This window comes from Dendropsophus ebraccatus, chromosome 11 (genome assembly GCF_027789765.1).
Source record: "Dendropsophus ebraccatus isolate aDenEbr1 chromosome 11, aDenEbr1.pat, whole genome shotgun sequence".
Taxonomy (NCBI): Eukaryota; Metazoa; Chordata; class Amphibia; order Anura; family Hylidae; genus Dendropsophus; species Dendropsophus ebraccatus.
In genome coordinates this window covers 81,803,119-82,327,804 of record NC_091464.1, presented here as the reverse complement: position 1 = coordinate 82,327,804, position 524,686 = coordinate 81,803,119, and the positions used below count along the sequence as shown (strand labels likewise).

At 43.8% G+C, this 524,686-nt stretch overlaps 3 protein-coding genes across 8 annotated transcripts in view; 2 read left to right on the top strand and 1 right to left on the bottom strand.

Moving 5' to 3' along the window:
• Nucleotides 1–83,429, top strand: part of ABR (ABR activator of RhoGEF and GTPase) — a 278,755-nt gene extending 195,326 nt beyond the window's left edge. For 5 of the 6 annotated variants that reach the window (XM_069946113.1, XM_069946114.1, XM_069946116.1 and 2 more), the window contains 17 exons: nt 9,188–9,240; nt 11,785–11,925; nt 16,398–16,519; nt 17,577–17,745; nt 20,028–20,150; nt 24,627–24,702; nt 27,912–28,016; nt 31,354–31,428; nt 38,074–38,171; nt 39,218–39,349; nt 75,476–75,535; nt 77,568–77,677; nt 77,944–78,083; nt 78,166–78,300; nt 79,534–79,639; nt 81,749–81,896; nt 82,421–83,429. In XM_069946113.1, the coding sequence (XP_069802214.1) occupies nt 9,188–9,240; nt 11,785–11,925; nt 16,398–16,519; nt 17,577–17,745; nt 20,028–20,150; nt 24,627–24,702; nt 27,912–28,016; nt 31,354–31,428; nt 38,074–38,171; nt 39,218–39,349; nt 75,476–75,535; nt 77,568–77,677; nt 77,944–78,083; nt 78,166–78,300; nt 79,534–79,639; nt 81,749–81,896; nt 82,421–82,510 (1,883 nt within the window). In that variant the 3' untranslated portion in view covers nt 82,511–83,429. Of the gene's footprint in view, nt 1–9,187; nt 9,241–11,784; nt 11,926–16,397; nt 16,520–17,576; nt 17,746–20,027; nt 20,151–24,626; nt 24,703–27,911; nt 28,017–31,353; nt 31,429–38,073; nt 38,172–39,217; nt 39,350–64,571; nt 65,045–75,475; nt 75,536–77,567; nt 77,678–77,943; nt 78,084–78,165; nt 78,301–79,533; nt 79,640–81,748; nt 81,897–82,420 lie in introns of those variants that run through there. The other variant, XM_069946118.1, reaches the window with a different exon arrangement.
• Nucleotides 83,430–96,349: 12,920 nt separating this feature from the next.
• TIMM22 (translocase of inner mitochondrial membrane 22) lies at nt 96,350–111,529 on the bottom strand. The gene is made up of 4 exons (XM_069945084.1): nt 111,228–111,529; nt 102,457–102,653; nt 99,924–99,996; nt 96,350–97,831 (listed from the first exon to the last, which is right to left on the bottom strand). Exons 1-4 carry the CDS (start codon nt 111,478–111,480, stop codon nt 97,755–97,757), a joined length of 600 nt encoding a protein of 199 aa, XP_069801185.1. The 5' UTR covers nt 111,481–111,529; the 3' UTR covers nt 96,350–97,754.
• Nucleotides 111,530–163,424: 51,895 nt separating this feature from the next.
• On the top strand, nt 163,425–405,479 carry SPECC1 (sperm antigen with calponin homology and coiled-coil domains 1). Its single transcript, XM_069946097.1, has 15 exons — nt 163,425–163,514; nt 181,154–181,303; nt 183,692–183,827; nt 284,793–286,351; nt 295,049–295,256; nt 308,660–308,733; nt 309,195–309,370; nt 334,177–334,319; nt 335,718–335,818; nt 341,049–341,115; nt 350,527–350,683; nt 360,216–360,318; nt 380,708–380,824; nt 402,644–402,703; nt 404,417–405,479. The coding sequence occupies exons 2-15, from the start codon at nt 181,157–181,159 to the stop codon at nt 404,504–404,506; spliced, it is 3,138 nt and encodes a 1,045-aa protein (XP_069802198.1). The 5' UTR covers nt 163,425–163,514; nt 181,154–181,156; the 3' UTR covers nt 404,507–405,479.
• The last annotated feature ends 119,207 nt before the right edge of the window (nt 405,480–524,686 follow it).

Sequence of the window (524,686 nt, the reverse complement as noted above, 5' to 3'; positions counted from 1 at the left end):
CTTGATGTTAAAGGCCTGTGCGGTGTTAGCGGAGTCTGTCTACATGCAGCCGGCTTGTAATGTCAGTCGTTTTAACCTTTTTTTGTCTGCACCGCTGTGAGCTCAGTGATTCATTCATTATTCTGGGATTATAAAGGATGATGATTCATTCTTCCTTCTTAGATATAAACCCTTATAACTTGTTTTGTTTTCCTGTGAGATTCCTTCCTATCTGCGTTATTATTGTAATACACCAGTTTTTCATTTGTTCATACACGTGGAGCGTTGTAAAGCTGCATAGCCTGTAATACAGGCCCACACTTGCTTCTCATACCATCTGCCATTAGTGGCATGAATGACATGACTGCTCAGTAGAACTAAGAAGTTGGTTTGTGTGTGTGTATGTGTATATATATATATATATATATAATATATGATGCGTAGAAATTCCCACATAGCAAATCAAACGTGATTTATTGCATGGTGAAAACAGCACAAAAAGTCAAAGCAACGTTTCAACGACCTCCGTCGTCTTTTTCAAGCGTGACTATACATCAAACAGCAGATCCTTTTATACAGGTGTATAAATCAGTGCTCAACAGTGATTGGTGCATAAGTGCACGTGATTAAGGTTTGACAAGCAAACAAAAAATATAAAAAATCGATACAAGTGAATACATAAGTACATTCTATAATATACAAGTGCTCAGGTGTAGTGATAACCGCTTGAGTCGGGCGGCAAAGTATCATTAAAATTCATATTAAATACATCTCAGTATTATAAGCACAGTCCATTGTAGCGGCTCCGGCTCACCACCAGTGGAGGAAGGACGTAAACCCAGGCAGTTGTGCGCATGTCAGCGCTCCGTGTATAAACAATGACACCCATCATGTTAAGATCCCTGACAGAGATGTTGGTTGTAGTAGTGGTAGAACTTGGTACTTCAAACAGCCTGATGCAGGAAAGCGGCATCACCCCGGGCTTTCATATCGTCCGGTACCGCCGCTATTGCAATGATGGCTGATCGTTCCCATACAAACCACATATGTATAATGTGAATAGTCACCATAAATACATATACAAGACAATCATACCGGTACTTGGGACGGTATTAGGAGTATCGCATCACCCCGGACTATATGTTTCATCCGGTACCGCTTCCTCCTTACGTCCTGTGGCCACTCCAGGCCCCTTCCCACAGATTGCTTGTAATATACAACAGATTATGGAAAACTATTGTGTGTAAATGGTGACTAAGGATTTGCACAAGATAACCATACCGGTACTTGGGACGAAGTAGGAGAAACGCATCACCCCGGACTACATATTTCTCATCCGGTACCGCTTTTCTCCTTACGTCCTGTGGCCACTCCTGGCCCCTTCCCTTGGATTACTGGTGCTTTACATCGGGTTATGGAAAACCACTGTGTGTGGATGGTAACTAAAAAATTTTTTTTATTTTTTATTTTTTTCTGTAAAACATATATATGAGAGAGATTCTGGAAAAAAACCTTTTTCTTTTAAAAACCTAGTTTCAAAAACTTATATAGATTTGTAATTTGCTTCTATTTATAAATCTCAAATGTTCCAGTGCTTATTAGCTGCTGTATGTCCTGCAGGAAGTGGTGTATTCCCTGCAGTCTGACACAGTGCTCTCTGCTGCCACCTCTGTCCATGTCAGGAACTGTCCAGAGCAGTAGCAAATCCCCATAAAAAAAAACCTCTCCTGCTCTCCAGACTGGAAAGAATACCACTTACTTCGGGACATACAGCAGCTGATAAGTACTGGAATAATTTAAATTCTTTTATAGAAGTAAATTAAAAATTTCTGGCACCAGAAGATTTGAAAGAGAAAATGGTGAACGATTTAACTCTTGAAACATTTTTAGTACCTTGTTCAAAAAAAAAAGTTTCTAAAATGGATGATATGTGCTTTCCAATATACTATTTAGGCATTAATTTCTTTATCACCCCATGTAGCAATGGTCGTCTACCTGTGGCTCCCTAGCTTTTGGGAAACTACAGTTTTCAGGATGCCCTCACAGCCAACTGCAGGGATGTTGTAGTTTCTTTAATCCTATATATTTAGAGAGAGAGATAGAGATAGATAGGAGATGGAAAGATACACAAGATAAACCACTGCGGCACTAGATGAAATCAAACAAACAGGTTTATTCCTCCCACTGGTGCAACGTTTCGCTCATACAATCAGAGCTTTCTCAAGCAGAGAGCTGTCTACATAGCTGTGCACAAGTGGTTCCACAGTGCACACTGCATGAGTGCTGCTCCCACTATACACACCATAGATGGATGGATGGATAGATAGATAGATAGATCTAAAGAGATGGATGGATAGGAGATGGATAGATAGGAGATGGATGATTGATAGATATAGGTAGGAGATGGATGATTGATAGATATAGATAGATAGATAGATAGATAGATAATTGTTGCCCACCCTTTTTTACAATGTATCTCATGAGATTCAGTATACGCCACCTTCAGGGTTAGTTCACGGAGGATTTGACCAGGATTAGTAGTCTTTTTTGCTAGTGTCACCATGTGAGTGGATAGCGCTTATCTCTGTGCCTCAGGCATATTTCAGGGCCGAGCAGCCAGGCAGGTATCAGCATTATTATTCCCGGGGGAACAATGGTGTCAGATAAGGAAATATATCTTCATTTGTTGACGGATGGGATCTGCAAACTCCAGCCATGATTGGAGGCAGCGATCCTTTGTTGCATCAGTGATTTAGATTTGCTTCTTGCCCTTGATTTCCCCATAGTGTCTGGAATATGGCCAGCTACAATTAACATCAGCGCTAATGAGAGATGTGCAGTCTCAGCCATAATCATTGTCGGAAAGTAGGGCAATTTCTCTGGTTCTCGTAGCCTCGGGCCACAATGCGATGTGCGGTTATCCTTCAGCTCACAGGTAATTATTCAGCTCATTTATAAGGAGTCAAGAGGATTGGGACATTATTGGCAATATTCTTTTTACTACTATTTCAATATGGGTCAGATGGTGTAGAATAAGTTGTTTGCAGTCATCTGAGGAAGCTGCTTAGGGTACTATTACACGGGGCAATGGGGGCCCAATAATAAATGTAAACGAGCGCCGATCTAGCAGATTACTGGGCCTATTACACAGCCCGATAATTGTTTAACAAGGGCTGCAGGGACAACGTTACTGATGTCCTTTCAGCCCTTGCTTAAACTTTATACATTACCTGTGCCGGTTGCAGGGCTCCTCTTTCTCTGTGCTTCTCCCCGGGTCCGCGCGCTCCAGCTTCAGCGCGGCCTATCTCAGCTGACAGGCCGCTCAGCCAATCACTGGCCTTGGTGGTCCCGGCCTGTTAGCTGAGATAGACTGCTCTGAAGCTGGAGCACGCGGACCCGGGGAGAAGCACCTAGCAAGAGGAGCCCTGCAGCCTGGGTAGGTAATGTATATCGTCAGCGCTGGTTGTGCACCGCTATTACACGTAGCGACAATTATAGGTCATAACCTATAGAAGTCATCAGCTGATCGTTCTTTATTACACGGAACGATAATCGGCCGGATAGGGTCGATTATCGTTCTGTGTAATAGAACCCTTAGAAGCTTTGCACTATGTCACTATGAACCCCCCTCCCCCCCGACCAATGGATTCTAAAGGTCCTATTACACCAAGTGATTAGCAGCTGCACCTGGCCAATCCGCTTGGTGTAATAGCTCCTGTTAAAATTCAATGATCAGCCGACATGCCTGATGTCAGCTGATTCTTGTCTTTCAACATGTTGAAAAAAAAACAAACCTAAAACGATAGGGACGGACTGCTGGTTGACGCCCCACGTAATAGGAGCAGCGGCAACAGACCACCGCTATCTTCTATGGGCCACACCCGCAGCTCTCCGCTGCCCCCTGCTCTTACCCTCTTGCTGTTAGCGTGTGTAATAGCGCCGACAGCAAGAAATAGGAGCATGCGAGCGCTGATCTGACAGGTTGGAGCTCACTTCCTCCTCCAGATCGGCCCGTCTAATAGGGCCTTTAGCCTTATTAAACCTGTGTCTGGATTCTAAGGATATGTGCACACTATGGAATCTAGGTAGATAACCCTGTCGCGGATTTCACAGCTTGCTTGCCCGCATCTCCGCCTGTGCCATAGACTCCATTCTACGGATTCCGCCATCTCCCCAGAGGTTAAACCTTACCTATTGATTAAATTAGGTTTTTAAAGGGATTTTGGTGATATTTTGTATTAAAAACAATCCTGAAATCTTGCGGTTTACATTCTGGCTTAAAAACTAAGCTGACACTTCCTGCTTTGTGGTGAGAACTTTTCAGTTGCGGCATTCGTCTCTCCCTGCTCTGTGTCCATCAGACCTTGAATTGCCCCATAAACTTGCATGAAGAGTCTAATCACACTAATCAAAGTCCAACAGGATTCAGACATGTGTTCAATAGGCCAGGCTAGTTGTGAAGAATCTTGCCGCGACTGCCGCAATCCCCAGTGCAGCCAATATGCCCTTACAGTCTATAGAGAGTCCTGCAGCCTCCAGAGTATGTGTCCAAACAGTATTTATTCCATCTCATTCACAGAGTAGAGCTGTAAGAAATACAATTAATTGCTGTTTGGACACCTAGCCTGGATTCTGCAGGACTCTCTATATACTGTCAGGTCGTTGGGAGTCTGTCTGGGTTACGTAACAGAGCTGCGAGTGAACACGATTTTGTTTTATGATGAAAGATGTTACCAAATATAAATCAGATGGAATTAGGCCATTTACAATATGTGATGGTCACAGCTTAACTGCTTCCCCTCCCTGCACAGGTCTCAGAGCATGCCTGAAAATAGAAGTCAGTAGGGTCCCCTCTAGTATGATGTGCCTATACTGTATTTAAATGCTGTTAAAAGCAGCTTAGGAAAGATGATCGCCCCCATAATAATGTACTTAATGCAAAACTGTCATTCAAATGTCATTTTTCAGACATCAGTAACTATCAATAGTACAAGTAATTTTAAGCAACTCTGTAATAGGTTTTATTAAGCAAAAGAGTTTCCTTATGTCCTCAAAAAGCTTTTTCCTACCCCCCACTTCAGAAGAAGCAGGATTTCTGTGTCCATTGTGGTCTATGGTTGGTGGAGGGGTCAAGGGGTGTGAGTAAGCAAGGATAGGAGAAAAGGCAACCCTGCACAGCACATCATCCTGCAATCTTCTCTCACCAAGCTCCAAGACCTGCACTGACCTTTCTGACCTGTGAATCCAGCATTTTAATCTGCTTAGTCTCCAAACTGTACAGCTGCTTCTCTGCTCTCCCTTCTCACTCATCCCCCATGGCCCCTCACCGCTCCATAGGTTCTAATGGACTCGGCAAACTAGTCTTCACTTTGCTCCTCTGTAATGAAGACGGCTTTGTCTGATAATGAACAGTGAGGGGGGGCTGGAAAACAGCTTTTTGAGTACAGAAAGAAGTGTTTTTGCCTAATAAAACCTATTACAGAGTTTCTTAAAATTACTTCTACTATTGATTTCTGCAAAAAAAAAAAAAGGTAAATGACAGCTATACTTTAAAATAGATAAGAGAAAAGAACAATGTAAGTATCTGACTGTCTAGTAGATATCTGTGTGATACATGAGCCTTTACCACGGAGACATAGTAGTGAATGTGTACCACGAGTAGTGAATGTGACTTATTATTTTCCTATCCGGTGACCACACTCACTGTGGTTGAATATCTATCTGCCAGGAGTGGCTGCTAATATGACAGCAGTGTAACAGGAGGCTCTGGATGGGCCGTTTGTAAGATGTCTACAATACAATTATTTTGGTTTATTGGCACTCCGGGACCTGTCCGTGTTTACAATGCTATTCTGATCCTAATGATTCTTTTGCCACTCATACAGCCAGGCTATAAATTTTTACTGTGCTTTGTTAGCTTTTTAGGTTTGGGGCGATGCATTTGTCATTGCTAATACTTTCTGCTGTCATTGCAATACTTATAATGTAGAAAATGTAGACTTTCGTGTTCTCCAAGGCTCGCCAAACTTGGTAGATCAGGGGTAGGGAACCTTGGCTCTCCAGCTGTTGCAAAACTGCAACTCCCATCCTGCCTGAACAGCTAAAGCTTTGGCTGTCCAGGCATGATGGGAGTTGTAGTCTGTGTTTCCACATTTTATCCTTTACGCTGGTGCACTATTTTTCAGAGTAAATAAAGTGCCCATTGACGTCTAGAAGTAAGGAGCTCTTGGCATGATGGATGAATTTCTTCCTCCCGCCTTTATGTTCCCCTCCTATTAGACAGCATACCGCTGGGATATGGTTGGCTGCAATGACAGTCGTAATACTGATCACTATTGTTCAAGTCTCACCTTTGTTTTGTAAAAGAACAAGCAGGTGAAGAGCTCTTAAAGTGTCAATAACAGCGTAATGTGGTTTGTTTGTGTCTTTTGTGTCTTTGTTCTAGGACAGATGACAGCTCTGAGGCCACTCGCTGAGCTGATCTTTCTTTTTGTTTTTTGTTTTTTTGTGCTTGTTTTGTTATGCTTATTTATCACCTATTGTTACGGTTTGTGTAGCTGGCAGCAATACATCATGAGAGACAGAAGAGATATTGGAGCTTTGATGACCTTAAATTACTTAATTTTAACGAATCTATAAAAAGTTTTGCCATAACTGAATCTAATGAATTGAATATTGATCCATTTATACTTGGAAAAGTTGTTCCACTTTCAAAGTGCTCTGGTTCCCCTTTCCGGGGAATGACTATACAATTTATTAGACTGGTGTTTTGATAAATATTTTTGTACATTTGCTCAACTTAAAAGGGGTCTTCCACTCAAACATAACTTTTGGTATAGAAAACCGAAAAAAATTGCACAATTATTTAGAAGTATAACAAAGTCCTTTATTTACATATACCTAATTTACAAAAAAGGACTTTGTTATACTTCTAAATAATTGTGCAATTTTTTTTCGATTTTATATATGGTTTTGTTGCACTGTATGTCGTTTAGGCAGGACTTTTTTTTTGGGGTTGTCGGCCATAACTTTTGGTATGTTGCCACCCATAATGAGTCTAACAATTCCTTCCATATTTGTTATTATCTATTCAGTCTCCTTCCCCTAGTTCTCAGCTGCTGTTTTCTGCTGAAAACACAAATATCTGTGTGCTAGCTTTTCTCTCTGTCGCCTCCTCCTCCTCTCTCCCTTCTGAGACAGATTAGTAAACAAGTCCCTGGCTGGCTTTATCTGCAACATTGTAGCTTATTTGTAATGCTGGGAGGACTAATCACAGTGAGTTCATTAACAGTTTGACTTCAGAATAACCCTCCTAGCATTACAAAGAAGCTACAATGCTGCAGCTAAAGCCAGTCAGGGACTTATTTACATCATCTGTCTCAGAAGGGAGGGGGGAGGAGGGGGAGACAGAGAGAAAAGCTCATAGACAGATTTTTGTGTCTTCAGCAGAAAGCAGCAGCTGAGAACTGGGGGGAGGAGTCTGAATAGATAATAGCAAGTATGGAAGGAATTGTTAGTCTCACCATGGACAGCAAAATATCATAAGTTATGTTTGAGCAGAATACCCCTTTAATCCTAACCTGCCATTTCCTGCACTGCTTATTATAAAGCTATATAATATACTGTACGGTATGTTCTCATTCTATGGCTATGCACCATCTGTATGTAGAGAAGAGTAGGGAGTAGTGAAGTTTCTAAATAATTGCAGTCTTTATAATTCTTTGCACTCCTCCTATTTCCCAGTATGTTTTCTCTTTTGTTCTTTGTTCTTTTTTTCTTTTATATGGGATATAGCAATGTCTACAGTGATCTTGACACTATACCTACCCAGCCATCTGTCTATGCACCAGCATATTGAACTGAGGGTTATGGATGTTTTTTTTGTTTTTTTTTTTAAATCAAGAAGATCTTTATTAAGGTTTTTTCAATTTTAGTCAGACAACAACAGCAGGGGTGGAGAACAGACACCCCCGGAAGAGACAACATACACAAATAAACAAATAAAACGAGAACAAAGAACCGTTTGGCAATGTCCCATACAGTGCATCATAAAGTCCATCCTTTAAAAAAGGAGCATCACGAGGAAAGAACGTGATCGTAATTGGCCTCCATAACTGTGGATGCAGATTAGACTAATGCTCAGCCATCTAACAATCATCAGAGACAGTTTACCTGCCCAATGTTACTCCATCCGAGGGCGAGGGGGGGGTCCTGCCCCTAGTAAGCGATGCGGGCGCTAGTCCTGACGTATCAAGCCACTGTGCCCAGATCTTTTCAAATTTCTTCAGAGCTTCCCTTTTTTCCTTAGCATATTTCTCATTGGCTATGAGCCAATTTACCTTAGCTATAAATGAGGATAGAGTTGGGGGAGTCTGGTCTAGCCAGGACTGGGCTATCAACTTCCTGGCCATATAGAGTATACGGGCTACGGCTATTTTCTCAGAAGCTGTAAGAACAATGTCTTCGACATAGCCCAAGATACAAACCAGGGGGGATTGCTCTATCTGAATAGTGAACACCTTCTGAATGGTAGAGGCAACCTCTCGCCAGTATCTAGTCAATTTAGGACATCGCCAAAACATATAGGAACCCCCCCTCATCCCTCCGACATCTAGGACACAGCGCATCCGGTCGGATCCCTACCTTAAACAGGAAGGCAGGGGTCCTATACACACGGTGCAATAAATATAACTGCGATAAACGATGCTGTTCACCCACAGACAACTGGGGGGGTCATACTCAAAACCTCCTTCCAGAGATCATCCTCTAACGGGCCCAAATCAGCCTCCCATTTTTCTTTTATAGTTAGAAGATGTTGTTCTAAGAATTTTTCATGGATATGAAGGTATAAAATAGATATGAGACCTGAAGCTGACGTACAGGTGCCAACAATATGTAGGGGTGGAACATGAACCCGTTCCCGTGTGAGAACTACCCACCCCCCCAACCCCCCCACCCCCTCACAAGCGTGGCGCAACTGTAAGTATTTGTAGAACTGGGTTCTTGGTATAGGGTATTCCTCGAGGGTTATGGATGTTGACAGTATAGAGAAGAGCTGTTCTGAATACAGAATGCAAAAACTTTCACATTCTATACTTAAGTGTTCCTTTCCCAGCGTCCTCTTTATATGCACAGTCTGCCCCCGTTTCTCCCTTGGTTCTTGTAGCGTATCTGCTCTTAATGCCCTTTTCCTTTTTTCTCATTTTAGCTCTGCTGTACAAACCTATTGATCGTGTGACCCGGAGTACCTTAGTGCTTCATGTAAGTAGCAATGTGTGATCCCATACAACCTGACTCGCACTTGTAACTAAAAATTCCATTTCAGTTTTCACAGCAGTAACGTTCACAAGCCATTATACCTATTATAGAGAGTAATCCCTTGACAATGGTTGTAAAACATGTCACCCATAAAAGCTGGTTTATGGTATGGAGTCCGCACAATACCCTAACAAAGCCCTCTTCTATACCTGCTGCCTTTGCAACTTGCCTCCTTCTACATCTGCTGCCTGGGTGACCTGCCCTCTTCTAAAACTGCACACTAGGCAGCCTGCCCTCTTCTACACCTTCTTCCTAGGCGGCCTGTCTTCTTCCACATCTGCTGCCTGGGTGGCCTGCCCTCTTCTATTTCTGCTGCCTAGGCAGCCTGCCCTCTTCTACAGCGGCTTCCTAGACGGCCTGTCTTCTTCCACATCTGCTGCCTGGGTGGCCTGCCCTCTTCTTTACCTGCTTCCTGGGCGGTATGCCTTCTTCTATACCTGCTGCCTGGGCTGCCTGCTTTCTTCTACCCTTGCTGCATTGGTGGCCTGCCCTCCTTTTTACCCGCTGCCTTGGCGGCCTGCCCTCCTCCACACCCGCTGCCTTGGCGGCCTGCCCTCCTCCACAACTGCTGCCTGGGCGGCCTGCCCTCTTCTACACCTGCTGCCCAGATGGCCTTCCCTCTTCTACACTCTCTGCCTAGGCGGCTTGCCTAATTGTACATTTGCTGCCTGGATGGCCTGCCCTCTTCTACACCTGCTGCCTAGATGGCCTTCCCTCTTCTACACCCGCTGTCTGAATGGCCTGCCCTCTTCTACACCCGCTGTCTGGATGGCCTGCCCTCTTCTACACCCGCTGTCTGGATGGCCTGCCCTCTTCTACACCCTCTGTCTGGATGGCCTGCCCTCTTCTACACCTGCTGCCTAGGCGACCTGCCCTCTTCTACACCTGCTGCCTAGACTACCTGCCCTCTTCTACACCCACTACCTAGACTGCCTGCCCTCTTCTACACCCGCTACCTAGACTGCCTGCCCTAACTGACTGCTGAAATGCACCAGGTTTTCTTTCAGTTTCCTACAAGTTCTATTTGCACACATATTAGTAAATATTTCCCCAAAGTATTTACACCCAGACTCAAACCCAAACTGTTGTCTATGAGAGCGAATAATCACCTCATATCTTTCGAACCCTTTAATCATAATCCATTTATCTGTTTCTGCCATTGAGCCATGCTTTGAGCCCCTTAGGAGAAACACTTGTTTCTAGAGAATTGTGTAAATGGAATCAAGTGGAAATCATGTATTTTCCGGTTTAGATTCCCAGAACTGTTTTCCGTCACTGAGTATTGTAATACAAAAGAGTCCTTTTTCATTGCTACTAGTATATAGGGGATTTACTCCCAGTCTCTGTTTTAGGTCAGCGTCTGGTATAATGAGTATAAATTGGAAGCTGTGACTCATAAATCACATGGATGCTAAACACCACATTGATGGGAGATAGTAAGGCTTACTGCACTGAGAGATTGATAGTGCAGCCTGTTAGGAAATAGCTCTGTATCTTCATTGTCATAGAAGGGACCACTGAGGTGCATACACTACATAGACTTCTACATATAGTGCGCCCCCTGCTGGACACTGTGTGAATTACACCTGATGTGACATCACGGTTTTTTAGAGAATCTGAAGCCTGCCTGTTCTTCTAAATTAAGGGAAATAGCAGTATATGTGATTTTCCCATAATTAATGTACATTGGGAATTTGTCTAACTTTCCTTATGTAATACCATCTTAAAAAATACGTTTTGGCTGGAGTTGTCCTTTAAACTCTATGGACAGCATTGCACAAATAGTTTTGTTTTGTGTGTATATTTGTTTCCTGAACACAAAATAAAGCAGATTTCTAAATAGTCTTTGTTAGAAATTTTGTATCATTTACCTACTACTCAGAGAAAAATATATCCACTGCTCTTTCAGTGTTAGAGATAGCAATGGTGATGTGCTTACACACCAGCTCATATAGTGGATTAGGGGAGAGGAGGAATACTGCTTACATAGGCTGGAGAAAAAGAGGGGAACACAGAAAAGGTACACTGAAAGTGGGGTATAAGGTGTATAAAAGTATAGAGAGAAAATAGAGCTCATACAGCAAACTGTAGAGGCTGTACAAGAGGAACAAAGCTAAATCTTAAATAAAAACCTGTGGAGAAAATGTTAGTTTGTTTTTGCAACATAAGTACAAAGCAAGAACAAAAAAATTTTTCAAAGGTGTCCACGGTCCATTGTTTCTAGGAGAAAATAACCAAATCATTTATAATTATAATTATCCTTAATATCCCTAGGTACATGTGGGGCTCTGACTTCCTACTATTCGCTCCTTTAATTTTTGAAGTTAAATCAGTACAGCATGTCATATCCCACTCATATAATGCAGAAAATGCATGTTATATAGGTGACATAGATGGTCTTAGATGAAGCCTGAATGTGGAAATGTACTTGATGCTTTATTATCTGACCTTACTAATACTTCTGTGACCTTTCCTCTAATGTTACAGGACCTTCTGAAACATACACCTGTTGACCACCCTGACTATCCATTGCTTCAAGATGCACTTCGCATCTCTCAAAATTTTCTATCTAGTATCAATGAGGACATTGATCCACGGAGAACTGCAGTGACAACACCTAAGGGCGAGGTGAGATACGGGTCCCGGGACTGTATGACCCTTTATCTGCTACCCTTTTTGAAAATGTTGAAAACAAACAGATATTATCTGCTATCCTGGGAAACATACATTGGACAGGGAGACATTTTTCAGGTCTTCATTCCATGGGATAAGCTTGAGTCTGAGTAGCACTTATCTAACTTGCCCCTTGGGTTGAGCCACATATCAGGCTTTTATTTGGGCTCTAGGTGTTTTTATACCTTTTTTTATTAAAAAAAAAAAAAAAAAGATTTTCCTTTTTTGCAGATAAGGGAAAATCAGCCAGTGAACAAATGTTTGTTTGCTGAACGCATTACACCAAACAGTTTTAGCCTGTTCGGACCATAGTTCCATGGAATAAGTTATGGATTATAAAAACATGACAGCTTTTTTCATAAAACACCATCACCCCTTTCCAGAGTCTGTGTGTGACCATCATCCTATAATACATAACCGGATACATCATATAATGGCATTATCTGCATTGTAGGTCAGTCACACACAGTATACACACACACACACACACACATATATACAGATGTAGCCAGGGTTAACTTGATCACAATTATCTCATTTAACTTGACACTCAAATTGACTTAGCATAGCTCCCTGACACAATTGTTGAGTCAGGGATCATGTTAACCCTGGCTACATCTGTGTATATATATATATATATATATATATATATATATATATATATATGCAAATAAAATATATATATTTTTCCTGAGAAAGTCATTGTATTAGACAAGCCCCATCACGATTTCCAGGCGACAATACTAAGTAAAGCACAGCTGGTGGATGGCCACAGGTAGCAGATGTCAGAATCTTGTCTTTTTGCTTGCGTAGTATGTCTATCAAACTTAATGTTCTTTTGCTGCCAGAGAGTAAGAAAAAGGCTTACCAATGTTACAAGTGGCAAAGATTTATATGTTTCTGCTTCAGGCTATATAAATGCAGCTATGGTTGTTTTCAGGGTTATAGATGCTTTGGGACTGGTTATTAAAATTTAGACTTGCTCACAGTAGTGGGAAAAACACAGCATTAAGATCAGAAGAACAAAAGGAGTAGTACTCACCTTAACACTTCCCTGCTGTACATTTGCCTGCACTCCCCCAATCCCTCCATGTTTTTTCCTGGCTTGGTAAGGTGAGTATTACTTTTCCTGCGTTTTGGCCATACATCTCTTGGGACTATGTACTGTTCATTTCCCCATTTTATACTTATTTTTTACAGGACTCAAACTGTGGTCTAGTGTACTGTCACGAAAATAAACTTTTGACATTTCATAGAGACACTAACATGTCAAAAGTATATTTTAATGACAGTGCCTCTTTAAACAGAATCTGTCAGCACCCAGGCACTTCTCGAGGTGCCAACAGTATGCTATAGCTGGCAGTCCCCTAGTGGGCATGGTACCTTTTGCTAATTTTGTCTGTACAGTGGATTAGGCCCAATCCTGGATCTCCTACTGTAATGGAGAGTGAAAGAGGAGTTGTGGTTTAGCATTTGTGCCACACTCTGGCACACCTCACCACTTCTTCCTTCCTCCTTCTTCTTTATGAATAATCAATGCTGCCCTGCCTCCGGCTCGCTGAGCTGTCAGCCAGCGTCTCTGATTGCAGATCAGTCCTCTGTAGGCAGCTTATGTCTGAAAGAAACACTCAGCTGTAGTTGAATCTCTGATGTGTAGGAGCTGTGGTCTAGGGGTAAATCGCCTGTCTAGAGACCACCAGCAGGTCTTTCTTTGGTTTAAATCCCCTGCTGGAAATGAAATATAGGTCTTTATTTTTCTTTTTTTCCTCATTATTGTTATTGAATTCCCAATCAGATCCAAATTATTTAAAAAAAAATTTTTTTAATACAATGATGCAAAAAATAAAATAGGTTACTTTTTCCAGTTTTTTCATCATTGTATTTTTTTGTTTGTTTTTTTAAAGGAAAGTAATTTAAAGCTGATTGGGAATTATTTGCACTTTTAAAAATGATACAATAATGATAAAATAAGAAAAAATAAAGACCTATATTTCATTTCCATCAGGGGATTCAAGCCAAAGAAGGACCTGCTGGTGGTTTCTAGACAGGTGATTTATCTAGACCACAGCTCCTACACAGGCTAGGAGCTTCAACTATATCTGATTGCAGATCAGTCGTCTGTTGGCAGATTCTGACTGCCAGCTGAGTGAGCAGGAGGCCGGGCTAAATTGATTATTCATGAAGAAGAGGGAGGAGTCCTGAACTGTGGAACAAACACTGAGCGACAACTCCTTTTTGACTCTTCATTACAGTAGGAGAGCCGAGATTGTACATAATCCACTGTACAGACAAATTACCAAAAGGCACTATGCTCATTAGGAGAGTGCCAGCTACAGCACACTGTCAGCACCAGTGGTAGGGTTCGGGTGCTGACAGATTCCTGTTAAATTTTGCAGGACTCAATAGCACACTAGACCACAGTTTTGAGTCCTGGAAAGTATACAGTAAGTATAGTTCCGTGTCTCTGCTACATCTCAAATGTTTGTTTTCATGGCAGGTACAGTTTAATAGACTGAACATGGTCACTAGTAGACTACATTTGGTCTATTAACATGAAAAGGATTGCTGTGGTATAAATTATTTGCCTTTGTCCTGCCGTGTAACTGCGATGTAAAGCCTTTATGCAGTGTGATCTCAACCTGGGTGTGAGAATCTGATCAGTTTTTACACTGGTAAAACACCACGGTATATGTCAGAAAGCTTTTTGCGAGTATCCTGATCTACGTAAAAAAAATAAATAATAATTATATAAGTCTTGACAAACCCTTTTATATAGTCTGTTAAACCCCCCCATTGTTCTGGCCTCTTAGCACAATGTGGCGGCATAGCGGCAGAAGCTGAATCAGACAGCTGTGCTTCTGCTGACAATGTGGCTCTTATACTGAACGCTGAGTGTAATGATATCTTATAGTGCAAAGATGAGACTTACTTGTGTCATCAAAAACTTGCCCTTTATGCTGGAGATAGAGACAGTTCTATGGCTTCCAATGTACATCCAATTACAACCGCCTTAAAAATAAACCTGATCAAATCTCTTTACTGGGAATAGAATAAAAGTTCATTTGAAAACCATGAGAAATGATTTGACTTAATTTGAAGTTCCGCAAAGCCCACAGTACCAGACCCTTGTTATACAAGCTGATTATCGACCATCCGCACCGGCCAATAATCATTTTATGTAATAGGACATGTTAAAAGACCATGATCAGCCATGATGCACAATGTTGGGTGATCGTGGTCTTTCAACATGTTGAAAAATCACATCAACGGCGGTCCACCTACCAGCAGCGGCGGCAGAAGACCGCTGCTGTCTCCACTGAACCGGAGACCATCCGGGCTGCCTCTTAAGCTGCTCTCTGCTTGCTGTCTGTGCGTGTAATAACACAGGCAGCGAGCTGGGAACGATGGGGAAGCGAGCACTGATCTGACAGGTTTTTGCTCACTTCCCCCTCATTATCATGCTGTGTAGTACGGCCTTTAGTGTTGACCAGGTGAATTTTTTTTTTACCCTATCTCTGTATTCAGTCCACAACAATTCGTCAGCAAAATCGACATGTTACATATGTTGTTTTAATGCAGATTGTGTTTTGGTGTCTTTCTCACACTCATACTGTACATTAAAAGAGTGAAATCCAAGCATTAGAAAAAAAAGAAACCACTGCTATTTTTTGGCAAAAACTGCACCACCCTTCTCCTCAGGATGTGTGTGGTATTACAGTTCAGCTCCATTAACTTCAATGAAACTAAACCCCAAAACCACATCCAAATGGAGGACAGAAAAGGTGCAGTTTCTGGAAGAAATATGCCACTTTTTTTTTAAGCCTGGATAACCCCTTTAAGTTTATGAAACTACAGCAAATCCTTTGCGTTCCATGTAAGTCAATGTACTGAAAACAATGGACAAAAGTAAAACTGGAAAACTATTATATCATAGTTTATTCTTTCCAGTCTATTCTAAGGAAAATGTTTCAGCTCAAGTGTCAAGAATTCTGAAGTATCAAGGAGGCAATGCCGAGCCACGGTATGCATGCCTTCTCTTTCCTCCACCAATCCCTGTCTTGGCTCAGTATTGGGCGCCAATCCCTATGGATCATTCATACAGAGCAGGTTGAAGGAGGGAGGAGGCATACCATCTGTTTCCTCTACGACACATGAGTTCTAAGCATGATACAGAGCTGACAGAAACCCTTTAATTCTCTTTTTCTCAGTCTCAGTCGTATATAAAGACATGGGCTGTATTAGGCTTGATTTATTTAGTAAAAATGTATCTATTACATGGTGTAGCAAAAAACAAAAAAAAACAACAACTTGTTTTACAAAGCTATCCATGTGTACTGCAAGGGTGAATGGTACCTGTGATATATTACTGTATCCATGATCCATTCTTTGAATTATGTTCATTTCCATCTGCTTTACTTATGTTTCAGACCCGACAACTGATAAAAGATGGCTTCCTGGTTGAACTGTCAGAAAACTCCCGTAAACTGCGACACCTTTTCTTGTTTACAGACCTCTTGCTTTGTGCCAAGCTCAAAAAGGCAACTGTTGGGTAGGTGAACATGTGTGTCTGTAGTGATAAGAGGAGGCTGCTGTAAAATGACCTGTACATCATTGCAGCGTCATGTGACACCAGTAGATGGAGACAATAGCAGCTCCCTATGGAATGAGCTCTTCACAGGTCACAGAGCATGCTCAGTAATGTTTCACATTCATCTCAAGGGGACAGACTCTGTCTACTGTAGTCTATGTCCATGAGGCTTGCTGTAAAGCATATCACTAAATGCTGTTAAGAACAGTCCAGGCAAAATGGCCACCCCCATAACAAATCACAAAAAGTGAAATAAAAAGAATGAAAGCCAGAAAATAGAAATAGAGAAGAATAGAGAAAAAATTAAAAATTTAGGTGACACCTTCCCTTTTATGTGTAAGTCGTTGACACAAAACAAAGACACACCCATCACTGCCAACCCTGTGCCCTCTAAATTTAGGAACCCTCATCCAAGTAGGTGTGTCTGCTGTTATTTTATTTCCCTTATATACCAACATATGCCTTTTGTGTCCGACAACATAGTTTTTTTATGCACAGTTTACAATATCATGTTCATATCTGCAGAGGCATAAGAATTAACATTTGGCTTCCTTGAAGTGTTGGCAGCCACTAGATGCAGCTGGTGCTGCCGACAAGTTTCTCCTCCAAATTCTGCCACTTGTGGTGAAACATGACACAGAGCTGCGGAAACTGTAAGCTTCTTGTTTCACTGCCTGTGGTATCATCTTTGTGTTTATAACTGGTATAAGTGCATATAGGGGTGGTCACCAGTCAGATCTGGTTGTCAGACCTGCAGTTGGGTTTGCAGCCATAATAGAGATGTGTATATGCAGCTGTAATATCATATTTTCTAATATAATAATAAAAAACCACCTCAGTCCTTCATTCAGCCAGCACAGATGCCCCAGTGTCCCCATCGGTCTATGTATACAGGCTGCCATTACTGCTGCTTCCCACTGCATTTTGGGTGTCATCATTGCAGGAAATCCTTCTTGACCTCTGCTTTATTCATTGATATATAGATAACGTTATTTTATTTTTATTTTTTTTTGTACAGGAAACACCAGCAGTATGACTGCAAGTGGTATATCCCCCTGGCCGATCTGGTATTCCCCACCGTGGAGGAGTCAGAGCCCATCCCGCAGCTACATGCTACACCAGACCACGAGATAGAAGAAATGAAGGCAAAGATATCCGTTCTCAAAAGTGAGATCCAAAAAGAAAAGGTAAGCGGATCGAGTGAACTCACATGTGATTTATGAGAAGCTTTATTGTTCACAGTGGTTTATGATCAGTCATGAAGGCTTCACAATACCTGGGTTAGATTTAGTGTATTGGGGTCAGAGGGTTGTATCAGTAGAAAGGTCTGGTTTCACATGAATGACTTATATGCATATATTTGCGTCCGTATTATGGCTTCAAGCTCCGGTCTGATTAACAGTATTGACATCTGTCAGTTCAGGCTATGAAAGGGGTTTTATAACAAAAAAAAATTCTTTCAAATCAACAGCTGCTAGAAAGTGCCAGAGATTTGTAATTTACTTCTATGAAAAAAAAAAAAATCTCAAGTCTTCCTGTACTTATCAGCTGCTGTATGTACTGCAGGAAGTGGTGTATTCTCTCCAATCTGATACAGCGCTTTCTGCTGCCACCTCTGTCCATGTCAGGAACTGTCCAGAGCAGGAAAAAAAAACCCATAGAAAACCTCTCCTGCTCTCCAGACTGGAAAGAATACACCACTTCATGTAGGACATACAGCAGCTGATAAGTACTGGAAGACTGGAGATTTTATTAATAGAAGTAAATGACAAATCTCTGGCACTTTCTGGCACCAGTTGATTTGAAAGAAAAAACTTTATTTTGTGAACAACCCCATTAATGCCCTATTACACAGAGCGATAATCAGACAGATTTGGCAGATTATCACACCATTTAATAAACACAACAATCAGCCGAAGAAACGATCATCGGCTGATCGTTGTTTCTGAAGTTGCAGCGGTTGCTGCAGGACTGGGCAAAAGCTAATCTAACCTGCTGATTTGTCTTATTGTACAGGAGACGCTGAGGAGGATAGTATGTCTCTTATGCCTCTTCGGTGCCTTCTGGTGCAGTTAGTAGTTTGCTTTTTGGTTAGGCTAGGTTCACACTGCGTTTTCAGCATCCGTTTAACGGATCCGTTTTTTTTAACGTCCAGAAAAATAGGGTCAGCAACGTTTTTTGGTCCGCCAAAAAAAAACGGATCCGTTTTTTTTTTATAATGGAAGTCAATGGAAAAACGGATGCACACAAATGAATCCGTTTTTTGCAATCCGTTTTTCATGCGTTTTTTGCAAAAAACGGATGCGTTAAACGGATGCTGAAAACGCAGTGCGAACCTAGCCTTAGGGTGGTATTACACGAAGCGATTTTTTTCAATTAACGATTAACGATAAACGATCTCCAACGATCGCAATAGCGGTTGCCTAATAATCGTTCGTTTTACTACACGGAAAGATTATCGGTTATATTGGAGCAACAAAATTCAAGAACACTCCCCTTTCAATTTGCGAATGAACAGGGAACGGCTAACGACATCTTATTCAAACGAACGATGTGCAAACGATGTGTAAAAGACAAACGATAAAAATAGATTCAAAACCTATTAAACGACCAACGACCAATCGTTCGTCGTTTAATCGTTGTCTACTATTACACTTAAAGATAATCGTTCAAATACGACCGATTGAACGATTATTCGAACGATAATCGCTTTGTGTAATACCACCCTTAGACTGTTGGAAGCACTGCCCAACCCCATAGCACCAATCTAGTTTTGGCTGGCCCACCCCTCTCTAATTATAATCAATCTAATCTAATTATAATTATCAGCCGGGGGTGGCCCAAATCAACACTATAGGGGTTGGGGCTTTGCTCCTTTCTCACAGGACCATGGAGCAAACTACTAACTGCACAGGAACAGCACAAAGGAGGAAGGTAAGAGACATATTGCATCTCCTATGCAGTAGGATGCTATCCGCAGGTATTATTCGTTAAACCTGCTGATAGTTTCCCTTTAAGGCAAGGGTTGCACAGACATCACAATATATCACAACAAATATACAGTTCTTGTTGCATGATAGTTGAGCTGTGTAGTAAGCTCCGTAAGCAAGCGCCAATCTAGCTCCTCTATCCGGAATATTGGTCAGTTTTGTAAGAGCTTTAGATTCCTAGGACTTGTGTGATACCCCTATGTGATACTGGTGTAACCCTCAGTATAGGGAAATTCTGTATTCATGATTGTGTTGTCTGAACTGTATAGACATACAAAATATGTGAAACAGTGTAATAAAGTGTATATTCTCACCACAACTTTATTACATACAAATTGACACTATAAATTCAGTATCTATTTTAACCAAAGAAAAATCTGACTTTTGATGTGAAGTTTAGCATCACAAGTTTCTCCGCTGGTCACTGTCCCATATTGTGAGCCATTGTCTTACTACTGTCCTCGCATGTACTATTACAGAAGTCCAATAAAGGGTCAAGTCGGGCTATTGAAAGACTGAAGAAGAAAATGTTTGAGTATGAGTCCTGGCTTCTTCTCTTCTCCCCTACAATTCCTTTCCGGATCCATAATAAGAATGGCAAGGTAAGCCCTAGTGGTGGGTAGCCTGGAGCTGGCAGCTGTATCACCCTGCTGAGATACTAGATGAAGCCAGTATTGTATGAGAGATACAAATAGGAATCCGCTTTGGTTTTCCTCACTTGGGGATTGTGAAAAGACAGCGATGGTTATTTGCATACTTTGAACATTTCGATACGGAGAGGATGATGCCAGGAGGGGAATTCTGCAGTGTCTGATGTAAGGAGTGAGTCAGGACGCCCAGGGAACAAATGCGTGGGAGCCGTACGAGCTCCACACACAACTTCCACTGCTTTGGCTTCAAACCCACTCTTTGCCTTTGAGTCCAAATTACAAGGACGCATTGCTTTAAAGCCAAGCGTTCAAAGAGTGTGTTTCAGCTGTAGACCCCATGTTGTCTTATTGAGAAGTTCAGCTGGCAGGGCACTGCCAGAAAGGGAAGGCAACTTAAGAAATGTAAAGTATGTTCTGCGATAGAAGAGCAGGATATCTGTAGTGTCCATCCTTATGTTTTTATGTATGTATATATAGATCGATAGCTATGTAGATAGATAGCGAGATCTATACATCATATATCTATAGTACAAGCAGTGATAGAAAAAACTTTTCTCCATGTATCCTGCTCTCCTCTGCACTGATTACTTATCCTTGTTTTACTGACAGAGTTAGAGACCTGTATTAGCTCTATAGGTGACCATAATACAGGAGGAGGGAGCAGCTGTAGAGAGAGAGAAAAAGAGAGAGATGCATAGATACAAGGAAGCTTTTGCTTCTAGTAATGTTTTACTACCTCACCGCAGTGCTGGATTCACAGATACACTGCTTATGATTGCTCTATAATGTCCTCCATGTTGCTGCTGCTTCTGTGTAAAAAAACAAAAAACAAAACCCAAAGAACTTGCACAGTAAATAAAGGTATACAAAAATCTTTATTGTAATCAATTAATTTAAAAAAAACAGATAAAATGACATATGGGATGGAACACAAAGGTGGGGCAGACATTATAGCAGCTGTTGATATAAGCTGAGGGTTAGATGACCTCCTTTGGATAGGTGTTCGTGCCTGTAGGATTATATTGTGGACTGTGCCTCCATGCAGGTACATAACCTTGCGACAACTTGTATTGAATTGTCGCCTAGTTGTGATGTCATCGTTGGGGGGCAACCTTTGCTGCCTCAGGCTCTATTTTGTGTAATCACAAAAAAAAAAAAAAAAAACTTTAAAACCTAACTTTTTGTGGTTTCAGTAAATTAAGCAACCAACTCTAATGCCAAATAAACAAATACAAAGATGCGTATAAGGCCTGGTCACGGGGGATACAGATATAAGGTGTACAGTTGTTGGCTAGTTGGTTCCTACTATAGCTAAAATGTGGCAATTTCATAATTTCATTTATAACCAATATAGCCAATACCCATATACGAAAAACTCATGTATAATGGTATAGTCAGTACCTAGTCAGTACAGTGACACTCCAACATGTTTCTTTATGCGGCAGTCATTGCGCACAATTCCTCAGGGAGAAAGTTGGTAAGTATAGTAGTATATAAGAACAACATAGATCATAATCTGTGGGACACTGATAGACCCCATTGGTCTGCAAAGTATGTTCAGATGTGTACGATAAATATAAGAGACTATCAAGAAACATACACAATAACCTAGAGCAGCATTTTCGGGATAAATATGTGCAGGGAGTGCCCAGATTATTAGATGAAATAAATTAATTATGTATATAGTACAGGACCTATAGTTGCACAGTTGTATACTCACTGCGATGGTGCCAGCCCCAGTACCGGCATGGAACCTGTCCATGGTGACCCTGGGGCTGGTGATTGTAATATATACTGATATATAGGAGCAAGCTGGGATGATAGACAGACAGACAGCATCCCGATGTCACCCTGCAGGTATGCGGAGACCTAGTGGTGCCGCTCACAAGATGGTAAAAGGACCCAAGAATGGACAGAATCCCTTCTGACATGCTGAGAGCACCTTAGACCCCTTGTACACAACATTATGCAGTGTCTGTCGGAGGTATACGACAGGAGGATTTAGGCATACAGTGCCTCGCTTTATAGTAAAAAAAAAAAAAGTATAAAATGTATTATATGAACTCCAGTAGAGTCCTCTATATTAAACAACATGGTTTGATGTGCTGTTTTATACAGTAAAACCATGTATATTTACACTGACCGGACTGACAGAGGCTAAAAGCCTGCAATCTGCCAGGTGAATGGAGGTCAATGGATACATATGACCTGGAGACTGGGATTGTGCGCTATGTCCAACAAATACAGACAGCGAGAGCAATGAAGGGAGCCTCAGACACAGCAATGTGTGTATCCACAAGCTTAGAGAAATCTCTGTGCCAACAAGTAACATAGGAACACTTTATCTGTGTAAGCAGCCCCATCTTATTCTGCAGATAAATGTCATCATGGCAAAATACTAAATTATATTTAACTCTGTAAACCGTTCTGCATAATGTAACCTGATCATAAGTCCACGGATATAGTTATAGTCTGGGATAGACAATACTGGTGATGCCACCCTGTTATCTGAGTATGTTGCATCTTACTGTCCTCTGACACATAAAACACACATAAGTAGAATCCAGGCTTACACATGTTGTGCTGCGCTCAAGGACATGACACTAACTGTAAGTCTTTAAAGGGGTAGTTCACAAAAAAAATCATATATATATGTATATATATATATATATATATATATATATATATATATATATATATATATATATCTATATATCTTTCTTTCAAATCAATTGGTGCCAATTTACTTCTATTAAAAAAAAAAAAACGCCAGTCTTCCAGTACTTATCAGCTGCTGTTTGTCCTGCAGGAAGTGGTGGATTCTTCCCAGTCTGACCCAGTGCTTTCTGCTGTTCTGCTGCCACCTCTGTCCATGTCAGGAACTGTCCAGAGCAGGAGAGGTTTTCTGTTTCTGCTTCTCTGGACAGTTCCTGACATGGACAGAGGTGGCAGCAGAGAGCACTGTGTCAGACTAGAAAGAATACCCCACTTACCGCAGGACATACAGCAGCTGAGAAGTACTGAAAGACTTTTTTTTTTTTTTTTTTTTTATTTATAGAAGTAAAATACAAATCTCTGGCTCCTCTGGCACCAGTTGATTTCAAAGAAAAACATTTTTAGTAAAATACCCCTTTAACCTGGTGCAGATTGCTTGTAATAATTGGGCGCTATTGTACTTGAATCAGTAACTGTCAAATTAGCTTCATGACATTTATTAATATAAAAATATTAATATTTATTTAAAAAAAAACTTTTTGACAGCTGTGATGGATCAGTTTTCAAATAGATCCTAATACCTTTTTCACTTAGAGAACCCGCATCTGATGTTCCAGACTGCTGACACTGTTAGACAGCTGTTATGTCAAGGAGACCCATTACCTGTCATATACCTGTCAGTGCTTCCTTAATCTAGACAAAAAAAATGTAGGGGACCCCATGAATCCTGTATGCAGACCAGGCATGGCCACGGCGGGCCCCAGGCCCCCCTGCTGCACTGGCCCCATAGCAGCTGTGTGATCTGCCTCCATGGTAGCTACACCAGTGTTCCCAAGCCCCTGAGCTGTTGAGGGCTTTAATGCCAACTCACTCCCCCTCCCAGACTTGTCAATGTCCCTGCCTAAAATCAGTTGGACTTGGCACAAGAAAATTATAGCCTTTTAGTACACTGTAGAAGCAAAGCCTGATCTTTAAAAAGTAACGTGTCTCCATGACCTTACAGCTATGTAACAGTGCTAGCAGTTTGGAACATGAAGCTGACAAATTCACTTTAAAACCCTCATACTCAAGAAAAAAGTTGACAGAACCCACACATTTCAATGGGGCCAGCCAAACATACATGAGTGTGGCGACAATCTAATTCTCCTCCTGACAGATGAAGGATCAGGCATTATGGGTTACATCTGCCTCATCCTTTTGATCTCCGATAGATAAGTTCCTGGGAAGGAGTCTGGCAGTGGCATATCCCTTCCTTTCTCTATCCAGTCAGAAGGCATGAACGCTCAGCCGAGCCAAACTTTCATATGTATGTCAGCTGACTGGTCTTCCCGCTGCAATCATATGTATATATAGGGACCTTATACCAGTGGTCATTTATGTCTCACATATGGCAAATAACTTTACTATGGGCTGTAAATGGTAAACTAATCTATAGTTTATAAAATGTAAATGAAATATTTTTTTCCATCTGTTTGACTCATCTTTGTAAGGGGAATTACATTGCATGGCTAGTACAGAAGTCACCAGTTCTGTATTATATAGAGGCAAGTAATGGGATTTACCAGACTTCAATGTATGATTTGCCTATGGCTGTATCCATGTTTTCCTGTACTCCTTAGGGCTGCATCCAACTACTTCAGCCACCGGTATTCAAATGCCAAACGATCAGACTTGAGCTTTTCTGTAATAACAAAGTATATTTATTCTCTACAGAGCTATCTGTTCCTGCTGTCATCGGATTATGAGAGGTCAGAGTGGAGAGAAGCTATTCAGAAGCTGCAGAAGAAAGGTAAACCACTGCCTGTATACAGTAATGGTGATATTACAGGGAAGCCTGCTGTCTGATCTATTTGATTGGCTCTCAGTTGAGAAGAGTATTACAGTAGTACCTTGGTTTAAGAGTAACTTGGATTAAGAGCGTTTTGCAAGAAGAGCTCACAGGTTTTCAATATTGTAACTTGCTTTAAGAACATTGCTTTGGTTCAAAATCTAAATCAGCAGTAGATGTGAAATAAAGCAAGTTTGGAATATACCTTAATTATTATTATTGTTTTATAATGCTGTAAAACAAAGCTGTACCTACCAGAAATCCAGGTCTTCTGAAGGCAGCTATACAACAGCTATACTTACCAAAAATCCAGGTCCAGTCTCCTGAAGACAGATTTTCTGGTTGAAAAAAAAAACAGACTAAACACAGGAATCCCGGGCAGTACAGAGAGTCACGCCTCAATGTGTCTATCAATCACATGACTGTCTTCTCTCTGAGAGCGCTTAGATGGCCTGGGATACATGGGACTTCCTGTTTTCTGACTGTTTCCTGGTTTTTGAGAAACTAAAAAAAAAAAAAGAATGTAAATTGCAAACTTGCTTTATACCACATCTACTGTTGATTTTTGTTTTGAAAGCTATAACTATAGGAACACTTTAAAAGCTCCCTGTACTGTGGGGGAGGTGCGTGGCCTGCACAGGGTGATCTACAGCCCTGTACTCTGACCCAGGAAGTTTCCCTCACCTTCCAATTCATAGCAGATCCACTTCAGGCTGAGGCTTACACCAGGGGACAGGACTGTGGAGGTAATCTCTCCATAGCTGTAACCCCTCTCTCCCCGGACAGAGAGTGCTGTCAATCCTTGTGTTTTCCATCCTCTCCATTCCTGCTATAATGTGCCTGCACTTACACTCAGCTATACATACTGCTGCTATAATGTGCCTGCACTTACACTCAGCCATACACACTGCTCCTCCTGCACAGCTCTGTGATTCTCACTTCCTGATTGGTCCATGCTGAACACCCCTCCCCCCCTTCTCCATTGCTGTCATGTGACCACACAGACCTCTGACAGCAGCCCTGCTTCTCTATTCTAGCCTGTTGTACTATGCTACTACATTATGGGGATCTGCAGCTCCATCCTGTATCTACAAACTGCTGCTGTGTTATCAGGGTTATGCAGTTACTATACATTATACCCCACATGCTGATTGCTATACTCTACAGTGACTTATATATCACATATCCAGCTGCTGTGTTATCAGGGTTATACAGTTACTATACATTATACACCACATGCTGATTGCTATACTGTACAGTAACTTATATATCACATATCCAGCTGCTGTGTTATCAGGGTTATGCAGTTACTATACATTATACACCACATGCTGATTGTTATACTGTACAGTAACTTATATATCACATATCCAGCTGCTGTGTTATCAGGGTTATACAGTTACTATACATTATACACCACATGCTGCTATACTGTACAGTAACTTATATATCACATATCCAGCTGCTGTGTTATCAGGTTTATACAGTTACTATACATTATACCCCACATGCTGATTGCTATACTCTACAGTGACTTATATATCACATATCCAGCTGCAGTGTTATCAGGGTTATACAGTTACTATACATTATACACCACATGCTGATTGCTATACTGTACAGTAACTTATATATCACATATCCAGCTGCTGTGTTATCAGGGTTATACAGTTACTATACATTATACTCCACATGCTGATTGCTATACTGTACAGTAACTTATATATGACATATCCAGCTGCTGTGTTATCAGGGTTATACAGTTACTATACGTTATACTCCACATGCTGATTGCTATACTGTACAGTAACTTATATATCACATATCCAGCTGCAGTGTTATCAGGGTTATACAGTTACTATACATTATACACCACATGCTGATTGCTATACTGTACAGTAACCTATATATGACATATCCAGCTGCAGTGTTATCAGGGTTATACAGTTACTATACATTATACACCACATGCTGATTGCTATACTGTACAGTAACTTATATATCACATATCCAGCTGCTGTGTTATCAGGGTTATGCAGTTACTATACATTATACACCACATGCTGATTGCTGTACTGTACAGTAACTTATATAACACATATCCAGCTGCTGTGTTATCAGGGTTATACAGTTACTATTCATTATACTCCACAAGCTGATACTATACTGTACAGTAACTTTTATATCACATATCCAGCTGCTGTGTTATCAGGGTTATACAGTTACTATACATTATACACCACATGCTGATTGCTATACTGTACAGTAACTTATATATCACATATCCAGCTGCTGTGTTATCAGGGTTATACAGTTACTATACATTATACACCACATGCTGCTATACTGTACAGTAACTTATATATCACATATCCAGCTGCTGTGTTATCAGGGTTATACAGTTACTATACATTATACACCACATGCTGATTGCTATACTGTACAGTAACTTATATATCACATATCCAGCTGCTGTGTTATCAGGGTCATACAGTTACTATACATTATACACCACATGCTGATACTATACTGTACAGTAACTTATATATCACATATCCAGCTGCTGTGTTATCAGGGTTATGCAGTTACTATACATTATACTGCACATGCTGATTGCTATACTGTACAGTAACTTATAATCTCACATTCTGCTGTTTCTCATTGTTTGTTTCATCTGTTTTACATGTTGTTCAGAATAAAAAAAATCATTATTTTTGGGGTGTGGAGCCAATTGTCTGCATATTAATGATTTCTTAAGGGAAAATTTTCTTTGGTTTAAGAGAGATTTGGATTACAAGCGCGGTCCCAGAACATATTATGCTCGTGATGCAAGGCACCACTGTATATGGCTCCACTGTCTTGCAGGCAGGGTCATACAAAAAAAACACCCATCATTCATCGATTGCACATGATCTGTTATGCAGAGTACTGTGCAGCCAATGAGCAAGGATTTTTTTCAAGCTGCCAAAGAACAAATGTTTGAGGTTGCAGGGCCTATTACACAGATCAGTAGAGTTAGCCTCTAATTTATAAGTGCTGTCCATGCTACTCTATTCTTACTGGTAAAATGTCACACAGGCTCCAGGGCAAATCTAAACCTAGCTTAAAATGCTTTGTGTGTGAGAGATATTTGGCCTGACCTGTAAGGTATTATTTTTCTTTTCCTTTAGATCTCCAAGCCTTTGCACTCAGTTCTTTGGAGCTCCAGGTGCTCACTGGATCCTGCTTCAAGCTGCGCACAGTTCACAACATGCCTATAATCAGCAATAAAGATGGTAAGCTGCAGTACCACACAGCAACCACTGGGTGGCACTGGTAATTGTGTTTTAAAATTACCAAGAAATTCATCTAGAAGCCCAAGAAAGTCTTCCTATTTCTTAGTGGAAATATATTTTAATAAGCTTTAATAAAAATGTGTAAATAATTTGGCCATAGATGTTAGTTAATATGGATCAGCTCAAATCTGATCTGCTGGTTAAAAAAAATGGCCTGTCCTGTGTGAATATTTAGTGTTTTCCTGGATTTTTATATTGATGGTTTATGTGTAGTATAGTCTGGTCAGCTGAGTGAGGGGGCTGCAGTCTGCATACACTGCTAGTTCTGGGACACAACCTGTTACATGCCAGTGCACTGCAAAGATCTGTTTTGATCAGTTGATGTGCATAAGGCAACATCCGTCCACATTACTGGGATAGAAAACAGCTGCAATTTATTCAGAATTTCTTTCAAGATTTTTTCAGTTAAAGTAGGAATATACAATGTTATAGACTTTGTTTGCATGGCTGGCAGCATATGATGTGACCAGAACATCAAAGTGTCTCGGGAATCTGAGAACGTTGATGTTGCTGTGTCGCATGTCTAGCCATAGCTGCTGTCTTGACCTGTAAGTGGAAATTATAGTTTCACTTGGTAAACCTTTGACATATGATAGAGACATGATCACATTTTTATCCAGGGATGGGGCGCTGAGGCCCCCACCAAGTGTTCACACCCTGAGTAATTACTAAAACGAGCAAGGAGTGAAGCTCGGTGCAAGCGACTGACTGTCCCATAGACTTACGTTTTGTTTACATAAGGCTGGGAAAGAGCGCACTTAGTGATCAGGGTCCGGACACTCAGACAACGACTGATTAAAACGTTTGACATCTCTAAGAGATATTAAAAGTGTTATCACCCATGTAAGGGGGTTGGTTTTGGACAGTGTCTCAGAAGGGTCTTTTGATTATAAGCTATAGGCTCTGCTGCTAAAGCCCCAGAAGACAACCAGGCAGCAAATCCTATTGTGATTTCTACAAGATCCTGTTTACCAGGGGTTTTAAGAGCATTTAATAAAATATTTAAAGCAGTAGTCCACCAAAAAAATTTTCATTAAAATCAACTGGTGCCAGAGATGTGCAATTTATTTCTATTAAAAAAAGCTCCATTTCTTCAGTGCTTATCAGCTGCTGTATGTCCTGCAGGAAGAGGTGTATTCTTTCCAGTCTGACACAGTGCTCTCTGCTGCCACCTCTGTCCATGACTGGAACTGTCCAGAGCAGTAGAAAATTCCCATAGAAATCTTATCCTGCTCTCCAGACTAGAAAAAAATACCACTTCCTGCAGACATACAGCAGCTGATACGTTTCGGAAGACTTGAGATTTTTTTTCTTAATAGAAGTAAATTGCAAATCTCTGGCACTTCCTGGCACCAGTTGATTTGAACGAAAAGAAATTTGGGTGAACAACAGTGTGTTCTTGTCAGATCATACCTGTAATTTTACTCTGTGATCAAGTGCTGAATTGATTTGCATTGTTCTTTTTACCCTCACAGCTTCTAGTAGTAAACAAAAATGTTGAAAACATTTATGTCAATTGTACAGGTCCATCAAGGGGATCTCTCATATTTACAGAAGTTCCTTTCATAGCTAGAAACGATGCATTGATGTGTGTGAGAACAGAGCTTACAACCGGCTTCAGACTTGGTGTAAATTGTGCTCTGAAACCCCTAATCACAGTACAGTGCAGTGCAATTCAATAGATTCCCCATTCACATGTAGAGGAAAGTTTGTGCTGGTTTACAAGGACACTGCAAATTTTCATTATTTGCATTGTCAATTGTAATGCAGCTTTTGTCTGAACTGGCACAGCTCTTATACACAGACACGTCTGCTGTCACATATTGTAAAGCCCCTATTCCACGGGTCGTTAAGAGGAGCAAACGAGCGCTCTCAGCGCTCGTTTGCTCCTCATTCCCCGCTCGCTGCCGCTATTCAACGCGGCAGCAGCAAGCGGGTGAGTGCGGGAGGGGCGGCGGGGAGCTGCAGGGGGGGCTGCCCGGGAGATCGCTGATCGTCCTGGCAGCCCATAGGATACAGCAGCGTCTGCTGCCGATGCTCCTATTCAACGGAGCGACAGCAGAAGATCGTTGCTGTATCAGTCGCTTTGTTTTCAACATGTTGAAAAACAAGCGACTGCAACGATCAGCCGACATGAACGATGTCGGCTGATCGTTGCACTCTATTCCACCGGACGATTATCGTCCGTAGCGGCCGATATCGGACGAATACGGACGATAGTCGTTGGAATAGGGCCTTAAGTTCTCTTGAGATAAGGAACTAATGCTATCTATAGGCTACAGCAGTCAGGCTTAGGCTATCAGGGCATGCTGGGAGTTGTAGCTTTCTAATAGTCTGAGAGCCACAGTTTGGAGACCGCTGATCTAAAATAACTATTGAGATCTCAAACATGTGATACATATCTTAAAGGCATTGATCACCAAACATTTTTTTTTCTTTTAAATCAACTGGTGACAAAAAAGTGCCAGAGATTTGTAATTTACTTTTATTAAAAAATCTCAAGTCTTCCCATATTTATCAGATGCTGTATGCCCTGCAGGAAGTTGTGTATTCTTTCCAGTCTGGAGAGCAGGAGAGGTTTTCTATGGGTATTTGCTACTGCTCTGGACAGTTCCTGACATGGACAGAGGTGGCAGCAGAGAGCACTGTGTCAGACTGGAAAAAATACAGCACTTCCTGCAGGACGTAAGGCAGCTGATATGTACTGAAAGACTGGAGATTTTTTTAAATAGAAGTAAATTAAAAATCTCTGGCACTTGCTGGGACCAGTTAAGAAGATTTTGGTGAACCACCCCTTTAAAGTATGTGGCAAAGAAAAAATATATTATGACAGAAATGCAGAATTCAGCTCCTGTAACTGCATGTTACCTTTCACCAGGGCGTAACAGGAAATGGCTAGGCCTCATAGCAAACACTTGACCAATAAGCTGCCAAGTGTAGTCATAACTAATAGTGCTTGTCAGGAGTCCTTACAGTTAAAGGGACATTTGCAGAACCTGGCCATCAGGTGCTGCAAATCATGACAGCTCAGGGGGGCCCAGTGTATTGCAGGACCAGGCCACTGGGTCCCCTGGTGCAGCGGGCCACATGGCAGCCGCTACAGTGGTAGTTACTCCTCTGCCTGTCACTGTATCCGTGTAGGCAGCAATAGATGTCTAATATCAAGGTGCTGAGTCCCTACAGCAAAATACTGGTACGTGATCTGCTTAATCCATTACCTGACTTCATTCAGTGAACTTTTATTGAACACAATCCATATTCCTGTGTTTTCTCCTAGATGATGAATCTTCTGGACTTTATGGTTTTCTGCATGTGATTGTTCACTCTGCCAAAGGATTCGACCACTCTGCCAGTAAGTATTAGTGTCCAAATATGTGAGGTTATTTATATTGGTTCTGTGCAAGGGGGTTTTAGACTAAGCTGAAGTCATTTGGAATATGTGTTCTTGTATAAATCAAAGTTCATTCAACATTTAAATGAAGAATGCAATTGCATGGATTATATATGCCTAATGTCCTCCTGCCTCCTTAAAGGAGACCAGTCACCCCCCGTGCTGGGGTGACAGACTCCCAAGCCCCCTATACTCATGTGATCCCGCCGGGTCCCGCTTCCTGAGCCGGTCACGGAGATATCAGCGCCCGAAGCTCGGCGCGCGGTGACAGCAGAGTCAGATGCCCATAGAGAATGAATGGGGAGTCCGATGCTCCGTCATTCTCTATGGGCATCGGACTCTCCTGTCCGCGCGCGCGCCGGGCTTCGGGCGCTGATAGCTCCGTGACCCGACTGGCTCAGGAAGCGGGACCCAGCGGGATCACGTGAGTATAGGGGGCTCTAACGGGGGGTCGGGAGCCTGTCACCCCGGCACGGGGGGTGACAGGTCCTCTTTAAAGGGGTTATCCAAAGATATAAGAAGCAGTTGCCTTTTTGCAAAAATAGTGTCACATATGGTGTGTGGTATTGCAGCTGAGCTTTATTTATTTACTTCATGTTAGCTTTACTCTAATGAATGACTCAAGCCATGGACAGGTGTGCTGGACACTGTACATTGTATAAATGCTGTAAAAAAAAAAAAACTAAGTTAAAAGTTGTTAAATTTACCTACCATGGTAATAAGATTTTAATATGAAGACTCATCCAACCTTTAATACAACCTTTGTGGACATCTGTTATTGATTGTTTTATTTTTATGCTAATCTTATATGCTCCGCCTCGTTGGGCGGTTCATTTTCTGTTGTAAAACCTTCTTGCTATAAAACCTAGTTGTATATTTCACGACTATACACCGCTGTTTTTTATACAGTTCTGTTACTCTGTATGTATTTTCTTATACAAAAATGTTGAAAAATTCTATAAATAACTATTGAACCAGAAATTTACCTACCTAAATTGGCACCACCTGGTGTTCAAAGTGTATAGAAATAAGCATGTCCATCTAATGAGCTGAGGCTAGTGGATGCACATGCTCAGTCACTGCCTGCTTGACAGTATGGCAGAAAAGTCTCACTTCTACAGGTAAAATAAGAAGGGACTATACAGATATTTTAGGACAACCTCTCAAAATTGCATTTAAAAAGTAATCATCTATGGAGTGGTCTTCTCAAAGTCTTTGTACAAAGCTAAACAAAGCCTGCTTTGCTTCTCTAATAAAGCGCAACAATCATCTTTAAAATCCTGTTGTCTGCCCACTCCGTAGAGAAGGTTGAGACAGCCCAAGAACCGCCTGGAAAACATGTGGATACAGCCATAGCCCATAGGCTGTATCCACATGTTTTCCAGGCGGTTCTTGGGCTGTCTCTACCTTCACTACGGAGTGGGCTGACAAAGGGATTTAAAAGATGATTGTTCTGCTTTGTACGGCACCCGCTTTGCTCTTCTCTAAGAGGTTGGTCTTTTGAAAAACTGCTGCCAGATGGGGAAGGAGACTGATTCTATTGAGAGCTGCTGCCAGATGGGGAAGGAGACTGATTCTATTGAGAGTTGCTGCCAGGTGGGGAATGAGACTGATTCTATTGAGAGCTGCTGCCAGGTGGGGGAAGGAGACTGATTCTATTGAGAGCTGCTGCCAGGTGGGGGAAGGAGACTGATTCTATTGAGAGCTGCTGCCAGGTGGGGAAGGAGACTGATTCTATTGAGAGCTGCTGCCAGATGGGGAAGGAGACTGATTCTATTGAGAGCTGCTGCCAGGTGGGGGAAGGAGACTCATTCTATTGAGAGCTGCTGCCAGGTGGGGAAGGAGGCCGATTCTATTGAGAGCTGCTGCCAGGTGGGGAAGGAGACTGATTCTATTGAGAGCTGCTGCCAGGTGGGGAAGGAGACTGATTCTATTGAGAGCTGCTGCCAGGTGGGGAAGGAGACTGATTCTATTGAGAGCTGCTGCCAGGTGGGGAAGGAGGCCGATTCTATTGAGAGCTGCCTCTGGAAGGACAGGTTTTCTGCAGCAACTAGGAAAGAAAAGGATGAGAAAAGAGATTTATATGCTAGACACACTACAAATGGCTTTATAGTGTCACTGTAATTTTAAAAAACCTTTGACGTGTCAGAGACATATGTGAAAAGTTTTGATCAGCCCAGTCTTGTTCAGAACTTTTACTGATTGTTAGAACGAGCGGGGAGAGAACCACACTGAAGCGTAACTTCCTGGCTCGTTCTCCCGCTCAGACCCGGACCAATCAAAAGTTTTTTGGATTGACAGTGACACTTTATATACTCTTTACAGACCTAGTACTGTAATAAACTACTAGCAATGCTTATAGTCCTGTATGTTTGTGTCTCAGGTGCAGTACAGGCGCCGTATAACCATTTATGACATTCCCCGGGCTGACCACATGTGACAGCTGCAGCCCAGCAGCAGATCTGAGCACTTCACATATGTACAGCTGTATAGTACAGGTGGAAATTACTGCAGTCTCCTGTTGTGGAGTATTCTGCATACAGTATTGTGTGATTCCTCCACATTCCGCCCGCTTCCCTGGGATGACATGTATTCTTAGAAAGACAGGGTAAATTCCCCCTGATACACTATGGAGGCGGCTCCTTTGCTCATTAGCTGCTTTGTATGGTTACTGCCGCCTGGGAACATGGTGCAGGAGGAGAGATTGTTCCGCACAGTGTCACATCACTGATGAATTATCCCCGTTACTTCTTTCAGCTTCCTTCACTTTCTGCATTGTGCTAATTTTTACAGAACATATTTAACCCTTTAACTGCAACATTATTTTAAGACATTTTGGTAACAGTGTAGTGCTCTAAATTTTAGGGGGGGGGGGGGGGGGGGGGGGAGGGTCTGTAAATAGATTAACTTTGTAATCTGTCAATCAAGCCAGATAAGTAGGAGCAGGAATACCACCCAGGTGGCACTTTTCTCCCAATGCTCCAGCTCAAAGCACTGGGGTGATACGCCCCTAGATTTATTAGGAGGGAAAAGCCCACCGCTCCTCCCTCCAACCTCCCACACACTTCTGCAAACAGCAGTGTGAGTTGTAAAGTGGTGCAAAAAATTAGGGAACGGGGCCTAGCAATCTAGGTGGTGTAGATGTTATTGTTTGTTTTTGTTTGTTTTTGTCCTGCAACAATGGAAGAATAAAATACTCAAGTGATATATTTATTTGTCGAGGGTACTGTGTACTTTCTCTTTGCCAATACAGATTGTTTTCTAAAGAATGTTGTCATTTCATAAATTGGTAGGATATGCCACCACTTTGGCTGGCGTCTGACCTCAGGGACCCCTGCCACCCTTAAAGCAACTGTACCCACAATCTATCCCTCCCAAACCACTTGTACCTTCGGATAGCTGATTTTAATCCAAGATCTGTCCTGGGGTCCGTTCAGCAGGTGATGCAGTTATTGTCATAAAAAAACTACTTTTACACTTGCAGCCCTGTGTCAAATTGGCGTGGCCTAGAGTGTGTATGCCCTAGGCATACACAGCCTTTCTGTCTCTCCTCCCTGCCCTCTTCACCATTAGGAATGCCTCTGGGCAGAATTTCTCCTATTCCTCACTTGTCTGAACACTGCACATGTGCATTAACGATCCAACACATGTGCAGTGTTCACACAGGTGATGATTAGGAGAAAACCTGCCTGGAGCATTCCTAATGATGAGGAGAGATGGAGAGGCAGTGCAAGCTTAGGGCACATACACTCTAGGCCACGCCAATTTGAAACAGGGCTGCAAGTTTAAAGGTTGTTTTTAGGACAATAACTGCATCACCTGCCGAACGGACCCCAGGGCAGATCTTGGATTAAAAGCAGCTATCCGAAGGTACAAGTGGTTTGGGGAGAGCAGATTGTGGGTACAAAGTCGCTTTAACAATAAAGGGAGCGCTGTGCTGAACATTGACCCTTTAGTAAAGCTGTGTCTACTTTATTGTCTATTGTTGCAGAGATCCGCTGGGCTCCGTTCTCACAGTGAATGGCAACTGTGATGTAGCCTCTCGTAGAAGGTAGATAGGTAAACAATCCGCACTCATCACCATATCTTTACGATAGTCATTTATTGTAGAAACAATCACCAATCAACACTTGTGGTTTGCAGGTGATGGCCCTGTGTCGGTCTACCGATGCTTCTACCGGCCTGACAGGACCTTTCGTCTCCAAAACCGATGATTGTTTCTACAATAAATGACCATCATAAAGATACAGTGAGTGCCGCCTGTTCACTTATCTACCTTCTATGATTCATGCTTTATTGGAGCTGAGCACGGCACTGGTCACCCGATCTGTGTCCTGCTGGGCTGGCTGCACCCCGCAATTACTACGAGCTGCACTGATTGCCAACAGATGATGGTTAAGACTGTACCAGGAATTTCTCTTCTAAGATGTGAGGTAGCCTATGATGTAGATGTGGTGTAGCCTCTGATGCAGTGTGAATCTAGTCTTATAATTAGAAACTGTCCCATACCCATCTGGGTCTTGTTGGCCCCCACTAGCCCCCATATACACCGGGTTACCTGTGATCTCATCATATCTTGCCATGACTTGATAAAGTGATACAGAAGACAAAAGCAATTCTGCATCCTCCCATAGGGCTACACCATTGTGTCTGCCATGCACTGATAAAGCCAGATGTAAGAAGGGTTATTATAGGATTCTTTAGCTATACTATAAGATATAGTAGTGACTGTCTAAATGTAACACTGCTAAAAATGGCATATTTTTCCTGCCACGTATTCAGGTTTTCTGGCAAGATACGTCTTAGTAGATTAACCACTGCCCTGAACTCCCATGTTGTAAAATAGCTTTTGATCTAAAGCAGCTAAGTGGAGCTGACATGTTAAGCTTGGACTCCTTTCATGTGCCGGCTAACTAGATCCTGCAAGTGTGACAGGGTCGTGCTTAATATTTATCAGGTCTTCCAATGATGAATCCCATGCAGGAGTTCAGTAGATGGAGACTGAAGCTCATTCACTTTAGTTGCCCTGAAATCATTGCCTTGCTATTTATGGGAGATGGGCTTTGATCTATAATACAAGGCTTCACCTCGCAACTTGATCTTGATTTGCAAAGGCAATTTAACTTGACATTTCCTAGAAAACACATGGGGAATTCACTGCCATTTTACCATTCACAAATTTATTGGGAAGTTAGTTATGTTCTACAATTAGCTTACACATTGCTTTTGAAGAGGACTTTATAATATTTCTATATTAGGCTGAGTTTACATCTGTGTAAAGGCCCTTTTGGGGTCGGTGCAGAACTTTGCTTTAATAGTGGACAAAAATGTTAAAAAAAAAAATTGTCCACTGAAATTTTGCTAAATGAACAGAAACCTGACGGTCCCCATTAAAGTCAATGGCTTCTGTTGTTTTTAGTTGTGCAGCTGACTTTCAGACTTAATTTTTAACTTTCCATAAAGTTAGGAAAATACAAAAAAAACTAAACAAAATAAACTCCATACCTGTCCACATGATGATGGAACACTATGATGGAACCTGACGGGCACACATTATAAGTTAGTGGGCTCAGTTAGTTAGGGTGTTTTTACACTGACAGATAAATCGTTTAAAGTGTCACTGTTGTTTAATTTTTTGCAGAAATCAATAGTACAGACTATTTTAAGAAACTTTGTAATTAAATTTATTACCCGAAAAATGCATTTTTATCATGAAAAAGCAGTTTAAAGCTCTCCCTCCTGTCTTCATGGTTCTCTTATGGAGAGGGGAGCAGTAGATGGAGATGAGGCACCAAAACAGGACAACAAAGAGTTATTTTACAGCTACATCACTGGGCTATCTCCTCTGACAGTCCGCAGTGACCTCTCTGACCTCTGAATACCAGCTTTCACAAAGGTCCCACTGTGTAATCCTTTGTTTTCTGCTCTCTGCTGGTGACTAATCTCCCTCCTTTCTTCTCCCCCTCCCCTCTCCATAGAACAGACAGGGGCCCACCTGATGTAAACCAGTTGAGATTTCCTGAGCAGTGGATGAGACAGAGGAGGAGGGGGCTGGAGAAAGTCTTTCTGAATGCAGATAATGGCATATTTGCCTAATAAACCCAATTACAAAGTTTTATAAAATCACCTTTACTATTTATTTCTGGGGGAAAAAAAATACAACAGTGACACTCTAAGCGCTTATTTAGACGAGAAGATAAATCGCTGCAAAAAGTCATTAATACGATGGTAATTACGATTGTACATATGATGGTATTTGCATTTGTATGTGTGTATAAATATATTATGAACAACCAGTGTTTACACTGAAAGACTTGAAAACGATTAACAATGATCTTGAGGTTAGCCCAAAAGATTAACCACATACGAAACAATTTTCGGTCCTCATTTACTTGTTGCTGCATTTACACCAGAAGATTATCACTTAAATTCAAAGATATTTTGCACGATATTCAGCTTGTGTAAAAGGCCCTAGTTTCCTTTGGTTGACCAGTCTAGCACTAGTGTCATGGTTTCTATTATATTAGAGCCAAACAAATTAAAATTTTGAGCACCGTTTTATGCAATTCATATATCATAACTGAATGTTTCTTGCTGTCTCGGTAGATCTGTACTGCACACTAGAAGTGGACTCATTTGGCTATTTTGTCAGCAAAGCTAAAACCCGAGTGTTCCGGGACACTACAGAACCTGAATGGAATGAGGTGAGTGGTGACGAATGGCTCCCCAGACTGGTTGGTTGCTATATTCCTACACAATGTTGTACTGTATATGTGTACCTGTCATACAGGGAATTAAAGGGGTAGTGCGGCGCTAAACATTTATTTACAAAATAACACACATTACAAAGTTATACAACTTTGTAATGTGTGTTATGTATGTAAATGGCCCTCTTCCCCGTGTTTCCCCCCACCCACGCTAGACCCGGAAGTGTTGATGCAATATACTTACTGCATTCGTGTCGACCCTAGTCGTCATCTTGGGACAATGACGTCGTCTTCAGGAGGCCGGCCAAAGCACTCCTGCCGCCTCTCATGCCGGCCCCCCTATGCCGCGTCACCAGCTGCTCCGCCGCAATTGGCTGAGCATAAGGGCCCTTTTACACAGAAAGATTATCTGACAGATTATCTGCCAAAGATTTGAAGCCAAAACCAGGAACAGACTATAAACAGAGATCAGGTCACACATGAAAGCCTGAGATTTCTCCTCTTTTCAAATCCAGTCCTGGCTTTGGCTTCAAATCTTTGGCAGATAATCTGTCAGATAATCTTTCTGTGTAAAAGGGCCCTAACTGTGCTCAGCCAATTGCGGCTGTGCAGCTGGTGACGCGGCAGAGGGCGGCCGAACTAGGGATGGATGGATGGAGCGGTTTGGCCGGCCTCCTGAAGATGACGTCATTGTCCCAAGATGGCGGACGGGGGTTGACACGAATGCGGTAAGTATAATGCACCAACACTTCCGGGTCTAGCGTGGATGGGGGGGAAACACGGGGAAGGGGGCCATTCACATACATAACACACATTACAAAGTTGTATAACTTTGTAATGTGTGTTATTTTGTGAATAAATGTTTAGTGCCGCTCTACTCCTTTATAATATGGGAAAGAGATTCTCCTGTGCCGGTCAAATAAAACATATGGAAAGTTGATTGGCTTTGCAGGATAACATTTTTTTATGAGCCTAAATATTGGACTTGCCTGTGTTCCGCACCATCAAGAAATATAAGTTTTCCTCCCTTTTCTACCCGGCAGGAGTTTGAGATAGAGCTGGAGGGTTCTCAGTACCTGCGGATCCTGTGCTACGAGAAGTGCTACGACAAAAGCAAGCTCAACAAGGACAACAATGAGATTGTGGACAAGATCATGGGCAAGGGACAGATCCAGGTACAGAATTTATCCCCTCTACTAACTTATGTAACCTGGCAGAGACCTATATTCTGCTTGTTGTGGCCCGGGATCTGGGTGAGCGGTAGATTCTGGCCATCAATCCCGTGTTTCAGTGTCCGTTCATTAACCTTCATGGGTTTATCCAAAGGCTCCTGGAATCTGTGGATCCGTCATTGTTTTACTTGAATAGATTTTGTATTTCTGTGAAATCTGTATAAACCCGTCTGAGGCCAGACCCTGACAATTCAGTAATGATGAAGCAGCAGGGTTGTTGTCTAATTTGGCTGGATGTGTACTGAGAAATGCTGCAGTATATTTAGCTAAAACCCTCTTGGCTGTTTCTATAGGCTGCATTATTTAAAGGGAACATGATGGACATGCTACTGTGTCTGTGGGCGAGCGGGACTAGGAGGAGGTTAGACATGTCGTTTTTGTAGGACAACATTACAGTATAAGGCTGTGCTTATATCCAAAATTGCACTAGACATTGGTAGTATATGTCAACCGAACAGAAGGTATGCCAACATATACCACTGCATGTCCGTGACAGATCCATTGAGTTTATTGAACCAATAGAATATAATGGTCTGTTTTTTGATTATATATAGTATATTTAACTATTGTGAGACAGAAAACCACAAGCGGACATTCTTTTTTGTCCCACTTACAAAATGATTATGATTATGTCCACTTGTTTGATCCATTGAACATGGTGGATCCAGCCCAAGTATGCTGTGGTATAGGTCAGCGTGCTGTTCTGCTGTATGCCAACATGTGCCATGTTAGCCTAACTTGTAATTTGACTGAAGTCCCTGCTTATTCTGTGCTAATAAGTCCATTGGGTGGAATGACTTGATGATTAAGGGTATGTTCACACTGAGTAAAACAGGTAGATTTCTGTGCAGAGCCCCATCGCACACTCCACTCGGAATCCCCCAGTGTGTCAATGCGATGCCTCCCATTGACACTCTTGAGGCAGGTGGGATTCCGAACGGAGTGTGCGGTGGAGGCTCTGCACAGAATTCTGCCTGTTTTACTCAGTGTGAACATACCCTTAATATAAAAGCCTCTCCTCTATTTAATAATAATAATAATATTTGTATAGCGCTAACAAATTGTTATGCTGTTTGCCTTTGAGACAAGTTAAAGGGATTGTCTCATCAATTATTACATTTAGATTAGGCAAAACATAATTTTTTAATTGGAATTATTAAAAAAAAAATCGGTTTACTCTCTTGATATTACGTTTGCGTACTTGATTCCTTCTCAAAATGTCCTCCAAATGCCTGCCATTCAGGTGGTCACACGTGTTCAGTAGATTAGTCTCATTACCTGGCTCCTACACGGGTAGGGGATTGATTTCTGCCATTGTGCAGGTCATCTAATAATTGGTCTTCTAGAATTGGCTTCTTCTTGTCAGCCCTGATATGCATGTACACAATGAGCTGTAGTAACAATTTTGCGATGTCATTGCTGCGGACACATCAGGGGACGGTGGAGTAAAGGGCAATTTATTTTAGCAATTTTTCAAAATGTTTGTCTGTTTTCTTAAAATCCCAGACACCTCCTTTAATCATGAACTTTCTAATCGCTTTTTGTCAGTAAATGTAGCATCTCGGGTAAAACATGCATATATTTTAAATAGTTTCATGCATTTCCCCTAAAAAAAAAAAATCCTGAAAATAAATCGTAGCAGTCCTATGAGCGCTCCGGCTGGGGGAGGGGAGCTCATCTCTGATGAAATCCTCATTCTTTTTAAGGTTGTGAAGATGGTGCCCTGCTAAGAGATTGATGCCTGTATAAGTAATGGCATTCTGAGTATGTGGCAGTGGAGCCCAGTGTTGTGTACTCTACATTGCGGTTCTTGTGATGTAATGCATAAAACGTGCAGTAATTGTCATGTTTCTCATTACTATTCAACTCTGGGGGGTGGCATGCTCTCCATCTCTTCTGCGGTGAATCTTTGGGGAGAAAGCAGGAATGCATCTCAGTTAATTTCTTCCTTCCCTCACAGGGGATGGTGTCAGCCCATAGACCCCTAACACGGCCCCCTGATATCCCATATAATTACCTCTTCCCCTTGAACTGGGGTCAGACCAGAGAGGTACAATGTTCGGAGGGATGGAAGTTTTACTAGGAAAGCATAGGCTAATATATTATCCTGTCCTTCCCCCAGTATGGGGCTGGCAGCGAATGGTACAATATATGGCCCATAGCTTTAGTTATTCTTGGTGAAATATGAGATAACCTTTCACTAGTCAAGTACTAAACGTCACTGGAAACTCTGCATATAAATGCGACAGTCTCCCTCTGTCTCATCCGCTGCTCCCAGATACAAATCCATTTTGCTGTTAGGCTCTAATGTGTTTTCTTAATGATAAGACTTTAAAGCATTATATAATCCTTGTATTTTAACTCCCACCTCCGAGACAAGGCTGAAATATTTTTTTATCATCATCTATCACAAACTAGAGAGAGTCCTTCGTCGACTGTGAGAAAATGTCCAGGAAGTGGCGTCTGCTCCTACCAGTGTAGTGATCCAGACTCCCCATCACATAGTAATAGAAGTGATGTAACCGCTCAAAGTAAACACATAGCCTTGATCTTAGGCTTCATTTAAATGTTTAGTGATTTTCAAGGTCCGTGGGTGAAGTCCCCAATGTACCTCTGTGATCTGTGAAAAAATTTAGGAATTTCAAGTGGAATCCACATGATGGGTTCCGATTGAAATTCCATGTGTCCCATTGACTCAATGTGATTTCTCAAGTTGATGGGACCGGCGGAACTTCAAGCAGAACTTCCTTACCATGAGAGAGAATTCAACAAGTAAAGTTGTGACCGTGTATTCTGTTTTACCCAAGCTTAGCTTTACATTCCTCCTGTCACACAACGTGTAATGGTTTGTGGCTGCAACTAGAGGGTAAAGGCCTTGTTTTTACTCTCAGGGCTATTTTGGGATTTGCAGAAATTTCCCAGGCCTTGCCATGTCTTACTTTCCCTGAATATCCTCCTGAACATCTTATGTGTACTGCTGGTCATGTATCGCACATTTCAACAAGGGTCCAGCATAGCTTTGACTTTTGATCCAGCTTTTAACATAGCATGTTGTGAGTTCTCATTTTCGGAATAAATTTCTCAATGCAAATGTACCATCGGTTATAGAGATGAGCGAACCTCAAGCATGCTCCAGTCGATCCGAACCCGAACTTTCGGCATTTGATTAGCGGTGGCTGCTGAAGTTGGATAAAGCCCTAAGGCTATGTGGAAAACATGGATATAGTCATTGGCTGTATCCATGTTTTCCACACAACCTTAGAGCTTTATCCAAGTTCAGCAGCCCCAGCTAATCAAATGCCAAACGATTGGGTTCGGATGGACTCGAGCATGCTCCAGGTTCTTTCATCTCTAATCAGATACAAAGTGTTTTTTTTTTTTTTTTACATTATCCCAGGGATTCCAGTGATGTGAGCCTTTTTCAAAATAGCGTTCAGTGCCGTTCTTTTCCCATGCCCCGGCGCCCCCCAGTGTAACGATATCCCCTCCCCTCTGTGACGTGCTTCCATTCTTTCTAATGTAGGGGTAGACGATATCTTCACACTGTGGGGCGGCACTCTGCCAGTGCCGATCGGGTAAAAAAAAAAGCGTTGTACCTGATGATGGTTTCTGCAGGCAAGTCCATCTGATAAATAATAAAGGGAGTCCAAATCCCCATCCGACAAATCTGTGCTGTCATTTATTTAATTGAAAATAATGGGGCATGGATTGAAAGCAGAATTTACATATTTTGGTGTGGAATTTGCATGGACACATAAAAATCTGTGCCTGTACCTGAAATAAAGACTCAAGGGGTCCAGCCACAGTACTTTATGCCACCCACACCATAATCCTGAGATTGTGTGTGCTGTTCCCTTTCCAAGATGGAAATTGCAAAACTAAGAAGGATATGGTTATGGTGCAGAGCAATGAAGGTCCATCCTGTTCATTGATGAATCCCGCTTTTGTCTGACACAATGATTGGCGAAGATTGGTGGGGAGAATACATGGGCAATGCTATAAAGAGGCCTTCACGAAGGGATGTAACACCGGTCCTACCTCCTGGGATTGGATTGTATGGACGTACCCCTCTAGTCTTCATTCCAAGTACATGAACAACTTGACGTTACATTGGTTTGGTCATGGAACCAGTGGTGCGGCCAATTGCTTGGTCTAAACGTGTCACCATAGCCTGCAGCCTCCCTGGACTTGTCTTCTATTGAGCACATCTTTGACGTCATTGGCGGCAATTGTAATTGCCAAAGGGCATTCAGAGTGGCAAAACATTCCTTAAACAACTATCTATAACCTTATTGGTGGCATGCCAAGACATGTTGTACACATGGCACTTATACCCAATACTGAATAAATCCTAAATCATCATTTACACATCATTAACATGTCTATTGAGCCTGTGATTTCCATAACGCCACGACTTTTCCTCCTTGGTGTTGCAGTCTCAGTATTGAGGAGTGTAGATAAGACATGAACGTGCCAGCTTTTCATTCAGGCTTTCCTAATGGTTGACAATTGTTGTAGAAAGTCTAAATTCCTGGAATATTCCGTGCATGTGTGTTGTGTTAGCAGCCGTGTATGAAGCGGACGTTGTTATAGAGCGGGAGCCGTGGACCTTTCTGCTTGTGATAGACTTTCTAGCCCTAATTGGACAGATATTCTGTGTAGTAAGCGGCGGTGTCATGTATGATTGCCCATGTGGCACGGTATATGCCGCTCTCCAGGCTTCCTGCTTCTTATGTTTCTAATTATATCTGTCCCTTCCCACCGGGTCCATTATCTTCCACCAAAGATCCCAATTTAATTACTGTAAATGAATGCAGCAGACCCGCTATAATGATAGCTTTATCATCGTGGTTGTTTCATAGAATAATCATAGGCCGTAGCTTCAAGTTATACTGTACAGCTTTCTGATCCCAGCAGCCTTTTGGGTGATGACACTTGGGATTGTGCCATCTGTTAGAGAAGCCAGAATTGTCCGCCAAGTGCCCAACCCCTTGAGGGTTTTTCTCTAATTTTATAAGTTGAAGAGAAGCCTACACTCCTATGTGAGGTACTAGACAGCAGACCTCATGAGATTACAGAGGAGCTGTCACCTCTCCTGACCCATCTGTTTTAGGAAATACTAAGGCTGGTTTCACACTGGCATAATATAGATGTAAGTCCTGGCCCGACCACGGGTCTAATGGTCTGAACTGACACATCAGACACATCCTGCTCACAGGAAGAATGGTAATACCCAGTTCATTCATATATTTTCAGGAGGAATAACAGGGCAGATGGTTCAGTATAGAGTTGCTAGGTAATCCAGCTTTAATATTTCATAGTGAATATAGTTATTAAAGTGGTATTTGACCCAAGAGATAAAAATTGAAATGTTCCCAAACCTACATGGTCTTACCAAGTCCTCCTGAGTATTTTGAGCCATCTACCTTCTTTCTAGCTGCCGCTGATCTACATAGATTAGAAAGAGATATAAAACAATTGTGTTTCCCTTTTTTGTGTGTTTCTTTTTCCCTATACTGCTTAGGAGGCTTTTTCTGTTCTGTTTCTTCACCCCTTGGCCAGGTACTCACTGATTGGTTGGATGTCAGTGGTGGGCGGGGTTACAGATGAGGTGTAACAGTTTGCCTGGCAACAGAAGAGACATCATGTGACTTTGGTCTCAGAAGGGAGGGGGGGAGGATAGAGGAGTGGAGACAGAGTGGACCAGGCAGTGAGGATTTTCTGCAGCTTCAGGCTGGGTTCACACTATGTATATTTGAGGCTGTATTTGGTCCTAATGCCAGGTCCTCATAGCAACCAAAACCAGGAGTGGATTGAAAACACAGAAAGGCTCTGTTCACATAATGTTGTAATTGAGTGGATGGCCGCCATTTAACAGTAAATAACGGCCATTATTTCAATATAACAGCCGTTGTTCTAAAATAACAGCAAATATTTGCCATTAAATGACGGCCATCCACTCAATTACAACATTATGTGAACAGAGCCTTTCTGTGTTTTCAATCCACCCCTTGTTTTGGTTGCTATACAGCCTCAAACATACAGCCTCAAATATACGTAGTGTGAACATAGCTTCAGGGTGTAAGGCAGGATGTGCTGCAGAAAAAGGGACCAATTCATGTAACAGAAATCTATTGCAAACAAGCTGAGATTATGGGTGGGGATTAAACAGGATTAAATCTTTAAGTGGAGTACCCCTTTAACTAAAACAAAAGTGAAGTCCTTTATAAATTGACAGCTCATTTTTGGGAGTAAAAAAAAAAACTTATTTAAACCTACTACATTATAGTATGAAAAGAAACCACAGAGAAATTGCTTCCATTTTGGTATCATCCATGCATGCTAACCTTTTAGAGCCCTGTTATCAGGTCAATGTTCCCCAGTGGCATAGGCCCAGTGATGTGAGATCTGCATGATAGGCACTCATAGCTTCGAAGCCTCCAGCCCATCAAAAAGAGCCTTTGGTGACTTTTGCTATGTGACCTCAGCATTTTGAGCTCCAATTTCTTGTGATAGCGGCACAATGGTTTCCCCTTGGTAACCTGCCATTGTGCCACAACAGTCGCTATACACCCCTATTCTCAGAATGTATCTTTCCAAAAGGGAAATCTATTTCCTGCAAATGCATTCTTACCTCCTTATGATAGAAGGATAAGAACAAGATGCAGTGGGTGAAGCTCTTTCCCACGTTCACATGCAGAATCTATGTAGTCAGCATTCTATATGTTAGAGGTGGCAGCTGGATTTGATCCACAGAATATATCAAGTTTGTTTCTTGAGCACCTCGTATATTTCACGTTCTCGTGCAGCCATATCCACTCACACAGCCCTGGACCAGACTCAGCTTTTCTCATATAACCTTTCTGAATATTAATCATTTATATTGCCCAGTGTTAACCAATGTAGCAGTGCTGACTTTTTACAATCTACATTGGATATCTGGTGAACCAGTGAACAATGCATTAGGTGTTACTCTATCTTTATTATAAAGACCATAAATAAAAGTAACATATTACATGTGGTGAAAGTTACAGTGTTCCTGTCATTTGCAAAAAGTTTTGACATGTACAGAAGACATGTTAAAAGTTCTGATCGGTTGGGATCTGTGTGTTCAGACCTCCACCAATCATTAGAATGGGTCAGGAGAAGAGGCTTACACAAGTGTACCAGTGTAGAGGGAAAACAGCTCTGACAGCAAACTAAAGGCTGTAGAAGAAAAAACTAAGCAAATAGCTATGAAGAGTGGAATTTTGCACCATAATAAGAACAAAGCAAGAATAAACGCTTTGTTAAACTTGGAAATGTTTTGACGGCCCAATAGAGAATGAATAGAGGGTAGGCCGAACACACACTATGCACACCATTCATTCAGGACTGTTTTGTCCCCATTCTCAGGATTTGTAGTGGTCCCAGAATTTGGACCCTCTCCTATTAGCTTGTTGGATAGGAAATAACTTCTTCAGAAGGGAATACCCCATTAAAGGGGTAGTTCACAAAAAAAAATCTTTCAAATCAACTGGTGCCAGAAAGTCCCAGAGATTTGTAATTTATTTCTATTAAAAAATCTACACTCCTCCAGCACCTATCAGCTGCTGTATGTCCTGCAAGAAGTGGTGTATTCTTTCCAGTCTGGAGAGCAGGAGAGGTTTTCTATGGGGATTTGGAAAGTTCCTGACATAGACAGAGGTGGCAGCAGAGAGCACTGTGTCGGACTCGAGAGAATACACCACTTCCTGCAAGACATACCGCAGCTGATAAGTACTGGAAGACTAGATTCTTTTTTTATGAGACGTATATGACAAATCTTTGGCACTTTTTGGCACCATTTGATTTAAAAGAAAACTTTTTTTGGGTGAATTACCCCTTTTAAGAGCGGGCATGCAGAAATAACTGTAGCACAATTTTATGAACCTTCCCTTAAAAGTCACATAAACATCTAATAGCACATGGCCCAAAGAGGAGGCGTATCAGTAAAGCCCCAGAAGAAGACAGCTTAAACCTCTCTTTATTATGCATTGTTATGGTGCGTTTACACAGAGAGATTTATCTGCTAGATTTTTGAAGCCAAAGCCAGGAATGGATTTAAAAAGAGTATAGATTCCAGTCTTTCCTTTATGACCTGTTCCCTGTTTATAGTCTGTTCCCGGCTTTGGCTTCAAAGATCTGTCAGATAAATCTCTCTGTGTAAATGCACCATTATTTAGTTCAGTGGCATCAAATAAACCATCAAAATATGACCCACCTGGCTCCTATGATAGAAACAACCAGATGTGATGCCAGGCTATACATAGCACACGGATTGTTTAGCTGTAGATGTAGCCAGCTTGATCTTCTATTGCCATGGGTAAGCATACAGTAAGATGTGCAGGTTGGGTACAAGCTGTGTGACATGCGCCAGACTTGAAATGTGATCTGTCCTGTTACAAGACATCGGCCTCATACTTTAGTATTGTTTCACCCCCGCTGTGGTGTAATTGTCCCCAGTCGGAGGCACCTTGTAAATATTCATCATTCCCTCCTGTCTTGTCCAGTAGGCAGGAGAGGAGCTGGATGTCAAGGGCCACAGCTGTGCCTGGCACTGGATGATTAATGGCCCTCCCGCTGGTATCTCGGCCTCATTACATACATGTAGGGTGAGCCACGTGCACATTGTTACCCAGGAGGTGGCACGTCATTGTGAGCGGCGTGGACATTGTTACTATCCCCGAGCTGGAGAATCCATATCATTACACCGGAGGTAGACATGGCGTTCGGACACTTCCCATTAGATGCTTTGTATTTAATGACATAACATTTTGCTTGACTTTAAGAGAACCATAAATCACAGATCTTCTGACATTTCCTCATATGCAGCCATTCCCTATGATCCTATGTATGCAGCATCCATGCCTTATGCCTATTACTCCAAAATGTGCCTCATTATACAGCATGCAACTGATACATTTACAGCGCTGCGGAATCTGGCGGCGCTGTACAAATAAATAGTATTATTTACAGGGGGTTTCCAGTCAGTCTCATTGGTTGTATAGAGAATAATACTTGTCATTGGCTTATTATTGTTATTGGTGGTAGCTACATAATTAAAGGGGTGCCAGAGATTTCTAATTTACTCCTATTTAAAAATCTCAAGTCTTCCTCTACTTATCAGCTGCTGTATGTCCTGCAGGAAGTGGTGTATCCTTTCGGTATGGAGAGCAAAAGAGGTTTTCTATGGGGATTTGCTACTGATTTGGACAGTTCCTGACATGGACAGAGGTGGCAGCAGAGAGCGCTGTGTCAGACTGGAAAGAATACACAACTTCCTACTGGACATACAGCAGCTGATACGTACTAGAAGACTGGAGATTTTTTTTTATAGAAATAAAATACAGATTTCTTGATTTGAAAGAAAAAGTTTTTGTGCGAACTAGCCCTGCAAGTATAGAACACCATGCTGGATTCTCAGCCTTTTATTGATTACCATCACTACTACTTGTACAATTACTCACTCATGGCGTCTGCCCAGCTCTTTCATAGGCCACTACACAAAGTACTGACATCCCATCCTCCCTCAACATCACAAGGCCAGACGGCATCCTGAAAAAATTATAAATGTGAAATATTAGATGATGGAAAGATGTATGAAAACTAGCTCCTCCTCAGATAGAAGGAAACTGGCCCTCTAGTGCCACCTATAGGCAGCTTTTCTGTAAGTCAGTGTATAACCTGTTAAAGTCTAGATAAGTAGAAACCCATCTGACCACTTCTGTGATGACCCAAATCAACACCTGACTGGTCGGATCATCTGACCTGCAGTCTCACCAGGACCTATGTAATAGACTTGTGTGAAATCAGCCTTACAATAACATCATGTCCTACAGATCTGCACTCATTTGTCTTGTTACATCACAATAAGGAACAGGTCATGGAGTAGAGAACCTTGGCTCTCCAGTTACTGCTAAACTACAACTCCCATCATGCCAAAGGCTGTCCAGGCATGATGGGAGTTGTAGTTTTGCAACAGCTGAAGAACCAAGGTTTCCTACCCCTGGGATAAAGGGTAACATTACCTGATAGATTTCCTTATAGAACACTTTGTCTTCTGTTCTGCTTCTGTATAGAAGAAGCAGGCTCAGTGTGACTGCCACTGATGGTATGTTATAATGATCAGTGTTGGTAGAGAAGAGTGTCTATGATATAGCCTGTTATAGCTGAGCCTTGTGGTCCTTGTTATTCTGCTGGATGTATGCGGTGCACATGTAACGCATCAGTACGCTCTTCAGGCTTCACCGTGCCCTTGTAACTTGTCAGAATTTAACCTTTCTCCATTTATTTGAATACATTTTAATGAATTGTCAAACATCTAGCGACCTGGTTATAAACTGCACAGCCTTCAATCTATATTGTGAAGTCTTTTTTTTTTCTTCTTCTTCTAATTGTATTTCAAAGGGAAGCCTAGTACTATAATACAGTATTACCCAATGCAATACATGGAGCTGAGACAGTCCCCCTGTAAACCTGGTAGATGTGCCACTGCCAGTATGGTGGATCTTGTGCCTTAAGATTGTAAGGAATTACAGGAAAATCTTGGGAAGGTATTGTACTACATATTATACTATAACTATAGTTCAATTTTAATCACTGTAATATATTCCAGGCTATTACCATAACACAGCTGGTTATTATTCATGAATTCTCTTTACGATGCAATCCCTTAGTGTGCCGCTTGTCATAACTTTCACGTCAGTCACGTCCTTACCACCAGACACATCACTTTAGCATTGTATTAGGTGGCGGGTGTATTTTCCTCAAGGTGACACCAGATGTAGTCATCAGGTCAGTGTGATGACAGTCCTCTGTTTTCACCTCTCGTGCCCGTACTTGACAGGTCACGTCACCTCTTGACCATCACTGGTGGCCTGTTAGTAGTTACAAGGACCCTAATAATGGTCAGAGCTTTCGCCATGTGTCCGTGGATGTGAAGTATGTGTGGCCGCAGCGGGCTCTGGATGGGAGAACATACTGTGTAACTCACTGACACAGCTGTCATCTGTGCCCCCCTTCTGCTTCGTTCTGTTATGCTAACAGATTGAGGTCCTGACCCCTCTCCCATCCCTATAAAGTCTTGTTTAGACTGAGCTCTCACTGCCCGTCTTCTGATAGAGACTGACAGAGTAATAGATGTAGGGAGAGCTGGACGTGCTGGGTGCGGGGCTACATGGGTGGCTTGTGCACTTCCGCAGCAATAAGTACAAGGCTTAATATGGAAGTGCATGGTGTTATTAATCTGATCGGAGGAAAGCCATTTGTTATATGTAACGTGGGTGTTCAGGATTACTAATCTAGAGCCCAGAGGGACCCACACAGATTTATAGAGTGACGCGGTGCTCACACCATACATGACATGCTTCATAGCAATAATTAGTTCCTTTTTCATCATACAGAGTCTCTTATTACCCCCTTTTGGTACATCTGTATTTTGCATCCATCCATAGATGTAAGCCCAGACCAGAAGTGATTCTAAGAGAGGGGCAAATCCTTCCATCGTGGTTTTTCTTCTCTCTTCTTGTGCTGCCCTTGGTTTTAGCTTACTAAGGCCCCATTCACGTGTACACACAATTTCTCCGTAATTGCAGATCCGCAGACAAATTGGGATCCCTTTGTTTTCTATGCGCCTATTTACGCGTCCGCAAGCTTTTGCTGATTCGAAAATTACGAAACAGAACACCCAGAAGTCTGTGGGATCTCCATTTTTTGTGGACGTTATGGACATTACCTTAGTGATGTCAACAAAAATAAAAAGGGAAAAGAAAATGCTAGTCAGCAAAAACAAATAAATAAATAAATGCTGATCCGCAAAAATATACTGACGTGTGAATGTACTGGGGAGAAATATTGACTATACGTGCAGTTGTTAAAGTGGCCTAAAGCATGAAGGGTTCTAATACACTTGCTGATACTTGCAGTAAGTGATCAGTGATCTCGTAGATCAGCACTCCTCTAAAGAGCCGGTAAAAGGCTGGACCTCTGCATGAGGAGGGCTGCGCACACTCTCCTCTGGATGCTGCCATTATGCATTGGCTGCACATCCCCTATTACAACCAGTGATGGATTTAAAGTAAGTTAAAACAATACGATCAACTGACAGACATTTGCCGCCTTGTCAGCAAATCGCTGAAATCCAAGACAATGCAATTTTACCTATTAAAAAAAATAATCTATTGACTTCAGTAGGGAATGTTCAAAAAGAGAATGATGTCCCTATTCAATGTAGTTCTATATGTATGCTCAAAAACACATGAAAAACCCCATTGAAATCAGCACCAAAATTCACACAGTAGATTCTATGCAGATTTTGAGATACTTCCCCCCCCCCCCCCCCAAACCCTAAAGGGAAAATGTATTCATATATAGATGATTTGTTGTAAAATTTCAGCAAGTAAATCAGTTCTCTTCCATCGAATGACCAGGACAGTCACAGGACATTTTGCAGCATGTCTGCCACGTGTGAAATTGCCTTGAGTAGTAAAGACGAAGAGTGTGACATCATAGGGTAAGGAGTGTGACATCATGCCCATACACACTGATGGACAGCTTCCCCTAAATGTAGCATATTCTGTGTAATCAAAGATTCATTGTCAGTGGTGGAAGCCAGAACCATGGGCTCACTACCACAGTATGGTTAAAGGGAATGTGTCAACTAAATTTTCTTTTAATGATTAGAATTGGATACTAAAATTTGTTCTTCTATTCTAATCTATTTGTATTTTCTGACTGTAATTTTTATTTATTTCAATATTTGTTCATTGGTATGGGGTGGCCATATTGCCTGGGGAGTTCTTAACAGCATTTAGTGACATGCTTTACAGCAAGCCTCATGGACATAGACAACAATAGGCATTGAGATGGACCTTGAGATGAATGTGAAACATTACTAAGCACGCTCTGTGACCATTCAGTGGTCATTCCACAGGGAACTACTTTTATCTCCTCTATCTACTGGTGTCACAGGATGCTGCAATGCTGTACAGATCACTTTACAGCAGCCTCCTCTTATCACCATAGACACAACAGGAAGTCTCAGCTTAGTTTTACCCCCACTGCAAGATCTCTGGAATGTTTTATAATATAGATAGAAAAATAGAAAATTAAAATAAACATCACCAAAAATTCTTAAAGAATATGTTTAACATAAAAACAGTATTTAAACTAGAAGTCCTTTTCTGATGACACCTTCCCTTTAAGGATCAACAGTGTCTTATGCTAATCATTCTGCTAAATAGTATTCTCATCATTCTCCTGATTGGTGGGGAGTCAGAGGGGTGACAGACATAAGTGAAGCTGGTCAAAAATCGCTTTAAATAATATAAAACTCAAAGGCCTTTTTATACTTTGCGGCATACAGTATGTGACGGTATATAGACCTAACAGTACAGAACATAAATCATTTTCACATTTTCCTATTATATACAACACGTTTCTCTTATTTCCCTTAAGTACAGTACAAGCTTGCGAAATCTCAGGTGTCTTCTGCTGCAAGTAGGGGGTCAGTCTGTATAACGTTGTATATGGCTATGACTGAGAGCTAAAAAACTGCTGGAAACATGTCGGGACCACTGTGTGTGTGAGTGGACAGCAATAAGAAGTATACTAGATTCTTCCCCTTTAAATATGCTCACTAGCTTTGTGCGTTTAATATTAGATAAGAAGAACAAGATGGCAGTGTGTTGACCTATGACGGGAAGGTTTTGGTTTAGGTGACATGCTATGTAAGAGATATAATAGAAGTAACCTTTCTTGTCTCTGTGCCATTCAGTAAATGTTACATGCGCCTATTCATACTGTATACACCCCTAGTGCTGCTCTTTTGCTTTTCCAGGTGCTACTTAGATGTTTGTTTTTCTCTGCACATACATCTATATATAGATGGGAAAAAGTGCAAAACAATGCTAAAGCTGAAAATGCAAAAAAAGGTTCCCCATAGGCAGTGCGGCCGTAAGTGAGTAGAGACTCCAACCCTGCCAAAGAATCCACATGTGACTACAATGTACCCCTTTTCCCTGAAAATAAGACAGACCCTGAAAATAAGACTTAGTAGAGGTTTTGCTGGATTGCTAAATATAAGGCCTCCCCTGAAAATAAGAACTAGCAAAGTTTTTGTTTGGAAACCTGCTGCGAACAGAACACCAGGACATGCAGCTGGGATTCTTTTTAGCCCGCCGCCATTTCCCCCTATCTTCACCGTCCATTGCAGAGCAGCTGCATGCAGGACATGAAGACTGTCAACTACCACCAACCCCGGCCGTCACATGTAACTGTGCAAGCTAGGCATCAAGAGGCCTGTCACCTGCTGCCATCCCCGATGTCCCCTACCGCCAGATGTAGAGCTGCACACAGTCTGCCGTTATCCTGACGCCATACCGTACGCTGTCCCTGCTGTGCTGTACAAGTGTGCTGTGTTGAGCTCCCCCTGGTGTCCGAAAGCCGCCATACCGTATGCTGTCCCTGCTTTGCATGTTACATGTGAATTGTTCTTCATGGTAAAATAAGACAGGGATACATGCTAGTACAGTGATGGCTAACCTTGACACTCCAGCTGTTGTAAAACTACAAGTCCCATCATGCCTGAACAACCAAAGATATGGCTTTGGCTGCCCAGGTATCATGGGAATTGTAGTTTTACAACAGCTGGAGTGTCAAGGTTAGCCATCACTGTGCTAGTACAATGTGATGCTGATATGTAGATAGTGACTAGTTATAGGTTGTTTTCATACATTTTCTCAATATTTTTTTGCCAAAACTAGGAGTGACACCAGTGCAGAGAAAAGAGGTGCAAGTCTTTTTGTTATACTGTAGCTGTGTCCTGTGTCACTTGCACCCTTTGGTTGTGGGCTAATAATATACACCGCAAGCACTATAGGAAGCTTACTGCACACAGGTATTTACATTGTTCTCTGTAATAACAGTATGCAGTAAGCTCACATCTGTGTTTGTGTTCTCCGCTTCATTTACGCTCATCTCATCCGTTCATTAGAAAAATGGATTCCAGTGGGTCAGTTTTAAAATAAAACGGACTAAAAACAGAAATCTAACTTTCTTTCAGGATTTTAAATGAAAGTCTATGGCGACCAATGCAGATTAGTTTGTCGTTACCAGGATATATTGTAAACCATTGCCAAATTATGTGCACCGAGCCTTAGTTGGGGCTACAAGCAGTGATCAGGGATGTAATCTATGCCTATGCAGGGGATTTTAGACTCTATCAGAAAAATGCATCTCTGCAATAAAGTCATGTTAGAAATCACAAGCACAGAGAAGGCAGATAGTGTAGCCCTTCCGGCCGCCATGCTGGAATGTTAATGCTTTGCAGGGTTTATGGGACGGCAGCGAGATGCATTCCATCCCTCACTGTTTTTCTGCTTTGCTCCGCTATCAACTAAATGTGTTTAACACAAGAGCCACAACACTTCGGCCTCATTGCTTGGAGAAAGGCAAAATGTGCGATCTTACACTGAGCAAATAAACACTTTGTGTCCATGTGTGGCTTCCCCAATCTATCGGAGAGGGTAATAGGTTTTTGTTGGCTTGTCTTTCACCGCCGGATGACTATAACACCCAGATGTCCCACCTCTCTGCTTTTACTAAAAGATTCTTTTTACAATTCACATTAAATTTTCTTACCCACTATAAGTGCAATATCTATCTATCTATCAGTAACAGCTATTGCAAAATAACCCTGTGCCAGCATTAGTCAGTGTATTCTGCCCATAGCTGTATTATAGATTCATGTTGTGCAGATCACCAGCACCCATGGCCGCTATGGTCCCGTACTGTATGGATTCCAGGAGATAAAACAATTGCTATGGCTTGCCATAGTATGGAGGCAGAATACAAGATGCCTACAGCTTTGCAGTACAGACCATTTAAGGGGTGGTCCAGCAAAAATCTTTTTCTTTTAAATCAACTGATATCGGAAAGTTATATAGATTTGTAATTTACTTCTATTAAAAAATCTCAAGTCTTCCTATATTTATAAGCTGCTGTATGTCCTGCAAGAAATGTTGTTTTATTTTCAGTCTGACACAGTGCTCTCTGCTGACAACTCTGGCCAAGACAGGAACTCTGTCTCGGTTTTCTATGAATCCCCATAGAAAACCTCTCCTGCTCTGGACAGTTCCGGTCTCGGCCAGAGATGTCAGCAGAGAGAACTGTGTCAGACTGAAAATAAAACAACATTTCCTGCAGGACATACAGCAGCTAATAAGTATGGGAAGATCTGAGATTTTTTTTTAATAGAAGTAAATTACAAATTTATATAACTTTCCGATATCATTTGATTTTAAAGAAAAAGATTTTCGTTGGACAACCCCTTTAAGGACTTCAGTCTTCCCCAGCATTGCTATATGCATAAATCCTTAGTCATGTGTGTTCAGGAAGGAGACATCCAGTATGGTCACCAATGCTTCCGGCACAGGGGCTGCTCCTCAGCCTCTCTAGGTTGCAAAAATAGGTATTCCCAACAAAGACCAAGAAAATACTTAAGATTATGTTGGGAAAAATGGGACATTGGGACAATGGGCGTCCTTCATTAGACATATGTACCAGGAGCTTTTTGCTAGCACATACACCAGGCGTGACCTATAGATATATAGATATATGTGCATACAATATTAATACAGTAGTTACTTTTTTACAAAGGGGAAGGGGGGGGGGGGGTGTTAAAGTATGAAAAATAAAGTATATACAAGTATAAAAATAGGACCATGCATAGTGTCCATATAGATGGTGTGAATGCATTGGCGCCCTCGGCCTGCAGATTTTATAGTAACACTCATCTTCATTTGGTGTATGGTACGTCTCATACTTTGAGGCTGTTGGGTGTTATATACTTCGGCCATCCCCAGAGATGGCTTGTTTGTATGTTACATACTTTCTGGAGATCTGGGACTGGTTGCTGCCAGAGAGACTCCAGCCTCGCTCTCTCTGCCATTGCTGATGTTGGCCCATCTGAGACGTGGGGCCAGCGATTGAAAGCAGATGTGGCTTAAGGGCATTTCTTCTGCTTTTTTTTCTTCTTTTAAATGTGGATTTCATTTTCCCCATCACATAGCTGGGACATCTCTGACAATTTTGTGCTCTAGAATTTAACACACAGATCACTAAATTTGTGCATTTTTTTTTTCTTTGGTAATGTATGATCCAACAATGATCAAGTAATAACATTGTCTTGTGATAGAAGCGATACCCGAGTACCTGCCGCCCGCAGCGCAGTGCCCCCTCCTCGGGGTGTTAGTAGCATCTTGTTATACTCGGCTTTTATCTGCATTATCTATTTTAACCAAAATGAGAGCAGATCCCAGCAGAGGTGACAAGTGAAGCATTCATAAGCTTTTCCTATGGGAATGTTTCCTTGTTGCTTCTGTTCCTTTTTTGGATTTAATACAAAAAACAGAATGGAAAATTGTCCCCTTTTACCCTTATGTAAACTAAGGCCTATTTATTATCTGTTACTGATAAACCAGCAAAACCTTTGAAGATCTGTGAAGAGAATCTATTCACACATATTATTCCTAGTCCTCATCATCTCACAGACCATCTGCTGGAAGCAAAAAAAAAAAACCCTGCAGTCATGTAAATGTGCCTGTCTGCTGGCACCCAAACTTTATTCCTAATATTGTAGCTAGTTCACCTTCTGTAGCACTTTTATAATATATTATTAGCTGCTAGATTACACTACTAGGTGTCATTTTAGGTCAGCTGCTGTGAACCCGCTGCTGCTTTTTTTTTCTTTCCTCTCTGCTTACATAGCACCTTGGAAACCCAGTGCATGAGTAACTTCTTCTCCCTCCATATGCCATTTATAGTGGTGTACTGTGTAAATCATCACCCCGGCACAGTGCAGCCTGTTCTGTCCAGGGCGTTTACTATGGATGACATATCAGAGCGTAGTATGTGATGTGTTGTGCTGTGCTGCAATTGGCTAGAGCTGTAAGGGTGGAGGTAACTATGCTCAGTGCTGGATTAAGTGAGCCATAGGCCCAGGGCTGTTCTCAGAACTTGGTCCTCCTACCGGAACTACAGCAGCACTTACGTGGCTACGACCACTGAATCGCTGAGCTGCCTTGAGAAGTCACGTCTTAAGCCGCAGATCAGACCAGGAAATGGTGGCGCTATCCAGGACCCGACGTTGGAACCGGGGAGGTAAGTTACTGGCGGCCTCTATTTCCACCACTTCCCCGGTCATACAATAAAAATAACCCCAGCCTGGAGTACCCCTTTAAGATCCTTTAACACACTGTGTACAGTTTAAATGTTTTTTAATATAGATGGGCCTCTAAAATGATATGGATGTTGGTCTGGACCCTCACAGATATGGCTCAGTGGCTGGCATTGTTGCCTTGCAGTGTTGGGTCCTAGGTTTTCATCTCACCAAGAACAAACATCGGCATGGAGACTGAGACCAAATACAGTGTCCTTGAATATCCCTTTAACTTAATTTGTGCTGGGGATTTGGAGCTTTGTGTTTGAAAAATGGAGGCTGTACTGTTATAAGGATTTGTCTGCAAAGTAAATGCAACTGGATTCTGAAACCTTTTAGGTTAAATACACAAAATATTTTTTAAGGTCAGATATTTACTTTAAATTCCTATATTTTAGAGTCTGTAACATCCTTTATCTATACGCAGTCACACACAGACTCCACAGAGGCCACTTCTCCCCATGGCCCCCTCTGTGCAGACATAGTATCACTGGTACAGTGTGCCGCTCCCCTCACATTTACATAAGATGTGCCATGAGCAGGGAATAGCTTCATTTGATAGTTTTCCTCATTTCCTTAAATCTTCTATTCTCCACTAGCTAAGCAGATTCCCTGAACAAATGAGATTTATCTCTTCCTTTATTTGCGCTGGATTGAGCTGCCTGGCAATTCATTCTTTGTCAGGGCTTCAGAAGGAAACGTATCAGGCAGAAGAACCATAGAGGGTTTGTCTGGCCAAAGCCGCCGTTATCAGTTACCGTCAGGAGCCAGTATCGCAAATGGCAGAAAATCTACGTCCGCGAAAGGTGACTGCAGCAGCAGCTGTCTGTGTGTGAGACATCGAGGAGAGGAACAATACCAGTCCCACAACGCCAGGGCAGGAAAGACATTGCTCCATTTTATTAGTCCCCTGTCTCAGCCGCCTTATAAAGACAGTGGCCAAAATTGCTTGCGCTACTATAAAGCGACTCATTAAAAGCCATTGCTTAGTGCTTACAGATGGACATATATTTCCAGATAACTGAGTAAAATGGTGTTCCATGATGTAGCCAAGATATGTAAGGTGGCCCTCCAACCTCCCTTTTGTGCACGAGACGCTGAGGAGGATAGAATGTCTCTTACCTTCATCCTCAGCGCCGTTCCTATGCATTTTATAGTTATATCCACATGCTTATTGGGTGTTTATGAGAACTGGAGGCCGGCTGTCCTTCCTACTGAATATCAGCGGGTTGGCCGGGGAGGGTTTAATCGGTGCTCTAAGGATTTATAAGTCTTGCCACTAGCGGCAGATTTGTTTTTTGTGGATATAACTATAAAATACACTGAAACGGCGCAGAGGATGAAGGTACAAGATTTACCTTCATCCTCAGCACCCTGTGAGTTTGCAGCAGGTTCGATTCGTGTATAGTATTTGCTCCATATTTCTAATATAGACTCCCCAAGTACGAAGCCCACACCTGACAATTGTGTAGTGGACCCACTCAGTAGTGTGGTATCTGTTATAGGCCGCCACACAGTACAATGGGTGAGCAATCCGAAAATCTCTCATCAGCGGGCCGGATGCCTTGTGTTTTATAGGACACAAATTAATCTGGGAGCCATATGTGCTTCCCGTTAAGACATCTAAAGGCCATGTTACGGATTGTCCGCCTTTGAAGTCATTTAGTAATCTTGATAAAGCAATCCCACTATTCCGTCTACACTTGCTCTCTCCTTATAATCTGCTTTTTTGTTACTGTGGAAGTTATTAACTATAACTCTAACTTGGTTATATTTTTTATCTTATCCGCCAAGATCCCTTGGGACCAATAGGGTAACATACGGAAACTTGTCTCTGGAGGTGGGGGTTATTCCTCTGTAATAAGATCATCAGAGACCTACGATATGACCGCGATAATGGAGAAAAATTCCCATTAATGTTGTGTCCGTCTTCCTGATTATTTGCAAATAGATGAAATGCTCATGGGAGCGTATGAGAAGCAGTGCCTGTGTTTTTCTAATGCGGTCACCATAGAGATATATTGTCCCCACGGACTTTGATATTTTCAGCCTTTATGGAATATAATCACTTTTCAGTGTGTTTCTATGCATTTGTGTTCAGGAGAGATACCTGGATATTAAGACACATCAAAGTTATAGACCATAAACTTTCCATGTGTTTAGGACTTTACCCCCCCATACTCTGCATCAGCCACCCCCTGCTTAACCCAGATGGATTTTCCAGCCTGTGTCCGGTCCATCACAGCTGCGTGGTAGCGCTGAGCGAGTATAAACAGGACAAAGAGTTCAGTATTAGGAAATGAGATTAGATGTGTGGGTGCTTCTCTTCAGGAACTCATTTAACTCTTGGAGTCTTTGAAAATCACCAATGTATTTTCCATACTTTGTGTTTATGGCATAGCGGGGATCGAGTGACCTGCAGGAGCGCTTTATACCTGATTCATCTTACGCTTGGGAGATTTGCTCTCGCGTGTCTTGTGTTCTCTGCAAAAAATGGAAATGCTTCCCTGTATGAGAGGAGAGCATTTTATCACAGTTGCCAGTAGGTATTAAAGGGTTTTTCTAATAATATTATATCGCTAAGATCTGCCATCACTTTATAATCAGTGGGGGTCCAACTTCAGGGATCCCCCTGCTCACCCTGAGACTGAAGGCTGCAGTTTTCCCATGTACAGTGATGCTTCTGGACACCCAGCTGTGTAGGGAGCTGCAGCCGCCTGGTACTAAGGCATTCATTCAAGTAAATCCCATTCATGCCAGTATAAGTATGAAGTATGCATGCCATATAGTAAAAAGAGTGCAGCCGTCTGGTACTACGGCATTCATTCAAGTAAATCCTATTCATGCCAGTATAAGTATGAAGTATGCATGCCATATAGTGAAAAGAGTGCTGCCGCCTGGTACTACGGCATTCATTCAAGTAAATCCTATTCATGCCAGTATAAGTATGAAGTATGCATGCCATATAGTGAAAAGAGTGCTGCCGCCTGGTACTACGGCATTCATTCAAGTAAATCCTATTCATGCCAGTATAAGTATGAAGTATGCATGCCATATAGTGAAAAGAGTGCTGCCGCCTGGTACTACGGCATTCATTCAAGTAAATGAGACTGAGCTGCGTTACCCGGCACAACCGCCACCAGATGTATGCATGCTATATAGTGAAAAGAGTACAGCCCCTTCAATCTGCTGATCAGTGGACATGCCAGGCATCCGACCCCCACCAGTCTGAGATTGGTGGCCTCCAGTTGACCATCAATATTAAAAGGGTACTGGCAAAAATAGTTTTCAACTGGTTTCCGAAAGTTATATGGATTTGTAATTTACTTCTGTTTAAAAACCTCAAGTCTTCCCATACTTAGCAGCTGCTGAATGTCCTGCAGGAAGTGGTATATTCTTTCCAGTCTGTCACAGTGCTATTTTCTGCCATCCCTATAGAAAACCTCTCCTGCTCTGGACAGTTCCTGACATGGACAGAGGTGGCAGCAGAGAGCGCTGTGTCCGACCGGAAAGAATACACCACTTTCTGCAGGACATACAGCAGCTGATAAGTATGGGAAGACTTGAGATTTTAAGTAAATTACAAGTCTATATAACTTTCTGAAACCAGTTGATCTGAAAGAAAAAGAGGTAATATTTTTTTGTTACTGGATTGAACACTTTGCATAGAACTGAAGAGCGTTCCAAAAGAGACTTTTAGCCCACTCATGTGCCACTGGGAATTATGGGGAAAAAACAGATGAAGTATATGAATAGTAGCTGTCTTTCAAAAGGAAGAGCTTGATTTTGGTGCCACCTATGGAGGTAGTTGTATCGTAGAGGAGACGGCACTTCTGTGGTGGTGGTGCTCGCGGTGGGATGGCGTAACAGACGTAGTAGAGGAGAAAATCCCGGCACTCACCAATTGAAGTTATGCTTGTTAATTTATGCAAAATAACACATTAATAAGCATAACTTCAGTTGGTGAGTGCCGGGATTTTCTCCTCTACTACCTATGGAGGTAGTATCCCTGCAAGTTAGTGTTTGATACTTTATAGAGCCTTGAAGGGACTATCCTACCTTAGAAAAAACATACCCTCCAGAAATGACACCACCCCCTGTTCTTTTAACTTAAGTGGAACTTTGCTGCAATACCGCACCCAAACAGAGTACAAGAATGGCGCAGTGTCCGTCAGAAAGCTAGTATGTTACCCATCTATAGACAGAGGTTATAGGGTTTCTTAGCCTTTTGTTAAGCTTCAACCTGGTGAGTTGGAGAGCAGCTCCCCCCCCCTTCCCCTTTCCATTAAAGGGGTTTTCCAGTTAAAACATACTTGTCTCCTATCCACTGGACCTCCATGCCCCCCAGTGATGTCCAGTGCTTTTGTTTTGAATACAGCCGTGGGTCAACACATGACCCGCATCTCTATTAATTCTCTATGGAGCTGCCGGAGAGAGCCACGTACAGTACTCTGCTTATTCCAGTGGTTCCATAGAGAATGGATAGAGCTGCAGGTCACGTGCTTACCAGCGGCTGTATTCAAAGTAAAGGAGCCGGGGGCATTTTGGAGATTGCTGGGGGCACGGAAGCAGGACCCCCCGCATGAAAGGATAGGGGACAAGTAAGTTTTAATTGGAGAACCCCTTTAAGAACACATGAACGCTCGGCCAAGCCAAATGCTTATGTGTATGACGGTATTGGGAAAGCTAGCTGTTCATCCAGCAGCTATCCAATGTGTACGGCCACCTCCAGTGCATGCACAGTAGAAGCTTCTAGCTCATCCTGTAGGCTGATACAGTGATTCTTACATTTGCCTGGTATCAGCAGTATAATTTGCTATATTCTGCAGAATGCCGGCGTGTTCCTTGTAACTGCATGTAATACGACCCCGGTGTAAATGAAGTCTGTATAATGGGAGATGTTTTTAGGTCCTGCAGTAGGAAGCCGTTTATAATTTCGCTGGTATAGCCAATACTTGCAGAGACTCAGAGAGATTAAAGGACAAAGCTTAAATTTCCTATTCTGAAAAGTAATACATTTAGTGTGAGGCCTCCCTGTAACCTGACCTCTTAATAGCTGCCATCATCTGACTCTGACCCCAACACAGGAACTTTCTTCTCTATTAGAACTGGCATCTGCTCCTCCAGAAGAATTCCAGTATTGGATAAATTCTGCATTCTGTGCAGCACGTCCACATATCTTCTCTAAGATGTTGAAATAATCGAGTTCTTACCATCAGCATTCCTCGCTATTTCCCATTTGCTGCTTAGATCCCACATCAGATCTGTGCACTCGTTTTTGCTTAAAGGGGTTATCCAGCGCTACAAAAACATGGCCACTTTCTTCCAGAGACAGCTCCACTCTTGTCTCTAGCTTGGGCGGGGTTTTGCTGCTCAGTTCCATTGAAGTGAATGGAGCTTAATTGCAAACCGCACCTGAACGGGACATAAGAGTCACACACACCGTATCGTAGTGGATTTTCTACTTCAGAGCCGTAGCAGATTTGATCTAAATAACTGAACACAGCATCAAATCTGCTGCGTATCCTGTACGTGTGAATGTATCCTTTAGGATGCGTTCACATGTACAGGATCTGCAGCAGATTTGATGGCCCAGATTGAATTTGCTTTATATCTGCTGCAGATTCTGTGCGTTTGAACGCACCCTTAAAGGTATATTCTGATTAATTTAGAAACTAAACGTCAGCCTGATATGCTGCGTTTACACAGAACGATTTTTGTTCGAATTTTTGCAATAGCGATCGCATTTGAGCGATAATCGTTCCGGGTAAACACCGTGAACCGTCAAGCGACGAGTGAAAAATCGTTCATTTTGATGTTCTCAAATCGTCGTTTGCTAAAAATTCGCAGATCGCTTTGTGTACGCTTATACGCTTTGCGTATACAGTCTTTCAAAAATTCAACCTATGTGAAAGATGAGCTTCAGCGACCTTAAAAACGATCACAATAACGATTTTTCTTACAAATTTTCTAAACGCTGATCGTTTTAAAAACCAAATTGTTGCTTCAAAATCATTAAACGATCAATTGGGCAAATTATTGCTTCGTGTTAACGCAGCAATAGGACTGTAAATTAACAAACTTCAATATACTCACCTCACCTGGTCCACCAACCTGGCGCCTGTGTCTCACTGCTCTGCTGATTATCCGAATCCACTGCAGCCAAAGGTTTTTAGACGTCATTGGCAGAGCCTGTCGGCAGGGTAAGTGCAGGCAGATGGGACCCCCAGTAGTCCGCTGGTATTTGTCTCTCTGCAGAAGTACCCCATTACACAGTGTCTTGTAAGCAAACCGGACAATCACAGCCGCATTGATGTCTTTACCTTAGTATACAGACTGTCACATAGAAGAGTAAAGTTGTTTAAACCAGCCGCCCCCTCCCAATGAATTGGCAGTAAATCTGCAACTTTCATTAGTTGCCAAATCATCTGATATTGCCATATATAAATATTACCTGTTCCTATAAATATTACCTGTTCTGTACTTATTATTATATGGATGGGTTGTCTATGTAATGCAGGACAGGACATGTCCTTCAGACACCACTTTCTACTAGTTCTACTAGGCCAAGAGATCCTGCACTTAGTATTCCCTAATGGGGTGTATGACTGTGGGTTTACTTAACCAGACATCCCCTTTAGCCAGGACAGCTCAGAGGCTTAGATCTACAAATAAAAGAGGAGAGATTGCTGTAAAGCTGCGGACCTGTAATTCGATGTGAGATCATGTTTCGGCAGCATTGACCCTATTTTAGTTATCACATGACCTCCGTGTTGCTCACAGGTTAAGGATTAGCATCCATTCCCTGGAGTGGTATCCAAATAGTTAAGATGTGAGAAGGAGAGCCTTGGCAAAGGGAGGAGTGAGGAGGGAGCCAGGGGCCGCCTTTTGAGTCCCCCTGCTTGTAAGAGTGTGCACAGTTCTCGCAGGGCTCCAGGCTGGATGCTGTTATCCGCACGGCTCCGCTCCGTTTGGTTTTGCTGGGTAGGGAGCTGAGCTGTGAGTTCACTATATGCTGACCGACAATCTCTTATCATTGATTTGTTCTTGTGTAAGCAAGGTTTACTGAGGCTGTCCTGGAGGAATGAGGAGTGACAGCCACAAGGAGAGCAGCAACCTGGTGGGTGGGGGGCAGGAAGCGGTTCCCATTATCCAGGTGCCTGGCTGCCTGAGAAGAGGTGACACACAGTCCGCTCAGGAGTAGAGAGACAAGAAGAGCTTACTACCTGCAGCCGGCCATGACGGAGGTGATCATGCAGACAGACTGCAACCTGAACTCTGTGTGCGAGCACCTGGAGCACTGCTGCCTGGAGAGGCTACAGGATGCCGGGGCCAAACGGCCGTCCAACACAGGGGCCCGACTCTGGGGGCGAGTCCGTAAGAAGCTGCTTAGACAAAAGGTAATTGACTCCTCCTGCTGCTAACTTTGCTTTAACCTCTGCTTCATATTGGAAATGATGAGGATACTTTCCATCAGTATCGATCCAGGTCACGTAACTGGTGAGCTAAGCCGTAGCACCGTCCCCCAATATAAACTATGCTAAAGCACGGGGATGGGGAACCTTTGGCTCTCCAGCTGTTGCAAAACTACAATTCCCATCATGCCTGGACAGCCAAAGCTAAAGCTCTATACTAGGCATGATGGGAATTGTAGTTTTGCAACAACTGGAGGGCCAAAGGTTCCCCATCCCTGCTGTATAGCATCATGCCAGTTCCCGACTAGTCAAATTCTCTGGGATTTAGCCTCTCCCTCCTTCAGGAAGCACAGACCATAACATTAGTCCTCTTATAAATACAGATGTTGCCGCCGCCGCCGCTCGCTGGATTAAATAGTGCACTTGTGCTCCACGAGGTGAGCTGCAGACAGATGGCACGCTTACTGCCGACAGCTGCTTTAAGCCTGTCCATTGTATTCTGCAGTATATTGGGGGCGTCAATCATAAGGCACGTCTCATACATCAGGAAGGTCTTGCCTACTTGCATTTTATTTTACACATTTGAGAAATTATTTTATTAAATTTCTTTATTAATTTTATTTTATTAAATGTATTTATTAATTATATTATGTATTATTATTGTATTATTATTTTTTTTATTAACCAATGTATAATGGAAACTGGTAGAACCTCATTTCTGATGTAGCAGAGCTGAATCTGTCATCTCACTTCTATGGCTACATAGTACATGCCCGCTGCAGCTCCAGCTCGATGGGAAATCACATGTAACATATAATGATATCATTATGTATTTTGACAAATGAAAAAACTCCATTGCGTTATAGATATAATATCAGCGCTATAGAAGTTTGCATAGTATAGTTTGCAGGAGGTGGTGTAGCAATCACTATATAGCGTTGTATATAGGGCATCAGTGACATTGATATTACCATCCTGGGCAGGAAAGAGATCTCACATTCCTTCTGGTCACATTGACCCCTCCGTGAAGTCTGTTTTCTGTTGTGCAGATTGTTACCATGTGCGTCCTGTGAGTGGGACTTATACATCAAAGAATAAAACCATGTACAATGTGCTCCGAGTTTTAGGATCAGATCCCCCTATAAAGAGGGAGTGTTGGGTAGTAGTTATATGACATTAGGATGGGGCCAGACGACCGCTATTGTGCTGTGACTTCTATAATATATATCTTTGTAGCACCAACATATTCTGCAGCGCTGTACATAATACTAAGTCAGTCATCGCTTTTTTTTTTTCCTTTTTTTTTGCAATTTGCTAAATGCCTGAGACATTGTCCATATGTGACTAGATGTAGATGGTAGAGAGCCGTGTATGGTGACTGTGGTATCAGGCGTATATTCTATAGCACAACAGAGCAGGTTCTGTGCTGTATACAGGGCTATCACATTGCCTTCAGCCTGCAGTCAGATGGAAGGGAACAGAGCTGCCCCATTGATGAACTGACCAGAAGTAATCCCCAAATACTAAATGACTGTGGCAGGAGAAATGGCCTTTGTGTCTGGAGATAACTCCATTCATTGCTGAGGAAGGCGACCACCAGCTGGTGCCCCCGGCAGCTGCTAGGAGAACGTGTGCCGGGATCTACAGGAGTGTCACTCATTCCAGGAAAGCCTCGGTGCCATAGATGCCAGGCATGCACGGCATACTTACATTGTTAGAATAGCAGCTGGAAGCGTGTACGGGTGGGTATGGCAGCCTCGGCATGGGACTGCATATGAACCAGCTAAGCAATTTATATATTGTATTATTCTAGGAAGACCCCACCACCACAAGCACCTTACTGGTATTATTTATGCAGTAATGTCACATAAGTTTGTTTCCCCAGATAGGAATGGACGTGGGGTGACCTGATGGAGTAAGTGCCCACCATCCCTTATTACACAGAGTAGCCTGAAAATAAACCTGGCGTCAGGTATCCATATGGTTTCCTGCAGGGGCTATACCTATAGCTGATAATACAGAGACAAAAACGAGTGGATGAGAACTACTGCCCGGATCATTATAATATGAGTGGTGATTCCTATTGGCATTGATAGGATGTGGTTTAGAAGCAGAATTCATGGATTTCTACTCTGAGGACCCTAATACATTCAGACTTTGCCTCCTTTTAGGTGACCTTATGACTTTGGCTATAGGCACCACATGTATGTATGAACCTGGAGGCCATATTCAGACAGCTCAAACATCACCATATTTTAGGATATGCTTTGTGCAGCAGGACCCAGAGCTTCTACGGTTCTAGTGAAGAAGTTCAGTATAACCTCTGGGTATTGTAGTATTAAGGATGCATTTAGCGCAGGTGAAGGTCTACAGTTCAGCCAATAACCGGTAATCTGTAACGTAATGAACTCAGGAACGTCTGAGACAGTATATGCACACCTCATGACTCAGAACGGGCTGTATACTGACTGGGAAAGTGATGCTGTTAGTGACATCACAGCAAGGGGAGACGGTCAGGGACTGGCCATGCTGGGTGAATCATGTAGACTGGTAACGTCTGTGTAGAGTAGCTGCTATTCTGTGAGTCACACAAGAGAACGAGTCAAACGCTACGTAAAAGATTTAATACACATCGTTTTAACATTAAACATAAATACGGGAAACATAGCGTGTCCCGTCATTTCGCTATGTTTCATAATGCTGATGATAGCCTACTGAAAGTTTTCCCAATAGAGCAAATACATTTTTCACTGAACAGATTTGCTAAATTATGTAAAAGAGAAAGCTATTGGATATTTAAACTCAATACTTTAGTACCAAATGGGTTAAATGAAACAATAGAACGAGTATGAAAGGAAGGGGTTAATAAGGGAAGGGTTTTCCAACAAGGTGAAAGTGGAAGTGACATCACAAAAGGGAGGGTATCCTCTTATATTTAAATGTGTGTGTGCAGTATATGTATTATCGTCCCTGAGGAAGGAACTTGTAGTTCTGATACGCGTCGGACAGAATAAAGTTTTATATTTGTTATAGTAATACTCACAGTTCATTTCCAAGTACGGTGTGTACCAATCCGGGTGTAGGGAGAACTCACCCGGGAGGATCACTACAGGTATCCGTTACACACAGGCCGCAACCGAAGACTCTGGGAGGACTTCAAGCAGCAGAATATCACCTTTCCCAATACAAGCTATCCGGGCAACGGAGGGGAGTAGGTCGATCTCCCCTCCGAGAAGTGAGTGAACATTGGTTTATCTTTACCTTTCCTTTGATTACATAGTAGAGCTGGTTCTGAAGTTGATCGCTCCCCATTTTTGTTCTTTCTTGTGCGTGTTGCCGCTTCCTTCTGCTTACACAAGAGAAGGGACAATCTCTGCGTGACCATCTGCTGGTTATGGGAGAAGTGGCCAGACCTGGGGGAGATATCAGAACCGCCCGGGGTGCTGGCCTTGGTTTAATACATAGGGTTTCCAATTGACCTCCTGAGATCCTAAATTCTGGATTCTTTGTTAACCTACAATTTGGAGCTGATGTTTTTTTCCACATTCTGGAAAGCGCTTATTGTTCTTCAGCAGTGGATGACAATAGGTATCCATCAAGGAGCAGCACCACTTGTACATGAGCATGCGGAGGAATCACTATTGCAGAGTCAATAGATGAGAGAGAAGACTTGTTCTGCCAACAAGTGGGTCATATTTAAAGGGAATCTGTCAGCTGTGTATGCTCCAGTGAGCTCCAGACATTGTTAGATAGCAGATTGAGTATAAAAGTAAACTGTTCTTAGTGGTAGTCGCCAGGCCTATACAATTGCCTTCATATTTCTTAACTAAGGGAGGCAGAGCCAAGTGTCTTAAGTGCCACAGCGTGGTATATCTGTTTCGCTCGCCCTCACCTCCCAGACCTTCCTTGACTGTACATCAGCTCCGGCGTTTTGTCTTTTTGTGGGTTTTTTTACTAGTTGCAAGGGCGGTTAATCTTTGAGAGGCAACACAAGTAAACTCAGGGAAAGATCCCGCCTCTCTGACCCTTCAGGATATAGTTTTCTCATGTAAAGTGCAAAAGCAGAGATATGTGCGTTCTCCGCTTGCCACTCCCTATTAGGACTGTAAGCAATTTTAAGCACTAGAACTGCTGGCAGATTTCTTTTAACGGGTCATACAATTGAAGCAGTCTCCCTTAAAGTGTCCCAGTCATTATAAAAACATCACAAGTTGGATTTTAGTTGTTTGGTCTTACCCCTAGTCTCTAGATCACAGGTGTCAAACCCTGGCCTTCCAGCTGTTGCAAAATTACAATTCCCATTATGCCTGGACAGCCAAAGCTTTAGCTTTGGCTGTCCAGGCATGATGGGAATTGTTGTTTTGCAGCAACTGGAGTTCCTGAGTTTGACACCTTTGCTATAGATGTAGCCAGGAGAAGCATGCAGCTGTGTGTCTTGATATAAGGAATAAAGCACCCAACGCTGTGCTTCTCCCAACTCATTCTAGAGATCGTTGGGGTCTGAACACACAGACCTGGACCAGTCACAGTTTTTGATGTGTCACCATTTTGTGTAATGACAGGGACACTTCAACATTGACATGTAAAATGGTAGTCTTTTATGAATTTCCCTCTGATATATCTCTGGTCATGGCTCCTGCACCTCAATCCAGAGTTTGATAAGTTATAATATTTGTATCCTTTGTCTATTAAACGTAAGGCCCTATTACACAGGCCGATATTTAGGACCAAGCGAGCACCGACCTGTCAGATCAGCGATCGCTTGCTCCTTATTCCCCGCTCACATTAAGCAGCTGGAGGGGCTCCCTGGATAATCTGTAGATCAGGGGTACTCAACAACTTTTAGTGAGGGTCCACTTACCGGGGTCTATTGTCAGGTGAAGGTCCGAGCTGAACATCAGTAGGAAACGTGTTTTGTTAGTTTTCACAAATGTTCAACTATTTGCATACAGAATTACTGCTTATTAGCAGGAAAACTGGCATTTTTTTCTCTCTCAACAGCCCTTTGCTATTAGGTACAAAGGGGGTGACTGCCCTGGTAGTATATAACCCCCCCTGTTGCTCCCCCAGTAGTGTATAGCCCCCCCTGTGATCTCCCCCTGTAGTATATAGCCCCCTTTGAGCTCCCCCAGTAGTATATAGCCCCCTGTGAGCTACCCCCAGTAGTATATAGCCCCCTGTGTTCTCCCTCTGTAGTATATAGCCCCCTTTGAGCTCCCCCCAGTAGTATACCCCCTGTGAGCTTCCCCCAGTAGTATATAGCCCCCCTGTGCTCTCCCCAAGTAGTATATAGCCCCCTGTGAGGTCCCCTCAGTAGTATATAGCCCCCCTGTGCTCTCCCCCTGTAGTATATAGCCCCCTGTGAGCTCCCCCCAGTAGTATATAGCCCCCCGAGTAGTATATAGCCCCCTGTGCTCTCTTCCTGTAGTATATAGCCCCCTGTGAGCTCCCCCCAGTAGTATATAGCCCCCTGTGAGCTCCTCCCAGTAGTATATAGCCCCCCCAGTAGTATATAGCCCCCCTATGAGCTCCCCCCAGTAGTATATAGCCCCCCAAGTAGTATATAGCCCCCTGTGCTCTCCCCCTGTAGCATATAGCCCCCTGTGAGCTCTCCTCAGTAGTATATAGCCCCCCTGTGAGCTTCCCCCAGTAGTATATAGCCCCCTGTGAGCTCCCCCAGTAGTATATAGCCCCCCTGTGCTCTCCCCAAGTAGTATATAGCCCCCTGTGAGGTCCCCCCAGTAGTATATAGCCCCCCTGTGCTCTCCCCCTGTAGTATATAGACCCCTGTGAGCTCCCCCCAGTAGTATATAGCCCCCCGAGTAGTATATAGCCCCCCTGTGCTCTCCCCAAGTAGTATATAGCTCCCTGTGAGGTCCCCCCAGTAGTATATAGCCCCCCTGTGCTCTCCCCCTGTAGTATATAGCCCCCTGTGAGCTCCCCCCAGTAGTATATAGCCCCCCAGTAGTATATAGCCCCCCTGTGAGCTCCCCCCAGTAGTATATAGCCCCCTGTAGTATATAGCCCCCTGTGAGCTCTCCTCAGTAGTATATAGCCCCCAGTATATAGCCCCCTGTGAGCTCCCCCCAGTAGTATATAGCCCCCCCAGTAGTATATAGCCCCCCTGTGAGCTCCCCCCAGTAGTATATAGCCCCCAAGTAGTATATAGCCCCCTGTGCTCTCCCCCTGTAGTATATAGCCCCCTTTGAGCTCCCCCCAGTAGTATATAGCCCCCCAGTGCGCTCTCCTCTTATAAAAAAACAAACAACCCACAACTCACCTAGCACCTCGCTCCCCCGCCACGCCTGTCTTCTTCTCTTCTCCTGTCGGCTCGGCCCCCGGCTGATACGCGCTCTCTGGGGACGTCCCGGGGATTCCGGGAAGTTCAGGCCGGCGGCGTACACCGAGGTCTGTGGTGCGCGCTCAGCGGGGGAATCCCCGAGACGTCCCCAGAGAGCGCGTATCAGCTGGGGGCCGGACCGACACTACCCCCAGCCCCACAGGCGTACTGACATCTAAGGACAGTACGCCTATGGGGTGGGAGGCAGTGCGGTGGGGAGCGGGACCTCCTAACCGCCCCGGATCCGGTCCGTCCCGGGCGGTTAGGAGGTCTGACCAGGGGTCCGGACAGCTGGCCTCCAGTTGAGGACCCCTGCTGTAGATCGTCCTGGTAGCCCATAGGAGAGAGCAGCTATTGTTGTAGTTTTGAAAGACAACGATCAGCCGACAAATACGTCCGATACTTGCTTGGTGTAATAGGGTCTTTAGTCACTATACTCACATGCTCCAGATAGCTTCATCCACTGCTTTCCCTACAAAGAACATCCAAGCTCTGGATTCTTTTGCCCCTGAAGCATCTTATATCCTCTATTCCAAGCTTGCAAGTAGTCATATGGTGCAATCTCCATTGACGTGTCTGACTGTAGACAATTCCTCCACTGAGACATCTAAGACTCCTTTGGTTAAGGTGCATTCCTAATAGTAATAATAATACAGTAATCTTTCATCAGCCCTCAGAGCAGAAATCCTACCACACAACTTGTACTGTTTGTTCTTGCCAGTAATTCTCTCCTCATACCAGCCAGATACATGGCCGCCAGTCTGTTATATAATGTTGGTTTTTGGGCCACATGTAAATTTGCTCACAGTAAATATATTCGGTTTATCCTTTCCGCCACCTGGTTTGTTAATCGCGGTGTGCGCCTTCACAATTATATTTATGTAGCGTCGGCTCATTTCCCCATATTTCCTTCATTGTGCTCTGGCGGTATAATCAGAAACATGCAGAGGGCTTCCTGATCTGGGTGTAGGGTGTGCCAGGCTTCTGCCCATCGGACTTTATATCAGGACATTTAAGGGCAAATAACACAGTCAATCGAGATTGTAAGGAGAGGGATTTTTTTTTTACCAGATTTCTACCGCCATCTATTCCCTGTCAGTGAAGTTCTTAGCAAGTTGCACCTTCTATAAACTATAAGCACTGATCAGAACTGGATAGCATAAATGTTTTGGTACAATTCTATAGATTCCTATAAATCACAAGGTGACTATGAGCACTTTGCACTGGTACCAGATGACAAGGATGAAATACTCCTGTAGGAAAGCACAATGAAGAACGTGTCCCCCAGGTGTCATGCACCATGAAGCCAGAATGTGCCGCGCACTATTACACCTGCCAGTCGTCCCACCTGATAAATAAATGGATGTCATCAGATGGTCATTTACTTAGAAATAATGTTTCCCTCCAGCCTCCTGAATGTGAATGTCCCCATTGTACAACGTGGTGGTGTGGAGAGGTGATAGAGTCTGCTTTCAGTGCATTAAAGATGGCTGCCTGCTGACTCATGAGCACGGTTCAGCGAATTGCTAGTTAGTGGTGCATGCATAATATTCTCTATCCAGCATCATGTAAGCGTCCCTTTGAAGTTGCTCCGGATGGGGGACTCTTGACTATTTGCTTTGACTGGACGGGCCCTGGAGACTAGAGATGAAATGGGAGAAGATAATTTTATTCAGGTCTGTTACTCCGTGTAATTACATGAGCAGGACTGGATCGCCCAGTTTTGTTTGGTGGTAAAGGAACCCATTTTGGTAATTTGTAAGTTTTAGATATGTCCTTCGGTGAGCCCGGGTTCACATAGAGACAATGATTATGGTGAATAAACTACATCAGATAGGGACCAAAAAAATAAAACAATAAGAAAAGATGTGGTCTTTGTCATGGAGTGGCGTCCTAAATGTCGCCAAGAAGAAACAACAAATAGTGATAACTACATGTACTTCACAACTCCACTGAACCAAACCTGGTGAACATATGGAGTGACGCAAGCTTGTAAGGACAGATGACATCAATGTATATGCACCTAGGAGAAATAGCACCGCCAGTAAATTAGGAGATGTACAATCCCTATGGATAAATGCTGAAAATCATAAGTAACTAAACAGACACAAAACAATAATAAATGACAGTAATCCAGTCACTCCATCAGCCCAGCGTGGCCACAACCTGATACCTCCCGCACCAGCGTGCAACGTGGTGTGTCCGTGTATCTGGGATATTGGAGTGGGGCTGGTTCAGGATTGCAGAAGACTGTACTTAATCTTCGCTTCAGGATTGTGCAGGTCTGGATAGAGGAAGGTAGCAGTGTTGCAAGTTGTGGGCACGCTCTGTACACCACTAGAACTTCTGCCAGTCCTAGTCACTTTCCAGAGAACCCTTTTAATATTGACGGGGGGATATGGAAACTGTACCACTATAAGAAGAAGCCGCAGTACTTACAGGGAGAAGCCGCAGTACTTACAGGGTTGCGGCAGAGAGGCCACAGTACTTACAGGGTTGCGGCAGAGAGGCCACAGTACTTACAGGGTTGCTGCGGGAGAGGCTGCAGTACTTACAGGGTTGTGGCGGGAGAGGCCGCAGTACTTACAGGGTTGCTGCGGGAGAGGCTGCAGTACTTACAGGGTTGCGGCAGGAGAAGCTGCAGTGCTTACAGGGTTGCGGCAGAGAGGCCAGAGTACTTACAGGGTTGCGGCAGAGAGGCCACAGTACTTACAGGGTTGCAGCGGGAGAGGCCGCAGTACTTACAGGGTTGCGGCGGGAGAGGCCAGAGTACTTACAGGGTTGCGGCAGAGAGGCCACAGTACTTACAGGGTTGCGGCAGAGAGGCCACAGTACTTACAGGGTTGCGGCAGGAGAGGCCGCAGTACTTACAGGGTTGCGGCAGAGAGGCCACAGTACTTACAGGGTTGCAGCGGGAGAGGCCGCAGTACTTACAGGATTGCGTCCCTTTGTTTTGCTGGTCCCGGGCACAGATACTCATTGAGCTCACACTGATGATAAATCTAGGTTATAATTATATATTTGAAAACTCCTTTACATTCAGCTCACTGTAAAATTATTTTTTTTCTACTGTCTTTATTAAAGGGGTAGTTCACCAAAAATGGTTTTCTTTCAAATCAACTGGATGCAGATTTCAGCGATACATTGTCATCTGTGGGTAAATGTGTGGTCCTGGTATAGGGACCTCCCCCTGTATTCCTGGACCTGCCCTATATCCGCATATACATACGGCAGAGTATACATACTGCAATTTATTATAGCTCTATGTAACCTTGGGCAAAATGACAGTCTTGCAGGAAATGGCAGGCTGCTTTTCCCAGGGATTATAAATAGACGTGGAGATGTTTGGTAGACCCCACTGAGGAGGAAACGTGAACTTTCTGATTCTTGCCTGTTTATCCCAGGGTAATTGGATAGAAATAGATTTTCCCTGGAGTCCTTGGGAAACACTTGCAGTTTTCTGACAGGTGTAATAATAGATGTGAGGGCAGGACAAGGGGCTTTGTGCTACCTATATAAAGGTTTGTGGCTGCCACCTTTGTACCGTCAGCCGTAATGTCATTGTATTGTACAGTGGAGAAATGTCAGAGTATTGAAAGCGCTAATAGGAGAGGATGCTGCTGTGTTCCTGTATACCAGGGCAGGGATCAGTATTTGTCTAGGAGAACTGAACACCTGACTATATGTCTTTTCCTTCCCTTTATTTACTGCCCCATTCATCATCCATAGGTAACACTTACTGCACCCCACCTCTTATTATAGGTGCAGGCCCTATATAAAGGGCTGGTACCCTTAGTGTTCATTCACACTACGGAATTTGCACAGAATTTCAAGCGGAGTCCGTGGTGCAATTTCGGCAGTGTGAACGGACACTAAAAGTTATGCCCATAAGTGAGATTCTGAGCCTCAGTGGGTGCAGTGATCGGGAGGCTGTGGAGTGTGTGGTGTAGCTACTTGATAAGAGTTCTTCTTGTTCTAAAGTGATTGCGTTCTGAAATTCTATGTTGCTTAATAGGAATCGACTTGGACCACTTAGTATGTCAAGTTTTTTTATGGTTACTTTTTTTTTTTTACAGCTGGATCCTCAAGCAGTGCAAAGCAAGAACTGGCATGTGGATGTGATAGAGATGAATGGGGTAAGTAACATTACTCCACAACAGGGCAAGTCATATTCTTTATGATTGTACCATTAAAGGGGAACTATCTGCAAGTTAGATGAATCTAACCCTATTAGATATGTCCTCATTGCACATGGGGCGCTGAGGAAGAAGGTATGTCTTTAAGCTTCCTCCTTGACGCCCATCCTTTGCAATCCATGGCCAGGAGCACTGCCCTGTCCACTTTGTGCCAATCCGGCCTGGCCACTCCATTGATTATCATTATAAGAAGTGGGCCAGCTCAGAATGATGGGCGTGGGGCAGTGCTCCTAACTGTGCTCCGGACCGAGGATTACACGGCTAACGGCATGGGAACAGAGCTGAGGAGGAAAGTAAATGACATACCCTCCTCCTCAGCGCCCTGTGTGCATTAGGGGGCTTTCAGCAGGTACGATTTGTTTAACCTGCTGATAGTTCCCCTTTAAATCATAGAGACTTTCAGAAGTTTTGATCATTTATGGTGTGGATGTTCAAACCAATAGCTAGAAGGAGCAGGAAGAAGTGCACAGTAAGTATGTACTCTCCCAGCTCTGTGCCAAGTGAGCAAAAGAATACCCAGTGTAAGTCTATGGGATCATCTCGGACACACACGCATGCACACAGGCACACACACACGCACTCAGTTGTGTGCTTCTCTCCCTGCTCATTCTACCGATTAGCCAGTCCCAAAGAAATATTTAAGGACTTTTATAGATTTTTAGTTTTTAGGTGTCCTTTGTAAAAGCTTTGACACGTCACATAGACAGAAGTTTTGATTGAGTAGGGTCTGGCTGTTTAGACTCACATCTATTAGAACAAGTTGGGAGAAGTACCCAGCTGTACACTTCATTCCCCAGCTGACTGTGATCTCAGACTCATTTCTGGAGACATAATCAGTAGACTAATGGTACTTTTACACGCAGCGATAATTCGCCCAATCGCACGATTAACGATTTTGAATGAACAATGTTTTTTTTTTATAACGATCAGCGTTTAGACGGAACGATACATCGTACGGAAAAATCGCTATGCGATCGTTTAAGCCTATCTCACACATAGGTAAAATCGTTGAATGACTGTTTACACTGAACGATCTGCGAAGTTTTTGCGAACGATCAACGATGATTTGAGAACATGTTGAAAGATCAAAATTAACGATTTCTCGCTCATCGCTTGATCGTTCGCTGCGTTTACACGTACGATTATCGTTCGAATTCGACCGTTATCGTGCAAATTCGAACGATAAATCGTTCCGTGTAAAACCACCATTACTATAGAGGCAAGGTGGGGACTGAAGCGCTCAGTCACGTGCTTCTCTGTAAACACATGTGACCTGTCTTTACTATATATCAAATGTGTTTCTTCTGTAAGTGACAGGTGTATTTTATGGCAGCCAGATAGACTTTATTATATATTCACTGAGTGATTCCTATATTTATATGAGAGGTCTGCAGGTTTGTGGCTGGTTTTCCTCCAGGTTCTCCAGTGTCATCCCACACTTGCTATTATAGTTGTTCTTTCTTCATATACCTATAGTATCTTCCCTGCATATATTGCACATTGCAGCCGCTTTTTTTTTTTTTTTTTTTTTTAAATATTTCCAGTCCAGTTATGTCTGTACTTGTCTCACCATGTTAATAATTCACTTTACCATAATGCTATCAAGTATTTGTCTTACAAATTCCCCGGACTTGATGACTATTATTTACTTTGGAAAGTGTCTTAGCATTGCACTTGGCTGCAGTAACCCAGTTGGTGAGAGTGCTCAGACCTTAATATGTGCGGATCCTGTATCACCAAGACACAATGAGACCATTGATCCTCCCTGAAAATACGAATGTTTTATCCCATTAATAATCCACATTGAGTTTATAGGGGGGTAATGTGTGGCATATGGCGGCTTATGTCCCTTGCAGTGCAAATAAGCTCTCCTCCAGAAGGAAAAGAGATCGCTCCCAGCTGCCACCCATTGGAGGTCGCATACCTAGATTTATTATCACTTTTTTTATATATAATTTTCTTTTATCACCAGATTAAAGTGGAGTTTTCCATGAAGTTTAGCAGCCGGGATATGAGCCTGAAACGGACGCCATCTAAAAAGCAGACAGGGGTTTTTGGAGTTAAGATCAGTGTGGTAACAAAGTAAGTCGACCCCCTGATCCCCTTTTTACTGTTGTATTTTTGAGTTGAATTGAGCGCTTATTAAATCTGTTGGTTTTGAGACTTTTATCATTAGTAGAAGTGATGTCCGAGTTATACGGCTCTTCTTCCCCTGTGTGTGTGTGTGTCTATATATGTATGTATGTGTGTGTGTGTATATATATATATATATATATATATATATATATATATAATGTGCCCAGCTTATTACTGCTCCTCTAATGAGATACTTCTGTCTCCTCTCCCAGGCGGGAAAGATCCAAGGTGCCGTATATAGTCCGTCAGTGTATAGAGGAAGTGGAGAAGCGTGGCATCGAGGAGGTTGGGATTTACAGAATTTCTGGAGTGGCCACCGATATCCAGGCCTTGAAAGCCGCGTTTGATGCCAGTAAGTTACATTCCTATGGAAAGTAATATGATACAGGTTTGTGTGAACATTTTCATCATACGAGACTTCTCTGGCTTCTTAGATAGTAAAGACATCCTGATGATGCTCAGTGACATGGACATCAACGCCATCGCCGGGACATTAAAACTTTACTTCCGGGAGCTCCCAGAACCTCTCCTCACAGACAAGCTGTATCTGGCATTTATGGAAGGGATTGGTACGTCTACATTCTCATTTCTAATATTGCTTTTCATTATGATAATTTGCACAGTATACATTAGATGCTTTCAGTTCTATTTCATGAAATATTAAAAATTTAGTGATGACAAGATCTGTCCTCAAACTATTCAGCGGGCACAAGAATGTCTTGTAAGAAAACTTCAGTCAATGGTGATTCCGTTCAAAACACTAATAGAGTACAGTCGGGGCATTTCTTGTCCCTATTACATGTGCAGATCCCGGCCTCCTGATCCATACTAGCAGCATGATAGGTTCTTATAGTGCTATTGGTTTGGGTGACCAGGACAGGAGTTACAGCTCTAAGCTATGTTCTCACTATGTAATAACAACGGCCGCTGTCTTACATCCTCACCCGGGCCGATACTACAGTTTCGGCTGGATGAACATAACTTCATTTCAATTGGAATGTGGGCACATTCGGGTGTGCTCGCAATCCATTTGGCCATTGACCACAGTGTAAAGTATGGCTGGGAGCTGTACTTTATACTGTGAGCACAGACAATTTTCTATCACTGTTTACCAAACTGCGGCCGTAGAAAATAGACAAGTCAATTATTTTCTGCAGCCGCACTGAGCAACGGCCGTAGTGCATATAGTATGTATACACTACAGCTGTTGTTCTATTCACTGCCATTCAATAAAACACTGTTTGTAAACAACGGACGTTGTTGCATCCTCCAACAATGGCTGTTGTTTCACAAAAAAATACACTATGTGAACATGGCTCTAAATCTGGATTAGAAATGCCCCCATAATGCAATGGCAAACAAATCCAGATACCTGTGGTGTAAAAAGGTGAGCTGAACCAGCTATGGAAATGAAGTATTAGTGTTAGTACCAGTTGCGTCAGGTAGTCCTGGATCAATGTTACCCCCGGTACTTTGCTTCCATCTGGTGCCAGGGTATAGAAGTGTTACTGGCAGCCCTTCTGCGGGATGGAACCCTATCAGAGATTTGCATATTCCCTTTATTATGGCTTAATATTATATTTTTACCCTCACTATTGTGTTTGGTGCCCAGTACAGACAGGGTTACACTCATGTACACCAACATATGTGCATGTATTGCAGCTCAGCCGTTCCTAGACATGCCTGCATCTTGGCGGCCGGTGGTACAGCTGTTCGGCTGCTCGGCTCGGCTGTCGGCCTTATCCCCTAGTAATTGTGCGCCGCTTGTGACTTCTAATCCGCTTGTGTTTCCATGGTTACAGCTCTGTCTGATCCAGCTGCCAGGGAGAACTGCATGATGCACCTTCTGCGCTCCCTGCCCGACCCCAATCTCATGACCTTCCTCTTCTTGCTTCAGCACTTAAAAAGGTAACGAGATATAACCGAGTCTCTGATGACCTAACATGGCAATTATTCTAATAGTGGTTATCAGAAATAATGGGATTTCCATTGCATCCTAAAGGCCGCAGGTGTCAAACTACGGCTCTCCAGCTGTTACAAAACTAGTACGGATGAGTGAACCATCCGAACCCGAACATTCGGCATTTGATTAGCTGGGGCTGCTGAACTTGGATAAAGCTCTAAGGTTGTCTGGAAAACATGGATACAGCCAATGACTATATCCATGATTTCCACATAGCCTTAGGGCTTTATCCAACTTCAGCAGCCGCCGCTAATCAAATGACGAACGTTCGGGTTCGGATGGACTCGAGCATGCTGGAGGTTCGCTCATCTCTAAAAACTACATTTCCATCATGCTTTGGCTGTCCAGGCATGATGGGAATTGTAGTTTTTCACCAGCTGGAGAGCCTGAGTTTGACACCACTGATATAGTTCATGCTTCCTCCAGTAAGAATATCCAGGCACAAGTCGTCTGCTATTGCATTGTACTATGTATCATGTGCAGTCTATGAAGCCAAAGTACATGGAGGTTGAGTCTGATTAATATCCTCACTGGTCGGATTGGTTGCACGCCATTGTACTCAATCTGGAATCCCGCCGACCTTAGAAGTAGCTCAGGCCCCGTCCAGGTAAGGATCGTGACTCGGACACAGAACCTTGTTAGTCACCGATTGTTCCTAGGTAACAAATCTTCCTTTAGCTTCTCTTCCATGAGAACCAGACCAGGGGTTTAGAGGAAAAAGTCAAGTTTTCCATCCGAGTGACGGGTACTTGCCAGCTTCCACATCTGCTGCCTTGGAGTATGACCAGCTCAGGAGGGAGCGGAGGGGAGGAGGGGGTCAGCAGCTGTTTTCCTCATCGCAGATCATGTGTGGCAGAACCTTTTAATGGAAAACTGAACGTTGGAAAGTACAGTGATCTACGGCAGAAGAGGGGCTTTTTATATCTGTAGAATGAGTTAGTGACTACCGCATTATCCCACCATTATAACTATTTGTGCTGACAGATTGATAGCCCAGTAATGATTTGGTTTTCTTTGCTGATTCCACCATACAACAAGCCAGTTACACAGTTATATGGAATATACTGCCCTTATCATCCATCCATTGAAGCTTGAACGGAGTATTGTCTATTTATCCAGCCATTGTGCAGTACTATAGTGATACTTTCAGCATCTAGTATTGTGCACAAGTGGAATAGGCAGATCTGACATTGGTGGCTGAACAAGTTATAGGATACCATACCTGGCACATGTGTAATGGCAGAAGAACACTATTACTGGGCTGTATGGAGGACTGAATTAGCTTGGCTCCTTTGCTCCATGTTCTTTCCTTGTGTTTTACTTCTGATGGTGCATGAGTAACGTCTGGATACTTACAATGGATGCGCTGGAATCCTTCTGTATGTAGAATAATAGAGGACATCAATATTTTGTGGAGGTTTAGGTCATACATCTTAAGAGGTCACTCTGAGTTAAAATATAGTATTCCCTATCCACAGAAGAACATGGAGGGTCTGACTACTGGTGGGACCCTCAGGGATCTCCAGAGCAGTTATTGTTAAGAATGGAGGGTGAGTTGCTCATGTGCGCCCCCACTTGATTCATTGACTATGGGAGTTGTCGAAGTTAATCAAGCATTGTAACTTGGAATAAATATGCCGTCTCATCTGACATTGCTGTATTGCAAAGGTAATACATAGTTAGGCTATGTTCACACATAGCATTTCCGTCAGTCTTTTTTCAACTAAAATCAGGAGTGGAACTGACAGGGCACAATTATAATGGAAAGATCTATGTTTCTGTGAAAGTTTCTGTGTTTTCATCCCACTCCTAATTTGGGTAAAAAAAAAAAAAAAAAAAAGACAGAAATACTATGTGTGAACATAGCCTTAAAGAGAAAAGTTCCCTGGTTGGATAGTAACTGAATCTAAAAGTAATCTTTTAGTCGCCCTGTAAACCTATAAATTCCAAGCCAAATGTCTGGATGAAGCTGTCGTTATATACACATAGGACAATAATCTTGCATTTTGGCACCTGGATTGTCTCACCAATAACTTTTTATTTTTATTTTCTAGGGTTGCGGAGAAAGAACCAGTCAATAAGATGTCACTCCATAACTTGGCCACTGTCTTTGGTCCCACATTACTAAGACCCTCTGAAGTGGAAAGTAAAGGTCACACAAACCTGGCGTCTGATATCTGGTCACATGATGTTATGGCACAGGTAACGCTCCAGTCTTCTGTCTCAGAGTCTGCTGACGCAGCCCTGGGGGTGTAGCAGTCACACATTACATTTAGTCCATAGTAGAGACGAGTGAACTTCGAGCATGCACGGCTTTATCCGAACTAGATCTTTTACCTTCAGCATTTGATTATCGTTGGATTCAGCCCTAGGGCGTCCCGGAAAATGTGGATACAGCCATAGGTTATATCCATGTTTTCCAGGCAACCTTTGGGCTGTATCCAACGTCTTTCGCCAACGGTAATCAAATACAAAGCGTTTGGCTTCGAGGTTTCATTGATCTCTAGTCCATAGTAACTGTGCATGATGGCCACCCATGTCACTGCTGTCACAAGCAGCCAGAGCTGAGCCAAGTCTTGCCTTAAATATACGAACATAAGTCATTTTGTAAGTAAATTAATTTAATTCAGAAAGTATGAGAGTCAGTCCCAGCAGGATCAGCATGTTGTTACAGTAGCTAAAAATCTCATGTTTGGTTTATTCACAGCCCTTGTGTTTCCCCCCAGGTCCAGGTTCTCCTTTATTACCTGCAGCATCCCCCGATCATTTTCTCGGAGCTGAAGAGGAACACTCTGTACTACTCCACAGACGTGTGAGCTCGCACCTCCAACAGAAGACCAGGCAGCTCAGCTTCTCTCTGTACATTTGGCAAAAGACATTCGGAGGATCCCACAACCCAGAGCGCCCCCTAACTTGCTCCCGTGCATTTCTTGAATCCTTTTGTACAGAAAAGTGGAAACATAAAAAAAAAAGAAGAAGAATCCGAGCCGGCACTGTGCTCCCCTTGTATGAGCTGTATTTTGTATATTGGTTTTCAGGCATTATTTTATGTAGGAGCACGTGGCCCAGGCGGAGCAGAGCTTTGGAGAAGGTTTTCTTCTTCTTATCCACATTCCTAGATGTGAGTGAACTGTTTGGGGAAATAATTTTCACCTCTGCTGACCTTAAGGGTCTTTTAACCTGCCATATTCTCAAGACCTTGTGCTGGAGACTACAAACTGCACTGTATCCTCCCCCCGCCCCCCTTGGGGACCACAGGGGCCAAACATGAAAGGGATTGTTTGATGGTTGCCCCCGCACATGGATGTTGATGAACATTGAGAAGCTCCGCTCAGTTCTGCGATATTTTCCTTCATAGACTTTGGCAGAATGTGAGCGGACTCTCTCGGTCCTGATGTTTTTAATTCTATACAGTTGCCATGAAGTTCTCTTCTACTCTTGTCTTCTATTGTGAATGAAAAGTGCTTTTGGTCCTTTTTAATTTTCTTTTCCTGGTGGATGTCACTTGTGATTTTGCTGCTTTCAAAAGGTGGTACGTTTCTGTTACTCCGCTGGGCATGAGGAAATGACTGGTACCTGGACTATACAGCAAGAGGCTAGGTGGCACATCTGCCCTGGATCCGATACATTCAGAGAAGTCGGCTGTCCCACACTGAAGCCAGACACACACGGTCCCCTCAAAAATTAAGTTTAACTTTATTGAGAAGTTTAAATTATAAAGACAGATGGTCAAAATGTCAGGTGTCATCCTTTCTTCTTCCACCAATAGCTTACATCATCCATAGTCATCACTGCTGCCTGAACCTCAAGTCATCAAAGCAAGTATCCCTGCTGCAAACAGGGAGCGTTCTATAAATCAAGGCTGGCGGGGAGAATCTGCTGGATGACTCATGGTTCGGGCAGCATGCAAGTAATGACTGCTTCAACTTCTTCAGCCACTGGTAATCAAATGCAGAGTTGAGTTCAGGTTGGGGCGAACATGAATGTGCTCAAGGTTCGCTCATCTCTAGTAATAAGATGTTCTCTTCAAACTAAATGAACTGCATGTGTGAGAAAACACTCAGTGCGGCTTGGGGGCCACATACAAGCTTCAATGCTGTTTGTTTAAGCTTTAATTCAAGATCTAAGATTCAAGCCCTCTAAGGACCCCATACACTTTATACGTGTGGTGGGTTCATCCATTAGCATAAGGTAAATGGCGCTCTCCTGATCATCCACCAACAGATGGTTTAGGTGGAGACGGGCTAGGTGTGATGTAAAATCGCTGCCCAACCCCTTTGTTCTCAGAGAGATAAGCCAGTCAGACTGATCTGGCTACAGCTTAACACTCCGCTCCCCATAGAGAACACAACAGCGCTCGGCTGTGCTAAACATCCCTGTGTATGGGGAGGACGTGGACAGATGAGATAACTGATAGCTGTTGGTTATATGAAGGTGTATAGACAATGGATAGGAGACAATATACTCTAAGGGTGGTATTACACGGGCCGAGCAGGGCCCGATAATACCTGTAAACGAGCAGCGATCTGCTAGATCGTTGCTCGTTTACTGGACCTATTACACGGCCCGATAATCGTTTGACAAGAGCTGCAAGGACATCGTTACCCATGTCCTTGCAGCCCTTGCTAAACTGGCATACATTACCCATCCACGTTCCAGGGCTGCTCCTGCGTCAGCTTCTCCCGGGGGTCCCGCGCGCTCTCTAGCGTCACAGCAGCCTGTCAGCTGGTAGGCCGCTCAGCCAATCACAGGTCGGGACCGCCGCGGCCTGTGATTGGCTGAGCGGCCTATCAGCTGACAGGCCTCTGTGACGCTAGAGCGCGCGCGGGACGCAGGGAGAAGCGGACGACAGGAGCAGCCCTGGAACGTGGATGGGTAATGTATATCGTTAGTCGCCGGCCACGCACCACTATTACACGCAGCGGTGCGCGGTCGGCGCCCGACGAAAATAGGTTCTAACCTATATCAACGATCAGCCGATGATCGTTGTCATCGGCTGATCGTTGCATTTATTACACGGAGCGATAATCGGCCGAATCGGGCCAATTCGGCCGATTATCGTTCCGTGTAATACCACCCTAAGTCAGGGGAAGGGGACCTTGGCTCTCCAGCTGTTGCAAAACTACAATTCCCATCATGCCTGGACAGCCAAAGCTGGAGGATAGAAGGTTCCTCACCCCTGCTCGGAGTAAATCTCTATACTAGAAACCCCATCCAGGACTGCACTGTATCAGTTGTGGAATCGTTCATAGTTATGTAGGATATTGTTGCTGGTATTTAAAATAGAAGAACATAGAATATTAATATTTTTAAAGTGCATATACCTTCTCTGTTTTGGATATAAGTTTTTGTTAAAAAAGTTCCCTATAGAAAACTCATCCCAGAGTGTTCATTGCTGGACCCCCCCCCCCCCAGGGAACCTGGACACCATATCTGTCTATGGATTGTGTCTAGTGTTGCAGCTCAGGTCCATTGCAGTAAATGGTGCTGAGCTGTAATACCACATGCAACCTGAAAACAGGGGTGGTGCTGTCAAAGAAAGCAGCCATGTCTTTCTATTCCTGGACACTGGAAGTCAATGGGCTGTCAGTGTAAGACCAGTCTGTGTCCTTCAGCAGATAGTTTTCTCTGCTACACACAGACACACACACACACGTACATATAATAATATGGCAGCTTATTGTGTAAGCATTGTTTCTATTATTCAGTTTTATTTTTTGTTATTTAATTGTATCAGACAATAAAAATAAAAATAAAGCAGATAACGATGCTTAAAAAAAACAAACAAAGAAAATGCAGGGTGGGGTTACATACAATGCCGCGGCTGCCTGATCCATTGTAGTCTTCCAGGTCTATAGGTCTCAGCTGTGGTTTTCTATTGAGGAAATCTTCACCCATCCAATATTCTTCTGATTCTCAATAAAACAGGCAGGGAAGCAGAACCTGGGGTAAAGGCCCTTAAACATGGATATCTCTCTCATCAGTTCTCTGAATCGGTTGCTTCTTTACAGCGAATGTACCATCACTTTAAAGGGAACCTGTCACCCCCTGTGCCAGGGTGACAGGCTCCCGACCGCCCGCTACAGCCCCCTATACTCACCTGGTCCCGCTTCTGGATCCGGTCGGGTCACAGAGATCTCAGCCGCTGCAGCCCGGCGCGCTGAGAGATGAGTTCAACGCTCATAGAGAATGACGGAGTGCTGGACTCTACTATCATTCTCTATGAGCGTTGGACTCATCTCTCAGCGCGCCGGGCTGCAGCGGCTGAGATCTCCGTGACCCGACCGGATCCAGAAGTGGGATCAGGTGAGTATAGGGGGCTGTAGCGGGGGTTGGGAGCCTGTGACAGGTTCCCTTTAAGTACATTCACTTTAAGTTTTGCCCATGGGTAGAATGGCGCAGGGAAGCTGGTGCCGCAGTCTTTTTTTTTTTTTTTTTTTTTTGAACCGCAGCTCAGGAATAATTTGCAAAAAAAAACTTGCATGATACACAGTCATCCCTCAACTTACAATGGCAACAAGATACAATATTTTCAACATACAATGGTCCTTTCTGGACCATCGTAACTTGAGACCAGACTCAACATACAATGCTATGGATAGTCAGGATATGTGGCACATGTGAATAACTAGATGATCATTGGTCACATGTCACCTGTGTAAATAGGCGGTGTACAGCCAGCAATGATTAAGGGTACGTTCACACTTACCCAATCCGCAGCCGATTTCATTTAAATAACTGAACACAGCATCAAAACTGAACACAGCATCAAATCTGCACCATCAAATCTGCACCGGATCCTGTAGGTGTGAACGCACCCTAAAGAGGTTATCCAGTGCTACAAAAACATGGTCACTTTCTTTCAGAGACAACACAACTCTTGTCTCCAGTTCAGGTGCGGTTTGCAATTACACTTCATTCACTTCAATAGAACTGAGCAGCAAAACCCCGCCAAGCTGAAGACAAGAGTGGGGCTGTTTCTGGAAGAAAGTGGCCATATTTTTGTAGCGCTGGAGAACCTCTTTAATGGGGTACTCCAGCAAGGGGGGGGCATTTTTTTCCCTAGGACCGGGGAGGAGCTGGCTGAGGGAAACGACGTCCACTCACCTCCCCGGTTCCATCGGCGGGTCCCGCATCGCGGCGCTCCGGTCCCTGGCCGCTTCCTGGTGTCTGGTGCGGGCCCGAGACGATACGTGACAAGTCCGTTTCAATTTGAAACTGATCCCGCCTCCGTCACTGACTGGCTAAGCGGACCTGAGACGTCACGTCTCAGGCCCGCGTCAGACACCAGGAAGCGATGCGGGACCCGCCGATGGAACCGGGGAGGTGAGTGGACGTCGTTTCCCTCAGCCAGCTCCTCCCCGGTCCCAGGAAAAAATGCCCCCCCCCCCCCCCGCTGGAGTACCCCTTTAATTTAAAGGCTCTGTAAGTCAGTATTCACACGGTGCAATTTCATAATTCTTAAAAAGGGGTATATCACCAAAAAATGTTGTTCTTTTAAATCAAATCATCCCAGAAAGTGATTTGTAATTTAATTATCTATCTATCTCCAGTTTTCCAGTACTTATCAGCTGCTGTATGTCCTGCAGGAAGTGGTGTTTTCCCTCCAGTCTGACACAGAGCACAGTCTCTGCTGCCACCTCTTTCCAGGAACTGTCCAGAGCAGCAGCAAATCCCAACAGAAAACCTCAGACTACTCTCCAGACTGGAAAGAATACACCGCTTCCTGCAGGACGTACAGCATCTGATAAGTACTGGCAGAATTGAAATTTTTTAATAGAAGTAAATGAAAATCTCTGGCACCAGTTGATTTGAAAGAAAACATTTTTGGTGAACCACCCCTTTAATTTGATGCATAAAGCCCTGATCAAAGAAGCGCTTGTTGTCAGCTTTAAACTAGATGGTGTATAGCTGATGCCATATTTATCAAACAGCCTGATCCACTATGATAAATCTGGTGTATTCTTACACTGTCTAGTCTAAGTTTACTCTGTCTAAGAATGACACAAGTGTAGTAAATCTGGGCCAGTGTCCTTATACTAACGTCCTCCTGGGGATAGGTGGAAGGCATTTCAGGTTTCTTCTCCCAGCGCTCTTGCTCATCAATCCAGAATATTCCTCCCTTTGGGATAGATAATAAATAATCCATGTTTGCCTGAGGTTTGCTAGAATATGGGTTTATTTAATTTTCAGTAAATCTTGTATATCTCAAGCATAGATGTTCTTTATGGGGAAGCATGTGAAGTGACCAGCCGGGACTGAATCCTTCAATCATGTATTTCCTCCCATATATAAAGTACATTACAAAAGCCTTTTCTATTCTCATTGTGAGTGCCAGTAATACAGAGGCTGGAATGAGCAATAAGCATTACACAACTTCCTGTACAGGCTGGCAGTGCCAAGATCAGCTAATACAATGACATCTAATTGCATCACGCCACCTATGTAATAAAAACGTCACCCAATGACACTACAGCCAGGGATGTGGTCAGATATCACGGTTAGGTCACTTTCACATGTGCAGAATAACTTTTAATCACAACCTTTCCCCAGGTCTAATAGAGCAGCATAGATCAATATGATCCCACTAATACAAGTAATTAGACCTGGGATTTTTAGCTGTAATATAGAAATAAGTATGAATATATAATTATTTTATTAAAGGGGTAGTTCAACAAAAAAAAAAATTTTCAATTCAACTGGTGCTAGAGATTTGTAATTTACTTCCATAAAAAAAAAAAACTCCAGTCTTCCAGTACTTATCAGCTGCTGTATGTCCTGCAGGAAGTGTATTCTTTCCAATCTGACACAGTGCTCTCTGCTGCCACCTCTGTCCATGTCAGGAACTGTTCAGAGCGATTGAAAACCCACTGAAAACCTCTCCTGCTCTCCATACTGAAAAGAATACACATACAGCAGCTGATAAATACTGAAAAACTATATATTTTTTTATAGATATAAATTACAAATCTCTGGCACCAGTTGATTTGAAAGCAATTTTTTTTGCTTAAGTACCCCTTTAATGTGAAAATCCGACACTAGAAGCCAAAGCGAAATGTTAAACTTTTAGACCGTATTCACATTCTGTACAGATGTGCTGTGTTTCTGGATCCTGATAACAACCAGAGCTATCAAATGGATATTTTCTGCATCTGTCAAAGAAGCTGACTGCATTATGGCTGTATGATAACTAAACCTCCAGCATACAACACCATCATAGTTATTATCATACAACTTTTTAGTGACCCAAAATCTGTTTAGAAGGACTGCAAAGTGCAGATCTTGTGACTAGAGATGAGTGAACTTGCTGGACGTTCATGAGTCGGACCCCTACTGATTGGCATGTTACATTAATGAGATGGGAACACCACTATAAAGCACAGTGTAGGAGCCGTACATTAATGCCAAACAAGATGTAGCATTAAAACACAATAAAATCCCATCACTGGAAACTTTTTTTTTTAATCCAGTGATTGAATACAGTATGTCGATCCACACAGCTATAATAGTCATGCAAGTAATACACCCTGAAGATTTAGCTAGAGATAGTGTATAGTATGATGCCTAAAAGATACACCCCAATCCACTTACAGGGAAAAGGAATGCTAAACTCTAGGAAAGTACCATGCAAGTACTAACAAATATCGGTCTGACTCTGGTCACATAATTTGCTGCAGGGGAGAGGCGCTTAGGGGTTATCCAGGCTTAGAAAAACATGGACACTTTCTTCCAGGAACAGCACCACTCTTGTCCTCAGTTGGGGTGTGGGATTTTTAAGTACTTCACTTGAAGGGAATTAGGGTCCTATTACACGGAGCGTTTTTTAACGATAAACGATCGCAAGCAAGATTGTTTATCGTTTACCTGAAATTGTTCACCACATTACACAGAACGATGGTTGTTACTATGATCGTTATTGCGATCGTTTATTCCTTCTGATCTGAGGAAAACAATGGGCAATGTGCTATTACACTGAACGATTAGTGAAAAAATGCGGAATTACAGCGAAGAATTAATGAAAATTTTAGGTTCAGAACTAAATCAACGATCAACGACATACAAACGATTTTTCGATCATTTTTCAATTACACAGAACTATTATTGTTTAAATTCGAACGATATAACGATTTTTCACATAATAATTGTCCCATGTAATAGGGCCCTAAGGCTCAACTGTAATACCACACACAACCTGGGGACAGGGGTGGTGCTGTGTAGGCAAGAAAGTACATTTTCCATTCCGGGATAACTTTACACACGTTAAAAGTGATTGGGCTTGGTACTTACTTTTCATGAACTGTAATATAATTTTTTACATTAGTGTGCCTTTACATTTACTGTATTTGAGGCAATTTGAGGATTAGGTAGTAGACTACAGATCCCACAACAGCATTGCCTCTAATGGTGTGTTTACACGGACAGATTTATCTGCCAGATTTTTTAAACCAAAACCAGGAACAGACTATAAACAGAGAACAGGTCATAAAGGAAAGACTGAGATTTTTCCTCTTCTCAAGTCCATTCCTGGCTTTGGCTCCAAAAATCTGTCAGCTAAATCTCTGTGTAAACGCACCATTAGACTAGACAGTCTACAAATGCACCAGATTTCTCATAGGGGTTCGAGCTATTTGATAAACCTGATACAGCTGTCTAGTCTAAGTTTATACTGTCTAGTTTAAGTTTAGACTATTAGTTGCCTTTAATTGCGCCAAAATTGCGTGTAAAATGCCACCTTGTCTAACGCATCAGATTTTTTCCAAATGAAAGGCATGGGGTACAGATGTAAGTTGCTGTATAAGAGAACACAGCCTGGTTTAGCAGATTTCCTCTGACAAGCCCTGATACGGAGCTTTGATCAGTTCCATTACTTCCACAGTCCTTTTCCATCTTCCCATGGTGCAGTGTTAGAGGTCTGTTTCTATATTAATGACCTTCATAAATGTTAATATTGTCTTGAGAACACGATGAACTGCAAACTATTGTGGGTCATCTGGCAGAATACACTGCGTCCTGTTCCTGGTCCTAATGCTTTGTAGATTCTGCTAAATCCATCATCTGTCCCAGCTGGAGACCTCAGAGGAGGAGTGCACAGTATGGAGTTTACTGCTGAAGGTTGTAGTGTCTGTATAATCATTCAGGTCCTGTACATGGTTGGATAGGTTACGTTCTCCTGGGTCCACCTTCCAACACATTCTACAGTCTGTTTACAAAGTTATACATGTAAACTATTAAATACTTGGGTTACGTATTGGACACTGATCTCAAGTGCTACAGACTTCTGTGTAGGCACTGAGCCAGCAAGGGGTGCTGCGTATTGTGTGCTCTGAACGCAAAGATTCAGCTTGAAATTCCGCCTGTAAATTATTAACATTGCAATGTCCCATTGTGTATAATGGGATTTCCACTATGTTGTTTACACAGCAGAATTTGTGTGTGGAATTTGCCACCGTAGATCCACTTTCCACTCCAAAGAATTGACATGTCAATTCTATGGGCGGATTCTGCAAGACAAATCCCTTAGAAGTCATTTAATTTCTACTTTCCGCTCACATTCTGCTTGAATTCCGAGCTTAGGGTATGTGCAAATTGCCAATTCCGGCATCCATGCCTGTGCCATAGGCTCTATTCTATGCACAGGCGTATTCTGCCGTCCGCCCAAAGAATTGACAAGTCAATTCTTTGGGGCGTTTGGCTAAATCCACCTGTACATAGAATGGAGTCTATGGCATAGGCAGAGATGCGCACAAGTGGCGGGCTATCCGCACTGATTCCGTAGTGTGTACATACCATCATTCTGCCAGAGCTGAAGAAGAGGAAATTTCAAGCAGAAAACTTCCTCTTCATTTCTTCACCTATTCCTCGGCCCATGAAAGTCACTACTAGCAGTTGACTGCCTGATACAAGCCGACCAGTCATTGAGGAAACTAAGCATCTTTATCAACCTCTGCCATCTTCGGGTGTATAAACTCTGGTTTCATAGAGGTGTATTACAGTCCTGGCTTGGCCAGACCAGTACTGGCATCTGTCAGGCCCGGTCATCTGTCCATGTAATACCGGTCTAAGGATGAAATAATGGAAAGTACAGTCACCTATAACCTCTCAGCGCTGTACTAGTGTAAGGTACATGGGTATGGGCTTAATTTGTATATTTACACTGCCAGAACGACGTCTGTATCAGAGAAAAGCGGTAAAAGGAATCTACCACCCTGACACGGCTCAATAACAATGATCCTGCTGGATTATAGGTGATCACACATTCCCAGAAGCTCCTATATACCCCCCTCTATTCTCTAGTCACTACAAACCTTCCTGCCATGGGAAACCCCAGAGCTGTTCAGTGTGGGAAAAGGAAAAACTTTACATTATTTTCAGCCAGCCCTGTGTTCTTGGAAGAGCTTCGTGTGTCGCCTCTGCCCAGCACTGAGCATGCTCAGACTAGTCTGCGGCTGCTTCTCATGAACCACTGATCAAGGTTCCTTGGAACCACTGGATTCTCCAGAACCCGGGCTGAGAAACACTTCTTTACAGGAAATGCATCAGTTCATGATCTTATGAAAACCCCAAACAGTAGATTCAATCTTTGCATTTATCTGTCCTATACCAACATTGGCACCTATAAGTAATCATCTTACCATATCCACTATAGCCGAATATAAACCACTAATACATCCATGTGATTTAGACAAGAGTTGTAAGGGCCTTTTTACACAGACAGATTATCTGACAGTTTTTTGCAGCTAAAGCCAGGCACAGACTATGAACAGGGAACAGGTCATAAAGGAAAGACTGAGATTTCTACTTTCAAATGCATTCCTGGATTTGGCCTCAATAATCTGTCAGATAACTGTGTGTGTAAAGGGACCCTTATGGTGCCTTTACACTATTCGCTTCATTTCTACTGTAAATTTGCTCACCTCTAATTATGATGCTAGGATCGAATCAAGAATAGTCACAATAATGTTAGATAATAAACAATTCACAAAATGGGATGTTGTTTTTCTCTTGAATAAAAGTCAAGTTACCGTTTAGGGGAACTATCAGCAGGTTAGATGAATCTAACCTCTTGATATGTCTGTATTGGGGTGGGTTTACACTGAGTAATTGTCGTGGATTAATTCTGCAGGATTCCGTCGGCTGTACACGCTCACGGCCGCGCACCTCTCCGCCCGTGCCGTAAACACCATTCTATGCACGGGCAGATTCCGCATTCCGCCGAAAGAATTTACACGTCAATTCTTTCGGCAGAATGCAGAATCAGCTGCCCCATAGAATGGTGTCTAATGGAGCCGGCAGAAAGGCGCGCGGCCGTGAGCATGTACAGCCGACGGAATTCCGCAGAATTTATCCGTGAGCATTCCTGTGTGAACCCACCCTTGCACAGGAGACACTGAGGAAGGTGGTATGTGCCGTACCTTCCTAACAGTCTCACCGAACCTTGGGCATCACAACTACCTTTATTTTACAGATTATTGATGCCAAAGCCAGGAAAGGATTTGAAAAGAGGCGAAATCTCAGTCTTTCATTCATGACTAGAGATGATCGAACAGCGGAAAATCTTAGGTTCTATAGAACTCGAACCTTGTCGAACCTATTGCATTTGATTCCCAATGCCTTCGCGGTCCGTGGGGAAGGAGACAGCCCAGGTACCGCCTGGCATTCCGGGATACAACCTATTACCTATTACCTGCAAGAACTGATTGATTGTTCTCTAGTGCAGACATTGACAGCAGCCATTGTCACACAATAGTCAGTATTATTCACCACTCAGTGGTTTTAATATTCTGGCTGATCGGTGTAGGCAACCTTGGCTTTCCAGCTGTTGCAAAACTACAACTGCCATCATGCCTGGACAGCCAAAGCTAAAGCATTGGCTGTCCAGGCATGATAGGAGTTGTAGTTTTGCAACAGCTGGAGGGCCAAGGTTCCCCATCCCTGGCGTAGGCCAATCTGTAGATCTTGACAGACATACATGTATACACGGCTCACGTTATCTCAGTGATGTGTTACACTAATGTAAGTGTCCCATCTGCAGGTGTTCCCAGTAATATGCGGTTATGGGGCCTGGTTAGTGTCCAGTGTAGGCAGAAGCTTTTTCAGAACCAACACAATTTACTTTGAGGTTAAAGAACATGTGGCTAAAGAGATTCTCTATTTGGAGAAACATTCCTTAAGTGTATGTATAAGACAAACAGGAACTGAGCGACTGGAGTCTCGTAGAGGCAGAATCCACTCAGCGCTCGCTGCTTGTTATCCAGAACATAGTCACAGTCTGAGAAATGGGAGAATTGTGCGTCATTTCCACAGATTACTGAGCAGATTGGAAATTGTGATAATATGAATGGTATATGTGTGTTTCTGATATTGGCGCCAGGACTGTATTCATCTATGAACAAATAGCTGAGATCCAGCTACAGGACAGGACACCACTGCACTGCTTCATATTCCTCTGGAGCCATGTTAAGGTATGTTCACACTACCGAATACGAGTGGAAATTTAAAGCAGAGGACTCGGTTTGAAGTCAATTCTTTGAGCGGATGGCAGATTGAGCTTGAGAATATCGAGTCAATGAGACAGGCGGAACTTCAAGTGGAATCCAGCGATCAGCCTCCGCTTGACATTTCCACAATTATTCCAAAGTGGAACATACCCTTAGGGTGCCTTCACACCTACCGGATCCGCAGCAGATCTCACTACTGCGGATTCGCAGCGAGATCAGCTGCGGATCAAGTATCAATTCACCCCTATGATAGCACATACTCGCAGCTGGATTGACATCCCGCTGTGAATATGTGCTTTAACCCCCCGCTGTCCGCAGCCCCGCCGCATCCCTCATCCCCGGCCGCATGAGCCCATCCCAGCCGCATCCAGCAGCCCACATCCCCCATCCCCAGCCACATCCAGCAGCCCGCATCCCCCATACTCGGCCGCATCCTGCAGCCCGCTGCAGAGAGCATACAGTACCTGCTCGGCGGCGCAGCTGCAGTGAAGCTGCCGGCTCCGGTCCCGCTCACATCAGCTGAGTGGGACCAGAGCCGGGAGCCTCACTGCAGCTGCGCCGCCGAGCAGGTACTGTATGCTCTCGGCAGCGGGCTGCAGGATGCGGCCGGGGATGTGGGATGGGGGGATGCGGGAGGCGGCAAGCTGCAAGATGCGGCTGGGGATGGGCTGATGCGGCCGGGGATGGGGGATGCGGTGGCGGGGCTGCGGACAGCGGGGGGGGGGGGGGGTTAAAGCACATATTCAGAGCGGGATGTTAATCCCGCAGCGAGTATGTGTTATCATAGGGGCGGAATGGTACGGATCCGCAGCGGTTCTCGCTACGAATCCGCATAAGTGAGACCCACTGTGGATCCGGTAGGTGTGAAGGCACCCTTAAAGAGATTTTCCAAACTCATTAATCTATACCAGAAGGGAACATAGCACTATAGCTCAGTACTAGAAATAAGCTGCATCCAACTTCTTCAGCCACTGGTATTCAAAGGCCGGGGTACTAATAACCCGCATGCATCATATGTCCTAGGGGGAGTAATAACCCCGCATGCATCATATGTCCTAGGGGGAGTAATAACCCGCATGCATCATATGTCCTAGGGGGAGTAATAACCCGCATGCATCATATGTCCTAGGGGAAGTAATAACCTGCAGCATCATATGTCCTAGGGGGAGTAATAACCCGCATGCATCATATGTCCTAGGGGAAGTAATAACCTGCAGCATCATATGTCCTAGGGGGAGTAATAACCTGCAGCATCATATGTCCTAGGGGGAGTAATAACCTACAGCATCATATGTCCTAGGGGGAGTAATAACCTGCAGCATCATATGTCCTAGGGGGAGTTACACTGTAAGAGTCACTGGCAGAGAAGGACTTGTGTGTCCTCAGACAATAGACTAAAGAACAGCACACAACGTCAGTCAGCTGCTTCCAAGGCCACACCTATAAAGAAACAACTGAACCTCCATAACTTATTACCATACAAAGAATACTTTATTGCATAAAAAAACATACATAGAGAATCGTACTGTACAGTGAACTGCGACTGAGAAAATACATTAAAAACCAACAAAGAAAACATACAAATGAGGGGTGCTACTGTCAGGCAATGTTTGGAGAGATGGTCAGGGATAAAATACAATTCATAGGTATACTGCCATAAACCCACCCTAAACCAACTCCATAATAAAAATAATCATACAAAATGTATTATCTTACCCAAATGGAGGTGATGTACCAGCCGGACAGTTGCCCCCACCCCAACGCACGTTTCGGTGAACAACCTTGACCCCTTGATAAAGGTTGTTCACCGAAACGTGCGTTGGGGTGGGGGCAACTGTCCGGCTGGTACATCACCTCCATTTGGGTAAGATAATACATTTTGTATGATTATTTTTATTATGGAGTTGGTTTAGGGTGGGTTTATGGCAGTATACCTATGAATTGTATTTTATCCCTGACCATCTCTCCAAACATTGCCTGACAGTAGCACCCCTCATTTGTATGTTTTCTTTGTTGGTTTTTAATGTATTTTCTCAGTCGCAGTTCACTGTACAGTACGATTCTCTATGTATGTTTTTTTATGCAATAAAGTATTCTTTGTATGGTAATAAGTTATGGAGGTTCAGTTGTTTCTTTATAGGTGTGGTGCTTGTAACTAGAACCCAGTGATATTAGACCAATACTATATCCCCTTCTCAGGATAATAACACACATGGGCTGTAGTGTAGGGGAGATCTGCTATATCTCTGTTTGTGTGCTTCCAAGGCCAGCAGGATATTATCATGCATATACCAGGCCTGGACTCTTGGGACAGGGACATATTAGTATCGCTTTACAAAGCTTCTTGTTCCCATATGCAGAATATGCTGTTCAGTTTTGGTTCAAAACAAGAGTATCCTAGAACTGGGTACAAAGACATGCAACAAAACTGATGGAGGGGTGTGTGGGTGTACATAACAATGTACATAACAGCACCAATATGTACTTGCTACCTGAGCCATGTGATCTATGCATAGGCTGGGCCCAACCAATACAGGACTTTTATGGCTATGTTCACATTCTGTATGAGACAGCCTGTTCCGTCATCCGGCCGGATAACCTTTAGCGCTTTTTAGTTCTGATGCGAGCACATCCATGCCCGCCTGCATCAGAACTCTCCACTGCACACTATGGAGCAGGTGGCCAGAGCCGCTCGCTCCACTGTGTGCACTGACAGGGTTTTCTGCGGCCGCTATTCAGTGAATAGTGTCAGTTTCTTGCAGCACCGCTAGGGATCCCGTCCGGAGTGTATACTATGTGTATACACTCAGCCCAGGATTTTAAAGGTGGCAACGGCACATATATTTTTGTATTAATCCCGGCCATTGTTGCAATTGTCAACAATGGCCGTAGTTTTACGAAAATATACGTAGTGTGAACATAGCCTATAGGTGTAAAGTTTAGCATATAGTTCATTTTATAGTTGTACTACTGTAACAAAAGAGACGTGATATGCAGACCCAGAGCCACGTATTCACTCCAAAACCTTCTCATAGAGGTGGTGCTAGAATACTTGTTACTGCAGAGAATGATGACCCCCTTTGTGATACTGCTCCCACAACATTACTTTATTTTCATGTCAGATGATCCTTAGTCTTTTTCTTGTAAAGTCCAGAAATGAAAGAAACGCTCCAGAAGAACCACATACACTGTGTTCTATAAGGTATAGAAATCATGCACGCCCCATGGGCCCTGCACCAGGACTGTCACTGTGTACTCAGGCTACATGGGGTATAATTCTATCGCAGACACGTACAATATGTACAGGAGAATAAATAAGTTCCCAGATAAAACTAAAATAACATTTCTTTACAGGTTAAGAAGAAGTGGAGAGATGTTGTTTTGTACTTTCCCATCATCATCATCTGAAGGAGCTCTCCAGCTCTTCATGTGTAAAAGAACATTTTTTTTTGTTAAGTACAAAATCAGAAGAACTTGAGAGAACGTCAGCCGTAACCTCCAGTCCAAGCGTTCCTTTTATATTGTCCATAGTCAAGCAGCGCCACCTGGCTGCAGAAAGCGACTACCGCAGGTAATAGTCTATAACAGCGGAAAAAGCAGCAAATCCTCCACAGCCAATGACTCCAGCCTTGAGGCCCGCTGTAAGAGATCACATACAGATCAGAGCAGAGTGCAAAACCAATGCTATTACACTGGTAACATGACCAGGTTTCATCATGGCTATCACTTTCCTTCTTCTGTGTACAATACATAGCATTTAAAGGGAATGTACCATCAGTACATTAGCGTTAAAAGAAAAGTCCGACGAAAATCTTTATGAAAATATTGCATTTCCCCCCCAAAAGTTAAACAAATCCCCAATATACACTTATTACGGGAAATGCTTATAAAGGGCTTTTTCCCTCCACTTACTACTGCATCAAGGCTTCACTTCCTGGATAACATGGTGATGTCACTTCCTGGATAACATGGTGATGTCACTTCCTGGATAAAATGGTGAGTTCACTTCCTGGATAACATGGTGAGTTCACTTCCTGGATAACATGGTGATGTCACAACCGGACTCCCAGAGCTGTGCGGGCTGTGGCTGCTGGAGAGGATGATTGCAGGGGGACACTGAGGGACACATGGCACTGAGCATCCCTCTGCCATCATCCTCTCCAGCAGCCACAGCCCGCACAGCTCTGGGAGTCCACTTTTGACATCACTATGTTATCCAGGAAGTGACATCACCATGTTATAAAGGAAGTGACATCACCATGTTATCCAGGAAGTGAAGCCTTGATGCAGTAGTAAGTACAGGGAAAAAAACACTTTATAAGCATTTCCCGTAATAAGTCTATATTGGTGATTTGGATAATTATTTGGGGGGGGGGGCAATACAATACTTCAATAAAAGATTTTGCCAGACTTCTCCTTTAAGTTTTGCACATGGATAGAATAGCACTGGTACCGTGGTCCTTTTTGAATCAAGCTGTATCATAGATGGATGGGGGTTTCCTGCCAGTGGGGGTAGGCCTGTCCGCCTCCAGTGCTTCAGCCTGGGCCCGTGCCTGGGAATAGAATAGCACTGCACATGGGAACCGGGCTGCAGTACAAAAAAATTACAGCAACGCCGTTCTATCCATGTGCAAAACTTAAAAAGAATGGTGAAGTTTTGTCTAATTTTCCATTTTTCTATCTATATTATAAAATAATCCTGATATCTTGCAGTTTTTCATTCTCACCACTGGGGCTAAAACTAAGCTGACACTTCCTGTTGTGTTTGTGGTGATAAGAGGAGGCTGCAGTAAAGTGATCTGTACAGCACTGCAGCATCATGTGACACCAGTAGATAGAGGAGAGAATAGCAGCTCCTGTGGAATGACCTCGTCACAGGTCAGTGCGCTCAGTGATGTCTCACATTCATCCCTCAAGGGGACAGACTGTCTATTGTCATCTATGTCCATGAGTCTTGCTGTGAAGCATCTCACTAAATGCAGTTAAAAACAGCTCAGCAAGATGGCCGCCCCCATAACAATGTAAAAACAAAAGTCTGAAAATGCAAACAGATTGGAATAAAAGAACAAGTTTTAGTATCTGACCCAAATCAGATACTAAATACTAAATCTAGGCAACACATTTCCCTTAAAGTGATTCAAATGGCAGAGTGGCTGTGGCGTCACTCAAGAGCGCGCCGTGCCCAACGTCGGCGCGCTTACGTACTGATGCCGGACGCCGCCACACATGCGCAGTGCAGCCGCTTCGATTCCGGCTGGACTGCGCCTGTGCAGAATAGCCTTGAACTCCGGATAACAGGCTATTCGAGGCTATTCTGCACAGGCGCAGTACCGCCGGAATGGAAGCGGCTGCACTGCGCATGTGCGGCGGCGTCCGGCATCAGAATGTCACAGCTACTCGGCCATTTGAATCCCGCCCAGAGGGGCGTGATTACAGCGGTAGAACGCCCAGGGGACCATGACTACCTGCTAGCCACACACCGCCCAGGTGACTACCTCAGGTAATTAGCATACAGGGCGCCAGTTTTATAAAGTTACTTTGCGGCTTACACGGGGAAGGCACGGAGGCTATGGAAACACGTGTGGCAAGTGTGCTGTGTGCTCTAACAGCACATTTCAAAAGCTCTATATGCGTTTTTCCGGTGATTGGTTCCCTTTAAGAGAACTGAACAACAGATTTAAAAAGAAAAAAGCCAAATCCTCTTATTTATGAAGACGAGTTATTTACCTACCTCTGAAGCCAATGGCGCCGCCTGTAATACAGCCACTGATGACACTATTCTTCCAGTCAGACTTTCCTCGATACTAAAAGGTAAATAAAAGAAAAAAAAAAATAATAATCACAAGAAGATTTTATAATACAAGTGTAGACAACATGTGAAGCCACTAAGACTGGGTGCACACTGCACCGGAGCTGTCGCCATCACTGACTGATCAGGAGACTCACGGTTATCGGAGCCGGATGCAGAATAGCATCAGTGCTGGTTAAGGCTGCATCCGCACGTCCTGGGGTTGGTCAGAGTCCCGGACGTGGATGCCTGTCCAGGACTGTTTCCCCGCACAGCATGATGTAACAATATCATGCTGTGCAGTCCAGGACAGGCATTCACCGTCCGTATCGTCCGTGATTCATGGACCAACCATGGAATGCATAAATAAAGCCTGAGGGTTATATATAGTTTATGGGAGAACAGATCAATGTTTTTTTGTGAAGACTTTAATGCAAAGTTGTTCAAAATTGTGACTTTTTTTTCTGTATTTTCTCAGGCTGAGGTGCAGCTCTGGAGTTTGTAGTACTGTACACTGACCTGGCCATTATACTGTGAACTGTTTCTCAATATGACAGTATTAGTCCACGATCACAGACTGCTGATTTTGCAGATCACAAGAGATGAGCGCAACTGGCGCCTGCTCGAGTCTGATCACTCAGCATCTGACTGCCAGTGGCTGAAGAAGTTGGATGCAGCCCCAGTCTAGGCTGTACCCATGTATTCCTGGAGATTGAACTAGAGCATCCTTGAGCAGCACTCATATCTACAGATCCCTCTTTTGGCATACATGTTTTACTGTATAGAGAACTCATAGTAGGCTATGCTTTTATCATAGGCAATCTCACAAAAAGTATGTGATCATATTGTGTATGGCTGACCCATGCACCGGAACCATGTTTGTGTATATGGAGAGTATGCACAGCCTATGTATTAGTTACAGTCATGCCCCTTGTGGCCAGTTTAGTTTATAGGGAACCTGAAATCGTTCCTCATATTACACAGAACGATAGTTATAATTGTTACTACGATCGTTTACTCCATCTGATCCCAGCAAATGAAGGAACGATGTGGAATTACATCAAACGATTTACAATGATTTTGGTGTCAGGACGAAACGAATGATGAACGATTTCTTGTTGGTCGTTTGATCATTGCCTGCATGTACATGAAACTAATATAGTTCAAAGTCGAAGTATATAACGATAATTCTCATGACAATTGTCTCGTGTAATAGGGCCCCAATCCTACATTCAGACATAAAGCACAGATACACACACGTGATGTGAGTTACAGAACTATAGTGTCGCTCTATCCTGGGACAGGGGGACATGTGATGGAAGAACCGTACAATCCTCTATCCTTCACTGGATGTGACCCACTCTCTACTGCAGGTTCTTAGTAACCTAGTATCTAGAATCCAGTATAAATGATCTGTAGAGAAGACGAGAGCGGCGGCTGTGACTGTCACCTGTGTGTAGGCCGGGCGCAGAACATTTCTATAGACATCTACATGTAAAGCTTCATGCCGTTCCTTTGCTCCGTGTGCCAATTAATAGCTAAAAATAACAAGTAACACAAACCAGCCCACACATTGCTGGAAGTATAGCTGAAATCTGCCAGAGGTGACAGGAGAAGTCGCTGCTAAGAGGAAAACTCACCAGCATTCCCTCATCCTCTGTACCCCGGGGTTATAACTGGTCACAAACATAGATGACGACTTATGGGGGTCAGCATCTACTGCTTGGTACCGGCAGACACTCACCAAATCCAAACTAATGTCTCCAGTTTTAGTGACTTACAGACACAGACTGGTTCTTGTGGGGACTGGTCCACTATGCAGTGGTTTGTACCTTTCAAAGTGGACCAAGGAAGAACATAAGCTGGACCTGCTACAGCACAGGTAGGGAACCTTGGCTCTCCAGCTAAAGCTTTGGCTGTCCAGGCTGGATGGGAGTTGTAGTTTTGCAACAGCTGGAGGGCCGAAGGTTCCCCACCCCTGTGCTACAGTCATGGGGCCCAAGGCTTATAGATGGGTGTGAGGAGTAAAGACTTGTCCATCTCATCCCATAGAAGAGCTGCTGCATGTGTTACAGCTGGCTATGAGGGAAGCAGGAGAGTGAACACATGGTGTCCCACCGTCTATTGCTGAAATTACTTACATGGTGTTGTGGGCATCAGAACAGGACCATAAAGTGATGGAAGAAGGTGGCCTGGTCTGATGGTCAGCAGGAGAGGTTTTCTATGGGGATTTGCTACTGCTCTGGACAGTACCTGACATGGACAGAGGTGGCAGCAGAGAGCACGGTGTCAGACTGGAGCGAATACACCACTTCCTGTAGGACATTGTGTGAATCTGCCCCTTTTCCGCAACCTACGCCTGGGGTGCACTTTGATGTCCCCCTGTGTGTGCTGCAATCCCTCTTCCTCAGCCAGCAGTGATAGCTATCCTCATACACACTATAATGGAGAATAGACATGGTAGACAGAGACTTACGGATTCAACCAAACACTCCGTACAGGAGAACATGGCACCAACAATGGCAAAGTTTTTGGCGTAGGACATTCCTCTCTGGCCCATATCCTTCAGTACTTCTTTGGCAGTGGGAGTACGATATGGATCCTTAGGATCAAAGCCGACATTGGTATCGATTCCAGCCGTAAAAACACCGAAGGCTCCACCCAGGACGAAACCTACAAGAGAAAGCAGAGACCATTGGATATGGAACAACTAGACAATCATAGAGCAGGGGGAGGGAACCTCAGCTCTCCAGCTGTTGCAAAACTACAACTCCCATCATGCCTGGGCAGCCGAAGCTTTAGCTATCCAGGCATGATGAGAGTTGTGAGTGTGTAAGAGCTGGAGAGCTGAGGTTCCCTCCCCCTGCCATAGTGCCTATAGTTATCAGGGAATGATGGGTGCTTTGATATAACTGGAGACGACTGCTGTAGCCACTGCTATGCATATGAGGCATACATACATACATACGTATACTAGCAGCACTGTATGTACTGACATTACAGCACAGCAGGGCCAATGCAGACAGGTCCTGTGTGAGCAGTATACACACGCTACTGAAGGAATACATGGGGAATTGCTTAGACGCCCCCTTATATCTCATACCATGGACAAGTTGCACATAGACTGAGGGGCTGTAACTTTATTAGACAGCTTTATGTCTTTGATCAGTGTTGTACCAGATCAGGTTACATCCTCCAGTATATTACCAGGATTAATAAATGAATGAAAATAATACATAATAGCAGATAATTACTGCCAGCATCATATTACATAGAGTGCCCAGACATCAAACAGCTTAGACCAGTAGGTGCTCTGGAATTAGGGCGCTTTATAAATAAATAATAAGGATGATAATAATAGGTGAAGCATAAAGGGCAAGAAATGCAGAGCTGGACGTGGCTGTAATAAAGGTATAGATGGTGGCTGCACATTGTCTTATCCTCAGCGGGAGGACTGATGGGCGCATACAGTGGGACACTGCAGAAGTCTTATGAGGGCCTATCACTGTGTGTGTGTGTGTGTGTGTGTAATAAATCTATTATTTATATTATATATATATATATATATATATATATATATATATATATATATATATACACACACATACACACAATGGGGGAGATTTATCAAACATGGAGTAAAGTGAAACTGGCCCAGTTGCCCCTAGCAACCAATCAGATTCCACCTTTCATTCCTCACAGACTCTTTGGAAAATGAAAGGTGGAATCTGATTGGTTGCTAGGGGCGACTGAGCCAGTTTCACTTTACACCATGTTTGATAAATCTTCCCCACTATCTCAAGTTTTTTTTAAAAAAAAATTCACAATGAAAGTGCAGCACAATACACAGCGAAATCCACATGGGTATGTGCAGATTTAGGCTGGGTTCACACTATGTATATTTGAGGCTGTATTTGGTCCTCATGTCAGGTCCTCATAGCAACCAAAACCAGGAGTGGATTGAAAACACAGAAAGGCTCTGTCCACACAATGTTCAAATTGAGTGGATGGCCGCCATATAACGGTAAATAACTTCCATTATTTCAATACAACAGCCGTTGTTTTAAAATAACAGCAAATATTTGCCATTAAATGACGGCCATCCACTCAATTACAACATTATGTGAACAGAGCCTTTCTGTGTTTTCAATCCACTCCTTGTTTTGGTTGCTATACAGCCTCAAACATACAGCCTCAAATATACGTAGTGTGAACATAGCCTTACAGTGTGAGCCATTTCCTATTAAGGTTCCCATGCTATTAGCCAGACATTTATTCTCTCCTGTTCACTCTTTACATATACACTCACCGGCCACTTTATTAGGTACACCTGTCCAACTGCACGTTACCACTTAATTTCTAATCAGCCAATCACATGGCGGCAACTCAGTGCATTTAGGCATGTAGACATGGTCAAGACAATCTCCTGCAGTTCAAACCGAGCATCAGTATGGGGAAGAAAGGTGATTTGGTGCCTTTGAACGTGGCATGGTTGTTGGTGCCAGAAGGGCTGGTCTGAGTATTTCAGAAACTGCTGATCTATTGGGATTTTCACGCACAACCATCTCTAGGGTTTACAGAGAATGGTCCGAAAAAGAAAAAACATCCAGTGAGCGGCAGTTCTGTGGGCGGAAATGCCTTGTTGATGCCAGAGGTCAGAGGAGAATGGGCAGACTGGTTCGAGCTGATAGAAAGGCAACAGTGACTCAAATAGCCAACCGTTACAACCAAGGTAGGCAGAAGAGCATCTCTGAACGCACAGTACCTCCAACTTTGAGGCAGATGGGCTACAGCAGCAGAAGACCACATCGGGTGCCACTCCTTTCAGCTAAGAACAGGAAACTGAGGCTACAAATTGCACAAGCTCATCGAAATTGGACAGTAGAAGATTGGAAAAACGTTGCCTGGTCTGATGAGTCTCGATTTCTGCTGCGACATTCGGATGGTAGGGTCAGAATTTGGCGTCAACAACATGAAAGCATGGATCCATCCTGCCTTGTATCAACGGTTCAGGCTGGTGGTGGTGGTGTCATGGTGTGGGGAATATTTTCTTGCCACTCTTTGGGCCCCTTGGTACCAATTGAGCATTGTTGCAACGCCACAGCCTACCTGAGTATTGTTGCTGACCATGTCCATCCCTTTATGACCACAATGTACCCAACATCTGATGGCTACTTTCAGCAGGACAATGCGCCATGTCATAAAGCTAGAATCATCTCAGACTGGTTTCTTGAACATGACAATGAGTTCACTGTACTCCAATGGCCTCCACAGTCACCAGATCTCAATCCAATAGAGCATCTTTGGGATGTGGTGGAACGGGAGATTCGCATCATGGATGTGCAGCCGACAAATCTGCGGCAACTGTGTGATGCCATCATGTCAATATGGACCAAAATCTCTGAGGAAGCTTCCAGCACCTTGTTGTATCTATGCCACGAAGAATTGAGGCAGTTCTGAAGGCAAAAGGGGGTCCAACCCGTTACTAGCATGGTGTACCTAATAAAGTGGCCGTTGAGTGTATATAGGTATTAAAGTGGTATTATGTGGTATAACTTTTGATATGTTGCTGCCCATGGGGAGACTAACAATTCCTTCCATACGTGTTATCTATTCAGTCTCCTTCCCCCAGTTCTGAGCTGCTGCTTTCTGCTGAAGATACAGTGAATTAATCAGCAATTTGACCTCAGAATAACCCTCCCAGCATTACATAGAAAGTACAATGTTACAGATAAAGCCTGCCAGGGTCTTGTTTACATCAGTTGTCTCAGAAGGGAGTTGGGGAGGAGGGGGAGACAGAGAGAAAGGCTCACACACAGATTTGTGTGCCTTCAGCAGAAAGCAGCAGTTGAGAACTGGGGGGAGGAGACTGAATAGATAATAAGTAGCATGGAAGGAATTGTTAGTCTCACCATGGGCAGCAACATATGAAAAGTTATGTTTGAGCGGAATACCCCTTTTGATACTGCATGTGGAGATGGATAGTAAGTTCCAGAAGCAGCTTATCTCCAGGAAAAGAAGATGGTTAGGTCTTGGAAATCCAACATGCCCAATGCTTTTATTCCCTGATATCACCTGTTAGTCCAGAGGCCCCCTGCACACAGAGAGACGGTCAAACCTAAATCAGTGGCGTTGGCTGACTCTTCACTAATATGAATAGGAACCTGTAGTCAGAGCTTTATAGGGGAGACAATACATCTTACACAGAGTTCGGGTGAAATGGACAGTGACAAAACATGGTGATCCCACCCTAAAATGGAGATCTGCAGAAGGATTACTCAGACTAGTCAGGGTCCAAAGGCAGCAATGGGGCTAAAAGCTTAAACTTATAGGAGTATTCCCAAACTCACAATGTATGGCCTGTCCAAAGGATAGAACAAGCTGATCAGTGGGGCGGACTGCAGGCAGCCGAGATGACAGGAGGGCAGAAGACAACTACTCCCCCTGTGTCGGCTGGCTCATATGTTCACCAGCATGAGGGGAGTAGTTGTCTTCCATGTAGTAGTAATCAATTTTAAGGGAGGTGTGAATGCAACCTAACGCCATGTGTGCTGCCACCTGAGGGCTCCTATAGAGGGTTGTCACAGTGAGTTACCCTTAACTAGATACAGGAACTAACTGATCAATGTTAGCGCCACATAAGTGGTGGTCACATGATTATATGATCTATGGGTAAAGAAAATGCAAGGGCACTCACCAATGTGTGCAATAGTCTTTATTATCTTCTTAAAACATAGTATAGCAGGCGGCGAGGACGCCAAACACCTCCAACAGACAGCTGTTTTGCGATATTCGCTTCGCCGGACTTCGTTTGACTGACAAAGCGAATATCGCGAAACAGCTGTCTGTTGGAGGTGTTTGGCGTCCTCGCCGCCTGCTATACTTTGTTTTAAGAAGATAATAAAGACTACTGCACACATTGGTGAGTGCCCTTGCATTTTCTCTACCCATAGATTGTATGTGGAAGTGCTTGACTGCCGTTCAGCAAGTGAGGACCATCGTGCATAGCACAAAGAGTGTACTACTCTACTCACTCTGGTGTAGATCCAAACCGCATGGAGAGAGTTGTAGTGCCGGTGTCTAACTTCGTAAATAGGACACATGATTATATGACTACTGCCGCCATCTGTGTGGTGACATCACTGGTGCCCCCATGGATTACAGTGTACACAACGCTCCCTGGCTGCAGTGCCACATGATGTGACCACAAGGCAGATGTCACCAAATTATGGAAGAAATAGAGAGATACTCTAGGTGAACAGCGTACTATGTAATTTATTGCAATGATTCTGATAGAACTCAATAAAAAATATTTAAAATATCGATCGGCTCCAATATTTATGCACAGTTTACCGAAAGTCAGAAGGCTCTGGAGTGTATGATGGCAATGGTCAGTAAGTTGTGCAGCTTCATCTTGATCTTGATGATCACGGTATTTCTGGACATTTGCCATATGGTATAACTATACTAATGTTACAAATGCGATCTCCTTTGTATATTTTTTATATATTTTATTGAGTTCTATCAGAATCATTGCAATAAATTACATAGTACGCTGTTCACCTACAGTGTATCTCTATTTCTTCCATTCAACCTAACTTTTATTGTTTGGTGTGAACAGGGACACACCGTAAAGAAGTACTCGGTGTCAGCTGCAGTGTTCAGTGGTGGGACGTATCTTCTCTTTTTTTAGAGGTCACTGAATCCAAATTTGGTTACAAGTTGCACTTGACCACTAACCTGAATGACACAAGTCTTCCTGGTCATATGACTCATCCAGGAGCTGAGATCACATGACCCGGCTCTGGGTTGTGGTCACTTATAGGTCATATTGTCCTCTCTAACATTTACACAGGGGTCCTAGCCTTACCAGTGACCCCAGCTCCCCAGGTATGGAGCCCACCCCCAGTGTTACCAGTGACCCCTGCACCCCAGGTATGGAGCCCCTCCAGTGTTACCAGTGACCCCTGCTCCCCAGGTATGGACCCCCCAGTGTTACCAGTAACTCCTGCTTCCCAGGTATAGAGCCCCCCAGTATTACCAGTGACCCCTGCTCCCCAGTTATGGAGCCCCCCAGCCCTACCAGTGACCCCTGCTGCTCAGGTATGGAGCCCCCCAGTATTACCAGTGACCCCTGCTCCCCCGGGATGGAGCTCCCCAGCCTTACCAGTGCCCCCTGCTCCCCAGGCATAGAGCCCCCAGTATTACCAGTGCCCCCAGCTGCTCAGCTATGGAGCCCCCCCAGTGTTACCAGTGCCCCCTGCTGCTCAGGTATGGAGCCCCCAGTGTTACCAGTGACCTTGCTCCCCAGGTATAGAGCCCCCCAGTATTACCAGTGCCCCCTGCTCCCCAGGTATAGAGCCCCTAGCTGCTCAGGTATGGAGCCCCCCAGTGTTACCAGTGCCCCCTGCTCCCCAGGTATGGAGCCCCGCACTATTACCAGTGACCCCTGCTCCTCAGGTATGGAGCCCCCCAGTGTTACCAGTGACCCCTGCTCCCCAGGTATGGAGCCCCCCCAGTGTTACCAGTGCCCCCTGCTCCCCAGGTATGGACCCCTCCCAGTATTACCAGTGACCCCTGCTCCCCAGGTATGGAGCCCCCCAGTGTTACCAGTGCCCCCTGCTCCCCAGGTATGGAGCCCCCCAGTATTACCAGTGCCCTCTGCTCCTCAGGTATGGAGCCCCCCAGTATTACCAGTGCCCTCTGCTCCCCATGTATGGAGCCCCCAGTATTACCAGTGACCCCTGCTCCCCAGGTATGGAGACCCGCACTATTACCAGTGACCCCTGCTCCCCAGGTATGGAGCCCCCCAGTATTACCAGTGCCCCTGCTCCCCAGGTATGGAGCCCCCCAGTATTACCAGTGCCCCCTGCTCCCCAGGTATGGAGCCCCCCAGTATTACCAGTGACCCCTGCTCCTCAGGTATGGAGCCCCCCAGTATTACCAGTGCCCCTGCTCCCCAGGTATGGAGCCCCCCAGTATTACCAGTGCCCCTGCTCCCCAGGTATGGAGCCCCCCAGTATTACCAGTGACCCCTGCTCCTCAGGTATGGAGCCCCCCAGTGTTACCAGTGCCCCCTGCTCCCCAGGTATAGAGCCCCCCAGTATTACCAGTGCCCCCTGCTCCCCAGGTATAGAGCCCCTAGCTGCTCAGGTATGGAGCCCCCCAGTGTTACCAGTGCCCCCTGCTCCCCAGGTATGGAGCCCCGCACTATTACCAGTGACCCCTGCTCCTCAGGTATGGAGCCCCCCAGTGTTACCAGTGACCCCTGCTCCCCAGGTATGGAGCCCCCCCAGTGTTACCAGTGCCCCCTGCTCCCCAGGTATGGACCCCTCCCAGTATTACCAGTGACCCCTGCTCCCCAGGTATGGAGCCCCCCAGTGTTACCAGTGCCCCCTGCTCCCCAGGTATGGAGCCCCCCAGTGTTACCAGTGCCCCCTGCTCCCCAGGTATGGAGCCCCCCAGTATTACCAGTGCCCTCTGCTCCTCAGGTATGGAGCCCCCCAGTATTACCAGTGCCCTCTGCTCCCCATGTATGGAGCCCCCAGTATTACCAGTGACCCCTGCTCCCCAGGTATGGAGACCCGCACTATTACCAGTGACCCCTGCTCCCCAGGTATGGAGCCCCCCAGTATTACCAGTGCCCCTGCTCCCCAGGTATGGAGCCCCCCAGTATTACCAGTGCCCCCTGCTCCCCAGGTATGGAGCCCCCCAGTATTACCAGTGACCCCTGCTCCTCAGGTATGGAGCCCCCCAGTGTTACCAGTGCCCCCTGCTCCCCAGGTATGGAGCCCCCCAGTGTTACCAGTGCCCCCTGCTCCCCAGGTATGGAGCCCCCCAGTATTACCAGTGCCCCCTGCTCCCCAGGTATGGAGCCCCCCAGTGTTACCAGTGCCCCCTGCTCCCCAGGTATGGAGCCCCCCAGTATTACCAGTGACCCCTGCTCCTCAGGTATGGAGCCCCCCAGTGTTACCAGTGCCCCCTGCTCCCCAGGTATGGAGCCCCCCAGTGTTACCAGTGCCCCCTGCTCCCCAGGTATGGAGCCCCCCAGTATTACCAGTGACCCCTGCTCCTCAGGTATGAAGTCCCTCAGCCTTACCAGTGCCCCCTGCTCACCAGGTATGGAGCCCCCCAGTGTTACCAGTGTCCCTGCTGCCCAGGTGTGGAGCCCCCCAGTATTACCAGTGCCCCCTGCTCCCCAGGTATGGAGCCCCCCAGTGTTACCAGTGACCCCTGCTCCTCAGGTATGAAGTCCCTCAGCCTTACCAGTGCCCCCTGCTCACCAGGTATGGAGCCCCCCAGTGTTACCAGTGTCCCTGCTGCCCAGGTGTGGAGCCCCCCAGTATTACCTGTGCCCCCTGATCCCCAGGTATGGAGCCCCCCAGTATTACCAGTGCCCCCTGATCCCCAGGTATGGAGCCCCCACTATTACCAGTGCCCCCTGATCCCCAGGTATGGAGCCCCCACTATTACCAGTGCCCCCTGATCCCCAGGTATGGAGCCCCCAGTATTACCAGTGCCCCTGCTCCCCAGGTATGGAGCCCCCCAGTATTACCAGTGACCCCTGATCCCCAGGTATGGAGCCCCCCAGTATTACCAGTGACCCCTGATCCCCAGGTATGGAGCCCCCACTATTACCAGTGCCCCCTGCTCCCCAGGTATGGAGCCCCCAGTATTACCAGTGACCCCTGCTCCCCAGGTGTGGAGCCCCCCAGTATTACCAGTGACCCCTGCTCCCCAGGTGTGGAGCCCCCCAGTATTACCAGTGACCCCTGCTCCCCAGGTGTGGAGCCCCCCAGTATTACCAGTGACCCCTGCTCCCCAGGTGTGGAGCCCCCCAGTATTACCAGTGACCCCTGCTCCCCAGGTGTGGAGCCCCCCAGTATTACCAGTGACCCCTGCTCCCCAGGTGTGGAGCCCCCCAGTATTACCAGTGACCCCTGCTCTCCAGGTGTGGAGCCCCCCAGTATTACCAGTGACCCCTGCTCTCCAGGTGTGGAGCCCCCCAGTATTACCAGTGACCCCTGCTCTCCAGGTGTGGAGCCCCCCAGTATTACCAGTGACCCCTGTTCCCCAGGTATGGAGCCCCCAGTATTACCAGTGCCCCCTGCTCCCCAGGTATGGAGCCCCGCACTACTACCAGTGACCCCTGCTCCCCAAGTGTGGAGCCCCCCAGTATTACCAGTGCCCCTGCTCCCCAGGTATGGAGCCCCCCAGTATTACCAGTGCCCCCCATTGCTCACTCACCCCCCACACAGGCCAGGGCCGCCTTGAAGCCGCAGCTCTCCATCACCCGCTCCATCATCTTCTGCTCCTCGCTCTTTATGGGTGTAGGGATGCCCCCCAGCCCCCCGGGAATCACATCCTTCGGTCTCCTCTTCTCCCCGACCAGATGCTCCAATATCAGACTGTACTGAAGCGTACCGTCCCCGGGAGCCGCCACAGAGGACGAGGTCTCAGCCCCGGGGGTCACCACCGTGCTTCCAGCGGGCGCCGCCATGACACTGACACGTGACACCAGCCAGCTGCGCACGCGCACTGGGGGGGGGGGGGGAGAGGACTAATTTTCTCTGCGAAGAAAGTGACGGATCACTGGCCAGACTGCGCATGTCACTACCACACACATACACCCGCTATACAGTAACGAGCCGGGGAGGCTGTATACCGGCAGCCGCAGATTCGTCACACGTTCCTAGTGTCACGTGGCTGCTGCTGCGCCGCCTCCTGCAGCGGTCCCCGCTCCCCGGTGTACAACTACTGTAATTACACCACAGGCCCTGTAGGGGCCGCTCACAGGGCCACACAGTGACCGCAAGTAGGCGTGGTTTAATCAAAGTGGGTGTGGCCTGATATAAGTGGCGCAATACAGAGTAAAGCCCTTCTCCAGGGGCGGGACAAGAACCTGTCATTGCCTCTCACCTTCACGTATAATGGATGGTGAAAAAAAAAATTGTGGGGTAAAAAAAAAAAAAAAAAAAAATATTTTTTGTAGTCAATTTTTCCTGAGTTTACTTTTATTTTATTATGTAAAACTTTAGATAGTTTGGACATTTCTTCAACTTCGACTGAATTTTTGCATAAAATATGCTGCGAAACCAGAAAGAAATTGTACGTGTGATGAAATTGAACAAAAGAGCATTTTCTTCTTTTAATTTTGGGGGTATTTGTTTTTACGCTGTTCGCCCTGGGGTAAAACTGACTTGTTATATATGTTACTGATAAATACTAGCGTGCCAAGTAAACATGTGCTGTAGTACTACAAGTGCCACAATAGGCCTCTTTATCAGTAATTGCACGCTGTAATGGATAAAAGTGAATTATAAGTAAATACTAAAAGTAACCTATGCTGTAATAGTAGAAATGCAATAATCAAACCCTTTTATAGTAAGACGCTAGATAGCACTGTGGAATAGATGAAAGTACCTGTATGAGTCGTGCAATAAAAAGCTTCATAGGTGAAGTAGTCCTCCAATGTTGGTGGTAATGGCAGGCCGAGATCCGGTAACTTGTCGTGGCTCCAAGGTCCAATTATGTGCAATATCTTTCCCAGGCTGTTTGGGTAGGGGTGCCCCGGCCGGTGATTTGCATATAGTGATATTGGACAATTTAGCTGATATGCATATAGTGTGCCGTGCAATGAAACCGCAGCATGAAGACAGAATGATAGAATTAGATGGAGGATACCAAAAAGGAGTAAGGTTTTATTACCAGGAGAGGCATGAAGGATGGAACCCCTCTCTATACCCTCCACCCTGCCAAAGGCAAAGTGACTGTACCACCAGGCCCAGGCTGAAGCACTGGAGGGGGCCGACCCACCCTTAGTGGGAGGAAACCCCGCCCCTCTATGATAGGGTTCCATTGATTCTAATGTAGACACGTCATGGAGGGGCTGGGGTTTCTTCCCACTAAGGGTGGGTCGGCCCGCCTCCAGTGCTTCAGCCTGGGCCTTGTGGTACAGTCACCTTAAAATGCGTTGGTTTTTGATCCTCTACGGGGACCAGTAAAGGTAGAGAGTGACGTCTCTCGGTTCCATCAACCTGCCAGTTGGGTACATGCTCACATCAGTTTCTTTTTTGGAGGGATTAGCCACCGGCCGGGGCACCCCTACCCAAACAGCCTGGGAAAGATATTACACATAATTGGACCTTGGAGCCACGACAAGTTACCGGATCTGCCATTACCACCAACATTGGAGGACTACTACACCTATGAAGCTTTTTATTGCACGACTCATACAGGTACTTTCATCTATTCCACAGTGATATCTAGCGTGCTACTATAAAAGTTTGATTATTGCATTTTTAGTATTACAGCATAGGTTATTCACGCCTGGCACTTTTAGTATTTATTTACTTTTATCCATTTCACAGTGACCTACAGCGTGCAATTACTGATAAAGAGGCCTATTGTGGCACTTGTAGTACTACAGCACATGTTTACTTGCACTTGGCACTTTAGTATTTTAGTAACTTTATTTATTTGGGGAGAGAAGTGGGTGACTCTCAGCCTGACAGCTGCAAGACTATCATAGCGCTGGTGTTTGTGAACTTCTCTTTTGTGGGGGCTCCCACACAGTTGGTTCATTGCGATTTAAAGTGACTGTACCACCAGGCCCAGGCTGAAGCACTGGAGGCGGGCCGACCCACCCTAAGTGGGCAGAAACCCCAGCCCCTCCATGACGTGACTCCATTAGAATCAATAGAACCCTATCATAGAGGGGCGGGGGTTTCCTCCCACTAAGGGTGGGTCGGCCGCCTCCAGTGCTTCAGCCTGGGCCTGGTAGTACAGTCACTTTAATGTTATATATGTTCCTCAAGTTAGTACGATTACAACGATATGTAACTTGTATAACTTTCATTTAATTTGATAACTTTTAAAAAATTAAAACCTTTAAAAAATATATATGTTCCTTAAAATCGCTCCCTTCCCAGGCTTATAGCGCTTTTATCCTTTAGTCTATGGGGCTGTGTCAGGTGTCATTTTTTTGTACCATGATCTTTACTTTCTATCGGTACCTTGGTTGCGTATATGCGACTTTTCATTGTTTTTTATTACAATTTTTCAATTTTTGATGCGACCAAAAATGCGCAATTTTGCACTTTGGATTTTTTTGCGCTTATGCCGTTTACCGTGTGAGATTGGGAATGTGATTAATTAATAGTTTGGGTGATTACGCACGCAGCGATACCAAACATGTTTATTTATTTATTTATAAAATGGGGAAAGGGGGTGATTCAGACTTTTATTAGGGGAGGGGAATTTTTTATAATTTTTTTTTTAACACACTAATGCTGCATTTACACGTTCCTTATGGAATACGGAATGCCTGTAAGGGACTCTTCCCCCACCCGGGCAGCATCTGTAATTAAATACCAATAAAGAAACAACTGAACCTCTAACATATTACAACATATAGATTTTATTGTTAAAATTACAATACAATGACAAAATAATGGATAAATACACAATGAACCATGGCTGACAAAATGTTAAAAACGACAAACATACAGTGAGGGGGCTGCTGCAGATGGACACAAGTAAATAAATAAATAGATGGTAGACTAAAGTGCTAGATACAGTACAAGGAGAGCTATGAGTAGATGATTTTGTAGTAAACAAGCCAAAAAAGTGCTATAAAAAATCCATAGATCTCAACTGGTGTAAAACTACTAGAGTGTCATACCATAAATGATGGAAGTCAAAGTGTCCGCCGGCGGCCCCCACCCCAACGCACGTTTCGGCGTAGCCTTTTTCAAATCTCTGCCACCAGTTACTTTGATAGAACGTTTTTAGTGAACTATCCCTTTAAGTATACAGATTAGTAGCTGCATACACCATGACACCACTGCCTGATCATATATAACATCCTTCTATCTCTTCCACCCATCACACACTGCAGTCTGTTCCCTGCATCCAGCACCCCTGTCATTTGCACTCTACACATCCATGTCCTAGAGAGAACTGCAGATCCCCCCACCCCCTGACTGCAGCACACAGGGGGGCACCCCCAACCAGTCACACAGAAGAAAAACAGCATTGTATCTCTGCAAGGACATGTGGGGGCGCAGGTCGTCGTCATGGTAAAGACTACAGCTCCCAAAATAAGGCTTGTTTTCTGCGCAGCCAAGAGGATCTTGGGAGATGTAGTTCTCTAACGACCAACGTTGCAGCCTATCACAGCCGCGGGAAACTACACTTCCCAGCATGCTGCGGGCGGAGGCGATAGAAGAAGGGAGGCGGCTTCGGATGCGTGTCTGGCTCCCTCTAGTGTTCGTATGTGAGTATTACACTTGGTACCTGTCAACTGCAGAAGCGAACGGGGCTGAGAGGAGGTAAGAGCAGCAATTGGTGGGTGCTGGAGTGAATGAAGCTGTGGTTATTATGGGGCACTTAGAAAGAGTGGGGGGCAAAGCTTTTCATTGCATATATTTATGTCCTGGGATTATAACCTCTGTCATAGTGTGTGTGTCCTGCACAGCATGCATGCATCTACAGTGTCAATGTGAAGGATCCTCAGGCTGCAAACCCCAGTCCTTCCTTGCTGTGTATGAGCCTATTGATCTGTCCTCCCCAGCATGTGCTGTACTGGATGAGGACACACTTGTTCTGCTGCTAAGGAGACTCTGCAGTGCATTGCTAACCTCTCAGCTCTGCTATACATATACATAGGATCATACTGTGTCTGCTACATCAGGTTACATTTTGCTATTGTAATCTATCTATCTATCTATCTATCTATCATGCATATGGACCTAGCCATAATATTACCCGGATGCAGCTTTAGCACTTTCTGCCAGTAATGCAAAATAATTGGAAAAAAAATGCTGCAACAAGGTACAAATGGAGATTGCATTATATGCAAAAAAGTTCTATTTTGCCCTATAAGATGCCAGGGATGGATTTAGTGCTCTGTATGAGATGATTTATTCCAGCTTATTCACTTGTACCTAGAATTGTATTGAAATTTAAAGGGAATCTGTGAGCTGTATGGCATGCTGAGCGCTGAAGACATGGGGAGATAAAGCAAATGGTACCTGCCTCTAAGCCGATGGCTGTTTGCAAAGTTATAAAATCATGGATTCATTCAAAGGTCATAGTGGCTGAGCTGCAGCATGCAGGCATGTATCTCCCCATGGGGTGGTCTATAATTTGTGGCACTTCCTATCAGCTGGTGAGGTGCAAGATCAGGGAGATCTGGAATGCCAGGACCGGATTTGACTGACCCGGCATTTCCAGTCTCCTGACAGTACTTGTGGAAATGGAACGTCTTCTTGCTCCCTTGTTCTCCCTTCTGGTTTCGGAAAACAGCCAGAAGTGGTGCAGATGTGCAGAGGAAGGGCACTGGCTTGGATGGAGTTAAATATGTTACAACCTGTGCTTGGAATGAAAACATGATTTTATAACTTTGCAAAGGGTGCCTTTACACAGAGAAATGTATCTGACAGATCTTTGAAGCCAAAGCCAGGAACAGAGTGTGAACAGGGACAATGTCATAAAGGAAAGACTGAGATTTCTCCCCTTTTGAAATCCATTCCTGGCTTTGGCTTCAATAATCTGTTAGATATGTGTGTGTGTTAATGCGGCATAAGAGGCAGTGGGATTAGTTTGATCTCTCTATCGGCTATCCAAGGGGACATTCACATGTCCCCAAATTAGCTGACCTTACGGACAGGATGGAAACTATCATGACGGAAACTCTCCGAAACGCCGCTGCTCTGTCACTACAATGTATGTCACATGGTACAACAATATGGGGCAAAAGTTATTTGCGCTCATATTCTGCCCCTTTGTGCAGTGTCTTTTCTTTGAGATCTGGACTGCCTGCCTCCCAATGTTACTATAAGGGTAAATTCACACGGGCGCCTCGCACAAGAAATCCGCAGCTAATCTGCAGCTAATCCGCAATACACATATTATTCTTATTATTATTAATACGTGTATTGCGGATTAGGTGCGGATTAGCTGCGGATTTCTTATGCGAGACGCCTGTGTGAATTTACCCTTAGGAATCTTCCCATCTCAACTGCTATAGTTATGCTTGTAGGGGTTGTATATAGTAGGAAAAGTTGTCCTGCAGCAGCAACTGCTCAGGAAATGCCTGGTCCTGGCTTCTTAGATTCAGGGCAACAGATGATCACCCCGACGGCCACATTTCAAAAGGGATTGTCTCGAATAAAGAGGAAGGTTAGGCAAATCTAACCTTCTGATGTGTCCCTATTGCACAGGGTGCCGAGGATGAAGGTAGGTGTCTTACCTTCCTATTTGGTGCTGTTCTGGTTCAGTTAGTAGTTTGGTCCACGGTCCGGTACAGGACCATGGAGCACACGAGTAACAGCACAGGAATGGCACAGAGTAGGAAGTTAAGACACCTACCTTTATCCTCGGCACCCTGTGCAATAGGGACACATCAGAAGGTTAGATTTGTCTAACCTACTGATAGTTCCTCTTTAAAGCAATCTCTAGGATTATAGAACACCGGGGCAGATTTACTAATCCAAGTGTACCAGAATGCTGCCTCTATTTGGGCCAAAAAGTAGAAAAGGGGCATAGCATGAAACACAACACCAGCCATGCCAGTATAATGGTGCAGGATTATGGCATAAAGTAGGGCATCTAATAGGTGGTAGCAGGTTAGACAACAACTTATTAAAGCAAGAACAAGTTTTTTGACTTTCAAAAGTTGCAACTCTTAGGGTGCCTTCATACCTACCAGATCCGTAGCGGATTTCATGCTGCAAATTCACAGCGAAATCCGCTGCGGATCCAGTGGCATTCACACCTAACGGATCCAGTGCCATTCACGCCCAGCCCAACATTACCTGCTCGGCGACGCGGCTGCATGTCAAGGCTCCCGGCTCCGGTCCCGCTCAGCCAATCAGTGCTGCCGTGCACTGATTGGCTGAGTGGGACCGGAGCTGGAAGCCTCATATGCAGCCACTTCACCGAGCAGGTAATGTATGCTCTCAGCAGCAAGCCGCAGGGCTGTGGGCAGCGGGGGTTAACTCACATACTCACAGCAGGATGTCAATACGGCTGCGAGTATGTGCTCTAATAGGCATGAATGGCACTGGATCCGTAGCGGATATCCCTGCGAATCCGCAACGTGAAATCCACTGTGGATCCGGTAGATGTGAAGGCACCCTTACACTACATTCTTTAAATTTGGGCAGGACAGGGTGGATACTAGAAGAAACTGCAGCCCATAGCAGGCATAGATTCCTGTTTGTGGCACTCAGCCAGTCACTGCTACAAAGGAGGATGAACACATCTATTAAAGGGAATCTTTCAGCTGCAATCCAGGTTCCAAACTGCATAGACTGTTAGTGCGGAAGGCCGGGCAGCCGTTTGCCAGGGTAGCTTGTGCAGTGCTGTGGCAGCTCGGTGCGTCACTTGGGCACTGCGGGAAACCCACCCCTGGACAAACGGGCACTGCGTCCGAGATTTCGGATAACCAAAGTGTAACCTGGTGTGTAGGTGCAGTAAGAATAGACCACGGTCCAATAGCTTAACCAGAATAATGTCTTCGGTGCAATACCATGCAAGTACTTTGGCAACTGTAGGGGCAGGTAAGAGGTAGTAGAGATAGTTTGTAGACAAGAAAAGTGGAGTAGAGGAGCATCTTGAGGGCCCTTTCTAATGTAGCAGTGCACTCTGCTGGGATAGTGTAGTGAAAAACAGAGGAAGAGGATACTTGTACTCATTTATAGATAACTTTGATCTGACCACCTTATGCCCTATAGTGTCGGGATACCCATCCCATTAGGGTAGTACAAGGTCTCAGGTCCCTGCTCTGGGTTGAGCAGACTTCCCAGGCAGGGGCGTAGCTAATGTCTCCTGGGCCCTGGTGCGAGAGGCCAACTTGGGCCCCCCCCCCCCTCCTTTCACGACCAAGTGATGCTATTGTTGTGTGTGTTTGTGTATATATATATATATATATATTACACACACAGTGGTGCCTTGGATTATGAGCATAATTCGTTCCAGGACCGTGCTTGTAATCCAAATCCACTCTTAAACCAAAGCAAATTTTCCTATAAGAAATCATGTAAATGCAGACAATTGGTTCCGCACCCCAAATATATTTATTATTCTGTACTGTACAGTAATGGAGAGGATGGGAAACACAAGGGCTGACAGAGACTGCAGGGAGCATGAAGGAATGAGCAGGGCAGATGTGGGCACATACATGCAGCACTCTCTGTCCGGGGAGAGAGGGGTTACAGCTATGGAGAGATTACCCCCCCCCAGTCCTGTCCCCTGATGTAAGCCCCAGCCTGAAGGGGATCTGCTATGATTTGGAAGGTGTTTAGAGTACAGTGCTGTAGACCCCGCTATGCAGGCCATGCCCCTTCTCCACTCGCGCTCCCACCCAATACAGGAAGTTCTTAAACCAAAGCAATGTTCTTAAACCAAGTCACAATTTTGAAAAACTGTGAGCTCTTAAACCAAAACGCTCTTAAACGAAGTTACTCTTAAACCAAGGTACCACTGTATGTATATATATATATATATATATATATATATATATATATATATATATATATACACACACACACACACACACACACACACACACACACACACACACCAAGACAGATATTACCTATTACCGCCATACTGTTACCGACCAAATCCTGTATACTGAGACCAATATTACCAGTAATACCAGTATATAGGGAGGAAACATTACCGCCACACCACAACCACTACCATCACCACCATATTGTTACTGACCAAATCCAGTACACTAAATCACCTCATCCAGTCATATAGAGGTGGCCCCAGCTCTACACAGGCTCTATACACCATATATATTACTGTGCAGTTATATCAGGTGACTCACAGGAGACGTCTTTTCTGATCGGAGTTCTTTCCTTTTCATCATCTTCTCCATCCGTCCTAGGCCGTTATGAGAACTTCTCCGAGCCACGAATCCACAGAATCTGCCAGACAGACATATTAGTCTCCTCACTCTGACACCATCTCCATCTCTCTACACATCTGTACTGTCCCCTTTACACCCTCATTTAGTGGGTAGCCCTGACTCTGTGACCTCCTAATAATATATGCCCCCCTCTGTGTATTCCCTCTCCCCCTATGTTGCCCCCCCAAATAGATGGCCCCCTCTACCCCCTCCCTTATAGATGGCCCCCTCTACCCCCTCCCTTATAGATGGCCCCCTCTACCCCCTCCCTTATAGATGGCCCCCTCTCTCCTCACCCTCCCTTATGGATGGTCCCCTCTCCCCCCACCCTCCCTTATAGATGGCCCCCTCTCCCCCCCCCTCCCTTATAGATGGTCCCCTTCCCCCCCCCTCCCTTATAGATGGTCCCCTTCCCCCCCCCCTCCTTTATAGATGGTCCCCTTCCCCCCCCCCTCCCTTATAGATGGTCCCCTTCCCCCCCCTCCCTTATAGATGGTCCCCTTCCCCCCCTCCCTTATAGATGGTCCCCTTCCCCCCCACCCTTATAGATGGTCCCCTTTCCCCCCCCTTTATAGATGGTCCCCTTCCCCCCCTTCATAGATGGTCCCCTTCCTCCCTCCCTTATAGATGGTCCCCTTCCCCCCCCCCACCCTCATAGATGCCCCCCTCTTTCCCCCCACCCTCATAGATGGCCCCTCTTTCCCCCCACCCTCATAGATTGCTCCTCTTTCCCCCCACCCTCATAGATGGCCCCCTCCTTCCCCCCACCCTCATAGATGGCCCCCCTCTTTCCCCCCACCCTCATAAATGGCCCCCTCTTCCCCCCACCCTCATAGATGGCCCCCTCCTTCCCCCCACCCTCATAGATGGCCCCCCTCTTTCCCCCCACCCTCATAAATGGCCCCCTCTTCCCCCCACCCTCATAAATGGCCCCTCCTTCCCCCCCACCCTCATAGATGGCCCCCTCCTTCCCCCCACCCTCATAGATGGCCCCCCTCTTTCCCCCCACCCTCATAAATGGCCCCCTCTTCCCCCCACCCTCATAAATGGCCCCCTCTTCCCCCCACCCTCATAGATGCCCCCCTCCTTCCCCCCCACCCTCATAGATGCCCCCCTCCTTCCCCCCCACCCTCATAGATGGCCCCCTCTTTCCCCCCACCCTCATAGATGGCCCCCTCTTTCCCCCCACCCTCATAGATGGCCCCCTCCTTTCCCCCCACCCTCATAGATGGCCCCCTCTTTCCCCCCACCCTCATAGATGGCCCCCTCTTTCCCCCCACCCTCATAGATGGCCCCCTCTTTCCCCCCACCCTCATAGATGGCCCCCTCCTTTCCCCCCACCCTCATAGATGGCCCCCTCCTTTCCCCCCACCCTCATAGATGGCCCCCTCCTTTCCCCCCACCCTCATAGATGGCCCCCTCCTTTCCCCCCACCCTCATAGATGGCCCCCTCCTTTCCCCCCACCCTCATAGATGGCCCCCTCCTTTCCCCCCACCCTCATAGATGGCCCCCTCCTTTCCCCCCACCCTCATAGATGGCCCCCTCCTTTCCCCCCACCCTCATAGATGGCCCCCTCCTTTCCCCCCACCCGTACAGGCTGATAAAAAAAACAAAACTTAACTCACCTGACATCGCGCTCCCACGTTGATTCTCACTCCTCCTGGTCTGTCCCCGGCTGCTGCGCGGCTGCCGGGGGTGTCGCGTCTTATCCCCGGCAGCGCGCGCATCCCAGAACTCCCTGCGCGCCGGAACCGGAAGTCAGGGCCCAAGGCGCGCAGGGAGTTCTGGGATGCGCGCGCTGCCGGGGGTAAGACGCGACACCCCCGGCAGCCGCGCAGCAGCCGGGGGAAGACGGAGCCCGACTCTTGTGACCGCAAGCAAAACAATGCTTGCGGTCACAAGAGTGATTGATTGGGGGGCCCCGCGGGCCCCCCTTGTGGCGGGCCCGGTCGCGGCGGCGACCCCCGCGACCACGGTGGCTACGCCACTGTTCCCAGGATTTCCCTGAATAGCCGTGCATTGCAGTAGGATACGTAGGCGTTATCTGCAGCTGTGTCCTACTGGGGTCACTTTCCAACTCAGTTATGCTGCCTTGTGTCATGTAAATAGTATCTTTGGCATGGACAAGGTGATCCTCAGAGGATGTCCTTCCTCCTGAGGGGTCTACCACTGCATGCTAGTGGTGAGTAACTTGCATAAAAGAAAGAATCTGTTTCTGTGTCCCTAACAAGGGTCTTGATCTGAGCCTGGCCCTAGCTTCACTGCAGCAGGAACTGTTTGTTTGTATGTTTTTCTCTCTCTCCTCTGATTCCAGTAAAAAAAAAAAAACCTCTCCCACCAGTAACTAACCTTCTTTTTAACCGTCCCCAAACCACCATCACCACATTAGAGGTCCTCATGCCGTGTCCGATTCGGTGGTCGGCCTTTCTCCCGTGGCTGGTATCTTGAAGGAAAAATTACTTTTATTGCTGCAGTGCGGCAGAGAGTCAATCTGGTGCAGCCTAGAGCATCCATGCCCTAGGCCTGCGGCACCTCTCTCCCTGCCTCTCTTCACTTTCAGCACGCCCCTGGGCTGGATGGAGGCAGAGCAAGAGGCGCTGTAGGCCTAGGGCATGGATGCTCTAGGCCACGCCAGATTGACTGCCCACCCTGGCTCAGCAATAAAAGTAATTTTTACAAAATTCGGGCACTCGGAAAAAAGGCCGACCCCTAAACCGGAAAAGGCGCAAGGACCTCTTTAACGCGGTACCGATGGTTTGGAGGCAGCTACATGGCAGTACAGATATTCTTAAAAGAATAGGAATTTACTGCCATTAAAGGCCTAGTCTATACAAATAGGAAAAAAAGAAAAAAACATACGTAAAAGGGCTTTGAACCATTTTGTTACATTTGCCTCCATGTTTAGTCTGACGTCTGAATGTAGGCCGTTTGTGGAACTCGATTGTTTAATACAATAGGTAACACCGCTTCACTGAGCCACACGTGTGGAACACAAGCAAGGATTACCTGTTAAACGCGCAGCATGCCGTGACAATAACATGTTGCAGTTACACATTTCCCTAAGCCTGTTCTTGTAGGCTGGGAAGCTGCGGCAGAGGTATTTTATCTGCGTGATCCCAAACACAGCTGAGAACGGAGCAATTTATACCAGCGAACAATCCTCCCACTCCTTCACTATAATCAGATTTCTTTCCTAGCTGAAACACATTTGTTCCTGTATAAGTGAATGTTGCTGTGGACCTCTTATAATCCATTTTAGCTGTTGCGTCATATACTCTCGATTACACATCAGAAACGGTCATTGAAGCAAATAATTCAATTACTATATTAATGTTCCCTTAAGGAAGGCATGGGGAACCTTTGGGCCTCTGGCTGTTGCAAAACTACAATTTCAGGCATGGGAAGGAGGGAGAGCCGTAGATGCTCATCCCTGCACAATCTTGGGACTTCTCAGTGATGAAGAGTCAAAGAGGAGTTGTGGCTCAGTGTCTGTGCTGCACTCCTGCACACCTCACCACTCCTTCCTCCTCCCTCTTCTTCATGAATAATCTCTGCTGCTCGGCCTCCTGCTCGCTCAGCTGTCAGTCAGTGTCTCTGAGTCTTGATTTCAGACATTAACTGCCTACAGAGGACTGATCTACAATCAGTCTAACTCTGTTTGAGATGTGGACTAGGGGTAAATTGCCCATCTAGAGACCGCTAGCAGTGTTTTCCCTATGATTTCTCTGATTTTTTTTATTTTTAAGGCCATCTTCACTCAGTGTATTTTTTAGGACAAGGAAAGCCGTTGTTTGCGATTAAAACAACAGCCGTTCTTGTCTTAAAATAATGCACTGTATTGAACAACGGCCATTGTTCGGTACGGCCACGAAAATGATTGACAATGTCAATAATTTTCGCTAGAGAGGGAAAAACGACCATACCGCTCTGTTCTTACAATGAACAGTGCCGTTCTGACGGCATAGAGTTCAATGGTTATTTGGATTGCAGGCACACCCAAATGTGTCCACAATAAAAAATAAAATAAAATGATGCGTGTCAGACAGTGGCTGTTGTTTAAACATAGTGTGAACATAGCCTTTGCACTTTAAAAAATGATGAGAAAAAAAATAAAAATATTTTATTTCTATCAGGGTAAACTTGAGAAAGGCCACCTTATATTTGGCGGCCGAAAAGCGTTGTTGCATTTTAATAAAACTCCTTTTTATGAGATAACCACTTCAATCTGTGGCCGACTGGACACCAGCGCCCTATACAAGCTGGGATTCACATGGTCCTAAAGCCTGCCGTGGCCGGCATATTATATTTCTATCAGGGGAATCAGACCCAGGAAAAAAATTGTTATTGGTCTCTAAACAGGTGATTAACCTCTAGACCACAGTTCTGGATAGAAAACTCAACGATTTCTGATCGCAGATCAATCCTCTGTAGGATTTTGAGGGCGGTTTGAGGGCCTCACATACACTTCCTCCTTGACACTAGGATTCATAGCACCCATACAGTTTTTTGCTATGGGGCCCAATTAATCCTAGTTACGCCCCTGCGTCAACCAATCAATGAGTGTTTTCTGGTTTGTTGGCTGATCATTGGGTCTATTACACAGGGTGATATGAACCTGCTCATTCCATGTAATAGGGTCCTTAGGATAGCCCTTACAGAAGCTTTAATAGTGACTATGCTTGTGCCATTGTCACATAACTATATATATGTGTAGCAGTCCCATTAAATAATATATAAAAGGAAATGGCCCAAACTTATGCTGCGTTTACACGTAACGATTATTGGCCCGATCGTACGATTAGCGATGTCGGATTTACGATTTTTTTTTTTATAACGATCAGCGTTTAGACGGTACGATATATCGTACGAAAATTCGCACTGCGATCGTTTTGCGATAGTTTAAGCCTATCTCACACGTTGGTTAAATCGGCGAACGACTGTTCACACGGAACGATTTGCGAATTTTTTGCGTACGATGAACGACGATTTGCTGACCTGATGAAAGATCACGATGTAAGATTTATCGTGCGTCGTTCGATCGTTCGCTGCGTTTACACGTACGATTATCGTTCCAATTTGACCGTTATCGTGCAAATTCGCACGATAATCGTTACGTGTAAACGCAGCATTAGTCAATAGTTGACTTAATGCAGACCCCTTAACTAAACGGCCTCTTACCTTTTGTGTCCTGGCCGGGGTGTAACTACTGCTGTAGCATCCATCTCAGCTGCTACTGGGCCCGCCACATCAGTGGGCCACGTGGCCCACTCCTGCAATACACTGGGCTCCCTGAGCTGTCATCCTTTGTAGCACACAGTGGCCACGCAGGCCTCCTGGGTGCTACAAATGTCCCTTTAAGTGCAAGTGCTGGTCATTAAATGATATGACTACACTTGACGGATTTGTGGTCACTCGGGAGGGGGACCCAATTGAATATTTGCTATGGGGCTCAACCATTTGTTTTGACCCTAATATAAAGAAAAATTCATGTTTTATCTCTTTGGCGCTATTGTTATTTTTAATGTATGAACCTGTATGAGATGTTTACTGTGGCTTACATGTAAGACCGTGACTACGTCCAAATCTCCCAGAAGCTTAGATTTTCAGACTGATTCGTGAAGTGATTGTTTTTCTTGCAATTTGGCCTCAGAAGACCTTCAACGCATGGCTTATAAGATCATGGCCCGAGGGACTGACGGGGTTATACTGTGTGTATCGTCTTGCTATAAGCCTAACAACATTATTAGAGATGCAGAATTCAGATACCTCATCCCCCTCCGTAAGACCCGCACGGCCAGGAATGTTAAATCCAGAGGAGGTTTATTATGTTGTACTTTATGTTACTCTTTTTGTGTAATGTAGTTAGTGTTGTACAGCTAGACATTGGCGGTAAGCTCTGCTCCATGTGACTGGATAACAAGCTGATGTATACAAAGATATTACAAGGATATGGAGGGGACTGGAGGAGGGATGGAAGCAATATACTAGACATACTGCTCTCTAAGGGGAATGAAGCTCTATAGGAATGTTTTCTTTTCCATCTCCTAAAACAATGGCATATCGCTAGGATGCTGAGGAAGGAAAATCGGGGAAGGGTGTGCAGTGATACACCGGTATGGCGGTCCATGGAATGTGGGCCCTGAGGGCTGGTGAGGCCGGTAGATCCATATGATGGTCACAGGAGGCTTCCACAGGGTTATCTCACACTCAGGGTTAGCAAAGGGGGGTATTCAGGGTGTCCTTAGTGTTAGGGTGCAGACAGGCGAGACATTGGGATGATGTTAACATGTTTGTTGTGGTAACAGTTTATTCTAGAATATGGAGCCACAGTCTTCTAGAAATTAACTGTACCCTAATATATATCTAGAGCAGGTAATAGGGTTGTGCAACCACAAAATCTCATACCCATAGTGTGCTGGTTGACTCCCAGAAAATGCCCTCCCCTTATATATGAGCTGGAGTCGTAATGGTCACTGAAGAGTAGCAACTCTGTTCCTAAGCCTGACCTGAAGCCCATAAGGGTCCAAGGGTAGCTATGGGAAATGTGTCCAATGTTACTCTCTCTGTAGAAATTCTCCTTTTTCCAATCTTTCTTCTGCGATAGGGACAAGCGGGGGTCAACGGGATGAATCAATTAGGTAATTACAGTAATAATGAAGTGAGTCGCTTGGTTAGCTCGGCCATCGGCTTATCAGCCTGCTGCCTTTTAACTCCACTCCAGGTGCTGGGAAAAGCCCGATCCAGGTTTTCCCGGCACCTGGGGAAGAGGAGCGGCACAGAGTTAAAAGGCAGCAGGCTGATTAGTCGATAGCCGAGCTAACCAAGCAATTTACTTCATTATTACTTTATAACTCCAAACATCCCTGGGTTATAAGGCCTAAATATAGAAGGAAATCAATTGGATATCCCTCTGTATACCTCACTCTACTCTATTCTGACTTGATCTCACCTGAAAGAGAGTGGGCTCTGAGAACGCTCCCCCCCCCCCCCCCCAGTCTAGAATGTTCCTAATGTCAGGGTATGGGAGCAGTACAGTGCAGCGTATGTATAGGCCTTGCAAGGTACACAGCCTTGTATCTCTCTTTTTCCCTAGTTGGTGGGAGTCCCAGAGGTTCGACCATGACGGATCAGAAATTAATGGCATATTCTAGCAATATTCCATCACTTTATGACACGGGAACAATTTTTTTTAAAGCTGTGAGAAAATTACATGCAACATTGCAATTTTTATTCGTTTAGCGCATTTAAAATAAAGAAACTTTGCAAATAGTCATCATCAAAAATATACATTTTTTTTTCTATATCTTCTATATCATAGTTCCTATGCAGACCTATATGTCTCCATATAACATAAAGTCAGTAGGTAAACAAGAGATAAATGGAAGGCAGTATGATTGCAGGATTTGTTTGTAGTCTGTAACCATAGAGACATAATTACAATACAATCCATAGGCACAATATTTTTTAAAAGGGGTATTCCACTCAAACATAACTTTTCATGTGTTGCTGCCCATGGTGATACTAATAATTCCTTCCATACTTCTTTTCAGTCTCCTTCCCCCAGTTGTCAGCTGCTGCTTTCTGCTGAAGACACAAAAATATGTGTGTGAGCTTTTCTGTCTCCCTCTCTCCCCCCCCCCTTCCCTTCTGAGACAGCTGCTGTAAACAAGTCCCTGACTGGCTTTATCTGCAACTTTGTGGCTTCTTTGTAATGCTGGGAGGGATAATCTTGAGGTCAAGTTGCTCATAAACTCACCGTGATTAATCCTCCCGGCATTACAAAGAAGCTATGAAATTGCAGATAAAGCCAGACAGAGACTTGTTTACATCAGTCAGGAGGGGGAGACAGAAAGAAAAGCTCACACAGAGATTTTTGTGTTTTCAGCAGAAAGCAGCAGCTCAGAACTGGGGGAAGGAGACTGAATAGATAATAACAAGTATGGAAGGAATTATTAGTCTCACCATGGGCAGCAACATATCAAAAGTTATTTTTGAGCGGAATACCCCTTTAATGACTACTTGTAAAGTGTAAATTGGAGGAATAAGAAGTGGCACACACACTAAATAAATACTGTATCTATCTCTAACATTGTGTGCTGATATAGCACTGACTGTGTAATCTGGACATCATGGGCACAGGACAGAAGGTTAGCTGAGATCTCACTGCTGTATTATTCCTCGTTTGATGGGTTGTTTAGTGACCAGCTGCTCCACAGTTGTTATATTGTCACCTTTAGTTTTATCTTTTTGGTCATTGTTGTCACTGTGTATATAAGAGGTCAGAGATTGAGCTGACTGCAAAATATTCCGACAAAGGCAACATCTGAAAGCAATTTCCTGCTCCCTGGCAATTTACCATCAGGATTGTTTTGTCTGGAATAAGTCATTTTCTGCAAAGCAGTTTATTCTGTGGTATCATTAAAGGAGTTTTTCACCTTGAAATAACCAGCTTACTTGGCCTTCATATAGTGCTGTGCTGTCCATCTGCAGGCATGACCTGCTGCTCCGTTAACTCTTTGCACCCATAACCAAATCTCTTGGAAGAGCTGATCTCCGGATTTGGGTTTACTTCCCTGTCCATGTGATCAGAGGCTGCAATATCCAGTAATGGCAATGTTTCACATAAGAAAGGGGATCGAAGAAAGGATGTATCCAACATCTTGCAGTATTGGTATCACAATGCCTCTGTGGCTGCTGGTCAAGTTTGTCCGTAACCTTTTCCATAACCCACAGCTGCATTGTTGAATCCCCTATGTGACTTACAGATCCAGCACTAGCAGCTGGGGGGATTTCTAGAGGCACAAGCTCCAAACACAAGTTTTCGCCAATTCAGACTAATTGATTTCAGAAAATCATATAGATTTGTAATTTACTTCTATTTAAAAATCTTGAGTCTTCCCATACTTATTAAATGCTGTTTGCTCTGCAGGAAGTGGTGTATTCTTTCCAGACACATTGCTCTTTGCTGCCACCTCTGTCCATGTCAGAAACTGTCCAGAGCAGGAGAGGTTTTTTATGAGGATTTGCTGCTGCTCTGGACAGTTTCTGACATGAACAGAGGTGGCAGCAGAGAGCACTGTGTCACGCTGGAAAGAATACACCACTTCCTGAAGGACATACAGCAGCTGATAAGTACTGGAAGACTTGAGATTTTTAAATAGAAGTAAATTACAAATCTAAATAACTTTCTGAAACCAGCTGGTTTAAAAGAAAAAGTTTTTTGATGGAGTACCCCTTTAACCCCTAGACGACCCTGGACGTAGGGTTACGTCATGGAAGTCTGTCCCCAGATGACCCTGGACGTAACCCTACGTCCTGGGTGTTTCTCCGGCTATGAAGCGCGCTCCGGAGCGGAGCGCGCTTCATAGCAGGTGGGGGCCGGCTGCAGTGAGCAGCCGGGACCTCACCGGTAATGACACGCTGCAGCGATCGCGCTGCCACGTGTCATTAACCCCTTAAACGCCGCGGCGTTTAAGTGCAAGTGACAGGGGGAGTCCCCTGTCACTTACCGATCGGGACCCCCGCAGTGTGACTGCGGGGGTCCCGATCGTTGAAACGGACTGCCGGAGGTCTCTTACCTGCCTCTGTGCGGTCCGATCGGTGATCTGCTACACTGAGCCTGCACAGGCAGGCTCAATGAGCAGATCGCCGATAACACTGATCAATGCTATGCCTATGGCATAGCAATGGTCAGTGTAAAAATCCAAGTAGTGAATGTAGAAGTCCCCCAAAGGGACTTCAAATGTGTAAAAAAAAAAAAAAAAAAAAAAAAAGTTCAAAACCCTATTACACTACCCCAAAACCCCTCCCCCAATAAAAGTTGAAATCACCCCCCTTTCCCATAATATAAATAAAACATATAAAAATAAATAAATAGATAAACATATAATATACCGTAGCATGCGTAATTGTCCGATCTATTAAAATATAACAAGCGTCATGGCGACCGGTAAACGGCATACACGAAAAGAGGGAAAAAAGTGCGCAGATTACAGATTTTATGTTACATTATATATTTTAAAAAATCAATAAAAAGTGATCAAAACGTCCGATCTTCACAAATATGGTATTAATAAAAACTAGAGATCATGGCGGAAAAAATGACACCCCATACAGCCCCGTAGGTGAAAAAATAAAACAGTTATAAGTGTCACAATAGGCCCATTTTATTAATATTTAATTGCCAAAAAAAAGGATTTCATAAAAAAAAAATATATATAACATTAGAGAATCTGTGTAACCTGCATATGGTTGTGTTCGGACTGACCTATAGAATAATAGTATCATGTCGCTGTTACCATATAGTGCATTACGTAGACAAAGGAACCCCCCAAACGTTACCATATTGCATTCTTTTTTACGATTTCACCTATTTATATCTTCATAAATAATATATTTGGGATTCCGTCATACATGTTATGGTAAAATGAATGACGCCATTACAAAGTACAACTATTCCTGTAAAAAACAAGCACTTACATGGCTTGTAGATAGAAAACTGAGAGTGCTAGAGCTCTTAGAAGGGGAGGAGGGAAAAACGAAAACACTAAGATCAAAATTTGCGCGGTCCACTGGGTCATTTTGGGCCTGGTCCTCAAAGGGTTAATTCTGAACAATCCTTGTAATTTTATTTGTATGTTTTAATTTAAATGAATGTGCTTCAGACTTCTTATATGCAGAACTGTTTCTTTTTCTAGTAAACTCAGCTGTTTGCGCTCTGATTCTGACGGCTACATTTGTCATCTATAATAGCTCTCATGAGGCTGTGGTTTCTGTCATACGGTGACCCATAGGATTTTCTCCATCTCCATCCCAAGTGTTCCTGGCAATAAATTACTTCCTTTTAGCCCTCTTACGGTACTGGAAGATACATGAAATGATTGCTGGATTGTGGAACATCTGGTATTAGTGACCAATTGTTTTTACATACTTTGCTTAAATTTACGGCCTATAAGGTTTTTCTGCATTTATTTATTTATTAAATTGTGTTGTGAAAGGGGTTATTAACCAAAAATGTTTTCTTTCAAATTAACTGGTGTTAGAAAGTTATACAGATTTGTAATGTACTTTTATTAAAAAATCTCCAGTCTTCCAGTACTTATCAGCTGCTGTAAGTACCGCAGGCAGTGGTGTATTCTCTCCAGTCTGACACAGTGCTCTCTGCTGCCACCTCTATCCGTGTCAGGAACTGTCCAGAGCTGTGGCATATTTCCATAGAAAACCTCTTGTGCTCTTTTTTTAGGCACCAGAGACCATAGGAAAAGTAGTACAAAGAGCTTGTATAAAAGTACCATGCATAGGGGGTGGCATATTGATGCTTAAAGGGGGTTGTCCAATCCAGGGCTGGTTTTAGACTAAATGTGGCCCTGGGCAAAGTTGAAGGTGGGGCCCCAAATGCTGAAATATTGTAGCAGCAATTTAAGGTTCCCATACACTTTACACTTTTGTTAGTGATATCTGCTGCTCGTGGTGGGTTCGGCCATCAGTGTAAGCAGTATGAGGCTCTCTGGACAGTCCTCTGACAGATGATAATAGTGGACATAGGGGGTTAGGCTTGATGAAAAATCAATGCCTAACCTCTTTGTTCTCAGAGAGACAAGCCGCCATCAGATCTCTATCTCATTAGTGATGTGTGTGCAGCCCTTGCTGTATATAGTGAACAATAAAGATATATACTACCTGATCACGTTCCCCTGTGTCCTTGTCTGTGCGATCCCCCAGTCCCAGCTCTCACTTCTGGTCCTCTCTCTCTGAAGTGATCGGCGGTTCAGCCGATCACTGGCCGTAACAAACAGACAAGGCCTGAGGATACCGGGGAACGTGATCAGGTAAGTAACAGCTATATTATGTTCTACGCACAATCATCAGCCAATGATTTTTACACTTGCCAAAAGACAATGATCATTTGATTACTGTTGTCTCTATATACACAGAGCGATATCGGCCGGATTCGGACAATTTTCGCTCCGTGTATTATGGCCCTTAGTCACATTGAGTCAATTCAGAAGGCTACATGCTGGGACTGCCGCTACATGCTGGGACTGCCGCTACATGCTGGGACTGCCGCTACATGCCGGGACTGCCGCTACATGTCAGGACCGCTGCTACATGTTAGGACTGTCACTAGTTGTGTAAACACAAAAACTATTTATAAGCATTGTTTTAAAAAATAAAATAAAAAAAATCACTATATCAGGACCAAATATTACCTCCATACCGTTATTGAAGAAAACTTTACTATATATAGGCCAATATTACCACCATAAAGTGACCGCCCCATAATGACACTATATACACTATATACAGACCAATATTACCGCCATAGAGGGACCACCACATAATGACACTATATACACGCCAATATTAGCACCACACCATGACCGCCACATAACAATTCTATATACACTATAAACAGACCAATATTACTGCCATAGAGTGACCATCACATAATGACTCTATATACACTATATACATAAAGACCAATATTACCGCTATAGAGTGACCACCACATAATGACTCTATATACAGACCAGCACACACCATGACCACCACATAACAGGGGAGATTTATCACACATGGTGTAAAGTGAAACTGGCTCAGTTGGCCCTAGCAACCAATCAGATTCCACCTTTCATTTTCCAAAGATTCTGTGAGGAATGAAAGGTGGAATCTGATTGGTTGCTAGGGGCAACTGGGCCAGGTTCACTTTACACCATGTTTGCTAAATCTCCCCCAATGACTCTATATACACTATATACAGACCAATATTACTGCCATAGAGTGACCGCCACATAATGACTATATACACTATATACAGACCAATATTACCGCCACATAATGACTATATACAGACCAATATTATGTGGTGGTCACTGTATGGCGGTTATAATGGTTTGTATATAGTGTATATATAGAGTCATCATGCATTATGTGGCGGTCAGTCTATGGTGGTAATATTGGTCTGTATATAGTGTATATGGAGTCATTATGTGGCGGTCACTCTATGGCAGTAATATTGGTCTGTATATAGTGTGTATAGAGTCATTATGTGGCGGTCACTCTATGGTGGTAATAACTCTATATCTATATCATAAAAATCAAAGTCTGTCTGTCTGTCTGTCCTTCTGTCTTTCTGTCTGTCTGTCTGTCTGTCCTCTATAGACTTCCAAACGCCTGAACCGTTTGACCCCAAATTTGGCACACAGATACATTGGGTGCCCGGGAAGGTTATTGCAAAGGTCCCGTCCCCACCAGATGCACAGGAGGGGAGGGGTAGGGGAAAGAGAGGCGCCCCATAGAGATGAATGGGAAAATCTCCTATACTACAGGCATACAGGACCTCCACCAACTATATACTTCAGGTATACAGGACCTCCACCAACTATATACTACAGGTATACAGGACCCCAAACTATACACTACAGGTATACAGGACCTCAAAACTATACACTACAGGTATACAGGACCTACACCAACTCTATAATACAGGTATACAGCACCTTCACCAACTCTATACTACAAGTATACAGGACCCCAAATATACTACAGGTATACAGGAACTCCACCAGCTATATACTACAGGTATATAGGACACCAAACTATACACTACAGGTATACAGAACCTCCACGAACTCTATACTATAGTTATACAGGACCCTCAAACTATTTACTACAGGTATACAGGACCCCCGAGCTATATACTACAGGTATACAAGACCTTCACCAATTATACACTACAGGTATCCAGGACCCTCAAACTATAAACTACAGGTATACAAGACCTCCACCAACTATACATTAAAGGTATACAGCACCAACTATATACTACAGGTATACAGGACCCCCAAACTATACAGTACAGGTATACAGGACCTTCACCAACTGTACACTGCAGGTATACAGGACCTCCCTCAACTATACACTACAGGTATACAGCCCCCCCAACTACACACTACAGGTATACAGGACCCCCCCAACTATACACTATAGGTATACAGCCCCCCCAACTATGCACTACAGATATGCGAGACCCCTAAAAACTATACATTGTGGGTATACAGAACCCCTCCAACTATGCACTACAGGTATACACTAATTCCACTGATTAACTCAGATGAAACAATACCTTTAGCTTGGCCTCCTGGGCACCTTAGAACAAATCTAATTAACACACTGACACTTTATACCCGGGCAGCGCCGGGTACATTTTCTAGTACACACTATATACAGACCAATATTACCACCATAGACTGACCACTGCATAATGACACTATACACACTATATACAGACCAATATTACCACCATAGACTGACCACTGCATAATGACACTATATACGGACCAATATTACCACCATACAGTGACCACCACCTTATTTTTTTCTCAATAAAATACACTGTATTGCCTTAGTGACATCATCATACACTATACATAGGAGCTGCAGCCAATCACCGATCACCTGCAGCAATTACATAGGACGGATGAGGCCAGAGAATGGCTGCAGCTCCTATATACAGTGTATTTACCTCAACACTTCTAATGGACAGTGGAGTCAGCAGGGGTGATACACACACTAATTATTATTTATATAATATATATATACACACACACACACTCTATATGCACACATATACTATATATATATATACACACACACACACACACACACTTCCATGAAAACATTATACTTACAGATCCAAACCATCCAGTCCATACACTATACACATGACATGTAACACACTACATTCATCCATTATACACATAGCATTCATACACACACTGCATGTACAGTATACTTACCCCATCTAACAGCATGCTGGGTGTAGTTGTCCTTGTCCATGGCAGCAGCAGGAGAAGGCTGTGATCCTCACCCTGTAGACCTCTCCTCTATCGTCCCGACTGCCACACCAGCCTCACCAGGAAGACGGAGGAAATCACATGGTGCAGAAGGGAGGGGGAGGGGGAAGCTACACACACTGGGGCAGAGCATCCTGTAGCCTCTGTGTGACCCCTGATAGCAGCCATAAGCTGCAGCCAGGGATCACTGACAGAGGCTGCAGGACGCTGTCTGTGCGGTCCTGCACCTAACACTCACTGTAACTGGGGCAGGGGGCCCCTGGGGGATGGGGGCCCTGGGCAACTGCCCTCTTTGCCCCCCCCTAACGCCGGCCCTGGTCCAATCTTACAAAAACATGTCCACTTTGCCCAAAAAAAGCACCTCTTCTGTCCTCCTGTCCTGGTTAGGTATGGATTTCGCAGCTCAGTACCATTGAAGTGAATGGAGCTGAATTGTAATACTACACACAACCTGAGGACAGGGGTGGTGCTGTTTTTGGAAAAAGTAGCTGTGCGTTTTCTAATCCTGAATAACACCCTTTTTAACAAAAGTAGATCAAAATCTTTTTTTTTAATCAGGCAAGAATATTATGAGGAAAACACCATGAAATGAACAAAGTCAATAAACACATCCATACATAATCGTTAAAAAAAAGTAAACATTTAAAAAGTTAAGATTTAAGACAAATTATTATAGAAAGATACAATGTTTGAGATAAGTGTGATATATTACGTTAGACAGCCTTACCATGGGTAGAGAAAATTGAGGTCCTGGCTCCTAGGCCTCAAGTAGGCCGCAACTTTCAAGAGCCAGAAAATAGCTGAGATGCTTTGGAACAGTGAGGAAACCCGGGAGGACCAAGAAGTATTTTTGTGCAGTAAGAGCTCTGCGGCACAAAAATGAAGAGTGATCCTGTAGATATGGGGCAGCTCTGAGAAGGGGTGTATCCGCTGAGTTTCCTACGTGTTTCTCTTAATCTGTCTCTGCTCTGTGGCAGCTCCATAGGAATGTATAGAGCAGCGGGTCACATGCGTACCTGAGGCTGTATTCATAACAAAGAAACTGTGGACCAATATAAAGATCAGCGGGGGGTACTGAAGATGGAGACCTTCCGCAATTTCTTACTTGTCTCTGATCCTGTGCATAGGGGACAAGTTAACTTTGCCCGAACAACCTCTTTGAAGGGGTTATCCAGTGCTACAAAAACATGGCCACTTTCTTCCAGAGACAGCACCGCTCTTGTCTCCAGGTCAGGTGTGGTTTGCAATTAGCTCCATTCTCTTTAATGGAACTGAGTTACAAAAGCTTCACCCAAACAGGAGATGAGTGGTGCTGTCACGGACCATGGACGTGGAATGCCTGGAACGGAGTTCTTCCCCCGCTCAGGCAGCATCTGTAATTAGATGCTGGAAGCGGGGGAACTGTACAGATTTGCACTGCGCTGTAATGAAGCAGCCACGCGCCGCTGTCATTACAGCGCAGCGCATATCTGTACAGTTCCGCCGCTCCCAGCATCTTATCACAGATGCTGCCTTGGCGGGGGGGGGGGGGGGGGGGGGGGGGGAGTCCGTTACAGGCATTCCACATCCATGTTCCGTGCGGAACTCTGGACGTCCAAACTTATAAAGTTTTTTAGTTTTTTAGTTTTTTTTTGTTAACAGATGTTGCATTTTTCATTAGATAGAATGTAGGCAAGCAATGTATTAAATATGCACAGTTGTTTTTTTGCTTTAGTATTTTCTTGCCTCTTCAGATAATGGTACAATTTTATGACTAGAGAGGGGAAGTCGCCCGTAACCCCAGGTTGCCTCACGGTTAATTTTAAAGTTAAAGTTACAGCGGTAAGCAGTTTTTCCGAGTAACACAATATTAAAGGATAGACTCATGGAGAAAAACTGCTGGGTCAGGACCAGGGTTATCCAGCTTGACCATATAACTTCCTTTCATTATGTCTGTAATGTACGTATTGTAGCATTGTACGGAGACCACAACCACATGAAGAGAGCAGAATATCATGTAATGTACACTGAGGATGTGGTTATAGGGTTACTGTCACTGTATGTTTGGATAAAGAAAGGAACAGGCTTTATGTGGAGCGCACTGGCAGCAAGGAGGACTGTGATGTTACCTCGGCTATCTGATAGGACTGGCTTATGCAACTGTATTGAATAGTGAAAAATATGTAAAGCACATCAAGGTGAACTATATATGTATTTGTATAAATATAAGCATGTATAGTGTAATACCTCTGTTCCCGAACACCTTGGTATCCGAAACAAAATGAGGGGAGATAATTGTTAGCTGAACTATTGTTCAGCTGACAGTTATTGGGGTGTACAGACACCAAGGTTACAGGAGCGGGGATTCCTGTCATAATGCTGGGAATCCCTGCACTAAACAGTAGTTCTCTGCGGCGGGGAGAAGCAGTGGGTAAGTTGCATCAGCTGCGGGTGTGGAGTGCTACTGTCGACCGGTCGCTTTCCAGATTGTGCTGTGTAACCCCACTACTTTGGTGGTTGCTTGGAGTATAGCTCAGCCGGATAGTAGGTTGTATTTGGAGAGGAGTTTGTGCGGAGAGGTCAGAGTAGTAGAGAGGAGTTTGTGCCGAGAGTCCCAACCCAGAGTAGAAGTGTGCTCTGTCAGAACTTTGGAAGAAGAAGTAGAATACTGAAGAATACTTGAAAATAGAAGACTACTTGTGCCTGTGTTTCAGCCTTTGTTTACGCTGTACCACCTGTTGGCCTACAGTGTCGGGTGACCCGTCCTCCTAGGATGACACAAGCCCCAGACCTTGTTACCTGAGTTGAGCAGGGTGGCCATATTACCTGGTTACACCCGCACTGCGAGATAAGAGTACGTAGGCTTGTAGCAAATTTGCTCTATCCGGATCAGTTCCTCTTGGTTCAGGATACTGTCCTGCACTGTTAGAGATGTTCACGGCGTGAGTTGGGGTGATCTCTGACTTGGCCTCTCCTGAGTGGTTTAGCACTGCATAACGAGAGTAAGTGTTGCTTAAAAGAAAAGAAGAGTCTCTGCGCTGTTCATACGCCTGTCCACTACCACACTTCCGACTAGACTGGACTGGTGGGGACCTGGCAGAGCCAGGGCCCAGCTGAACTAAAGCAGGGACCGTCTTGTCTTGCATCCTCTCTCTACCAAGACTTAGACAAGACTCACTAAGTGTGGGTGTACTTCCTCTCCCCATGTGACAACTTTCTACAGGGTGTGTAATACCTCCTGTGAGTGGTAGAAAAGAAAGTGCAGAGAAAAGAAGGAAAATAGAGATAGGTAGAGAAAAGAAAAGAGCTCTTATTGGTGCGCAGATTACAAACAAACAATATCCCCTTGTTCACTACAGCTGTGCAATATGTAAGTGCATATACCAAAATGTCCCCGGATGTGGCGTAGGCGGCAGGCTGGTGATGGGTCTCGGGAGGTAGTACAGGGCGGTGGGGGTATTCCCTGCAGTGGCAAGAAACAGTGTTGGGTGAATGCCGGCGGCCTGGAGAGGAGTTCCTGCAGCTGGAACACTGCTGCCGGCCTGCCACCCCTGCATTTTCTGTCACGCATTGGCCGCTGTTAGAACTTGTTGCGGCAACTTCGAACAGCTACAACGCTCCTTAGAGTGGTGATTCCCATCATTATGATGGGAAGCTCCTTTACATTAAGTAGTACACTTTGTGGGCCGGGCTCTCTGCACCTGACCTACGCAGTGTAAAAAAACAATTAAACACATTTACTTTGTTCCCTATGGGAAAACACAGCTTGGTTCTCAAACTGCTCTGTTCTAGTACAACCTTCCAGAATCTACAGTGTTTGAGACCAGAGGTATTACTGTATAGATATATACCATATGGACAGAAGTATTGGGACATCTACCCATTACACCTACAGGAGCTTTTGGAGCACCCCATTGTAAATCCATAGTCCTTTATATATAGTTTGTCCATTTCTCCAGAAGAAACGTTTGCGAGGTCAGACGTAAGTGTTAGGTGAGAGGGCCTGCAGCTCTTCTCCGCTCCTCACCACTTTCTGTTCCCTCTCCTGACACAAGGACGTGTCTGCACAGCAAATCATGATTCATTTCCCTTTTTATCTAGTTTTCTACTTATGGATGGTCGATTGCATCTCTTTGCAATGTAGGTGGACTTCTGTGAGTGTTACTATAAAAAAGTGCAAAATAATTTTGCTTTGTTTCCTCTGAAGAAGCACATGGATCAGTATGTGAAACAGCTGCTAGTCTATGGGCCTCTTCCTGTTATCATTGGGTCTGCACAGCTGCAGGAATGGAATTGGCCAGAGCAGAAGTGTTGCACGCTGTGTGCGCCTCTGCAGCTTCTGGATGTGGGATCTCTTTCAAAGTGTAGAAATAAAGAATGCTAGGCAACTACATAAGGCTACACAAGGCTTTACAGACTCTTTTTTTTCACAGGCAACTACATAATGATAATTGCTGACAATAGGACTAGACATTTGCAGATAGATATATAGTTATATCTACGTAACTAAACAATCCGTTAACACACATGAAAATTTGTTCATTTGCTCATAACAGATAAAGGACAAACCTTAGCCAGGTGTAGGAGCCAGCGTTAAAGTGTCACTATCGTTTAACTTTTTTTTCTTTTGCAGAAATCAATAGCACAGGCGATTTTAAAACTTTGTAATTGGGTTTATTAGCCGAAAAATGCATTTTTATCATGAAAAAAACAGCTTGAAGCTCTCTCTCCCCCCCGTCTTCATGGTTTTCTGTGGATAGGGGAGGGTTGAGGGAGATGAGGCACCAAAACAGGACAACAAAGAGTTAATTTACGGCTACATCACTGGGCTATCTCCTCTAAAGTCAGCACTGACTTCTCTGACCTCTGAATACCGCTTTCACACAGGTCTTACTGTGTAATCCTTTGTTCTCTGCTCTCTGCTGCTGACTAATCTCCTTCCTTCCTCCCTCCTCCCTCCTCCCCTCTTCATAGATTAGACAGGGCACGTCTGATGTAAAAGAGTCGAGATTTCCTGATAATGAGCAGTGAATGAGAGAGGGGGGGGGGGGACCTGGGGAAAGTCTTTCTGAATGTAGATAATGGCATATTTGCCTAATAAACCCAGTTACAAAGTTTCTTAAAATCGCCTGGACTATTGATTTCTGCAAAAAAAAAAAAAAAAATACAGCTCACTCTGCAGGCATCATGATATAGAAGAGGAGGAGCGGAGCTAAAGCGAATCGGACAACTCTTTTCCTAAACTGCTGGTACTGTTGTATTCCTTCCTGAATCCAACCTCAGTTATGACAGTGGCCCTTTTTAAGTCCACTTTTAGTCGCTGCAGAACTCTCCTAAGTCAGACATAGTGCCTTAGTATCAACCAGATGCTTAAAGGGTTAGTTCACAAAAAAACAAATCTTTTAGATAAACTGGTGCCAGAGATTTGCAATTGACTTCTTTTTAAAAATTGCCAGTCTTCCAGTACTTATCATCTGCTGAATGTCCTGCAGGATGTGATGTATTCTCTCCAGTCTGACACTGTGCTCTCTGCTGCCACCTCTGTCCATGTCAGGAACTGTCCAGCGCAGTAGCAAATCCCCATAGAAAAACCTCTCCTGCTCTGGACAGTTCCTGACATGGACAGAGGTGGCAGCAGAGAGCCCTGTGTCACACTGGAAAGAATACACCACTTCCTGCAGGACATACAGTAGCTGATAAGTACTGGAAGACGGGATATTTTTTTATAGAAGTAAATGACAAATCTCTGTCAACCAGTTTATTTAAAGGAATTTTTTTTAATCAATTTCCCCTTTAAAATAAATTGGTATGGAAGATCATATTTGTAGATATCTTGTCCTTTTAGAGCATTTTCCACTGTAAAAACTGCATGGGGATACCAGGTTATATACCAGTACAATGTCCTATAGTTTGTAGGGTGTAAAAATAATATTGGTGAAAAACCCCTCTAATAACTGCTAAAGTAAATTTCTATGGGCAAAGATATTGTAGACCATCATAAGATGACTGTATAAAGACAAACTGGTGGTATGTTGGCCCAGTCCTTTGATTTCTGTTTCACCTCTGTGTATTTCTCTGTACAGAATTTATATATAATATTATACTTGACACATATTGCAGTATTGCTCTGCTGAGCAGATCATTGCTTCTCTCGTCATACCTGCTGTTCTTATTTTCCAAGGCCTGGAGGGTCAGGCGGATAGATACAGTACTGACGGACCCTACGGAGCTAGGAAAACGTCTGTAGGCTGATTGATATGTGTCACGTACAGCAGAGTACACTGGCAACCTGAGGCCTCTGCTGGGGTGGAGGGATAAACAATCTCCGGCAGTGTCTATCTTCGCTGGGGCTGCTGTCTCTTGCTTTTCTACTCAAATAAACCAAAGATTGAAGGGCACTGGAAACTAAATACTATATGAGTGGTACAGAGGGGGAAAATAGTGAAATGAGGGACATGGTGGGCATCAATCACTAAACGAGGGGTGCAGGAGGGACTAAACACTAAGAGAGGCATTTGGGGACCTAAATGCTAAAAAAGGGTGAGCAAATGGAGATAAATAGCATGTTGGGCCATGGGGGGGGGGGGGGCCTAAATACTATGTAGGGAGCAAAGTATTTCTATGGGCAGCATGTAAACTGATCTCTCAGTGAACTCGTAATCTGTGTTTTCTCTTAAAGGGAATGTGTCGCCCTAAAATGACTTATTGTTTAAAAAATGTTTTTATGTTAAAATATTTTTAAGAATTTTAGGTGATTTTTTTTTTTTCCAATTTTCCATTTTTCTATCTATATTATAAAATAATCGATATCTTGCAATTTTCATTTTCACCACTGGGGCAAAAACTAAGCTGAGACTTCCTGTTTTGTCTGTGGTGATAAGAGGAGGCTGCTGTAAAGTGAGCTGTACAGCATTACAGCGTCATGTGACACCAGTAGATAGAGGAGACAATAGTAGCTCCCTGTGGAATGACCTCTTCACAGGTCACGGAGCACGCTCAGTGATGTCTCACATTCATCTCAAGGAGATGTGCTGTAAAGAATGTCACTAAATGATGCTAAGAACAGCCCAGGCAAAGGGGTGGTCTTGGTATTTCTGGGGCCCCAAGCGAAGTTATGCCTGGGCCCCCCCCTCGACATGCACTCCACAACAATAGACCGCTGTGTGCTGCCCGCCAGTAGTATATACCCCTTGTGTGCTTCCCCTCAGTAGTATATACCCCTTGTGTGCTTCCCCCAGTAGTGTATAGACACCTGTGTGTTCCCCTAGTTATATATAGCCTCCCCGTGTGCTCCCCCAAAAGTATATAGACCCCCTGTGTGCTGTCCCAGTTGTATATAAACCCCCTGTGTGCTGCCCCCAGTCGTATATACCCTGTGTGCTCCCCCACTTGTATATAGCTCCCCTGTGTGCTCCCTCAGTGGTATATAGCCCCCTGTGTGCTCCCCCAGTAGTATATAGACCTCCTGTGTGCTCCCCCACTTGGATATAGACCCCTGTGTGCTCCTCCAGTAGTATATAACCCCCCTGTGTGGTTCCCCCAGTAGTATATAGACCCCCTCTGTGCTCCACCAGTATTATATATTTTTCTGTGTGCTCCCCCAGTAGTATATAGACCACTGTGTGCTCCTCCAGCAGTATATAGACCCCTTGTGTGCTGCCCCAGTTATATATAGACCCCCCTGTGTGCTCCACCAGTTATATATAGACCCCCTGTGTGCTCCCCGTTATATATAGACCCCCTGTGTGCCCCACCAGTAGTATATAGACTCCCTGTGTGCTCCCCCACTTGGATATAGACCTCCTGTGTGCTCCCCCAGTTGTATATAGACCCCATTCTGCTGCCCCAAGTAGTATATAGACCCCCTGTGTGCTGACTTAAGTAGTATATAGACCCCTCTGTGAAGCCCCAGTAGTCTATAGCCTCCCTGTGTGCTCCCCCAGTTATATATAGCTCCCCTGTGTCTTCCCCGTTATATAGCCCCACTGTGTGCTCCCCCCATTTATATAGACCCCCGCTGTGCGCTCTCCCAGTTACACAGGCCCCTGTGTGCTCCCCCTCCCATATAGTATTTAACACAATAAAACAAACACTTATACTCACCTGGGTCCGGGCGTCTCCTCTTCTCTTCACTCTTGTGGCCGCAAGGGTTTTCCCTGCGGTCACAAGAGGCCGCGCTCCCCTTGTCCTGGCGCCGATGCTCCAGTGATGTCACTGGAGCGCCGGCACCACAAGGACAAAGCTGGCACTTGTGACCACAGGGAAAACACTTCCTGCGGCCACAAGAGTGACTGACAGGAAGGGAGCCAATGGCTCACGCTCTGTCAGTGCTGCTGCTGCATGTAACTGTGAGCGCTCATTACGAGTGCTCATAGTTACAGTTCAGATCACAGCAGCGAGCGGGGCAGCGTCCCTGTCCAGCGGTCTTGAGCACAAGAGAAGAGCGGGGAGTGGAGGCCCCCCTGGATGTTGGGGGCCCCAAGCGATTGCTTGGGGTGCGTGGTGCCAAAGATCGCTACAGCCCAGGCAGAACGGCTGCCCCTATAACAATGCACAAACAGTGAAGTTTTAAAGAAATTAGTCGTAAAACAGAAACAGATCAGAATAAAATACATTTTTTTGTATCTGACTTTAATCAGTAAAATAATATTTAGTTGGCATGTTCCCTTGACTTCATCTGTTTTTCATCTAGGGGTCCTTTTACACATGCAGATAAGTGATTGTTTAGCAAACAAGTGATGATTTCATCATTTAAAATGGCTCTGTACCCACAATCTGACCTCCCCAAACCACTTGTACCTTCAGATAGCTGCTTTTAATCCAAGATCTGTCCTGGGGTCCGTTCGGCAGGTGATGCAGTTATTGTCCTAAAAAACTACTTTTAAACTTGCAGCCCTGTGTCAAATTGGTGTGGCCTAGAGTTTCTATGCTCTAGGCTTGCAACGCCTCTCCATCACACACTGCAGTTTCATTATGTTACTGAATTATTTGCAGTAATTTATGATATCACTGTTGTCCCACCCACACAGCGTGCTGTATTATCTACCTGTAACACCACACAGAACACTGTATTCTCTACCTGTAACACCACACAGCACACTGTATTCTCTACCTGTAACACCACACAGCACGCTGTATTCTCTACCTGTAACACCACACAGCACGCTGTATTCTCTACCTGTAACACCACACAGCACGCTGTATTCTCTACCTGTAACACCACACAGCACGCTGTATTCTCTACCTGTAACGCCACACAGCACGCTGTATTCTCTACCTGTAACACCACACAGCACACTGTATTCTCTACCTGTAACACCACACAGCACACTGTATTCTCTACCTGTAACACCACACAGCACGCTGTATTCTGTACCTGTAACACCACACAGCACGCTGTATTGTCTACCTGTAACACCACACAGCACACTGTATTCTCTACCTGTAACACCACACAGCGCTGTATTCTCTACCTGTAACACCACACAGCACACTGTATTCTCTACCTGTAACACCACACAGCACACTGTATTCTCTACCTGTAACACCACACAGCACGCTGTATTCTCTACCTGTAACACCACACAGCACGCTGTATTCTCTACCTGTAACACCACACAGCACACTGTATTCTCTACCTGTAACACCACACAGCACACTGTATTCTCTACCTGTAACACCACACAGCACACTGTATTCTCTACCTGTAACACCACACAGCACACTGTATTCTCTACCTGTAACACCACACAGCACACTGTATTCTCTACCTGTAACGCTGATATTGGAATAAAGTAAAGAACTTTTATGTTTTGTTTTGTTTTTTCATTTCCACGCACATATTATGATCAAGCATCTGTTATCTTTGAAGTTGAGCCCCACAATAAGGCTCTGATCCTCTCTGCCGTTTCGTATCATTTACTTGTGTTACTGCATCATTTTTGTGAATACGCTGCAGTACTGCAATGACACTCCAACATGTGTGAACACAGCCCTAATTTCACTGCACACTTCCTCACAATTAGAGAAATCAGTGCAACACCTGCTTCTGGCCGGTCAGAGATGGTGGATCACTCAGGGGATTGGGGGATCCAGCTGCACCTCCTGTGACATCACGCCCTGCCCCCTGTCTCCATCATCAGCCTGTGCTCAGCAAACACACAGAATGTGAGACAGAGGCACGGAAGATTTGTCTCCTAATGTGGGAGAGCAGTGGGAGCAGGAGACCATGTGGATTTGCACAGGGGACATTTTTCTTCACTTCCTGGATTTCTATCAGCTACCAGTGTGGCAGAACCACACAGAGACGGTATTAGATTGTATAGACACATCTATAGAACTTTTAATGTACTTTTAATAGAAATAGAAGTTTTTCTTATCCGGAGTTCACCTTTAAATTCTAGCGATTTACCAATGCACAATAATCAGTCTATGTATAAGGTCCTTTAGTGAGCGATGAGTATAGATAGGAGGAGGAAGTAGGAATGGAGCCTAAAAAACTAGTTTTTCTTTGATAAAATATTACAAAAATTCCTCACATTATCTTGTACTATTAAATATATTTTGGGGGAGATTTATCAAACATGGTGTAAAGTGAAACTGGCTCAGTTGCCCCTAGCAACCAATCAGATTCCACCTCTCATTTTCCTAAGAGTCTGTGAGGAATGAAAGGTGGAACCTGATTGGTTGCTAGGGGCAACTGAACCAGTTTCACTTTACACCATGTTTGGTAAATCTCCCCCATATGGTTTAAAAAACAAACTAAGTAAATAACTTAAAGGAGAAGTCTGGGCAAAATTATTTTTTTATGTGTTATTACTTATGAAAAGTTATACAATTTTCTAATGTACATTAATTATGGGAAATGCTCATATACTGCTATTTCCCTTAATTTAGTGTATCAGGAAGTGTTAGAATTCTCTCAGATCCAGTGACGTCACAACGAAAGGTGTAATTCCTATGGAGTGTCCAGCAGGTGGTGCTCTTTATATATAAGTCAATGAGTACCATTGACTTCTATATATAGTGCGCCACTGCTGGACACTCCATAGGAATTACAGTGTATGTAATGTAATGTTATGCACTGTACTTTTGGGGACTTTATGAATACATTTATAGAATACTTTGGGGAGCAAGTGTCCTTGCTCCCCAAAGTATCCCATAAATGTATTCAATGAATAGATTTGCTGGGCACCGAGCAGGGAGGGAGAGAGGTGCAATCTACCTCCCTCCTCCTTGCTCGTTGCTGGGAACATATACAAAGTACTACTCGCCCATTATCTGCAGATAATGGGGGAGTAGTACCTGTGCTATCCCTATCACCGCCGCTCACACAGGGGCTGCCTCTGACTGCCGCTCACTGCCGCTCACAAGGACACTTGCTCCCCAAAGTATTCTATAAATGTATTCATAAAGTCCCCAAAAGTACAGTGCATAACATTACATTACATACACTGTAATTCCTATGGAGTGTCCAGCAGGGTCGCACTATATATGGAAGTCAATGGTACTCATTGACTTCTATATAAAGAGCGCCACCTGCTGGACACTCCATAGGAATTACACCTTTCGTCGTGACGTCACTGGATCTGAGAGAATTCTAACACTTCCTGATACACTAAATTAAGGGAAATAGCAGTATATGAGCATTTCCCATAATTAATGTACATTAGAAAATTGTATAACTTTTCATAAGTAATAACATATAAAAAAATAATTTTGGCCGGACTTCTCCTTTAATGAAATAATAAAAAGCAAGAGCTCTCTGCATCGTGCCTATCCAGTTATTTTATGGCAGCTGTACATGCAGATCCCAGTGACTGACAGATTGCTGGCGCAGTACATTGGATTTGTCATCTACACACATGGAGGTCTACAGGTTGGGGATGAGACCATGAGGTTTCCTTGGTTTTGCTGTATTATTCTCTTCAATACTGTCATGTTACCAGCAGGCTGTGCTTTACAATACAGCAGATGCTGCTTATCTATACAGTGTACTTTATTTCTTTTATTTCATTAATAAACATTCCACATAGCTGTACATTGCCCTTATAGAACCCTGTCCTCATTGTGGCTCAGAAACTTATATCCAATTTAACACTTAACCCCTTCGGGACCAGGCTAATTTTCGTTTTTGTGTTTTCGTTTTTTCCTCCTTGTGCTTAAAAGGCCATAGCACTTGCATTTTTACACCTAGAAACCCACATGAGCCCTTATTTTTTGCGTCATTAATTGTACTTTGCAATGACAGGCTGAATTTTTGCATGGTACTGCGAAACCAGAAAAAAATTATGGTGAAATTGAAAAAAAAACCCGCATTTCTTTTATTTGGGGGGAATGTGTTTTTACGCCATTCGCCCTGGGGTAAAACTGACTTGTTATATATGTTCCTCAATTCGTTACGATTAAAACGATATATAACATGTATAACTTATATTGTATCTGATGGCCTGTAAAAACTTCAAACCATTGTTAACAAATATACGCTCCTTAAAATCTCTCCATTCCCAGGCTTATAGCGCTTTTATCCTTTGGTCTATGGGGCTGTGTCAGGTGTCATTTTTTGCGCCATGATGTTTACTTTCTATCGGTACCTTGATTGCGCTTATACGACTTTTTGATCGCTTTTTATTACATTTTTTTCTGGATTTGATGCGACCAAAAATGCGCAATTTTGCACTTTGGAATTTTTTTGCGCTGACGCCGTTAACCGTGCAAGATCAGGAATGTGATTAATTAATAGTTTGGGCGATTACGCACGCGGTGATAGCAAACATGTTTGTTTATTTATTTATTTGTTTACTTTTATTTATAACCTGGGAAAAGGGGGGTGATTCAGACTTTTATTGGGGGAGGGGGCTTTTTACTAATAACAATCCTTTTTTTTTTTTTTTTTTTTTTACACATATACTAGAAGCCCCCCTGGGGTTAGGGTTATTCCCCCTGGGGTTAGGGATATTCCTTCTAGGGGACTTCTAGTATATATACTTTGATCTCTCATTGAGATCTTTGCTGTATAGATATACAGCAAAGATTAATGAGATCGGCACTGCTGCAGCCGGAAACAAACGAGTGCCAAGCCGGGGACGGCGCCATCTTGGATGAGTCCCCGGCCGGCATCAGACAGGGAGATCGCTCCTCCGGGACAACGTCCCGGAGGAGCGATCTCCGCCACTAGACACCAGGGAAGTGCTGCAGTCGGTAATCGGATGCAGCTGTCATGTTTGACAGCTGCATCTGATTACTGTATTAGCGGGCACGGCGATCGGACCGTGCCCGCTAATACCGGCGGTCCCGGGCTACAAGCAGCACCCGGGACCGCCGCGGTTCAGAGCGGGGTCGCCACGCGGCCCCGCTCTGAACGCCCGCACCCGCGTGAGGACGTACAGTTACGTCCTCGTGCGGGAAAGGGTTAAAGGGTTACTTTGGATAATTTTTTTTATCCTTGCGACCGAAAGTGAAAATCTAGCTGTACTTATCAGCTGCTGTATGTCCTGCAGGAAGTGGTGTATTCTTTTCCAGTCTGAAACGTTGCTCTCTGCTGCCAGGAACTGTCCAGAGCAGTAGCAAATCTAATTACAAAACCTAGAATACATCCACAGGTATCTCTCCAATTTCTTAAAGACATCATATGGGCTGTCCTGAATTGTGTAAAGGAGAAGTCCAGGGTGAGACTTTTTTTTTTTTTTTTTTTCTCAAAAGAGTCGGGGAGGAGGTGGCTGAACATACCAACATGCACCTACGTCCCTGGCTCCAGTGCTGGGGTCCGCTGTTCTCCACTCCGCTCCGGTTCCGGGTGCCCTAAATACTTTCTGGTCTGAGAGGAGACCTGTATCGTGAGGTGTCAGGACTGCTCATCCAGTCAGTGACCATAACAGGGTCCCGGGGGACAGGGAATCAGAGCGGAGGACAGCAGATCCCAGCGCTGGAGCCAGGAAGGTAGGTGCTCTTTTGAAGAAAAAAAAAAAAGTATATAGTGTATGTAAACTTCTGGTTTCAACTGTAGCTTTTTCTTCTATTTTACTTTGTGTGACTCTAGCCATATAGTGAATGTATTGCCTATAATGATGATGACACAAAGCAAGGAGACCTAACAATTTTTGGGGGGTAGAATGAAGGCATGGTCGGCCAGATTTGGAATCTGCTCCATATGTTTTGGCATTGATTCAGATGTGTTTTCATAGAAACATAATAGACATTTAGATGCATGAACCGTTACCAGAAAACCAAAAAATAAAATATAAATGCACAACTGTTCTCTTGCCCTTCTTGTTAGATTATAGTTTTATAGAATTATCCACTTTATTTCACCCTGTAATTACAGTCCTTTGAAGGTTTTAATGTCCTCAAAGATTTTTTTTTTTTTTTTTTTTGCTTGAAACTAGATTTCATGCTATTTTTGTAATATTATATGTAATGTGGCGGTGCACATCCGGCCACAGATTCTTCTTTCTCCAAAAATCTCTTTGTTAGAGTTTAGATGTGTTCTGCACTTTGTGAAGTAGAATCTGCACCGAGTATGGTGGAATCCCGGCAACACGGAGTATACAGAATCAGCTTGTCATCGGCCTGGTGGTCTTTTGATGAAGTTTTGTAAAGGGCATGTTTAGTAGTGTACAGTAATTTCACATGTACGGTCAAGTGGTGTGTCATCGGATCTGTATGGCATGGTCTGTGAGAGCTGCGATGTATGAAAGGCCGTCTGTCTGTCACACTCGGAGAGAACACTGAACGCTTTATTTCCATAATGTTGATGTTATATTTAAAAAAAATATTTGGAGCGGCGGATAGTCATAAAATATACGTTTATGTAGAAAAACAGGAGATTGGAATGACCAGACTATAAATCTTCAGGCTTTATGCAACCAGAAAACTTCTAAAAGTGGGCCCATCATTTGTCCATCAGAGACAGTTATTGTAGGGGAAACTAAAGGGGTATTCCACTGAAACACCAATTTTCATATGTTGTTGCCCATGGTGAGACTAACAATTCCATACTTGGTATTATCTATTTAGTCTCCTTCCCCTGCTGCTTTCTGCTGAAGACACAAAAATCTGTGTGTGAGCTTTTCTCTCTGTCTCCCCCTCCTCCCCCCCCCGCCCTTCTGAGACGGCTGATGTAAACAAGCAGGGAGAGACACTTCTCGCCACACTGTGTCTATGTGAGTGAGACAGACCCTTAAACTTACATTATGCAGTCCTCTTGGCCCTGTGACAGTCAGGAGAGAACGCATTGAGCGTGCACATTTTCCTGATGGTTCACAATCTAAACATTCAGACCCCCGACTGATAAAAACTTTTGACATGTCTGTATGACCTGTTTTTTGTTTTTTTGGCGACTGCCCATGTAAACATCAAGAAAGCAACCAATAAGTACATGACAAACTTGAGACGTGACTACGAGACAGGACGAGACGGGGCACGGAAGGGAAGGGGGGGGGTCGTAGTTAGATACATAGATGCATAGTAGTCTGGGTTTTGTTTGCCAAATTTTCTGAAATAAAGTGTTGATGGAAAGGAAGACCTCTTGTTATGATGGAAAGGAAGACCTCTTGTTATGATGGAAAGGAAGACCTCTTGTTATAATGTTAAGACCTGTTGGGGAATGTGGGTATCTTGGTTGTCTTTATAAAAAATAAAAAAAAACACATTTTTAAGGAGACAACTATTTTTATAATCCACCATCTTGGGTGATCACCTACGTAGCCAGGATCCTGCTCCCCACACCCCTTGCCAGTTAAAGTCTTGCCCTGCCAGGCATTTTCATTGCATTGGCTACTGCAGGTGATTCTTTCCAATTGTGTTTTCATTCAAGTCTGACACAGTGCTCTCTGCTGCCACCTCTGTCCATGTCAGGAACTGTCTAGAGCAAAAGGAAATCCCCATAGAAAACCTCTAGCTCTATTAAAGCATTTAATGCAGTGGGGTCTACATGGAAATTAAGTCCCTACTTCACGCAGTAAACTTTTTCACCTGTCTGTACAATGTTATTGGATCATTATATCATATATGTGTTTATCCTGCCGGTTATGTTTTTGTTTTCTGATATTTTTCTTTCTTATGACTCTTTGCAGTCCAATGTTTGGGACTGTCTAGTTCATTTATTATTCTCCTACCAAATAATCATTTGACCCTATATTAATATAAGTATTGTATTATGGGTGATTATAAAAATCTTTAATAAAAAAATATTGAAAAGGAAAACCTCTCCTGCTCTCCAGACTGTAAAGAATACGTCACTTCCTGCAGGACATACAGCAGCTGATAAGTACTTGAAGGCTTGAGATTTTTAAATACAAGCAAACTACAAATATTTGCCACTTTTTGACACCAGTTGATTTGAAAGATTTTTTTTTTCTAAACTACCCTTTTAATTGAAGAACTGTTAGATTGGCAAGGCATTTTGGTCTCTAGATAAAGTAGCCTCCACATTACTACTTCCTGTTGATTTGAAACGTCCCCTTATACCTGTCAAACGATATCAGGGATTTTGCTACATATCCCTATGGAGTGACTATATCCTGTAGGTTCTGCACGGAGCTCTTGCTGTATTTTGGGACATCTGTGTTTTTAGGGATTGACGCAATGATTTATGACCGGTATCAGTAAAAAACCACCACATTGGGCTATCCACCGTCATCTACCGGCCACTAAATTACCGCTCCAAATAGGATTTTTTTTCATCTTTACATGGAAATGACCTCATTGTCTATGCACGTTCTGTGAAATAGAGTGAATGAGATTGTGTATTTGATCAGATGAACGTAGAACGTCTATAACTTCATGCACTGTGTCTTTTACTAGAAGTTTCCAGAGGAAGTTTATGTAAGGAATAAGGTAAATCAGCTTCCAAATTCAAGTCATCTGAATCATTGAGACACAGTATGATCCTTCCCATATACTAACAAAGGCTTGTTATACTCCTACTATGTAGGTTATAAGAGGCAGTGGCATACAGTGTATTATACTATGCTATGGCTATTGCATTATATTAATACTGTAGACACACATGCACACTATGTGGTCTGGAGGGATCTCTCCTTCACAGCTATGTTCTCTGGTATACTGAGCTTTATCTACTATGAACATTAGTGGGACCAAACAATCCATGCTGGACATTTGCGGCAATCTTGCAATGTCAAACAGGGACACATAAACCATAGGGGTTAATAGGCCAAGTTAGACCCCCCATTGCTGGTTACATTGATTAACTAATAAGTCATCCTTATTGTGGTTTAACACGGAGCGATAATACGCCCAAACGCACGATTAACGATTTAAAATGAACGATGTTGTTTTTATAACGATCAGCGTTTAGACGGAACAATACATTGTACGGAAAAATCGTTATGCGACCGTTTTGCGATCGATTAAGTCTATCTCACACATAGGTGAAATCGTTGAAATGTTGAATGTTTACACGGAACAATCTGCAAATTTTTTGCGATTGATCAACGAGGATTTGAGAACTTGTTGAAAGATCAAAATGAACGATTTCTTGCTTGTCGCTTGATCGTTTGCTGCGTTTACACGTACGATTATCGTTCGAATTCGATCGTTATCGTGCAAATTCGAACGATAAATCGTTCTGTGTAAAACCACCATTATACACTTATTGGTCATAAATATATTGCTTTTTTCTCCCTCCCCCCCCCCCCACCCATCAAAGGGTTTATCCAGCGCTACAAAAACATGGCCACTCACCCCCCCCCCCCCATGTAATAGGAGCAGTGACAGCAGACCGCCAATGACTTCAATGGCCAGCCCAGACAATCTAAGGATTATTCCTGCTGCTCCCTGTTGGTGCATGTAATTGTGATGGGCAGGCCCCCAGCTTCTCGGGGGTGTTTAGGGTTACTTGGGCACTTGTCACGGTAGCCTGGAGTGGCATTAGACCCATCCTGGACTGTTGGGACCGCCACACACAGAAAGAGAAAATAACCCAAGTGTACAGAGGTGTTTAAGTGCAGGTGCTGAAATAGTAGACTAGAGTTACATGCGTTTTGGTAAAAATAGAATACTTTACTTTGAATTAACACAGTGCAAACCAAAAACAGTACAAAGTGCAATACAGTAGAACAGATCTTGCAGAAGACTTAGGTACTAGTACATGAGGTAGAACACCGGTGCGTTCAGTAGAAAGGTGCTTTGTAGTAGAGAGAGAGCAGAGGAGAGGAGTTGCCAGAGGAGCCCTGCCCAATGTAGTCAAAGTGTGCTCTGCCGGAACAGGTGAAGTACAGAACAGGTGAAAAAGAATACTTGTACGCACTGATGACTTGCTGTCTCCGACCGCCTTATGACCCCTATTTGTGGGCTACCTATCATAGATGGGTAGTACGAGCCCCAGTCATTGGTTATCTGGATGTAGCAGACTCCCAGGATTGCCCAGTTCTCTTGCACTGCACAGTAGGATACGTAGACCTTTCTCACGGTAGCTTTGTCCCACTGGGGTCAGTTCCTATTGCTTCAGGTAATTGCCCTGCACATTTTAGAGACGTTGCTGGCGTGGGCAAGGTGTTCCCTGTTTGGCTTCTTTCCCCTTTTTAGAGTCTAGCACTGCTTAACTATCCCTTGGGTAGGAGAACTTTGTAACTTGGCTGTTTCTCACACATCCGTCTGCTTGAACCTCCAGCCACGAACACTCTAAAAGGGGACCTGTTCGCTTGGACCTTAAGCCACTAACACACTAAAAGGGGACCTGGCTAAAGCCAGGCCCTGGCTTAACTCCAGCAGATACTCCTTTGCTTCCTCTCACAGGGCTAACTATAAACTGACAACTTTCTCCCACCAAAATCTAACTCCTCCTTTAGGGGCTGTTAACCCTCCTGTGAGTGGTGGGGCTGAGTGTGTGTGTGTGTGAGAGAGAAAATATTGGATTGGAGAGAAAAGAACTTGCACCTGTGACTGCTTAACATTCAAAATGTGACACAAAACTATTTAACCCTTCTGCTCTTTCAGCCGTGCATAGTATAAGACATGACACCATCTCCCACTTGTGTGAACCTGAGGGAGTGAGTGACTTACTAGAACACCACATAATGGCACAGGCAGCAAGCGGGGAACGAGGGGGAAGCGAGTGCTGAGCTTCACAGGCCAGTGCTCCCTTCCCCCAGATTATCAGGCCATGTAATGCAGCCTTTAGTGATGGGCTGAATCCGTTACAACAATTTCTGGATCACCTGGTCATGACTGCTCAAATCACGGCTAATTTAGTATGGCGCTCCAGGCTGGTTATCTTTTCTTTAAAAAGTATTGAGGCTCCATGCACTGTGCCATGCAACTTTTTAAAATGAGAAGTACCCTTTAAGAACCCCTGGCAGTATGGTGGGAATTGCAGCTTACTTCCTTGATCCAGTTTCTGTTCAGTTTTGGTCTTGTTTATGCAACCTAATGCAACGTTATATAACTTTATTAAAAGAACTGTAAAAAATTTTTTGGGCTGCAATACCCCTCCAATTCCTGAGCATGCCACATCATTATTTGTTCCATTGTTCTTTTGCTATCCTTGTTATTTGTACCTGCCTGCATTGATAGATACTACTTGCTGGGAGCTCAGAAACATTCTAAGACTATGTTCACATGCTGTATAAAGAACGGCCGCTCCGCTGTCAACGACCATTGTTTAATGCTACTGCTATCCTGATTATTAAGGTAGAAGTCTGACCGGGAAGTAAAAAATCATTACAGGCAAGGGGTGATGGGAAAATAAAAAACAAGTTAGTCACCTCTCTCGGTGCCCTGCTCCTGGACCCCTCCGGCTACGTCCCCACCCGGTTGACGGATAAAACGCTCAGCCAGTCAGTGGTTGGGACAGGACACAGCTGAAGTCACTGATTGGCTGAGCAAGCTAAATCCCGCCAGTCTGTGATGTGGATCCCGGGTCGTGACGTACCCGGAACCGGGGAGAAGATGACATTTGGCATATTTGCTTTTTAAATTTCCCCCTACCCCTGCCCGTAGTGGTTACCCCCCTTGTTGGAGCATACTTGCCGGATCTGTGTACAGTGGTTGGCCCTTGGTTATGCTCAGGGGTTAAAATATACTTATTCCTCCTTTTCCATCACCAAATAGTTTGCTGTATCACATTGATCAACTCCTATAGCCCCCCCCCCCCCCGGTTATATAATCCAGACCATCCCCTATAACACCTGTGTGGGTGTACAAGATGTTTTCTGAGATGAAATGATGAAACCAGACAGAGCTTTAAAGCTTCTTTCCTGGAAAATAAAATGATAGTCTGGAAAACTGATTGAAATAATACAATTTAAGATTTATTTATTTATTTTTTATACTCTCAAAAGATTTATGATTTAGACCAATCAAAGCTTTATAGCTGTAATAATGCAAAGTGGGGGTGTTCTGCTTCAGCGCTCGCTCAGCCCCCGTCCTCTCCTAATGACTCTTACAGCTCCAGTCATCTGGACACGGCTTCTCTAGGCAGCTGGAACTCAATTGACGACTGACGAAAACATAATTTTATAGCTTTTTGCATCACAAGCTGAATAGCTGGAGGCAGAGGGCTCTCTTCTTCTCCTTCTGCTTGTACGCTGCTGTATATTTACCTAATAGATCAGTATTTGAATAGAATGAATGGAGTACAGTCGCCATCTGTTACTCATCTGCGCACATAATAATGGTCTAAATATTTGTTTTTGATCTATAAATTCTTTTATAGCTGTGTGTAATAAGTTAATTTATAATCTAATATGTCATTTCAAACCTGAAGGAGACTCTGTCAGTAGGCTTATGGTGTCCTCTCTCAGGGGAGTAAAAATAGTGACAGAAAAGCTGAACAGAATGATATATCACTTTGTTCTGTGCAGCTGATCCAGAGATCTCCTCCTGATTAACATGGACAATAAGTAGTCCTCTCTATTATGTGCATGAGCTCAGTAGTCCTGGATATTTATGAGCAGCAGAAAACTCTGCCCACCAGCTGCTGATTGGCAGTTATCTATCCATGCTGTGTATAGGCAGTCACTGGTCAATCAACAGCTGGAGGGTGGGGGGAGGGGTGTGGCAACAATCCTATTCTCCTGCATATTAGGAGAACAGCTGAGCAGAATGATGTCAGTAATACACCAATCTGTTCAGAATTTCTGTCACTAGTTTATGCTGCCCTCATTTAACCCCTTCGCCCACCACGAAGTACCTGCTATTTGTAGCAGGGGAGCGCCTCTATTAGCCGCTGCAGGTCCCGTTGCCGCGCCGGCTAATTAAGCATCTAAATGCAGCTGTCAAACCTGACAGCTGCATTTAGGTGCTCTGCTCCACACTTCCCTGGTGTCTAGTGGGACGGATCTCCCCCCTGCGATCTGGTTGGGCCGGGCCTCAGCTTCGCAATGATGCTGATCCCGGCTCGGCAGTAGATTGCTGTGGCCTGCAGCAGGCCAAAGCAATGTATCATTGATCTAATGGATCTTTGTTGTGTATATACGCAGCATTAATCTCTCTGAGAGATCAGTGTTGTGTATATACAAGTCCCCCAGGGGGACTTTTTGTTAATGTAAGAAAAAAAAAATTAAAGTGTTTTTATAAATAAAAAATCCCCTCCCCTAATAAAAGTCACCCCTAAATCACCCCCCTTTTCCCATTTTATGAATAAATAAACAAATAAAAAATATTTTTGGTATTGCCGCATGCATAATCGCAAGGTAAACGGCATAAGCACAATAAAATAGTAAAGTTCAAAATTGCGCATTTTTGGTCACATCAAATCCAGAAAAAATGTAATAAAAGTGTTTAAAAAGTCAGATATACGCAATCAAGGTACCGATAGAAAGAACACATCATGGCGCCAAAAAATGACACCTCACACAGCCCCATAGACCAAAGGATAAAAGCGCTATAAGCCTGGGAATGGAGCGATTTTAAGGAACATATATTTGTTAACAATGGTTTGAATTTTTTACAAGCCATCAGATACAATAAAAGTTACGCAAGTTACGTATTGTTGTAATCTTACTGATGTGAGGAACATAGATAACAAGTCAGTTTTACCATAGGGCGAACGGCGTAAATGCAAAATTCCCCAAAATCAAAACAAATTCCTTTTTTTTCAATTTGGCAGCACAAATGATATTTTTTCCCAGTTTCGCAGCATATTTTATGGAAAGATAATGTCTGTCATTGCAAAGTAAAATTGGTTTCGCAAAAAATAAGGGCTCATGTGGGTCTCTAGGTGAAAAAATGCAAGTGCTATGGCCTTTTAAACATAAAGTGGAAAAAGCAAAAGTGCAAAAATTAAAATTGGCTTTGACCTTAAGGGGTTAAGGCGGCATATACCTAGTGACAGATTCCCCTTTAACCCTTAGACGACCCAGGGCGTATAGTTACACCATGGAAGTCTGTCCCCAGACGACCTAGGGCGTAACTGTACGTCCTGGGTGTTTCTCCGGCTATGAAGCGCGCTCCGGAGCGGAGTGCGCTTCATAGCAGGTGGGAGCCGGCCGGGACCTCACCAGTAATGACACGCTGCAGCGATCGCGCTGCCGCGTGTCATTAACTCCTTAAACGCGGCGTTTAAGTGTAAGTGACAGGGGGAGTCCCCTGTCACTTACCGATCGGGACCCCCGCAGTGTGACTGCGGGGGTCCCGATCGGTAAAACGGACTGCCGGAGGTCTCTCACCTGCCTCCGTGCGGTCCGATCGGCGATCTGCTGCACTGAGCCTGCACAGGCAGGCTCAATGAGCAGATCGCCGATAACACTGATCAATGCTATGCCTATGGCATAGCAATGATCAGTGTAGAAATCAAAGTACTGGATGTAAAAGTCCCCCAAAGGGACTTCAAATGTGTAAAAAAAAAAAAGAAGTTAAAAACACTTTTACACTACCCCAAAACCCCTCCCCCAATAAAAGTTGAAATCACCCCCCTTTCCCATTATATAAATAAAACATATAAAAATAAATAAACAAATAAACATATAATATACCGTAGCGTGCGTAATTGTCCAATCTATTAAAATATAACAAGCGTCATTGTGAACGGTGAACGGCGTACACGATAAGAGGGAAAAAAGTGCGCGGATTACCGATTTTATGTTACATTATATATAAATAAAAATTAATAAAAAGTGATCAAAACGTCCGATCTTCACAAATATGGTATTAATAAAAACTAGAGATCATGGCGGAAAAAATGACACCCCATACAGCCCCGTAGGTGAAAAAATAAAACTGTTATAAGTGTCACAATAGGCCCATTTTATTTATAATTGCCAAAAAAAATACTTTCATGTTGTTGACGCCAAATTCTGACCCTACCATCCGAATGTCGCAGCAGAAATCGAGACTTATCAGACCAGGAAAAATTTCCAATCTTCTACTGTCCAATTTCGAGGAGCTTGTGCAAATTGTATCCTCAGTTTCCTGTTCTTAGCTGAGCGGAGTGGCACCCGGTGTGGTCTTCTGCTGCTGTAGCCCATCTGCCTCAAAGTTGGACGTACTGTGCGTTCAGAGATGCTCTTCTGCCTACCTTGGTTGTAACGGTTGGCTATTTGAGTCACTGTTGCCTTTCTATCAGCTCGAACCAGTCTGCCCATTCTCCTCTGACCTCTGGCATCAACAAGGCATTTCCGCCCACAGAACTGCCGCTCACTGGATGTTTTTTCTTTTTCGGACCATTCTCTGTAAACCCTAGAGATGGTTGTGCGTGAAAATCCCAGTAGATCAGCAGTTTCTGAAATACTCAGACCAGCCCTTCTGGCACCAACAACCATGCCACGTTCAAAGGCACTCAAATCACCTTTCATTCCCATACTGATGCTCGGTTTGAACTGCAGGAGATTGTCTTGACCATGTCTACATGCCTAAATGCACTGAGTTTCCGCCATGTAATTGGCTGATTAGAAATTAAGTGGTAACGTGCAGTTGGACAGGTGTATCTAATAAAGTGGCCGGTGAGTGTACATGGCTTGTAGATAGAAAACTGAAAGTGCTAGTGCTCTTAGAAGGGGAGGAGGGAAAAACGAAAAACACTAAGATCAAAATTTGCGCGGTCCACTGGGTCATTTTGGGCCTGGTCCTCAAAGGGTTAAAGAAAAGGCACTACATGCATCAACAAACAAACTGAGAAGCACCAGTTTCAACATAACATTGATGGAAAAAACCTAAAGGCAAGTTCACAATTTTACCATAAAGGACAGGTATATATCCTGTTTCCCTAAAAATAAGACAGTGTGTTTTATAAACTTTTGCTCCCAAAGATGCTCTAGGTCTTATTTTTAGGGGATGTCTTACTTTTCCATGAAGAACCTTTATTATATATTGTACAGTGTGGAGACTGTAACCATTTCCCATAGCAGTTCCTGGACCACTTTTACAGCAGAAAGTATTGCAGCTTTCAGCCACCAGAGGGAGCTCGACACAGCACACTTGTACAGCACAGAAGGGACAGCGTACAGTATGGCGGCTTGCGGCCACCAGGGGGAGCTCACCACAGGATACTCGTAGAGCACAGCAGGGACAGCATAAAGTATGGCAGCAGGCGATGGGATAACGGCAGACTGTGTGCAGCTCTACATCTGGCAGTAGGGGAAAACTGGGATGGCGGCAAGCGACGGACCTCTTAAAGCCTTGCCTGCATATTTACAAGTGACGGCTGTGGAAGGGAACATTGGGGTTGCCAGTAGGTCACGGTCTTCATGTCCTGCATGCAGCTGTTCTGCAACGGACGGTTAAGGTAGGGGGCATGCTTCCAAACAAAAACTTTTCTAGGTCTTACTTTCGGGGGAGGCCTTATGTTTAGCAATTCAGCAAAACCTCTTCTGTTTATTATCAGGATTTAAAAGTACAGAAGGCCACACTTTAGGTTCCGGCATAGTAAATGTACACATACAGGAAATTACCCAAATGTAGTCACAAGTTTATTATTATATTTGGGCAATTACAGTGAATTGGGCTGCTGCCAGCATGTTACAATATACATCCCCATCCTTTTTTAACATTATGCCAGTATACAGTGAAATTGTGATCCAGACGCCCTTTAAGCATGCTAATTTTTGTTGAATGAAGTCTGAACACCATCTCTTGAATATCATTCCTAATACCCGTAAATGATGATTTAGTTGCAGGGCCACAGCTGGCACCCCAAGCCTAGACAGCCTCATAGATCGAAATCTGGGCCAACTAACAAAAAAGTAGTGTATAATCAATGACATGTCACACATAGTCCACAGGCAAACACATGTACGCAATACATCTTATCTAAGCAACAAGCCTACAGGTTGGTACAACAGGTAACATGTGTTACCTATTTTTGTGTTTTTATTTGCTTTAAAAAAACACCTTTATTTGGGCTATGAATGGAGTCAAAAGGGCGGGGCCTATTATTCCCTGAGCCCTAGAACCGCTACACCTTACTGTGCTGTATGCAGAGTGTACGTGGCTGATTATGCAGGGGGCACTCAGCATGGTAAGGTGTAGCAGCGCCAGGGCCCGGAGGATAATACACTCCGCCTCTTTGACACATACATAGTGCTCGAAAAGAGCATCCCTTTAACGGTGACTTCCCTTTAAGAAAAATTTTAAGCCTGGATTCCCCTTCCTTTTAGAGCGACTTTGGTACTGTCCCTTTAAGAGCAACTTTGCTACAGTCCCTTAAGGAGCAACTTTAGTGCCAACCCTCTAAGAGTGACCTATATTCTGTCCCTTTAAGACCAGCTTATGTTCTGTCCCTTTAAAAGTAACTTAGGTACCACCCTTTGAAGAGCAACTTTAGTGCTGTTCCTTTAAAAGTGACTTTGGTACTGTCCCTTTATAAGCGAATGTGACCCTGGCCCTTTAAAATGGGAGTTTGATACCGGCACTTTAAGGGTTAAGTGCTAATTTGACTGACCTCTGCTACATCACTGACTCTTCTGCTACATCACTGACTTACCTCTGCTACAACACTGACTCAGCTCTGCTGTTTCTTGCGGGTATCAGCTCCACTACAACACCGACTCAGCTCTGCTGTGTCATGCGGGTATTAGCTCCGCTACAACACCAACTCAGCTCCGCTGTGTCATGGGGGTATCATCTCCGCTACAACACCGACTCAGCTCTGCTGTGTCATGTGGATATCAGCTCTGCTACAACACTGACTCAGCTCTGCTGTCTCATGTGGGTATCAGGTCTGCTACATCACTGACCTCTGCTACTTATAATGGTAGAGAACATTACTCGGTTATCATGACAATCTTTCTCATGTCAGTGAGACAAAATCGTTAAGGACCTTCCATCTCCTACATCTTCTATTGGCCAATAGTGGACATGTGACTGTGTGGATGTTGTGAGGCATTGACTGACAAGACCTTCAATTTCTATTGGCTGTTATATATTTCAGCTATTTGCATATGTGCTGTGATTGGCTGTTAGCGTTTAGAGTGTGGCCATTATTTCCAATGGGCCATTATTTTCTATGGGAAATTAGGGGTCTTTAAACGTAAATTTCTTAAAAACGACAAATCCAATCGAAACCAAAAATAGATAGCACACCTGTCACCGCCGAGGGCTTAGTAACGCAGTTTGAATAGAGTCTGTGTGCAAAGCCTGGATGGAGTCTGTGTATTAATTGCAGAAGAATAGCTGGAAGAAGATGCAGAAGAAGAATACGGATAACAATATAGTGCTTTTTAAAGCACAATAATATTTTTTTCTAGTTTATGGCTATGGTTGGTTGTTAGTAAGATTTCATGTTTTTCAGATTTTTATCTTTGACCTCTAAACCACTGACTTGGTGATTATTCGTTTTCAGAGCCACCATCCTAGACATATATAAGGGGTAACATTTATGAAGACTGGCGTACGAGTGCTCCAGTCTTAAATAAAGCCCTGCCCCTGTTCCACATCCGGATTTACCAGGAGGTGTATGTCTCTAAGTAAAGCTGGCCAGCCCTGTGCCTGGCACAGGCATTGCAGATTAAATCTACACCTGCTTGGGAGCAGGTGTAGATTTGTATTATAATCAATCTGGCGCAGGAGGAGGTGTGGCTCTGCCTTGCTTCACCAGGTGATGTTGGTGGAAATAGGAGTCCCCTTTGTTTTGGGAGAGACAAACCGCAGCCAGGCGTACTATCTGCATTTTTCTTAAATGGTCAGATGGGTGTTAACTTTATTTTAAAAAGGTGTGTGTGTGGCGAGGATGCTAGGCTTAGGGGTGTGAGCCTCATTTATGCCCCCTCAGCCTCATATTTACATGCCCCCGAGTTCATTTCATATTGTTAGCCTTATTCACCACTCTAAACCCCATTCATACAGCCTCATTCACTTGATTTACACCCGCTCAGCCTCATTCCCCCACTAAGCCTGATTCATGCCTCCTCAGCCTCATATTAACCCCCCTAAGCCTGATTCATGTTCTCGACTTCATATTCACATCCCTGAGTCTGATTCATGTCCCATTAGCCTCATATTCAAGCTCATTTGAAATAAAGTTCCCACCCATCTGACTATTCAAAGGAGAAGTCCAGCGAAGCCTATTAAAGTATTGTATTGCCCCCCCAAAAGATATACAAATCAACAATATACACTCATTACAGGAAATGCTTATAAAGTGCTATTTTCCCGGCACTTACTACTGCATCAAGGCTTCACTTCCTGGATAACATGGTGATGTCACTTCCTGGATAACATGGTGATGTCACTTCCTGGATAACGTGGTGATGTCACTTCCTGGATAACATAGTGATGTCACTTCCTGGATAACATGGTGATGTCATGACCCGATTCCCAGTGCTGTGTGGGCTGTGGCTACTGGAGAGGATGATGGCAGAGGTATGCTCAGTGTCCCTCCAGTGCCCTGTGTCCCTCAGTATCCCTCTGCCATCATCCTCTCCAGCAGCCACAGCCCACACAGCTCTGGGGGTCGGGTCGTGACATCGCCATGTTATCCAGGAAGTGACATCACCATGTTATCCAGGAAGTGACATCACCATGTTATCCAGGAAGTGACATCACCATGTTATCCAGGAAGTGACATCACCATGTTATCCAGGAAGTGAAGCCTTGATGCAGTAGTAAATGCAGGGAAAAAAGCACTTTATAAGCATTTACTGTAATAAGTGTCCTTAAAGGACTTCTTTTTTAAGGAAACATGTAAATGTCCTGCAAGAAGTGGTGTATTCTCTCCAGTCTGACACAGTGCTCTCTGCTGCCACCTCTGTCCATGTCAGGAACTGTCCAGAGCAGTAGCAAATCCTCATAAAATACCTCTCCTGCTCTGGACAGTTCCTGAGATGGACAGAGGTGGCAGCAGAGAGCACTGTGTCAGGGCACCATTTCCTGCAGGGCATACAGCAGCTGATAAGTACTGAAAGACTGGAAATTTTTAAATAGAAGTAAATTACAAATCTATATAACTTTCTGAAACCAGTTAATTTGTAAGTAAAAGATTTTCACCGGAGTCCCCCTTTAATGTACTGCATTTAGTCAGTGCTCCACTATAACTCATAGACTGCAATAATTTTACTATTACAAACTTAACAAACTTTATTACAAACAAGACTTTAAATTGACACGAGGTCTGAGCTTGAGTAAACCTGCGGCTACAGAAGAGCTCTTCTTTTCTCCCTACATTAGCCTGTCTGTTGTGTACACCGCTGAGTGCCAGAGAGCTCGTGAAGCCAGCTTGCTTCCGTATGTGAATCATTGCTCAAGCAGCCTGCTTCTTACTGAACTGTGGTTTTCCTTTTATACGAAGAGCAGAAAACAGTGAATTACTCAGTCTGGTGTACACATGCTGACAGCGAGGAGAAGCGAGCAGTTCTCCTTACAATAACCTACAAGAAGTATTTGTGAGTATTTAGACCTCGTTTCTTTCATCCTGATCACTGGCTATAGATCTGTGCTCGGAACATTCCGTGTAACATAGAGGAGGATGGATAGTGGGTCCACATGGGCAGCGCTGCCGTCCCTGCTCACAGTAACTAAATATAGCAGCTACATGGTAATGAATAATAATCCCTGGTGCCTCACCAGATTTTGCTTTTGGAGATGCAGATGACATGTTTCTGTGCCAGATAGAAGGGCTTTCTGATGTTGCTTTTTCATATACAATATTACAAGTTTAGTGTTACACAATAGATCTTCCTAGTTCTGCATATATTTGACTACTGTTTTTTTTTTTTTACTTTTTTTTACTTTTCTTTTTTTTCTTTTTTTAAAGGGGTACTCCGGTGAAAATCTTTTTCTTTTAAATCAAATGGTTTCAGAAATCTAGATAGATTTGTAATTAAGGGTGGTATTCCACGGGCCGATTGGGCCCGATAAACAAAGCCGATCTGCTAGATCGGCGCTCGTTTACTGGGCCAATCCATGGCCCGATTATCGTTAAACAAGGGCTGGAGGGACATCGTTACCGATGTCCTTGTAGCCCTAGCTTAACTAGTATACATTACCTATGCATGGTGCTCCTCTTCTCCTGCTTCTCCCCGGGTCCCGTGCGCTCCTCCAACGTCAGGGGGGCCTGTCTCGGCTGACAGGCCACTTAGCCAATCAATGTCCGGGACCGCCGCGGCCAGTGATTGGCTGAGCGGCCTGAGCTGAGACAGGCCGCCCTGACGCTGGAGGAGCGTGTGGGACCCGGGGAGAAGCAGGAATAGAGGAGCCCTGCACCCTGCATAGGTAATGTATATCGTCAGTCGTCGGCCGCGCACCGCCATTCCACGTAGTGCCCGGCAAATATAGGTCCTAACCTAAATCAACGATCAGCCGATGACAACGATCATCGGCTGATCGCTGTCTCTATTCCACGGAGCGATAATTGGGCGAATCGGGCCAATTTGGCCAATTATCGCTCCCTGGAATAGGGCCCTTACTTCTATTTAAAAATCTAAAGTCTTCCAGTACTTATCAGCTGCAGGTAGTGGTGTATTCTTTCCAGTCTGACACTGTGCTCTCTGCGGCCACCTCTGTCTCTGTCAGGAACTGTCCAGAGCAGTAGCAAATCCCCATAGAAATTCTCTTCTGCTCTGGGCAGTTCCTGACATGGACAGGGTTGGCAGCAGAGAGCACTGTGTCAGACTGGAGAGAATACACCACTTCCTGCAGGACATACAGCAGCTGATAAGTACTTGAAGACTGGAGATTTTTAAATAGAAGTAAATTACAAATCTATATGACTTTCTGAACCCAGTTGACTTGAAAGAAAAAGATTTCTGTCGGAGTACCCCTTCAAGTCTTTTAGGTAGCTTAAGTTATTCTGAAATGAAGGCATATTTTACAGAAGTAAAACTACATTCATGCTACCGTCATGGCTTCTGTGCGTAGCGCACAGCGGTTTGCTTTGGAAGTTGTGCCTTTAAAAAGTTTCCTCATTGACTTTAACAGTCTCCATCGGGTTCTGGTGTTTTTAGCGACTAGAATATCTCTGCAGCTTATAATACTGGCCTCCAGAATGGGCAGCTTGCTATGCATCATGGCGTGTCTCCTCATCTGTACTCTGTTACATGGTACAACCGTGTAATTATATTACTGTACATTATAATTGTCTTTATAAGATGTTCACCAGATTCTATCTCAACTCACATAGTTAAAGTTGTAGGGCATGTGGAGTTTTTCCGGTCTCCCTCTCCTGATATGCTGCTATTTCCCTCTCATTGTTGACAGCTAGTTGCCTAGGTTACCGACCATCACTCCGCTCTAAATGCAGTGGTCTGGCTGGTGTGTGTGTGTGTATAGAAGAGATATATATATATATATATATATATATATATATATATATATATATATATATATATATTAAAATGTAGATTTACAGTACCATATACAGTACTTTAACTATATATGCACCAGCCAGACCACTGCTGTTAGAGCAGAGTACTGTTTTTGGCAACTTGAGTTGTCACAACATGAGGGAAGTAGGAGGAGGTCAGTTTGTTAAATGCATGTATTTATTTAGCTTGAGGAACCCTACAAGTATAACTATATAGTTGAGATGGGGATAACTGCTTAACCAGAGGTAGGGGCGTAGCTAACATGTCATGGACCCTTGTGTCAACTTGCCCTCCCCCTTGACCAAGTGACACCACTCCAAACCTGCATACCCCCCAACCCCCGTCTTACACTGCTGCCAGTGCATAATACCAAAATACTGTTACTGTATAAAATCCAAGTAAAGGCCAATATTCTCCCTTAGCTGTGACAATATAGAGGTAGCAGAAGCCCACAGAAGATAGCAGCGCCCTGCGGAGCGACGGTAGCAGATCGTTGCTATCTTAGTTGTTTTTCTTTCAACATGTTGAAAGACAATGACAGACAACGATCAGCCGACATTGTTCATGTCGACTGATCATTGTCTTCTATTGCACCAGACGCAGATTGCAAAAAAAAAAGTTAAAAAGGAAGACAATTAGCTCTCTGCTTCACTGCTCCTGCACTGATAACCCCTGACCTCTGCACAGCTCTGGAGAAGTCAGGGGTTATTAAAGCAGTGAAGCAGAGATGTCCTTTTCCTCTGCTTTTTAACCCTTTGTTGTGTTGCAGCATGTAAGTGAACACTGGGTTAACTTACAGCAGTACATAAGGGGTTAATCAGAAGGACACTGCACTGCTCTTATCTTCCCTGTGCATCCCTGGGCCCCCCTCCAGCATGGGCCCCATAGCAGCTGCCTGCCCTGGTAGCTACGCCACTGCCAGCCATATACAGATTCTGCATACTTTAGTGTCAAAGTTTTTATTAAGGAAGATTTAATGCATACAATAAACAGGATCAAGGCAAAATCGCCCCACGCAGGGGGGATAGAGTACATTGGATACCTCCTCCAGGTTTGGAAGAAGAAAACACAAGATCAGGGAAGAGGAAACATAAAACAAACAAATAAACGGATATACTGTATTAGCATACAAGGTCGTTCAAGTGCCTGCAGGGTTTAAACATGAAGGGTAATAGAGTCCCTTGGGGGGGGGGAGGGGGGAGTGGAGGGTTCAGCTCATGCATAGGTACACTAGACTGAGCATTGAAAGTAGGGATGGGGTGGTTGCGTAGTCTAGCCATGGTTGCCAGACTGCGGTGTATCAGTCGAGTGTGTCAGTACGGGTGGCTTCAATTTTTTCATAGAGCATGATTACATTCACCCTGTCAACAACTGCCTAGACTGACAGTGTGGGAGATCTCCATTTGGCCGCTATGTGGATTCTGGCAGCCATAAGGACGTGTATGTTGTTTGAAATTAGTGGAGGGAAATTTGTCACCTAGTAAGAGTGCTGATGGCCTGTTAGGGAGGGCTTTGTGAAGCAGGGAGGAGAGAATTACCAATATAGAGTCCCAAAAGCTAGAGACCACAGGGCAGGTCCACCAAGTATGCAGTGTATTGCCAGTATCTGAGCAGCCACGGAAACAGGTCGGTGGCACATGGGGATAGAATTTATGAAGGAGGCTGGGCACATAATGGACCCTATGTAGCACCTTAATCGAGGATTCCATAAGGGACACTTGCCGGCTTCCTTTAGTGATCTTTTCACAGCAATGATGCCATCGCTCTGGGGATAGTGTAAGAGCAAGGTCAGTTTCCCATTTGATCATGAAAGGTAATTTGGTCTGTGGGGGGGGAGGGGAGTTGAATGTGGAATAAAGATCGGAGATTATCCCCTTCCCAGTTGGGTCAGAACGGCAAATGTGTTCAAATGATGAGAAGGAGGTGCTAGTGTTGCCTTGCCACAGGAGGGATTCGAGAAAATGGTAAATTTGGCGTAGTCTAAACAGTTCTGAGGGCGGAACAAATCTCTCTAAAGGGACTAATATAGAGTGTTGCGTAAACTTCTTGAGGGTGGTCAGATGGTTTTCCGTCCACCACCAAAATTCTGAGGGGGAAAGGCCAGGGGGGGAACATAGGATTGGGAAGTATTTGTAGCATAAGGGAGGGGTTTAATTGCAATTTGTACTGGAAGCGGAGGGTTCTCCAGAGAATCAGTGAATGGTGCTTTAATGGGGACTTGGCTTTCAGTTCTCGTGGGAGAAGACCGGTGGACCATAGTAAGCCATTCAAGGAGTAGGGTTCCAACAAGGCTGATTCCAAGTGAACCCAGCGGGGTGCATTTTGTCATGCGGAGATCACGGAAAGTTGGGCAATACGAGCAGCCTTATAGTACCTGTCAAAATGAGGAACTGAGAGGCCTCCCAGTCTTTTGTGATAGTGCATAATAGATTTAGCTATTCTGGCTTTAGCATTGTTCCAAATAAATTTGAAAACTTGTGCTTGAAATCTATGGAGGTCATGGGCAATTATGGGTATTGGGAGGGCCCTGAATAGGTATAGCAACCGGGGGAGGGTTACCATTTTAATTGCATTTATCCTGCCGACCCATGATAGGGAGGGGGAGGACCACTGAGTCAACTCTTGGGCCAAACGACTAAATAAGGGGGTATAGTTCCATTTATAGACTGACGCCAGTGTTGCAGGGATATTTACTCCCAGGTGTGTGAGGTAATGCTCTCTAAATTGGAAAGGGATTGTATCTATAAGGTGGTGTCGCTCTGGAGGGGCAGTGTTGATAAGTAAGGCCTCAGATTTATCTACATTAACTCTAAGTCCAGATAATGTTTCAAAGGTGTGGAGGAGTGAGAGGAGATTTGGAACAGAGATGAGAGGGTTGTGGAGGGTGAGGAGAAGGTCGTCCGCAAAAAGGCTGCATTTGTAGGTTTGGTCTCGCATGATAGGTCCCTGAATGTCCGGGTGCATTCGTATGGCTTCAGCAATGGGTTCCATTGCTAGAGCAAATAGGGCTGGGGTAAGAGGGCATCCCTGCCTAGTACCTCTGGTGATAGGGATTTGGTTAGGAGAGCTAGAAGGGAGTTTTAGGAATGCTGCAGGTGAGTCGTATAAGAGCTGTAGTGCTTTAACAAAGGGGCCTGAAAAGCCTAGTTTTTGTAAAACTTGGAAGAGATATGGCCATGATAAGGAGTCAAAGGCTTTCTCTATATCGAGTGCCAAGAGAAATAGGGGGCGCTTGTTCAGGGATTCTGCATACTTTATAAGTTATTATAATGCAGTGACTCACAGAGGATGGGGGGGACAAGGAACAAGGTGCTTGGCATCAGTAGGCAGAGCCAGCCAAGCCACCATCCACCAGAGGATCATATGCTTAGGACTCTTTGGCCTGGTACTAAATGAAGGTATGGACTCTCCCTTACATGTAGTAGAAGGGTTGGTGGCGCATACTTGTACTGGCAGAAGAATTACTTCAATATTGGAATTTTTCTGGAAGAGAAAGAGACCAACTTTTCCGAGATCAATACCCAGTATACCCAAGTATACAACTAGAGCCCGGAGTCATAGTGTTATGTCTGAGTATATAAACCAATGAGCAGATATCTTGAGAGACTGAAAAACAACCTGTTAAGCTGTCTGATTCAGTTCCTGAATTAATTCAATCTGCTTTCGCGTCTGTTTATAGCTGCACGCTTCCCTATATAAATAAGCCTTTCCTGCACTTTTATCTTTGTGTACGTTATGCGGCATATTACCATATGAGAATCCCTCTAAGCAGGTTTTACATGTTATTGAAGTTTTGTGGAATAGTTATGTTACTTATGTGAGTCCCATCCCCTCTAAGAAACCTTGAAAACATTGTTCCTATAACAATTTAAATGCCAGTAAAATAGGTTCTTGAATTTTTTAGTAATTCCACTAATCTATGGATACACCATGAGTTAGAGTGCTGAGCTACAAGTACGACAAAGAAAGGAACTATGTGATGTAATCAGACAGAAAAGCTTTTGCACAACCCTTCACCATAAAATGTTTGCATTTTAAGGCTAGGTTTACACTATATATAAACAGCCGTTATTTTTACATTGTGTAAACCTAGCCTAAGAACATAAAACTGATTTAAAAAAAAATAAAAATCATGTATTGGTAAAGAGATATAGTGTAGTAAAACAAAAAGAAAAGAAATTGTGACCATAGACATCTGTGGCTACCAGAGATCAATGAACTTGCCCCCCCCAGTAATTTGGTATCCATTGTGTAGGCAATTCCTCCTAAGGCCCTAATACACAGAGCAATAATCGACCAAATCTGGATGTTTTTACTGATTGTCGCTCCGTGTAATAGAGAGGGCGATCAGCCGATAAAACGATTCCCCGATGTCCTCAGAGGTCTTCCCTGGCGTCTGCAGCACTGCCTTCTCTGCATTGACAGGCTGCCGGCCGCTGAGCCAATCACTGGCCGAGAGAGGCCACGGCCAGTGATTGGCTGAGCAGCCTGTCAGTACAGAGAAGGCAGTGCTGCAGACACCGGGGAAGGCATCCAAGGACATGGTAAGTTTAGTAAATACTTTATTATTTTGTACTGAATGCAAGGGCTGAATGAACATCGCTAACAATGTCCGTGCAGCCCTTGCTATTCGGTATTCTGCCCATCTAATTGCACAGTAAACAAGTGGCGATCTAGCAGATCAGCGCTCGTTTACAGTTTATGATCGGGCCGTATAATAGGACCCTAAGGCCCTATACACACGTCTGCAATTCTGTCCGCAATTGCAGACAGAAAATAGGATTAACTAGAAAATATACCCAGCGCTGCCCGAGTATAAAGTGTGAGTGTGTTAATTAGATTCGTTCAAATCTATGCCCTTGTTTTGTTTTGTTTTTTTTGTTTAAGGGGAAATCCCCAGGAGCCCTATATATCCTTTTATACGCTATATACCCTGAAAGTTCTGCACCGTTTATGTAAATTGTAGCTTATGCACATTAGAAATAAACTAAAAATTTTAAACATCCTAAATACCTTATAGCCGAACTGAGATGTCATGTGATCAGACTGTATACAGAGCCTGGTTATATACAACATTGGCAGTTTTATATACAGAGCCTGGTTATATAGAACCTTGTCAGTGTTATATACAGCCTGGTTATATGCAACATTGTCGGTGTAATATACAGCCTGGTTATATGCAACATTGGCAGTGTTATACAGTTTACAGCCTGGTTATGTACAACATTGGTAGTGTTATGCTGAGCCTGGTTATATACAACATTGACAGTGTTAGTGGAGGTCCTGTATACCTGTAGTATATAGTTGGTGGATGTCCTTTATACTTGTAGTGTATAGTTCTGGGGTCCTGTATACCTGTAGTGTAAAGTATGCCCCCCCTCCCCCGCTGACTGCAGACCATAAGTGTGTGTGTGTGTGTGTGTGCAGAAAACCTGCAGTTTATAATAATAAGTGCATACACGATCCTGCATCATCATAATCTGGCTCTCTTAGGGCCCTATTCCACCGGACTATTATCGTTTGCATAATCGTTAACGATCCCACACGACCGATATTGCGAAAAACCTGAAAACGTTCACTCATTTCCATGGAACAATAATCGTTACTTTATGATCGTAATTGCGATTGTTTTTTCTTCGCTATTTATTCGCTATTGCGTTCGTATCTATTGCGAACGACCGAACGATGTCTTATTCAATGTGAACAATTTGCGAACGTTTTGCGAACGAGCAACGATAAAAATAGGTCCAGGTCTTATAAAGCGATCAACAATTTCTCATTCGGTCGTTAATCGTTAACTGCATTTCAACTGAACGAATATCGTTTAGATTCGAACGATTTAACGATAATCTGAACGATAATCGTCCGGTGGAATAGGGCCCTTAGGCACTATCTTTCATCCTTGGTGAGGACAACACAGAAGAGGTTTTAAAGTTTCTAATACTGTAACCCCCCCCCCCCCCCCCCGCCCCTTGCAGGTAGCCCCTGTACTGTATACACTCCCCACCCCCCTTTGCAGGTACTCCTATACTGTAAACACTCCCTCCCTGCAGGTAGCTCTACTCTATACACCCCCTCACCCTTGTAGGTAGTCCCTATACTGTATACACTCAACCCCACCCCCCGCAGGTAGCTCCCATACTCTATACACTCCCCCCTCTTCTTGCAGGTTGCCCCCATACTGTATACACCCCCCACCCCTCCAGGTAGCCCCCATACTCTATACAACCCCCCCCCCCGGTAGACCCTATACTGCCGCTGTGAGTTTGTCAGCAGCCCACCCCGTTGACCCCCCCGCCGCCAGAGCGTATACATCATCTGGTCCCCGCTTTCTCTGGCTTCGGGGATACCCGGCATGTCCCGCTCGGCCAATCAGAGCGCTGCCCCACCGCAGCGCACTGATTGGCTGAGCAGAACATGAAGACAATGGGAGCCCTAAAGCAAGCCAGAACGGGGAACAGGTGATGTATACGCTTCGGCAGCCGGGGGGGTTAACGGGACGGGCTGCTACAAACTTGCAGCGGGATGTGCATCCTGCTGCAAGTTTGTCTGCCCATAGAGTGTACAGTGCAGGGATCCACAGCGGGTCTCCCTGCGAATTCGCAGTGAGAAATCCGCTGCAGATATGCCCAGTTGGGTAGAGATTTATCAACCATGGTGTAAAGTGAAACTGGCTCAGTTTCCCCTAGCAACCAATCAGATTCCACTTTTCATTTTCCAAAGAGTCTGTGAGAATGAAAGGTGGAATCTAATTGGTTTCTAGGGGCAACTGAGCCAATTCCACTATACACCATGTTTGATAAATCTCCCCCAGTGTTTTTGTACTATAATGGTGCGTTCACACCTACAGGATCTGCAGCTGATTTTCTACAGCAGATTTCATTTAAATAACTGAACACAGCATCAAATCTGCTGCAGATCCTGTAGGTGTGAACGCACCCTAACTGTATTTTGTTCTGTGGATCTGTTGTGAGGCAGCCGCCCTAGCAACCAATCAGATTCCAGCTCCCTGTGAAAATGAAAATAGTAATCCTTTTGGTTGCTAAGGTTTCCAACTGCCGTTTTGCTGTAGAGCTGCAGCACTAATTATATCACCTGTGTGTGCAGTGTGGAGATTCTCCCAGTCATCTCTATGGGGCCCTCTTCCCCCTCCCCCTCCCCTCCTGTTAATCTGGCGGGGACGGGACCTTCGCTCTAACCTTCCCGGGCACCAAATGTATCTGTGGGCCAAATTTGGGGTCAAACTGTTCAGGTGTTTGGAAGTCTAGACTTTCATTTTTATGATAAGATGGGGGAGATTTATCAAACATGGTGTAAAGTGAAAGTGTCTCAGTTGCCCCTAGCAACCAATCAGATTCCACCTTTTATTACTTAGACTCTTTGGAAAATGAAAGGTGGAATCTGATTGGTTGCTAGGAACTGAGCCAATTTCACTTTACACCATGTTTGATAAATCTCTCCCAATGTATTTTAATGGCCCCATTTACACATCCCTAGTTTTGTACAGGGCCGTGCGCATTCGGCATATGACTAGCGGTGGCTGCTGAAGTTGGATAAAGCCCTAAGGCTATGTGGAAAACATGGATATAGTCATTGGCTGTATCCATGTTTCCCAGACAACCTTAGGGCTTTATCCAACTTCAGCAGCCGCCACTAATCAAATGCCGAACGATCGGGTTTGAATGCTCGAGGTTTGCTCATCTCTAATTATAACGATCAGGCCCCTGCACTGAGGCAGGGGTCTGATCGTTTGAATGCGCTGTCAGTGTACTGACAAAGTGAAAACACACACACACACACACACACAAATAAATAAATAAGTTACATAAATAAATAAATAAATAAATATAAATAAATAAATATACACATCCCGCCCTTTATAAATGATCCCCTATGAATAAAATACACATATTTGGTATCGCCGCGTCTGTAATGACCCCATCTATTAACCGGTTACATTAATTATCCCGCTCGATTAACACATTAAAAAAAATAAAAAACTAACCAAAATTATATTCTTTTGTTAATCCCATCCCCTAAAAAATATAGAAAAACGTCACATGTACCCAAAAGTTGTACCACTTAAAACGTCAGCTTATGCCGCAAAAAAAAAAAGCCCTCACATAACTCCATTGGCGGAAAAATAAAAATATTGCTGCTCTTACAATAACTTACAAACAGTTTTTATAGTATAAATGCCATAAACTAAAACAAAAGCTATATAATATGGATATCACTGTAATCGTACAGACCTGACGGATAACGATAACATGTCATATATGACGTATAGTAAACAGAGTACAAAAAAAATTATGGAAAAAAAGCTGCTAAATTGTGTTTTTTATTCATACAACCTCATAGAAAATTAAATAAAAAATGATCAGGGTGTTGCATGTCCCCCAGAATGGTACAGATGGAAACGTCAACTAGTCTTACACAAATATTTTGGCACCGCAAGGCCTCTGCGACATAGTATAATGGCTATACAAAACCTGAAATTCACCAGGTCTCTGTCATGTCTGCGGCCTGTGGTTGAGTGAGGTGACGCACTACGACATACGGAGGATTTCTAGAAACATTAGAATAGATGGAATAAATATGGAGTTCCATTGCTCAGTTAGTATTTGCTTGGTAAGAGGAAAAAATTGATTAAGGGTGCCTTCACACTTAGCGGATCCGCAGCGGATCCTCACACTGCGGATTCGCAGCGAGATCCACTGCGGATCCGGTACCATTCACCCTAATGATAGCACATACCCATAGCACATTCATAGGGTGAATGGTACTGGATCCGCAGTGGATCTCGCTGCAAATGCGCAGCGTGAGGATCCGCTGCGGATTCGGTAAGTGTGAAGGCACCCTAAAATGGAATTTCTGCCAAAAAAATAAAAAAAATTTAAATTTTTCCTTCAACCTGCTTAAATCTCTACAAAACACCTAAAGGGTTAATAAACTTATAAAATGGTACTTTGAACACTTTGAGGGGTTCAGTTTATACAGTGTAGAGATTTAGGGGGGTAACTAACATACAGGCCCCACAAATCCACTTCAGAACTGAACTGGTCCCTAATAAAATTAGAATTTTGAAAAATCGCTGCAAAATTTCGAAGCCCTCTAAACTCCTAACAGGTAAAAGGACGTTCACCAAATGACGTCACCATAAAGTAGACATGTGGTAGATGTTGCAGTAATAATTAGTTTATGTGGCATGACTATGTTTCTTAGAACAAGAGAATTTTGAATATAAAGAAACATAAATTTTTCAAGTTTTTGAAATAACCGTGATAGTTAAAAGCATCTCAGAGTTATCACTACATAAAGAGAGGCCGGTCAGATTTGAAAAATAGGCCCCGGGGATTAGGGCCAAAACAGGCTGCGGAGGCAAGGGGTTAATAAAGTTCTATCTGTACAAATATACATGTTTTACACATGGGGTCCCAAATGTCAGACCGCACATATTTTTGGGGGATGGGAGTTGGGTTCACGCCCCACAGGCTGCATCAAAAGTGCAGCAAGAAAAATCTAAATGAATATATAACAGTTTGACATAAGAAAAGTCAGACTCCTATACTTTTTTTTTTTTCTTCTAGAGGCTGATGAAGTCAGTAGCAGAGATTGTTCCTGGGCGCTGGGGTGGGGAGGAACGCTCCATGTTAATTGGGGTGAGCTGTGCTCTGAAGAGGTCCCTGGGGCCAGAAGCTACGTACAATAATTCTACACAAGCATAAAGGAGCTTTGAAAGTTTTGAAAGGCGTTCAGTATTTGGTTTTAGGCTGTCGTGTGGCCTTATCCCCTTTTTAAGCCCTGTTACTGTTAGTCACAATGCTGTCTGTGTCACCACTTATTATGCTTTGTGTCATATTGCACATCAGCTGAAAATGTTCTAGAATACTTATTTCTTTCATTTTATGCAAATACTTTGTGCCGAGACGTTTTTTGCTTTACATCAGAATAAGTGATTAGAAGGGGCTTGGAAGACATGAAGCCGAGCAGTTATCTCATTTAGGGAAGTGAGTATAGGAAGGCGTTATTAGCAGCCAGTTATGTATCAGCTTTAGAATATGTTCACACAATGTACTTTTTTTTCAATGAAAACAGCGGCCGTTCTTTTCAGCCTGGGCAGCATTGCATTAAAATCAATGCAATGCCGCCTGTTCCATGCACATGCTGCACTGACAAAGGCCGTTGTTTGATGCAGCCGTGCAAAAAAATTATCATGTCCATTCCAGGAACAGCAGCTGTTATTAATCTTTCATGCACAGGTGGTCTGCAGTGGAGAGATGACCCACCTGGACTGTCGGTACCGCCACCCACAGAAAGGGGAAAATGACCCAAGGACGGTGTAGCCTGTGTATGTAGGCGCTGGTGGAATTATCACTGAGTCCCAGTAGAATAAATAAACTGATCTTTATTGACAAATCTCTTGTAGTGCAGCATAACGAGTGAATGGGTGAGGTAGAATAGTACTAATGGTTTAGTTGCGTGAAGTAGAGAGTTCAGAAGAGTGCAGAGGAGTTTGTCGGGAGAGCCCTAACCCAGTTAAATAATGTGCTCTGCGGGAACTTGGAAGAAGAGATACTTGCAGATACTTGAGAAGAAGAAGAATACTTAAGTACGTAGGCCTTGACTATAGCTGCTTTGCTCAATCCGGATCACTTCCTGTCTAGGATACCGCCCTGCACTGTGTAGAGATGTTCACGGCGTGGGTTGGGGTGTTCTCTGACTTGTCCTCCTTTAAATGTTTAGTCTGCATCTTGTATATAAGTGTAGCTTTAGTAAAGAAAGTCTCTGTGTTGTCAATACGTATGTCCACTACAGCTGGTCAGTCCTGGCTAAGTTCAGCAGGGATGCCTGATCTGTGTGTCCTACTCCTCAGAGAATCCCTTATTGCTACACTTCCTCTCCCCCATGTGACTACTTCCTACAGGGTGTGAGTCACAGCCTCTGTGAGTGGTGAAGAGAGTGTGGAGAAGAAAAGGGAATAGAGATAGGTAGGGAGGAAAGAGTCTTTCTCATTGGTGCACAGAATCACTAAACATAACAATAAACCTTGAATGACTACAGCTGTGCAATATACAAAATAGTACATTGTGGTGGTTGCTCGACCGTTCACTTGCTAGATGGTACTGTGTGACACCACTACTGTGGTGGTTGGTTGGTTGAGTATAGCTCAGCCAGATGGTAGGTTGTCGTGACACCAGTGCTGCTCCAGCACACAGGTATGTGGCACACCTGCTTTTAGTTTTTTGTGGCTGGCTATACCCTTTCCCCAATGGTCGGTGACCTGCCGGGTTGTGATGGGTCCCTCGGGCGCTTATCACAGTGGTCCTGAGTGGAGTTATGACCCACCTGGACTGTCGTTACCGCCACCCACAGAAAAGGGGAGATGACCAGGACGGTGTAACTGCTGTGTAGGTGCTGGTGCAATAACCACTGAATCCAGATAGAATAAATAAACTCTACTTTACTGAAGGAATACTTTAGCATACAAGCAGACAATAGACTTTTGACTTGACTGGACTAGATCTGCGCTGAGAACTGTAGAGGTAGAATAGCAGTCCTGACTTAGTTGCATGCTGAGAAGGTAGAGTGAGTTCAGAGAAGAGGAGAGGAGTTTGTCCTGAGAGTCCCAACCCAAAGTAGTTCTGTGCTCTGCCAGAACTTTAAACTTGAGAGAAGAATACTGCCCGTGTTTCGACCTTTGTCGCTATACCACCTTTTGTCCTGCAGTGTTGGGTGACCCGTCCTAACAAGATGATACAAGCCCCAGTCCTTGTTACCGGAGTTGAGCAAAGTGTCCGAGGGTGTCCCAGTGTTCATTAACACTTGACTTTGAGTACAGGCTTTTGCGAGGGGTGTTCAAAGTAGCAACACCCATGGTGGGACTCATAGTGACATCTTTTGGTAAAAACGGAGAATGCAACTTCATTACCACTTTACCCTACGGTACAGGGCTTTTATGACAAGTGTCCATGCTAGAGACATCCATGGTGGGACAGATGCCCCCCTTCTGTAGAAGGGTGACTATTCTGTGCTCCCCATTGTCTGGGGTGCAGAAGATGGCTAAAGCCCTCTGCTCCCCATGGCTGAGATGTGGAGGGCAGGTCCAAGGGTCCTTTTACACGGGTCGATAATTGGCCGAATCGGCCCCATCCAGCCGATTATCGCTCTGTGTAATAGAGACAATGATCAAGCCATGACAACGATCATCGGCTGATCATTGATTTAGGTTTGGACCTATAGTCATCGGGCGCCGACTGTGCATCGCTACGTGTGATGTATACAAACAGTATACATTACCTGTCCATGCTCCAGGGCTCCTCTTGCGGTCTTCTTCTTCCCAGGTCCTGCACCCTGCAGCTTCAGAGCGGTCTGTCTGAGCTGACAGGCCGCTCGGCCAATCAGCCATCGGTAACGATGTCCATGCAGCCCTTCTTAAACGATTATCAGGCCCATTAAACGAGTGCTGATCTGGCAGATCTGTGCTCGTTTACACTTATGATCGGTCCTGATTGGCCTATGTAATAGTACCCTAAGTCCTGATCAATAGCTACACAGTGTTGCCGCAACATCTGAGACACTATGCAGCAATTAGGCATCAGGTGCAGGCATGGTTCTGTCTGCACTAAGACCAGTAGCGGATTATAATAGGTCCTTTTTGGGCGATAGCCCAGGGCCCTGAGTTCCTGGGGGGCCCATGGCCACCCAAATAGACTTATACTTTCAGTGGAGTATTGTCCTTGGTTACAGTTTTGCCATGAAAAATGTATGCTTTTTTTATCACAATTTTGCAGAAATCAGGGCAACAAAACATGCTACCATATGTACAGTAGGGTGGGTGGGGGGGGGGGGGGGGCAGGATTGGTGATCAGCCCGGGGCCTATGGTAAAGTTAATCCGCCCCTGACTAAGACCCCCCTTCCCATGTCTTGCAAGGGATATATCAAAGACATAGAATGACTGGAGGTAAGTGCTGTGGCTTCGGCCGTCTTCTGTTTCCCCGAGAACTCCTTTAAATCTTACTGGCATACCCTGGAGGCTCTGGAGAAAGGTCCCGGTCACAAAGTTTTTCTACATATCCAATATTTCTGCAGCCAAAGCTCAATAATTATAAACCTGACTCAGCTCCTCCCGTCAGATTTTATTTATGAAGATCAGGTCACTGATCATGTCTCTGCATTGCGCGTCCTGCAAGAAAAAAAAATCTGCCGATATCTTTACTGACATTTATTTACAAGGTAGGGACTGGTTTCTTGGGAATGTATCACACATAGTAGGCTGAGATACACCAGCAGCACAGATGACAGGCTGTTACAAAATCTAAAATAACAAACAAACAATAATCAGCATGTTCAGGGATTTGTTGCAGCTGCCTATCGCTACAGCAGTAACCTGGGGTTGTTATGATGCGTTTACACAGAGAGATTTATCTGACAGATTATTGAAGCCAAAGCCAAAAATGGATTTCTGTTTATAGTCTGTTCCTGGCTTTGGCTTCAAAAATCTGTCAGATAAATCTCTCTGTAAACACACCAGTAGGTGTTGGAATTAGCAGTGGGCCAGGTGTCGGGTGTTGGTCAGCTGCCATCTTTACAAACTCGTTCCGAACTTTGCAAAAAATTTGGTTCAAAACTAATCTGTGTTCTATTATCTCTTATCATAATACAGTACACATTGTCAAAATAAATAACACAGAATCACACAAAAGTTTAGCTCTTGTTTAGGGTCCTATTACACGGGCCAATGGGGGCCTCATAATAACCGTAAACTAGCCCGATCTGCTAGATTATTCCACGGCCCGATAATCGTTTAACAAGGGCTGCATGGACATCGTAACTGATGTCCTTGCAGCCCTTGCTTAAACTGTACACATTACCTATCCATGCTGCAGGGCTCCTCTTGTGCTCTGCTCCTCCCCGAGTCCCGCGTGCTGCAGCTTCAGAGTGGCCTGTCTGGGCTGACAGGCCGCTCAGCCAAAAACTGTCCGGGACCACCGCCGCCACCAGTGATAGGCTAAGCAACCTGTCAGCTCAGACAGGCCGCTCTGAAGCTGCAGCGCGCGGGTCACAAGAGAAGCCGAGCGCAAGAGGAGCCCTGCAGCATGGATAGGTAATGTATACAGTTTGAAAATCGTCAGCCGCCGGCCGCACAAAGCTGTTACATGTAGCGATGCGCGGTCGGCACCCGACAATTATACGTCCAAACCAATATCAATGATCAGCTGATGATCTTTTTCATTGGCTGATCATTGTGTTTAGTACACGCAGCGAAAATCGGCTGGAAAGAGCCGATTTGGCCGATTATTGTTCCGTGTAATAGGGCCCTAAGCCTCATCTGGCAGTAATCAAGGGCCCTCTATATAAACCCAGCACCCAGCCAAAGTGTTCCAGATTATTAGTGATTATGGTGGGTACCAACTCTCACTCAGCACTCCCATCGCCATCTTTCCTTGTTCCTCAGCAGTCACACTCTAGTTCTGAGGACCTGTAGGTCACGTGACTTATCTGCTAAGTTTTTTAGCACTCTGCTGCACACACTTATACGTTTGCGGCACAACCACTACAAACTGCTGTGAGCAATGACACCATACAGATCTTTCCTTTCTGTACCCTAATTCCCAGATGTTTAACAAATACCTTTTTGAATTTGAAAATATTCAGATGGATTGTGGATTTTGAGACTATTGGTTAATGTTTTTTTACTAGCTTATCACCATATCTTGAAGCTCTTGGGACCTAATGGAGCTTTAAAGGAGAAGTTTGGCGAAAATTGTTATTAAAGTAATGTATTGCCCCCCAAAAGTTATACAACTTACCAATATAGACTTATTAAAGGAAATGCTTATAAAGTGCTTTTTCCCTGCACTTACTACTGCACTTATTACTTACTAGAGCTATGCGGCTGTGGCTGCTGGAGAGGATGATGGCAGGGGGACACTGAGGGACACTGAACATCCCCCGCCATCATCCTCTCCAGCAGCCACAGCCCGCAAAGCTCTGGGAGTTGGGTTGTGACATCACCATGTTATCCAGGAAGTGACATCACCATGTTATCCAGGAAGTGACATCACCATGTTATCCAGGAAGTGACATCACCATGTTATCCAGGAAATCCAGGAAGTGACATCACCATGTTATCCAGGAAGTGACATCACTGTGTTATCCAGGAAGTGACATCACTGTGTTATCCAGGAAGTGACCTCACCATGTTATCCAGGAAATGAAGCCTTGGTGCAGTAGTAAGTGCAGGAAAAAAAAAACACTTTATGTGCATTTACCATAATAAGTGTATATTGGGGAATTTTTTTTACAACTTTTTTTTTTTGGGGGGGGGGGCAATACAATACTTTAATACAAATTTTTGCCGCACTTCTCCTTTAATTAAACATTGCCTGGATACCTTTTATCCTCTGTTTTTAATACTGGTGTCTAGTGATAGGGCAGAGGGGTCTTGGGGGCCCTTAGGCACCAGGTACTGTTGCAGCTGCTATAGCTGTCATCCTGCTTTTTACTCATGTGAAAATCTATTGTACTGATTCATCTGAATGGATGTAAAACATGTCCTTTTTCTTGGGCTTTTGGAGTGTTATTTTTTTTCTATGAATCATATATGATACAGTACAGTATATATTACAGTATTGCTATTATTATTCATAATAATATAATCAGAATATTTTTTAATGAGATAGACCACTGACCTATCTGAATGTCGTATCTGTAGGGTATGAAGAGCTCTGCACGTTCTTTAAGTGCACAGAACAAACAGGGAAGCCATGGAACAGAGAAAGCGAGAGCCATTCCGACTATTGCCTTCGGGATGAGAACTTCTAGATCGACGAATTCTCTTGCATTTGAGTCCCGGTTGAGTAAGGTAAGAGCAATATCAGAGTATTGTATGACACTATTCAGAGCTTCATCCTGTTACAGATACAGACCTTTCATCATGTGATGCCAGTGTCGGACTCTGGTATCTGGGGCCCACCAGAGGAAATGATCCTGAGGGCCCACCAATGAACCAGTGAGAAACAACACCACATTCAGTGTTTGTGCAGGTTCTAAAGCTGGGGGCCCACCAGAGGATTCACACTACGTTTTTGCAATCCGTTTTTTTTATCCGTTTTTTGCTAAAAATGGACGCCTGTTTCTCCATTGACTTACATTATAAAAAAAACTGATCAAAACCGATCAGTTTTTTTTAACGTACACAAAAACTTAGTGAACCTCATTTTTGTGTCTGTTAAAAAAACGGATGCGCTTTGATCCGTTTTTTTTTTTTTATAATGGAAGTCAATGGAAAAACGGATCAAAACGGATGCACGCAAAGGCATCCGTTTTTTTTTTATCAGTTTTTCATCCATTTTTTGCAAAAAACGGATGGAAAAATTGTATTGCAAAAACATAATGTGAACCCAGCCTAATCAAGACCTTGTATGCACCACTACACAACATCCACAGGCTGCCCACCACCAGGACCTTGTATACGCCACAACCAGGACCATGTATACGTCACCACACACACTATCCACAGGCTGGCCACTACCAGGACCTTGTATATACCACAACCAGGACCATGTATACGTCACCACACACACCATCCACAGGCTGGCCACCACCAGGACCTTGTATACACCACAACCAGGACCATGTATATGTCATCACGCACACCATCCACAGGCTGGCCACTACTAGGACCTTGTATATACCACAACCAGGACCATGTATACGTCACCACACACACCATCCACAGGCTTACCACCACCAGGACCTTGTATATACCACAACCATGACCATGTATACATCACGTCACCACACACCATATCCACAGGACCTTGTATGCCAGGCCTGATGCTTGTTGTGCCATTGATGACTACTGTTCCTAGATGCATTGGAGGAGACATTGTACTCCTCGCTTACAGTAACTCACATATAGTCTTATACATCTTTCTTTGATTTCCCTCTTGGTTACAGTGTTTTGTTTTGCCCAGAACCTATTTCCCCTTGAAGCAGCTGATCCTGAGTTCTCAGCTTTCTATGGAGACAGTGACGCCTATTCTGGCACTGTCTCTCTTTAAAGTTTCCATTGGCTCTACCACAGGAAATCAGGAACAGTGGATGCTATGAGTTCTCATACTTTACCAATGTTTATATAGCATTTTCTGTCATTTCTGCTTGTACTCGACACTAGTGAAGAGTCAGCTGGCCTCAGAGACCTCCGAAGTTTCTGATTTAGAGAGCATGTATGAGCTCTGTATCCTAAAAGGCTTATCCAGAAACAGCACTGCTCTTGTCCTCAGCTTGGGTGTGCTTTTTGCAGCTCAGTTCCATGGCGCTGCTTTTCCAAAAAAGTAGCAATGTGTTGTTGTTTTTTTTCTTTCTAATCCTGGATAATTTTTTACTTTGTAGGAAAATATTTTTTTTTCAAATTAACTGGTTTCAGAAAGTTATATAGAATTGTAAATTACTATTATTTAAAAATCCAGTACTTATCAGCTGCTGTATGTCCTGCAGGAAGTGGTGTATTCTTTTTTTTTTTTTTTTTTATACATATATATATATTTAAGTTTTTTATTTTTCAAATAAGACATACAATACAGGAAATACAGGACACAGACTTTGTGGAGTCCCGAGACACAACAATACAAAGAGAGAACAAGGCATAAGGGAAATAAAACCATACATAATGGTCACAGAGCGTCCTCACCATGCTACAAACGTAGCGGAACCAAGCCGCCACAGGTAATGAAAAGGTGGCGAAGGCATAGCAGGGACCTCAAAGGCCATAAAACAGGAATGAACTCTACATTAACCTAAGTAAAAAAAAAAAAGGGGGGACTACTACTACAAGTAACCGGGAACCATCCCCGCGAGGGGGGGAAGTGGTGTTTTCTTTCCAGTCAGACACAGTGCTCTCTGCTGCCACCTCTGTCCGTGTCAGGAACTGTCCAGAGCAGGAAAGGTTTTCTATGGGGATTTGCTGCTGCTCTGGACAGTTCCTGACACGGACAGAGGTGGCAGCAGAGAGCACTGTGTTAGACTGGAAAGAATACACTTCTTAATGCAGGACATACAGCAGAGTGGAAGACTGGAGATTTTTTTAAAAATAGAAGTAAATTATAAATCTATATAACTTTCTGAATTTGAAAGAAAATGATTTTCGCTGGAGTGCCCCTTTTAATTATGATGATCTGGTTTTAGCACACAATTACATGGATAATATTGTATGGGAATGAGCAGTAATGAATTTTCTTGTTAATTCCAGTTAAAAAGAGCAAGCAGCGATGACATGCTTACAAAGCCAGGGGGCAGCACGGCCATCACCACATCCAGGCTGAGGAAGACTATCACAACAGGAGGCATTGCTGAACTGTCAGAGAGCAGATTCCGGACCAATACAGGTAGAGCTGATGATTCTCTGATTCTCTTAAGTTTCGGATTGCTATGTACATAGGGGCTCTGTATATGTATGGCCCCACAAGTGGCTCTATATGCCAGGTTTACTATGGTATTGATTTTTTAAGGATTATCTGGGATTACAAAAACATACAGAGGTTGCTTTCTTCCAAAAACAGCACCACCCCTGTCCTCAGGTTACATGCGCTATTACAACTCCAGCTCCATTCACTTCAGTAGAACTAAGCTGCAATACCACTCACAGACTGATGACAAGGATGGCGCTGTTTTAGAAGAAACTGGAGATGTTTTTCTAATCCTGGATAAAGCCTTTAACTGTAACCCTTGAGAGTTTGACTCAGAACACCACATGTAAGATGCTGGATTGGAGTACTACTTTAATTCCCAGGAACCCTCTGAGTATTGTGCGTCCCTGTGATGAGAGGATACCTGGAGACATGGTTTTTCCACCTAGTGTTGGACCTGACAAGCTGCATCTTGCTGTTTCATATTGTTGTCTCAGCTTCTGTAACTGTGCTGTTGCTGGGTTCTGTTCACATGTTCTGTGAAACTCCACCAGAGGTTCCATTGAAATATGTTATTTTCTGTTATCAGTCACTGAATGAAGAACTTAGTTGGGCACTTCTCCCTGTACTTACACTCAGTGGAGAAAGTGAACACTGGGACACTTTAAAGGGGTTGTCCGGCGATAAAAAATTATTCACAGAATAACACACATTACAAAGTTATACAACTTTGTAATGTATGTTATGTCTGTGAATGGCCCCCTTCCCCGTGTCCCACCACCCCCACCTGTGTACCCGGAAGTGTGGTGCGCTATACATACCTGTCACGTGCCGCCCACGGTCTCCGATCATCAGCAGTGACGTCTTCTTCGGGCGGCCAGCGGATCTTCCCGAGTGCCGGCCGCCCTCTGCAGCGTCATCCGAAGCTCAGCCGCGATTGGCTGAGCATAACTGTGCTCAGCCAATCGCGGCTGAGCTTCGGATGACGCTGCAGAGGGCGGCCGGCACTCGGGAAGATCCGCCGGTCTCCCGAAGAAGACGTCACTGCTGAGGATCGGAGACCGTGGACGACACGAGATGCGGTGAGTATAATGCACCACACTTCCGGGTCTAGCGTGGGTGGGGGGAAACACGGGGAAGGGGGCTATTCACAGACATAACATACATTACAAAGTTGTATAACTTTGTAATGTGTGTTATTCTGTGAATAATTTTTTATCGCCGGACAACCCCTTCAAAATACCAAAGTAAGCTGCACCCTTTAAGGGGTACTCCAGAAAAAAAAATATATAGTTAATACGGTTGAAAAAAGACGCATGTCCATCAAGTTCAACCAAGGAGGGGATGGATACAGGGAAGGGGATATACAAGGAGTGGGTGGATACAGGGAAGGGGGATATACAAGGAGGGGATGGATACAGGAAAGGGGATATACAAGGAGGGGATGGATGGAGGGAAGGGGGATATACAAGGAGGGGATGGATGCAGGGAAGGGGATATACAAGGAGGGGATGGATGCAGGAAGGGGGATATACAAGGAGGGGATGGATGGAGGGAAGGGGGATATACAAGGAGGGGATGGATGGAGGGAAGGGGGATATACAAGGAGGGGATGGATGCAGGGAAGGGGATATACAAGGAGGGGATGGATGCAGGAAGGGGGATATACAAGGAGGGGATGGATGGAGGGAAGGGGGATATACAAGGAGGGGATGGATGGAGGGAAGGGGGATATACAAGGAGGGGATGGATGGAGGGAAGGGGGATATACAAGGAGGGGATGGATACAGGGAAGGCGGATATACAAGGAGGGGATGGATGGAGAGAAGTGGGATATACAAGGAGGGGATGGATGCAGGAAGGGGGATATACAAGGAGGGGATGGATACAGGGAAGGGGATATACAAGGAGTGGGTGGATACAGGGAAGGGGGATATACAAGGAGGGGATGGATGCAGGGAAGGGGATATACAAGGAGGGGATGGATGGAGGGAAGGGGGATATACAAGGAGGGTATGGATGGAGGGAAGGGGGATATACAAGGAGGGGATGGATGCAGGGAAGGGGATATACAAGGAGGGGATGGATGGAGGGAAGGGGGATATACAAGGAGGGGATGGATGGAGGATATACAAGGAGGGGATGGAGGGAGGGAGGATATACAAGGAGGGGATGGATGGAGGGAAGGAAGGAAGGGGGATATACAAGGAGGGGATGGATGGAGGGAAGGAAGGGGGATATAGATGCAGATGCAAGGAGGGGATAGATGCAGGGAAGGGGGGTATACAAGGAGGGGATTGATGCAGGGAAGGGGGATATACAAGGAGGGGATGTATGCAGGAAGGGGGATATACAAGGAGGGGATGTATGCAGGAAGGGGGATATACAAGGAGGGGATGGATGGAGGGAAGGGGGATATACAAGGAGGGGATGGATGGAGGGAAGGGGGATATACAAGGAGGGGATGATTGCAGGAAGGGGGATATACAAGGAGGGGATGGATACAGGGAAGGGGATATACAAGGAGTGGGTGGATACAGGGAAGGGGGATATACAAGGAGGAGATGGATGCAGGGAAGGGGATATACAAGGAGGGGATGGATGGAGGGAAGGCGGATATACAAGGAGGGGATGGATGGAGAGAAGTGGGATATACAAGGAGGGGATGGATGCAGGAAGGGGGATATACAAGGAGGGGATGGATACAGGGAAGGGGATATACAAGGAGTGGGTGGATACAGGGAAGGGGGATATACAAGGAGGGGATGGATGCAGGGAAGGGGATATACAAGGAGGGGATGGATGGAGGGAAGGGGGATATACAAGGAGGGTATGGATGGAGGGAAGGGGGATATACAAGGAGGGGATGGATGCAGGGAAGGGGATATACAAGGAGGGGATGGATGGAGGGAAGGGGGATATACAAGGAGGGTATGGATGGAGGGAAGGGGGATATACAAGGAGGGGATGGATGGAGGATATACAAGGAGGGGATGGAGGGAGGGAGGATATACAAGGAGGGGATGGATGGAGGGAAGGAAGGAAGGGGGATATACAAGGAGGGGATGGATGGAGGGAAGGAAGGGGGATATAGATGCAGATGCATGGAGGGGATAGATGCAGGGAAGGGGGATATACAAGGAGGGGATGTATGCAGGAAGGGGGATATACAAGGAGGGGATGTATGCAGGAAGGGGGATATACAAGGAGGGGATGGATGGAGGGAAGGGGGATATACAAGGAGGGGATGGATGGAGGGAAGGGGGATATACAAGGAGGGGATGGATGGAGGGAAGGGGGATATACAAGGAGGGGATGGATACAGGGAAGGCGGATATACAAGGAGGGGATGGATGGAGAGAAGTGGGATATACAAGGAGGGGATGATTGCAGGAAGGGGGATATACAAGGAGGGGATGGATACAGGGAAGGGGATATACAAGGAGTGGGTGGATACAGGGAAGGGGGATATACAAGGAGGGGATGGATGCAGGGAAGGGGATATACAAGGAGGGGATGGATGGAGGGAAGGGGGATATACAAGGAGGGTATGGATGGACAGAAGGGGGATATACAAGGAGGGGATGAATGGAGGGAAGGGGGATATACAAGGAGGGGATGGATGGAGGATATACAAGGAGGGGATGGAGGGAGGGAGGATATACAAGGAGGGGATGGATGGAGGGAAGGAAGGGGGATATACAAGGAGGGGATGGATGGAGGGAGGATATACAAGGAGGGGATGGATGGAGGGAAGGAGGATATACAAGGAGGGGATGGATGCAGGAAGGGGGTTATACAAGGAGGGGATGGATGCAGAGAAGGAGGATATACAAGGAGGGGATAGATGCAGGGAAGGGGGGTATACAAGGAGGGGATTGATGCAGGGAAGGGGGATATACAAGGAGGGGATGTATACAGGGAAGGGGGGTATACAAGGAGGGGATGGATGCAGGGAAGGGGGATATACAAGGAGGGGATGGATGGAGGGAAGGAGGATATACAAGGAGGGGATGGATGCAGGAAGGGGGATATACAAGGAGGGGATGGATGCAGAGAAGGAGGATATACAAGGAGGGGATAGATGCAGGGAAGGGGGATATACAAGGAGGGGATAGATGCAGAGAAGGAGGATATACAAGGAGGGGATGGATGCAGAGAAGGAGGATATACAAGGAGGGGATAGATGCAGGGAAGGGGGATATACAAGGAGGGGATGTATACAGGGAAGGGGGGTATACAAGGAGGGGATGGATGCAGGGAAGGGGGGTATACAAGGAGGGGATAGATGCAGGGAAGGGGGGTATACAAGGAGGGGATGGATACAGGGAAGGGGGGTATACAAGGAGGGGATAGATGCAGGGAAGGGGGGTATACAAGGAGGGGATGGATACAGGGAAGGGGGGTATACAAGGAGGGGATAGATGCAGGGAAGGGGGGTATACAAGGAGGGGATGGATACAGGGAAGGGGGAGGGGTGATAGGTTCTATACATATGCATTTATATTATTTTGCTCTAAGAACTTGTCTAGCCCTGTTTTGAAGCCCTCTACTGTTGTTGCTGTGACCAGATCCTGTGGTGACTGTTCCACAGAAATACTGTTCTCATGGTAAAGAAGACTTGTCGCCTCCGGATATTGAACCTCTTTTTTTCTCCACACGGAGGCAGCGTCCCCTTGTCTCTCCGGGCGGAGGCGGCGCCCCCATGTCTGTCCGGGCGGAGGCAGCGCCCCCATGTCCTTTGACATAACTAAGATGCTCCATTCCCCTTATTAGTTTACTTGCTCGTCTTTGTACCCTCTCCAGCTCTAGAACAGCTTTTTAACTGGACGGCATACTCCAGATGAGGCCGCACCAAAGCTTTATAAAGCGGTAATATTATATCCCTGTCCCGTGAGTCCATGCCTGTTATATACATGACAATATCCTACTGGCCTTAGAAGCCGCTGACTGACATTGTGTGCTGTTCTGTAGTCTATTATCTACAAGTACACCCAGATCCTTCTCCATCAGCGACTCTCCCAGAGTAACTCCCCCTAGGACATATGATGCTGCAGGTTATTACTCCCCCTAGGACATATGATGCTGCAGGTTATTACTCCCCCTAGGACATATGATGCTGCAGGTTATTACTTCCCCTAGGACATATGATGCTGCAGGTTATTACTCCCCCTAGGACATATGATGCTGCAGGTTATTACTCCCCCTAGGACATATGATGCTGCAGGTTATTACTCCCCCTCGGACATATGATGCTGCAGGTTATTACTCCCCCTAGGACATATGATGCTGCAGGTTATTACTCCCCCTAGGACATATGATGCTGCAGGTTATTACTCCCCCAAGGACATATGATGCTGCAGGTTATTACTCCCCTAGGACATATGATGCTGCAGGTTATTACTCCCCCTAGGACATATGATGCCGCAGGTTATTACTCCCCCTAGGACATATGATGCTGCAGGTTATTACTCCCCCTAGGACATATGATGCTGCAGGTTATTACTCCCCCTAGGACATATGATGCTGCAGGTTATTACTCCCCCTAGGACATATGATGCTGCAGGTTATTACTCCCCCTAGGACATATGATGCTGCAGGTTATTACTCCCCCTAGGACATATGATGCTGCAGGTTATTACTCACCCTAGGACATATGATGCTGCAGGTTATTACTCCCCCTAGGACATATGATGCTGCAGGTTATTACTCCCCCTAGGACATATGATGCTGCAGGTTATTACCCCCCCTAGGACATATGATGCTGCAGGTTATTACTCCCCCTAGGACATATGATGCATGCCGGTTATTAGCACCCAGGTGCATAACTTTACATTTATCCACATTGAACCTCATTTGCCAAGTGGACGCCCAAACACTCAGTGTGTCTAAGTCATCCTGTAACATCTGCACATCCTCCATAGACTGTACTGTACTACAAAGCTTGGTGTCATCTGCAAAGATAGAAACATTGCTGTTAATTCCATTCTCAATATCATTAATAAACAAGTTAAACAGGAGGGGACCCAGTACTGACCCTTGGGGTACACCACTTATTACCGGGGACCATTCGGAGTAGGAATCATTGACCACCGCTCTCTGGGTACGATTATTAAGCCAGTTTTCAATCCAGTTACACAGTAAACTTTCCAAACCGATAGACTTTAACTTACCCATCAGACGCCCGTGAGGGACTCTGTCAAACGCTTTTGCAAAATCCAGGTACACTATATCCACAGCCGCCCCCATCCAGGTACACTATATCCACAGCCGCCCCCATTCAGGTACACTATATCCACAGCCGCCCCCCCATCCAGGTACACGATATCCACAGCCGCCCCCCCATCCAGGTACACGATATCCACAGCCGCCCCCCCCATCCAGGTACACGATATCCACAGTCGCCCCCCCATCCAGGTACACTATATCCACAGCCGCCCCCATCCAGGTACACTATATCCACAGCCGCCCCCCCATCCAGGTACACGATATCCACAGCCGCCCCCCCATCCAGGTACACGATATCCACAGCCGCCCCCCCATCCAGGTACACGATATCCACAGCCGCCCCCCCATCCAGGTACACGATATCCACAGCCGCCCCCCCATCCAGGTACACGATATCCACAGCCGCCCCCCCATCCAGGTACACTATATCCACAGCCGCCCCCCCATCCAGGTACACGATATCCACAGCCGCCCCCCCATCCAGGTACACGATATCCACAGCCGCCCCCCCATCCAGGTACACTATATCCACAGCCGCCCCCCCATCCAGGTACACGATATCCACAGCCGTGCCGCCGTCCAGGCTTCTACTCACCTCTTCGTAGAAACATATCAGGTTGGTTTCACAGCTTCTGTCCTTAGTATTATCACTTATAATATTATTACCCACTACATATTCCTGGATGTAGTCCCTTATAAGACCCTCCAATAGTTTCCCCACAATGGACGTTAAGCTTACAGGTCTATAGTTACCTGGGGAAGTTCGAGAGCCCTTTTTGAAGATCAGCACTACATTTAACTTACGCCAGTCCCTCGGCACAATACCAGTAAGCAAAGAATCACGGAATATTTCATACAAGGGTAGAGAAATTACAGAACTGAGTTCCCTAAGAACTCTGGGGTGTAATCCATCAGGCCCTGGAGCTTTGGTTACATTGAGTTTATTTAATTTATCTTGGACCATATCTATAGTAAACCAGTTCAGTACATTACATGTGTTAGCAGCACTGGCCCCACCCACCTCAGTACTGGCCCCACCCACAACAGCTCCATCCTCTTCTTTTGTATATACAGAACTGAAGAACCCATTAAGTAACTCAGCTTTCTCCTGATCCTCAGTTATTAATTCCCCTTCACCATTATTTAGGGGTCCTACATGCTCTGACCTTGGGTTTTTTGCATTAATATATTTGAAGAATTTTTGGAAGTTTCTTTTGCTTTCTATAGCTACCTGCCTTTCATTGTGAATTTTTGCTGCTTTTATTACATTTTTACAGGTTTTGTTGACTTCTTTGTAATGTTTTATATTTAAATCTTTTATTTTTCCAATAGAATACTCCACAACACAAATATCTTTGTGAAGGACAGTAAGAAAATAATCACATTATATACATTTATAAACCCACCCCCCCTTTCCCCTCCCCCCTCCCCACCTTACCACCCACCCCACGAGGAAGAGAGAAAGACAAGCACAAGACAAAGACAAAACAAACACGAAGAAGAAAGAAAAAAAAAAAAAAAAAAACGCCAAACACCAATTATATATCTATAAATAAATAAATATTTGCAAGAATTTACCTAGGGGGAAACCCAAGAAGCAAAGGAAAGGAGGAGATCCATTTATCAGTTATCTTTCAAGAATTACCCCCACAGTTATCCCATTTCCCCCAAATATTCCTACATCTTCTTTCTGATTTTACAGAATTCTTCTTGGCTAACATTAATTCATATTTACATATTTTATCTACTAATTCCTTCCACTGCCAAAAACTGGGTGAATCAGACCCTCCCCACTTCCTGGCAATCATCACCTTCACCAAAAGGAACAATTTATTTTTAAGGGAACCCTCCTTTCCGTCATTTGGGAATCCCCCCAATAGTATTTGGGAAAGATCTGACCCAGACTCCATTTGCAGATCATCTCGCATATATGCCATAACCTTTTTCCATAGTATTTGGACTTTTTCACAGTCCCATAGTAGATGCATAAAATCAGCTTGTTCCCTCAGACATTTTGGACACTCTGAGTTATTTCTGTATCCTCTCTTCATTGCATTTAAAGGGGAAAAATAAACCCTATACAACATTTTTAGGACTATAAGTCTGTAGGGCTCATTACAACTAACCAAACCAGAATTAGCAATGATAGTACTCCAATTATCTCCATGGATTTCTCCAATAAGTAAGTCCCATTTATCTTTCAGCATCTCTAATTGCCCTTTTCCTGTTTCTCTGATCAACATTCTATATAAAGGGGTTAAGAACTTCCCAGCTGTACCTGACTCCTTAATGTACTCAATTATACTGTGATCACTGATATTCCATAATTCCTTATTTATTGTATGTGTAAAAGCATTTTTAATTTGTGCATACCAAAATACTTGTGAGTCTAACAACCCCCAATCCCTCTTACATTCTTCCCACGTAATTAATTTACCATCTCTTACTACCTGTGATAGATAATTTACCCCTTTCTGTCTCCAGAACTGTGTATTATTAATCTTAAAAAACTCTTTCAGATTGCTATTTTGCCATTGTAATGTTTAAATGCTACAGCTGACCCCTCTGATTTGTATTTTTTGAATGCCCCTTTTTTCTCATTTATAGCCCCTCTAACCTCGGTTGTAAGCCATGTGGGATTGGATTTTAACCGTTTATATTAGTTACCCATAGGAATATATTTGGCAGTACAGTTATTTAATGTGGATTTGAAGATTTCCCATTTATTAGCTGCATCAGTATGTGACAGCAGCCGCTCCCAGTCTATGCCCTGAAGTTCTGCCCTTAACCCAGGAAAATTGGCCCTTTTAAAATTAAGACTTTTTGCCCTCCCAACATGTTTTTCTTTTCTACACTTTAAGCTAAAAGTCACTATATTGTGGTCACTATTACCCAGGTGTTCATGGACAGTGGCATCCCCAACCAGCTCAGCGTTGTTAGAAATAACCAGATCCGGCAGCCATCACTTCTAGTTGGCTCCTCCACAAACTGGCCCAGAAAATTATCCTGCAGGAGGTTAAGAAATTCCCTCCCCTTTGTGGTTTTAGCTGAACCGTGACCCCAATCTATATCTGGGTAGTTGAGGTCCCCCATTACCACTACTGTTTCCTCCCGGGCAGCCCGCTCTATTTGTCTATTCAGCTGACCATCTACCTCCTCAGTAATGTTGGGGGGTCTATAGATGACACCAAGAATAATTTTTCACTGCTTACCTCTACCCACAGTGAAACTGATGAAAAAAACTGATGATTTGTGTGCATCGGTTTTGATCCGTTTTTCCTTTAACTTCCATTGTAGATCATTTTTGAATCCGTTAAAAAAAAAGATCCGTTTTGAGCCGTTTTTTTTATAATGGAAGGCAATGGAAAAATGGATCAAAACTGATGCACACAAATGCACCAGTTTTTCGTCCCCTTTTTTTTTTTTTTTTTTTTTTTTTTGCAAAAAACTGATTGCAAAAAGGTAGTGTGAACCCAGCCTGAGATTGTTAGGAGCACTGCCCGCCCCCATAGCGCTGATCCGCCCCTTGCTGGCCCTCCCCTTTCTAATGAAGGTGGGCACTGCTCCTAACAGTCTGACTAACTACACCAGAATGGCGCCAAGGATGAAGGTAAGAGACATACCTTCCTCCTCGGCCTCTCCTGTGCAATAGGGACATATCAGAAGGTTACATTTGTCTAACCTGCTGATAGTTCCCCTTTAAACTAAAAAAAAAAGACCCACTTCCGAGATACACCAGGCCCATTATGAACTATTGAAATTAGAGATGAGCTAATTGGATCCAGCTCTTCCCGGCTTTCTGGGTGGAGTGGCAGTTAGCGGAGCAGCAATGGCAGGCCGGAAGCTTAATGAGCGGAGTGCTGATCATACAGAGCGATTCGCTTACATCTGCGATTCGCTCATCTCTGATAGAAATGATTCCTTGCCCTAAATAGTGAACATATCCTACTACTCCGTGTGATGTTGCCAGAGAACAATGAAATAAACAGTTTATGGGTTCATCCATGTAATAGTACGTGTGGTCTGTCTCCTGTTTGGAGTAATCTGCAGTTAATAAGTATACAGTAAACTATAGGGCATATAATCTGTATGACCTGCTGTAGTCTCGGTCTTCTGATCCGCAGCTGTCACTGACCTCACCTTAGTGACCTTTGATCAGACATCAGTACTAATAGTGGTGACACATTGCTGAGCGCTGAGTCAGTGCTGTTCAGGCTCTATTATCCCCCATTAGCATTGTGTAGGTAGTGTTCTATGTAATAAGCACTTCAGAAATCACACTAATTTCTTTATAATTATAAGGTTTGTATAATTGGAGGGGGTTCCACATTATTCTTTGTGTTTTTTTTTCTTTTTTGCAATCATCTGATAGCAAAAGCAAGAAAAATATATTGTGCGTGTAAAATCCTATGTGTCCAGCAGATGGCAGTATAGAACCAGTCATGTGAGCATCCCCAGTAGACTTGCATACTCAAACTGCAGCAATTTGGCAATAATAACATCTACCGACATGTGCCGAACATCGGTAGGTAAGTTAGGCTCTGTAGGGGTTATTCAAGCTTAGAAAAAAACATGGCTGCCTTCCTCCAGAAATAGCACCACTCTTGTCCTCAGGTTGGGCGTTGGGTTTCAAAGCTCAGTGAATGGAGCGGAATTGTAATACCACACACGACCTGAGGATTGGGGTAGGCGCAATTTTTGCAAGAAAGTAGCTGTTCTAATTCTAGATAACTTGTTTACGGTTGGGTCATCACTTTCGCATTGTAGTTAGTAGATATCACCCTGGGCTTGAGCAGCATCTTATGTTTCTGTGTTAAATGGGTACTCTAGCAAAAACAAAAAAAGACAGAGATTTGTAATCTACTAAATCTCCAGTCTTCCAGTATTTATCAGAAACTGTCCAGAGCAGGAGAGGTCTTCAATGGGGATTTTCTACTACTTTGGACAGTTCCTGACATGGACAGAGGTGGCAGCAGAGAGCACTGTGTCAGAATGGAAAGAATACACCACTTCCTGCGGGACATACAGCAGCTGATAAGTATGGGAAGACTTGAGAATTTTAAATAAAAGTTAATTACAAATCTATATAACTGAAAACAGCTGATTTGAAAGAGTAGTTCTTGAAGCCTATGACCACAACCACCATCCCAGACCCCGACATATATCTCATTCCATGGCTTCTTCAGGGAGTTCTTTGGTAGTTTTCCTAGAAACCTATAAGACTGTAGCAAAAGACAACGCAGTAGTCTATATTTAATTGTGATTTTTTTTTGTGCTTTAATCCGGCACTTATTAGTTCCACATTTGATAGTAATTCCGCTCTGTGAATAAAAGTTAATCTGCTGACACAGTGCTGTGTATCTTTATGATAATCTCATAGTAAGATCAGCTGGCAGACATTTTTATTTACATGGTGCTTTCATTATATCCCATGGCCTCCTTTTATCTGTATTCTTTCCAGCCTGGAGAGGTTTTCTATGGGCATTTGCTCCTGCTCTGGACAGTTCCTGTCACAGACAAAGGTGGCAGCAGAGAGCACAGTGTCAGACTGGAAAGAATACACCACTTCCTGCTGGACATACAGCAGCTGATAAGTACTGGAAGACTGGTGATTTTTTTTTTATAATAATAAATTACAAATCTCTGTCCCTTTCTGGCACCAGTTGAATGAAAGAATTTTTGTTCCCCTTTAAAATAGGTCACATAAATATTTAAAACAACCTTATAGCAGCAGATATACTGGAATAAGACTATATGCTAAATTAATCCCCCCCTGCGCCTAGTCATCCTCTATGTGGCCAGACATTTGTCTACTCTTATGTTTTACATGGTTGAACGGTTTGGTTTATTTAATGGTCATTATAATCCATGAAGCTAACTGACTGCTTAATGTTCCCTAATGTTTGTTGCTGACTGAAATTCATCATAAGTTTTCAAACTTCTGCTTACTCTGTTACTGATATGAGGAAGTGCTTTTGCAATATATTAATGGCCTTCACCAGAGCCCCTCCCATCTTATCATACACACAATACAATAATCGTTAATGATGTCCGTGCAGACCTTGCCCAAACAGTTAATACATTACCTGTCCATGCTCCCAGTCTTCTGTTGTGCTCTGCATGTGTCCCGACACTGCGGGCTGCAACTTCAGAGTGGCCTGTCAGCTTATACAGGTCGCTCTGAAGCTGCAGCTGTGATGCCTGCAGAGCGCAGGAAAAGACCGGGAGAGTGGACAGGTAATGTTAAAGTGTCACTGTCGTTTAAGAAATCAATAGTCCAGGCAATTTTAAGAAACTTTGTAATTGGGTTTATTAGCCGGAAAATGCATTTTTATCATTAAAAAGCAGTTTTCATGGTTCTTTATGTAGAGGGAAGGGGTGGAGGGAGATGAGGCACCAAAACAGGACAACAAAGAGTTAATTTACAGCTACATCACCGGGCTATCTCCTCTGAAGTCAGTACTGTCCTTTCTGACCTCTGAATAGCAGCTTTCACACAGTTGCCACTGTGTAATCCTTTGTTCTCTGCTCTCTGCTGGCGACTAATCTCCCTCCTCCCTTCTCCATAGGTTATACAGGGCACGATCAATGAAAAAAAAGAGTCAAGATTTCCTGATAATGAGCAGTGAATGAGAGAGAGGGGGGGGGGGGACACCTGGGGGAAGTCTTTTTGAATGCAGATAATGGCATATTTAAAGGATATAATGTGGCTGAGTGGGAAACTGAGGTCAATGTAGTGATTGTCAATGGAGCAGATGTAACATTTACTACCCCCATAGCACCCCAGGTATGTACCCCAATAGCGATAAGGGGGGGGGGAGATTTATCAAACATGGTGTAAAGTGAAACTGGCTCAGTTGCCCCTAGCAACCAATCAGATTCCACCTTTCATTCCTCACAGACTCTTTGGAAAATGAAAGGTGGAATCTGATTGGTTGCTAGGGGCAACTGAGCCAGTTTCACTTTACACCATGTTTGATAAATCTCCTCCAAGAAGTCTATATAATCCGTGTAGTTTCCATTTAGAAGTAAAGGAGCAGCTTGTTGCTGTAAATGAAGGTTATCCTGTAATAAGAAGGTTATCCTGTAATAAGAGGGTTACCCTGTAATAAGAAGGTTACCCTGTAATAAGAAGGTTACCCTGTAATAAGAAGGTTACCCTGTAATAAGAAGGTTATCCTGTAATAAGAGGGTTACCCTGTAATAAGAAGGTTATGCTGTAATAAGAAGGTTACCCTGTAATAAGAAGGTTACCCTGTAATAAGAAGGTTATCCTGTAATAAGAGGGTTACCCTGTAATAAGAAGGTTATGCTGTAATAAGAAGGTTACCCTGTAATAAGAAGGTTACCCTGTAATAAGAAGGTTACCCTGTAATAAGAAGGTTATCCTGTAATAAGAGGGTTACCCTGTAATAAGAAGGTTACCCTGTAATAAGAGGGTTACCCTGTAATAAGAAGGTTATGCTGTAATAAGAAGGTTACCCTGTAATAAGAAGGTTACCCTGTAATAAGAAGGTTACCCTGTAATAAGAAGGTTATTTCCTGTAATAAGAAGGTTATCCTGTAATAAGAAGGTTACCCTGTAATAAGAAGGTTATTTCCTGTAATAAGAAGGTTATGCTGTAAATTGAAGGTTACCCTGTAATAAGAAGGTTATTTCCTGTAATAAGAAGGTTATCCTGTAATAAGAAGGTTATTTCCTGTAATAAGAAGGTTATTTCCTGTAATAAGAAGGTAATCCTGTAATAAGAAGGTTACCCTGTAATAAGAAGGTTATTTCCTGTAATAAGAAGGTTATTTCCTGTAATAAGAAGGTTATTTCCTGTAATAGGAAGGTTATGCTGTAATAAGAAGGTTATTTCCTGTAATAAGAAGGTTACCCTGTAATAAGAAGGTTATCCTGTATTAAGAAGGTTATTTCCTGTAATAAGGTTATGCTGTAATAATAACAAGGTTATTTGCTGTAATAAGAAGGTTATTTCCTGTAATAAGATGGGTATGCTGTAATAATAACAAGGTTATTTGCTGTAATAAGAAGGTTACCCTGTAATAAGAAGGTTATTTCCTGTAATAAGAAGGTTATTTCCTGTAATAAGAAGGTTATTTCCTGTAATAAGAAGGTTATTTCCTGTAAGAAGGTTATCCTGTAATAAGAAGGTTATCCTGTAAGAAGGTTATCCTGTAATAAGAAGGTTATCCTGTAAGAAGGTTATCCTGTAATAAGAAGGTTATTTGCTGTAATAAGAAGGTTATTTCCTGTAATAAGAAGGTTACCCTGTAATAAGATGGTTATGCTGTAATAAGATGGTTATGCTGTAATAAGAAGGTTATTTCCTGTAATAAGAAGGTTATTTGCTGTAATAAGATGGTTATGCTGTAATAAGAAGGTTATCCTGTAATAAGAAGGTTATTTGCTGTAATAAGACGGTTATTTCCTGTAATAAGAAGGTTATTTGCTGCTTCCAGGAAACCTTAAAAGATTTATCAGAAGAGATTTCTCGTGGATTCTGGGAACGTGTCCTGTAATCTCTCTAACAACAAGCGCTATTGTCTACAGTGCTGGCTCCAGATCACACCAGCAGGTTTCATGTATATGACAATTGGCGCGGTATATACAGGTGCGGTATACAGGGCAGTCTAGAACATTCACTAGTCGCTCGGTGGCTGGCGTCCAGCCTGGAGCTACCTAATTACCCTGGATAAGCCTATAATGACTACTCGGGAAGCCAGACATGTAAGCTATACGCACTTTCAGGAATTCTCTTTTAGACCTATAACGCTTGCTTGTAATGCTGCGTTCTACTTTATTACGCTCCATTGTGGTGTATGCAATAGAATGACAATCTCATACTGTGATGGTGTCTCCATATTCCTCTGAAAGAACCTATATGGCCTCTACTATGGAGACGCCGGGCCACCATACCCTGCCATGTAGAAGCCAATATACCTCTGTGTATATGCCGTATACTTTGCCATCCTTGGTGTTGTTTAGCATCACTTAGCTTCCCTGCTATAGATCATACTTCTCTATAGCTTACATATGTGTTCACGTCTTATTATGGTGTGTGAAAATTGTGCACATGGATTATATTCAAGTCTAATGCTGACAATACGTGTAGACTTTTTATATCTATTCACTCGTGCAGCACCAACTAAATGATGGAGAATGCGACATAGTATCATTTACTTCAATGGAGGTGCACAGTAACTGTCTGTACAATGCATGGTCAATGGGAGCACCGGTGTCATCAGAAGAACATTATACTGTTTAACCCCTTAAGGTCAAAGCCAATTTTCGTTTTTGTACTTTTGCTATTTCCACTTTATGTTTAAAAGGCCATAGCAGTTGCATTTTTTTCACCTAGAGACCCATATTTTTTTGCAAAACCAATTGTACTTTGCAATCACAGGCATTATTTTTCCATAAAATATGTTACGAAACCAGTAAAGAATAATTTGCGCTGTCAAATTGAAAAAAAAAAAAGTAATCTGCTTTGATTTCGGTGAGTTTTGCATTTACGCCGTTCACCCTATGGTAAAACTGACATGTTCTCTATGTTCCTCACATCAGTACAATTACAATGATATGTAACTTGCATGACTTTGATATTATTTGACGGCTTTTAAAAAATTAAAACCTTTAAAAAAAAAAAAAAACTAAATGTGTTTTAAAATTGCTCTATTCTCATCCTTATAACAATTTTAGTTTTTGGTCTGTGGGGCTGTGTGAGGTGTCATTTGTGTGTGTTCTTTCTATCGGTACCTTGATTGCACATATACGACTTTTTGATCACTTTATATTAAATTTTTTTCTGGATTTGATGCGACCAAAAATGCGCAATTTTGCACTTTGGAATTTTTTTGCGCTGACGCCTTTTACCTGCGAGATCAGGAATGTGATAATTTAATAGTTCGGACGATTATACACGCAGCGATAGCAAATATGTTTGTTTATTTGTTTATTTATTTATATTTATAAAATAGGAAAGGGGGGTGATTTTTTTATTAGTAAAAACACTTTTTCACTTTTTTTTTTACATTAACTAGAAGTCCCCCTGGGGGACTTGTATATACACAGCACTGATCTCTCATAGAGGACTGGCGGGACCTGCGCCGGTTTATAGAGGGGCTCCCCGGCTGCAGATAGCAGCCAGGAGCCACACTGTTCAGAGTGGGGTCCTGACGGGACCCCTCTCTGAACTCCCCCCGCATCACCATGACGTACCAGATACGTCATGGGACGCTAAGGGGTTAAAGGGGTATTCCACTCTAACATAACTTTTGATATGTTGCTACCCATGGTGAGACCAACAAATCCTTTCATACTTGTCATTATCTATTCAGTCTCCTTCTCCCAGTTCTCAGCTGCTGCTTTGTGTATTCTCTCCACTCTGACACAGTGCTCTTTGCTACCACCTCTGTCCATGTCAGGAACTGTTAAGAGCAGTAGCAAATCCCCATAGAAAAACTCTCCTGCTCTCCTAACTGGGAAAAATACACCACTTCCTGCAGGACATACAGCAGCTGATAAGTACTGGAGAACTTGAGATTTTTTAAATGACACATTTCTGACAATTTACTGACACCAGTTCATTTGAAAGAAACATTTTTTGGTGACCAACCCCTTTAATCTCATCTAGGCTCTCATTGGAGCCACTGCTGCTGACTACCTTGGTGCTGCGGTGCCTGGGTCACATCATTTGTAGCCATTCGGCAACCTGTCTTGGCAATTTAGCATAAACATAAAAAAGTCACACTATGAGAAGCATTAACTAAATCCTCAGTGGCCTTTAACAATATGAATACATTTACATAAACAGGGAAAACGCATTATGTGCATTTTTTTTCTTACTGAAATATGAATATTTTCCTGGAGTTGATGTTTTTTTTCTGTGGATTAGTTCACGTTGGATGGAATTCATTAAATTGGGAGCAGTCATAGAGAAGGGTCTGTGATGTGAAGCGTAGAGAGGAGGATGCTCTGACTCATTGGGATGCTCTATGACAGGGGTCCTCAACTGGCGGACCGCGGAGGCCAGCTGTCAGGGTCCCTGCTGCTAGTTGCGCTCTGCACAGTAATAACGAGCGCTCACATCCACCGTGTGGCGGCAGCACTGACAGAGTGAGAGCCATCGGCATCGACGGAATATGGGCAGGGAGACAGGGGGAGGAGCTGTGGTGACAGGGGAGAAGCTGGGGGGCAGGGGGAGAAGATGGGGGGCAGCTGGGGTGATAGGGGGAGGGGGCAGCTGGGGTGACAGGGGAGAAGCTGGGGGGCAGGGGGAGAAGATGGGGAAGCTGGGGTGATAGGGGCAGGGGGAGAAGCAGGGGGCAAGGTGAGCAGCTGGGGGGTAGGGTGAGAAGCTGGGGGGGCAGGGAGAGAATCTGAGGGGCATGGAGAGAAGCTGGGGGGCAGGGAAAGAAGCTGGGTGCAGAGAGAGAGGCTGGGGGGGCAGGGTGAGAAGCTGGGGGGGCAGGGTGAGAAGCTGGGGGGCAGAGATTAAAGGTGGGGGGCAGGGGGATCAGCCAAGGGGCTGTAGGTACAGGGAGAGAAGCTGGGGGGCAGGGGGATTGGCCGAGGGGCTGGAGGGGCAGGGAGAGAAGCTGGGGGGGGGGCAGAGAGAGAAGCTGGGGGTAGGGGGATCAGCCGAGGGGCTTGAGGGGCAGGGAGAAAAGCTGGGGGGCAGGAGGATCAGCCGAGAGGCTGGAGGGGCAGGGAGAGAAGCTGGGGAGCAGGGGGATCGGCCGAGGGGCTGGAGGATCGGCCGAGGGGGTAGAGGGGCAGGGAGAGAAGCTGGGGGCAGGGGGATCGGCAGAGGGGCTGGAGGGGCAGGTTAGGCAGGCTGGCCAGGTGAGCTTCCAGCAGACAGCCTGTTACACACAGGCACGCGATTCCCGGACTTTCTTCTCGGCGCGATGACGTCACTGTGCACCGCTGCCGAGCAGGAAGTCGGTGCACCGCGGACTTCTGCTGTGAGCTACCGTGCCTGTGTGTAACAGGCTGTCTGCCGGAAGCTCACCCAGCTGACACCGTGCACGCCCCCCCCCCCCCCCCGGCACGGACATTACCGGTGGGGGCAGCAGGGGGGTTGAAAAAAAAAATAAAATAAAAATGCACCAGCCAGAACCCGGAACCCTGTTCGGGTTGGTGGGGGCCCTTTTGTGGTGGGGCCCCGGGGCATGTGCCCCTGGTGCCCATTCCTTAATCCGGCCCTGGATGAGGGTATTCTATTGTATATTAGGATGAGGGTATTCTATGGTATATAAGGATGAGGGTATATTAGGATAAGGTTAATCTACATCCAGTTTATCCTGTCTAATATAAGCTGATAACACACAAAACATTGTCTCCGTCCTATCTAACACTCATACTATGGGGTTTTAAATGATGCTGCTTCTATAATACTCAGTATATGTTTGGATAGTCATCCTTATGATTTGCTCTATTATGAATCACTGGGAATGTGTGGCTGTGTATGGATCAGTGTAGACTAGTTTGTTCCTTTTATAATGTGTGAATCATAATATAAGATTGTGTGTACAAAGAGTTTATTCTGTGTAACCATTTATAGGACATAGGTGCAATATCCAGTAAACGTTAGGAAGCCACTATACACACACTACCGTTCAAAAGTTTGGGGTCACCCAAACAATTTTGTGTTTTCCATGAAAAGTCACACTTATTCACCACCATACGTTGTGAAATGAATAGAAAATAGAGCAAAGACATTGACAAGGTTAGAAATAATGATTTGTATTTGAAATAACATTGTTCTTACATCACACTTTGCTTTCGTCAGAGAATCCTCCTTTTGCAGCAATTCCAGCATTGCACACCTTTGGCATTCTAGCTATTAATCTGTTGAGGTAAGCTGGAGAAATTGCCCCCCACGCTTCTAGAAGCAGCTCCCACAAGTTGGATTGGTTGGATGGGCACTTCTGGCGTACCATACGGTCCAGCTGCTCCCACAACAGCTCAATGGGGTGGTGATCTGGTGACTGCGCTGGCCACTCCATTACCTATGATAGAATACCAGCTGCTGCTTCTGCTGTTAATAGTTCTTGCACAATTTGGAGGTGTGTTTATGGTCATTGTCCTGTTGTAGGATGAAATTGGCTCCAATCAAGCGCTGCCCACTGGGTATGGCATGGCGGTGCAGAGTGATAGCCTTCCTTATTCAGAATCCCTTTTACCCTGTACAAATCTCCCACCTTACCAGCACCAAAGCAACACCAGACCATCACATTACCTCCACCAGGGCCGTTTCTAGCACCGTGCAGGCCGGGCTACTGCACGGGGCGCTGACAGCTAGGGGGCGCCATCCCTTCCTCACCACACACAGCATCAGTGAAGTTCTGCACAGGGCAGCAGGCTCTGATGCGCCCCCACACACAGCACCTGGCTCCTGGGGGCTCCTTTGTGGCCTGGGAGTAAACTGAAAAGGATAGAGGAAGCAGCAGGGACTCCCCAACGTTCCCCCTGCGGCTCTGCAGAGCATCCTGTACAGGCAGCAGCTCCTGTGTGACGCGTCACTGTGGGGGATCAGCAGTGTAGTGTTGGGGTGTATGTAATTGTGAAGTGGGGGATGATGGCAGCTTCATTCCCCACAGTCTATACTTCTAATCCTTTCCACCTTAGCTCAGGAGCCTCTGCAGCTTCAGTCGGGAGGAGGGGGTGGGGGAGGGTTATTAGCATAGGACCTCTGCCTGATAATTTAACCCTTTCTAGACTGCACCCAGCTACAAAAAGTTATTCCACTATGTGTGTGAAGAGTTCAATGTGCAACGGTATGTGTGATGTCCTATGTAATGTATAGTGTGCTGCTAATGATCTGTGTGTGTGATGTCCTATGTAATGTATAGTGTGCTGCTAATGATCTGTGTGTGTGATGTCCTATGTAATGTATAGTGTGCTATGTGTTATGTCCATACTGTGTAGTATACTAGTGTGTGTGTGTATATATATATATATATATATATATATGTGTGTATGTATGTAAGTACATATCTATCGATCTGTCTGTATATACTAGAGATGAGAGAACTTCGGGTAGCTTCACATGTACCGGATTCTCAGCGGATTTCATGCTGCGAGTCTGGTAGTGTGATTTTCAATAGGGTTACATACCTGCAGCAGAACTTACATTCCCCTGCGAGTATGTAACCCAGCCCCTTTAACCCCCTGCTGCCCGCAGCATACATTACCTTGGTTGGTCCCGCTAAGCCAATAAGTGCACAGCCCCGCTGCAGTCACTGATTGGCTGAGCAGGACTAATGGGAGCCTCACATGCAGCCGCAGCACTGAGCAGGTAATGTATGCTGGGGGGTTAAAGGGGCCGGGTTACATACTTGCAGCGGGATGTAAATTCTGCTGTGGGTATGTAATAAGCTGCTGAAATGAAGTCTGGTCATCTGGGCTGTGACTAGTCACGGCTCTCTGCCTGTCCGCGAACTCTGCAGGATGACTGACAGGAAAAGAGGTTGGTTAGAAGCCTCTTTTCCTGTCAATCATCTCAGAACGCATCCTTTTTTAACGTACACAAAATTCAGTCTACCACGTTTTTGTGTACGTTAAAAAAGCAGATGCGTTTTTTTTTTTTTTTATAATGGAAGTCAGTGAAAAAACGAATCAAAATAAATGCACACAAGTGCAAAAACGTAGCGTGAACCCAGCACTAGTAAATTCAGTGGGACCTGCACCTGCTCGGGGGGGGGGGGGGGGGGGGGGGGGGGGGCGCTTTTTTCAGAGTCGCCCTGTAGCCCAAATGGCCTAGAAACTGCCCTGACCTCCACCATGCTTAACAGATGGCGTCAGGCATTCTTCCAGCATCTTTTCATTTCTTCTGCGTCTCACAAACTTTCTTCTTTGTGATCCAAACACCTCAAACTTGGATTCATCCGTCCACAACACTTTTTTCCAGTCTTCCTCTGTCCAATGTCTGTGTTCTTTTGCCCATCTTAATCTTTTTCTTTTATTGGCCAGTCTCAGATATGGCTTTTCTTTGCCACTCTGCCCTGAAGCCCAAAATCCCACAGCCGCCTCTTCACTGTAGATGTTGACACTGGTGTTTTGCGGGTACTATTTAATGAAGATGCCAGTTGGGGACCTGTGAGGCGTCTGTTTCTCAAACTAGAGACTCTAATGTGCTTATCTTCTTGCTTAGTTGTGCAACGCGGCCTCCCACTTCTTTTTCTACTCTGGTTAGAGCCTGTTTGTGCTGTCCTTTGAAGGGAGTAGTACACACCTTTGTAGGAAATCTTCAATTTCTTAGCAATTTCTCGCATGGAATAGCCTTCATTTCTAAGAACAAGAATAGACTGTCGAGTTTCAGATGAAAGTTCTCTTTTTCTGGCCATTTTGAGCGTTTAATTGACCCCACAAATGTGATGCTCCAGAAACACAATCTGCTCAAAGGAAGGTCAGTTTTGTAGCTTCTGTAACGAGCTAGACTGTTTTCAGATGTGTGAACATGATTGCACAAGGGTTTTCTAATCATCAATTAGCCTTCTGAGCCAATGAGCAAACACATTGTACCATTAGAACACTGGAGTGATAGTTGCTGGAATTGGGCCTCTATACACCTATGAGGATATTGCACCAAAAACCAGACATTTGCAGCTAGAATAGTCATTTACCACATTAGCAACGTATAGAGTGGATTTGTTTAAAGTTAGGACTAGTTTAAAGTTATCTTCATTGAAAAGTACAGTGCTTTTCCTTCAAAAATAAGGACATTTCAATGTGACCCCAAACTTCTGAACGGTAGTATATATATATATATATATATATATATATATATATATATATATATATAATACCTACCAGCTGATTGATTCGATCGTATTCACAGTCTGCTTCCCTTTCATTGACACATTGATCTTCTACTTTGTTCTACATCATTTACATTGTCCTAGCATTTTGCTTATATTGCCTGATGGTTGTCTTCCAATGTGTTTAAAAATCATCAGCTGCCAACCCCGCATCACTATGTGTGATAATGATGCCTGTTTGGTGGATGATATGAGAAAAAGAAAATTACAAAGATGTATACTTACCTGCCCATGTTCCCCCAAGTGTCCTCCTGCCTTGTTTTTGTGATTTCACAACAGCCGCCTCCAACACAGTTTTCAGCCATCAGGGGGAGCTCACCATAGCACACTTGTACATAACAGCAGGGACAGCGTACAGTATGGCGTCAGGCGATGGGATAATTGCAGACTGTGTGCAGCTCTACATCTGATGGTAGGGGACAACGGGGATGGCAGCAGGCAATGGCCCCTTGAAGCCTTGCCTGCATATTTACAAGTGACGGCCGCTAAAGGGAACATCAGAGTTGGTGGTAGGTGACGGTCTTCGTTTCCTGCGTGCAGCTGCTCTACTTTTGGGGGAGGCCTTATATTTAGCAATATAGCAAAACCTCTACTAAGTCATATTTTCAGAAAAAAAAGGGTAGTTTATAAAGCATGCAGTACGGGTAACTCCCAATGAAGATACAGAAATCACATGACCTTTCAGTCACTCCAACAATGTTTTCATCAGACACTGAATACTTTCCATCCTGATCGGAGGCATGATTTCTGTAGGACAATACAATCGGTCATCAGGTAAATACAAGGCATGTGCCTGCACAGGATTGTCATTGTCTGCTCATTTCTTGGCAGATGATAGTGACTTTTATGGTCAGCTTTAGTCTGTTGCCAGAGGTCACATACATTGTGTGCACAGAACTAAACAAAAACACAAAAACACAAAAAAACCCTGCTGTAATATGTTCTATTATTCAGAACAGTAATAATAATAATCCTCACTGAATCCACGCTTCATGTATTATAATATAATAACATATATATTCTGGATGGGCTCAGTGCTGAGTGTTGTGCACTATAATGGTATGTGCAGCTCTTATCTCCTTTACAGTACACTATAATTATGCTGTTTTACCAGTTTCAAAAAGTTACAAAAATGCAGCTTTTTCCATCCGGAAAATTCCTGCAGCCGACAGACCAGATAAGGCTGGTATTCTGTACAGGATGTCACATATCAATGACAAACTATGAGGTCATCCCTGCGGCTTCACTTCAAAAAACTGATGAAAATCTATGTCTTTACATAAAAAAATGTACAACTTTGGATATAGTTAGATGACCAGATTATATCCTAATGTTGGGAGATACAGGGCGACCATCCAGTCTGCCAGGGGAAGTCTTTATGTACACATATGAGATAAGTGGCTTCACGCAGGATGGAGATGTTTGTTCCACACCCCAGTTAAGTTGCGTACTAAGAGTATGTTCACACTGAGTAAAACAGGAGGAATTCCGCAGCGGAACTCTCCGCCACGGAATCCAACCTGCCTCAGTGTGACACTGCTTCTCTGGGAGAGCACGCGCTCCTCCTCTGCCGCCGCTCTCCTCTTAAAAAAGTGACATGTGACTTCCTGAAGCGCAGAGCTGCGGCAGCGGAGGAACGCGCACTCTTCTATAGATGGGCTATGGGACACTGAGACAGGCAGGATTCTGTGGCGGAGAGTTCCGTGGCAGAATTCCGCCTGTTTTACTCAGTGTGAACATACCCTAAGGCCAAGTTCACACAATGTTTTTTTCATTAAACAGAGGCCGTTGTTGCAGGTTTGCAGCCGATTACATTACAGCCTATGGCTATGTTCACACAACGTCAAAAATAGAGAAAGGGTGGACGATTTTGATATTAAAAAAAGTCCGTTATTGCCGCGTTTTAACTGGCTACAATGGCAATTTATTGAAGTCAATGGAAAGATGGACGTCTCATTCACACAATGTATTGAATAACGGACATTTTTACAGCGGACGTTAAAATAATGAACATGATCATTATTTTCAGACGTCTTTTGCAAACATTGGACGTTTTTAATTAGTTGTTTACACAGTTTTTCTTATGTCACCGTTCTTTATCCGTTTTTACTATTAAACTCAATGGACTTTTCAATTAAGCCACAACCAAAGTCCAATTAGTAACCAAACTAGAATAATGTACAAACACCAGTCATTGGGAGGGGAGGCCAGACAGCTAAATGACGTCCGTTGTTTTAGACTCAAAATGATGGATGTAATTTTAAACGGAGCTGAAAAAACGTGAACATAGCCAATGGAACCACAGCCATAGTGTATACACACTGTATACACTACGGGCAGGATACCATGCGGCCGCACAGAAAACTAACATGACTATTTTGTGGGGCCAATATTCAGTGAACAGTGGCCACACAATATACACTGTGCAGACAATGTAAAGTGTCGCTCCCGGACGTACTTTATATTGTGTCCTATGGCTAATTGGAGTGTATGCATATCCGAATGTGCCCGCATTCAAAACGGCCGGGTGAACATCACAGACATCAGCTGTTGCTGTTTTGCCATGTGTGAACATGGCTTAGAACTGGCCTTATGACTTTTTGGCTTCTATAGGACAGTGGACTACTAAGGACTACTAAAGAAACGTTCTCCATAAACATACTAAACAAGTGAAATGTGATGTGACTGGGGCCTTGAGTGCATTAATACAGATAATAGGATGAGAACATACAAACTCTATGGGGGAGATTTATCAAACATGGTGTAAAGTGAAACTGTCTCAGTTGCCCCTAGCAACCAATCAGATTCCATCTTTCATTCCTCACAGACTCTTTGGGAAATGAAAGGTGGAATCTGATTGGTTGCTAGGGGCAACTGAGCCAGTTTCACTTTACACCATGTTTGATAAATCTCCCCCTATATGCATATGATGGCTTTGTTCTAATTCATAGACAGGGCCTTAAAGGTAATCTGTCAGCTGCAATTCACATTCCAAACTCCTGACACTGTTAGATAGCTGTTAGGTCATTGAAATACATGGTACCTTTAATATATCTGTCTGTGATTCCAGAATAGTTACTATTTTTATATAGTTGCTCCCTTCCATACCTGACCCTGCTTCAGACTTGGCTTTCAGGTGTCAATCAAACAGGGAAGGGGGAGATAGGAGACATTTCAGCTTGAAGCTATTTAGGAGCTTGGGAAATCCTCTTCAACTCCTTGTACCAGAGAATCATCCTGGAAGCACAGATGGACATATGAAAGGTACCATGTGGTAAAACAATGTCAGCAGTTTGGAATGTGAATTACAACTAACAGATTCCCTTTAAATGCTGCAACCATGCTTTTCATTTGAAATAAATTATGGTACATATATAGATTCGTATAAAATTATTAGTAGCTTTATGATCTCATTGCATTAGTTACCCTATACTTATAAATTAAATTATATGTTAGTGCTCAATAAAGTTTACAGATACATAGTAATTCTCAAACTAACAAATCTCGCAGTCGGACAGCTTTCTCAGTGTCTGTAATATGATTTATCCCTGTCATGAAATGAAAGCTCCCCCGATATACATTGCACATGTCTGTAAGCTACTGGAGTAAATTGCTTCGCTGTTGTCTGTCATTCAATATAAAAGTAATATATACAATATGTCATTAATGTCACGTATACAATATCACATATACAATATTACATATACAATGTCACATATTCAGTGTCGGACTGGGGTACCTTGGGCCCACCAGGGAATATTTTATTCTAGGGGCCCACCCTACATACACCAGATATACCCAGCACCAAATCTTTCACATTACTATAGCGACTTTGCACAGTGCTGTTTATGTGACCGGCAATGCTCACTCACTGTTAGTAACTGGTCAGACACTTAATGCCAGGGATTAGGAACCTTTGGCCTTTCAGCTGTTGCAAAACTACAATTCCCATCATGCCTGGACAGCCGAAGGCTGTCCAGGCATGATGGGAGTTGTAGTTTTGCAACAGCTGGAAGGCCGAAGGTTTCCTATCCCTGTTCTAGTGTATAGGAGCTGTCCAGGCATGATGGGAGTTGTAGTTTTGCAACTGCTGGAGGGTCGGTTTCATATCCCTGTTCTAGTGTATAGGAGCTATCCAGGCATGATGGGAGTTGTAGTTTTGCAACTGCTGGAAGGCCGAAGGTTTCCTATCCCTGTTCTAGTGTATAGGAGCTGTACAGGCATGATGGGAGTTGTAGTTTTGCAACTTCTGGAGGGTCGGTTTCCTATCCCTGTTCTAGTGTATAGGAGCTGTCCAGGCATGATGGGAGTTGTAGTTTTGCAACTGCTGGAGGGTCGAAGGTTCCCCATCCCTGCTCTAAGCGAACAGCACAGCCATCCACTTAAGTTTGTTGAAAGGTGAAGTCCCATGAAACTAACTGGAGGATTATATGTCATCCTGAAGCTGCTAAACAGAAATGAAGACCTCCTGCTCAGGGGCCCACCAATGGGTAGGGCCCACCGGGATATTCCCCTGCTCTCCTGTGGGCCAGTCCGAGCCTGCACATATCACAAGAATGGCATTGTAGTCTAACTGAAGTACAGACCTGAATAAGATGGGTAATTCGGACATGGTCTGCAAGGACTCGGAATATATAATGGGTCATCCTACACCAGAGATGGGACAGAGGTTTCATAATGTGTTACATACGGTTTATATATTTACTACATTGGTTTATTGTAGCTTCAATTAGGATTAGTATTTTCGACTTCTAACTAATCGGCTGGGTTCACACTACGTTTTTGCAATCCGTATGACAAAACGGATGCATTTTTGTATTTATAAAAAACGTAGTGCATTTTTGCATTTATAAAAAAGGATCAAAGCTCATCCGTTTTTTGTTTTTTTTATGTGCAAAAAAATGCGGTCGACCACGTTTTTGTGTACATTAAAAAAAAACCTGATGCATTTCGATCCTTTTTTTTTTTTTTAATGGGAGTCTATGGAAAAACGGGTCAAAACAAATCTGTTTTTTCATCCGATTTTGCAAAAAAAAAAAAAAAAAACGGATTGCAAAAATGTAGTGTGAACCTAGCCTTATACTTTTATGCCTAAAGGTGTTTGAGCAGGAATAAATGTACAGATAGATATGTGAGGAGGGATAGATGGTGCACGGCCATCCCTACCCTTTAGGCTATAAATGCATCATATTTAGGTTATGTGATGTGGCAATAAGAGAATTCTCTGTAGGGATTGGATGTTCAGTGACTTCATTTCTATATAAAATCAATGAAATATTCTCCCAAAGATTACATGTTGGGGCCTGACTGAAGCAATCCGGCCCAATTGGCATATGTAATAGAGTATATGTAATAGTCCTGTTTTGGCCCTTGCTCCATCTACTTTGTCTATAAACTTCAGCTATTTGTATCTAAATTATCAATGCAGCCTAATCTTCATGAACTTCTCCTTGGCATTGTGATAAAACTAAAGATAATCAAGCAGACGTGCCCTTTGGGTGCAATTTCCTGAAACGGAACCAGCGTTTGTTATTGAGCAGCATGTTTTTTTTTGTTTCCATTTGGTTATATAGCAGTTATAACCGCAATGCCCCCATAAGTCTCTGTTCAGGCCTTGGTTTCTTTCTTATTTCACATGACTACATTGGCACTCTGCATCGGTGTCATCACACTGTGGGCCTGATGTAAGTGATCACAGTGCAGTGTCATCCGGTGACTACAGGTGACAGCTTTACTTTTCCTTCCAACCTTGACCGATGTAAATAACTTGCCTGGCCAGGACATGACTCTGCAGTTTGTTGCCCTCTTTAGTGCCCCATATAAAAAGAGTCTCTTTACTGCCCCTCCCCCCATAGTAGTAGTGCCCCCCTTTATGTCTGACACAATTCTGGCTCACCCTGTATCCTATGTGTACTCAGTAATGGTGCCCCATTAATTCCTCTCCACAGTAATGGTGGGCTGGCACACACTCTTAAGTGTACTCCACAGAAATATTGCAACTTAGTGTCCACAGTTTGTCCATTAATATTTGAGCCCCCTCTTAGTAGTGATTTCCCCTGTGTACCCCACTAAGTCCCCTCTCAGTAATAATGCCCCCTGTGTACCCCACTGAGCCCCCTCTCAGTAGTAGTGCTCCCTCTCAGTAGTAGTGCTCCCTCTTAGTAGTAGTACGGTACCCCTTCTCAGTAGTAGTGCCCCTTCTCAGTAGTAGTGCTCCCTCTCAGTAGTAGTGCTCCCTCTCAGTAGTAGTGCTCCCTCTCAGTAGTAGTGCTCCCTCTCAGTAGTAGTGCTCCCTCTCAGTAGTAGTGCTCCCTCTCAGTAGTAGTGCCCCTTCTCAGTAGTAGTGCTCCCTCTCAGTAGTAGTGCTCCCTCTCAGTAGTAGTGCTCCCTCTCAGTAGTAGTGCTCCCTCTCAGTAGTAGTGCTCCCTCTTAGTAGTAGTACGGTACCCCTTCTCAGTAGTAGTGCCCCCTCTCAGTAGTAGTGCCCCCTCTCAGTAGTAGTGCTCCCTCTCAGTAGTAGTGCTCCCTCTTAGTAGTAGTACAGTACCCCTTCTCAGTAGTAGTGCCCCTTCTCAGTAGTAGTGCTCCCTCTCAGTAGTAGTGCTCCCTCTCAGTAGTAGTCCTCTCAGTAGTAGTGCCCCATCTCAGTAGTAGTGCTTCCTCTCAGTAGTAGTGCTCCCTCTCAGTAGTAGTGCTCCCTCTCAGTAGTAGTGCTCCCTCTCAGTAGTAGTGCCCCATCTCAGTAGTAGTGCCCCATCTCAGTAGTAGTGCTCCCTCTCAGTAGTAGTGCCCCTTTTCAGCAGTAGTGCTCCCTCTCAGTAGTAGTGCCCCTTCTCATTAGTAGTGCCCCTTCTCAGTAGTAGTGCTTCCTCTCAGTAGTAGTGCTTCCTCTCAGTAGTAGTACCCCCTCTCAGTAGTAGTACCCCTTCTCAGTAGTAGTGCTCCCTCTCAGTAGTAGTGCTCCCTTCTCAGTAGTAGTACCCCTTCTCAGTAGTAGTTCTCCCTTCTCAGTAGTAGTGCCCCATCTCAGTAGTAGTGCTCCCTCTCAGTAGTAGTGCCCCTTTTCAGCAGTAGTGCTCCCTCTCAGTAGTAGTGCCCCTTCTCATTAGTAGTGCCCCTTCTCAGTAGTAGTGCTTCCTCTCAGTAGTAGTGCTTCCTCTCAGTAGTAGTACCCCCTCTCAGTAGTAGTACCCCTTCTCAGTAGTAGTGCTCCCTCTCAGTAGTAGTGCTCCCTTCTCAGTAGTAGTACCCCTTCTCAGTAGTAGTTCTCCCTTCTCAGTAGTAGTGCTCCCTCTCAGTAGTAGTGCTCCCTCTCAGTAGTAGTGCTCCCTCTCAGTAGTAGTGCTCCCTCTCAGTAGTAGTGCTCCCTCTCAGTAGTAGGGCTCCCTCTCAGTAGTAGTGCCCCCTCTTAATTATAATGACAACTGTTCCCTTCGTTAAGATCTCTCTCTGAAATAATGACCCTGTGATCCTTACTGTGATCCCTGTCATGAGTAGTAATGTCCCCTATACCCATCACCGAGCCTTCTTCTCATTAGTAATGTCCCCTATACCCCATGCCGAGCCCCCTTCTCAGTAGTAATCTCCCCTATACCCCTCACTGATCCCCCTTCTCAGTAGTAATCTCCCCTATACCCTTCACTGATCCCCCTTCTCAGTAGTAATGTCCCCTATACCCCTCAGAGTGCCCCCTTCTCAGTAGTAATCTCCCCTATACCCCTCAGAGAGCCCCGTTCTCAGTAGTAATCTCCCCTATACTCCTCACAGAGCCCCCTTCTCAGTAGTAATGTCCCCTATACCCCTCGCCGAGCCCCCTTCTCAGTAGTAATCTCCCCTATATCCCTCACTGATCCCCCTTCTCAGTAGTAATGTCCCCTATACCCCTCGCCGAGCCCCCTTCTCAGTAGTAATCTCCCCAATACCCCTCGCCGAGCCCCCTTCTCAGTAGTAATCTCCCCTATACTCCTCACAGAGCCCCCTTCTCAGTAGTAATGTCCCCTATACCCCTCGCCGAGCCCCCTTCTCAGTAGTAATGTCCCCTATATCCCTCGCCGAGCCCCCTTCTCAGTAGTAATCTCCCCTATACCCCTCGCCGAGCCCCCTTCTCAGTAGTAATGTCCCCTATACCCCTCACTGAGCCCCCTTTATAGTAGTAATGTCCCCTATACCCCTCGCTGAGCCCCCTTCTCAGTAGTAATGTCCCCTATACCCCTCACAGAGCCCCCTTCTCAGTAGTAATGTCCCCTATACCCCTCACTGAGCCCCCTTCTCAGTAGTAATGTCCCCTATACCCCTCTCCGAGCCCCCTTTATAGTAGTAATGTCCCCTATACCCCTTACAGAGCCCCCTTCTCAGTAGTAATGTCCCATATACCCCTCGCCGAGCCCCCGTTATAGTAGTAATGTCCTGTATACCCCTCGCCGAGCCCCCTTCTCAGTAGTAATGTCCTGTATACCCCTCACCGAGCCCCCTTCTCAGTAGTATTGTCCCCTATACCCCTCGCCGAGCCCCCTTCTCAGTAGTAATGTCCCCTATACCCCTCGCCGAGCCCCCTTCTCAGTAGTAATGTCCTGTATACCCCTCGCCGAGCCCCCTTTATAGTAGTAATGTCCCGTATACCCCTCGCCGAGCCCCCTTCTCAGTAGTAATGTCCCCTTTACCCCTCGCCAAGCCCCCTTTATAGTAGTAATGTCCCCTATACCCCTCACTAATCCTCCTTCTCAGTAGTAATGATCCCTGTGCTTGCATCCTGAATGTCTGGCATGAATGAGATCTCCACTATAATGTGCATTGGATATTTGTGTCATCCAGAAACCAATTATCCTGATCACTTCTATGAATGGAGTTAATAGTATATGACACCAATATTTTATTTTCACTTCTCTGTATTGTTAAAACGTTGAGTAACAGGTGACTGTACAATGTAATATTTTCCTGTATAAGTAATAGCCATTAATTCACATTCATCTGGCCGATATCCTATTCTGCAGCACACACTTCCTATGAGGAGCACAGCCCAGTGCAGAGCTCCAGTTCATTCCAGGACTGGCTTATGACAATGTGATGAAATCATTGCTGTTGTGGCAGGTTACAAGGGTCTCATATTTAAGTATCATAGCTAAAAATATAGGACAATAAAAATTCCACATTGGGTTATAAACATACCACAGATAGTGATTCATACCTAGGAATGTGCAGGGTTCATAACATCAATGCCAGGGCATTTCTGCGTGATAAAATTCATATATGGCTCATAGCGAAAGTCTACAAATCAACTAGAGGTCTGGTTCAAATTTTAACTTGATGGTGCAGAATAAAAAAAAAACTTGAGGAAATGAAAAGTGGTTTATACTATTGGGGAATGTTCACACTGAGGAATACACACGGAATTTCAGGCGGATTCCGTGTCAAAATGTACATTCGTTAAAAATTCTGCTGAGGATCCACTTTCCGCCTGAAGAATTGACATGTCAATTCTTTGGCCGGATTCCGCTAGAGGAGTCCTATAGGAGTCAATGGAGCTTGAATTCTGCTTGAAATTCTACTAGAATTCCGCTAGCATTCCGCTTGAATTCTGCTTGAATTCTGCTCCTATTCTGCCAGAGATGAATAGGTGAGGAATTTCAAGCAGAAGTGACATGTCAATTCTTTCGGCGGAATGCGGAATCCGCCCGTGCATAGAATGGTCTCTATGGCATGGGCTGAGAGGCGAGCGGGTACTAGTGACGAAATCCAACAGAATTTATCCGCATTGATTCCTTAGTCTGAACCCACCCAAAGAATTGACATATTAATGATTCTTTGGGCGGAAAGCGGATCCTCGGCAGAACATTCTGTGCATAAATTCTGCTGTGTGAACGGAAATCCTATTGAACACAATAGGACATTGCTCTATATTTATTTTACAGGTGGAATTTCAAGAGGAATGCACATAAAATTAATTGTGGATTCTGCTTGAAGTTCCTTACCTATTCCTCAATGTGAACATACCCTTACCGTGGATACATCCCATGCTGGCTGCGTTCCATGTATAAGCTCTATTCTGAATAATAGGGCTTGTGCATGGAGCTTGCCTGGTGTGGACGTTGTGTCTCTTGCTGTGTGTGGAGGGGCACCCAGTCACAGTACCCTTTTAAATAAATAAATGGCAAGAGGATCATCTGAAGTGCCAGTTCTTTGCTTTTCTTTCCTCTCAGAAGCAGCAATAGACCGTCCTCCAGAGCCCTCTGTGCTGGGGGAGTTTAATCTCTAGATATACAGTAGTAAACCACATGATACAGTTTATGCTGCAGGTTATGATATGATTTGCAGAACCCCATTTCCTCGCACTGTACTGTTCTTTTATCACCGATAAGATAAGCCAAGTGTAACAATGGTACTTTGCAAAAGTACAAGGGTATGTCGGGAGTTAACTTATTTAAAGGGGAACTATCAGCGGGTTAGACAAATCTAACCTTCTGATATGTCCCTATTGAAAAGGAAATGCAGAGGAGGAGGGTCTGTGTCTTCATCCTCGGTGCCGTTCCAGTGCAGTAAGTCGTGAGAGACTGTTAGGAGCATTGCCTGCCCCCAGCCGGTCCACCCCTTCTTATGATAAAAAAATGGAGCAGCCTGGATTGGCGCTATGGGGGTGGGCAGTGCTCCTAATGGTCAAAGCGGACTGAGGAGCAAACGACTAACTGCACCAGAACAGCGCCAAAGATGAAGGTAAGGGATATATCTTCCTCCTCAGCGTCTCCTGTGCGATAGGGACATAGCAGGCTAGATTTGTCTAACCTTCTGATAGTTCTCCTTTAAAGTTGTCTAACGCTGGATAACCCCTTTAAGCATCAAGGTTCAGGATCAGATCCTGTCCTAGGAACTGTGAAATTGATCCACATTGCATCTGGGGCATAGGCCTGATGTGCAAAGGCAAAATCATGTGAGTAATATTTTATGTCTGGACTCCATAAAAAACTGTGGTAGCCTATGTGTATTTGTGGAACTTGGTGATTGTTTGTTTCTTGAATGTGTTTTTTTATTTTATTTTATACAGTCTGTAACCCTCCCTACATGGTGGCTGAGCCATGGTACAGGCTTTTTCGACAACCGCCTACAAGACTGGCGTTCATTGGGTTGTGTCTGGTCTCTCAGCTCTTCTTCCTCTTGTCCAATAACCAGGAAAATCAGGTGGTTTATCTGGATTTGACAGTATAGTCAAGGCTGAGGTTGATCCATACAGCTGGGAGTCTGGCCGCTTCATGTCATGGAGTTAGATATTATGATTTTGATAAATGGAGATTGGAATTAAAAGGTTTGACCACTAATGGAACGACGTAACAGAAACAAGCAGAAGTAGACCTGGTGGGACGGCTGTAAAGCGCAGTATATACAGTGTTAATGGTACATTCCTTCCTTAGATTGTCCCTCAGGACCATCCGATTGAAATTCAGGAAGGTGTAAAATATTAAAAGCCTCATAGTCGGCTCTGGTAGCGAAGTCATAGTGCCGGGCACACAACAGGTTCCCTCTATCTATACATCTATGAACTGCCGGTTCATGGAGAGATTTCTTGCTGAGTTTTGTAAAATCTTCAGTGCTTGAACAGGGTATGTGCACACTGAGAAATTCTCCAGGAATTAGGCCCCGTTCACACTAAACAAGAACATCGGAAATTCCGCCATTCTCAGTGTCTCACTGTGAGTGAAGGAGAGGGCGTGCGTGCGTCTGCTTCCTACCTTCTCCGCTCAAAGAAATTACATGTCATTTCTTTGAGCGGAGATCGGTGGCAGCGGTGGACTGCGCGCCCTCTCCTTCATTCAAAGCAGGACACGGAGCACAGCGGGATTCCGACGTTCTTGCTCAGTGTGAACGGGGCCTTGAAATTCCTCACCTATTTAGATCTGGCAGAATAGGAGCAGAATTCAAGCGGAATTCAAGCAGAATGCAAGCAGAATTTAAACCCCCATTGACTTTTATAGGATTCCTCTAGCAGAATCCACCCCAAGGGTATGTGCACACTGAGGAAAAGGTGAGGAATTCAGCTTGAAATTCAGCTTGAAATTCCTCTCGTAAAATATGTACAGAGCAATGTCCCATTATGTTCAATGGGTTTTCTGCTCTGTTGTTCACACTGCAGAATTTCCGAGCAGAATTTTCTGCTGTAGATCTGCTAGAGGAATCCTATAGAAGTCAATGGGGGGCTTAAATTCTGCTTGAATTCTGCCTGAAAACTTTCAGTTACAATTCCTCGGGAATTGCTCAGTGTGCACATAGCCAAAGAAGTGACATGTCACTTCTTTGGGCAGAAAGCAGAATTCTGCTAGAAAATTCTGCAGTGTGAACAACAGAACGGAAATCCCATTGAACACAATGGTACTTTGCTCTGTACATATTTTACAGGAGGAATTTCAAGCTGAAATAAAAGCGGATTCCTCTTCAATTTCTCACCTAATTCCTCACCTTTTCCTCAGTGTGCACATACCCTAATAAAGATATAATATGCAGAGGTTTGGCCACAGGGGTGTGCAGACTGTGGATTGCACAGAGCACATCACTTTTTCCTTTTCCCTACTGAAGGGGGCGCCATAGGGCTCAGTGGCTTAGGCACCCAGAGTTTACACTCTTGATCATACACTTGATACTCAAACTTGTGATGGGATAAATAGTTCATTAACTAGGTCATTAGCACACCTTACGATAATCTATTATTGGGTACTATGGGGGAGATTTATCAAGACCAGTGTACTTACTCCTTAAGGGTGCATTCACACCTACAGGATCTGCAGCAGATCTGCAGCAGATTTGATGCTGTGTTCAGTTATTTAAATGAAATCTGCTGCAGAAAATCAGCTGCAGATCCTGTAGGTGTGAACGCACCATAACAATATATCCTACCACTTATTTATGATACTGGCTAAGTACATTGACACCAGCTCCTATCGGATCTATAGGTTTATCCCAATACAGCAGCTGTCTCTGACCAGTTCTGAGCTAGGCACAATTGTTAGGAAAAGGAAAAAAAGACTGGAGGGCAAGATATATATATGTGAACCCTTAACGGGCTACTTTGGAGAAAATCTATTTCTTTTAGATTAATTGGTTTTAGAAAGTTATATAAATTTACTTCTATTTAAAAATCTCAAATCTTTCAGTACTTATCAGCTGCTATTTGTCCTGCTGTGCTGTATTTTTTCCAGTCTGACACAGTGCTCTCTGCTGCCACCTCTTGTCCAAAGCAGGAGAGTTTTTCTATGGCGATTTGCTACTGCTCTGGACACTTCCTGACATGGACAGAGGTGGCGGCAGAGAGCACTGTATCAGACTGAAAAGAAAATACCATTTCCTGTAGGACATACAGCAACTGATAAGTACTGGAAGACTTCAGATTTTTAAAAAGAAGTCAATTAAAAATCTATATAACTTTCTGAAACCAGTTGATTTGAAAGAAAAAGATTTTCGCTGGAGTACACCTTTAATAATATAAAAATGTTTAGAGTGGAGTAGAGCAGGGGATCAGTCTTGCTAATGTGAGCATGGATTACAAATTTTCTTTGATGCTGTTTACTGACAGCAACATTTCTGGCAAAAAAATGTACATTGTTGTAAATTGACTATTAATGTTTGAAGAGAAGCCAGAATCCAGGAGAACCTGCCGTCTATTCGGGAGCCAAAAAAAGGTCATGTGATTGTTCTACAGGAATTCATGAGACAGCAGGTCTGGAATGTCTATGACCGTTCTGTGATGCTTTGGGAATATAACAGTAAATCCGTATTTATAGCTGGGTACGACAGTCATCAGTGAGAAGTGGAGTTATTTCTGGAGAAACAACGGTAGGAACAATATAACCAACAATACATGGCGGTAACTAAAGTGCGGGGAGACAATAGATGGGGTGGAGAGTGCAGAGGAGGAGGAGGAGGAGAAGGTTGGGCAGTGAAAGGGCATTGTCAGGTCACTAGTAATAATTTCGGGGGTGCCATCCCTTATCCCCCATGATAGACTGCAGCCACAGATACAACATTAACTAATAATTATACACTAGGGTAAAGAAAACACACAAGAATATATCATTTATGTTGTGAGCTTCAACAATTGACAGCACCACATAAGCATCTTATTGTTCCTGGCTCATAACTAGAATGCTACACTCCCCCCCCCCCCCCCCCCAAATCAGCTGGTGGAAAGTGGCAGAGATTTGTAATTTACTTCTATTAAAAAATCTCCAGTCTTCCAGTACTTATCAGCTGCTGTGTATCCTGCAGGAAGTGGTGTATTCTATCCAGTCTGACACAGTGCTCTCTGCTGCCACCTCTGTCCATGTCAGGAACTGTCCAGAGCAGAAGCAAATCCCCATGGAAAACCTCCTTCTCTCCAGAGTGGAAAGAATACACCACTTCCTGCAGGACTTAAAGCAGCCCATAAATACTGGAAGACTGGAGATTTTTCAATAAAAGAAAATTACAAATTTCTGGCACTTTCTGTCACCGGTTGATTTGAAAGAACTTTTTTTTTTTGCTGGAGTATCCCTTTAAATAGTCAACAGCAGGGGGATAAAATGAACTCTACGTGACTATTAAAACTTGTATCACATTCTGATGGAGGGCTGAATGACATTCCCTATGAGTAATGCATTGGCTCCTATTAGATGGTGACACCCAGCATCTGTTAACCATATAGGAGATCAGTTCAGATATGGCTGAATGGAATCTTAAAAGATTTCACATAAGATTGTCAGTGTTCAGCAATGTCCCTGAGCCCCATATAGAATGAATGGGACGCTGACTACTTGCTGTTCTCCACTCACAGGGGACAGCCTTCTGTTCTCATGATTTGCAGGGATCCCAGCAGTCAGACCCTATTGATCAGCTGCTTGTACCCTATCCTGTGGGTAGGGGAATACTTTTTTGATTTGGGAATATCCCTATATCTGACACCTGTGTGGATCTTCCCATATTTACCTGTAGGTTCTCCATTTTACCTCTTCCAATAAAATATTTGGAGGTGTATGCACAGACATTTACTATCACTTTACTATCACTACAATATAACCTATGGCTGTCTGGTAGCACTAGACTAGAGCTCCACAGATACGGGATTCCTTAAATTGTGCACAGTGGAGTGCACAGGCCACGCAACTGCTACTGGGCCCAGTCGGTAAGGGGGTCTGTGCAAAGCTTAGTCTCTCTACTTGATACACTACTTACAGCAACCCAGCAGCAGGGAAGTGGATAACAGTAGCACCTATCATCCTAAGCTCCCCCCCCCCCCCCCCCAAGTTATTCTCCTTGCACAGTGTACATTCCTTGATTCTCCCAGGGTTGCTGGAATACAAAATAACATTGCGCTGGGCTAGGTGAGTATGGGGAAGGGGGGGATGTAATTTTACATTAAGCAATTATACAGGATAGCCTTGGCACTCCTAGTCCTGACGCTTGTGGCCAGTATCTTCTGCCCTAGACGTACTTGCTACGTGCTCACTCAATGAATAAAGGATTCCAAAGTCATTATGGTATGCAGAAATGAAGTGGCACTCACCAACAGGCAGCAGAAAATGGAAAATGCTTTATTTTATCAACATAAAAGGCATCAGCTGTGGATGAGCGAGAGGGCGACTGCTTTTTCACACGTGACTAGCGTGCTTTCTCACAGCACATCGCTCTCGCTCGTCCGCACCTGATGTCTTTTATGCCGATAGAATAAAGCTTTTTGGATTTTTTGCTAGCTGTTGGTGAGTGCCACTTCATTTCTGCAAACCGTAATATAATTTACAGTGCTGTACATTGTAAAGCCAAAGCTGTAGGCTGGCCTTTAATGATTTATTTGTTTCACGAGCTATGCTATATATGTATTACATAGAAAATTACAGGGTTCTGGGCTTTTAACATTAAAGTTTAATTAACTTTACAATGTATTTTATCTGTCAACTGAAGAGAACAAGCTGTGTCTATAGAAACCAAAGTATGCGGCTATATGGCCATATTTGTTTATGGGAATGGGCAAAGCAATCTCTATCCATTCTAATATTCAGTCAGCACCAGCCAGTGGGTCATCTACCCTTTGTAGATGTAAAGAGCATGGGCCTCCAAACTGCGGCCCTCCAGCTCTTGCAATACTACTGTGGTGTGTGCTCGACCGGTCACTTGCTAGATGGTACTGTGTGACGTCACTTCTGTGATGGTGAGTATAACTCAGACAGATGTTAGGTTGTCTTGATGCCAGTGCTGTGGGCACACAGGTATGGGGTTACACCTTTTTTTAGTTTAGAGTGGGGGTTGGGCACTTGTCACGGTGGTCCGGAGTGGAGTCGTCAGCCACACGGACTATCAGTACAGAAAGTGGAGACGACCCAAGGAAGGTGCAATTGCTGTGTAGGTGTTTGAGTTATAATCACTGAGTCCTGTTACCATAAATAAACTAGTCTTTACTTCAGGAATGGTCAATACAATAGTAGACAATAGACTTCTGACTTGATAATATAGTTTGGACTCGACCGACAAGACTTGAGCTGAAAGCTTGAGAGGTAGTGCTGGCTTCGTTGCGTGCTAATAAGTAGAGTAAGTTCAGAGAAGTGGAGAGGAGGATGTCACGAGAGTCCCAACTCAATTAGTAATGTGCTCTGCCGAAACTTTTACAGATAGAAGTAGAATACCTGAGAATAGAGAGAATACTTGTGCCCATGTTTTGACCTTTGTCTTTGCACCACCTATTGCCCTACAGTGTCGGGTGACCCGTCCTCCTAGGGTGACACAAGACCCAGACCTTGTTACCTGGGTTGAGCAGAGTGGTCAGAATTTTCTGGTTACACCGCACTGTGAGAGTACGTAGGCTTGTAGCAACTTTGCTCTATCCGGATCAGTTCCTCTTGCTTCAGGATACTGTCCTGCACCTTTAGACATGTTCACGGGCTGGGATGATCCCTGACTTTGTCCTCTTTGTGAGCCTTTAGCACTGCAAAGTGAGTAGAAGTTCTGCTTTCAAGAAACGGGTGTCTGTTCTTCCCATGTGTGTCTGTCCACTACCTCGCTTCAGACTATACTGGACTCGTCCTCTCTTAGGGGACCTGGCTAAGACTAAGTTTGTCTCCACACTTCCTCCCTCCCTCCATGTGATAACTTCCTACAGGGTATGTAATACCTGCTGTGAGTGGGTGAGAAGAGAGTGAAAAAGAAGAAAGAGAACAGAGATAGGTGGAGAAGAGAAAAGAGCTCTAATTGGCGCACAAATCACAAAGAACAACCCCTTGAGTACTACAGCTGTGCAATACTTGAGTACAAGATATACATACTAGTGAAATCTAGTGGCAAAACTTAGGTACAACTTCATTACCACTTTGACTTAGAGTGCAGGCTTTTGCGAGGGGTGTATAATCTAGTAACACCCCTCTACACACTACATTTCCCATTATCCCTGGACAGCCAAATCCAAAGCTTTAGCTGTCCTGGCATGATGGGAATTGTGGTTTTGCAACAGCTGGAGGGCCAAAGTTTGGAGACCCATTGTATAGAGCGTGTAAAAAGTTTATCAATACAAAGTGACCATCCAATAAAAGATTTCCCAGGGTGTCTGATGACTTGCTATCCTTGTAAAAACCTGACTGTCTCCCGGGCAGATAGGATCTTCTTGTTCCATCACCCTTAATTCACCATGACTATATACTATTATTTCACATGCTGAGGCGGTGGAGGAAGGTAACACTATACAGCAGATATAGAGGCTATAATGCTTTCCATATATTTATTTAAACCCATGCCGTTTCCTTTCCTTGTCATTGACTTGTATTCAGTTACTGAGGATTTGCACGTCTGTTTTATGAGCGTGATTTTACATATGAATCATGTCAGAACTGTAACCCGCACGTGATTAAACAATTAGGATTCGGAAGCATACCTCTGTATATATGCAGATTCCTGGAACCTGGAGGTATATATGCAGATTCCTGGAGGTTGTATATCCAGTCTAAAAGGTGACAACTAAACAGAAAAATAAAAACTGGGTTCTCATAGGTTACAAGCAATTTGTTTCTATATTATTATTTAAGGCTAGATTCACATGTAGAATATTGGTCAGGTTTTATTTATTTATCTTTATTTTTAGCCAAAATTAGTGGGTTAAAAACAATGAAATAGCTAGGAATCTTTCCATTCTAATGCTGCGTTTGCTCAGACACAGATTTTAACCACATATACTGATCAAAAATACCAAATCGAACTGCTATGTGTTTCAGAAAGTTACTGCTCTGGACAGTTGTCCCTGAGTGAATGGAGTATCAGGGCTTGGTCACTGGTCCATTCATTCAGTGAGTTTTCTGGCTACTGCAGTATTCTTGCTCAGAAACGTTTTGAAGCCCCATAGAGAGTGACTGAATTGTTGGCTAAGCATGTGGGTTACATTTACATGGGAAAGTGTCACCCTCTCTAGGAAGGTTCAGCCTAGTCTAGTGGGCATAAGGTGGTGTGAAGACTAAGTAAAAGTCAATACAGGGGCACAGGTGTTCTTCTTCTTCTAAGTATTCTACCTCCTCCAACATCCCGGCAAAGCACAGTACTACATGGGTTGGGACTCTCGCAGTATCCTCCTCTCTGCTACTCTGTTTTCTTTGCACTACTCAGCACTACTCACTAGTAGAGATGAGCGAACCAGGTTCAGGTTCGAGTCGATCCGAACCAGAACGTTCGGCATTTGATTAGCGGTGGCTGCTGAACTTGGATAAAGCCCTAAGGTTGTCTGGAAAACATGGATACAGCCAATGACTATATCCATGATTTCCACATAGCCTTAGGGCTTTATCCAACTTCAGCAGCCACCGCTAATCAAATGCCGAACATTCGGGTTCGGATGCTTGAGGTTCGCTCATCTCTACTCTCTAGTCAACACATCTATCTCCTACATTGCACTTCTACTACAGATCAGATTGCTGTATCGTCAAGTATTTCTTGGGAACTATTGTCAAGTGTGTTATCCAGTTCTTCTACCAGAGAAACTTCAGACTTCTGTATGACCTGCTGCACATTTGCAAACTAGTAAACCAGCCTTTATTACACCAAAGAGACTCCTCACAAGCCACTGACACAGTACACACCGCAACCTTGGGACACTTCCCTTTTCTGTGGGTGGCGGTTCCTATAGCCTGGGACAGTCACTAGATCACTCAGGTCATCCGTGAACACTCTATCCCAAGGGACCTAGCAGCAACCCGACAGGACACTGACCACAGGGGAAAAGGGTACAACCGGCCTTCAACACTCAAAGTAGGCGTGCCCTCACACCTGTGTGCCCAGACACTGGCGTCACGAGACAACACTCCAGGTCCGGCTGTATCTCGGCCAACCACCTCCGGTGTGGAGTCACACCTGACCACCTAGCAAGTGACCGGCCGATTCTCCGACATAACACCACACCGGGGGCTCACCACACAAACCACCACCACACCACAACAAACACAATAAGAAAAAAACCAGACCATCAGGAGGTCTAAAGCTACTTTAGGTCTCGCAAGTATTGAATCCTAGATTATGAGCTACAGGGACCCATCACTGCAAGGACCAGTAGATCTCCATGTCAGGACCCCGGACTATATCCTCTAAGTATCTGCCACTCGGTATTATCCCTGGAATTGCAGCGTATTCCGGAGCGCTGATAGAATTCTAATCATTACGCAGCAGCCGGACCAGATGTCTATGTAGGATAAATGGCTCAATAAAGATTGTATTACAGATTTTGCATGGCGGTACTACATTGTATAATGAAGTGTTCCTCTCAGTGACTTAGAAGCTCCTGCTCCAGCCCAGAGTAAATCTTTAGTCTGAAGATTGAGACTTCGGGGCTAAATGCAAATACACCATAATGAAAAGTGCTGGTTGTTTGTTTTATTGCCTGTGTATAGGCAGCGTATAGCATATGGACACCTCACAAGAATTTACATTTTAATAACTTATTAGTATCTAGTGCAGATACATTCCGAGACTTCAGAACCCTTGTTTTACCTGCAGCATAAAGCTCCCATCCAGTTAAGGGACAAAGTTAGATGTTCTTTTTATATTAAAGGGGAAGAATCTAACCCGCTGATATGTCCCTATTGCACAGGAGATGCAGAGGAGGAGGATATGTCTGTTACCTTCCTCCTCAGCGCTGTTCCCGTCCAGTTAGCAGTTTAATCCTCACTCTGGAGCACCGTTAGGAGCACTGCCCCACCCCCAGAGCGCCCAGCTGTTCCATTGATTGTCATTAGAAAGAGGTGGGCCGGCTCTGTGCTCTGGAGGCGGGGCGGGGCTCTTAATGGTGCTCCGGATCAAGGATTACAGTGCTAACAGGACAGGAATGGCGCCGAGGAGGAAGGTAAGAGACATACCATCCTTCTCAGCACCCCGTGTGCAATAAGGACATTCGTCTAATTAGATTTGTCTAACCTGCTGATAGTTCCCCTTTAAAAAAAAATGCAGAGTACATTGTGGTCTTGCAATCAATGATTTGAAGAACAAAGCTGACCCCTTTACAGTGGTCATCAAGGTCAACCCCTAAAGAGTGAACAATCAGTTCTGTAAAACATGGCAGCTTTCTTCCAGAGACAGCACAGCTCTTGTCTCCAGTTTGGGTGCTGGGTGCGTTTACACAGAAAGATTTATCTGACAGATTTTGGAAGCCAAAGCCAGGAATGGATTTGAAAAGAGGATAGATCTTAAGGGCCTATTACACAGGTCGTCAGAGGAGCAAACGAGCGCTCTCTGCGCTCGTTTGCTCCTCGTTCCCCGCTTGCTACCGCTGCTATTCAATGCGGCTGCAGCGAGCGGGTGAGTGCGGGAGGGGGCGGCGGGGAGCTGCGGGGGGGCTGCCCGGGTGATCGCTGATCGTCCGGGCAGCCCATAGGATATAGCAACGGAGCGATGGCAGCAGATCGCTGCTTTATCAATCGCTTGTTTTTCAACATGTTGAAAAACAAGCTACTGCAACGATCAGCCGACATGAACGATGTCGGCTGATCGTTGCACTCTATTCCACGGGACGATTATCGTCCGTAGCGGACGATATCGGCCGAATACGGACGATAATCATTCCGTGGAATAGGGCCTTTAGTCTTTCCTTTATGACCTGATCCCTGTTTATAGTCTGTTTTTGGTTTTGGCTTCAAAGATCTGTCAGATAAATCTGTGTAAAAGCACCATAACTCTGTTCCATTGAAGTGAATGAAGCTTGATTACAAACTGCACCTGACCTGGAGATAAGAGCGGTGCTGTCATGTCCATGTCATGGCCATGTTTTTCACTGGGTAACCCTTCAAGTTAATATCTCAGTAGCAGGAACATTGTGTAAGGATCTCTGCAAAGTTGTGATAGCTAGACAAAGGGGTCACGGCATCTCCAAAATGGCAGATTTTGTGTGGCGTTCCTGGTATGTAGTGGTTAGTATCTACCAAAACTGGTCCAAGAAAGCATAACTGGTGAGTCAGCAATAGCGTTATGGGCACCTGTGTGGTCTCATGCCACAAAAGACTGTAGCATAAACTGGTAGTTTATGCTAGAAAGGTTTCAGCTTACATAGGGTATCATTGCTGTATATACTCTCCAATGTGACACAGTGCTCCCTGCTGCCACCTCTGTCCATATCAGGAACTGCCCAGAGCAGTAGTATAATCTCCATAGAAAACCTCTCCTGCTTTCCAGTCTGGAAAGAATACCACTTCCTGCCGGGCATAAGTGTCAAGGAGGTGGAGCAAGGCTGCTCAAGTGCCACATCTTTGCATGCTTCCTTGCTTACCCCCAGTCCCCACCCCCTTCTTAATTGATGTACAAAAATATATATATATGTTTAAAAACATACTCCCGAAAAAAAAAAATCTTTCAAATCAACTGGTGTCACAAAGTTTTATAAAATTTTAATTTACTTCTATTTAGAAATCTCCAGTCTTCCCATACTTATCAGCTGCTGTATGTCCTGCAGAAAGTGGTGTATTCTTTCCAGTCTGACACAGTGCTCTCTGCTGCCACCTCTGTCCAGAGCAGTACAGGTTTTCTATGGGGATTTGCTGCTACTCTGGACATTTCCTGACATGGACAGAGGTGGCAGCAGAGAGCACTGTGCCAGACTAGAGAGAATACACCACTTCCTGCAGGACATACAGCAGCTGATAAGTACTGGAAGACTGGAGATTTTTAAATTGCAGTAATTTACACATCAATATACCATAACTTTCTGACACCGTTTCATTTAAAATAAAGAAAAAAAAATCGAGGAAATACCCATTTAAGCCACTATATAGTTACTTTAGTCTTCGGCTTATGGAGTTTTTTTTTTTAAAGAAGAGTCATTGAAAGAGCATCCTGTACACTTTAGGGGTTAGGGCTTTGCCGTTTGCATGACTTGCTGAATTCAGCACTGATTGAGGCCCTTGTATTAATGGACATTTGTCTCCATTTGTCGCAGAACAATTCACAGTAAACGTTCCCACTGCTCCATTTGTTATTTCTGCCCCTCGCTCCCACGTAGCAGAACATTCCACCCTGGGCTTAAGAAATTGCCAAAAATATCCTCAATGAACTGAAGCTAAGGAAGGTTTCCTCACCATCCAGCCGAATTATAAACCCTATTACCTAAAAAGGTAACAAGCCCAACAAAGATTTTTTTTTTCTGTGCATTTTTTCTTTGTAATAATATGTCTGCCAATTCCATCCGCATGAGTAGAGTCGCCGCCTGCTGCTTTGATATCTTGATCCCCGTCGCTGCAGAAAGTTCAGGCAACGTACAGCTGTGTTTTACTGGGCCGTGTAAGTACAGAAAGCAGCCCGGGGGGTTACATTCTCAGTTCTGTTGATCTTAGTAAGTTGTGTAATGAATGAGAGGTTGCAATGCTACTGGATATCCCGGCCGAGTCTCAGGGCCCTGAGCATTGATGGGCCGCGACACTGGAAGCTCATACAGGAAAAATAGGGACCATAGATAAAAGCCGGGATCAGGTACGTCTGTCTTATCGGGTTGTTTCTACATGTGCCCTAATGTCCTCCACTGCAGATATTCCATTAGCATTACAAAGATCGTAAAGGTCGCGGAGGTGTGTAAGTTTGGTAATATTGATCCAATAGCTCGACCCCGAAGATGTACCCGGAATGGCATATAAAGCTACAGTTTTTAGGCTATGTTCACATATCTTTTGCATAAATCACAGACGCTGTTGCAAGTGTATACACATACACACAGAATGGCCGGTGTCTTATGTAGTGTGAACCCGGCCTAAAATAAAGAAGAAAAGAAAAGAAAAAAAAAAAAAAGAAATTCTCTACGTTGCTGTACTTCTATTGCACTACATGGATTAGGATGCCCTCATACACACTTGTGTGGTGTTTTTCAGTAGAGATGATCGAAGAGCGCCAAAGTTCAGGTTAGTACGAACCTGAACCATCAGCATTTGACTTCTGCCTGAACTTCGGCACTGTTTGATCATCTCTATTTTTCAGGCCTCCAATAAATAGCCAGAAACTGCCAATGCGTTTTTTTCTGGTGTTTATTTTTTTTTTCTTTGTGTGGATGATCTTTTTTGTGGTTTAGGCATTTTTGAGTGCTGAGCTTTTTTTCCCTCCGCCATCTCATGACCTAGCTGCTGGCCCACAAAAGGTGACAAAATCGAGCAATGTTCTCCACACCTGAACGCTCAGCATTTGATTTCTCGCGGCTGCAGAAGTTGGATGTAGCCTTAGGGTTTCTAGGAGAACCTAGATACAGCTATGGGTGGGTTCACACTACAAAATCCACATGGAGAAGTTCCGGCGGATTCCATCACTCGTACCCGCTTGCGACGGTACGCATCTCCGCCCGTCTCATAGACTCAATTCTATGGATGGGTGGATTCCGCCGTCCACCGAAAGAACATGTACATTCTTTCCGCGGGCGGTGGAATCGGCCCAACCATAGAATGGTGTCAATGGCACAGGCGGAGATGCGAGCGAGTACGAGCGACGGAATCTGTCGGAACTTCTCCATGTGAATTCCATAGTGTGAACCCACCCATAGGCTGTATCCATGTTCTCCAGGACTCCCTAGAGCAGCATCCAACTTTTGCAGCCGCGAGTAATCCAATGCTGAGCACTTTGGTTTGCACAACATTGCCAAAGCCGAATAGTTGGACAGGTCGGCTCAACACTAGTTACTAATATGCAGAGTGACACAGGCGTTAGGATAACCACAGGACACAAAGGCCAACATGGCATCTGCCTCCATGGTGGTCTGAGCCAGAGTGGTGGTATACGCTGTCGGATGATTTATTATTTAGGTGTTCTCTTCTAGAGGCATTGCTTGGTGATTTAAAGCCAATGTACCACTAGGTACATCCTTTCAAGTTATTTTACATTAACGGATTGGGATGCTGGTGGCACAGTCCTCTTTTTGAACCACCACCCGCTTCCTGCGCACGGTGCTGGTCTATTCCCGTGCACCTGCATGGGGCACTGGGGGCAGTGCTGCTCCCCTCTGTGACTAGGCTTGATTGCTTCTAATGGAGCCGTATCACCACACTGGGCAACCATGGCACTATGTGCAGGAACAAAAAGACAACTCCACTGGCATCTGCACGCCGGTGCCGATTCGTTACAATAAAAAAACAAAGTGATGTACCTGATGGTACATTCACTTTAACAAAAGAATATACAATAACCCGGTGCTGACCCTGTAGTGTTGAGCTGTATAGCCTCTGTTCTCTGCTGTACAGTCATCTCTACCATATACACAAGCCCTCAGCCACACAGTCACCTAGACTCTTGCAGAATATCTGATGACATAAAAAAGAAAACAAAATCAGGAAGACTTTTATATACAACATAAAGACGTGGTCAAAGTAAAAGGAATTTTTTTTTTGACCAGTTACTGGAAATTCATTGAACCAGATTAAGTGTTTGGAAATCTCCCTCAGAGGAATGAACCAGCCGGAAACCAATGTGTAAAAAAATCCTTATTACTTACTGCCATAATAAAGGAGGGAGGGGAGGTCACATTTGACAATAATTATCTCCCGGTCCTTGTAGTTTAGGTCCGAGCTCAGACTGTGCAGACGTTATGGTTTTTATGCTATTATTCCAATTTGGAATTTATAACATGCGTTACGAGCGTTGTGGGCAGAGATGGCAGTGTAGATGCCAGGGTATGGGCTGTCTTACTCTACATTAGACTCGGTGCCATATTTATTCATTTGGATCATGGGCCTCTAATACTTTACCTCCTACACAAATGCAGATTTTCATATAAAGACTGTCCTAGTCACACTATGTTCTGTTCAATAGAGATGAGTGAACTTGTCAAAAGTACAGTTGGCCTCTGATTGGCTGAGCGGGCTGTAGAGTCTTTAGAGTTACAGCCCACTCAACTAATCACAGGCCGTGGTGCTGTCCCATCCCAGTCAGCCTGTGATTGGCCCTCACCGAAGAAGCCAACGGGACTGGACAGCCAAGAAGACACTGGGGGAGTGTAGACAGGTGAGATAACTTTTTTTGAGATTTGCGACTGCTCTTCCTGAACCTTTAAGGAACTTTTCGCATAGCGGACCTGGGTTTAGGCAGTCCGCTTTGCACATCTCTACTATTGAGTTATCCATACAGTTTTCTGCTACTTGCCTCCTTTATTCTTATTATTGTACCTGAGGGGAAACGTTTCGGTATTAGTAATTCACACAAAAAGCCTTATGTGTAAAGATGAGTGCAGAGTCCAATCTGTAACCTATAGTACCCAATCAGTTGCACAACTTTTTATCTGCTTTAGTTTTCCCCTAAAAAGTTGAAGGTTTTTAGATTTCTCACCATCTTTTTCATCTCCATTATCCATTCCTCTCCTTAATATTAGCAGCATCCCCAAGAAGAAACACTACCCTTTGGTTCTATAATGATAGGCCTCTGCAGCCAGTAAGTACCCTCCACTGTAATGGAGAGGGGTAAGAACCCAGTCTACAGATAGGTAACCACTACTGCTGATAAAGGCGGCTGTGTCCATATTGGCCGTTATTTGCCATTAAATGACGGCCATCCACTCAATTACAACAGTGTGTGAACATAGCCTTTCTGTGTTTCAATCCACTCCTGGTTTAGGTTGGAATATACTGACCAAAATACTGAGCAAAAATACTGTGTGGGAACATAGCCTTACACTGTAACATGCTCAAATCGGACCAATCAAACCCTAAATAATCCTCCAAAGATTATAAACGCTGGTAGGTATGGGTCAGTGGTTAATATGAAACCTGCATAGAAGACGCCACCGCTTGTGGTAATGTAACTGGATCGGATGCAGCCAATGTGCCAAGTATCATATAAGCAATTTATTTCTTGCAATGTATTTGGGCGCTTACATCCAATAGAGCTTTTCTCAAGTATCAACCACTTGGCACATTGGCTGCATCCAGTTACATTACCGCAAGCGGTGACGTTTTCTATGCGGTTTTCATATTGACCACTGGACCATACCCTCTTACGTTTACCATCCTTGGAGGATTCTTTGTGGTTTGATTGGTCCGATTAGAGCATGTACACCAGGTACATCCTCTTTAATCTAGGTAGAAAGAGATAAGGGTGCACAACGGGTATAGGTTGTAGGTGCTTCTCACGGACGGGTTGGTAACCCCAATATATAGCAATAGAAAACTCCGTAGCACTCTTTTCATGCAATAATTTATAACAGTTTATTTGACAGCGTGATGGGAACAAAGCCAGGCATATACACAATATTGGTGCAAAAAAGAAAATTGCTTATATTTAGGCGACTGGTGACGTTTCGACCCTACCAGGGTCTTTTTCAACGTCGCTGTGAAGAGAAGAGTATATACATAAGTACCTGGTCATAGTACATAGAATGAGTAAAAAGGACATCATGGAGTAATCTTTAAACAATCATGAAGCCTAGATTAATAGTGGACTAAATATACAGATGATGGATAATGGCATCACTTAGTATTAAGGAAGGAATGGTATCTCAGGGTCTGCATAAGAGAGGATCCCTGTGGTATATATATCTCTATATATATAGATATGACTATATCAACAAAGAAAACATGCTGGTATACATTATATTAGTGCAGAAAACACTGGTACTAAAAAGGAGGGGGTCTCATCTATCTGGAAAGCGGTATACAGTATATACTAGACATCTTTGTTAAAGGGATATCATATTGCAAGGAATATCATGAATAATCATGTAGGTAAATACAGTCAGGATCACTAGTCAATGAGATGTGGTGGGGAAAGAAATAGGGAGACTGCTCTGCTTACCTTACCCTCCATACCCCATGGACCATACCATCTCCTTATGCTATTTCCCAAACCTCACCTATCATCCCCATACCTTGCCTGTCTCATGTCCCCTCCATACCCCCTCCATACCGGTCTCCCTATTTCTTTCCCCACCACATCTCATTGACTAGTGATCCTGACTGTATTTACCTACATGATTATTCATGATATTCCTTGCAATATGATATCCCTTTAACAAAGATGTCTAGTATATACTGTATACCGCTTTCCAGATAGATGAGACCCCCTCCTTTTTAGTACCAGTGTTTTCTGCACTAATATAATGTATACCAGCATGTTTTCTTTGTTGATATAGTCATATCTATATATATAGAGATATATATACCACAGGGATCCTCTCTTATGCAGACCCTGAGATACCATTCCTTCCTTAATACTAAGTGATGCCATTATCCATCATCTGTATATTTAGTCCACTATTAATCTAGGCTTCATGATTGTTTAAAGATTACTCCATGATGTCCTTTTTACTCATTCTATGTACTATGACCAGGTACTTATGTATATACTCTTCTCTTCACAGCGACGTTGAAAAAGACCCTGGTAGGGTCGAAACGTCACCAGTCGCCTAAATATAAGCAATTTTCTTTTTTGCACCAATATTGTGTATATGCCTGGCTTTGTTCCCATCACGCTGTCAAATAAACTGTTATAAATTATTGCATGAAAAGAGTGCTACGGAGTTTTCTATTGCTACATCCTCTTTAATCTGACACCGGGATAGATCTGCGCCATCACGGGCAAGCCGGTACCACGGTCCGTTTTTTGATCCGCAGCCCGGTTTCAGTGTACGGCGCCGTTCTATCCACGGGTCCCGGTGCTCAAGCACTGGAGGTGGGCCGGCCTGCCCCAAGTGGGAGGGAATTCCCTCCCCTGTATGACGCGGCTCTGTTAAAAATCAATGGAGCCGCGTCATTCCCTCCCACTGGGGGCGGGCCAGCCCACCTCCAGTACTTGAGCACCGTCCCAGGACCTGTGGATAGAACGGCGATGTACACGGGAAGCGGGCCGCAGATCGAAAAACGGACTGCGGCACCGGCTTGCCCGTTTTATCCCTGTGTCAGATTAAAGAGGATGTACCTAGTGGTACATTCTCTTAAAAGTGTATTTTGGCACAGCGGTTAGTGCTGGTGGAAACCCTAAGTGAGCAGCGGGCGGACCCTTGGTTAAAGTGGTAGTTCAAAAAAAAAAAAAAATTTCTTTCCAATCAACTGTCCCCGCAAGTGCCAGAGATTTGTTATATACTTCTGTTAAAAAATCTCAAGTCTTCCAGTACTTATCAGCTGCTGTATGTCCTGCAGAAAGTGGTGTTCCAGTCTGAAGAGCAGGAGAGGTTTTCTATGGGGATTTGCTACTGCTCTGGACAGTTCCTGACACGGACAGAGGTGGCAGCAGAGAGCACTGTGTCAGGCTGGAGGGAAAACACCACTTCCTGCAGGACATACAGCAGCTGATAAGTATTGGATTTTTAAATAGAAATAAATAAGTAAATCCCCCCCGGTTTTCTCTTTTCTTTCCAGCGCTTGGGGAATTATATAGACTCTGTGCTTCCATGCATAAGCTCTTATTTGAAACTGATTCACTAGAGGAGCACAATCATAAGTCTCTTAGGTGACAGGTTACACGGTCTACTACATAGCAAACATTGCAGAGGAAAAATCCATTTATATGCTATAGGAAATTCACAGCATACTAGTTACATGTGACCTATTGTTTGTACTGTCAGCTCTCCGCAGCTGACTTGATCTAAATAACTAAACACAGCATCAAATATGCACCATTAAATTTACTGCGGATCTGCTGCGGATCCGGTGTGTGTGAAGGCACCCTAAGGCTATGTTCACACTACGTAAAATAACGGCCATTGTTTTCACCGGCCAGACTTTTGCGACCAAAACTACGGCCGTAGGATTACGATCATACGGGCTAGTCGTGAAACTACGGCCGTTGTTTAATTTTGATTCCTAGCATGATTATAAACGGGATGAAACAGGCCATTTACTTTAAATACTGCGCCCAGCCCGAGAAACCACCCAATTTTTTTACATCAAAATCAAGTTTAATTCGGCAGATATAAGTTTTACGTTCGCGGCCGCATTGAAATCCACGGCCGTTGTTGCAGTATTACCGGCCGGAAATAATTGACATGTTCATTTTTCACGGGGCCGTAGAAACAACGGCCGTTATGTGATACGTAGTGTGAATTCAACGGCCGCAGTTACATTGCATTGCAGTCATTATAGGGAACCTCAAAACAACGGCCGTAGTTTTGCGGTGCGGACAACGGTCGTTATTTTACGTAGTGTGAACATAGCCTTAAGGTGTATTCGTACCTGCAGTCCCCCACCATTGTCATTCTGCCTGGTCCCACTGCTCAGCCCTTCCTGGTCATGTTCTTGATAAATAGAAGTGCCTGTTCTGCCAGTCAGTGACCAAGGTGGGTCACCTCTGCAAACGTGCGTCCCTGGACAACCCATTGAAGCCCATGGGAAGATATTCTTTGTCCGAATGACCAGAAAGTTTTTGAAAAATAGACTGAACTTAATTAAATTGTTTTTGGACAACTCTACAGGCCCTATTCCACGGGGCGATTATCGTTCAGATTATCGTTAAGTCGTTTGAATGTAAACGATAATCGTTTGATTGAATAGCAGTTAACGATTAACGACCGAACGAGAAATCGTTGATCGTTTAATAAGACCTTGACCTATTTTTATCGTTGCTCGTTTGCAAATAGTATTGAAAAAGACGTCGTTCGGTCGTTCGCAGTAGTGACGAACGCAATAGCGACGACAAGATGACCGCAAGAACGATCATAAGTATGTTTTATTGTTCCATGTAAATGGGCGAACGATTTTAATAGTGGTCATTTGGATCGTTTATCGTTAACGATTATGCAAACGATAATCGTCCTGTGGAATAGGGCCCTACATCTTGTAAATAACCCCTCTCTCCCTTCTCGGACAGACTTGAGTTGGAGAAAAAGTCCTTAGATACGGCATGCAATCATAGGACATACCAGAATCTATGCTGGATCCGAATGAAAACCAATGGAAAAACATGTATGACCTTGTGAAATTGGAGGCATATGCTGGTACCATTTAGCATCACTTTGCTATTACACTTATTTACTAGCTAGCCCTTGAGGCTGTGCTCACACTTTCAGGCTCTTATTTGCCATGAATGATTAAAAGAATGAAAATCCAATCCTGGCCGTGTATTCAATAACTACAGTTAAAAGCCTGAATGTGTGAACACAGCCTGCAGACTTTCCAAATGAATGATTATTTTGTTCTGTATTTGCTAAACATCAGCAGGGCTATGATTGTATGCCAGAGTTTAAAGGGGTTTTCCACTGAAACTGAAAACGTTTGATATGTTGCTGCCCATGGTGAGACTAACAATTCCATAAATGTTATTATCTATTTAGTCTCCTTTCCCCAGTTGTGAACTGCTGCTTTCTGCTGAAGACACAAAAATCTGTGTGTGAGCTTTTCTCTTTGTCTCCCCCTCATGCCTTCTGAGACAGTTGATGTAAATAAGTCCCTGGCAGGCTTTATCTGCAACATTGTAGCTTCTTTGTAATACTGGGAAGGTTATTCTGAGTTTAAGTTGCTAATGAACTCACTGTGATTAATCCTCCCTGCATTACAAAGAAGCTACAATGTTGCAGATAAAGCCTGCCAGGAACTTGTTTACATCAGCTGAGGGAGGAGGGAGGAGGGGGAGACAGAGAGAAAAGCTCACACACAGATTTTTGTGTCTTAGCAGCTAAGAACTGGGGGAAGGAGACTGAATAGATAATAACAAGTATTGACACGGAATCCACTCTGCTTATTGTGCAGATACCCTTGCACCGGAGAGGAAGCTATGTCTCTTACCATCCTCCTTAGCGCTGTTAGTCTTTTGTGCCACGGTCTGGTGAGACCGTTAGGAGCACTACCTGTCCCCATGGAACCAATCCGGCCCACCCCTGGTTGGCCCGCTCAATTCATTATCATTAGAAAGGGGCGAGATGCCAGGGGTGGATCGGCCCTATGGGGGCGAGCTGTGCTCCAACAGGTTTATTATTTTCTATAGAAGCTGGAAACCAGCATATGGCTCCATGTAATACAGCCCTTCTTTCCGTCACTGCAGCTTTAGAATTTTATGCTAATTAGGAGATGAAGCCCCTTCTCTTATAATGTATGCCCCTTCTCTTATAATGTATGCCCCTTCTCTTATAATGTATGCCCCTTCTCTTATAATGTATGCCCCTGTGCCCGGAAATAAGCCCCCACACGGTACAGATTCACAGGCGGAAGCATTGCTCGGCATTTGCAACTTCTGATTCAGAATACAGATGCTTATTGTACATTGCCTTTACTTTATTCAGCAAAAAGCTGCTGACTCGTCCGCTTTATGGTTAAGGCTACACAGCAGTTTTGATAGTGACAGTGATTGTGTGACCAAAAATGACCATGTGGAGCTGCAGTCACAATACGACCCCAGTCACTGACCTTAGGTGCAATGCAGTGAGATTGCTATAGTGCAAGACAGCGATCTATGGATGGCCGACCCCTGCTGTGGCATAAATATGTACGTATGTATGTATTGTACGTATGTATGTATTGTACGTATGTATGGATTGTATGTATGTATGTATTGTACGTATGTATGTATGTATTGTATGTAACCCTTGCATTATTGGGTGTGCCTTTTCACTTCACTTCGCTTTCTTGTACTTTTTCTTATGCATCAAATGTATCATATTGCTATGTGATCTACAGTATGATGAACTGACTGCATATTTAAAATCGCTTTCTGTCCTGTAGATTTCTACGCTACCCATTAAAAGGGCCTTGCTTACACCTAACACCCATTAAAGGGGTTCTCCAGCAAAAAAGATGGCCATGGCTAAAATAAAACAAATTAAGGCAAAGTATATGTGCAAGGGCAATAATAAATGTATCTCTTTACAACCCCCCAAAAAAAGAATATACATACTTTGTAAAGGAAGCCTAATACTTGTAGCTCTGCACATGCTGTGAAATAACTGCAAGCATCTGTGTAATGAATGAAACAATTATACATACAATATCTCCAGAATTAGCAATGATACATGTAAGTGTATAGTGTTCCTGCTGAGTGTGGAGGAATTACCATACTAGAGATACATAACAATACAATGTGATCCTGGAGGCAGATGCAGAGTGCATGCTGCAGCCTGCAGTACCTCCCCTGGCCTCTGGGTGGCCTGCATCACATGTTGAGTCACCTCTATTCTTTCTTTCCAGGAGGCAGCCGGCTAATTAGCAGCCTAGCCCTGCCTTTCTGTGCACAGTATTGTAATGAGGTAGGAGGGATGGCCAGCTCTGCTCCAGCACAGGCAGACAGGCTTAGTTCCCACTGCTAGCTGTTGGACAGCTTGGAGTTTTCTATGTAGCACTATACAGAGGTCTAGCTGCACAAGTCACTTGGAATATGTCTATAGCCAGAATCCGGACATACAGGCCAGTGCCATAGGTCTGACCACTATCCAGCATCATGGGGAACCAGCCGGCAAAACCTGAGGAGCAGGAGCAAGGTTTGTGGCGGAGGGGGTCATTTATTGGAAAGCATTGCAGCATGCAGAATGGAGATGAAGTTGTGACCTTGTGTGCGACTCTAGTAAATGTGTGTGTGTGTGTGCACAATGAGGAGGATAGGCAGGAAGCCGGTATCTGTGCACGCTGCCTGGGTGCCTGTCACTGATTATCCCTCTGCAGCTGGGAAGTTTTAACCCTGCCCTCCTGGCGTGAGGCTGCTCAGCTGGAGAATGGGCGCACAGAATTCTTCAGGCCAATTACGCCTTTAACTGGACACAAAGGACGGACGTAATGTGGATTTATGGTGATTTGCATAAATGCTTAATGAATAGCGAGGCGGATGTACCCGGGAATGGTCCCTGGGGCCTGGCGTTCAATTATACAGATGATACTTACCTTGCTGGCGCCACCTGTTATATAGAATAGACTATCAGGCCTTCAATATTTAGACAGGTGCGAGGGGCGGACTTGGTATTTGAAAGATTATTAGAATATATATATAATATACCGTATATATTTCTCCAATTGGTTTTGCATGTATTCTGCATATGTGAAAAGCCCTTATTTTTTTAATGAACCATGCTGGTTAGTAAGTGCGCATTAGTCTCTACTCACACTGGTCTGTGTCTGACTTCTCTTTTATTTTAAACTTTTAGGCTGGGTTCACACTACGTGTTTTTTTTACCATCCGTTTTTGAAAAAACAGGATGAAAAACATGCATTTGTGGGCATGCGTTTTGATCTGTTTTTCTATTGACTTCCATTACACACAAAAGGATCTACTCACATCCGTTTTTTTTAACGTACACAAAAATGTAGCTGACCTTACTTTTGTATACGTTATTAAAAACAGATGCGTTTTTGATCTTTTTAAAAAAATATTTTTTATTAATGGATGTCAATGGAAGAACAGATGAAAATGGATGCACACTAGAGATGAGCGAGGCTCGAGTTCATCCGAACCCAAACTTTCGGTATTTAATTAGCGGTGGCTACTGAACTTGAATAAAGCCCTAAGGCTATGTGGAAATCATGGATATAGTCATTGGCTGTATCCATGTTTTCCAGACAACCTTAGAGCTTTATCTAAGTTCAGCAGCCCCAGCTAATCAAACGCTGAACGTTCGGGTTGGATGAACTCGAGCATGCTTGAGGTTCGTTCATCTCTAATGCACCTGTTTTTTGTCATCAGTTTTTTTGTAAAAACACATGAAAAAAAACAGATTGCAAAAATGTAGTGTGAACTCAGCCTTAAGGCCCTATTACACAAAACGATCATTGGTCGATAATCGTCTTGTGTAATGGAAGACAACCATCAGCCAACATGATTGATGTCCACTGATTGCTGTCTGTCGTTTTTTTTTCAACATGTTGAATGATGAAAGATAGCAACGATCTGCTGCCGTCGCTCCGTGGAATTGGAACGGTGGCAGCAGACCGCTGCCCGGACAATCTAGCGGTCACCCTAGCAGCCCCCCGTAGTTCTCCGCACCTCCCTCGCCACCGACACATGTAATAGCAGCGGCGGGGAACAAGGAGCAAGCGAACGCTGACAGCCTCTCCATCGCCCGTGTAATAGGGGCTTTACTATCAAATAGTGAATCTCTCACTGTCACAAAGTTTTTAGTTGTGTAAACAAAGTCCATTTTGTTTAAACTTTTTGATATTTAATTGAAATGTTGTTTGACAGGAAGGTTGAGAATGTAAATACCTGGAGGAAACTGGAGAAAGTGATGGGCTCACTGGTGATGAAAGCCGCCGCCGTATCCCTCCAGCTTTAGTTACAGTATTACCAGGAGTCGATAAGCTTAATTGCTTTACATTGAGCTGCCGGTGTAGGGTTACAGTCACATGTGACACATTGCCGTCTATAGGAATGTGGGAATCTCCGACATGGAGCAGATACTGAATATCGAACTGCTGTTTATTAGATCAACCTTACAAGATGTCACCGTACAAAAGCGCAAGACGCTGCAGAAATGTACTGACAACAAACAAGACGTGTCATCTGATGCAGAGCTCTGCAGTCTGATGCTCCAGTGTCCTCTTCCAGCTGCTGCTGGATCTCTCCATCATCTCTGCCTGGAACATAGAAATCTTCCATTAAACCAGGGGTAGGCAACCTTGGCTCTAGAGATGTTGCAAAACTACAACTCCCATCATGCCTGGACAGCCAAAGCTTTAGCTCTGGCTGTCCAGAAATGATGGGAGTTGTAGTTTTGCAACAGCTGGAGAGCCAAGGTTCCCTACCCCAATTTAAGGGGATATGATGGTCTATTGATTGTCCATTGTCCATGCAGCCTCTACCGTGTAGGTACATGGAACCTGGCATGGGGAAACAAAGTCAATATCTTCTGGTGGTTTGGATGGTGCCAGTGTCATGGAGCACCTGAATGGTGCCTTACTATGTATTACCTTTGTTTTGGAGACCGCGCTGCGGTGTGCTCATCAGATCTGTTCCCAAATCTAAATTTATATGTGAATTAGAAAACTACGAACTACTAGTTTATGCTACCCTGAGATAGGACAGCCCAAACCTGCTGACAGAGCCTTGTTAAAGAAAAACCCGCTTCTTTTCATCGGTTTACATTGTCAACTAGGCGGGGCTTCACAGCACTCCTGGCTGGGGAGATCGCTCAACTGGCATGAAGCCCCGCCTAGTTGACACTGTCCACTGCTGAAATGAAGCAAATTTTTAAACAGATCGAAGAGACAGACAAGTGTTATACAGGTGTGTGTATGTGTATATATATATATATATATATGTGTGTGTGTGTGCAGCATCTAAGCTTGTGCTTGGTGTGGAGAACCACACATAGAGTAAAGTTATGGGGGATGGGGGGGGGGAGACAGTATCACTTTAACACACAAGTGGTTTAGTACTTCAGCTGGGAAGCAGCATGGCTGTGAACCCCCCCCCCCCCCCCCCCCCCCCCTGCTTCAGTACCCACCTCCAGTATTCTGCTGTCAGGTTTATCTCTATCACTATACAGCATATCCTATGCTGATCAGTCCCTGTATCACTACCAGACACGTGCACACTGGGACTGACTTTATAGGATGCTGTTAGGTTTATAGCGTCGGAGGAAGCCCTGTAAATACAGAGAGAATACGCAAATGCCATGCAGATGTTTTCCTTGGTTGTATATGAACCCCGGATGCTTAGGCTGCAAGGACCACAGTGCTAACCGCTAAGCCGCCATATACTGCCCCTGATATATTATCCGAGCAACTACAAGGCTCTGTCCTGTTATTATTGGATGGATTCCACTGGTAGAGGAAGCAGATCTGATAAGAATGTATTATGTAATTGCAGGTTACGTCATTCTGCTTATATATGGTGGCTGGGTGGTTAGTTAGCTCTGATGCCTCGCAGCGACGAGGTCCTAAGTGAATCCAACCAAGGCACATCTGCAAGAAGTTTACATTTCTACCCATGTCGCAATGCGTCTCCTCAGAGCTTGGGTATAGCTACACTAGGGATGGGGAACCTTGGCTCTCCAGCTGTTGCAGAACTACAACTCCCATCATGCCTGGACAGCCAAAGCAAAAGCTGTATACCAGGCATCATGGGAGTTGTAGTTTTGCAACAGCTGGAGAGCCAAGGTTCCATACACCTAAGCTGCAACCATAGCAGCTAGTAACAAGGCCCTGTCTTTGAGGACTTGTGTATGAAAGCAATGTGTCTTGGGAAAAAATATTGTAAGAACATTATGGTCACCAAAAAAAATAAAAGTCCAGAAATTGACCTTCCTATAGATCCAATTAGGGTGGTGAATATTTAGTACATTTAGTACAGTTTCTTATCACTCGTATTAGTATGAAGAAAACCATATGTTCATTGACCATTAGTTATCACATATGACCTCCCAAGGTGACCTTTTAAAGGTTAAAGGGGTAGTTCACAAAAAAAATTCTTTCAAATCAACTGGTGCCAGAAAGTGCAAGAGATTTGTAATTTACTTCTATTAAAAAAATCTAAAGTCTTCCAGTACTTATCAGCTGCTGCAGGAATTGGTGTATTCTTTCCATCCTGACACAGTGCTCTCTGCTGCCACCTCTGTCCATGTGAGGAACTGTCCAGAGCAGCAGCAAATCCCTCATAGAAAACCTCTCCTGCTCTCAAGACTGGAAAGAATACACCACTTCCTGCAGAACATACAGCAGCTGATAAGTATTAGAAGACTTTAGATTTATTTATTTTTTTATAGAAGTAAATTACAAATCTCTGGCACCAGTTGATTTGAAAGAACTACCCCTTTAAGTCTTGTACATGTATACATTATTTTTAACAGATAGGACATGATAATTTTATGTAATACTGTTGCCTGTTTTTTTTTATAAATTATTAAAATATTACCTCCTACAGTATCTAAGCAGAGGTTATCCTGTAATCTGTATAATAACTGGGATGTCCACATAATGACCCCTGTTAGGTCTCTGTATATGTAATGGTCTCTGTGAACGTGGAGTCATTATTGGTATTTAAAGGTGAGCTTTGAATGAAATGATTACAGTACGGTGAGCCGCACGCCTACCCGTCCTTCTAGTTGTCATCCTCTATTTTTGTATGTAAATGATTAAAAGGGAAAGAAAACAGGTTTTTACACCTTCAAAATTAGAAGCCTCAGTCTTGACAAACAGGTCCTTCATGCTTAGTCCCGATGAGTGATGGAGTGACATGAGGTGGCAGAAGGGGTTGTGTTCTTACTACCTAGCTAGTAGTATATACAGTATATATTTTATGTGCCCTGTTATAAGTTATTACAAGGGGTTCCTTTTTGTTCGCAAAAACATCGGGGAAAAATTGTCAAACATGGTGTAAAGTGAGACAGGCTCAGTTGCCCCTGGCAACCAATCAGAATCCATCTTTCATTCCTCACAGACTCTTTGAAAAATGAAAGGTGGAATCTGATTGGTTGCTAGGGGCAACTGAGCCAGTTTTACTATACACCAGGGATGTCAAACATCGGCCCTACAGCTGCTGCAAAACTACAAGTCCCATCATGCCTGGACAGCCAAAGCTTTAGCTTTGGCTGTCCAGGCATGATGGGAGTTGTAGTTTTAAAACAGCTGGAGGGCCTGAGTTTGACACATCTTCTTTACACCATGTTTAAAAAATCTTCCCATTGTCTCTTGGACCTGTCCCGCATACAGATTACTCATTGACATGAATGGGGCTGTTGTAGAGGTTGTTGCAATGCTTCTTTTTCCCCTGTGGGGGCACTGTAGAGAAATGTAACACTTACTGTTAGGTTTCACCATAGATTGCAGCTGATCTCCAGCAAAACGATTTTGAGATCAGTTTTGTTCCTAGGGATCATGTATAGTTTGTATACTTTTAGCAGATATCATACAAAAGCACCAAACCAAAGTGTGTATGTGTATAGATATGGTTGTGGAAGGGACAGTGTAATCATCAGAAAATTGCACTGAAATCTAAATAACAAATTACTAGAGCAGTTGTGTCCCTGACATAATAGTACACATATACAATCTGTGTAGTCTAAGGGCCTTATTACTCGGCCCGATTTTGTATGTAAGAGAGCTTACTAAGCCTATTACACGGCTTGATAGCCGTGCAGCATACAGAATATATGCTGTATATAGAAAATAATAAAGATATTACTTACCTCTCCGCTCTCCTCCTGCCTCTACTCCACTTACCGCAGTTTCGGCTGGTACTTTGGTAGCTGTATCTGCAGTAACAGGCTGCTCAACCCATCACTGGCCAAGATGAAACCACACCGCAGCTAGTGATTGGCTGAGCAGCCTGTCACTGCACAGGCTGGGAGCAGACAGGAGTAACATATAGAGGTAAGTAATAACTTTTTCATCAGCCGCCAATGGCAGACCTCCTATTACACATGATACACAATCCGCGGACGATGATTTCTAAACTTTGATTGACAACGATCAGATGTTGATCAGCTCTTTGGCTAATCATTGTCTTTATTACATGGGGTGATATCTGCTTTCATAGGACCCTAAGCCCAGTTGTTCATGTTTGGAAAGATACCTCATCCCTCCTTGGGTTGAGCAAAATGGACCTTAGGGCTGGGTTCACACTATGTATATTTGAGGCTGTATTTGTGAGGCTGTATAGCAACCAAAACCAGGAGTGGATTGAAAATACAGAAAGGCTATGTTCACATAATGTTGTAATTGAGTGGATGGCCGTCATTTAATGGCAAATATTTGCTGTTATTTTAAAACAACGGCTGTTATATTGAAATAATGGAAGTTATTTACCGTTATATGGCGGCCATCCACTCCATTTCAACATTGTGTGAACAGATCCTTTCTGGGTTTTCAATCCACTCCTGGTTTTGGTTGCTATGAGGACCTGACATGAGGACCAAATACAGCCTGAAATATACATAGTGTGAACCCAGCCTAGGGCTGTATTACACGGCCCAAGTAAAGCAGTAAAAAATAAAGCTGCTAAATTGGTACCTATTAATAGCTCGATGATTAGTTATATTATTATGTTAGTGATGTCCATGCAACTCTTGCTTTATAAAGAAAATAATATTATACTTACCTCTCCACTGTTCTCCTGCCTGTTTCCTGCTCAACAAAAGCCGCTCAGCCAATCACTGACCTAAAAAGAATAGATCCATGGCCAACAATTGGCTAAGCGGCCTGTCACTTAGACTGCTTCAGAGGCTGTGGTGAGCGAGGTAAATGCAGCAGGATTCTGGTGGAGCCTGGACAGGTAAGTATAATCTTTATTATTTTCTTCACACTGTCATCAGCAGCGGCTGTGCATCACTATTACACGGAGCGATGCCTGGCAGGTGCCTGATGATTTGTGAATTTGCTGAAAGACAAAGATTAGTCGATAGTTTTATCGCTCCTCGGCTTTATTACACGGAACAATATCGTTCTGGGTCGGCCTGAATCAGCAGAAAATCTGTGTAATATGACCATTACTTATTCAATTCATAGCTACAGTAACTTTTTTTTCCCTATAGCTAAAAAAGTTTACTTAAAGGGGTTATCCAGCGCTACAAAAACATGGCCACTTTTCCCCCTCTCTTGTCTCCAGATTGGGTGGGGTTTCAAATTCAGTTTCATTGAATTAAAATGCAAACCACACCTGAACTTGGAGACAAAAGAGGGCGAAAAGTGGCCATGTTTTTGTAGTGCTGGATAACCCCTTTAAGCTCCATTCACTTCAATGGAACTGAGTTACAGATCCTGCACCCAAACAGGAGACAAGAGTAGTGCTGTCTCTGGAAGAAAGCAGCCATGTTTTTGTAGCACTGGATAACCCCTTTCATATACAGTCCTAATAGCAAGTGCCTCTCTGCCTCAATGGCCAGGAATGTACAGTATGACTATGTGGGCAATTTGCATTTTATTCAAATTCCATAGCATTGCGGTTTCCTCAGGTGGATTCTTCTTTCAGTCGAAACTGGGAACTATGTAAAGCCTGAAGGAAGTCATTCTTCGAGTATTCTCGAGTAGTTGGAGTATAAAACCTCTGGTACAGCTGGAAAAGAATCATTGGGCAGATCTCCTCTGTATATGGAGAACTTCTCAGTTAGCGGAATATTCTGTATGTTATTATAGCAATAAACTATAAACTTATAAACTATGCCTTGTGTGTCACTGGAAATGTACAGTTCTATATGCAAAACCGCCATGAGGAGAGGTCTGTTACTGTGTGTAGTAAATACATGAGGGCTGTGATGTTTTTACATAGACATCACTGTATGTGTCCGTTTACGTATGGGGGGGTATTGAGTAAACCATTGAGTGACCATATATTCCAATTCTAGTTTTGATACCTTTTATGTGACTAGGTTTTGGATGGGTTCACACAACGTTTTTGCAATCTGCTTTTTTTATCTGTTTTTCCAAAAAACGGATGGAGAAACAGATGCATTTGTGTGCATCCATTTTGATCCGTTTTCTATTGACTTCCATTATAAAAAAATAAAAATAAAAAAGATCAAAACAATATTTTTTTTTAATTTTTTTAACGTTGTTCACAAAAAAGGATAAAAAAACGGATTGCAGTCAACTTTAAAAAAAAACGGATGAAAAAACTGATTCATTTGTGTGCATCCGTTTTGATCCATTTTCCCATTGACTTCCATTGTAAGAAAAGGATCAAAACAGATACGTTTTTTTTTACGTACACAAAAATGAAGTCGACCTAATTTTTTTGTCTGTTAAACAAAAAAACTGATACGTTTTGATCGGATGCACAAAACAGATGCACACAAATGCACCAGTTAATTTCATCCTTTTTTTTTACAAACAACGGATGAAAAAAACGGATTGCAAAAATTTAGTGTGAACCCAGCCTAATGCCTTATTCACACGTAAGTATATTTTTTCAATCCGCAAATTTCAGTCCAATCCGCAAATTCAGTCCGTTTTGCATCCGTAAAAAAATACGGACCTCATAGAGTTGTACATAGGGCCTGTCCTTTTTTTTTTTTTTTTTTTTTTGCGGAACGGATTGCAGCCCAGTACACAACCTGGATGTGTGTATGGGTCTATTTAAATACATTGGTCCTATTTTTCTGCGGATCCGCAATTGCGGACAGGAACAGGATGTGTGAATAGGGCCTAATACTGAAATAAAAATCCATATTAGCCTAATGTATACCCAGCCTTACAGGTTTTCTTTTGATCAAGTGACACTGACTATATATTTTCCTAGCGTTTTTTTTAAACCATTTTTACAAACATTTGCACACCAGGAATTTATGGTGCACAGCACAAAATTGTGTCAGTATTGCACAGATAATTATGGACGCTACATGTACATTGACGTTTTCCCATTGAATTCAATGCAGTTCAGTGGGGAAAAATCCCTTTTGTTAAGTTTTGTTGAGACCTGACAAACAGCCCCAACAACATGTAAGCACAGTAAGCATAGCCACACAACTAGTCACTTTTTCTGTGCTGTGCCAGCAGCAGTTGTAACCTTTGCTATGACCTGATAATGAATGGCCGACCCTTGCCCTTTGCATTCCAGTGAAGTAAGAGACAAATGACCTTGTAATCGCTTTGTTTCACCATTGAAAAGGGCCAGAATTTACGCCATTTGTGATCCCCAAGTCTCCCCACCCACTCATGAGACTATGTTCACACTTGGCGTTTTTTGTAGCTTTAATTGTGTTTACACAAATGTGACATTATTTAGCTGCAAATTGCACAATTTTGGTACAATATTGCTGTCTGCATCAAAATCACAGCAAAAGCGCATTATTAACACTGACATAACACCATGTGTGAACATAGCCGAAGGAGAAAATTGTGAGATTAAGTCCAATCTCCTGGCAGCCTATAGATTTTTTTTTTTTTTTTTTTTGGCTCTATACATAACATTTGTGTCTAAACATACTGCATAGGGATCAATATGTGTTCTAATGTATGCATGTACTGATGAGGTCCATCATGTCGCTGGGCATAGATCAGGTTAAACTAGACCATAAGTCTCTGCTGTGTAAGCTGGGTGAACCAAGTTTGTTTAAAGGAGTACTCCGGCGAACATCTTTTTCTTTCAAATCAACTGGTTTCAGAAAGTTGTATAGATTTGTAATTTACTTCTATGTAAAAATTACAAGTCTTTCAGTATTTATCAGCTGCTGTATGTCCTGCAGGAAGTGGTGTATTCTTTCCAGTATGACACAGTGCTCTCTGCTGCCACCTCTGTCCATGTCAGGAGAGGTTTTCTATGGGGATTTGCTCCTTCTCTTGACAGTTCTGTGATAAGACGCTGTGAGCGGGGGAGCTGTATGAATATGCGCCATGCTGTAATGAAGCAGCCACGCGGCACTGTCATTGCAGCATGGCACATATCCAGGGAGAACATGTGTAAGGTGTTGGGGGTTTACCTGTGCCGGTATGTGTGCAGCTCACACTTATGTCATTTGCACACAGGAATAAACTTTGCTGAAAGTCTCTGTGCAAAAATCCAGAGAGTTGTTTTTTATGACAGCTACTTTTTAGTAGCTATTTTTTATAGTATCTTTTTTATCCAGTCAGTTTTCTCTCTAAGGGCCAGTTCACACTGAGCAAGATCCCCAAGCGGAATTCCCCTGTGCTCAGTGTGCTGCTGTAAGTGAATGGAGAGGGCACGCGCTCGTCCGCTGCCGCCACTCTCCGCTCCCAGAACTAACGTGTTAGTTCTTTGAGCGGAGAGGAAAGGGAGCGGACGAGCGCGCGTCCTCTCCATTCACTTACAGCAGCACACTGAGCACGGCGGAATTCCGACAATCTTGCTCAGTGTGAACTGGCCCTAAGGGTATGTGCACACTACGGAATATCCACAGAGACTTCGAGCGGATTCCACTTGGTGTCCCCCGCTTGAAGTTCCGCCCGTCGCATAGACTCAATGATATTTACCTTAGAATTCCGCCGTCCACCCAAAGAATTGACTTGGCAATTCTTTGGGCAGACGGCAGAATTTGCCAGCAATATCAGTCTATGCGACTGGCAGAACTTTAAGTATAGGCCACACAGCGTAATCGTCTTGAGGTCTCCTTGAGAATTCTGCAGTGTGCATAAGGAACAGGATCTTCAGAGCTGATTTGCCCCTTCAGCGTGTACTGGAGACGCTCTTGTGTGAAACCTCCTAGAGCTCTGTAATAGCTTCCCAGTGTTTTCGATATTTCACATTGAGATACTGTGCAGCGATTGGACACGATTGGACACGGTGTGTGGACGGCGATGACGAGCAGAAGGGTCTAGCTGTCTTCTGCCCAACGGACAACCCCTTTAACTATAAGTTAAGTCTAACTAGGCCTAAACATTTTGACAGGGCCTAGCATCTGGCTGTGAAGCTGGCAGAGAGAGGTTTTTTTTTACCCCTTTTTGGACCGGACTGACTAACTAGGAATAGATGTTAGGAATAGATGATTCAAGAAGATTTGAATCTGAGAAAAAAAAGAACTGCTGCAGAACACTTACTCCACACAGCGGACTACAGTTTGCAAAAGCTGCTGTATCCTTCCCTGTCTGCTCCTCTGCCAGTGGCATTGTTCAGCACAAGGCAGCATGCCGTAAACACACATCATTCTTCATTAAATATCCCATAAGTGTATATGGCAGGGAGATGGTGATGCAGACTGTAGACATTTCTTAGACTCCTTAGACTGGAAGGAGGAGCTCGGAGGCAACACCACATTGTGTAGTTCTTTAATTTTCAAATGTTGGGATTAAAAAAAAGTCTTATTTTTAGAACTAGTTACTATTTTTCTTATACTCATTAACTATGATCTTTCATGCAGACCTTTTTAATAGCATAGTAAATGTTATATGGCGGTAATAGCAATAAGAACTGCTGCAGCTTGCCCTTATGTCCTGCGTGATACTAGAGGATGGTGGGTCACACATGTGGGAGTCTGAGACATTTACAGCAGTTACTTTAATATCCACCAGCCATGACCTGCCCTTTAAATTGGTAGCAGACTTCAGTAATGTCTGTGTAACCCTGTCATCTGAAGATCTGGGCACAGAATATATTTGATGTTAATCTACTCGGGTCGATATGTACTGCATGTATATTCTTCCTAGTAGAGTGAACAAGTCCATAAAGTTACATTTACTGGATGGATTGTACAATCAAGTGGTTTATTACCCATTTGTGCCATTCTCCTATTGTTCTCCCTGGAAATGTATGACTATATTGACATATGGGGGATAATGTAACGTGAATGTGGTGTGTACATAAACGTCTAACGATAAAGGATTGCAAACGAGATTGTTTATCGTTAACCTAAAATCGTTCACCATATTATGCTGCGTTTACACAAAGCAATAATTCGCCCAGTCGATCATTTAACGATTTGGTTTTTTTATAACGATCAGCATTTAGATTAATAAATCGTTAGAAAAATCGTTATTGCAATCGTTTTTAAGATCGCTTAAGCCCATCTTTCACATAGGGTGAATCTTTAAAAAGACTGTTTAGGCGAAGCGATCTGCAAATTTTTAGAGATCGACGATTTGTGAACATGTTGAAAGCTCAAAATGAACGATTTCTCGCTCGTCACTTGATCGTTTCCTGTGTTTACACGGAACGATTATCACTCAAATGTGATTGTTCTTTTGAAAATTCGAACGATAATCGCTCCGCGTAAACGCAGCATTACACAGAACGATAGTCGTTAGTTACGATCGTTACTGCGATTGTTACTATGATCGTTTATTCCTTCTGATCCCAGTAAAACAATGGCCAATGTGCAATTACACTGAGCGATTAGTCAACAAATGCGCAACATGAGCCAACGAATGTGGAAGTACAGCGAAAGATTAACAATGATTTTAGGTTCAGATCTAAATCAATGATCAACGACATACAAACGATTTTTCAATCGTTGCCTGCAATTACACAGAACAATTATCGTTTAAATTTGAACGATATAACTATTTTTCGCACAATAATCATCCCGTGTAAAAGGGCCCTAAGGCTGCATTCACGCCTTCTGCGTAGTTGTCCATGTGCACAGACAATTTTATAGCCCATTGCTTTGTATTGGGCTATTCACATGTTCAGTGTTTTTACGGATCCCCAATCCATTTAAAAAAATAGAACATGTCATTACTTGGAGCAGAAACATGGCACAGATTCCCCCATAGAATTCAATGAGATCCGTGCTTTTCACGGACATACTGTACATGGATGACATGGTGACAAAACTTTGTGTCCAGGCATGATGGGAATTATACCTGATGCACTGAGGATAATTATATCACCTGTTAAATACTAAGGAAATCCTCAAAACATGACCTGTTGGTGAGGCCTGAGGACTGGAATTGGGAAGCACTGCTTTAGGGTATGTTCACACTGAGTTTTCTGCTTGAAATTTCTTCTTCAGCTCTGGCAGAAATGGCACAGAATTCAAGGGGAAAGTAAAAATTCAAAGCCCCAATGACTTAAATGGGATTTCAAAGACATTTTAATTGACATGTAAATTTTTGGGGTGGAAAGCAGATCCGCGGAAGAGCATTCAAGATATAAATTCAGAACATAGCTTTGTTGCCTGTATGTGTGTGTGTGTTATGAAGCATTGTGTTTCCTGGGCCCTAACACCGCTACATCTCATTGTACTGTATGCCCGACCCTTTCACAATCACCATACGAGGAATAGCAGTGCTACGGCACAGGATATTATATGCTAACATTTTTTTTTTTTTTTTTTTTACCATTCACAGCCGAAATAATCTATTTTTAATGAAAATTAAAACACAATCAACAAAAATATGTTTTAGATGCTGTTTTGATGGGATAACAGATTCACTTTAAGGAACCATATTGATTTGATAATAAAAATATAATTATGATTGCAGTATATAAAAGTTTTATTTTAAGTGCAGTAGTGTGCAGAAAACTTTTTTCTTTATTTTTAATAAATATAAATATATTAATATGCAGTGTCCCAGAACAGGCTGTCTGTTTCTCACTTTAAGTTTACTTTTATTACTATAGCCATGCCTGTCCTGGAAACTATATGCACTGCAACTGTTTACTGTGTGGTCCCTATTACTCTCAGGTTCATGTGTATCCTGTGTGCATAACTCTGTGCAGTGGTATGCAAAGGCTGGTGATCACGTGACCGTGCCCCCTGTAATCATGGTTCCTCCAATGGCCGTCTAGCTTTGGCCAGGGGTACCATGTGACTTCCCCTTGCTGCGCAGTTCCGGCCCCTGCTCCCAAGCAAGGAGGTTGTGTGTTTTGTGTCTCTCTTCACCTTTAGAAGAGAGGCTGGTGCTCTGCTGTAACAGTTCCTGGCTGTCCGCCTGCTCAAGTGCCTGGAGTATCCGCTCATCTGGGTGTCGTTCCTGTTCTCCATCTCCTCATCAACTCAAGATATTCACCGCAAGTACTATAATCCACCCAGCCTCTCTATTCCTCTATCACTACTACCCCCATCATCCGGCACGCTTCACCTCAGCCTATGCAGCACCACCTTTGCTCTGTCTGTTTAAGCCTGCTATATACCCGGTAACATCCGGAAGAGACTGTTGCTACCAGTTACCTCAGTTACAATAAACTTGTAACCACCGCTGTTACTGAACCCTGGCATTGGTGTCCCTTATCTGGTGCCCCAACTAGGTACAGCGAAGAATCGCATGCCCAGTATCCCGCATAGTACCAAAGACCGGCCTACAGCTGTGCCACCCTCGTGCCAGTACCGTGACAACTCTATACCCTGCAGCTGCCCGGTTCCTGCCTGCTAGTAACACCTGCACTGCGGAGTGGCCCTCACGGGTCAGGGCATCACAAATATATAATAATAATTTTATTTTTTAATAAACCTTTCTGCAATTTTCTTAGATTTTTTCTTTTTAATTTGCAGAATTTTTATTTCAACTAACCAGCCTGGGCTCTAAGCCGATACGTTTTGCTACTTATGATGTATTGGAACACATTGTCAGAATGAAAGATGAGTTTATGCTTCAGATGAGTTCTGCTTTTGTTGTTAGGTTCCTTTCTCAGAAGAACATACTATGAGACACATTTACTGCAGGATGTGAATAGAGTCTTCGCTCCGTATTTATGTTCTTATTTAGTGATAAACTGAAATCTACAGTGTGCTAAACATCTTACAGGGGTAAACTAGTTTTTAATCAACTTCTACTTCTATTTAAAATTCAAGTCCTACAGTACTTGGTGTGGTGTATGCCCTGCAGGAAGTGGTGTATGACACAGTGCTCTTTGCTGCCACCTCTGTCCATGTCAGGATCTCTCCGGAGTAGTACAAATCCCCCTTGAAAACCTCTCCTGCTCTGGACAGTTCCTGACATGGACAGAGATGGCAGCAGAGAGCACCGTGTCAGACTGGAAGGAGTACACCATTCCCTGCAGGAAATACAGCAGCTGATAAGTACTGCATGGATTGAGATTTCTAAATAAAACTAATTTACACATCTGTATAACTTTGACTCTAGTTGATAGAAATTTTTTTTTTAAATCTCTGGAGTACCCCTTTAAGTATAAAGTATACTGGAAAGCTGTGTAACTTTTCAATATACTGTACATTGAAAAATAGGGTATTCCCGTTCTCTTCATCTTCTGCACAGCAACACATATGGCCGCTTGCTGTGCAGTGGGATGAAGCCCAGTTTTGGAAGGTGTTAGTGAGACCCCCATTAATAAGCAGGCCATTTCATATGCCATCTATTACTATTCTGGATGGGAACTGAATTTATTTTAACCCCCCAGAAAACCCCTTTCCTGTTTGCAGTGTTGTGTATTGTGATATGAGGATTTGGTTGGTTGCGTTACAGAATGACACTGGTAACAGTATTTCCCGGCTCCACTTTTCAGGCTTTGGCTGAGGATTTAACGATGCACATAAATTGTGCGCTTTGTAAGGATCAGCGTTTTTCCTAGCAACAGCTACAGTCTTGGAGGTGCATTGTCTGTGCAGTTTGTATAAGCCTTCTCACATTGGCCCTGACATTTACAGGCCTGGCAGCTGAGAACGCTGTTGGTGGCATCCCATGACTAGTGTTATCTTACATCACTGTAACTGTTAACACAGGATGCTTAAAGATTATTGTGTGTAACCTTCAACATAGTGAAATATTACAGTACAGATTAATTTTATTAAAGTGCAAAATTGTTCAGCTAGATTTCATCCTTTTAATTTATTTAGAGGGAATCTAGGTTTATGCTGCATTACAAGAGGGCAGCATAAACTAGTGACAGAAATGCTGAACAGATCGGTGTATTGCTTACATCATTCTGTTCAGCCGTTCTCCTAATATGCAGGAGAATAGGATTCTTGCCACACTCCTCTCCCTGCCCGACAGCTGCTGCCTATACACAGCATGGAAACATAACTGCCAATCAGCAGCTGGTAGGCGGAGTTTTCTTCTTCTCATGAATATCCAGGACTACTGGACTCATGCACATAATGGAGACGACTACTTATTGTCCATGTTATTTAGGAGGAGATCTCTGGATCAGCTGCACAGAACAATGTAAGTGAGACATCATTCTGTCCAGCTTCTCTGTCACTAGTTTATGCTACCCTGGGATAGGACAGCAGAAACCTCTCTTTAAAGTATTTTTGTCATTTGCAATTTTACATTCTCACAACTTTATTATTTTATCCAATGTTACTGGATGATTTGTATTTGTGTATATAAGTATACCTATTATTTCAGGTAACTTTTTCAGGATGAGCTGCTGTGTGTACATGAGGAGTATCTAGAGATTATATATCTTTTGTATAGGACATTTTTCACTAGTTTTACCATCTACAGACTCCATCTCAAATTCTCAGTTGTCCCTGAGCTAGTGGGATTAGACTGGCTGCTATGATGTATTCTACATCCCCGATCCTGCTCCCCTATATATCTTAAGCACACCTATATAGAGGAAGCAGCATGGAATACTTTACAGAGCAGTACTTGGCAGTGCAAGCTGTAAATTGAGCAATACAATATTTGCTACATTGTCTGTGTCTTTCTGCTACTCCCTCTCCTCGTCTTCTTTCCATAGACTTCTATGAGCAGCTGTAACCAGATACTTAAATAATTTCTCAAGTCTATAAGGGGAGCTATTGAAAAAGTTAAAAAGAAGCAGCTCTCACTTAAGTTGTCTTTTTTCAATACTGTTTTTACAGTGCAGCAAATATGGACTGTTAGCAATGTCCCCATTGAAAGTCAGCTGTTTGTCATGAGTTTTGGCAGCTGCTGACATTATGGGAATCTACCATCTCTGTCCATCAGTCAAGGCTGGCAGAACAGCTTTGTCTCCAGCTAGGGTGCTTTGACAGGACTGGCATCACAGTTGTTGGTACCCCAGTAGGATGTAGACAAAAGAGGAGCAGAAAGAAAGGAGCAAACCAGACTACAGAACCGCTCCACGCTCCTCTGGTGTCCTCTCACATCGTGTTCAGGCTCCTGGCTAAGTGATCCCACCTCCTCTTCCTAGACGGACTTGTCTGAGGATGACAGCCCACTCAGCCAATCACTGGCCGAGACAGGACAGTGCCGTGATTGGCTGAGCAAGCTGTCACCCCCAGATGAGCCCATTTCGGAAGTGGAGACTGGATTGCTTAGCTGGGGCCCGAAAATTATGTAGGATGACTCCAGGAGAGCATAGAAAGGTAAGAAAAGGTTGTTTAATATATAATCCCCATGGACATCAGCATATAAAAAGTTATTTCTGAGCATAATAGCCCTTTAAAGTGTACCTGTTTTTTTTTTTTTTTTACAGAAATTAATAGTACAGGCGATTTTAAGAAACTTTGTTGTTGGGTTTATTAGCTGAAAAATGCATTTTTATGAAAAAGCCATTTGAAGCTCTCTCCCCCTGTCTTCATGGTTCTCTATGGAGACGGGAGGGGTGGAGGGAAATGAAGGACCAAAACAGGACAACAAAGAGTTAATTTACAGCTACATCACCAGGCTATCTCCTCTGAAGTCAGCACTGACCTCTCTGAATGTCAGCTTTCACACAGCTCCCACTGTGTAATCCTTTGTTCTCTGCTGATGACTAATCTCCCTCCTCCCCCTTCATAGGTTACACAGGGCCCGACTGAGGTAAAAGAGTCGAGATTTCCTGATAATGAGCAGTGAATGAGAGAGAGGAGGGAGGGGGGGGACCTGTGAAAAGTCTTTTTGAATGCAGATAATGGCATATTTGCCTAATAAACCCAATTACAAAGTTTCTTATCGCCCGTACTATTGATTTCTGCAAAAAAAAAAAATAATAATTAAACGACAGTGACACTTTAAGGTATATGGGCTGTATTGACTATTTGGGCAAATTTTTGTATTCTGTAGTGGAAATAAAATCTCATATTGTTACAAAGACAAGAATACCATTGATGTGTTCAAAAGATGAAGAGACGCATTGTAAACTTCCTGGAAAGTTTAGTAACTCTGTCATCTTCACATTCAGTCCACATCTCCACAGGAACTGGAAAAATAAAAGTTGACTCTTGTATCATGTTTGGTGATAAGGGTTATCCTTTTTCCGTCCTCATTCAACACATGTTCCTTTGGTGGCCGGAGAGGGGAAATTCCTTCTTTGGCTCCGAGAAGTGTCAGGATCTTGTTTCCAACACAAAATAAATATCTGACTTTCAGCAACATAAAGACAAAATGAGACTGGCCAGGACTGACAACGTGTCGTAAAATATCGGCTTTTCAAGATTTCGTTATATTCCTGGCCCCCCTGTCCAGCTTCTCGTCATTTCCTCCCTAGTGGAAACTGGAGGTATGGTTAATGTTTCCAGTCTGTTCTCTGTTACATAACAGGCTGACCCCCGCAAAGGGTCTAAATGTGTCATTCAATGGGGGCCATGAAAATTGTATTTTTGTGTTTTATGGATAACAGTGTGCTAGAGGATGTTGCACATGAGCTCTTATATACGAAAGCTTCTTAAAGGGGTTATCCAGTGCTACAAAAACATGGCCACTTTTTCCTAGAAACAGCATGACTCTTGTTTCCAGTTCAGGTGTGATTTGCAATTAAACTCCATTCACTTTAATGGAACTGAGTTACAAAACCTGCACCCAAACTGGAGATAAGAGCGGTGCTGTCTCTGGAAGAAAGTGGCCATGTTTTTGTAATGATGGTTAAGCTCTTTAATGGAGAATAAATATTGATTTGATGGCTACCTCTAAAAGTTGGCGCCAGAAAACTGATTGGCATATCATTTTCTATCCAGAATATAGAATAGTATACAGTAACAGTACAGAATTAATGGCTTAGAAGCCTCCACCCACCTTTTATGGGTTTTCCTTTAAAGGGGTACTCTGGCAAAAATCTTTTCTTTTACATCTGTTCTACATATTTTACAACTGTTTTCACAACATTTTATATAGATTTGTAATTCTATGTAAAAATCTGAAGTCTTCCAATACTTATCAGCAACTATATGTTTTGCATACTGTATATTATAAAATCCTGATATTCTGCAATTTCTACTATTCAGCGCTCGTTTGCTCCTCGTTCCCTGCTCGCTGCCACCGCTAGTACACGCGGCAACAGCAAGCGGGTAAGTGCGGGAGGGTCTGCGGGGGGCAGCCCGGGCGATCGCTAGATCGTCCGGGCAGCCCATAGAGGATAGTGGCAGTCTGCTGCTGCCGCTCCTATTTCCCGTGATAGCAGCGGCGGCAGCAGATCGCTGCTATCACAGTCGCTTATTTTGGCTGATCGTTGCCTTCTATTCCACAGGACGATTATCGTCCGATAATTGTTCTGTGGAATAGGGCCTTAAGCTGAGACTTCCTGTTGTGTCTGTGGTGATAAGAGGAGGCTGCTGTAAGTGATCTGTACAGCATTGCAGCGTTATGTGACACCAGTTGGTAGAGGAGACAATAGCAGCTCCCTGTGGAATGACCTTGTCACAGGTCACAGAGCGCGCTCAGTAATGTTTTACATTTACATTCAAAAACAGCCCAGGCAAGATGGCAGCCTCCATAACAATGTGCAAAAAGAGAAATAAAGATTACAGTCAGAAAATAGAAACAGATTAGAATAAAAGAACAAGTTTCAAATGCAGTGGTACCATGGTTTAAGAGTAACTTGGTTTAAGAGCGTTTTGGTTTAAGAGCTCACAGTTTTTCAAAATTGTGACTTTGTTTAAGAGCTGGGTGGGAGGGGAGTGGAGGAGGGCCATGGTCTGCATAGCGGGGTCTACAGCCCTGTACTCCTGACCCAGGAAGTCTCCCTCACCTTCCAAATCATAGCAGGTCCACTTCAGGTTGGGGCTTACATCAGGGGACAGGACTGTGGAGGTAATCTCTCCATAGCTGTAACCCTTCTCTCCCCGGACAGAGAGTGCTGCATGTATGTGCCCACATCTGTCCTGCTCATTCCGTCATACTCCCTGCAGTCTCTGTCAGCCCTCGTGTTTCCCATCCTCTCCATTTCTGTACAGTAACTTATAATATCACATATTCTGCTGTTTCTGAATGTTTGTTTCATCTGTTTTACATGTTGTTCAGAATAATAAATCATTTTGTGGTGTGGAACCAATTGTCTGCATTTCTATGATTTCTTATGGGAAAATGTGCTTTGGTATAAGGCTGGGTTCACACTACGTATATTTCAGTCAGTATTGTGGTCCTCATATTGCAACCAAAACCAGGAGTGGATTAAAAACACAGAAAGGATCTGTTCACACAATGTTGAAATTGAGTGGATGTCCGCCATCCACTCCTGGTTTTGGTTGCAATATGAGGACCACAATACTTACTGAAATTTACATAGTGTGAATCTAGCCTAAGAGTGGATTTGGATTACGAGCACAGTCCCGGAACGAATTATGCTCATAATCCAAGGCACCACTGTATTTTCCTTTTAGGGATTTCAATTAGGGATGGTCCGAACAAAGTTCGGTTTGGGTTTGTACGAACCCGAACCCTCGGTAATGATTCCCGCTGTCTGCCCGCTCCGCGGGAGGACCGCCTGGAAAACTGGGATATAGCCATAGGCTGTATCCCAGTTTTCTAGGCGGTCCTCCCGCTGTATCCCCCCCGCTCCACAGAGTGGGCAGACAGCGGGAATCTGCTGCCGAGCGTTTGGGTTCATACGAACCCGAACCTCGGCAGGTTCGGACCATCCCTAATTTCAACACAGATGTTGGGGTATTGTAAATCTGTACGGTCTGAGCTATTCCTCAATTCGATCACAGAGCACTGGGGCTTATGCTGATTTACATAAATAGGGTATTTCTAGGTAGTTTTGGTATAGTCACTGGCAAAAGAAGGTGGGGCTTAAAGGGGTTAACCGGTGCTACAAAATCATGGCCACTTTCTTCCAGACACAAGAGTGGTGCTGTCTCTGAAAGAAAGTGGCCATGTTTTTGTAATGCTGATAACCCCTCCAGTTACCTTGCCTTTATGTTTAAAAATAAATGAGGGAGCAGAATATACAATATTAGATGCTTGATCCAATTAATCTGTCAAACAAAACTTGATAGTTCAGTAAACAGTAAGGTGGCGTACAGGAATAAATGTCTACATGAATGAATGAAAATAGTTTTTCCTTGAAAGCAGCGTACATACTGTATAACTGTATACTGTAGTGTAATGACCCAGCATGATCCGTTCGGTAATGGGTTCAGGTTCAGGACACATGGGTGTTGTGCTGTTAGATCAGGAAATGAGGTTATTTAATGGCTGGTTACACAGCTGATCTAATATCTTCTCAAGCATTTAGTAGATCAGGGATAGGAAACTTTCAGCTCTCCAGCTGTTGCAAAACTACAATTACCATCATACCTGGACAGCCAAAGCGAAGCTTTGGTTGTCCAGGCGTGATGGGAATTGTAGTTTTGTAACATAAGGTTCCCCGTCCCTGCAGTAGATGTCAATGGTGGGAACAGCTTCCACACCTGCATAGCTGGCTACCTATCTCAGGTTCAGAGTTTCTGGACTTTTTTCTTGTTCATCAGATATAATAAGCTGTGCATAGGTTGTGGCTGGTATTGCAGGTCACCACCCCTGACGAGAACAGCGATGAGCTGTAGAAAGGTGTGGTGCAGCTGTTATTTTTTCCGGTCCGGACTAAACCTCTCTGAGGGAACTTTAATATAATGCAGAAAAATTTATCACTTTCTGCATAAGAAAGTCAATATCATTTCTACATGTAAATCCACATGTGTTGTCATTCCAAAGCAAAAACCACAACACTATCTGTTTATTGCATTTCACATTGAAGTCAATGCACTAAACCCATATGGAATTCATACTATAAATTGAGATGAGCATGAAATCCACATTATGCATGCAGTATGTCCAGCCTATGTGAAAGTGCCGGAAGGGTGTGTTTCCACTTATAGATTCTCCTCCAATAGCCATGTAGTGTTACTGGGGTTGTCTGCAACATCACACCATTGGGGAAGAAGCGGCGTGGTTTCCACAATGTTTGAATTATAGTCCGAACACGTATGTGGAAACACACACCCTTAGGCCTTATTTACACGTCTTGCCTGTGATTGAGGATCCACAACCACAGACAATTTTAGGGGCCATTGAATCCAATGATACTATTCATATGATCCGTGCTGCAAAAAAATAGAACATGTCCTAGCGCAGAGGCTGATTGTGGCACGGACTGTTCAGTAGAACTCTCTGGGATCCGTGTTTTTCACATCCATGGAATCCATGAAAAACAGGGATCCGATGTCACCTGCATCTCACCCCGGACTTGGCAGTACGTTCCCATAAATGAGCACCCGACCCCTGGCCCAGCTGGCAATGACCCGGCCTCGGACCTCACAGTGCATCACCCCCCAAATAAGACCTCAACTTAGCTGGTGTAGTCCCCTGCTGCTTCCTTCTCCTGGCTCTTGGGCGCATGGGTGACATCCGGGCTCGGGGTTCTTCTATGGGTTGTGATGCACTGCCAGGTCCGGGGGGAAGGGGGCGCTGCCAGGTGGGGCTGGGGTTTGGCGCTCACCTGTTGGGATTTGCTGCCAGGTTGGGAGGATGGGGGGTGGTAGGGACTAAACATCAGTGAAAACATCCAACACCCCAGATTCAATTACAGATAATTTTCCACGGATCGCAGAGAAAAAATAGCAAGGTTTTTGCGGCCCAGAAATGTGTGAATGAGACCTAATTGTTTTACAATTCTTGTTTTTAGTTTTTATCCCTTTTTAGAGTGTGATGTTGTACGAAGATGGAATTTGTATCTAGAAATTGAAACATACCAGTCCTTAAAAATAAACTTTTGACACGTCTCAGTGAGACCCCAATCTATCAGGACAATGAACAGGACGACACACATGGTAGCACGCCGCTTCACTTCCCCTCTGTCCGTGTCAGGAACTGTCCAGAGCAGGAGAGGATTTCTATGGGGATACAAACCTATATAACTTTTTGAAATCAGTTGATTTGAAAAAAAAAGATTTTCGCCGGACTACCCCTTTACTTCCTGGAAGCAGTTTATGACTTTTAATGGGTACCACCTTTTTAGTGGTAATAACCTGCTACGTGTGCTTTAAAAGGATTGTTTCACCATATGAGATTATGAAGTCTTTTCATGATAGAATCTCCGTTTGGGAGGAATATTGTGGCGTACACAGCGGAGTGTAGCCATGCATGTCCTTAGTTCCTCATATTTAATTTAGAGGATGTTCAGTGGACTGGAAGCAGATTGCAGGAAAGTGCTCTTGCCTCCGCTTTATCCCATTTTATGGCCATTACATAGAAATGTTATTGAGTTTATTCTGTCTGTAAGGGTTCTAGAAAATGGTCAGGTACGTTGTACAAAAATAGCATTGGTTTGATCCATGCGGATACAAGAGAAGGTAGTAAATATACTATAACAGCTTCATGTTCACACAACGTCTTTTTGGACATATCTTTACAAAAATGGGTCTGAAAAACTACATTGTGTGAACTTTTGCATGATGCGCACGTTCATAGAATTCTGTCCGTACACGGTCGGTGTTCTGCGGACTGGACCTTTGAACCTCCCAGCATCATGATTAATTATCATGTCAGGAGCTCAGATACTGTTTGAAAGTCCACGCTGGTGTACTGACACAGCCACGCAGCTATATCCCTACACTTTTAAACAGTATCGGAGACATCATAATTAATCATAATGCTGGGAGGTCCAAAGGTCCAGTCTACAGAATTCTATGGACGTGTGCATTAGCTGGAACCTGCTTGGGTTGTATTCAGGGTCAGCACTTTGAGATTGCATTTACTAGTAGTATACCCCTTTAGGGTATGGGCACATTATGGAATCCCGGCGGATCACCTGCTGTGGATTCCGCAGCTCGCCCCCACTGGTGGCTGCTTGCATCTCCGCTGGTCCCATAGGCTTCATTCTATGGCTTAGCAGATTCCGCCGTCCGCCCGACGAATGAACCCATCCATTCTTTGGGCGGATGGCGGAATCTGCCAAACCATAAAATGAAGCCTATTGGACCAGCGGAGGTGCCCGTAGGGGTGAGCTGCGGAAACTGCTGCGCGTAATCCACCGGGATTCCGTAGCACCACATGACAAATGTTTCTAACTTTGTCATCTGGTGCTAGTACTTCTCTTGCCTGCATCTTTGGTGTCCTGGTCTTCCTGCCCGAAGTCCATTAGTCTAAATCTTTTTTAATTGCATTGACACATCGGCCCAGTGGCTATCTTGTGTCCACGTGTCATGCTGTGAAGAGTGGCTGGCCGAGTATCTTTCCCCTGTCTGTGACGTGGGTGCCAATAGTCACACCTGCTCCAATAGAAGCAGAGCAAGCTGCAGATCATGTGACTACTACTCCCCATATCTGAGACAGAGGCAGAGCTGGGGGATGGACGCTCGGTCAGCCCCCAAATCGTATTGACTAATGCCCCTATTACACGAGTCGTTTGGAGGAGCAAACGAGCACTATTAGCGCTCGTTTGCTCCTCGTTCCCCGCTCGCTGCCGCCGCTATTCAACGCGGCGTCAGCGAGTGGGTGAGTGCGGGAGGGGCGGTGGGGAGCTGCTGGGGGGGCTTCCCGGGGGATTGCTGATCGTCCGGGCAGCCCATAGGATACAGCAGCGCCTGCTGCCTATGCTCCTATTCAACGGAGTGACGGCAGAAGATCGTTGCTATATCAGTCGCTTGTTTTTCAACATGTTGAAAAACAAGCGACTGCAACGATCAGCCGACATGAACGATGTCGGCTGATCGTTGCACTCTATTCCACGGGACGAATATCGTTCGTAGCGGCCGATATCGGCCGAATACGAACGATATTGCTCCTCTAAACGACCCGTGGAATAGGGCCTTAAGGATGACTGCCGGGCCAATGTGTCGATGTAATTAATAGAGATTTAGACAAAGAGATCTCTGGCGGGGAAGGGGGGTCCAGTCACTGATTGGCTGAGCGGGCAATCACTCAGCCAGGGTCGTGTCGTTGCTGGTAGCAGAGCTGCAGGACCCTGGTGGCGGCGCTACAAGGTATTGGAGAATGGGTTAGTTAACTTGTTTGTTATTTTCACACCCACCCCCGCCTGCCTGCAGATTTCATAGTTTGTGGGACTTCTTAGACTCTTCTACCTCTTAAAGCTGTGTTCACACGTAACGGATCCACAGCGGGTTTTTCGCTGAAAATTTGCAGCAGGGCCCACTGCGGATCCCTGCCCAGTACACTTATGGGCAGACAAAACTCGCGGCAGGATGCACATCCTCCTGAAAGTTTGTCCGCAGCCCGCCACGTTAACCCTGCTGGAACGTATACATTACCTGCTCTCTGCTCCGGCTTGCTTTGGGGCTCCCGGTGTCTTCACATCCCACACAGCCAATCAGTGCGCTGTGGCAGGGCAGGGCTGCGGACATACTCGCAGCGGCATGTGCATCCTGCTGCGAGTTTTGTCTGCCCATAGAGTGTACTGGTCAGGGATCCGCAGCGGGCCTTGCTGAGAATTTGCAGCGAGAAACCCTCTGTGGATCCGTTACGTGTGAACGCAGCCTTAAAGGGACTCTGCCAACAGCCAAACATCATTTGTTTTCTCTTCCTAACAGCTATCTTCCCATGTCCGCAGCTCTAAGAATAATAAAAACCTGTTGTAAGTGGTAGGTAGATAAAAATAAATACAAGAAGTAATCCTGCGGCTGGATAAGGAGAAGATTGCCCAGACTTTTATCTGCGGCCTCAGCACTTAAATCGGTAAAATGGAAATCGGTATCAGTATATTTTCTAAAAAAATAACAAAAAGTTTCATGTGTGGCCAGAATCATTCCCAGCATGTGGGGATTAATGCCGTTCTGTATGTTGTCGTCTTTTCTTTCATTACATGCTTGAAGCTTAGAGAGCTGTAATCTTTGGAGGCCGCAAAGCTCGGATTATTTGCATAAAGCTCCCTTGATATTACCTTTTAAGTGACTATTCCATTACTCTAGGAAAACAACTTGCTTGCAGACTTGAAGTTACCAGTTTAGCGGGCAGTTGTCTTCATTTCTGTTCCAATCACAAGCAGCCAACACAACATAAAGTGCCATAAAGTTTCTTTGGTCAATTTTTTTTTTTTTTTTTTTTTTTTAATAATTTAGGTTTGATCCTGTTTAAATAACTGTATGATGCATCCTTTGTGATCTGAGGCTATATCACAGGCTATTATTCTTGATCCTTTTTTTAAACAGGTCACTACGCAAAAATGTGTCTACGCATATGGTAAAAGTTGCCAGCACTGACATTGTGCAGGCCTGAAGTGAGCAGCAGATGTGCAGGGAAAGAACAGTGATACCTCAGCCCGCTTCCTCATCTCTAATATATACATTGGAACCTCTATGAGCCGATTACCCAATTTTTTTTTTTTTTATTGTCTTTTAGGGTACAAACACACACAGCAGATACGCAGCAGATTTGATGCTGTGTTCAGTTATTTAGATCTAATCTGCTGCGTATCGCAGCAGTAAATACGCAGCGTATATGCCGTGTGTGTTTGTACCCTTAAGGAGGTGGGTTTGTCAAAGAACAAAGTATAGAAAATGCTTATTAAATAAGCATATCATTAAACATATACAGCATACATTTATACATATATAATGATTGAAGAGCTCACAGTCATGTCTTATCATTATCATGTGGCTAAACATTCATACAGCAAACAGTACTGTATCATGAACTTTTTTTTTTTTTTTTTTATACATCCCTACATATGGGAAGTATTGCCCAGCCCTAAACCTATTTTGGGAACTGAATACAGTATAACATAAGTACAGTATCAGCTGTATACGCCATTCTTTTATATCACTGGTATCAGGATTTATACACCATTCTATTTCATCACTGGTATCAGCTCTGCACACCTTTCTATTATACTGGTATTAGCTCTATACACCATTCTATTAAATAACTGGTATCAGCTCTGTACACCATTCAATTACAGTACATCACTGGTATCAGGAACTCTATACACCACTCTTTTTTATATCACTGGAATCCGCTACAAGTGGCAGGGAAGATGGGGAAGGAGGCAGAGATCGTGGTAGTGTGGCCCCTGTAAGCAGCCAAGACACCCCTTCTCTCTCTCTCTCTCTCTCTGGGTGCAGGATAGGTTATACGTTTATATTACACATAGGGTGGTATTGGGAAAGGGGATTGTTTAAAATATTGTTTTTGCTACCTGGATAACCCCTTTAAGGATACGTTTACACACTGTAGATCATGTGCAGATTTTGACTTTCCTATTGAATTGGAAAAATCTGTGACATATTTGGATGGTATGAACTTAACCTATAAAATTAGTTAGGGCTGAACTAATGGGCCAACTCGTATCACAATGGTCTGGGAAGCTATAGATATCAGGAGTTGGGCAGCAGGCACTTTATAAGGTCTATAGGTGATGCCTAGAGAGGGACTTTATTCCATTATAGGTGATGCCTAGAGAGGGACTTTATTCCAATTTGCGGGGTGAAAAAAGGTAATAATTCCTTATTGCATTATGCATTCCTTATGGCTATTGCATATAGCAATCATACACAACCTGTCAAGAGGAGTGGTGCACAAATTATCAACGTGAGATGTGCTGCAGGTTGAAGTCAAGGCTAAACGTTCCTTTCTGGATTCACATATATTATTTTGGTCTATTAGGTCAGAATTTTGGCCTCATTTTGGAGCTCACTTTTAGCCAAAACCAAACGTGAATCCAAAAACCAGAAAATTGTGCAACTCTTTCCATTATAGATGTCTCCATATTGGTTCCATTTCCGAACTCTAAATACTGATGAAATGCTATGTGTGAGCCCAGCCTTAGAGGTTACCGATATTCTTCTTTCATCCCAGCATTGTTATATATGTCAACCCAATATAATGTAATACTGCTGTTCTCGATAGGCTGACAGCATCTTAATGCAGAGACTGAAGAATAGATTAATATTGTTTCCGTCTCTCGGGAACAGTTTACTGATCATTATTATACGCCTAGAAACGTTCGGCATGCTTGAAGAACTATTGGGCTATAACATTTACAGCATGGAACAAATTCTGGGACAATATAAGATCCTTCTGTTGTCTCCCCCTGGGTGAACACATTAATATGGTGTCGGCTTCCAAGGAGGTTGCTCATAGTTTTCTTTACCAAGTATACGCACTGAACGCTCACAGAACATGTCATGTTGCCAACAGTCTTATTTTGGCATGAAGTATGTTAAATGCACATAATTGGTGATAGATGTATGAGAATTGGAGCATGCCCGCTGAGATCAAAAACGTCACGCAAATGTTGCAAAATTAATAAGTTGTGTCCTTATGAAAAATGATTTTACATGTATGCCTGGCCCGATCTGTAGCCTAACCTACTTGGTTCATAATGAAAACACTGCATCTGATCTATAAATTGGCCAAAGTTTTGTCTACTTGCCAACCTTAGGGTCCGACTACACAGAAAGATGGATCTGACAGATGGATTTGAAAAGAGGAGAAATCTCAGTCTTTCCTTTATGACATGTTCCCTGTTTATAGTCTGTTTCTGGCTTTGGCTTCGAATCTTTGGCAGATAATCTGTCAGGTAATCTTTCTGTGTAAATGGACCCTTAGGATCCGATTTGTAGCAGTAAACGATCGCAGATGAGAGATTTTTGGGAATGACCTAAAAATTGTTCACTGTAAAACACAGAAAGATAGTTGTTAGTTACAGTGGTTTTCTCCTTCTGATTCCAGAAAAAAAATGAACAATGTGTATCTTTAGCGAATGACTAGCGAACGATTAACAATGATTTTATGGTCCGCGATATTATATCCACCCAGAGGCGGTCTTTGACACCAAGCACCCCAAGCAATCGCTTGGGGCCCCCAACATCCAGGGGGCCCCCACGCCCCGCTCTTGTGCTCAAGACTGCTGGACAGGGCCGCTGCCCCCCTCACTGCTGCCATCTGAACTGTAACTATGAGCACTCGTAATGAGCGCTCATAGTTACATGCAGCAGCACTGACAGGGCGGGAGACATTGGCCCCCTTCCTGTCAGTCACAGGGGGTCTATATACAACTGGGGCAGCACACAGGAGGTCTATATACTTCTGGGGGAGCACACAGGGGGGCTATATATAACTGGGGGAACACACAGGGGTCTATATACTACTGGGGGAAGCAAACAAGGGGTATATATTACTGGGGGCAGGACACAAGGGGTATATACTATTGGGGACAGCACACAAGGAGTATATATTACTGGCGGTAGCGCACAAGGGGTATATACTACTGGGGGCAACACACAGCGGTCTATTGTTTTGAAACGCGTGTCGAGGGGGGGCCCCAGACATAACTTCGCTTGGGGCCCCAGAAATGCCAAGACCGCCCCTGTATCCACCAACCCATCCCAAACCGCTGGAACCGTCCATTTGATGAGAGTGAAGGCCCTATTACACCAAGCGATTATCAGATGTACTTGGCGGATTACCAGATGTTACAGCCAATAATCTATTGGTGTAATATGTAATGTTAAAAGGCAACGATTAGCCGGCATGCATAGTGTCAACTGATTGTTGTCTTTAAACAATCTGAAAGACGTTTCCGCTAGCGACGGACTGTTGGTAATCGCTCTGAGTAATAGCAGCATGGCAGATCCTAATCCTGAGGAGGGCAGGAAGGAAGAAGATAATTTTTTTACCCTAACCAAGGCACGGGGCGCATATTAAAAGACACGACCGGGAAGGACTTACTCTCATCAAACTGACAGTACCAGTGGTTTGAGGTGGGTGGGTTGGTAAATACAGTGTGCAAATGACTTTTTTTCTATTGTTGGCTTCATACACACAGAATGATCATCGTTTAAATTTGAACAATATAACGATTTTTCACACGATAATCGTCCAGCGTAATAGTGACCTTAGAAACATACTAACTGTAAAGATAAGTGTCAGAAGGGAGATGGTTGAGATAACCATTTGTATGTAATGGGGCTTTCCCTTTATACATAGGGGGAGATTTATCAAACATGGCGTAAAGTGAAACTGGCTCAGTTGCCTCTAGCAACCAATCAGATTCCACCTTTCATTCCTCACAGACTCTTTGGAAAATGAAAGGTGGAATCTGATTGGTTGCTAGGGGCAACTGAGCCAGTTTCACTTTACACCATGTTTGATAAATCTCTAGATTTCCCGTTTTTTTTATTGAAGGACACAGGATTGGATCCTTAGTTGGGAAATGAAAGATAAGATGGTCCAAACTTCAAAGCTAATGGAGACTTATAATCAGCCCCCATTATAAACAGTAATGGTGGTGATAGTGTAGCCATGTAAGGACAATGTACGTCAGATAGCCAGAATCTCCTGAATGTCATATCCCGGAGGGCTGTCACTCACTGACGTGTCGCATTAACATGCTGACATAAGGCAGGATGAGATAGTGCTCCGCATGTACTATGAGGGTGATTAGATATATGATTAAGTATAGGTGGTTGTCTGAGCCTCAGGCCCTGAAGCGTCATTGTAACACTGCAGTTATGAGGGAAGCTTTCCAAATAGTTTAGATTTTGGCAGTCAGATGAGTTCGCTTGGCTGTGTGCTGTGTGCGCCAAACACATGCAAAGCCTGCCTGAAGAATGTAAATAAAGTACTAGCATGGAGGCAGCCATGGTCACTGTGCCGATGCCCCATTGCTCCTCGTCATTGTTCTATCATGATCCCTGTGACTTGTATCTTTTATATAAAATACAAGCAAAAGATAGGTCTACACAAACTCATTCATTTTGATATTTTTTTTATTATATGTTCTTTCTTAGATTAAGAAGCTTAGGGTTTTTTTTCCTTTTTGCAAGACAAATACTTAAAGCGTAACTGTAATTTCAGGGCCATTTTTTTTAAAAAACATTAAATATCAACAGTTCAAGTGATTTAAGAAACTTTGTAATAGGTTTTATGTACTAAAAGAGTTTCCTTCTGGACTGAAAAAGCTATCTCCCAGCCTCCCCTCTCACTTCAGAAGCAGCAGGATTTCTGTCTCCATTATGTGGCTATGGAGAGGGGAGGGGCTGTTAGGAGTGACTGAGCACGGAGCAGTCCTGCACAGTACAACACCCTGCAATCTTCTCTCAGTAAGTTCATAGATAAGCACTGACCTTTCTGACCCCAGAATCCTGCGGTTTAGGTGCCCAGTCTACAAACAGCTGACCTTCATGCTCCCTCATCTCCCTCGGCCCCTCCCCCCTCCATAAGGATAGAATGGAGAGAGCAGAACCTGTCTTCACTGTCTTCTCTGTAATGAAGACGTGTTTTGCCAGATAATGCACAGATAAGAAGTCAGGGGGGCATGCTGGGAAATTGCTTCTTGAGTACAGGAGGAGGCTTTTTTTGGCTGATAAAACCTATTACAGAATTTCTTAAAATCGCTTATACTACTTATTTCTGCAAAAAAAAAAAAATATGACCGTTACGCTTTAAACGTATAACAATCTTGTATTGGCTATGGGGGTGGGGGTTTATTTAAAGCAGTGGGCAACTTTATAGTAAAATAGTTCAGTGTACAGTATTAGTAGTTGTACTCCCTGTATACCTCATAGTGCTTAAAACAGACTCCCCTCCTTAAGGCTGTACTGTCCTGCTCTGTGGTGCTTATGTCCATAAGATGGCTGACATCGAGGAGCATGTGACCATGCCCCCCCCCAGTGTCCTCTATAGGCATATACAGGCTCAGTGGTGGACACTGGGGGGGCGGGGCATGGTCACATGCTCTTCAATGTCAGCCATCTTATGGACATAAACACCACAGAGCAGGACAGAGCAGTCTGGAGGAGGGGAGTCTGATTTTAGCTCTATGAGGTATACAGGGAGCTGCTGTCAGATATACAGTGAGTACAAAGGGAGCTGCTGTCAGTATATACAGTGAGTACACTTACTGACAGCAGCTCCCTGTATACCTCATAGAGCTAAAACCAGTCTGAGATGATTCTAGCTTTATGACATGGCGCATTATCCTGCTGAAAGTAGCCATCAGATGTTGGGTACATTGTGGTCATAAAGGGATGGACATGGTGAGCAACAATACTCAGGTAGGCTGTGGCGTTGCAACGATGCTCAATTGGTACCAAGGGGCCTAAAGAGTGCCAAGAAAATATTCCCCACACCATGACACCACCACCACCAGCCTGAACCGTTGATACAAGGCAGGATGGATCCATGCTTTCATGTTGTTGACGCCAAATTCTGACCCTACCATCCGAATGTCGCAGCAGAAATCGAGACTCATCAGACCAGGCAACGTTTTTCCAATCTTCTACTGTCCAATTTCGATGAGCTTGTGCAAATTGTAGCCTCAGTTTCCTGTTCTTAGCTGAAAGGAGTGGCCCCCGGTGTGGTCTTCTGCTGCTGTAGCCCATCTGCCTCAAAGTTGGACGTACTGTGCGTTCAGAGATGCTCTTCTGCCTACCTTGGTTGTAACGGTTGGCTATTTGAGTCACTGTTGCCTTTCTATCAGCTCGAACCAATCTGCCCATTCTATACTGACATCTGGCATCAACAAGGCATTTCCGCCCACAGAACTGCCGCTCACTGGATGTTTTTTCTTTTTCGGACCATTCTCTGTAAACCCTAGAGATGGTTGTGCGTGAAAATCCCAGTAGATCAGCAGTTTCTGAAATACTCAGACCAGCCCTTCTGGCACCAACAACCATGCCACGTTCAAAGGCCTCACATCACCTTTCTTCCCCATACTGATGCTCGGTTTGAACTGCAGGAGATTGTCTTGACCATGTCTACATGCCTAAATGCACTGAGTTGCCGCCATGTGATTGGCTGATTAGAAATTAAGTGGTAACGTGCAGTTGGACAGGTGTACCTAATAAAGTGGCCGGTGAGTGTACTTTTACTGTAAGGAGTGTAGCATGAAATCACACCTCCTTGGTCTTTGGTCTTTATAACCATGTTTAGCCCTGAATGGGTCACGATTGATAGCCTGGCGGCCAAGATGTGTGATCAAACAACAGATAACACCCCTTTGTTTCCTTTGCACTTTTAGGCAAGCCTGTGTCAGAGAAGATGGTCTTCATTTCTGATGAATTGCGATGCGGCACATCCATGTGTGCCCGCATCCCAATTCACCGTTGCACACAATGTAAAGTGCGGCAGGAGATGCACGCTCCATTGTGTGAACTGACATGTCTTGTGCGGCCGCTATTCAATGAATAGCAGCCGCAGAAAACTGACATGTCAGTTTTTTGTGTGGCCGGATGGAATTCAGGCCGGAGCGTATACTATGGGGGACATGTATCATCTGGCGTATCTTTGATTTTCGGCGGAAAGTGCAGTTTTGCGAATATTTTATTCACAAAAAGGCCATTTTGCGAATAAAATATTCGCAAAACGGCACTTTCCGCCGGGTACGCCAGGGGGACGGGGTGTGGAGGGGGCGGAACGGGGGCGCAGACTCATAGTCCGCGCGATTCATTATTTTTTTCTCAAAGTTACGCCGAAAACCTACTCCAGCCCTCGGCTGGCGTAGGTTTTCGGCCGTGCGCACTGGAACGCACAGGATTTATGTAGAGGCAGTCCGCCTCTACATAAATCTTGGTAGCGCCGGAGATGCGGGGACATTTTTAAGTCTTGCGTAAAAAACGTCGGACTTAATAAATGTCCCCCTATGTGTATACGCACCCGCTGGGATTCCTTTCATTCAAATGCAACGTATGTTTTGTTTAAATCACGACCGCTGTTGAAAATTGCAGCAACGGCCGCGATTTATGTAAAAGATATGTTGTGTGAACATGGCTATAAACTATGTTCCCATACAGTATTTTTGCTCAGTATTTTGCAACCAAAACCAGTAGTGGGTAGAAAACACAGAAAGGCTATGTTCAAACACTGTTGAAATTGAGTAGATGGCCGTCATTTAATGACAAACAATTACTATTTTAAAACAATGGACGTTATTTGCCATCAAATGGCGGCCATCCACTCAATTTCAACAGTGTGTGAACAGAGCCTTTCTGTGTTTTCTACCCACTACTGGTTTTGGTTGCAAAATACTGTGTGGGAACATAGCCTTATTAAAGGGGTATTCCAAGAAAAAACAACTTTTAAATTAGGAGATTGCAGGGGGTCCGACCTCTGTGCCCCCTGCCAATATAAAATTTGATATAGAATACAAGATTGGGAAAATCTGTTTAACGCTCATGCTTCTAACTTCATATGTTTGTGGAACAGATATTGTTCTGTGTTTTAATCCGATAGATACGAGAGATGTCTGCATGTGTTTCCCATATTTACCTTGAGACGAGAATTTTTTCCTGGTGTAATAAATTAAAGTGCGGCTATTAATCACCCAGCGCTGTATATAAATGTGCTCTTGTTGACATGCGAAAAGTCCACTTGTGGAGGCCAAGAGGGTGTTGCCTGGATGACTAACACTCCGCAAACACAGTAATTGTCTCCTCCAGTGGGAATCATTGTGATATGAAGAGGCGATGAAATAAGGATTTGGCCAGAGTCTTATGTGGCAGTAATTGTTCTCCTATTCTAGAAAGTGTGAGAGACGCCTTCTATGCCGGTGGACGCTGCCGCATCGTACATAAATTACACCCTGTCACTTTTTGCAGAAGGACTTAGGCTAATGGGTTTCTGTATGCAAATTGTTAAGTATTGTTTTCTTTGCATTAATCTGACACAGAGTTTTCACAGCAAAGTGGTAAAATGCATTATTACTATATAGTAAATATTAATTTACCTGCAGCAATGCAGAGATGCCCAGCTTCACATGCAGTAGATGTGGCTGGATGTAATATTGGTGCTTTAAAGGGGTTATCCAGCGTGGGGGCTATTTTTAGATTTGGCCGGGGAGGAGGTGGCTGAAAAAAAAGACGTCCACTCACCTCCTGCGGCGGGTCCCGCATCGTGGCGCTCTGGTGCCTGGTTCCCGGACGCTTCCTGGTCTCTGACGTGGGCCCGAGATGTGACGTCTCAAGTCCGTTCAGCCAAGGAGGCGGGATCAGTTTGTTGCCCTGCCGCAGCCACCGATTGGCCGGGCGGGAGTGCAGTACGCTGGGACCCCGTGCAGCGAGGACAGGTAAAGTATACAGAGCGGGAGCCAGGCGGCAGCTGAAGAGGTTAAGCGGCCGGCAGAATTACATACACGCAGCGGTCGTTCAGACCGCTGCGTGTATGTCGGGAAAGTGATCTGCCAGGACCTAGCCGACTCGCAGCGTTAACGCTGCGAGTCGGTACGTGTGAAGCTACCCTTAGGGAGCAATATGGCATTTCCTTCTAAGGCTTTGCTGGAAAAGTGGCCAAACTTGTTAAAAGGGCAAACATCTTTTTCTTTCATATCAGCAGGTTTCAGACAGTTATATAGATTTGTAATTTACTTCTATTTAAAAATCTCCAGTCTTCCGGTACTTACAGCTGCTGTATGTCCTGCAGGAAGTGGTGTATTCTCTCCAGTCTGACACAGTGCTCTCTGCTGCCACCTCTGTCCATGTCAGGAACTGTCCAGAGCAGTAGCAAATCCCCATAGAAAACCTCTGCTGCTCTGGACAGTTCCTGCTATGGACAGAGGTGGCTGCAGAGAGCACTGTGTCAGACTGGAAAGAATATACCACTTCCTGCAGGACATACAGCAGCAGATAAGTACTGAAAGACTGGAGATTTTTAAATAGAAGTAAATTACAAATCTGTATAACTGTCTGAAACCGATTGATATGAAAGAAAAAGATTTTCACTGGAGTACCCCTTTAATGCTCAAATAATATAAAGGGGAACAAAAACAAAGCCTTCTTACTTTTATTAAATTCCTATTAATTTTAGTGGATAGTAAAGGCGCCTCTTTGCCAGACGTGGTAGATAGGAATCCTTTGCTCTCCAGATTGGTGAGGGTCCCAGCTGCCAAACCACCATAGACTTTATGATTTACATGGATGTCCCACCCTATTAATAAATGCTGCATTGTCCTCATTAATACGCCAGCACCACCGCAGAAGAAAGCACATGTGGTCTGGGTGTGTTACAATGTAGGGACCACCAAGGACTTTCCTTTGTGGAATAAGGTGTGTTTCATTGGCTGAACTCTGGATGTTAGATTACTTGCGGCTCTGTATAAGAAATGGTTTGTAGTTTCCCAGGACCTTTCAGTCACTTCTATGAATTCTTGAAGACCACAATTGTTGGCTCTGAGACCTATGTTATGATCTCCTCAATTATGAATAGTGAACAGTATCCTATATTGTTATTACACAGAACTAACAAGGAAGTGGTTTTCTAGAGAAGCTGTCCCAGTATTAAAGGAGAAGTCCAGAGAAAATTTTTATTAAAGTATTTTTATTGCTGCCCAAAAGTTATACAAATCCCCAATATACACTTATTACAGGAAATGCTTATAAAGTGCTTCTTTCCCTGCATTTACTACTACACCATGTTATTCAGGAAGTTAAGCCTTGATGATGTCACTTCCTGGGTAACATGGTGATGTCACTTCCTGGGTAACATAGTGATGTCACTTCCTGGGTAACATGGTGATGTCACTTCCTGGGTAACATGGTGATGTCACCACCTGACTTCCACGGCTGTGCGGGCTGTGGCTGCTGGAGAGGATGACGGCAGGGGGATTCTCAGTGTCCCTCTAGTGCCCTGTGCCCCTCAGTGTCCCCCTGCCATCATCGTCTCCAGCAGCCACAGCCCTGGGAGTCGGGTCGCCGCCGCTCCGATCGACACGCCGCCGCCGCTCCGATCGCTACCCCACCCCCGCCGCCGCTCTGATCGCCCCCGCCAGCCCGGCCGCGAGCATACGTTACCTGCTCCGCGTAGCAGGTCTTCGACATCCCTGGTTCCGCTCTTCAGTGCACTGATTGGCTGAAGAGGGGAGTTGGGAATTTCAAATGGCTCCTCTTTAGCCAATCAGTGCTGCCTTGCATCGATTGGCTGAAGAGGGGAGCCAGGAATTTCAAACGGCTCCTCTTCCGCCAATCAGTGCTAAAGAGGAGCACTGATTGGCTGAAGAGTAGCCGTTTGAAATTCCCGGCTCCCCTCTTCAGCCAATCAGTGCACTGAAGAGGGGAGCCGGGGATGTCGAAGACCTGCTACGCGGAGCAGGTAACGTATGCTCGCGGCCGGGCTGGCGGGGGCGATCAGGGCGGCGCGGGGGGCCGGCCGGACTATCGCGCGACGACTGTTTACACGGAAGGATCTGCGCATTTTTTGCGAACGACTATTTAAGAACAAGTTAAAAGATCAAAATGAACGATTTCTCGCTCGTCGTGCGATCGTTTGCTGCGTTTACACGTACGATTTTTGCTCGAATTCGCTCGTTATCGTTCAAATTCGCACAATAATCGTTCCGTGTAAACCCAGCATTAGTCACATATATAATGTGTATGGGAGGCCTCCTGAGTCTCCTCTAATGCAGAGGACAGCTGGACATGTTGGCTTCCAGTATGACTGATCATTATGTATTAGAGATGCCATCAGTGTCTGACAGCTTGGACCCCACAATCCCTTCAGCCATTTTCTGATGACTTGTAACCAGTAGGGGCCAGTAACAGAGCATTGGCCTGTTCCTTCTTGGGTTAGTGATTAACCATTGAATAATCAGACGGATTCTACAAAAACTCCTTTAACCTAAATTCTCTAAATGTAGCAATACACTTTATATTCCTTTATGTTGTGTTACTTACTTTTCTGGGAATGAGACTAAACAGTACAAATAGTTATCTGAATATATAGCTATCAATAGAAGCATGACACTCAGTTCACCGCAGTTTAAAATGGGAAAGAGAGAGATAGGGTGAGCTTTCTGGTGCGGTTTATTAAGAGCAGTATAGGTTTTCTATGGGGATTTGCTGCTGCTCTGGACAGTTCCTAACATGGACAGAGGTGGCAGCAGAGAGCACTGTGTCAGACTTGAAAGAATACACCACTTCCTGCAAGACATACAGCAGCTGCTAAGTACCGGAAGAGTGGAGATTTTTAAATAGAAATAAATTACAAATCTATATATTTTTCTGAAACCAGATGTTTTGAAAGGAAAAGATTTTCGCCGGAGTACCCCTTTAAAATTCTGCACCTTTTAGCAGCCCGCCTTAAAGTATGAATAATTAACACCAGCACCACCTATTAACATTGTTAGTTAATTTATTCATTTGCAGAAGTAACAAAGGCAAAGCACAATGGTGGTTGCTGTGGCGGCTTGACAACAATGCCCTCAGTACCCCCCTCCCCACAATTCCACTGTGCAGATTTTCCCTGTCATAAGACGTTCCAAGTTGTATCACTATGGCAGGCTGGCATGATCAGAGCCATTAAAGCAGCATGCTGGAGAGGGGAGATGGTCGGTAATGCACTGACTTAGTGAGACGGGATTTCCAGCATCAAGGTCCTAGAGAATTTGCAGAGGTAACAAAAAAATAAAACTAAATAATGACGAAAATAAATTTGAATGGTTCTCCCAGCATCACTAGCCTTCCTATGATAATCATTTAGGAACATGAACATTTTTAGTTATTCTGTTAACAATAGATCCAAGGATCTACTTCCATCTATGCATTGTCTGGGCCATCGTGTCTCCATAAAGTGGTAATCTGGCCATACACATGACATAGCTGTTAGCCATCCTCTACCTACCGTGTTTTCTGGAAAATAATTTTGTGTCTTTTTTATTAGTTTTTGCTCCCAAAGATGCGCTAGGTCTTCTTTTCAGTGGATGTCTTATTTTTCCATGAAGAAGAGTTCACACGTAACATGCACAGCAGGGAAATAGTGTACGGTATGGCGGCTTCCAACCACTAGGGGGAGCTTATCACAGCACAGCAGGGACAGTGTACAGTATGGCAGCTTCCGGCCACTAGGGGGAGCTTATCACAGCACAGCAGGGACAGTGTACAGTATGGCGGCTTCCGGCCACTAGGGGGAGCTTATCACAGCACAGCAGGGACAGTGTACAGTATGGCAGCTTCCGGCCACCAGGGGGAGCTCACCACAGCACACTCGTACAGCACAGCAGGGACAGAGAGTTCGGGATGGCGGAACCTATCAGCTCGAAGAATAATATAGAGCTGATAAGTTCCCTTAAATGGGTTGTCTGGCAGACGGCCTTTTTTAATATTCTGCTGGCTATCTATATAAAACAACAAACCTATTATCCTTACCTGTCTCCGCTCCCTCTGTGTCCCCCGCTGACTGCAGAGCCTTCACTTCCGAGACAAACTTGTCTAGGGCTTGACAGTCTGCTCAGCCAATCACTGATTGAGACAACAAAGCCCCCGGCCAGTGATTGGCTGAGCGGGCTGTCACTCCCGAGACAAGTTGGTCTCGGAAGTGGAGGCTGTGCAGTCAGCGGGGGACACCGAGGGAGGTAACATTGTTTTATATGAACAGGCAGTAGTATATTTTAAAAAAAGCCAACCGCCGGACAAGCCCTTTAAAAACAGCATTATTATAATATTTATTTCTATTTTTTTTTTTTTTAAATCTGTATAGCGATAAAGATAAGGCGCTGGCATCAGTGGTTGCATAGTCTAGCATAGCGGAAATTCTAAAAGGTTAATTAAAACCAACATCAACTAGAGTCTTCTATAGTAGTATAAATAAAAGGGAGGATTGGGTGGCATGTTACTGTCGCTCCTGTAAACACTACTCCATGGTATTCTGCTTGTAGCTTACCTCCCTTATGTTACCAATACAATATACTAAGGTACTGCTGTATCTGTAAGACCCAGTGCCAATATCCTGTGTCTAGACTGAGCATATAGTTATGAAATAAAGTAAACATTTCAGCTGGTAAAAAACTAAAATGTGAGTGATGTGTGTTCTCCTAGTCATGTGGTTCTGATCCTGGTGCTGAATTTTAAATATGTAATATCTGCAGCAGTAAGCAGAAGAGGGCCTGAGAGTTGAAGTTAAAGGGGTACTCTGGCGAAAATCTTTTTCTTTCAAATCCACTGATTTCAGAAAGTTTTATAGATTTGTAATTTACTTCTATTTAAAAATCTCCAGTCTTCCAGTACTTATCAGCTGCTGTATGCCCAGCAGGACGTGTATTTTTTCCAGTCTGACACAGTGCTCTCTGCTGCCACCTCTGTCCATGACAGGAACTGTAGAGAACAGGAGAGGTTTTCTATGGGGATTTGCTGCTGCTCTGGACAGTTCCTGTTAGCGTTGTGTCAGACTGGAAAGAATACACCACTTCCTGCAGGACATACAGCAAGATTTTTGACGGAGTACCCCTTTTAATAGTTGTTTTTTTCTAGCAGTCATGCATTCCTCCTGAATTCCTAGAATTTGATAGTACATAATAATTTAATTATGTGTCTCTTCTATATGTTGTCTCCCTGACCACCCAGTGTCAGGGTCCTATTACACAGAGCGATTTTTAACGATTTACGACTAATGATAAACGATCGCAAACAAGATTGTTTATCGTTAACCTGAAATCGGTCACCATATTACACTGAACGATGGTCGTTAGGTATGATCGTTATTGCGATTGTTTATTCCTTCTGATCTAAGGAAAACAATAGGCAATGAAAAATGTGGAATTACAGCGAACAGTTAACGATAATCTTGCCTCAGGCGGCAGAAACCCCAGAATCGGCCCTGTCAAGGATCAACGACATACGAACGATTTTTCGATCGTTGCCTGCAATTACACAGAACGATTATCGTTTAAATTCGACCGATATAACGATTTTTCGCACGATAATCGTCCCGTGTAATAGGGCCCTAATACAGAACTATAGGAGTTAAGTTGAGAGTTTTCAGTGTTTGCTCACTATAAAGAAAGGCATTGCTGAGTCATCGCTTTATGTTTGTCCACCGTCTGCACATACGTAGGTGCTGCGGAGTGATTAGATCTGTCTCCCGCAATATTACCATCTCTATATAGCTACACTTATGGACGTTGCAGACTTGACTCGGAACTCTTCCATTTAATATTTGGATATAAGGGGTGCAGAGGGGGCAGTTGCACTCCAAATGCCTATTTGCTGCATGATCATTAAAAATTTACACTTAAAGAATTTGCATCAGGGCCTGTAAACCTTTAGCTACGCCCCTGGCTAAAGCCCCTATTGCACGGGCCGACAGTAAGGAGCACATGAGCGCTATCGGCGCTCGTTTGCTCCTCGTTCCCCCGTTCACTGCCACCTCTATTACACGCACCGGCAGCGAGCGGGTGAGTGCGGAAGGGGCCATGGGGAGCTGCGGGGAAGGGGCTGCCCGGGCGATCGCTAGATCGTCCGGGCAGCCCATAGAGGATAGTGGGGGTATGCTGCCACCGTTCCTATTTCACGGAGCGACGGCAGCAGATCGCTGCTATCCTGGTCGTTAGTTTTTTCAACATGTTTGACAGACAAAGGACGCAACGATCAGCCGACATAAACGATTTCAACTGATTGTTGCATTCTATTCTACGGGACGATTATCGGCTGAATATGGCCAATAATCGTTCCGTGGAATAGGGCCTTAAAAGGCAACCTGTCACTTTGAAAACACAGACCAATCAGCAGGCATCATGTTATAGAGCTGAGAAAATTTCTTAAATGGGTAGTTCACCAAAAAATGTTTCTTTTCAAATCATCTGGTGCCAGAAATTTATACAGATTTGTAATTTACTTCTATTTAAAAAATCTTGTCTCCAGTACTTATCTGCTGCTGTATGTCCGGCAGGGAGTGGTGTATTCTCTCCAGTATGACACTGTCCAGAGCAGAAGCAAATCCTCATAGAAAACCTCTCCTGCTGTCTAGAGACTGGAAAGAACACACCATTTCCTGCAGGACACACAGCAGCTAATAAGTACTGGAAGACTTGAGATTTTTTTTTTTTTTTTTTAAATATAAGTAATAGAAGAACTTTAATGGATTGAACACCTTCTATTCGCTGATAACATTTGGTAAATTTCCCACATGTATTGAATACCACAAAGAAAAAGTATACATTCACAAACAGACCATAGATAGTCATTGGTAAATTGCGTCTGATCTGTGATAGTGGATGCGGTATATGTTGTCACACCTTTCGGACAGTATACCAAAGTTCTCCACCTATCTGTGTGAGCATAGCCGTACACATATATACATTTATTTCAGTTCTGTATAACATCACTTCCCTATTTTCTGCTGAGATAACTGTGATGGAGATGTCTGAACCCGTCACAAACAGCACATATAACAATATAAATGACTCCAACAACACAATAAACCTGTGGTGACTGCCTGCAGGAGTAATGTGCTGGACCATATGATACGCTGCCTTCCTGTAAATCTATCAGACAGGGGCTGTATATTCTGCAGCAATAAAACCAGGTTACATGATGTACCAAGAAAACCCTTGTGGCCTGTGGAGCTGATATATTGTCATGCACATGCATCTCATGGCTGCATCCTGTAGTCTATATTACGGCTGAACTATTGGACTTCATGCTGGGTATATATATATATATATATATGACACATATTAGGTATCCTGATCTGAAAGGATAGTTGTTCTTCATAGAGGACTTGTCTCCTGTTAGCGCTGTCTGTATTATAGGTATATCTGGGTATATTCTTTTCCTCTTGGTCTTTGGTTTTACTAGAAGCTGCTTTACATTTCGGAGTGGTTTGATACAGGAGAGCGAGCTGTAAAGATGCCGTCCAGCCATGTAAAAATAGTCTCCTGAGCTCATGGTGTATTTCCTAACACTGCCTCCTATGTATACAGCTGTCCATTGTGGATCTGGGGCAGGATTAGGCCGCTTGGATGTATAGGGTCATTCCCTATAGACTTGTTTGCACATATGGAGAATTGCTGCCAAGTGACTTCATACAGTAAAAGTATATTCTATACTGTATAACCAGGTAGGTGGCAATGCATGACCAAGAATAGCTGATAATAAGTTCTCAGGAGTTTAGATGATTAACTTTGTAACAGGAGACGTATGAATATTACCTATGCCTTCTCTTGCCTTTGAAGTCTGAATTTGGTATATTTGTTTCTACTCTTTCTATCCTATTGATAACACAAAAACACAGTACTCTCCTGCCCTGATCCCCTGCTGTAAGGGACGGTCCAGAGCAGTAGCAAATTCCCATAGAAAACCTCTCCTACTCTAGAGCTGTGTGAACTACTATTTTGTATACAGCTAAGTGGAGGGACACAGGGGAATTAATCTGTGGATATTAGGAGTTCCTAAGGGCCAGTCTGTGATGCATCCTGGGAAATACAGCTGCTTCTTGGTCACATGGTCACTCTGGGGCCACAAAGGGAAGAGACTACAGCTGCAGGAAGACAAACAAACAAATAAATGGGTTGTATTTGTAGGTGTTAAAGTGACTCTCATGTTCTTAAGCCCCTATTCCACGAGCCGACTGCGAGGAGCAAACAAGTGCTGTCAGCGCTCGTTTGTTCCTCCTTCCCCGCTCGCTGCCACCGCTATTACACACGGCGGCAGCGAGCGGGTGAGTGTGGGAGGAGCTGCGGGGTGATCGCTAGATCGTCCGGGCAGCCCATAGAGGATAGTGGCGGTCTGCTGCTGCCGTTCCTATTCCACAGAGTGACGGCAGCAGATCACTGCTATATCAGTCGTTTGTCAAACGACAGCAATGACCAGCCAACATGAACGATGTCGACTGATCGTTGCCTTCTATTCCACTTTTCATGGATAGTGTTAGTGGTGGGTATTGTTCAAGGGCCTTATTTTTATTTTCTATTATGGGGGAAAACCCCTTTAAGAAATGCTGTATAGCAAAAAAAAAAAAAAAAAAAAAAAAGACTTTTATTCCTTTTGTGAGCTCGCCATTTGATTCTGTCAAAAACTTTTGAATTTTTTTTCCTGCTTTATCCTAACTGAGTATGATCCCATTTCTTGGCTTAGTATACAGCGCCCACACCGAGCCATAGCACACTTGTCTGATCCAAGCGTTACGGATCAGTGGTGATCCTAGTGGAACGCTCCCTTCAGGATGAGTATTTCTGACTAGCAAAAAGTAACCTCAAATCCTTGGAAACCCGAGATGCCTTAGTCATGCCTACATAATGTTTCTCACCCCCCACTTCTTGCGTCCTTTCACATAACTGTAGTCTTGAAGGGTATTCAATGTTCCATGAACTCGGCTATAGTGAAGGAGCGCAGATCTGGAGGAAGTGCTTAGAAATCTTCCTGAGGAGCCAGGACAGGGATTAATAGGGCTGTGACAGGAGCAGAATGCGGGGCCATTTGTCTCCTGTGTGACGCAGTCCTCTCTCCTGTAATAATGGCTTCATTACCAGTGCATCTTGTTCTTTTCTATGCCTGGAATTCTCCAGCTGTGGATATCCAACTCTCTGACCTGTATGAGTGGGCTGCCCACTCTCTAGCCACAATGTCCTTTGCTATCTTCCCTTTTTCTAAACACTACTTGCTTTGTTTTTTAGTCCACCGGGTGTTTAACCCAAGACAGAGAAGACAGTGTACTTTCCTTCTAGAGTCAGGCCTTTTCTGCTGTATACAGCTGTTTTTTTCTTTTTTTTAATGCTTTTCAATCATGAACACTTAAAGGGATTGTTCACCCCCCCCAAAAAAAAAATCTTTTAAATCAACTGGTGCCAGAGATTTGTAATTTACTGCTAATAAATAATCTCAAGTCTTCCAGTACTTATTAGCTGCTGTATGTCCTGCAGAAAGTAGTGTATTCTTTTCAGTTTGGAGAGCAGGAGAGGTTTTCTATTAAGATTTGCTACTACTCTGGACAGTTCCTGACATGGACAGAGGTGGCAGCAGAGAGCACTGTGTCAGACTGCAGAGAATAGACCACTTCCTGCACGATTTACAGCAGCTGGAAGATTGGGATTTTTTAATAGAAGTAAATTTCAAATCCCTGGCACTTGCTGGGACCAGTTCATTTGAAAGAAAACATTTTATTGGTGAACTATCCCTTATAACTCTGAGGGATGAGGTGTAAAGGGTTTGATAATTGTACATTTGGGGGGAGATTGATCAAACATGGTGTAAAGTGAAACTGGCTCAGTTGCCCCTAGCGACCAATCAGATTCCACCTTTCATTTTCCAAAGAGTCTGTGAGGAATGAAAGATGGAATCTGATTGGTTGCTAGGGGCAACTGAGCCAGTTTCACTTTACACCATGCTTAATAAATCTCCCCCTTAGTGTTTTAACATTTTTTAAGAGCAAATGATGATGAATAGGTTCTTAAAAATTTTATCCATGGGGTACGAAGACAAAATAATTGTGCTAATGTGCTAATTGTGCTAATAATTGTGCTAATGTTTTATTGCAAAATGTGATTGTGAGCCACAATAGTCCTGGGTCATAACTATAGCGATAGCAATTTACATTATTGCAGACATATCCTGTCACTTACTATTAATGTTTCAGCAATGCTTTGGAAGTTCATGTTGTATTTTTCTCTCTATTGTGTGTTTCTCCTCCATTTTTGAGTTAACGTTGCTCTAACCAGTATTCAAAGTTGAATATGGCTTACATGAGTAAATACCTGTTTTAGGGCTGCTTCTATGTAGTGAACTACCTTAAAGCGACTCTGTACCCACAATCTGACCCCCCCCCCCCCCCAAAAAAAAAACACTTGTACAGTCAGCTGCTTTTAATCCAAGACCTGTCCTGGGGTCCGTTCCGCAGGTGATGCAGTTATTGTCCTAAAAACAACTTTTAATCCTGCAGCGCTGTGTCTAACGGCCGGGGCTTACATTAGTATATGCATTAGGCTGGCACCACCTCTCTGTCCTTCTCTCCTCCCTGCCCTCCTCATCATTAGGAGTGATCCAGGAACATTTACTGCTGTTTGAGCATTGCACAGGTGTATTAACGATCCAGCCCATGTTCATTATACACACAGGTGGGGAATAGGAGGCAATCTACCTGGAGCATTCCTAATTATGAGGAGGGTGGGGAGGAAGGCCAGAGAGGGTGTGCCAGCCTAATGCATATACAAATGTAAGCCCCGGCCGTTAGACACAGCGCTGCCGGATTAAAAGTCGTTTTTAAAACAATAACTGCATCATCTGCCGAACGGACCGCAGGACAGATCTTGGATTAAAAGCAGCTATCTGAAGGTACAAGGGGGGGGGGGGGGGCAGATTGTGGGTACAGAGTCACTTTAACAATGGGTCTATGGATAAATAGTGGGACAGGAAGAGTGTAGGATGTTGGTCAATAAACTTGTTCTTGTGAAAATGACCCATTTAACTCCAACATATGTATTAATATATTAAAATGTTTCTTTTAGGGTTGTCTGGGATAAGGAGGACTGGTATTCCGACTCCTCGAGAACTACCTACCCAAATAACTAAAGACAGAGCGGCGTTGCGTGTTCCAGCCCCTACAACTAAAAAAACACTACCAAGCCCCACATCTCCCAGCGCTGCTACACCTAAGAGTATCCGTGCCCCCACAAGACCTAAACCAGAAAATGAATTCATCAACAAATCTTCACTGGAACTACAGGTTAAGGAACTCTTGGCTGAAGCAAAAACGAAAGATTTTGAAATCACCAAACTCCAAAGTGAGCTGCAGAAATGCAAAGACAAAGACAATTCTGTCCCCGAGATCCTCAACCTATTGGATACCTCAGTGGAAGTGCATCTTATGCAGGGTAGTGACCCTGAATTGCTGATGAAAACTCTGCAGGACAAGAACATAGCTTTCCAACAAGAGCTCAATTTGCTTAGGCAAGAAAACAAGGACCTAAAAGAGAAATTAAGTTCTTTAGAACAGTCACCGCTCTCTGATACTATTACCAGCAATGGGACAGATAGTAGCCTTGTTTCACCTTCCACACAAGGTACAAGCGTTGGGGGTAAGGCCAAGGGTCCATTGGTTGGTGGGTCTGAGAACTGTAACTTGGCTGGAGGAGAAAGTGGGTTGCACATATCAGGTTCTTCAAGTAGCGACGTCACAAAAGCCTCTCTATCGCCGGATTCAGATTTTGAGCATATATCTGATGTCCCTTCTAGACCAGGTTCCTCAGGAAGCATCCCATGCCAAGGCTCGAAATGCTCAACTAGTGGGAGTTCTCCAAATAACGTAAGTGACCTTTCTGTAGCCTCATTGACTGAAAGGATACATAAAATGGAAGAAAATCAGCATAGTACTGCAGAGGAACTTCAGGCTACACTACAAGAACTATCTGATCAGAATCTAATGGTCCAAGAACTTACAATGGAAAGTGAGAAACTGGTGGAAGAGAAGTCTTTTCTGGAGAGTTCCCTACAGCAACAAAGACAGAGAGCAGAACAGCTCAGTCAGGAAAATGAGAAATTAATGGCTCTATTACAAGAAAGGTCGAAGACGGAGGAAGCACAAGTCCAGGGCAAGTTAGTTGAAATGGAGAAAAAATATACAGAACTTGTTGAACAGTCTCAGTTTGAAAGAGAAAAGCTACTCAACATCCAGCAGCAATTAACAAGTAGCCTGAGAACTCTCGAGAAGGAGCACCAAGAGGCCCAGGTAATGATCAAAAGGCTGAAAGAAGAAATCGGCAAATTACAAAATCTATTGGACTGCGAACGAAAAGAGAAAAGCATTGCTTCAAAGGATGTGGAAGAGCAAAAAGTCATTGTTGAGGGTCTCAAAACGGAAATTAACAGTTTAAAGGCTGAACTGGCTGGAGAGAGGCAAAAAATCCCCGAGATTACGGCAGTAGCTACGAACAACCAAGAGAACTCACCTTCTCTGATATCTGCCCATCTGGACAAAGAACATCTAGAGCTAACATGCTCAGAACTTAGTCAAGAGCTCCTGAAGGCCAACGGCGAAGTGAAACAACTCCAGTGTCTTCTGGCTAAGGTTAGATTGTTGTATTATTTTGTCCAACTTTGTATTACAGTGATTCATTGCCAAAAGAAAGAAAAAGATTTCCTGTTTGCCTTGTGGTCCAATCCCTGTTTGTTGGAAGAGTCCCTTGACTATGAGATGTTTTCAAAGCTTCCCTCTGCTGGGATCTAAAACAACCACTGCAGGCACCCACACGTTGAGACCGATTGCAATCTAAATTTTTGTCCGAGCTGCAAGAAGGAGTTCAACAGCATCCAAGTTCAGTCTGAGATCTTCAGTTTATTGCAAATCCATGAGCAGATCAACCAACAAAACACAGTTATCACTGAACTCAGGGAGAACAGTGAAAAAAATTCCAATGAAGTACTCAATCGCAACTGAGGCTCCACGGACTCCTGTTTTGCATATTTAAATTTTTGGGGGCATCAGTGGAGACTCTTGATTGAGTACTTCATTGGAATTTTTTTCACTGTTCTCCTTGAGTTCAGTGATAACTGTGTTTTGTTGGTCGATTTGCTATTGCCCCAACTAGCCAGAATCCTACTCCACACTGACGAGGGGCAAATACCCCGAAACGGCTGTCTGTGGATGGAAGCCTGCCTTGGCAAGCCCTTGTCATGATCGCAATACTCGCACCTTGAGTTAGACATTGACAAAAAGGGGCCACCCTGGTGTTTCCCTATTTATGTTCCAATACTCGCAACCGAGTGGGACTTAAGGGGCTATCTATCAGGGTGGTGTGGTGCTCTCCCTATCATGGAGGCACCCCGTGGCAACAGGCTAGTGATATCTGGCTATCCGGTGTTTTGAGACTCGCAACTGAGGCTCCACGGAATCCTGTTTTGCAAACCCATGAGCAGACAAGTGACGTTTCGACCTCGGAGGATCTTTATCAAGACCCTCTGAGGTCGAAACGTCACTTGTCCGCTCATGGATTTGAAATAAAATGAAGATCTCAGGTTTTATCAAGACCTTATGAGGTCGAAATGTCACTTGTCTGCTCATGGATTTGCAATAAACAGAAGATCTTAGACTGAACTTGGATGCTGTCGGACTCCTCCTTGCTTTGTTACTTGGTCGGTTCCCAGGATATCTGACACTCCAGTGTGCATCCATTACCCTCCTCCGCCATTCTCCTGACCTTGTTGTAAACTCTTATGTCAGAACAACATGTCAAAAGTTAATACAAATAATGTAATGTTTTAAGTCTAGTGGTAAGCTATGGCCAGGCCATGCAAAAAAACTATGGGTTGCAGATTTCAATGTGATCTATTGCTTCCCATGGATCATAGTCTAAGCAGCTCTTACACAATGTGCAGATGTCACAGCTGGTTCTGTAATTTTCAGACAACATTTTAATGGGGTATAAGGGACTTCAATCTCTTCCTCCTTGTATTTTGATCATCGGCCAGCCAGTCCATTTATATTTTCACAGTGTAGGAAATCCCATGTATTAGACTTTACTCTCAGTGGGAGCAGATGAGTTTGCTTGTCATGTGTTATACACATGTGGTGGTAATGTTTCCATCACATGGGTCGAAATAAGTGAAATGTCCAAATACCAAGATGAATACCGTGATCGTCCTCCATCAGATTTAGCTGTTTGGCTTATAGGAAGGTAAAAGAAAACCCCAGGGCTGTTAGCTGTTTTTACTATTGGGGCCGGGGGTATAAACATATACAATATGATATAGTCACCTACTAACACCATGTGATGTAAAGTAGGTAAAATAAAGTCCAAGTGTACAGTAAAGATAAATTATCAGTGTGTCTACTACTGTTTCCTCAAAAATACAGTTAATTTTTGCCCCTAAAGATGCACTGGGTCTTGTTTTTCCATGAAAAAGAATTCACATGTCACATGCACAGCAGGGATAGAGAGTTTGGTATGGTGGCTTCCGGCCACTAGAGGGAGCTCACCACACCACACTTGTAAAGCACAGCAGGGACAGCATACGGTATGGTGGCAGGCGGCGGGATAACGGCAGACTGTGTGCAGCTTTACATCTGGCAGTAAGGGACAATGGGAATGGTGTCAGGCGATGAGCCTCTTGATGCCTTGCCTGCACATTTAAAAGTGACGGCTGCAGAACGGAACATTGGGCTTGGTGGCAGGTGAAGAAGAATCCCAACTGCAAGCCCTGGTGGTCATACTTCCAAACAAAAACTTTGCTAGGTCTTACTTTCGGGGAAGGCCTTATATTTAGCAATTAAGCGAAACCTCTACTAGGTCTTATTTTCAGGGAAACAGGGTAGCACATGCTATAGTAATTCAAACCAAGACCAAGTAATGTATCCACTAAAAGAAGTCCAAGTGCAACAATAAAAAAAAAATATTGGATATTAAACAGTCTACATATACAGTATACCTAGATTTAGTAGCTTTTTTTTTTTTTTTATTCCGAGGTTTAGCTATTATACATTAATGGTGTCCCTAAACCATGCCGGCAGAAGGCTGCAATGCAATGTTATTTTGGAAGGCTTGTTAATCTTTGCACGTTTTTTGTTGGTAAAACTATCCTTTACCTTCAGAGCCCTGGCAGAGGTTACCAATCATTCAGAAACGGAGCGGATGAAGCCGTTCTGGTCTAGCGCGGGAGTGTTTACCCTGATTAAGCATAGCCGCTATGGGGAATTTCAATCACTTGCAGCTTCCCTGAAGCCTGTCGGCCGACAGTCTGTTCAATGACAGCTCGTCCTTTGAATATTGATCAGCATTTGGGTTCTTGCACATGGCCAGTTCCCGCTTCTGCACGTGACCTTTACTATACTTCTATACTTTGTTTTCTTATGAAGGTATATGAGGGTTTTTTTTTTTTATTCCTTTTGGATTTTGGATACTCACCCAATTGGCTGTCGGCTATAGCTACTGCCAGTCCACATGAGGTCTTCTGCTGTCAGGGCAATGGCAGGGAATCCGATTTCCCCACCTGTGCCCTGTTCTGTTATCTTATCGGCTGCCTATAAGGGAGGAGGACATTCTGCTAATAAATGGGGATGAGCTGTAGTAATTTCCTGTTATATAATAAACCTTTGCTTTATGGTTATATCTACTTTCTGTAATCTACCAAGTGACAGAACTGAGAGTCCTATTCATTTACTTGGTGACTGATAGAGTACGACACCTATAAAAAGGTATTGCTTGAACAATATAATCATACAAAATCAGTTTTTCGTTAATATTTAAAAGCTATAAACACCTGGTCTTGAAACGGTAAAAATAGGTATTTTGGTTTAGCTAGACCATATACTAACATGTTGTTCCAATCCATTGTAAGGCTCTGTTCACACAACGTTATACAATGGCCACTGTATTACGTGTTCCTCCGGCAGGTATTGCATTATCAGCCATAGGAACATTATTTTCCACCCATAGGATGTGCTGGCCGTTAGGGTGTGTATGAAAATCAATTAACCATTGACTTTCATTCCCACTATGGCCAGCAGGATGGCCACTCAGTGTGTGTACCATCTATTATCTATGGCCGTTGTTCGCAAACTGCAGCTGTGAAAAATAAACATGTTCAAGTGCACTGTGTATACAACAACGGCCGTTGTCCTATTGAAATCAATAGAACACAGATGGATAGATGGATTTGGAAACCTATAGGCGTTGTTTTCAATGACCACTACGGCTGTAGTTTCCCAAATTCTTTATGGTGTGTGAACATAGCCTAAGGACCCGTTCACACTGTGGAAAAAAATTGATGTGGAGGCGCCCTATACTTAACACAGAGGCAGTGAGGCAGGCGGAATTGCGAGCAGAGACCACAGCGGGGATTCTGCTCGAAATTTCCGCCTGTTTTTCGCAATGTGAATAGGCCCCAATATTTTATATCCACAAGATGCCATAAATCTTATAGATTGTAAGCCCTCGCAGGCAGGGTCCTCTTCCCCATGTATCAGTCTGCCATCTGCCTTCATGTAATGTGTTTTGATCTTGTAATGTTCTTGTTTGTTACCCCTGTCGCCTGTATAGCGCTCTGGAATTAAGTGCGCTTTATAAATAAATAATAATAATAAAAATAATAATAATAAATAACTGATACTGAATAAATAATAATAATAAATAAAAATAATAATAATAAATAACTGATACTGAATAAAGAACTGATATGTGACCGACACCTCCATTGCCCTGTTCACTGTGCTATCCTGTCTTGTAGTTATTGGAAGTTACAGAAACATCTCTCTGCTTACCAATTTCACTGGGATCATTTCATACACTCAGCCGAGCAGTAATGTGTATTGGGCAAAGCGTTGTACATAAATGAGTACTTTTACTCAGTTGAATAGCTGGTGTGCATAGGGTTAACTGTCTCTTACAAAATGACTGTTGTAGTTTTCTTAAGGCAAGTGTCTAAAGACAGTCCTGCTCTTCAAGGACATGGTCTGATTATACTTAAAGAAGAAGTCTGGCCACTTTTAAATCTGTTAGCAGCAGAGGGGAATTTGATAACAATTATGAACTTACCTCCCCCCGTGCCTGCAGTGAGTGGCAGGACCGGCCTCCGGACCCCTGCTAGACTCCAGGATCTCCGGCGCTGACGCGTCACGGCTGATTGGCTGAGCAGCCAGTCCATCAGCCGGGTCAGGCATTTTCCTTGTGACGTCATAAACTGCATTGTGCCCAAGGTATTAAAGGGGTATTCTTCTCAAACATAACTTTTGATATGTTGCTGCCCTTGGTGAGACTAACAATTCCTTCCATATTTGTTATTATCTATTCAGTCTCCTTCCCCCAGTTCTCAGCTGCTGATAAACACAAAAACCTGTGTGTGAGCCTTTCTCCCCCCCCCCCTTCCTTGCGAGACAGCTGATGTAAAACAAGTCCCTGGCTGGCTGTATCTGCAACATTGTAGCTTCTTTGTAATGTTGGGATGGTTATTCTGAGGTCAAGTTACTAATGAACTCACTGTGGTTATCTCTCCTAGAATTAAAAAGAAGCTACAATGTTGCAGATAAAGCCAGGCAGGGGATTGTTTACATCAGCTGTCTCAGAAGGGAGGGGGAGACAGAGAAAAGCTCACTCACAGATTTTTGTGTCTTCAGCAGAAAGCAGCAGCTGAGAACTGGGGGAAGGAGACTGAATAGAAAATAAGTATAGAAGTAATTGTTAGTCTCATCATGGGCAGCAACATATCAAAAGGTATGTTTGAGCGGTATACCCCTTTAATACCATCCTGTATCATTAGTGCTGATGTGAATGGAGCTGTATGTACAGCTGTATTACCAAAGATCAATGACCCTCATCTGGATGCATATAAGTTGTAGCCATAAAATGTATTGTGTGGAGTATAAGCCGCGGCATTGCTGGATTTGGGTTTATTTCATTGAATGGACCAGGTGTTTAGGATAAGGTTCTTCTGGTTCCTGTAAGAAATCGATGTGTGAGGCATTGCTGTCCTGGAGGATGGGGTCACTGGGAGTTAAGGATGGAGAAGAGAAAGAGGAGAAGGAAGTGGTGGGCAGCTGGATTTCGTTGATTTGAATATCAATGCCAAACGGCACCCCCCGATGTGAAAAGGTCAGGGGATTCCAGATGTGCCGGGAAGTTTATGAGGTGAAGGGAATACAGTAGAATTATTTGCCTGATGTTGCAAAGTCTTGTGGGAAACTGGAAAAATTATTCAATATTGAGATTTAATGGAATCCTGCTGTTTTTTTTTTTTTTCTTCTTTGAAATTGGGGGGGGGGGGGGGGGGGGGGGAATAAAAAAAATCCAAATGACTCTTAACATTAAAACTTTTGTTAGCTGTCAAATTGGACTTTACGCCGAGTTTGTTGCTCTTTTAAGTGTTTTTTTTTGTTTGTTTTTTTGTTATTTTATGCATGTTGATTTTATTAGATGATTCTTTTAGAACATTGTGCACATGAAAGCCATGCATTTCGAGGATAAAACCAGCAATGTTTAAAGGGATTCATTAAGCAACAGCAGGGGTGTGATCTGGGGTCCCGAGGAGATTCGTGTACACCGAGAGTTCATTTTATTTTAATAATGTGCCGATAGTCGTCTAATGGGGTACATATGTTACTCTTTTTAATGGTCCTTTTAATGTTTGTCTGTAGTCTGTAACCATAGCGACACGTAAGTCCGCATAGGAGCAGTGGAAAAGAAAAACAACATTTTTTAACGAAGACCACATGCCAAGCTGCTTTATATATTACTGCAGATACAATGGTGAAATTAAGGAAGTGGGGGGCAAAGATGGCCGTAGCCTTTAAAGTGGCCCGGTCACTAAAAAAAAAAGTTTGACGTGTTTTAGTGTTCAGACCCCCATGATTGATAGAGAGAGCCAATAGATGCGCTTGGTTGATTGTTTAATTCTCCAGCTCCCTGCTATCTCTGTCTAAAGGCACTATTGCACAAAGCGATTATCAGCCATTACGGCCGATAACTGCTTTGTGTAATAGAAGACAGTGATCAGCTGGCATGCAAACCTCTGTCCATGTCAGGAACTCTGTCCTCTCCTGCTTTGGAGATCCCAGATAAGCACTGACCTTTCTGACCTGTAAATCCAGCATTTAAGGTGCCCAGACAGTCTCCAAACTGTACAGCTGTTTGTCTCCTCTTCCTGCTCACTCATCCCCCTCGGCCATAGGTTATAATGGACTCGGCAAACCCATCTTCACTTTGCTTCTCTGTAATGTAAGACTGCTTTGCCTGATAATAAACCGATAAGAAGTAAGGGACAGGAGGAGACTGGAAAACAGCTTTTTGAGTACAGAAAGAGACTTTTTTGCCCAATAAAACCTATTACAGAGTTTCCTTAAAGCACTTGTACTATTGATTTCTGCAAAAATATTTTATATGACATTTACACTTTTAAATATAAAACCCCTCCTAGTAAATAAATCTTCTAAAGCTGAGGATGAGTCAGTGATGAGCCTGATGTTTGCTATCAGTTGTGTCAAGTATTTCCTCTATGTTAGAACCATGTGTACAGTCTGGCACTTGTTTCCTGGTGATCGTATTGTGATGAATACATCACGGTATATGATGTAATAGAATAACCCCAGGGCTCTGAATATTTGAGCAGCTTCCATATGTGTTAATGGAGACGCCTTTGTTGATGTGGTAAATGTCTGTACCCTGTGGTATTGTTAATCCTCACACACGCAGTGTTCATCCTCTGTTCACCCAACCTTAGTGACTTATGAAACCTGGAATGATTCCACGATCAGCCGGGTCCGGACTACATTAGTTTTCCATGATCTGAACAGATAAACCCAACAAGACGAGGAGCAATGTGGCTGCAGGGCAGGCTATGACATCACTGCTGATCAGTGAGACACATCATGGGCGTGTAGTACTTAAAGGGTATGTCCATATTTGGACAACTTTTTATAGTTTTCCCTATAGAAATGCTCATTGGCTTCATAGCTAATAACATAAGTTATCTTGCACAATCAATGAGTTTAAAGGGGTACTCCAGTGATTTTTTTTTCTTTTAAATCAACTAGTGTTAAAGCTGTATATAAATTTGTGTTTTCCAGTCTTCCAGTACTTATCAGCTGCTGTATGTCCTGCAGGAAGTGGTAAATTCTTTCCAGTCTGACACAGTGCTCTCTGGTGCCACCTCTGTCCATGTCAGAAACTGTCCAGAGCAGCAGCAAATCCCCATAGAAAACCTATCCTGCTCTGGACAGTTCCTGACATGGACAGAGGTGGCAACAGAGGGCACTGTGTCAGACTGGAGAAAATACACCACTCCCTGCAAGACATACAGCAGCTGATAAGTACTGGAAGGATTAAGATTTTTTAAAAGAAGTAAATAATAAATCTATATAACTTTCTGACACCAGTAGTTTTGAAAAAAAAAAAAAAGGTTTTGCCGTAGTAGCCCTGTAATATTAGACGTCATTGGCAGTTCAACTCAGGTGTTATTAGTTTTTACCTATGCAGAGTGGTGCAACAAGTTCTGTGCTTCCACAATCAGCCAGGTATGCTGGAAAATTTCAGCTCTGGAGCCTGCAGAATTGTAAATTCAGCGTTTAACTGTATTACAAACTGTAACTCAGAAATACGCTAAAATAATCAATGTATTAGTCACCTCTTTAAGTAGAATAATGCAATGTAGCAGCGTCTGACGTCGGGGAGTAGAACTCGACTGAAGCCGCCTTCTCACTGGCACCCACTTCCTGTAAGACTGTGTAGGGGGTAGATGCCAATCATGTCCAATAGCTGCATTAGGTTGCTGGATTCTTTCCAGTCTGACACAGTGCTCTCTGCTGCCACCTCTGTCCATTTCAGGAACTGTCCAGAGCAGTAGCAAATCCCCACAAAAAACCTCTCTGCTCTCCAGACTGGAAATAATACCACTTTTTGCAGGACATACAGCAGCTGATAAGTACTGGGAGACTTGAGATTTTTTAATAGAAGTAAATTACAAATCTCCGGCACCTTCTGGCTGGAGTTTGACCCCCTTGATATAGTGAATCCTGATGCATCTCCTCCTGGTTAAATGCCATTCACAGACCCAGCCATCCACTTGCTGGATGCCCCTAGGGCTGCATCCAACTTCTTCAGCCACCGATACTCAAATGGTGAACGATCGGACTCGAGCATGCGCCAGTTGCGCTCATCTCTAATTAGGATGTAAAATATATCAGTGCTGCATGCTGGAGGCTTCTGACCCAGATAGGAATCCAAAAAGTTGTGATTATAAAACAGCTGGTTATATTTAATGCTTATAACTATTTCCACAGGTAGAAACCGAATGTCATGACCTGAAGGAGCTCAGTGACCAGAGGGAAGACCAGCTAAAGTCTGCAAACATGAAGCTACTGGAGAAGAGCACCGAGAGAGAGTCCGAGATAAAGGACATGAAGGACACCATCTTTGATCTGGAGGACCAAGTGGAACAACATCGAGCTGTCAAACTGCATAACAACCAAATCATCAATGATCTGGAAAGTAAGTATAAAATGTAAAGATCAAAAGCTGATTATAAACTAGAGACCCATCTTAATAAGGTACATTTGGCTGTGTTTATTTCAGCCATTATTTTGGATAGGTTTGGCCTATCAAATGTATGTAGTATCACTGGGAATATTAAAGGGGTATTCTACTCAAACATAACTTTTGTATGTTGCCACCCATGGTGAGACTAACAATTCCTTCCGTACTTGTTATTATCTATTCAGTCTCCTTCCACAAGTTCTCAGCTGCTGCTTTCTGCTGAAGACACAAAAATCTGTGTGTGAGCTTTTCTCTGTCTCCCCCTCCTCTGCCCTCCCTTCTGAGATGGCTGATGTAAACAAGTTCCTGGCTGGCTTTATCTGCAGCCTTGTAGCTTCTTTGTAGTGCTGGGAGGGATAATCACAGTGAGTTCATCAGCAACTTAACCTCAGAATAACCCTCCCAGCATTACAAAAAAGCTACAGTGTTGCAGATAAAGCCAGCCAGGGACTTGTTTACATCAGCCATCTCAAAAGGGAGGGGAAGGAGGGGGAGACAGAGAAAAGCTCACACACAGATTTTTGTGTCTTCAGCAGAAAGCAGCAGCTGAGAACTGGGGGAAGGAGACTGAATAGATAATAACAAGTATGGAAGGAATTATTAGTCACACCATGGGCAGCAACATATCAAAAGTTATGTTTAAGTGGAATACCCCTTTAAGCACTTTATAGTTATATTTACTTTACTTGACAATGTACGAAGGTTGTGGGGTAGGGGTGACACCAACAGAAGGTATTATGTACTATGTCACACCTGACAGTAACTAGCTATGTCCATCATCCATGAGATAAGGACCATTGTTTGCCGCCTTTTGGGTCAGGGGAATTATTTTGGTCATTATATTGTCCATTACTTCCTCTGCTCCAGTTTCTCTTTTCCTTCTTAGGGCCCATTCACACTACGGAAGCGCGGAGTCCGCGGGCGGGAATTCTGATTGGATGCTCCGTGCTGATACCTAAGAAGGAAAAGAGAAACGGGGGAATTCCGCCTGCTATCTCTTTCAATGGGAGATTTCCGCTCTCCACGCCTCTCTGCTCAAAGAATTTACATTTCAATGCTTTGAGCGGAGGCATGTGAGGCCTCCCATTGAAAGAGAGAGCCGGAGGGAGATGATTCCGTAGTGTGAACAAAGACCTTAGAAAGCAAGATAACAGGAAACTGTAAAATCAAAGCATAATCAGAAAGCAAGACAACATCGATGGGACCTGTTTTCCATGTTGATGGTGGCAAAGCGCTGTCTTCATTGGGCAGATTTATGTTGTTTTTTATACAGCGCACAGGTTATCGGAGGTTATAGGTCAAAAGTGACGCATGTAGAACCCGTCAATCATCTTGTGGAATGGCGGAAGGAATGAGAACTTTCTGAAAATAATAATCTGGCATTTAAGAAATTTTCGGAATCTTAAACAGATAAGAAACCTTGTATGACAGGTCCGGGCTGCCGTGCACCGAATGTATGGTCCGTGCACATGGCCGTGTATTGAGAAATATGGTGCATATTCCAGAAATCATATGACATATATAATATATATATCATGATATTATATATGATATATGGATAAGCGGCCTGTTATAGTTAGTGTCCTGAAAGATCATCTTCAGGCATTGTCTCCCTTTCCAGCCCCATTTCAAGGCTATATATATGAGAGTAGTAACTAAGCCAGCAGGAGTGTTGTGCTCAGTCTCTTTCCTGGCAGGAAGTTGGTTGTGATTAGATAATATAGTAATAGAGATGGAAGGTCAGCTATGTGCTGTATGACGGAGGAGGCAATTACAACAAAACATGAGAAACCCAGCAAAGAAGCAGAGAAGAGGATACACCAGTGATTTAGGGGGAGAACCCCAAGAATATATAGCAAAACTGGTCCTAAAGTCCTATATTTATATACTGAAGACTTGGAATCAGACCAGTGTTTGGTAAGGGCAGCCATATCAGGTATTTATAGTAGTACAACCTGGTGTTTTACACCCAAATGGAGTATGCAAACAGACTAATCCCAATATACTTAATTCCTTTATAGGGGTTATCCGGTTAGGTAAAATATATGTTGAATCATCTGCCCTCCTGGAGACTTAACAATTCCTTCCATACTTGTTATTATCTATTCAGACTCCTTCCCCCAGTTCTGAGCTGCTGCTTTCTGCTGAAGACACAAAACTCTGTGAGCTTTTCTTTCCAACTCCACCCCCTCCTCCCTCTCCCTTCTGAGACAGCTGATGTAAACAAGTCCCTGACTGGCTTTGTCTGCAACATTGTAGATTCTTGGTAATGCTGGGAGGGTTATTCCGAGGTTAAATTGCTAATGAACTCCTTGTGATTAACCCTCACAGCATTAGAAAGAAACTAAAATCTTGCAGATAACGCCAACAAGAGACTTGTTTACATCAGCTGTCTCAGAAGGGAGGGGGAGACAGAGAAAAGCTCACACAGATTTGTGCGTCTTCAGCAGAAGGCAGAAGCTCAGAACTGAATAGATGATAACATCTGATGTAAACAAGTCCATAACTGGCTGTGTCTGCAACTTTTTAGCTTCTTCATAATGCTGGGAGGGTTATTCTGAGGAGAAGTTGCTGGTTAACTCACTGTGATTATCCCTCCTGGCATTACAAAGTTACAGATAGAAACTTGTTTACATAAGCCATCTCAAAAGGGAGGGGGGGGGGGGGGGGTTAAGAGGAGAGATGACTAAACAGCTCAGATTCTAATTTCTTTGTCTTTAGCAGAAAGTAGCAAGCTCAGAACTGAGGAAGAGGACAGAAAAGCTAAAGACAAATACAGAATGAATAGTTAGTCCCCAGGAGGAGGACAGTCCAATAGACTTATAATACTATAGACTTCTATACAATAGACTTATATAATATCTCCTGCGACTAGTTTTTACACTTTTGGTAAACTCTAAGAAAAAAAAATAATTTATAGTCACCTGCCCTTGCTGCCTACATGGTCCAGCTCCAGATAACCCCATTTAAGAAAACATTTTAAGAAAACATTTAAGAATACATTAATGTCCAATCATTGGGAATCGCATTTGTCAGACCTCCCTGGCAATAAGTAGAAAAAAAAAGAATATGGGCTGGGATAGTGTCTTGTCATTTGGTCTCCTATTTGGCTTTGTCCAGAGGTCACATGGTCAGTGCTTATAGGGGACCGACTATAATTGCTGGATTGCTTCCAAAAAGTAAAGTGTAGCTGTCAGGCGGTGACGTGGGGAGATGCTTTCCCATGGATCCCATATTAAAGGGGTACTCCGGCGAAAATCTTTTTCTTTCAAATCAAATGGTTTCAGAAGGTTATTTAGATTTGTAATTTACTTTTTTTGTAAAAATCTTCAGTCTCCCAGTACTTATCAGCGGCTGTATGTCCTGCAGGAAGTGGTGTATTCTTCCCAGTCTGACACAGAGCTCTCTGCTGCCACCTCTTTCCATAGCAGGAACTGTCCAGAGCAGGAGAGGTTTTCTATGGGGATTTGCTCCTGCTCTGGATAGTTCCTGACATGGACAGAGGTGGCAGCAGAGAGCACTGTGTCAGACTGGAAAGAATACATCACTTCCTGCAGGACCTACATCAGCTGATAAGTACTGGAAGACTGGAGATTTCTAAATAGAAATAAATTACAAATCTATATAACTTTCTGACACCAGTTGATCTGAAAGAAAAAGATTTTCGCCGCAGTACCCCTTTAATGTCAAATCCTAGTGCTAAACCATTGGCAGAATATATTTTACTGGACTGGGAATTGCAGATTTCTCTCATTTTTTTGGCCTAGAAGAGAAGGAAACCCGAGCCTGGATGTTTAAATGCTTTTTGTCTTTTATGTGAAACTCCATGGAGATTTTATAAGGACGAAAATCCAAACTTTTTGATTCTGTAACCTTAAAGATGAATGATGATGCCGATGTGATTCTTCACGCTTGCACGCAGCAGCGGTAACAGAGGAACACATGTTTGTATTTATCAGCTCTCTTGTTCTCTATTTCTTCCTGATCTGAACATAAAGTTCCAGCTATATATTATTCATCGGCCTGTGCCTCCTGAGGGGATCAATGGAAAAGTGTAAACAACTCATAAGAGCGGAGGATGACATTCAATGGATGACAACAGAGACGATCCAACAGTCACCAATATTAGGTGCAGATAGATATAATGGTTATTTCCATAGGTGGGAGAAGAGACCAGACTGTCACCAGTGATGGGTGGAAACTCCTATGGGGAATATCCGGGTCGTACTTTGCTATGATAGGAAATTCCTGGAAACATATGTATGGAAATATCTATGTAAAGAGGAAGAGAGCAAACAATCTGATCTCGGGTGGTTGTGTGATATGGTATTATAGATATCTGTATATAGCTTTAGAATAGTATAAGTATAATTATATCACCTGTGAAATATGAAAGGGAATCTGTCACTAGGTTTATGGTGCCTTAAAGGGAACCTGTCACCCCCCGCTACAGCCCCCTATACTCACCTGATCCCGCCAGGTCCCGCTTCTGGATCCGGTCGGGTCACGGAGATAGCAGCCGCTGCAGCCCGGCGCGCGCTGAGAGATGAGTCCAACGCTCATAGAGAATGACGGAGCGCTGGACTCTCCTGTCATTCTCTATGAGCATTGGACTCCTCTCTCAGCGCGTGCGCCGGGCTGCAGCGGCTGATATCTCCGTGACCTGACCGGATCCAGAAGCGGGACCCGGCGGGATCAGGTGAGTATAGGGGGCTGTACCAGGGGAGTCGGGAGCCTGTCACCCCGGCACGGGGGTGACAGGTTACCTTTAAATGAGGGCAGCATAAACTAGTGACAGAAATGCTGAACAGATCGGTGTATATTACTTACATCACTCTGTTCAGCCGTTCTCCTAATATGCAGGAGAATAGGATTCTTGCCACACCTCTCCCCCACCCTCCAGTTGGCTGTCTATACACAGCATGGATAGATAACTGCCAATCAGCAGCTAGTAGGCGGAGTTTTCTGCTTCTCATGAATATCCAGGACTACTGAGCTCATGCACATAATGGAGATGACTACTTATTGTCCATGTTATTCAGGAAGATCTCTGGATCAGCTGCACAGAACGATGTAAGTGATACATCATTCTGCTCAGCTTCTCTGTCACTTGGTTATGCTACCCTGAGATAGGACAGCAGAAACCTATAAATCTCTTTAAGGAGATCTTCAAAACATGATCTGTTAGTGAACCTTGAGGACTGAAATTGAGAAGCACTACTCTAAATAACCATGTGTACTGTGTACTCTGCACCAAAACAGTCTAAGGGCCCTATTACACGGAATGATAATTGGATGAATTGGCTCTATCCGGCCGATTATCGCTCCGTGTAATTAACACAACGATCAGCCAATGACAACGATCGTCGGCTGATCATTGATATAGGGTTGGACCTATAATTGTCAATTATTTTTGACAATTTCCAAACTCTATACATTACCTGTCCATGCTGCAGGGCTCTTCTTGCGCTCTGCTTCTCTCCGGGTCCTGCACGCTCCAGCTCCAGAGCGGCCAGTGATTGGCTGAGCGGCCTGTCAGCTGAGACAGGCCGCCCTGGAGCTGCAGCCTGCAGGACATGGTGAGAAGAAGACCGCACCATGGATAGGTAATGTATAGAGTTTAAGCAAGGGCTGCAAAGACATCGGTAACAATGCCGATGCAGCCCTTGTTAAACTATTGTCGTGCCCTGTAATAGGCCCAGTAAACGAGCGCGGATCTAGCAGATTGGTGCTCATTTATAGTTATTTTCGGGCCCGTGTAATAGTACCCTAAGGATAGGTGTCATATGCTTGTGGAGAAGACCCTAGTCTTGCTAGTGTGAGTTTTATTAGAGTAGTAGAAGATCAATTAGATCATTTCAAGGGGTTGTCCAGGCTTAAAAGTGAAAGGAGCTACACAAAAATGGCCACTTTCTTCAAGAGACAGCCCCTCTCTTGTCTCCAGTTTGGGGGCAGGTTTTGTAACTCATGTCTATTGAAGTGAATGGAGCTTATGTTCTGTCCCCACATGCGGCGAGTGAAGGTTTATCTGACTAGTGGGCCTGACTGGAGATTTCCTACCTTGTATTCCAGCATATGAGGCAGACAGGAACCAGAATAAGCGTCAGGTAGAGTAGGAAGTTGAGCAGAACGTAGTTTAATAACTTCACATACAGCTTAGTCACGGATGCAGTATAGTTATCATATTGTGCTGTTGCTGCTTTCCTAGAAGATACCTTGCTGACACTTGTAATTTCTGGTCAGAAGATTATGACTCTGATAAGCCCAAGCAAGCACTACTTCTCCAGTCAGAAGCAGGATGAAGAATGCCTGCTACAGGAAGTGACGTGGAGACTGGGCTATAAGACACACCCACTAAGGGACAAACCAAAAAATGCAAAAATGGAGGGGAGTCTAAACTCTTGGCCAGCAGATGGCAGCACAACAAGAATACATGTAATGAATACAACAAGGAATGAATGTAAACAATGCAGTTATAAAACATCTGAATAACATACAGATAAGTGAGGAGAACAGCACACTCCCCGTCTGAAATTCCCTTAGGGGGATTTCACTATAAACTAATTTCTATGAAATATAGTGCAGAACCTGAAACAAAACATGTTAATATGCAATATAAACCGTGAGATAATCCTGTTTCATAACTGAGGAAAGTTCAGTCCTGTTCATCCGCCAGGAACATCCTCAACAGGCAATATCAGGATCAGTTCGTTGATAGGCCTTGCAAACGTTTTGGTCTCACCCTTCCTGGAGATCTTCAACTCCACCTTCCGGATCTTGCCATCCTTGCTGGGAAGAACTTTTGTAACTAGTCCCATAGGCCAGTCCATCCTTTCGGTTTGTTGTTCCTTCATCAATACGAGGTCTCCTTTCTTCAAGTTTGGTTTCTGGTGTTGCCATTTTCTTCTTCCTTGAAGAATCACAAGATACTCCTTTCGCCATCTGTTCCAGAAGTAATCCGCTAAGTGTTGTACACGTTTCCACTGTTTTTGGTAGATGTTTCCATGAGTGTACTCTCTACTTGGCGTCAGTTGATTCCCAGTTTTCTGGGTGAGAAGAGTAGCTGGAGTCAGTATAGCTGGTGCTTCAGGATCCATTGATACTGGAACAAGGGGTCTTGAGTTGATGATGGCGGAAACCTCAGCGAGAAGAGTAACCAGAGTCTCATGTGTGAGTCTTGAAGAATTCACATCCATAAGCATAGAGTTCAAGATGCTGCGTGAGATCCCGATCATCCTTTCCCAGGCGCCTCCCATGTGGGAACTATGAGGAGGATTGAAAATCCAGGTGCAACCCTTCTCTGCCAGCTGATCTTGGATGGGCTTGGTGCCAATATTCAGTTCTTTCCCCTTGCTGGCAGTAAGTGAGGCTTTGACATAGCATTTTGGGATGTGGATCTGATCCAAAGCATACAAAGATTGCTTCCAGGCATCCCACTTTTGCTCCTTATCAGAAGGAAGGGGGGCATCCCAATCCTTGATGGTTTCAGAAAGCTGTCTCAGTAGGGATTTACCTTGTATGGTGATGGGCACTACAAATCCCAGTGGATCGTATAGGCTGTTCACAACTGACAGGACACCACGTTTTGTAAAGGGTTTGTCTGCACAACTTACTTGAAAGCCAAAGGAGTCGGCGGACAGATCCCACCTCAGGCCTAAGCTTCTTTGCACTGGTGGATCGTCTTGACCCAGGTTTATGTCCTTGAATCCAGGAGCATGATCATCTGACTCGAAGGCTCTCATGACAGCCAGACTGTTTGAAGCGATTTTGTGTAGCCGTAGTTTGGCTTGGTACAGCATGTTTTGAGTCCTTTTAAGTAAATCAATTGCCTCTTCTTCAGTAGGTAATGATTTGAGTCCATCATCTACGTAGAAGTCTTTTTCTACAAAGTCTCTGGCATCCTTTCCATACTGGGACTCTCCCTCTTTGGCGGTTCTGCGAAGGCCATAAGTCGCTACAGCAGGTGAAGGGCTGTTCCCAAATACATGTACCCTCATGCGGTACTCCATCATCTCCTTGGTGGTGTCATTGTCCTTGTACCACAGAAATCTGAGGAAGTTCCTGTGGTCCTCTCTGACTATGAAGCAGTGGAACATCTGTTCAATATCAGCGGTGATGGCAACAGGCTCTTTTCTGAACCTCATCAAGACTCCGACAAGGTTATTTGTCAGATTGGGACCTGTGAGAAGAACGTCATTAAGAGACACACCTTGATGTTTGGCGCTTGAGTCAAATACAACCCTAATTTGATTAGGTTTTCTGGGATGGTATACTCCGAATGAAGGCAAGTACCAGCACTCCTCGTTCTTCTTCAAAGATGGAGCTGGTTCTGCATGGTTGTTCCGGAATATTCTTTCCATAAACGTGACAACGTGTTCTCTCATTTCAGGCTTGCTGTTTAGGGAACGCTGAAGAGAGTTAAATCTTTGCAAAGCTTGTTCCCGGTTGTTTGGGAGTCTTACCCTGGATGCTCTGAACGGTAGTGGAGAAACCCAGTGATTGGTTTCCTCCTTAGAGAATTCACTGTCCATTATCTTGACAAAGTCTCTGTCCTCTACTGACAAGGCTACTTTATCGTCATCCTTCGTTGTGAGGAACACTGATCTCCCCAAGTTGTCAGCATAGGGGGAGGGAATGACGTCAGGCAGCTGTATGAGGTCTGGAGGTTTCTCTTTGACTTTATAGTGATGAGGGCACGGCTTGATGCAAGATGTGCGTCCGTCCCTGTGCACGTAAGTCTTAAAGGAGTCAATTCCTGATTGATCCAAGCATACATTCCCAATGATTACCCATCCCAAGTCCAGTCTCTGGGCGTATGGGGCATAGTCAGGACCGTTACACTGCTGACGCACTTTGTGTACCCTTAGATTGTCTCTGCCAAGCAGGAGTAGAATTTCAGCGTCCATATCCAAGGGTGGGATAACACTGGTCAGGTGCCTTAGGTGTGGTTGGTGAAATGCAGCTTCTGGGGTAGGAATCTCATCCCTGTGATCAGGTATTTGGTCACATTCAATCAGTGTAGGTAAGGGTATCTCTGTGTCTCCATTGATGGGAGAAGCGATGAATCCCTGTGCTCTTCTGCCACAAGTCTCTATGCTGCCTGAGCAGGTGTTTAAGGTATAGGGTTTTGTGGGTCCCTCGATCCCAAAGGCTTCAAAGAATTTAGGTCCGGCTAGGGACCGGTTGCTCTGGTCATCAATGATTGCATACATTTTTAGAGCCTTTTTTGGTTGTCCTTCTGGGTAAACCTTGATCAGACATATTCTGGCACAACATTTGTCCCTTTGGCTCTCCCCACATACCTCCGAGCATGAACAGGAAACATCAGTGGTAGAGTTAGCACGATTCTGAGGCTCCCCGCCATGGCTTGTAGTGGGAATACTGGTAATTGCAGCCGATGAATCGCTGGTGGGTGGGGTTAGGTGCATAACCGTGACATGTCTGTCGCTGTGACACTCCTCACACTTAATGGCAGATTTACAGTCCTTAGCCATATGCTCCAATGAGGCGCAGCATCTGAAACATACTCCTAGCTCAGTGAGGATTTTCTTGCGTTCCTGTATGGGTTTGGACCTGAAGCCTCTGCATTTGTTTAGTGAGTGAGGTTTTTTATGAATGGGACATTCACGATTAAAGGACTTGTCTCTTGATGAGTTAGTTTGGTGTTTACCCGTGGATGCTGCAGGTGGTGGCAGGTTAGTCTTTCTAACACTCGCACAGTTCTTAAAGTCTCTGTGTTTCTGTGTGACACCTTCATACCTTGATGATGATGCAGCTGGAGTGTTGAGCTCCAGGAAGTCAAGACTGGGGTCATTCCTCATCTGGGCCTGTTCATCGATGAACCTGCAGAAGTGGATGAATGGTGGAAAGGTGACATCATGTGCTCTCTTATATCTTGAGACTGATATTGCCCACTTCTCCTGCAAACTATATGGCAGCTTTGTGACGATTGGGTTTACCCCATGGGCGGTATCCAGATAGCATAGTCCAGATAGACGAGGATCTCTTTTAGCAAGTTCCAGTTCCATGAGCAGATCACTCAAGTCCTGAAGCTTGTGGACTTCCTTCAGATTAATCTTTTGGATATTCTGCAGTCTCTTGAATAGGGCTTTCTCTATTGCTTCGGCACTGCCAAAGGTACGTTCAAGTCTCTGCCAGGCAGCGGCAAGACCTGCTTCAGCTTGTCCCACATAGACAGTCCTTAAGCTCTTGATGCGATTTGTAGAGCCAGGGCCCAGCCATTTGACCATGAGATCAAGCTCCTGCTCTGCGGTAAGGTTGAGGTTGGCGATGGCAGCTTTGAAGGTTGCTTTCCAGGCTCTGTAGCTCTCTGCGCGGTCGTCAAATTTGGAGAGACTGGTGTTGATCAGCTCCCTGCTAACCATGTACCTTGCGAACTCAGATATATCTGTTTTCTCACTTCTTGTTGCCGTGTCAACTCGTTGTACCCCTTGGGCGTATGGGTTGGTTGGCGTGAAAGGGTGAGATGTTCCAGGGTAGAATGATGTTGCTGCAGGGTTGAGCTGTGGTTTAGCCTCTATAAGTTCTGATGACCGCTGCTTGTGCTGTGCGACTACGCCAGAAAACACTCGGTAACCATCTTCCTGTGATAGTTGTCCTTGAGAAGGCACATCTGGGTGATGATCATCAGTTTGTGCGGGTGCTATAGGTGGCACCGTAGCTGCAGGTAGAGCTGACTTGGAGATTTCAGTGTTGTCAGCTTGAATGGTGCTAGAAATAGGGGGGGCTGCAGGTAACTGATTCAGCACATAGTTATTGGCGCGATCGACAGGATTGTCTGTTTCTTGTGGCAAGCAAACTGGATCGAGACTTTGGCTCATTGCTTGCTCAAGTACCTTTACTTTGGCCAATGCAATTTCCTCTTCCATCTCTGTTTGAAGGATCTTTATCTGAGCCTCTGCTTCTTTAGCCTTAGCTTCGGCCATTACTTCCTTTTCTCTGAAGGCACGCCTTATTTTGGATTGCTCTGCATCTATGCGGGCCACTAGTATCCGGTCGCTCAGGACTGAGCTTCTTGAGCACGAGGATCTGTATGACCGTGATGAACGTTTAGATGAATTTGATCTGTGCGATCTAGTCTCTTGTAGATGAGAGATACGGAGCTCCGCTTTATCTTTAGCATTCTGCACCATGGCGTCTCTTTCTATTTCTGATGATTCTGCCTTGATCAGCTCTGTTAAGGCTTCATCGATATTAGAGGCTTTTAAGAAGGTGATATACTTTGCAAACAGTCTCTTATATCTTTCATGCTCTGTATTCAGCCGTGCGACAGCATCTTGTAGACTCTCGGCGTCACCCTTGAAGGATTGAAAACTTGCCATGAGGGAGGTAACTCGTTTCCATCTCTCTTCCAGGTCATCACGGAGCTCATTTTTAGCAGTATGATAATTTTCAATTACTTTTAGTGTCGGTTTGAGAGAGCGTCTTGGTCGGACAACTTGGTCTGTTGGAAGTGTGAGTCCTGCTTCCTGCTGTTCCAAATCATCACTATCAGCTTGTCCATGCTGTGTTTTATCACTGGGGAGTTGCTCGGGATGCTTTTCGGCCATTTTGATTTAAAGTGTACTGTCTCTTTAAGAAAATTAACTTTGGAATTGGGGTCTGAAAATCGCAGCACAGCTTCTTTAGGACACCCCGATATGATTCCCAGCGTTATTTGAGTGATTTGTGGGGTTTTCAAGTCTGGGTGGCCAGACCAACGGGAGGTAGTATGCAGCAAGTCTCTTTGGAGGGGTATGGTCAGAGGGAGCTTCACACACAAAACTGTTCTTCTACTGAGTGATGAAAGGTTCATGTAAGATATGAGAAACAGCTTGGGGTGCTTTGTGGAAGACTTCTATGCAGGTGTAGAATACAGCAGACACACACTGTGCTTGTCCTGAGGCCTGTCCAGACGTGCTGTCTCAGATTAGCTGACCATGTGCTTGTTGCTATGGAGACCTCTGACTGGTCTGGGTTACAGGCAATTTCTAGCTGTGATTTTGGGCTTTTTAAGTGAATCTTCTGACTGTTCTGTCCCCACATGCGGCGAGTGAAGGTTTATCTGACTAGTGGGCCTGACTGGAGATTTCCTACCTTGTATTCCAGCATATGAGGCAGACAGGAACCAGAATAAGCGTCAGGTAGAGTAGGAAATTGAGCAGAACGTAGTTTAATAACGTCACATACAGCTTAGTCACAGATGCAGTATAGTAGTTATATTGTGCTGTTGCTGCTTTCCTAGAAGATACCTTGCTGACACTTGTAATTTCTGGTCAGAAGATTATGACTCTGATAAGCCCAAGCAAGCACTACTTCTCCAGTCAGAAGCAGGATGAAGAATGCCTGCTACAGGAAGTGACGTGGAGACTGGGCTATAAGACACACCCACTAAGGGACGAACCAAAAAATGCAAAAATGGAGGGGAGTCTAAACTCTTGGCCAGCAGATGGCAGCACAACAAGAATACATGTAATGAATACAACAAGGAATGAATGTAAACAATGCAGTTATAAAACATCTGAATAACATACAGATAAGTGAGGAGAACAGCACAGCTTAATTGCAAACCGCACCTGACCTGGAGACAAGAGTGGTGCTGTCTCTGGAAGAAAGTAGCCATGTTTTTGTAGCACTGGATAACCCCTTTAATTGCAAACCGCACTTGCACTGGGGACAAGAGTGGTGCTGTCTCTGGAAGAAAGTTGCCATGTTTTTCTAACGCTGCTTAACCCCTTTAAGGAGCCTTTTCCATACTTTTACATGCAGGGTTGCACAAACAATCACAAAATCATTCATGATACTTCTGTCATTTATCAGCGGCACATTTTGCTATTACACAGAGATGTGCGGCCGGTGAATGAGGATATCTAAACACTCTGGAATAACCCGATTAGCTGGTGATTTAGCTTGTTCACCGGCTAATCCCTGGGCTCATTGGCCTGTTTAACCTTTAACCCTTGTATTAGGACTCTTACTTTTGAAAAGCAGTGAGGTGGCGGCTGTGAAATATATTGTGACGTTACTCTATGACCATGAGCATTAATGCATTTTCTCATGACCATTCAGATGCCGGGGAAGATAAAATTATTTATTATTATTTATCTATTTTTATTGATTTCAGTTCTATTAGTAATTTTATAAGTGAGTATAAACTCAGATGTTGTTTAGTATCTATACATGTAGAAAGTGATTGTCCTCAGGGTCACATTTACTTTACATTTATTTACTTTTCAGGATACATTGCCATCAGTATTAAGCGGTGAAACAGCACCACCCAGTGTTGTGTGTGTGAAATTGCACCATTTTCTTTGTGATTAGTAGTAACACTGGATTTGACTCCTGTTTTTGTCTTTCAGATAAAGTGGATAAACTGGAGGAACAAAAACAAGATCTGGAAAGACAACTGAAGCTCCTCACCAAACAGATGAAGGTAAAAGATGTGTTAGATATAAAAACTTTGTGGAAATTGACGAATGTAAACTTTAGTGGGCTAGGAACCCTAATTGTCTCATTGTTATTGAACGATCTTTGTTGTTTTTACATGTTTGCGAGTAATTCTGCAGAATTTGTGGATTCTTTATAAATATTTATATGTCTGCAGAGTGAATTTAAGTACAAGACTTTATAACAATGCAATATACCATTGTATAGGGCAGCGGCCTACAAAACTACAATTCTGTGCCTACGGCTGTCAGGTCATGGTGAGAGTTGTAGTTTTGCAACAGCTGGAAAGAAAGATATACTTGAAACTACAGAATTTTTAAATAAGTGTTGGTAAACTAATCACTTTGAAGGTTTGTTCATAAGCTCACTTGTTACGCTGCCCTCTTGTGTTGGAATATCAGTATTGCTTAGCATGAAGGTGTTCATCTCTAGCTTATACACTTGCAGGAGGATTCAGAAGAATGGAAGCGCTTCCAGGCCGACCTGCAGACAGCAGTGGTGGTGGCCAATGACATAAAATGTGAAGCGCAGCAGGAGCTGCGTGCTGTGAAAAGGAGGTTGCAAGAAGAAGAGGAAAGGAGCGCCCATCTCCACCGGGAGCTGGAAGACATGCGAGGGAGCAGGTCAGGCTGACAATGATTTACTATTAATTATTTATTATGTTATACTACTGTTCTACTACTTATGTTCATTACTATGACCTCCAACCAGATTGGAGGTGCCTGTAACTTGGTGACTCTACATTAAAGTCAGTGAAAGATATTGGGGTTCTCTGAATAAGTGAGTGTCCTAGTACATGGCACATGCCATAACAATAGCTTGACTGACACCCCTTTGATTATGCATTCATTATGCCTACAAATACATATAGTTTAGCCATACTATAATATAGTTTTGCCAAAATGGTTCACTTTAAGGGCAGACATTTGTTGATTACGTTCCTTGCCGTATTCTAAAGCAGGAATGGGGAACCTTCAGCCCTCCAGCTGTTGAAGTTGTAGGAGTTGTAGTTTTTCTACAGCTGGAGGGCCGAAGGTTCCCTACCACTGTTCTAAAGTGTTAAGAATTAAAGTAACCTTAATTTTAATTTTCTTTTATACCATAAACCTCCAATAATTGGTGAATTGCTTTCCAACTTCTCACCAAGAGGTTCACCACCCAAAAGTAGCCTCCGAGAGCCGCCTTATGGCACAGTGGGGGAAGCCCTTTTACGCCCTCTTGTGGCAAGACCCAGCATCTAACCAGACCTGTAACCATTTACATAGATGTAATGGAGTGCTGAGTTTTATAGCAATCTGACATTTTCTATCTGGGTGCATTATTATATTGTCAATGAGTGTACTCTATATACTCTATACTGTGCTGTAATATAGAAGGTAGACATGCTAGTCATTGGGATTTAGATGGCGCTAAGCAGGTTTCAGCCTTGGCAGAGGGAATATAGAACTAATATTCTATATTAGCATATGTGCAATGACCTCCATGTACAATCTGTGGCTTGTATGCTTTTTACTTGTTATTTGCTTTATGATACTCGTATCAGCGTGCTGTACAGTCCTATACAATACACGGGGTGAGTACATCATTATGGATAGCATAATGAGATGGTGATATATTTCTAGCACATGCTCGGGAGCTTGTTATACTAAGCATAGGTCATAGTCACACTCCTGTCTATACTGGCTACATACATTACCTGCTCTATGTGTGCGCTTCTGTTTATCCATACTTGTTTTATGTTTTCTGCTATGAAGGAATATATTGTATTGTATATTAATATATTACTTGTGTCTGTATATGTATATTGTTTTTTGCTCCCATGTCTTACTAAATTCTGTCCCTTAAAGTGTATAACTTTTTATTATATGGTGATTCAGGTGTTACCTAGTGTTACTGTTACGAAGTGCTTCTCTGACTGTATAACTAAACTTTACTTGCTAAGGTCATAAAGTTATAACCAAGGCCCCATCAATTCTGCAGGATCATGCAGCCTATTAACGCCATCCTAGTCGCCTTCGCTTTCCCATTGACATCGGAAGATGTAAAACATGTGATCAGCTAAACAACAAGAGACTTTGTGGACTGATCGCTGCAGCATTGAGCGTCCTGCCTGCCAATAATCAGGGAATGTGTCACCTAGATTGTCTTTTACTGATTAGAGACAGATACAAAAACGTGTTCTTTTATTCTAATCTGTTTCTAATTTCTGACTGTAATTTGTTTTATTTCACTTTTTGTACCTTATTATGGGGGGCGGTCATATTGCCTGGGCTGTTCCTAACAGCATTTAGTGACATGCTTTACAGCAAGACTCATGGACATAGATGACAATAGACAGACTCTTGAGATGAATGTGAAACATTACTGAGCGCGCTCTGTGACCTGGTGAGGTGGTCATTCCACAGGGAGCTGATATTGTCTCCTCTACTGGTGTCACATGATGCTGCAATGCTGTACAGGTCACTTTACACAAGCCTCTTCTTATCACCACAGACACAGAAAGTCTCAGCTTAGTTTTAGGCCCAGTGGTGAGAAAGAGAACTGCAAGATATCAGGATTATTTTATTATATAGATAGAAAAATTTGAAAAAAGTCACCAAAAAATCTTTAAAAAAATCTTAAAAAACATTATATAAACAATAAGCCATTTTCTGATAACACATTCCCTTTAAAGGGCCCAAAGGCAGATCACCACTGGCACAAGGGACTTTTCTTGTGTGTCGGGATGGACACTGGGAACAAGCCATTAATATCCGATCGGTTGGGGGAACAACTCTCAGCATTTTTGTAATTCAGCATTTCGAGGAGGCTGCTGAGTGTTAGCAGGGATATCTTAAGCATCGGCCATTACTTAGGCTCCCCTTTAAGTATCCATTTAAATGAACTCTAGTGTCAACTGCTGTCAGGAACGTCATTGGGCATTATCCTGATTTTTCCTCCATACAGCAGTTCATAGGTAGCTATGTGGAAACTGTGCGCCAGGTCATTATAGTATATATGATTCCATTATTGCATGCTTCCTGTTCTTCTTTGGATCGGTGTTCTCCTTTAGTCGGTGGAGACAGATCTGCAGACATTCTGGGAACAGGATTTAGGTGGTATAAACATGGTGCATGGTTTGGTAATCCCAGTAGAGACGGCCTTCTGCCATGTCTGTCGTGGTCGTGTTTTGTCTCTGGTAAAGTATACAGCCTTCTTTCTTAATACACGGAACTATAATAATCCAGCGCCAGAGTTATATTATTGTGTTTGGTTTTCTTACAATTATTTCATTACCCAAATCTTTATTCAAATAGATGGAAGTAAACACTGTGTAAAGCTCCGATAAGTCTACAATTAGCCGCGTAAACAAGCAGGCCCGAGCGGACGCTCCAAGCTGGCGTCACACAGTTACTTTCTCCAATTTTGAGATTGCACTTTTTGTTATTGTTTCTAATATTTCATGCAGGGCACAATGCTCCGGACAGGGCCCTGTGGGTTACTCCGGTTATTGCTATCTATTGTGGCCACAATCAAAACCTAAGAACATACAAAGCCCAGGGCAATGAGGCTGGATTATCAAATATACTGAATCGGGGGGCTATAATATAAAACTATAAAAAATTGTATAAACTATATAAAATGTACTAGAAAAGTTACAGAAACATCAGAAGGGTCATTAGAAATCTTTAAAGCAATACTGTCCTTAAAAACTCAAACTTTAGCAGAGAGTTTAGAGTGGTCTGATGCTGAGACACCTACTCATGACTAGATATAGCAGGGAGAAGTGCACGGTAGGGAGCTTCACTATCCAGACTGCTGCCCAATCCGACTCATTGAAGGAGTCACTCTCCATAGACTAACGGCCCTATTACACTGAACGATTATCATTAAAAAAATTTGCTTAAACGATAGAAATGAACGATCATCTGTCCGCGTGATAACACCCGACGATCAAACGGCAAATGAAAAATTGTTCATTTTTGTCTTTCAACATGTTGAAAAATTATCGTTGGTAGTTCGCTGATCGCTCGCATATTTGTTTGTGTAATAAGTCGTTCGCCGATATAACATGTTGTATGGGCTGTCCTGAGGAACGATTACCGACCATATAACCACGTAAAAACGATTGTTCATAACAGTAATCAGGGAATGTAATAACCTCAGAATCGTTCGCTACAAACTCGCTAGTTATTGCTAGTGTACGATAGTTAGCGCGAATTTTTGAACAATAATCGCTACGTGTAATACGGCCTTTAGTTCACTCTGCAGGCATCATAATTGTAATCCAAATCCACTCTTAAACCAAAGCAAATTTTCCCATAAGAAATCATAGAAATGCAGACAAGTGGTTCCATACCCCAAATATAATGATTTTTTATTCTGAATAACATGTAAAATAGATAAAACAAACATTCAGAAACAGCTGAATCTGTGATATTATAAGTTACTGTACAGTAATGGAGAGGATGGGAAACACAAGGGCTGACAGAGACTGCAGGGAGCAGGAAGGAATGAGCAGGACAGATGTGGGCACATACATGCAGCACTCTCTGTCCGGGCAGAAGGGGTTACAGCTATGAAGAGATTACCTCCACAGTCCTGTCCTCTGATGCAAGCCCCAGCCTGAAGTGGATCTGCTATGATTTGGAAGGTGAGGGAGACTTCCTGGGTCAGAGTAGAGGGCTGTACACCCCGCTATACAGACCATGCCCCTCCCCCACTCCCCCTCCCACCCAGTACAGGGAGGTCTTACACCAAAGCAATGCTCTTACAACAAGTCACAATTTTTAAAAACTGTGAGCTCTTAAACCAAGTTACTCTTAAACCAAGGTACCACTGTATGTATGTGTAGATGTATGTGTGTTTATATATATATATATATATATATATATATATATATATATATACACACACACACACACACATTCATACTGTACATACATACATGCTTTACACCATGTTTGATAAATCTCCCCCATAGAGTCCAGTGGACGGTCCTAATGGCTGACGGCCATCTTTGAATGACTATAGTCCCACCCTATATTTTGCGCTGTGTTTTTGTTCTGCCGTCCAACATTAAATACTGCATAGAAATCTGGATTGGTTGTGTCACGGTTTCAGCATGATTTCTGCCCCGGGACTCTTCAGGGCTTTTCTAAACCTGGTCTCACTTTATGGTTTAATATTCATGAAAATCATTATGAGCAAAGACCTGATTCCATCTGGTACTTGATGAGTTCCTTTCTAATAATTGTGAGTGTATGTTAGAGGACGTATGGTTCTCAGCCTGAGGGTCACATTTCGGACAAGCATGCTGTGTAGACCCCTGGTGGCTTAGACGTCGTGGTCACCCAGGCCTCCTGTATAGGACCTACTTCCCTGGCTCCTCTTATCTGATCTGATCCTTCTGCTGTTAAGGGGGAAAAAGACGCTCACCGCCCAAGATCTCCTGCAAAGTGGCAAATTAGATACTGATGCAAGCAACGTGAAACAAAGGTAAGAAAAAGGGGGAAAACATCTACTCAACCATTACTACTTTAGGTACAGGCCCTAACATTACAACTGGTAGGAAAGAGGGGGGCTCTTCTTTTCTGTCCAGATATAATTTGGATATTACTTCATTCAGTTTTTCTTGTAGGAATCTGAATGGCTGTAAGTTCAGGGAGTAAGGATAAAGAGTAAAGAGGTCGCAGCCGCCACCAGGTCCCAGTGCCACTAGGCTGAAGCCCTCTTAGGTTACATGATAAGAAATTATATATGGTGCTAAGTAGGTAGGGCTTATATTTGGGGTTATATTTCTGAATAATTATAAATATTATTCTCCTAGGGGTATCCCGTACGTGTATGTCCCGGGGTAAATCAGATGACTCTAACCTGCTGTACGTCTCTTACCTTCATCCTTGGCGCTGTTCCCGTGCGGTTAGTAGTGTAATCCTGCGTCCTGTAAGACTGCTTGGAGCACTGGGGGCGGGGCTACCGATCTGCCCCTTTCTGATTATCTGTGGAGCAGGCCGGCTAGTGGCGGCTGGATTGGTGCTCTGAGGGTGATAGCCCTATTCCCAGTGCTCCAAACTGCCTTAGCGGACACAGGATTAGGGTATGTGCATACTGAGTAAATAGGACGGAAAGTCCGTTGCGTAATCCGATGCTCGCACCCGCTCGCAGATAGCGGCGGGCGAGCGCGTCTCCGCCCGTGCCATAGACTTCATTCTATGCACGGGCAGATTCCTTCCTCCACCCAATGAATGATCGAGTTCATTCTTTGGGCGGAGCAAGGAATCTGCCTGTGCATAGAATGAAGTTTATGGCACGGGCGGAGACACTCCCGTCACTGTCCGCAAGCGGGTGCGGGCGTCGAATTACGCAACGGACTTTCCGTCCTATTTACGCAGTGTGCACATACCCTTAGGGTGGGTTCACACTGAGAAATTCGCGCGGATAAGTTCCGTCGGCTGTACGTGCTCACGGACGCGCGCCTTTCTGCCGCCTCCATAAACACCATTCTATGGGCCGTCTGATTCCGCATTCTGCCGAAAGAATTGACATGTCAGTTCTTTCGGCAGAATGCGGAATCAGCCGGCCAATAGAATGGTGTCTATGGAGCCGGCGGAAAGGCGCGCGTCCGTGAGCGCATACAGCTGGCGGAATTCTGCGGAGTTTATCCGCGAGAATTCCGTAGTGTGAACCCACCCTTACACTGCTAACAGCACGGAAACAGCTGTGATGAAAAGGTAAGAGACATACCCTCCTCCTCAGCGCCCCACGCACAATAGGGACCTATTAGATTTGCCTTACCCGCTGATGGTTTCCCTTTAACTACTGTATAATTACCATATAGGTAATACTGCAATATAGGTTTTGGTGATTCAGAAATTATAAGCCTCTTTTTTTTTTTTTTTTTTTTTTTATACCCGAGTGGTATGTCACATGACCTGTAATGTCACATATAATATATATATATATATATATATATATATATATATATATATATATATATATATATATATATATATATATTTATATTAGTATGTATACACACACACACGCTGAGTGAGTCTAGAGACGGTAGTTGAAGGGGATAGTTTAGAGGGCTTTGGTTATTGGCCAATAGATTGATTTGGGGTTACTGTTTTTATTGGAATATTTCAAATCTCTTTTCTAAATTGTTAAATATCTCTAAATTACAGTCATAGCAACCAATCACAGCTCAGCTTTCATTTTACAAGCACAATATGAGATATGAAAGCTGCGCTGTGATTGGCTGCTATGGGCAACAAAGAGACTGTTGCTATAAGACAGCGCCATAAATCTCCCCCTGCTTTTAGCAACTCTCGAGTGAGATACTAGTTTTTATACTTTTCCATTCTGTTTTATATGGACTCATTTCTAATGTCAGATTCCTAGAATAATATTAAACCTTCAAGGGGTTTTCCTGGATAAATATTTTTTGAGTACAAAAATGTACATAAATATGTTATTAATATCTAAATTATAATTACTTGTACATCCCAGATACTACTCACAGCTGTCCATATGCCTTGGTATGACATTTATTGTGGTATCTCGTGTAGTCCTGGTAATATAGTCTCAAGACCACATCGGCCTATATTTATCAACTGGTTTCAGAAAGTTATTTAGATTTGTAAATTACAGTGGTGCCTTTGATTACGAGCATATTCCATTCCAGGACCGCGCTTGTAATCCGAATCATTCTTTAACCAAAGCAAATTTTCCCATAGGAAATAATTGATATACAGACAATTGGTTCCAAACCCCAAAAATAATGATTTATTCTGAATAACATGTAACAGATGAAACAAACATTCAGAAACAGCAGAATCTGTGATATTATAAGTTACTGTACAGTAATGGAGAGGATGGGAAACACAAGGGCGGACAGAGACTGCAGGGAGTATGAAGGAATGAGCAGGGCAGATGTGGGCACATACATGCAGCGCTCTCTGTCCGGGGAGAGAGGGGTTACAGCTATGGAGAGATTACCTCCACAGTCCTGTCCTCTGATGTAAGCCCCAGCCTGAAGTGGATCTGCTATGATTTGGAAGGTGAGGGAGACTTCCTGGGTCAGAGTACAGGGCTGTAGACCCCGCTATACAGACCATGCCCCTCCCCCACTCCCCCTCCCACCCAGTACAGGGAGCTCTTACACCAAGTCAAAATTTTTAAAAATTGGGAGCTCTTCTTGCAAAACACTCTCATTTCAAGTTACTCTTAAACCAAGGTACCACTGTACTTCTATTTAAAAATCTCTAGTCATCCAGTACTTATCAGCTGCTGTATGTCCTGCAGGAAGTGGTGTATTATTTCTAGTCTGACACAGTGCTCTCTGCTGCCACCTCTGTCCATGTCAGGACCTGTCCAGAGCAGCAACAAATCCCCATAGAAAACCTCTCCTGCTCTGGACAGCTCTTGACATGGACAGAGGTGGCAGCAGAGAGCACTGTGTCAGACTGGAGAGAATACACCACTTCCTGCAGGACATACAGCAGCTGTTAAGTACTGGAAGACAAGACTTTTAAATAGAAGTAAATTACAAATTTATATAAATTTCTGACACCAGTTTTGTAAAATAATCTCTGAAGTACCCCTTTAAGGAAACGCTCAGATTTGCCCATAGCAACTAATCACAGCTCAACAATTTCAGGCTGTCTGGGTGCTGCATGCTTGGGCACTGTAATCGAGCAACTATTAGTTATAATAACAAAAAAACAAAGCATTGAAAAGGTAAAGCCTATAAACACATTTATTAAAGGGGTAGTGCGGCGCTAAAAAATTATTTACAGAATAACACACATTACAAAGTTATACAACTTTGTAATGTATGTCTGTGAATCGCCCCCTTCCCGTGTCCCCCCACCCGCGCCCGTGTACCCGGAAGTGTGTGGTGCATTATACATTACCTGATCCGTGTCGAGGGCCGTCCGCCATTTTGTGCCAAACGTCATCTTCGGACAGACGGCCGAATCCCTGCCGCCCGTCCCCCCTCCGCCGCGTCACAACTGTGCTCAATCGCGGCTGATGACGTGGCCGCGTCATCAGCTGCTCAGTCGCGATTGGCTGAGCACAGTTATGCTCAGCCAATCGCGGCTGAGCTTTGGATGACGCTGCAGAGGGCGGCCGGCATTCGGAACAGATGGAGCTGTTTGCCGGCCGGCCGAAGAAGACGTCACCAAATGAAGATCGGAGACGGGTGTCGGCACGTGATAGGTGAGTATAGCGCACCACACTTCCGGGTACACGGGTGGGGGTGGTGGGACACGGGAAGGGGGCCATTCACAGACAGAACATACATTACAAAGTTGTATAACTTTGTAATGTGTGTTATTCTGTGAATAATTTTTTAGCGCGGCACTACCCCTTTAAGACTATAAAACATTTATTTAGAGGCATTTCTTATAGCTTTTAGGCTATTTTAGGCTTTTTAGCTGCACAGTGACACATGGTGCTGGTACATTGGGTTTCTGTTGCTTTTTGGTTGCAATAATAGGATATTGTGCAGAACTGTTCTTGCTGTAAAAAAAAAAAAAAGGCAACCTGGCTGACCCATAGCAAGTCAGTGGGATCCATCAGTATTTCTTGGGATTCAGGTTACCTTTCAAAGATGAGGACATCTTTGTGTACAGTATATTAATTTAAAGGGGTATTTTAAAAATTAACTGGCTTCAGAAAATTATACAGATTTACTTAGATTTAAAAATATCCAGTCTTCCCATACTTATCAGCTGCTGTACGTCCTGCAGGAAGTGGTGTTTTTTCCCAGTCTGACACAGTGCTCTCTGCTGCCACCTCTGTCCATGTCAGGAACTGTCCAGAGCAGGAGAGGTTTTCTATGGGGACCTGCTCCTGCTCTGGAAATGGACAGAGGTGGCAGCAGAGAGCACTGTGTTAAAGTTAAAGAATACACCACTTCCTTCAGGACATACAGCATCTGCTAAGTACTGGAGCTTTTTAAATAGAAGTAAATTACGAATCTATATATAATTTTACGAAACCAGTTGATTTAAAAGAAAAATATTTTTGTCGGAGTAACCCTTTAATCCCTGGTGTTGCGGGGCAGCAGAACTGACCACCTAGCAGCTTTACCCTCCCCATATGACTTTGAAATATGTGACTTCAACAACATTTAAAAATGTGATGTCCCGTTCTATGTGTATTAAGCACTTTTTGTCCGTTTTTGACACATTTGTGCTTTCCGTCCACGTCTAGCTACCTGTTTGCTTATTGCTGCAGATGTATGCACATCCACACATATATGGGGCCTCTCTAGATGATGTTACTTATCCAGAAGTCTTACCCAGCACAGGAATATACCTGCATTCTCTATGCGTGACCTCCCATGACACATGTGCTCTATCTTTGCAGTTATGCTGCCTGTGCAAGCTAGCAATGGAACCGACCAGGACCTGGGGACCCCGAATGAGGCCGCTTGCTGACAGCTGTGGACTTTAGCCAGTCATCCTAATCTCAGAGAGCCATAGATTGAGCGTGCTGTAATGTAGTATTACAATACCAGTAACCCGCAGAGGGACGACCCATGAGCAGATATTGTGTTCTGCATGTTTCTGTTACGCTGTATTTCCGGCCGTGCTGCTATCTTATTAACCTTCACTCTGTTTTGCCATATAAATATTAATATTTGTGCTCATTGATGCTTTGATAGTATTTTTTTGTTATTTCTTTGTTTTCTTATTTGGCCAAACTCATGCTGATAGAGTATATAGTGTACACATGCAGCAGTTACTTTGTTATACCACATCTGGCCACTAGATGTCAGTGTAAGAAAGTCATTGGGATTCTTCTGAAACATTCCACCTATTTGCACTATGGAGAGCGGTAAGATGTGGAGAGCAGTAAGCATAGCTCTTTATTACGGAGTGATTAGATTATACTGGATAAGAGATGAATGAATGTATTACTATCATCAGCCTCGGTTAATGCCGCGGCTTACTGTATTTATAACTATTATGCTTTAAGCTAATTTTCACTTGTCATTAGAATTCATCTGTAGCCTCCAGATTCTCCACCTTTACTTTAACGTAATGCCTTCCAAATCATAAGATTTTTATGATTAATTGACCTATTAAAGGGGTTATCCAGGCTTAAAAAAACATGGCTGATCTCCTCCAGAAACAGCGCTACTCATATGCTCAGTTTTAATGAGGTTTTGCAGCTTAGTTCCTTTAAGGCTAATATAGCTGAATTGCAATACCACACACAACCTAAGGGCAGGGGTGGCGCTGTTTTTGCAAGGAAGTAGCTCTTTCTAAACCTGGATGACCCTATTAAGGACAAGGCCTTGTTTGGTATTTAAAGAGAACCTGTCAGGTCCCTGGAGCCTCATAGGCTGCCATCAGTACCCTGTGGACAAGGAGAACAGCACTTTGATGTCATTGTACCATCAGTACATTCGCTTTAAGTTTTGTACATGAAAAGACCGGGGCTATTCTATCCATGTACTAAACTTAAAGGGAATGTACTGATGGTACATTTGCTTTAAAATCTGCCTGGAGTCCAAGCCCTATTAACTCCATTATAATGTCTGATGAGGAGGCCATTTCATCTTTAAGAATTGACAGGATACTGAGTGGAATTATATGCTAGCACTTTGAAATTCTGTTCCATAGAACTGAGCATTTTACTGAAAGAGTAGTAGATACTTGGAACAAACTTCCAGCAGGTAACTCTACAATAACAGAATGTAAACCTGCCTGGTATATACATATATCTATCCTAAGATAATAAGAAGGGAAATACTAATAGGGTGGACTAGATGGACCAGGGAGGCTTCTACTCAGGTAAAATATATGATGAATCATCCCGTCCTCCTGGATCCTAACAAGTCATTCTATACATGTCATTACCTTTTCTGTTTCTTTCCACCAGTTCTGAGCCTGCTGCTTTCTGCTGTAGACACAGAAAACTTTGTGTGTGAGAGTTGCCGTCCCTGGCTGCCTGTTTCTGCACTGTTTTGCACTCTGTGAGGCCGGGAGGCTTAATCACAGTAAGGTCACCAGTAACTTGACCTTAGAGCAGGGGTAATTAACCTTGGCTCTCCAGCTGTTGCAAAACTACAACTCCCATCATGCCTAGATGCCATGATGGGAGTTGCAGTTTTGCAACAGCTGGAGAGCCGAGGTTCCCTACCCCTGCCTTAGATAAATACTCCCACATTACACACAGTGCATATACAGCAGCTTGGGAGGGAAGGGAGGTGGAGGAGGAGAAGGGGAGAGCAGCTCACACCTAGTTTTCTGTGTCTGCGGCAGGCTCAGAACTGGGGGAAGAAGACGTAAAAAGGTAATGACATATATACAATGAGTTGTTTGTTTGGGGGGGGGGGAGACTGGTCATTCAACATGTATTTTATCTGAGGGGAATACCCCTTTAAGTCTATGCCTGGCATCAGTTGGACCAAAGAACCAAAACGTTTTGGTTTCACCCTATCTAATATTGTATAGCCCCCTCTTAGAAGTGCCATCAGTGATCTCCAGGAATATGTATAGACAGTATATATGTAGGAGTTGTCTATAGTTCTTTACCTTTTTGACACTGAGGGGTGACCAAAATGTGTAGCTAACGGTAGCAATTCTTGGGGAGGCATCACTATTATTATAGAGCAGTAAAAAACAGACCGGCACCAGTGGAGTTAACAGCTAGGTGGTGCAACACTGAAACAGCACGTATCAATTCACATGAAGAGCGAGAAAGCATGCACCAACCCCAGAGCTGCTGTGTATTCGGCTTTACTTGCTTTCAAAGTCAATTATGGGAAGGGAGGGATGGAAGGAGCAGGTATATACCTGGGTGTAACAGCCGTTTCGGACAACTAGTCCATCTTCCGGTCCGGTGATGGACTAGTCGTCTGAAACAGCTGTTGCATCCAGGTGTATGCCTGCTCCTTTCATCCTTCTCTTCCCATGATTGTCCTTGAAAGCAAGTAAAGCCAAATACAAAGCAGCTCTGGGGTGCGTGCGTGCTTTCTCTCTCTCTCCATGTGAGTTACTATTATTATCTTCCTTTTTAGGAGGAAAGAAGGAGAGTGCTATGTGCAGAAAAACAGGATGAAGCCAGATACGAGAGGGGGATAAAAACTTGCTCACCTGCTCAGGCCGTGCATAGGGCACACCACTGATAGACATATTGAGTGGAGAAACCCCAGCAGAAGTGGGGTTACAAGGGGTCAAGGTCACAGTTCAGCTTGGGGAATCCCTCCCATTCAGAATCAGTTTGGCATCTGGAGAAAAAGAAGGACCATGATCGGTAGACCACCATTCACAAGAGCAGTGCCGGTGGTGCTCCAACTTTTTCTCCATACGCCAAACGATCTTACTTTTTTACCATCCTGAGGAGGTGGCCGGGTGACCGGGTTCTTATTTCTACTCATTTATATATTTTATATTTTAGCGCTGATGGTGTCAATATGTTTTTTTTTTTAAACATTTACGTAAAATGAGTTTCTTCCAAGCTAATACTTTGTAAAGAACATTTATGAGGAATGATGCAAAGGAGTAAAGATGGCATCCAGGCAGGGCCGGCTCCAGGTTTTTGTGGGCCCTCGGGTGACAGAACTTCGACAGGCCCCTCATCCATCCACTATGCATCCAGCCTCCACACACTATGCACAATCACTTGAGACACCACTCACACACACACATTACTGGCTGACACCAACTCTCACAGACACTAACACGCAGCACTTACAACTCAGTCTCCTCTCTCTTCCTCTCTGTCTGGCTGCTCTCTACACTGTAAGGTTGAGGACCTTCAGGTCATGTGATCCGGTCCTTTACACTATTCTCTCTCTGTGCAGGTCCTGCTCTGTCTTCTGATGTTCAGCCACCCTGCACTACAGTGAGTTGGCTGAAGATTAGAACACACAGGCTCTTCTTCCTCTCCGGGCCCCTAGAGGAGTTGTGGACCCCCGGCACTTGCCCCAGTAAGCCCTGTGTGGACGCCGGCCCTGCATCCAGGCATCCTAAAAATCCAAATCGCATGCCTACAGTGGAGCCGCCATCTTTTTTTCCCCTTTACATTTGAACCTCCTAAATGTATCCCAGATATCTTTATGTGAAACCCAACATATCTTTATGAAGTGCTGAAATACTGAGTGTGATTGTAAGCCGCCAATATCTTCTCTGTTTTCTTGGCAGCGAGAAAATTGTTATGCAAATGACATATTTTCCTATACAAATAAAGCATCTGATGTCTATTATTCTCCCTCGTGGTTGTTTTTTATTACGGTGAATGTTAGAGGTTAATAAAGCAGTCTGTTTTATGTGAACACATATGGAATACGATGGTTATATTATCCGGAAGATCTCGGAGCAGACATCGGCTCTTTTGCTCTTGATTAAACATTATGTTTATTTCAAAGGAAATGTTTCTAGCATGAAGCCATTGGTAGTCCAGAGTCTAATATTGGAATTATTAGTGAAAAAATCCCTCCAAGGCTCTAATGTTGCCTCTTTTTAGCATTAGTATTGCAGTTAAAAGGCATCGAACCCCCCCCTTACTTTCCCGACCGCAATAAACAAAATGTAGATCACCATCTGGTTCTATACTGACCTTTTATATTTAGTGGAACCGTGGGAGATTTGGGGGTTGCAGCTGTAATAAAGTTGCTAAAGTGCGTCTATATTGAGGTCACATGACATCAGCCCTGCTTTAATAAAACGCCAAACCGTCTGCTTTCCATCAACCTACGGAGTCCTCCAATAACTGTGCACCAGCTTTGGAGATACTCTTGAGAATGTTAGGCTATGTTCACACAGTATTCTTTGAGGCTCATAAATACCCTTGTTGTTGTTGCATGATTTCAGATTACATAATTAAAGGGGTACTCCGGCGGAAAATGTTTTTCTTTCAGATCAACTGGTTCCATAAAGTAATATAGATTTGTAATTTACTTCCATTTAAAATCTTTAGTCTCCCCATACTTATCAGCTGCTGTATGTCCTGCAGGAAGTTGTGTATTCTTTCCTGTGTAGTCTGACACTGTGCTCCAGTCCAAGACAGGAACTGTCCACCACAGGAGAGATTTTCTATAGGGATTTTCTTCAAGTTTGGACAGTTCCTAACATGGACAGAGGTGGCAGCAGAGAACGCTGTGTCAGACTGGAAAGAATACACCACTTCCTGCAGGACATACAGCAGCTGATAAGTACTAGAAGACTTTGGATTCTTAAATAGAACTAAATTACTAATCTATATAAGTTTCTGAAACCAGTTTATTTGAAAGAAAAAAAAAAAAAGATTTTCACCGGAGTACCCCTTTAATCCATCTAAGACCCAGGTCCTACCTGTGAATATATATTATGACAAATACAAGACCTTAAAAACAAAATTGGTTGGATTGGCAAGATAAAGTGAACACTTACTTGGGAATCAACTTTGTAATCTGTCGCAACACTTATAAAATGCTTTTTTTTTTTTTTTTTTTTTGCAACTTTTAGCCGATATAGTAAAGAAGCCCTTAATTATTCAAAATTCCTGCTTTCTTGGTTTGGTCGGAATACAAGTTAAAAAATATTGCCTTGTACCAACCCCCGTACACTGATCCCCTCTCTGCAGAGCGGGTTTGCTGGGGCAGATCGCTGCTCTGGGGGGCAGTAGTCCTGCCCCCAGTGCACTAAAATGCTTACCTCCTCTTTCCAGTGCTGGTCTGTTGACATTTTCAATAAATGGCATGACTTTCACAAATCAGCAGACCAGTGCCAGAAAGAGGAGGTAAGTGCCTCGCTTGAGGCATTTTTTTGGAGATAATGCAAATAAGTTTTTTTTTTTTTAAGGGAGAAGTCCAGCAAATTTATTAAAGTATTGTATTGCCCCTCTAAAGTTATACTAATCCCCAATATACACTTATTACGGGAAATGCTTATAAAGAGCTTTTTTCCCTGCACTTACTACTGCATCAAGGCTTCACTTCCTGGGTAACATGGTGATGTCCCTTCCTGGATAACATGATGATGTCACTTCCTGGATGACATGGTGATGTCCCTTCCTGGATAACATGGGGATGTCACCTCCTGGATAACATGGTGATGTCACTTCCTGGATAACATAGTGATGTCACTTCCTGGATAACATGGTGATGTCACTTCCTGGATAACATGGTGATGTCACTTCCTGGATAACATGGTCATGTCAATTCCTGGATAACATGGTCATGTCACAACCCGACTCCCAGAGCTGTGCGGGCTGTGGCTGCTGGAGAGGATGATGGCAGAGGGGTGCTCAGTGTCACTCCAGTGCCCTGTGTCCCTCAGTGTCCCCCTGCCATCATCCTCTCCAGCAGCCACAGCGCGCACAGCTCTGGGAGTCGGGTTGTGACATCACCATGTTATCCAGGAGGTGATATCACCATGTTATCCAGGAGGTGACATCACCATGTTATCCAGGAAGTGACATCACCATGTTATCCAGGAAGTGACATCACCATGTTATCCAGGAAGTGACATCACCATGTTATCCAGGAAGTGAAGCCTTGGGGCAGTAGTAAGTGCAGAGAAAAAAGCCCTTTATAAGCATTTCCCGTAATAAGTGTATATTGGGGATTTGTATAACTTCAGGGGGGCAATACAATTCATTAATAAAAAATTTCGCCGGACTTCTTCTTTTAAGTGTTAAGTTGTTTCAGCCCAAAACAAGTGACTTGCAGTTATTTTACACTGTAAAAAAAAAAAGTACAATCTGTTTTTTCCCCCGGCCACTAAATTGCTGTGAATTTAACAGGAAAAAGCTTGACATTTCACCCGTAGTTTTATTTTACAGCCATAATTATTCCAACAGTCAATCTAAACTTTGTGTGAACCGTTTGGTAATTTCCCATTCAATTTAATGCAATTCAAGGGTGGAAAAAAACAGATGCAAAAATGATGGTTTGGGGGGCATAATATTGGCGATTTATGCCTCCAAACTGCACTTCAAAAATCTATGTGTAAATACAGCCTCGTCCTGATGGGAGACAGGTTCAGTTTTTTTTCTGGGTTTGCTGTCTGCATTGCTTATTGTATCATTAAAAGGGGTAGTTTACCCCAAAAAATTATTTCAAATCAACTGGTGCCAGAGATTTGTAATTTACTTTGATTAAAAAATCTCAAGTCTTCCAGTACTTTTTAAGCTGCTGTATGTCCTGCAGGAAGTGGTGTATTCTTTCCAGTCTGGAGAGTGGGAGAGGTTTTCTATGGGGATTTGCTGCTGTTCTGGACAGTTCCTGACATGGACAGGATTTTTTCTATTGCCATACAGTACAGTCTGCTGCATGCAGAAGACTATGGAGAGGATGACTAGTAAAACAAAATGTCTGCACACATGATTACCACATTATCTTCATATCTTCAGTACTAAAAATTCCCACTACCGTCAACATAGATATAAATGTAAATTACATTAGCTGCTCGTCTCTGGACTTTAATCCACTTAGGGTTCTTGTGACGTATGAGGATATCAGTGCAGTGATAGTGGCGCCAATATTTTTTTTTTTTTTTTTTGCTATCAACATTTTTTATTTACATATCACATACTCTTTAATTCTAAATGTTTCTGCTATTATTACAAAATGTTGATTCTTCTTGTAAATTAGAAGTGCCAATAATTCACTCTCTATGAATGGCTGGTCTTAGTCTTAAAGGGAATCTGTAATAGTGGGCAGGCTTTGCTGCAGCACATGTCTTCCTGCCTGTGTGACACGGAGGCTGGTGGGATTCCGTGACTGAGAGTTCCGTTGCAATATTTCGCCAGTTTTACTCCGTGTGAACTGGCCCTAACAGCTAAAAACGAAATGCCAGCTGGTCTTACTCACCAAGTCCCCCTGAGTATTTTAAACCGTCCTCTGTCTTTCTAGCCGCTGCCATTCCGGAGTTACAAGTTTTTCTAAAAGCTGATCTACATCCAAGATGGCGCCAGACAGGAAACTACATTTCCCATCATACATTTCTCTGATTGGTCCATTTGTGTACTTGCCCCCTTAGCTTTCTTTCCTGCCTACTGCTGTCATTACACAGGACTGTTTTTTTTTTTCACTGATTTCGCATCACTCCAGTATGTATTCTATACTAACTGATGTAGCAGAGCTGATGTGCGCATGGTATCGCTATGTGCTACATAACAGCATCTGTTTACCGGGGGGTGTAGTGTGGGTTTAGTACTCTGCTTGCTGACTGTGAATGAAAACATTCTAGTTCCATCCAGACGCTAAGACCATCCATAACACTTACAATAAACAGAGCTGTGACACAAAGGCAGGTACATATGCCTGCATTCACTGACAGCAAGAAGAGTAGAACTATAAATCTTCATATTACAGAAACCTAGCCTCAGGGACACCTGTAAGTCTATGGAAGCAGCACAGGTGCATGGAGATGATGTCGTCTCCTGGGGGTCGGGTTACGAAGTCAATAGACTGCTAACCCCCCCCCCCCCCCCCCAGAGAGGAGATCACATGTCCTGTGACTATAAAGGGAGGGGGGAAGAGGGAGCTCATTGTAGTCAGAGTGGACACAGAGAAGGTGAATTTATACATCCAGAGCCAGTAATTATGACAAAAACACAGGGAAAGGGTGCAAGATAGGTTATACTTGTATATTAGACATAGGGGGGTATTGGGACCGGGGATTGTTTAGAATGTACAGTCACTTTAAAGGGGTTGCAAAATCATGGCCGCTTTCTTCCAGAGACAGCACCACTCTTGTCTCAGGTTCAGGTGTGGTTTGCAATTAAAGGGGTTGTTCACCATTATTTTTTTTCATTCAAATCAACTGGTCCCAGAAAGTGCCAGAGATTTGTAATGTACTTCTATAAAAAAATCTCATGTCTTCCAGTACTTATCAGCTGTTGTATGTCCTGCAGGAAGTAGTGTATTCTTTTCAGTCTGAGACAGCGCTCTCTGCTGCCACCTTTGTCCATGTCAGGAACTGTCAAGAACAGGACTAATATCCATAGAAAACCTCTCTCCTGCTCTCCAGACTGGAAATAATACAACTTCCTGTGGGACATACGGCAGCTGATAAGTACTGGAAGACTTGAGATTTTCTAATAGAAGTAAATTACAAATCTCTGGCACTTGCTGGGACCAGTTGATTTGAAAGAAAAAAAAAAAAAGGTGAACAACCCCTTTAACCCTTAGACGACCCAGGGCGTATAGTTACGCCATGGAAGTCTGTCCCCAGACGACCTAGGGCGTAACTGTACGCCCTGGGTGTTTCTCCCGCTATGAAGCGTGCTCCGGAGCGGAGCGCGCTTCATAGCAGGTGGGGGCCGGCTGCAATCGGGACCTCACCGGTAATGACACGCTGCAGCGATTGCGCTGCCGCGTGTCATTAGCTCCTTAAACGCCGCGATCGCGGCGCGACCGCGGCGTTTAAGTGTAAGTGACAGGGGGAGTCCCCTGTCACTTACCGATCGGGACCCCCGCAGTGTGACTGCGGGGGTCCCGATCGGTAAAACGGGCCGCTGGAGGTCTCTCACCTGCCTCCGTGCGGTCCGATCGGCGCTCTGGTCACTGAGCCTGCACAGGCAGGCTCAATGAGCAGATCGCCGATAACACTGATCAATGCTATGCCTACGGCATAGCATTCATCAGTGTAAAAATCAAAGTAGTGAATGTAAAAGTCCCCCAAAGGGACTTCAAATGTGTAAAAAAAAAAAAAGTTAAAAACACTAACACACTACCCCAAAACCCCTCCCCCAATAAAAGTCAAAATCACCCCCCTTTCCCATTATATAAATAAAACATATAAAAATAAATAAACAAATAAACATATAATATACCGTAGCGTGCGTAATTGTCCGATCTATTAAAATATAACAAGCGTCATTGCGAACGGTAAACGGCGTACACGAAAAGAGGGAAAAAAGTGCGCGGATTACCGATTTTATGTTACATTATATATATAAAAAAATTAATAAAAAGTGATCAAAACGTCCGATCTTCACAAATATGGTATTAATAAAAACTAGAGATCATGGCGGAAAAAAATGACACCCCATACAGCCCCATAGGTGAAAAAATAAAACCGTTATAAGCGTCACAATAGGCCCATTTTATTTATAATTAATTGCCAAAAAAAAGGATTTCATTTAAAAAAAATATATAACATTAGAGAATCTGTGTAACCTGCATATGGTTGTGTTCGGACTGACCTATAGAATAATGGTATCATGTCGCTTTTACCATATAGTGCATTACGTAGACACAGGAACCCCCCAAACGTTACCATATTGCATTCTTTTTTGCGATTTCACCAATTTATATCTTCATAAATAATATATTTGGGATTCCATCATACATGTTATGGTAAAATGAATGACGCCATTACAAAGTACAACTATTCCTGTAACAAATAAGCCCTTACATGGCCTGTAGATAAAAAACTGAAAGTGCTAGAGCTCTTAGAAGGGGAGGAGGGAAAAACGGAAACACTAAGATCAAAATTTGCGCGGTCCACTGGGTCATTTTGGGCCTGGTCCTCAAAGGGTTAACCTCTTAAGGACGAGTAAACGAGTACCTATCTCATTGATCTTTGCTGTATATCTATACAGCAAAGATCTCAATGAGAGATCAAAGTATATATACTAGAAGTCCCCCAGGGGGAATAACTCTAACCCCAGGGGGAAAAACCCTAACCCTAGGGGGGCTTCTAGTATATGTGTAAAAAAAAAAAGAAAGTGTTGTTTATAGTAAAAAGCCCCCTCCCCTAATAAAAGTCTGAATCACCCCCCTTTTCCCAGGTTATAAATAAAAGTAAATAAATAAATAAATAAACATGTTTGTTATTGCCGGGTGCGTAATCGCCCGAACTATTAATTAATCACATTCCTGATCTCGCACGGTAAACGGCGCCAGCGCAAAAAAATCCCAAAGTGCAAAATTGCGCATTTTTGGTCGCATCAAATCCAGAAAAAATGTAATAAAAAGCGATCAAAAAGTCGTATATGCGCAATCAAGGTACCGATAGAAAGATCACATCATGGCGCAAAAAATGACACCTCACACAGCCCCATAGACCAAAGGATAAAAGCGCTATAAGCCTGGGAATGGAGCGATTTTAAGGAACGTATATTTGTTAACAATGGTTTGAATTTTTTATAGGCCATCAGATACAATATAAGTTATACATGTTATATATCGTTTTAATCGTAACGACTTGAGGAACATATATAACAAGTCAGTTTTACCCCAGGGCGAATGGCGTAAAAACACAGTTCCCCCAAATAAAAGAAATGCGTTTTTTTTTTTCAATTTCACCACACTTTGAATTTTTTTCTTGTTTCGTAGTGTACTTTATGCAAAATTCAGACTGTCATTGCAAAGTACAATTAGTGACGCAAAAAATAAGGGCTCATGTGGGTTTGTAGGTGGAAAAATGCAAGTGCTATGGTCTTTTAAACACAAGGAGGAAAAATCGAAAACGCAAAAACAAAAATGGGCCATGTCCTTAAGGGGTTAAGCTCCATTCACTTCAATGTAACTGAGTTACAAAACCGGCACTCAAACTGGAGACGAGAGTGGTGCTGTCTCGGGGGAATAAAGTGCCCATGTTTTTGTAGCGTTGGATAACCTCTTTAAAGAGGCTGTATCATAATGAGCCACCATTTCTGTCATGATTTTACCAGGAAAACAGTAGCCAGGCAAATGTAGTCCATCAGCGCCCTGCTGTGGCTCATAGAAGGGATTGGTTCCTGCATGGTGGATATGCCACAATAACAGGCCATGTTGTGCTGATGGGACAATTCCTTTTAAACAATATGCAAACCTGCCAGGCCTTTTCCATGTTATGCAATAGAGAAATACAATGGTACCTTGGTTTTAGAGTAACTTGAATTAAGAGCGTTTTGCAAGAAGAGCTCACAGTTTTCCAAAATTGTAACTTGGATTAAGAGCATTGCTTTGGTTTAAGAGTTCCCTGTACTGGGTGGGTGGGGGAGGGGCATGGTCTGCATAGCTGGGTCTACAGCAATGTACTCTGACCCAGGAAGTCTCCCTCACCTTCCAAATCATAGCAGATCCACTTCAGGCTGGGGCTTACATCAGGGGACAGGACTGTGGAGGTAATCTCTTCATAGCTGTAACCCCTCTCTCCCCGGACAGAGAGTGCCGCATGTATGTGCCCACATCTGCCCTGCTCATTGCTTCACACTCAGCTATACACACTACTATATAAGGAAGTTTCTGTCACTGTCCTCCTGCACAGCTGTGTGATTCTCACTTCCTGATTGGTCCATGCTGAACACATCCCCTTCCCCATTGCTGTCATGTGACCACACAGACCTCTGACAGCAGCCCTGCTTCTCTATTCTAGCCTGTTGTACTACACTACTGCATTATGGGGATCTGCAGTTCCATCCTGTATCTACAAACTGCTGCTGCTGCAGGCTTTCTGTGATGTGTGCAGAGGGTGCTGAAGCTGCTGAGGGTCTCTTTGTGAGTTGTCATTCACTGTCAGCGCTCAGGATAAGGACACCACCGTAGTCTCCTCAGGATAAGGTCTAGTAAGGAAACGGACATCCTATTTATAACCCTGGCATCTTAAAAGCTTTAATTATGAGCAACCAGCCATCTGCCAGGATTACTCCTAATGAAACTGCTGGCATCCTCTTAGCAGGACGGCTCACATCACCAGGGGCGCAGGACAATTCTCTGTAAAGTCTACCTTTTTTAATGTTTGTCTTTTAGGTTTGAGTGTTGAGGTCTTTATACTTATCTTTCCTTTTGTGAAAAGGTAACTTTATAAAAAAATTGAATTTAGTGGATTTCATTCTATCTACCGTGTTTCCCCCAAAATAAGATGGTGTTGTGTATATAATTTCCCTAGATCTGCTAGGTATTATTTTCAGGGGATGTCTTATTTTTCCTTGAAGAAGAATTGACATGTCACATGAACAGCAGGAACAGAGCATATGGTATGGCAGCTTCTGGCCACCAGGGGGAGCTCCCCAAAGCACACTAGTACAGCACAGCAGGGACAGAGTACGGTATGGCGGCTTCCGGCCACCAAGGGGAGCTTACCACAGCACACTTGTACAGCACAGCAGGGACAGCCTATGGTATGGCGGCTTCCGGCCACCAGGGGGAGCTCCCCACAGCACAGCAGGAACGCCGGCAGTTGACGGGATAACAGCAGACTGTGTACAGCCCTACATCTGGTTGAAGGGGACAGCGAGGATGGTGGTAGGTGACAGGCCTCTTGATGCCTTGCCTGCACATTTACAAGTGAAGGCCGCAGAACAGAACATCAGGGTTGGTGGCAGGTGACGGTCTTCATGTCCTGCATGCAGCTGCTCTGCAACGGATGGTGAAGGTAGGGGACAACAGCGGCAGGCCAAAAAGAATCTCAGCTGTATGCCCTGTTGTTCTGTTCGGTGGGCATGCTTCCAAACAAAAACTTTGCCAGGTCTTACTTTTGGGGGAGGCCTTATATTTAGCAATTCAGCCAAACCTCTATTAGGTCTTATCAGCCAATTGCAAGAACATCTCTTAGGGTCCTTTTTACATGGCCCGATGTGGGGCTTGACAAGGATGCAATCGAGTGGCGATCAGCGAGATCAGCACTTTTTTTGCAGTGCCCTCATAAGGTACGATTAGTTACGCAGGCAGGCCACACAAGTGATCACTGTATCGTTTGTTTGGCCATTTAAATGTATTGCTATCGGCCTCACCTCCCCTGTTTACAGCAATAGCGCTAAATTTTACCACCCGCACAAAAGAGCAGGAGTTTTCCCACTGCTCAGCTGATCGCTGGCACTTTTACACGGCCTGATTACCGTCTGAAGGACGGTTTTAAGCAATTCTCCTGGTCCATAATCGGCCTGTGTAAAAGGACCTTTAGTCACTTCTCTTTTCCCCTTTTCTGCTTACCCAGCATTACACCTGGTGGACAAAGGCCAATAGACTGAAACGTCTATATATATATATATATATATATATATATATATATATATATATATATATATATATATATATATACACTAATCCTGAGAGGATGAACACTTACTTACACAGCTATGTCTTTATTATATGTGCCAAAACTGATGATGTGAAAGGAACTTTGTGGACAAAAGATGGCAAATTAAAGGGGTACTTGGGTGAAAATCTTTTTCTTTCAAATCGACTGGTTTCAGAAAGTTATATAGATTTGTAAATTACTTCTATTTAAAAATCTCCAGTCTTCCAGTACTCATCAGCTGCTGTATGTCCTACAGGAAGTGGTGTATTTTATCCAGTCTGACACCTCTGCTCTGGACAGTTCCTGATATGGACAGGAGAGGTTTTCTATGAGGATTTGCTACTGCTCTGGACAGTTCCTGGCATGGACAGAGGTGGCAGCAGAGAGCACAGTGTCAGACTGGAGAGAATACACCACTTCATGCAGGACATACATCAGCTGATAAGTACTGGAAGACTGGAGATTTTTAAATGTACAAATCAGTATAAATGTCTGAAACCAGCTGATTTGAATGAAAAAAAAAAAAGAAATCTGCCGAAGTTCCCCTTTAAGCATAACTGTTGAAGTTGAGTACAGTTAATATTAATTTCATGTATTGTTCATTCAACTTGCACCCTTTTGCATGAGTGTGCAGACATACAAGGACTGGAATAATGAATCAGACAGTCATTTTCATCACTTTTCTCATTTCTATAATTAAAAAAAAAAAATAATTTATATAATTTTTTTTTTCTTCCCGCTGGCTCATTGGGGTGGGTGAATTGGGAGGGGTGGGGAGAGGGATGGGTGATAATTGTACAAACTGAACAAAGCCTCTATGAAGCCCTTTTGGCCATGTTATATATTTGTCTATGCCTGAATGTACTGATGTAACTTTGGATTTGTGAAATAATGTCGCAATATTTGTTTTATGGGCACTGATTAATTATGAATTTATGTATTTTGTACTTTTTAAAATGGCAAAAAAATAAAGAATTAAAAAAAAATAATAATAATTTATATAATTTCACATTTTTCATGCCCAGTCCTAATAGGACACATTATACCCTCAGCCTTATTGCATCCTGTGTACACATAGGCAGCAAATGGTTCCTATCTCCCCCATTATTTTATGCTGATACATTTCCTGAACGTTGCAATCAGTTTCAGCTGGAAAATTGGAAAATAAAAGCATTTTGTTGATCCGTTAGATATTGCCTGCAATCATTTCCATCTCACCAAGTGCAGCTCTGCTTATTAACTTGTATTCCTCTATGATAACCTTGTATTGTTACCCCTGTGCCTGGCGTCATTGATAGAGACAGCAGATCCCCCATGCCCATTATACAAGTACACTCGGGTGTTACCGTATAGCTCAAAGTTCATGGATTGTACAGCCCTAAATAAAGCAGCAGAATTATTTTTTGTATATGCGTCAAACTATTGGTAAAGTGGTAAACTATTAGTAGTATGTTATTATTGTAACAAACTGATTCGTCAATTCACAGAAAGTTATTGAATGAAGAAAACGGGGACGGAGTGAGCAGCATCAGATGGCAGAGCCACGGCCTGGGTCACGTATCAACGACTGCCAATGATAATCCAGCTACAGTCAAGTCCTTGATCAAATCATTTGATGTAGGACCCCAAGGTAAGACAGACTATACTTTCACTATATTTATGAAGGAGATTTTATATATATATATATATATATATATATATATATATATATATATATATATATATATAATGTATATATGTATATATATATATATATATATATATATATATATATAAAGATATAGATATATTAGGCTACCTTACTTGTGAACTCCATCAGGGTGTCTATCTGATAGACTCAGTCTTCAGCACCTCTCCCTTTTTTTCTGAACGATCCAGCACTTTTTTCCTATTATGCACGCCTCTCAGAGATTGATTGACTGACTTAAAGGTGTTGTCCAGGCAAAGCTATCACGGGATAGGGGACAAGTAAGAGATCCCCCCCGCCAGTCCCCGTATCGGCTCCCGACTCCTTTGGTATCAATATAGCCGCGGGTACGGCAGGTGACCTGCAGCTCTATTCATTCTCTAGGGATTCGCTGGAAAGAGACGAGTAATGTACTAGGCTCTCTCCAGCGACTCCTTAGTATCCGCGTGGGCCGTTACACGGATGGATTAAACTCCATACAGATGTGTAACGTGCAGGTGTAAATGAGCCCTTTGGGTGGTATTACACGGAACGATTATTGTTCGAAAAATCGTTAAATCGTTCGGATTTGAACGATAATCATTTTGTGTAATAGCAGGCAACGATTTAACGACCAACGAGAAATCGTTGATTGTTTAATAGGATCCGGACCTATTTTTATCGTTTGATCGTTCGCTCATCGTTCGCACATCGTTCGGTGGAATAAGAATTCACAGCTGAAACGTACGCAATAGCGACAACTCAACGACCGCAAGAAAGATCATAAATAACGTTCATTGTTTCGTGTACTTGGGCGAACGATTTCGTGTCGTTTGCCTTAGCGGTCGTTTAGATAGTTTATCGTTAATCGTTAGTCGTCGGAAAATTGCTTGGTGTAATAGTACCCTTACACTAATATTGATTTGTTGATTGGCATCTTATTTTATATAATTTGTACAAAAACGTAATTTTAAAGTTTATTTCCATCTGGGCTTGTTTCCTCCTATCCATTTGAAAGGGGATGACATGTGGTCTGACCATCAGAACCCCCTTTTATTCCAAAAATTGGGGCACAATCACCTCATAATGAATGACCTGTTCATTGTTCCATTCATTAATGCAGAGTGCTCCATTCATTGTGGGGTGGTTTGTTCCCCATTCTGGGGATCAGTGGGGGTTCAGGCGATTGGACCTCCAGCGATCAGCTTGTTATGCCCCAGCCTTTTGATACGGGAGAAGTCCAGATGGCAATACCCCTTTAAACAATGTTTATTATACATATGTGGCACACATATGCGCTTCTATAATCATGTGGAAAAACAGATTTTTTATTTTATAGCCACAAATTTTTTTCTCCAACAGGTGGTGGGAGTCCTAATATCCCAGTGCACTCTGTCCCCCGCAGTCCTCTGAGTGGTATTCCTGTGCGGACCCCTCCGGCAGCAGCGGTGTCTCCCATGCAGGTACTATTATTATATGGGCAGGGAGCTAACCTACTCAATAAATAATCGGGATGCTGCCAGCTGTTTAAACCAATATACTAGCACACCAACAGACTAGTAGGTGAACCCACAAACTATATTTTAAAAAAGTACCAAATTTTTAATAAACATGATTATCATCCTTTACAAAAAACTAGACACGCATTTAAAAACACTTAAAAAAAAGTGGGTGGACACATGGAAGCAGACAAAATAAGCTGACTTCCACACTGGAGAGCTCTCTACTAAATGTTAAGGGATCCTGTAATAGTATATACAAACTTCAATACCCAAACAATGTTCTTTAAGGGTGCGTTCACACCTACAGGATCTGCAGCAGATTTGATGCTGTGTTCAGTTATTTAAATGAAATCTGCTGCAGAAAATCAGCTGCAGATCCTGTAGGTGTGAACGCACCATAATACTGAATGCTGGTACCTATCCCAATATCACACTAAAGTGCTAATACATTACCAATAATTCATATAGTAATAGAAACATGTAATATTAAAGTGCAAGTGCTATTAGTGCAAAAACAATGCTTGAAATGTATCACACCTTTAATAAAAAAGACAAATAACCACCTGCTAGTTCCCAAAAGAGGGAATATGCAACCAGATACCGGATTCATAATACATGATAATATCACAAATACTTGCACATATTACTACCCAGGATCCCAGTGAGCTACTCCAGGTTTGAACCCTTGCAGGTACACACCTTCCTTTTACCATAAACATATGGTAACTCTTATTCTTTACCGGACTATTATTTTTCTTGCACTCAGGCGAAGCAGCGCTGGCAGTATGGATTAGTATATGGAACAAACTTTGTATATAATTATGTGAATACACTTCATCTGAATACAAATTTTAATAGGTCACTTATGCGTGTTAGGGTGCGTTCACATGTACAGGATCTGTAGCAGATTTGAAGTTGCAGATTTGGACCATCAAATCTGCTGCAGATCCTGTACGTGTGAATGAACCCTTCACATTCTGCCACGGAATTGGGTCATGGAACGGCCGGTTTCAGAAAAGATCATCCCGGCCGGTACTGCAGTACCGGCCGGATGATCTTTTGCGCCGCTGAGTTCTGATGCGAGCACATCCGTGCGCGCCCGCATCAGAACTCTCCACTGTACACTATGGAGCATGTGGCCAGAGCCGCTCGCTCCACTGTGTACACTAACAGGGGTTTTCTCTTTCAATGATTAGTGGCCGCAGAAAACTGACATGTAAGTTTCTCGTGTCGCCATTCCATAGACAGCAATGCAACGTATATTTTCATATTAATCGTATTAATATATACGTAGTGTGAACATAGCCTTATAGTGCATAGCTAAGCAATCGCCTAACTTAGGTGACTCTTTGTTTAAAAAAATAAAAATAAATAAATTTTTAATCCGCCAAAAAATTTAGACCATGTGTAGCTGGATGGCTTTAAAAAAATCTGATGTGCACATTTTTACCGCAAAAAGCATTGAAGCCATCATACCATTCGTTTAGGTACAATGAGTGTGGATCATGTACACAGCAATGCCCATTGCATGGAGCTTTTTGGGAGACTTTAGGCTGCTATGTGTTAACGTGTTTCTTTTCCACTGTATAGAAAACATGGGCCACTATTTATATGCCGATGTGTATATTTTGCCTTTAACACCTGATGTAAGAAAAAAAAAAAAAGTATATTGCAATGTATTCAACCCTTTAAATGTCCTGAAGCTGATATATAATATGGTAGAAATAGATTGTCAAAAGCAGCTTACATTGAATGGTTACATATTTGCTTTTTACTTATCCCTTTTGATAACTCACAGTTTCGAAGCCTAGTCCGACAAATATTATGTGGCTGCCTGTAGGCTCCCCACACCCAAAACTATTTGTATACTGGAAGCTACATCAGCGTGAACAATAGACTCTGCGTAGTCTCTATAAATCACAATGTGATCAAGTAGATCATGTCTTTATTCCAGTAAACCTCTATTCTTCCAACCTGCTAATTTACTAGAAATGGTCATTTATTTTGCATTGTATTATTTGTTTCCATTATATAGTGCCAACCTATTACACGTTTCCATACAGAGGACATTCCCCACCGCTGTCCCTGCCCCAGGGAACATTATGACCTCATTTTCCTATCATTTACCCAAAATAGTCACCATGAATGTGAGTGACTCACCGTGGGCGAGCACGTACAAGTGTCTATCACTACACAGCATAGATAACCAAAGTCCTCCACCCTAAAGATAGCCACCTTCTAAAAAGACTCTCTCAGTAGGGTTATGTATCCTAGTAGGGTTAGGTGTCCTATCTCAGAGTAGTATAAACTAGTGACTGAGAAGCTGAACAGAATGATATATCACTTACATTGTTCTGTACAGCTGATCCAGAGATATTCTCCTGAACAAAATGGAGGATTAGTAGTCCTCTCCATTATGTCCATGAGCTCAGTAGTCCTGGATATTCATGAGAAGCAGAAAACTCCACCCACCAGCTGCTGATTGGCAGTTATCTATCCATGCTGTGTATAGGCAGTCACCTGTCAATCAGCAGCTGGAGGGAGGGGTAAGTGGTGTGGAAAGTATCTTATTCTCCTGCATATTAGGAGAACGACAGAACAGATTGATTTAAGTAATACACTGATCTGTTCAGCATTTCTGTTACTAGTTTATGTTACCCTCATTTAAGGCGGCATAAACTTAGTGACAGATTCCCTTTAATGTTAAACAAAACAAGAGCAAGGGAAAAGTCTCTTTCTCACTGCAGCTGCTCCCTCCTTTTCTTCCTTGCCTCTTCATTCACTTACATGCATATGGACAATGGTTTTAACCTGCTGTGTAAAGCTGATAGTCTGTCCTCATCTGTGTTTCATTGAAGGTGGATTTTCCTGTGAATTGAGGGCAAGTGATCAGTGCAGGAAGTGGAGTGGGTTCTCATAGTGGAATAAGGGGGATTTTTTTTCTGTAGAGACATAGAAAATTTTTACATCAATTTTTTACAAAATTATGAATTAAAAGTAGGAGCAACGATTAAAAAAAAGTTGTAATACAGAAGTAGGAATTGGTCTGTCACTTTAGGACAGTCCCAGTGTTAGGGCTAGGGAGGATTTTCAGAGCCATCAGATAATTAATGCTCTTAGCTCATTAGGAGAGACACAATGGAATGAGATTCTGGGGGAGAGGAGCACGGCCATTGATAGTACCCCTCTATATGAATGAGAAGAGGTGATGTCATGACTGGAAGCCTTGGTGAGAAATTCCTGCTTTGTGGGAGAGGGCTTAAACTGCAATGGAGTATGGGGAACAATATGGGTATTTATAAGATGTTTTGTCCAGTTACTTCTCAGGAAAAGAATAGCTAAAAAAAGACCGTTTCCATATTCAGCACAAGTAATCATTAAGATCTGACCTGAATAAAAATATTTACTAAATAAATATGGTTTATTTAACCTTAAAGGGAATCTGTCACTAGGTTTATGGCGCCTTAAATGAGAGCAGAATAAACTAGTGACAGAAATTCTGAACAGATCGGTGTATTACTTCCATCATTCTGTTCAGCCGTTCTCCTAATATGCAGGAGTATAGGATTCTTGCCACACCCCTCCCCCCGCCCTCCAGCTGCTGACTGACAGGTGACTGCCTATACACAGCATAGATAGATAACTGCCAATTAGCAGCTGGTGGGCGGAGTTTTCTGCTTCTCATGAATATCCAGGACTACTGGGTTCATGCACATAATGGAGAGGACTACTTATTGTCCATGTTATTCAGGAGGAGATCTCTGGATCAGCTGCACAGAACAATGTAAGTGATACATCATTCTGTTCAGCTGCTCGGTCACTAGTTTATGCTACCCTGAGAGAGGACACCATATCTCTGACAGTCTCTTTAAATCAGTGGCATAAGAGTACTGCATTTAACTCCAGAGTACGCTGGTCTTGATAAATTCCTCCAAAATGTATATTTGAGGTGATAGTAATGTGATGTGTTGTAACTATATAAATCCTTAAACGCACCTTGTTTTAAGGAAAAAAATAACTTTTCCCATATAACAAGTTTTTATTGGTTTGGGTGTAATTGCCTAGATTGTGACCGGTCAGGAGGGGAGGGGGGGATTCTGTTTCCCCGCTCTGTGTCATGTGACCTAGACAGCCTCGTAATGTAAGTCTGGTGTGTGTGTGGGGGGTCTTGGTCATACAGAGACAGAACACGGAGACAGGGACACAGCAGCTGGTCTCTTTCTGCTTGTTGTTCTGATTGTTCATGGTCCTAACACTCAAATCTCAACTAATAAAAATTTGTATATATCTCTGTGACGTGGCTTCAGCTTGAGAAAATTTGCTCTCCATTCCCCCAATCAAGAGTGAGTGCTGAAGTCTTTCGGCTGCAACGTCTCTGGCCACATGTAATCTGTGCACGTCCTGACCTCCCCGCCCTCCAACTTAGGCTATGTTCACACTACGTAAAAGTACAGCCATTGGCAACAACGGGCGTACTTTTTGAGGAGCGCAACATAACCTTATCATATACGCTCCGGCCGGGATCCCATACGGGGCCGCAAATAACTGACGTCAGTTTTCTGCGGCCGGAATTCACTGAATTCCAGCCGCAGAAAGACCTGTCAGTTCACTGTGCGTTATGTGAAGCTCTGATGCGGGTGCGCGCTAATGCGCCCGCATCAAAGCTCTGCGGCCGGACGGATCATCCGTCCGGTACTTAAGTACCGGCCACAATGATCCGGCCAGAGACCGGCCGTTCGTTACCCGGCCGGGTCACGGAACGGCCTGTCTCTTACGTAGTGTGAACATAGCCTTAGACTGCTAAAGCCTCATTTATAGACCACCAGTACTGTTGGGTGGCATGCAAACAGAGAACCATCAATGCCACCTATAACCCAACCCTTGGAGATGGATTGGTACTAGGTGCTTCTTTATCTGTGTCTTGTATACTTCAAATATTTTTTTTTTTATCATTATTTCCTTATTTATGTAGCATATTGTGTTTTTTTTCCCTCTATGTTCTGTATAAGAGGATGCTGGAATTATAGGAAATGTCGGCTGTGACTTGTCATACGGCATACAGATTCGGGCTCGGTTACGGATATTTAGTTTAGCCTTTCTTGGAAAGACCAAGAGTATTATATTAGTGTGAAAAGCGTTTAGGTGATTTGTTTTGCTATGTTTTAGTAATCCACCTCTCCTTCTATCACAGAGACTCTCGGCTTCCAGCATCGCCAAGCTTTCCAGTAAAGACACCGAGAAGCAATTAGATTTTACAGGTAAGGTGCTGCCAATAAATGAGGCTGTTTAGTAATCATAGAAGGAAGCACTCCGCCGCTTACAGTCACTTGAACACTGGCCAAATGGTCCTTTTTTTTCTTTCTGTAGCTGTTAAGATGTGCGTGCCTGGGACACTGTCCAGATTCTATTTTTACCACTGGCTCTATAAGAGAAAATCTGAAAGTATTTGTAAAGTCCGGATGTGTCTATTTTCAGACAGTATTCATACAACTCAATAGGAATCATTGTCACTAGGCTTGGGTGCATTGTTGTAGGATCCCGTAGCTATATGTTTTATCAGGCTTCCTCTCGTGTATTTTGCTTTATCCTAAATCATTTCTCCATGTCAGAAAACCCACTGGATGCGATTTGTAGGGTGTCACAGCATCATCTGGCTGTACGTGTGTTTTCCCATTTATGAAGAAGAACAGGGAAGACATTACTTTTACTTTTAAAGGGAGTTGTTTTTTTTTGTTCTTTTTTTTAAAGAAAAGTTTGTAAGTTAGTATATCACCATCTTATTACCTCGTCCATCTAGTCTTCTCTTATATTTACTTTTTATGTTTTTTCGTAAAATAACAGCTTTACATTCATTCATGTTTACATTCATTCATTCATTGTGGATTTACCTACCACATCTGCTGGAGATTTGTTCCAAGCATCTACTACTTTTTCAGTAAAGTATTTTCTCCCATTGCATCTTATTCCCCCACTTACTGACCTCCTTGTTCTGGTGTTTTTCATTTCTTGTAAAGGACACTTCCCTCCTCAACCTTATTTAACTGTTTAGTATATTTACAGGTTTTCATTGTTCCCGCCTTTCAGTTACTTCCTATACCCTACATGTTTTTCTTTAACCCCTTCCTGCGTCAGAACGTAACTCCGCCGCAATCCCGGCTGTTATCTGTAGCCCGGGACCGTGGCTAATTATACATTTAAATGCAGCTGTCAAAACTGACAGCTGCATTTAAATGTACTTTGTGCCCCTTTCCCTGGTGTCTTGTGTGGGGGGGATCTCTCCCCCGCGATCACATCTGCTTACCAAGCCGGGGCTCAGCGTCACACTCCGTTTTCCTATGGCCCTAATGTACTGTAATTGCTTGTCTTTCTATTACCTCAACATACATAAGTTTCTGTGTAACTGTAACTTTTTATTAAAAGAGAAGCCCGGTGCATTATAAAATCCTGCAGCCGGCAGGGGGGGAAATTGATTTCAAGTACTAACTCACCTCAACCCGTGCCCGCGGTAAGCAGTGGGAATGGCAGCGAGACCCCCGACGGGCTCTGTGGTCTCTGGAGCTGACACATCACGACCCAGCTGATGGACTGTCCACTCAGCCAGTCAGTGACTAGCATGGGACGCCGCTCCAGTCACTGATTGGCTGAGTGGCCAGTCCATCAGCCGGGGCAGGAATTTTCACAAATGCCTTCTGGGAAGGGGGGGGGGGGGGTGCTGCTTACTGTGGGCACGAAGAGAGCTAAGTTAGTACTTGTAATAAATTTCATTAATTGAAAATTCATTGAATAATGAATGCTGCCCGGCCTCCTGCTCGCTCTGCTGTCAGCCAGTGTTTCTGATTGCAGATCAGTCCTCTGTAGGCAGGTTATGTCTGAAAGAAACACTCAGCTATAGTTGAATCTTTCAGCCCAAATGTGTTGTGGCTGTGGTCTAGGGGTAACTCACCTGTCTAGAGACCTTCCAGCGGTTCATTCTCTGGTTCAAATCCCCTGATGGAAATTAAATTAAGGCATGTATTTATTTATTTATTTCTCATTATTCTATCCTTTTTAACCCCTTAAGGACAGAGACAATTTCGATTTTTGCGTTTTCGTTTTTTCCTGTAACATGTATAACTTTTTTTTGTATCTGATGGCCTGTAAAAAATTCAAACCATTGTTAACAAATATATGTTCCTTAAAATCGTTCCATTCCCAGGCTTATAGCGCTTTTATCCTTTGGTCTATGGGGCCGTGTTAGGTGTAATTTTTAGTAAAATTTTTCTGAAATGCGCAATTTTGCACTTTGGGATTTTGTTGCGCTTACGCCGTTTACTGTGCGAGAAAAGGAATGTGATAAATTAATAGTATGGGTAATTACGCACGCAGCGATAGCAAACATGTTTATTTATTACATGGGAAAAGGGGGGTGATTCAGACTTTTATTAGGGGAGGGGGCTTTTGATTGAAAACATCACTTTTTTTTTTTTAACTTTTACACTTATACTAGAAGCCCCCCTGGGGTTTGGATTATTCCCCCTGGGGTTAGGGTTATTCCCCCCTGGGGTTAGGGTTATTCCCCCCTGGGGTTAGGGTTATTCCCCCCTGGGGTTAGGGTTGTTTCCCCTAGGGTTAGGGTTATTCCCCCCTAGGGGTTAGGGTTATTCCCCCCCTGGGGTTAGGGTTATTCCCCCCTGGGGTTAGGGTTATTCTGCCTGGGGTTAGGGTTATTCCCCCCTCGGGGACTTCTAGTATAAGTGCACTGATCTCTCATTGAGATCTATGCTACATAGATATGCAGCATAGATCAATGAGATCGGCACTCGTTTGCTTTCGGCTGCTGCAGCCAAAAACAAGCGAGTGCCAAGCCGAGATCAGCTCCATTTTGGCGGAGACCCTGGCCGGCACCAGACACGGAGATCGCTCCTCCGGGACAACGATCTCTGCCACTAGACACCAGGGAACAGCTGTATCTTATTACGTGATTAGCGGGCACGGCGATCGCACCATGCCTGCTAATAGCCGCGGGCTACATGCGGCACCCGGAATCGCGGCGGTTCCTAACGGGGTCGCCGCGCAGCCCCGTTCTGAACGCCCTTACCGACAACAGGGCGTAAATATACGCCCTTTGTCGTTAAGGGGTTAAGGCTATGTTCAGACATTACAGACAAACAGTATTTTTGTTTAGTATTTTGGTCAGTATTTTGCTACCAAAACCAGGAGTGGATTGAAACATAGAAAGGCTATTGAAATTGAGCAGATGGCCGTCATTTAATCGAAAATATTGTCTGTTTTAAAATAACAGTAATTATTTGCCATTAAGTGGCTGCCATCCACTCAATTTCAACAGCATGTGAACATAGCCTCTTCAATCCACTACTGGTTATGTTTGCAACATACTGAGCAAAAATACTGTGTATGAACATAGCCTTAACAATGATACAATAATGAGAAGGGAAAAAAAGACACCTATTTCATGTCCATCAGGGGATTTGAACCAGAGACCAAACTGCTGGCAGGTTACTAGACAGGTGAGTTACCCCTAGACCACAGCACCTACACAGTTTATTTGACATATAACCTGCCTACAGAGGACTGATCTGCAATCAGAGACACTGGCTGACAGCTGAGCGAGCAGAAGGCCGGGCAGCATTGATTGTTTATAAAGAAGAGGGAGGAGGAAAGAATGGAGAAGTGTGGCACAAACAACTCCTCTTTACCTCTTCATTACAGTAGGAGATGTGAAATTGTGCATAATGCACTATATGGAAAATAAACAAAAGTCACCATGCTTACTAGGGGACTGCCAACTCCAGCACACTGTCAGCACCTTAGGTAGAGCCCGGGAGCTGACAGATTCCCTTAAAGAATCTAATAATTGGCCATTCAGGAGTCAGATGAAATCCTGAAACAAGATCTGAGGTCTATAAATGTACAATGCTGGCATCATGGACTGTGTTTTTTGGATTCAGTTTCATTAAGTATATAATCATAGAGACGGCTGTATTGTCTTGTTTTCCAAGATTAAATCCCGCTGGACAGGTTAGGATTTTCTTTTCTCAACATCCATTACCTCAATAATAAGGTATAATGTGAAATATTTCCACATGAGCTTCCATTTACTGTATGTGCAACTCTTGACCTGACTTCCATTTTCTAAAGAGTTCTGTCAGTTTGATGTACTGTAGGTAGGGCTGTAGTGAAAACAGGCACAAACATTGGGTTTTTTAAAATTCAAGATTGTCTAGGATACTGTTCAATGTAAAAAATGGTCATCTGGAAAATACGAGATTTATGTCCCCCCTAAGGGTCCTATTGCAATAGCTGAACAGGCCAATATTTTCCAGCCATCATCCGATGAGCAATTCAATGCTTATTCATAGTGTAGAGCAAACCTGTCAAAATGTTCGGGTTCGGCGACGTTATCTGGATCTGAACGCTCAGATTCTCCGCGACTGTAGAAGGTGGATGCAGCCCTGGGGAGTCCTGGAAAACATGGATACAGCCTAGGGCGGCATCCAACTTTGGCAGTGGCGGGAAATCATACACTGAGGGGGAGATTTATCAAACATGGTGTAAAGTAAAACTGGCTCAGTTGCCCCTAGCAACCAATCAGATTCCACCTTTCATTTTTCAAAAAGTCTGTGAGGAATGAGAGGTGGAATCTGATTGGTTGCTAGGGGCAACTGAGCCAGTTTCACTTTACACCATGTTTGATAAACCTCGCCCTGAGTGTTCTGGTCCGGATAACGTCACTGACCCCCAACAATTCGTTCCATGCTACTTATTTATGCTGTCATTGTCCAAAACTTCAGCCTCCCTGAAGTGCCAGGTGTTTAGTTCTCGGAGACATGGCCAAGGAAGCCCCAGTCCTGAAAACAAAAGGAGGTGAACGTCAAGAGTGGGCCAAGAAATATCTGAAGATGGTTTTACAAAGGTTTTACGGACTGATGAGATGTCTCAATGGACCAGAAGGATGGGCCCGTGGCTGGATCGGTAATAGGCAAAAGCAAATTGGACCTTTTCTTGTTGAAGTCCAAATCCAGTCCCAAACCTACTTCCAGTTATAGGAGACACTTTAAGCAGGGGCTCTGGAAAAACATCTATCATTTTAGTAAACCCTGATTTTTATGCAGGACCATCACATGCATCACAGTGTTCCACCGCATGGATAGCAGTTAAAGGGTTACTCCGACAAAAATCTTTTTCTTTCAAATCAACTAGTTTCAGAAAGTTATATAGATTTGTAATTGTTATTTAAAGATCTTAAGTGTTCCCATATTTATCAGCTGCTGTATGTCCTGCAGGAAGTGGTGTATTCTTTTCAGTCTGATACAGTGCTCTCTGCTGCCACCTCTGTCCATGTCAGGAACTGTCCAGAGCAGGAGCAAATCCCCATAGAAAACCTCTCCTGCTCTGGACAGTTCCTATTTTGTGCAGAGGTGGCAGCAGAGAGAACTGTGTCAGACTGGAAATAACACACCACTTCCTGCAGGACATACAGCTGCTGATAAGTACTGGAAGACTGGAAATTGTTAAATAGAAGTAAATTACAAATCAATGTAACGTTCTGAAACAGTTGATCTGAAAGAAAAGGATTTTCAATGGAGTACCCCTTTAAGGATGAAAGAATAATCATATGACCCCCTGCCTTATCTGACCTAAACCCTATTGAGAAAAAGTCCTTTTTAAACTAGAGATTTATAGTGTCTGAATATAGATTCAGACACTATAAATCTCTACTTTAGTAAGGACCCCGGGAGCCTCACACACAGCTGCGGCGCCAAGCAGGTAATATATGCTCCGGGCCGGGGGCTGCGTGTGGGTAAAGGGGCCAGGTCACATACTGGCAGATATGTAACCCCATTAAGCTTCACTGTACCAGGATTCGCTGCGGAATTAGCTGCAAACTCTGATCCATGCTGCAAATCCGGTACGTGTGAAGCTACCCTTAATTTCATTGTCAGCTGCCAGGGGGGGGGACATAATAAACAATTATTACTTACCTCTCCCCGTGCCTGTGAAACACTGGGGGGGGGGACATGTAGTTAATTCACTTTACACAGTATACTCAGTGACACTGGAGGGTCGGCTGGGCAATGTGTATTTTCTTTATAAATGTCAGCCGATTATATGTGTCCAGAGTTTACTGCCAACTGTAGGACATAATAATAGAAACCAGCGGAGTCCCAATAATGTTTGGCCCAGAATACAAGGGCTGCTTTGTGTTCTTCCCATTAAAAACAGAAGTGATGTAATCGGAGAACAGAGGCTGCAGTGTTCACACAGGACGAGGGGATGGGAAAAGTGCGGAGAACTTAGGGGAAGGCACCCTGAATCTTCTTCAAAGTATTTTGGTCACGGCTGTAGAATCTTAGCTGTCTCTCCTGTTAGAAGAAAACGTGATACTCCCGTCCTATTGTAACTCCCAGTGTGGGCAGCTTCTTCTTACTAGACAGCAGTAAAAGGAACTCCAGATTTAGCATATAAAGATTAATCATAGTAGAGTTGTAGCCAGGAGTTCTATCATCTAGAACAAAAATTATGTCCCCCGAAGCACTACTTCTAGTGTCTAGTACCTGGACAAATGCCCAGTACCCCCCTCCCAATTCCTAAGTTATACAAATTTCCAATACTACTTACTTAAAGGGAACCTGTCACCATGAAAATGCTACCTTATCTATCAGCATCATGTTATAGAGCAGGAGGAGCTGAGCGGATTGATATATAACTTTAAGGGAAACGATTCAGTATAACTTGTAAGATATTGATTGAAATCTCTGATGTTTCCATGCTAAAGAGTCCAGTCCATTGAGTGACCCCGCCCACTGGACTCCTTAAGATAGCATGAGCAGGGATTTCAATCAACATGTTACAAGTTATGCTGAATCTTTTCCCATTAAGATATACGTCAATCTGCTCATCTCTTCCTGCTCTATAACATGATGGTGAGAGATAAGATTGTCTGTATAATTTACTTCTATTAAAAAAAAATCTCCAGTCTTCGAGTACTTATCAGCTGCTGTATGTCCTGCAGGAAGTGGTGTATTCTCTCCAGTCTGGAGAACATGAGAGTTTTTCTATGCGGATTTGCTACTACTCTGGACAGTTCCTGACATGGAAAGAGGTGGCAGCAGAGAGCACTGTGTCAGACTGGAAAGAATACATCACTTCCTGCAGGACATACAGCAGCTGATAAGTACCGTATTTCTTTTTATTAGAAGTAAATTACAAATCTCTGGCACTTTCTGACACCAGTTGATTTAAACTATTTTTTTTTTTTTTTTTCTAAACTACCCTTTAAGGCTGCTTTGATATTGGCAGTATTGTGGTCAGGGTTTTACACCAGTATTTGTACACCAACCCTGTCATGTGTAGTGGACCCTATCCTGGTTTTGGCTTGGGAATACTGCCAGGTGAAGATGGCTTGAAACACATTTGAGTTGAATGACTAAAATTGATCACCTCACAATAATAGCGCCTGGCAGGAGTTGGGGTAGTTGGGCAGTAAATGAACAGTCAGTTTTTTTCAGCTGATGAATTGAAAGAAGAAAAATGGACAAGTATAGAAAAGGGAGGGGGGCAAGTTGGGATGGACTGGTTCAGCTCATCTCCAAAACACTAATTCTTGTGTGGTGTTTCCATAATGTGTCTGTACAGTAAACAGATCACTAATCTCGGGGAGACCAGTCAAAGAAGATACTGTCAGCTGTCAGTTAAAGCGCTCAATGCAGTGAAATCCTAGCTGCATTGGCCCCTGGGAAATACTGTATGCAGAAAGAGTCTGTGGGGCCTCATTTAAGGGCCCTGAAACCGGGGATTAGCCTGATATCTCTCCAGGGAAGGACCCAGCCTGGAAGGAGACCTGGCTTTGGTTTTCTCTTTTGTCCTTGGACTCGTAAATTGAGTTGGATATTGACTGAAGGGACCACTTAATATGGTGGTTTTGGTGGTCTCCCTACAGGAGCCGTCCCTTGGCTAGGTCCTTTCCTGGAGGGTTATTTGGCTACTCTTGTGTTTCGGGACTCTTAAAGGGGTTATCCAGTGCTAGAAAAACATGGCCACTTTTGCACCACTCTTGCCTCCAGATTGGGTGCGGTTTAAAACTCAGTTCCATTGAAGTAAATGGAGCTTAATTGCGAACCACACCCTACCTGAAGACAAGAGAGGGGGAAAAATTGCCATTTTTTATAGTGCTGGATAACCCCTTTAAATGAGGCTCCACAGACTCTTTTTGCAGAATATATATGTGAAGTCTGCTGGAACAGCAAGTCCAGTCCACATAGGCCTCACTTCTTCCTAACTTACAGGACCTGCTGCTAATGTCTTGGTACCAGATACCACAGGACGCCTGCGGAGGTCTTGTGGAATCCATAGATCAATGGGTCAGAGCCGTTTTGTTAGCATAAAGAGGACAATATTAGGCTGGTTGTAGTAATGTTATGGCTCACTCTCTGCTAAGGCTAGGTTCACACTGCGTTTTCAGCATCCGTTTAACGGATCCGTTTTTTTTAACGTCCAGAAAAATAGGGTCAGCAACGTTTTTTGGTCCGTTTTGGTCCGCCAAAAAAAACGGATCCGTTTTTTTTTATAATGGAAGTCAATGGAAAAACGGATGCACACAAATGAATCCGTTTTTTGCAATCCGTTTTTCATGCGTTTTTTGCAAAAAACGGATGCGTTAAACGGATGCTGAAAACGCAGTGTGAACCTAGCCTAAGCGGGTTTTATTGTGTTTATTCCTTACTTTTGTTTCCCCACATTTGACAACCTGTGAAAGTAGAGTATGTGCATTATTTTTTTTTTATTTTTTTTTTTGTGCACAAAAAATTGTTTATTTTTTATTTTAGAGAGGACCTTTTATGTTAACTCAGAAATCTCTTCTCCAGTTTCAGCCCTTTTGATGATGATCATAACTAGCGATGGTCCAAACCTGCCGAGGCTTTATTTTGTAGTAAAAAAAAAAAAAAAAAAATGAAAATAGCACATAACATAGTCCCTACATGTTTAAGGCTGTCAGCCCTTAATCATGGTTGTCGTGTACTACACCAAGAGTTGGAGTGGGGGTCACCTGACTCCCTAGCTCCTCCCCTTTCGGGTACGATTAAAACATAGAAAACCACTGTGACATAGAGCAAACATGGACAGCTATATACATAACACAACAGATAGTTACATTAAATCCATCAAAAATACAATACACAATGGGTTACATTTGTATATACAGCAACCAATAATTAAAAAAAAAAATTATGAGAAAAAAATTATTAAAAAAGCAGCTATTTTTTAACTACAAGATAAAGGCGTAACAGATTGTAAGTCCATCGTGCTGCTGGAGTTTCTTACCATATAATGATGATAATGCAGGGGAGTTTCCCATCCTATAATAAATCTGTTGTGCACCTTAGATAATTGCTATGCTTTGGCTCTCTATAGCCTCACAGTGTGGCTTTCATCTAGGATTCATTTCTTCTAAATGGGCAATAAAATACATGAATGTTTTCTGCATTAGAATGTGAATGTTGACTCCTCTCCCCTTCATTCCGCACAGACTGCTTACACTTCTTTCACTACCCGTCTGCTATGTGTGTAATACTTAGCTGTAAGATACGATTACCGTAACCTGTCATTATGTATTTTTGTGTATCCATTGCCGTATTTAAGAAATAAGTAATAATTTGATTTATATACAGATAAATTGAAAGGACAAAAAGACGACCTGACTCCAGATCGGTTTCCGCGCAAGAGTCCCTCTCTGGAGTCACTTAATACTCACACGTCATTAGGTTTTGGATCAAGAAACTCTTCACCTTTTGTGTTGGATTCTTTATCACCTCAAAGTAAACTCAGGTAAAGTACCATATTGTGTCTCTGTGCTGGACTGGTTTCAGGTGACCCTTGTTGACTTCAACTTCACAGTGTATGGTTACCCAGATAGCAGTGAGCCCCTAAGTCCATTGTCCAATCGCAAAAAGGTAAATTCCTGGCACTACCGAGGCTCACGTCTGCACTAGTTGAGACACGAGTAAGGTATCCCGCTGCGATTGGCCCAGCAAGTGTCTGGAGTTGCTCATTAACAGGTTCACAGTCTGAGGATCACATACATACAAGAAAGGTGGCACTCACCAGACTTTACTTGCAAATGACAAACTTTATTCCATAGAAGGAGGGGTCATGAACGCTGACAAATGTGTGGCTACAGCCATTATTGGCAGGAAACAGCTGTAGCCACTTGTCAGCGTCCACAACCCTGCCTTGGGATGGGATAATGTCTGTCATTTGCAAGTAAAAAGTCCGGTGAGTGCTACCTTTCTTGTATGTACATCTGCTGAGGATTGCTTGGTTCTGTTGCCAACCCTTTGTGGCTGCATATACAGTAATTCAGGATTTTTTTATATTTGATTCGAAATCTCAATCCAATCAATATGACTAATTCGAGGCTATGTTCACATGTGATGTTTTATTAATCTCGATTGTGCATTTTACAGTAATTTTGACGCTATTCAATGAGATCAACTCATATTGTTTGTGTTATAAAGGACGAAGCTTCACAGGTACAATTCATGTGTTGCAAAGTTGCGTTAGTGAACGAAAAAAACAATTGGCCAATTTAGATGAAACATAGGGACGCAAATTCAACTAAATATTTTCTTTTGACCAGCATGTTGTTTCTAATGTCTTGTTAGACGCCATTGTGGCGTCACATTTGCCACATCTATGACCGCGAGCTGCACCTCCTTAAAGGGGTTGTACACCAAAAAAATTTTTTCTTTCAAATCAACTGCTGCCATAAAGTGCCAGAGATTTGTAATTTACTTCTATTTAAAAATCTCAAGCCTTCCAGTACTTATCAGCTGCTGTATGCCCAACATTAAGTTGTATTATTTCCAGTTTGGAGAGCAGGAGAGGTTTTCTATGGGGATTTGCTGCTGCTCTGGACAGTTCCTGACCTGGACAGAGGAGGCAACAGAGAGCACTGTTTCAGACTGGAAAGAATACACCACTTCCTGCAGGACACACAGCAGCTGATAAGTACTGGAAGACTTGAGATTTTTTAATAGAAGTGAATTACAAATCTCTGGCACTTTATGGCACCAGTTGATTTGAAAGGAAAAAAAAAAATTGGTGAACAACTCCTTTAACCTTTTGTTTATATAACAGCTATACTTACTTGTGTCCAGGTCCACTCTCCCGAAGGCTGCTACATAACAGCTATACTTACTGTATCCAGGTCCAGTCTCCTGAAGGCAGCTATATATAACAGCTATACTTAATGTATCCAGGTCCAGTCTCCTGAAGGCAGCTATATATAACAGCTATACTTACTGTATCCAGGTCCAGTCTCCTGAAGGCAGCTATATATAACAGCTATACTTACTGTATCCAGGTCCAGTCTCCTAAAGCTTTTTAGTCTTTTACTGGTTAAAAAAAAAAAAAAAAAGAGACTAAACACATGAAGTCACGGCCAGTACAAAGAGTCACGGCTCAATCAATTCCATGACTGTCTTCTCTGTCAGTGTGCAGATGACCAGGATGTCCTGCCCCTTTTTTTTAACCAGCACAAGACTAAAAAGCTGCCTTCAGGAGACTGGACCTGGATACAAGTAAGTATTTTTGTTTTAAAGCATGATAAAAAAAAAACTAATGTAAATTGCAAAGATGCTTTATATCACATCCCCTGTTGATTTAAGCTTTGAAAGTTATAATGACAGGTACACTTTAATATATTGGTATTGACTACAAGAAGCTAAGTGTACCAATTGCTGAACGATGTTGACACAAACAAGGGGTGAAATGAGAGTCATTAGCTTTGCTGTAACTTCTTATTTTTACAACAACAACCATTAAGGGCAATGACATTGACAAAGTACAAGAGACTCCTGGGATCTCGCACATTGTTTTCCAGATCGGCTAAAACGGCTTGTCATTCATTCATTTATTTCAATTACCTTCACGTGTTCCACATCATCTTCAATTGTCCAAGGTCCATGTAATAAATGAGAGAAATTACAGAAAGAACAGATATTGACCCCTTCCCTTAATGAATCCCTGAATCCTTTATGTTGCTCCGATGCTTCTTTGCTCTTGTTTTTGCATGTTACCTTTTATTGCTCATTTTTTTTTAGGCTTTATATTGATTTATTTTCTAGAGGTTTTTTAGAGGTCATCCATTTATATGAAATCAATGGGAATCAATGTGATAATGGTAACTGATTTGTATTGTTTTTGTGTGTGTGTGTGTTTTTTTTTTCTGTCGTTTTGTCTTGTCACAAGAGTCAATCTGTATGGGGGAGAAGGTTATAACGCTAAATAAGTTATACCTTATGTGAAAAGTAAAGAGGAGGACTTGACACCAATAGGTTGCTCTATTGGCCAGTTAGAAAGTAAAGGAAACAGCAGTGTCACACAGTACAAGTACAGTAACTTAGACCAGGGATAAGAGAAACAGATCGCTGATCTCAGGGAGACCAGCCAAACGACAGGTCCTTCCCGGAGGCATACCTGGCTAGTCCTGTGTTTCGAGACTCTTTGATGAGGCTTTTTTAATATATTACAATAAAAATTCAACTTTTTATGGAGCTGTGGATCGAACTCTTCTACTTTGAACTTTCCGGGTGATGGCCCACATCATATATTCACGCTGCTCTCGCCTAGGTGTACCATATTTACTGGATAAGTGAACAGTGAGCTGATGTTGCATACATTTTGAAGTTAGACCATCCATGTTATTCTTTTTCAAACACGCTTATTATAATATATGTGTATATATATATATATATATATATACAAAAAAATGCCAATGAGCAATAGGTTGTAGTCCTATTAGTCCATGTAGAGCCCCAAATGACCATCTGCAGTCAGTGGAGAAAACCTGCCACTAAGGGCCCTATTACATGGAGCTAAGGATTGAATAAACTGTATAAATTACCTCTCTACGCTTATGGTCTTCTCCTGCCCTCCGCTTGCTTCCCGGCAGCGCGGCTGCAGCTTCAGAGCAGGTCTTTTAGCTGACAGGCTGCTCAGCCAATCACTGGCTGTGGCGGTCTTGGACAGTGATTGGCTGAGCAGCCTGTCAGCTCAGAGACTGCTGTGAAGCTGCAGTGGCGGCGCCAGAAAGCAAGCAGAGGGCAGGAGAAGACCAGCAGCATGGAGAGGTAATGTATAACAGTTTAGGGCAAGGGCGATGTCTGTGCAGCCCTTGCTAAACGTACATTGAGCCATGTAATAGGCTCGATAAACGATCACCAATCTATTAGATTGGCGCTCATTTACATTATTGATCAAGCAGCCATAGGACCCTTACTACTCAGATTTCCTGCAGCCCCACAACAGGGGAATCTAAGAATTACATAGACCCCTTTAAGATCAGTAGGCCTTCTGTGTAATACAGGACAGGTCTTTCACATCAAGAGATGCTCTTTGTCCCTCCTAGTCAAGACATGAGCAACCTGTACAGAGGATCCCCCACTATTTATCCAGAAGTCTATAACAGAGTAGTCTCATCCTGGCAGCCCTTTTAAGTAAAACTATGTAGGTATTATTTAACATGTTTAGCAAAATATCTTGTCAAGTCCAAGTTTACTTCTCAGGTAAGAAACCACGGCTAGCCGCTTATAATTATAGATCACCCTGAAGGCCCAAGTAGACATAACATATTTATAATAACCCCCTCTGTATTTCTCAATCTGCACAAGGGCTTCCTTACTCAGAGCTGCTTCTTATTAGACACAAGTTCTTTAGAGATGTAATCTTATAAGTATGTCTAGCCAAAGTGAAGAAACATTCCAGTAATGTAAAGTCATAGGCAGATTTTTTTCAATTTTTTTTTTAATATAAATTTTTGTAAACTTTATTTTGAGGGGTACCTAAAGCATTGACTGCAATGGTCCTGAAGGTCAGCCTCCCTCCACTGAGCAGACATTCAGTACCCATCCTTACATCTCAGTTTTCCTCCATACAGTAGCCTTTGTGATTATATTTGTAAATCATTGATTTACCAAAAAATTACTAATTTCTACAAAACAAAACCCCAAAATAACTGGCCACTAGGTTGTCTCACTTCCCTGCAAACTCCTGTCCACACAGGGCTTAGCTTTTGCTAACAGTAAGGGCCCGTTCACACTATGGAATTGGCTCTGAAATTCCATGCGGATCCCCCTCCCCCCAACGTGGACTTGAATCCTGAATGGGAGGGCTTGCACGCCTACGCTTTCCATGCTTCTCCACTTAAAGAATTGACATGTCAGTCTGTGATCCAGTCTGCTTCCTCCAGAGGATCCATAGTATAAATGAAAGGTAAATTTAAAACTTCCTTGTCGTATCTGGTGACCCATAAAGTTCTGGACAGCTGCCCCTGGTGTAAATACCAGTGTTGGTACCGTATATACACTACCTCCTGAATGTAAATTTCACCCCAGGCAGACTTGTCCTCATCATCCTCAGCAGTGGTTTAGTGCTTAGTTTAACTCCTTCCTTGCTGTGTGGCTGCTTTACAAGACAGTGCATCAATGTAGGTATTCTCCCCCATGTGCCATCTATAATACAGTATGGTAAATTATCCCTGAGCCCTGCTGTCCAGTATATCCCAGTGCATTTTCCTCATTATGTAGAGAGGAGTAAATGCTGTAATCCTGTGATTGGCCAGACAAGTAAGAGGAAGGAAGTGAGTTCTGCTGGCAAAGAGTCCAGCTCTGGTCCTTCCCCCTGAAATATAAGGAATTGGAAATGTAGAGACTCCCAATGGCTCAATAACAGATGGTACAACACCTTGCCACCACTCTGAAGGGTTAATCTAACAAAACCATGTACTTAAAAAAAAAAATCTTTTAAAAATTCAGACTTAAGGCACTATTACACAAAGCAATTATCGGCCGTATTTGGCCGATTATCGGTCATTATGGGCAATAATCGCTTTGTGTAATAAAAGGCAACGATCAGCTGACATGCACCATGTCGGCTGATTGTTGTCTTTCAACATGTTAAGACAAACGATCCGGATAGCAATGATCTGCTGCTGTTGCTCCGTGTAAAAAGAACGGACCGCTATCTCCAAATGGGCTGCCCGGATAGGATCATCTGGGAACCTTCCCCCCCGCACTTACCCGATCGCTGTTGGTGCATGTATTAGTGCCGACAGCAAGCGGGAAACGTGGAGCAAGAGAGTGCTCAGGTCAGCATTTGCCTGCTCTCGGATATCGCCCTGTGTAATAGGGGCTTTAGTATATGTTAACACACTGTAATGAATTAAGAAAACTACGGTCATAGTGGTCATTCAACACAACGGCCGTAGGTTTACAAATTCATTGATAGAACGACTGTTCTAACTACGCCCATTATTTACATTCAGTCATTCACAGATATACGGCCAGCAGACTGGTACGGGGGAAAATAATGTTCCTACGGCCAATAATGCAATATCCACCGGAAGAACACGTAACACAGTGCCCGTTGTTTGACACTCAAAACAACATCAGTGTCAAACAACGCCCGTTGTATTACAATGTGTGAACATAGCCTTACATTTTGGTATCAAAAAAATCCCTTTAACCCTTATCAGTCTCTGAATTTTTGTGGTGTTAGGTTTACCGATCAAATAAGTCCATGAACCACGATGATTCATTTTACTATGTCAAAACTCACCGTAAAGGGAAAAACCTTTGGGGAATTTGAAGCTCGATATTAGCCGATAAAGTCCATGTAATTCTACAATTTCCATTGCAGTCACAAACACATTTGTAAGTTCCATTTTAACAGCATTTTCCCCTTTAAGGAGTGTTAGTTTATCTTATTTTGAACTATATCTAATAAATTCATATGTGAAAGGTTAGTGCAGAATTATTGCGAGTCCTTTCAATCTCCGCACAACAGAATATTTACCATTTTTACTACATATATTATTTACACCATCTTTATTACAAGACATTTAGTCTTGGACTCCCTCAGTGTGTGAATGAACGGGACCCTTTGCTCCTTGACATTGATGACACTTTTACGCCGGACTACATCCTTCCTAGAGGGAAATGTACAATCACTTCATCCATACGGACAGCTGTCAATGGCACACCAGAGGATTAAGGAATTCTAGAATGCCTCACTTCCTTCAATTCTCCCGGTGTCTTAAGCACTTGGAGTCCAACGTGGATCTCATGTTTTATTCTGCACATAGTCCTGACCTTGTCAGACATATAGCATTTGTTTTGTTTGGTTTGGGGCCATTTCCTCCCTGGGGGTCGGTGGACTTGAAGCACCTTTTAACTCAATGAGTTGTGCTTGAACTTTCTTCTGTCCTGACAAGAGAAGACTTCCCAAGAATTGTGACGTCAGGGAAACCTTCTTCAAGGTCCTTCCTTCTGTCCGCTTGTCTTGTGTGTTATCTTGTGACAATATTAATTACTTTTACTTATTGTCATTCTACATTCAGCGGAATTGAATAGTCTTGTTATTGTTTGTATAGTACTGCAATTCTATTATCGACAATATTCTCGTTCTTTGTTCGAGAACTTATAGAAATGTATAGGAGGTTGTGGTCTTCTTGAGAGAGGTGTCTAATAATTAACTGGGCTGAGAACTAGAGATGAACGAACTGTTCGGATTTTTGTTCCGAAAGCAGTTCGCTCTCTCGTCATGCCTGTGATCCCAGCCGCATAGTTGCGCCAGGATATGCGGCTAGGATATTCTAGGGAATCAATATTGAAATCCCTGGAATATCCTGGCCGCATGTTCGCGGGATTGCAACTAATTGGCCGGGATCACAGGCATGACGAGAGAGCGCCGATGCCGTCGGACCAAAAGTCAGACGGTCCGCTCATTTCTACTGAGAACCTGCATAGAATAAAGGAAGGTGGAATCTCGGCACTCACCATAATGCTTCATACTTTTTTATTGTAGGAAAAAATCCATCACAAAATAAAACAGCAACAGTATTTTGTGATGGATTTTTTTTCTACAATAAAAATTATTATGTATTATTAAGTATTTTGGTGACTGCTGAGATTGAACTTTTACAATATTGCTGTGATATTTTTTTTACTGCGAGCACCACTCATAGACACAAGTGCCATCTAAAAGACTTTTCTATTTTTAAAATCCGTCAGCCGGCAGGCAAGGGGGAGTTTGATCAGAAGTTTGTGCCTGCCGTGAGTGGCGGGACCGGCTTCGGGACCCACACCAGAGTTGTGATGACATCCCGGCTGATTGACTGGCTGCTTAGCCAATCAGCGACTAGAGCGGCGTCCTGCCCCAGTCACTGACTGGCTGAGCAATCAGTCCATCAGCCGGGTTGGGACATGTCAGCCTCAGAGATCCTGGAGCCTAGTCCCGCCGCTCACCACAGGCAAGGGGAGAGGTAGATTTGTATTCCTGTTCAAATTCCCCCCTGCCAGCTGCCAGGTTTTAAAAATGGCCGGACTTCTCCTTTAAAGGGTTTTTCTGTGGAAAATATACAGATGAGCTAATCAGCTGCTGGTAGAGTGCTGACATAACTTACCTCTACCAGTCCTGCACAGGCTCCTGGTCTGATGTCATTCAGGCATTGATTCTTAAAACTTGAGGTGATTGGTTCCCTTTAAGACTATATGCGAAGATTGCTGCTGTGAACTCCTCCTCTTGTTACCTGAGACTAAAGCTCCTATTAGACGGGGCGATTACTGGGAGCAAACGTGCGCCGACCTGTCAGGTCAGTGCTCGCTCGCTCGCTCCTAGTTCCCCGCTTGTGCCGATAGCGAGAGTATAAGTGTGTGTGTGTGTGTGTGTGTGGAGAGGGGGGATCTATAGGGATCACCACTCAATTCTGCATTAAAAATAAAATACAACAGTGTTTTTAGGACACCCTTTATTCTCCAGTGACCTTATAATAGTAGTTTACCTTGTATATTTATAGTTAGATATTAAGTCACATTCCAATTTTGATTGACTGACTATTATTGGCCAACGAAATAAGATAATTAGATGCTAAGATTTTCCTATTTAGAAAGTAGTATCTATTGTTCTATAATAAGTCCATAGCTTTCCTTCCTTGGTGCTGATGCATTGTTCTTTCATTTCTCCCTTCCTCTCTCCTAGCACTGGCCACCTCCAGATAACGCTTTGTGAAAAGATCATTTGTCGTCTTCTAATTAGATCAGTCAGCGTCTTGTTTAGACTAATATCTAATCACATCTTTATTAATCCCTGGCCAAGGAAAATGCTAGGACAATATATGACTTTGCAATAAGTTTCTAACGCCTTGGGCAATATTGAGCTTAGGAGGCATCTGCTGTGTCCTGTGATTCATCTCATATTTGATTCTAATTATCTATTGTCCTATCTATCTATCTATCTATCTATCTATCTCCTATCTATCTCCTATCTATCTCCTATCTATCTCCTATCTATCTCCTATCTATCTCCTATCTATCTCCTATCTATCTCCTATCTATCTCCTATCTATCTCCTATCTATCTCCTATCTATCTATCTATCTATCTATCTATCTATCTATCTATCTATCTCCTATCTATCTATCTATCTATCTATCTATCTATCTCCTATCTATCTATCTATCTATCTATCTATCTATCTATCTATCTATCAATCTATCTCCTATCTATCTATCTATCTATCTATCTATCTATCAATCTATCTCCTATCTATCTATCTATCTATCTATCTTCTATCTATCTATCTATCTCCTATCTATCTCCTATCTATCTCCTATCTATCTCCTATCTATCTCCTATCTATCTCCTATCTATCTCCTATCTATCTCCTATCTATCTATCTATCTATCTATCTCCTATCTATCTATCTATCTATCTATCTATCTATCTATCTATCTATCAATCTATCTCCTATCTATCTATCTATCTATCTATCTATCTATCTATCTATTAGCAGGAGATGGACAGCACAACAAGTCTAAGCGAGCAAGTGCCAGTAGACTGGGAAACGACCAGTTCCAAAGTAGCTAAATGTAGAAGATGATCCACAGCACTCCAGGTAACGTGCAAAAAGTGAAGTTGATTTATTCAAACAAGCATATTCCAAAAAGTAGCAACATATAAAACTACGCACGACGTTTCGGCGGGGCATCCGCCATTTTCAAGTGCTTGAAAATAGCGGATGCCCCGGCAAAACGTTGTGCGTAGTTTGCTGTGTTGCTCCTTTTTGTAATATGCTGCTTTGAATAAATCAACTTCACTTTTTGCACGTTACCTGGAGTGCTGTGGATCATCTTCTACATTTATCTATCTATCTTCATCCATCATGAAAGCAGTACTTTACTGAAATACATGATATTACCTGCATTTAAAATAATAATGACATATATGTATGGATGGATATCTGACTATAGCTTTCTCCTTGTTACATTACCATATAATTAAGTTTTTTTTTTCTTTGTTCAGTGTGGAAAGAAAAGACCCCTTAGCCGCTTTAGCCAGAGAATATGGCGGCTCCAAAAGAAATGCTTTGCTGAAATGGTGCCAAAAGAAAACTGAGGGTTATTCGGTGAGTTATATAAAGTCATATAATATTACATAATGTCAAATATCCCTGCATTTATAGTTTTTCAGAAATGGCTGGGCTAAAAACTGTGCTAGAAGATCCACCATTGGGCCTAATCAGACACACACAGCACCCACAGACAATAGCCCCTACTTGCCGATAAAAGGTTGGGATCTGAGTTATCCCCTTTAAAAGGAATAACCACAGCAATTGTTTCAGAATTGGGCCCAAAAGCTTGATGGTTACAGTGCACAAGGCTTTCCTCTGACTTTGAAGCATTTTCTGAATTGTACTAAGCCATTAAAGTGAATGTACCATCAGGTACATTCGCTTTAAGTGTCACATATGAATAGAACGGTACCGTCCCGGCCTGGCCCCAATGGGAGGAAAAGAGACTTTGAAATAAAAGTAATTTACAAATCTATATAACTTTATTACATCAGTTGATTTAAAGATAATTGTTTTTCATTGGAGTCCCCTTTTTAAGGGAATATGTGAAATATCCCCTCTGTAATCTATTGTTCATGGGAGAAGAATATGCTAAAAGAGAAAGATAAGGACCCCCCCGGCAGCTTTTCCTCTACTGTCAGTCCTCTTACATAAAACCCTATAGTCCCTACTGGCACCATATTGTATTTCTGATCGATTATCAGAACGCACTTGCATTGACGTAGTTGGCAAATAAGTTCTGCATCTGATCTTAAAATATGAACTAAAATTGTGAATAACTGGGGAAATGTATCATCTGCTTGTCATGTGCTTTTCCGTAAAGGATCCCGATGAATAATAGAATGTCTAAAAGTGGAAGGAAATTCTTAGAAAGTTATTTTCCTTTCCATCAACATTAGTTTTCAGAAAAAATTGTGTAGATGGTTCTTCCAACCAGCACCTACCGTACATGCAGATGCCTGGGGGGATAATGGGGTATCAGTAAATAAATATGTATAAACAGGTGCAGAACAACAGCGGGCAGCACTACCGCAACAGAGTTAATACACTCGACCGAGTTCGGACACAGGGAAACAGTCCCAGGTGACTGCAACAAACATACTGCGTGGCTTAGAGGATGCTTCAGGCATTAAACGTACATGATGATAGAAGAAAAGCACCAAGCACTCACTCATGGCAGCAACAAGGTAAGCCTTTTAATTCATATCTTCATTTAAAGTGGGCGTATAGAGAGAGCAATGCAGGTGCCTTTCACTGTCAGTGGAACGCACCAGGAGCACTCTCTAAATCCCCGCTTTATATAAAGATATGATTTAAAAGGCTTACCTTGTTGCTGCCATGGGTGAGTGCTTGGTGCTTTTCTTCTATCATCAAATATATGTATGCCACTGAATCTCTTCAAGGAAAAATGGAGATCCATGGAGTACACTACTCTAAAAGATGTAAATATTATGTGACGGCTAGCCGATTCCTTCTGATCCCACAGAAGAGCTACTGTAGGGCACATGCAGAAGAAGCTAAAGGAGAAGTCCGTCCGTTTTTAAAATTTGTCAGCTGGCAGGGGCAGGGAGGAATTTCATTACAAGTACTAACTTACCTCTCCCTGTGCCCGTGGAATGGTCCCTCAGCCAGTCAGTGACTGGGGCGGGACGTTGCTCCAGTCACCGATGGACAAAGCCGCCAGTCCATCAGCTGGGGCAGGCCTTTTTCTCCAAGTTGTGACGTCATCACAACTCGGGGGGAAATGCCTTCCAGCGAGGGTCCAGAGTCTGGCTCATTGCGGGCACGGAGAGAGGCAAGTTTGTACTTACTCCATCAATTTCCCTCCTGCCCCTGCTGGATGACGAATTTTAAAAATGGCCGTACTTCTCCTTTAATGCTGGCTATGATAGTATGTGTTCACTGCCAAACACGCCCATAATGGATAACAGAACTGGAAGAAAATAGGCTGATGTTTTACACATTTCTTTTACATATGCTTTTATTACCTGGAGGTGAGATGACACTGGAATGCCCTATGGGAAGAAGACCTAGCTGGTGGAGACAGTGTGATGCCCTAGTCAATGTTCTTCTGGGAAACCTTGGATCCTGGCACTGATGTGAATGTTGCTTTAACATTCATTCATTGTGTCTGTGGTGATAAGAGAAGGCTGCTGTAAAGTGATCAGTACAGCATTGCAGCATCATGTGACATTAGTAGATAGAGGAGACAATAGCGGCTTCCTGTGGAATCACCTCTTCACAGGTCATAGAGCGCGCTCACATTCATCTCAAGGGAGAGTCTGCCTATTGTCGTCTATGTCCATAAGTCTGACTGTAAAGCAGGTCACTAAATACTGTTAAGAACAGGCAATATGGCTGCCCCCATAGCAATGCACGAAATGTGAAATAAAAGAAAATCAGTAAAAAAAAAAACTGTCTAAAAATAGAAACAGATAGAATAAAAGAACAAGTTTTAGTATCCGACTCTAATCAGTAAAAGACAATCTAGGAGACTTTTTCCTTTTACAGGACTGCCTGATTGACTGAGCCCTGTGACTATTTTGTGTTGTCTTGGATTGTTGTAAGACTTTAGAGCTAACTATATTATTCCAGATACTTTGTATCGTATTGTGCTTGTTTCTTTTCCGCTCTATTCCTTAGTAAACTATTCACTTGTTTATTGCGTGCGAACAATTTTTTTTGCAATCTTTGAATCCACCAAAAAAACTGTAATTGTTTCTGGGAAAAAAAAAATTATATATATATATATATTTTTTATAACCCTAGACCTCCCCTTTCAGCTGGGTGGGAATGATATCACTACTTGGCGACTGCTTAATACTCCTCTTTTCATGTAAACAATGCGTTAAAAAAAAAGATAAATGTCTCTGTCAGACACCAAGTTAGTTTATTATAAGTGGTTGTCTCTTTTTACGATCATATTTATAGTCACGTTTATCCAAACAAGCCCAAAAATGGCGTGATGTGATTAATAGGAACTCCGATGGTAGATGCACAGTACGAAAGCATGCTGCTAAATGGGTGTCTACAGAGAGAAGAGAGCGAGGAGGCAGAGAGGTTGCGGTATGGTCGTGTATCGTATGGTGACACTTATACCGTCATTGCATGGAGGAGCGAGGAGGCAAAGAGGTTGCTGTATGGTCGTGTATCGTATGGTGACACTTATACCGTCATTGCATGGAGGAGCGAGGAGGCAGAGAGGTTGCGGTATGGTTGTGTATCGTATGGCGACACTTATACTGTCATTGCATGGAGGAGCGAGGAGGCAAAGAGGTTGCTGTATGGTCGTGTATCGTATGGCGACACTTATACTGTCATTGCATGATTGGTAACACGTTCTGCTGCAGCTTATACGCTGATACATTCATAAGATGCAGGAAGCATCCAGGGACGTATGGAAGAGGACGCTGTGCCGGGGCTGCTGGACTCTGCCCACGTAGTGGAGTTTTATCAAAACAAACAGGACGCTTGGGACGTTCTACATAAAAGCCGTTACATCACAGGCTGCGTGTGAAGAGTGGAAAACAGCAGCTCTGATTTCCTGATGGCAGTCTTATGTCACATCCCCGGGGACCGGTCCCTGATACAGACGTGTCTCTTGTCAGGTGCGGCCTCGGCTGATACACAGCAGCTCCTCTTCTATGGGCATCCAAGGCACAGTACATTATACCAATGAATAAAATACATATTTTACAGTATCTTAACCCCTTCAGGACCGCACTAATTTTTGTTTTTGCGGTTTCATTTTTTCCTCCTCGTTCCTCCATAGCATTTGCATTTTTTCACCTACAGACCCACATGAGTCTTTATTTTTTTGCACCACTAATTGTACTTTACAACGACAGACTTAATTTTTCCGTAAAGTATGCTGTAAAACCAGAAAAAAAACTTGTTCAGTGAAATAAAAAAATAAAAAAACTAAGGAATTTGTTTTCATTTTGGGGGGTTTCGTGTTTACGCCATTCATTTTATAGTAAAACTGACATGTTCTATAGGTTTCTCAAGTCAGTACAATTACAACGATATGTAATTTATTTTTATAAAAAAATTAGAACCTTTAAAAAAAAACTAAGTGTGTTTTAAAAAGCTATATTCCCATCCTTATAACACTTTTATCCTGTGGTCTATGGGGCTGTTTGAGGTGTCATTTTTTGCTCCATGATCTGTTCTTTCTATTGGTACCTTGCTTGCATATATGCGACTTTTTGATCACTTTTTATTGCAATTTTCTGGATTTGATGTGACAGAAAAATGCGCAATTTTGCACTTTGGCGGGTTTTTGCACTTACACCGTTTACCGTGCGAGATCAGGAATGTGCCAATTGCACAGTTTGGGTGATTACGCACGTGGTGATGCTAAATATGTCTATTTATTTATTTATAAAAAAAAGAAAAGGGTGGTGGTTCTGACTTTTATTAGAAGGGATTTTTTATTAATAAAAATGCCTTTTTTTTTTTTTCTTTTAACTGTATACTTTTACTTTTAGTCCCCCTGGGGGACTTTCAGTATTACTTCAGTGATCTCCCATAGAGATACATATATATACTGCACTGATCCCCCTTGGAGACTTTTATTATTACTGCAGTGATCTCCCATCGAGATACATATAAACCGCACTGATCCTTCTGGGGGACTTTTATTATTACTTCAGTGATCTCCCATAGAGATACATATATACTGCAATGATCCCCCTAGGGGACTTTTATTATTACTTCAGTGATCCCATAGAGATTCCTGCAGTATACTTAGTACAGCAATGATCGATTAGATCATTGCTGTATTACTCTGGTCTGCAGCAGACCAGATTCATCGATTGCCAAGCTGGGATCAGCATCAGTGCGACACTGAGCCCCGGCCCGGTACGGAGAAGGGATCTCCCCTCCGCGATCGCCATATATATAACATTGATTTAAACATTAAAAACTTAAAATAAAATGGAAATAAACAGAATATAATGTGAAACTGCTTGTGATCACAACCTTTATTCATTTCTTAAAAATAAAATATTGTGACGTGTAAACTTTAAAGTTAAAGTGAACGTATCAGCAACATCAATAGACCGGTGCCTTACAAGGGAATGCAGGTGCCGAATCGCGGTCTATTCTGGGGCACCGCCACACCTTAAGCACTGCAGTCAGGCCCACCCCCAGTGTGACGCTCTGCCCTCCCCTCTGTGACACGGCTCTATTAGAATCATAGAGGCCTGGAACGTCATGTCACAGGTTCTCTATGTAACCAAGAAGCTGCTGGGGACTGGCGCATTGGTATGCAGGCACCAGCGCTGGAGCCGGGGAGGTAAGTGCATCTTGTTTTTTTTCATCCTCCCCAGCCCGGAATTCTTCTTTATGGTGCGTTCACACCTACAGGATCTGCAGCTGATTTTCTGCAGCAGATTTCAGTTAAATAACTGAACACAGCATCAAATCTGATGCTGTGTTCAGTTATTTAACTGAAATCTGCTGCAGAAAATCAGCTGCAGATCCTGTAGGTGTGAACGCACCCTTAAAGGGAATGTGTCATCAAAAATGACTTATTGTATAAATAATGTTTTTATATTAAACATATTTTTAAAGAATTTCTGGTGATATTTTTACTAATTTTCAATTTTTCTGTCTATATTATAAAATAAGCCTGATATCTTGCAGTTCTCATTCTCACCACAGGGGCTAAATCTAAGCTGAGACTTCCTGTTGTGTTTGCGGTGATAAGGAGGAGGCTGCTGTAAAGTGATCTGTACAGCATTGCAGCATCATGTGACACCAGTAGAGACAATAGCAGCTCCCTATGGAATGACCTCTTCACAGCACGCTCCGTAATGTCTCACATTCATCTTAAGGGGACAGAGTCTGTCTATTGTCATCTATGTCCATGAGTTTTGCTGTAGAGCATGTTACCAAATGCTGTTAAAAACAGATCAGCAGTAAGGCTGCCCCCTAACAATAAAAAAAACTGAAAAAAAAAATTACAGTCAGAAAATAGAATCTGATTAGAATAAAAAAACAAGTTTTAGAATCTGACTCTAATCAGTAAAAGAAAATCTAGGCGACTCATTCCCTTTAAGGATGTGTTCACACATACAGGATCTGCAGCAGATTTGATGGCGTAGATTTGAATTTGCAGATCCTGTACGTGTGAACGCACCCTAAGAGCAATTTTTTTCTGGAACATGTGGAATACAGTGATACCTCTGTTCTCAGTCTGCATTAAACTCAATCTCATTCTCAAACAATATTTTTAAGGCAAGGTTGCTTCGGAACTCAAACACTTGCTTGGTTTTCAAAAATGTTTTCGGCACTCAGTCTTCAAGTGAAACCGCCCTGTAACACACCACAGGTCTTACAAACAGTACAGGTGCTGCTGGCGTCACTGTGTGGCTGTGCTGCCTTATGTTCCTTGTTATTTGCCCCCTGCTTCGGCCTTCCCCTCCAGTCCTCCCCTCTACTTTATTGTCTGTCCTGGCCGGCTCCTCCAGCTGACACTGTGTACTTAGACTATGTAGAATGAGGTGTGAGGGTCCCTGTGTGCACTATGCTGTTTTACATCTATAGTATTGTACTGAAGTGCGTACATTGTATGTTTTTCAATGTAACATCCATGCACAGTAGTAGCTATTGGTGGATGCTGGAACCATATAAACACATTTACATGACTGCTTATGGGGGAAAAAAGTGCTCGGCTCTCAACCAGCCTGCCAGCACTGATTGTGGTTGAGAACAGCGGCATCACTGTAATTAGTTTTGTACAATTAAGAGGAATTAGATATTAAAGTGAATAAGCAATGATTGAAGCATTTTCATTGCACACCTGAGCCCATGCAGTGAAGAGTCAGGGAGGGGACCGCGGAGTCTGTGACCTACGTCTTGTCTTCACCAGCCCATTTTCTCAATTATAGCTTCCTAGAAAACAAAAGGAAATTCGTTTCCACTGAAAAGTGGAGCTTGAAGCAATTAGACAGCAGCCCTGGATTAGAGGACTGACATCTCCGGTGTCATGTCAGCTGCACAGACGGGAGCTGCTCCCATCTGAAGGCTTCTCAAGGAGGTTTAGTTTTCTTCAGACCTCGTACAGTATCAGTTTGCAAAGATTTACAGTTACAGAAAAATATAGAAGCTAAAACCTGATATTCATGGGAAAATGACCACCCCGACCCCGGCTCATGTACTGGGTTTACACATGACTCTGTGGGAGATGCAGCTAGCACTTCACTACCACAAACACAACTACAAGCAAAGACCTTTCTATGTTTCCTATTTTATACTTCATATAAGAATCCTATTTGTATCTTTTTGTACCTATGTTTTTCATGCCCCTCCTCTGGGCTCTTACTCATGCTGGGAGATAGGCTTTAGATGTATATGTGTGTTTAGCTAGCGTAGTATGGGTGTTTTATTTATTTTTCTTTTTTTTCTTTTTAATAGGTTAATATTGATCCATTAAACAGATTTTTCTTAAATGCTAGATCGACTTCTCTACTATAGCAGGTATCGTGCTTCATGGCTGACACCTATCAAAATTTATTTTGCATAACATTAAAATGCAAAGATTCCTGAATGCTACTAATAGAACAAATAATGTTTTTGGATTTTGACACACTTTCTATAATGGCCACCAGATGGCGCTGCATTAAAGTAATACCTTACCACCTGGCAACACTTCATGATTAGAAGGACTATCAACTGCTGCAAGAGTAGCAGATGAATAGTTCAATGGGTCCTCCATCATTTACAAGCCTCTACCACTCTATCCCACCACGGACGGGTATTGTTTGGTACATTGACGGTATGGCACTATTATGTAAGCCGCATGTAGCAGCATTATTTGTTCGCTCTATGACTTTATTTCAGTGCATTATTGGGGGGGGGGGCACCTTTATTTGGGCTGTATTATAGATTCCAATTAAAGCTGTTAAGGTGCCTATACATATTATATAATCAGTGGGTTTGGCCAGGCTGGTTGACTGTCAAGGTTAAATGCAGGGTGTTGCAGCTCTCCCTCTGAAGGATGGCAGATACTGGGGAAAAATAGGGATTGGACAATATGCTTGATCCTTGGTTTATGCAGGAAATAGACGACTACCCTGTTTGAGAATAAGACCCAGTAGAGGTTTTGCGGAGTTGATAAATATAAGGCCTTCTCCGAAAGCAAGACCTAGCACAATTTGTGTTTGGAAGCATGCCCGCCGAACAGAACACCAGGGCATGCAGCTGGGATTCTTTTTAGCCCGCCACCATTGTCCCTGGCAACCTCCGTCCGTTGCAGAGCAGCTGCATGCAGGACCGGAAGACCGTCACCTGCTGCCAACCCCGATGTTCCTTTCTGCAGCCGTCACTTGTAAATGTGCAGGCAAGGCATAAAGAGGCCCGTCACCTGCCGCCATGCCTGTTGTCCCCTACCGCCAGATTTAGAGCTGCACACAGTCTGCCATTATCCCGTCCCCTGCCGTCATACCTTACACCGGCCCTGCTGTGCTGTACGAGTGTGTTTTGGTGAGCTCCCCCTGGTGGCCAGAAGGCACCATACTGTACGCCGTCCCTGCTGTGCTGTATGAGTGTGCTGTGGTGAGCTCCCCCTGGTGGTCGGAAGCTGCCATACCATACGCTGTGTCCCTGCTGTGCATGAGACATGTGAAAAAATAAGACATCCCCTGAAAATAAGACCTAGCGCATCTTTGGGAGCAAAAATTAATATTAGACACTGTCCTATTTCCGGGGAAACGTGATATGTGTAGAAAATGAATGCATTATTGAATCACGCGTGTATATGGGGAAGGAATAGTTGTTGGCCTAAGAAGCGTCCAAGAAGAATGAATATCACCTCCATAGACCATTAGACAACAGCTGTCCAAAGTGTATGGGAAGCTTCATACAACTGCGCAGGTATACAGCACTGGGCAGAGGCGTATGCCGACAGACCCTGTCATACACTTTACAGGAGGTTATTTCGCTGTGGTGGGTGCTTTGTATTACACTTAATATACTGTTGTATTTTTTTTTAACAATAGGATCTATTTCAATATAAGAATTTGCCGGAGGCGATTAATAGTAAAGTCCTTTAAATGAGAACATGCAGAATTAATGTAAGACATGCTGGCAGGGGTACCGTTGGCAGGGGTCTGCAGCCAAGGAATGTACCCTGTCCCCTTGCAGATAAATAGCCCGGCAGAGGATGAGTTTCCCGCTTTGTATTATCTGTAGGAAGAAAGAATGTGGATTAAAGTTCTACAATCCAGAGCGGAAATTATTCTCGTGTTATTCACTTTTCTGTGTTTTTTTTTGTTTTTTTTAAATATTTTTTTTTATAGTCATAACATCCTGCCTGGAAAAAAAGCTGCTTCCCTTCTATGTTACTGCTGTACCATATGTATGTGATATATTTAATAGTTTACAGTATGCATTTACTATAGCGTGTTTATGTACAGACGTAATAAAGTCCAGTTACGCGTATTCCGTGAGAATGTTGTCCGTCATGTGACCCGGTGACACCGATGAGGTACAGCATGTCTTGTGCCTCTTTGTCGACAGAGCAGATCATCTTCTACATCAGGGGTAGGGAATCTTGGCACTCCAGCTGTTGCAAAACTACAACTCCCATCATGCCTGGACAGCCAAAGCTAAAGCGTTGGCTGTCCAGGCATGATGGGAGTTGTAGTTTTCCAACAGCTGGAGAGTCAAGGTTCCCCATTCCTGATGTGCATAATAACACTGCGCTAAATATAAGTAACCCCCGTACGCATTGAGGAACTGAGGCGGGCCATCACATGTAATGACCTATGACCGGCCGGGCTGGGTATTGTTCCACACTCTGTTGCGGTCATCTGTTTTTGCGATCATCTTAGTACAATTACTTATCCTAGACTGACAAGAGGAAACCCTGTGTGACGGGGAAGACGAGATGGGCGGAAGAGTTTAGTACGAGAGAAAAACAAAAACAAGCATTTTCCCACTGTAAGTGAACGATCCATATGGCATAATACAGCCGTGTACTAAATTCTTGGCTGGGTTCACATATATCAGGCGGTCCGGTTCCCTCCTATCCTAAAAGGTTTTCTATAAGGATTTGCTACTTTATTCTGGTTCCTTCAAAGCATGGCCTGAAGTTTAAACCAGTATATACACATCTTACAATGCAATATATGTATTTATATGTATATTGTGCCTTTTCATTAAAGAATGAGTTTGTAATATCCATAGATAATGTAGGTGTAGCATGACCTGATAGCCCTAGGAGTTGTAGTTTTGCAACAGCTGGAGAGCCAAGGTTCCCTATCCCTTCTCTAGAAATACAAGGCACAAGTTTTGCAGTACTGGCTAAAGTCATTTTGATGATGGTGCTGGGAAAAGCCGGATCCAGTCCTGGGAAATTAGTAGGTTTCCCAAGACTGGATCCAGCTTTTCCAGGCACTTGGGCTGGAGCGGCACAGACTTCTAAGGCATTAGACCGATAAGCCGATTACCAAGCTAACAAAGTAATTCACTTCATTTATACAGTAAATTCGCTCATCTCTAGTAGTCAGCCTACATGTAACAGATTTTGTGCAGAAAATGTTATGATCAGAAATCTTCTCCCTGCATCTTGGTGCAAATGTTTCAGCTGATTATCGTTGCACTAGTCCAGGCTTCTAAAGATCAGTATTAGGGTACTCTTATATAGTCAGCTTTTGTGATTCCGTTGATGAAGTGAAAACCAGGAATGGATCATATTGGGAGAAATGGGAGAGAAGTATAAGGGGGGCACTTACATGCTGTGATTAGAAGATTGTTCCAGTAACCATCATTGCGCTGACAGCGGCCAAGCCTCAAAATAACAGCTGTCACTTTGAACTCAAAATGACGGACATTATTCAAAAAATTATAAATGGACAAGACAAAAACATTGTTGGAACATAGCCACAAACAGAGAATGGAGAGTTATATAGTAGTGATTGAGGCTAGCACATGTGCAAGAGCAGCCTAATGGACGGACTACTCCACTTTCTTCAATCAAACTTTAATACTTCATTGTTAAAGCGACTGTACCATCAGGTACATTCGCTTCAAGTTTTGCTCACGGATAAAATGGCCCCGGTGTGGGGAAGCCAGTGCTGCAGTCATTTTTTTGAACTGCAGCCCTGTTCCTGTGTGCGATACTGTTCTATTCCCGGACACCGGCCGGGGCATGGGAATAGACTGGCACTGTACGCAGGAGCTGTGCCGTGCCGTTCTATACATGGGCAACACTTATGGTACATTCACTTTAAACCTGAACAAAACGTGATGAAAACTTGCACCTGTAGCAGCATGTAAGGCTACCATTAAACCATGAGTAACAAGCGTCCAGCTGCTCTGTATCATGTAGTTGTTAGGAAACTTCTCGAAATGGATTCTGGAACATAACGTTGGTGATGACCCATAGGTCGTATCTGGATTAGTATTTGTTTTACCACTTCTGTATTGTTATACTGTAGGAAAAAGCGTAGCAACCTGCGTGACAGCTAATTTGTCCTGACCCCTGGGAAAGGTTAATGAGATAATCACTTCCTTAAATGTAGCGGCAAATTGACCATTAACATAGATCACGCTACCTGTAAGATTACTGACACCCATCACCTGTGCTGCCCAATCTAGTAAATCCAGCAGGAATTCATGGTTATGGTGGTGTGCATCTGTGACTGTATGTTAGTGTCACATACTACTGTGCACAGTGGGATATATTTTTTGTTTTGTGTTTGTAATAACCCGCTGATTGTGTATGTGACTGCTTAAAGCATAACTGTCATGTAACTGTCAAATATTGATAGTACAAGCAATTATAAGAATCTCTGTAATAAGTTTTATTAAGCAAAAGAGTTTCCTTCTGTCCTCAAAAATCTGTTTTCCTACTTTCTCCCTGACTTCAGAAGAAGCAGGATTTCTGTGTCCATTTGGCAGATTTCCCCTATAATGCTCTATGGATAGGGGAGGGGCCAAAGGGGATGAGTGAGCACGGAGAGGAGAAAAGCCAGCCCTGCAAAACAGTACATCATGCAATCTTCTCTCACAAAGCTTCCAGATAAGCACTGACCTTTCTGACCTGTAAAAAAAAAAAAATTTAAATGACAGCTACACTTTGAGAATGAACCACATTACAAATACGCCCAGTGAATATTTTCATAGTGATGTCTGAAAAATATTTATTATTGTAGTCTTTGTTCTGAGCCGCGTCCATCCTACCCCCAACAAACCCATAGAATACTTTATTTCAATATTGGTATTCCTATAGAATACTTTATTTTAATACTGATATTCCCACCAGATTGTATGAATCCCTTTGTTGGGCGTCATGAACATTGTTCTTAATTCAGCTAATGGTAATTGAGCAATTGTGCGAGTTCTTGGCAGCAGTCCTTTCGGACAGCTCTAAATGCTGGCTCACACTGGAAAATCCAGCTTTACAACATATATCCCGAGGCTTGTTCTTTTGCTTCTACAATATTTCCTCTAACCGTATCATAAAGTTTTCTTCTGTATTTACAGCTACTGCGCCATAGTGGTAAAACTAATAGATTGGGTTATGGAAAGATCTTATGTGCTGTCCTCTTATAACTGATGATACTGTTCTGACAATGGCCATAGATCCGTTTTCTATATCTTCCTCTTTCTTCCCTCGATTTATTGCCTTATTGTAAAGCAAACCATGGAATTACCTTGTGGTGACCTATGAACATTCTCCAATCTGCTTATTCATACCTGCTCAGCATGCAGTATACTAGTAGGATGTGATGTCCAATTTTGCCGCCACATTTAGTGATGTTAGTGAAGAACATTGGGGAGGGGGCAAGTACAGGGGCTTCTACCCACCCCTGAGAACCTAACCCCCTCATATAGGAGGGGTGGCTCTTTATGTGTAACTTCATGGGGAGTTATGGAGACAGCCGAGCCTTCAACTCCGTTAGAAAGAGCCCCATGTGCACGGCCACCTTTGCTGGGCTTCAAGGAACATATCAGTGATAGAGGCCACCTAGGCCCCCAAAGACATAGAAGGACCAAGTCATCTTGCCCTATTCGACTTCCCTATAATCCAAACCTATAGGATGTAACCAAACTTAGTAAAGGTCCTTTTACACGGGCTGATAACTGTTCAGGTGCGTCGCTATAAACGTTCCTGCAGCCGATAATCGGCCTGTGTAAAAGGGAGAGGGATCAGCTAAAGATTGGGAAAGCGTTGGATTTTATTGGCTGGACGACTGTTTGGAATCTGCTTTAAAATCTATCTTTATTGGCCACATGTCTCCCTATTTAAACAGTTGATATACGGCCAAGAATGATAAAGGGAAACTGACAGCACATGACAGCACAGCGCATGTATATATTGGGTTCTGGGATATGTATATATCTGTGCTGTCAGTTTCCAGATCACAAGCAGCAGTCAATACCTACCAGCTACGCTGCTGTGTGATCCGGCATCCATCTCTCGTGTCCTGCAGCCCCTGCTGTAACTTCGGGCCACCACCTACTCCGAAATGATTGACAGCTGAAAAAGGCGGGGGCTGAGGATACAAGCAACACTAGTACCAGAGAGTCAGATACCGGATCACAAGCAGCATGGCTGGTAGGTATAGACTGCTGCTTGTGATCTGGAAACACACAAGTGGCATAAGGCGCATGAGAAGGGTGGACTCAGGGTGCTCAGAATTTCCGCCTTGCTCTGTGTACACGGGCCCTCTGCCTTCACTCACCGGCCATAGGAAAGAAAGCATTTTTGGAGTCATATCTGCAATCCTTTACTCACGTATGCAATCCTTTAATATTTTTGGTGATTTTTAGGTCTAATGATAAATGCCCCCTCCTATTCTGTTGCTCCTTGGATATATGGTGCCCCTCTGAATGAATAGTAACGGGGATAAGACAGCAATGTTCCACTGAATAAATGTCCAGGATGGGGTTATTTCAGCGAGCGTCCTGGCAACGACACAGGCATCCTGGGAATTCATTTCATTTAAGTTGGATCAGATGGAAATGAAGAGGCAAAATCCTTTGCTAGGAATAAATTGGCGGCAGCCTATGACTATTGGTATCCAGCTTTTATGTCTTGTTTGCTTAACACACTCATAGCCATTCTACTTACCAGCAATAAATCATGACGGTAAAGGCTGCATATAGTCATGGAGACGTTCTCCCGAGTCATAATGAGGTTTCTAAACTTTTCACAGTTAGCTGTAGTTACTTCTCAAGTGCAAAGCAATTCTGTAGTTATAGGGGTTGGCCACATTATAGTAATATAGTCCAGTGTACAGTATTAGTTAGTGTACTCCACTTACTGACAATAGTTCCCTCTGTACCTCGCAGCGCTGATATAGGGCCCCACCACCTGTCCTGGTCTGTATGCTGACTGGTGCTTCTGTACGCTGACTGGTGCTTCTGTACATAAGATGGCCGAGCATGGAGGAGCATGTGACCATGCCTCTCTCTGTCCACCACTAAGCCTGTACGTGCCCATGGTCACATGCTGCTTCATGCTCGGCCATCTTATGGACACATTCACCAGTTAGCATACAGACCAGGACAGCGCAGCCTGGAGGAGGGGCGTCTGATTTTAGGTCTATGGGGTAAGTGCCCTGGCTGGCCCACCCCTCTCTAATTATAATCAATGGTGTGGGTCGGCTTAGTGTTTGCCAGATCGCCGCTATGGGGACAGGTAGAGCTCCTAATGATCTCAACAGACTGTGGAGCAAACTACTAACTGTACCGGAATGTCAGCGAGGATGAAGGTAAGACACATACCCTTCTCCTCTGCGTCTCCTGTGCAGTAGATACATATCAAAAGGTAAGATTCATCTAACCTGCTGATAGTTCCCCTCTAAAGTAGTATTCCTATCTGAGCATCAGTGGCGTTGCTAGGCATTAAGATTCGGGGCCAGTGCCCCGAATAGGAAGGTCACTGCCCCGAATCTTTTGCCTACGGAATTTCCTGAGTTTGCACTCCGGGGCTGCGTCCCTCCAGCCCCCGGGTGCTGTGCCCAGCTCCCCCCAGTACACCTCGGGGCTGCAGCCTCGCTCAGCCCCTTTACAATCACATCCAATTTAGCAGACGTGCCATGCGCAGGCACGTCTGCTACAACACACTTTTGACGACTGACGTCACTTTCCGACGCACCTCAGAGGAGCCGGCAGGGGAGGGTGATGAGAGTGTGCAGCCAGGCTCCAGAAGAAGGAAGACACAGCTGAGGAGCCGAGTAAGTGGCCTTTAATTTATTTTTGTGTCCACTTGGAGGCTGCACAGTGAGCGGGTGGGCAGTGTGAGGGGGAGGGGAGATGCTGCAGAATGAGTGGCAATGGCGGCCCCCCCTCAGCACAGCTTAGCCTAGCTCCATCCACCCCTCCTGCCCCACACAGACAGTGTCTCAATGTCACGATCGGCACCCCTCCTTCACCCCCTGCCTTACCTCACAGACAGGGTCTCAGCACGGCTGCAGCGTTTCCTGGACCCTGTGCCTGAGCCTGTCAGAGTACTTAACCCCTTGATGTACTGCAGTGTGTAAGTGACACAGACTTCACTTACAGGCTGCAGCACAAAGGGTTAAAGAGCTTTAGAGAATTAGAGGTCTCTTCACTTCTTGTACACTGATAACCCCTGACCTCCGATCTCCAGCTGCCACCAGGTAGAAAAATGTGCGGGGATCTGTGCAGAGGTCAGGGGTCACCAGTGCAGCCAGGGAAGAAGACCTCTCTATCTCTTATGCCCTTCAATTATATTTGTGCTGCAGCCTGTAAGTGAAGTTTTTGTCACTTACACCTTGCAGTACATAAGGGGTTAAGCAGAATCTGTCTCCCCCCAACTCCCAGTGTCTGAAAGAGGAGAAGTGAAGGACTAAGCAGAAGCCAGGTGAGCATGTATGTATGTTTGTCATTTATTCGAAGGGACACAGCTTACAGGTGTGTGTGTGTTTGGGGGGGGGGGGGGGGGGGGGGAGTACTATATATGATTGTACTTAATGGATGGGGGTTACATCTAAGGGAACAACCACTATATGAATGCACTGGAGACCTCCTATACTATATGGGTGCACAGAGGGGCACACAGGGCATAACTTGTTATATAGGGCACGGGGGATACACACTTTGTAAAACATTTTATGTGGTGCATACTGGAGGGGGGGGGCCCCCATAATTTTTTTTGTTGCTATGGGGCCCCCATAAACCCTAGCTCTACCCCTGGTGAATGGGCGGGATCCTGCGTAGTGCATGTGTGTGTGTGCGGGATCCTGCATAGTGTATGTGTGTGGGATGCTGCATACTGTGTGTATGTGGGTGCGGGATCCTGCGTAGTGTATGTGTGTGGGGGATGATGCATAGTGTGTGTATGTGTGTGGGGGATGCTGCATAGTGTGTGTATGTGTGTGGGGGATGCTGCATAGTGTGTGTATGTGTGTGTGGGATGCTGCATAGTGTGTGTATGTGGGATGCTGCATAGTGCGTGTATGTGGGATGCTGCATAGTGCGTGTATGTGGGATGCTGCATAGTGTGTGTATATGTGTGGGATGCTGCATAGTGTGTGTATGTGGGATGCTGCATAGTGTGTGTATGTGTGTGGGGGATGCTGCATAGCGTGTGTATGTGGGATGCTGCATAGTGTGTGTGTGGGGGGGATGCTGCATAGTGCGTGTATGTGGGATGCTGCATAGTGTATGTATATGTGTGGGATGCTGCATAGTGTATGTATATGTGTGGGATGCTGCATAGTGTGTGTATGTGTGTGGGGGATGCTGCATAGTGTGTGTATATGTGTGGGATGCTGCATAGTGTATGTATATGTGTGGGATGCTGCATAGTGTATGTATATGTGTGGGATGCTGCATAGTGTGTGTATGTGTGTGGGGGATGCTGCATAGTGTGTGTATATGTGTGGGATGCTGCATAGTGTATGTATATGTGTGGGATGCTGCATAGTGTATGTATATGTGTGGGATGCTGCATAGTGTGTGTATGTGTGTGGGGGATGCTGCATAGTGTGTGTATATGTGTGGGATGCTGCATAGTGTGTGTATGTGTGTGGGGGATGCTGCATAGTGTGTGTATATGTGTGGGATGCTGCATAGTGTGTGTGTGTGTGTGTGTGTGGGATGCTGCATAGTGTGTGTATGTGGGTGCGGGATCCTGCGTAGTGTGTGTGTGTGTGTGTGGGATGCTGTGTAGTGTGTGTATTCTATATAGGAATGCTGCACAGCAGGGGTCATATTCTATATGGGGATGCTGTACGGGAGGCATATACTATATGAGGATGATTCACAGCAGGAGGGGTTATTCTATATGTGGATGCTGCATGGGGGGGCATGAACTATATGAGGACTGCTGCACAAGGGGCCTATACTATATAGGGGCACAGAGAGGGCCTAATACTATGTGGGGGAGAGAGGAGGCCTATAATATATGGGAGCACAAAGAGGGCATATGGGCACAGAGGGGGGGGGGGTCTATTTATTGTATGTGCTGGAGCAAGGATCCTAAAATGTTTATCTGGCAGATTCTGCAGAGAAGAGTTGTGACTTGGGCCAAATGCAAAAGAAAAAGAAAACTGAGCAACTTTAATCAGAAAAGACATCAACTGTAAGTCCCTTTTACTATTTTAAATACCAGCCTGTATGACCATCTGTTTAAAAAAATAAAATAAGGGTTTATTCCCAAATCCTGTAGTTTACAGATGCTACAGATGGGTAAGCCCTGTAGTGGAGTATTTCCCCATCTGGCATCATGTATCAATATGATGCTGGGAGCGGAGAAACTGTGTGAAACTCTGCGGCGCTGTAATGACAGAGACGTGGAGATTCAGTTTCCCCGCTCCTAGTATGATACTGATACATGATGCCAGATGGGGAAATACTCCACTACAGGGCTTCCCTATCCGTAGCATCTGCAAGCTAGAGGACTTGGGAATAAACCCTAAGTAAAAACACATATACACATACATCTGTATATATAAATAACGTCAGTGCAGAGAACTCCCCTGTGATCTACTTATATCAACTGAGAGGGCCCGTGCCCCGGATGTTTTAGGACCCTAGCAACGCCCCTGCTGAGCATGCTATCCAATCTCTGTAGTCTATGGAGCCTGTCTCTTGCAATGAGTCGGGTCATGTGCTGATACATGCCTTGGTTTATCCCTTGTCATTACATTAACTTATAGGGCCACTTAATATGGTGGATTTGGTGGTTTCTTAACAGGAGCTGCCCCTTGGCTGGGTCCTTCCCGGAGGGATATCTGGCTAGTCCTATGTTTTGAGACTCTTCAATGAGGCTCCACGGACTCCTCTTTTGCATATTCATGTTTCCCAGGGGGCAATGCACCTAGGACTTCACTGCATTGAGCGCTTTCACTAGCAGCCGGCAGTGTTGTCGTTTGGCTGGTCTCCCTGAGTTCATCAATCTGTTTCTCTTATGTGCTGATACAGGGAGTAAAGCTTATTGCCTCACACTACTTCCGCCTACATCTAGCAGTCGGAGGGGATCTCACACAGTAAAGTTCCTATGACTTTTATAACATATGTAACATGAATGAAGCTAGTTTCCTACATGAAACCTCTTTCCACCACCAATAATGTCCGTTTGCGTCCGTCAGCCAAGTGACATACATTCCTATCTCACTGGCTGTAGCATGTAGTCTCTAGACAGAGATAACTGTTGTGGTCATAGACAGTAAACAGGGCAGGGAAGGTCCACCAATAAAACTAGAACAGGGTAGACTATGGCTCTGAGTCCTGGCCCAAGTTAGGAAAATATGAGCTGATGGCATCAAGTATATAGGTCGAAAATAGGCAGGAATGTTATTCGGCAGAATGGTTTACTAAAGTGGTAAATGGAATGGATTTGTGCATAAAAGGAATACCTCAAGATCTAGAACTTTTATTTTGGTTCTATAGGATAAGTTATACGTTTCTTATCGGGATCTAATCACAGGAACCCACACTGATCAGGAAAGCGGGGTCCACAGAATAAGTCAAGTGTACTCCATTCATTCTCTATAGGTCTGATGGAGATAGCTCAGTATGGCATATCGCTATCTATGGGAATCCCATAGTTTGGGGGTAGGAAACTTTGGCTCTCCAGCTATTCCAAACCTCAACTCCCACCATGCCTGGACAGCCAAAGCTTTAGCTTGATGGGTAGTTTTGCAACAGCTGGAGAGCCAAGATTCCTTAAAGGGGTTATCCAGCGCTACAAAAACATGGCCACTTTTTCCCCTCTCTTGTCCCCAGTTCAGGTGTGGTTTGCAATTAAGCTCCATTTACTTTAAAGGGGTAGTGCGGCGCTAAACAATTATTAACAAAATAACACACATTACAAAGTTATGCAACTTTGTATTGTATGTTATGTATGTGAATGGCCCCCTTCCCCATGTTCCCCCCACCCACGCCAGACCCGGAAGTGTGATGCACTATACTCACCTGATTCGTGTCGACCCCCGTCCGCCATCTTGGGACAATGATGTCATCTTCGGGTGGCCGGCCGAACCGCTCCATCCGTCCCTAGTGCCGGCCTCCCTCTGCCGCGTCATAACTGTGCTCAGCCGCGATTGGCTGAGCACAGTTATGCTCAGCCAATCGCGGCTGAGCAGCTGATGACGCGGCATCACACTTCCAGTTTCTAGCGTGGGTGGGGGAGAACACGGGGAAGGGGGCCATTCCCATACATAACATACAATACAAAGTTGTATAACTTTGTAATGTGTGTTATTTTGTGAATAATTGTTTAGCGCCGCACTACCCCTGTGGCCATGTTTTTGTAGCGCTGGATAACCCCTTTAACCCTGCCCTAGGTGATGACTGAAGTGGCAGTATGCACGTTCCATCTACTTGTAATGATTGTTGGGGATCAACACGGTCAGACATACCGATTGATACTTATAATCTCATATACTATGGACAGGTGAAAAGTCTTAATAAAACTTTTAATAAAAGTTTGGATGACCCGTTTAGGGCTTCAATATGATAAAAATGTCTTTGAATAATATTCATAGGTCTGTAAAAAAAAAAAATTAAATTCTTGTTCACGTTTGTTGAATCAGATGTTCCTGTCTACTACAAATATATTGTATATATTGTATCGGGATCATATGGGATGTATTCTATCATATATTGACCTCAGATGACTTTTTCTATGGCTCCCTCCACTGGCACAGTCATTTCCCATTGAACCCGTTCAGCTACTTTGCTGGTGTCAGCCGACTAATGTTGTACAGTATGTTGGCAACTGCCCATAATGCATGAAAGGAAACACGGCTTTACTCCAATAACCGAAATACAGGAAGCAATGAAGGCCTCCATCCAGCCAACATCAGTAATTAATTCTTCATTAGACTAACGCTTTGACATTACTACAAAGGAGTCATTAAAGTGGGCCAGAGACTAAGCAGGAAAAGATGCTCATGTAGCCCCTGGTGCTTTGTAACCGCAGTGTTAAACATGCTATGCTTTTGTGTTCTCGCAGAATATCGATATAACAAACTTCAGCAGCAGTTGGAGCGATGGCCTGGCTTTCTGCGCCCTGCTTCACACCTATATGCCGGCTCATATACCATACCATGAGCTCAGCAGCCAAGACAAGGTACGCTCTATTCCAGTATGTGGATACTAATATATGTGAAGGCATTTAATAAAAACATATGAAAGAAATTTAATAAAAACCTATCAAGCATAACAGACTAGTCACCCATATTGGGCTGGGGTCACACTGTTTTTGCAATCCGTTTATCCGTTTATTTAATCTTTTTTTGCAAAAAAAACAGATGGAAAAGGGATGCATTTGTGTGCATCTACTTTCCCCTTGACTTCCATTATAAAAATGGAACGGATGAAAACGCATCAGGTTTTTTTTTTACATACACAAAAAGGTGGTCAGCTACAGTACATGTTTACATGGTAAAGAAAACACACTTTTGACATGCAGTTTTAGGCCATGTTCACACACTGTAAGAGACTGGCCGTTCCATGACCCGGCCGGGTCAAGAAACGGCCAATCTCTGAAAGAATCATCCCGGGTGGTACTGCAGGGCCGCAGAGTTCTGATGCGAGCGTATCCGTGCACCTTTGCATCAGATATCCCCACTGCACTCTATGGAGCGAGCGGCCATTGTGCGCACTGACATGTCAGCTTTCTATGGTGCCTACTACTACTACTATGCGTATACGCTCCGGCCGGGATTTCATAGAGGCCAGGTAACGTATATTTTCATATTAATCACAGCTGTTGCTGCAATCGGCAACAACGGCCGTACTTTTACGAAAATATACGTTGTGTGAACATAGGCTTAAAGCTCAAAAACTGTTTTCAATTGGTAAAGTGCTCAGAATCCAAGTTTTCTAATAGCCATGTTGAGGCAGGACCCCGTCACCACTTTGGGGAACTTCGGCCTGCTTCAGACATTTTTAGCTCCTATAGAAGTTGAAGGGACAATGTAAAGTTTACATTTTTGTTTGTTTATATTTTTATGCTGAGATTTTTCACTATGTATGTACAGAAACATGCTCAAATCTGTGCTGAAAAATGTGTGTGCTCCAACAACACAATAAAAAAACAAAAACTTGAAATATATGTGTAAAAATAAAAATCTAAAAACACCTGTACTAAAAACCGCCCATAAATTCCATGCTGTTTGCAAAGTAATTTATTCATGTAGTATGTACCTGTGTATACACTTACATATAATTTCTTTAGGGGAGGTCTACATCATAGGTATACAGTAATGTATGCATCAATGTTTTTTTTTTCCTATCCACTTAAAAAAAAAACAACATCACACAAATACCTCTGACATATGATTCCTTCTCAGTAATAAAGTTGGAACCAGGATATTGATAAAATAGAACGGGTCCAAATACGGCTACAAAAATGGTGGACAGTGTCAGGCATAAAACATATTAGGAAAGACTTGAAGGGCAACTCCAGCGATTTTTTTTTTCTTCTATTAAATCAACTTGTGCCAGAAAGTGCCAAGAGATTTGTTGTTTAGTTTTATAAAAATATCTCAAGTCTTCCAGTACTAATCGGCTGCTGTATGTCCTGCAGTAAGTGGTGTATTCTTTCCAGTCTGATACAGTGCTGCCCCCTCTGTCCATGTCAGGAACTGTCCAGAGCAGGAGCAAATCCCTATAGAAAACCTCTCCTGCTCTCCAGACTGGAAAGAATACACCACTTCCTGCAGGACATACAGCAGCTGATAAGTACTGGAAGACTTGAGATTTTATAATAGAAGTAAATTACAAATCTTTGGCACTTTCTGGCACCAGTTGATTTGAAAGATTTTTTTTTTTATGTTGGAGTTGCTCTTTAAGGATTTGAATCTGTATAGTCTGGAGGAAAGAAGAGTAAGGGGGGACATGATTGAAACCTTTATATATGTTACAGGACTAAATAAGGTTTAGGAGGGAAGTGTCTTTAGGGAAAAAAAATTGAACTCAAGAACAAGAGGACACAGTGAGAGGTTAGTTGGTGGAAAGATCAGAAGAACGTGAGAAAATATTACTGTTCTGAAAGAGTAGTAGATGCTTGGAACAAACTTCCAGCAGGTGTGGTAGGTAAATCTACAATAACAGAATGTAAACCTGCCTGGGATAAACATATATCTATCCTAAGATAATAGGAAGGGAAATACTAATAGGGCCGACTAGATGGACCAGGGGGGATTTTACAGCCGACAATCTTCTATGTTTCTATACTCCGCTTTCTAGGCAGCTACTTGACCTTTAAAAAAAAAAAAAAAACTATACATACTATGGGGGAGATTTATCGGATTCCACCTTTCATTCCTCACAGACTCTTTGGAAAATGAAAGGTGGAATCTGATTGGTTGCTAGGGGCAACTGAGCCAGTTTCACTTTACACCATGTTTGATAACTCTCCCCCTATGTATATGTGTATGTATAGTATGTGTGTGGTCGTGCTTGTTTATTCAGTTTATTCATAAAATATCCATTTTCCGGTTAACACATAAAGTAAAGGTTGGATACGAAGACACAGAATGATTGAAATATAAAGGAACAGATTTGCCTTTTTGCTAAGAAAACCCCAGTAGAGCTTTTCATATGATCCCTGCCCAAATGGCGAGTTACCTTTATATGTTTTAATAAAATGCTGCCCGCAGGCCGGTGCCCCTGTGATTAAATGCTTAATGGAAATGAAACACAATATCTGCCCGAGAGTCATACTCTCCATCTCCCGACCATGCACCGTGCACATTGCAGGCTCCAGTTTAATATTATTTATAGTGTTCTTGTTCTGCAGCAACTAAATAAAACATTCAGGAGGAATGCGACAGGGCTGCATTGTATAAATGTAGAGTCATAGATACATGGAGGTAAAAATGAGCAGTTCAATCGGCATCTGTCTCCATTGTCCGTAGGTGTGCATGTGCAAAAGTCATAGAAATAAAGAAAAGCATTAAAGCGCATGTGACACTGAAATTTTTGCAGTGGATTTAAAAGAAATGGGAAATGTATAGGAAGGACGTATACTACTTCTTCCTGATGGATCCACTTGTGGTTTTGGCTCAGAATTAAGAACTGGGTTCTGAGCACCCGGACCACAACCAATCAAAAGAAAATGTCCAAAGTTTTGTTGTTTTTATAGTGGTAGTGTCACATTAAAGGGGAACTTATCAACAGGTTGATAAGTTGTAGTTTTGCATTGGCTGGAGAGCCAAGGTTCCCTACCCCTGCTCTAACTTGCTGATATGCTTCTATAGGGCGGTATAGGGCGTGGAGGATGAAGGGAAGTTTCTTATCTTCATCCTAGGCACCACTCTGTATTAGTTGTTTTTTTTAAAGAGGACCTGTCACCCCCCGTGGCGGGAAGACAGGCTCCCGACCCCCAGCTAGATCCCCTTATACTGACCTGATCCCGCCGAGTCCCGCTCCCGGAGCCAGTCCCGGGACGGAGATATCCTGGCCAGAAACCGGGGCACGCGCTGTGGAGATAGGTCCGGCGTCCATAGAGAATGAATAGAGCCTCTCTCCACAGCGCGCGCCGGCTTCTGGCCAGGATATCTCCGGCCGGACTCCGGGAGCGGGTTTCGGCGGGATCAGGTCAGTATAAGGGGATCTAGCTGGGGGTCGGGAGCCTGTCATCCCGGCACGGGGGTGACAGGTCCTCTTTAAGCAAAAGAGTTTCCTTCTGTACTCCAATATCTGTTTTTCTACCCTCCCCCCCGCTTCAAAAGAAGCATAATTTCTGTGTCCATTATGCTCCATGGAGAGGGCAGGGTTCGAGGGGGAAAAGTGAGCACGGAAAGGAGAAAAGGCAGCCCTGCACAGCACATCATCCTGTATTTTTATCTCAACAAGATACCAGATAAGCAATGAGCTTTCTGACCTCTGAATCCAGCATTTTATGTGCCTAGACAATCTCCAAACTGCACAGCTTCTGCCCTGCTCTCCCTTCTCACTCATCCCCCTCAGCCCCTCCCCTCTACATAGGTTATAATAGACCCAGCAGAACCCATCTTCACTTTGCTCCTCTGTTCATTGTCAGACAAAGCCATCTTCATTACAGATAATAAGTGTGTGTGTTCGGGGGGGGGGGGGGGGGGGGGGGAGGCTGGAAAACAGCCTTTTGAGTACAGAAAGAGGCTTTTTTTGTCTAATAAAACCTATTATAGATTTTCTTAAAATCGCTTGTATATTTTAAATGTTAGTTACCTTTTAACTAACATGATGAAACAACCCTCACATAACACAGAGTGTGTTTATGACTGGTCCAAATGTATAAAGAGAGAACAGGTTAGCAACAGGTATTCTTTAACTATGTTCCTGTGATATTGTGGGTGTTGTGGTATCAGTACAGGCAGAATAGTGCCATAAAGTGCCAGGTGAACAGTGTAGTGCATCCCCAGGTCTAGCACAAGAAGGATACGGCTACAAGGGTGACTAGGGGACGCCTAATAAGATTTATGTCTTGTTATGCCTACAGCAGCCTGGGGGAAATGTAGAGTTTACCACATTAGTCTGTCTACAGGCAAAAACTGTGTTTTTGGCCAGAGGTTGACTGTAGTAATTTATGAAGATATAGGTCATGCGTGAACCGATTGATTAGGAATCACATCAATCCTGCCACTGCTGTTCTATGGAAAGCCTTACATGTCACATCTGGCTGAACATAGCTGAAAACCAGATGCTGGTCAGTCTCTGAAGTACAGTACGTGTGGATATGCAGCATCAACAAAAGGAATATAAAATAGTCGAACTAGGTCATTAGAAAGCTAATAAAGAGGCAGAAGATATTCCTGCATTGGCTCTTACCAAAGGGCGCCCATTGAAGGAAGCTGGCATACTTGCCTGTGTATTACCAGTAGTTCAATACTTTTGTAAGCAGTGGTCAACTGGTCAACACTAGAGATGATCGAACCTTGAGCATGCTGGTGTTCATCTGAACCCGAGCATTTGGCATTTGATTAGCGGCGGCTGCTGAAGTTGGATAAAGCCCTAAGGTTGTCTGGGAAACATGGATACAGCTAATGACTATATCCATGTTTTCCACATAGCCTTAGGGCTTTATCCAAGTTCGCTCATCTCTAGTCAACACCCAAAGTAACTAACGCTAATGGAAAGCCAATTCTAAAAACTAGCTACCACTAACATTGCAGTATTGGCTACTATTTCTATACTGGGACTATTAGCACAAATTACTCATTTGGACAAGCAGTTGGCCAGCCGGCAAACTATACGGAGGAAAATGCATGCTAAAAATATTAGAAGCAAAGTTTGCCAGAAGAGACCCAAGCCAACATCTGTCCAAAACAATCCATCTACAGTGCAAAAACATTATTTTTTAGTTGACTGTCTAAAGGTTTCCATGTACTTCAATCCAACTTGGACAAGACCACTGACTGTCTGAATTGTATAGGGGCCTCCCAATTGTCCCCCATCAGATATTGATAGAGAAAAGAATCTGGCCTGCTGGATTTCTGCTGCCCAGACTCCCTGACAGCAGCTTACCCATCCTTTCTCCATTAAGAACACATGAATCTTCCTTCATGTTGGACGTTCTAACACATAGGTACATTAGGTTGGGTGTGGGTAGCTATTGCTCGGAAGAATTTGTGTCCGACAGCTATTGAAGGTGTATGCCCACCCTAAAGTCGCATGAGTTATAGATTTGTATCAATGGCTCAAAGTGATCAGTTCATAAGATTGTTGAGACTTTTGGGCAGACATGCATCAGTCAAGGGCGCATTAGTAACATAGGAGCAAAGACATACAAGTAGTGTAATGAAGGGTACACCCACCAAAGATAAGATACTAATGAATCCTTGTGTCAATACTAGAAATGAATAATGAAGGATACGCTTATAAGTAAAATATATGAATTTATTAGATATGCATTAAAAGTACATCTCCTACCAATTTATTGAACTATTTACAATGAAAATTTCTCCAAAGTGAAGTCGTATAAAGAGCTATTAAGTCAGTCTGTCTTGTCGTGTCTAGGAACCATCTGTCCAGCAACTACAGATATCAATTCCAAAATTCAAACACTCACAGAAGATTCTGACAGCTCTCGGCCGACCAATACGTGCCAATGCACAAAAAATAATAAGTTCCTATCAGTCCGCAACCAAATAAACCAGTTGAGGCTAGGAGACTGTTAAACCATCTTTTTCCAACGCGCTTCAGTAACACTGTACGTTACATCATCAGGGGCCGTAGGGTAAAGGTAAAGGTCATTGTATGTTAGGATACATGGGTCATATCACACAGCATCAATAAAATTCATAGGCATGTTTAATATGCCAGCAAATGATGTGACAAGGTATTAGTGTTGCCGCATACTGTACTCACTGTGCCCCTATTAGAGCGACCCTTGGGGTGATGTCCCACGTGATAAGATTATGCATGTGGACACTGTAATAAAGGGATAGTATCAGTGCATGCAGACATGTAACCTCATGTTACTGTGTATATGTGTGCTGCCATACTTACTAAATCTCCTGTTTAGGGCTATCGAGGCACAGGTAAGTGTATATAAAAGTTCCACCTGTGAGCAAAAGCATACACCAGACCGGGGTCATAATCTAAACAAACGCCTAAGTTTGCAAAGAGTGTAATGAAAGGCCGTGGCCTGTTACTTACAGTATGCGTGCAGCTTGGAGATGTTGGCAGAATGCCGGGAGTGCCACCAGCAGCTAGTTCTCATAGCTGCTGTACGGCCTGGCGCATCTGACGTCACAGACACCACAGGCGCGTGCCAGAAGCTCGTCCCACCCCCCTGCACGCCCAGGGGAAGTGTTCAGCCTCCAAGTGTAATCGAGAGGAGTTGCCGAATTGGAGCTGTCCATGGTGCTGTAATGTAGCGATCAGTGAGATCACTCACTGCTATTAATGACATGGTAATGTGTTTTAAAAAAGAACTGTGTGAAGAAGTGACTGAGATTGTTGGACACTATTTTTGTGGTTCATAGAGGTATGTGTGTCGCTGGCTTTAGGAGCAGACATGGATAGCTGAAGTATGTGTAAGAGGAACCAATGAGACACTGGAGCAAGGCAAGTATAAGAGAAATAGGAATAACTGTATATTTTAGTATTTTGGGGGAGATATACATGGCAGGATAAATTGGCATGAAGAGATATCTCTATAGTAAGTCATGCTACTGAGAAAGGAGATATGGCATTACTCAACAGATAATGCATATCTAATAAATTCATATATTTTACTTATAAGTGTATCCTTCATTATTCATTTCTAACATAGGAGCTATAAATTCACTTTCCTATAAAGTTATTCAGGAGTGTGACTTGTCCTCAGCTTTATGTGCATGCAGAATACAACATTCAGAGGCTAGACTTACAAAGACGACCACTATCCATGTCCTATTATAACATAACTAGAGATGCCTAGTGTAAGTTCAGGTTAGCGAAACCCGTAACACTTAGAATTTTGGGGAAAATGGATTGAGTCCTGGGGCTACCTGGAAAGACTAGATCCATCTTCTCTAGCTATCAGGAGTCAAATGGCAAGCATTCACGGTTTGGTAGACCCAAACTTAGGGCCCTATTACACAGCGCAGTAATAGGCCGATTATTGCTCTGTAATAGAGAGAATGAGAATGACTTAAAGTGACACTGTCACCTCCTTTCTGTATGAGGACTAAATTCTGCATTTTTTTTTACTTTAATTTATAATAGATTTCTTTGTGCTTGATCTAGTGAAAAATGCTTTTTATCGTTGGTGGATTGTGCCACCTGGGTGGGGCTTCCCGGGTGCATCTCTGCTTGGCCCTACCCACATCAGGGTTGTACGTTGTAGGCCCTGCCCCTCAGTGACGTCATCGTCGTCCATTGGAATGGGCCGGCCTAGAGGTCTAAGCCCCATCCCCTCTAGGCCGCTGAGGGTGTGGGCCCTAGACACACCTGATGTCACGGAGGGCGGGGTCTACGGCGCCGATGTGGGTGGGGTTAAGTGGCGCTGCAGATGTGAAGCCCCAACCAGGTGGCACAATCCACCAACAATAAAAAGCATTTTCACTGGACCAAGCACAAAGAAATCTATTATAAAGTAAGGTATAAAAACTGCAGAATTTACAGTTGTGTAGAAAAGTCCTCATAGAGAAAGGGGGTGACAGTGTTACTTTAAAATCATTGGGCATCAGGTGTGCATCGCAGCGTGTAATAGTGATTTTGGGGCCTTCCTCGGTTTCTGCAGATGCAGCTCTGCCTTCTGTTTCATTGGCCGCTCAGCCAATCACAGGCGAAGACAGGACCGTGGCCAGTGATTGGCTGAGGGGCCTGTCAGTGCAGAGACGGGAACAGAAGGCGGAGCTGCAGGACTGGGGAAGGCCTGATGACACTGGGGAACGTGGTAAGGTGAGTAAATACTTTATTTTTGACACCAAAGGCAAGGACTGCATGGACATCGGCAACAATACATACAGCTTACACAGACCTTACTTGCCCCATAGTTGGCCCGTGTAGTTGCTCAGTAAACTAATGCCGATCTAGCAGATTGCCACTCGTTTATACTTTATGATCGGGCCGTGTCATAGGACCATTACTTAAAAGTGTCACTGTCGTTTAATTTTTTTTGCAGAAATCAAAAATTACAGGCGATTTTAAGAAACTTTTCAATTGGGTTTATTGGCCCCAAAAAAAGCATTTTTATCATGAAAAAGCAGTTTGAAGCTCTCCCCCCTGTCTTCATTATTATCTATGGAGAGGGGAGGGGTGGAGGGAGATGAGACACCAAAACCGGACAACAAAGAGTTAATTTACAGCTACATCAGAGGGCGATCTCCTCTGAAGTCAGCACTGACCTCTCTGACCTCTGAATACCGGCTTTCATACAGCTCCCACTGTGTAATCATTTGTTCTCTGCTCTCTGCTGGTGACTAATCTCCCCCCTCCCCTCTCCATAGGTTACAAAGGGCCCGACTGATGTAAAAGAGTGAAGATTTCCTGATAATGAGCAGTGAATGAGAGAGAGGAGAAAAGGGGGACCTGGGGAAAGTCTTTGTGAATGCAGATAATGGCATATTTGCCTAATAAACCCAATTACAAAATTTCTTAAAATCACCTGTAATATTGATTTCTGCAAAAAAAGCAAAAAACGACAATGACACTTTAAATAAGGTCATCTCTAAGCCTTACCATGTCATTGACCGGACATTCCCTGTTAGGAAAGCTGGGAAATAATGTGAACGTGGTCAATGTGTTTTATGTAAGGCCAGGAACAGACTTACATTTTCTCAGTATAAGTTGTGTCCTTACTTCTATAAAGTGCTGACAATGTGAGCACAGATTTCATGGCTAACCTGTCACCAGTTGCTGCGTAGGTTCTTTACCTTTTAATATTTAATCTACAATAAAAAATAGAAAGGTTTGAGAGTGCGTTCATAATAAAATAATGACGGTCTATATTTAGGGTGTTCACATTGACGGCAGGCTTTGGCACAAAGGATTTACCTTCCTTTCTTATAGGACAAATATAAATTTACATACACCTCTACAGTCTTGTTTGGTGAAATGTTCTTGCCATAAACCTTTAAGCTCTTGCAAATTTACAATTCCAGCTGTCCAGGCATGATGGGAATTGTAGTTTTGCAACAGCTGGAGGGCCAAAGGTTCCCTATGCCTGGTTTATGGCAACAACATTTCACCAAACAAGACTGTAGAGGTGTATGTAAATTATATCCATCCTTTTGTCCTGTGCAATAGGTCCAGTGATCAACCAACACTTGATTGGCCGATCGCATGGTTTCAATCTGTTAAAAAAAAAAAAGTGTTCAATGGCTGCACAGCTGCACATTGTCCTGTGTAATGCAGGATGTGCAGCAGACAATTTAAAGGGCCACAGGGACGCTCCTGCAGTCATGAGTGCTACCCTACCTACCAGATAACCAAGCTGTGTTATAGGCTTGTTAAAGGGGAACTCCAATGAAAATCCTTTTCTTTTAAATCAACTGGTATCAGAAAATTATATAGATTTATAATTCATTTCTGTTTAAAAATCTCAAGACTTTAGTACTTATCAGCTGCTTTATGTCCTACAGGAAGGGGTGTATTCTTTCCAGTCTGAAACAGTGCTCTCTGCTGCCACCTCTGTCCATATCTGGAACTGTCCAGAGCAGGAGAGGTTTTCTATGAGGATTTGCTGCTGCTCTGGACAGTTCCTGACACGGACAGAGGTGGCAGCAGAGAGCATTGTGGCACACTGGAAAGAATACACCACTTCCTGCAGGACATACATCAGCTGATAAGTACTGAAAGACTGGAGATTTTTAAATAGAAGTAAATTACAAATCACAATTACAAACCAGTTGATTTTAAAGAAAAAGATTTTCAACGGAATACCCCTTTAACTGAACACCAATCTAGAACAGTATCCTCCTAGGGCAGTGGTCTAAGTACCTAATTCCACCCTAGATTCATTACTTTAGTTCAAACCACATGACAACAGGAAAAGTTTACTGGCCCCATATATATATATATATATATATATATATATATATATATATATATATATATATATATATATATATATATATATATATCTAACAGGAGTTCCTGTAACCTCCCATACAGAGTGACTGGGTCAGCCAGGCATTTATCTACTACTCGTGTAGCATCCAAACAACTATATCTGTGTAGCCGTCAGATATGGAAATATTATAGCTGTGTAAATATGAGAACTCTACCGGTGTAATGACTTGTAATCTATCTGCTGTTCTCTATGCTCTTTCCACCCACATTAGGTTATCTTGCTTTATATCTTTATGAAAGCGGCTTGGAGGATGCATTACTGGTGCGGTATTACAGTGTCACTTGACTTATTTCATCATCATATAAGATAACCTCAGTGACACTTCAGATGTGACTTGTTTGTAATGGAGAGGATTCACCGGTCCCTGCTTTTTAGCCATTGCCTGTTTGTTTATTTTAGTATTTTTGGGTTTGCTGCATTGTTCATAATCCTGCTTGAAACCAGCATAAAACGCTTTTAGGGTATAAACCCACACACCGTATATGCAGCAGATATGCAACAAATACGCAGCAGATTTGTTGGTACAGATTTGATTCTGTGTTCAGTTATTTAGATCTAATCTGCTGCGATTTTGCTGCGAGTTTGCTGCGTATCGCAGCAGTAAATACGCTGCATATACAGTGTGTGGGTTTATACCCTTAGGGTCCATTCACTTGTTCAGGATCTGCTCTCTACACTATATGAGCTTTCAGAAGATCGGCTATGTGACACTACTGTCCACCAAGATATTTCAACTAGTTATGAAGCTGTCTACATTAGACCAGTATTGTTTACTGCCATAAAAGTAGTGTCCATGTCCACTGGGGTAGCTACCATAAAGGCAGACCAGGCCACTGTTGCAGGGCCTGTGCTTCAAGGGGGCCTGTAGGCCCCTCGCCCTTTAACTGTGAAAGTTCATTATGAGCTCTCACAGTTGATTATTGTCTGTCAATGTAACCAGTCAGGAGAGGATTAAGATTTGGATAGGTTGTGGTATGGCTGCTAAATTCATTGTTTATCCAGATATCTAGCAGACAGTTATCTCCTTCCCCATAAATGAATGTTCATATTGTATGAAACACTTAAACAGGACTGTGATGGGTGATACACTCTGGTGTTGTGTTCTACTACCGGTCACATACTGAGGTGGTAGCGGTGATGCCACTTCTATGGAGGTTGGTAGTGCAGTATAGCCTAGCCAGTGATGGTACTGTTGTGGCGCCAGTGCTAACTCAGCACACAGGTTTGGTGGTATACCTGCTTTGTTTGGTGGCTGGCTATACTGGTCCCCTGAAATGGTCGGTGACCTTCAGGGTTGTGATGGGCCCCTTGGGATCTTGTCACAGTGGTCCGAAGTGGGAGGATGACCCACCCGAACTGTCGGTACCGCCACCCACAGAAAGGGGAGAGTAACCCAAGGAAGGTGTAGCCGGTATGTGTACGTGCTGGAGTCCCAGTAGAATAAATAAGATGGCTTTACTGACAGTCTCTGGTAATACAGGATAACTTGGCCATAGATAACTTCTGTGATACAGACTTGGGCTCACTGAATCTTTGCCGGGAGATACCTTAAGTGTTGAGGTAGAGTAGCAGTGCTTGTGGAGCTTAGCGTTGAGGAGAGTAGAGAAGTTTGTCAGGAAAGCCCCAACCCAGAGTAGTAGAGTGCTCTGCCGGGACTTGAGAGAAGAGTACTGAAGTGAAGAAGACTTGAGAGGAGAATACCTTGTGCCGGTGTTTTACTAAACCAACTTCTGCCTTGCAGTGTCAGGGTACCCATCCTATGACACAAGTTCCAGACTAAGTTACCTGGGCAAAGCCAAGTGTCCCAGTGTCACCTGCGATGCGAGAGATAGTACGTAGACCTTGGTTACGGTTGCTTTGCTCTATCCTAGGATACCACCATGCACTGTTAAGAGAGGTTCACGGCGTGGGCTGGTGTGATCTCTGACTTGTCCTCCTTTAGGGGCTTAACACTACATAGTGTCTGTAGTTATAGCTTGGAAGCTTGCGCCATATAATTACCTTTTTGCAGTCAGAGAGAGGCCGATGCCTGGCAGAATTGAAGCCGGCTGTGCTGTAATTCTACCCATCTGACCTGAGGACAGCACCACCATCATAAACTGCTCCAGAATCCCATGCCTTCTACTTATACTCTTCAGGGCCCTATTACACGGAGCAATAATCGGCTGAATCAGGCCGATTTGGTAGATTATCGCTCTGTATAATAGAGACAACAATCATATTTTATATTTTAAATGATGTGTGCACTGCCGGACAATTTCCCATCGACTTAAGTAGAGCACAATAATATGTTGAGAATATGGTTGTATTGTGGGATTTTACTGTGTGCGAACATAACCTTAGTATACAGTGCATGCAGAAATTAAAGCAAACATATTATCAGGTACACTGCTGCTTTTTTTTATGTAAATAGATTGGCACCGGTGTGGGGATGCCAGTGGCACGGCCCTTTTTTCAAATTGCTTCCCGGTTCCCGAATTGGCTCCCGATCTTTTTCCGAGCACCGTCCCTCCCCAGAGCACTGGGGGTATGCCAGCTGGCCTCCAGTGTGACGAAACCCCCTCCCCTCTGGGACACGGCTCTATTAGAATCAGTGGAGCGGTGTCTCAGAAGGGAGGGGATATTGCCACACTAGGAGGGTGGTGGGCCTGCCTCCAGTGCCCCGGGAAGGGCTGGTGCTCAGGGAAAAGACCAGCGCTGGGCGCAGGAATCGGGAGGCAATTCGAAAAAAGGACCAGCAACTGGCATCCCCGCACCAGTGCCGATCAATTGACTTAAATTTTTTTGTAAAAAAACAGCGGTGTACCTGATGATACATTCGATTTAAAGTTCTTTTTTTTCTAACAAAGTCAGCCATCTGCTTTGGCTAATAAGGTCGCCTTTAGGAAAAGATAATTGTCTGTCAAGGTAATGTAAATGCAGGTTATATAGGGAATGTTTTCCATTTAGCTTCCAAGGTTTGTAAGGTTTATAAACATTTTCCCTGTACGCTGAGCTGTGACCTCCCTGTTGGCGTTGTGTGCTGTATACATAACTACTGTCCGTTTTCCTGATATTTTTAATGAGCCCTAACGATGTGTTAATGAAGCAATTACAGCTCCAACACCAGTAACAACCCTGTCCAGGCCGCTTCCCCTCTGCAGGGGATTGGACATACAAGGTGGCAAACTGGAGTCCACCTTTCTGCAAGTAACAACATGCCCCAGGTCCGGTGAGGCGCACTGCCAACTCCTCGGGTTTCACCAATGTGTTGATCAGTGGTGTGGGAATGTGTCAATTCTCCAGAGTACAGGTTGGATTCAGATTTCATAATCTATTATTATGTGATTAAAGTCAACTTGCACAATATTAGACTATTAACCTCTTCCCCCATCCGCGATTTTTTTTTTTTTTTTTTTTACATTTTTTGTTTTTCTTACCGCTCCCGGAGCCCGTGTTGCGCCATATCATGGAGCTCCTGGATCCCGCAAGCTGTCATCTTCTCCTGTGTTTCTGGTGCGTCAAGAACCGGATCAAGAACCACAGTGATGTCCCGCCCCAGTTACTGGCTGGCTGAACGGGGCACCGGTCAGCCAGGTTGTGACGTAGTTGGAGGTGAGCTCAGAAGACAGCCGGCTAGAAATAACCTTAGTGCAATACAAAAGAGTACTGGCAACAATACAGTCCAGTGCAATACAGTAGTTACAATCTTGTAATACTCAGGGGCTTGTAGTTGAGGTAGAGACCGGGTGCTTGTAGTGAGAAGGTGGTTTGTAGTAGAGAGAGTAGAGGAAAGGAGTTGCCAGAGGGGCCCTGCTCAATGTAGAAATATACTCTGCCGGAACAGTAGAGGTGTGTAGAAGAGAAAAAGAATACTCATACTCACAAATGACTTTCTAATCTTGACCGCCTTATGCTCCCTAGTTGCGAGCTATTCGTCCTAGTTGGGTAATATGAGCCCCAGGTCTTGTTACCTGGGTTGAGCAGACTTCTGAGTCTTCCCAGTTGTCCTGCGCTGTGCTGTGGAATACGTAGGCTTTTCCTGGCACCTTTGTTCCACTGGGGTCAGTTCCTATTACTCTGAAGTTAACTGCTCTGCACTTTTCGGAGAGGTTCACAGCGTGGGCAAGGTGATCCCTGTTAGGCTTCTCTCCCCTTGTAGAAAGCTTAGCACTGCATAGTGGTTCTAGTGCTCATAGCAGAAATAACTCGTCTAGTTACGTCCCTGTTAGACTGGCTGTGTCCTCCTCCAACTTCCTAGCTGGTCCGACTAACTCCTCCCACCAGAAACTAAGTCCCAACCTCAGGGATCTATCTAACCCTGGCTGTGATTGGTGGGTTGCATGGGTGCAGAGAAGAGAGCGAAGGGGATAGATTAGAGAAAGGAGGGAAAGGAACCTGCACCAGTGAGTGGCCAGAAAGGCAACATGACACATAACCGTTAACCCCTGGAAGACTTTAGCTGTGCAAAAGACAGGTTTTACAAAAGCACAGTAGTGCCACCTAGTGGGAAAAATGCTAAGTGCAGCAGACACAGCATTCCACTTGTGTGATCCCGAGAGAGTTACCTCAAGTGCAACAGAACTTAGGTGCCCGTACCGGGTGACTACTGCATGGTAAATAGTGGTATTTTTTCAGCTGAGGAGCATAGTGCTGGTAAAGAGGACTTGTGGAGGCTACTAGTGAGCAAACCTTGAGCATGCTGGGGTTTGTCTGAACCCGAACACTCTGCATTTGATTACCTGTGGCTGTAGAACTTCGATGCATCCTTAGGGATTACTGAAAAACATGGATACCAAAGTAGAGACACAGAGAGATTATCTGACAGATCATTAAAGTCAAAGCCAGGAACGGACTATAAACAGAAAACAGGTCTTACAGGAAAGACTGAGATTTCTCCTCTTTTCAATCCATTCCTGGCTTTGGCTTCAATAATCAGATAAATATGTGCATGTAATAGGGCCTTTACCACCTTTGACATCCATAAGCATTTTAAAGGGGTTATCCAGTATTAGAAAAATATGGCCGCTTTCTTCCAGAGACAGTGCCACTCCTCTTGCCTCCAGTTTGGGTGCAGGTTTTGCAACTCTTTACCTGAACTGAAGAAAGTGGCCATGTTTTTCTAACGTTGGATAACCCCTTTAAGAGAACATTTATGGTTACTGTAATATGCTTTTGTCATGATCTCCTCCTCATGTCCAGTAAGGAGAGTGGCTTGCCTTGGAGGCCCGGCCCTGCCCTGCCCCGTCTTATAAAAACAACCTATTGATGTGGATGGACACTGTGTAATGCTTAGTTTACGTTATGGCGGCAATGCAGGGACATTTATATATTACCCCTGGGGAACACATCTGCTTTTTTGACAAAGATTCCTTCTAACAACTTGGATTTGTCAATGGTAGCCAGCCCCCTTGATATTAGTGTTATCCACCTTTTATGCTCATGATGCTGAACCATAATTATAAGCTTTTTTGACAACCGTTTGTAATTATTTACCACAAAGCAACATGTCTGTCATCTTCTATGATTGAAACCACAGATCCTGATCCTTCTGTGCCCATCTAACCTCCACCTCACAGGCGCCAAGATGCTTTATGAATCTTATGTCAGCTCTCAAATGAAAGGATAAATATGAGGAAGCCATACACATACATGTGAACTAATAAAAGTGCTGAGGTCGCTGTGGGCAATTAGAGCCCGTCTACAGCCGCCAACAGGGCTCAATAAACACAATGCTCTGTTACTGGGAGACCGCTTCTTTTTCAGCTAGAATAATGATGACAAATTCCTGGAAGAAAAGCTTTTTTTTACAGATTGTCTGATTCCCACATTATAGAGCTGTGAAATCCGAACACTCTGAGCTATGAGCGCTTATAGTCAAGAATAAAATGGCTAACCGGTAGTGTACAATAACTGAATGTAAATCGGTCTGCTATATACATATATCTATTTTAACATAATAAGAATATGCAAAAGAAGAGCCCATGGAGCCTCATTTAAGAGTCTTGAAACGCAGGACTAGCCAGATATCCCTCCGGGAAGGACCCAGCCAGGGGGTGGCTCCTGTAAGGAAACCACCATATTAAGTGGCCCTATAAGTCAATGTAATGACAAGGGAAAAGCCAAGGCCAGATAACCATCCACAGACAGCTGTTTCAAGGTGTTGCCCCTCATCAGTGTGGAGTAGGATCTGGCTGGATGGGAGCAATTTCTAGTAAAGCCTTAAGAGAAACAGATGGCTGACCTCTGGGAGACCAGCCAAAGATAACACTGCCGGCTGCCGGTTAAAGCGCTCAATGCAGTGAAATCCTAGGTGCATTGCCCCCTGGGAAAGATGAATATGCAAAAGAAGAGCCCGTGAAGGCTCATTTAAGAGTCTCGAAACGCATGACTAGCCAGATATCCCTCTGGGAAGGACCCAGCCAGAGGAATATCTGGCTAGTCCTGTGTTTCGAGACTCTTAAATGAGGCCCCATGGGCTCTTCTTTTGCATATTCATGTTTCCCAGGGAGCAATGCACCTAGGATTTCACTGCATTGAGCGCTTTAACCAGCAGCCGGCAGTGTTATTGTTTGTCTGGTCTCCCTGAGATCACTGATTTGTTTCTGTTATAACATGATAAGAAGGGAAATACTAAAAGGGCAGACAAGATGGACCTGGTGGTCTTTTTCTGCTGACAATCTTATTCTATGGTTCTATCTCCCTCCTGTCTGCAGTCCCGGATTTATTTTGTCTCTTGATGATCACTTAGCAAATCCATTTATTCATTAACATTTCGGAACAGGCTGGCTGATATGTGAGACTAATGTTTCCAGGATTTCATCTTTTGAATAGATAAATGGGGGGTGAAATGGCCATAGTGTGCAACCAGAAACCTGCAGCTGTTATATGAAGGGCCGGCTGAGTAATGTTGGTGTCACAGTAGCTGGGCTCTTGAGCACATTCCTAGTTTACACCCAAGTGTTTGGGGAGTTAGTACCTTAGTACTTATCCCTAGGGCACAAGCGCATAAAGCACTCGGCTGATGGTACCTGGAAGTACCCTTGGTGTGATGGTGGCGCCAAGGAAGTTTGGTCACCAGTAACAAGACTAGAGAGCGGTGCGATTCTTTGGGCAACTTTACATTTAGAAGCAATTCATCCATATATATGGAGGCAAAGTTCTTTAAAAAAAATTTTTAGGTGCCATGATTAGTAAAGGCCCCATTACACTAACAATTATTGGCCTGACTTGGCCGATTACCGATCATTCAGGACAGTACTTGTTTGATGTAAAAGCGTATGTTAAAAGGCAACAATCAGCTGACATGCACGATGTCGGCTTATCGTGATCTTTTAATATGTTGAAAGATCCCGATTTGTGCAGCGACGGTCTGCTAATCGTCTCTACCAGTAATAGGAGCTGCAGCAGCTGATTTCAATGGGCGGTCCATCCCGCTGTTCCTCGCTCGCTGTTTGTGAGTGTAATAGCACAATGCAGCGAGTGGGGAACGAGGGGGAAGCAAGTGCTGAGTTTACAGGTCGGTGCTCACCTCCCTCCAGAACATTGGGCCATTTAATAAGGCCTTTAGTTCCTGAGATATTTAAAGTAAATGAGGTGACAAAATTGACACCGGTGGTAGAAGAAAGGTCTGACATTGACCAGGGGTACGCCAAGATTTTGGGATGCTTAGAGGCCCTTGAGATCTGGATGCTTTTCTTGAAAAAAAAAATATTAAGTTATGGGCAGTAGATTTCTGGTTATAGGACGTTGATCCAGGGATTATTCTGATTTTCTCCTTGTGATGGGGCAATTAGCATCTTCCTCATTGGTTTTTTTTTGCCTTCTTCTGGATCAACATAGTAGGCTTTCTGTAGGTTTAACTTGATTGACTCATGTCTTTTTTTCAACCTTATTAATAGAGATGAGCGAACCGGGTTCGGGTTCGAGTCGATCCGAACCCGAACGTTCGGTATTTGATAAGCTGGGGCTGCTGAACTTGGATAAAGCTCTAAGGTTGTCTGGAAAACATGGATACAGCCAGTGACTATATCCATGTTTTCCACATAGCCTTAGGGCTTTATCCAAGTTCAGCAGCCACCGCAAATCAAATGCCGAAAGTTCGGGTTCGGATCAACTCGATCATGCTCCAGGTTCGCTCATCTCTACTTATTAACAATGTTACTATGTTGAGTAAATGCTATTGTCTCAGGCTAAAAGTAACTGGAGGTTGACCCGAAGGCTGCTGAAGATGTATTCCTTAGGCCACAATGGTACCCAAGGGGCCTTTGTTGTTCCTTAAAAAATTACGCTTGGTCCTAAGAGTCTCTAGGTAGGCCATGGCCACTAAGAGATGACTTTTGCTTTCTCTCTCTCCTTCAGGCTAGGTTCCTCCATACTCTTTCGTCCTCTGTTATATTCCCTATTCTATTTAACAAATAGGTTAACAAGGGTTTATCAACTTTTTGCAAAAAACTCCACCAGAGTGCTAAGTAACCCACTGGTGTAAGCTAGAATCTAATTGTGTGTCTATGGCATTAGGTTATCTTTAGCACTATCTACATGCGTTAGTAGTATGAAGATGTATACAATATCAATCACAATCAGAATATAAATGGTTAGCAGCTCATTAGATTAAACAGCTATTCACATCTAACTATGAGCGACTGTTCTTTCCTCATCCAAATAAACAATAACGTATTAGTACACTATATGTCTGCTGCACTAGGCAGATGATGAACTCTGGTACAGCATGAAGAAGAAATGTCCGAGGATCTCCTGCTGTTTTACTCTTTGCATTCCACATAAAATAATAATTGTTAAAGGGAATATGTCTCTATGTTTATGCTGCATAAAATGAGGGCAGCATAAACTGAAATGTTGAACAGATGGGTGTATTACACATTCTGTTCAGCCGTTCACCAAATATGCAGGAGAATAGGATTCTTGCCACACCCCTCCCCCACCTTCCAGCTGCTGATTGACAGGTGACTGCCTATACACAGCATGGATAGATAACTGCCAATCAGAAGCTGGTGGGTGGAGTTTTCTGCTTTTCATGAATATCCAGGACTACTGGGCTCATGCACATAATGGAGAGGACTGCATATTATCCATGCTATAAAGGAGGTTATCTCTGGATCAGGTGCACAAAGCAATGTAAGTGATACATCACTCTGCTCAGCTTTTCTGTCACTACTTTATGCTACCCTGAGATAGGATACCACAAACCTGCTGACAGAGTCCCTTTAAAAATTTTAGTTGTTCCTCCTAAAAAAAATATTTTACACTCTGACCTATCGGTTTATAAAGAAAGTGATTTTTTTTAATTGTTTTACTATTCCACGTTAACTATAGTAGCCAATCTTATGTCAACTAATTTACAAGGCTGGTTTTCAGTGAAGCTATTTATACAGTTTGAGCGGTAAGCGTGAGATCAAATGTCACATGATACAGTTCCTTCCTCTCTTCGGGCCCGCTCACATGGGCACAGTCTATTTCTTTTGTATGTGATCCATGAAATTCACAAAAATCACCTAAAAAAACGTCCAGCACCCTGGCTAAATGCTACCCTCTCAGTTTTGATGGAGAAGACCTAATGAGGCAGCAAGTAGAGTGTCATCCACGGTGACATCACATTAAAAAGTCACATGACTGCAGTGTTTAATGGCTGTAACGCTAGATCATGTGACAGCTGGACTGAACCTCACGATGGGTAGCATGCAGCTGCAGTGTTTGCATGAGGTCATTAAAGAGGAAGTCCCCCCAAAATGAAAAAAGCGGGCAGGGGGTGTGAGAAAATAATAAGCATGTAAACTCACCCCTCTTTGTGCCTCCATTGCTCCGCTCTCGGGTCCTGTTGATGGCCGTCGGCTGTCATCATCTACTGAAAACCCGGGTACTTCACGTACCCTGCTATTCCAGCTGCAACATCATGGACTGGCTAAGCGATTCCCCGTCCCACCCCAGTCACTGATTGGCTGAGTAGGTACTCGCTGTAGGTCATCGGCGGCTGTCAATGGAACCCAAGAGTGGTGCTATAGGGCACAATGATAAGTTTACTTTGTTTATTATTCCCCACCGCCTCCCGCCATCTGTCTGCATATTCTCCATGAAAGGGGTACTCTGGCAAAAATCATTTTCTTTCAGATCAACTGGTTTCAGAAGGTTATATAGATTTGTAATTTACTTTTTTATAGAAAAAAACTCTAGTCTCTAATCTTCTAGTACTTATCAGCTGATGTATGTCCTAACAAAGTGCTCTCTGCTGCCACCTCTGTCCAGGAACTGTCCAGAGCGGAAGAGGTTTTCTATAGGGATTTGCTGCTGCTCTGGACAGTTCCTGACATGGACAGAGGTGGCAGCAGAGAGCACAGACTGGAAAGAATACCCCACTTCCTGTAGGACATACAGCAGCTGATAAATACTGGAAGACTGGAGATTTTTCAAAAGAAGTAAATAACAAATCTATATAACATTCTGCAACCAGCTGATTTAAACAAGAGATTTTTGCAGCAGTACCCCTTTTAAGTTTTTTTTTTTTTTAAGCAAATACAGCAATGTCAGTGTCTCACTCGGAGGACTTGATAAGTTATATTGTATTTTAGAAATAATTTGGACTATGGCTGGACTTTTACTCATTGTGTTTCATGTGTATCCCATTATGTAGTCAGTCCCATTTGTTTCACCATTATCTGAACAAACTGTAACTATCCGTGTCACCAGCACATCCATTCTGTGGAGTCAAGCAACAAGCTTATCAATGCTGAAACCAGAAAGTCCAGACATAATGGAGACAGACATTTTAGTTTGTTTCACTTTTTTTTTTTTTTTTTTTTACACCACAGTTGTTTTTTTTGTGTTTTTTGTGTGTGCAAAAGCCAGAAGTTTCACAAGGAATGGTAAATACAAAGAAAGGAATCATTCTTCTCCAGGCTATGTCCACTTTGGCTTTCACTTTAAACTACATAAAAGATTGCAGTAAAACTTTAAATCAACTGGTGCCAGAGGTTAGTAATTTACTTCTATTTAAAAATCTCCAGTATTCCCATACTTATCAGCTACTGTATGTCCTGCAGGAAGTGGTGTATTCTTTCCATTCTGACCCAGTGCTCTCTGCTGCCACCTCTGTCCATGTCAGGAACTGTCCAGAGCAGTAGCAAATGCCCATAGAAAACCTCTCCTACTCTCCAGACTGGAAAAAATACACCACCTCCTGCAGCTGATAAGTACTTGGAGACTAGAGATTTTTAAAAGGATGTAAATTACAAATCTCTGGCACTTTTTGGCACCAGATTTGAAATAAAAAAAAAAAAAGATTAGCTGTAGTATCCCTTTAAATAATTTCAACAGAAAGAAGTAAAAGATGGTAGATGTGATTATCCTCAGAATGATCCTTCTCCTCCTTTGTTAATATCCTGCATGTCTTTTATTCTACAGAAGAGGAATCTCATGTTAGCGTTTCAAGCAGCTGAAAGCATAGGAATTAAAGCCAGTTTGGTGAGTATAGAAACCTTCACCATCTGTATAAATAATGCACCACCCACCTTCCCTCAATCTCACAATTCAATGCAACGCCCTTGAAGCATGCTATAGCCAGATTCCACTAAGATTGGAATGCCTAGCAAAAGTTTAGCATATTGATTATCATGCATTGAATAAAGTTAGCCGAACTTGTGGCTTATGGTGGGATTGGTGGACCATCTAATGTGTAATGGTCCTCCTGACGCTCCACTGAGTACAGAAGGATCAGGTATGTGGAGTGTTAACATGCCTGATTGCTTCGTACTTGGGAGATAAACTACTGCCAGAGTCCGGCCATGGTTCGTCCTCTCTATATATAGAATACATCTGTGCTTGGCTGCAAGTGGTGTAGCTACCATAGAGGCAGGCCAGGCAGCTACTGTGGGGCCTGTCCCAGGGGGGGCCCAGGGATGCACAGGAAAGATAAGAACCATCCTGTGTCCTTCTGCCTAACCCCTTGTACTGCTGTGTGTAAGTGACCCAAAGTTCATTTACATGCTGCAACACAAAAAAGTGATAAAAAGCAGAAGACAAGAAGATCTCTGATACACTGCTCTGATAACCCCTGACCTCTGTTCTTCGAGCTCCTGCAAAGGTCAGGGGTTATTAGTGCATGAGCAGTGAAGCAGAGATCTCCTTGTCTTTTGTTTTTAACCCTTTTTTTGTGCTGTAGCATGTGAGGTCACTTACACACTGGAGTACATAAGAGGTTAAGCAGATGGTAGTTTGCTCCTGAACCTATGTATTTAGGGGCCAATTCCACGGAGCGATAATCGGCCGAATCGGCCTGATTAGGACGATTATCGCTCCGTAGATTAGAGAGAACGATCAGCCAATGATCGTGTCATCGGCTGATCGTTCATTTAGGTTCAAACCTAAAATCATTGGTCGCCACCCGCGCATTGCTATGTATGTGGCGGGCGACCGACGATCTCACAAGCACCATACATTACCTGTCCAGGCTGCAGGTCTTCTTCTCCCGGTCCCGCGCCGCAGCAGCTTCGGAGCGGCCTGTCTGAGCTGACAGACTGCTCAGCCAATCACTGGACCGGGAGAAGGAGAAGACCTGCAGCCTGGACAGGTAATGTATTAAACAAGGGCTGCAAGGACATCGGTAACAATGTTCCTGCAGCCCTCGCTAACGATTGTCGGGCCGTGGAATAGGCCCAGTAAACGAGCGCTGATCTAGCAGATCGGTGCTCGTTTACATCATTGATGGGGGCCCCCATTGGCCCATGGAATAGGACCCTTAACCATAAGGGCTCCTAATGGGTGCTTGTAGTTGGCTCTGTGCACATAAGAGATTTTATTTTTTGGCCACATCACTATATTATATGCTGTATATGTGTTGTGCCCGGGGTTTGGGACAAGATTTTTTTTTTTTTCCCTTTTTTGGCTATGGGGCCCCATGAATCGTAGCTATGCCCCTCTGCTTGGCTTAGCCAAATGTGAATGTGCACAAAGCAATGGAGAAAGTAACCAATGTTCAGCCAACAACTAGAATGTATGGCCAGTGAAACTTTTTGCCCTAGGTCCTGGGTATGATTGGAACCTTGGCACCCCCTATAGCAATGCCTTTGACATCAGTTTTTTTAAGCAGGTCTGGTAAGCCGGCAGTGACCATGATACATGTACTGCCGAAGCCATGGCTGCCTCTAGGTCTCTCATCAGTTTTTCTTCTCTCTGCAGGAGCTCAATGAGTTGATGTTCACAGATCGTCCAGACTGGCAGAGTGTGATGCAGTACGTGTCTCAGATCTACAAGTATTTTGAGACCTAAAGGAAGGCTGTGAATTAGAAGACTGTTACGGAGGAAGCACACATTCACTTTATTGATCAGGTCTATCTCGATAAAGAGCAGAGCTTCACACTGTAACATCAACGTGTGGAAGTCACTTTGCCTACACATTCACGTTCTTGGATCCTGGTGCTGTGACTGTTTGACGTACACCATCTCAGTCCTTACATTATCACGAGTGGGGATTGTAATGCTGCCCTCAGTATACCCTACAACCTCAATCATCAGATACACTAACATAGAAGTCCTATATTACGGCAGGAATGGTCCTTGCGTATTTCCGAGGTCCATGATCCACAGGGTTCAAGCTTTGGAGAAGCTTCAGTACGAGCAATGACGGACATTATTTTCTGCAGGTCTCAGAAAAATGTGTATGCGTTATCCTACGAGGAATCGGGAACATTTGCCATTTAAACACTACTAATGTCTATCACACTATGTATAAGGGTGTCGAATGTTTGTAGAGGAATCAATGTATGTAGGTGTATGGACGCATTCCATCCATTGGATAATGGTCACCTGATCTGTTCTGCATGAGATGCACACCTCCATATTGTACCGGATAATCTCCGATCCCGTCTTAAGTGCCATGCTTTAGTAACAAAAAACCATTTCCTAGCGTATTAACCTGTTCACTACCAGCGAGAGGCTTGGAAGCGGATGCAATGGAGTTTACTTTCCTAAATAACTTATGCAATTTCCATACAGTAAAAGGATCAGTGGCACTCCCTGTTTCTTACATAACCCACGTGCGAGTATGACTGTAGGCATCGGCCTATGGTGGCCTGTCCTGTTCTGGCACCTTGAGTTTATGTGGATGGTGGCAGACTATTGTAACTGAGAGGGTTATCCCTAGGAAATAAAGTGCAACTAATATAGGATATTCGGCAACCTTTTCTTGTATCTGTCTTACATTTACTGAGTTAAAAATAATCTTTTTCTGGATTAAATATCAGCTGCAAACGTTTACGACTAAGAGTCAACGCACATGTCTTTATTATTTCTCCATACGTCCTCCGAGCCATATTATGTCATCCATAGATGTCTGTGGGGCCCTAATTTACCACTGCACGTGCTCAGATTAGAGATGAGCGAATTTATAGTAAGGTCGGTTTGTAGAAACGCACAACACTCGGCACTTGACCCCTGGTGGCTGGAGAGGATGGATGCAGATCCAAGGCCTATGGCTACATCCATCTTCTCCAGCCATTGCTCATCTCTAGTCCAGTAGTCCATAGGATTATAAAGCATTGCTTCTAGAGCCCCATATAACTAGACATGGAATAACTATGGCCCTATAGCGACAGAGACCGGAAATACTGTAGCATCAGACTCTGGGTATGGGGGCATTGTCTCCTATAGTGGTGAATATCTCCGTACACAGACAATCTGTAAGGTTGTACATGGAGATAACTTGTTATTCAAATCCTTACAAATCCTTACAAATAGACCTTTATTCCTAGTAAAACAGGCAGTTTTACAGCATAGTAAACTCAACAGCAAACACATTTCAGATATGGTTTTGTTTTTTCCATCAAATGAGCCACATGAGGACCTGTTTTTTGCGGGACCAGTGGTCTTTTGTGATGATACATAAAATGTATGGCAAAACTCAAAAAACATTATGGTTTTATAATTTACATAGCTTTTAATTTATTTGACCATGCAAAAGATGTTTTAATTAATTATTTTTCCATTACAGAGCTGCGTTAAGGCTAATTTTTGAACCAAGATCATTTGTTTTTATTGGTATTGTTTTGGGTTAGATAGCACTTTGTCTTTTATATTTTTTTTCTGGGATATGTTGTGACCAAAAACTAGCAAGACTGAGGGCATTGTCAGTCTTTTCCCCTTCTTTATTTAGTAAAGCCACCCGACCTTGTGACTGGTTAAGGCATTGAAGAACAAATCTACACTTGCTTAGGGCCCTACTACACCAAAAGATGTCTGTCTAACAGATTATCTGACAGACTTTTCTCCTCTTTTCAAATCCATTCCGGGCTTTGGCTGAAGAAATCTGTAAGATAATCTGTCAGACATCTTTTAGTGTAATAGGACCTTTCATTTGTTTTTTTTATTAAAATAATTTTGTACCAGTTCAGTTAGTGATTTTTTTTCGTACTACCTGGTCATCTCCAGATCCTAGTAGCGCAGTCCATTTTTCAAAACACCGCCTGGTTTCCACTGATTTTTTTCATGTGCACTTTGGCCTGCTGTATCCACTGAGATGGGCCTGGTGCCCCCAGTATAATGATATCCCGGGTGATTGTGATGGAGGCGTGTCACCGAGGGAAGGGGAGATCAGCTGCAGCAGGTTGTGTGTGTTACAAGTGTGTGCATACAAGTACGACGGTGTCATATTAGGCCCTGCCCCCTTTTTCCCGGCAGGATTCACTAAGAGGTGCACGCCTCTTAGTGAATCCGGTTGGCTGGGCACTTCCAGCAGGTGTAGATTTGGATCATGATTCAGGCGTAAATCCTGATAAATGAGGCGTGGGAGGAGGCCACGCCTCCTCCCCACCTTGTCATGCCCCCCAACTCCCCCAGACCGCCCATTGGGGCGATTGGGGCATACGGCAGGCGTACGCCAGGGAGAAGGGGCGAATCTGTTTCATAAATGTCCCCCTGTGTGTGTGCTCTATGGCTGCTGCAGGCTGTGTGTGTGCTATGGCTGCAGTAGACTGTGTATGAGCTCTATGGCTGCAGCAGGCTGTGTGTGCATGTGAGCTCTATGGCTGCAGTAGACTCTGTGTGTGTGTGTGTGTGTGTGTGTGTGTGTGTGTGTGTGTGTGCACTATGGCTGCAGCAGAGTGTGTGTGTGCGATTTATGATTGCAGTAGACTGTGTCTGTATGTGTGCTATGGCTTCAGCTGACTGTGTATGCTCTATGGCTGCAGTAGACTGTGTGTGTGTGTGCGATCTATGACTGCAGTAGACTGTGTGTCTGTATGTGTGCTATGGCTGCAGCAGGCTGTGTGTGTGCCATTCAACTGCAGCAGGCTGTGTGTGTGCTCTATGGCTGCAGCAGGCTGTGTGTGTGTGTGTGTGTGTGCACTGTATACCTGCAGCAGGCTGTGTGCGCTCTATGGCTGCAGTAGACTGTGTGTGTGTGTGCTCTATGGCTGCAGCAGGCTGCGTGCGTGTGTGTGTGTGTGTGTGTGTGTGCACTGTATGGCTGCAGCAGGCTGTGTGCGCTCTATGGCTGCAGTAGACTGAGTGTGTGTGCTGTATGGCTGCAGCAGGGTGTGTGTGTGTGTGTGTGTGCTATGGCTACAGCAGGCTGTGTGTGTGTGCTGTATGGCTACAGCAGGCTGTGTGTGTGTGTGCTGTATGGCTGCAGCAGGCTGTGTGTGTGCTGTATGGCTACAGCAGGCTGTGTGTGTGTACTATGGCTGCAGCAGGCTGTGTGTGTGTGCGCGCGTGTGCGTGCTGTATGGCTGCAGCAGGCTGTGTGTTGTATGGCTGCAGCAGGCTGTGTGTGTGTGTTGTATGGCTGCAGCAGGCTGTGTGTGCTGTATGGCTGCAGCAGGCTGTGTGTGTGTGTGTGTGTGTGTGTTGTATGGCTGCAGCAGGCTGTGTGTGTGTGTGTGTGTTGTATGGCTGCAGCAGGCTGTGTGTGTGTGCTGTATGGCTGCAGCAGGCTGTGTGTGTGCTGTATGGCCGCAGCAGGCTGTGTGTGTGTACTATGGCTACAGCAGGCTGTGTGTGTGTGTGTGTGTGTGTGTGTGTGTGCTGTATGGCTGCAGCAGGCTGTGTGTGTGTACTATGGCTACAGCAGGCTGTGTGTGTGTGTGTGTGTGCTGTATGGCTGCAGCAGGCGGTGTGTGTTGTATGGCTGCAGCAGGCTGTGTGTGTGGGTGTGTTGTATGGCTACAGCAGGCTGTGTGTGTGTGTGTTGTATGGCTGCAGCAGGCTGTGTGTGTGTTTGTGTGTGTGCTGTATGGCTGCAGCAGGCTGTGTGTGTGTTGTATGGCTGCAGCAGGCTGTGTGTGTTGTATGGCTGCAGCAGGCTGTGTGTGTGCGTGTGTGTGTGTGTGCTGTATGGCTGTAGCAGGCTGTGTGTGTGTGTGTGTGTGTGTGTGTGTGTGTTGTATGGCTGCAGTAGGCTGTGTGTGTGTGTTGTATGGCTGCAGCAGGCTGTGTGTGTGTGTGTGTGTGTGTGTGTGTGTGTGTGTGTGCTGTATGGCTGCAGCAGGCTGTGTGTGTGTGTGTGTGTGTGTTGTATGGCTGCAGTAGGCTGTGTGTGTGTGTGTGTGTGTTGTATGGCTGCAGCAGGCTGTGTGTGTGTGTGTTGTATGACTGCAGCAGGCTGTGTGTGTGTGTGTGTGTTGTATGGCTGCAGCAGGCTGTGTGTGTGTTGTATGGCTGCAGCAGGCTGTGTGTGTGTGTGTGTGTGTGTGTGTTTGTGTGCTGTATGGCTGCAGCAGGCTGTGTGTGTGTGTTGTATGGCTGCAGCAGGCTGTGTGTGTGTGTGTGTGCTGTATGGCTGCAGCAGGCTGTGTGTGTGTGTGTGTGTTGTATGGCTGCAGCAGGCTGTGTGTGTGTGTGTTGTATGGCTGCAGCAAGCTGTGTGTGTGTGTGTGTGTGTGTGTGTTGTATGGCTGCAGCAGGCTGTGTGTGTGTGTGTGTGCTCTGTATGGCTGCAGCAGGCTGTGTGTGTGTGCTGTATGGCTACAGCAGGCTGTGTGTGTGTGTGCTGTATGGCTACAGCAGGCTGTGTGTGCTGTATGGCTGCAGTAGGCTGTGTGTGTGGGGGTGTGTGTGCTGTATGGCTGCAGCAGGCTGTGTGTGGGTGTGTGTGTGTGTGTGTGTGTGTGTGTGCGCACGCTGTATGGCTGCAGCAGGTTGTGTGTGTGTGTGTGCTGTATGGTTGCAGCAGGCTGTGTGTGTGTGTGTGTTGTATGGCTGCAGCAGGCTGTGTGTGTGTGTTGTATGGCTGCAGCAGGCTGTGTGTGTTGTATGGCTGCAGCAGGCTGTGTGTGTGTGTGTGTGTGCTGTATGGCTGCAGCAGGCTGTGTGTGTGTGTGTGTTTGGCTGCAGCAGGCTGTGTGTGTGTGTGTGTGTGTGTGTGTGTTGTATGGCTGCAGCAGGCTGTGTGTGTGTGTGTGTGTGTGTGTGCTGTATGGCTGCAGCAGGCTGTGTGTGTGTTGTATGGCTGCAGCAGGCTGTGTGTGTGTGTGTGTGTGTGTGTGTGTGTGCTGTATGCCTGCTGCAGGCTGTGTGTGTGTGCTGCAGCAGGCTGTGTGTGTGTGCTCTATGGCTGCAGCAGGCTGTGTGGCTGTGTGTGTGTGTGTGTGTGTGTGCGCTGTATGGCTGCAGCAGGCTGTGTGTGTGTGCTGTATGGCTGCAGCAGGCTGTGTGTGTGTGTGCTGTATGGCTGCAGCAGGCTGTGTGTGCTGTATGGCTGCAGCAGGCTGTGTGTGTGTGCTGTATGGCTGCAGCAGGGTGTGTGTGCTGTATGGCTGCAGCAGGCTCTGTGTGTGTGTGTGTGTGTGTGTGCTGAATGGCTGGAGCAGGCTGTGTGTGTGTGCTGTATGGCTGCAGCACGCTGCGTGTGTGTGTGTGTGTGTGTGTGCGCGCTATGGCTGCAGCAGGCTGTGTGTGTGTGTGTGTGTGCTGTATGGCTGCAGCAGGCTGTGAGTGTGCTGTATGGCTGCAGCAGGCTGTGTGTGTGTGCGTGTGTGTGCTGTATGGTTGCAGCAGGCTGTGTGTGTGTGTTGTGTGTGCTGTATGGCTGCAGCAGGCTGTGTGTGGGTGTGTGCTGTATGGCTACAGCAGGCTGTGTGTGTGTGTGTGTGCGCGCTGTATGGCTACAGCAGGGTGTGTGTGTGCTGTATGCTTACAGCAAGGTGTGTGTCTGTGCTGTATGGCTGCAGCAGGCTGTGTGTGTGTGCTGTATGGCTACAGCAGGCTGTGTGTGCTGTATGGCTACAGCAGGCTGTGTGTGCTGTATGGCTGCAGCAGGCTGTGTGTGTGTGTGCTGTATGGCTGCAACAGGCTGTGTGTGCGTGTGCTGTATGGCTGCAGCAGGCTGTGTGTGTGTGTGTGCTGTATGGCTACAGCAGGTTGTGTGTGTGTGTGCTGTATGGCTACAGCAGGCTGTGTGTGCTGTATGGCTGCAGCAGGCTGTGTGTGTGTGGGGGTGTGTGTGTGCTGTATGGCTACAGCAGGCTGTGTGTGTGTGTGTGTGCTGTATGGCTGCAGCACGCTGTGTGTGTGTGTGTGTGTGTGTGTGTGCGCTATGGCTGCAGCAGGCTGTGTGTGTGTGTGTGTGTGTGCTGTATGGCTGCAGCAGGCTGTGAGTGTGCTGTATGGCTGCAGCAGGCTGTGTGTGTGCTGTATGGCTACAGCAGGCTGTGTGTGTGCGTGTGTGTGCTGTATGGCTACAGCAGGGTGTGTGTGCTGTATGGCTGCAGCAGGCTTTGCGTGGGTGTGGGTGTGTGCTGTATGGCTACAGCAGGCTGTGTGTGTGTGTGCGCGCTGTATGGCTACAGCAGGGTGTGTGTGTGCTGTATGCTTACAGCAAGGTGTGTGTCTGTGCTGTATGGCTGCAGCGGGCTTTGTGTGTGTGCTGTATGGCTGCAGCAGGCTGTGTGTGCGTGTGCTGTATGGCTGCAACAGGCTGTGTGTGCGTGTGCTGTATGGCTGCAGCAGGCTGTGTGTGTGTGTGTGCTGTATGGCTACAGCAGGCTGTGTGTGTGTGTGTGCTGTATGGCTACAGCAGGCTGTGTGTGCTGTATGGCTGCAGCAGGCTGTGTGTGTGTGGGTGTGTGTGCTGTATGGCTACAGCAGGCTGTGTGTGTGTGTGCTGTATGGCTACAGCAGGCTGTGTGTGTGTGTGCTGTATGGCTGTAGCAGGCTGTGTGTGCTGTATGGCTGCAGCAGGCTGTGTGTGTGTGTGTGCTATGGCTGCAGCAGGCTGTATGTGTGTGCGATGGCTGCAGCAGGCTCTGTTTGTGTGTGCGCGCGCGCTCTCTATGGCTGCAGCAGGCTGTGTGTGTGTGCTCTATTGCTGCAGCAGGCTGTGTGTGTGCTATAGCTGCAGCAGGCTGTGTGTGTGTGTGTGTGTGTGCTATGGCTGCAGCAGGCTGTGTGTGTGCTGTCTATGGCTACAGCAGGCTGTGTGTGCTTTATGGCTGCAGCAGGCTGTGTGTGTGTGTGGGTGTGTGTGCTGTATGGCTGCAGCAGGCTGTGTGTGCTGTATGGCTGCAGCAGGCTGTGTGTGTGTGTGCTATGGCTGCAGCAGGCTGTGTGTGTGTGCTATGGCTGCAGCAGGCTCTGTTTGTGTGTGCGCGTGCGCTCTCTATGGCTGCAGCAGGCTGTGTGTGTGTGCTCTATTGCTGCAGCAGGCTGTGTGTGTGTGCTATGGCTGCAGCAGGCTGTGTGTGTGTGTGTGTGCTATAGCTGCAGCAGGCTGTGTGTGTGCTCTCTATGGCTACAGCAGGCTGTGTGTGCTTTATGGCTGCAGCAGGCTGTGTGTGTGTGGGTGTGTGTGCTGTATGGCTACAGCAGGCTGTGTGTGCTGTATGGCTGCAGCAGGCTGTGTGTGTGTGCTGTATGGCTGCAGCAGGCTGTGTGTGTGTGTGCTGTATGGCTGCAGCAGGCTGTGTGTGTGTGTGCGCTGTATGGCTGCAGCAGGCTGTGTGTGTGTGTGTGCGCTGTATGGCTGCAGCAGGCTGTGTGTGTGCTGTGTGGCTACAGCAGGCTGTGTGTGTGTGCTGTATGGCTGCAGCAGGCTGTGTGTGCTGTATGGCTGCAGCAGGCTGTGTGTGTGTGCTATGGCTGCAGCAGGCTCTGTGTGTGTGCTATGGCTGCAGCAGGCTCTGTGTGTGTGCTATGGCTGCAGCAGGCTCTGTGTGTGTGCTATGGCTGCAGCAGGCTCTGTGTGTGTGTGCGCGCGCTATGGCTGCAGCAGGCTGTGTGTGTGTGTGTGTGTGTGTGCTCTATTGCTGCAGCAGGCTGTGTGTGTGTGCGCTATGGCTGCAGCAGGCTGTGTGTGTGTGTGCTATGGCTGCAGCAGGCTGTGTGTGTGCTCTCTATGGCTACAGCAGGCTGTGTGTGCTTTATGGCTGCAGCAGGCTGTGTGTGTGTGTGTGTGTTTGTGTGTGTGTGCTGTATGGCTACAGCAGGCTGTGTGTGCTGTATGGCTGCAGCAGGCAGTGTGTGTGTGTGTCTGTGCTGTATGGCTACAGCAGGCTGTGTGTGTGTGTGCTGTATGGCTACAGCAGGCTGTGTGTGCTGTATGGCTGCAGCAGGCTGTGTGTGTGGGGTGTGTGTGCTGTATGGCTGCAGCAGGCTGTGTGTGTGTGTGTGTGTGTGTGTGTGCGCGCGCTGTATGGCTGCAGCAGGTTGTGTGTGTGTGTGTGTGTGCTGTATGGTTGCAGCAGGCTGTGTGTGTGTGTGTGTGTGTGTGTGTTGTATGGCTGCAGCAGGCTGTGTGTGTGTGTTGTATGGCTGCAGCAGGCTGTGTGTGTTGTATGGCTGCAGCAGGCTGTGTGTGTGTGTGTGTGTGTGTGTGTGTGCTGTATGGCTGCAGCAGGCTGTGTGTGTGTGTGTGTTTGGCTGCAGCAGGCTGTGTGTGTGTGTGTGTGTTGTATGGCTGCAGCAGGCTGTGTGTGTGTGTGTGTGTGTGTGTGTGTGCTGTATGGCTGCAGCAGGCTGTGTGTGTGTTGTATGGCTGCAGCAGGCTGTGTGTGTGTGTGTGTGTGTGTGTGTGTGCTGTATGCCTGCTGCAGGCTGTGTGTGTGCGCTGCAGCAGGCTGTGTGTGTGTGCTCTATGGCTGCAGCAGGCTGTGTGGCTGTGTGTGTGTGTGTGTGTGTGCGCTGTATGGCTGCAGCAGGCTGTGTGTGTGTGCTGTATGGCTGCAGCAGGCTGTGTGTGTGTGTGCTGTATGGCTGCAGCAGGCTGTGTGTGTGTGCTGTATGGCTGCAGCAGGCTGTGTGTGTGCTGTATGGCTGCAGCAGGCTGTGTGTGTGTGTGTGTGTGTGTGCTGAATGGCTGGAGCAGGCTGTGTGTGTGTGCTGTATGGCTGCAGCACGCTGCGTGTGTGTGTGTGTGTGTGCGCGCTATGGCTGCAGCAGGCTGTGTGTGTGTGTGTGTGCTGTATGGCTGCAGCAGGCTGTGAGTGTGCTGTATGGCTGCAGCAGGCTGTGTGTGTGTGCGTGTGTGTGCTGTATGGTTGCAGCAGGCTGTGTGTGTGTGCTGTATGGCTGCAGCAGGCTGTGCGTGGGTGTGGGTGTGTGCTGTATGGCTACAGCAGGCTGTGTGTGTGTGTGTGTGTGCGCGCTGTATGGCTACAGCAGGGTGTGTGTGTGCTGTATGCTTACAGCAAGGTGTGTGTCTGTGCTGTATGGCTGCAGCAGGCTGTGTGTGTGTGCTGTATGGCTACAGCAGGCTGTGTGTGCTGTATGGCTACAGCAGGCTGTGTGTGCTGTATGGCTGCAGCAGGCTGTGTGTGTGTGTGCTGTATGGCTGCAACAGGCTGTGTGTGCGTGTGCTGTATGGCTGCAGCAGGCTGTGTGTGTGTGTGTGCTGTATGGCTACAGCAGGTTGTGTGTGTGTGTGCTGTATGGCTACAGCAGGCTGTGTGTGCTGTATGGCTGCAGCAGGCTGTGTGTGTGTGGGGGTGTGTGTGTGCTGTATGGCTACAGCAGGCTGTGTGTGTGTGTGTGTGTGTGTGTGCTGTATGGCTGCAGCACGCTGTGTGTGTGTGTGTGTGTGTGTGTGCGCTATGGCTGCAGCAGGCTGTGTGTGTGTGTGTGTGCTGTATGGCTGCAGCAGGCTGTGAGTGTGCTGTATGGCTGCAGCAGGCTGTGTGTGTGCTGTATGGCTACAGCAGGCTGTGTGTGCTGTATGGCTGCAGCAGGCTTTGCGTGGGTGTGGGTGTGTGCTGTATGGCTACAGCAGGCTGTGTGTGTGTGTGCGCGCTGTATGGCTACAGCAGGGTGTGTGTGTGCTGTATGCTTACAGCAAGGTGTGTGTCTGTGCTGTATGGCTGCAGCGGGCTGTGTGTGTGTGCTGTATGGCTGCAGCGGGCTGTGTGTGTGTGCTGTATGGCTGTAGCAGGCTGTGTGTGCTGTATGGCTGCAGCAGGCTGTGTGTGTGTGTGCTATGGCTGCAGCAGGCTGTGTGTGTGTGTGCTATGGCTGCAGCAGGCTCTGTTTGTGTGTGCGCGCGCGCTCTCTATGGCTGCAGCAGGCTGTGTGTGTGTGCTCTATTGCTGCAGCAGGCTGTGTGTGTGTGCTATGGCTGCAGCAGGCTGTGTGTGTGTGTGTGTGTGTGTGTGTGCTATGGCTGCAGCAGGCTGTGTGTGTGCTCTCTATGGCTACAGCAGGCTGTGTGTGCTTTATGGCTGCAGCAGGCTGTGTGTGTGTGTGTGTGTGTGTGTGGGTGTGTGTGCTGTATGGCTGCAGCAGGCTGTGTGTGCTGTATGGCTGCAGCAGGCTGTGTGTGTGTGTGCTATGGCTGCAGCAGGCTGTGTGTGTGTGTGCTATGGCTGCAGCAGGCTCTGTTTGTGTGTGCGCGTGCGCTCTCTATGGCTGCAGCAGGCTGTGTGTGTGTGCTCTATTGCTGCAGCAGGCTGTGTGTGTGTGCTATGGCTGCAGCAGGCTGTGTGTGTGTGTGTGTGTGTGTGTGCTATAGCTGCAGCAGGCTGTGTGTGTGCTCTCTATGGCTACAGCAGGCTGTGTGTGCTTTATGGCTGCAGCAGGCTGTGTGTGTGTGGGTGTGTGTGCTGTATGGCTATAGCAGGCTGTGTGTGCTGTATGGCTGCAGCAGGCTGTGTGTGTGTGCTGTATGGCTGCAGCAGGCTGTGTGTGTGTGTGCTGTATGGCTGCAGCAGGCTGTGTGTGTGTGTGTGCGCTGTATGGCTGCAGCAGGCTGTGTGTGTGTGTGTGCGCTGTATGGCTGCAGCAGGCTGTGTGTGTGCTGTGTGGCTACAGCAGGCTGTGTGTGTGTGCTGTATGGCTACAGCAGGCTGTGTGTGTGTGCTGTATGGCTGCAGCAGGCTGTGTGTGCTGTATGGCTGCAGCAGGATGTGTGTGTGTGCTGTATGGCTGCAGCAGGATGTGTGTGTGTGCTATGGCTGCAGCAGGCTCTGTGTGTGTGCTATGGCTGCAGCAGGCTCTGTGTGTGTGCTATGGCTGCAGCAGGCTCTGTGTGTGTGCTATGGCTGCAGCAGGCTCTGTGTGTGTGCTATGGCTGCAGCAGGCTCTGTGTGTGCTATGGCTGCAGCAGGCTCTGTGTGTGTGTGCTCTATTGCTGCAGCAGGCTGTGTGTGTGTGCGCTATGGCTGCAGCAGGCTGTGTGTGTGTGTGCTATGGCTGCAGCAGGCTGTGTGTGTGCTCTCTATGGCTACAGCAGGCTGTGTGTGCTTTATGGCTGCAGCAGGCTGTGTGTGTGTGTGTGTGTGTGTGTTTGTGTGTGTGTGCTGTATGGCTACAGCAGGCTGTGTGTGCTGTATGGCTGCAGCAGGCAGTGTGTGTGTGTGTCTGTGCTGTATGGCTACAGCAGGCTGTGTGTGTGTGTGCTGTATGGCTACAGCAGGCTGTGTGTGCTGTATGGCTGCAGCAGGCTGTGTGTGTGGGGGTGTGTGTGCTGTATGGCTACAGCAGGCTGTGTGTGTGTGTGTGTACTGTATGGCTACAGCAGGCTGTGTGTGTGTGCTGTATGGCTACAGCAGGCTGTGTGTGCTGTATGGCTGCAGCAGGCTGTGTGTGTGTGGGGGGGTGTGCTGTATGGCTACAGCAGGCTGTGTGTGTGTGTGTGTGTGTACACTGTATGGCTACAGCAGGCTGTGTGTGCTGTATGGCTGCAGCAGGCTGTGTGTGTGTGCTATGGCTGCAGCAGGCTCTGTGTGTGTGTGTGTGTGTGTGTGTGTGTGTGTGTGTGTGTGCGCGCGTGCTCTCTATGGCTGCAGCAGGCTGTGTGTGTGTGTGTGCTATGGCTGCAGCAGGCTGTGTGTGTGTGTGCTATGGCTGCAGCAGGCTGTGTGCGCGCTCTCTATGGCTTCAGCAGGCTGTGTGTGTGTGTGTGTGCGCGCTATGGCTGCAGCAGGCTGTGTGTGTGCTCTCTATGGCTGCAGCAGACTGTGTGTGTGTGTGTGCGTGCTATGGCTGCAGCAGGCTGTGTGTGTGCTCTCTATGGCTGCAGCAGGCTGTGTGTGTGTGCTCTATTGCTGCAGCAGAACTTGAGGTTGTAGTAGGAGAGCCATGGACCAGTGTCCATTATCTAGTCCCGTACTGTAGCCCAGAAAGAGGATATTTGTGAACAGGTCCATATACAAAGCCAGTCAGCCGTAGACGCCTTGCATTTAGGTCATGCTGTTTAATGGTAGAAGTTTTATGCTGAAGTGTCAATTACAAGACCCCCACTGCTACATATAACCAGGAGAAGCGTACAGCTTTGCACTTCACTCCCATGCTCTCTGCTCATTTTGATTCATTGCAGGAGTGGTGGGACGCACATACACATTGCAGCTCCATTTATCCTCTTTGAGAGCCGTGGAGCTGCCCATACCCAGTACTCAGCTGTCTCTGGCAGCTCCCATAGAGAGTAACTGGAGCTGCAGCATGTATGGATGATGATATGCAACAAGCATAGGATTCCTTTGGAGGTCAGAAAATCCTCATATGTACAGGATCTGCTGAAGAAGTCAGTGTAACTAAATGACTGAACACAGGATCAAACCTGCTGCAGATCCTGTATGTGTGAATGGACACTTACAGTAAGATTGCCCTTTGTTGCCCATAGCAACCAATCAGAGCTCAGCTTTCATTTTACCAGGGCTCCTGAATATTAGAAAGCTGAGCTGTGATTGGTTGCTATGGGCAACACAGGACCCTCTTACTGTAAGACAGCTTAATAAATCTCCCCCATTGTCCTTTCAATATCAATGCTACATACAGTATATTCTAATGAGGTGATGTCAGAGTAATCTCTATGTAAGTCAATGGACACTGGAATCCTTTCAGTTGTTCGCTGCCTCAGTTGCCCCTAGCAACCAATCAGATTCCACCTTTCATTCCTCACAGACTCTCTGGAAAATGAAAGATGTAATCTGATTGGTTGCTAGGGGCAAGTGAGCCAGTTTTACTTTACCCCATGTTTGATAAATCTCCCCCAGTGTCCAGCGCCTTCTCATATAAGTCCTCCATTACTGCAGAACTATCTCCATCTGAGAGCCGCAAAGACCAGGAACTTGGGGGTCTCCATTGAGTCCTGGCGACCATGTATAACGGCTGCTTCATGCTCTTTCTCTGCCTACTCTTTTGTGGTCCTCTACAGGCGAGACTATGTCCAAAGAGAGAGATGAAAGATGTCAACAACAAAGTTGACAATATGGTAGATCCTGAGGCCCCCATAACAGAAGGGATCCCCCTTACACCCAGCACAAAGCCTGTACCAACGAAGAGAAGCAAAGGCCATAAAAATCTTACGCGAAGTGGCTGATGCAGGGGAGACCTTTCTATTTGAAGCCCTTAGATAAGTGATGGAAGGAAGGACCATGGTGAGATCTGGGCCTTACAAAACTGCTGACTAGATGGATGATCCTGGGGCCCCCATAAGAGAAAGGATCACCCTTACACCCAACAAAAAGCCTGCAAAAACAAAGAGAATCAAAGTCTATATAAATCCAATGAGGAGCGGCTACAGGGGAAACTTCAGAGAGATTCCTATAGATAAAATTTTGTTTCTATTAAAAGCCGTAAGAGCTAGGATAACGCCTTCCATCTGCCGGTAACATCATGGAAGATCCTGAGCGGACATTAATCTGGGACATCAATCCTTCTACTTTATATTATAAAGAAGTATTATAAACTACAACTTCTCATGTGAGTTCTTACTACTGTACTTCCTCTTCATTGGTGAATTATATGTAACTATAATGATGCTGTAGTGGGATTTAAAAATGGTGATCATTTTGTGATGTATCTACAAACATCACCGCAATCCCTCATAACCAGGAGCGTAGCTAGGATTTATGGGGCCCCATGAATCCTGTATGAGCACCCCCAACCCCACAGGACAACCTCAGGCAGTGCATCACAAAGAAGAGGGGACAACTGCAGCAGGGGCACTGGGGGGGGCAATTAAAACTGGGGAAGCTGGGGGTGACTGGGGCAGGGCGGCAGCTGTAGGTGATTTGGGCAGCGGAGCAGTTGGGGGTGTTCAGGGCAGGGAATGTATCAGCACAGCACATACACGGTATATCCTCCTGCCCCTCTCACCCCGGGCACACACCTTCACTTCCTGACCACTCTGGCTGGAGCACCCACAACCACACCATCACCTGATCCCGCAGTCCCTACGGCTTCCTTCTCCAGAGACCTCGGTCTGCGAGAACTCGGGAGAGAAGCGTGTATGTTCTCTTGTCTGGGTATGTGTATGGGGCCCCTTTCACACGGGCCCATAGCAGCTGTGTGGTCTGCCTCCATGGTAGCTATGCCAGTGTCCGGACCTAAAATCATTGGCCGCTGGGCTGCACAGCTAACAATTGAATAAACTGTCATACACTCCACGCTCCCAGTCTTCTCCTGCTCTCTACTTTCAATCCCGGTACCGGCCAGTGATTGGCTGAACGGCCTGTGGCTTAGACAGGCCACTATAAAGCTGCAACCGGGCTCCAGGAGTGAAAGCAGAGGGCAGGAGAAGACCGGGAATGTGGGGAGGTGATGTACAACTTAGGCCAAGGGCTGCATGGACATCGCCAATGATTAGAGATGAGTGAACCTCGAGCATGCTCGAGTTCATCCAAACCGTTCGGCAATTCATTATCGGTGGCTGCTGAAGTTGGATAAAGCCCTAAAGCTATGTGGAAATCATGGATATAGTCATCGGCTATATCCATGTTTTCCAGACAACCTTAGAGCTTTATCCAACTTCAGCAGCCACCGATAATCAAATGCCGAACGATCGGGTTCAGATGGACTCGAGCATGCTCCAGGTTCGCTCATCTCTACTGATATTTATACTACACATATATATATATATATATCCATTGCTAAATGATCATTGAGCCATGTAATAGGCTCAGTAAACGAGTGCTGGTGGTTTCACTTCTTTCTTCTTGGTTACATGCCCATGTCTAAATTATTCATTCATTTCATATATTGTGGTAAATGAAGGCGAGGATGTGGTTAATGTTTAGTTCCTGAGCCAGATCTATATGAACTTTACTTCTAGCAATATATACACATTATTTCCTAAATACAACATCTGTTCTCCATACAGAGAGCAGATGGGATGTGTCCATGGAACCAGTGCCTATGAGAACTACCCTATTAACTGCTTTTAGTTTTTATGTGTGACCCGTTACTTTTATGGTTACACAGAAAGGCTGAGAACTAAGTATTATCCTGTTGACCTTAAGAAGGCAAGTACACCCTTGTGAGTCACAGCCATGTGTTGCACTTTGGTTGGGGATTCCCATGGTGTGTTTACACAGACAGATTTATCTAACAGATTATTGAAGCCAAAGCCAGGAACGGATTTAAAAAGAGGAGAAATCTCAGTCTTTCCTTTATGACTAGTGATGAGCGAGTACTAAAATGCTCGGGGGCTCGATACTCGACACAAATATTTCCCGATACTCAGGGGCTCGTTTCCAGTAACGAACCCCATTGAAGTCAATGGGAAACTTGAGCATTTTTGCAGGGGACCAAAGCTCTGCATAGGGAAGGTTGTATGAAAACCTGGAAATCTCAGAAAATGATGGAAACACCACGGAAATGGATTAGAAACAGCAGGGACAGCATGCATGGACGCCTCTAGGGCTAATCGCAACATTACGCCATATTATGGCAACAGCCGGGTGGTGGCCCTCAAGACAATTTTGCTGACCCAGACCAAGATGGGCAAGGCACGTGTGCTGGCACATGTTAGGAAAGCACCCAACTAGGTGCAACTGGCAGGACTTTTGGTGTAGTTTATGGAGTCTGTGTGTACCAGATACTAGGTGCTGTATGTTTTAGAGCACCTGTTACACTGCACACTGCACAGCCAGGATAGGGGTAACTGCACTACAGACCCCAGCAAGCAAAGATTCAGCAGCAGCAAAAATTAATACTGAGAGGACTTTGGGCAATTTCTTTGGGGTCTATATGGACCATGTGCTGTCCCCCTTCTGGCAACAGTCACTCTGCACAGCATGCAGCCAAGATGGTGGTAGCTGCACTACAAGTCCCAGCCAGCAGCCAAGAGGAAGCCAAAAAAAATGTAGTTGTAGCCCTTAGAAGGACTCTTGAGTTTTTTGTGGATGATTCCTGCCTAACAGACACTATTTTTCCCACCCTAACCCTCTCCCTGACAGACAGCAGCTCTCTCCCTATGCTCATCCAGCCTGCGTCTGAAGCGAGCATCGCGGGACCTGATTCTTATATGCCCAGGCAGGGCTGTTTCTTGCATCGGGTGGGCTGGGCAATGGCACGGGGCGCTGACAGCTAGGGGGCGCTTATGGCACCCCCGGGACCTCACACAGCCTGGGTTGGATAGTGCACCACGTGCCCCCACGCCCAGGCCGCCCGCCCTGCGCTTATCTCAGTTATCCCGCCTGCCGCGACTTGCCCCAGCTGCCCTGCGCCTCACCTACTGCCCGCACGCGCTCCTCCTATCCAATCAGCGCAGGGCAGGTGCGTGGGGCCGCTGCGGCCGGCCATGGTGCACGCATTGATTGGCTGCGCGCACCACGGCCAGCCGCAGCGGCCCTGCGCTCCCACCCTGCGCTGATTGGATTTGAAGAGCACGTCGATTTGTCAGACGGGCAGTAGGTGAAGCGCTACTACCGCTACAGCACTCATCATGTTGGCGCAGGTCGGAGGAGAAGGCAGCCATCTGATAAGTGGGGTACTGTGAGTGTGTGTGTATTGGGTTCGGGGGGGGGATAGTGTGTGTATGGGGGGTCAGGGGGGATAGTGTGTGTGTGTGTGTATGGGGGGGTCAGGGGGGATAATGTGTGTGTATGGGGGGGTCAGGGGGGATAGTGTGTGTATGGGGGTCAGGGGGGATAGTGTGTGTGTGTGTATGGGGGGTCAGGGAGGATAGTGTGTGTGTGTGTATGGGGGGTCAGGGGGGATAGTGTGTATGTATGGGGGGTCAGGGGGGATAGTGTGTGTGCATGGGGGGGTCAGGGGGGATAGTGTGCGTGTATGGGGGGTAAAAGGGGATACTGTGTGTGTATGGGGGGAGTCAGGGGGGATAGTGTGTGGAGGGGGGTCAGGGAGGATAGTGTGTGTGTATGGGGGGTCAGGGGGGATAGTGTGTATGTATGGGGGGTCAGGGGGGATAGTGTGTGTGCATGGGGGGGTCAGGGGGGATAGTGTGCGTGTATGGGGGGTAAAAGGGGATACTGTGTGTGTATGGGGGGAGTCAGGGGGGATAGTGTGTGGAGGGGGGTCAGGGAGGATAGTGTGTGGAGGAGGGGGGGTCAGGGGGGATAGTGTGTGGAGGGGGGGCAGGGGGAAAGTGTGTGGAGGAGAGGGGGTCAGGGGAGATAGTGTGTGCGTGTGTGTGGAAGGGGGGTCAAATGGCGTAGTGTGTATGTGGGGATAGTCAGGTGGGGTAGTGTGTGTTGGGATGGTGGTCAGGTTAATTTCAGGCAGGAGGGGAACCTTATTAATATGGTGGGTACAGCAGGCGCATTATTACTATATAGGAGGCACAGCAGAGGAGGCATTATTACTATATGAAGGGTACAGCAGGCGCATTATTACTATATAGGATGCACATCAGGAGACATTATTACTATGTGGGTGCACAGCAGGGGACATTATTACTATATGGGGGAACATCAGGGGCATTACTACTATTTGGAAGGCACACTGGGGGCATTATTACTATATGGGCGCACAGCAGGAGACATAATTACTATATGGGGGCACATCAGGGGCATTACTACTATTTGGAAGGCACACTGGGGGCATTATTATTATATGGTAGCACAGCAGTGGGCATTGTTACTATATGGGAGCTCAGCAGGGGATCCTATATACATAGGGCAACCCACATGGCTACTGACGTGACACAAAAAAGTGGAAGTTGTTGTTAAAGTGCGGAGCCTAAAATGTTTGTCTGGAAGGTTCAGAAGAGACGAATTGTAGCTGGAAGAAAACATCATGGTGGTCTAGGACGGATGAAAAGCAAAAGGAAAGTGACGCCTCAAATCAAAGAAGACATCACCTGTGAGTTACTGAATGACTTTTGAAGGGTTGGGAAACGATGCCACAATACACACACTGCTTCTTTCTAGCGACAACCCAAATAAATCGTTTGGGCATTTATCAAGATTCGCCCTGTAGCCATAATTACCTAGAAACGGCCCTGTGCCCAGGTCATCTGATCTGGCCAGCCAATCGCTGCTATCGACATGTAGGGTTCCGATGTGATGCTACGAGCTCCCAGAGCTTCTCCTGCATGATGATTGGCAAAAAAAAAAAAAAAGCCACCAAACATGCAGGAAGAGGAAGATGCCATTGTCTCGAGTATCGCGAGATGCTCATCCGAGTAACGAATGAGTACCAAGCTAGGACGAGTATGCTCGCTCATCTCTATTTATGACCTTTTCCCGGTTTATAATCTGTTCCTGGCTTTGGCTTCAGAGATCTGTCAGATAAATCTCTCTGTGTAAACGCACCATTAGTCTGATGTCTACAGCAAAAATGTAGTAGCAATAAATGGCAGGACAAACAATGACTGCAGTCAAATCAATTCTTGTATTGTGCTTTTTTTTATACAGACAACTGTTTCCACATATATTCCAACATTTACAAGGAAAATGATGACACCCACATGTGCGGATACATTAACGGGGCTTCATCTTCATGTCCTGCAGGGACGCTCTAAAGTCCATGTTTCCATTCAGAATTTAATTGATAACTTGTAATATAATGTAAATTTTTGTTGTTATAGTCCAGACTGATGAAGTCAGAACCTGCACTTTTTTTTGGGGGGGGTGGCTTTGACAGGTGTAGTGTGCATGAGAAAGGAGAGATACGGCTCCGAAACATAGTGTGACCACACTAGCTACCGGCCTCCAGGAATAGATACGTGGACTTTAGAGCGTCCCTGCAGCAAGCGAAGACGGAGCCCTGTTAAATAAAAAAATTCTATTAAATCAGCTGGTGTCTAAAAGTTATACAGATTTGTAATTTACTTCTAGTTAAAAATCTCCAGTCTTCCAGTACTTATCAGCTGCTGTATGTCCTGCAGGAAGTGGTGTATTCTCTCCAGTCTGACACAGTGCTCTCTGCTGCCACCTCTGTCCATGTCTGGAACTGTCCAGAGCAGCAGCAAATCTTCATAAAAAAAACTCCTGTTTTCCAAACTTGAAAGAATACACCACTTCCTGCAGGACATACAGCAGTTGATAAGTACTGGAAGACTGTAGATTTTTATATAAAAATAACTTACAAATCTGTATAACTTTCTGATAATATTTTAATTTGAAGGGTAATAAAAATTGCTGGAGTACCCCTTTTAATGTATCCGCACTTGTGAATGTCACCATTTTCCTTGTAAAGGGTAAAATATATATTGGAAAATTTGTATATGGAAAGCATAATACAAGAATTAATTTGAATGAAGTCATTGTTTGTCATGTCATTTATTGCTACTACATGACTGGACTGGGGTTCAGTGATCCCGGTTTTGACACAAGAGCCCTAAATGCTTATGGTGAATGTATGTCCTGTCTACAGCAAAAATCCGTAAAGGAAAGATAGTTTGTACTCTGCTTATTGTAAGTGGAATGTAAGGCAAGAGTTACATGTAATCAGTTTCTATTGGTTAACGATTATTGAAGAACTAATGTAGCCCAAGTTAGTGCTGGCTGCTATAGAAAGATGTCAGGACATTCAGGGCATCACAGCTTGCAGTACGTACAGCCAGACTGGTCCATGCCAGCCCAGAAGAAAATGGACAGGTCTGATGAATCATGTTATTTTATTACATCTCGAGGATGGTTGGATGTATGCACAGTGTTTACCAGGTAAAGAGATGGCACCAGTTTAACTATGGGAAGCAGGCAAGCCAGGTTTTGAAATAACGGCCGTTATTTGCCTTTAAATGACCGCCATCCACTAATTTTCCACAGTGTGTGATCATAGCCTTTCTGTGTTTATAATCCACTCCTGGTTTTCGTTGAAAAATACTGACAAAAAAATGTTAAAAGTGCAAAGAATTCCCAGTCAGGTCCTAATCAGTTTTTTTAATACAATAATGAGGAAAAGACAAAACAAAACTATATTTTTATTTCCATCAGGGGACTCGAACCAAAGAAAACAAACTGTTGCTCATCACTAGACAGGTAGGCCGGGCAGCATTGATTTTTCATGAAGAAGGAGGAAGGAGTGGTGAGGTGTTCTAGAATGAGGCACAAACACTGAGCCACAACTCCTCTTTGACTCTTCATTACAGTAGGAGCCTGAGATTGTACATAATCCACTGCACAGAAAAATTACCAAAAGGCACCATGTTCACTATGGGATTGCCAGCTACAGCACACTGTCAGCACCAGTGGTACGGCCCGGGAGCTGACAGATGTTAGCTTTCTATTGTATACCATGATATATGTCCAGAGTTTTGTGTGGAGATACTTGTGGTAATCATAAGCCAAGCTATATAGGTAGTCCTCCTGAGCGGCTCCATTCTGGTATCACAGAGCCATCTATACCATGAATGATGCTTTGAAAAAAATCTATTGCAGAATCTCCGGAGAGATACGTGGGGCACGGATCCCGCCGCGCACACCGAGGTTTATAAACACTTCCTGGATAAATAAAAGCTGCAACAATATTTACAAGTTTTCTGAAATCAAAAGATTTCTTTGTAGCGCTTGCTAAGTCAATGTTATTACAGCTTGCCACCATGCCAGGGCTTAGTCTTTTGTATTGGAATTTTCAATCTCTGGTGGGTCTTATTTCATCACATCCTTCAGGTTTGCACATACACATTACTAGATAGATTGCATGTCATTGCTTCTCCATTCCCGTCCTCAAATATCCCCTTCAGCTGTGATTCTCTGCATAGGCTGCTTATACATGGCAGTGATCTGGGCCTCCCATGGTTAACTGAACCAAACATAGATCACCATAGAACCAATGTGAAGGGATCATTGCCTAACTATGGCACTGGCTTGAAAAGAAGTGGTACTATGCAATGTACATGCGATGCCCGGGCCCCTAGGGGCCACTCCGCTGAGAGGGTGTTGTTGCGGGCAGAAACCGGGGCAGCTGCTTACTAGATGGTTGTCACGGTTTAGGCACGAGGGATCGCAGCTGGAAACCGGGCTCCTGACCGAGCAGAGACTAGGCATGCGATGTCCTTAGTCAGGGCACCAATAATTACACCAATGCCAAGGTTCAGAAACAACGGTAGTTGTATATTTATTGTAACGGTGGTAACTAGTAGCAACAGTCTCTCCGGATGCAACCGGGAATAAGGCAATCCTGAATAAAGCAGAGTAATGGGTGATGCTGCAATAGGCTGTGAGAGTAGCTTGCTGAATGATGGGAGTAGTAGTGAAACTGAAGCTGAGATGCTGGGTGGAATGAGACTTGAATGAAATACTTGCTGTTGATGATTAGAGAAGATGATGAGAGGAATGACTGAAGAATCGACACCAAGAAGAGAATCTTGAGACTTGAGACAGGAACACAGCCAGCGGACTGGAGCAGCAGAGCACACGCAGGCCTCTCTCTTAGCAGGGAGAGAGAACACAGAACTTGTCCCCTGAAGATGGAGAACAAGACTGAGGTAGAACAGGAAGTCACATGGTAACCCCAGCCAAAGCTCGATGACCATTGGGGGTACCATGGCAACAGGGCACAGTCACATGATACACCAGCCTTTGCATCACCACACCATTAGGCATATACAGAGAAATATACATGAGAAGTACCATACTTGAACACTGGGGGGCGCCATAATACCATTAGGCACTGATAACTGAATATGCATACAAGAAACCTGAACACTGAGAGGGGTGACACAATACTCGCAGTTTGCAGTGGACCATAGCTTTCCAGAACAGCACTGGTTATAATAAAAGTGTGAGGATAAGAGGACCTGTTCTGGGACACTGCATACATACATACAGAATGAGCAGATACTGAGGATTTCACACAGTATACAGGACAGGAGAAGTGGTACTAAGCAATGTACACATATACAGAATGAGCAGATACTCGGCATTATATCCCACATACAGGACATAAAAAGTAGTACAATGCAATGTACATACAGTATATACAGAATAAGAGCAGATACTGAGGATTACACACAGCATAAAGAAAAAGAGAAGTGGCACTGTGCAATGTACCATGTTTTCATGAAAATAAGACACCCCAACTAGCCTAAAGTAAGGCATTCCCCCCAAAATAAGGCACCCCCACCCTAAAGTAAGGCACCCCCTGAAAGTAAAGCCACCCGGTACTCATCTAATCCCCTCGTGGACCCTCACAGCCTAGCGCCACAGGCATACTGGTCCATGGCCCTGCCTGTCACACTGAGGATCACATGACGCATGCACGCTCCTGGTCCCGCTGCTGCTGGATTACGTCACTCAGCATCGCTCCTGCTTCAGCTAGAACACACTGAGGACGTTGGTGAGTATTCTGGGGGCCGGGGAGAATAAAACATACCTGAAAATAAGACATAGTGCCTCTTTGGGAGCAAAAATTTATGTAAGACACTGTCTTATTTTCGGGAAAACATGGTATTTGGAATAAGAACCAATAATGGAGTTGACACCCAGCATACACAAGACAAGAAGTAGTGTTGCATGGTGGCCATATATACAGAATAGGGGCAGGCAGTGAAAACTAAATCATAAGAATGAGTGCAGTACAGGAGAAGTGGCATCCATACTGAATAAGATAGAATTCTATAAATTACATCAAGCAAATATATACAGAAAGGGAACCAATAACGGAAATGACCCCCATTATACACAATAAGAGAAGTGGTACTGTGCAATGTACATACAGTATATACAGAAAGAGAACCAATAATGGAAATGACCCCCGGTATACACAATAAAAGAAGTGGTACTGTGCAATGTACATACAGTATATACAGAAAGAGAACCAATAATGGAAATGACCCCCATTACATACAATAAGAGAAGTGGTACTGTGCAATGTACATACAGTATATACAGAAAGAGAATTTATAATGTAAATGACCCCTATTAAACACAATAAGAGAAGTGGTACTGTGCAATGTACATACAGTATATACAGAAAGAGAACCAATAATGGAAATGACCCCCATTACATACAATAAGAGAAGTGGTACTGTGCAATGTACATACAGTATATACAGAAAGAGAATTTATAATGTAAATGACCCCTATTAAACACAATAAGAGAAGTGGTACTGTGCAATGTACATACAGTATATACAGAAAGAGAACCAATAATGGAAATGACCCCCAGTATACACAATAAGAGAAGTGGTACTGTGCAATGTACATATATACCGAAAGAGAACCAATAATGGAAATGACCCCCATTATACACAATAAGAGAAGTGGTACTGTGCAATGTACACAAAGTATATACAGAAAGAGAACCAATAATGGAAATGACCCCCAGTATACACAATAAAAGAAGTGGTACTGTGCAATGTACATATTAAAAAATTACCAATTGTCTCCTCCTCTTTGGTAAATACGCACTATTATTTGGTGCCGTGTATGTAAACCTATACAGTGTGCGTATATATGTATATATATATATATATATATATATATATATATATATATGTATGTATATAATGACTAAAATAACCTTTCCAATTCAAGGAGCCAAGTTACTAATCCTTCAAACCACTAACAATGCTGGAAGAGTCAGATAATTGTGAATAATTCAGCAGTCCCTACCAACACCGTAATGAGGAAGGAAAACATTGTATACTCTTCCTATAGTAACCCGTGACTAAGCGAGATAATCTCACATTCTGATCTTGTTCTCCTCAGGTGTTTTAGCTGTTCCCTCTGGGTCACTGCCAGTATTAGAGCGACTTCTGATGAATGATGCGACCTCATAACCCCAGTACTTAACTGGTCTATGTGTTGGAAGCAACATCCCTTGAAGATCCTGATGACCTTTGATGTGTCCTCTAACAGATTGATAACCAACAGTGGACGCTTGATGTGATGCACCATTCTTGAATAGCTGCAGATTAGGTCATCCTAGTGAACTACAAGCATAGACCTAGTAAATACTATATACATTATACCAGTTTGTAAAGAAAAGATAAAAAGATTTTTTTTAAAATGCAATCCAATCTGCAGGCGGCATGTTATAGAGCTGGAGGAGCTGAGCAGATTGATATATAGATTTGTGGGAAAAGTTCCAGGATAAGTTGTCATTTATTCATGTAAATCTCTGATGATTGTGGGCTATGCAGTCAAGTGGGCGGTCCTACTCTGTGATTGACAGTTCTCTATATGCACACGTATACATAGCTGGCAATCACTGAATAAAACCATGTACCTGACTATTTAGCTTAAAATGAGCAGAGATTTTTTTCAGAAAACGTTTTTTTCACTTGCCTCCGCTACCACCGCCCTCTGCACAAAAAATTGACAATGAGGCAGATGGGATTCCGCAGCGGAGGTGCGCGAGGGATTGCACTGACACACAAAGGCAGGCGGGATTCTGAGCGGAGTCCACAGCGGGGGCTCTGGGCGGAATTCCTCCTTTTTTACTCAGTGTGAACAAACCCTTAATATTATAGATAGTGTATTATTATTTTTGTGTTTTTTTTGTTCTGTTATATGGATGTGGCCACATGGCTATGGTAACGCCCAGTTGTCAATTAATATACATTTCATAGAGAAGCAACAAAGGAATGGCACAAAGCATTCTCCATACTCCAGAATTATATCATGGTAAATGTAAGTATTTCCTAGGCCAGGCAGGTCAGGAGAGGTAACAAGTGCTCTTCAGTAAAGAAATACAGGTAGAGATTTGCACGAGAATTGATGGATTTCTAGTAAATGAGTATCTACTGATTCCTTGGGCAGCTTCCTTACCTATAAGATGCTCTAATCTCTTGTAAAAATCTATGGTAAATCCCTTGTTTAGCTGGAATCTCCTGTTTCGATGGCCGTACATTGCTTTAATGAGGCTTTTGAGGAAAGGTCGCCGGCAATTATATACAAATTATACTAAGCTAAAGACGTGGAAGAAATGTGTATAATGATAGCTAGTGTAAGGCTAATGAGAGATTTCACTATCAATGACTCAGGCTCTTATATCACTACTGTACAGCTGTATAACATAGAATTAGGTGGACATTTATACTATCAGGAGTACAATGTCCCTGGATACACTGTATAATATATATTCCTAAATAACACAGTCAGTACAAGAGACAAATAATAGTCGCTTAAATGGGCACTGTTGTTATAACTTTCAAAATTTAAATCTAAAGCAAACACAGGAAGTCCAATGTTTCCAAGGTCATCTGCGCTCACAGAGAAGGCAGTCATGTGACTGACGATCACATTGAGCCGTGATTCTCTGTACTGGCCAGGACTTCATGTGTTTAGTCACTTTTTTCAACCAGCACAAAACTTCAGAAGACTGGACCTGGATTTCTGGTAGGTATAGCTGTTATATAGCTGCCTTTAGGAGCCTGGACCTGGATTTCTGGTAAGTATAGCTGTTATATATCAGCCTTCAGGAGACTGGACCTGGATTTCTATATAGCTCCTGAAGGCTGCTATATAACAGCTATACATACCAGAAATCCAGGTCCAGCCTCCTAAAGGCAGCTAAATAACAGCTATACTTACCAGAATTTCAGGTCCAGTCTCCACAAGGCAGCTATATAAGAGCTATACATACTGTATCCAGGTCCAGTCTCCTGAAGGCCGCTCTATAACAGCTATACTCACCAAAAATTCAGGTCCAGTCTCCTGAAACTTTCTAAACTTGTGCTGGTTGAAAAAAGAGACTAAACAGACTTGCAGCTGAAGTAACGCCAGTTCTCAAGCAGCAAAAACCACAACAAGGTATGTGCTTCCTCTTCCACCAGCCACGCTCCAAACTTCCCATAACATTAGTTATTTTCTGCCAGTTCCAACCAACTCTTCAACCTTGAGCCACCATAACAAATAGGGAGTCCAGAACCACTAGTTCCCTCCCAAACTCTCCCTAAGCCGAGAAAGCCACCCAACTTCGAGGACCCTCCACTGCGAAGCTGCTGCGACAGTTCATCCCCCCTCCTACTGATACTTACAAACCAAACCCACGGGCCATTAAAGGGCGGGTGGGCGGGAGATTCCTCCAACGGCTAAGGCCAAAAGGTACCCTCCCCTCCCTGCACATTCCTTATATACCCCATACGTTCCCCCCACCCCTTTCTCCCCCCCCCCCAATCATTACCCCCGACCCCCCCAGGCCTCCCCCCCCCCCCGGGGCATTAACCCTACCCACATCACCCTGGCAACAGCCCCTTCTGCAGCAAGGCCCTGTCATGAAGGCCTCCCCTTAGTGGTTTGCAACCCCCTAGTCCGTCCTTAGTTAACATGTGACCGGATTTTCTTTCACTGCGTCCATTAGTCCTAGACTGACTAAGCAGAGACCTTCATAAAATACCCTCTGTGTAAAAGCTAAAGCACACAGGGGATACTGGATGGGAAATTCTTCCATCCACACATTCAGGGCACATTAGATATATTGGAGAGAGCCTCCGGGACGGGTGCAGAAAGCCTTTCCATTACAGTCACTCTCAGTAGTCAGGAGGTTAAAGGTTGTTTCCATGTCTTAAATATTACTAACAAACATATTGCTTAAGTGCTCTGGTTTTCTCTTCCTCTTGAGTATTCTTCTGCGGTTTATAAGGGCTGGAAGATGAATGACAGTAATCCTTGTTCTTTGGGTTGGCTGCTGGAATCTGATCTCCTGGTTTTGTTTGTTGATCAGGGTTTATTTTTGGTGTCTTTAGTGTTTTTAGCTTTTTATTCACTTAAGTCTGAAGGAAAACAAACTACTGAGTGTGTGCCCAGCGCCAGGCTGCTGATGCTACAGCATTCTTCTTCTTCTTCTTCTTTTTTTTTTTTTTTTTTTTTTTAAGTATATCAGACCACCAACAGTAATGACATTTGAGTAGATTGCTGTTTTAGGGATTATCATATTACTACTGGATTTCTGGAGCAAATAATTCTGGTCGGGTATTATCATGCATTTATTCTTGGAAAAGAGAAAGTTGAGGTGTCACAGTAAGGCTGGGTTCACTCTGCGTTTTTTGCAATCAGTTTTATGCAAAAATGGATGAAAAAACGGATACATTTGTGTGCATCTGTTTTTCCATTGACCTCCTTTATAATCAAAAAGGGGATCAAAAGGCATCCGTTTATTTTTAACATACACAAAAATGTGGTCGACCATGTTTCCCTGTATGCTAAAAAAAAGGCATGTAGCACTGCCATAGTGACTGCATCTAAGTAAAAAAGGTCCAAAAAAGGTTGCAAAAAGTAAATAATTGCGCAAACAAATTCAACTAATACTGACTAGATGTAGGCCGGCACCAGTTTGTGCAACTTTTTAAAAAGTCACAAATGATAAATTGGGTGCTAATCCCAGATTATGTGAATTTTCGAGTGAATACTGAAAACAAGCAGATAAAAAAAAAAAGCGCATGCAAAAAAAAATTCACCCATTAAATACTGGTTCATAAATAGAACTTAGACCAAAAATGGTTGAAAAATCCAATTATTTACCTGAAAATAGGTGCAAAGCCCTTAAAAAATGTCCCTCAAAATCTTTTTACGGTATTAGAGTTGTCTTTCAACATAAATTGGCAATTGACACCCACAGTGCAAAACCTTAGCATTGACTTTATTTTGCTTTAAAGGGGTTATACAGGCTTAGGAAAACATGAACGCTTTCTTCCAGAGCCAGCATTGCTCGTCTCCAGATTGTGTGCGGTTTTGCAAATAAGTTCCATTGAAGTGAATGGATCTTAACTGCAAAACCACACACAAATTTTGAGACGAGGGCCAATCGCTGGCCGCAGCGCTGTCCTGTCTCATTCAGTGATTGGCTGAGCTGGATTTTGGCAGCTGTGGGGGACTTTGGAGGAGGAGGACACCAGGGAGTGTGGACAGGTAAGTATAAATGAGCAAACTCTGTGAACCGCACTAAAAAAAGCTAAGCATCTGCAATCATTTAGCGGGATGATCTAAATTTTACATCAAGGTCCAGGAAAACTGACGTACTGAACCAAACTTGAAGGGTTTGCTCATCTCTAGTTATAATATTTGAGTCATTGTTAGTGCTGGGCGGTGACAAGGGCAGTAAGACAGATACACACAGACAGTGAGCCCTGGCTGTTCCCGCCCACTGTCCCTGCCTACTTGCCACGGACAGCCCTAGGAGGCTGCGGACAACCATGAAGGCGGTCCCTGCTCTGTAACAGGTAAAAGAAAAAACAAGGACAGACAAACAAACACAATAATTCCGGGTCAACAGTCCAGGTTGGAAATGGCGGGCAGCAAAGGTACAAAAATCGTCAGGCAAAGGAAGGGTCAAGTACACAAGCAGAAAGGTCAAAGCCAAAGGTAAATTCACAGACAGATAGCAGAAGTAGGATCTGTAACAGAGTAACACTCAATAGCAAGCATCAATCTGCTATGAGTGTCAGGCTCTTATAATTGTACAGGAGCCTGGTCCATAACTGCATTGCACCATCTGCCGAAATCCATCTGTGTCAGTCAAGAGAACACAACACTGAGCAACTGAAGGAGTCCTAGGTAGCGAAGAGTCTAGTGTGGTGTCCCACCACAGGTGATGCTACTTTATACAACCCTCGCAAAAGCCTGTACTTCAAGTTAACGTAGTAATGAAGTCGTGCTTAAGTTTTACCACTAAATGTAGCTATTATCTGTATAAGCACTTGTATGTTGCACAGCTGTAGTAAACAAGGTGTTATTGTTTGTTAGAATCTGCGCACCAATGAGAGCTATCTTCTCTTCTTCACCTATGTCTATTCTCCTCTATTCTCTTAATACTTTCTTCTTCACCACTCACAGGGGAAATTACATCTCCAGCAGGAAGTTGTCACATGGTGAGAGGAAGCGCACGCCCACACTTACTCAAGTCTTGGGGGAGGGAGGACGCAAGACAAGAAGGTCCCTGCTGTAGTCCAGCTGGGCCTTGGCTTTGCCAGGTCCCCCCTCCAGTCACTGTCCAGTGTAGTCTAGTTAGGAATGTGGTAGTGGACGGACCCACATGCGAGACAAAGAGACTTTTCTTTTAGACGCTATCTTTGGTCCAACTATGCAGTGCTAAACTACTTTAGAGAGGACAAGTCAGAAAACACCCCAACTATACTTGGCCACCGGTTGTCAGATCTTGAAGGTGTGTGGGGTCCTTTATACTCTGCCATCGGTTGTCAGATCTTGAAGGTGTGTGGGGTCCTTTATACTCTGCCATCGGTTGTCAGATCTTGAAGGTGTGTGGGGTCCTTTATACTCTGCCATCGGTTGTCAGATCTTGAAGGTGTGTGGGGTCCTTTATACTCTGCCATCGGTTGTCAGATCTTGAAGGTGTGTGGGGTCCTTTATACTCTGCCATCGGTTGTCAGATCTTGAAGGTGTGTGGGGTCCTTTATACTCGCGTTCTATAATCTGTATTTGTTTTAATGCACAGAGCTGTGTGCAGGAGGCTAACTGGCAGAGTACCCTGTATACAACTGTATATAGACGAAAACAATGTCCCTTAAAGGGAACCTGTCACCCGGGACTCGGGCACAGAGCCTGCCCGACCCCCCCCCCCCCCCCCCGGTGCAGCCCTGGATACTTACCCTTTCCTGCAAGTCCCACTCCTGGTACCGGTCCCGGGACCAAGATATCCCCGTCGGAAGCGGTGCTCGCGCTCTGCAGATGACCATAGAGAATGACGGCTCTAGTCATTCTCTATGGGCATCGGACTCATCTCTGCTGATTAGCATACAGCGCACGCTCAGCTTTGGACGTTGATGTCTCCGTCCCGGGACCGGTTCCACTAGCGGGACTTGCAGGAAAGGCTAAGTATCCGGGGCTGCACCGGGGGGTCGGGCGGGCTCTGCCCCCCTGTCCCAGGTGACAGGTTCCCTTTAAGCATTGTGACATCTGTTTTTACCAGTAAATAACTTCTTTTCTCATTCTCTATTCTGTAACAATACATTTCACACTTGGCAATGACTCATTTTCTATTTCTTCAATTGCAAATCATTAAGAAAACACTTTGTAATTATAACCTAATGGTGATGTTGTAATATGTTGTTTTCCTGGACGCCAACACAAAAGTCACAGTCTCCAAATTTGGTTGTTTCATGTGTGTTGGTTTAGTTGTACTTTAATACTCCAGATACTGGTTTATTGTGCTTCTTTGTACTATAATAGCACTCAATAGAACCATATGTACAGAGCCTGTACCATGCCGTGTAGTCTTTCTGTATGATACTGTACTGCTGCACTGCTTTAGTAGTAGTATATGATAATAAAGACGTATAAAAGTATAGCATGGGCAAATAGACTTTGATTATTCAAATACCATACAAGTTGTCCGAACCCCTAAAATACCTCTGCGTATATGTGTGCCCATGTTTACACGCAACGTATTTTATGCAGGTATTTTAAAGCAGAGGTTCAGAGTTATGTAATCAAGTAAATTACAAATCTCATCTTCCAGTACTTATCAGCTGCTGTATGTCCTGCAGGAAGTGGTGTATTCCTTCCATTCTGGAGAGCAGAAGTTTTAAATGGGGATTTGCTACTGCTCTGGACAGTTCCTGACATGGGCAGAGGTGGCAGCAGAGAGCACTGTCTCAGTCTGGAAAGAATACACCACTTCCTGTAGGACATGCAGCAGCTGATAAGTACTGGAAGGCTTGAGTTTTTTGTTAAAATTCATTTACAAATCTGTATAATTTTCTGGCCGCAGTATTTTTTCTCAGGAGTACCCCTTATTTTATCCCTACATCTCCTGAGTGGGTCCGAGGAGGATATCCAATCATAGATTAAATGATTGTACTGGGCAGACTAACATTTTATGGCCATATATATACAGTACAACTTAAACTGGACCAAACGTTGCAGTAAGGCAGAAATGTATTATTTAGTTTTTTGTTAATTTGTTTTTTGTTAATTTGAAGGTTCAATGTACTGATAACATAGAAGCTAAACGAATGTGTATCTGTATCTAGACTTATGGACTTATGCTGGGTTTACACGGAGCGATAATTCGCCCGATTGTACGATTAACGATTTCGAAGAAACAATTTTTTTTATAACGATCAGGGTTTAGACGGAACGATATATCGTACAGAAAAATCGTTTTGCGATCATTTAAGCCTATCTCGCTTATAGGTTAAATCAGTGAACGACTGTTTACATGGAACGATCTGTGAATTTTTTGCGAACGACTAACGACGATTTGAGAAATGTTCAAAGATCAAAATGAACGATTTCTCGCTCGTCGCTTGATCGTTCGCTGCGTTTACACGTACGATTATCGTTCGAATTCGCACAATGATCGTTCCGTGTAAATGCAGCATTAGTTTTTGCTTATCACAATGAACATGTGCAGGACCTGTGCGAGAATACATTTCACTTATAGGAAACACATGATTTCATGAGAAAATCCTGGGGTTGTCATGAGCTCCGATACCATGTGAGATCATCCATGTAAAACATTGCTCCCAGAACAGCCTCTTGTATTGGCGATTCTGGGTCAGTGGAATCTTGGAGGCAGCCAGCTGTATGTTTACACTGTCCATCCTTACACCAGAACAGAGGAATATCATGTGTACTATGAATGACTCTCCGGCTAATTCCCAAGGAAATTAAATAGAATTCCTGAGACCACAGAATGCTCTAAGTATAGACCAGATGAGGACGTGCAACACAACCGCACTGATGTTTGATAAGGCAAAATATTATTTAAATGATTTCATTATAGGAGCCAGTTACTTAAAGGGGAACTCCATTATTGTTTTTTTTTTCTTCTTTCAAATCAACTGGTGTAATTTACTTCTATTTAAAAATCTTGAGTCTTCCAGTACTTATCAGCTTCTGTATGTCCTGAAGGGAGTGGTGTATTCTCTCCAGTCTGAGACACTGTTGCCACCTCTGTCCATGTCAGGAACTGTCCAGAGCAGCAGCAAATCCCCATAGAAAACCTCTCCTGCTCTGGACAGTTCCTGACACAGATAGAGGTGGCAGCAGAGAGTGCTGTGTCAGACTGGAAGGAATACACCACTTCCTGCAGGACATACAGCAGCTTAAAAGTAATTTGCAAATCTATATACCTTTATGATACAAGTTGATTTGAAAAAAAGTTTAGTATTACTCTAATATTATACAAGATAGCTATATGACAGAAAGTATCACCAATTCTGCAATAATAACATTAATGATGATATAGTGTACTTGGGGTATTTAGTGGCAACATATTAGCAGCTCTTTACACATTGGACGCATGTACAGACAAAATCAGTGATGAGATATTATCCACTTGGTACAAGAGCTTACAATCTATGAGGAGGGGGACAACACAGAAGTAACATCTGCAATGGCCCTGACTTTAGTTGTTTATGCATAGTGCCTATGGGAATCTCACTATACCTTCTGTACCTACCTATACGCAGTCTCCCAGAGTGTGATTTCCACCTTCCTACCAGCCCATTAGTGCACAGAACATGTGATAGCGCATATAATAATAATCAGAGGCTTACCAATGAAAGAACAAGATACAGCGTGTCCTTGCTTTACCCAAGTCCAGAAAGTAATGTTATTATCTAACTTAATAATTTCAGATATAATTTACTGTACATGCCCTGTGTCACATTAGTTAGAAATGAATAATGTTTTTTTTTTTTTCTTTTTTAATAAATTTGCTGGTTGTTGTAAACCGCACGATAGGCTTCCAATAATGCATAGGATAAATAAACAAAGTGGAGGGACTGTGGTGAAAATGCTATAATATGTCTTATAGCATGTATTTATTAATATGTACATTAAACACAAACATGAAAAACAGGTTTTATAATTAGATGATTATAGGTAGAGGTATAAGGGGTAAGGGGTAAAGGTACGAGATAGGTTACCCCTGGTTTAACCCTGCCTATTGCTGAAGTGGGACCCCCTGGTTTAGGCGTCCCCAAACAACAGGAGGGACTGACCCTGTGCTAGGGTTGTGTAGGTCTTTCCCGTTACAGATGTCAGTTGTCACTGTGTCTGGTAATATACAAAGTGTGTAGCATATAAAAGGCAGGTGTAGATGTTTTTTTGTTGTGGTTCTGATATCCCTTCTTCCGTTTATCCAACGCGTTTCCCTTGTTCTATGGCGACAACTTCCTCAGGGAGTAGGAAGAGTGTTGGAGTATCAATGGGATATGCCTTGATACATGTCTCAGTCTGATCCAGGAAAAATTGAATTTACAGATCAATTTTGTGGGTGCTCCCAAGTCTGTTGTAGGGGATCACCGTTGTATGTATAGAGATACGTCTGGTGGACAAGTTGTGGTCACTTTATCCAGATTTGTGTCTGGTCTTGTGTGTTAGTTGTTTTCTGCCTTTACAGTATGATCAACTGTATAGTATTAATACGAGCTGTAGTAGATAAGTAACCAGCAATCTCAGTTCCCAGATGGTGTTAGTAAACAGATGTAGTTAGTTTGATACAGATAGTTTTTCTCCTGCAGAGTGATGAGCTGCGGAGCGTGCACTGAGTCTGCTGTGAGGTCTCAGAGATGCTGAGACATCTACCGTCTGTGCGAGGGTGCCTGATGGAGGCGCGTCCTCGTGTGCTGGCTACTGCTAATTAGTTATTATTAGTTATCCTAATTCTTTGCTGAAGAAAGGAGCAAGTAGCCCTCCTGAAACGCGTCCCATAAAGGATAACAGAGCCATTTACCTGTATTCAAGTTCATAAGAGATCCCGAATCGGAGCCACATTCCCCACGGCATCCAATTACAGTTTGAAAGAGCGCGCGCTCACTGACCAGCAGACGCCGTAACGGCCCGGAGGATACTGCACACAGGACAACACATCGTGCTAACCTACTGCACAGGAGCACGAATCCTAGAGAGATCAAGTCCATCCATGATCCGGCCACTACAATAGCACCGCATCGGTCCGCATAAGCCGCCATCGGAGGGGTGAGGGGTGGATTCTTCCACCACTATCATTTCTACTTACCCTATATGTGACATAACATCCAAGGGGTTACGGCCCATATAACAACTGATTACTATCGCGGAGCCCTCCTGAGACATTCACATTGCATTTATCTATCCAATCCGCAAGATAGACTATACTCAGTATTACGTGATTGCTACACTGCCGGCATACTAGTACTCGGCACACCGATTCGGGATCATCCATTTATCCATTTAAGTGGAGTGACTGCGCTGGGCCCGGCGCAGCCAAACACCACTGGGCTCATATTTTATTTTCTTATAGATTTTCTATTGCACATCTTTTCGTACTTTTCATTTTTTATATTTTTTCTTCTTTTTTTCATTTTCATTTTTATGTTTGTTTTTTATTTTTATTTTTAACTTCATATTTCCCTTTTTAAATCAACACACCATTTTTTTCTATATTCCATCTAATTTATATGGTATATTCCATCATCATATATTGTCTGATTCTTCTTTTTTATATTTTTATATATATATATATATTTTTTAGACACATATGATTATTGTGGTACTGTATTACTCATGAATTATTTATGTTTTATATAGAAGCGTATACAGACATGGACTAATTACTTATGGAATTCTTTGACATATTATAATATATTAAAATTTAATGATTATATAGATCTATTTGTATGGTCTAGATTGTCACGTTTTAGATTCCACAGTTTATACTACCCTAGTTTATGCACCCTCTTCTAGAGAGCCTACTACTTTTTCCTATTTAATATTATACACTGCTTTTTTTCAGCGAAACACGGTACAGTATTATAGGTAATGCTAAATTTTGTGATGTGTAAGGTGTTATACAACAGGCCCCAACTAGCAGGAAATTATACATTTCATCTGGATATAGTCACTATTATATTGGCAGAGACATGGCTGGATGTAATATATTACAAATGATGGCTTGATCTGTTGTATTTTATTAGCAATTACATGGCTAGCACTATTACATTAGCAGTAACAGATCAAGATTTATTAGAAATGTTTTGGCTTGATGTATTAAAATAAAAAATAATTTCTTTGTATAGGACCAATATCTTCTGCAGCACCGCACAGGACGTCTCTTTCATAACAATGGTCCTGATCCAGATGGATAAGTGTTGTGATTGGATCTATTATATTAGCAGTGATGGATCAATCTGTTTATTTAATAATGTTTGTGATGATAGGTAGAGGGGCTGCTGGATAACAGTGAAAGGGGATACCAGCAGATAGCAAAGACAATAGGAGCTCAGCCTCCCTCCCCCTGTGGAATGACCTTTATACAGGTCACAGAGGTTACAAAGCTTGTTTAGAAACCTGTCCTATACAATCAATAGAGTTTTAGGATGTTCATTGTGCTTATGTCCATGGGGTTTGCTGTAAATGCTGTTAAAAACAGTATAGGCAAGTTGGCTTACAACACAATAATGTACGCCCCCCCCCAAAAAAAAAAAAAAAATAATAATATTTTTTGACTGTTTGACTATTTGACTGTAGTAAAAAAATATCAAGATGTTACATCCCCTTTAAATATTTTTGACAAAGTAATGGAAGATGTCCGACAACCTGGATCCAAAACTAAGCCGTGGCCTGTGAAACAGCTAGTACTAACCACCCATACTGTTATCCCAGTGACCACCAGCACAGGGATACTAGGAAAAACCAGGTACAAGCAGGCTGGTATTATAACACTGGAAAGAGCCTAAATGGCTCTTCCTACTCTGGTACTACCAGGCTGTTGCTGCTTGGTTTGTACCTGGTTTGGCCCTACCCAGCCTAATACTACCAGCATGCCACCACCCAAGACAATTTGTTTTTATAGTCTGGGCCTGCCAGTATTTGGCTTATTTCTTTTTTCTTGATCTGTCAAGAATGCACAGTACACAACTCTATGCAAACTGCAGAGTGATGTATACTCTAGTATACTTATACTGATAGAAATAATTTATTTCCTGAAATTTTACAATTCTCTGACAATTGAGGAAATTTATAAAATATAGCTTTTATTACTTTTTTTAAAAAAGTTTCATGATCATGAAACTTTTTTAAAGAAAGTAATAAAAGCTATATTTTATAAATTTCCTCAATTGTCAGAGAATTGATGTATACTCTACCCAGCAGTAAAGATGAGGTGGTGGAACCAAAATGTCAAACCAGTGAGAGATCTTTAACACTGACTAGATGTTTATGTGTGAGGTATAAACAGAATATCATAAAGCTAGCCTTACCTGTCATAGCAGGGTGGGCACTATGTAGGTAATCTGCAGATGTTAATCTGTTACTGTGAGCTGTAGAAGTAGCTTATCAGTACAGAGAGTATGAGCATAGCCCCAGTAGTTTCATCATTATGTTATAATGGGTTAAATGTGCCCTTGCCAGCAGAGGATTCTGAAAAGTTGCAGTGCCCATGCCAGTTATATAATTGACGAATATAAATGTACCTATGAGCTGTAATACTATTAAATTGTGCGCAGAACCTTTAATATTTCTAATAAACATATTTGGTTTGGTTTGTGCAGCATGTCTGCATCCGTTGTGTTCTGTCATTACTAAGGACCTGCTAATGTAGAAAGTATCACAGAGACAACTTAACCCCTAAGTAGATGCCATATACTAATAAAGGAGAACAATCAGCAGGTTGGACGAATCTAACCTGCTGATATGTCCCTATTGCACAGGAGACGCCGAGGAGGAAGGTATGTCTCTTACCTCACTCCTTGAAACCGTTCTGTTGCAATAAGAACACTAGGGTGCCTGCTGGGAGCTATGCCCGAACCTACAGCACTGACCCATCCCATTTTAATGATAATGAATTGAGCAGGCCAGGCGAGGGTGGGCCGGATCGACGCTTTGGGGGCAGGCAGAGCTCTTACGAGACAGTGGAGCACACGACTAACTGCACCAAAACGGCGCCAAGGAGGAAGGTGAAACACATACTTTCCTTCTCCGTGTCTCCTGTGCTATAGGGAATTAGCAGGTTAGACTCGTCTGACCAGCTGATAGTTCCCCTTTAAAAGGGTCATTCAGACTTTTAAAAAAAATTGGTTTCTTAGCTAGGCAAGGTCGTGGTGTACCGACTAGGCACTTGGCACGGTGGCCAGGAGTGGTAGCGCCCACCCTGGGGTATGCTGACACACGACTTTTTAAGGTAGAACAGATTTAGGTGTAGAAGCCGAATAATCACAGAGTCCAGTATTTAACCAGAAGAACAGTTTACTGAAGGTTTAAGGACGGGACTTATCTCCCATTGGTGGGGAACTTTCTGGAAAAGACTAAACCCAGGTGTGTGATAGTTGGAAGTATTTGAAGTACCCAGCTCAAGGACTGGACAAACAGTGGCCTAGAACAAGTGCAATATTAACCCATACAGTACATTCACCTGCGCAAGAAACAAGAATAGTGAGACACCTAGTGGAAGAATAGCAAAGTGCAGACCCCCAGCCCAGTGCATAGAGATACATATAATACCTAACAACAGGTGTGCTCGGAACAGTAGTGGGACACTACATTATTACTATTAATGGGGGTGATATAAAGATTTTATGTGAACGAGGGTATATGACACATAGCCAACTGTGCTAAATTTCTATTTCTAACATTTATATATAAAATGTTAAAGTAATTAATTTTAGTTGTCACGGGTGATTGTTCTTCAAGGGTTATGTAAGAAGCTTCTTGTGTCATAGTTAGAGTTCTGGCTTTTCCGCTTTTTAATTTTACCCTCATATAACCCCATAAATGCTCAGATTGTTCTACCATCTATTCTAAGAAGATAAATACATTGTAAATGACTTCACCAAATGATCAGTCCGCCTGCTCTGGGATATGTACATTGCCGTGAATGTGGCATTACTCATGGGAAATGCAGACTCTAGTAATAGGTCATTTTATCCCGTTATCAGTAAGTGAATCCAGAACATTAGGTAAGGCGGCCCATTGACATTGATATACAACGTGGACGTGAGGCACTTTCCGTAAATGTGTTACGCATGACATAGTGCTATTTTTACCCCAGTGTTTACCATCTGTTTTAGATTTAACAATACTCGCAGTACCGTCTAATGTGTAATAATAATGTGGTCATCTATGTCCGTGATTAAGTCAATGCAAAGACATACTGTACACCCAACAGCCATAAGATTAAAACCACTGTGACTGTGAATAACAATAAAGGGTTTTCCAGGGATAATGAAAAAAAAACTGACCAGGGGCAAAAAAGGATACATGGCCACTAAAGGCAGTGACTGTCTGCGGCAACCTGTGTACAGTGTATGGTAATGTCATTGGGGCAATTAGGAAGGAAAGATGGGGGCATGGGGTGGGAGGTGCACACAGTGTATTGCAGAATACTTTATATAGGGCTGTGTAGCTGCAGACCCATCCAGTGTCCATACTGGTTCTGTCCTCCTAGGCAAATGAGCTTTAGAACTGGTATCTTGGGTATCCACAATGAACATCAGAACTAACATAGGAAAGGGCCCTATTAAGTTAGGGTCCAATTACACGAATCGATAATCGGCCGTATCAGGATGACCTAAAATCAGTAGCCGCCAACCACGCATCACTATGTGTAATAGCTACATGTACTTACGATAAGCAGCTAACCCTAATGATTGAATAAACTGTTATACATCACCTCTTCATGCTCCCGGCCTCCTCCTACCCACTTCTGGTGCCATGGAGATCCATGATTGGCTGCAGCCGCGGCGCCGGGAAGAGAGCAGAGGGCAGGAGAAGTGGAGAGGTAATGTATAACAGTTTAGGCCAAGGGCTGCGCGAACATCACTAACGATATATATATTATTAATATACGATATTATTATATATATATACAGCCCTTGCTAAACGATCATCGAGCCGTGTAATAGCAGATCGGCACTGGTTTACGTAATTGATCCGGCCACCATCGGCCCGTCTAGAAGGATACTGAGTCACAAGAGACTCTGTTGCGAGGAGAAATGAGTGAATGTGCCGCAATAACTTCTCAATCACAATTTCCATACCATTCGCCCTTTGCATGTCCTGTACATATGCAAGTGTCTGGTGTTGTGCACTGGAGGCAGGCCCAGCAACCGCAGAGCACCGATATCCTCTCCACTCAGTGACGCTATGCCTTCTCCTGACATGTCACTGGGGGGAGGAGATATCGGTGCTCTGGGGTTGCTGGACCTGCCTCCCGTGCACAACACCAGACATTTGCATAAGTACAAACCTCAGGAGATCTCAGGAACTGGTTGGCAATAGGAGGAATGGGCGGCACTGTTACAATGTGTGTGTCGGCGCCAATCAGGAGATATAGAAATCTGAATTGGGTGGTTATAGTAGTCCGTTTGCTTTACACAATCCATCCCTGATTTGGTTTTGCAGTATTCTAGACAATTTACACGCATTATTATTATTTTTTTTTTACAGTTGTTTAACTATTTTATTGCAGAATAAGAAACTGTTAGATACAGTAAAACAGGGATGTAGAGTAGTTTATAAAAGAGTACTCACTATTGTTAGGTTAGTCTCACCCAGTTTGCTACAGAGGACAGGCAAAGAGTTAGTAGATAGCTGCATGACTGTTTTCTCAGGTGTGGTTCACACTTATAAGGCCTACAACACCAAGATAATCTTTTTTTTTTTTTTTTACTCCCATTGAAACACATAATATTAAGTAGTATGCAAACTGCAATGGTAAGATGGCGGTATATTGAATTCTGTGCACAGAATATTACAGAATGCACATTGAGTGCATGAAACGATAATCATTCTGTGTAATTGCGGGCAATGATCGAAAAATTGTTTGTGTGTCGTTTATCGCTGATTTAGATCTGAACCTAAAATCACGATCGTACTAAAGATCATAACTAACGACTATTGTTCTGTGTGATCGATTTCAGGTTAGTAATAAACAATTTCGTTTGCGATCGTTAGTCGTTAAAAATCGCTCCCTGTAATAGGTCCTTAGGGTACTATTCCACGGGCCCATGGGGGCCCAATCAATAACATAAACGAGCACTGATCTGATGGATTCGGCCGATTATTTTTCCGTGGAATAGGACCCTTAGGTAAAAACATATCAAAGGCATCTAAGCACCTTATTCAGAAACCTCTTGTTCGGCCAATAATGGCCCCATGTAATAGGGTCCCAGTTTAGATTTACTATTAGTTTGCCTATTTTACATTAGAATTGTGCACCAAAATGTCAGCAAATTGAATTTTAGGCTACGTCCTTCCACGCACCCTTTCTAATAAGCTGCTTCCCTTTTTTCAGATAATGTAAAAAGTTTCTTAAAAGTGTTCAAGCTCCATAGTCTCTGAAGGAAGACTAAAATTGTGACTATGCAAGTCCGTCCACGCTAGAACATATGATACTGTAACTGTGGCAAGGAAAAAGCATGAGGCACAAACCTATGTTTAGGGTAGATTTATACATACCGGATCCGCAGTGGATTTCATACTGCAAGTTTGCAGCGAAATCCACTGCAGATCTTGGTAGTGTGAAGTGAATGGGTCACATACCCGCAGGGGAATTTTCATTCCACTGCCAGTATGTGACCCGGCCCCTTTAACCCGCGCATCCCGCCGCCCCCGGCATGGAGCATACATTACCTGCTCGGCACTGCGGCTCTGTGTGAGGCTCCCGGTGGCCCTCGCTTTCCATCAGCCAATCAGTGCTGCCGTGCAGGTAATATGTAAAAGGGGCCGGGTCACATATCCGTAGCGGATATGCAAACTCACAGAGTGAAATCCGCTGCGCATCCGCTACATGTGAAGCTACCCTTAAAGCGAATGTAGCACTTTGCTCAGTGAAATTTTTTTTATACTTTCTGGATAGTGCCAGCACGTACATCGCGGTGGCGCAGTCCATTTTTCAAACCACCGCCCAGTTTCCTAATCTGGACTTCAGCCTCCTCTATGCACTGGAGGCAGACCCAGCTCCCCAGTGTTCTGATATCCCCTACCCTAGGTGACGCGGCCAGACTTGATTCTGATAGATGTGCGTCACCCAGGGAAGGGGACACAGAGTACTGCACCCGCCTCCAGTGCATAGAGCGGGCCAAATTGCAGATAAAGAAACCGGCGCAGATGGCGGGAACCAGGCGGTGGTTTAAAAAATATAGACTGTGCCACTGGGATGTACACACTGGTGCCAACCATGTAGCATATAAAAAATGTTCACTAACCAAAGTGATACATTCACTCTAATTACAATGGGGCCAAATATCACCTCATATCTAAGATTGAGTCTTTTTGCAAACCTGACAAATCTGTTTTAGAAAATATTTACATTTCCTTTTGAAATAACGTTTTCAAATACATGAAATTTATTATTAAGGTGACAATAAGGTGTTATTATTTTTCAAGTTGAAGTGCTGTGTCCTTACACAGTCTGACACTGATGGCTCTGATTGGACAGTGCTATAGGAACACACAACCAAATGGTAACACCCAGATGTCAATTAAATAAATAGAGGACAATGTAGGCACAATGTAGAGTTCAGAGGAAAGATTCTCCATAATTGTTATGTTACAGCTGTACTGAACACTACATGGGGCAGGAAAGGTCACAAAGTTATTGCAGAAAAATACAGTGTTACCTCGATTTAAGAGTAGAGATGAGCGAACCTCAAGCATGCTGGAGTCCATTCGAACCCGATCGTTCGGCATTTGATTAGCGGTGGCTGCTGAAGTTGGATAAAGCTCTAAGGGTGTCTGGAAAACATGGATATAGTCATTGGTTGTATCCATGTTTTCTACATAGCCTTAGGGCTTTATCCAACTTCATCAGCCCCAGCTAATCAAATGCCGGACGATCGGGTTCTGATGGACCCAAGCATGCTCGAGGTTCGCTCATCTCTATTTAAGAGTAACTTGGATTAGGAGTGTTTTGCAAGAAGAGCTCACAGTTTTTCAAAATTAGAACTTGGTTTAAGAGCTCCCTGTACTGTGTGGGAGGGGGAGTGGGGAAGGGGCATAGTCTGCATAGTGGGGTCTACAGCATTGTACTCAGGAAGTCTCCCTCACCTTCCAAATCATAGCAGATCCACTTCTGGTCCATAGCTGTAACCCCTCTCTCCCCGGACAGAGAGCGCTGCATGTATGTGCCCACATCTGTCCTGCTCATTCCTTCATGCTTCCTCCAGTCTCTGTCAGTCCTTGTGTTTCCCATCCTCTCCATTTCTGCTATAATGTGCCAGCACTTACAGGAAAGTTTCTGTCACTGTCCTCCTGCACAGCTCTTGTGATTCTCACTTCCCGATTGGTCCATGCTGAACACACCTCCTTCCACATTGCTGTCATGTGACCACACAGACCTCTGACAGCAGCCCTGCTTCTCTATTCTAGCCTGTTGTACTACACTACTGTATTATGGGGATCTGCAGCTCCATTCTGTATCTACAAACTGCTGCTGTGTTATCAGAGTTATACAGTTACTATACATTATACTCCACATGCTGATTGCTATACTGTACAGTAACTTATATATCACATATCCAGCTGCTGTGTTATCAGGGTTATACAGTTACTATACATTATACACCACATGCTGATTGCTATACTGTACAGTAACTTATATCACATATCCAGCTGCTGTGTTATCAGGGTTATACAGTTACTATACATTATACACCACATGCTGATTGCTATACTGTACAGTAACTTATATATCACATATCCAGCTGCTGTGTTATCAGGGTTATACAGTTACTATACATTATACACCACATGCTGCTATACTGTACAGTAACTTATATATTACATATCCAGCTGCTGTGTTATCAGGGTTATACAGTTACTATACATTATACACCACATGCTGCTATACTGTACAGTAACTTATATATTACATATCCAGCTGCTGTGTTATCAGGGTTATACAGTTACTATACATTATACACCACATGCTGCTATACTGTACAGTAACTTATATATCACATATCCAGCTGCTGTGTTATCAGGGTTATACAGTTACTATACGTTAAACTCCACATGCTGATTGCTATACTATACAGTAACTTATATATCACATATCCAGCTGCTGTGTTATCAGGGTTATACAGTTACTATACGTTAAACTCCACATGCTGATTGCTATACTCTACAGTAACTTATATATCACATATCCAGCTGCTGTGTTATCAGGTTTATGCAGTTACTATACATTATACACCACATGCTGATTGCTGTACTGTACAGTAACTTATATATCACATATCCAGCTGCTGTGTTATCAGGGTTATGCAGTTACTATACATTATACACCACATGCTGATTGCTATACTGTACAGTAACTTATAATATCACATATCCAGCTGCTGTGTTATCAGGGTTATGCAGTTACTATACATTATACTCCACATGCTGATTGCTATACTGTACAGTAACTTATATATCACATATCCAGCTGCTGTGTTATCAGGGTTATACAGTTACTATACATTATACTCCACATGCTGATTGCTTTACTGTACAGTAACTTATATATCACATATCCAGCTGCTGTGTTATCAGGGTTATACAGTTACTATACATTATACACCACATGCTGCTATACTGTACAGTAACTTATATATCACATATCCAGCTGCTGTGTTATCAGGGTTATACAGTTACTATACGTTAAACTCCACATGCTGATTGCTATACTATACAGTAACTTATATATCACATATCCAGCTGCTGTGTTATCAGGGTTATACAGTTACTATACATTATACACCACATGCTGATTGCTATACTGTACAGTAACTTATATATCACATATCCAGCTGCTGTGTTATCAGGGTTATACAGTTACTATACGTTAAACTCCACATGCTGATTGCTATACTCTACAGTAACTTATATATCACATATCCAGCTGCTGTGTTATCAGGTTTATGCAGTTACTATACATTATACACCACATGCTGATTGCTGTACTGTACAGTAACTTATATATCACATATCCAGCTGCTGTGTTATCAGGGTTATGCAGTTACTATACATTATACACCACATGCTGATTGCTATACTGTACAGTAACTTATAATATCACATATCCAGCTGCTGTGTTATCAGGGTTATGCAGTTACTATACATTATACTCCACATGCTGATTGCTATACTGTACAGTAACTTATATATCCCATATCCAGCTGCTGTGTTATCAGGGTTATACAGTTACTATACATTATACACCACATGCTGCTATACTGTACAGTAACTTACAAAGCCCTTAATAAACTGCCCAAACTGCCCAACATAGTCATTGATGGCAGCAGAGGGGCCACCTCACCCGACACTTACTGCTGCTACTCAATACAAAACGTCAAATACATAGATATTTTCTTTATTAATGTCAACTTTATTAAAGAAATGTAAAGATAAAGAAAATCTGAATACCCACTTTCTCCCCTCCCACTCACAGTGAATTTATGGTCACCATGCACATCTTTTTTTTCAGCACCAAACTTATTGAGGGTTCTCGTTCCTGTACCTTGCCTCTGTCCTGGCTTAGAAGAGTCATTCCTGTAGCCAGTCCCTGTAATCCAATATGGCAGTGCCCTTGTAGCAAAAATACATACTGTTAGGGCCTATTACATGGAGCGATAATCTGCCAAATCAGTCCAATTCAGCAGATTATCTCTCCATGTAATAAAGACAACAATCATAGGCTGATTGTGTCTTTTGATCCTGACCTTAAGTCATCGGTTGCCGACAACGCATCGCTATGTGTAATAGTAAGGCCCTGACGACGACTGATGACTGTGTCAAGAAAATAATAAAGTATATACATTACCTGTGCCTGGTATCTTCCTGGCTTTTGCCCGCTCCCTGTGGAACTTCAGAGCCGGTCTCTGAGGTGACAGACTGTTGCAGTTAAGTAATAAAATCCAGGGATTTGATCAAATCCCGGGAAATGAGGAAATCACCACGCCATTCCATCATTTCCCTGAAGAAAGTCATGAATTTGATCAAATCTCTGACCCCTTTCAGGGAAATGATGGAATAAATTCTATTATATCCCCTGGAACATACAAGTTGCTCACTGTATTGGGCCTCCTGCTCCCCCTAGCCTGTCTGTCAGGAGGTCCGGACCTCTTGCTCCCCCAGCCTGTCTGTCGGGAGGTCCGGACCTCCTGCTCCCCCAGCCTGTCTGTCGGTAGGTCCGGACCTCCTGCTCCCCCAGCCTGTCTGTCGGGAGGTCGGGACCTCCTGCATCCCCCAGCCTGTCTGTCAGGAGGTCCAGGCCTCCTGCTCCCCCAGCCTGTCTGTCGGAAGGTCCGGACCTCCTGCATCCCCCAGCCTGTCTGTCAGGAGGTCCAGGCCTCCTGCTCCCCCAGCCTGTCTGCCGGGAGGTCCAGGCCTCCTGCTCCCCCAGCCTGTCTGTCGGTAGGTCCGGACCTCCTGCTCCCCCAGCCTGTTTGTCGGGAGGTCCAGGCCTCCTGCTCCCCCAGCCTGTCTGTCGGGAGGTCTGGACCTCCTTCATCCCCCAGCCTGTCTGTCAGGAGGTCCAGGCCTCCTGCTCCCCCAGCCTGTCTGCCGGGAGGTCCGGGCCTCCTGCACCCCCCAGCCTGTCGGCAAGTCCGGTGCATGCTGCTCAGCTCCCCTTCCTCCTCCGACACCTCTCTGCTCCCCATCTACCTCTGCCGATATGCCTGACGGGAGATCCGGCGCCATCTTGGGCCTCCTCCTCGCTGTCCGACTGCTGCTGCTTTGCCTGCTGGGAGGTAACAGGACACCGGCACGCTATCATGGGCCTCCTGCTCCACGTCTGCTGCTGTGCCTGGCCTGGGTGAGTAACCAGACATGAAGAGATTACTCATTCTATCATTTCCCTGAAAGGGGTTGGGGATTTGATTTCTTCAGGGAAATGATAGAACGGCGCAGTCATTTCATCATTTCCCGGGATTTGATCAAATTTCTGATTCTATAATTTCACTGCAACATATATATATTACAGCCCTTGCTGTGTGATAGTCGAGCTATGTAATAGGCTCAGTAACCGAGCACCAATCTAGCAGATCGGGCTGTGTAATATGGTCCTAAGGTTGTATACGGAGGTAGACTGGCGAGCAAAACTACAATGTTTTTAAGTTCCACCTAATACTATAAGCAGTGACAGTGTTTCCCAACTAAAATAAGATGTTTCATTTTCCAAAAACCAAGTTTTGTGAATGAATGTGTCATATGCAATTTAACATGTATTAATTTGACCTAATGATATGATAAGCTTCGGGCACATTATTTCTTATTTATGTGGTTATGTGTTTTCTCCTATGAATGAAAAGGTCTTATTTTTTCCCAGAGATTACAGTTATCTTGTCTGCCACATTCACAGGCTTCAAGCAAAGCAACATTTTCCATGACATTATGGAAATCTTTGTATATCTTTGATGAGTTTCCTCTGTAATTATTCTGGTAATAGGTGTATATCATGATTACAATTATACAGTTAAAGTACTCGCATATTAAAACTTTTCTGCTGGTGATGTACATTGTGAATGCTGCCATATGTATCAAACCCAAGACTTTATTCCTGCAGTTTTGGTTTGTTGCTTAGATCTCAGTATAAACACCAAAAATAGAGAAAATGCAAGACCAAGATTTACAAAAAATAATGTCTTTTATTTAGATATATTGCAAATGCAAAAATTCCACTAAAATACATATAGTAGGAGCTAGAAGCTAATACATATCCCCAACATAGGGTGGAAGGAAATAATTACATTACATAGTAAAACAAACCCTTATAAGTAAATAAATACCCACATTCATATGTACTGGGCACTGGGCATATAGCAGACAAAATAATAAATTCACAGTGGAAAATCAAAAGATAAATACAGTCAAAAAAGTATTGCACATTACCCACACATGTCCTAAGTACATAAGTCCACCTCACCACTCACCCTAGGGTGGAGGGTGAGTGGTGAGGTGGCCATGCAATATTTTTTATTTGGGGTGGTTTTGTGTTTACACCCTATGGTAAAACTGACATGTTATCTATGTTCCTCACATCAGTATGATTACAACGATATGTAACTTAACAGCTTTTAAAAAATGTAAACCTTTTTAAAAAAACGAAATGTTCCTTAAAATCGCTCTATTCCCATCCTTATAGCGCTTTAATCCTTTTTATCCTTTTGATCCAGAATGTGATAATTTAATAGTTCGGGCGATTACATATGCGGTGATAGCAATTATGTTTGTTTATTTATTTTTATTTATAAAATGGGAAAAGGGTGTGGTTCTGACTTTTATTAGGGGAGGGGATTTTTTATTATTTAAAACACTTTTTTTTTTTTTTTACTTACAGTAATTAGAAGCCTCCTGGGGGGACTTCTATATACACAGCACTGATCCCCCTGGGGGACTTCTATATACACAGCACTGATCTCCTATTAAGATCAATGTTGTGTATATAATAGAGCAATGATCCATCAGATCAGTGCTCTATTATACTGGTCTGCTGCAGACCAGATACACTGTTTCCCAAGCCGGGATTAGCGTCACTCCAACGCTGGACCCTGGCCCGGCCAGTGTAATGGATCTCCACCACTAGACATCTGCATGACAGCTGCATTTAACTGTCCTAATTAACGGGTGCGGCGATCGGCTGCCCCCGCTAATAGATGCGTTCAGAGTGGGTTCGCGGCACAACCCCTCTCTGAACTCCCCCCCCCCCCCGCCCCTGTAGGACGGTACGTCCTGTGGAAGGAGGGGGTTAAAACAATAAATAATAATAAAAATAATATTAATAAAAACAATTAGCCATAAACATGTATACACACACACTCACACAATTATTTACTATTTAGAGATACATGAACTTCCTGAAATTCATTTTGAGTCTGATGATCCAAATAAATTAGCAGTTTTTTGTTCCCACCATATCCCACAATAAACAGTGTAACAGATTGACTAGACACAAGGTGGTGGATCCCCTGGATCACTGAGGAGTACTGACTCCACAAGGAGCAGAGTCTATTTGACGAAGCAATTTTTAACGATAAGCGATCACAAACTTAAGCTGAAATTGTTCACCATATTGCACAGAACAATATTGGTTAGTTAAGCTCATTACAATGATCGGTTACTGCGATTGTTTACCCCATCTGATCCCAGCAAACGAAGGAACGATTTGGAATGAACGATTAGAGAACGAATGCAGAATTACAGCAAATGGTTTAGCGAAAGATTAACAATGATGACACATGGACGATTTTTTCAATCGTTGCCTGCAATTACACAGGATGATTAACGTTTAAATTTGAACAATTGAACGATTTTCCACTCGATAATCATCCCATGTAATAGTGCCCTAAGGAGCTTCTGGTCTTCAACAGAGCCTTGCTGCGGGAACCCTCAGAGAAGGTCCTCGGTGACCACCCACTGAAGAACTGAAGGAGTGATGGAGCTCAGAACAAGATGATCTTCTTCAAAATACCATAGGAAGATGTTAAGACGGTAGCTGAGCAGAAACTAGGAATCAAACAGGATCCAAATAGCTGGAAGGTCGCAAAGTAGAGAGGGAGCACAGACATGTTTTGCTGATTGAAACCCACACACAACTGGGCACAGAGGTCTGGAGGTGATCGCTCCAAGAATTCATTAGAACTTGTGTGCTGAGTCTACAAATACAGGTGAACAGGTTCAGCAGGAGAGAAGCTGCCAGAAGACAACCACACTAAGGGCCAATTCACACGGAGTAAAACTGGCGGATTTCCGCGGCAGAACTCTCCCATGTCTTTCCGCTTGGAAGAATTGACATGTCAATGAGGAAAAGAGGAGGTGCGCGAGCCCTCCCATAGACTGCCTTTTTATTTTATGGTATGAAGGGCATTGTTACAAAGCACACAAAAAAACAAGCCATTATATGACAAGGTGGTTGGAAAAAATTAAAGGGTTGTGGCTCTTAGGTCTCCTCACTCACACGTCAGTATATTTTTGCTGACTGAAATTTGCGTCCGTATTTTGGCATCCGCAATCAGCTAAAAACCATCCAGTGCACATCCGTAGTATCCGTAGTTTTATGGCTGATACCCAGACATTGTGCAGTGTTTTGAACTAGTTGTGTTCAGCATTTTTTTGTGGACGGTTTCGGGATGGCGAAGGCTCTAATAGATTTCTATGGGGAAATGTGCAGCAATTGCGGTCCACACTACAACCTGTCCAATTTTTTAGCGGAACGCAAATGCGCGGACTAGAAGTGATGACGCGTGAATAGCCCTTTTGAAAGCAATGTGATTTGCTAACAACGGACCCTCAAATATGGACACTTTTTGCCGGCGTAGAAAGAAACAAGAAAAATTTTTTATGACAAATTAAAATTTTCAGGGTCCTTAAAGGGTTAGGAGAAGTTGCAGCAAACATTTCAGGCACTTGTAAATGTACTATGTAGAATGTATTTCCATGCATCTTACAATATGCCTACCTGGCATGGAGCATTACTTGTTAGAGAAAAAATAGAGATGAGCAAACTTCCAGTAAGTTTGGGTTTGTGTGAGCCCAAGTGCTTAGAATTTTCATCCTGGTGAGAAGACGATGGAAGCTGTGCTAGGGCTGCCTGGAAAACATGAATACTGCCAGGCAGCACTAGGGCTGCATCCATCTTCTCCAGCCATTTGGATGCAAATACTCCCTTAAACTCGAATTTACAGTAAAATTTCACTAATCTCTAATTTTAAAAAAATATTGTTTTTTGTGTTTTTGTCCAAAGTGAGTTGGTAATGAGCTGGTTGGAGAAATGACTGTAACATAGTCCCCATATCCATTTTCCGATTTAAGTGAAATGAATTGAATCCTGAAGATATAAAAGTCACATTTACATAAATTTGCATTTGACTGCAACTTTGACCTTAATGTCTGGACAGCAGGAATTGCGTCTTGCATTAATCGGAATTGCTCTCGACAAATTATGATGAAGTTTTGACAAGAAGCAGCCCAGGGCTGAGCAGTAATAAATGAGCGGCCACTTTCTATTGCACTATTTTCCTGTTTAGAGGGTTCGCTCAGGAGCGCTGGTTTACCAAGCAGATTAGATTAGAATGACTGTATTTATACAATGACATTACATGGAAATCTGCTTACATGAAGGTCTGATGAGCTGCCTTGGGAATGTTTGCAGGATGCTATGAAGAGATTGCCATGTATGGTGAGCGCAGCAAAGACTAAGATTATTCAAGGAACGTTTCCATTCATTCAAACTAAACTGAAACAAAGCTATTTTTACACAGTAAAATATTATAAATCATTACAGAAGTTATGTAGTCTGCTACATTGTAGTGGTTGGAGTGTCCTGTGGTTAAAGGGGTATTCCACTCAATCGTAAAGTTATTATCTATTCAGTCTCCTTCCCCCAGTTCTGAGCTGCTGCTTTCTGCTGAAGACACAAAAATCTGTGCGTGAGCTTTTCTCTCCGTCTCAGTCTCCTCCCTTCTGAGACAGCTGATGTAAACAAGTCCCTATCTGCAACTTTGTAATGTGGGGAGGTATAATCACAGTGGGGGACATGTATCAAGCGGCGTATTTCATTTTTTCGACGGAAAGGGCAGATTTGCGAATATTTTATTCGCAAATGGCCGTTTTGCAAATAAAATAAAGCTCACACACAGATTTTTGTGTTTTCAGCAGAAAGCAGCAGCTCAGAACTGAATAGATAATAGCAAGTATGGAAGGAATTGTTAGTCTCACCATGGGCAGCAATACATGAAAAGTTATCGTAATACCACTGAAAATTTTTGATTTATCTTATAGTTTGCAACTAAAGAAAATCAGGATATCACCATGTTAAGATCCCAAAGTTACCACATCTGTCTGTATTTTTTTATACAATAGATACTAGCTTGCTAGCAATTTGGGAGTCACTAATTTTTTTGGGATCCAGTTGACTTATTTGACTTGAGATGGACTGGATTCCTTGACCAGGGGTATAACTACATGAAAGATGCTGTTGCTGTTGTTCACTGCTGCCGGGGTGCAGGGGCCCAACACCACCATTCGGCCCACCTGCTCCACACTCCTGCTCTCTTCTCTGCCGCCGGCATATTGGTTCAGTTAAATTTAGAGGAGCAGTATACCCCTAATTGGTCCTTGCTCCCTGACACTCCCTTATAAATGTGTGTACCTGCCTGACCCTCTCTGTTGGAGGCTCTGCATGCTTCCCATAGTGCGTAGTCCCAGCTTTCTTGCCTGTGGTTCCAGTCCGTGACTGCTGTCCTGGTTCCAGTCGTGAGTCCTACTGTGTTCCTGCCTATGCGTCTCCAGCTGCACTTAACCTGCCGCCGCTAGCAAGCCAAGCCAGGGGTAGTGACCTGGGGGTCACCTGCCACAGCAATTCCGAACCACCTTGCCGTGGGAACTGGTAAAGACCAGCGGCCCCTTTGACTCCCTGGTGCAGCACTGTGATCACTAGCAGTGGTACAGCGGATCCACGACTCTCTCAGCACTATGCTCTCAGCACTTTTTGCCAGGGGACGGAAGTCATAAAAAAAAACAAAAAAAACTTTAGATAAATTTAAATAAACATCTGACACGATGACACATACAAAATCTCCGCTTCATTTAGCAGAATCCGGCCAGGGCGCATCCTATAGTTGCTACCAACCACAATGAAAGAAACCAAGCTGTTGTGCCAAGAAATAAAATATATAAATGTTTGATTAATTTTATTTTTTTTTTTACTATTATTTTCTGGTGATATTTTAAACACACTGATTTTTACATATTTTTCATCTTAATTTTTTTACAAATCTCCATAATATTATAGATTGAAATGTTCTGTCATTATGAATGAGCAGAAACATTTATTCATTTATGCTGATTTTATGCATCCGAAAAAAAAAAGATATACAGTAGTAAGAATAGAGTAAAATGTTCCAAGGACCGATACACTTGGCAACCGTGGGAATGTTTATTCTGTATTCTGGTGGAGAATAAGGCACATATCAGCTAATATATTTCCTATCAAACTAAAGGAGCTCCAGATTTATGCAGCTAAAAATCTGATTTTACAATTTTTATCCAAATGTTTATAAATTGAGCAAAGTGCAGAATTGTTGTCGTAAATATCAACCCATTCAATGTAGCAATGTAGCAAGGGTTAAAGGGGCACTCCAGTGAAAATGGTCTTCTTTTAAATTAACGTGTCAACGTTTTACAGATTTGTAATTTACGTCTATAAAAAAAATCTCCAGTCTTCTAGTACTTATCAGCTGCTGCATGTCCTGCAGAAAGTGGTGTATTCTTTCCAGTCTGACACAGTGCTCTCCGCTGCCACCTGTGCCCATGAAAACACAGTTATCACTGAACTCAAGGAGAACAGTGAAAAAAATTCCAATAAAGTACTCAATCTCCACTGATGCCCCCAAAAATGTAAATATGCAAAACAGAAGTCCGTGGAGCCTCGGTTGCGAGTCTCAAAACACGGGATAGCCAGATATCTCTAGCCTGTTGCCACAGGGTGCCTCCATGATAGGGAGAGCACCACACCACCCTGATAAATAGCCCCTCAAGTCCCACTCGGTTGCGAGTATTGGAACATAAATAGGGAAACACCAGGGTGGCCCCTTTTTGTCAATGTCTAACTCAAGGTGTGAGTATTGCGATCATAACAAGGGCTTGCCAAGGCAGGCTTCCATCCACAGACAGCCGTTTCGGGGGTTTTGCCCCTCGTCAGTGTGGAGTAGGATTCTGGCTAGTTGGGGCAATACCTGGGAAAAAGATATCCAGGACCTGGGAAAAAGATATCCAGGACACCAAGATGAAGAAATTCCAGCGGGATGCCAACGACTTTCAGTCGAATAGGGTATACAAATGGCATCATGGATTTAAAAGGACTCGCCCGGTATCTAGGTCGGCCTCTATGACCTCATTGACATCCATTGACAGTTCAAGTCAAGTGTCAACATATAGACCGTACCTAGCTGATAGAGGGATGAAAAGAAAGAAGACCCCTGCGCATGGTCAATTGAGTGGGAAGAGACATCAGGTGAGTGGTCAAACGGTGCAGGTTATTAATTTGTCCAATATTGTTTTTTCCCCAGCCCAATTAGAGGTGTTGAGTTTGGGGTTGACTTTTTCTCCAACATCTAGCTTTGATTTTTTTACAGCCGTAAAAGACTTACATTTATTCGCAAGGAAATTGGTTTTAAAGAAACTACATGATCGGCCATCCACATGGGATGGCAATTGGTCCACACAGGAAAGGGAAGCCCTATCAGCTTTGGAGGAATTGATGGATGAACAAGAACGGGATGCCACTGAAGGTAAGAGAGCTCATCAGTTGGTAGCCAAATCTACTAGATTCCCCCCACTGAATCTTTGTCCGAATGTGGACATGTTTGTCAAATTGGTAACCGTTGAGTTACGGAAAATATCTACTAGAGTCCGTCATGATAACTTGAGTAGAGACCAAAGGGCGGCATTGAAGGAACTGAAGACCATGAAAGAAGTGGTGTTTAAAATGGCTGACAAGGGGGGCAATGTGGTAGTTTGGCCGGTCACCCTCTATGAGAAAGAGGCATTCCGACAACTACGTGACCGGGAGTGCTACCAAAAGCTGACCTTCAATCCTACTTCTGCTTTCCAGACACAATTGAAGACCCTACTGGAAAAAGCTCGGGAGAATGGGGTGATCTCTGGGAATACGATGAAGTGTCTAATGGTGGAGAACCCAAGGATGGCCTGCTTATATCTTCTCCCTAAAGTGCACAAAAGTATGCAGAATCCACCAGGGCGCCCCATAGTGTCCGGAAATGGAAGTTTATGTGAACCATTAAGTAAGTACCTTGACTTACATTTGAAACCTTTTGTGGGGGACTTACCCTCTTTTGTGATGGATACGGGGGATGTCCTTCGGAAATTGGACAATATCACCCTGGAGGATGATATGTGGCTCGTTACATGTGATGTTGAGGCTCTCTATACCTCCATCACACACAGGGATGGCCTGGAAGCTGCCCAGGCATTCATGTCCATGAATTCGGTGGATCTAGAACTGAGCAATTTTTTGTTGGAGGCATTAGAATTTGTGTTAACACATAATGTGTTTATTTTCAAGGAATCCCTCTACCTACAGCTCCAGGGGACGGCAATGGGGGCAGCGTGTGCGCCCTCCTACGCTAATTTGTTCCTGGGGCTGTGGGAGAGGGAGATTTTTTGTACTAACCCAGTCACAAATATCGATAAGGTTCATCTATGGATTCGATTCATAGATGATATTCTCTTTATCTGGCAGGGCACGGAGGAGGAGCTCATCAGGTTCGTCCAGGCCCTGAACCAAAATCAGAAGAACATCAAATTGTCCTTGAAATACAGTCAGCATGTAATTGAGTTCCTTGACTTGAAAATATATAAAGATGCGAGAGGGACTATACAGACGGACCTATACCGTAAAGAAACATCGGTGAACGCACTTTTACACGCCTCATCATTCCACCCTAGAGCGACGGTGAAGGGGATCCCAGTTGGACAATTTCTGAGGGTCCGCCGCCTCTGCTCAGATGACTCTTCCTTCTACAGACAGGCAACTGAGTTATCCGGAAGATTTGCAGCACGAGGATACAGCAGGCGCAGTATCCAGAGAGGATTAGATCGGGCACTTCGTTCTAAAAGAGAGGAGTTGATTATACCTAAGACGCACCCCCCCCGTAATAAGGACAAAGAGAACCAGGTGAGGTTCATTACTCCGTATAATGAGAGAGCAACAGAAGTGAGGGCTATATTGGGTAAATTTTGGCCCGTTTTATCTATGGACCCTGGTATTGGCAAATGGGTTCCGGATGCTCCTGCCATTACGTATAAACAGGCTGCCAATTTGAAGGACATTTTAGTCCGAAGCTATCATGGGGGCACAACAGCCCGAAATGTATTTGGCTCTAAGGGGCCTAAATGGGGATGTTACCCCTGCGGGTCCTGTGTGGCATGCCCCAATGTTGTGAAAGCTGATGATTTTCTTTCCAGTGATGGGAGCAAAAATTTCAAGATCACGCAACACATTACGTGTAATACGGAAGGGGTCATATATTATACCACGTGTCCTTGTAATCTTGTTTATGTAGGACTCACATCAAGGAAGTTGAAGATAAGGGTACGTGAGCACATACATGACATCAGGAAGTCCTTGGATGTTAATGACCTACACCTGCTGAAACCAATCCCGCGTCATTTCAAAACGGTACATAATGGGAATGCGAACCTGTTGAAGATCAAGGGTATTGATCGCGTCCATATTGGGAGAAGAGGTGGAGACTGGAGAAAGATCCTTGCGCAGTTGGAAACTCGTTGGATTATGAAAGTGGATTGTGTAAGTCCAAAAGGGTTAAATGAGGTTCTTAGCTTTGCCTCCTTCTTATAGTCTAGTTTATGGGGTAGATGGGTATTTCTACCTGGGGTTGGGGTGGGAGTGTTTGTTCAGGTTCTCTTGTAAAAATTGATTTTATATTAATTGTTGTTTTTATATATGTTTTTTATATATGTTTTTTAGATTAAGTGTTGAATCCCCAGGCCCCTTGAAGTGGTGGAGTTCCGTTCCTGTGTCATCTATCGACCTGGAGTCTCACTTTATATTGGATCATATCCTGGCTGTAATTGTTGGGTGTCTACCTTTTTAGCACACTGCACGTTGTATACTATATTATGCATCCCCACATAATACATTAAACACATTAGGCCACTGTGTGTCTTGGTGTTACACCTGGTCACCTTTGCATTATTATTATTTATCATTATTTATTAATGATTATTTATCAATATTTTTTACTTGGATTAGGCACATTGCACTTGTTTGTGGCATATACCACTGCATTTCCCTATTATTATAGGACGTAGTTTTTCATGTTTATCACGAGTGACCACATTCATACACTCTTTTCCACTCGGTAGTACCAGCTTGGTATTTTTGTTATATAGTTTACTATTTTTATTATTCACATAACTTACTTTTGTTACTCACATCATTTTCATTCATTATATTCACTAATAGTATACAATCACACATATTCCATAAAAATTCTTTGGTCACATAATCTGATATATTTTTTAGGGGGGGCATGTGTGAGTACGTGTGTGTGTGTGTGTGGTGTGTGTGCTGGGGGGGGGGGGGGCGGGAGGGTGTTTTTCGGGGGGGTGTTTTCTTTGGGTTTTTCAATACACGGTTGTTATTCACATTATCACTATACGGGTATTCATGGCATCAATTTTATAGGAACTTATGTGTGGACATGGAGGTTTTATCATGGTTGCATTTGTAGTTGGATTTTTTATAGATTTGTTTTTATTATATATTTCTTTATATTTTTCATATCATGCATTATGATTATATGTATAAATTTGGTGGTCATATACAGACAGTAGATTGTTAGGTGATGCTGAGATTATTTTATGCACTATAGCGATATCCTGTGTGGAGTGTATAGAACCCTTAGTCATGTGATGCTGGTGGGTGTGCGCTCCAGGGTATGGCCAGACGCCGAAATCACCACTAGAAGCGTGGCCGGCTCCATGGCAACGCGCCGTGACGTCATGCGGGGACCCGTCCATATGACGGATCACGTGATGTAGTCACGTTGCCGCGCCGGGTGCGATCACGTGACCGGAAGTGAGGACGGCGTCTGGAGGCCGGATTCTCCATTAAAGATCAGTATATAAGGGACCTTGGGATAGGGGAACATCACCTCCTAGAGAAAGCTTTGCGCGAAACGTGCGTTGGAGGGGAGCGTGCACACACCTTGACCACAGGTACTGGATATTTCATGTAAATTTTACCCTTCTCTATTAATTCTTCCTTGCTGCCACTGGGCTTTGTGCAATATAAATTATACCTATCTTTTGAAGGGAATTGTGCAATGAACCAATACTAATAGATTGTAACATAACTGGTTTACTGGATCTTGTGCAATACTGTTCAAATATTTCCTGTGTATTATTTGCCCCATGTGCATGGCTATTATGGCTTTTTTAACACTGTTTGTCTGAAGATTTTATGTGAATTCAAATAAAGAATATTATTGATTACATTGTTGTCCGTTGTGTAGGAGTTGTGTAGTTGGCTAGAGGACAGGCCGCTTTTTCTTTGGTCTATATATGAGTATATAGTTGGGGCAATAGCAAATTGACCAACAAAACACAGTTATCACTGAACTCAAGGAGAACAGTGAAAAAATTCCAATGAAGTACTCAATCAAGAGCCTCTGCCCGTGTCAGAAACTGCCCAGTAAAAGAGCCAATTCCCCACTGTAAACCTCTCCTGCTCTGGACAGTCCCTGTCAGACTGGAAAGAATACACCACTTCCTGCAGAACACACAGCAGCTGATAAGTACTGGAAGACTGGAGATTTTTAAATAGATGTAAATTACATTTTGAAACCAGTTGATCTGAAATAAAAAAAAATTATCGCTGTTGTATCCTTTTAAATCAGTGGTGAATTGTGTAGATTTGTGGTAGTTCCAATGAACCAGCTTTCCGATACACGTGTGTTTGGTAAAATTCATGCATCACACAGAGTAATGAAGTCTTTCTGTTTAAGAGGCAAATCTAATGAAACCTTATTACCAGGAGGCAATGTTTCTCCTGTCAGAGCGCGCCATCCACAACAACACAACCACAACAATAGGTGTTTGTTATACAAGGGGACAATGTAAACTCCAATAGTTGTTTTATTCTATGGACTAATGTCTACAAGATTAGATAAATGGGAAGTTTATAGGATATGAAATACCACAACTCCCTACCTTCCTGGTAAACTGAACATGAAAATCATGACAGGTAGGGCCCTATAACATGAAGTGACAATCAGCCGAATCAGGTCGATTCGCCCAATTATTGCTCCGTGTAAGGGTCCGTTTACACAGAAAGATTATCTGCCAAAGATTTGAAGCCAAAGCCAGGAATGAATTTGAAAAGAGGAGAAATCCAGTCTTTCCTTTATGACCTGATATCTCTTTATAGTCCGTTTCTTGCTTTGGCAGATAATCTTTGGCAGATAATCTGTCAGATAATCTTTCTGTGTAAATGGACCCTTATAGAGACAACAATCAACGACTGATTGTTGGTTTAGGTTTGGACCTAAAATTGTCCGGGGCCAACCGCGCATCGCTACGTGTAATAGTGATGCACGGCCGATGGCTGACGATTGCCCAAACACCTGATACCTTATCTCTCCCCACTTCTTGTCTTCTCTCCTGAGCTTCGCAGCTTCCAGGTGGCTGCTGCGTCTGAGCAGCCTGTCAGCTGATAGGCCGCCCAGCCAATCACAGGCCGTGCAGGTCCTGGCCAGTGATTGGCTGAGCAGCCTGTTAGCTCAGACAGGCCACTCTGAAGCTGCAGCGTGCGGGACCCGGGGAGAAGAAGACTGCAAGAGGAGCCCTGCAGCATGGATAGGTAATGTATAAAGTTTGGAAATCATCAGCCGCAGGCTGCGCACAGCTATTACACGTAGCGATGTGTGGTCGGGGCACGACAATTATAGGTCCAAACCTATAACAACGATCAGCCGATAAAAACTTTGTGTTTATTACACGGAGGGATAATCGGCCGGATAGGGCCAATTTAGCTGATTATCGTTACGTGTAATTGGGTCCTTAAAGCGATGTACCTGCTGCTACATGCGCGTTAAAGGGGTTTTCTGATTTAATGTTACTTGTCCCCTATCCAAGCACATGGGTTGGATTTTGATCACTTTTTTTTTTATAATTGATGTCAATGTAAAAACTGTTTTTTAATCCATTTTTTAATATGTTTTTGCATAATAAGGATGAAAAAAAATATTAAAAAACAGAGTGTGAATCCAGCCTAACTAATACATACAGTAAACTAAATAATACATTGAATTATTCCTGAAAATCAGCATTATTTATTTCCAGAAAACCTGAAAGGGTAAATCTTGTTTCAGGGTTGTTCTCTCGAGGAAGGTCTCGTAATGTTTCATGATAATGGGAAGCAGTTGTGAATCAATACTTGTTGTGCGTTTCATGTCGGCCATCTACGTGGGTTGCTGCTGACAACTATGCTTCTAGTCAAGTGATGTCATTAACATCAAACAGGACCAATGGTGTACACAAGGGCACAGTGCTCAGAGTACGGCTGACGTGCGTTCCGGGTCAGGTTGACAAAAACAGCTAAAGATGAATCTGCTCTGTGTCTACTAAATCCTGACTAATCTGATCCCCCCTAGATAATTAGGGACCGGGACATGTGACTCATTGTAAGAGGGATACGGGGGTAGGAGTGACTGTTTGTAAAGGAAAATACAATTTATTTATGGATGCAAAGCTTTTAAGAGCAATCTAGCTGAGTTTTACCTGTGAGCGATTTTCATTTTTCATGTTCTTAAGTGCACGCAACATTTTTCATGCTTTATACTTTTTACCTATGTTGTATGCATTTATCTGCTTTACATACCACCAGAGACAGGAAATTATCTGCACACCATTTTTAAAGGGGCATTCCCATCGCAAGCATTTATGGCATGTACATAAACCCACCACTGCACTATATTACATTACATGGAGAACCCACTGAGGTCAGTACGGACTGTGTGATGGTTCCATTGAGGTCACGAAGGACTGTGTGATAGTTCCAATCAGGAGAGTAAGGACTGTGTGATGGTTCCATTGAGGTCAGTATGGATTTTGTGATGGTTCCACTTAGGTCAGTAAGGACTGTGTGATGGTTCCATCCTACAGGGGTAGTATGCATCCCATGTCTCTGCACTGGGTGGAGCTGGTATGTGTGGTGTCCCACCACGGGTGTTTCTTGTCTTTACACCCCTCGCAAAAGTCTGTACTTCTAAGTAAAAGTGGTAATGAAGTAGTACCTAAGTTTTGCCACTAGATGTCGCTAGTATGTATATTGTGCACGTAAGTATTGCACAGCTGTAGGTAACTAAAGGGTTATTGTTTCTAGGACCTGTGCACCAATGGGAGCTCTCTTTTCTACCTATCTCTATCCTTCTCTTTCTCTTCTCACCCACTCACAGCACATGTTACAGATGCTGTAGGAGGAAGTCACATGGGAAAAGGAAGTGTATCCACACCTTAGTGAGTCTTACTCTGGCTTTGGTAGAGGAAGGACGCAAGGTCCATGCAGTAGCCAAGTAGGGCCCTGGCTTATGCCAGGTCCCTGTTGAGCCTTGGGTTGGTCTTTGTAGAGGACAGACGCACAAGCAGGGCCGGCCTTTGGGGTGTGCGACCTGTGCAATTGCACAGGGCGCATCACTCCTGGCCAGCTGGGGGGCGCTCTGGCAGACAGAGAGCTGCACATATAACTTAGACATGGGAATCTCTAAGGTACATGTGCTGTGTGTCTGCCAGAGCGCCCCCCAGCTGGCCGCCTCCCCTCCTCCCATGGTGGTTGCTTTGGGGCGCTCCTGCACACAGGCAGCACATCTAGCTTAGAGATTCCTATGTCTGTTCGATGTGCAGCCAGTAGGGAGGCGCTCTCTACTTACTCGGGACCCGGTAAATTACTGTTCCGAATATGTCCCAGTAACCCCCGCCCCTATATACAAGCCCCGCCCCCCCCCGGCGCTGACCGCGAGTGGGACACTGAGTGCAGAGTCTACATTATCCTGCTGAGAAGCAGCAGGTTAGGAGAGGTAGATAAAGGAGAGAGTGGGCCTAAAGTGAGAATAGCATAGGGACATAGCAGCAGCCCCATCCCTGTGTGCTGGGACAGATCATTGTCCATGCTATGAACCAGAACTGATACTACTGCCATATGCTGCTGGCTGGAAGGAGTCGTTCCTGGGCTAGTAAAATTATATGGCATTTGTGATTGGCAATGATTTATCGTAGTCAGTATTATGGGGGTCACCCAGCTTTCCCAGCATCCTGTATGTTAGTGTAATGGAGGTCACCCAGCTTTCCCAGCATCCTGTATGTCACTATAATGGAGGTCACCCAGCTTTCCCAGCATCTTGTAGTCAGTATATTGGAGGTCACCAAGCTTTCCTAGCATCATGTATAGTAGTCAATATAATGGAGGTCACCCAGCTTTCCAGCATCTTGAATAGTAGTCAGTATATGGAGGTCACCCAGCTTTCCTAGCATCTGGTATAGTAGTCAGTATATGGAGGTCACCCAGCTTTCCAGCATCTTGTATAGTAGTCAGTATAATGGCAGTCACCCAGCTTTCCAGCACCTTGTATAGTAGTATGATGGTGGTCACCCAGCTTTCCCAGCATCCTGTTTAGTAGTCAGTATGATTGGGTTACCCAAATTCCCAGCATCTTGTATAGTAGTCAGTATAATGGCGGTCACCCAGCTTTCCAGCATCTTGTATAGTAGTCAGTATGATGGTGGTCACCCAGCTTTCCCGGCATTTTGTACTCAGTAGGATGGAGGTCACCCAGCTTTCCCAGCATCTTGTACTCAGTATAATGGAGCTCACCCAGATTTCACAGCATCTTGTAGTCAGTATGATGGAGGTCACCCAACGATAGATAGGCATGGTAACCTGCTTATGTTCCTTATGGGTAATATAATCGGTTGGGGGCCCACTTGGACTCGCTCGCCCATCCCTAGACTGAACAGCTAGCTACGCCCCTGTGTACAATTGTCTGCAGGGGCGCCAATCAGAAAAGCCAAGGACAGCCGCGGAGGCACCTGTCCTCCTGTGCGCTGGGTGGTTTAGAGGGCTTGGCTTTAGAGGTGGCGCTCATTGTAGTAGGATTTAGTCTATCATATCTAAATCTTTCAGCCTCCCACTACATTTGTGGTTTGATTGTGGGGGTTGTCTGGAGGGTGGGAGGCTGTGGGATTTAGTCTATGTCACGGGGTCATGGGGTATCAACGGGGGGGTGGGCACTGAAAGAAAGTTTCGCACAGGGCGCCATCTACCCTAAGGCCGGCGCTGCGCACAAGAGACACCTTAGCACTCTTCTCTTGAAAGCAGCACTTCTGTACACTATGCAGTGCTGAACGCACACCAAGAGAGGACAAGTCAGGGATCACCCCATTCCCTGTCGAGAACCAGTCTAAAAGTGCATGACAGTATCCTGAAGAAAGAGGAACTGATCCGGATAGAGCAAAGTTGCTAGAAGCCTACATACTCTATGTCACAGCGCGGGTGTCATCAGAGAACTCTGACCACTCTGCTCAATCCAGGTAACAAGGTCTGGGGCTTGTGTCACCCCCTAGAACAGGTCGCCCAACACTGGTGGGCAATAGGTGGTGCAAAGACCAAAGAGTCAAAACACGGGCACAAGTATTCTCTCTACTCTCAAGTATTCTACTTATTTTCCTTCTAAAGTTCCGGCAGAGCACAGTACTACATTGGGTTGGGAATCTTACAACATCCTCCTCTCTTCTTCTCTGAACATCTTCTACCTCTCAGCACGCAACTTAGTCAGCACGGCTGTTCTTCTCCTCAAGCTCTCAGCACAGGTTGTGTCACTAAAGATTGAAGTATATTATCAAGTCAAGATCCTACTGTACATCACTGTATAAAGCCTTCCTGCAGTTAAGAAGAGTTTAGAGCCGGCCCATCTTAAATAAAAGCAGGTGTGCCACCATACCTGTGTGCCCAAACGGCATTGGCGTCACGACAACCTAACATCTGGCTGAGCTATACTCCAACCAACCACCACAGAGGTGGCGTCACACCTCACCATCTGGCAAGTGACCGGTCGCACCTCCCAGCGGGGCGACACCACACTTGTAGTATCTTTCCTACAAAGCTGAGCATCTGTCAGCCTGTTCCGTAGTGTAAAGGGGCCCTAAATGTCCTCCATAGACTCCATGCCATCAAAACTTTTTACACATCTCTATGACATGTTAAAAACTTGGTTAGAGTACAGTAACGCTTGTGTAATGTATCCCTCAGACACAATAGTTGCAATCCTAGCTTTGTCATCATCCACCGCCCTTTGTGCTAACAAGACATATTTATTACCCCCATCATATCATTTCTCTAGATTTTTTCACAAACTTTATTTACTGCAGGGAAATCGATGTCTCGGTCTTTGGGGTTGCAATCACAGACTATTTTAAGCTTTGCGGATATATTAATCTGTCAGACAGCGATCTGCTCATCTGCTTTCCAGATCTTGTTTTTATGTTATTTTTTACTGCTATGTCAAAGCGTGACTCCATATCCTACTGTAAATGTGTTACTAGACGACAGGAACCCTAAAGTCTAATCCACATACCATGGACAGTTCCCGTTTCTTACACAGACATGACGTTTATTTCCAAGAATAACATAAAAAACTATCCCCCAAAAATCCCATCACTTTCTTGGTCACTGAACCAAAAGCTTTTTTTTTAATAGAGCCAAGGAGGAGGCGGATGAATATATCAACATGCACCTACTCTCTGGCTCCAGCACTGGGGTCTGCTGTCCTCTGCTTTGGTTCCTCATCCCCCGGCCATTTCCTGGTCTGACTGGGGACCTGGGTTGAGACTTGTCAGCTGTGCTCAGCCGGTCAGCAGCCGAGCGGGACCGAGGAGGAAGGTAAGAGTCATACCCTCCTCCAATAGTGATGAGGGAACATCCGGATTTTCAGTCCAGATCTCGAACACAAACATAAAAAAAATGATTGTGATTGGTTTGTAGTGGCCAAATATTCACAAACATTACACATATGTGTACAGATTATCAGGTGCAAAGCGTAAAATATGTAATAGCGAAGCAATTGCGTAGCATTAGCGTATCTTTTATTCGCCCGTGTGTATATACTACTGTGTAAATTAATTACACTCTGCAATCACACAGCAGAGCCAGAAAGAAAGATTATTGAGCTAGATATATATATATAAATATCAATTAGCCCTAAAAAGGACTGTTGGGGTCTTAAGTTTTTTTCACAGAAGACGCCTGGTCACTACAGGGTTAAGAAATGATTCCTTTTAGTGCTAAAATGCTGGGTTCTGACCCCCTTCCCTACACTGACAATTTCACAAAATTCTAAGCCCTACTCGGTCAGCTCTCCCTTCCTACAGTGACAATTTCAAAAAGTCCTAATTCCTACTCGGTCACCTCTCCCTGCCTACACTGACAATTTCACAAAGTCCTAATTCCTACTTGATCAGCTCTCCCTCCCTACACTGACTAACTACCACTGTGAATATTGCTTTCTACATTCAGATGCTGTCCCTGCTTGTGTCACTCTCCCTACTGAATGGCACAAGAATCAGGAAAGACTGAGAGACTGTGACTGTGACGTGATGACGCTAATCGTACAGCCAATCACAGTAATGCCAGTAGTGAGCATGGCTACTACATTACCTGATGTGCCCTTCCTTTCCCATACGTTCATTGGCTCTTTCAAATTGGTGGGAGAATACATACGCAGTTGCGTAGATCGCGAGATAAAAATGTGCATGTTTGAAAATGATCGTTATAACCATTCTGATTATTGAACCAATTGTTCAATATTGGCGAACACGAACAATTAGCATCATGTTCGGACGAACATGCAAACATTTACGAAAATGTTCACTCATCACTACTTAGCAGCAGATGAGATCTGACATAAAACTGGGCTCTGACAACATTACCACTTATAATGCCCTGATGGTGGGATCCTATTTGGTAACTGGGTGCACAGGTGTTCCTCTGCCAATAAGATGATACTTTATAAATTGCACGTTGTCCGGGCTTAGAAAAACATGGCCGCTTTCTTCCAGAAACAGCACCACTCTTGTCTCCAGTTCGGTTCTATTACAGTGAATGAATCTGAATTGTAATACCACACACAACCTGAAGACCTGGGTGGTGCTGTTTTAGGAAGAAAGTAGCTGTGTTTTTTCTAATCCTTGATAATACCTTTAAGTTGGGGACCCTGTAACACAATTGGCATCAGGCCTAGAGAAATCAAGGTACATCAATGATTTGCCATTTTTCTTCCCAGGACCAATGTTTACTCCTTAAACACTATGTTCAGCCAAAAATGCCTATTATTCAGCGTGACCCATGCTTTTTGCTTATTTAAGTGAATCTTTTTTTTTTTTTTCCTTTTTTTTCCTTTCTATTTCTTTCCTTTTTTTCTTCTTTTTTCTTTTAATTTTTTTTTCTTCTTTTACCCTTTCTTTTTTTTTTTTTTTTTCTTCCCTATTTTTCTGTGCCCGGACTAAGGTCTAGGGGATGTTTGGGGGGTACTGGGAGGGGGAGGGATTATTCAATTTTGTATTGTTGTTTTTTTAATTTAATTCTTTGTTGACTTTGTGGAAAAAGACTAAAAATAAAGTAAAAAAAAAAAAAAAAAAGAGAGAATCGATAGTATTAATATAAAAGAGACAATTAGGATGTGTTATCTGGAAACAAATATTTTGACTAGGAAAAGCCTGGATAGAAGAACATTTAGTCTAGGCATTCTTTCTTTACATTGGCAGCCGATCAGTAGGCTGCGCTGAATATTCCCTCTCGGAGCACCAGTAGTCATGACTTGCTATCTCCTTGTACCTTGGAAATGCTTGCCCACCTATTAACCCCTTGAGTACTAAGCAATTTTGAGGATATGTCATTGTATTATTGGAATCTCACAGAATTTTGATAAGGCTAGGTTCACACAACGTTCTTTTCATTCTTTTTTTTAAAGTCCATTTTAACAAAAAACGGATTGAAGAACTGATGCATTTGTGTGAATATGTTTTTCCATTGCCTTCCATTATTTAAAAAAAAAAAAAAAAAAAAAACTGCTCAAAACATCTGTTTAATTTAGTTTACTGTATGTATTAGTTAGGCTGGGTTCGCAATGCTTTCTTGCAATCCTTTTTTTAATTAATTTTATGCGAAAAAACGGACAGAAAACAAATACATTTGTGTGAATTCGTTTTTACATTGACTTCCATTGACTTCCAAAAAAAGCAGATCAAAGCGCAACTGTTTCTGTTACGAACAGAAAAGGTGGTCAACCACATTCTTGTGTACGTTAAAAAAAAAGGATGAGTTTACATCTGTTTTTTTAATAATGGAAGTCAATGGAAAAACAGATCAGAATGGATGCACACAAATCCATCCATTTTTCCATCCGTTTTTACAAGAACAGGTAGAAAAGCGTAGTGTGAACCCAGCCTTATTTTGATATATTGAGCAGCTCTGTGCGCAACAGTCATTTCTCTATTGTAAATTAATTTTAAATTGGGCGTCACAATAGGCTTCTGGGTGGCCGTTCTCCCTGCTCCCTGCCACAATAACTACACCCTACGAGGAGATCTTTGTGCTGCATCTCTACAGCCCCTGTCTCCAGTGCAAACATAATGTAAATCTATGGCACTACTGCACACGGGTGACCCCCTCCCACCACCACTGAAGTTACATGTTATGGCGGCCACACATTTTCAATAAGTTTTGGCCTACAGATATCTATCCCTTCATCCCAAAACACCTGAACAATCGGCATGTGTTCCCTGTGGGGATGGGTAAGCTGCAGTCGGGCAGCTCTGGCACTAGCTTATCCCTCAGAGAACAAAAGGGTCGGGCAGCAGAAATTCAGCACTACCGACCTTTACATATGTTAATGGAGAGTTGGGAGGTCCCCATAATCTCCAACCTCAAAAAACCTTTACGTGAACATATCCTAAATAATAACTATATTAGGTCAATTATGTATCCATCCATTAGAACAGTTTGGGAATGTCTTCCAATGACCCATTTGGGTAGACAGGGCATCATGTATAGTTCAGTCACAGAATTTGTAGTCTTCCATAGTAAAACTCCTTGGAAACCTTTGCTTTCAGCTACGTCACACGGCATTCATCCGCATCCTACAAATCATTTGTTTGGGAATGAGAACAAACAACTGAAGCAGACTTGTCTTATTAGTATATCTTGTTTTATGTCTTAAACAAACATGCTTCTAGAATGATCCGTGATCGCTAATACGACAGAACTATGGGTCAAAGGCAGATCTGCTATTAATCTGCATTGTAAGTGACCGTGTGTTCAGACTACATTGTGGTGGGTGGCAAATGAGCCCAATCATTCATCCCATATGCTGCTAGAGGGAAACACAAACATGAATGGCTTAGAGCCAAATGAAGACAAATCTACTATCAAATGTAACATTCCTTCTTCATGCTATCCCTATTATATGCACCATGTTTTACTCAGTTCATGTATTTCTTGTAAATAAAAAATTAAAAAAAAATAAAAAAAATATATTGGTCCAAAAGTAGGAGGACATTCATGAGGTAGCTTTATCAAACATGGTGTAAAATAAAACCGTCTCAGTTGCCGGAGGGAGCACATGTGGTAAGTCCTGCCACTTGTAGGTTGCTGTCCCTTCCATTGATTATCAATGGAGCGGGTGGGCTGAATCGGTGCTGGGGGGGGGGCATAGCTTACTCACAGTGGCGTAGCTACCATGAAGGCAGGGAAGGCAATTGCTATGGGGCCCCGCGCTGCAGGGGGCCCGGGGGCCTGCCTGGCCCATTTCCCCTGTCTTCAAGGTAGCTACGCTACTGATAGTAAAGCACCCTGTCAGAGACGCAGAAGGCAGCGTCTGCAATCCCCTCTTAAACACCTCGACACCTCCCCCAGACACAGGCTCAGAGCGTCCTGCACCAGTGTCCCCCCCCCTCCACAAGTGGAACAGTCCCGGGAATTTCCGCTAAGCCCCACCCCCATTGCGGCAAGCCCCGCCCCCAACGCCCACCACGGGTGGGAGATTCCCTCATGGCAGAGTGCACAGGGCCTGAGGAGAAGACACACAGCAGGAGGATGGTAACTATCACTGCCAGCTGGAAGTCACCAGCTTCCCTGGCATCTTGTATAATGGGGGTCACCAGCTTCCCTGCATCCTGTATAATGGGGTCAGTCAGCTTCCCTGGCATCCTGTATAATGGGGGTCACTCAGCTTCCCTGCATCCTGTATAATGGGGTCACTCAGCTTCCCTGGCATCCTGTATAATGGGGTCACTCAGCTTCCCTGCGTCCTGTATAATGGGGTCACTCAGCTTCCCTGGCATCCTGTATAATGGGGTCACTCAGCTTCCCTGCGTCCTGTATAATGGGGTCACTCAGCTTCCCTGGCATCCTGTATAATGGGGGTCACTCAGCTTCCCTGCATCCTGTATAATGGGGTCACTCAGCTTCCCTGGCATCCTGTATAATGGGGTCACTCAGCTTCCCAGCATCCTGTATAATGGGATCTCTCAGCTTCCCTGGCATCCTGTATAATGGGGTCAGTCAGCTTCCCTAGCATCCTGTTTAATGGGGGTCACTCAGCTTCCTAGGTATCCTGTATAATGGGGTCACTCAGCTTCCCTGGCATCCTGTATAATGGGGTCACCCAACTTCCCTTGCATCCTGTATAATAGGGTCACCCACCTTCCCAGCATCTTGTATAGTAGTCAGTATAATGGGGTCACCCAGCTTCCCTGGCATCCTGTATAATAGAGTCACCCAACTTTCCCAGGATCTTGTATAGTAGTATAATGGCAGTCACCCAGCTTTCCCAGCATCTTGTATAGTAGTCAGTATAATGGCGGTCACCCAGCTTCCCTAGCATCCTGTATAATAGGGTCATCCAGCTTCCCTAGCATCTAGTATAGTAGTCAGTATCTTAGAGGTCACCCAGCTTTCCCAGCATCTTGTATAATGGAGTCACCCAGCTTTCCCAGCATCTCGTATAATGGGGTCATCCAGCTTTCCTATCATCTTGTATAGTAGTAAGTATAATGGAGGTCACCCCACTGGACTCAGAGCACCCCCCAGACCTGCGGGGACTCAGAGCAGCCTCTAAACCCTTCCCCCCCCACCACACACACTGTCTTAAAACACCCCGCAGGTGTCTCAGAGCTGCCCCAACCAGCAGGGACTCCGAGCGGCCTGCTACCACTCACCCCACCCCACCCCCACCCCAGGGCACAGTGTCTCAGAGCTGCCGAAGGCAGGGGGACAGCTCCATATCGCCGGTACAGGTAATATGTTGGGGGGCCCCATACACTTTTTTGCTATGGGGCCCCATGAATCCTAGTTACGCCCCTGCTTACTCAGCTGGGGATTTTACAACAGCCAGCATTGGAACGGCGCTGAGGATGAAGGTAACATAATGGCTAATCTGCTAAGAGTTCCCCTTTAATAAGTACTTAATAGTTTCCCTTTAATAAGTACTTTTTTTCAAAAAAATAATTTAGAGATCTATATAACTTTCTGCCACCAGTTGATTTAAAAAAAAAAAAAGTTTATCCAGAGTTCCACTTTAAAGCATTTGGGGTGGAGGTGCTGCAATCCAGTCATGCTGCACCATTCTGGAATAACACCAATGCATTACACTATGAGAAGATAGATTTTCATTTTTAAGCCTTGGCCAAATAACAACTAAGTCGCTGCCTGAATCTCTGGTAGTCTCAGCCGACTACATTGTGAGGAATCCTGTTCTACATACATTCTGTGTTTATACAACCTCTCAGAAATGTAATCTCCATTTGTTCTATGTGTCCTTTGCCATCACCTAGATACACAAGTCCAGACACATGACCACCGATGGATAATGGGATCTGTAAGAATTTCTATTTATTGTGGTCATATTCTTATGTTATCTTCGATTATTCTTTTCTTAATCATATATCAGTTTTCCTTTAAGTTTGTTTGTCTATTTCTTGAGTTCATGACGGAATCGGCCTTTGATCTTCCCAGTGTGGGAACTCCCATTGTTAGGGTCCTATTTCACGGAGCGATAATCGTCCCGATTCGGCCGATTATCGCTCCGTGGAATAGAGACAACAATCAGCTGATGCGCTCCTTCTTCCTCCCGATCCCGCACGGAGCAGCAGCTTCTGTGCGGCCTGTCTTAGCTGACAGATGGCTCAGCCAATAACTGGCCAGGACCGCCACGGCCAGTGAGTGGTCTGTCAGCCGAGACAGGCCGCACCGAAGGGATGGTCCCGCTGCTGCGCGCAGGAGCAGGAGGAAGAAGGAGCGCAGGAGAAGACCTGCAACATGTTTAGGTAAAGTATGGGTAATGATGTCCCTGCAGCCCTCGCTAAACGATTATCAGGCCGTGTAATAGGCCCAGTAAACGAGCGCCGATCTAGCAGATCGTTGCTCATTTACATTATTGATCGTGCCCCCATCAGCCTGTGGAATAGGACCCTTAGGGTATGTTCACACTGAGGAATAGGCGGGAATTAAAGAGGAAAAATTTCCTCCTTTTGAGTTGGCGCAGAATTCGAGCGGAAAGCAGAAATTCAAAGCCCTAATTCAAAGCCCAAAGAATTGACATGCCACTCCTTCACTGCTGGACAACTACCAATGTTGTGTGCTGGCACCACTGGCGCTCTCCCACTGCCAGACAGAAGTCATTAATTAACCCTTCACTGTAACGTTCAAACTTACACTGGGCCACAGTTGTGTACAGGGCTGGGATCCGTCCCGCAAAAAAAAAAAAGGACAGGTCCTAGTGCGGACTGAAATTCCTCCACAGACACACCAATAGAACCCTATGGGATCTGTGTTTTTGCCGATGTGATCTGCAAAGATACAGATCCGCAATTTGCAAGCAGTGACTAGTTTATTATTTACCACATTATTTTTTTGAGGATCAGCAAAAAATACGGATAGAAATTAGCGGATTGCTAATGAATAGCGGACTCAAATTTTCATTGTGAAAAATATACTGATGTGTGAATAGATATTGATTTAGAGGAAGGCAAAAAAAAAAAGACATGAGCTTTTCTGTTCTGTCTTTGGCTATGTTCACACAATGTCAAAAATAGAGAAAAGGCGTCCGATTTTGCTATTTAAAATAACGTCCGTTTTTACCACAATTTAACTGACTGCAATGCATTGACGTCAATGGAAAGACGGACGTCCAATGCACACAACGTATTGAATAACGGCTGTTTTCGCCGCGGACGTCAAAATAATGATCATGACAATTATTTTCAGACGTCTTTTGCAAACAGCAGACGTTTTTTATTACTTGTTCACACACAGTTTTTTAGACTCAAAATGATGGACGTCATTTTGAATGTAGCTGAAAAAACGTTGTGTGAACATAGCCTTTTACTGCAAAAAATCCTGGAACATCACCTAAAAGACGGCTTGTTTTAATAAAGGTAAATACAAAAATGACATTTATATGCTAATTCAAGCAGCTTATCAGCGAGTACACCACACCTGCCAGCACTTGACATAAACATACAATAGGTTAGAAGAGCATTTTGGAAGGTGCAGGCACCTGCATTATTGTTTCTTGATAAACAACTTTCTGCACCTGCATTATTATTATTATTATTATTATTATTATTATTATTATTATTTCTTCACAATTGGACAAGTTTTATATTTAAATTACTAAAACAGTTGTGGTAAACATTGCTGGTACCATTAAATATTAAAGGTGAACTATCGGGAGATTGGACAAATCTAACCTGCTGATAACCCGCTGTAGCGCCAGGGACGCTGAGGAGGAATGGATTGTCTCTTACCTTCCTTCTCTGTGGCGGTCCTGTGCAGAGGAGTACTGCCATGTCATCCGGCATGCCCATTGATTATCATTAAAAGGGACAGGCCCGAAGAGGCAGCAATGCTCCTAAGGGTGCTCTGGAGCTAAGTTTACCCCGACTAACAGCGCAGGAGGTGCCGAGGTGGAAGGTAAGAGGCATACCTTCCTCCTCAGCCTCCCCGGTGCTACAGGGGGCTATCAGCAGGTTAGATTCGTCTGATAGTTCCCCTTTAACCTCTTAAGGACGGGGTCAATCTTTGTTTTTGCGTTTCCTCCTTGTGTTTAAAAGGCCATAGCACTTGCATTTTTCCACCTAGAAACCCACATGAGCCCTTATTTTTTGCGTCACTAATTGTTCTTTGCAATGACAGGCTGAATTTTTGCATAAAGTACACTGCAAAACCAGAAAAAAACTCAATGTGTGGTGAAATTGAACAAAAAAACACATTTCTTTTATTTAGGAGGTATTTGTTTTTACGCCATTCGCCCTGGGGTAAAACTGACTTGTTATGCATGTTCCTCAAGTCGTTACGATTACTATGATATATAACATGTATAACTTTTCTTTTATCTGGTGGCTTGTAAAAAATTCAAACCATTGTTAACAAATATATGTTCCTTAAAATCGCTCCATTCCCAGGCTTATAGCGCTTTTATCCTTTGGCCTATGGGGCTGTGTCAGGTGTCATTTTTTGCGCCATGATGTGTTCTTTCTATCGGTACCTTGATTGCGCATATACGACTTTTTGATCACTTTTTATTACATTTTTTCTGGATTTGATGGGATTTTTTTGCGCTTACGCCATTTACCGTGCGAGATCAGGAATGTGATTAATTAATAGTTTGGGCGATTACGCACGTGGCGATACCAAACATGTTTATTTATTTATTTATTTATATTTATAACATGGGAAAAGGGGCTTTTTACTAATAAGAACTTTTTTTTTTTTTTTTTTTTTTTTACTTTTATACTAGAAGCCCCCCTGGGGTTAGGGTTATTCCCCCCCGGGGTTAGGGATATTCCCCCCTGGGTTTAGAGTTATTCCCCCCTGGGGTTAGGGTTATTCCCCCCTGGGGTTAGGGTTATTCCCCCCGGGGTTAGGGTTATTCCCCCCCTGGGGTTAGGGTTATTCCCCCCTGGGGTTAGGGTTATTCCCCCCCTGGGGTTAGGGTTATTCCCCCCCTGGGGTTAGGGTTATTCCCCCCCTGGGGTTAGGGTTATTCCCCCCTGGGGTTAGGGTTATTCCCCCCTGGGGTTAGGGTTATTCCCCCCTGGGGTTAGGGTTATTCCCCCCCGGGGTTAGGGATATTCCCCCCTGGGTTTAGAGTTATTCCCCCCTGGGGTTAGGGTTATTACCCCCTGGGTTAGGGTTATTCCCCCCTGGGGTTAGGGTTATTCCCCCCGGGGTTAGGGTTATTCCCCCCCTGGGGTTAGGGTTATTCCCCCCCTGGGGTTAGGGTTATTCCCCCCCTGGGGTTAGGGTTATTCCCCCCCTGGGGTTAGGGTTATTCCCCCCCTGGGGTTAGGGTTATTCCCCCCTGGGGTTAGGGTTATTCCCCCTGGGGTTAGGGTTATTCCCCCCTGGGGTTAGGGTTATTCCCCCTGGGGTTAGGGTTATTCCCCACTGGGGTTAGGGTTATTCCCCCTGGGGGACTTCTAGTATAAGTGCACTGATGTTTCATTGAGATCTTTGCTGTATACTTATACAGCAAAGATCAATGAGATCGGCACTCGTTTGCTTTCGGCTGCTGCAGCCGAAAACAAACGAGTGCAGAGCCGGGATCAGCACCCTCTTGGCGGAGACCCCGGCCGGCTGAAGATACGGAGATCACTCCTCCAGGACAACGCCCCGGGGGCGGGGGGGGGGGGGGGGTTGTTTGGGGGGCGATCTCCGCCACTAGACACCAGGGAAGTGGTGCAGAAGGTAATCGGATGCAGCTGTCAACTTTGACAGCTGCATCTGATTACCTGATTAGCAGGCACGGCGAGCTTACCATGCCCGCTAATAGCCGCGGTCCCGGGCTACACGCGGCACCCGGGATCGCGGAAGTTCAGAGCTGGGTTGACGCGCGACAAATAAAAATTATTATTTTATATATAACTTTTGTTAGAAACTCACCTGCCAGGGCTCCTGCGGCGTCCTCCTCGGTCCCGGCTTCTTCCGTCGGCGCTGGGACCCAGCGCCGAGGCGGCCGCCTGAGCCGGGTGACGTCACGAAGACCCGACGGCGTCCCTGGTAACCAGGGACGCCGCGGCTCCGAGTCACTCGTGGCAGCCGTACAGCCTGTGCAGCTGAATGGCATCATGCTCAGGCTGAGGGGCGGATCGCTCCGCCACTCGGTCTGTAGCAGATCAGCTGCTAGATATCTGGGATCAGGAGGTCGGACCAATGAGGTGCTGGTCCGGCCTCCTGACCCAGTATAAAGTGTAATCACTGTCAGCTCTCTTTGCTGGCTATTAGTTGTACTGATCCCAGCTCCCCAGTTCTTCCCTGTACTCTGCCCTGTTCCTTCTATATCGCCTTGCCTGGATTCTGACCTTTTGCCTGTTCCTTGACTACCCGCTTCTTCCTGATTTTGTACTGCGTTGCTCGTTCGGTTCTAACTTGGCTAGTTGACTCTCCGCTTTGTGTTTGTCTGTCTGTCTGCGTTTTATGTTTTGCACCTATTCAGTATAGGGATTGTCTTCGTGGTTGTCCGCGACCGCTTAGGGTCGACCGAGGCAAGTAGGCAGGTGACAGTGGGTGGGCGCAGATAGGGCCCACTGTCTCGTGTCTTGTCCTCACCTGCCTATCGTGACAGAATAGCCAGCCTAATATTATTTATACGTCTCCCGAGGGGTATCATGGATCCCATTAAGACCTTGGTAGAGCAGATGCAGAACCTGAACACGTTGGTCCAAGGACTTGCGGAACGTGTACAGGAACAGGAGGCTGCTCCCCGCCAGGTGACTATGACGACCCCCTCTCCACCCGAACCACCAGTACAACTCCCTGAAAAGTTTAAGGGGGATAGAAAGGATTTTCGGACCTTCAGGGAGGGATGTAAATTATTTTTTCGGTTACGTCCACGTTCCTCTGGGGACGAGAACCAAAGGGTGGGAATTATCATGTCCCTTCTGCAAGGACCACCACAGGAATGGGCATTTTCTCTACCTCCCAACGCCATTGAGTTAAGTTCTGTTGATTATTTTTTTTCTGCTCTTGGCCTGCTATATGATGACCCTGACAGGACTGCAGTGGCTGAGCGCCAATTAACCTCACTACAACAGGGAAAAAGACCAGTGGAAGACTACTGTGCAGAATTTCGTCAGTGGTGTATACCATCTGGTTGGAATGACTCTGCACTACGGTACCAGTTCCGTGTAGGTCTCTCTGATCAGTTAAAAGACTTATTAGTGGCATACCCACCTCCTGAGTCCTTAGAAGAGAACATGACATTAGCTATAAGGGTAGATAGGCGCATGCGGGAGAGACGTAGAGAGAAGTTAACCACTGATCCTTGTAAATCCTCATCCTCTGTCTTTTCTCCTCCTAAACCTGCTCCTTCTCTGTCATTTCCGCAAGAAGAACCCATGCAACTTGGAGCCACGGATGCGAGGGCAAGGCGAGCCTATCGATTACAGCACAATCTATGTCTATACTGTGGCAAAGCTGGACACCGTGTTCGGGAGTGTACCTCCAGGCCTGGATCACCGCCGGAAAACTCCAGCGCCTGAATGACTATCGAGGGGGTCATTCAGGCGCACAGGTACCGCTCGATAGAAAAAACAAATTGATGGTGCCTATTACTCTTTCTTTAGGGGAAAGAAGTATTTCAGGATCGGCCCATATCGATTCTGGGGCATCTGCTAATTTTATTAATTCTGGTTTCTGGTCCAGTCTGGGAGTATGTCCACTTCAGCTTAAGTGCCCGCTGAGTATCACTGGGGCGGACTTTACACCACTGGCGCAGGGTAAGGTGAGATATATCACCCCCCGTCTTGAAGTAAAAGTAGGTTCTATTCATTCTGAGTTTCTTGATTTTTTGGTTATGGATAATTTGTCCTCAGACATTATTTTGGGGTTGCCCTGGTTGACTCAGCATAACCCGGTGTTTGATTGGTCAAACAGGGAACTCATCCAATGGGGACCGGGGTGTGCTTCCCATTGTATTTCTTTGCATTTAACTGAATGTTCTTTGTTGGAAGGGGAGATCCCCGAATTCCTATCTGATTTTGCTGATGTGTTTGACGAAAGATCAGTGGACGAATTACCTCCTCATCGCCCATACGATTGTGCCATTGATTTAATTCCTGAGTCTAGATATCCCAAAGGTCGGATGTTTAATTTATCTAGGACTGAAAGGGAGGCTATGCGTGAATATATCAAGGATAGTTTACGCAAAGGTCATATTCGTCCTTCCTGCTCTCCACTAGGGGCAGGGTTTTTCTTTGTTGGTAAGAAAGATGGTGGTCTACGTCCCTGCATTGATTATCGGGAGTTAAATAAAATCACTATTAAGAACCTACATCCTCTTCCGTTGATCCCGGATTTGTTTAATCAGATTGTAGGGGCTCAGTGGTTTTCCAAGATTGATCTTCGGGGAGCCTATAATCTGATTAGGATAAAGGAAGGGGATGAGTGGAAGACCGCCTTTAATACCCCTGAGGGACACTTCGAATACCGTGTAATGCCCTTTGGGTTATGTAATGCCCCTGCAGTGTTCCAACACTTTGTGAATGACGTATTTCGTGAGTACTTAGGTCGGTTCTTAGTGGTGTACTAGGACGACATATTGATTTACTCTCCTGATTGGTCTTCCCACATCTATCATGTTCGTAAAGTGATGGAACTACTGAGATTAAACCATTTGTTTGCTAAGTTGTCGAAGTGCCAATTCGGTGTTCAGGAGATCTCATTTTTGGGATACAAAATCACCTCCAATTCTTTTGAAATGGATCCCCTTAAAATAGCGGCCATTGAGAAATGGGAGCGTCCCAACAGTCTTAAAGCCTTACAGAGATTTTTGGGATTCGCTAATTATTATAGGAAGTTTATTCAGGGTTTCTCCGTAATTGCTAAACCTCTTACTGATATGACCAGAAAGGGAGCGGATTTGGTAAATTGGACTCCAGAAGCTGTTCTGGCCTTCGACAAACTTAAAGGATGTTTTTCAGTGGCTCCAGTATTGATTCAGCCAGATTTTGAGCAACCTTTCATTGTTGAGGTGGATGCCTCAGAGGTGGGGGTGGGAGCTGTCCTCTCACAAGGCTCAGATACACTCACCAATCTCAAACCCATAGCCTATTTTTCTAGAAAATTTTCTAGAGCGGAATGTAACTATGACATAGGCAATAGAGAACTTCTTGCTATAAAGTGGGCCTTTGACGAATGGAGGCATTTTTTAGAAGGGGCTAAACACAAGGTTAAGGTATTGACTGATCATAAGAATCTTGTGTATCTAGATAAAGCTAAACGTCTTACTCCTCGGCAGGCCAGATGGGCACTCTTCTTCACACGCTTTGATTTTGAGGTAACCTTCAGACCTGGCTCCAAGAATGTAAGAGCAGACGCTTTATCACGTAGTTTCAATAGCAGTAGTACTTCCACAGAGGACCCTGAGACTATTTTATCCCCTGGGGTGGTGGTAGCCATGTTGCAGCCCGATCTGGCTGCTCAGGTGATAGACTCGCAAGCCATGGCCCCTAAAAACACCCCAGAAAATAAACTCTTCGTTCCCCTGAACCTCCGCCTTAGAGTGCTTGAAGAGACTCATTGCTCTGTGCTAGCAGGTCATCCAGGCATTGCTGGAACTAGATATCTTTTGGCTCGTCATTATTGGTGGCCATCTTGTGCCAGAGATACAAAATTGTTTGTGGATGCATGTGAGGTCTGTGCTAGGTCTAAGGTGTCTCGTAGATTGCCGGAGGGACTTCTTCAACCTTTGCCAGTACCTACCAAACCCTGGACCCATATCTCTATGGATTTCATAACTGATCTACCAGTATCCAAGGGTAAAACAGTAATTTGGGTGGTCATTGATAGATTCTCTAAAATGTGTCATCTCATCCCTCTTAGTAAACTCCCTACAGCACGTAGTTTGGCTTCCCTATTTATTAATCATGTTCTCCGCCTGCATGGGGTGCCCGAAAATATTGTGTCTGATAGGGGGGTACAGTTTGTATCTAAATTCTGGAGAGAATTCTGTGGTCGTCTGGGTATAACCTTGTCTTTTTCCTCAGCTTTCCATCCTCAGTCTAATGGGCAAACTGAGAGAGTAAACCAGTCATTAGAACAGTTTTTAAGATGTTTTGTTGCAGGTTCTCAGGACAAATGGAAGGAATATTTACCTTTAGCTGAGTTTGCACTAAATAATCGTGAAAATCAGTCCCTAAAAATGTCACCTTTCTTTTGCAATTTCGGGTTTAACCCTAGGTACTCTTCCGTTCATGCTGCCGAGTCAATCAATCCATCCGCTGAAAAGACCTACAAAAGACTGTGCACAGTCTGGGCCCAGGCTCTGCAGAACCTGGTTAAAGCCCAAGAATGTTCTAAAAAACAATCTGATAAAAGACGCATATCTGGCCCAGATTACAAGGTGGGGGATAAGGTATGGCTCTCGACCAGAAATTTGAGATTGAGAACCCCATCCGGTAAACTGTCGCCTAAATTCATTGGTCCCTATGTAATTCTTAGGATTATTAATCCAGTTTCTTTTAAGTTGCAACTACCCAAGAGTATGAAGATCCATGATGTTTTCCATAAAGCTCTGCTTAAGAGATATGTTGATCCGGTGTTGCCATCTGTCCTCCCTGCTCCCTTGGTCGTTCAAGGAGAGCTGGAGTACGAAGTGGAGAGAATTCTGGATTCTCGTTGGGTCCAGAGTTCTTTGCAGTACCTGGTTCATTGGAGGGGATTTGGTCCTGAAGAACGCACTTGGGTTGCAAGTAGGGACATGCATGCGCCGCGTCTTGTTCGACAATTTCACTCATGTAACCCTCTCAAGCCGGGTCCTTTAATTAAGGGTCCTGAGGCCCCTCATAGAGGGAGGGGTAATGTTAGAAACTCACCTGCCAGGGCTCCTGCGGCGTCCTCCTCGGTCCCGGCTTCTTCCGTCGGCGCTGGGACCCAGCGCCGAGGCGGCCGCCTGAGCCGGGTGACGTCACGGAGACCCGAGGGCGTCCCTGTTAACCAGGGACGCCGCGGCTCCGAGTCACTCGTGGCAGCCGTACAGCCTGTGCAGCTGAATGGCATCATGCTCAGGCTGAGGGGCGGATCGCTCCGCCACTCGGTCTGTAGCAGATCAGCTGCTAGATATCTGGGATCAGGAGGTCGGACCAATGAGGTGCTGGTCCGGCCTCCTGACCCAGTATAAAGTGTAATCACTGTCAGCTCTCTTTGCTGGCTATTAGTTGTACTGATCCCAGCTCCCCAGTTCTTCCCTGTACTCTGCCCTGTTCCTTCTATATCGCCTTGCCTGGATTCTGACCTTTTGCCTGTTCCTTGACTACCCGCTTCTTCCTGATTTTGTACTGCGTTGCTCGTTCGGTTCTAACTTGGCTAGTTGACTCTCCGCTTTGTGTGTCTGTCTGCGTTTTATGTTTTGCACCTATTCAGTATAGGGATTGTCTTCGTGGTTGTCCGCGACCGCTTAGGGTCGACCGAGGCAAGTAGGCAGGTGACAGTGGGTGGGCGCAGATAGGGCCCACTGTCTCGTGTCTTGTCCTCACCTGCCTATCGTGACAACTTTATTATAGAAAGCGAAAGAGTATATATATATTACACCTTTTTATTGGCAGAAGTAACATGACTTGTCTCCTGCACGCCAGCCATATTCCTTGCTTGCCTCATAGGTGGGCGGGGGCGAGGCAAGATGGGGAGAAGGAGTGGCATGCCTGATTTATTAAGGTTTATGCCTGGAAACAGAAAAGAAATGTACAAATAAAAAATAAACTGCCAAAATAACAAATTTAAGGGTGCTTCGGGAGGGGATGTTTTTTTTAGTATCGCCAGGGAGGGGATGAAGACAATGACGTGTACTTACCTCCCTGGCTCTAGTGCTGGAGATGCTTCACGCTGCCCTGGTCCCCCGGTCTCTGGCTTCTTACGTCTCAAATGGAACTTGAGATGTTACATAGGCAGGTCCACTCAGCCACTCAGGCGGGAGGCTGAGCCGCTGGAACTTCTGAGACGGTCTCTGAAGTGACAGGCTGCTCAGCCAATCACTGGCCATAGCGCTTTCCCATCTCAGCCAGTGATTGGCTGAGCAGCCTGTCCTGTTGATCTGAGGAAGAGGTGATATAAAACACCTTGAGGCACGTTATCCTGAAGGACCAATAAATCTAATCACACTGACAGCCTGCGCAGAGGTATACTTTTTTCCATACATATTTTGAGAAGTAGCGGTAAAACGAGTAGTATCAGTAGTCAGGAAAGACTTCCCCAAAGCTTTTACTCAAAAGGCATTCTGGGTTACAAATGATGGATTTGGATTTTGGTTTTGCCACCTCTTTGCTCCGTATTGCAGCAATCTGAATGCAGCCAAAGTCTAAACTACTCAACTTTATGAATGTGCCTGGAAGGAATTGTGTAGTAGTATTAATAGACCTTCAGCAAATCTACAGTCTCCTATGTAAAACCGACTAAGGCATAAAGATCTGCAAAGTCTGGAGACTATCCATCATTTACTAAAACTGATATGTATCCGCTCCAAAATTCAGTGTGTTTCTCCAATGCACTTTGCTTCCAGACAGAGATAATTGGATTTCTACCCAGACTAGCATCTAGTTTTCTTTGACCAGGATTGCTTCCAGTTATTGCTGTTTAAGAATATTTTGTTGTCATTTAATTAGAGCCGAGTGAAGCTTTTCTGGTGAAAGCATACAGGCTGGGATTTCTGAGAACCCCGGAGGTGCCGCTCGCGGAGGCTGGCGCTCACATTGTTAAGCAATGTCTCTAATGTTCTAATGGCGCCATTTCTTGGAATACCGTACGTCCATTTGATAAATCTCACTGACTAAATGAAAACAACAGCGAACTTAAAGCAACAATCCAGATTCTTAGTAAAAACATGAAATTACGCAGTTTAGATTCGTAGATAGAAAGAATATAAATGATTGAAGCTAATTTTAACAGTTTAACCTGGTAAGTGCCATATGGTATTAATGTATGACATGTGTTCCTGAGCTATCAGACAACACTATTGTAAAAGTAGGGAAAGTAATTTAACTTAGGGCCGAATTACAGGGCCGGATGTGCTGGGTAAGAAAGCACCAATTGAACGCTAGATTGCCACTCTGTTACATGTCAGAATTATCGTCGACAAGGGCTAAGTAGACATTATTAATGATGTCCGTGCAGCCCTTGCCTTATATAGAATATATTAAAAATTGTACTTACCTCTCTAGACTCCTCGGTGTCCTCCTGCCCATTTTCTGTTGACCAGAGTCACCTCTGAAGCTTCTAAACCTGTCTCTAAAGTGACAGGCCACTCAACCAATCACTGACCAAGATGGGACAGCACTGTGGCCAGTCACTTCAGTAACAGGTGTACAAGCTTCAGTGGCGGCTCCAGGTCATCAGGGAACAGGCAGGACACCTGCAACCTGGACAGGTAAGTATACAGATTTATTATTTTCTATAAAATTTAATCAGCTGCCGACCGTGAACCTCCTATTATACAGAGCAATGCGCAGTTGGTGGACGATTATTTTTAAGATGCTGAAATACAACGATCGGCCAATGATTGGATCCTGGTCTGCCCGAATCAGCCTGATTGGGTAGATGATCGCCCCATGTAATAAGGCCCTTATTCTTTGAGTCAGACAGTATTGTAAAAAAAAACACATTATGTACCACTGTGTTCTTTTTTGTATATTTGTGTATTTTTTTTAAATTAAAGTATAAAACAGTTTTTTTTGATCATAGGATACAGTATACTAAATTCACAACAGGCACTTGGGATAAGTATACATTTATATATACATATATCAAGTACAAATCCAGAATATATTCATAAATGATCAAATACATGCTACATAAACAGTTGTCATCACATATAGACCAAAATACAACAGTTCAAAAAGAAGAAAACCGACAAGATGGATGAGAAACAGCTTTACTGACCTGCAATGACTCCACACAAGCTTTGTGAGCTGCAGTTTCAGGACTTTGCTTACAGCCTAGCAGAACAGTGCCTTGCTTAAGAACTATACAAGAGCCCTTAGCATGTTTCACCAATGGCATTATCAAGGGACACAGTAGTCATTGGTCCCATAACCCTTGATAATGACATAAGTGGTGAAACATGCTGGGGGTTCTTCTGTAATTAGAGTCATTTTAGACCCTCGGTGCTTGGGTATCTGGGGTGGTGTAAGGAACCGAAAACAAAAACATTGCTGCTGGTGTTCTTTTCTTGTATTGGTATTGCAGCTCAGCTTCACTCAGTTGACAGCCTTTTGCAATCCTTTTAATTGTTAAAAACAGAGCACCACATTCATAAAATGTCACTGTCATTTTAACCAATGTTGTGAAAACCAAAAGCACAAGCAAGAACAAGAAACCTTGTAATATATCTTATCAAATAGAATTACACAAGCTAAGTAATGGATTTCACCCTGGGGCTTGATTCAAAGCCCGGACTGTTCTATAATGTCCTCTGTGCTGCTGCTTCTGCTGCTTTCATGACCACATGGGTCGAAGGAGACGCTTCAACCATCTTATCTGTGCAAATGTGAAAGTAAAGAGACTAAATGTTACTTTCAAGTCTACAGTATAATAATAGTGATACTGGTAACTTGTAAATATTCTTAATTCAAAAAATTAGTGCTCCCTTTAAGAACAGTTCCCCTTATGCCTTTTTTCTGGAGTAAAATCCAGACCATAAACTAGATCAGATATGTATTCTATCTGACTATTCTGTACTTGCTGTCAGTGTTAAATTTTAGTGCAATGACCCTGTTTAAAAAAATAATAACTCTGTTCAGTAGACAGGAAATACAATCTGTAAGTGACTGATTATGCACCTTGTTAATATCACAAAACCGTTGGTTAATCATTATCAAAGTGATCTGCAATTCTAGTAACATATTGCCATTAAGGAATAAGGCCAGCAGTTGTGTACAGGTGACCTGCTTTCATTCTACCAGAAAGTAGTACATGACTTTCAGAGAGGATGGGGTTATTTGGGGGTAAATCCCTTCCTGTTTTGCACTTTTGTTCATAGTCGTTTCATAAACATTCCTTGGAATATAGACGCGTGATTTATGTATATTCCTAACATATATAAAAACAAATGACGAAAGATTCTGACAGTTTTTTCTGTCCCTCTTTCCACATTTCGAGGTCTACAGAGCATTTAGAAATATATACAGAACGCTGTATTGAAAAACAATCAGAATGTATTCATAGGTACGATCAAAGTGCATGTACACCTCGGAAGTAGATGAGGTGGCTCCAATGGGGGACCCAGTAGAAGGCAACTCCTAACAGGAGTAGAATTAGCCCAATGGTCCTGGCTGGCACTCAGCACCATAATGGTGAGCCCATACTGATATTATTATGGTCTTCTCTTCAGCAGGGCATCTGTCAGCTGGGACGTGATGTAGCCAGCTGGGAGCTCAGAAGACAGCATGCAAGGTCCAGGAACAGGACACAGCTCTGCTCAGGTAGCTGGACAGGTTAATATAAGTTGTTGTTTTTTTTGTTTTCCCCCTACCCCCCAGCCCTTAAAGGGAACCTGTCACCAGGGACGCGGGCACAGAGCCCGCCCGACCCCCCAGTGCAGCCAGCGGATACTGACCCTTTCCGACGAGTCCCGTTCCTGAAGCCAGTCAGGAAGCTGTGCGCGCGCGCGCCGTTGAGATGAGTCCGATGCCCATAAAGAATGACGACTCCATTCATTCTCTATGGGCGTCGGACTCATCTCAGTGGCGCGCGCACGGCTTCGGACGCTGATATCTTCGTTCCGGGACCGGCTCCAGGAACAGGACTCGTCAGAAAGGGTATGTATCCGGGGGGGTTGGGCTGGCTCTGTGCCCACGTCCCTAGTGACAGGTTCCCTTTAATCATTTTTTTTGTTCCCTGACAGCCTATTATATGAGGGGGCCCCTGGGTCAGGCGTCCCCTACACCAAGTAACTGGGTTCTGGGTGTGCATTATAGGAAGTCACAGTGAACACAGTGTCCATCTTAATTTACCAATGTCCACTGCTGTCCTGGGAGAAAATTTATATTACGCCACTGATCTACCAAAGTCCACTACTGTCCGTGGCGGAAATTAAATGATTGACAGGCTGATTGACGTTTTTGAAAATTTACATTTTCCAATTTCTGACACTGTCACAGCAACAGCTATTGAAATAAATGCTACTCTGTAATAGTCCCACTATAGCAGCTACTATAGTTTGCCTGTTTTAATAAAAATTTGTTTGCATGCGATCCGTGAATAATCCCTAATTCGTGCAAATATTTGCAAGCTTCGCGAAACGGATATTTGAGTGATTCGCTCATCTCTAGTTGTTAGGCAAAAATTGCTAAAGTGTTATGAATGTATGTATTTATGTATTTATTTATGTATATGTATGTATGTACAGTATGTATGCCTAATAGGAAAATTTACACAAGTAAAGCAAGAATATGCACAGTGTGTTATAACTGACACCTGCGCAAAAACAAATAAAAAATTGCACAATGATACACCCCCCTCAAACGTTTTAACGTTTCACATCTACCATTACCCTGCGGCATACTGTAAATTGCACAATGAATCTGCATTGACATATTATATAAAATATTTTCTATAGGAACACATTTACTAAAACAGCATGTACAGTAGAAATAGTAAGTGGGTGTAGAGACTCTGAGGGCCATGTCACCTGCCCCATTGTGTATGGAACAATGCAAAATCGAAGGTTTTAAAGTAATAAAACGGAACTAGTGATGTCACGAGCTATGGATGATACAGGACCGCTAGAGCAGTTGTTTAGTTGGGTGTGTGACTGCAGGTGTGTACAGATACCACAGCATGGGGGTCACAATAACCCTCTTCACTGTAATTATAGGTGGAATTATTCTGGAAGCCAAAAGGTGAGAATGACCTGAAGCTGCATCATTGTAGAAGTATGAAGGCCCAGGAGGTCTGACAAGTAGATGCCATGATCACATTAGAAAGCAAGTTAAAGGGGTTATCCAGCGCTACAAAAACATGGTCGCCTTCTTCCAGAGACAGCACCGCTCTTGTCTCCAGTTTGGGTGCATGTTTTGTAACTCAGTTCCATTGAAGTGAATAGAGCTTAAAAGGGTTATCCAGTGCTACGTGGCCACATTTGCACCACTCTTGTCTCCAGTTTGGGTGCATGTTTTGTAACTCAGTTCCATTGAAGTAAATGGAGCTTATTTGCAAACCACACCTGACCTGGAGACAAGAACTATGCTGTCTCTGGAAGAATGTGGCCAAGTTTTTGTAACGCTGGATAACCCCTTTATGTACCGACTGTACAAACACACATATATATATATATATATATATATATATATATATATATAAATGCTTCAACAATAATATCTGAAATTGACCCTAAAAACCTTCATCTCATATTCTAAATAAAAATAAATCAAGGTTTTACAGGGTAGAAAGCAAATCATATCCAGCAGCTCCAGTAATATTCTCAGAGGTATTCTAGTAAACGCATCTTCCTCAAAGACTATACATCATGATGTCAGATATACAGTATATCAGTCTAGCCCCATGATATACTGTATGTGCTCTGAACTTCGTCTTTGACAACATCTTAAATTATTACAGCGCTGTTGTGTTTCTGTAGAGATCATTGTAGTTGCTGGACACGATTTACGGCTTACCCTTGATCTCCTTAGCGTGGCGAAAACTTTATAGTAGTTCTATGGGTTTTATATCCTACACCTGATATGGTTCCTACGGTTATTGAGATGAGAATTGCTATCATTGTCCTGAGGACTGACTGCTGCAGTGTATACAGTATCCTGGCTCATGTACTATGGCTTATGTGAGTATATTACCACTGAGGCATAAGTAATGGTGATATAACAAGGCTCTTTGGCTCATTTCTTATTCACAATCTAATGTATTTGCGTCTAGAAGTGTCTAACCAATATCTCCAGCCAACAGGCCAAGGTGGCTAGACGACTTAGTGACTAACATGGAGAGCTAATGGGTTTTCTGATATCTAATGGTGAGATAAGTATATAGTCATGTGGGTAGAGTAGGCAGCTGACTTGTTGGCACCAGTGACAAAATCACCTTAGAGGTGTTTCTACAATTTCTACAGTAAACTGAGTGAATCATGAGCAATTGGGATATCAGGCAGTCTATCGGTCACCCTTGAAAGTGGTCCAGTTAGAAGATAGGTAGGTGCCTGGTATTGGTTGAGAGGTCAGTAAATGATCTGGAGGGTACCCACACACACACACACTTCTTATCTGCTCATTATCAGGAAAAGCTGCCTTCAATACAGACAAGCAAAGTGAATACAGGTTTGCTGAGTCCATTATTACCTATGGAGGAGGGACGGGTCGAGGGGGATGAGTGAGAAGGGAGAGGAGAGAACCAGCCCTGCAGTTTAGAGACTGTCTGGGCACATAAAACACTAGATTTACAGGTCAGAAAGGTCAGTGCTTAACTGGGAGCTTGGTAATATAAGATTGCAGGATGTTGTGCTGTGCAGGGCTGCCTTTTCTCCTCTCCATGCTCACTCATCCCCCTCAGCCCCTCTCCATAAAGCACAATGGACACAAAAATCCTGCTTCTTCTGAAGTGAGGGGGGAGGTAGAAAAACAGCTTTTTGAGTACAGAAGGAAACTCTTTTACTTAATAAAACCTGTTGCAGAGTTTTTTTTTTAAATGGCTTGTACTTGTTACTTCTGAAAAGTGATATTTACATGACAGTTACATTTTAATGTTAGGCTGGACAGAGTCCCGATAATAGTATGGACCATTAATATTTTGTATATCGGACATGCTAGCAATATATTTCTCCCCCTTCCCTAAAACTACCATTTGGCCACAATGACTCATGACAGTGCCCCAAAAGTGGGCTTGATGATCCCAGGCTACTAATACAATACCAAGAAGCCAATGAAAAGAAGCGATAAATAGAAAACAGAGCCCCTATATACTACTTTCTCCACAAATACAGTATCTGATGTTGTATATACTCTCCCAACAAGCCGACAATAAAATGGATGGTGTATATTAGCTTTAATGGTCTTTAGGAATGCAGCACAGTATAAACGTTTGTGTCTATGTCTGTGCCTTACCCATTGCTTTTGGAAGTGATACCATCCCAGTGAGATCCATTAGCCTTCGGTCAAATTGTTTGTACTTCCTTCAATCAGTCTTAAAACTTTGGTAGTTTAGCCCAAAAAATGCTTAAGAGCTGTTTAGTCTTCATACTGGATATAATGAAAGATTTTTTCACTCTAACACATAGGCTGCTTTTGTTGCCTCTTAGGGCCCTATTACACGGGACGATTATCGTTTGAAAAATCGTTAGATTGTTCGGATTTGAACGATAATCGTTTAGTGTAATAGCAGACAACAATTAATTGTCTAACGTGAAATCGTTGGTCGTTTAAACCTATTTTTATCGTTGATTGTTTGCAAATCGTTCGCATGGAATAAGATGTCGTTCGGTTGTTCGCAGTAGCAACAAACGCAATAGCAACAACAAGACGACTGCAAGAACGATCATAAGTAACAATCATTGTTCAGTGTAATTGGGTGAACGATTTCAGGTCGTTTGCCATAGCAGTCATTTGAGATCGTTAATCGTTGATCGACAAATATCCCTTGGTGTAATAGTACCCTAAGGGTACTATTACACCAATCAATTTTCCGACGACTAACGATTAACGATAAACGATCTTAAACGATCTTATTTTTCTCCTGATGACGTTGCTGTGGCAACGAAACATGTAGAGAGGGGGCATGTATTGTGATTTTAAATAGCAGACATCAAGTATCTCCAAGTTATTTATCTATACAGTACTGCAGACTGTGATAGTAATTGCGAAAGTTAGGAGGATAGATATATCCTGTGATATCACCTAGCATTGTCTAGTGTGGGAAATACTGGGTTCTGTGGTTTTAATCAGTTCACGTATTTACTTTCATTTATATAAATAAAAGTTATATTTTAAGGGGGGTGTTATCAATTAAAGGGGTTTTTTTGTACCCCGGGCTTTGGCCTGTGGGTTTGGAATTTATTTCGCTAAGGCAAACGACCCGAAATCGTTCGCCAACGAAACGATCGTTATTTATGATCCTTCTTGCGGTCGACGCAGTCTATGCTATTGCGTACGTTTCAGCTGTGAATTCTTATTCCACTGAACGATGTGCGAACGATCAAACGATAAAAATAGGTCTGGATCCTATTAAACGATCAACGATTTCTCGTTGGTCGTTTAATCGTTGCCTGCTATTACAAGAAATGATTATCGTTCAAATCCGAACGATTTAACGATTTTTCGAAGATAATCGTTCCGTGTAATACCACCCTTACACATACTGTAGGCTGCTTTTGTTGCCTCTTACAATGAGGCAGAGAAGTCTTATCTGGTATCTGTACCACGTTATCTTAATACTGCTCGGATTGTTTTTCTTTGGTTTTATGTTGTTTTGTTTGTCGCTTTCTTAAACCTCGGAAGCAGAGAGACGTCCTAAGATCCTGGTACTAAGCAGCTAAATGACAAATACAAGACCATGGAATTTTAAGCCCTACATAAATTGAAAAAAACATCTGGCTGCCCTAAAAGCAGCTAAAATTTTTATTGCGGTGTCAGATTCCTTGCTGCCAAACCAAAGGTTATCTGATAGAATAGTTTCTTATTATGCAGCTCCACTTCTGTGATCTGAGATAAATGACCAGAACACCTTGAGATTAACCCTTAAGACCCCTGCGACAAAACCAAGAAATCCTCAGTAGGAATTTACAAACACAGAACTTTCTTATTTTTTCTTCTTTTTCAGGAAAAACAAATATTTACACGTTAGCTCCAATTACCAAACTTCGCTCCAATGGTATTCCGAGTGACTTCACTTAGGGTACTATTACACAGAACGATAATCGGCCGAATTGGCCCTATCCGTCTGATTATCGTTCCATGTAATAAACACAACGATCAGCCGATGACAACAATCATTGATACAGGTTTGGACCTTTCATTTTCGGGCATCGCTACGTGTTAAACAGCTTCAGAGCAGCCTGTCTTAGCTGACAGACCGCTCAGCCAATCACAGACCAAGACCGCCGCGGCCAGTGTTTGGCTGAGCGGCCTGTCAGCTGAGACAGGCTGCCCTGAAGCTGCAGCGCGCGTAGAAGCAGAGCGCAAAAGGAGCCCTGCAGCATGGATAGGTAATGTATACAGTTTAAGCAAGGGTTGCAAAGACATCGGTAACGATGTCCATGCAGCCCTTGTTAAACGATTATCGGGCCGTGTAATAGGCCCTGTAAACGAGCACCGATCTAGCAGCCCCCATCGGGCTGTGTAATAGGACCCTTACCAAAATGCAATGCAAGGCAGGGAGGAGGCTTGGCCTTCCACCACCCCAGATTTATCACGATTTATGCTCACTTGCAGGCGTAAATCATGATTTAAATCTACTCCTGCTCCCAAGCAGGTGTACACTTGTTGGCAATGCCTGTGCCAGGCGCAGGGCCGACCAGCAGGGCATACACCTCTTAGTAAATTTGTCCAGGGGGAAAGGGGGCGGGGCTTTATTTAAGACTGACTTGATAAATGTCCCCAATTATATTTGGCCCCACCATTATCCGGGTTGCAGAACCTGTTGACCACTTCCATCCCAAATCAACAAAATAAAGACAGTGAGCGAGATTTATCAAACATGGTGTAAAGTGAAACTGGCTCAGTCGCCCCTAGCAACCAATCAGATTCCACCTTTCATTTCTCACAGACTCTTTTGAAAATGAAAGGTGGAATCTGATTGGTTGCTAGGGGCTAGGGGCAACCAGTTTCACTTTACACCATGTTTGATAAATCTCCTCCAGTGAATCCAAAGTGAACAAAAACTTGAATATGTAAAGAGAGCAGCCTCAGCTGTCTACAGCTGTCCGAAGTATGCGACGGTCACCCTTTTAGTGATCAACAAGAGCGGCCAACAAAAGTTCACGCTCAAGCCGTTCATGTAAAGAAATAAAATACGCTGAGAAAGTCTGAGTTTTAGATATCAGACTGTACACACACTTTTATTACTTTTTATAACTTTTATTAGATTTTTTATTTTTTATTTTTACTACATTTGCAGCATTTGAAATAAAATCACACCAAACCTAATGGTATAAGACAGGGCTAGGGGACCTGGGCTCTCCAGTAGGGATGAGCGAACCGGCTGAGCTTCGGGTTCGTATGAACCTGAACTATCGGCTTCTGATTCCCGCTATCTGCCCGCTCCGTGGAGAGGGTGGATACAGCCTGAGGACCGCCTGGAAAACTGGGATACAGCCATAGCCATAGGCTTTATCCCAGTTTTCCAGGCGGTCCTCAGGCTGTATCCACCCTCTCCACGGAGCGGGCAGAAAGCGGGAATCAGAAGCCGATAGTTCAGGATCATACGAACCCAAACCTCGGCCGGTTCGCTCATCCCTACTCTCCAGCTAATGCAAAACTAAAACTCCCATCATGCCTGGACAGCCTAGCTGACCAAGCATGATGGGAGTTGTAGTTTTGCAACAGCTGGAGAGTCCAGGTTCCCTTCCCCTGGTATAAGATACATTAGGATTAAGCTGTGACCAGAGATGGCTCGGCTGACGCTGGAGCTGTCCTAGAATCATCTGGATTTATGCGGCCTTTCTTCAATCTGACTGTCACTTCCTTTTTTCTGTGATGGAACTAATTTGAGATTGGTGGCTAAGAAAGGACAGTGAGGCCCCTTAGCAGTAATGTGTACAGAAAGTAGATTACTCTTGTCAGACACACCCTCTCGAGTAATCGACTTTGACAGATATGTCCTCTCTACATCTCTACTACCCAGCGGCACCGAGCGCCTCCTGCCTCGCCGTCTTGTTTGAAATTTTAATTATGGTTATCAGTTTTTATTACATAAACAAAGCCACAAGCACTTTCGCACCGGACTGACAATTGCACATGGTGTATTGTTAGCTTTCAGGCTGCAAACATATGGAAGAAGGCTGATAGGGAAGGATGAGCAAAGAATTTATCATGGGGGAACTTCTTCCTATGAAGAATATTATTGTATATTGTCAACCAAAGCGGTGAGGAAGGATGTCTCCACATCAGAACTAAGGGCCGTATTAGATGGCCCCATGCTGTCTGTAAATGAGCCGTGATCTCTTTATTTACAAAGCCTTCACAATTCGTTTGTAAGATTGTTGGGTCATTTGTGTGGCCCTTTCCTGCTATCAGCTATGGGCCGCACATCTCCTATTACATGGGGACATGTGTGGACAAGGGGCAGTGATTTTTCAAGATCATAAATTTCTTTAAAATAAATAAATAACATAAGGATACCATTTCATCAAATATTGTGCACCACCCCACCACGGTAAGGTGACCTCAACGGGACGGACCCTACGCTATACCCCATGCCTCTCCTGGGCTAGCAATAAACGTGGGGAGGGGTGGCTTGAAAAATTTGAGCATGTAGGATCCAGCTTTTCCCTGTTTATATCATCCATGGGGGATAGAGCCCCATCTTGGATCTTGCCCTCCACCCATCCTCATAAATGATAGAACCCCATCTTGCATCTTGCCCTCCACCCGTCCCCATGGAGGATTTAGGCAGGGAATAGCTGGATCCTACATGCCCACAATTTGCCAAGGCTTATTGCTAGCCTAAGAGAGAGCAATATGTAAAGGAAAGGGTCTGTCCCCGTTTCTGAGGTCACCTTACTGTAGTGGGATGGTGCACACTATTTGGTATGCTAAGAACCTCATTTTTTCTGAAGCTGTATTACAATATAAAAATGTCTATATTAAATGGGTTTATCAGCTAAAACTGGTGCCAGAGATTTGTAATTTACTTCTATTTAAAAATCTCCAGTCTTCCAATACTTATTAGCTGCTGTATGTACTGCAAGAAGTGGTGTATTCTCTCCAGTCTGGAGAGCAGGAGAGGTTTTCTGGTTCAATGTTTTTATTAGGTTTTTGAAGAACATATTACAAAAAAGAAAATCTATAAGCACTGACTTTAGTGCCAACAGTATAGTGCAGGAAAGGTTTTCTATGAGGATTTGCTACTGCTCTGGACAGTTCCTGAAAAGGACACAGGTGGCAGCAGAGAGCCCTGCACATACATACACACATACATACAGCAGCTAATAAGCAGTGGCGTAGCTACCATAGAGGCAGAAAAAAGGGTTAATACAGAAGACAATTAGCTCTCTGCCTGACTACTCTGATAACCTCTGACCTCTGTTCTCTGAGTTCCTACAGAGGTCAGGGGTTATCAGTGCAGGAGTAGTGAAGGAGAAAGCCAAATTGTCTTCTGTATTAACCCTTTTTTGTGTTGCAGCATGTCAGAGAACACTGGGTCACTTACACACTGCAGTAAATAAAGGGTTAAGCAAAAGGTAGTCTGCTACTGCACCTATGTATATAACCATAGGATTCTGCCTCTGGCTATAAGCGATTTTTTTTTTTGGCCACATCACAGATTATGTGTGTATATACTGTATATTATATATATATATATATATATATATATATATATATATATATATATATATATATATATATATATTAGTGTGTAGTGGAGTGGGGGCCCACCATACAGTTTTTTGCTATGGGGCTCCATGAATCTCCTAGCTACGCCCCTGCTAATAAGTACTGGAAGACTGGAGATTTTTAAATAGAAGTAAATTACAAATTTATCTATCTATCTCCAATCTATCTATTATTTATCTATCTATCTATCTGTCTGTCTGTCTGTCTGTCTGTCTGTCTGTCTATCTATCTATCTATCTATCTATCTATCTATCTATCTATCTATCTATCATCATGCATAGTATTGATATATATATACTAAATGCATCAAAAATTTAAAATAGGTAACATTCACATCTAACTATAGGGTCGGATTTCGGAGTCATTGTTAGTAGTGTAGCAGCAAATTTTGCAAAATAAAAGTATATATTCAGGAAATGGACCAGACACAGTGACTGGTAGACTACATCTATATTCTGCAGTATAAAGTGTGAACACAGCCTAATATGAGCAGATGCTGTTTCCTGTTTCGTAGTAAGAATGCATTATGAAATATTATTGTGTCTTTACCATCAATTCCACAAAAGTAAATACAATTTAGCAAAAAAAAAAATAAAAAATCAATAGAGGAAAAACATACTAGGGAAAATCATAGTCATAAAAATGAGCAAAAGGAAAAGAAGCTGAGAAACAGGTCCTCTGGGAAGATGCTTTTAGTAGACCCAGTTCCCTGCAGAATACGCACCAGAAACTTACAGTAGATAAGATGTCTCCTAGGGACCTGGGTTCCTTCCTAGACAACAGATATGGGCACAATGAGTTACTTATCCCACCCACAGTTATTGACTTGTCTGTCATCTGCAGTACATTAGAGCTTTGTTTATCAGGCATCTATTGTCATGACTATTTTTGTGTGAAAACACTCTGATGAAGAGCACCAATTTTTTTTTCCCATTTTTTTTTAAGAGCAGCTTATCTCCCAGTAAAATCGACTTGCCATTAGTAACCACAGACCTATAATTGACTTTCAAGTGGTTATAAAAGTCATGATGATATTTTGCTTGTAACTTTTATTATTTGATGTTCATAAAACTCACATAGTGGAAACTAAAAGGCAGCGGATAGATCTTTGCTCCTTGATGGAAAAACAAGTCCTTGTACAGCGTCAGTGCACGCGTTTTATTTCCGCACCTGTCTAGGTATTGTTTATATACATGACATAGTGCTCGGATTGCATCGTGGATAAGGATTGCATAGTATATTGTCGGTATACAATGTTATTTAGTATTCCTAGGCATTAGAAGCAGAAGAAGTGTCCTTTAACAATGGAGCTTCCGACTCGGTAAATATAAAGGAGAATTTATCACAGGAAAAAGATAAATGTGGATCTTGGTTTGTTCTGCCAGGTTCGTTTTTTTATAGAAGAAAGCAATTTCAGATAGGGTACAATGTCTACCTTTAGATTATACCTGATAATGGCAGTAGTGGTAAAGAAAAATTAATCGAAATTGTTTTTCTTTTTTCTTAAAGTGCACCTGTCCTAAAGAAAAACTTTCGACATGTTGAAACTTTAAAAAAAAAAAAAAAAATTGGCTGAAATTGGCTGCACCCATAGTGTACTATGGATATGAAAAATGTCCAGCACCCATTCTTCGGGTAAAATGCAGTTTCTTTATTAGAAAAATCTTCACAAAACAGGAATGCAAAAAACTATTTACGTGTTTCAGCGCTTTCCACGCCTTGGTCACAACTGAGTATACTCCTTTGTGACCGAGGCGTGAAAAGCGCCGAAACGCGTAAACAGTTTTTTGCATTCCTGTTTTGTGATATTTTGGAAATCATGGTGGCACTGTAGCCAGGAGACAACAGACCACTGAAAGTATGAGTCTTTGTTTGGGCGCCTAGGAGCTTAGGGTACCTGGGCTACCACCCAAAACAGACCTATTATAATCCACTACTAATGATGATCTTCTAAGGTGCCCATTACAGTACAAAATTAAAACAAGTTTTCTTAAGGGCAAAGGCTGAACTTCTGTTACCAAACTAAAAACACTACGAAAAGTCGGAGTGCCACAAATATTAGTAGTCAGCAACTATTAACCCTTAGTCCATAAATCCTAATACAGTGGTACCTTGGTTTATGACTTAGTGACTTGAGCATTGCTTTGGTTTGAGAGCTCCCTGTACTGGGTGGGAGGGGGAGAGGGGCATAGTCTGCATAGCGGGGTCTACAGCCCTGTACTCTGACCCAGGAAGTCTCCCTCACCTTCCAAATCATAGCAGATCCACTTCAGGCTGGGGCTTACATCAGGGGACAGGACTGTGGAGGTAATCTCTCTATAGCTGTAACCACTCTCTCCCCAGACAGAGAGCGCTGCTATACTGTTCCCACATCTGCCCTGCTCATTCCTTCATGCTCCCTGAAGTCTCTGTCCGCCCTTGTGTTTCCCATCCTCTCCATTACTGTACAGTAACTTATAATATCACATACTCTGCTGTTTCTGAATGTTTGTTTCATATGGGAAAATTTGCTTTGGTTTAGGAGTGGATTTGGATTACAAGCGCGGTCCTGGAACGAATTATGCTCGTAATCCAAGGCACCACTGTACATGAAAATAAACCTATTGGGAGAGATTTATCAAACATGGTGTAAAGTGAAACTGGCTCAGTTGCCCCTAGCAACCAATCAGATTCCACCTTTTATTTTCCAAACAGTCTGTGAGGAATGAAAGGTGGAGTCTGATTGGTTGCTAGGGGCAACTGAGCCAGTTTCACTTTACACCATGTTTGATAAATCTCCCCCATTGTTCTCACAGACGTTACAAAACAATAACAGAGTAGGACAACTAAAATGCTAGAATATACTGACTAGAAGTTCGGCACCGTTCACAATTGTTTATAGCAGAACAGCAGGAGCCCCATTAACCTTACTGCCTTACAGTGAGGTCCATCGGGTTCTGTCATTTTGTCTGATACTAAATTCTCCCAAACAAATCTATTGGGACGGCTGACAGGGGCTCTGAAAGGGCAGTCGTATTGCTCACGCCGTAAGGTTAGCTGACTCTTAATGGGAGCGCAGTAAATATATTCATGTCATATTGGAAATCCTACCCAAAAGTTTGAGCTCCTTTCTTTTTTTCTTCATTACAAACTTGCATATCAAGACTTTTCACCCATACTTGACTCCATTACTGAACAACTGAGGTGAAACACTTATCCTTCTGTAGTTCTTTGCAGCCAGTTAGGAGCAATGGGAATGATGAATATTTTCTATCCTACTTATAAGAAGACTCTACATGTCATGTCGTCCTATGGGACTGAATGGTAGATGGGTGGGAGTATAGAGAGTAATGGAATTGTGGTGTACTGATGAGTGCATGTACGAGCTCCAAATCTACACTGTATTTGTTTACTCACTTTTATGTTCGAAACGTAGAAGATTGACAACAGAGGAAGAGCATATATTCATTCTAGTCAGCCTTTTTATTTTCCTCTTAGGATAGACATCCATTTATTATCCCAGGCATGATTACATTCACGTACTGTGGATTTATCAACCACATCTGATGGAAATGTATTGCACATATCCGCCTCTCCTTCACTTTTAATTACTGTTAATTACCTGTTCTATAAAAAAAAAAATCCAAATATCGAGAATGGATGGATTTTACAGTTCTAGGCATAAAAGTAAAATAGGAAGCATATTGTAAAATAAAACACACCCAGGCTCTTATTCTTGGCAGTCACTGTGCAGTGTCCCACTTGGAAGACTTCAGAGCCTGTTGGTTGGGTACCACCTCATTGTCTTTTATGCACTCAGTTTCGGGAATATTCTAGGTTAGGGAGGAGTTAACTCTAAGCCCCACACACACACACACACACCACTGGACAGTACAGGAGGAAGGTTAGAGAGGTGCTTACAGGCTGCCCCCCCCCCCCCTTTAGAATCCATGTAATATTCTGGTAATTGATCCCAGTCCATATCTTAATACAGTAGGAGAAGAAAAGAGAGAGTTAGAATTTGGGAATAAGATGTAAAAAATCCCCATAGTAGTATACTTAATACAGTTCAAAGCTTCAGGCTGAGCCTAGTGCAGCATGGTCACAAACACTACAGATCTCTCCCCCCCCCCCCCCCCCCCCCCCCAATGGATATTGTCGAAGTGGGGAGATAGCAATGAGCTGAACAGAAGAGTGAACATTGGTAGGACATCTAGACCAGACCCTCCTGCCTCTGGGCTTTATTGTGCTATGAAACTGGAGTTTGGGTTTTCCTGCACCTCACCATTAAGGGTACCCCAAAACACCATCAGACCAGACACTTCAGAGGATGTGCCCTAGGGAAACCATCACCATCTATCACCATTGTGCTGCCCCACTCCTATGTGCCACCCTAAAGCCCCTATTACACGGGGAGATTCAGGAGAGCTAATGAGCGCCAACCTGTCAGGTCAGCGCATACTTGCTCCTCATTTCCTGATCGCTGCTGGCGGTATTACATGTGCCGAATACGGTGATAATTGCTTCGTGTAATAGGGCCTTAAGGGCTGCTCCTAGCCATACCACAGCCCCCACCCCTCCACCCTACGCCATGCTGGTCTGTGTTCCCTTTGGGTTGCCATATTAAGACGATCTGCATTATTACACAACCAAATAAATTGGGTTTAGTATGAGACAGTCTAATAAAATATATCTTGCTTTCAACAAATAAAGGGAATGCATGGACACAATTGAAATTACAATTGGAAATCAGAATGCTTTTCAGTTGATGGTATGCCAACCTGTTGCCACGTCCTTGAGGAAACTGTTCTTGAAAGGTGGCAGCAAAGAATTACAGAGAATTATTTTGTATAGACATATCCTTTACACTCACCAAGTATTTGTGCTTGGATTTGTTTGTAAAAAAAAAAAAAATCCTGTTAATTTTCATGTTACCTTGATCCTAGATTATGACAGCGAGGTTGTTAAGCAGAAGGGTCTTCTGTAAGAAGTGGCATTATCTATTTTGATAGCAGATAGAAAAGATAAATGGTAAATGTAAATGCAAAATAAGATCTAAATCCTCTTCAGAATGGGAAATTACGAATCGTATACACAAATAAGTTATACAAGTACAAGTATTTTAATTATGTGTTAGACTATGTTCACACACAGTATGGGACCTGTGTGAACCAGAATACCTGCATGTGGTACACGGGGCGTATTGGTTTGATCAAATTGTATACCAAATTCCTGGTGTTTGTCTTTAAAGTAGCTTAGCGGCTTTAGTATCAGCCATAGGTGTGAGGTGCAGCTGCACTCTTCTCTCCATTTCACATTCACACACAGTATGTTTGCTCAGTATTTTGCAACCAAAACCAGGAGTGGATTGAAAAGACAGAAAGGCTCTGTTCACACACTGTTGAAATTTAGTGGATGGCCGTCATTTAATGGCAAATAATTGGCATTATTTTAAAACAATGGCTATTATTTGACATTAAATGGCGGCCATCCACTAAATTTCAACATTGTGTGAACAGAGTCTTTCTGTGTTTTCAATCCACTCCTGGTTTTGGTTGCAAAATACTGAGCAAAAATACTGTGTTAGAATGTAGCCGTAAAATATATTTGTAAATAACCAGATATCTGGTAGTCTGGTGTGTTCTGTATGGACAGTGCATACACTCCTAGAACAAACATGTACTCAGTAATTATTTCACCAACCTCAGACTTTGTAATATATCTTGACAGAGACTTGTCTGGACATACGTAGGCTACACGTTAGTAGCTGGCTTTAATATCAGGAGCTGTCCAGTCAAATGACTTTCTTTCAGCTGATTGTGATGTTTTAGACTCTCTGAGACAAATGGCCTCTCAGTTGTGGCTAAACAGTCATTAGACTTCTCAATGGTCGATCAATTGGCCAAACAGTTCTTCATTACCTATTCGGAGGAGGCCTCTTCCCCTACAATAGTGATACTCTGCTGCAGTATCCGAGCCTAGGTTAGTAAGATGGATAGTGTCAGTGTGGCCAATGGACCTAATAAGTCTTGTTTATTGAATGTGAAGAAAAATCAATATTCCGCCAAGGGTCACTACTTCAGCATTAGCAGCAATGGGAACAAAACTTTTAGTCTGCACACATTATTGGCTGTGGCTTGTAGCGCTGTGAATAGAAAACGTTATAGAAGAAAATGCAGAATAATATTCATGACGGGACCATCCAATGCTTTTTACATTTATAACCAGGTGTACTGAAGCTATGTAGTTGTTAGATCCTTACCTGAACTCGCTCCAGTGGAGTCTTCTGTGCCGTCCGGATCACCGTCCCAGACTCTTAGGTTCCTAATACACAGGCTGATGAAGGCCTGATCAATATTGTAAACGAACCCGCTCTTTAACTGGGCCTATTGCACGGCCTGATAGTCGTTTAGCTAAGGCTACACAGACATTGTTAGCGATGTCCATGCAGCCCTTGCCCAAACAGTTAATATTTTACCTGTCCCGGTCTTCTCTTGCACTCGGTAAGCGTCCTGGCACCATGTGTTGCAACTTCAGAGCGACCTGTCTGAGCTGCCAGGCCGCTCTGCCAATCACTGGTCATGGCGGTCCCAGACAGTAATTGGCTGAATTGCCTGTCAGCTCAGACAGGTCGCTCCGAAGCTGAAGCTTGCCCTCATAAGTTAGGGACTGTTGTCCCTAGTCATCTAAGGCTATGAAAAGCAAGTAGGCTGAGACAGTAGGTAGGGACAAGTTCAGGGTTCACCGTCTGTATCCACTTTGTCCCTTCCCTGACCGTATTCTACCAGTGGTATTGTGACTAGTGTAATAAGTGTAGTATACCCTAATATAAAAGAACCATCCAGTGAGTGATTCTGCAAGTGGTAAATCTGGAAAAATGTAGTACCACCAATGTAGATCAACTCTCATTCACACTAAACATCAAATCCACAAGGAAATTTATCAGTGGTGTGAATGTTAAAGTGGTAATCCCATCTAATCTTATGATCCTCTATCCATAGATAAAGCGATAACAGGGTGATCAGGGGGGTTCAACTGAGAATGGGGACCCAATGATTTATCGTTATATCATTGAAATGTAAATGCTAATAGTTTTGTGTGAATGCAGGTAAAGATCAACGTCCAACAAGAAATCGTTCATCGATCATTTGGTGCCGACACCGAAACCATCGTTAAATGTTCGCTAATCGTTCAGTCTAATTCAACATTGTTCCTTCAATTGCTGGGATCAGATGGAGTAAAACATCATAACCAACGACTATAGTTCGGTGCAATATGGTGATCGCTTTCAGGTTAATGATAAACAAGTTAGTTTGCGATCATTTATTGTGCCCCCCCCCCCCCGCGCGCGCGACACGGTCGTGGAGGAGTGATCCCCGCATCTTTGTCAGGCTGGGGTCTGCCCCCTAATGGCTCTATTGCTTTCGGCTGATGACGAACATAGATCAGATCAGAGCAGTCATACTAGAAGTCTCCCAGGGGGACTTCTAGTATGTGTGTAAAAAAAAAAAAATTATTAATAAAAAATCCCCCTAATAAAAGTCAGAATCACCCCCCTTTACCCATTTTATAAATAAAAATAAATAAATAAACATGTTTGATATCGCCGCATGCATAATCGCCTGAACTAATAAATTATCACATTCCCGATCCCGACAGTAAACGCAAAAAAATTCCAAAGTGCAAAATTGCGCATTTTTGGTCGCATCAAATCTAGAAAAATTGTAATAAAAAGCGATCAAAAAGTCGTATATACGCAATTAAGATACCGATAGAAAGAAGACATCATGGCGCAAAAAATGACACCTCACACAGCCCCATAGACCAAAGGATAAAACCGTTATAAGCATGGGAATAGAGCGATTTTAAGGAAGATATATTTTTAAAAAAGGTTTTAATTTTTTAAAAGCCATCAAATAAAATAAAAGTTATACAAGTTGTAATCATACTAACTTGAGGAACATGTATAACATGTCAGTTTTACCCTAGGGTGAACGGCATAAAAACAACACATATATAATTTTTTCCTGGTTTTGCAATATATTTATTTATAATATATTTATTTATAATATATATTTTAGGCAAAAACTACGTCTGCCATTGCAAAGTACAATTATTAGCGCAAAAAATAAGGGCTCATCTGGGTCTCTAGGTGGAAAAGTGCAACTGCTATGGCCCTATACACACAAGGAGGAAAAAATGAAAGCGCAAAAATGAAAACTGGCTGTGTCCCCTAAGGGTTAATCATTAAAAGTTTCTTCGTGTAAAAGGACCCTAAAGCTTTATCTCCAAAATCTCCCATAGAGAATGAACAGCGCAGAGCTCTATTCTGGTGGGAGACTCTGTCCCCGTTCTCGACATCAGTGAGGTCCCAGTGCTTGGACCCCCATCAGCATTTCCATCCCGTATCATTGGTCCCCTTTTAGATCTCCGCCATAGTGCCAGAGGAATTACAGATATAAGGACATAATACAGACATTTAAATGCAGAATTCTGGCCATTGGGAACTGGTTTTACAGTTGTGCCCTGTGTATAAGATATTTTCTAGTGTACTAAAGGTTGCTATAAATTATGGTACATCACAAACAAAGACCTCCAGTAAGCTTGACTAGAATATTACAAATTCCTCAAATTCCTTCGTATAATATATGGAGGACATTTCAGGACATCTGAAAACAATTATTCTGCTAGCCACTCCCTGTTCTCACTATAACACCATGAGTGAAAGGAACAGAAAAAGCACAACTGTGACCTATGATACCAATGTAATTAATTCGGACCTAATCTATTGGACACCATGACATCCCTTGGTCACTTCTTGGCGAAAATCTTTTTCTTTCAAATCAACTGGTTTCAGAAAGTTATATTAAGAGCTCCAGTGGCGCAATTGGTTAGCGCGCGGTACTTATACAGAAAGTTATATTAATTTGTAATTAACTTCTATTTTAAAATCTACAGTCTTCCAGTACTTATCAGCTGCTGTATGCCCTGCAGGAAGTGGTGTATTTTTTCCAGTCTGACACAGTGCTCTCTGCTGCCACCACTGTCCATGTCAGGAACTGTCCAGAGCAGGAGAGGTTTTCTATGGGGATTTGCTGCTGCTCTGAACAGTTCCTGACATGGACAGAGGTGGCAGCAGAGAGCACTGTGTCAGACTGGAAAGAAGGCCATGTTCACACTAAATATAACACTGAAGATCATCCCAGCCAGTGCTGCAGTACCGACTGGGTGATCTTCACTTCACTGCTGAATTCGGGTGCGGGCTCACTTGTGTGCGCCCGAATCCCAATTCACTGTTGCACACAATGAAGCGTGCGGCCGGAGCCGCATTGTGTGAACTGACATGTCTTCTGCGGCCACTATTCGATGAATAGCGGCCGCAGAAAGCTGACATGTCATTTTTTTGAGCGGCCGGATGGAATCCCATCTGGAGCGTATACGCTCCGGCCAGGATTCCATTCACATACAATGTATTAATTCACATACCTTCACTTCATTCACACACGTTGTGTGAACATGGCCTCATACTGGAAAGAATTCACCACTTCTTGCAGGACATATAGCAGCTGATGAGTACTGGAAGAGTTGTGATTTTTAAATAGAAGTAAATTACAAATCTATATAACTTTCTGAAACCAGTTGATGTGAAAGATTTTTGCCGGAGTACCCCTTTAAGCCCATACATACTTGCATAAATATGAGGCTTTTATAATAAGGCTTTTTGGCCCGGAACATCGATGACAATAATATGTGATAATATGTGATCCTGCCCTGTAGCGGCCAGTAGTCGGACAATGCTTCCCTGTACAAGAGGCGGCGGTGCTGAAAGACCGGGAGGCCGGATGTGCACACTCCTCAATCACATAATCTATTTTGCAGCCGGCAATGCTAATTACATGTACCTCAACTTTTGGCGGCGTCTACAGGAAACTATTCAAGTGTATTAAAGTGAATTAAATGATGTTTAGAGCTGCTCAGTCAGTCATTACACCTTCCTTTATACCAGTATTCCTAACACCATCTTGTTCAAACACAAAGTCAACCTTTTTTTTTCTTTTTTTTTTTTCTGAAACTGGTCAATTTCACACTTCTGACTAAAACTGCTCAGATTGATTGTACTTTGTTCTGAACATATTTGCAGCCGAATCACTAGAGACTAGCAGAATAAGTCATAAAAACTGGGGAAATCGGAATATTCAACACCAGATAAATTTAATCGCTGCTATTAGGACTTATTTACATTTTGAGGGAGATCTATTAAACATGGGTATCGGTAACGATTTATCACGTTTAACACGTTTTCGGTAACGATTATGTGAACGATAATCGTCCTGTGGAATGGGGCCCTTACTGTAAATCTGGAGGTCTGTTCACACTGGAGGTCCGATCCCACCGTTGCACCATATCTTCCAGTGGGTTTGCTGTTATTTGTCATCGTCAAATGAACCAATGGGTTTAGGATAAGAATAATTTCATACATAATGTTTCCATCTTTGTTATGTTGGCTTCAATGGTTCCCGTCTCACCTAGCAGGTGCACAACCAGTGGGCTTCTCAATTCCTCTTGTTCTTCACCCAAAATGTTTTCTTTCAAATCACCTGGTGTCAGAAAGTGACAGAGATTTGTAATTTACTTCTATTTAAAAATCTCAAGTCTTCCAGTACTTATCAGCTGCTGTATGTCCTGCAGGAAGTGGTGTATTCTTTCCAGTGTGACACAGTGCTCTGCCACCTCTGTCCATGTCAGGAACTGTTAAAAGCAGTAGAGATTTCCTAACCGGATTTGTTGCTGCTCTTTTTGCTGTTCCTGACATGGACAGAGGTGCCAGCAGGACATACAGCCGCTGATAAATACTGGAAGACTGGAGATTTTTTAACAGAAGTTAATTACAAATCTCTGGTACTTTCTGGCACCAGTTTATTTAAAAGAATATTATTTTTTTTTTTGGGAGGGGGGGGGGGGGGTGAACTACCCCTTTAGCCCCTAGGCGACCCTGGACGTACCCGTACGTTCAGGGCCACTTACGTGTGTTCAGAGCGGGTCTGCACGGTGGCCAATTAGCGGCACGGTCCGATCGCCGTGCCGGATAATAAAGTAATTGGAGTCAGCTGTCAAAGTTGACAGCTGCATCCGATTACTTTAATGCAGCCATCCCTGGTGTCTAGTGGGGTGGATCGCTCCTCCAGGACACATCCTCTTTCGTCCGGGCTCATCGCCGTAATGGTGCTGATCCCGGCTCGGCACTTGATTGCTTCCGGCTGCTGCAGCCATAAGCAATCTAGTGCCTATCTTATTGATCTATGCTGTATAACTATGCAGCATAGATCTCATTGAGAGATCAGTGTGCACATACTAGAAGTCTCCCAGAGGGAATAACCCTAACCCCAGGTGGAATAACCAAAACCCCAGGGGGGGGGGGAATAACCAAAACCCCAGGGGGGGGGAATAACCCAAACCCCAGGGGGGGAATAACCCTAACCCCAGGGAAAATAACCCTAACCCCAGAGGGGGCTTCTAGTATAAGTGTAAAAGTAAAATAAAAAGTGTTGTTATTAATAAAAAAAACCCTCCCCTAATAAAAATTTGAATCACCCCCCCCCCTTTTCCCATGTTATAAATAATAAATAAATAAATAAACATGTTTGGTATCACCGCGTGCGTAATCGCCCGAACTATTAATTAATCACATTCCTGATCTCGCACAGTAAACAGCATAAGCGTAAAAAAAAATTCAAAAGTGCGCATTTTTGGTTGCATCAAATCCAGAAAAATTGTAATAAAAAGCGTTCAAAAAGTCGCAAATGCTCAATCAAGGCCCCATAAACCAAAGGATAAAAGCGCTATAAGCCTGGAAATAGAGCAATTTTAAGGAACATATATTTGTTAACAATGGTTTGAATTTTTTACAGGCCATCAGATACAATAAAAGTTACGCAAGTTACATATTGTTGTAATCGTAATGACTTGACGAACATATATAAAAAGTCAGTTTAAAGTCAGTTAAGTGATCACCTTGGTATAAAGGTAGGGCAATAAATGGATTTCCCCTTCTTTATGTGCACTATAACATTGTGTTACTTTATCGCCATTATTTCCCATTTTGTCAGCATTTGATCAGACAGGCAAGGAAAGTAGGATGAGCTAAAAGTTCTTGGCTCTGAAGGTCTCATCTTTCAGGACAATTCTATGTACTGAACAAAAGCTTAAATATCCTGCGCCATTTGTCTTAGCTGTCAGGAATAAATTCGCTGAGCGTAATTAAACACATCATGTAAAATAAATGATGGAAATGACATGGTACAGATGAGATCTAATCAGTGAGATGAACGATGTCGGCTTCACTCCTAAAACAAGACAGATTACACCTCTAATATCTAATGAAAGGCATGATGGAAGACCCAATATGATAAGACTATGGAGCAGTGCTCGCCGACCTCACAGCCGTGCTCCAGCTGTTGGGGGACCAATACTCCCAGCATGCACTGACAATGCATCATGATGTCTCCTAGGTCTAATTTGAGCAATAAAAGATGAGTGATTATAATGTGTAATGTTTTTGAAGGTGTTAAAGGGGTATTCTAGCCCCAGAAAAAAAATTATAGGTGAGACAGGTTGATATGAAAATAACAAAGAAACTATACTCACCTGCCCAGATACCCTGCAGATGCCACTCCCAGAACTGTAAGTCATCGCTACTTCCTGTTCCTGTGACAAATTCTTCCCACAGAAAATGCCCATTTATACAGTTGTTAGCTACATTGGTGACCCGCTTTAGTCAGTGACTTGCTGAGCTGGCAGTACCTGATGCAGTACCCATACATCACAGAAACACCAATTGTGGGGGATTGGGGAAGGTGAGTATGGTTTTGTTTTTCCTTTTGCATCACCCTAAATTCTTAAAAAAAAAAAATCTGTGCCTAAGATGCCCCTTTAAGAATATGATTTAAGGTTTCTGCGCCCACCATACTACAGGTGCAGGTCAGGCCAAATACTCTAAGAGGTGTACGCCTCTTAGTGAATTCAGTGCGTCAATTGGGGGTGGAGCCTCGTACTCATACCCCAGTCTTTATAAATGTTCCTCAAGGGGTTGTAGTTACAGAACCTACAACTCCAAGCATACCCTGAGAGCTTTATAAGTGTAGGGCATTCTGAGAGTTGTAGTTGTTGTTATGTAGGGAGTTGTGGTTGCAGATACAGATCAGTTCAGGATAGGACCCGGTAAGCATGTCGCTTCTCTCCAGTTCTTCATTGGTGGCCCCCAGCTATATCTGTGTGTATGCCTTTAAGGCAGGAGAGTGATGCTACAATTAGGTTATGAGGGGCTCAAGCAGATTTTTTTGCACAGGGGCCCTCTGCAGTCTGTGTCTGCCCTTTCTGTGTAAACAGATGTTTCGGCCAACAGCAACATCTTTAAATGGCCGCACAAAGGATGCAGCGATTGTTCGTGCGGCCTTCTGAAGGCATATCGGGCTCTCTAAATAGACCCTTAGCATTTGGTTCTATACATCGACATAAGTTTATGTAAACCATATCCATGTCATGGCAACAACAGTGATTCGCCCTTTTGCATACTCAGGAAACAGTCTCTCGTAAATCCTCTGTGATTAGTCACAGACAGAGAATGGAGCCGAGCAGTTCATGCTATCCATATGCATTCATGTATTGTATGTGCTCTGTGCTGTATACTGCTCTGTATACTGCAGGATCTGTGCGGTCACACTGTTTGTGTGCTTTATTTTCCATTTATTCTAGATTGCCGAGTGAATATTTTATCATAATTATGACTAACAGCCTATTTGTCACCAAACATTTCTCATGTCTCTCAGGCTTCTGTATACAGTACATGTAAACATTTCCCAGCAATTAAGCCTCGCCGCGCTTTGCATCTATATTTACTGTATGGAAACGCCAGGATTTATGTCAAAAATAGTTCAGTGTTTTTCTGGGTTTATAAAATAAATATTAGGGATTATTTATAATAATGCAGGAGAGCAGCCATGCGGGATTGATCATATTCTTCTGCTTCCCCAATACAGACTCCATGCAGCAGAGGGGGTTTCTTGCATGATGCATACATACAGTCAGGGGGTAACTAGGAATCATGGGGCCCCATTGCCAAAAACATTAAAGGCCCCTCGAATTCTAGTGTCTGGGGGTTGGTGGTGGTGGTCTGTGAGCGTTAGAGGGGGCTGGGGTGATTGCTGTGCTGTGAAGGACGCTCTAAGCACCGTCCTGGGGGAGCTGCCCTGAGCACCAGATCATAGAGGCATGCTCTGCTGGGGGGCCCTCTGCCACACGGGCCCCATAGCATTTGCGTGGGCTGCCTCCATGGTAGCTATGCCACTGCATATACTATAAAGCTATGTTCACACAACGTATAATTTCATTAAACAACAGGCAGGTTTGCAACCATGGCCGGATTTAATGAAATTGCCGATTTACATTCATTGTGATGGACTCTGTTTACACTCCGTCTGGGATTCCTTGCGGCCGCAGAAAAAAACTAACATTCAGTTTTCTGCGGCTGCTATTCATTGAATAGCAGCCGCACAACACTGACAGTTTAGACAATGTAAAGTCTCTGGCCGCACTTTACATTGTTGTCAATGGGATCCCAATTTTAAAGAAACATCCGGTGTCTTACGTAGTGTAAACCCGGCCTAAAATTAGAAGATATGGTAAGGTCTAAGAGGTTTACAGAAGTTTTCATAATAATGAGATCCTTACACAGATGCAAAACACATTTATGTAAACTAGAGAAGGGTGTCTAACAATATATATTGTCTTTTTCCATAAATGTCAACATTCAGCAATAGAAAGAGAAGTGGCATGGGCTATGTTCCTACAACATTTTTCTTTTTGGCCGTTTGAGTCTAAATGTCATCATGACGACTGTTTATTGTACAAATGATGTCCGTTAGTATGAAATAACGGCCACTATTTGGACTCAAAAGGCAAAAGCAACATAGCCTCATATTGTAGGGAGTGCTATTGGAGTTAACACCCTTGTACTACCCTGTTTCCTCTGAAAATAAGACCTAGTAGAGGTTTTGCTCAATTGCTAAATATAAGGCCTCCTCTGAAAGTAAGACCAAGCAAAGTTTTTGTTTGGAATCATGTCCGCCGAACAGAACACCAGGGCATACAGCTGGGATTTTTTAAAGCCTGCCGCCTCTGTCCCCTACCTTCACCGTCCGTAGCAGAGCAGCTGTATGTAAGACATGAAGACTGTCACCTGCCACCAACCCTGATGTTCCCTTCCTCGGACGTCACTTGTAAATGTGCAGGCAAGGCATCAAAAGGCCGTCGCCTGCCGTTATCCCCGTTGTCCCCTTGGGCCAAATGTAGAGCTGCACACTGTTGGCCGTTATCCTGTGACCTGCTGCCATACCGCAAAAGACTAATGGAAATACTTACCAAAATACTGACAGAAATACTGACCAAAAGACTGATGGAAATACTGACCAAAAGACTGATGGAAATACTGACCAAAAGGTAGGTTGCATTACACAGAAAAAAAACCTATGAAAGCTTCATTTTGCAACCTAATAAAAACGTGGTCTAAGAACAGCAGAGAAGACACTGGAAATCTATGATAAATCTGGGTTTCGACCTTTCACAACATGAAACGAAAGAAAAAAGAGAATTGTTAGTGTAAGTGACATAAGCACAAGGTGCAGTGAGTAATTTACAGTTTATACTATCCATATACACGGCTATAGATGTATACATGATGATGCCATGGGAATGAATGATGCCCTCATAATCTTTTTTTTCAGGAAGACAAATGTAACCTGAAACTTCGCTGTGATATCGCTAGTAAGAGCGAAACAAATCACAGCGCTGCTTATAAGACGTATATGCAAGTCAAAAGCAAAGTGAATTTTACCGGGTCTGAGTGTTGGTTTGACATGGAGACATAGTAATAATATATATGTATATATATATATATATATATATATATATATATATATATATATATACATATATATATACATATACATATATATATATATATATATATATATAATATATATATACACACTACCGTTCAAAAGTTTGGGGTCACCCAAACAATTTTGTGTTTTCCATGAAAAGTCACACTTATTCACCACCATACATTGTGAAATGAATAGAAAATAGAGTCAAGACATTGACAAGGTTAGAAATAATGATTTGTATTTGAAATAACATTGTTCTTACATAACACTTTGCTTTCGTCAAAGAATCCTCCTTTTGCAGCAATTCCAGCATTGCACACCTTTGGCATTCTAGCTATGAATCTGTTGAGGTAAGCTGGAGAAATTGCCCCCCACGCTTCTAGAAGCAGCTCCCACAAGTTGGATTGGTTGGATGGGCACTTCTGGCGTACCATAAGGTCAAGCTGCTCCCACAACAGCTCAATGGGGTTCAGATCTGGTGACTGCGCTGGCCACTCCATTACCTATGATAGAATACCAGCTGCTGCTTCTGCTGTAAATAGTTCTTGCACAATTTGGAGGTGTGTTTAGGATCATTGTCCTGTTGTAGGATGAAATTGGCTCCAATCAAGCGCTGTCCACTGGGTATGGCATGGCGGTGCAGAGTGATAGCCTTCCTTATTCAGAATCCCTTTTACCCTGTACAAATCTCCCACCTTACCAGCACCAAAGCAACCCCAGACCATCACATTACCTCCACCATGCTTAACAGATGGCGTCAGGCATTCTTCCAGCATCTTTTCATTTGTTCTGCGTCTCACAAACGTTCTTCTTTGTGATCCAAACACCTCAAACTTGGATTCATCCGTCCACAACACTTTTTTCCAGTCTCCCTCTGTCCAATGTCTGTGTTCTTTTGCCCATCTTAATCTTTTTCTTTTATTGGCCAGTCTCAGATATGGCTTTTCTTTGCCACTCTGCCCTGAAGCCCAAAATCCCACAGCCGCCTCTTCACTGTAGATGTTGACACTGGTGTTTTGCGGGGACTATTTAATGAAGATGCCAGTTGGGGACCTGTGAGGCGTCTGTTTCTCAAACTAGAGACTCTAATGTGCTTATCTTCTTGCTTAGTTGTGCAACGTGGCCTCCCACTTCTTTTTCTACTCTGGTTAGAGCCTGTTTGTGCTGTCCTCTGAAGGGAGTAGTACACACCGTTGTAGGAAATCTTCAATTTCTCAGCAATTTCTCAGCAATTTCTCGCATGGAATAGCCTTCATTTCTAAGAACAAGAATAGATGTCACGGCCGCGGCGGCGTCCCGTGTTCCGGGCCGCCGCCGCAACCTCCTCCTGCCCCATGCAGCCGCCGGGGTCCTTGTGCAGGGACCCGGCGCTGCTGCTAGTTCAGCTCCCTGTTGTTCCTGATTCCTGCCCGCTACCTGGTCCCTAGCCCTTGTTCCTGATTCCTGTCCGCTACCTGGTCCCTAGTCCTTGTTCCTGGTTCCTGCTCCTCTGTTACACTATTGCTCCTGTGTTCAGCCTGTCACCTGCGGTTACGCCTACAGACCTCTGCCTGCACTATCTCCTACCTACTGCTCCTGCCACGCCTCGCCTGCCGTCACTAGCAACCAAGCCAGGGGTAGCGACCTGGGGGTCGCCTGCCGCAGCAAGTCCATCCCGCCTTGCGGCGGGCTCTGGTGAAAACCAGCGGCCCCTTAGACTCCGCTCCCTGGTGAGGTTAGTGCCATCGCTGGTGACGGTCCAGTGGATCCACTACTCCAGGCGTTACAGTAGGCTCAACCATGGATCCCGGCGAGGTGCCTGACATCCGTGACGTAGCCAGAGTGGTCGCTCAACAGGCCCTACAGATCTAGCAACAGTCGCAGCAGATCCAGCAACTGACTGCCGCCTTACAGCAGCATACTACTGCTCAGCGCTCACCACCTACTGCTGTCTCTTCGAAACTACAACTGGCTCTCCCAAGCAAATACGGTGGTGACCCCAAGTTGTGCAGGGGATTCCTGATTCCTGTGCACCATGCATATTGAACTTTTAAGTAGTCAGTTTCCCACCGAGCGCTCTAAAGTGGCTTTCATCATCAGCCTATTGGAGGGTAGAGCTCTGGCTTGGGCCACGCCTCTCTGGGACCGAGATGACCCTACTGCTGCTAATCTCCGAACCTTTCTGGCCGAGTTTCGCTCCGTCTTTGAGGAACCTGCCCGTGCGTCTTCAGCTGAGACTGCTCTACTTAATCTCTCACAAGGGAATTCCTCCGTTGGCGACTATGCCATCCAATTTCGCACCCTGGCAGCAGAGCTAGACTGGAATGAGGCCGCTCTAATTGCCACCTTTAAAAAGGGCCTGTCCAGTCGGGTGAGAGACGTGCTTTCCGCCCGAGACCTACCTACCTCCCTGAACGAACTCATTCTACTGGCCACTAGGGTTGATACTCGTTTTTCGGAGAGGGAGGAGGAGGTTCGGCATGAACAACGACTAAGCCTGTCCTGTCGCCATCACCAGCTGGCGCCGGTCTTCCAGAATCCTGACATTCCGGAGTCCCAGCCGTCTCCTGAGGTTCCTATGCAGGTGGAACGAGCTCGCCTGACGCCTGATGAGAAAATTCGTCGTCTGAAGCTGAATCTCTGCCTCTACTGCGGTGGCCCTGATCACTTTCGGCAGAGATGTCCCCAACGTCCTCAAGCGTCCGGGAAATGCTCACACCTAGGTCAGGTGGGACAGGTGTCCCTAGGTGTGAATGCCACCTCTCCAAGGTTGTCTATGCCAGTTTCCATCCAGACACCCTCAGGACAAAATCACCAGACTACTGCCTTTCTCAATTCTGGGTCAGCAGGCAGTTTTATTGCGGCAACATTGGTCCAAAGATGGCGGCTACCCGTGACCCAACTAGCCAGACCCCTACTATCTCCTCGGTCACGGGCGAGATTCTTACCAACCATGTGTACTACCAGACCGCACCTCTAGTCCTCCAGGTGGGTCCTTTACATCAGGAAAAGATATCCTTCTACGTCCTGCCCCATTCTTCTCCCGCCATCCTCCTGGGACTCCCTTGGCTGCAATTACATGCCCCTAAGCTGGACTGGAGAACCGGGGAGATTCTCAGTTGGGGTCATGACTGTTCCAACCAGTGTCTGAAGTCACCTCAGACCAAGTACTCTATGTCGTCACCTGACCCCGCCAAGCCTCTATCTGGCCTACCGGCGGAAGACCAAGACTTGGCGGATGCCTTCTCTGCCGAGGACGCGGACTCTCTACCATCTCACCGGGCGTACGATTGTCCCATAGACCTCCTTCCTGGTACTTCTTCTCCACGAGGTCGGGTGTACCCTCTCTCCGTACCCGAGACTGAGGCCATGTCCTCCTACATCCGGGAGAACTTACAGAAGGATTTCATCCACAAATCCACATCCCCTCGCCACATTATACCTCCCGATCGCCTAGTGCCAGTCGCCACCTCTACTCTTCAGAGAATACCCCCCGGAAAGACCTATGTTCGCCCTGCGCTTCGAAGAAGGATTTTGAAGTGGGGACATTCCTCATTGGTGGCCGGGCACCCTGGAGTCCTAAAGACCGGGCAACGGATCTCCCGCCACTACTGGTGGTCCAGTCTATTCCAAGATGTCAAGGACTTTGTGGCTTCCTGTACCATCTGTGCCAAAAACAAGTCCTCCCGACTAAGGCCTGCCGGCCTATTACAGCCCTTTCCAGTTCCAGACCTTCCCTGGCACCACATAGAGATGGACTTCATCACTGATTTGCCTCCATCTGCAGGCAAGAAAGAGGGGGAGGCCAAAGGGGGGGGGTACTGTCACGGCTGCGGCGGCGTCCCGTGTTCCAGGCCGCCGCCACAACCTCCTCCTGCCCCATGCAGCCGCCGGAGTCCTTGTGCAGGGACCCAGCGCTGCTGCTAGTTTAGCTCCCTATTGTTCCTGATTCCTGCCCGCTACCTGGTCCCTAGCCCTTGTTCCTGATTCCTGTCCGCTACCTGGTCCCTAGTCCTTGTTCCTGGTTCCTGCTCCTCTGTTACACTATTGCTCCTGTGTTCAGCCTGTCACCTGCGGTTACGCCTACAGACCTCTGCTATCACCATCTCCTGCCTACTGCTCCTGCCACGCCTCGCCTGCCGTCACTAGCAACCAAGCCAGGGGTAGCGACCTGGGGGTCGCCTGCCGCAGCAAGTCCGTCCCGCCTTGCGGCGGGCTCTGGTGAAAACCAGCGGCTCCTTAGACTCCGCTTCCTGGTGAGGTTAGTGCCATCGCTGGTGACGGTCCAGTGGATCCACTACTCCAGGCGTTACAATAGACTGTCGAGTAACGTCAGTTTTGTAGCTTCTGGAACGAGCTAGACTGTTTTCAGATGTGTGAACATGATTGCACAAGGGTTTTCTAATCATCAATTAGCCTTCTGAGCCAATGAGCAAACACATTGTACCATTAGAACACTGGAGTGATAGTTGCTAGAAATGGGCCTCTATACACCTATGTAGATATTGCACCAAAAACCAGACATTTGCAGCTAGAATAGTCATTTACCACATTAGCAATGTATGGAGTTTATTTGTTTAAAGTTAGGACTAGTTTAAAGTTATCTTCATTGAAAAGTACAGTGCTTTTCCTTCAAAAATAAGGACATTTCAATGTGATCCCAAACTTTTGAACGGTAGTGTATATATGTATATATATAGAGAGAGAGAGAGAGAGAGAGAGAGAGAGAGAGAGAGAGAGAGAGAGAGACAATACTTACAATGTTTCAAATTCCATATACAGACAAAATCTGAAATTACAGAATTACACACTAATTATTCAAACCACAGTAATGAAGGCCCTGCTCACAAGAGCTTACATCTGCCTCTGGCTGGCCAACTCCTACTAATGATTATCAATGGAGCAGGCAAGCCAGGGGAGGGCCAGATCGGTGTGGGGCAGTGCTATATGGAACTATCAGCAGATTGGGGTGCTGGGAGTAAGACCCCCACCAATCTAATATTGATTCTTCCAGAAACAGCACCTCTCCTGCCCTCAGTTTGGGTCTGAAATGTAATATCATACACAACCTGAGGACTGGGGTGGTGGTGGTTTTTCTAATCCTGTTTAACATCTTTAACAATGACAAAACAAACTATACAGTATATAACATTCTGTAGAAACAAGGCACAGAAAAAAAATAAAATAAAAACATGAAAAATAAGGTCTTATAAAAAATTTTTTTCTATATATAAAGGTAAACTTATAAAGGTAAGGGAGAGCATGGGAACTAACACCGAAGCATCTCTCTTTTGCACAGATGATTTATGGACTGTATTTTCTGCAAGAAAAGGGAAGAGTATGAAATACACAGATTGCGCCAGAAACGCCAATAAAACACCTAAGTCCACATGGCATATTATTGGCTATAAAATTCTGCAGCCAGATGTTAGCGGGGAGAAATAGGGAAATGTGAGATGTCATACCCATGCACTGACTTCCATGATAGTTACATTTGCAGTACACGCTACTATCATATGAACGCTGAGGTAAAAAATATCACATTCTGTGGGAGAAAAGTACATAAAAGTCCTAGATGAGTCACATCCCAATAATGACATTCTATATATAAAAATGGATACAATGTTCTTGTAGACTTTTCTATAAATCTATAAATGACATTTCATCAGCTAAACTGTATAGAAAAAATATACCTATATTTTAAAATGGTGAGAGATGTGAACAAGGGGCTAAATCAGTTGCTCCTTAATATGATGTCCCCAGCCATATATACCTCCGATTATATACAAAACATCTTCATCCAAGGTAATATTAAGTAAAGGGTCTATCCTAGAAGCATTGTATCTGACTGTCAGCTCCATAGGGCACCAGCCCTATAGCAAAGCTAGATAAATCTGCTGGAAATTATTTCATGTTCTCAACTTGTTTGAGTTACTATATTTCCATAATGTAAAATCTTAAAGGAGAACTCTGGGTTGTGGTGATTTTTGGCTGAGTGCTGGGGGGGGGGTAATGAAAGAAGCAACATGCTCTTGCCTTCCCCGCTCCAGCGCTGGTGCCGCTATACCAAAGATCTGGTCCCCGGTCCCAGATGCTTGAGTGACAGGCCAGTTTAACCAGTCAGCAGTTGTAGCGAGGTTCCACCCATTTTCTGGCTGAGCTGGCCTAACACATTCCAGGTCCCCACTCAGACCCAGGATCGGACGGGACTGGGGGACAGCAGCTGTGGGATACCGGCATCAGCGCTGGAGCGTGGGAGATGAGAGCTTGTTGTTTGTATCATCCTCCCCAGCACTCTGCCAAAAAACACCCCAGCGCGGAGATCTCCTTTAATATTAGGTTATTTGGCTTCCTAAGACAAGAGTTTATCAAGTTCAACCTAGGGAAATCCTACTGTGTTGATCCAGAGGAAGGCAAAAACCTTCACAGGGCAGATGACAATTGCAGGGAGAAAACTCCCTCCCGACTCCAATGGCCATCAGAATAATCCCTGTAATATGTTATAATGTGTTATAATATTATATTTTTCAAGAAAAGCATCCAGGCCTCCCTTGAACTTCTGTAATGAATCAGCCATGACAACATCATGTAGCAGAGAGTTCTTTAATCTCACTGCTCTTAGACATCGTTCGGTCGTTCGCAATAGATACGAACGCAATAGCGAATAAATAGCGAAGAAAAAACGATCGCAATTACGATCATAAGCAACGATTATCGCTTCATGGAAATGAGTGAACGTTTTCAGGTCTTTCGCAATAGCGGTCGTTTGAGATCGTTAATCATTAACGATTATACAAACGATAATCGTCCGGTGGAATAGGGCCCTTAGAGATGACTGAACATCGGAAAATCTGTCTATAGAACCTAAGATTTTCCGATGTTTGATCATCTCTAGTCCCCTTGTCATGGTTACAGACACAGTACTCCATGTGTGGTCTGACCAGTGATTGTGCCCAAATTATAATTCCAGGGCCCTGACACCTGTAACACTGTCCCTGTGCTGGTAACTTCTTATGTTGCAGGTGGAGACTATGAGCCCCAGGTTCTCACAGCCCCCTATAACTTCCACCCCTGGATTACAGCGGGGTGAGGGAATTCAGTCTGTAAGCTCCACTAGAGGGCAGGGACAGATGGGGATGAATACACTTCCTGTGCAGCACGCTGCAAAATACTATAATAAAAAGCATAGTGAAGCAATTGAATGCATTTGGGAAGTAACAAAGCAGCAGCTGACGGCTAAAGAAGCCAATTTGGGTTTGAGTTGTTGGCCTATTTAAAGCTGTCCACTCGATTGAACAAAAACATGCATTTCCCAGTTGGTGATAACATTATCTGCAATCACGGATCAGAATTTTCAGCTGATTTTCAAAAAAAGAAGATGTATAATGGCATAAATAATATTTCCCCCCTTCCCCTCCCCCCATCCCGGTGCTGTTAGTGCCCCTGTCCACCCGACTCTATGGGTGTCATGTAGGAATATACAGCTCTTGTACGGATCCTGACCCTGGAAATGGTGACCTTAGAAGTGGAGGCTTGTTTGGGATCTGCTGCACCCCTCCATGGGCCCCATAGTAATAGTCTATACGTGAGAAGGATGATAATGTATAGGGAGCTCTCCAAGGTTGCAAGTAGATTTTTTTTAAATCAGTGAATGGAGGCGTCAAAAAGAAAAACATATGGGTAAAAGGTATTTTCCAGTTGACTCGAGCAGTGTTTTCCAACATGTGGCTCTCCAGCTCTTGCACAACTACAACTCCCATCATGCCCTGGCAGACTATGGCTGGTAAGATGAAGATTGTAGTTTTGCAGCAGCTGGGGTGCCATAGGTCAGGAAGCACTGAGAGGGAGATTTATCAAACATGGTGTAAAGTGAAACTGGCTCAGTTGCCCCTAGCAACCAATCAGATTCCACCTTTCATTTCCAAAAGAGTCTGTGAGGAATGAAAGGTGGAATCTGATTGGTTGCTAGAGGCAACTGGGCCAGTTTCACTTTACACCATGTTTGATAAATCTCCCCCTGTGTGTTCACTCTCCATGCCTATGTAGTGGTATAGGTCACAGCCTTAGGGTACTATTACATGGCCCGATAATAACTGTAAACAAGCGCCAATCTGCTAGATCGGCGCTCGTTTACTGGGCCTATTACATGGCCTGATAATCGTTTTACAAGGGCTGCATGGACATCATTACCGATGTCCTTGCAGCCCCTGCTTAAACTGCATACATTACCTATCCATGGTCCAGGGCTCCTCCTGCGCTCTGCTTCTCCCCGTGTCCCGCAGCTTTAGAGCGATCTGTCTTAGCTAACAGGTCACTCACCAATCACTGGCCGCGGCGGTCTAGGCCAGTGATTGGCTGAGCAACCTGTCAGCTAAGACAGGCCACGCTAAAGCTGCAGCGTGCGGGACCCGGGGAGAAGCAGAGCGCAGGAGGAGCCCTGGACCATGGATAGGTAATGTATGCACTTTGCAAATCGTCAGCCGCTGGCTGCGCACCGCTATTACACGTAGCAATGCGCGGTCAGTGCCGACAATTATAGGTCCAAAACTATATCAACGATCAGCCGATGATCGTTGTCATCGGCTGATCGTTGTGTTTATTACACGGAGCGATAATCGGCCAAATAGGGCCAATTTGGCTGATTGTCGTTCCCTTTAATAGTACCCTTAGTTTTGCTTTTCTGAGAATATATGGGCTGAGCATGATCTGGTTTATTACTGACCAAGGAACTCTGGACGTCCTGTGGCCATGTGCCCTCTGGTACTGCCCTAATGCCTGGATGGTAATTCCCCTCTCAGCAGTATATTGTGTGATCTAAATTAATTAAAGGGGTACTTTTTTCTTATAAATCAACTGGTTTCAAAAAGTTAAATAGTTTTGTAATTTACTTCTTTTTAAAAATCTGAGGTCTTCCAGTACTTATCAGCTGCTGTATGTCCTGCAGGAAGTGGTGTATTCTCTCTAGTCTGCTCTCTGCTGCCACCTCTGTCCATGTCAGAAACTGACCAGAGCAGAAGAAAATCCCAATGGGAAATCCTCTATTGTTTTAAGAGAAAATGCATAGTACTTAAAAAAACCACCCCTTTAACAGTGACTTCCAGAGCACCCCTTTAACAGAATTGTTAACCCTTCCCTTTAAGGGTATGTTCACACTAAGCAAATGCTTGAGTGTCAGACGGAACCTCTACGGGAGGGCCCAAATGCCTCCGGTCTCCGCTCAAAAAAATTGACATATCACGCAAGCCCTCCCATAGAATTCCGCCCCATTTACGCAGTGTGAACATACCATAAGAGCGAATTCAGTACCAACCCTTTATAAGTAAATTCAATACTGGTCCTTTAAGAGTGAACACGGCACTGGCCCTTTAAGAGTAAATTCAGTCATTTAAGAGTAAACGCGGTAGCGGCCCTTTAAGAGCAAATTCGGTATCAGCCCTTTAAGAGCAAATTCGGTAATGGTTCTTTAGGAATGAATGCCGTACTGGCCCTTTAAAAGCTAATTCAGTACTGGCCCTTTAAGAGCAACTTTGATACCGGGCCTTTAACAGTGACATCAACAGTGGGCTTCTAATAGTAAGGAACCTTGCTCGGTTACCATTTCATTCTTGTTGAAATCTGTATTTATGTCAGTGAGAGATAATTGTAAGGATCTGCCATCTTCTATTGTCCAGTAGGGGTCATGTGACTGCGTGGATGTTGTAAAGTATTGAGTGAAGGACCTGCAAGCACCTTGTTTAACAGTGCCAAGAACATTTCTTTAAATGTGTTACTTTGAGCATCCCACTAATAGTGGCAGAGAAACCTCTGGTGTATCATCTAAGGAGCACCCACATATTAGAACCTGAGAAATCTCCCTTTGTACCAGCTGAGCAGCACTCAAATATTAGTACCAGAGAAATCTCCCTCTGTACCAGCTGTGGAGCACCCAAATATCAGTACCAGAGAAATCTCCCTCTACCAGCTGAGGAGCACCCAAATATTAGTACCTGAGAAATCTCCCTCTGTACCAGCTCTTAGCAACTTTGCTCTATCCGGATCAGTTCCTAGCTTACTGCTGTCTGTGGATACTGTCCTGCACTGTGACTTTCCTAGTCCACGGCGTGGTTTGGGGTTGTCTCTGACTTGTCCTCTCCTGTGAGTTTAACACTGCATAGTGTTGTGTATAGTTAACTGAATACAAACTGTGAGCTGCGTCCTATCTTGCTTCCTACCCATACGGGAACCTGACTAAGACTGCTTGAGGCTGGGGACCTGGCAGAGGGCCAGGGCCCGAAGAGGACCACTGTAGGGAGCTTTCTAGCTTGTGTCCTTCTCCTACAACATCCGACACAAAAGACCTATACACTTCCTCAACCCATGTGACTTCCTTCCTCAGCGTATCTAAAGTGCGCTGTGAGTGGGTGAAGAGTGCATTAGAAAAAGTAAAGTGAGAGATGATAGGAGAGAAGACAAGACTCCTATAGGTCCACAGAACCATGTGACACACAAATAAACAATAACCCTTTAAATCCTTCAGCCATGCAGCATCTGAATACACAAACCTATAATAGTGACATCTAGTGACGAAACTTTATCACTACTACATCACCACTGTACAGGCTTTTACGAAAGGTGTAACCAATAGCAACACCAGTGGTGGGACACCTCACTATTACCAGAGAATGACAGCAAACTCTGACTAAATAAAAAGAAGAAGAATCAAATAAAAACTCAGGGGGGCATTTCCTAAGGAGTCTCATGTGTGCGACTCTTGTAATGTGGGCCGGTGTTTACTTTAATTCAATGTATTATGTGTGTGTCATAGTAAACACATATATAAGTAAAAAGTCACAAAAAAAATCTGAAATTCCCCTGGTACTGGCTAGATGTAGGCTTGCACCAGTTTTAGCGACTTTTTAAAAAGTTGCAAATGATAAATTTGGCGCAAATTCCAGATTATTCGGATTTTTGGGTGAAAACCTAAAACAGGCAGAAAAAGAAATAGTCGCTTCTAAAAAATATTTACCCGTGAAATACTGGCTCATAAATAGAAGATAGGGTAGGTTCACACTGCGGAATCCAGGCGGATCACCAGCCGCGGATTCCGCCATTCGCACATGCATCTCTGCCCACGTCATAGATTTAATTCTATGGTCGGACTGATTCCGCTGTCCCCTCAAAGACTTGACTTGTCAATTCTTTAAGAAAAAAAAACGGAATCTGCTCGAGCATAAAATAGAGCTGTCCTGGCAGTGCCATCCTCCAAACCTGAACCCATTCACACTGCCTATAGGTGAGCCCTGTCCTGGCAGTGCCATCCTCCAAACCTGAACCCATTCACACTGCCTATAGGTGAGTCCTGTCCTGGCAGTGCCATCCTCCAAACCTGAACCCATTCACACTGCCTATAGGTGAGTCCTGTCCTGGCAGTGCCATCCTCCAAACCTGAACCCATTCACACTGCCTATAGGTGAGCCCTGTCCTGGCAGTGCCATCCTCCAAACCTGAACCCACTCACACTGCATATAGGTGAGCCCTGTCCTGGCAGTGCCACCTGCATATAGGTGAGTCCTGTCCTGGCAGTGCCATCCTCCAAACCTGAACCCACTCACACTGCTTATAGGTGTGTCCTGGCAGTGCTATCCTCCAAACCTGTACCCACTCACACTGCCTATAGGTGAGTCCTGGCAGTGCCATCCTCCAAACCTGTAACCATTAACACTGCATATAGGTGAGTCCTGTCCTGGCAGTGCCATCCTCCAAACCTGAACTCACTCACGCTGCATATAGGTGAGTCCTGTCCTGGCAGTGCCATCCTCTAAACCTGAACCCATTCACACTGCCTATAGGTGAGCCCTGTCCTGGCAGTGCCATCCTCCAAACCTAAACCCACTCACACTGCTTATAGGTGAGTCCTGGCAGTGCCATCCTCCAAACCTGAACCCACTCACACTGCATATAGGTGAGTCCTGGCAGTGCCATCCTCCAAACCTGTACCCACTCACGCTGCCTAT

Coding starts and splice junctions, on each gene's coding strand:
- SPECC1 (XM_069946097.1), top strand. CDS start 181,157: ATGAAGAGCTCTGCACGTTCTTTAAGTGCACAGAACAAACAGGGAAGC. Junction 286,352..295,048: donor TCCAGTGTCTTCTGGCTAAG/GTTAGATTGTTG, acceptor CTATTTCCACAG/GTAGAAACCGAATGTCATGA. Junction 309,371..334,176: donor GAAGACATGCGAGGGAGCAG/GTCAGGCTGACA, acceptor GTCAATTCACAG/AAAGTTATTGAATGAAGAAA.
- TIMM22 (XM_069945084.1), bottom strand. CDS start 111,480: ATGGCGGCGCCCGCTGGAAGCACGGTGGTGACCCCCGGGGCTGAGACC. Junction 99,997..102,456: donor CGGAGTGTTTGGTTGAATCC/GTAAGTCTCTGT, acceptor TTTACCTTTTAG/TATCGAGGAAAGTCTGACTG. Junction 97,832..99,923: donor CGGCGCCATTGGCTTCAGAG/GTAGGTAAATAA, acceptor GATCTCTTACAG/CGGGCCTCAAGGCTGGAGTC.